This window comes from Platalea leucorodia, assembly GCF_965183815.1.
Source record: "Platalea leucorodia genome assembly, chromosome: 20".
Taxonomy (NCBI): domain Eukaryota; kingdom Metazoa; phylum Chordata; class Aves; order Pelecaniformes; family Threskiornithidae; genus Platalea; species Platalea leucorodia.
The window spans coordinates 3061011-3635292 of record NC_138842.1 but is presented as its reverse complement, the minus strand read 5'-3'; the positions used below and the strand labels follow the sequence as shown (position 1 = coordinate 3635292).

At 51.6% G+C, this 574282-nt stretch overlaps 2 protein-coding genes across 3 annotated transcripts; one reads left to right on the top strand and one right to left on the bottom strand.

Moving 5' to 3' along the window:
- Positions 1–43826: 43826 nt before the first annotated feature.
- LOC309599234 (opioid-binding protein/cell adhesion molecule homolog) lies at positions 43827–151647 on the top strand (the record flags this gene model as incomplete). Its single annotated transcript, XM_082330500.1, has 7 exons — positions 43827–43993; positions 126713–126945; positions 140619–140744; positions 141003–141137; positions 141218–141338; positions 141731–141882; positions 151547–151647. The coding sequence occupies 7 exons, from the start codon at positions 43827–43829 to the stop codon at positions 151645–151647; spliced, it is 1035 nt and encodes a 344-aa protein (XP_082186626.1).
- Positions 151648–159347: 7700 nt separating this feature from the next.
- LOC309599247 (protein CEPU-1) lies at positions 159348–509542 on the bottom strand (the record flags this gene model as incomplete). 2 transcript variants are annotated; one of them, XM_082330520.1, is made up of 9 exons in its annotated part: positions 159348–159448; positions 161072–161104; positions 164967–165118; positions 166910–167030; positions 167705–167839; positions 187675–187800; positions 209844–210076; positions 302344–302428; positions 509467–509542. In XM_082330520.1, the coding sequence occupies 9 exons, from the start codon at positions 509540–509542 to the stop codon at positions 159348–159350; spliced, it is 1062 nt and encodes a 353-aa protein (XP_082186646.1). The 2 variants fall into 2 exon arrangements, with proteins under 2 accessions (XP_082186646.1, XP_082186645.1); XM_082330519.1 differs by lacking the exon at positions 509467–509542 and having other exon boundaries at positions 302344–302510.
- Between the last annotated feature and the right edge of the window lie 64740 nt (positions 509543–574282).

The window sequence follows — 574282 nt, the reverse complement described above, 5'->3', positions numbered from 1 at the left end:
GTATTTTGAATGCTGAGCCTCGCTTCTGGAGCGCCCCCGGCTCCTCCCAAGCCAGGCTCCTCTCTGCAAGATCTCAGACGCTTTCTGCTTTATTATCCCCATCACTGCTGAAATAGAAAGCAAATAGACTCCGGCCCAGGACAGACAAGGGGAACCCCTTTGAAATGCCCTCCCCGGTGACGGGGAGATGCTTGGCAGCTACTCCCTACGTCGGTTCAGCCGATGACATTTCCACCCCTGGCGCTGCCCGAGCTTTCTTCCCAACTTCACTCCTAAGGATGTCACACGGGATGGTGTCAGGCACTTTAATGAAGTCAAGGTATATCGCATCTGCTGGTCCCCCCCTTCCGATCCATGAGACCAATTACACCGTCAAAAAAGGAAATTAAGTTGGTTTGACATGATTTGCTATTGACAAATCCGCAGTGGCTGTTTCTTATCACTCCATTATCTCCTCAGTGCTCCCAAAATTGATTGCTGTGTAATTGGGCCGCGCGTCTCGCGGAGGATAGGGCAAAATATGCGCAACCCCTCGGGCAGCCAGGGGAGCGGAGGCAAAAAGTGGTTTCCTCCTCAGCTTTCATGTTTTCAGCTCCACGTGTTGCTGCTGGTGAGGAGGGTGATGGGTCCTCCTGCCCTCGTGCAATGGGCACCTTTGGTAGACATCTTGGCCGTTTCCATTTTGACAGTGTCAAAAAAGGGCTATGCGCTTGGTTATTTAGGGATTTATGGGATCTCCGGAAGCTCAACATTGATGCAATTTATCCCATTGACTCCCAAATCCCTGAGGACCGTCAGCAGATATAGAGTCAGCCGGTTCTGCCTCTGTGCCTGTCCCCAGCTGCGGTCTCCCTCCACCAGCTCCTGTGTTTACTCTTCTTACGAGCACCGCGATTTAGTTTTATGACCTAGCGATCAATTCTCCATCAGGAGCTCGGGAGTGGCTACTGATGTGTTTCCGATAAATGGTACGTCAAAGAAAATATATGTTATCCTGTCCTGTCCCCATCTCGTTTCCTTCTGCGCCGCACCCACCTTTTGCAAACGTCTCCAGGAGGCAGAAACGGAGACTTGTTGTTTTTTTGAGGCATTGAGCGTTAGGAGCAAGGGGATATCGATTCCCCTGGGACAGGAGGGATGGTGGAGAGGAAATTCATGCAACAGAGTCACCGGTGAGGCCGCTGGTCACCTGCGAGGCTGCAGAGATGGGAAGCGTGTGCCGAGCACGCTGTAGGTTTGCAAAGAGCAATTGCTCTGAAGTCAGAAATGAAATGTATTTCAGGGAAAATAACTGGAGGCTGATGTTAATAATTAAGCTTTCTAATGAGAGCATTAGTTTTTCTCCGGTAGATGGATTCAGCCTTTCCTGTCCTGGCGTTGTTGTGTCTAAACCGAACGCAATTTTCCATCTGCCTTTGTTGCTCAGGACAAAACACAGCATGAGCGGCAATTCCTCCTCTTGCCTCCCGTGATGGACAAGCCAGAAGAGGATGGGAACAATTTTATTTAATGTACTCCTCCTCCACGGGAGTTTGGTCCTGCCTTTGCGACCCCCCGGTTTCCTCATCTGTAAAATGGACATTAGGGATCCTGGAGCTGGGTGGATTTTGTTGAAAGAAGTATTTTCCGAAAGCAATCTGGGCTTCATTGAGATTTACCTTTGTGGTGGTAGGAAGGGACTGGAAACAGGAACATCTATTATGCACCACCTTTTTTTCTTTCCTGGGGAAAATCCAAACTAAGATATCTTGTTTGAAATTGGCACATCAAAACATTGCAAATGCAGTTTGGTACAGCGTGCCAGTCTGATGAAACAAAGGAAAAAAGTCCCTGTTTCTGAATTTCAGCGTTGTGGAACTGATGATTCCAGAAAAACCTTTCAACTTCTCACCCTATCTCAAGATGAAAACAAATGTTGAACTACTGAGATTTCCCAGAGGAAGGAAATTCTGCTTTCCTAACACCTCTAACACTTACTTTTTGTTGTAAATCATTTTGAGCTCTACAGATGAAAAGCTCTTGGTAGATGCAAAATATTGCTGCTTTTTATTTTATTTATTATTCATCATGATAGTTCATGCCCAAAGAGGAATTCATATTCTTTCTTTCTTAGCTGCTGGGACCTATGAAAATCACCCAGCTATGGAGCCTGAATGCTCGTAGTTGTGGAAGAAATGGGAAATTCATTAAAATTTCATCGTTTCTGGCTTAAAGTGTTTACTTTATTTGACCATCTCTGTTGAGGGATGTCTTCTGGCTCCTGAAGACCCAGTGGGCTTTGCTTTGCCAGGGTCTGCCACTTCGTACGTGCTCTTGGCACATTGCAGGCGGGAGCGTGGGGAAAAAGGGGGGTCTCCCATGAGAACCGGGGTGCTCAGGCTGGAGGAGGAGGAGGCAGCTGATGAGCTTTGCTAATTGCCAAGGTTTGCAGGCGGCCAAGCCCCAGGCGGCGGTGGCAGGACCACGTCTTTCCGATGCTGCGCCGGTTGGATTTGCTTTGGCACGAGGCAGACGCAGCACCTGCTCCCCGCCGGTCCCGGGGGGCACAGGTAGCTGGGAAGGGGGATATTAAAAGGACGTCTGGCAAAACGCCCATGTGGCGGCCGAGGGAGGGAGCATTCGATGAAGTTTCCCCAAATATGCAATTAATTTTGACTTAACAAGACATTTATTGTATAATAAACAACAACTGATTCATGAAAAAATATTTATTGAGGATTTACGGCTGGGTAATGAATTTGTAGCTCAGTTTGCCTCGACTAGATTTATTTACATAGCAGTTAAACCCCAATCAATAATATGCTTTTAATAATCACTATATTTAAGTGGTATTTCAACAATACACTGTAATTAGGCCATGAATTCTGCTGTAATTCTTTAGATTTAGTATACTTTGGGGTTCAGAGTCTCTCCTTGATCGTGACGCGAGTGCTCCATTAACATTAATTAAGTGCGTGCCAATCAAGCGGAGAATAAACCTCACTCTGTGCGATTTGTTGGTGAATAGCAATAGGGTAGTGGGAGAGAGGCAGCTCAGGCTTCCTGGGATAGATAGCAGCTGTTCTGCTTCAGCATCCTTCGCTGGCTCCTGTATCTTCAGATCAGTCATCACCAGGATTAGCTCCTGGTAGAAGGAGATGCAGGGCAGAGCCCAGCGCTATCAATGGGCATGTTTCCATCCACCTCTGCCACCCTGTCTTGTGCTGTGTGCCAAAATAGCACCCAAACAAGGCTATATCTGCCTTTAAGCTTAAATTGCTGGTTTATACCCATGGAGCTGTGACTACAGCTCAGGCCAGGGGAAAGAAGTCCCCAGGACCTGGGTTTGCTGGGCATATTTGCTCTGTCTCTGGGAAAACAGCTCCTGAGCCGGCTGGTCCATCACGGAGGACGCAGGACGGTGATGCTCATCCTGCTCCCAGTATGGACGGGACGAAGGTTTGCGATGGATGCAAACCCCTGCTCTTCGTGGCTGTTCAGCTGCTGGTGCAAGGCAAGTGACTGCCAAGAGGTCTGGCACTTTGCTTCCCTCTGCCCGAGGTGGTTTTAGCTTGGCTTTTTAGTCGGGTTTAGTATTCTGCTGGGCACGCTGATAAACGTGAGCGTGGAGTGGGTGCACTTCAGAGCATGATTCTGCAAAGTTTTGCTCTATTCGCAAGGCACTTGGAAGTCTTCCTAGATGAATTACCCTTTAAATCCACATTTTTCTCCTGCTCTTGGTCTGTCTGTCTGTCTAATCTCTATTTGTCTGGGCAATTGTACCTCCTGTCTCTGTCTGCAGCCGATGATACTGCTCCCAAGAAAGATACAGGTGTGTATATTTAGAAAACGTCTCCTGCATTCCTCTCCCACAAGGGACGCTTGAAATGGCTTTGGAAAAAAAAAAAAAAGCCCAAAAATATGGCCCTTCACTCCCTTGCTGCTGCTTTATTAGAACAGGGCCCTAGGCAGGAGTGATGCCACGGAGCCGCGTGCGGTGGCCGGGCTGGTGGTGGAGGAGGCAAGACGCTGATGAATATTTACCGCACCTGGAGAAAAGATTCAGTGCGAAGGACTTTTTTTCTTTTTAATTCGGTAAATGATCTCGTGGCGTGGTTAAAGTGCCACGGCCGGAGGAGGACGGGCGGCGGGGAGGGGAGAGCAGGCTGGTGGCTGCAGAGCCAGCCCCTCCTGATGAGACCGGGCAACAAACTCAGCGGCGTTAAAAGCTCCGTGTGAGATGCTCCATGCGAGCTTTCCTCGGAAAGGCACGGAGTCAGGAAATTAAGCAAGACAGCAGACAGGAAAGAAGGATGTGGTGTGTTATGGTAATCGCTCTTCTTAATTGCTTTGACTCCAATGACCAGTCATTTCTTATCCTAACAAAGACATGATAGCCATCCGGTCCCGATTGCAAAGCAAATCCAAAGGTAGCTCCTCTTCTTGCTCCGTCACAGACCCAAACTGCCTTGTGCCTGCCCGTCCCAGGGTGCAGCTGGTGTTGGGACGTAGTGGTGGCCGGTCTGGGGGTTATGGTCCCGTGGGGGACTGCGCCTGACGAGCCCAGAGGGATTTTGCTGGAGCAAGGCATCAGTCCGGCCACCTCTGCTCCTGCTGCCTGTGATGACCAGGGTATAGAAAGGCAAGGCGGGGGTGCTGCCATCAGGATGTTACCAAACCCCTTTGAGCTAAGTAGGATCCTGATGCTCAGCTATGCAATTCACACTGATTTCTTAGTAAACTCATGGTCTAAAACCAACAAGAGAGGGTGGAGAGGTGCCTGCTGCTTTTCAGCTGGGCTTGATCCAGCACAGAATAACTGTAGTGGCTGTTTCACTCTGTGCCTGACAATTCAGAGCTTCAAAATCCCTCCCCAAAAGAGACCCGCATATAGAAACTTGACTCGGAGTCCAAAGCAAAGCTGCAACTGGCAGACGCGCAGATCTTCAGGCTCAATCAGATGCATAAAGACAGGCAGGCAAAGCTGGGACGGGAATATGTTGCTTCAGCTGCGCACAGAAAGCTGCTGAAATTTTCCATATCAGAGAGATGCTTTACAAAAAGGGATAGTCTGGCCTGGGGTTTGCAGAGAGGAAAACAACAGCGATGACGGTAGCAGCAACAAAAAGCTCCCCCTGCTTTCCACACTGGTGGGAATTGCTTGTTTTTTCTCTTCCAGTGGCTTTCTGAGCCAGCTTTCTCCATTTACAAGTCAAAAGCATCTGCCCGTTTGCCCTTGGTGTGTCACGAGCTCCGGCAGCCCGTTGGGGAGGGTGTCTGCCACCAACGTCACCGGTGGCGGTGAAGCTGTGTGCCCAGCCTGGCTGCATCACTGGTGCGAGCGCCGGGCTGGGGATGCGTTTGGGCTCAGAGACTCCTGCAGAGCGGCCGTGTTGTGGAAAGGGGTTGGCTGAAGCAGGTTGTGGGTATTTATTTATTTTCTTTGATGCAGAATGGTGATTTCATGTGTTTCTCCTCATTCCCTGCAATAAGCCTCTTGGTGATTAAATGAGCAGTTGAGCTACAGGGGGAAGGTATTGGTCATGCTCTGAACTGTGCTGGAGATCTTCAAAATGAATCTGAGGAGGAGAGGAATGCACACCATTGCTCTGCAGGAGATTTTTAACTAGTCTTAGATATTCAGTCTGAGTGAGAGAGGTCATGTTTTGAAAGGGGAAAACTTTGCTGCTACCAGCAACATCTTTCTCTCCAGTAAGGAATAACTCGCCCAGCTCGGGCATGCAGTCGGGAAGTCTGGCTGGCCCAGTGATGGCCACGAGAGGACTTTCTCCTCCCTGCTGCATTATAATTCCCCCGGCATTGCAGCAACGATGGACACTCGGACATCGGTTGCATTAAACATAGGGTCAGTCATTTCCCTGCCTTCATTCTTTGTCTGTAATTCTGCGTCTAATGGCAGCAATTAGTCACTGTCTGAGAAGGGATGAGCAAGCTCCTGGCTCATCCCTGCTCTCTGACGGATCTGCTGCTCCAGAGGGATGGAAAGGTCGTTAGCAGAGGGTTAGTTATTGATCGGCCTGGGGGGGAGAGAGGGTCCAGAGGTGAAGCTCAGCACCTAGCTTAAGCGATGGGCCAGAGAAAGGAGAAGAAAAATAGGCTGGCAGCAGCCTCAGGGAGCCCACAGCCACCGTGCCACAGATGCAAAGGACAAATGCTTATTGATTGGAGAGGTGTTTTTGGAGGTAGGTTATTTCTTTTTCCTCCCTAAAGCGGGGCCCAATTATGGCTTTTGACTGGCAGAGACAAATGCCAGAAGTACCAAGCCTGGATTTCCTAGGGCCAACCTGCTTCTCTTTATGGTGGGGTTGCAAACACCCAGTGTTAAAATGAGCACGCACCCCTTTTACTGGCTGGAAGAAAGAAATGATGTCCCGAGAAGGGGGACGGGGCTGCTTTTGCCTGCACTCCAGTTGTGCAGGAGCAGCTCTGCACCTTGGCTTGCAAAATGGCATGGAGGGAAATAAGCAAGGAATAAGTCGCTCTCGTCTAGGAAAAACATGAATCAAGGGAAACCCTGAACGCAGGGCTGGCGAAGGAGCTGGGTGCTTTGGGCAGTGGCTGTGCTGGAGTGAAGAGAGAAGGATCCAGGGCGGATTCGATGATTCGATCGGCTCGTTTCTGGCACTGACTTTAATTAAGTTGTGCAGCAGATAAATTAAGGCCATTGCCAAGTTCCTAGGAGGGATGCGGGAAGGAGCTTTAGAGTGGATGAGGGCCAGGCTCGCATTGGGCTGGGGAGTCGGGGGGAGGCTGTCTGATGGGCTGCTGGGCTCTTCTCCCCCACCTCGGCAGTCGGACACACCTCAGGGCCTGTTAAACACCCTCTAACCTCCTCTTCCATCATGGCCGTGTCAAAAAGAGGGATGAGGTTATCGACTGTGTCAACAGGGCTGATAAATCACAGTCTCTGAGCCGGGCATCACAGGATGTCCTCAGTCCGCTTGGGTTGGGTTTCATCCCCTCTGCCCAGCTCCGAGGGTCCCTGCATGGGTGTGGAGACAGTGGTCCTAGAGAGACATCAGTAGTGATGCTTCATGTGCCTGAAGGTCTTCCTTAGGGCCTCAGAAGTGTTTCTCCTTATGCCTTTCTCCTCGCCTCCTCTTGCCTGGGCTTTGTTTCCCAGATGGGCAGCTGCCTGTATTCGCTGATGAGTAGTCTCACTCCTGGAGGCTCCTTTCTCTTGAAAGGAGGCAAGAAACCATTTCTATTCCTCTGGGTCAAGGGCTGCACATCAAGACAGGGGCACAGTAGAGAGCAGGAGAGCTGACAAACCCACCGAACCCGTGCAAGCCACACTGCCAAGAACCTCTTGATGCCCAGTCCCACCGGGATGGCTGGCAGCCAAGCTCAGCCCAGGTAGAAGCAGGGATGGCTTCATCTGCAGGTGGGAAGAAGGGATATCTGCACCCTTTCCATGGCTCGTCTTATCTCCACCCTGCAAGTGATGGAGCGCAACCCTCTGTAGTGATTATCCTGTCCTCGGAGGCTTCTTTGACCTTCAGCACCAGATGGATAATGCTGCGGGCAGGCAGGAGGAAGGCTCGGGGAGCGCTGCCTTCAATATGGCTTCGCCCTCCTGATTTATACAGGGGAGAGAGTGGTGCTGATACACGCTACTGCTCATAGATTATCTTCATTCCAGCAGCAGTCAGGCAGACAGGAGAGGTAAAAGGAGAGCTATCCGCCACCCTATCCGTCACCTTCCCTCTGGCAGTGGCGGTGGCTGCTGCAGAGCCATCTCTTCCGAGGGGAACTTTCCCTCTCCATCAAACACTGCAAAAAAAAGTCATATTCTGCAATGGGTCTGTGCATCTCTGGAGAGCTCATCATGGCTGTGTCTCTCCCAAGCCTCCCTGGACAGGAAAATGCTGGAGAGGAGCCAGTAACTGTGGTCTCGGGGGAGTGGAGTTAGGGTTCAGGTCTCTGTTCAACCAGGAGGGTGATCAGGGCAGTGCAGGACTCTTGGCTGTGTTTCAAGGTCTGGGCATGGTAGTTCAGCCAGTGGAAGGTAAATCGAAGGCACTGGGGACCCAGTGTGTTTTCTTGCATTGCTTTTTTTTTTTTTTTCCCTCGCCTCTCAAGCCTTAGTTTCCTGAACTGGGATTAATCTTAATCTTGCTTACCCTCCTCCTAGGGGAGTGGGGAGGCTTGTTCTGTTCATGTCTGGCAAATGCTCTGAAATCCTCCGATGAAAGGTGCTGACAGAGCACCAAGGATTTCCAGGATACCCGGATTTAGATAAATAGATAGGCGGACAATTGGTGGGAAGGCACTGGGGGCTGAGGAGGTAGTTTTATCAGCTGTGCTGCTGCACCGCATCCCACTCCGGCAGGGCTTGGTGTGCCGGGCTGGACCGGCAGCCGGGTCCCTGCGAGGTGCCTAGTACAAAGGACATGGAGAAACTCATATTTTAGAGCAGAAAGTCTTGCACCGGTGCCAGGCAGGAGCATCTCGGGAGGAGGGGTGGGAAGCCTGAAGGCAAGTTATACCTTTCTTCTCTTGCTGCCTCTAAGAACACATGAATTATCCAGCCTTCGCTGCCCGGAGGCTAAGATCAAACCCAGACGTGGAGAGCGCTGGCTTTGCTGCTGAGGCTGGGCAGACGGGGGATGCGCTACGAGCAGCCATGGTATGGGGCATGCAGGCATGAAACCCAGCGCTCCCTCTTGGAAAGCATCATCATGTGCTTTGGGTCTGAATTGAATTTTAATTTTAATTCCCCCTTAATTTTTTTTTTTTTTTTTTGCTAAATAGTCATGCTTTAGATCTCTCTAGTCCTTTTTTCTTTTTTTTTTTTAATCAGCTGTATGTAAAATGTGCCCAGTAGCCCAAACTTAATGAGTTTACTCAGTGTGGAGCTGAAGTAGTGCATGTGCAGAGCCCAGCTCTGCAGGTTCCCAGTGCCGCCGGTTTGCACCACGCGTGTTGGGTAGCTCTGAATGAAGTCCTTCCACGTAAACCTCTGCAGGCTTCAGGGAAAACGGGAGACTGTATATCCCAGCCCTCCTTTTGCTCGGGAGACCCCTGTTTCCAACACAAATCTGATCAGCATCCCGTGGCTGAGCAACCTGGGCTTTGGTGCATTCAAAATTGCCCTGCGGCATACGATGAGCAAAATTTGAATGCCTGGTGAGCAGCAATCCATCGAGCAGGAGCAGGGGGATATATTACTCCAAATGGAAATAATTTCTATTGCTAGGGAAGAGAGTGGCCTGTTCTGAGCTATTGCACTGGACTGCTCAGTAATTTGTGTGGTGCAGATGGGAGGCCAGAGCCTTATTTCAGGAGAAAGCTCGAGTCAAATTGTTAAGAAAGAAACATAGTCAGAAAGAGCCAGGAAGCATAAAGATCAAAGTTGAAAATCATTTACATTTCATCAAGAACTTGTGGAAAAAGGACAAGAGGAAAAAAAAAAAAATCCGTCAGTTATGCTGGTTTTTCGGCAAGGAGTACAATTTAGACTAGGAGGAAAACACGCACAAATTGACGTTTCCCTGTATTTTCAAAGTGAGAATTGACTGCTGAGCCACAAGTGTTACTTGAAGTGACATTTGTGGATGCGTTGTGAAAATCCTCAGACAGCAGAAAGCCTTGTTCAGCACCCAGCCAAATGTCACTTTGAACCCCGTGACCATCTCGCGAGCGCTCTGACGGCAGAAACGCACCGTGGGATCCAGGGGCTTGGAGCAGATGGCATTGAGGCGATCCATAAAGGTTCTTTGCTTTTACATCTTTTCACCTCTGGTTTTTGGGGCAGGGAGAGCCGTTAGCACCGGCACGAAGCGGTGGGTCCTCCAGTGCTGCTGGTGTGCAGAGGGAGAAGCAGACACGGGCAATGCATCGTCAGGATGCAATTTGTCCTCTTGCCCAACTCCTTTGAATGTTCATGTATCGTTCCTCTATCTGTAGCATTTTAATGCCTTTATAAAATGTTTCCTAACGACAGAAAGATAATTTGGCTAATGCAGCTCTGCGCAATTAGGTTCCCTAGTTAACATCATGTTCCTGCGTCAGATGCCCTTTCATCTCCTAGCCTATTTTTCATACCCTCGGTAAATATGTTTAATAATCAATTGGCATATTATTAACGCACAATAACGATCTTACTAAATCGAAGCTCAATCTTTATTTGAGACACTTACAGTAAATATTGACTGTTCTGCAGAATTATGGCAGAGCCCTGAGCAGTCTGTTCCAATGGGAACTGGATCCATTTTTTAATACTAGTTATTGATTTTCGGCAAGCAAACTGCCTTGAGGCATCTGCGGTTTTTCTCCTCCCCTGTGAGCTGTTGGGAGGTGACAGACATGCACCAGGTAGACGATGTCCCTTCGCTCCATCAATAGTGCCATCGCTAGCGATGGGCAGAGCTAGCGGGCATTTCTCCGTCTCCCTTTGGAGGTTTCCCCAAGGGCAAGGTCACTGCCGTCCCCGTGGTGCTGGCAGCGGACAGGTATTGCCTGGCCTGCTCCTTGCCATTGACCACCGTGGTGCAGCTGAGCGAGGAGCGGGCTGCACCCACCGAGGTGACAGCTGCCTGCTGCGAAGATGCTAGTTTAATTTTCTGCCCTTAATTGCTGCTACGGAATAAAAATAGCCTCGTTTGGTCATTTGATGAAGATTCCTGCCAGCTCCTGTTATCCTGCTGTCCTGTGACCTGTCCCACGTGAGGGCTGATGAGAAATGACACTGGCTTCTCCCCGCGTGTCCCTGGATGATGTGCCACTGGCATCTCCACGTGGACGAGCTGCCCGACGTGCGGGTGACACGTTTACAGCCCTGTTAAGAAGACCCACTCTCTTCCTCCGCGCTCTCTGTGTCTCACCAATTCATCCCGTTAATCGGGGCCAGCTTAGGGGGACTTTTTTGCGTGATAATTCAGATGCACATCCCCAGGAGTGAGGCCAGTTACCCTGCTCATGCTGTTATTTGATGATGGTCCCACCAGCTCAATGTGTTAGGCTGCTTTCCCCAGAGGAATGGGTTTCAGCTTTCCCCCAGTGCTTACAAGAGCCAAGGGAATAGTAGGCATCTCCATATTTTGCTCGGGTGGGGAAGGAGGGAAATTAATCACATCCCATGCAAGATCTGTTAGCAAATGCCTTGGAGGGAGCAGGCAGGGTGGTTTTTCCCTGTTGTTGTTTTGCAAAAGCTCTGCGTTCTTCCATGGAGAAAGGTTTGAAGGGAAGGTTGACTCTCAGGGCTGTGAGTTACCACGTGGCATGTACTGCACATGTGGAGTTATTTGGGAATGACTTTGCAGATCATTCTTATGGTGGGCTAATGCATCTGTTGAAGCTAGCAAGGGACAAGGAGCATCTTTGTGCTAGGTGTGTATACATGAATGCAGGGATAGCTGTCCACGCTCTGAATCCAGAGGAGCTTCCAGATGTGGACAAGCCCTTATAAATGGCTGTGACGCCCCATAAAGATGAGAGCTAATTCCTGGCCCGTGGGCTTGTCCCCACGCCCACAGCTGGGGAAGGGCTGCGCCTTGGCCATGGCTCATTGAGATGTGAAGTCCATTGGCGTGGCTGACTGTCTATGTATATTTATGTAGAATACTTTGCGTCCCTGGAAGGTGCTGTTGCTTGTTATTTTGACTGATTACAGGAGAGTGACTGTACTACAATAGCAGGAGCCACTCATTAGCTTTGGCGTAGCGAGAGAGAAATCAGCAACTCATTCCAGCCACATCCGCCCCTGGAGGTGAATATTAAACAGGAATTGATCCTGGGTAATGAGAACACAGCCCGGACTGCTGCGATTAGCACTGGTTGAATTTTAAATAGTTAATTATTACAACAGGCAAAGGGAGCTTGTTGGGGGGTGGGTGAGAGTGTTGCCTTCGGGGTGGCGGGTGTATGTCAAGGGGTGAGAGTTGGTGTGGTTGCAATGAGCGGTTGCAGGGGGATGTGGATGGGTCACGTTCGGAGCGCTTGTGTACACACGGTGTATGTGTGAGCGGGGTACATTGGGGATGCTGCCTGGGGAGTACTGGGGGGGGGGCTTTTATCTGGGTGAGGAGGTAGGTGGGCAGCCCCATGCCTTTTGGGGGATTTGGAGGTATATATCTTGGAGCGAACAAGTTGTGGGCAGGGATTGACAGAGTTGCTGGAGATGAGGGTCTGGGGATACGTGCGTATGTGCTGCTCCACCTGCGTGTGCAGAGTCCACTTCCAGTCCCTCCAGCCTCAGGTCAGGTAAAACCCAGAGGACTCGGGGCAGACAGCAGGTCCGGAAAGCTTTGGTGGGAATATATATTGAAGCCAGTTTTTCTTGCGTTCCCCCATATCTGCTGGCTTCCTTCTTCTGGAGTGCTGTGCAGAAACAAAGGGAAGGCGAGAGAAGGTGGCGGGTGCCAGGGGAAGGCGTGTTATCTGCCTGGAGACAGGGGAATTATCCAGCTCGAATAAATATCTTTCAAAAAGAGAGGAAGAAAGAGAATTTCGCCCTTCTCCTCACCCCATGCCTCCCAAAATACCAAATCACCATGATTAAAAATTGACTCAAATGGACAAGCAGGCACAGTAATTGATTGTGGCCTTTCATTCTTGCAGCCACACTTAATTAACCTTTAGACTCAAATACCAAGCACTGGTTAGACGGAAAGGTGTAGGCAGGGAAGAAGAAGACAGTGCCTGTTGGGAGGATCCTGGGCTGTAAGAAGTCCTTCAGGGTGAAGATGCGTGGATGACGCTGGGACGCTCTGGGGAAGAGCAGGTTACCTGATAGCGCAACGCTTGGGGGCTGGAGGTTTGTTTCCCTTTGCCAGACTGCAGAAGGCAGAATAATTCCTTTCCAGATTTTTTTTTTCTCCCCAGCGTGTTCCAGCTCGGCTCCATTTCGCGTGCTGTTACTGATATTTATTGCTGTCGTTGTGCTTAGGACCGTAGTCAGGAGCTGACGCCAAGTTGTGCTCAGTGCTGTAGGAAGCCATTGAGCTGACAAACTATGCACCGGTGGGTTTGTCTTCGTGCTATGAGCGTTACCTTGTAGTGGTGGAAAAAAAAAAAATGACAAAATGTCTGGCAAGGAGAGCTATAAATGGACTCAGTGGTAGTAAAAAGCTGTTGTTTGAGGGGTGCCTGTTTTTCCAGCAGTGTGGCAGTCTCAGAGAGGTCAGCGCTGAATCTAATGGTTAAGATGCTTGCAGAATTGCCTTGCTTGGGGTGATTGCAGTTGACCGTCGGCAGCATCCAATGGGGTTGGACTAGATGACTTCTAAAGGTCTCTTCCAACCCAAACAATTTTATGATTCTATGATCCTGGCGTGTCTCCTGTTAAATCAGTCTCCAGATTTGAACCAAGAGCACGTGGCAAATGGGGATTTACTGTGGCCCTTCCCGTAGGGAAGGGTTCAGAATACATTGTTGGGGATGAGAATCTGAGAGTGTCAAGAATAAAGGTCCTGACATTGGGCTGGGTGGAGCTTGGTCTTCCCATAGTGTTGTCTTCTAGGCAGACTTTCATTCCCCTGAGGATCTGTGGGAGAGAGTTCTTGGGTGCAAATGGCTATTTTTGTCTCTTTGGAGGCCTGCCTGTCTCCCACATGTCACCTTTTCCTTTTAGCCTTGGACTCTGTGCTTTCATGCTCGTGATGTTTAACGTAGAGATCTTCTGGCCTCCTTACAGCATGAGTTGTCTCTGCTCTGTGCAATGAAAATGTACTTTGACCTGGAAAGCCATTGCCAGCAGCAGATGGAGTAGACCTGCGGGCCAGCTGCTCCATGCCCTGCCAGGTGCTGTGGTTGCTTTGGTTTTAAATGCTTTGGTTTAAAGAAACTTTGAGTCTGCTGTGGAATTGGGGATGTATCAGATGAAACTTGGGATGAGGCATCAAAATGGAGACTATAAACGAGGTTACTCATTTCAGAGGAGACAAGGATGAATGATGAGGAGGCTCCGAGTGGTTGATCTAATGAAGGCAACGTGGCTTTGAAACTCTTGTGTAGTAGCAGTTCTGATTTTCAGATCAAACCCTGGTTCAGCATTAAAACAGGATGGCTGGTTTGGAGAGTATGGCTGAAACCCAGAAGCAGGAATACAAATACCTTGCGTTGTCTGGCACAATAAATAGGAAGGGTTCCTATGTAAGAACTGTGGCAGCTCTTGAACGTCCGTGGGATGTCGTTTGCTTCCAGATATGTGAATGCCTGAGCATCAAGGAAGCCCGGTCCCAAATTTTTGAACAGGGCTGCGATGAGACAGAGCGATGCCTGGGCTCAGCTCCTGCTCCAGACTCGGTGGCCCTTTCCCTTCCTCCAGCTGGGTCCTACCTGCAGCTCTTTCTGTATGCATCTCCCTGCGATCAGGGGCCTCGGGAGGCTTTGAGACAAATTGCATTTGTGCATATCAGATGGAGACTTTGGGGGTTTGAGCAGGAATTCTCTGCCTTTTGTCTTTTATCATTAGGAGTCAGGGATGGAGGTGACAACAGAGTCATGTATGAATGCAAAGTAAACAAAGCTGTCTGTGGGTGTGATTACATGTTTCTTTTGTCCGTAATGTATTCATCCTCTGAGTGCTCCAGGGTTATGCATTTAATTTGTTGTGCAATTGGCAGCTTTAGAAATACTTAAGCATCCAGCTATCCTTGCCTAAAAATAACTGAATAGCAAGTGGGTTTTTTTTTCAGGGTGAGGGGAAGAGAGGTGGGCCAAGGAGACAACTGTATTCTGCAAGCCAGGAATGCAGCGCACAATCCTGACAGGTCGACCGTGCTTTTCTGGTTATTTTGGTCTTTTCTTCTTCCCTTCCCCAGTTAGAAGCAGCTCTGGCCACGAGCAAATATAAGGGAAGGGAGAGGAAGAGTAGGTGGTTAGAGCACCAGCTCAGGATTTAGAAGATTTGAGCTGAATCACTCATTTTGCTGCTGACTTTCTGTGTCATCCCAGGCTCTCTGTGCCTCTCCGCAGCCGTAATAATATCACTTCTGCACAGGGGTGTTGCAAGAGTAAATATATTAAAGATTGGGCGGCATTAAGGTACCATGGTAAGGCTCCTGCATAGCAAGAGAGTGTGCACTTGCAAATCTCAGTGGCTCAGAGGGTCGACGAACGCAACCTCAAATTTATTATTTTTAATATCTCATTGTTTCTGAGTCAATCGGAAGATTTTGTGCCGACCTTGGCAGGGAGAGAGACCTGCCTCGTCAGGTCCAAGGCAGCTGCTTTGACTTCGCTCCCTTCGTGCCGTTGGGTCCCAGCTCTGTTTTTCATTAGAAGCAGGACCTGTGGGAGTATCTCCAGCCTGAGGTGGATCCAACGCTCGTGGTGCTGGCAGCGCGGGCTCTCTCTGGTGCTCTTGTCCGGGTAATTTAGGGTGTTTTGAGTTAGTCTGGGTGCTTGGCGCTCCTCGAAGCCTGGCCCATAGGGCTCCAGGTGCTGGTACCCACCAACATCTCAGACCACTTGCTGTTCAACTCGGCAGTGCGGTGGGTGGCTGCAGAGCTGTGGACCTGGGGCTACTCGTGGAAGGGACTCGTGCAGCAAGCCATGCCTTGGCGCACGCTTTCAGGCCTGCTCCCTGTCCGTATTTAGCAGCAACACCGCGCAGGAGCGGTTTCTGAAATGCTTGCAGACGTGTTTGGCAGCTGATAATGGGGGTGAACTTTTTGTTTCAGATCCTACAGAAGTTTGGAGCTGAAAAACCTTGTGAGCCCAGGGCCTGAACCCCTAGGAAGATTAAAATTCCCTACCCCTACTTTGCAAAGGCGCTGAGAGTCTGTCTGGCAAGACAGGTTCATTAACAAATTAATAGAATAATCAGCAGGGCTTTGTGTGCGTTTTGCAGATAAAAAACTGGTAACAGCATTCTTTGGCTCTTTAATGGGCTGATAAGAGCCAACTATCTGCTCCATGGCGGGGCTAATCGCAGAGATAACAGAGGTTAAATCAACTGCGGGGCTCTGGTGAGGGTACTCACAGAGGGAGCTGCTTTGTGGGGATGGATGGAGGAGGGAGCTCAGGTTTTTTAAAAATGATAAAAGGGAATAGGCAGCAAAGTGAGGGAAGGGAAGGGAGAGAAGCAGACGCCAGCTCCGTGAATATTTTTAGGAGCGCTGTGCGAAGCCCGCAAGGGCTGCACCTCTGGGAGGCTGATGGTTAAAAAGTGGCTGGTTGGGCTGTAGGGAGCTCCGTCTGCTCTCGGGCCTTTCCGTGGCGGTTTGGACAAAGAAGAAAGTGCTTGCCAGCATCTTCTCTTTACGATAAGTAACTGGGCACAGCGAGGGACGTGTTTCTTAGGGGTTCGGCAGGGAAGAGGTGGGCTGGGCTGTGCACAGGTCCCCAGGCTGGTGCAGCAAAGCCAGGGCACTTCGTGGCACTTCAATGGCCCCACCATCAAAAGTCCGTGCAAGAGGCAAGAGCCTCTTTATGAGGATTTCGAGCTCCACCTTAACACAAATCAGAAGGTTAGAAACCAAATTACTCCTGGCTGTGCTTAGCAGCTCTCCCGCTTGGGCATCCCAGCCCAGCATCCCCACCGCTGCACCCCGGGGGCCAAACACAGCGGGAGTGAGTGGCAGGCAGAGGCAGCCAGGCTGGGTAGCGCTTCCCATCCCTTTCAAATCCAGGTGCCCCCTGGTCTTTTTGAACAAAGACCACAGCCTATCTCCTCTCTGCAGGCCTCCTGCACCTGCGACTTGCTGCAACTGGGAGCAGCCCTCAAATTTGCAAGCAGGAGAGCCGCATACGTGATGGCTTTCGCAGAAGCGTCGTTTTACCTTCATAAATTTACAAACGTGTGCGCTGAAATATTGATGGCGATGTAAGAGGGATCCTTGGGCTTGCCTCAGGAATGCAGCAGTGGAGAGCAATCAGGATTCAAGGCTTGTTTTGCTTTCTGTAGCCTGCTCCATGGAGGTTTTGGGGTGCATCTGGCGTCCGGGGACCTCTGCTTGGTGTCATGCCGAAGGTGGAGGGTTTGTCCTTGCGTCACCTCCCCAGCAGTTTGCTCTTGGTAGGCTGCAAGAGCAGGTTGCGGAGAGTGGCCGTTGGGGCTGCGATGGGAAGCTCTGTCTTTCCCTGAAGGGCTATTAATTTATACAATATTTGCTTTGTTAAAGAAAGGACATTGTCAGGCGGCTTTCAACTGATGTGTGAAAGTGACTCTAATAAGATGTTCTGGGGAAGCCTGCAGGCAGCCCCGCCTCTCCTCCAAACCTCTCCAGGTCTCCTTTGAAAGGAGCATCAGCAACCTTGATCCTCCTCCTCCACTAGCGAAGGCACTCGCCGCAAACTTCGCCGGCGCGGGGAGCCGGAGGCGGAGGCGCTGGGCAGAGCGGGAGGGCCGGGGAGCCGGGATCGGCGGATAATTGCACGCGTCTGGCTGCCAGGGAAGAGAAACGAGGAGGAGATGGCACGGAGGGGTGGGAGTTTTCTTTGGAGGAGCAGCTGCAGCTTGGGGCTGGCGCTTGGCTAATCAGCGCGGTGTGGAGGAGACTGCAGATGAGACCTGGCTCTTCTGCTATCCAAGGCTTAGGGGCTGGTGGTCAGAGGATGTGATTGCAGACTGGGGTCTCCTCTCTTCCAGCATCCTTTGGATGGAAGAAGATAGCGAAACCCAGTATGCCATTGCCATCAGCTTGTCCTAGCCCTGGTGCCAGGCTCTGTCTGTCTTTGAGGGGTTTCGGTGCTCCCTGGGGTCTCCCTGCCATCCTCTCTGCAGTGTGCAAGTTAAATAGATTTAACTACTATTGCTCGTACACCGCCTTTCTCCAAAGGAAAGTGTGCGGTGTGGTTGGCTCTCCCCTTGCATATCCACCGTATGCTGCCTGCCACACATTTGCTGTCTTCTTCAGCGCTGTGATGAAACATGGAGTTATTTAAGGAGCTTTTTGCATCCTTTGCTGGGCCATCTCCTTGTGTTATAGGGGAAAGGCAAAAAAAGCCCCCAAATAAAAGCAACTTCTGGTGCAATGAAGTGCCAGGACCGGTGTGTGCAACCCTGGGAATGTAAATCTGTGTGTGTAAACCTTCCTGGCTAAACCGTCTTGTTTTTCAGGGATATTTTTTTTTTTTGGTTTTGCAAATATTGAAGGAATTAGCTATTGATTAACTAATTAATACCATGCATTCCTATCCCACCTTTCATCCCAGAAACCTCCAATCCCATTACAGATATTAACGAAGCTTTGAAAGTGATTTGCGTGGCAAAGGGGTAAACTGAGGCATCGGCCCAAGCTCAGCGGCGGAGCGGGGCTCGCAGAGCCCTGCCTGCGGCTCTGCCTGCTCCTCCTCCTCGCTCCCCGCTCTTCTGCTGTCAATCCCAAATGACAGGAGGCCTCCAGCTGCCTTGAGCAGAGCAGGACCGTTAATAAAACATCAAAACCATTAGAATCTAAAGAGTGAACAGAAATGGGAGATAAAAGGCGATTGCGTGCCTCGGTTCCTTCGGTCCCCAGAGAGATGCTTGCACCCCAGGGGGGTGTTAACTTGTGGAAGGGACTTTGAGGAGGTGCTGGCAAGCGGGAGGGAAAAAAGGAATAAATATGTAGAAATAAAAGGCCGAAGGATGTCGTTGAGGAGCCCAGTTTCTGCATGGGGTGGTGGTGCGAAGGTGCCATCTGCTAGCCCAGAGCAAGTTTAGTTCGGGGTAAGGAGCCTTAACGTGACCTCAGGCAGTAACAAACTGCTCTTTTTTTTTTTTCTCTCTCTCTCTTTTTTTTTTTTTTTTTTTTTTTTTTTTTAATTTTCATAAGGGTTCTGAGGCTGTTGGGAGGTTTAATTAATTAGTTAAGTTGTTTTCCACTATTATTGTGCCTCCCCTCAAAGACAGTAAATTCTCATCAAGTGGAAGATCTAATAAGTGCCAATTATTGAAGTTTGCTAATTGCTAGATAATAATAATGCTGATTAATAGTGCTTTTAACACCACTGTTAATTTCAAATGTGGGTACATGCACAGCAGCACCATTGATTTAAATTGTCATTTCTTCTGCTTTGTGGCTAAGTGGGGTAAAAATCAGGTCGGTGGTATTTTCGTTTGTGTCCAAAGAGAATATTGTTCTAACCCCTGTCTGTAAAAACCTGCTAAGTTCATAAGCAAGCGATTTAAAAATAAATAAATAAGTGCTGGAGGATAATGCATTGCGAAGAAGCGGTTCGTTCATTTCCTTGACAAGTGTAATTTAATTTTAATTATTTATGATTCTTCATAGCCCGCTAGTAAATGTTCTGTAGTATATTTTGTAAAACTAATGAAGTCTTAGTAATAGGAGACCTAACTCGAGCAGCGGGAAGATGCAGCTTGTCTCTCGCCTTCTGGTTAGCGCCGTGTCGGACCGGTGACGTTTCGCATCGTTATTCTTTGTGGATCCCGCCCAGGCGGGGATGCTGCTGCTCCGCACGTGCCGGTCGCGTGGGAAGTGGATCCCAAAGCTTCAGTCTGGACTTGCTGTAAAACTTTTTGCTTTTTGAGGAGTAGCGGTGGGACAGAGCTCCAGCAAAGAGGGGAGGCTTGCCCTCGGCGTGCGGTTAGAGCATCCCACGCCGCCCCTTGGGGTTTGCCATACCGCTGGGGAGGTTATGAAGCAGTTTTTTCCTCTGAATTATTCCTTTTTGATTTCTGCTCCTAAATGCCCCAGAGAGTAAGGAAACGCGGAGCAAGGAGGGGAGGCTGCTTGCTTTGAACTTCCCCAAAGGGGAAGAAAAAGTGTGGTCCTCCATCGGCATCGTGGCCAGGGTTTGGGATGGGCGCGGGATGCCGGCATCCCCGGCCGCTGGCCTTTGAGGAGTGGCGATGGATCCACTGGGCAGGCATGCCCAGAACAGCATGGGGCGGTGAGCGGAAACCTAAATTTAAATGTTAAAAAGCTTTTGTTCATTACTGGTGGCATTTCCTCCCCCTCCCCATTTGTCACTTGGAGCAGAGCTGTGACTCTTTTAATATCAAACAAATAATAAGCTCCCTCTAAAGTGATTTTTCTGACAAGGAGCTCAATATATTAAACTTTATCTATATTTTAATAGCCAATTTCACACCAAACTGCCTTCTTAATAATGTATTTACCACCTGGGGATATTATTCCAACCCATCTGGAAAGAATTGGAAATTAACTGTCCCTAAACTGAGTCTGTGTGTGCTTTAGATGCAGCGGAGATAACAGCGGTGTCATTCCTCGGGGAAGTGGGGGAGGAAGCTCATCATGCACCAAGCAAAATGTCAGCAGCAAAGGCAATAGCTGGCGGGGAAACGAGTGCTCTCCTTTTTTGCAAGCGAGAGCCCAGCCCCAGCCCACCTCAGGAATACTCAGCCGCTCGGGGAGCAGCCGATAGCACCTCAAGGGCCTCTTCTGCGCTTCTAAGAGCGGAGGGTTTTGGTTTCCAAGGATGCGGCATGGATGCAGGGCTCGGGGGAACGGCAGCATCGTGCCGCTGGTTGCCTGCCACTGCCATGGTGGGACCCCGCTGCTGCAAATGGGCACCCAAAGGGAGGGAAAAAGTCATGTTCCCCCCAAGCCAGTGCTGCTAATGGGAATTAATCTGGTTGGGCAGAGCTTTTAACTTGCTCCATTTTGGAGTGGTCCTCTCCAGGTCTCTCTGATCCCTTCTGAATCAATACTGTCTGATGCAGCCTAGGCAGATTGCAGCTCCGCTCTCCATGTGTATGTGCAAGATACGTGTGTTTGGGAAGCATCCCTGTGTGTTTGGGAAATATCATTTTGTTTAGTCTAAGTCATACACATAGTTGCTGTTGCTATTTGTTTACTTCCTACAGTTTCAAGGGGTCGACCAATTCGGCTCCCTTGGCGCTAGGTACTGTGTGAAAAAACCTGTGGTGGTCCCAAGTCTGCAGAACCAGTGTCCCTTCAGGACGGAAAGCCAGGCAAGAGAAAATACCTCTTCTGGCTCTTTTGCCCTCAAAATAGGAGAGTGGTAGGGTGCCTAGTCCAGAGAGCAGAGTCGTCGTAACCACAGCTTGCCAAGCTGGGCTTAAATCAGATTTTGCCAGTATTTCTTAGCAAATATAAGCCTATCAAGGTCTGTCTAGGTGGTTGCTCATTCCTGAGCTGTTCAGAGCATCCCTTGCCTCGTTTTCGAGGCAGTGAGGGGACATCAGAGATGCCGTTGTCCCATCAAGTCCAGGCCAGAAGTGAGCTTTTCATTTCCCCCCCAGCAAAAAGCCCTTCCCGAGCCTCCCGGGTGTGTTTGCCGGGGAAGACCGGCTGTTTGGGTCAGGGCTGTTGGTTTTTATGCCAGGCCTGGTCTGCAATTACTTACTGGACCGGCGATGGCTGATAAAGGGTTTGCGGTGCGCAGGCATCGCTGCCAGCATCCCCGCTGCCTGCTGTAGCTGCGCGGACCTCCCTTGCACCGGTCTCCTTGGCAGAAAAATGGCAAAGAATTTCACTGTTTCAAAGTTTTGTCTGAATCTGACTGTGTTTGGAGGTTTGTTTTTGTTGTTCGTACATTTCTAGGAGATGTCACCCGCCCAGAAACAGATTAATCTTTGCAATGTTTCCTTTTGTTTTTAAAATAATTAAGGGCAGCTGCTACTTAAAGTCAACTAAAACATCCTACTTTGCAGATAAAAGTGCTTCGTGTTTGTTGTTGTAATGAAGCAGTTTGACATGGAGATGAAAGTCTCTGCTGTTTGTGTTGTAAAAACTGGTTTTGACGCCATTTTTGAGCAATGTCAAACTGTTTCCTTACATTTTGAACAAGACACGCTTTGATCTAGGAAAAAAACCCAAGATGTTTCAATCAGAACGAAGAAGCAGCAGCCCTTAATGATTTTAAAATAGGATCAAATTGTAAAATGTTTCAATCATTATGTTATGTCACATAATGACATCCTTGTAGCTGTGCTGTGTGATGCTCAGCGTTGCATTTAGCATCGTGAAATGTTGTAGAAATAATTCAAAATAATCTAAAATGCTGAAATGAAATCCTGAAATTGCAAAGTGACCCTTTAAAGTGTCAAAAGCAAATTCTAGTTTCTGGCATTTTTGGAGTCGCTGAGCTCGCTGGAAGAAAGCGTGTGGGCGCTTTTGTATTTTTTCACTCCGAAACTGAACAAAAAGAAAGCGCAGGGAAGTTGAAAGCACCTTGTGAAATGGAAATTCTCCAAATTGACCCATTTTAGCTACTATCCTGTACTGCTAGGGAGGAGGAGTGGGGCTCTCCGGGCTGCGGCAGCGCCCAGCCCCTGCGGATCTGGGCTGAACTGTTTTTGGATGGGGTTGGGAAGTGATGCGGCGTTTGTGCATCCCGGTGCTAAACCGGGCGCTTTTGGGTACCTTCACTTTTTTACCACTTTTGCAAATTCCCATCCCGTGGTGGAGGTGCTGGGAGGGGAGAGATGCCATCATGGAGGGACGGAGGCAACAGGTTCGGGTTTGCATCCTGTGAGGTCCAGAGGGCTCGGTGTGGTGGTACCCTGCTCCTCGGGGTCTTCCCCGGTGTTGCTGCCGAGCACCTGGGAGCAGGGGGAGCGATGGCCATCTCTGCACTCCCCAAATCGTCAGCTGAGCACGGAGACCGCGTGCGACAGACGGGTCAAGGAGGAGAGGTGCATAAAGGCTGCTTTAATCCTGCAAGGGGAGGATAGGAGCGCTGACAGTTACCTGGGGACCCTGAGATACCAGAATCCCTAACTTAATCAGACAGATAACGGGAGCAGCTAGAGATGAGGCAGGAGCAGGAAACGCTGAACAATAGGAGCCAGCCCCGCCGGGCCCCCATGCTGCGACTGAGATAATAAACTATATAAAAATCTGTCACCGTGCGATAAGTGATGAATTAGAATCAATTATATGTTTAAAATAATAGACCTCCCCATGGTGTTACCCTCCAGAACGGTGATGGCTTCTGCCTGGGCTTGGCAGCGGTGATGGCAGGCTTGCTGGCACTGTCACCACCGGGGCTGGGACATCTCGCGCAGGCGGCTTTGCAGCGCCGGGGAGCTCGGCATGGTGGCAGCTGAAATCAAAACTGGCAGCTGAGATTTTGGCGTTTTAATTTTGTATTTTCTCCCGGTCCCAGCAGGCCATGCAGCACGTGGATGCTGCCGGCTTCTGCGTTGCCGGTGGTGGGCATGCCTGGTGCAGTGACCTCCAGCCCGCTATTCCTCACTACTTGTAGATTTTAGAGAGTTACCATTTTTCTTGTATTATTGGCTACTTCACGCACGTGGCTTTGCTGCTGCTCCCTGCGTGGAGCAGCTATTTCCGAACTGCTGAGAGCTGTTCTGCTAAATAACGCCACTTGAGTGCGTTCCCCCTCCCTCAAATGCCAGGAGGACAGCCGAAGGTGTGAAAATGCGAGATTAACCCCGTGAATCATCCATCAAATGATGCGCGGTTGGTTTGCAAGCGCCGGGCTGGCAGGAGGGGGAAGCATCCAGACTCGACCGCCCCGTTGCTGCATGTTGGATGCGGTGGTTGGCAAACGCTTTCAGCAAATCTCTGATGGAGCGGTAGGAAGAGAGTGCCTGTCCAGCCTGGTACTTCATTTGGGTTGAAAACAAAGATATTTGGTCATTCAACCATGCTGCTTGCAAAAGGGACTCAGGAAGAGGACTGAGGCTTGGATGAACACCATACCTGGAGGTGGTGGTTGTGTTTATGAGCTGCTCAGGTCATTTTGGTGAGGATCAGACCGATGTGCTTGCTTTTCCTCCAGCGGCTACAGCGCTGTAGCTTGTCATGGACTTGCTGCAAAGGGCTTTGAGACCGCTGGGCTCGGTCTGTGTCCTTCCTAGGCACGTTTCCAAACCCAGGCTTTTCAAACAAACATGTAACCCTGCTCAGGTGTTCTCAGATGGTTTTGCAAAGATGTGTGTTGCTCTAAGTAACGTTGATACTTTTCCCACTGAACGCAAAGGCTGCCTCCAGCCACATCCCTTTCTTTCTGCAAGCTGGGGGGTTTCCCAGCTCCCTGTACTGATGGGAGGGAAAATACTCCTTGTGCATCAAAATTTGAATTGGAAACCCGTGCCTAGCCTGGCTTGCTTTATTATTTTGCTAAATAGCACAAGTTGCAGCCATAAAGCCCCTGGAAGCCTGTGCTAAGCAGGGGCACTGGGACCAGTGCTAATGGATTGAAGTGAGCGGCTCACCAGCCACAGGGGTGCCCTGGGATTTCCCTTTTGAATCTTATTTACATTCGGACTAACAATAGCTCCCAAGCTTGGCTATAAATAATTTCTAGGAAAGAGTTGTCTAATTAAATGTACAGCAGCAAAGAAAGTACTTTTAACCACAAGGCTGGTGTCCTAATGAACGTAATCACTGGATGGGGACAGCTTAGGAAACAGAACTTGACATCTCCCGGCGGAGGCAGAGAGATGGAGGGGGAACATACTTGGGGAGAATTCCCAATCAATATTTAATTGCGTAGCATGTAATCTGCCGTAGTATTTTTTAAAATAAAACGAAAATCCCGCAGAAACTAGAGAACCTTTAAAGCAGATTTGAGGAGGGGGAGCCTCTTTTTTTACAGCTGTCTGGGGAGGGAACAGCATCAAACTGCCCCTGTAGGCATGCAAATTGTTCTGTAGTTGGCAAAATGGTCTGAATGCAGGCTTTGATGGCATGGATTTACAGCCTTCCCCCTTCCACCGCGGTCTTCCTCCTCTCCTGGTGCCTCAGTTTCCTTGTCTGTAAGCGGGGAATACAGAAATTCCCCTGGACTTTACAGATGTCCAGCTATAGCTTGCATCTGGAAAGCATTTTGAGAATGAAAAGGAGTGAAGTTACCCATAACCAGCCCTGTGCCATGGTGCTGTATGGCGAAAAGACAACCGAGAGCTGGTGGGATTGGGTGACAGGCAGAAGGTGTGGGGGGCAAATGGATGGGCAGGTAGATCCAGATCGAGCTTGAGGTGGCAGAGAGGCTCTTGGGCAGGGCCTGGTGCTGAACTGGGAGGTTTTGGCTGCATGCGGGAGTAGGCAATGGTGTAAATGCCTGAGAATGGCTGGTCCCTTGCAGGATGGATCCGTGTTTAGTAAGGCAATGTGTCCCGGTCTCTGAAGTGTCACACGAGGTGCTGGTGACCATGGGGAAAAATCCAGTGTGCAAAGGAACCTAGGGGCTGTCCTGCCCAGGGAGCGGTGCTGTTGCTGGGGCAGCGGGTGTCCTGCAATGTGCATGTAGGCAGGGAGGGATGGACAAGCAGCCATGGCTGGTGCCCATCGGGTTTATAAGGGACTCAAAGCCTGCATCTAGGGGTAAAATAGAGCAGGGCAGCTCCCTGGCAGCCTGTGCATGCCAGCTTGCACCCTGCGGAGTGTTTGGGCTTCCCAGGAGACTGGGACACAAAATAAGGGAGCCAACTGGTGTAAATTACTGCGTCTCCAGTTGGAGCGGAGTTGCTGATTTATGCTAGTGGGGCCATAGTATCTTCTAGCCTGGAGGAGGATTTGGGAATAACGAAGCCCTGAAATGCAGTTTCCCCTGGTTTGTGGTGGTGGCCCTGGCAGGGAGATGCAGAGGAGGGACAGCGGTGGGATGCTGGCGTCTTTTCTGCCTGTTGCAGCTCAGACTGCGCTGCCAGCCCTTGCTCCATCCCCAGAGAAAATCCGCCGGCTCCGCTGCGATTAATCTCATCGGCCACTGGATGTCAATGTTGCCTCGTCCAATTACAAGTGGGAAAGTACTGAATCTTCAGAAAGGGGGAGAAAATGCTGCTGTCAGAGTAGAGGAGGTTGGATGTTGTTTTCTTCTGCAAAGTTGGCTGTTAAGCACCGTAGGGCCATGTACGAAGGTACCGAGGAGGAAACAGTCATTGCTCTTGTTTTGCTCAGCCAGAGAGGGATTTGATCCAGTCTGCATAAAGACTAAACCCTGATTTGGGATAAAAAGCCTCAGCAGAATGAAAAGCCGGATGCAAAAACGTGTTCCCTTTGAGGTGCAGCTTGGTGTGTGCTGAGTTGTTGGTCGTTGGCATCAGGCCCTTAAGTGATGTTGAGGAGGACGGTGATGCATCTCCTGTGGAGCTGGGTGCAAGGAAGGTTTGAGGACATGTGGTCAGAAAATACAGCTCTAGAAGGGGAGGATTTTCAGCAGCGTGCGAAAGCAGATCTGGATTTAAACGGTGCAGCCTGGCGTCCTCTCCGTTATCCATCTTCTAGCCAGTCACAGGGAGGCACAGACAGCAGCTGCATCCTGCCAAGATTCATGATCAAGAACGCCTCTCCCCCACCTCCTCCCTCCCTTGGACAAATATTTTAAATCCAGGCCCCGTTTTGGGAAGCAGGTGCGGCAGCTGGCCTCTCCAGCCTATTTGCAAGCCCAGATGGGGCATCTCTGGGGAGGAGCACAAGTCCTTGGGAAACCAGATCCCCTGAGTTTTGGGGCAACTCTATAGGTATGAACCCAATGGGATGAGCAAGGATGGGGTGAGATGCGTCTCAGTCCTCTCCTATGTGCTCTGTGGCGTGAAACCAGTTAATATAGACCTCCCCACAAAGAAGACGTGGGGTTGCAGAAGCTGGGCGTGCCCTTTGCTTGGGTAGCACATCCCTGGCAGCGAGACCCGGGGGCTGGTGAGGGCTCCTTGCCCTTGCTTGCACCTCTGCAGCAGTTAAAGGCAGGACGTTGCCCCCCTGAGCTGTCAGCCTGCTGCCTTTCTTTCCTAGCAGTAAAAAGGAAGGAAAATGGACTCGTGGTTTCCATCCCTTTGGAATTATTCCCCCCCTTTCACGTTGGGTTCATTTGAGTGCGTTAATATCTCAAATTTAATGATAAGTCTAACGGAATTCATTTATAAGATAAATAAGATGTTATTAGTACATTAGTAGCAAAAAATGTGCAAGGACACTGCTAATCTAAGGTGAAAATGCCTTACTGAGTGAAATTTAATTAGCAGATTGTGTTCTATTAGTGACTTTTATGGGGAGTTCATGAAAATGAATACAAATATGATCCAGGCAGCGTCTCCTGTGAAGCGAGAGCCTTGCTAACCTACCCTCCCTCTCCCCGCCACGCTGCTGCCAACGAAGGAAAACAGCAATGTGTGTCCTATCGCCTTGCCTGAAGAGGACTTTCTGGAGGCAGAAAGGCAGCCTGTGGCCACGTTGCAGCTTAGGGTTGTGGTTGAAGGGCAGCAGGCCTGGGTGTCACGTAAGTTGAGTATGCTCACAGCAAGTGAAATGGGGTGGGGGAGTCAGAAATGCCCCATCTTTTCCCTCTGCCTGAGCAAGCAGCTGGTCGGAGCTGCTTTTCCATAAGAGTAGTGATGGTTATGGAGATGTCCTTCGTGCTTTGAATTTTCTCCCGAGCCAGATGTCCTACAGCGGTCAGCTCTGGTAGCAGAGGATGCCAGGTCCTGCGAAAGGTCCATCGCAGAGATTCGGTGTCAGACTGCCATGTGCTGGCAGACCTCTGCGTTCCTGCAAGCCTGTTGGCGTGTGGTAGCTGCAGGGGAATGGATCCCATCCAAGAACATCATACATCTTTTCGCGACTTACGGTCCCCTAGCATGCCAGAGGGTGTTGTGCAGCTGTTACTGCCAGGCCGTGCTGGAGTTGCACGCTGCAGAGATGTGCTGGCGTCCCTTTTCCTCCTGGCTCACCTTGCAGCGCCGGCGCAGCAGGGACTCCCATGAAGGAGCCGTGGAGGTGACATTGATGAGTCTTCCTAGGTTTTGTGCTAAACACCAGCACTTGGGATGTTTCCGGAGCTGGAAGGCATTCCCATGTTGCGTGTGGTTTCAGGACCTTATAGATGGCTTAGGAAAGAAAAATGTCTTGGCGTCAGCAACAAAAAAAAAGAAATAAATAAGACCTCTCTGTTCTTGGTCTTTCCTGGAAAGACTGTCTTGCAGACCCTGCTTTGGGAATAGCTGTCACTGTGGCATAACCTCCTCCACCCGATCTAGGACCTTCTGGTCCCAGTCAGGGTGTGGCTAAGGGAGATGGCCCTTGGTGATGCTGCTAGCTCCTTGCTCTGGGGACCAAAATCCAGGGTGAGATTCTGCCTCGGCCAAAAACCTGTAGCAAAACTGCTGGTGACTCTGGGGTGGCCGGGAGGTCTGGACACTGTGCAACAGGCTGCCCATGCAATCTTTGCTTGAAAGTGCTTGTGAGGGCGTCGGAGCTCCAGGGGAGCAGAGGGAGGCTTTGTGCGCTGAGAAGTAGCATGAGAGCAGCCGCCTTCCCCTTAGCAGACCTGTCCCGTCCCTTCTATTCATGCAGAATGAATCCGGTGACCCCTGCCAGGCTTCTGAGGCTGGAGGAGAGTCGGTTAGCTACTGCTGCCAACGTAGGAAGCATCTGGTGGTGGTTCGAAAGATCCTTCCCTCCCATCTGCGGGTGCAGGATCCAGCCCTTGCTGATTTCTTTGCTGAACAGAGGCGGAACAGCGAAGCAAATGCATGGGGAGTCATTATTCATGCAGATGATCCTCACAATTCAATAGAGGTAATTAGGAGAATGATGGAGGAAATTAGCACTTTCTGCTGGTTTATTAATATTAATAAAATGATTCCATGGTTAAAAATAATAATAATAATATTAATAAAATAAATACAAAACTGCGGAAGAGCTCTGCCCAGCTACTACATACCAGTCTGCTCCAGGCAGTGATCAACCAGTAGCTTGAATTGGTCTTCAGAGAGAGGTTTTTGCCCTCTCTAAAGATGGCATCGCAGAAGTCGGCACAGATTGAGGCATATCTGGGGTAATTTCTTGTTTCCCACTTTTGTCTTCCCCATTAGGGAGAAGAGCCGAAGCTCAGCAATTCCTTAAGACATTGGAAAGTTTAGTGGCTTGTCTTTAGTGTGCCAATGGTCTTGAAAATCAGATGTTTTCCGAGAACTGCCTCTGATGCCTGTTGTCCTGCTTCTTCACCTGCTTTGTCTGTAGTTCTCCTAGCAAGAAAAATATTCCCACATCCCCACTTGCCAGAGGCTTGGTGTAATGTGGTTCCTGGGTCTGCCACGGAGACCCGTTTCCAGGTTGCCCTCTCAGTTGCGTTTCCATTCCCCCTCGTATCGGTCGCAGCAGAGGACTGCGGACCACTGCCGCCGATGCGCAGCGTGGCCTTGGGAGAGCTGTTCAGCTCGCCGTGCCGCTGGCGTGCCAGATATGCTGGAGTATTTGGGGGAGCTTATTTGCAGAGGGTGAGGAGATTATCAAATTAAAGAAGGCACAGAATGTTCTTAATGAAAATACATGACAAATGTATTTAAACATGTAAAAATTTAATTAGAATTTTTATTATTAAAATATTGCTAAAAGTGCTTACTGAAGCCCTCTGCTTTCTTTTGAGATCAAGGCTTTTTCAGTTTCTTGCATGCTAAAAGGAGGATTTGGGGTAAAGAAGGGAATAATTGGTACCAGTTGGCTTCTGCAGAGGGCAATGGGACTTTTGCCATGGACCTTAGGTGCAGGATTAGACCTGGCTGTACCCATGGGAATACCGGGCTAGATTTGATTCTTGTAGGAAGGCATTAATGGGGTTTTGCAGTCATTGAAGCACTTCTTTGCTGGCTAGGAGGGACATCAGGAGAGGTTCAGTGTTGGGCCGGGGACTGTGCTTTACCCTGAGGATGGTGGAGGATGGCAGCAGGCTGCTGGCGGTGCTGGGAACGACAGGAAAGACCCTGGATGGGGTATTGGACTTGCAACTCCTTCTCCGTCCATGGGAGATGTGTGCACCAAACACAAACTTACCGGGGGAGCAAAGAAAAGGTGCTCCGAGGTCCCAAGCTGTGTGCTCTGTGCCTTTCCTCCTGGGCACACCTAGCGTCTCCCCGCTCGGGGCACCGGGGAGCAGCTCTGTCTGTTTTCACTCCGCAGGGAGCTGTGACTATGCCGGTAACAGCTCTCTCCTGGCTGACCTGATTGCATTCGCGCTCCCGAGTTAGAGATGCCGGTCTGGTGGGTGGTGCCAATTCCCAGAGCCTTCTCCATCCGTCTTTATTTAAATGGGAAAAGATCAGAGCAGTTGAACCCACTGCTTTAATGATAGATTCCATTATATTAAACGGTAATTGCAAAAAATCAGTTTCTATAATTAAAAAAGACTCCACAGCTAGACATGGTGGCTTTCTACTGGTGCTTTACGTGTGATCTCCATCTTATCACCGGGGATCCTTGCGTCCTCCCCGCTTCTGTGTCGCATGCGGGTGGCAAGGGCACCCAGCGCTTCATCTCCGGAGAGCCGCTGCTGCAGCTCCGGGCTCGGGAGCCAGACGGGTTTCCCTCTCCCATCCGCTCGTGTCTCGGGAGCCATGCCCAGGGCCGTATATCCTGCGCTGAGGTGGCAGAGCCGGCGAGGGGAGGCGAGTATTTCCATTCCAGAGGAATTTGCAGGGCTGGCAGTTTTAAGGGAGCGGGGGGGAAGCAACCCTATCTCCCAACTTGTAAATTAAGCAGATCTGGTCGGGAACTGTCACCACAGGAGAAGAAATATGAAACCTCTGGGGTCGCATATGCAGAGTAATTTTTCTGACTGTAACTCTACTTAAAAGTAAGGATATGATGAAAATGCTTAGAGCATTTTAAATGGACCCAGCAGAGATCTGATTCAGCTCCAGTGAAGTCTGTACAGACTTTATTGGGTGTTGGCTTACTCTAAACTCGCTAACACCAGAGTTTAGTGCATGGCTGAGAAATAAATTGGTTCCTTCTCCTTATTAACTGAAAATATTCTTAGATGAAGGAAAAGCAGGAGTCTTTTTTTTTTTTTTAATTTATTTTACTTTGGTGGGTTGCAATGCAGGAGAGCGAGGAGGTTGAGGTGAGACACTGGGGCGCTTGCTCCCCACCTTGATCCAGGGTGCAGGTGGGCTCCACGCCAAACTCCAGATGGGTCAGGTCTCCCAAGTGATGGAAACCCCCCAGAGGCGAAGCTGACCTTGAAAGGTGTCCAAGGCTGTCTGTGCGTGTCAGGCTCCCTGCGAGAACGCAAACGGGCCATGTGAGAGATTACAGGATAAGGTTCATTTTAAGGAGATTAAAAAAAAAAGCACAGGGACTTCACAAAAGCTCAAAACGTAGCCCAATGTGAACCTCTCTTGGGAGTAAATCAAGACAGCTCCAGTCGCAGTTCTGCTCCCCAGTCTTTGCCTCTCTTGCTTTGAAGTGGCTGAGCTGGGTGCGCCCGGCTTCTCCCCGGCAGCGTGCAAAGCGAGCCCGGTGAAGCCTTGCAGAAAAGCCCGTTGAAATCAGCTGTGACCCTGAAGCTGTCAGTCTGTGGCTCCTTGTATTCCAGGACATGCCAGGTGGGGGGAGTTCATTTCGGGGGAAAACGCAGGAGGGATGCATCGTGACCTCTCCCTGGCATGCAGGGATGGGGAAGGGCTGTGTTTTCCTCCCCAATTCTGCAAAGACCCCGCTCGGCTCCCCTCTGCTCCCAGCCTCCTGCCTCTTCCAGCAGGCAGCGCAGGCAGGAGCTGAGAGCTGTCCCATCCACGACATGTTTTGAAGGCTTGTGCGCGTTGGCTGGTTGCCTCGGGAGAGCGGGCACGTGTGTAGGTGCAAAAATGAGTGTGTCAAGGCAGAGGCAGGCTCCTGGGCTCACCGGGGTGATGGTGGACGGAGTGAGGGCTGCGTTGCTCCTCGGTGCATCTCTTGTGAGGTTTGGGGAGCCATTTTTGATACTGCAAAGTGCTGTGCTTCTCTTATGCTGCAAGGCACAAGGAAGGGAGAAGGAAGGTTTTGGAGCTCACGTCCACCTCTGCATGATTAGCTCCCTCTCCATGGTGGGGCTCCCGCCTCCCTCGGCCATCCTCTCTGAAGCGGGATGTCTGGACCAGGCGTATCATCCCAGCCAGCACATGTAATTCCCTTGGTTTTCTTTGAAGGGACACAGACAGGGCAGGGCGCGCTCCGTCGTGATGTGGTTCAGTGGAGAAAGACGTGCCAGGCTGGCCAGCCGGCCTCGTGAGACCCTCCTTCTGCTCTGCCATCAGGCATCCTCTTTCGGGGGAGGTTTTTAAGCGCTTGGGTTGCAGCCACAATAGATAGACACAGGAGAAGTTGCTGCTTTTCTGCTCTTTTCAGGAGCAAATCATTGCCTTGTAAGAAAATAATAAAGCTGGGTTGGGTGGCTGATTGAAGACAGGGCAACTGTGAGTGCATTCGAACATGCCTCCGTGAAATATAGCATCGAGATATTCAGGATTGTGGTGAGGCAGGAGGAAATGTGGATGGAGAGGAGAGCGAAAGCCACCCCAGCTTTCCCCTCCCTCGCTCCCTCTCCCTGGATTTCAGTGGTGTGAGATCTTCACCCCATGTGTTGCAAACAATATCTTGGAGGAGCCTTGGAGCCATTTGTTTTCCGTTTAATTGGCTAGTGGGGAGAAAATAACGAAGGGAAGTCATGCAGGGGAAGTTCTCATCGGTGCTGTTTTTGGCAACAGAGTCACAACATCCTAAATTTATTTATTTAATTGCATTATTAAAAGTATAAATAAAAATAAATCCAGGAGAGCAGCCGGATCTATGCTTTGCATCTCTAAAATAGAACCATAAATGCCACGGAGCACTGGGGGAATGATTTATTAGCCTGTTATCGTGAGTGACTGGGACGCTTTCGATGGAGTCCTTGCTAATTTCTAACAGCTGCATTAAATCACAGATGCTATCAGCTATTATAAAATAATCACCCAGCGGTCTGCAAACCAGCACGAGCCCAGGGTCAGTGCTGGAGCCCTTCATTTGTTTCACATCTCAGCCCCTCCGATTCCTGCGAGGGTGGGAAATAAATAGGACTTGTAGTGGCCTCATTTTATCATCCAGGAGTTGACAATAAATAAAACCTCTATAAACCTTTTTCTAAAAGGAGTTCGGACTGGAATTTGCAACGAGAGGAAACCTTGTTTTGTGCTTAAATATGGCCGTGTGATGTCAGGACTCCTGGGTCCTATTTCTGGCTCTGAAAGGGAGCCTGTGTTTGCTGATTTATCAGGCAGACGAGGATTTCAGGGTGTCGGCTGCAGACGGGGCTGGAAGGAAGAGAGAAGGTCTTGTGGCAGCTAGGGACGTCTGTCTCGGCTCCTCCGCCTTCGCTCCTTGGTGCTGTTTCAGACAAGTCACTTAAATTTCCCTACAGCTTGACTGCCTTCCTCTCGTTTGACAAATAACGTGTGTGTTTATGTGGCTGGGCTCCGAAGGGGGTTAATACTTGGCCTGGAAATCTCTTTAGAAGTGCCAATTTGTAGCGACAGAGAAACAACAATGAATAGGAGAGCCTGCGAGGTCCAGGAGAAGTGAGCAAGCGGCTGCTTATCAGGATGGTGGCTTGCAGAGCCAGCCGCAATAGCAGGGTTAGTTTTAAAGGGTGAAGGAGATGGGAGGGAAAAAACACAAATAAATAAAAATAAAGCAGTTAGGAAGAAAATGCCACCTATCTGCAACGCTCATATTTTTCCTGACGGTTTTGCTTTATGTTAGAACAGCTGCTTAACGTGACAAATGCCGGCTTTAATAACGACGTACGTGAGGAGATGCAGGCTGGGCGAGCGAGTGATGGAGCTCTCCAGCTCACCGTGCCGTCTGACGCTCTTACCTGGGGACGCCTAGCCCTGGGCAGGGTGACCCTGGCGTCTTGCACCGACCACGTCGAGCCTGGGGAGATCATTTTGGAACTGGTGCCCGCTGGTTTGGGAATGGTCGTGGTTTTGCAGCGATGTGTCCTTGCTTGAATTGGTGGGGTAAAAGGGGCTTTGCTCTGAATATGGTAGAAGGAGCCTCAGGGCTGTTTGTTGGTGGAGGAGCCAGCTCCCGGTGGCAAGCTAGGATGCTCCAAGGCCATGTGTCCATGGAGAACGGTGCACGTGGGAGGGACCCTGGGCTTCCAGGGTGGCCTTGGGCAGGTCTCTTGTTTCCTCAAAGGTATTTGGGTTCCTTTGTCTTTTCATATCTTGTTATTCTCTCTGCAAAATGGGATAACAGGCTTTGCAGCTTGCAGGTTGTTTCCTTGCTGTGGTATCGGAGATTGTCAGGTTGTCAGCAGCCTGGAGATAGCAGGGATTGCTGACAGCGAGCAGAACTGAGTCAGTGCTGTGTACAGAAACCTTGCTCAGCCTTTGAAACTACAGTCAAACCCTCCCCCAAGGTTACTCTTGCTCGTAAAGCGTGCTTAGTTGTGTTTGCTGCAAACCTAGATTTTAATCCCAGAATCCAGGCAGACCCAGGCTTTGAAGAGAATTGGGTTGGAGTCAGAAGTGAATGGCTCAGACCAGGCTGACTCTAAAAGATGAATTAAAACTGACCGAGGAAGATGCAAATGTTCACATCCCCACCCCAGCTTTGCAACTTGCATATTTATCTCATTGTGCCCGATAACACTGGGAAGAAATCAGCAGCGAGACGTGCACGGAGCAGATCTGCTGGTTCAGATAGCGTGGGACCTGCGCTGGTGTTTACCCACAGCTCAAATCAAACGCCCAGGGAAGTTTTCCAAAGCTTGCAGGCACCGAGATCCTTCCCTCGCCTAATATTTTTTCCCTCGCTTCAGCCCTAGAAGTGAGAATTTCAAAGGTGAAAAAACATCATCTGCACTGGCCACAGTGGGGAAAGAGTGAAAATACTGAGAATTTTTATTTCTCTGGGGACTTGCAGCCCGTGAAGCCTGGGTAGTTCAGACAGGCTGAGAATAAGCATTTAGACCCTTCCCTGCTTAACACGACTGCCAAACCTGCCCAGCAGCACTGCGGCGGCGAGCATGCAGGGGCAAGGAGGGGGAATGAGAGCATTTTCCTCCCCAATTCTGCTTAGACCCCACTTGGCTCCCCTCTGCTCCCAGCCCTCCTGCCTCTGCCTCTTCCACCAGGCAGCGCAGGCAGGAGCTGAGAGCTCCTGCAAGCCAGCTGCCCCATCAGCGAGAGGTTTGTGCGTGTTGGCTGGTTGCCTTGGGAGCATGGGTGCCTGTGTAGGTGTGTAAATGAGCGTGTCAAGGCTCCTGGGCTCGCCTGGGATGATGGTAGATGGGGCGAGGGGTGCATTGCTCCGCGGTGAGGCCACGGGGCCGTTGGGGACCGTCTTGCCCGAGAGAAGAGGACCAGGTTGGAGGGGATGAGGGGTGCACGGTGGGCAGGTGGAGCACAAAGTGCGGTCAGCTCTCATGCTGTGGGGCACAAGCTATTGCTTGCAGGGGAATACAGGTTTTCAAGCTCCCATTCATTTCTATGTAATTAGTCAGGCATATTTTTGTTTCTCTCCCTTCCTCTTTATCTTTAAATCTTGCTGTCTTGGCCGCTCTGCTGACACCGAGGCAGGTCTGAGGATTGGATTGGGCTGGCAAACCCCGCTGCCCTGTGTCAGAGCGGGGCTGTGCAGGGCACCAGGGCTTGCAGTGAGTTGCGCCGGCATTGCACGGGGCTGGGTTTGCTGCTCAGCCCAGCGCTGGTCCTCCTGCCTCCGAGCACGGGAGCAGGTTGTGTTGGCCCAGCCAGCCCCGAGGTGGGTGGCTCTTGTGTCATCCAGGTGTGACAAATACCAGCACATACCGAGGAGAATGGCTAGATATGATTTTCCTTTCTTTCACTTTTGAATGTGTGCTGGGGGCACCGTTTCTGAGCCTCCCAGGGCAGCCAAGAGCATGGTGTTTCCCTCTTCCAGCATCTAGCGTAGGTGGCACAACTGCGCTCTGATCATTTCTACATCTCTGTATTTTGTAAATAAGCCCAGAGGCTATGCGATGGCTTCATATTTAGAAATAGGATAAACAGGGCTATGTGCTATCTATTTATTTGTTCTTTTATTCATTCAGTTAAGAGCTTGCAAAACACTTTGCAAGCGTCTATGAAATGAGCCTTGTAATGCTCCCAGGAGAGGGAAGAAATGTTCCTGCTCCACTTGGCAGGCGGGGGAAGCTGAGGGGCTCCGAGAGGCTCGCTGACTTTTCCGCGGTCAGGGCGAGACTGTGGTAGACGCAGGAGTAAATCCCAGGTCCCGTTTTCCATTTCTAGTCTGTAATGGCTTCTAAGACTCAAATGCACATTACATGCCCAGGCTCAGCAATGCCGAGCCATTTGTGATCATGATCCTCTTTTCTGGTGTTTCTCCTGCTCCTGGACTAATTTGGGAACATGATTGTGCCCCCACACCTTGCCCCAGTGAGAAGTCATTAGGTGGTACATGAGTATGGTACTAATGATGGGAGAAACCACGTCAAACCCAGCCTGGCTCCTCTGCTGTCAGAGCTCATTCCCATGTGCACATCTTTCTTTAACTCCTCCATCTCAGATGCCTTCAGGCCTGTCCATGCTCCTGGCCCCTTGGACCCTCGGGTGGCCAATGTCCTCCCTTGGAGACCACCATCCTGCGCATGGCCGCCTCCTGGTCGCTCCCCCTCTTCCCTCTTCATCTGTGGTTCAGGTTCAGCTTGTGGCACTTGAACATTTGCTGTGGCTTTTGCCAAACTTGGACCTCCGCCTCTCGGCACTGAGTCAGGCTCATTCGTAGGGTTTGGGGTGAATCCGAGATGACCATGTGTGGTGAGGACCCAAGTGCGTTTGTGACCCTTGGCTTTCTCTAGGCTGGCAGATCATTTTGCAAAGGCAAGAGCATGTGGTACTTGTGCTCCTGCTTCCTTGGATGTGGTGGGTGCATGCAGCCAGGCAAAATGGCTGTGTCCCTCCCTCTGCAGAAAAGCTATGTAGGTTTTTTGGGGCACTCCCCAGTCCCTGGGGCTGGGAAGATGGGGTGCGTGCAGCGTGCTGTGCCATGGCTCCATCAGCACCCACTCTCCAACAGCAGCACCCACGTCGGCTCCCATCCCCTGCGCTCGCTTTGGGGCTATGGGGGCCTCTTCGAGGTGGCAGTGGGGGGCCATCGCGCTGCCCCGTGCTTGGCCGTGCTCTGAGCAGACGAGGGCCTGTGGGAATGTGCAGTGCTGCTGTCTTGTTTATGGCAGCTCGTCTGCCTCCGCTGTTCATAACCTACTTACCCCCCCTTCCCTTTAAATAGGACTTTGGGCCACGGGTGGATGGAGCGGCTCTTCCCCTATCCCCTTCCCCTGTCCCCTGCAGCGTTCAAAGCAAGAAGGGGCATTTTGCAACCTCAAACCTGCCTGCCCTTGCCTGGGGGGACACACGGGCTCTGTCCCCAGCAGCAGCCTGCCCTGCAGCCCTGTCCCCGTGCACGGTGGCTGTCCCCAGCAGCCCTCGAGCTGCAGTGTGCCCGCAATGCACGCACAGGTACCCGTAACACATTCGGGTTCCCCTAAGCAACCCCGCTATGGAAAACCCATCTCCTTTGGGGTGATATTGATGCAGGGAGGCTTTTAATTGCTGCTCACTGTCCAAAGGGGGTTTGGCCTCATCCTGCACAGGTGGAAAGCCGTGCAGAGGTGGAGACAGGCTGCCTCCATCCCCTGTCCCACAGGTGCTGTGGGGCTGGAGCCTCCCATGTGCTGCAAATTTTCTGCCTGCACCTTACAATTAAGGAGAAGGCGGGGACTACCTGTGGCCTCTCCCCGCCCCCAAATAAATTTGCCTTAATGGGGAGTGCTTGCAGGTGCGTAGCCTTCAGCCCCCTTCGCTTGTCCCTGCGGGTCAGCACAGGCTGTAGGTCCTCTCTGGTCCCCCCCAGCGTCCCCTGCCTGCAGTGGGGCGACTGCAGGGACCCCTCCTCGGACCAGGGCTCCATCCACCCCGAGGAAGCCCAGCTGAAGGTACTCCTCCACCCTGCACTTTCTTTCTCTTCTCTAATGCTCAATTCCCTCCTTTTGCCTCCCCCTTTGCTTCCCAGGGTTGTGGGAAATTTGGGAATGGGCTCCTGGAAGCATCCCTTTGGCAGATGCTGGCAGGGACTATGCAATGCAGTGGGGTTTTTTGTTGTGCTGTTTGGCAATCAGCTGGCAATTTTTTTTGCAAGCCAATGTCCTCCGTGAAGCAGGCTGAACTTTGGTGTGTTTTGATATGGAAATGTTTTGGCAAGGAAGCAAAATGTCGCACGTCTGTAATCGCCCCCCCGCCCCTTGCCTCCAGAGTCGGGTTTTAAGGGAAAGACCACATGGGAGTTGAAAACTTGCCCAAATGCACTAAATACCAACAGGAATGGCAACAAAAAAATCTTGGCATCGCAAAGAAAATCTTAACATTTTGCTTTCCTTAGGAAAAAAAAAAAAAAGATCATTGTCAGAAATACTGTTGGAAAATGAAATCCTCGCCTTTTGAGCTTTTCGGGCGATGTTGTGATGGCTCTGCGTGGTTCTGCTGTACCCGGGTGTCCCAGCCCCTTCGAGGTTTGCTTGAGCAGTGCAGGGTGTTTTCAGAGTGGGTTTTTTTTTTTTTTCCTTAAATATTGGTGTAATGAGGGAGGCTGCTTTTAACTCCTCAAGGTGGGTGTCTTCAGAGCTGCGTCCTGTTTGAATTTCAGTTTTCAGGTTTACACGCCGTTTAAGCGTGCCATATGTCTCTGGTTCAGCCGGGGATTTTAGCTGCATGCTGAGCATTAAGTGTAAAGTAATCCCGTTAAAATCCACAGCCATCACCGAGCAGGTGTTGCAGGTCCTCCTGAGCCCTGACCTGCCTCGCCACGCTGTCGGCCTCACCCCGGCCTGGGTTTGCATGTTCTTGGAAGGATTTTATGGAAGGGGGGGAGGATTTGTGCTTGTTTTTAGGGCACGAGGATGGTGTCGGAGGGGCTACCAGGGCAGTGACTGCTAAGCCAGTCCAGCAGCCAGGTGTTAGCGAGGAGCATGAGTCTCAAGCTTGCATTTTCTGCCCAGGCGAGCCCAAGCACTGCGATCAATTTGAAGAATAGGCTGCATTTTTTTCACAATTACCTCAGCGGTTTTTTTTTCACTAAATTCATGCGATAAAATGCATTAAATGTAACAGCACGGAAAATAAAAGTTCAGTTTGCGGCGAGAGCCTGATTTAGTGTGAAGATAAAACAAGATAAAACAACTGGAAAAATTAAGTGGGATAAATAAATTCTGCCGGAGAGAGGCGGAGGTGACAGAGGGGGAGAGCTGAGCGTGTGCCATCGGCTGGGCAGCGGTCAATCCAGCTGTGAACGGCTTTCCTAAGGCTTTCCTCCTGGGAAGGGGGTGATGCTGTGCTGTCCCCCCTCCTTCCACGTGCCGGCGGCTGCTCAGCTTTATCCCGGGACTGTGAGATGTGATTCTCCCCACTGTGCTGCTTTGCATGGGGTGCTCGTGCTCCTCCTGCCCGCGCACGGTGCTCTCTGTGCACGCTCTTGCTTTCGGATGAAGAAATGAGACTATTTGGCAGCCAACGGGAAAAGCAAGAAGCAGGGCAGCGGGGTGTGGGGGAAGAGGTGTCGGGATGGATTGCCAAATATGCTGGGTAAAAATTAGCAGCTGCAAGTGTGCAAGAGGAAAGGTGGAGAAGAGAAGGGGGTAGGGACAGATGGAGAGAAGGAGGGAGAGAAAGAGGAGGTGGAAGAAAAGGGAGGAGGGGATAATAGTGGAGAAAGATATTAGTTAAAAATCTTATAGCCCCGAGCCCAGACGCCATCTGTACGTAGCAGGATACCAACAAGGCACAGCTCTCTCTATTTGCCGTGGAGGTGTTACATACATCTTGGCCAGATAGTGTGGCCAAGATGTTCAGGATTAGAAATTTCACATGTCCCAGGAGAGAGATGCCTTATAAGAGCCCCATTTTCGGAAAGCACCGAGCAGCTGTCTGCAAGCCGGGGACTGGAGAGGAGCCGGCGTCTTTGAAAAAGCTTGTCTGGGGTTTCCAGAGGGAGATCTGGAGAACTTCCACTTCCATCAGGGCTGGAGGGTGAATGCCTGGGAGCAAGGATTAGCTCTTTGATTAAGCAATCCCAGGTCCTCCAAGGACTGCTCTCCCCTACAGCTCTGCTGGGTTTTCGCTCTCCTGGGTGCAGCATTAACCCCTTCAGTTGCGAACAAGACTGAATGCTGTAGACACCAAAGTTCATCTCGGGGGAAAAAAAGAAAGCTATTTCCCATTATCTTTGCCTTAAGATTTAGTTTTCTTTGGCTGCTAAGGACTGTGCTTTCCCCTTTGACAAGGACATGGTGGTTTGTTGTGCCCACCACGGGAGAAGCTGCCGTCCCAGGGTGAAGTGCACCTCGCTGGTGCAGCTGTGTCTGTGCTTCATAACGTTCCCCTACCCAGGCAGGCTGCTTGTGGGAAGGCCATAGGCTGTGAATAGCTGTGTCTTGTTTAAAAGGAGTTGGAAATACTCTTTGGAGCTCTTTTGGAAGAGGCAGTGTCCCGAAGGCTGCTCGTGAGCAGGCAGGTGACACTTGCTGGCCAAGTGCGGAGGGTCCTGCTGTGGTTGCAGTCTCCCCATCCCTCACTGCATTAATCTCAAGGGAGCTGGACTTGCTCCCTGCTGTACAGAGAGCATCTTGGCATGCCCTGAGCTGTGTGGAGAAGGGGAAAATAATCCAGGAGCAGCAGTGAGGCCGAAGAATAAAATCCGGGGCGGCTGTCCATAGGTCCCAGTGGCTGCAGGCTGCTCCCCAGCGCGCTGTCGGAGCAGCGCTGCTGCTGAGCCGCTCCATGGCCGCCAGGCTCTGGTCCCTCACTAATTACTTCCAGGCCTGTACTCTTGACATTTGCAAGCTCCTGATTAGAGCAACGAGGGAGAAATCTCCGAGGGAGGTGGAGGCCAAACTGCACCACTAATAAAAGCTGAGATTGACAATCGGCTGGGAGGCGAGAGACGGGAAGGTGGAGGGACTCGTCCTTGCAGTCTCGGTTTCTTTCTGAGCCTCTGGGATGATGAGAGAAGGTCAGGGCTTGTTAACGTCACCGTGAGGAGCACGATCTGCCACTGCCATATGCCTGATGCCCCCAGGGCCAGTGCCAGCCTCTGAGTCCCTCTCAGCTAGGCGGTATTTTTAGACATGGACCTGAACTGAAGCCACCCGCATGACTACCCCATACAACCTCAGGTCTGCAAACTGTCTAGGTACAAAAGTGGCTCCGCTTTCGTGTCTGCTGGCTTTGTGTTTGCATCCGGATTTTGTAGCCTCCTGGATTTCGAGTTCTTTTTCCCTTGCCCTTTACTCCGCCACGTCCCATCTTGCTCCTTTTGTTTGATGCCAGCGCTCTCACTCAGGAGGTCGCATTCACCAGAGTGGTGGGACTGGGAGATACTTGTGATGAGGTGGCCCAGAAGAGCGGGGCAGGAGAGGCTGCTCTGGCTACCTGCTCCCGCTGTCGGATGCCCAAAGTGGCCTCTGAGGTGAGTGTGGTTGAGACACATTGCCTGCAGGCTCCTGCATAGCTCTTCCACGCTGTGGGTCTGTACCCAGTTAGGCAGGTTTCTGTTACGTAGATATGTATAACATTCCCCTTCCAGCCCCCTCTTTCCCCTCCCCGATGCCCCATATATGCTTACCTGTGCCCAGAGGTCTGTGGCAGCCAGTTTAGCTATCTGTCTATCCGTTTATGCCCTGCCTTTACATCTGTTCATGTAGCCATGTCTCTCCAGCCTCCTCAGAGGCTCATTCTGAGGCAGACAGGCTTTTTTCCCCTTTAAATCTCCCCTTTCCTGAATTGCACTGGCTCTGGCAGGCTTTCTGCTATGCGCACTCTATGTCTACAGCTTCCTATCCCAAGGGGTAAACACCGTTTTACCCAGCAGAGCTTCTGGTCCCTGCAGCATCCTCCTCCCTGGGGCTCATCCTGCTGCTGGACGAGGCTCAGCAGCGCCCGGGGTCGGGCTGTCTCGCTGGTGGGGAGCTGCAGTGGGTTTGTGCAGACTCCTTTCTGCTGCTGCTCCCTCCCTGCCAGCAGACAGGGTTCCTCGGTGCCAGGGTGGGAGCAGATCGGGAAGGAGATGGAGTGTCCTTCCTCCCCATCCTTCCCCACAAAGGATGCCTGGCATTGAAGCAGCCAACCTGCACGTTCGGGGTTAAGCCAACTTTTCAGCAGCTGAAGAGCTTTCTGATGGAAAACTCAGCCCTGGTTTTCTCGGTGCTTCCCTCAGCTCCTAGGCTGTCCTATTTATCCAAGCTGCAATGAGCATCCCTCTGGTGCCTGCAGCCATAGCTGGTGCCGGGAGCCAGCACGCATCTCTGCAGTGCTAGCCCGTGGCTAGCCACGTATTTAGGGTCACTGCCATATACGACGGACCTGCTATGCTGATAGCTGGGCTTGGGATCACTGAAAAGCCCTTGCAACACCTCTTTATCAGTTTTAGCAGCTGTGTTTGGGTCTCTGGATGAGTTTGGGGTCATAGAAAGAGCTAAAGCTCTTTCACTGGTCGTTTTGCTCCTCCTTTAGCCCCTGGAAGGGGCAGGTTCCCCATGATATATTCAGTAGAAGAGGCAGATGCCCTTTGGAGGAGGGCAGCCAGCCTGTCTTGGCTTGGGCATGAGGCACTGTACAGCACACTGCGGGGACATGGCAGCGCGAGGTTGGTTTTCTTTCGTAGGCACGGAGACAGATGTGTCTGGATGGTCACTGAGGTCTTGGTGTGCTCAGTTGCTCTTTGAGGAGGTAAATGGCAGTCTCTGGGTGTCTCCAAAGGAGGAAATTTGTTGCTGATCTCAGGCACTGCCCCGTTGTGACCAGTGGGATGGAAAGCCCTTGGGCTTCCTGCTGCAAAGATCTCTGTGTCAGGGAGCCGGGGCAGCAGGGACAGGGCAGGGAGATCCTCTGGAGGATCCCACACCGTCCTGCGGGGCAGAAGCGTGGCGGCAGGACACCGTTTCTCACTGCCCTGCCTGCAGGCAGGCTCCCAGCCCTTCTCTGCTCCCTGCTGCCCAGGCACAGGGGAGAAAGCAGTCCCGGCCCTGCACGCAGCGGGGTGGGAGCCGCATCAACAAGTGGATGCAGAGAAAGATGCAGCGAGGGGGTTTGAGATGCAGCCCACCAAAGGGTGGGCAAGGGAGCCAGCATCCTGCCGCTCTTCAGGGGCTGTATGGCGAGCGGGAGGCTGTGCAGTGTGCGCTGGGTGAGAAAAGTCCCCTCTGCAGCCGGGGTTGAAATGGTTAAAGGCGGGGGGGTCCTCCTTGGTTAGTGGGAGCCTTGGAGCGTGGAGCGGCGGGGGTTAAAGGCTGGCGTGCGAAGTGTGCTCCCCGCCCGCGGGTGTGCGGGTTGCTCGGTGTCGTGCGGGTGTGCGGGAGCCAAAGTACCGGTCAGGGATGGAGCCGCTGCCATGACAACCCCGGGAAGTCAGCCTCCGCGCCGCCCAGGGATGCTGCCGGCCAGCCGCGCCGGCGGGGCTGGGATGCTGCCGCCGCCTCGCCCGCTCCCCCGCGGCCCCTTCTCCCCGCTTTTGGGCTGAGCCGGGGCTGGGAGAGCAGCCTCCCACCCCGAGCCCCCGGCGGGGGGGCTCCGGAGACCCGGGACATCGCCTGCAGCTCCGCGGGGAAGTTTCGATCTTGCGACAGAATCGGCGTTTTGGGGAGCTTTTGCGTTTTTTTTTTTTTTTTTTTCTTCTCTTCTGTCTCCGTTTTCCTTTTCCCTCTATTATTTAAACGACAGAGAAACAGCCCAACTCCAAGCCCATTTTGCTCCCCCAGCCTGTTTTTATGGCCACCCTCCCTTGCCTGCCAGAGACACTTACGTTTGCTCCTTGGGTTATAAACTTTTGATGCCAGATCTCCGCAGCGCGTGCCCAACTGAATCTTAAAGTAGCGTCTCGAGCAGACACACATCTGTGACCTTCATCTCTTGCTCTGCACCTTCTCTCCTCCTCTTCCTCCTCCTCCCCCCCGGCCCTCCCGTCCTCCTCCCTCACCCAAGGATACTGGGGACTCCCTCCGGATGCCGCTCGGCAGGCTCAGTGCTCGCAGGCTGCCTTGCCGGGGGCTCTCCTGATCTCCGTGGAGCTCCGCATCGCTCGCCCCGGTGGTTTTGCTCCCCTCCATCCCCACACACGCACCCCTCTTCCCCCCCCCTTTTCGCTCCTGGTGGCCTTGTCGGGTGTGTTTTTTGCCTGTTGGAAAAGTCCCTGCTGCCCAGGATGGGGGTCGGTGGGTGCTTAGCCCTGCCCTGGAGGTGCCTAGTCGTCCTCTGTCTCAGGCTGCTCTTCCTTGTGCCCGCAGGAGTGCCCGTGCGCAGTGGAGATGCCACCTTCCCCAAAGCTATGGACAACGTGACTGTGCGGCAAGGGGAGAGTGCCACGCTCAGGTAGGAGCAGCTGGATTTCTGCCTTGGGGGGCGTGGGGGGGTCCTGGCTGCGGTTCTCGGGGGATGCCGTGTGCCGAGCGAGGCTGCCGGAGGGTCGTGGGGCCGGCTGGAGACTTTGCGTGCGTCCCAGGGGCTCGTCCCCATCGTGGCAGGGGACACCCCGTCAGAGCGGTTTGGGGGGACCGATGTGCCGGCGCTGTGTGGCGGGGAGCGGGCTGCAGCGTGGGGCTGGCAACCTCCCGTCGGTGCTGGCGGGGGGCTGCGGGTGCCAGACGAGGAGCTGACAAAGGGGCTTAGGTGGCAGACAGTGAGTTAGCGCTGCCTGGCGCTCCCAAAGTTGTCTCGGTGCGTGTGCCTGTGTGGGAGGGGAGGGGGGGTCCGCACTGCCTGCGCCGATGCCAGCCTGCATTGCCAGCGGGTTTCCAGGGCTGCGATGCCTCCGAGGTGTCAGTGTTTCGCCTTGATCACTTTATAGTCTCTGCACGAATCTGTTAATATCAAATCAATCTTTTACTCCAGGGGTGCGTCTTATGAATTCTGATGGATGCTTTTACCTTACGCTGTTTGCTGTAGCAGAAATGCAGGCAGCTTATATGCAGATGGGCTACTTCTATGCTGCACGATACAGCAGAGCATCCCTTTTCATTCCCTGAATGAGTTACAGGTGTACATGGTGCATTACCCGTGTAGGACAGCAGCTCTCAATAGGCATCGCAGCAGCGCGGCCAGATGAGCAGATAGCAGCCCAGCCTTTTTCGGAGGGCGGTGGGGAGTCAGCTCACGTCCAGGGCTTTGGGTCGTGCTGTGCGTGCTTCAGGCAGCCCAGGGAGGACCTCAGCTGGTTAATCCGGCTGGACAAGCAGCCCTGGGACTTGAGGAAGAAGCATGGGGATGGTGGGACGTGAGTCGGGAGGAGTTAGTCTGCCGCTTTCTCTGCAATAGCGAGCAGCGTGTGTCCCCGCGCGACGCTGGCTGCTCCCTCGCTCAGACCCGGAGTAACAGGGCTGCAGCAGAGAGCAGCTGCTCTTCCCAAAGCTAGGCATAAGGCTTGGCATAAGCAAGCCGAGCGTGTCATGCTCTCCGTTAGCAGCTGAGCTGTCGCAGGGATGAGGAGCTTGTGCCGGTTTGAGCAGAGGGTGCTCTGCTTGCCGGGGTGACGGAGGCACGGGGGGTCGGGCAGGCTTTCCGCAGCTGGCACGGTCTTTGTAGAGGGGAAATGTTCGGTGCGTAACATGGTGGTGGGAAACAGGCTCCGGCTCGAGGTGTGTGCTGCTGAGGGAGGCGTTGGTCGCTTGTCTGCCTGCCTCCCGCCACGGCGCCTGCCGGACTTTGGGATGTTGCCTGTGCCAGGTGCATCCCTATTCCTCGGTCCCAGCCAGGGACCCGCTTGTCATCTCCCCGTGTCCCTGGGGGCCGTGGCACAGCAGGGGAGCAGAGGGCACATTTCCTTGTGCTCTTCATAATTGAACTGCGACGATGATTAACCTGAGCTGGAGTGAGCCAGGCAGTTGAAGAAGAGATGACAATCCCCCAGAGAGATGCCTTCGGCCTCGGTGCTCTTTTCCTTGCTTTCTGAATTTGTCTCCCCGGTGAAGCGTGGGGTTTGGGGCTCTCCAAGGCAATGCTTGTGGAGGTCAGAGCAGGATGGGTGCCTGCTGTGGGTGGGCTGCGCGGGGGGCTGAGCTCCCCTTCCCCGGGGAGCCCCGCAGCTCCGGTGCCGGCCGAGCCTGCTGCCAGCAGAGGGCTGACTTGGATCTCCTTTTTTTTAAATTTTTTTTTAATTTTATTTTTTTTTAAGCTTCTGGCCTCTTTTCTGTGCTGTTTGTGAGAGGGGATGTTTGTGAAGCATCCGGCCCCGGAGCAGTGGGGGGTATTTTAGCCTTCCTGTAAGAAACTGCATCCCCCGGTGGGACTCGGAGTGCTGGCGCACAGAGGAAGGCTCTGCCCCAAAAGCACTTGTTCTCTACCCATTTCCCCCCTCGGCATCTGCTCCTGCCCAGGCTCTCCGGTGCACCTTCTCTGTGCTCTCACCCCCTCCCTTTTTCTCCTGAAGTTTAGCTTTTGCCTGCTGCAGTCAGATTTCTGGCCTCCAGCTCCTATTTGCCCTCAGTCTGCCCCATCTCTTCTTGCATTGCAGTTCCCCAGCGTTCCCCCTCTTCTCCCCCAGCCCTGTTTCCCTGCTGCTGCCCCTCTGCAGCCTCCGGGTAGCGAGCAGCTTTCTGCCTTCCCTTGGGCTCTGGAGGTGGGCAAGGCATTACCCGCAGCAGCCCAAAGGCAGAGCGTCTCGAGGATGTGGCTGGTATTTCTTTGCAGGCTGCAACACCCTGTGGAGAGCCAGGAAGGGGAGACTGCCCTCGACAGTCTTTCCCCATGGGTGATGGCTTGTGGTAGATGGCTAGCACGGGGCCTGGATGGGGTTTTCTCCCGGCAAATGGTCTGTGCACCCATAGTAGGAGCAGATGTGGTGTCCTCTGCTGTCCTCCCTGCAAAACGGCACTTGTCTTGCGGCTCAAACCGAAGAGAGCGGAGGAGTTGGGTCTTGAGAAACCGAGACCCGTAATTGCAGCTCGTTGCACGTGCAGAATCAGCCGCAGTCCTGCTAGGTCTGGAGGGGCCAGGTCCTCTCCCATCCTGCTTCCTACGGGGCCGCGTTCTGGTCACGAGCTGGGCTGAGCCTGCGAGTCTCCCTGGCTTCGGCAGGGCTGATGGAAGCTCTTTGCTTTCCAAGATCAGCTCCTTAACCACACATTGCATTGCAGAAAGGAGGAATGTGAGAGAGCAGAACCGCATGCTAGTGGTGGAGGAAACCTGGAGGCTTTTCAGGCTGGTTGTGGTTTTCCTGTATTGGATTTTGGGTGCTTCCATTTCCATCTCTCCGCCCTTTTTCCGAGGGAGGCTCAGCGTAATCCTTGCAGAAACCAAGGCTCCATCTACAGGCAACTTCTAGGTCATTTTAGATCAGCAGCAAAAGATTCCTCTGTTTTAAGCAGAGATTGTTGATAATTCACTATTTTTTATTGTAAGAACAAACAATTCCTGTAATAGTCATGCACCTTTCCTCCCCGGGGAATTCAAGGCAGTTTGCAAATTCTCTGTGCACTATTAAAGAAAATAAAGCTGCCTCTTACCTGACTCTGAAATATAAAACCTTCTGCCGTGAAGCAGAGCAGGTGTTTAGATGGCAGCAGTAACCCGTGTTGGGCACCAGTTTGGGACACGAAACGGAACGAGGAGCACACTGGTAGTGGACAGGGAAGTTGAAGAAGGTCACTTTTTAATTTCCCAGCTGGGATTTGATGTGGAAACAAGGATTAAGTCTGCTTTTGGGAAGAGTGCCACCGAGTCTCAGCTTTCTACGCACAATGCTTCTTGGATGCATGCCCTGCGAGCCGCGGGGCACGGGCATCCATCGCCCAGGTTGCTCTGGGGGCATTGCTGGCAGGTCCCCAGCACGGTTAGCAATCCCAGTGGCCTGATCCCAGCTAGAAACCTTGGGCTGCGTTGTATCCCAGCTGCATCGCGGCGGTGGAAGCATCTTCACCATCGCAGAGGGCTGCCAGAGTGCAGAGGCGATGCAGGCAGCAGCTGCACCGCAGGTAACGCCGCTGCTGTGGCAAATATTTAAGCGGTGTTAAAATGGGGATGTATAGTAAATGGGATCGTATTGCTTGTGCCGCCAGCAAACCGACCTTTTATAACAGGCATCAGTACAGTTCATAAAGACATAAAACAACAGCTGCTCAAAATTTCAAGGCTTTATAGTTTTATCTGTATTTAAGAAATATTGGCTTTTTTTTTTTTAAGGCAAAGGGAGTGTGTTTCAGTGGCTGGAGGGAGTAGCTGGGAGACAGGCTGCACCGGGTTTTCTCCTTGGCTGTCGCCGCAGGGACACCAGGACTCGAGGAGGCCCCCCTGTTGCTCTCTGCCTCAGTTTCCCCATCTGTAAAATGAAGCCAACAGCAGTTGTTTGTCAGTGAGGATTAGAAGAAATGAGCTTTCGTAGGTGGTGCTAGGATCGTACAAGAAACCTTCGGCATGTATATCTAGGCTTTTCTCTAAACTAAATAAGACACAGATGCTTTTTCTCCGTATTTAAAGGCAGATTTTCAAGTCGCATCCCCCTCCGCCTTTCTATTCGCTTGTGGCGAGCCAGTGGCCTCCCTCATTGCCTGTCCACGAAGGAGACCAGAAGACCAGGGTAGCTTTGCTCATTCGCATCCAAGACTCGGCGACTGGCTGTATTTTGCCAATTAGCGAGTATGAGAACAATCCTAATTAAAAATAAAAAGCCAGAATAAAACATCATGAGATGCCGTTCTTCCATTTATTTTTGCCATTATAGTTTTAATTATTTCTGACAATGCTGCTGCTTTTTTTTTTTTTGCTATAACAACCTACCGCAGTCTATTTCCCAGCACACGATGAGGCCTCAGTAAAATACGACCAGCAGGAGCCGGTGGCAGGACCACAGTCTCTGGGCGTAGGTTTGGGAAGCTGGGAAATCAGATTTTTTTGCCTCTTTCTTGGTCAAACCGCCGGCCCTCAGTTTACCTACCTGTTAATGGGGGTTGTGACACTGACCCGCCACCGTGCAACCGTGGTACCCGGCAGAGAAAAGAAGCGTTAATGCAGCCACATCTCTGCTGTTCAATCCTTGCTGAGAAGTGGGAAGAGAGTTGCCGCTTTTTGTGTGCAAATGCTAAAAGCGTGGGGATTAGCGAAGAGCAGATTAGCGAGGACTTGCTCCATCGCTGCCCCCTCCCTCCCCCTCCTACCCAAAAAGTTTTCTGAAGCAGCTAAATATATACCTGCCGTTTCCAAGGTAGAGCTCGCTGCGTGGCGGAGCTGTAATTGGCAACTCAGTGAAATTACAGCCACGGATTCTGGCATTTGGATCCTCCTGGCTGGCATAATAATTTCTCCCTAGGTAGCTGGTATTTAACTTGTCTTATCTGCTCCTGATAGTTATAATTACAGTGCCCGCTAATTTCCCTGTAATACCGCAGCCCTTGGAAGGGTGGTTGGAGAAAGGTCAGGGGGTTGCAGAGGGCTCCCTCCACCCCAGCCCGCTGCACAAAGGCAAGTGCAGATGCCGAGACCATGCAGCTGGTTCCCAGTCTCCCCAGTCGTGTCCCCTTCCCACCTTGGTGGGGCCGGAGCAGCCTTGCAGCCCCCCGCCACACCGTTGCCCTTGCTAGCATCAGAGATGCTGGAGGGAGTTTCAAGTCCTGGTGTCCTTGCTGCGGGTTGCATCTCGGTCTCCATCTCGGGTCAGGGTAGGGCTTGCGGGTTGGTGTGGGCTGCCTGTTTGGGTTGGTTGTCCCCTGCTCGGGAGCCCTGCCTGCTGTGCGAGGGGGGGATTCGGGGCTGGCTTTGGGGAGTTCACCCTCAGCCGGCGAGGCTTTCGCTGCTGCTTGTGCCAACACCTCTCCTGCCGAGCCGGTGCCGGTAAGGCAAGAGGGGCTTTGCCATGGGTGTAGGACTGGACTTGAGCGGCGGAGAGCTAGAGCCTCGCTGACACAGAGCTCGTAACCGGAGCACGGGGGTTTTGCTTCAGAAAAGCCTGCTTTGGAGAGCGCGGCGAGCTGGTCCGGCTCTGCAGCGGGAGGAGGAGTCACTCGCCATCACCTCGCCCAGGGCCAGGATGCAAGCCCTGGGAAGGTCCCTCTGCCTAGCAAAAAGCCAACCCCTGCGTTAAGTTTTTGAGCTCTATTAGCCAGAAATAGTTACAAGTGGTGATATTCAGCTCCAGGGGATGAGACTGAACTGTTAGTAATCCTTTCGCTATAGGGTACACGAGATCTTTTTGCAAGCGTAATAAACTCCCTGGGATTGCAAGTGGTAATAGCTGTCCTTCCCCTGGATCACGCACGCTGCTCCAGGAGCTCGGGTCTTTGTTTCTAGAAAAGGATTAGGTGTTAACGCTGCAAAACGAAACGGGGGCACAGTGGCTGTCTTTCACATTCCCGGTTTCTGAAGAGTTTCTCTGTTCCCTTGACTGCTCTCACAGTTTGCCTCCTCCTTGCGTTTCTCAGCCTTAAACCATGGATGCTTTTTACAACAGCTGGACATATTGTTTTAAGTGATAATCTTTAGATACTGCAGCCGAGCAGACAGTTCATAAGGAATATCTGATTCAGTGACTATCACTTCTTCTTCTGTCCTTGCAAGCAGCCTTTGAGGGTTAGGCTGTTCTGGTTTTTCTCCGCCCCCCCCCCCCCCCCCCCCTTTTTTTTTTTTTAATGAGAAAAATAATTCCTCCACAGCCCCTGTCAACAATTCTTAGCCTGTAATGGGTTGTTTACTGCAGGTTTGATTTGATGCGTAGGTCTTGTCTTCCCTGACAGACAGAACCTTTCAAAGTCGGATCTTTAGTGCAAAAATACTCGCATATTGCACTTCTGTTTTCCTATGAATATTTCCCAAGATATGCTAAAAATGAGTTGTTTCCATGACTATACCCACTTGACGGACTTGTTCCTCGGGATACAAATGGGTCTCAAAGTCTGCTTCTCCACGGAGGGGGAGGATAACGAGAACAACAACTGTTGTGGAGTCGGATCAGGTCAGTAAATTGGGCCGACTCCGATACGGGGCTTTGTGCCCTCTCCAGTGCAGGTGGGGTTCAGGTGGGGAAACGCGAGGAGCCGTCGCACAGAGCATCTTGCTTTTCCTTCTCTTGGTGTGCCAAGACTTGTGTGTGGTACCAGCTCCTGGCTGGAGCTGGAGAGAAGAGGAATGGGAGGCCGGGATGGAGAAAGTGGAAGAAGAGACAGAAAATTTGGGAGGGGGAAAAAAAAAATAGCAGGTGCGAGAAGGGAATGAGTAAAGGGAAAAACAGAGTGGTTGAAAGGATGAACCAAGGAAAAAGCCGCAACTGCTAACTCCCATCACGTGAAGTTTGGTGCTGTGGGATGAGCTCCTGAATCCAAAAGCCAATCCAAAAAATCCAAAGCCCAGCAGCCAGCGCGGCTGGCCGCGCTGTGGGGACGTGCCGGCTGCAGGGAGCTGAGATGCAGGGGGCTTTGGCCTGAGCCAGCTTGCTGGTACCCAAGACCTGGGAAAAGTCCATCCCTCCACCTCCTATTTGTTTGTATTTTCTCTGTGTGTGTGCATATGTGTGAGTGTGTCTGTGTGTATATATATATATATAAAAAAAAAAAAATCTAACAAATTTCTAACCCATATAAATCCAATTACCCATGTTTTGCCTGCAGGGAGCGAGGGAGATTAATGTTTGGTATTTTGGCAGGAATGTAAAAAGAAATAGGTGGTAATAACAATGAAGACTCATAAAAAGGAACCGATAGCCGCGTCTGCGCCCGGGAACCCGGCCGTAATTCTCGTGGGCATTTGCCGACAGGCCGCCCTGCTCCCGCGGAGGGGCAGGAAAGAGCCAGGAGTGCTTCCTGGGCACCTGAGCATTCATCCTGCGAGTGGAGATGACATTAATGTGATAATAATGGAGGTTGATAAAAAGAAATGGTTTATGCGCCCAGGGCACCTTCTCGTAACGCATCCCGCGCTGTGTTGCGGCTTGTAAGAGCCACGGGAGCATGCTGCTGTTATCCCGGTTTTGCAGAGAGGCGAGCAAGTCCCACGAAAGGAGGATGAGTGTGAGGTTTTTTTGGAAGGAGAGATGGGAGCTAAGCTCTTCACCCTCCATGATGAGTCTGTGGTTGTGTTGGTCCTTGCAAATCTGGCTTGGAGTGGCATGGCCCAGAGTTTTTCCGGACAGTGGGTAGGAGTTGGGAGTACCAGAGTTGTGCTCTGGCAGAGAACAACATCTCATAATTTTTTCCTCTGCTCTGAGCCCTTTTCTGCAGTGTCTCTGCATGCTGAGTTTTCCCCAAGTCTTTCCTTTCCCCAACATGAACCCGGGCACATGAGATGCCTTTTCCCTGCAGCTCTTGGTCAGGGGGTAGCAGTCTGGTCAGAGGATAAGCAGTCACTGCAAGGCTGTATCCATCGCATCACGTCGGTGCTTGGCTTCGTCCCCTTCTGCTCCTCGGTCGCAGCCCGCGGTCTGTCCCGCGTGGTGACGGCAGTCGAGAGGGTGTTGTGCTACCAGGCGCCTCTCCTCCCTCGGCTTTGACACTTGGGAGGCAGCCGCTCATCATCCTTCATCGATACCCTCCCCTCCTGGGCACAGCGCTGCTCTCTGTGTCCCTTGTGTCGCGGGTTCAGTGCAGCGAGTGGCATCCTGTGCTGCTCCTTCCACCGTCACCCGCGGTCATGTATTAATCACGGTTCAGATATTGCGTCCCTACAGCGGTTTCTGCCTTCTCTGCTGGCTTTGCATCAGGCTCCTTGCTCTCCATTTATTACCACCACCAGTTTTATAACCCACTTTATCAGATGACTTTTTTTTTCTTTCTTAAAGAGCATAACCCATGAGCAACTCATCATTTCAGAAAGAGGGAGAGCGCCATTAGCAGAGGAGAAAGCCTCCATGCTTATACCTTAAATGAAGAGGCTGCTTTACCGTGTTGTTGCATTTAATTCAATCAGGGCAGTTAAAGCAGAGATTTAAGATCCTTTGTGCGATCACAGGAGTTGCTCCGATGCGGCAGCAGGTAAAAGAAAAGATTGAGCCCATTTCCAAGGAGACTCGAAGTAACTGTTGGAAGCAGCCAGGCCTGGGGCTTACTGCGGCAGCGGCTACGGTGGGAAGCTGTTAGCATTCACGTTGCATCCCGTCTCTCTCTCCATCACCCTCCCTGCTCTTGCTCCTTATCCCCATATATTCCTTTAAGTGGAATTGATTAGTTTGGCCTTTTTTTTTTTAACGGGGGGAGGGCTGTTTTTAATTAATATTCTTAACTGTATGATAATTACACCGGCTGGTCCCATCACTGTCTGAGTCACCCTCTCCTCCCTTGTTCTTGTGAGAAGGCTGTTTGGACTTAATTAAAGTTAGGGATCCAGGGCTAGCGGGAACAGCGGGAGTCTTGCAGGGCTTTTGATGAAATGATTGCTGTGGGGGAAGCAGCTGGTTTCTTCCCGGAGCCATAGATCACAATGCCAAGACACCGTTACGACCCTCTGGTTTGACCACCTGCATTACACAGGCCATTGCATCTCGTCCTGCGTTACCCATCCTGTGCCCGCAAACTCCCGAACGTGACAGCCCCTGTTTTGGGGCAAGAGGAGCCCAGTTTCGGTGCGTTGCCCCTGCTTAGAGACGTCCCCTCCCGAAGGGAGTGTGTCTTTGAGCAACACTGGGAGAGCTCCCCGAGCCCACCGCTGCTGTTGCAGGTCGTGGCAGGGGATGTTGGCGGGATAACAGAGAAGCTGCATGGACTCAGCGAGTCTTTTTCATCTCTCATTTCATTGCTCGTGCTAGCAGACAGCACTGCCACCAGAGCTCAAATGCAGCCCAAGCGAGAGCTTAACAAGCTCCGAGAGCTGTCCAGAAAGTTATCCTGACACCAAGTGACAGACTCTCAATTGATATCCTCTGGAGACTTTAAACTCACTTCTGCGAGGTTTCCAAAGCTGGTTTTGTCTTATACCTGAAGAATCCTTTATCTGCTGCGACGCCTCCCCTGCCTTGTCTCATTGCTTTTGACGTTTCTCTTTGTTGCCTGCTGCAGCACGGGTAAACTCCGCTGCAAAACTATTTAAGAGGGGTTTCTCTCGCTCTCTGCTCCTCCTCTGGTCTGCTCTACTCTCTTGCTGGAGTTCCCGTATAAATTGCCTGAGCCGATGCTGTTCCCACTTGGCTCTGCAGGGAACTGGCTGGAGCTATGTCAGGATCACTGCTGCTCATCCGAGAGGGCAGGGGATGCTCCAGACCACCGGGGAAGGGCAAATATAGTGATTGCTGTGGAAAAGGGAGGAGAAACGGTCCTAGGAGATCGCTCACCTTCCATCCTGAGAAAGCTCTGGAGCAAACATCAAGGAAAATTTTTGTGATCAGCTAGGAAAGGACAAGAAGCTGTACCACAGCCAGCAGAGATTTGTCAAGGAGAAATTGTGTCAGACCCATCTAACACCCTCTGTACGACGGTAACAAGCCTCGTGGGTAGGGGGGAAGCAGGAGGTGCCTCTGATGGTGACCCAAGCAAGGCTGTAGCTACTGCCCTGTGAGCTGATGGGAAACCTAAGGTGGGAACGACTGTCCGGAGCAGGCTTTGAGGAAACGGGCCGGCTGCTGTAAGGGGCTTCCCTGCTTTTGAGACCCAGCCCAATATGAGCTCTTTGCCCAACTGGCAGGAAAAACTACCTTTGCAGTAGTTTCAGGCTGCAGCTGGTTGATAATGTCCTGCTGGATTTGCATGAAGGGCTTGGGGACCATCTTTATGTCCTAAATCTCCTTGTGCAGGATTCCTGATGTGCAGGTGTGTCTGTATCAAAGTTGTGCGGCTGGGCTGGTGTTTTGGGATGCCATCAAGGACTTTGAATGCTTCTGAAGTAGCAATGTGCAGTCGCTGATGTCTCGTTATATACTCCATCTGATGTGAGAAGGTCCAGAGTGGAGCATATTTGCTGGTCTGTAAGGTTGGGGTTGGTTTTCCTTCCAGGCAATGGGGATCGCCAGCTTGCTGCAGGATGGCTGCTGGCCTCATCCTGCTGCCTTCTACTGCCTTTTTGTACAGTGGTCCTGAGCAGCAGTACTCTTCCTCCCCTTCTTGCGGAGGATTTCGTGCTCTGGCACCTGCTGCAGAGCCAGCCAGCCCCCGGCAGAGCGCACCGACCCCTTCCCTGCTCACCGTGCGGACCCGTTATGCACAAGAGAAGGTTTTAAGAGGCAGCTGGGGCCTGCCCAGACTCTGTCAGTGAGGCTGCAGACTCTCAGAGGTGCACTTGGAGTGTTTTCCTTGATTTTGCTTTTATTGCCTGGTAAATCAGTGATGGGGCCAAGCCCGACTGTGGGAAGCAGCTCCCTTTACTAAAAGGTGCTGGCTCTCCTTGTTGGCCACATCCCGCGCTGTGCATGGGCTGTGAGGGGGTGTGGTGCATTTTCACCTTTGCCAGCTTTCCAGCTGGATGCTTTCATTTGGGCCTGGAGCGGGGATTACGCTGCAGCCGCATCCCTCTTGGTGATGCCCCGAGGCCGGGTCCGCGATGCTGGCTCCCTTCGCCGTCCCTCTCCTGGCCCGCCGCCCCAAGCCAGGAGCCATCGAGGGTGGCCGAGACAGCGTGGTCCTGGCCGCGGGCTCCCTCTGGGAAGGAGCTCTGACATCTGCTCAGCCTCGTGCTCTGAAACCCGTGCTTTGTCCTGTGGTTGCTGAGCTTGCAGCTGGTTTTCAAGACTGATGCTGCACTTAGCGGGGTGCTGCCAAACCCACTGAGTCCAGCAGGTTATTTCCCTTCAGAAGCCATTTATCTTTTCCCTTTCAGACACGGGGCTTCTGTCTCTCATCTTTCTTTTCCTCCCACGCGGGAAGGAGCCCGCTCCTCCCAACCCTCCCAAATCACTGGCGCTGGGCATGGGGTCAGACCCCATCCGAGGAGCACGGGGGCACCCTGGGGAGGAGAGGCAGCTATGGGGAGCGGGCACCGTGGGCGAGGGGGATGGCAGGGCTTGGTGGGCTTCTGCGATGTCACTTGACATCTATCGATTCCTTTCCAGTTATTATTTAGAGCGAGATTGCTCCAGACTTCAGCTTCTTGCGCGTGTCTTTTCTGATGAGCTTTTCGGATGAGGCTGCCCTGCTGCGGGCTGGTGGGATGCCAGTGAGTGCCAGGCTTGGTTTTGAAAGCTTTTTTCTGGCAGGGAATTACTAATTTGTCTCCGTTTCTGGGGGGTTTGCATGGAGTGAGAGAGAAGCTGAGATGCAAAACGTCGGATGGGAAGTTTAGGAGCACCTCAGGCTCTGCCACTGCCTCTCGCTATGGCCTTGGGCATCTCACTTACCTCGGGGCTTGCATTGCCTCAACTGAAAAGCAGGGGCGCCGAATTTCCCGACTTTTGTTCCTGTTCCCCGCAGTCGGAGGACTCTGATCCTTGGGTAGGGGCTTGCCTGCTGCCGAGCGCTTTTGAAAATCCCATCCAAAAGTTCTCTTCAGGAGCAACGCTCTTTTCATTAAACACTAACTTAATAGTACAAGGGAATGCTGTGTGATGGTTATTAAAGTTTAACAACTGTGTATATCTATTACCTAGCTGCTAAATCTTTATATGCCTTAAATAATCAATTGATATTTAATTAGCATACAGTACTATTACTGTCTTCCTAAATCTATAATGATAGACCAAGTTACAAGTTATTGGACGTTAATTACTAGCTGATGATTAGAAACAGCGAGACATTTACCAGCCTCATCCCAGATATAATACAGCGTGTCCATGCACACTGCAGAGCTAAACCACGCTTACTGTCTCTTAATAATCAATGGGTGTTTAACATGCAATATTTGTCTAATTAGCACTAAATTAAATCCTCATTGACAACACTTCAGGGTAAGAGATCTGCATCAAATATGATGGATTAGACACGGAAGGGCTGTTATTGTAAGCAGGAGATGTGCGTGTCATTTGCTTTGCCTGTCATGGCTGGCACATGCCTCCCTGTGACTGTCAGCCCGGTCCTGGGGGGACCGGTGATGGAGTGATGCCTCGACGTTGGATTGACAGTCCAGGAGACCCCGGGTCTCTCTTTACTCGAGCTGTAGACACAAGCAGCTCTTCCCAGCACCCTCCCCTGCTTGCCATCCCCTCGCACCCACGGATATACGTGTGCTTCCGCCTAGGAGGATGGGCTTCGGGGGGGAGCAGGGTGCTTTCTGTGCAAGCAGAGGTCTGCCCAGCCATCATGGGCAAACATTTCTTCTGCATCTTATGCTACCAGCTAACTTTTTGGGGAGTCTGTAGTCTCTGTTTGGGCAATGAGGATCGGGGAGCTGTTTGCGGCCATCAGTGTAACCTTGCATCAGGGATGCTGGGTGGAGGCGGGAGGGATGGGAGCAGCCCCGAAGCCCGGCGACGCGTGGAAGCGCTCCCTCGGAGCGGCCGGGCGCTGCCGTCTCGCGCGGGGAAGCGCCTTGCTGCAGTTTGTCAGCAAACGTGGAAGTTGTTTTGCGAGAGCAGCGGGATGGATTGCACAGCCGCCGGCTCTTTGCAAGAATCAGCCTGTCCTTCACACTCAGCGTGGATGTAATTAATTGTGCTGATAGGATGTTACGCCGACAGCAAAGCAGAAAACACCAGAAAATGAGTCAGAAGAGATACCGGGGCTGTTCGGCATGGAGGTGTGGGGAAGCAGCAGCCAGGCGCGCTGCCCGGCTCGCCTCCCGCCGCACGGCCTATGCAGGAGCATCGCTGCAGCCTCTGACGGAGGGCAGGGTCAGCGCTCTGGAGAGGAGGAATGCAGCGCAGCGGGGCTCCTTGCAGGGTCCGGGATGGCTTTGCTGTAGCTGAGCAGTTTTGTCCCACACACAGGGGAGATGGATGGTCCCTGGGAGGTGTTTCTCTCCCTGGGTGCATGATGGATATGTAACTTCCAGCTCCTAGCTCCCTCCTTTCAATCCTTTGCAAGGAATGGCTATCCTTGCTATGTTAGGGGAGGTTTCTCGCCACCAGTTTTCCTGCTGCCTTCAGGGTTTTACCAAAGGTGGTGAAACCTCTCGAAGCCTGAGCAGCTCCTCGGTTCCTTACGGGTCTTCCTCTGCCCCCCAGAAGCCCAGGTCCTGCAAAGTGCAGAGCCCCGCCAGCTGGGATGGATGTCTCCTGCACTCGGCAGGAGCTGGGATGAGAAAGAAGGAAGGGGGGGGGAAGAAAGAATTCCAATTAGCAATTGAAATTGTTCTTAAAAGAATTTGCCTATTCTGCAAGGAATGTTTCGTAATTGATAGCAATTTCTAGCAATTAAATACAAATTAATTCGTGCTACTGAGTAGCAGTTTATTTATGGCTCTGTATTTATGGGCACTCCCTCTCCTTAAAAATATCGTCGTTGCTTTTGATAAGTAATTAGAGTTTACTGAATAATTTCCCAATGTAGGTATGAATTTTAAATAATTTTTAGTACCAAGCAAGCATTTCATTGTATTGCTGAGTGAGGGATTACCATTATTTATACTGTAGTAGGGCCTAGAGGCTGGGACAGGCACTGTGCAAGCGTATAGCAAGAGATAGTCCCTGCCCAGAAGAGCTTACAGTGATTTTTATGTCTCAGGTCTCCGCAGCAGGCTCCTGAGCATGCTTTTCCAAGAAATAAAGGTCATTTGCAGTCATTTGCACCAGTGCAGCATGGGCTGCGAGCAGCAGCTTGGCTGCAACATGTTTCTCTTTCCTCTTAATTAGTGGGAAATAGTAATTCCCTACTAGTAGTAGTTAATGACTTGAAAGAGGAGAGTCAAGCCCTGGACCGTGAGGTGGTGAACAGAGGTCCTGCCTTTTGATTAGTTTACTTAAGTTTTGGATTTGAGGTGCCTTTTATTTGCTTTGCAGTTTTGCTAAGACGATCTCAGATCGTGGTTGCAAACTTTTAATGGCGCTCCTACAGCTATCCACATGCATGTTAGCTCTTTACAAGATGAGATCTTCATATAATCACATTTCCAGGACTTGCAGATTCAAGGAGAGAGGGAAAAGCTGCGACTGATTAAATGCTGCGGGTGGGAGCTGGCGATGTGACACCAGACATGGAGAGAGCTCTGAGCAGAAGAGTTGATTTTAGGAAAGCTGTGTGTCCCAAACGCCTTCCGTCGGGCTGTGCTGGTGGGTGTGCGACTCCCCTTGAAGCATCCAAGGGATGCCCGGGGGTGCAGGATCCCTGGCAGGGATGGTGTGTGAGGGAGATACGTCTCCTGATGCGTGACTTACAAAACGTGGTAGTCATCTTAAAAATGCTGTAAGCAAGAGAAGCTGGCCAGACTGGAGGGAAGGTGCTAATTAAAGCACATGGTAATAGCATCCATGCGAGGAAGATCCTGGGGAGAGGGAGAAACCCAAGCCCGGAGAGCAGGCGTCGCGTTCGGAAGTGAGCTTGGGAGCTGGCAGCGGCGTTTGGGCTTGTGGTGCCAGGCAGGGGTATGCCCAAAAGTGCAGACTTTGTGCCCTAAAGGTGTTTTCAGGGTCCTGAGGTGGAGCGTGCTGCTTTTACTGAGGGTCAAACTAGAGCCTGGGAACCTTGGAGGAATAAATACCCCACGGCGTTAATGTATAGGGGACAGCTTTGGGATTTACCACATGTACTTATGGTAGAGCTGAAGTGCCCGTGGGCTATTTGGAGCTTTGAGGCTGCTTGGACCTTTTGGAGCACCGCAGAGGTGCCCGGCCCCCTTGCTGCTCCTGTCCCCTTTGTCACCTGTGGGTAGTGGGGTCGGCCCCCACCTCCCGTTCAAAGGCTGCGCTGATCCTGCCTGTGGCTGCACAGCCTGTTCTGGCTCGTTTCTGGCTTCATTACTGAGCTTGATTAAATGGTACTTGTACAGCCAAGGGTTGGGAAAACACACAAAGGGACTTTTCTACTCATCTGAGGCACTTAGATACCGTGGAGACAGATGCTGAAGGGATAGAGAGACAGGGTTTGACATTGCGGTTGCAGTAATGAGATGTAACCCATTAGGGCAGCGTCCTCCTGGGGTCCAGATGCCTCCAAGGAGGGGAGAGGGTTGAGACAGAGCCTCAGGACCTGGAAAAGGCTCCCTCTGAAGAGGAAAAGAGTGAACTGGAGAGTTGCCCTGTCCTTGAGAGGAGCTGGCGACAGGTTGCTCTGGCTTTTGCAGAGGATGGGGTTGGGAGAAAATGAGGATGAGAGGATTTTGACCTCAGGATCTCACTTCTGTATCTTGTTTTATAGAGTCTGTGTGTGCAGCCAGCGATATTGCTTATACTGTTAGAGCGCACAGAGCTGGATTTAGCCATCATCTTGTGGGCTGTGCAGCCGCTGTAACATCACGGGATGTGCACGGTGCATGGGGTGATGCTAAGAAAGGAGACTACACGAGGTGCGGTCTCCTAGACTATTGGGTCAAACTTGTCTTTGGGGGCTGGGAAAGGCTGCAGCAGAAGGTGGCAACTCTTATTGCAGGGCAGCAGTGGGTGAGTTTGGCCGGCCCTGAAGCTGCTGGGTCTGGGACAGACCGCGGGGTCCACCCCGAGCGACAACGTGAGGCAGCTGTCTTGGCAAAGGCAGGTGTCGGAGTGACTTTCAAAGGGTGAGGAGCAACCTCAAACCAGCAGTCTTGTGGTCTTGAACTCTCCTGGTCTGGCAGTCTTCCCTTAGATTTCACAGTCCAATTATTTTTGTGCCGTCCTTCTCGTGCTGGAGGAGCGGGGAGCTTTCCTCCCTGCCCATCTGCAAACCTCATCTCACGCTGCGCTTAAACATTTTCCTTTTACCCGTTCCCTGCTGTTGCGACGGTCCAGGGCACTGTGATAGCTTTCATCTCCTCTCCTTTCTTGTGATGATTCAGAGCTGGTGGCTTTTGGCCTCTGCACTACAGGTCTCTGGTTTGTTATAAGCTGTTGTGAGGTGGTTTGTGGTGCGCTGGTATGTGGAGGAGAGATGCTGCGGACCCTTTTGGATTAATCGGCTGCCTGACTGCGAGGGATGAGACCCAGTGACCCAGCGGGTCCCCTCTGGGAGCTGCGTACCAGCCCTCCGCTCTCGCCCTGTGATCCGAGCGCGCCGGCACCGGGCTCATGTCTGGACACAGAGATCTTAGGAGATGGTTGAGACTTTTAACTGCGGTCTCTGATGGCCCCACTCTCCCTTCCGGCAACTCTGAGATGCTCGCTTGTGTGATTAACTTCACATCCCAAAAGTCACTGCCTCTGTAAAGCTTCAGGACTCTGCCAATGCTTCTGACTGCTTGAGTGCCCCGCAAGCCTCCAGACAAGGGTCAGCGAGGCTGCTGCTGTCAGAGGAGCTCAAAGGCTCCAGGTTTGAAAGCCAAGAGTACTTCTCTGCTCTTTGATTGCAGACTGAAATGCCTGCAGACTGCAAGGGGCGTAAACAGGGAGTTCGGGCTCTTGGCAGCCTTAGAGTTGCTAAATTTTTGTGCTCAAGCTTCCTCTGTGCAGAGCTCGGCAGGGGAGCGCCGCAGTGGGATGCCTGTAGATGCCAAAATAATCGTGCGATGAACGGGAGGTTCCCAGAGGTGATGGCGGTGGCGGTGACTGCGTCTGGCCTCGAGGCTGTGTCCCTGGGGATGTGGCGAGGAGGGTGGCCTTGCGGGAGGTGGGTGAGGGGAAGGAGCTGAACCACCCAAATCCCTTCTGGAAGAATCACGGTTAAACTCCCGTGGCAGGATTGCTCACTGGTGATTCATCTGCTGCTAGCGCTAGGGCGGTTTTCCTTTGCTGTCTGCAGAAATAACACTTGGGGACAGGGGAGGGGGACCTGTCATCCCCCGGGGAGTTTTCGGTGGCTCTGAAGTGCCACCGCGTGGATAACCGACCAAAGCTGGGGGGCTGAGAGGAGGAAGTTTGCAGAGCAGATGCCAAGGACGGAGGTGGGAGTGCTGCTGGCACGATGACTCTCCGGTGTCTCGTTGACCGTGCGTGGCCAAGGGATGCTCCCCATGCTGGGCAGCGGTGGGTGGACGCATGGCTTGGGGTGCAGGGGTGCCTGCCAGTGGCTGCGGTGGGATTTTGCCCTGGCCTGGCTCCCTTTCTTTTGCATTTTAGAGCAGGTGGCTTGAACTTTCTCCATTGCTCGGCTACAGGTAGCACCTGAACCAGACGAAAACCAAGCAGACCCTGCAAGTGAATTTGCCAGGTCGAAGCCTCCCTGCCTTTATTGCTGTCTTCCTGACAGCAGCCCGTCCCTCCACCAAATAAAAATTCCATGCACAGAGCCGGTTAAAAACATTAATTAGCTCTAAAACAATTATTATTTTTTGAAATGCCATTTTATATATGCAATAACACAACACAATAATCCTGGGTTATTTAACAGAGCATTTACCATGAAAACAGTCATTACTCTTTAAAATGCTGCTGACTGTACAAGCCTCTTAACATTAAATGGCAAGTGAGGCAGAAGTCTTGCCGTCAGAAACTCCACATTCCCCTGAATATATTAGAGACACCGTCACCGGGAAGCTCGCTGCTTGGCTGAGTGGCGTTTCCCATGCCCAAGAAGCTCTGGTGATGCTGCCAGCCATGGGGCAGCCCATGGAGCGTGGAGGTATCGCCCAAATTTTGCTGTGTTGGTTTAGGCATGGGCATGTGTTGGAGAGGATCAGATGGGTTCAGTCCAATTTTACTACGACCCCATAGCTTCCCTTTACCCCGTCCCTCTCTTCTGTACTCTCTGTGGGTAGCAGCCGTATTTGCTATCCAGCCTAAACCCAGTAGGTTTAGCTATTTTAATATTGTTGATAGGGCCTAGCATACTGCACAGATAAAGATGTTTTTGCTGCTAAGTCAATAACGAATTTAGTAGTAAATTCTGCTTTTTCCCCCCTTTGTGGTTCTAGGGAATTGTGCTGGATGTATATTATTTACTTACTTATTAGACCTCTTCCAGATACCTGGCATGAACCCGGGGGAGCAGATGGAAATACCATTCTCAGGCTACCAAAAGCCTTTGGTTTAAGCAAAATAGTTGTGTTTAAAGATTAATTTAAGATGCTTTAAAAATTGAGCAGGCCATACATTTTTAATATTGATTGATATTATTATAAAAGATTCAGCTGCAACTCTTCTCACCAGGACCTCTCTTGGCGCACAGACAGCACGTTTGTCTGTGAGGGACACGGCTTAGTTATTTTTAATCTTTGAGACTCATTCTTGTGAAATTTATGGGAAACGTTGCCTCGTGTCTGGCACACCAGAGCATCCCGAGCGGGAGCCTGGGACGCGCTTGGGAGGCCCTGGGGAGGAGGTGAAGCTGAAGGAAGGGCCGGTGGTGGATGAAGCCCGTGTCTCTGCTGGATGAAGGGAATGGCACATCTTATTCCAATGGCATCACAGAACTAGCAGCAAAACTTCTTCCATTAAACTGGATTAAGCCTCAGTGCGGCAAACACTGAGGACCTGAATAGGCAGAAGGTAAAATCTGCCCAAGAGCAAGTACTTTTGATTGTGCTTCTTGCAAACCTCCCATATTTTTTTTTTTTTCTTTATTTAACGTTTTTTAGCAGGGAAGTGGAAAAGAAATACTGGCACAGCACCCAGGACTGGGTGCCTCTTTTGATACTGTTTTGTTGGCAAGTTGGAGAGACAAGGCAGCCACCCCAGCCCCGGAGGAGCTGAGTTTGCTGCTGAGGAATAATTCTGCAAATTGCATTTATTTCACAGGCGTGAAAGGTCACAAAGTGAAGGGAAACAAGAACTGTATTCAATTAGACGATTCGATCAAAATAAATCTGTCAAGATGGCATTCCTGCTGAGGAATCAATTGACTTGGAAAATGAAGGCAGCTGCTGCTGTTGTTGTTATTATTGTTGTTATTATTATTATTTTAAATTAGCTCCAGTACCTGACATGAGTACCTGAGTTGGAGTGCCTGAGCGGTTCACATCATCTATCACTCTTATTAGATATTAATACATCCTCCTCCGCCTTGCATTTAGTGCCCTGTTAATAGTCAAGTGGCCCCAGAGTGCTTCCTGGGAGGTTGATATGAATGATTAGTAATGAGAAGGGATGGCGAGGCTTTTTTCAGGCAGAAGGTTAAGGAAAAAAAATAAAAGAGAGAACAAGTAAGCAAGCGCATGGCCGGTATGCTTGGTCAGGTGCTTTTCTTGGTGGCTCTGAATCAACCTGACTAATATCTGGGCGTGTTCCCCTTCGTTCGCAGGTTATAGTGGAGAAGGTACCCAAATAATTTACCTCGTGGCTGGGTTTTGGGAGGAAAGGGTTTCGTCTCCCCACGTCGCCGCTGCTCCTGCCTCCCTGGGTCTCCTGGCTCAGGCTGGCTTGGTAGTGCTGGGGGTGGTCCCCACGCCTCGATGGGTGAAGGTGTTTGCTGAAGGGTGCTACAGGAGGACAGGTCTGTTTGTCCATCGGGTTGAAAGGCTGAAGCGGGCAAAAGCTGAGATGAGATTTACCGTTAGGGAATAAATGATTTTGCAGGGGAAGAAATCCTCCTGTTGGAGAGATCTTGAAGCCGACACAGTCCACTCCATCATCTGAGCTATTTAAAACTTGACTTGATCGAGCACTGGAGAATACAGCAAAGAAACAGGCCTGCCCCAGCTGGATGAGAGCCTGGATAACTCTGACAGATCCTTTCCAGCTTTGGCGCTTCCCTCTCTGCTGCTGTCAGCCCTTGGCGGCTGAACTGGCGTCGCCTCCCCGCTCTCCCAGGGATGCCCCCTCTTTGAACGTACGATACGGCAAAATCAAATGTGAAGGTTTCCCAGGGCTGGCAGGTAGAAGTTGCTAGGAGTGTCTGGGCTGCCTGTGATAGGAAAGGTGATGAGAGAAGTTTCCTTCATCTTTTACCAGCTGGGGTATTTTTCTTTGTATCGGGCAGCCTTAAAAAAAAAAGAAGCGGAAAAGAAAGAAAAGCCACCAACCTCCTTTAAAGACAGACTTTATCACAGCAACGTACTGATCTGCTTCCCAACTGCCTTCAGCTTGGTGCACCTCATCAAAGATGCTCTTCCCATGCCGTGGGCAGCTCTGCCTGTGGCTGGGAGGGTCCCAGCGGGTCGGGGGGGTGGTTCACCCAAGGCAGCACCGAAGCCTCCTCTCCTCCCTGTCTCAGAAGGCGGCTGAAGCATTAGCATTAGACGGCAGAGAAAAACAAGGTCCTCCTGGACATCTCGTAGGTACCAGCATGCTGGTTTGGTGCTGACCCCATGCCCCAGCTGGTTTTTGTGGGTGTGACTCCATCCTTCTCCCCTAAATGCCCTGGTCCTGCCTGGGCATCAGTGCTATGTAGCTCCTGGACCGCTGTTCCACACATTGAAATGGGTGTAACTGTACTCACCTTGAGACTTTGGGGCAGAGGATCCGTATTCAGAGCAAGGCTGAAAATGCGTTCGCCTTTGCCCACCTGCGTGTGCGGGCGGTCCGGCTGGCATCACTCGGGTGCGACGTGCAGGGCAAGGGACACCAGCTATCACCGCCTCCTCCCATTGCTTGCATTTTTATTGACTGGTGATGACAAACTGGTTTATGGACAGATCTTTTATACCCGCTAGGACTCGGCAGTTATTTTTGAGATGATGCTTTGCCTCAGAATCTTCCTTCCTTCATCCTTCATAAATCTTGAGCGAGGCTGCTGCATTCAGACCAAGCTTAATATTCTTCTTGCAGATCTCTGCACCAAAATGGCTGCACCTGAGCAGGGAGGTGTAGGCAGCTTCCCCTCCACCCCTTTGCTCTGCTCAGAGGGCAGTTGTGAGCCTCGGTGTTAGGGTCTGTGGAAGGGTGTGGGGTCCTTGGACGAGGCAGGACGGTGCTAGCTTGGGGATGTTTCACGTGAGGATCCAGTGCATGGATATGAGCTTCCTCTCCTCTTCCCATCAGGTTGTGGGTTGCGAATAAAGGGTTGGAGGATGGAGGTGATTTTGTTAGCGAGGGAAGAGTGAAGCAATGAGGAGAGCAATGGGAAGAAGAGAAAAGAGTAAGGAAGAGGTAGAAAGAGAGACTTGTTTTGCAGCTGTGTGTTGCTGCTGTTGGCTTTTTTCAAGTAAAAAGCAGAGGAGAAAGAGTCCAGCCCCCTCATTTCACCTCTCCTCCACTAATGCATTCGGTTGCAAAGGACAAATCCCATTCATTTGGCCTTTCTCCTCTCCTCATTAACTCCAATGACCTTGGGGCCGTGGTGAGAGCAAAGCATTTATCCCAACAAAAGGATTATCCAAATAAATAACCAGAGTTTTCAGAAAGGTCATGTCCCTTGCAAGCCCAAGCGGAGGCAAAAACCTCTGTGCTCAGCTGAGTTTGGACTAGCTTTTCTTCCCAATGTGCCGGGTGATAAATCCCGCTTGCTGTCACCTCATCCATGAGAATCGTCTCTCCCCTGCTGTCCTCATGGCAAAGCTGGAGAGTATTCCCCTGTGCGCGTGGGGAGTGGGGCAGCACTATCCCCCAGGGATGTCTGAAAAGCCCCACGGGGCCCTGGTGTTGAGCTGTCGTCGCCGTTCCCCTTCCCAGGGCATCCCAAGGAACTCCCAGCGGGATCTGACCAGCAAAATAAGCCCCCAGACTCCCTGTTAGCAGGTCACTGGAGTAGTCCTCCTGTAGACAGGCTCCGTGAGATGAAATACCACGAGCTCAGAAGGAGTAAAATGCTGGAGAAGGTGTGTAAGGGCTCCTTTGGCAAGCTGTCAATAAATCGTCACCAGCATCAAGCAAGGGGAGGTATTCATCGGTGGATTAGTATTCTTCCAGTTTTGTTTATGAAACACCTTTTCAGCATATGCTGTTCAGAGCAGCCTCAGAGCTCGAGGGGTTCAAAATCACGACAGGAGCTGCTGGCTTTTGAGCAGATCTTTGGTGCGAAGAAATTAAGGGCGCACCATGAGATATGAAAACAGGGTGCACGTGTCTTGGGAGAGAGCGTGAGAGCTGGAGGTGGTTCCTACAAATATCAACCGTGTGTGTGGATGTGAATGCGTACATAGGTGGTTCCCAGATAAGCCAAAACGTTGTAACTCCTCATCTTGGAGTTAATAATAATCCATCTAATTTTGAAGTCATTAGGGATTGCTCCCCTCTGTACTGCATTGCTCCGGATTTGCTTAGGCTGGGCTCAAGGGGGCAGGTTTTGCCCTCAGCTTATCCGACAAGACTTATTTTAGGAGATGGTCTTTTTCTCCACGTTTCCGACAGCAAACAAACATGTCTCATAGGTGCTCCGATCGTCTCCTGCTTTCAGTTTCTCTGAAAAAAACCCTCATGCATCTTTGGTGCGAATGAATCTGGCTGCTTACGATCAGCCCCATCGTAGGCTGTCAGCAGAAGCCAGGCATCGCGCACCCAAGTTTTGAAAACCAAGTGATGAGCTGATGCGAGTGTAATACCTGTCTGGTGGAAGAACAGAGCTGACTCGCTGCTGGAGGCTTTCTCACATTATAGGGTGAGATACTGGTTGGGATCTGAGCCGGCTCGGCTGCTCGGCAATTCCCTTCTGCTCCTCTCGGCTCCGTGCAGCTGGGGATAAAAAAGCACCTGCCTTTGCTGCCGCTGCCCGAGTGAAGTGTTATCAGGTTTTATTCTCCCTCCCGTCTCCCTTTTTCACACCTGTGTACCACAAAAATGTCTCCTATCATCATATGCCCCGTGAAACTCTCCCGGAGCGTTTATCTATTCGAGAGAAATAGCAGAGGATGTGATTTTGAGGCTGGCGTCCTCCCTCCGTCTTTCATCCCTTCTCTTTGACATGATTTAGCATCTCAGAAGTTGTAAAGAGCGTCTCTCTTTGTGTAGGTGCACCTGCTCCGCGTGCGCGCAGGTGGGCGGCGGCGGTGTTGTCATTGTGAAATTTGTGAATAATTTACCACGCAACCAAAAGGACCCATAAAGCTTTAAATTATTAAAATACATTTCAGTTCGGAGGAGAGATGTTGGAGATGTTTGCTTTGGCTGCAGGCTCTGCCTCGGAGTTGGGGTGACAGGAGCAGAAGTGTCTCTGGAAGGACTCTGATGCCGCAGATAGGCTTGCCGTGATGTATGGGCTGGCAGAGCGGGTGCCAACGAAATAAAGAAATAAAAAGATCCAGATAGGCACAAGAACAATCCCGACAGCTTTCATTATTTAAACTGGAGACGCCCTTCCCTGGGAAAGAGGGGAAAAAAAATAATAATGACCTTTTGTTGCATTGCCAGAGAAATGACATTTTCTTTTCATCGCCTCCCTTTATTCGTTGGGAGGCAATGAGCAGGCGATTCCCCTCTCCTCGCCCGGGAGCTAGCGCGGGGCAGCCCCCTGCCAGCCCGGCCCAGGGATGCTCGGGCTCAGGCCCCGTGCGCAGCGGCAGCTCCGTGCAAACGCCCCTTGTTCTGGTTCACGCCAGGGCGGTTGGCACCAGGAGGATTTTACTCACCAGCGCCGCAGCCAGGGATGTTCCCACACACGCTTCCACCCCCTGTTTTTTCCACTGATGCTCTTTTGCATGCATCTTTGTGCTGCTGTGTGATTTCCCCTCGGACTAGGTACCAGGCGCTAGAGGCAAGCCCAGCCAGCAGCTACAGCCTCCAGCCCAGGCCAGGATGCTCACCAAACACCAAAATTCCCAGCTGCTTTCGGCAGCAGCTTGTGAAGGTGATGCACGGCAGGTGGGAAGCCGTGCCCCGGCCGGTCTGCATTCAGCGTTCGGTTGCTGTCTGCTTTCGGATAACGGCAGCTGAGTGTGAACCAGTGCTGAAGCAGAACCAAGTGCTGCCATTTAAGGGGCTTAGCGTGCTTCTCTCCTTTTTTCTTTTCAAGCGTGCTGAGAGCTGGGAGTTAATTCTGGAAGCGTCACTTGTGCGAGGATGTTTCTGGCAGGCTCGGGGTTGCTAAGTGTAGCTAAGTGCCTCGAGCATCCGTAACTATTCGGCTCCTTTTTTTTTTTTTTTCTCTCCCCAAAGAGAAACTTTCCGAAGGGGAAGAAGGAAGCGAGCGCAATCAGCCGTGCTAAATAATACCGTAGGGTGCTGCAGAAGGGTGCCACCAATGCTGACGTGTGGGGGCTGATGGATGTGTGTGCTGCCTGGGCTGGCTGTTTCCCCATCTCTTGTCCCCTCTGTCTCTGATCTCCTCTGGATCCTCTCACTGGCGTCTTTCAAGTAGGGGAGCATTTGGAGCTGGGTCTCAGTGGACCCTTGGAAAGGCAGCGAGTGCGGCGAGGGGACTTCAGTGCCTCTGAGATGCTTCTGGGCTCTGAGTCCGCTTGTCACACCGGTGCACGGATGGGTCGGGGTTGGGATGTGCAAGGATGGAGCGCTCCGGGTGTCAGCTTCAGTGGGCAGTGGCCCCAAAGAGACGTACACCCAGCCCCTCTCTGCTGTTCCCACGTGCTCTGGGGTACTGGGTGTCTGTGGAAGTGGCGGGGGGGGTCGGCTGAGCCTCGTCCCTTCTCTGGCACCGTGAGCTGGTTGGTACCGTTGAAGACTCTGGATGAAGGAGCTCATTTCTGGAGTGATGTGATTTGCCTCTGGTGTTTTCAGGAAGGATTTTCTTAACTGTTTAAACCTGGTAAATTGCAAATTACTTAACAGCGTGTTTCCGAGCGAGGTATAAAAAGAAGGCTCCAAACCTTTTAAGTGGTTTTTAACAAATACAAATTTCATTTTCCATTAGGATCTTGGAATTGGTTTCTGAGGTGGTTAACGCCATTCTTTGTAGCTGTTTCGGGTCCTGTTTCCTGCAAGCGTAAAAGCCAGCCCTGTGTAATGCAGGCTAAACCCCAAAGCTGATTCATTTGCCTGGCTGCTTTTCCTCTCCTGCCTCCTGCGGTGGTACCTTTGGGGTGGTGGGTTGGGGCCCCGGTTAGGCATGAGCCGGGCTGGAAAGCATCGCTGGTAAAGGATCGTTCCTGTCCTAAAGCTGCATGCATTTCCCAGCTAATTCAGCAAAGCAAATCCCCTCTTGCCCCTCTCCTTTCCACCCTCTAGTCCCATTTCCAGGGGACCAAGAGGGAGTGGAAGACTTGAAGCCTCCTCTACCTGCCTGCCTCTCGAGCTGCAAAAATTAATAACAAGCTTCAGCTCCCGAGACCATCCTCGTAGAAGCTTATTTATACCTGTGCTTAGTGTTGATTCAGCTGCCTTGCAACCATTGCTCAAATTCACAAGAGCCCTTATAGAATGGAGAGATGAAAAGCGCCCTACCCTGCTCCTGCCCCTCTTTCTTTTTTATTTTCTCTCTCCCGCACACTCGCAGCACTTGTCTCCTTGGTTTTGAGCACCGGGGAAAAGATGTTGTCACCGTACATGATTTCAGAGCCGCCGTGCAAGCCCTCAGCCCCCCCAGGGGCATCGCAGCCCGCGGCCTCTCTCCTCATTAGGACTGGCTTTGCAAAGCGAGGAGCTGCGATTAGCAGATCCCTGCTCCTTAGAGAGCCTGCGCCTCGCGCTGCCCACATCAAAGAGGAGAGGAGAAAAGGCCCGACAGGTGCCTCCTTGGCCTTTCCAAATATCCCACCGTCGGCACATTTGTATTAGATATTGATTTCTGTTTAATAGAATAAGCCAGGAGAAATCACACTCTTTGTTGGCGTTCAAAGGATAAACCATAAAAGCCATTAAGAAGTACTGTAAGCGGCGGGATGATTAATGAGACTTTAGGTGCATTCTACTGACTGCTTCCAGATAATGTCTTTGAAAGATCCCATTGCTTCTGGCTGCAATTCAGAGCTATTTATTTGCAAGGTGAAGCTCTTGAGGAATGGCGCTTCCAGCGCCAGCCCTGCCCGATACCGTTAAGGAGACAAACTGGATGCCCCTGATTTTCCATCTCCGGAGGGATCTTTTTGCTTTGCAGTCTGGCTCGGCAGCCTTGCTGAGATACTGGGGAGGTCAAGTGATGAAAGACGCTGCATCTGCCCTCAAATCACTGCTTCGTGTCTGTGGTGAGATGCTGCCTTAGGGAGGGCCGTGGGGTTTAAGGCTTATAGGAAGGAAGCCCTTATCAGGAGATATTGATCCTGTTGGGTTTTTTTTCTTGGTGCTAGTTTGTCTTTCCGTGGCTCCGTATCTCTGTCCAGGTGAGCTCTCTTGCAGTTGGGATGTCTGTGATCCTGACAGTGCTTGTGCACCCATGAATACCCTCTCGGTTTCAGCTTGGGCAGATCTCACAGCTGTGTGCTGCCACATCCAGGGCTGAAACCCCCCCCCAAACCCGTCTGCTAGGTCTCTGTGTGGGTCAGCATCCCACCGCGAGCCCCAAGGCCAGGCGTCCTTGGGCAGCCGTGCCCGCTGGCACAGCGTTCCTCGTCCCCAGCAGCGCATCTTGGTGTCAGCAGTGCTTTGCTGAGGCCCCGGAGATGTCACCAGGGAGCCCAGCAGAGCTGGAAATGGATGTTTCCTTCCATCCCTTCATAGCATCTCCTTGGGCTTTTACTCTCTGGGGTCCATAGACCGGGTTTTACTGGAACCCCCTGTTTTTCAGCAGATGTGCTCTCCATGGCAAGCAGAGGCATGCTTTCTCTTCCCGGCTAAAAACACAGGGGCAAAGGGAGTCTCAGACCTAAGGTCTAATGCATTCTTTCCGCTTGCCCGCTTTGCTTTCCTGGCTGCCCAGTTTGCAGACCTCAGGGCATGATGTGTGGAGGGATGGGATGGACGGAGGCGCGGAGCGTCTTCCCACCTGCTCTGCTGGGTTTTTGTTTCTCCTTGGGAGGTGGAAGTTACTGACACCACAGCAAATCCTGTTTGTTTCTAAACCAAGCCCATCTGCGGTGAAATAACAAACAGAACCCAAGGAAACAGATAAGCAGAGAAAAAAAAAAAAAGCTGCACTTGAAATGGTCTTTTTTTTTCCCCCTTGGAAAAAAAGATCCTTCCCCGTGGCGGGGCAGGATACGAGAGGCAGGGATTTTCCGTCAAGGGAGTGGGAGCTGCCAGAGTTTGTCATCAAGAATAATAATAACAGCCACATGATGACTGGCAAACTGTCGTTGAGGGGGTAATGAGGATATAATCCAGCGCAGCAGAGGAACAAGGAGGGGGAGCAGGCAATATCCCGTCTTTAATGAACAGTAATGCTGCTGGTAGGAGGGGACGGGCCCGATTCTGCTGTTTCCTTCCTCGGTGGCCGTGCTGCAGAGAGAGCTGGAGAGAGAAACCCACCTTCCTTAAGCCGGGGGTTGGTTTTCCCTGTTAAACTCGAAGATAAAACTCTGCTGCTAAATTGCTGTCATTGTTTTAATTCTCCCCAGCTCGCTACCTCCTCTCTCTCTCCGCTCCCTCCTCCTTCTGCTTTTCTCCTTTTTGTCTCCCTCTTTCTCCTCTCTGTGCCTCTCCTTCATCTTTGTTTCACTCTGTCAATCTCTTCCTCTTTTCTAAAGCTCCCTTTCCTTCCTTTGCTTTCTCATCTCCTTTATTCCCTTTAAATTTGTCGCTGCTTCTCTCTCCCAAGCCCTCTCCTTCCCTCTCAGCATCGTCTCCCTTGCCACCACCAGGTTTTGCAGCCTCTCCCCAGGGCCCTCCGCTTCACCAGCCCTTCCTGCAGCTGATTTATTGGCTCGCTTGGAGAAAATCAGGGCCATTTTTGGCTCCTCTGAGATGTGCCGGCAGCCGGAGGGGCACTAAAAGGGCACCGGGTTCACTTTAAGCATTGCGGTCAAGTGGAGTAGTTTGGGCTGGGTAACCTCTCCTGCAGGCTGTGTGTTTTCAGAGGCAGGTTTTATGGTCTTACGGCTTTCAGCATCCTCTCCCTTTTATACTTGCCCTCTAGACGTGAGCTCTCGAGCAAGGTGCTCTCCAGGCTTTGCTTCTTGCACGCACTGAGCACTTAATAAGCAATAGTGAGTAGTAAAACAGCAAGCGGAGGCATGTGCGGGGTTGGGAGCCCCGAGGTGGGGGATTTATAATGTTTATGAGCTCTGGGTTTGCCTCTGCCACTGACTGCTGCTGGAGATTTAGCAAATCCTTTAATCTCTCTCCTTCCTCAGTTTCTCCAGTCGGTTAAGTGAGGATAATGAGCCATAACTAACTTGCAAGCTGTCAAGGGAATGGTTTAATTAGTGGCTGATCTTGCTAGGTGCTGTGGGGCTTTGGTTCGCATTGTGGTATTCAGGCATGAGAAGGCTCTGAGGGGCTCAGGACCTGCAAGATATTTGACTGCCTAAATACTTTGGAGTATCCAAGCCCCAGCTCGTATGGCAGCTCCTACAGCCCCTGCTTTAGTCTCCTGGGGAGGTAACATCCCCGGTCCGCGGCTGGCGGTGCCCCAAGGCAGCGAGCAGGGGATGCGGGGGCCTGGGCTCCGCTTCCCCTTGCCGGGCATGTTGCAGGCAGTCCCTTTCCTTCCCTTTCTGCCTGCGCGCGGGTTAATTGCCTCGTGCATCTGCCAGCCGCAGGGCTTCCCAGCCAGCGCCGCTCTTCCAGGAATAGAGGCTCTTGGTTTTCAGCGCACTGTCATAAATCCAAAAAAGAAAAAGGAGGGAGAAAGAAGGGAGGAAAACTATCCGATCAGATACGGTGGTTTCTTTTGGTGTAGGCAGGAGGTGAAGCAAAAGTGGTGGAGGAAGAGAGGTGCATAGATGCTCCTCAGTCGCGGGGGTCAGCTGTGGACCCTCATGTGATATCTTCCACCCTTCCAGCCTTCCCCTGTCATGATGCTCATTGCTTCCTTTGGATGCTGTCTAGAACTTGTCTGCCTTTCTATCACAGGGTGGAAAAAACCTCGTACTTGATACTTGTTATGAGATCTGATCTGGCTTTTATTGGGGGTGTGTGCGTCTTATTATCTCCGCTGGTTTTGAGTTGTAACAGCACGTTAGAGGCATGACAGGTATATTTGTTATTGCCCCCTGCTCTCCTTGCTGGGGCTGCCTCGCCTGCACACGTCCTCTCTTCCCGAGGATTAGCTGACACCGAAGCAAACCACACATCCACTGCCTTCCTTCTGTCTGCCTGCCTTAGTCCCTTAACAAACACAATTATATTTGTCTTGCACCATCTTTTTTCTTGAGATGAGCCCCTGCTGACAAGTGCTTAGAGTCCCATTCTCTTTTCCACTGCCAAAAACACAGGGGAATAGTATTTCACATAAAAGCCTTTGAGAAGCAAAGAAGCTCTTGAAATCTCACCCTGAAGTGACCTTTTTTCCCCCTTCCCTTGAGCAGGCAAAGGGCATCGTGTGACCCATCCACTCAATCCTGTAAATCGTTTTTATGGACATGTAAAATATCGGTGAAAAATACTTCATCCCTTTAAAGAGAAAAATAAACAGTTTCACTCATCATTATACAGTTTCCAGGAAGAAAAGCACAGTTGGTATTGACAAAGCTTAAAAAGAGGGTGGGGGGAGAAAAAAAGAAAACCCAAGCCCAAGATGCTGAACTTCTTGCAAAACAACTTGCCTTTGATATTTACAAATGTGTAATTTGCTCCTTGTCGGATTTGGTGTGAACTCGTCAGCGGCGAGGCCGGGCTCCAGCGGCGAGACTCCCCTCCCCAAACTGGGAGGCAAGGTCGGCTTATATTTGTCAGCTGAAAATCTAGTGGGAGCTGTTGAATGTCTTGGTGGTCATTGGGTCTCTCAAGAGGGTGATTCATTGCACCCTAAAAAGTTGTCTAAAGCAAAGCTGCTTTAAAGGTCCCTTCCAGCCCAAACCATTCTATGATTGGGGTTGGCCATTGCTCTTTGTCGGCTGTGGTGGGAGCTTTGAATGTGAACCTGCACGAGGTACCTGACTTGGAAACGGCTGTAGTTAGCTGAGCTCAGCGCTACCCCGAGTGTCCAATGCAAGGTGCTCGGCTGGGGTTTTGCATAAGTGCAGCTACAAGTAGTAGTGTTTTATCGCTTCGAAATTCCCTTTCCATCAGCTGGGATTGATTTCAAGACGTGAACTTGACTTTTCTTGTGACCTGTAGTTGACTGTGCACTCTGTTATGTTTCAAAGTAGTCCGAGAGCCATAGAAATGCGAGGCCTTGTCTTTTGCCATTGAAATATTTTCATGCTTTTCCCCTTCCTGGGTTTATTGCCTTTGAGTTGTGCTGGTGACTTTGAAGTAGGGATGAATTTTAGCCACGGAGTTTCATCTCGGGGTGTAGATCTACGCTCAAAGGAAGGAAGCGTTCACTACATTTTCTATTTCTGTTCAGCCTCTTACAGAGCTGGACCCAAGCTGTGAAATTCAGATGTAAATTCCTCCTAAGCCTAGCCACCACCAGGTGTGGTTTGATCGCCCGGCTTTTAAGCTGGTGAGCACCAATGCCTGGGAAGGGAAGCTCGGGGATGCCTGCCTTAGAGATAGGAGTGACCACTGACTGCAGTCCCTCTGCATCCAGAAAACAAGCTGGGAGTGGGATTGGTGTGAAGCCACAGTCTTCCCATCTCCGGCTTCCCAAGGCTAGGCGTAAAAAGGCTGTTTCTACCTCTGCCTCCAAAATGAGTCAGTGATGTAAAAGAAATGCAAGGTTAGGCTGAAAACGATGGGAGCCAGCTGGGGCTCTGGTGGGGGAAAAAAAACCCATACGATGCCCCGTCACCACCCTGAAAGCATCCAAAATGAGAGCCTTTGTCCCCATTGCATTCCCCACATTGTATTTTGGCTCAGCCCCTGTGGGCGAGCAGGGTTTCCACGTGGCCTTGCCGGCAGAGCCGCCCTCGGCCGGTGGCTAATTGGCCGTAGTTGCAGCTCCCGGCTCGCTCCATTTATATCCGCAAACGGGGATTACTGGGAGCCGACCGACTTCAATGCCAGCTGCGGAGAAATGGAGGGGGAGAGGGGAGAGGAGCAAATGAGCCGTGCAGATGTTGGAAAGTGAATTAGCCTTTAAGAGTGTTTTCCGCGGCGAGGCGGTACGGCAGCCGAGGTAAGAGGGAGCACGATGCTGACAGCATCCCTCCAGCAATCCCTCATATTTGCCAAGGGATTGAGATGAGTTTGTTCTCTTCTTGCGGATTGAAGGCTACGGAGATCACAGAGCCTCATAGGGTGCATGGCAGGGCTTAATAATAAAGAATGAGTCAGATCTTCAATGTTTTACACGAAGGTACCGGGCTTAAATAATAAATGAAGCAAAATTAATCAAGGTGTATCTGAGGGGAGATGTGGACGTTCCAGTGCAGCAAGCTCGGGAGCAGCTCAGCAACTGTCAACACGCAACAGAAATGAAGTTGTTTCTAAAAACGAGCTGGAGAGGAGTCTTTAGACGGTGTTCCTCTTCCTTTAAACAGTGTCATTTGTTCTGAGATTGTGTGTTAAATGATCCACTGCTTCCCAGGAAGGGTTGTCCATGACCAACAGAAGTCTTAGACTTCTCCTAAGTCCCAATCTTGTGTGGTGTGTGGCAGAGGTGAGGAAAGGTGGAAAGGAAAGTGTAACGGAGTCAAGCGTCTTGAGTGATGCTGAGTAGGTGCAGATTCAAGCTGGGCTCTGCAAAAGGGGAGCTGTCTGAGGCATGGAGCTTCCTTTCTCTGCCCCCTTTTTCGTCCCTTTCCTACCCTCCAGCGCTGCTGTCTCTTCTGCTGATCCCTGCCAGCCTTGTATTGCCTTCGCATCGTGTGTAGGGTGAAGGCGAGAGGAGTGGGATGGATCCCAGTTGCTTCTCCCTCTGCATTTGGCGCTCTTTTGGAGCAGGCAAGCCCAGGCACGAACGCACTTGGGCTTATTTCCATTCAGACAGTTCAGAACAGCCTTGTGGGCTTAGATGTTCATCGTCCTTTGACTTTCAGTGGGCTTTGGATACCTGGCTCTCAGATTCCTTTGCAGATCTCGGCTTTAAGCCTCCTGGCTTTCTTCTCCAATGAGGGGTCTGTTTAACCTTTCCTCTTGTCTGAAGAAAGCACATCAGGTTAGCCCATGCACGCAGATGGAAAATTGAAGAGGATCTTTGCCCTTTTCCTTCTTGTAACGTAACGACTCAGGGATCCCCCGTAAAGGCTGGATTTCCCTTGCAAAGCAGTTGGTGGCAAAAGACGTACAAGGTAATTGGAAAAGTAGCCAGGTTTGAGATTAAAGTTGTTCCATCAGCTGAGACGTTTGTTGAAAGCTTCCCCTCTGGCTGATTTACATAATGCTCCTAACCATTTCAGGAGGAGTGTTGGGAATCCCATAATGCAAATAACCCCCAAGCCTATATCATCAAATGCCTTCACCTGATCCACGATGAGCGCAGAAAGAAATTTGCCACATGTTTTACCCAGCTCAGCAATGTCTCCTCTGCAGACGGAATTGCTAACAATATTCCGACCTGTTGGAGCACAACATTGAAACGTATAGAAACAAGACCCGCAGCCACGTTCTGCAATTCAATCTCATCTTTATTGCAGCGGTGGAGGTGTGCTGCATATTAGTGAGTATTTTTTTCCCCTGACTAACCTTGGCTAGGTTTCATTACCAGTTCCTGGCTCCGCTGGGAGTCAGTCCGCGTGGGTCCTTGTCCCGTCAATGGGAAGGTGACTGGCTTCCCATACTGGTTGGGGATGGGGTGGTGACTCAACATCGGTCCCCATAAACCTTGTCCTGCAAAATGTCTAGCTAGAATTCCCACCGATGGCCAAACGGAGCCACGGTTGATGGGAGAGGACATGCTCTTACCGCCTCTGGATTCCGGTGATGCTGCTGTAAACTGATGGTGCCGCATCCCTGTCAGTGCCCCCATGCAGATTTCCCCCTGCTGAGGATCTGTGCTCTAATCCTCTCTTCCCCCCCCCCCACCCCCCACACTTTTATCTTCCAGAGAAGAACAGTATATCTCTTACTCGCTTGGTAGTTTCCTTTCCGTTCCTCAATTGAATTATACAGAGGGTGCACTCGAGTGATTTTTAAATCTAAATGAAAATGTAAAGAACCCTTTGCCGTAGCACAGAATCCTACAATAAGGCAAATTGTTTAACTTCTCTGCACCCCCATCTGGCCCTAATTGATTCTTGTAACCCAACTGTGATTTCTAACATGTTCTAGTCAGAGAAATCTACCGGCACTAATTCAACACGGTGAGCGCTGGTATGGCATTTAATGCGACGATGAGATCAGTGTCCCTTCCGAGGGAGCTGGCGAACGCTCGCTGCCCTGCCCGGCCATGGCAAAGCAACAGCTCTGGGGCAGACTTTTGCCAAAAACTTTGTTTCCGAGGATGGAAAAATATGTTTTTTCATCATTCTCTTCCACCCCCTCGCATACCTGCAGCTCTTTCTCTTCCCGTAGAAATCCCACGGGAGGAGGCTGCTCTTTCGGGAGCAAAGATTAAAAGCATTTTAGATGAGCCTGTGTTCACCATAGCCCTGCTCGTGAACCCCGGGATGTTTTGGCATTTGGATTCAGCGTGTGGTTTGGGCAGAGGTTGAATCCTGTTTCTCTGCAGCAGCTTCCCTGAGCCTCAGCCCTGCTGTGCACAGCAGGGGTCCAGGGGCTGTCGTCCAAGGATGCTTTCACTCAGCATTACAACTTGTATCCTCTTGAGCCATGCTATGAATAGAAGGGTGGCTTTTCTTTTTTTTTTTTTTTTTAACTATGCTAAAAATATTGAGTTTCTGGGTATCCTTGGCTTCTTTCTTAGTAAATGGGGTAAGAGCGTGCACCTCTGGGCCTCATCCAGCTCTTGTGCTGTGCTCTGCTGGGAATAATAGCAAGGGGCCCCAGAATTATTTCAGCCAGGTCTTTGGAGCCACAGAGGAGCTGGCCGTAATTTCTCTATCGCTACAGCTTTCTGGAAGTGTTAACGTTTATCTCCTTGCTCTGGGCTTTAGACGTCAGGGAATTGGAAGCCGTTTACCCTGATCATCATATTTTAAACAAGAGGAGATAGGACTGGAATAAAGGCTGTGTTGGTGGGAATATAGCCGCAAGGCTTTTCCACTGGAGTAGCTGTAAGTTGTAGGAGAAGCCCTTGTGGAAGGGGGTCTTCATGGAGGGGAGGTGGATGTCCCTGCTGCCTCCATACGAGTGTATAAGAAATGCCTTGCGGCTTGGTGATGGCGATGGGGGACAACGCTCCCCCACGTCAGGCTTGGCATGAGTGCAAGGACACTGCTGTTGCTCTCTTCGTCTCCCGTTGCTGTGTCTTCCCCTTCCCACCTCCCCTCCTCCAGGAGGCATTTCTAGCTGCCAGCGCTCCGTTAAAACAATGCGGTATTTTAGGGCTGCCTATTTTAGGGCTGCGTGCAATGTGACTGGCAGGTGACAGCCTGCTTGATGGCAGCGACTGGCGGGAAGCTGGGCTCCCAGTTAGAGATGACAGGTCCAGCCAGCACCATGCCGTGTGTGCGGACTGCTCCTTAGCCATGCTGGGAGGAACGAACAGCATTGCCAGTCTCGGTCAGTGCTTTTTAGTTGTCCAGCAGTTGCACCCTTGCTTTCTCTTCCATGTTGCGACACTTGCATCTCAGGATGCCGTAAGATCAGTCGTCTTTGGCAAGGTGATGATTGACCACAGTCAACCAGTTGAGTTGACACCAAGAAGCCAGCATTGACGGTGGCGCGTCGGGTGTTTTGCAGACAGCGGTTGGCTTGTCCAGGCAAAGCCCAGGCTCACCCTCCCAAGGACTGCACAAGCGTTTCTTTGTGTGGTGGTAGCTGTGTGTGATGGTGAGTATGGCATGGGTGGGGAGCGAGCTCGTCTTCTCCCAAAGCAGACCTTGTAACGCCAGCTCCAGAGTTGTTTGCTGTAGTTTCTGTTACGGTAGCTACACTGAGATTTAAAAGAGTAGGAAAAAACATGCTGGAATCTATGGGAGATGAGATTTACATATATAGAAGGACTAAAAAGCTTCATTTTTGTTTGTTTTTGTTCTTGTTTGTTTGCTTTCTTACTTTTCTGACTGTTTTTCACATTAAAAATTCAAGATATGTCTGTCTTCTATTTTCTGGAAGGCTCAGAGGACATCTGGAGAACTTGTTAGGATTATGTTGTTTGAGACATGATTTCTTTGGAGGACGAGGGATAGCTGACTGTTTGAAACCCCACTTTTGGGGGTGATTTTATTGTCACCTCTTTTTTTAATGATTTTTATGGAGAAAACCTCGTGAGAGAGATGTCCTTGTTAAACCCTGCATGGTGAAATAAAGGCTCAGAAAACCTCCAATTTTTGGGGACCTCTAATAAGCCTCCCCAGGAGACAGCGCTCTATATTCCTATTTTGTCTGAGGTAATGTGAAAAAAGAAGAGGCAAGTCAACTATCGAAAACATTTTTTCAGTTAAAAAAATAGAGAACAGGCAACCTCAAACCCCGGCTTTCTGTATGCGCCGCTTGTAAGTCAGAAAAAAAAAAGGCAGCACCCCGCTTTTTTCCATTAAGCTTCTTCTATAATGTATTAATAGAGAATTATATCCTCGCTATAGGATTATTAAAAGAGAAGAGAGATAAAAATGATAGAAATGAATCCGTATGCTATTATGCGGATGACAATAGATACACTTAAGCCTTCCAGCCCTGACCTTGGCACATGTTTCATCTCAACTCTCAGAGAGTCTGAAATTGATACGCTGACACTTACCATTAATATGAAGAACCATCATCTTCCCCCAAGAGCACCAGGGGAAGGGAAGGATTTTGCCAATGCTCCGAGGGGCAGAGCAGGACCTCTTCTTGTCTCGGTGCAAATCCTTACGTACCCCCATGTTTTTTTCTTTGTTTTTTAATTAAACTTGCTACAGAAGTTTTTGTGCGAGGTGTGCAGCCGAGTGCCATCCTCCTCTCTCCCTGCCCCTTGCTCCCCACTTGGTCATGGACCAGCTTGCACAAGGAGAAACCCGTGCAGATCCCTGTCCCGAATGCCAGGCCACCTCGGCAAAGCGAGGGGACCTTTGCTCCAGCTGGCCCCAGGTTGTGGCATGTTGATGTGCAGCCGATGGGTGCTAGAAAAAAGGCTGTGCGGGAATGAATGAGGTCAAAGCTGAGATTTTTTTTTCCATATATTTAGCAATTTGAGTCTCCCCACATCTGGAGGCAGCTGTGAACTTTCCTCGTGGTACTGTGCATCCCTTGCAGAAGCGCAGCAGAGGCGGTATCCGTAGTCCTCATCCCCTCCCGTAACATCTCTCCCCTGACCATTGGGGACTCCCCCGAGCTTGGAGAGGGAAATTTCTCTTCCAGGAGCTGTCTCTGGTCTCCTCGTTAGGAAGGGGGGCAAGTTGCTGTGGTGGACTTGTGTCTACCAGGAGCAGGTCCATCATTGATGCTGGGCAGCATCCTCCTGGCTAGGGCTGGGTCTGAGCTGGTGCCTCTGCCGCCCTGGGTTCCCAACCCCGCACGGCTTCCTCAAGCTGCCAGACATCGCTGCCATTTCCCACAGCCCGCTGTTAATTGTGTGGTGGAGGCAAAAGGTTTCCACTCTCCCTTCCTTCCTCAAACTAAGTTTGTTTAGCCCTTAAGCTACTGTGAATATTGAGAGGGAGAAAGAGCTGCGTAATGTAGTGACAGCTCTGCTGTGTTCCTGCTAATGCAGATATCATTTGATCAATGTGATCCTCTGCAACCTCTTGCGAGGATTAATAATGAAGAACACTTTGCTCGAGTGAAACCCGAGGAGCGGCCGACTTTGTTAGCCGAGCGCTTCAGGTGGGAGCCGGCTGCAAGCAGTACCGCTGGGGAAAGGGACTTGGGGCGGGCAGCTCCGGGGGAGCTGTGCCCCCGAGATGCTGCCCGAGGATGGGGAGGACGCAGCAAATGTGGGCACACACGGGGAGGGAAGGGGAAGGCACGCTGGCAGCTTTCCTTCCTCCTGAACAAAGGGTTGCAACAGCCCCCTGAGCCCCCCCGTGCTTCTCCATCACCTGTGTCCCCCGAAAAGGGGGGGTTGGCCGCAGTGCCTCCCCATCCCCACGCTTTCGGGCATCGCCATGGGATGCTCTTGTGCTGCCGGTCGCACGTGGCCGTGGTGCTGAGTGACCGGCTTGAGATAGAGCATCCGATCTGGCCACAAAGGGATAAATGCAGGAGAGCTGAGAGGGCGCACGGGAGGGCTTCTCTCCAAAGCCCTCGGCGTGCTGGCTTAGCTGCCTCTAAACACCGCGTGCGCTTCTTTCTTTCTTTGTCTCTCATTTTATTTATAACCCTGGTTGGCTTTTTTTTTTAATCATTATGATTACTCCTGCTGAGCTGTAAAGTCGTTGAGGAAAAAAAGAAAAAAAATATTAGGGCAGATGTGTCAGGCAAATTAAACTGGCTTGTTACAATTAGCTGCTTCTCCTGTATCCTTTGCTTTCCGTGGCTCTCTGTCCCTGGTCCCCGTGTACATATAGATGCTCTCCGTCCTCTCTATTTCTGTGTCAAGAACTGTATTGGCATGACAAGATATACTGTGTCGCTGGAGTTAATACAGTCTCAAGTGTGTATGTCTGAGAGAGGTTTTCACAGTAGTAATTGGGTTTTATACAGTGTGTCCAGTTCTATATTTGGTGGCTGAGGCGCAGCTATATCAGGAAGCCATTTCTGCCACCTCTGCTTGAATTATGCAGATGATTTTTTTCCTCGCTTTTAAGGGTGAAACGGAGGCGGTTCGTGCAGCCGGCTTGCTCCTTGCCCACCCCGCTGTGTGGCTGGAGGGGGTCCCTTGGCTCAGCCTTGTAGGATTAGGCTGTGCCAGCATTGCTGTCATGCGAATTTCTGCTCCATCCCTGCTGGCACCGTCATACCTTCCCACGGAAGCAGATCAAGCACAACCAGTGTGGTTGAGCCTCCAGAGTGGACCTGAGGAGGGTATAGTTCTCCTCCGTGCTGAGCCGTGGCATGGTCTGGGTGCTGCTGAGCTGGAGCAGGCTGAGGGCTGCTCCGGGAGAAGGGGCACCTCATTCATGTCCGTATGGAGATGGGCAGGGCTGGGGCTGGCTTCCCTCTTCTGCCCTGGATGTCTCCTCTCTTCTCCCTCCCCTGCCTTCTCCATCCCCCTCCTTCCCATCCTCTTTCTTTTCCTCATTTTGCTTCCTATTTATCCCCCCCCCTTCCTTGTCCCCCCATCACCTTCCCTCCTTCACCCCATGGGGACGTATCCTGGCCCCGTATCCACGGCGGCCCCGTTGCAAACGCCTCGGCAGAGAGCAGGATGGCACGTGGGCTGTTTGCAGAGCTAAGGGACAAACGTGACCGAGGACAGCCAGTCTGTGAGACAAGAAACCTTTGCTCCAAGAGGTGATGAAAAGCAGCAGAATTGGAAACGATTTTATTTCAATTAGATTTTAATTAGCCGCTGTCTCCGAGCTGTTGGATCAGTCGCCAAATAATTGAAAAGCAACAATATTTGCATGTGGCGCCTCGAAGAATAGCTGCGTCTGATCTGTAGCAGGGAGGGTTTGGGGAGATAATTCCCAAGGTCAGCTGCTCCTCGCTGGTAGTTCAGCGTGGGCAAGTTTCTTGCAAATAACCCACTGTAGCCTCACGCTAATTTTACAGTAAATTAATGCCGAGCCGGCATTTGTATGGATTTAATTAGCAGGCAACACAAACTTTTATAAACCTTTTGCAGTGGCAATTTAAACCTGATTGCAAAGTTATTAAAGGCAGCCATGGCAGGCTGCTTCTAGGAGTCTGCAGGGACCGAGGCGCGCTAAGGCACGGGGGTTACGCAGCGTGTTGGTGCTGCTGGAGCTCTTCACGGCAGGGGCAAACGGGCAAAACCCTGCTTTCTTGCTGGAGATGTGCAAGGGTGGGATCAGCCGAGTGTCTGTGTGTGCCTCGCCTGCCTCGCGTTTGCTCCGTGGCCGGAGCAGAGCCTTGCTGGCGATTCCTCCTGCATTCCCCAGCAGGATGCATCCTTCTAGGAGATCAGAGACGTTGGCTCTCAAATCTGCCCCAAATTGCTCTTCTGCCCATTTCCAGGCGGCTGCCGCATGGTTTTTACAGTAGCTACAAATAGTTGGGAGGCGGCATCGCCCATAAAAGCCAACGCTCTCCTCTCAGCACATGCAGGCAGAGCAGTTTATGAGCAGGTCTGTTGTCTGTGGCAGTAATGTGTTGCGTGGTCCCTGAAGAGAGCTGCTAGAAATCACAAGATCATGAGTTTCACAGTACATATCTATAGCTGGTGTCACAGATAATTAAAATAAGCGGGTTAGTAGCCTCGGTTGGGCGCGTGGATTACAGCTCCCGTAATTCAGGGTGGGCATGGGTGTCAGTCCAGCCATGGCTCTAAGCGCAGAAGAAATAGCCCTGCGGCAGCTGGACAAGGCTGGATGGCTGCATTAAGGACATTAAAAAAATATTTACACACTCTGGAATGATGGGAGTCCTTTATAATGCCTGCAGAGTGAGGCCATTTCTTATTTTGCAAATAACTGCATTTAAAATCTACCTATGTCTATATGTATATATATGCAAGGGAAAAGGCAATTCTTGACAGAGTGAATTTAATTGCCAACCTGCCTTTGTAAGAAATGGGAAATAGCAGCTTTTAATTACGGCTGAGGGTTTTGTGTGGCGAGTCCAGGACACCTCTGCAATCAGCCAGAGAGATTCTGTCCTCCATGCTTCCCTCCTCGCATGTTCGGAGGACAATGGCAAGTCATTAACGAACTATAATGGGAAAAGCCGTATCTAACGATTACATTCTCTTAGCCAGGCCGGGCAGGTGACTAACCACTGGTGTACTTTTTCTTCCCTTTTCTCTTTGCTAATAGCGTTCTTGCTGGAGCCAGTCAAATATAGCCCAGATGCTGGGCCGCTGACTGCTGTGCTTGGCTTCGGGTGCCGCGTGATTGAGTGCCGAGCCCTGTTTTGCTGTCTGTTGCGCTGTGTAGATCTGGAGTCGCTCCACGGGCTTGCATTTGTCTGACATAAATGGGAGCAGAGCCTGGCCTGCTTCAGCCCCCTTCCCTGGTAGTTGGAGGAGAGCTCTGATTAATGATTGATTGCTGGTATTAATTTGCTGCGTGTAAGAGGTGTCCAAGGACAAGTCTGAAATGGCTCTTGCACATATCAAGGGGAGTTGGGAAGATGGATTCAAGGGGAACTGAGTGCCGTCAGACCTCTTCCCTAGGGTGGCTGAGGTACACGAACCTCTTTGGGAAGGTTTTGACCTGGCTGGTTATACCTGGGTAGCTGTGGAGTTATTCTCTCCTTAGCTCCTCCGTGCCTGTACCCACTTTAGGTCCCTCAGGACAGCCTGGTTTTCAGAGGTGCCGGGCTAGCATTTTTCCCTATAGATAGAAACTATTGGGTGTCCAGCATCTTCGGTGTGGGGCTGAGATGTTCGGTTCTGAAACTGCAGGGATGCTGACATCCCTTGGGTCCAGCACAGGTGACGGGCAGGATGAGGCTTAGATGCTGGCATCTTTCAAGGAACAATTTTTTGAGGTCTTGGTCAGCAAGGGCCCAGCTTTTAGATGCTCCGGTCTTTGAAAAAGTGGCCACTGCGACCCAGACCCTTCTTGTTTCTGACTCACTGGTCCCTTCTGCAAACCTGAGCCCAGATCTGGAACAGGGCGAGGTGGGAAAGAGGAGAGGGGAGTGCTAAAAAAGTCAGGAACGCAAGAGTAGAAGATCTGAGAGATATTTCCAGATGGATGTGGGTAGGAAAATGAGAGAGAATGCTATTTGCAGCTTGCAATTAAAATAAATCTGAACAGGAGAGGAGATGGCAGTGCTGAGTCTGTTGATGTGTCTGATGAAGCAAAGCTGATTCACCTAGAAGTTGACACAGCTGTGTTAATGTGCCTGCAAATAGCAGCTCCTGTCTGCCTGTGATTAAGCCGCGATGGAAGGCCGGCCTGTCACCTGTGGGTTTATAAAAGCTGATGCCTCCCCTTTGACTGGAGATGGTTTCTAGCTGGGTTCCCACGCACGCACCCAGCTGCGGCTCCCGCTGCCAGCTAAAGGAGCAGCACCCACCGGTGCGGTACGTTGGCTCCAGCTCTGCCAGTCGAGAGCGAGGTACCATTAACTGTGTAAGCATTTCAATTGCCACCCATTACTTTGTTTTGCAGGATACGGGCATATGTACAGAGGGGTGGGAGGAAGAGACGGGGACATGGCTTTTTGAGTGTAATTGCAGCGATTTACCCATTTGTTGTTGTGAACACAAGTGAGTTGTCAGGCAGGGGTCTAATGCCGGCTGCATGCACGAGGCACGGAGCAGCATCAGCGTGTCGTTAGCCAGCGCTGCCGTCGGGGTTTTGGAAGGGGAAGGGGGGAATGGAAACCCTCCGCCGGAGGGGTAGAGGATTCACACGCACCCCCCGCACGCTCTAAAAATACCCCTCGGTAATCAAGCTCCTGCCGCTCGCCATTGTGTTCTCCCTTGCTGCTGGTGCTCGTCAGTCCCACGGGGTATAAATAGCAGCACTCCTGACGGAGCCGCTCCCTCTTGTTTTGACATCCCCATCGCTGTGGCTGGTGCCGAGCTGCGGTGGCACAGATACCCGGCTGGCACGCAGCCCGAGGAACCGGCATGGACCCTCCCGGGAGGAGGCAGCAGCCTGGGACTGGGGCACCCACTTGTGGGGCATTTGGTGGGAGAAATGCAAGGGTGGAAGGAGATGCAGCTGTGCATGCAAGGCTTGAATGCTACTTGTTGAAGTCTTTCTATTGCCCGAGCTAGAAATGACCACTGGTCTGTCGGATATTAGTTCCTATATCCTTCCCCGCCCTGTATCCTTCAGCCTCAGGGACTTCAGCCCCCGATATAACTCTCAGAGAAGCAGGAGAGGGAGGGAGCAGACCTGCAGACCAGCTCCTCTCCCTGCTGAGCAGAGCTGGGAATTTTGTGGGGGGCCAAGCAGAGCCCCCGGCAAGCCTCCGAATACCGTCTGCAGGAGCCTAAGGCAGAAGATGGAGATGCGATCTTGTTTTTTCCAATATGTCAGAAGTTGTTATAGAAAAGAGGCCGATCGATCGCTTTCTGTGTCCACTGCGAGACAGAACAGGAAGGAATTGGATTAATTTGCAGTAGGGAAGATCAAGGTTAGATATTTGGGAATAGCAATCTTTCTGGTAGCAAGCATCGGAAAGTGCTGGGAGAGGATAAGCAAGAGAGATTGGTGTGTCTCACTGCTGGGGGCTTTTAAGAGCAACGTAGGCAAATACGTGGTGGGGATGGGCTGGGTACAGCTGGTGCTGCCTCGGCGACGGAGTCTGGGCAGGCGGTTTCGCGAGGTCCTTTCATGAGTTTGTATGTGTCGGATTCCCGGCGTGGTGTTGTCCCTCACCGCTAGACGCGTGCGCGCAGCAAACGAGGCTGCTGCGATACAATGCTTATTAAGCAATTACTAGGGGAAGCGGAGGGGGTGTCTTCAAACTGGCTGCTCTGCAGATTTCCTGTGAAAACTGTCTTGCTGAAATCCAAATGTCATCAGTCATCAGCAGCTGAACAGCCTCTCCGAAACCTCCAAGTGGGACGTATGCACTGGTTCATTACAGCTGTCATCCTGCTGGTGCTTGGGTTTATTTGTGGTGGTGGTGGTGTTCGCAGAGAGCCTTTGCTGTGCTTTTTGGACACGAACGCTGGTTCTGGGGGTTGGGATCTGAAAAAAGTTTCATCTGCTCCGAAGGCAGACGCTGTCAGCACCCACCATGGTTTCCCAAAACCGTGCCAGGCTAGTGCGGCTCCGGGCAGCCCCGGCCCCTCTCTGCAAGCCCCTGCTATGTAGCAAAAGCAGCAATCTCCATTGCATCTTCCTTGCTTGCTGTGCCTTATTTACAAGGCCTTGGAGAAGATGGGGGCCTTGCAGAAAGATTTGAAGGGGGCAGGGGATGAGGAGGGGACAGAGTGGGTTTCCAAAGCTTCAGTCCTTCTCATGGTAGCTGTAGCTTGGCTTTCTCCTGTGCCCGGTGATGGTTTGGAGCAGATGGGCAACCCAACAGTGTCCTCTAGGGTGGGTGTCCAGCTTACGGCTGTGACAACAGCTCCTCCACTTAATCAGAAGCTTTTTTGCCTCCGAGAGGGAATTTCTTGAGACCTCCCCAGGGAGCCTGGAGCTTGGCACTCTCCTGTGCGTGGATACTTGCCTACTCTCTTCCCCTGTGGTCTGTTGCAGGGTTAAAGCATATTCCCTGCTGCAGTCAGAGAGGGGATAAAATGTGGAGCCAGGAGAGAGGAAACCTAATGGGTAGGTAATTAAAGGACATGCCAGGGGATAGATGGATGAATAGAGCGGAGGGAGGATGCGGAGGGGCTATAGAAACACATCAATACATGTATGAGGAAGGGAGAGATGGATGAGAAGATTAATTTATGATCGTTCCTGTCTATTATTATTCTGAGTCAGAGGCTCAGATCACATCTGGAAAGTCTCCAAACCTGCCCCAGTGCCATAAGGTTAATACAAGGCCAGTGGCTCTGCCGAGATCCCCTGGGCTCGGAGCCGGATTAGGCAAACGCCAGCTGAAATCTAAGGTGGGCAGATAGGGGAGCGAGAGATAAGAGGGTGAGCAGCGGGGTTAGAGGGCTTCGTGGCTGGGATTAGCGAGTGATGATATGGGCTGGCACCGGCTCGGGGTCATCAGAGAAGTGTTATCATCCAGCAGCGGAGAAGCCCAGACCTGTTTCAGGAGGGAGGAGGCAGCGCCTTGTTATTTGTGTCGCTGGATGGGGTGGGCTTTTAGTTGGTTGCACGCCCCACTTTCTAGTTTGGCTGGATTTGGCTGCTGCACCTAAAATCCCTCTCTGCCCCAGAGGTGCTTCAGCAGTCGGTGGCAAGTAGGGGTTTTGGAAACCTCTGCTGCCCGGGAGCTGCTGATGTCCTGCTTTGGATCTTTTATAATAAAGGTCTTGGTTGGGTCTCAGGAGCTGGGGAGCGTTGAAGGACCTTGTTGCATGTGGATCCTGAGTTGAGACCAAAGGGAGAGGTTATTTTGCTGTTTGCTGTAGCTAAGGGAATAAGAGACAGTGGTGCCCGAGCAGCGATCTGGCACGCTCCCGGCTCCGCTGCCTCGCAGGCTACGTGCCACGAAATGTCCCTTTCTCCTTGTTGAGGTTAAACAAGTGGCTCGCAGGCAGCTGCATGCCTTCCCCTAGCATTTCTGCTGCGGTTCAGAGGAGGTCTGCAGCCGTCTGCTCCGCGGAGGGGGTTCAGCAGCTCAAGAAAGCTAAAGCAGTACTTCACAACAAGGAGTGAGCCGTGAGACTTGTTGAAAACCGCAATCATTAGCCGTGGTCCTCCCTGGAAACCTTCTGAGTGTTTTCCTTTCCCCTCACACCTCATCTGAAGCACGCCTTTCTCACTCCATCTTTGCAGGCTGGTGGGCTGAGCAAGATTTCCCTTTCAAGTGACATGGAGGGAGCAAAAAAACCCTCAACCCCAACCAGACTGGAGCAGGGTTTGTCTGCCGGAGGCATGACCCAGCCGAGCTCCCCCGGGTCCATAGGCAGGGGAGCACGGCAGCGCGTTAGGAAGGACGAGGACGCATCGCTGTTTGTTTATTCCCCGCTTTAATAACCGGCTGATTAAGTTGCATTTTTATTTGGTTTCAGTGGCAATCAGATTGAGAGCTGTAATATCCACTCACACCTCGTAATTACCATTAATTTCTTCTCTCTCCTCCGTGCGAGGCAGGGCCGGGGTTGGCAGAGGCAGCCGGGGAGCGCAGGTGAATCGGAGCACGGCACTTTGCATGTTGATGAGCCGAGGTAGTGCCCGCTCCTCGGCCGGGGACCGAGACAAGCGGAGAGGGAGGAATTGGTGGGGAGGGAGAAGGGGTGAGGAGTAGGGGGAAAATCCACCTTAAATCCGAGACAAAGGCAAGCTGGGCAAAGTGTCGGAGTCAGCACAACAGCCTGTGCGAGCCTAATTACCATAACGATGTGAAAGAGCCCAATCAGCAATCTGGGGCTAATCTTTCATGTATTACAGGTCTCTCTTTCGGAGCGCTCCACAGCTAAATGCATTTTTAATGAAGATATTCCTAGACCCGCAGATAATTTCCCACTCTTTACAAGGAGGGTATCAGAGCTCATTAAGTGGGTTGTTCTTCTTTTTATATATATATATATATGTATCTCTGTGTGTGTGTGTGTATACATATATATATATATAACCCAGTTCTTCAGGAGGCAGACATCGGTGGCGGCAGCAAAGGGAAGACATCCCCTGTCGCAGGGAGGGAGGGATGCTCGCTACGGGGGGACCAGCTTTTGCGAGGAAAGTTTACTGTCTGCGTCTCCCGTGGGTTTGGGCGCTCCTTCCCTCTCCTGGTGCAGCTGGCATAGAAAAAAAATATAATAAAACGATAGCCAGAGTGGGGATTGCGGGGCAGGAGGTCGCTCAGAGGAGGATGGGTAGTGGCGAGGCCAAAGCCAGAGGTGAGCGACGGGTGCAGTTATTGCATCCTCAGCTATGGCCATTGAGGGACTATAATGTATTATTGCTCTGATGGTGATTTCTCGTACTGCTTTCTAAAGCGCTGTCGGATGAAATCTGGCTGGAAATTAAAGGGGAAGCTGAGGCTGGCCTGCAGAGGACGAGTTATTTGGGAAGGGAGCGGGGCTGTCTCCTGCTCCCCATGGTGCTCGTCTCGCCAGGATCTCGTCTCAGCAGAGGCTTTTGTGGGGAGCGGGGGGAGGAAAACAGGGAGATTGCCTTTAAAGCGTCAGACGGCTGGCTCCTGACAGGAGGAGGACGCGGAGGGTGTGTATCCAATTATCTCTGTAGATGGGGCCAAATCCCAAGAGGGGATAAAGAACTGCAAGTCAAAATGAGGCCGAGGAATTGCCGGAGAGAAACGGGAGCGATGATGGGTCTTGTCCGGCACCGCGTCTCCGAGAGCGGCCGGTGCAGGTAATGTCGCGGTGCTCAATTATAACCTGCCCAAAGGGAAGAGTCTTTGAACTCGAGGGAGGAAGCGCTCACTGTGTGCCTGCAAGCAGGAGGGCGTCTGAAGTGTGTATCTGATGCCGTTGCAACGCTGGGTTTTCTCCTGGGCTATGCATTGCCAAGGCTTTGTTTGAGCCTTGGCAGTAGTGCTGGGGGCTCCTTCCCTCTTGGGATTTAGCTTGTAAACCTAAAGATGGAAAGGCCTCTGGAGCTCTTTGCGCTCTGGAGATGGGCTGGAGCAGCAATGTGTTAGGTCTGATCCCTCGCTTTCGGGTATGAGCCTTGCAGGGGCTCGTTTTGGCCCGTGGCTGAGCCGGACTCAGCCCTTACATCTGGATGCTCGCTTTGGGTGGCCAAATTTCTGGCTCCTCGGGGCATCCTTCCAACTTGCAGGGCAGTTTGGTTTCTGCTCCGACTCATTTCTGGCCTCGTTCCTTCTTGGTATTGGGATTGCAGCCAGCTTGTGGAGGTCGGGGGAGATAAGGGGCAAAAGACTTCTGATCAAGGCAGGACCAGAGGTTTATGGAGAAAATGTTCTGGTGAGGGTGCTGGGAGCAGTCGCTTGTACGTCCTGGGGGAATTGCTTCCTTCCTCAGCCCCAATGCGAGAGCAACAGAAGACCGTGGGCAGCAAGGGGTTAAAGAGGTAGAGGAGCGAGAGGAGGACGGCAGAAGTTTGCAGGGATGATAAACACCACTGAGGATGATTTTCTCTCCACGGAACGGGCCATTGATCTGTGATTAGAGTAGCTGAAAGCTTTTACAATCAATCAGGTAGGAAGTCACATCATTGGAGGTTCAGAGGTCAGAAAAATTGGGGAGAGCGGGAGGAGAGGAAAGAGCTGCTAGAGCCTCTCGGAGGGGTTTGGAAAGGCGAGGAGGAGCTGTGTGCGGATGCGAAGCTCAGCCACGGTAATGTTTTTCTCATGCGTGTTCCCTTGAGGGTCCTCAAGCGAATGGCCAAGGAGTTCAGCTTGGTTTGGCTGGCCGGGTTGGGAAGGTTGAGGCTTTCCTGACTTGTGCGTTGCACATCAGTCTGTTGTCTTCTGTACTATGGACAACTTTCTGTGTCCAGACCAGGTCTGGATTCATAGCTGTGACCTACAGATAGTTTCCCCAGGTGCTCCTGTTGGAGTGGATAGTAAAACTCTTGATGGGCTGCGGGTTGTACCAGGAATAGGCATGGGGAAACATCACCCCCGTCCATTTGCTAATTGGGGCCGTGCTGTCCGGCCCCAGAAGCACTCGCTCCAAGCTATCCTTCTGCGTTTGTGCCTCCCCTTGGAGATACTCCTTGAGCTGAAGTCCCAGCACTGGAGTTTCACGCAGGCTGGGGTAAAAAAGCATTGCGGAGCTGGTGCTTGCAATGCTGCGCTTTGATACTGGGCTGAGGAACGGATAGCTTATGTGTGTGCTTTGGTGACTGCTGTAAATAACTAGCTGCTGTAGCCAGGTAGGTATTATGGATTAATTCAGTAATTGGTCCATCTGGAGCATCTAGTTACAATATCAATTTATCTACGTACCTCCTAATATCTTGAAAGGAGCTTTAGGAAGATGCATGCAAATAGCCGGGAAGGGAAAACTGGGGAGAGCTCGTTTAGCAAGGAGATGGAGAGGAAGGTCACGAGATGAGCTGTCAGGTGGGTTGGTAAAGGGTTACTCTCAAGCAGATCGATCACGTGTAATCTGGCCTTGCACTGGGAAAAAAAGAAATAACAACGGTAGGGCAGATTAAATAGAAGACAAAGGCAGAGCGTGCGATTGCAGCCTCCCCGTCCCGCTTTTCCCTCGCCCCGTGACGGCAGCCGCACCTCTCATTTTCTGCCTGTTATTTTGTCTCTGTCCTCAGTCCCATGGCTTCTCAGCGGGGTGTTTTTAAAATATGATATGATTCTGTTGCCTTCTGTGTTTGGAGACCCATAGCAGGCACTGACCTTTTAAGTTTCTTCGTGATTAAAGCTCTTATTAATTTCCTGTGGGGCTGCAGACACTCTGAGGCAGTAAAGTGTTGGGAGTTCATTAACATGTGGGGCTTTAATTAGTCGGCAAGAAATCCCTCTCTGTCCTGATTTGACCAAGGAAAAAAGAGGAAGGGGGCGGGGGGAAGAGAGAAAATGATATTGAAGTAAAAATAGTCGCAGCAAACATCTTCACAGTAGGAACAGATTTCAAGGCTCACGATGTATTTATCAGGCGCTTTAGACCTGTGCGCATGTTCCCCATACAAACCATCAGCGATGGCCCTTTATGTAGGGATGCCGAGATGTGCTCCCGGGGAGAATCATCCCACTGGCACCAGGAGGAGTAAGCGATAGTGTCAGGAAGGGAAGAGGGAGAGGGGTTTGAAAAACAAGCTAAGCGAGGCCGTGCAACAGCCTGATGCTGCAACCGGGGAGCGCTGCCTGTGCCAGTGCCAGGCCATTGCGCGCTCCCAGACTTCCCAGGGTGTACGTTATCGTCGCCGCAAAACCAGGTGCAATGAGCATTGGTGCGCTGGAGCTTGACCCTTCCCCCTCCTGCCTTTTTCATGGCAGCCCCGTACATGCAACGTTGCTGTCAGAACAGATCTCGATGGAGCAGAGAGCAAGCCCTGGGCACGGCAGCAGCCCAGGAGGTGCGCTAGCCATGGGAGCATGCCATCAACATGTGGCCCTTTTATTTATTTAAACCTCGGGTAGAATAATATATGTTTGATTGCCCAGTTGATCTATTTGTGACAAGTGTTAAAACACATGTGCATTGATTTTCTTTGAGGAGCGTATTTCTAAGGGTAATTTAATAGTGGTATCGAGCATAGCTCTTACTGGCCGGGGAAAAGGCGGAGGGAGGGGATGGGGGGATTAGATGAAGAAGAGAGAGACGCTAATGGCGTTTTCACAATGCAATTGCTTAGGTCAGTGAAAAGCTGTCACAGTTTAATGCACTCGCTTGTTGGGGATGTTATCATATACAGGATTAAGCCATTCCAAAACATGAAAACAAGAGCAGCTTGTTAGTGAGGGAAGCTGTTAAAGAGCTGCTATTGCAAAGTTATGATCGCTGCGCGGAGGGAGTTACGTTGTGCTTCTCCCGCTGCCCTGCAGCTGCCGTGAGCTCTGCAGGGATGCTTGTGTCTTCTGGGACCGGCTAGTCTTCATCTCCCCTTTTCCTGAAGGAGCTGGTCCTTGGCATTTGCACGGAGATCCGCAATCCAAAGAGCTCGTTAGGCGATGGGCGCGGAAAGGCTGGAGCCTCGGCGTGGGTAAATCCACGTACATCTTTTGGCTTCAGGCTGAGACCTGATGTGCTGACGTGTCTTGTTGTAATGCCTGACGTTGTTAGCAACTGAATCTTGGGCTCTTTAGGCGTGTTCCCCATCTGCCAGGGAGACCGAGTCCAATATTCACGCGCCGTCTTCCCAGAGCCTTAGCAGGTTTGTGTTTCAACTCTTGATGAGGAAAAAAAAGATTTTCTACTGGCCCAAGATGGGGTCTAAAAGTCAAGCTGGGCTCTTCCAGCTGAAATACTGTCCTCGTCCATACCCACGCAGCCTCCTTGTCTCTCGCGGGATCGCAGAGCCGGTATTCCGGATGACAATACCGCCGTTCATCATGCCTGCCGCATGATTCCTGGCTGCATCGGCTCTGCAGGGCTGACAGGAGCAGAAAGCATTACAAGCTTGTCTGTGTCACCCAAAATCAGATCTGGCTCAGAATATGTATGGGGAGCTGCCTTGTGGAATAGGATGCAAAGGCAGTGTCATCTTCCCGTTGCTGCTTTTCATAGCAGCGTTGTATTTTAGTCTGTCCCCTTGCTAGCGTGTAAGCTCCTCTCTACCATATGTAATATTTAGTTCTCCATCCAGTCTAGTTTGAAATGTTGAAAACAATGGAGCATCTCCTCCTTCCTCCTGGGAGATGGTTGCACAGCCCTGTAGATCTTTGCATCAAGAACTTTTCCCATATTTATACTTGACCTAAATTCTCTCTCTGTCTCTCGGATAGCCATAGTTCTAGCCCTCTGGCATCTATACCTCTTCTTTAGAGTTTCCACACTTGAAATACTTACAGGTTACAATAATGTGGGTACCTTTATATGTATCTTAACCAGGCTATAAATCCTTCTAGTTGACAAGGTTATTGTTATCTGGCTTCTGCCATGACCTACTGTTAAAATACATGACATAAATTACACAGAACATATCATACAAGCCGTTTTTCCTCGTATGAAGCCTGATAAATATTAATGGCCCATTGCTGCAGCTTTGTACCGCGGTAGTATTGGAGTCAATGAAGTTGATCCGAGGCACGATAATTGCTGGTGGACATGGACCCTAGGCAGCCACTGAATTAGCTCTCTCTCCAAGCGCGATGCACTTCTGGAGCTCTGAATTGTGTCTTGGCGGTGGTTTTTTTGGCCTCTGCTGTTTTGAACGATGTACCGTGGAGGGGAAACCCAGGCTGGATGAGACAAGAGTCAACCCAAGACTCTTCATATGTCTTTGCCGCTGATTTGTCCTCAGTTGGGTCGCGTGTAGCATTAATTACATGCGTGCATCCTTGCGACTGGATGTCACCTCTGTCCCCAGACCTATGTCACTGCTCTTCCCTCGTGCCCTTGGGACCTGTCAGCCCACGCCTCCCCTTATCTCCCCAATCTAAATTTGCGGCACCTGCCTTCTGTAAATGGCACTTTATCCGCTGGAAATGTGAATCCGGTCGGTAGCGTCGGCTCCGTCATGCTTATCAGAAATACATTATCAGGTGGGGATTAGACAGAGCCTCGCGCTCCTGTTGCTGTCCACGTCAGACGAATAATGAATAATGAAAATTCCCGGGACCAGAGACAAACGCACTTGACAGGCACGGAAGCACCCGCGCCTGCCTTTCACTCACTTTAATGTGACAAACGTGGCTCCTTCAGAAATCTTTCCACTCCATTCACCATGGTGTGGCTTGTTCTGGGTTTTTTCCTTTTTTCCCCTCCTCCTCCTGCCTGCCCGCTCTCCCAGCCTCTGAGCCCCCCGGCCATGGAGAAGGAAAGGGTGAGGATGGATTTGGGAGGCCACCACCACCCCGACGGCCACGCAGCCTGCCAGAGACCGCTTTGTGGTCAGCTCACCTCACGGAGGGACGCTGCGTGATTTGGGTCCTTACCTGCTTTGAACTGGGGTGTTGCAGTGTTTCTCCCCTGTTGTTAGTCAATGAGCTTTCAGGAGAGGACAGGGCGCGGCAGAAACGTTGCTCTGCTCGCACGGACCCTTGCTTCTGTGGCAGTGGTGAGTTTGGTGCAGATGAGAGGGAAGGGACTGCATCTCCCCGTACATCGGTCCTGTATCCTTCAGTGCTGACCTTCCACAACCCTTATGGTTTTGCTCCCTGCTCCCCCAGGCACTTTAGATCTGTCCATGCCTTGTCCTGCACTGCAGACATCTCGATCGTCTTGAGCCTGTGCCCTTTTCTCAGGGTTGGTGGATGCTCGGTTTTATTCTGTCTTGTACCATCAGCAGCACCTCTCTTACCTCCCCTTCCTCGGCCGTGGAGAGACCATACACTTTTTTCTCGGGGCTGACCATCCTCTCTTTTGGCTTTGCTCAGTGTGTAATACAGGAGGACCGAACTCCTTTTCATGGTCAATATAGGAAAGGTAGCAGCAGGTCCTACAGCAGCATTCCTGGGCTCAGAGAGAGGTTTCCTGCCATCGCTGCGCTCCGGCTGCCCTGTCCGTTATGTACAATTCACACATATGGATGAATGGACATGGGTTACTTAGTAATGTACAGCCTGGTGTGGTGGCTGCGAGCAAGCTCCCGTTCTCCGAAGTCCCTAGGCATGCTGTAGCTTTCACCAGGACGCTGTAGCTGACCTGTGGAATAGGGCTCTTGTCACAAACGAGCGTGCAAGCAAGATGGGGCCACGGAGAGGAAGGTATGGAATTTTCACGCTCAGGTATGGGATTTTTCACGGCGCTCAGGTTTGGCCTGCCTCTTGTCTCATGTAAATCAGCCGTGGCAACGCCATCTGTAAAGGCTGTCTACACAAGACGCGACTCCAGCATTGGGGTTTTTTTTTCCTGCAGTTGTCATCTAAAAGCATGCAATAAATTTTATGGACCAGGGTTTATCGAGCACAGAGGATGAGGAATTGAGCTGCCTGGCTTGAATCTGAAGCTGATGTTCTGGAGAGAACAAGCGCTTTCAGATGACTGCTTCGATCACTCACTACCCACTTTCTGGAGGAAGGCAAATGACCGTGTCCCAAGCCGGCATTTCCCGGGGAGAGCGGAGAGCCTTGGTGCCGGCCGTCCCCTGCCTTTGCCTTGTCTATCACGGGTGACATCTGTCTCTTTCCCAGCCTGTCTCTTTTAAAACGCATCCAGCCTGCTCTGCTGGGAGGACATCTCGGCTTGGCACCGGTGGTGACAGTCCCTCTTGACGCAGTCTTCCTGGACGTGTTACACAAACTCGGCGACTCCAGCTCTTCCCCCATCCACCCGGCAGGGAGGGAAGGAGCTGTGAGCCCGCATCACATCTGCTGCACAGTGTGAGTCTTCGCCAGCGAGATTCCTGCTAATTAATGTCAAACTTATTTTAGCAAATAATGCACATTATCTCGTCCTGCGGAAGGGGTTGGTGCCAGCACCGATCGCGGCAGCTCCGGAGGAGACACAGCTCCGAAGTGTTGGGTTTTGGGCACGGAGTGAGGCGGGGATGTGCTGGGGAGCCAGGGATTGCTCCATTCGAGGCAATGGTGTGAAAATGCTCCTGGGGTTTCATGCCTGCGACTCTTGGCCAAACACATAGTCCTAGCCGTGCTTTCATACTTGTGAAACCAGTTTGTGCTACTGGCTCGAGCAAGAAGAGACTCTGGAGTTTTGAAGCCCCCTCGCACATGCAAGGTGTGCTGCTTTGGTCTTTATCTGTAGCGAGAGGTTTATTTGCTTTTCTTTTCAAGCATATGGTCCTCCTCATATAGGGAAGCTGGAGGAAGAGGCAAAGCGAGTCCCAGTTCTCTCTTCCCTCTCCCAGTGCTGCAATATTCAGTAATTCATGCTTGCAGGGGGATTTGCCAAAGCACAGCTAGTTGACCACTACCCTGATTCCCTGACTATCACAGAGCAGAGATGAGCTGGTGATTTATTGTTAAGGCCAGAAAAAAAAAATCCGTCTCTGGCAATGCTAGCAGGGTCGCTTCTGTAAGCTGAGACAGCTCACCTGTTTTAGCAGAGCTAATATTTCAAAGATTGCCACCGTTAGCTGGCTATTATCATCCCCATTTTTCATACGAGTCAATTGAGGCACGGGGAGAAAACAAGCACGGTAGATACGGCGAGCCAAAAAATAGCCAAATGTCCTGGCGCCGAGTCCTGGGCTTGTACCGTTTTGACTGCGATGCCTCTTCGAAGCGGTGACCGAAGGGACCTTCTTTCTCCTTGCCCTGTGTCAAGGCCATAATGGCCAGCTAGTGACTGCAATCACTAGCTGGCACTTGGGGTTTTGTGCCTTCAGCGGAGTCTAAATGCGGTTTTGTCTGCAGGATTTTAGTGGAGTTATACCCTCCGATAGGTCTAATGCTGCATTATGTCTTTAATTGTGGACTCCTTTTACCTTATATGACAGTTACAAGTGAAGTTAATTAAAGTTATTTACTCCGGTTAATGGCAATTTCCATTATTGTGCCATTCTTGTAGAAACCACCCTGACGGCAATGTGCAAGGCTGGGTGACCACTCGAGACAGACCGGTGTGCTGGGATAGCCCGGAGGACACGCTCTCTCTTGTGCTCTAGCTGGAGGCACAGGAGGAGCTGCGGAAAAGCTGAAGAAATTTGGGACTAGAGCTCAGAGGAAAATTTCCTTCGGAGCATCTTTTCCCCAACAGAAAAAGGCCGCCTTTGTCAAGAGAGACACTGACGTGTGAAACATCTGTTCTGTGCTAAAAAAAGGGAAAAAGGCGTATAGAAGCAAAAACTCTAGAATATGATTTCCCCCTCCCCCCTGCTTGTTATCCAGGAAAATGAAAAAAAAAAAAAAATTGTGACCGTATGGGGTGAAAAATAATAAACAGATGAATAAAGTAAAATGATTTTCTGACTGGGAAGCTGATTTTTTGGCTCTTGTTTCATTTGCGGATGTCGGAATTGGTATGGGGGGGATAACGTAGCATCTGGACTGGTGGACTGTTAATAAAACAGGCAAAGATAGACCAATTAGATGACGTTAATTGCAGCACACGTAGTAGGCTGGACATGGAAATAACACTGCGTTCAGGGGAGCTCTGAGCAAATGCCTGGGCTGAAAGAGCGGCAGCATGGTCGAGCTGAGCACTCCCGACCTGCCGGGTTGAAGGTTGTCCATGCAACCCAAAATCAGCCCTCTTTGCGTTAACGGAGCCTCTAATTACCCTTCGCTCACCGTCCCCCGGGCATGAACCCGTTACAGTCCCGCCGTACCGGAGCAGAGAGCCGCCTCTCCGGCTGGGGAGGTGGTGAGGCACGGGTCTGCCCGCGGTTAGAGGCTCGCGTAAGAGATGAGCACTAGACATGGAGTACTCTTAGCAGATGCCATGGCTGAACTTTCTGCCTCACTTGAAGCGAGCGGTGATATTTTTCCGCAGTTGTAGAGGAGGGGGACGAGTGAAAGCAAGAGCAGAAGCTGTGATCTCGCGTAAGTGATAGCACGTCAGGCGGAAATTAAATGCCTCTTCGTCTTCTCCCAGCCTGCTGCTTGAGCAGTGCCTGGGGATCGTCTCCCCATCGCTCTGCTGAGCTTGCTCTTCCCTGGGGCTGCGCTGTGGGTACCCGGGGCTGCGGGGTGATCGGCCAGCCGGGGGTGGGAGCCGCAGCAGCGAAGGCAAGAGGTTGTGCTTGTCTGATCCAGGGCTTGATGCGAGCGCTGCTCGCTCGCTCGCCGTGCTAATGCACCTGTTTGTCACTGTGCCTTCTCCTCCTGACAAAGTGGCCTTATGTTTCAATTGGAGGAGGAATCTGTCTTCATAGCTTGAGAGAAGAGTGGGAAAGGGAAACAGCTCAAAACCTGCAGGAGACAGGTATGACGTGGTAGGCCTCCCTGAATTTCAGCATGACAGTGACAGCTATTAGAGAGATGGCCTTTGCCAACCGGTGGCTGAACCTCCATCACGTCTAGCCTGTGTGCCGATCCTGGAAACCATCCATCTTGTCACAGTGTGTGCCCACGCCTGACGTTGGTTGTTCCTCAGGTCTCTTTGGAGGAGCAGAAGGCACCAGGGGCGTTAGTGCAGCTGAGGGCAGCAGGATCCTCTTGCTTTTATGAACGATAGCATCCTGGCCGTGCTGCCCTGCATGCACCCAAGGGCACACGGGCACCACGGTGGCCCGAGGACCACGTGTCCCACAGCGTGCAGGTGTAGCTGCTATACAGAACCCGTGAAGACCAGGCACGGGGCACTGACCAGACCCCTTGCTCTTTAATCCTTGTCTCCAAAAACCTAGGAGCAGTATCACAGCTCCTTCTTGTGTCCTGCCATCCCTGCGGGTGAGCTCCGCTCCCCAAAACCTCAAAGTCCCAGCCCCATTCCTGGCTCTGCGAGGTGTCGTGCTGGGATCACAAGGTCGGGGTCCTCTCCCTCCCCGGGGGCTGGAAACTTGCCTCTGGCCACCTGGCACGCTTGCCTTTGGAATTGCAGCTTCTCCTGCTCATTAGCTCATAAATAATATGGACCAGCAGAGTTCAGTGCTAATTAATTTTGTGAACTGAACCAGGGTGAATGGGGTAATTGCCCGTGGCGTGTGCGGGCCGTCAGGTGAGCCCTCCTGCTTTCGCCCTCCTTGTTTACCAGCTTCTCTCCGTTTATTTTAAGAAGCATTTGGTCCCCTCTCCCTGTGAAGAAGAAAAGCCATGTGATCCAACCCAGAGAGAGCGCAGCAGGCGCTGAATATTAAATTAAAACACATCCTCGCTTATACACAAAAAAAACCCAAGCTGGAAAGGTTAAGAGCTAACAGAGATCCTCAGAACAGTCTCTGTCTGTTTGGAATGAATTAATCAGACCATTAAACAAATCTTTTAATCTAAAGTATCCCTTTCATTTCAGTACTCCGTAAAACAAAGTGACTGGAGTGTTGAGGGAAGAGTTTGCCATCACTTCGCCTTATTTGTATTACAGAGGCGGGCGGGTACTATGATTTTTCCTCCCTGTCCTCCTCTTTCAGAAGCAAAAGCGGGGTTAGATGGAGCAACTGAGGGACAAAATGGGCATGGAGAAGAAAGGAGCCCCCGTGGCTCGCGAGGTGTTACATACATTACGGGCAGAATACCTTTTTTGTCTCAAGGAACAGAAAAAGCTCAGGAAGAGACATCATCTCAACTGGAGATGACTAATATGCAGAAAGTAGTGTGGAGCAGAAGTCTTGGGGTCGCGAGCCCGGGTCAGGGTGGGCAGCGAGCACTACTGAGGTCTTGCAGCCCAGAATGAACAGGCAAGTTTCTCCTGCAAAGGCTTAGGGGAGCTTTCTGAGCTTACCGGTCAGAGGTGGGGCTGGGGAGCCACGGAGGCACTGGTAGATGCTCGTTCAGAGGCCTCGGTTGCAAACTGTACCGCAGGCTTTCTTCAGGCAGGAGACTCAGCATCCTTCTGTCTAAGGAAGGGTCTGTGAGGATGCACGCATGGCAAAGTGCTCAGAGACCGTGCGTGCTACCTTGGACATCTTGTGTGTTTCAAGACTGGCACTTTCCAAAGTGCCGAGCTGCTTCGGGGCCTCTCGAGTTGTGTTTTTAAAAAGCATTTGCGAAGTTGGTGGTGCTTTGAGCTTCCCATTCCTGTAGGCTCAGCAGCCTTAACGTCCAGCTCTGGTCTTCGGGGTGGCACTGAAAGCAGCTGCAAAACTCTGTGGGGATGCGCTCTTCCCCTTATTCTTTACCCTTCAGATATTGCTTGATGGGATTTTTAAAGCCCTTTCTGGCTTTTTTCCTAGCTGAATCTCTGCAGGGCTATTGGGAGGACCTAACTCAGTAAAGGACCCTTTCCCCTGGGTGCAGCTGGTGTCCCACCACACAACCCCATGGTGTCGTCCTAACTTTGGCTGGGGAGGGAGACCTTGCACACCGGTTGCATTTCATCCAGCACCTCTCCCCGCTATCGCTCCCACAATATCGGTGCAGCCAAACATTTGAGCAAATCCTACTATTGCACTCGCATCTGTGCGGGAGAGGGAGGGCAAATCCAGGTAAAAGCAGGCAATCCTGTTGCAAAATCAAATGTATCCTCTTTTTTTTTTTTTATTATTTTTTTCTCCCTTTTTAATACACTCTTCAAAGCTTGCTAAGATTAAGTGCGCGATTTATCTTCGCAGAGTTTGAATTTTAAAAGGAACAGCCAACTGTGTGATCGTATTATTAATATTTATACCTCGTCACAGAATGTTGACAGATTAATTATGCAATATGGAATAAAAATCAGCAGGCAGCGTGGGAGGGCGGTGGCAAAGTTCATGTATTAATAACACAGCGGGGTGGCTCGCACGCTCCCTGCGTGGCTCGGCGTTATCAGCACTGCATCCCGCGTTCGTCGAAGGCACCTTCATCCCGCGTGGGGCTCGTGGGGACGGGGATGCTGACAGCGGGAAGGGAAACACAAACAGCAAAGGTTGTGAAGTCCTAGCTCCTTTGCACTGACCCGGGAGCCTTCTTGGGGCCAGAGAGCGGGTGTGCGGAGCTTTGCAACCGTTCTTGACCTGTTTTTGGCCTGAAGAGCATCAGGAGGTGACTTTGTGCAGCGGAGAATCTGGGTCAGGAGTTGGGGTTTGCTCCAAAGCTGCGGCTTTTGTCGCTGTCTCACGTTGTGTCCGTCCCGTCCCCGTCCCCCCAGTTTGCCCTTCTCTTAGCAAGTGCTATCAACCCTTCTTGCCAGAATTGCTTGTCCCCCATGTGTCCATGGTGGAGGGTGCAGTGTCCTCTTTTGAGGTCTTGACCAGCACTAGGCGCTTTGGAGAAAGGTTTAAATCTTCTTTAGAGGACAATTCTGAGCTGGCCAGCTGTACAGGGAGAGGCTTTGCCTTCCCCAGGAAGCTGACTTGGGTCGTCAGGCACAGCGTCTGATAGATTTATAGAGGGCAAAATAGGAAATTAGAGTTCTGTGAGCCCCAGGGGTGGGAGCAAAGTCATCTGACAGCACCCTCATCTTGTTTGCTGTCCAACCCCGGCCAGGGAATTTAAGAGTTTGTAGGTGTTTTGAGAAGGATCTGGGAATTGTTGCCTCTCAGGATCTTCTCTGCTGGGTTTCTCCTGGAGACGTTGTGTGGACGGCGAACCCGAGCCTGCCCCGGGGCCTCCGTATCTGTTGGCATCCGCTTCGGCGAGATGGACGGACAGACGTTAAATTAAGATCAGGTGCATGGATGATTCATGCTAGCCAGCCCGGCTGGACAGCAGAGGTCTGTGGCTGGGAATAAATCCTTCCACCTGGAGACGGTGACGTTTGTCATCGACAGAGCTGGCTGCGCAGCTCGCACAGCTCACGCTGTGCCCTCTGGTCATCCTCCGTGGGAAGAAAAGCTTGCCCTCCCAAAGCCCTTTCAGACTGCTATTTCTATCACGGCCTCTCTGTGCCTAAGTGTTGCTCCTTTTTATTATTTTTTTTTAATGAATCTTTTTTCTCGGCATGTCTCAGGGGGATGTTTTATATGAAACAATTTGCCTGATCCTTCTCGAATAATTTCAAGCAGCCTCTGGGGACAGGCCACAGGGATGTACTTAGGCTGGTTAGGATTTCTTTGTCAGCAAAGCCCTGGCTTTTTGAGAAGCAGCGAAGGCGTCGGGGATGCGTTGGCGGCGTGTGCGGCTCTCCCTTGCGCTCTCCTCTTGCGCCCCGCTCCTGTTTGGTCCTGGCACAAGCTCTTTGCTAAAAAAAACCACCCGCTATAGGGAGTGGCCTTTGGGGAGATCTGCAGAGGCATTTCAAGGTAGATATCCCAGCTCCGATGAGGTGTTTAACCCGCTGGACAATAAAGAAAATCGTTTAAGGTGGGCTTTTGAAAGCCTTTCCAAGGATTTGGCTTCTCAATTTCCATTCAAATGAACTTTCTCTCTTCCCGTGCATGCAGCTTCCCAGTTCCTCTTTTTACAGCCTTGGCCTTTCGGTCTTAATTAAAAAATGGAAAGAACAAAGGCACAATTGAGAAAAGCACTTAAGCAAACGGTTGAAGTAACAGATTTTCCTAGGCTTTCAGTGCAGGCTTAGAGGTGCTTTGCTCCATGAAATTGGGGTCCTAAGGCTAGTGGCGCAAATCCCTCCTGCTTTTTCACCCCCAGAAGCAAGACCACGTTAACGGGAAATATTTTGATCCACCCAGAGCAGGTTCTCATCTCAGAAACCTGCAGTGTGAAGATTTTTTCCATTTTTATGGGTTTCTTTCCTAATTGGGATGGAAACAAAGACAGAAGCCTCGGAGTCGTTTGGAAAATGAGTTTTCTGCTAACGGCAAAGTTTATCTCTTTTGGGGTGGCCAGGCAAGATTTGTCAGCAATATCTGTCAGATGCACGGAGAGTCCTTAAATAGATGGGAATATGGAAATGCAAAGGATTGGCTATTAGTGAATGGAAAGTGGGAGCAAGAGGTGAGGGGAAAGGCAAGGAAGGTCCAAAATGCCAGTGGGCAGAGCTGTCCCCTGCAGCTCCTCGATCGGAGCTGGATCTTCCTCCAAGTTCCCGCCTGCCTTTCCAGATGAGAAACGTTGGATAATTGATTTATTCCGGCCGCGACCCGCCTGGCTGGCTGCTGCCCCGCTTCCCCCGAGTGCCTGCAGTCACTTTTCTGGCCCCGCTCGACCGCTTTCCCGCCACACGAGGACACAGTGGCTTGGCAGGGAGCAGATGGACAACCCGTCCTGTAGACATCAAGCGTGGGAGGCTTAGTGCTGAGCTCTTTGGAGGTTGACGACTCCCAAGACCCCAGCATGTTGCAGGGAGCATTCGAGAGAGGGCTGTTTGTTGGTGGGAAAGAGGCTTTTGCTGGCTGAAGGTCCTTTTCCAAGTAGCCCTCAAGGTTAAAGTTGGATGCTCCTTCCAGATGGTCTCCATCTGATGCATCTCATTACGGGGTTGAGCTGCCTCGCAATCCCGGCCTCCCAGTGCCAAGAATAACAAGGAATGGAAGCCAGCAACAGTGATAGCTGCTGTTAGAAGGGCATAAGATGATTTAAGGGTCAAGACAAGACCATATGGCCCATCAAGGCCCCGTCGTAACAACCCAGAGGAATATAAAACAACTTGTGTTAGCGCTCATCCTTCCTGCTTCCTATCAAGGCTGTTTGCTGTAACCTTTGCAAGAGCAGTTCCCCAGCTCCTTCTTGCTCTGATTTATGCCCTGAGCTGCTTTGCAGCGCCCTATGGGTCCCCTCGTGGGGAGGGGGGGCAGACCCCCTCCCTGGAGGGCAGGCAGGAGGAGCAGAGGCATCCCAGGGTCTGTGGCTATGGGCTCAGTCCTCCTGTCACCATGCCTGGTTTAGGGCAAGCCAGTTGACCCTGTGTGTGTCACTGCGAAGCTGGGTGTCGCACAGGAACCCTGTTGGCACCCGAGGGCGCGCCGGAGGATTTACGGCTCCTGCCGGGATTTCTCATTCTCAAATCAGTCTGAAGCGGCCTCTTGGTGTTATTGATGGCTCGCCCCTCTGCCCTCAGCCAGCCCGTTTGCTAAGCTGGACAAGCCAAATCTGGCTGGTCTTTCCTCGAGATTTATGTGTCCTCAGAGTGAGCTCAGCCCGTTGTCTTCTCCAAAGAGTCTGGGGCTCTCCCTTGGCTCCCCTGTGGGCTCCTGGCCTTCTGTCCATCAGTTGCCAAAATAAGACTCATTTCCACGGAGGGTGCGCACTCAGGGCAACGCGGGACCCCAGCCCTCGGTCAGGAGAAGGGTATGTCTGCATCCCGTGCACTTTGAGACCTAGGTGAAGTGAAGTATCTCGGCACAAGCTGCCTGAGTGTAAATGAATCTGTGTTTCCGAGAGCGGAGTTGCTGCTTTCCCAGAGTGCCAGCGCAGGGCTGGGCAGGCAGCGGGCTGGAGGCAGCGATGCTCTTTCGGTTCCCAAGGCTTTTCCCCAAAAGGCGATATGGGTGCACGTCTGGGATCGTGTGGGCAGCCACACCTCGGGGCCGTGGCTCCTCACCCCAGCGCCGTGTCTCGGTCCCGCTTTGGTGACGGGAGAGCCGCCGTTCTCCGCTCAGCACTCGTCCCGCAGTCCATTTGCCCAAGGGAACACTTACAGCGCTGACCTTAAAGAGCAATTTCGGGCAAGTATAGAGCAGCTCAATTGTTCATAAACCTGACATTTATGTCTCGGAGATTCTTCCTCTGCAGGATGCACTGCTCTTTATGATTTTATCAAATAAAATGCCCCCTCGCCCCCAACCAACCTCTTTCTCCTTCCCTGATGTTTTTGTAGGGCAGTCATCACAAACAGAGAGCTTAATGTTGTGGCGCGGAGAAGGTTAGGGAAATGGTTGTGTATGCATTAGCCAGCGCGAATAGTTAAGACTTGCTCTGTTCCTCTAATGTTGGTAATTACTGAGCAGGGATTAGGGGCTTGCACTTTGCACGCATAGAGAAATGGAGTATTAAATGTAAACAGATCAAACTACCTGGTGGACCCTGAAAGTTTATTCCTGTGATTTTCACTGCTCTGCCAAAATGCTTCCTGTGCTTTCAGGTCATTTCCCTGTTCTTCCCGGGGATGAAGCCCTGGCCCCATGGCAGGTTTATAAAGAGCGGTGTGTATGTGAGCCAACATAATATTAGTGTCATCCTGAAATAGCCGCTAGCCGGGGGGCAGGATAACTAGCTGGGATGGGGGGAGCGTGTCTGCGGCTTCCTACTTCCCTTCGTGTTTCGATCTCACAAAGCCGGAGCAAAGGTGGGAGCCGTGGCCAGAGGCACCTGTGCGAGAGCAGCCAGCGGCGCGGTCCTGACCCGATGGGGACAGCGGTGACCTGAGACGGGGTGCCCTGCTGCCAGCTGGCATCTCCCCTCCCTCCGTGCTGGTCCTGTCCCCCAGCTCCTTCCCGCTCGGCTCCCCCCTCGCCGCACAAGGACACCCACTGGGTGAACAAACACTGCTTATGCTGCTGACCAGGGCACCTTCTATCAAGTCTATTAATATCAGCTCCACATGGAGAGCTTGCTACCCTGGAAGTGTTAATTAGCTTTCCCCCTCCTCCCTCCCATTATTTTTCCACCTCACTCTTTAGAAGATCTCTGAACCAGGAGATCAATGCCTCCTGCTAATCGGCTCTTCAGCAGCTTAGAGAGGCACCACAGAATACTCCATTTAATTCTCCTCTAACACCTTTGCTAATCATCCTTTCCAGCCCCAGAGCCCCAGGCAGGCGGCGAGGGGAGAGGCTGGACGGGGAGCACAGCAGACGCTCATTTACACCCGGCTTGGAGATCCGTCAGGACCTGAACGCTGTGGTGGAAAGAGCAGGAGTGGGAGGGGGCAAAACAGTGGGAGAGAAAGGAGGGGAAGATCCCTCGGGCTGAGTAATGTGGCATGAGTGTGCAAACCATGTGAGAGGGGCGAAAGCCCTGTCTCTGAATGGTCTTGCTGCTTCCTCGGTCGCGTTGCCTCCCATCTTGTCCTTTCCTTCAGCGGCTGGAGATACAGACTGTGTTGTGAAACTGCTGGTAATAACACAGGCAATAGATGCTCCTCTTGGCCTCTGTACGCAGTGCCCTGGAGACTGTAAGGGCTTGTCGGTGTGGGTGAAACCCCCAAATCCTGGGGTCTGAACCAAGCTGTCTTTCCGAGTGGTCTTCCCCATTGGCAGGGAGATGCAGGACCCAGGAGCGTGCAGTCACCTCCCACGTGCTGCCACGGTCCTCGTCCTCAGGCTTTTCGGTTGACTTCAGCTGAGGGCTGTGGGCATTGGGAGCTCTGCCCATCACCTCCCCAGCCGCTTGGCTCCCTGTGCCATGGCCATCCTCCGTTCCACGGGAGCGGGACTTCTCCAGGATCACTCAGCTTTGATTCATCCCGGCAGCCCCAGGCGGCGCTGGGGAAGTAGAAACCCTGAGGCTGCGTAAATAGCCCGGCATCACTCCAGGGGTCAGACAGAGTCCCCCACGGGTGACAGTCGTCATGCTTTGGCTTGTTGGCTAGTTACCAGAGGCTGTCTCTCCTCCATTGGGAAAATGGTGGCCTGGATTTAGCTACGAGGACCTTAATAAACCTTTCCGTCTCCGGCTGCTGTGATCCAGCTAAATGGCTGCGAGCAAAAGCCCACGTGGAAATGAGAATGCATGCTAATGAGTCGTATTGCCAAAACCAGAAGGAACCAACTCTACAGGGAGTTTGTACTTTTTTTCCCCACTACCCAAGTTCAATAGCAGTGAATTGCATATTTCTCTGAGGCTTCTCAACAAACAATTTACAGTGTAAATATATTTGTTGGCATGCAAATCACTCTGCATTATGAGTCTTGATTAATATTATAATGTGTTGATGAAAGCCTGTAAGTGGTTCTTGGAACTAAGGTTCCTGACAACGATCGGCTGTTTGGGTGCCCAGTGTTTGTGGAACATTAGATTAGCGTGTTTTTTTCCTTTGTTTTGGTTTTTTTTTTTCCCGGTGTGTGTTGTTTAATGGATTGTTTCTTTTCCCCCTCCCTCTGTTGAAGACGCCAAGCGTGAAGTAGCAGTGGTGCGCTTCAAACCGCACAATTAATTAATGCAACCAAGCTCTTCCCCGCACTGTTACAACCCATTTCTGCTCCTCACCCCCCACATAAGAGGGATGCTGCTGCCCTCCACCTCGCTGCGAGGCGCTCCTCAGCCCCTGCCACTGGTTTCAGTGCTGCTTGAGGTCATATCCACAGGTGATCAGGGCAGCCACGTGTGCGTGTGATGCCGAGGAGGGACATGCCGTGAAGCACGGGGGATACAGGGTTATTAGCAATTCCTCTGCTTGCCCGTAGCCGGGCCGGTACACGGAGCAGCAAATCGGTGTGTAGACTGAGCCGCTCGGTGAGCAGCGGAGCTAATGAGGCTTGATTGCCTATGGAGCCGTCCCCTGGGGCTGCGCTCCCCAGGGGCCTCTCCGGTGCAGAGGAAGGTTTGCGTTCAGTCCCGCAAATGCAGCACTGCGAGGCTCCTTCCCCTCTAAGGAGATTCCCAGCACTTTCCAGGACTGAACAGCTCTGACGTTGCACCTTCCCCACCAAGGCAGTGTGCCGTGAAGCACCAAAGGGTTCGTCGGGGGGTGCTGGGTGTCCCCATCCTGCCTCGCTGCTCTTCCCTCCGGCTGCTTCCCCAGCTCCATCCTTTGTGATGGCTCCTGAAGCACCTGGAAAACCCATCTCTCCCTCTTCACCCCATCCTCCTTGCCCAAAGAAGGCTGCTCCGGGTGCTGGGTCGCCCCTGGGGAAGAGGATGCGTTTCCAGCCCTGCTCTGGCATTTGCTTGCGGAGACGGAAGAGCGCGGTGGTGAGACAGGCTTCGGGAGCCATCCTCCCCCCTCCGGCTCTTATGACGGCTGCTCTCGTTGCCATTTTCCTTCTACCCTTTGGGGCTGAGCTCCCAAAGGTGTCAGGACAAATGCCACTCTCATCGGCGTGAATGTGCTGGGAGATGATGTCCAGGCAGCCAGGAGCAGGGAGAAAAGGCAAGGGGGGAAAAATAACCCTCTTTAGCAGGCGACGGCAGAGGGTTTAGTGACAGCCTCAAGTTTTGACCTTTGTTAACTGCTGTTTTGCTCAGAGAATGACAGGGAGCACCGCGAGTTTTGTGCTTGTACGGCTCCAGAGAGCTGTGCAGGTCGCGCACGGCTCTCTGCCGCGACGTGCCAGGCAGGGAGCACGGGGCACACTGAGCTCCCCCGGCTCGAGCTGGGCCATTTTGGGGCAGCATCTCCCCTTTCAGCAGCATCCTATGCTCGAGCCAGCTTCTGGGTTTGCTCCCCTCCATCTCTATGTAGTCCAGAGTGGTTTTCTGCCACGTCTTGTGGTGCATCCAGCCGTCCCCGGGCAAAGCAGGGTGGCATGGCCATCCCCACCCTGCTCATTGCCCTCCCAGTGCAGCAGTTCATGCAGACCACTCGGAGTCGGAGCCGAGCTGGGTAGGGAAAACACAGGCACCTAAAGGAGAGACCAAGAGAAGGGGGGAAAAGAGCGAACGAGCACACGCACGCCTTAAAAGAACATATTGCCTTTTTTTCCCCTTCCTTTTCTTTTTTCTGAAAGCAGCTGTGCCTTTTTCCAGCACTTTTAAATGGTTGCCAGGGAAACAGAGCAAGGGAGAGTGGAAAGGTTAGATGGATATTGGACGAGGCTAATGCACTTGTTTCAACCAAGAATTGACAGGTGCTTAGGACACCGAAGGTCCTGGTGACTCCTCATTTGCACAGCTCCTTTGCAGAGCCTCGAGTACCTCCCTGCCGCCGTTAATTGTGTTTTAATCATTTGCAAATTATAATCCATCTCCATCAGGGGATCTCTAATGGTGGGTTTATGGAGCGCGTCCGCATGTTCCTTAGCCCTTCCGGGACACTGGGGATGAAATATTGGGTATGTTGGGCCCCGCTGGTACGGGTGGTCTGGCTCGAAGGCAGTTTGACGCCGGCAGAGATCCCGATGGAAAACGTGGGAACTGCAGCTGGGCGGCCCAAACGCACTATGCCAACGTGCGGGGGAGAAGTGCCGGAGGGAGCCGCGTGTGCACATCGCCGGCTGGTTCTCCCAGCAAGGGGACCGGTGTGGCGGAGGTGGTGATGCGCAAATCCAGTTAGCGCATCCCCGTGCCCGCTGGGTCATCATCCCCAGCCCGGTGCCGGTGGCCGTGTTGGCAGAGCTCCTGGTGGGTCCCTGCCCACCGGCAACTCCCATTCAGCCCCACAGGGCTGCTGGGACCCATGGTCCCTGGGCACTTGCAGCCCCACTGGGCTTTTTCACCTTCCTCCAGGTTAAAAAACGAAGATGAATGCCTCGCTATGGATTTTTGTCACTGTTGCAGCACCCAAAGGGCTTTTTTCCCCGCTTCCGCTTTAGGTTTTGTTTTTGTTTCGCGTCTGTCTTGTCTAAAATAGCAGCTTCATCCACAGAATAACCAAGGGGCCTTAAACTAGTCTGTTCAGGATGAGCGTCACATCTGGTATTTGCAAAACACAGCGAGCAATAAATAGCTACAGTGTCGTAAAGCTCAGGCTCTGGAGAGGCAAGGGTGGCTGGTGAGGCTTTTATTGCTTTTTGGTTTTTTAGTGCTTTCCTGGGGAGGGCAGAAGGGTATTGATTAGAAAACCAAGCAAAACCTCACTTGTGTTTGTAGGTGTGAAGGTGGAGAGGAGTGACGGTGTGATGCTGAGGGCTGGGGGACCCCAGCTCTGCCCCTGGTACCCTGAGCCCCGTCCTGCAGCCCCGTGCACGCCCATTGCCTCCGAGCACTGATGGATGACGGGGCTCTCTCCCACTTAGGGCTTTCCAGGACGACCTCAGGGGACTCTGCCCTCACCCTGCCACCCCCTCGAAATGCCTAGCTGAGATCTCCCAGCCCAGCTCGCAGCTGGGCTGTGGAAGACAGCAACCTGCCTTTTTCTGGGCTGTTGTGAGCGGGAAAGGAACAAGGTTTAGTCTTTGCCCGGAGCCACAAATAGAGCTGCTCGCTGATCCTTCTTGTCAGCGGCTTCCCAAGCCTGCCGCCTATCCATCAAGCCTGAGTGATGGGTACCGGGCCAGCGCAGAGATGCGCAGCGCTCATATCCCTATTATGACATTGTCAGTGTCACCAGCTGAGTGTGAGGGACTCGTGAAATGTCACTTCAGGTATTAGAAAATGACTGTGCTTCTGCCGTGCTGTGGTTCGTGGGCCAAAGTGCTCTTCTCCCCATCAGTTCTGACCTGGGGGGGCCTCTGCCTTTGAATATGGGATTTCAGCTTTGGGGTTTTTAGAGAAAAGTGTGATTTTAGTCATGGTGCAAGGAGCCAGCCTGACAGCCCTGGGCCACGCAGCCCCTCCAGCTACGGCACAAATGCCAGACGAGCACCGCGTCTCCTCCGGGCAGGGCTTTCCTCTCCCCAGCCCGCTCTCCTCCCTCTGCTCCGGACCGCTGCTGGCACGCTTTGCCCTGCCAGGTCCTTCACGACCATCTCCCCCTGCTTTGGAGGGAACCTGTGCTGGCGAGAAGAGGGAAGCTTGGTCCTCATCACCAGCTCCATCAGGAGGGATGTTTGAGCATCTGGCACCTGGATGCAACCGCATCTCCCATCCCTTCCGAGTTGTGCATGGAGTTGCTTTCTCCAGCCAAAGCCTGTTGATCGTAGAGCGAGGGTAGCTGGTTGTGCTCCAGCTGACCCTAGAGCTAGAAAAAATAGGTTGTCCCATGCCTGACGTGAGCCCGGCTTTTCCAGAAGCCATTGATGAACCTTAATTCCGGAGGATGTGCTGTACCGATACGGAGGGACTTGGGCGGAAGGGCAGCAGAGCAACACGTGCTGAGCTCCTTGGCACCACTCAGCTATGGGCTGCCGTAGGGCTGCCTTGCACCGAGGTGGGCTCAGAAACTGGTCGCTGGGAGGCAGCGACCTTGTTAGCAGCCTGGATGGCTCCTTTTTGGTGCCATTTGGCTCTCCCAGTTGCCTGGTCTCGTCCCCTTGGCAGCAGGTCTGGCTCCGGCGACGTGTCTCGGCGGTGCCCACCCGAAGCGTGCCTCGCGGTGCCAGGGCAATGGGCTCCCCGGTGAGCTGGCATTATCCTGCTTGAGAGAGAGATCAAGAATGGGAAAAGGGGCGGGGGAAGAGGAATGATTTATGAGGCTTCGGTTGGCCAAGCAGGGCATTGTCAGCATATTCCAAAATAATTTAGCATCATCTATTCTGCCTGCAGTGGGAGCTTGTTGCAGAAAAAGAAAGAAAGAAAAAAAAAAACCCAAACAAAACACATAAAGTACCCAGAAAGCCCCTTGATGGGATGGTTAGAGCTTGAAGTTTCTTTTTTCCTGAGGGTGGCTGTCTCCTCTCCACAGTTCTCTCTGTAAATCAAACCGCCGGTGTCAGATCGGCAGCTCCGTCTTTCCCGCGGCCGCTTCCCCGCATCACCGCGGCCTCCCCGTGTGCCGAGGGGACGTAATCGCCGCCTAGAACGGCTTGAAGGACACAAGCGCGGGAGCCGAGAGGACGATTTGTAATGAATAATTTAGTGGATGAATTTAAAGCTTTTGTTCTCGTCACAAATTACCTGCAAACTGTATGGGAAGGCTTTGATCATACAAATTCATTTTACATCGTCTCTGTCTGCCAACAGACCTACCTTAGCTGTGGTTTTAACCAATGCGTTCTTCCGTGCACATCGGTGTGTTTTGGAGGTGGGCTGGACCCTGCCTGTGCCTGTAATTAACCTGTCATTTCGGTGGGAGCGGTTTTAATCACCGGCACAGCATCGCCTGTCCGGGTTGCACTGGAGTCTGGAGAGCCATGTTTGTAAGTGGGAATAATTTTGTGGCATGAAGTTTTCGGTACCCCCTGTCCTCTGTGTATCATGGGGTCTCTGCACAGCCCTCAAAGCATTTTGCTTTTAGGTGGAAGGGGATGAGATGGGCATGGGGCTGGGATGCCCGGGCAGGGATGCAGGCGGGGATGAGCGCTGGTGTTGTCAGCCTGTGATGTGCTACTTGGACGGCGTGCAGTCGAGGTTGCCTTCCCCCTTCTCGCCCCGGCACCTCTCCTCTCGCTTTTCTCCGCATCCCTAACCTCTTAGTGCTTGATATGGACAGTCGGATCTGAAGCTCTCTGCCTCCCCCCCCGTTCAAGCTGCAGCGGCATAGCACCGAGTTTGTCTGGGGCTAGGGAATTTAGCAAAGTGCATGTGAAGGAGGCTGCAGCCTGCCCGAAGAGAGCCACGTGAAATGAAGTTGTATCGCGCCCCGAGATCAAATTATCCTTCTCGGCTTTCAGGGAGAGGACTCGCCGCAGCCCCATGCGAGAGCTCGCCGCCTCCTCTTCGTCTCGGTTTATATCCCCGGTCCCCTGGCAGACGCTGCAAATGCTCACTCATCAGGGCTTGCTCTCTGTGCTAATGGCCCTCTATAAATAAGCCCCAGGAACAGTGATAGAGAACAATCATAAAAGGCAGGCGCATAAATTAAAGCCGATGTTATAATAAACTAGACAAGCCCTTCATCGAGGGTTTTATGTTTCTCCTTGAGTCGGCAGTTTTGCCAGGAGAAAATGATTTCTGCGCGCCTTGGCCCAGTCCTCTGTCTCCCCGCGCCGTAGGTGTGCGTGGGCGTGCGCAGGCGGGTGGCAGAAATAGCTGGCATCGCCATCCCCTTTTTTCGGCATTACGGGTAAAAAAGCTGCAGGAATTTCCCAGAACAGCTCTCAGCTTCCCTTACTCAGGTCCTTAGGGTGGCAACAGGACTGCAGATTAACTGTCCAGGGTGGTTTTGGCCACTCTTTGTAGCTTTTGTGTAGCTGTAAATGAAATGTAATGCCCCTGCGTGGCTGAGATTGCCAAGAGCTCAGCCCTGCGCCTCCAGAGAAAGGTGGAAGTCGTTGCATTCGCCCCGGGGAGCTGCGGTCAAACCTCGTGGGTCTGGAGGGAGATGCTGGTGTATAAAATGATAAAATGTGGTACCTCCGAAAAGCTGCTCCTTCCCCTTTGCCCCAAAGCGTCTTGCCAGCTGGAAAAGCACGCACCGGTGGCTGGCATGCAGGCTTTCTGCCGTGCCTCCGGAGTGCCTTGGGAGTGCTGTATATACTGCTCCGAAACTCCTGCCTCTCCCAGCGAGTTCATAGCTGTCTCTCCGTATCACGTCCTGGATGGCTGGAACTTGGCAGGGCGAGCGGGAGCAGCAGGCAGAGCCACCCGCTCCCAAAGTGCAGCTTGCCCATCATCCAGGAGATGCAGCAGGTCGTGCTGCGGGCATGGGGTCGTTCAGGGCTCTGGTTTGTGCCCCACCGAGAGCAGGAGTCGGTCTCCTGGTCCTGCGGCACAGCACGGTGCTATGCGGGAGGCTTTGGCAGAGCTTGGGTCTTGGTGAGGTCCTACCAGCTCAGTCAAACCCCGTTTGGACACTTTGGATCTGATCTAATGGCTCTGAGAGCCGGCAGTGAGAATGCAAGCTCCTGCTCCGGGCTCTGAGCCTGATTTCGAGGCTGCCTTACAGTGAAATCCAGATAACATCCCTAAGGTGGCAGGTCAGGGATGGGGAGGTGGCAGCAGGTTCCTGGGGGTCCGGCAGGCTCTTGTGCCCTGAACCTGCTGCGTTTTGGCTCTGCGGAGGCTGTGCTTGTCTCCCTGCGCCATGGCCATCCGTGGGCCGGGCAGAGGGATGTGTGCTGGGGGGAGATGTCACCCTGTGCCTCTTGCAGGAGGCTGTGGGGGCAATGAGGAGGAGAATTACAGGTGTCCGGCTCATCATTAGAGGTTCAGAGCAATTTGCAAGCAGATGTTCAGCTCTGCCATGGAGCCATGCCCGTGCAGCGGCATCGGTGCGAGGGGGGGAAGATGCTGTGTGGAGTTACATGGGGCTGGGGGCAGCTTGAACGCATCCTCCTGGTACTTGAGCATCTTCTCCCTCTGTACTCTTTTACGGAGATGCAGCACAGCCCGTGCTGGTGCAGAGAGGGGATGGCCAGGCGGATTATGTGGATGAGGGTGGACGGGGAAGGAATGGGGCAAGGAAGGGGACAGGTGGTGGCAGAAAGGGAGGGATGGGGAGAGAGGGCGAGCAGGTAGGCTCCACTTTCTGCTCCCCGTTCCCCTGCACGCTCCGGACCGAGCTCCCCCTCGTGTTCAGCCTCACATATTTCTCCGCTGCTTTCCCGATGGTCCTCTGCCAGTTAGTGCAGGGATGTTCAATCTTTCCTGCCGCGTTTACGCTGGAGGAGCTGGACCCCTGTTGGGCAGCCCGCTGGCTGCAGGTTTGCTTTCCACGCAACCGAGGCATCCCCCCTTCTCCACAGTGAAATTGCAGCATCAGAGGCACCTCTGGCCTTTCTGAATATTCAGGCCAGAGCCAGATGCTCAGAGAAGCTCCGGTGAGAGCCAGAAATCCGTAGTTTTGATCACGCGAGGAGAGGCATGTGCCGCAGACGTGCCCCGGTGTGTCTGCACGGGTGCTGCTCAGGTGGCCGCCAGCCTCCCCGGAGGGGCAGAGGCTGCGACGTGCCGTGCCGGTGCAGCGTCGGTTCCCTGCCGCCGCCACCACTGCTCATCAGCCCCTCGCTGGTCTCGCACAGGGTCGTTTTCTGCTCCATTTCCTCCCCCAGCCTTCGGATCCCCCCCCGAGCTCTCTGCTTTCTTTTTCGTCATCCCAGCTGGGATAAAATATGACTGCAGCCGCGAAGCGCTGAGATCGCAGCTCCCCTCGGGGAGTCTTTGCCCACATCACCTGTCGGATCGGGAGCCTGCATGTCCTTGGAAAAATATGTATTTCAGGCCGCTGAGGTGCTAATTTGCAAGGCCCATTACTCAAACGAAACATTAAAATGGCCGTCCATAAAGCAGAGCCTTTTTCCGTGCCTCCCCCTCGGTCTGAACTCCCTGCGCCAGGTATAGGCTTCCTGTCAAGCCTAAGAGCCAAAAGCAAAGATTTATCGATAGGTACCTTGACTCTGGCTTGCATTTTAATTATGTTGCCGTCAGCCTGTGCCGAGAATAAACTCGGTAGCTATTGTGTTATCCTCACTTCATCTCTCCAGATGAATGCACCGGGAGAGACGCGGTTTTATGGAGTCCCTAACGGGGACCCTCTCCCTTTCCCACGTCCTTTCCTCCCTGCTCATCTGCACGGATCAGCAAAGCGGCCGCTTGGCGCTGAAATACTGATGCCGATCTGCACGTGAGGCTGGGAGGGAAGGATGCGGGGAATGAGTGCTGTGCATCCCCATCTCTCCGTGCCTTAGTTTCCCTTGCTGGAGGAGCTCCGTCTTGGCATCTCCCAACGCGCCGGGTTTGCAGGGAGGGCAAGCGCTTGCCCTGCCATGGCCACCTCCGCTCTGCCGGGGCAGGAGGCAGAAAGCGGGGCTCAGTGAGGTGCCGGAGCCGAAATTGCTTTTTGGAGGGCTCGATTTCACGCTGGGAGCCAAGCCATGGCACCGTGAGGAACTGAGAAGCCACGCTTGTCAGGGAGGAGATGCGATGAACTTCGGAGTTTGCTTGTTTATTTTCCGTATATATTTGTGTGCGGGGGTGTATATAAATATTATTTGTGTGCGCCAGACGACACTGGTGTCTTGCTTAGTACGGGTGCAAAGTTTGACCTGGCACTTTCCGGTGGAAGCAATGCATATTTATTAGCGAGGCAATGGGTGGGAATGAATCCCTCACTCGCTCGGCGTGGCAGACGCTATCTCAGCAAAACGGGGGTTATTATTAAAATAAACAAAAGCAAAAGCAGCTCGACCGTGGCTGCATCTCCCATGCTAACTCCGTTATGGAGCCACCTTCTCCCGGGGCAGAGGGGGGGACTGGCTGCAGAGGAGATGCTCTCGGGAAGCTCCTGGCCGCGCAGGGACCGGCTCTGCGAGCTCCTGGCGCCCGACGCGCCGGAGCTCGTCCCCTGCCTCAGTTTCCCCATCGATAGCAGGGACGTATAGAAGTGACGCAAGTCTTAGCCCGCAGGCCGGCAGGGGAGTGCGAAAGGCTGCGTTCATTAATAAGCGCAAAGTGCTTTGATATTTTTAGATGGAAGTGCCACGTATTGATATAATATTACTGTACCACATTTGACTTCTTTTTCGATTGCAAGCCCCCTCTTGATCCCGTTACCTGCAGTAACAGTTATCTGGCTATATTTTATCATCTGAATATTTCAATTAAATTACTTTAAGGGAAAAAAAAAAGCCTACGCTGAAGTTGGAAGTGATCACTGTATCACTCCAACTTCCCTCCATTCCCAGAAGGTTAATTGAAAGGCAGCCATCTTGGTGACGTTTAGACAAATGAGGATAATTATGTGTTCTCCAGCTCTTTGAGAGGTTAATTGCTTAGATGTACGAAGACTCGAAGAACAAAGAAGGAATAAATCAGAAGCAGGACTATGATCTGATAATGTAATTTGGTATATTCACGTACAACTCAAACAAATAAACCCCCTAATTGCACAAAGTCGTTTGGCCGCACGGATGCCACGCGGGGTTGCCGGGATCAGGCACCCGGCGCCGGCCGGTTTCGCGCGGACCCGGCCCTCGATGATGCTCGGAGAGGGTGTACCGGCGGGAGGAGAGGTCTTCAGCTGGCTCCTGCACAGGGGTGGCTGTTGTCATCTTGCGCTGGTGATGACTTCTTCCTCTGGCTGTGGTCTGGCTCCTTAGTGCCCGTTGCATGAAGCATCCAGACCTCATCCCAGCGGTGAGACAGCGGGTGGAAAGCAGAGGGGTCAGCGGAGGCGCAGGAGCGGCGAGCAGAGGATTTCCTCTGGTGGGTTATTTTATTTTGCCTAATTGCTGGTGAAATTTCCGCAAATTGGCAATTATATTCTTGGGCTGATGGCTTACCCAGGTCGTTTATAGATCGTGCGTTTGGCAGGAGCGCTTCACGGTGTTCGCCGTGAAATATGGCTTCACCCTCCATCGGCAGAATTTCCCTCTTTTTAGAGGTTTTTAGTTCTGCCTGTGGGGATTTCACACGCTAACATTTGTGGCGGCTCCATCCTGAAGGAAGCTGATTTTTTTTCCTTTTAATTCCCCACGGTGACTGGGGTGAGGGTGCTTGTCTCCGGGCCAGTTGTTTGGGAGTAGGTTTGTCCGTCTGTTGGCCCCTGCGTCCTGCTGGAAGCGATGCCCAGGCGCGAGGGGTGCGGATGGAGGGCACTGATTTCCCCCTCACCCTTCCCGGGGCAGCGAGGGGCGCAGCGTGGAGCTGAGTCCCTAGAAAGTTTGGGCTTTTATTAAAGGCTGTGCAAAATGCCAAGCTTTCCAGCGGGGATTGAATATTGCTTAATTTTTCGGCCATGAGGGTCGGGAAAATGGTGCTTTTTTTTCTCCACTGAGAGCTTGGGGATGAAACATCTTCATCTGGAATCTCCTTTCCCCCTCCACTCTGTCTCTGGGGAAGTTTGAATTGATTTCAGATGAGAAAATGCCTCCCCACCCCTGACGTGCGAGGAGCCCCGAGCCTCGGCCTCCGAAACACTGGCGAGTGGTTTTTCCACCTATCTGTCAGGCCCGTCTGAAATTGCAGTTTAATTCTCCGTATTTGCTCTTGTATTGTGCATTAAGATACAGCGAGTTTATCCAGCAGTCCAGCTGTTTTGAAGATAATTACTACAGAACTCAACCTGATGTAAAATAATCCTTCCGGGCAGGCAGCCAAGAGCCTGAGACTTATCCTCCAAAGACTGAAACCTCTCCATTACCCTTAAGAGCCGCAGAGATAGGAGCGGGCGTCTCGTGACAAATATATTTTTGGTGGTAATTAACGGGGGGTTGGGAGAAGAGGTTTGCTTCCCCCCTGGCTCCTGCTGGGGAGGGTGGTGTGGCCGGACAGACCGACCGAGAGCGTGAGGACCACGTCCAGTGGAGACCTGTCCAGGTTTCCATCCAAAGCACCCTACGTGCCGCCGTTTCCGCCAGGGACCCGTTTCAGGGTTGTCACCCGCATGCCTTTCTGCCATCCCCCTCGCTGCGTTACCGCCCTGTCCTGTGCTGCGGCTGCTCCAGACCAATTTTCCCTCCTTGCAAGATGTACGATGGGTTTGCTGCCGTTGTACAGAAGCTCATTCTGTCGCAGATGCGCCCTGGCCTGTGTTTTAATCAGGCTGCCAACATTCTTTCTTCTTTTGCAACTGCGGGGTGCTACCGGAGCCGTGGCCACTCTCTCCCAGGTTGAAAGCGGCCCCCTTGCCCGGCCGAGGTGGAGATGGTCGCCAGTCCCATCAGGACAGCTGAATCATAGCGGCTGGAGTCTTGTATTGCCGCACGTTAATTACCAGTACTTAACTACATGGCTAACTGTGATAGCGAAACAGTTATTTCTGTCTCTCCCTGCCTGGGAGGGTGGATGAAAAAAAAAAAACAAAAAACCAGAAAAAAGCAATAGCAAGGCAAAAACCCAACCCCAAAACCCCACTGCAGGCATAGAAGGCTTCAGGTTCTCGACTGTTCAGGTCTGCTAGCACCGCCAGCAATAAACTCCGCGTTTCTTCTCTTCCTTTTGATTGAAGAACACTAGAAATCAGCCGGGGCGCAGGTGCTGCATTGTGTTAGATTAGTGCTGATTGAATTCGTACACGGGCGCTGATTGAGGCGCAGGGCTCTGCCGACGCCGGTGTGCCGCGAGCAGGGGGGTTTGCCGGATCGTGTCCCTTAATCAGCGCCCTCAAATGTGGCGATGGTGTTGGTGGGTGTCTCTCGTTGGGTCTTTTCTTCCCTGCTGGGGCGTAGGGCAGAGCCCCGGTGTAGGGTAGAGGGGAATTTGGCTTCCCTGGTGAGAAGACAGCCCTCTGCCAATGTTTCCTAGGATGGGTAGTGATGCCTTGATGGTAAATACTGGTGGATGTTGGTTGTCTCTTTGGAGAGGAGCTGGAAAGATGTCCCAGCCTTCTTCAAAGCACAGGATGGCCCGGTGGCCACGAGCAAGTTGGAAATCGGTGCCCGGCTGTGTCAGGGACCTGACTCTGGGGAGAGAGTGCCCACCGTTTTGGGCAAGGAAAGATGCCTCACTGCACTTCTTCCAGTGTCCGCGGCTTTCCTGGACTGGCTGCCCCTGCTCGGTGCCTTCATTTCCCTCTCTGTTCAGGAGCTGCAGCATCGACCGACTCTGATGTTAGCATTTAAGTGCCACCTGCTCTATAAACATCCCCATTGATTTGCTCTATTCAAAGGCCTCCCGCTTTATTTCTTTTGCTGCCGTCTCATATTTCCTTATGAAGATTTCTCTTAAGCTAATAACAGCTGTTGGCCATCGGGACTTAGGCAGATGCCTTCTGACCTTCCCCGCTGTGCTGGGGCAGCATCCCGGCACGTGGACACGGCCGGACCGCAGCTGCACGGGGAATTGGGGGCTGCTAGGCTGTAGCCAGAGGCTGTTTGCAAACCCAGTGTGGTCCTGAGGGCAGAGAGCATTGCTGTTATTTTCTGATTGGCGATGCATTTCAGAGCAGATTGCAATGGCCGTGACTTGCGTGGGGCAGGGAGAGCAACCAGGAGCTTTGTGCAGGGCAGGGACGTGATGGCTCCCTGCAGGAAAGGGCTCAGATAGAGCCCCGATCCAGAGCTTGCTGAAGGCAGTGCCGACCTTCCCAGGGGCTGCAGAGGGTTTCTGAGCATCCTCATCAGGATACGGATGCACTGTGTCAGAAACAAGGGACTCATGGTGGGAAAATCAAGTGGGAGCCAGGAGCAGAGCGTGCCCGAGCGCCCAACCCGTCACGCCACCCTTCCCCTTGCCAATGATGTCAGGGTGGCGCGGGTCCCCGCAAGCTGGAAGTGAAAGCAATGAGCAGTGAAAGAAGGGCTTTAGGAACGAAAGGGAAAGTCTAGCTCGCTTTAACAGAGCCGACTGCAGTCTCTGGATTTGCTCGATATGGAGCATTAATTCAGAAAATCCTGTGAATGGCTTTGGGAAGAAGATGCGGTCACTTGGTGGCAGCGGGGATGCTGTGCAGCCGCTCACCTCGCTGTTCGTCCCTTCCCCATGCAAACCAGGACCTGTTTCTAAGCCATCTGCAGCGCAGCTCTGCCTGTGTCGGCGTTAGCATCGTGCCGTGCTGCCCATGGCAATGCCTGGGTCTGCGGTTGCCTGCGGGGTGCAGGCAAAGGGCAAGCCCCTTTGAGGCCAAAGGAGGGTGCAGACCCCCTCCCCAAGTCAACATTGGCTTGAGCTTGGCACCGACCCGGCCTTGGGCTCAAACTTTGCATCCCCTGGGTTGTCGCAGAGGCCACGCAAAGCCCTGCGGATGCTGGTGCAAACCAGCCGGTGGTGGTTTGTGCGGCTTGGCCCCCTCAGGGGCTGCACGGTGAGTGTTAAGTCTTGACTTCTGATGACTCATACAGACAGCTCCCGCCCTCCTCATCATCTTGTTATTATTCTAATGTCTGGGAGCTGCAGTCATGGACCAAAACACCATTAAACTATCTGAAATGGAGCAACTCGACAGCCCCTGCCCTCACAGGCTTATTATCTTTGCAGATGGATATTTTATATTTAGCAACCTCTAATGTATCAATTTGGGCTTTGATTTTTCACGAGGAGCAGCTTCTATTCTGGTGCTCGGTAGCAGGCGGGCGAACTTCCACCGCAGGGGAACCGGCAGGGAGAAACCCTCCCCGACCAGCCCCGAGCCTCCGGGGAGGGCAGGAGGGTCCCGTAGCCCTCGGAGGGCTCTGGGGAGGGGGTGCTTGGTGGGGAAGGGTTTGCCGGTGGTCCGGAGCTTGTTTGAACAGCGCTGGGAGCGCTTGGGGAATCCAAACAGCACGGTAGCGGTGGGCCAGGCAATTAATTAAGCTTGCAGAGAGTGAGAGCCGATGGCGCGTGGCTTTGTGGGAGGCATTTGGGGTGACTGGCTTATGGTGCGGAAAGAGGGAGCTTATGGGCAAAAGGAGAACAGTTTAAGCTGGCCAACCTCCCCTGTGCATCCCACACTCTTTGTTTTCCCGTGGGGAGCACGGGTGCGGTGACGGGTTGGGACATGTCGAGCGGGTGGCAAGGGCTGGCCGGGAGGTGGTCGGCTGGGTGATGCCAAGCGGCACATCCCGGGTCCCCTCCGTCCTCAGGGCGCTGGGATGGCGTGGGGATGCTGTGGGGCCGCGCAGCCCGCATCCAGGCACCGGGACGGATGGGAGAGGTGGGAGAAGGGATACCGCGGGTGCCTCAGAGAGGAGACAGGGTGCCAGCAGAAGGGATCGGGAATGAAGACAAAGTGCCTCCCGCCCTCCGTGCCGAGAATAAATATCAGGGATGACAGTGACGGAAACCCAGGCGGCGCAGTCCTGCCCTCCGGGAGCTATTGTGCGAGACCCGCCGTCACACGCCGCAGATGCCATTGTACCCGCCGCTAATTTGACAGTTTACATTGTTGGGAGAGGATTAGAGGAGCCGCCGCGTTTTGATGGCCTGCTTCTAATTTGCATCTTTAACGAAGCGGGAGCCCAGCCAGGTTCTGTTCTTTTGTGTTTACTTCTGAGGAAGTGTGTTTATTTCTGATGATTACAAATAAATCTCCTCTGCCTTTGCTCCGGCTGCCTGGAATAAAAGGCGTTCGGAGCCCGTTAACTCTGTAGCCGGGGCGAGTACCGGAACCAAAGGAGAAATCCCATTAGGAAACCCCAGCAAATGTAATTAACGATTTCTTCTCAAAGCCAAGGGTGCCGGGGCGTTTGCTCTGCCCCTGTGACAGGTGCTTTTGGTTGGAAACTTCCCAGGGCGAAGCACCACCCTGTTGCTGTTGAGGGTCTTCGCTCCCGATCCGGGTGAGCTATTTTAGCCGCTGAAAACTGGGTCAGCCAGCCAGTTTGTGACTGGTTTTGGCATCTCCATTTGTCATTTTGTAGAGATGCGTTGCCTACAGGAGAGAAAAGCATTTTGGGGTTGAAGGGCTGTAGAAATATTTAAAAGTAGAGCATTGTCGGTTTGCATAAGGGAACGGGAGGGTTTTGGGTCGATCCAAAGACGAGCATCTCTCCTGAGCCTCTTGGCTCAGCCAGGGACGAGTGGTCCCAGTTCTGCGGGTGTGAACCGGTCACCCAGACTGCTTGGGATGCGCATCAACGTTTTGGGGTCCCCAGCATCCCATCCCTTGGGATACTTTGCACCCACGGAGAGGGGTTTGCAAGACTTGCTTTATTCCTCCAACTCTTCGAGTGCTGTTTATCCCTCCAAACTAGTGCCGGAAAACTTGTGCTGACTCTGGACATGGTATTTCCCTCACCATGGGGCAGGTGTCGAGGGCAGCCCTAGCTTCATGCCGCAAGTGCAGCCCTAGGCTTGGCCCTCGTGCTTGGCCGAGTCAGCAATGCAGGAAAGGTCCACAACGTGGACTGGGAAAGGCGGGGGACAACGGCGGCGGGTGTTATGTCACGTCCCGCGCGTAGGAGAAGCGCTGTCAGTGTCATTGATGGGGCCGGGCAGGAGCCTGCCGCGGGAGCGACGCGGGGGTCCCTCCTAATAGGTCTGGGAGGAGGGAGACGGTCACTTTGTGCCACTGAACACAAAGAGCGCATCGGCGGAGTTATCTGTATTGTTGACACTAAGTGAAATAATTCCTTGGCAAACTTCAAAATTAGCATTTAAGGATGAGGAATAGGGGCAATTAGAGGGGAATCGGCACAGCGCTGCTGCCCCCAGCTCCCTCCCTCATGCATCTTCTCACGCTGCCGCATTTGGGTTCATCGCCCGAGAGGCCACGCGTATCGGTGTGAGCGCTGGGGGGGCCGCGGCTCGGGTGAAGCCCAGCATCCAAGGCTCCCCGGCAAGCCGCTCTGGTGGAGAGCGGTCGCGGTGGGAGGCAGCCAAAGGGCTGCAGATGGTGAAAAGTCTCTGCTTGAAGGCAGCGAGGGTCTAAGTGGGATGAGAGATGGAGGAGCAGCTGGGACAGGGCGGGTGCCGGGGGCTCGGGTTTGGGCTGACAATATCAGTCCCAAGATACTCCCCCTGCTTCGCTGATGGGTTTTCTCCAGGTGAACTGCGGAGCCAGGATGGGTTTGTTTTCCTCCTGACAGGCGCTTTATTGTCTTTTGTCCCTTCTGGACTCGTAAGGCAGGGTTTCTTCTGGAGATGGATACTGTGCCTTCAGGAGACTGTTAATAGGGGTTTGTCTTTGTTCTTAATTAGATCCCTTCAAGGCAAAACTTCCTGGCTGGCTTTATTGTGCAGCTTTGTCAGAGCTGCTCTGCTTTATCTAAACACTTTGCAGAAGTCTCTTTACCTGTTTGCTTACTGGAGACATTATCATAATCCTGGTCAATTGGAAATAGGTAGCAAAGATGGCTCGGCAGACGAGGGAGCGCTGGCGGCTTAGCAGCTAATGGAGATTTTCCGAGCCAGGTAAAGAAGCTGGAGGGGTGCTCCTCACGTCGGGGGGTCGGTCAGTATTTGCCTCTGAAGTACCGGTTCCCAGGGCATGGGAAAACTCGCAGTGGGGAGGTGAGGCCGAGCGAGAAGGTGCCTCTGGAAATGCTGTACTTTCCGTGGCAGCTGATGGACGGCGGCTTTTCTGCTGGTGGTTGCTCTGACACATTGCTAGGAGGTGCAGGAGGGCTGGCTTTTTGAAGGAGGGTGGTTTGTCTGGTCCCTCCCCGCCTGCAGCTGCAGGGGACAGCCCGGGCTCTGGTGGGAAGGATCACGATGCTAAGCAAGCAGAGCCGAAGGGACTTGGTCCCAAATTGGCTATTGAGTGGCAGTGAATGAGGCAGCTCGAGGGATGGGGAGAAGGAGCCTTTGGCTCCTTGCTCTTGGCATGACTTTGTTAGGAGAAGGAGTCTCCAAGTTGCTCCTGCCCATTCGCTCTGAGTGGTTTTGAGGGTGGTACCGGTCAGCAGGTGTGACGGGCAAGCGAGGGCGATGCTGTCCTTGCCCTTCCTTGCATGGGCATGTCTGCCCTGAGCATCCCTGTGCACTTGTGCAGGTGCGGCTCTGAGCCATAAAGGCAAGCTGCAAACGCAGAATGAGCGATCCCAGTTCTCAGGGGTCCCGCACCGGCCCCAAATCTCCCTGGGAAGTGCAGCCAGTATGCACCAGCCAAAGCCGCGCAGCGGCGGTCGAACGCGCCCGGCGACGGCACAAGCTCCTCATCCCTGTCACTTCAAACCCTAGTCCTTGTGCTTCACCCCTAATGAGGAGACCCAAGAGTACCTCGCAGGGCTGTAGTCTGGATATTTATATGAGCGCAGACATGCAAGTTGTCTGTTTTACATATTGCTGCCCTGATTTTTCAGTGCATGCAATGAATAATTTACAGAAGCCGTGTGTAAGTATCTCTTTATTATTCATTATAAAGAAGTGAGACAGCAGTAATAGTCCACTAGACTGGAATCCCCCAGGGCCAAACTTAACTCGGCTGCGCTTAGCTCTCCCCCAGTTAATTTGAACGAAGGGAGGACTCGGCTTCCCGACAAGGACGATGCTGTCTGCCGGCACGAGGGCTCCTCGGTCCAGCAGAGCAGAGCCAGTGCCGCTGCGGGCACTGGGGCGCATCCGACATCCAGGCGGGCTCCCGGCATGTCGGCAGTGCCGCGGCGGGCACGGAGGGCCATCCGTCTTTCCCAGCATCTGTATGCGATGGTGGCTGGCGGAGACGTACAGCTTCTGCAAGGGGAAAATTACTTGTTTGCGGGAGGATATATGGCTCATTCCTCTGAACCGAGTGCCCGGGGGGACCCTCAAACATGCCAAGTATCGCCCCTTCCCTCCGCCCGATTAATAATCTCGATCGAGGTGACGCTTTGCAATCCCAGCAAGGGAGGCATATAACACCCCCGAAGCCTCTGCAGGAGAGGCAGCGTGGCGGGGACGAGGACAGGGACAGCCTGCCAGCCCGTCTCTGAATTTACAGGCGTGCGGAGAGGGACTTGCATGGGTTTCTTGATTGACTGTAGGTGCCTTTTCCCTAAGATCTCGGTTGCACAAGGCTGCGGCAGTGCTGCCGCTGGCGGCACAGGCTTGTACCTAGGTTTGCTTTCCCGGTTTGCTTTCACACCGAGAGAAAGCTCCCCTACCGCGGTCCTCGGGTGGGGAAGGCGAAGCTCCTGAGAAATGCCGGGCTCTTAATTTAGCCAAATGCTTGGTGTTTTCGCTGTGCACACCGCAGCAGCAGCAGCGAAGGCCACAAGTAAATAGATCGAGAAAAATCTATCAAATGGAATGAAAAAGCTGTGTTCTCCGGGAACATTTTAATTCCCTTCCTCCCCCTGCTCCCCGCTCTGTTCTTTGCCAAGCGTAAGTCAGCGCCATGGACCGGAGCTGCTGAGCCCCCGCGCGTCTCGGAGCGGGGAGGGTGGGAGCCAGGCAGGAAATAAATAATGGAAACAACCGCGTTGTGTTTTCAAGGCACTTGTAGGATTTACAGCTGCTTATCCAAATGTTCCCTTCTCTTCCCCGCGCGCTGGCTTCACCGTCTCCAGCTATTTCTCTTCTTCCCCTCTCCCCATGCGTGTGCTGCGGCCCCTGTCCCCCGCCAGCGGGTGCGTATATCGCCCCGGGGTTGGCTCGAGGGCGGTGCTGACAAGCCGAACTGTCAGCAAATTTTACAGCTTCATCCAAAATTCTCCGTGCGCAGTAAGGGCAAGGGGGGAGCGGTGGAGGTGGGCGAGCAGGGGGGGGCGCGGAAAGTCTGTGCGGCTTGTGAAGGTGAAACGTAATGGGATTTATGTCTGTGGCTCCCCAGCTCTGTATAAAAGAAAAAAGCATGGCTTTTTTCTGGTGAACCTGCCATTTCTGTGAAATGTCAGGTATGGCGGGGCGTAGGATGTGGCAGCGGGGTAGCCCGGACGTGGCACGCGCCCTCTCCGTGCCAGCGGTCCGGCTGTGCGTGATGGAGAGCCAGCGCCGCAGCTCTCATCCTGCTCGTGTTTCGTTTCGGGAGCTGGGATACTTGCCGTATGTTGTGCCTCCGCACTTACCACCCTCTGTCTCTTCTTTTGCAGGTGTACCGTGGATGACAGGGTCACGCGGGTAGCGTGGTTGAACCGCAGCACTATTCTGTATGCCGGCAATGACAAGTGGTCTATAGACAACCGCGTGGTCATCCTCTCCAACACCAAGACCCAGTACAGCATCAAGATACACAACGTGGATGTCTACGATGAGGGCCCCTACACCTGCTCCGTGCAGACAGACAATCACCCCAAGACTTCGCGTGTCCATCTCATCGTGCAAGGTAGGTCTTAACACACTATTGCCAAACCAACCATTTGATATGGAAGGATGTCTGGGTTTGTGAAGAGTTTGGAGGCCTTCTTGGTGATGGAGATGTAGGGATCAGACCAATACTCGTTGCTTTGGGGGTTGAACTGCTTGGGGACAGGGGTGTTGACAACTGCCTGCCACGATGGACTTGTATCGTCTCAGCCTCGCTGTGTTTTACGGTCGTCATGTAGGGCAGAGGACACCAGGGAACAGAAACTGGTGCTGGCGTCCTCCTTGCCTGTCCCTGCTGTGAATTTGACCCATCCCTGCTGCTTGGGACCCATGTTGCTCGATTCGCTGCGTCGGGGAGTTGTTAGTAAGGTGCTCGGATGCATGCGTCCAAAGATGCTTCGGGAGAGCAGAAAGCAAAGCGCTGCCAGGCGTGGTGGAGGAGCGGGCTCCAGCGGCACGAGGCTCCCTGGTTTTGGCAGAGAGGGCAGAGCACGTGAGCGTGTCGAAGTCACTGCGGGGCCACGAAGGGCTGTTGGCACAGGGCTTCGTAGGCCAGCCTGTTGGTGTAGCAGATGCTGTCGGGTTGCAAAGCAGCGCTCCTGAGGCTGCTCTGACGGGGGGATCTGGGTGCCGGCAAATCAAGAGGTGCCCGTGGTGCTCTGGTGGATGCCGCCTCTGGATCCTTGTGGCTTTGCACCGGCTACCGGCTTTTGTCCGGTCTCTAGATTAATTTTTCAGAGTTAGTGTTAGTTCAGGTTAGATAAAGATAATGAAAGTTTCCTAATCCTCTTAAAGAAGATTTATCCGGCTGAGTAAAAAGCTCTCAGAATACAATAAAGCATGTATAAAACCAGGACCTAATCTTTCCTTTAATTTCAAACAGCTGATGGGTATTGATTTTGCAATGAGCGAATCTGAAACATTTCTCGGCCTCGACACATATCCGAGAAGCCCCCAGCAGAGATATGTATGTATTCATGTATCCTTCTCATTCAGAGGAGGCAGGATTTGATTGCGGCCACCCATCCAAGCAGTTTTCCTGCCAGGTCTTGGCGGGAGCATGTCGGGGAGCCCCTTGGGAAGAGGGGAGCGGAGGACCACCGGGATCATCCCCTCCGTCCCCTTTTGCGGTCCCTCTCCCCCTTTTTGAGTTGCGTGCAAGCCGTCCGTCTGCGAAGTTTAATCTGTTTATCCTGTCTGCTCTCTAATCGTGCTAATCCATCCAGTCAACACCAGTGAAGTATCCGAGTGCTTTTCACCTAACGAAATCAGGCGAACTGGCAGCGGTGCTCAGTGCCCGCTCCCCTCGCCCCTTTTTCAAAGCAGGGCCTGCAAAGCCGGTGCTTGCTGGGCTCAGGCGGGCGAAGGCAAGGGATAGTTTGCATCCGGAGCGATGGTCCCGTGGTGAGGTGTTCCTAAATGGGCTGGGAAAAGTTTTCCTCTGGTGTGAGCAAGCCGTGTTGAATTGCTCCCGCCGCAGCAGTGGCTGTGGTTGTCAGCTGTGTTGCATCTCTGCAGCTGTAGGGAAGCCTGAGAGGAGCTGGGGATGTATGGTTACGCAGGCTGAGCTCAAGTAGACCATGCTCAGAAGTTTCTGTATTTCTCTGTTAATGTGCTAAGCTCAAGCTGCATGTTTTGCGTAGGTTGTTAGCCCGAGAAAATCCATCCATAGATGCCACCTTGCTGTCCCATTGATGGTGGTGTCCAGAAAAGCAAATCTTTCCTTGCTCTGTTCTCACTTCACCTCCAGCGCAGTTGCCTGGTGGCTAAATCGTGTTTTCCAGTGGCTCGGACAGAGTGGCACTGCCCACCGGCACAGCTGGCACAGCCAAGGGCTGTTAGCCTCCCTGCTTGCATGCCGGGGAAGAGCCAGCTTTCTACAAGGGTGAATAACACGTAGCCCTTTGTTCTGTGCTGGGAGGAAGGGAGCGGTTTTCCAAGGATGCTTTCGGTCCCTGTAAGCAGAGCACAGGGAAGGAGTGAAGCCCAGTTTCTGTTGTAGCTCTCCTTCCCTTAAATATTGGCTTAAAAACGAGGTTTGGGGTCCTCCTTCATCAAGGAGGCAGCCATCCCGGCAGCAAGGGCAGGAGGACCCCAGGGGATGGCCACGCACGCCCTGGCATCACGCCTCGCCCGTGCCAGCTGGCCAGCGAACAGGCAGTAATGACCAGTTAGCAACTGTGTTCAGGTCAATTAATTTATATTTGTATTTTGCAAAACTAAAAGTTGGCCGGATAGCGTATTGATTCTTTGTCCCTGTATTCAATCGGGTTTTAATTGTGCTACTGCGGGGCCTGGCCTTCCCTCCTAGCAACCCGGCGATAAATCTGCCAGGGAGTCGCAGTCAACAGTAAATGTGTCTCTTAGTGTCGTTATTAATACGTCTCTTGGATTGGTTCATTGCAACAGCCGTTAACAAGGGTTTATAAGAGCGTAGATGGCAGGAAGCCAGAGGGGTTTTTTGTCTCCATTTTCCTCTTTTTTTCGGGGCTACCTCGTGACGATGGGATGGACGCTTTCAGGGACATGCGCAGTGCTTGTGGCACGTTGGTGAGAGTTACGAACGTAGAGAGAACTGGCATTTAATCTCATATAAGTAGAAGGTGAGCCACCTCATCTTCCTCTTGCCATAAACAGCTTGAGCGCAGGATGCCATGGGGCTGGACCTCAGGTCAGCCCTCCTGCTTCCAGATATGACCCCCCGTGAAGCCCACCTCAGCTCCCGGGGAGATGCAAGCCTTCAGGGATGAGCCGGGAGACCTTACTGCATCGCGCCGCAAGATGGTTTTGGTGTAAGGAGCACGGTAGTTAGGGCTCAGCCGCGCCTCCTTGGCGTGGGCTATTTCAGGACACGGGGTATATTTCAGTACTGAAAAGCGGAGCTCAGGGTCAGTGTTTTGGTCGAGGCTGTGGCTTTTGCAGTCGGTGCGCTGGGAAAGAGCGAGCCTAGCGTCCTCCTTGTAGCAGCGGCTGTAGAGAGGAGGGCGTATGTGCTGAAGCAGCGTCGCTTTGGGATCCACGTGCTGCGCAGCACCCTGTCTGGCAGAGATCTTGGCGGTGAACGTCAATACTGGCTGTCGCTCCCTAATAGTGGGCTTTGGTATTCCTCAGATGTCCTCTGTTTCTGATTTATTTACAGAACCCTCCTCTGTACTGCCTTAATCCTGCTCGCCATAGATTTTTCATTAAAACCTCTCCCGGCTGTCGGCATTGTTACTGTTAGTTTCTGGTCGGCCCAATCCATTTTCCCGTCTCGGTGTCGTGCCTCTTTCCTCGCCCAGGGAGCCAGGGCGGGTTTCAAAGGACCGTGGCCTTCGTTTGCAGTCGTGAGGTTGTGGTCGTGCCGTTGGTATTCTAAATGCATGTAAGGATGCGCTCCCAGAGCCTGTCCCGTGTCCCTTGTCGCATCCACCGCCTCTCAAAGCGGCACCCACGCAGCCGTATCTTCAGCAAATTGAGTCTGTATTTTTTCCTTCTTCCCGATAACAACTGATTCTTGGAGTCTCTGAAAGGGCAACCTGTGCCAGCACCGTTGAGCTTCCCCGACACAGACCGTGCTCCGGGCTCCCCTCGGCACCACAGATTTCATGATGGTTGCAGTTAAGCTTACTTTTTTTTTTTTTTTTGCTACCTTTGATATCCAGGCAGGAGCTGAGACTGCGATACTTATTAAAACCTTACCAGGAGGCTGCACGCTGTACGGTGAGGCCAGGCGAGTGGCTCAGCTTTCTTTGGTTGTTGTAGGAAAGACCTGATAATAGGCTTTAAACATAGAAAGTGCTTATATATTAAGTACTTAGTATTTAGATGCTGGAGAGTCTGGCATAAGGGGCATGTACGTGGTGTACAGAAGCAGATGCAGCTCAGCCTGGAGAAGGGAAAGGGCGAGAGGCAGCAATGCAGGCTGTGACCTCCGGAGCAGGCTCGCCTCCCTCCTCGGGAGGCTCATCTGCACTTGGGATACTTACCCCTTACCGGGTGGTTTGGGGTTTTTTTGTCTACCTAAGAAACAAGATGATAGGAAAAGAGATGGTGTTCAGCAAATGTGATGCAAAATGTCCAATACAAAATGTTGGTAGAGGTTCCCGTTGCTTCATGTAGCATGCTGGACTGGCAAGATTTGACGTTTGGATCTGGATTGAGGGTTTGCAGGACTGGTGAAGGAAGGGCCTGAGGCACATCTCTGTCTTGCCGGGTGACACGTGGTGTCCAAAGCAAAGTGTTCATCGCCTGCCCGTCCTGTATGTGCCACTGGTATGGTCCCCGGGGGGTCAGCTGCCCTCCCTCCTGCTGGCAGCAGGGAGAGGGTGTCCCAGGAGGAATGCAGCTCCTCGCACTGAGGTCTCGAAAGGCTGAGGGCTCAGTCCAGGTCCTCCGTACCTGCCCGAGCTTGTCTCTTGGCATTTTTGGAACAAGTGAACAAATATTGCTGGGCGGTGGCTGAAATCTCCAGCTGGGGTGGCACAGCCGCGGGTGGAGGAGACTCCCTCGCATGTGTTTCTCCCCTCTTGGCGTTGAAGCTGCTCATAAGGTTGGGCAGCAAAGAGGCCGGTGACACTTGGATGGGTGCTGTATCCGAGCACGTCTTCCCCTTTGCCACGCCTCTGGGTCTAATCAAGTGTTTTGTCGATGACTTTGTTTGGAAGCTCGGCTCTGGCTAGCCCTCACCGCCCCGGGTAAATCATCCCGGCGGGGACGAGCGAAATGGTTAGTTGAAGGAGGAAACTCTCCCGGAGGTCGGGCTCGTAGCAGTGGGGATGCAGTGCAGGGAAATAAAAAGGAAATCAAAGGGCTGTTAAGAGGAAATGGAAAAAAATCACTTAGACTGGAAAGATGTCTTCCCAGCAGGGGTGAGAGCCCAAAACACATAATGTCCGCGGCGTTTAAAGTCATGTTTCACGTTTCCTTCTCTGGGGTTATGTGAGCGGGTGGGGAAGGAAAGGGGCCCAACCTGTACAGAGCAGTTTAGTTAGCTGGATGCTGGATGGCACAAGAGGGACAAAAAGCAACCGCAAGCAAGTGCAGAGGAAAAATCAATTAGCACAAGCTCCGTTAGGAAGAGTCGTGGGGAGATGCTGGGGAGGAGCAGGGTTTTTTTCATTCTGAGCCAGGGGGCCTTTGAAAGCCGCCACTTCGGGAAGCGAAAGCCTCGGTAAGCGGTCAAAACCTCGAGCGATTTGTAAGCGTCACTTAGCCAGGGCTTTGTATCGGCGCTGCCACTCGGTGCCTCTCCTCTCCGTGCCTGCAGGTTTCATGCGAGACTCCCCATCGGGCATCTGGGAAACATATGGGCTCGTAGCGCCTGCAAACAGGCGAGGAGACCCTGGCCCGTGTGGCGATGCTATGCCAGGTGTCATTGCAGCAGCAGGTTGCGGAGAAATGCTTTTTTTTCCTCTGAGGCAGAAGCAGGTTGGGATGCAGCATTCGGACCTGGCATGTGCTTGCAGGACCAGGAGCAGAGCTTGCTTCTGCCCCGGAGCTGACGGTATCCCGTGGGAGTGGGAGCACGGAGGCATTGTCCGTCAAGGCGCCGTGCTGTTCTGCTGTCTGGAACTGCACCGGAGGCTCGCCCAGGGGTCTTGATGCATTTTCATCAGTATGCCCCCCTGTTCCGCTATCGTGAGCCTGTAAGGGCCATGACAGGATGCTTGAGGGCGGGTAAGTTGTGATGCTGGGCAGGGACGGTGTAGCCAGCGCCGATCAGGGCCGTCCAGGAATGTGGCAGCAATCGCTGCACTCGTGGCCTCTCCTTCATGCTCCCGCAGAGCCACCTCCAGCCCGTTGCAGAGAGGAGCGCGGCCGGTCCCAGAGGATGCGGGGATTCGGTGGCCCGCCATGCCTCGGCTGGACCGCTGTGTGCCACAGATTGAGGTCGCAGCTGTGCGGCCAGGAATCGGGTCGGTGATGGACTCAGGAGGTGGCTCGATGGGAAGGAGCCCCGCTGCCCCAGCGTGGTTTCCAGGTCTCCCTGAAGAGCATGTCAGGTTTTGGAGAGTGACACCGGTGTCGTCAAAGGTGGTGGCTGATGTCCACTGAGCATAGAGAGTTGTGTTGCCATGGAGGGAAAGGAGCGCCCATGAAAAGCAACATTGACCAGTGTCCTGGGATGGGAAAAGGCTCAAAAGAAGCAATCAGACCCCCACTTCGCCCTTCCTCCCTCCCTGAAGAAACTGAGGATGAGCAAGAGAGCGAAGGGAGATGCAGCAGTGACCAGCAGTGGTGTGGCAGCGAATTCAAAACCAAGGCGTGCTCAGAGAAAATCTGGAAGAAACAGCAATGATTGAAGAAAGAAGCAGCCGGAGGGGGAATGAAAAACAAAAAAAAAGAGGAGAAGAAAAGCCCAGAGACTTGTAGAACAAAGGGAAGAGAGAAGGAAACGTGCGCACACAGAAAAGCACCGAGCATCAAAAGAGCGGGAGGCAGCAAAGGGGAAAAATGAAAGAGTAATGAAGGAGCGAGGGCACGGAGAGGGGGAAAGTCTGGAAAGAGGACGAGCCCGACTGGCAGGAAGAAAACAGCGTGCACCGCCGAGGCGGGAGCAGCCACTGTCCTTAAAGTGGCTAACCTGGAATCCGGACGGGAGTACGGAGGAGGGACGGGATGGGGAGCACCCAGAGAGCGTCCTCGGGCTGCCGTTCTCGGGGCTTCTTGACCTTGGTGACAAGGAGCCAACGGGAGCAGAGCTGTTGGAGACGTTGGGACGTGCCGTGGGGACCGGGAGCCGACGGAACAAAAGCACGGCGGCAGCTGATTAATTACAGCAAAAAGCGAAAATGGGGAAGAGGGGGGAGAACTGGAGAAGTTGTTTCCCCATTATATTTCCGAACAGAAAGAACGTTTTAGCACGCGCACAAATAGCTCCCTGGGAAGCACTCTCACTTCCTAATTGTTCATAAATTTACTGACAGGTGGTTACACAGTAGGTATAACACTCTGAGTTTTGGTTTTATTGCTTTCCCTGTCTCAAGGCAAAAACCCGGAGAAAAAGGGTGCGTGGCGAGCAGTCGGGAGACACCGTTTTATTTGTGTGATGTCTCGATAGTGGTCAGTCCCTGGCACGGCCAGATTTTGCCTTCGCTTGGACAGAGGGGTCCGTGCCGGCTTGCCTATCCCTTTGCTTTTAATGCCAATGGGTCTCACGTCATTGCGGTCCGGTCCTGTGGGAGGAGGACGAACTATTTGGTCCTATGCGATGGTCCTGGGCTCCCAATGCATCTGTAGGGAGGTCGGTTTTAGTGTTTTTTTTTTCTTTCCTCCTCCTTCAGCCGTGCTGAAATGGTGTGCAGAAAGGAGGCAGGCAGGCAGGGGGAGAGATGCGATCGCTGGGAAATATCAGCCAGGATGGAAAATCTCGTCTCCGCAGCAGAGAGGATGCGTTTGAAATACAGGCGTTATGATCCTTTCCCATAAAAGAATCACACAAAGGGTGTTTTACCGGGGGAAGGCTGTGAAAAGGGAGCGTTTAAGACCCAGAGAAGGGAAAGGGAAGATCTTCTCTGAAATGAAGTGCCTGTAGAGCGCACGAGGTGGTGGCGTGGCACGCCGCTCGCTCGGCTGGGAAATTTGACAAAAATCATTCTGTTAACCAAACTGTAGCTGTCGGATGTGCTTAATCCATTATCTCGATGGATTAAACTCTGACAAACCTCTCAGACTGGTCTGTCATCAGAATGGGTTTGATCAGAGATGATAATCTTTGTTAAAACCCCTGATGTCACCTCCTTGCCCCCAGTCGCTTCCCCCGCAGGCACGGTGGGACGTCGAGGTGCGTTTGCACAGGGTTACTGCATGTGTCTTTGCGGCCGTGCCCCGCACCCAAAGATGAGTTGGAGACCGGGAAACACATCCATTTCTATCTGGCAGCAGGTGCTCCCCAGCTGAGACGTGGCTCGTGGGTGCGTGCCCGCATCTTTAAGAGCATCAGCCCCAAAGAGGAGCTGGTCCTGGGAAGATCTTGTATCGGTGGTGCCTTCAGCGGATGCGTAGGGACAGACCGGAGGCTGCCGGTGCCACCCTGCCGCGCTTCTCATCCGCACAGGCAAAATGTGAGCTTTCAGCATATTTGCCTTCTTTGTGCTGACTTTCCGTACACTAATGAGTCCTTGTGCGGTGACACCTCTGACAGCTCCATCCTGCCTGTGGCAGGGAGGCTCACGCAGAGCCAGAGGTGCTGTGGAGGAAGGCGGCGCGAGCTCCGGCAGGCGTCCGACCCCTGCTAGGGCGGCAGTCCCGCTCCCCGGCGGTGACAGCATCACCCGTCGGAGGGCATGGGCCCCTGCTGCAGCCGGAGAAGTGAAGGAGCAGCGTGAATTCTGCATCTCCTCAAAATGGGAGGTGTCTGAGAGGGGGTGCTGAGGTGCCAGGGCAGGAGCATGGCCCGCCGTAGGTGGGACGGTGCCCGTGGAGGCTGTCGTCACCCTGTAGAGCGCTGAAGATGAGATGTCCCCCTCTGCGGGCAGGGCTGTCCCTACGGGGACCCATCCTGCAAGTAGAGGTGGGCAAGTGGCTGTTGTCTGGCGATTTCAAGAGCCCATAGGTATCCATCTGTCATCTCACTTTATCAAAAGTGTAGGAAGAGGTCTCTCTTAATGGATTAGGAGCTAACGATGTGGAGGAGGGACATCAGTCGCCTGTGTCAGCCGTGGCGCTTGCACAGGCTCTCCGCTCCGAGGCGTGCAGCAGTAATGATCTGGCAGCTAAAAATAGTCCTGGGCCACGACGGCGAGCGCCTCCGGTAGGGATCGGCGCTAAGGAGCGGCGGGGAGATGAGTCAGCCTGCGCGCGGTCGTGTGTGTCAGCGTCACATGTAGTCAATGATCACGCAGTGATTACCGACGTGCTGTCTCTTCCCGCAGTTTAGCAGGAGAGAGGCGTCCTCGGCGACGCGGGCAGGACCCGTGCCTACCTGGGCAAGGTGGTGTCCATCCCTCCTCACACTTGGGTGTCTGGTAGCAGCTCGCAAGATCTGAGCTCTCCGGTCCCTTTTGTCCCCAGACCAGACAGCCGTGGAGCAGCGGCGTGGGCGAGGCCGGTGCCCGGAGGAGGCGCCGGGGCCGGTGGTCTTTGGGAGGGATATCCCGAGTATGGCACGCAGCATCACAGGACGTGGCAGTGTCACCGAGGTGTGATGCCATGGCCAACCCCATAGGGCTATTTGCAGCCCCCAGTTCGGGAGGGAGGGGAGGCACAGCGTCTCACGGTCCCCGTGAGCGGTGGCAGAAACCGGCACGTGCCCGGGCCTGACGGAGACCGTGAATCGGCGCATCGGGCGGTTCGGGTCTCGAGCAGTAAAGGAAGGAGATAAATCATGGGCTTATTGTTATTGAATTTAGTGGCATCGCTTTCACATTCAATTTCTCTCGCCGGCTTTCCGAACAAACAAGAAATTACAGTGCAAATGTATTTTTTGGCCTACCAAACATTATGCATTAACTTACCCGTGATTAATATTACGCAGGGTCGATGAAATCCTCTGCGGGCCGCTCGCCGCTCTGGCGAGACCGCGCCGCTCCTCGCTTCCTCGGGATTTATTCTGTAGTCAGTTTGCTTGTAGTCGTAGTCTTTTACAAGGAATGTAGGACTATGAATAAGGGGGGATATAGGGACTGTGCACTGCTGTATCGCTTTTCCCCCTGCAGCTCCGGAAGGTGAGCATCTTGCTCCCCTATCCAGCGAGCGGTCTTGGGGCTGGGGGGCCAGGAAGGACCCCCACAGGGAGCGATGGCCACATCCATCCACGGTGCAACCCCGGCAGCCCCCTGGGAATCAATGTCCTGTCCCAACAGCTGCCGAGAGCTGCTTAATTTGGGTGGGCATCCCACACGTGGGGGCCTCTCCCCGTCACGGCGTTATTGCTCTCGAGCAATCCAGGAGCATCTCACCCTTTTTCCTTAGCTATTGTATGGCCAGGCATGTAGTGACGTGTGTGAGGGCTAGCGGGAGCTGCTCGGAGAAGCAAGCTCTTAGGAAATATGTTATGCGCACGAGGAAGCGTTAACCCGGCAAAAGGCAGAGCAGGCAACGGCGCTCTGTCTTCCCGGCTGAGCGACAGCCCCGCTCTCACCGCTTCTCCGGTGGTTACTGTGTTCACCTGGTGATCATTTCTTATCTTCTATATGTTGTAACTACTGGATATGGGCTGCATAGGGGAGGTTCCCCCCCTTTGGTAAATGCAGAAAATGTAGAAAAATCACAGGTAATCCAGGGAAAGGTTGCTGTCAACACATAAATGAATAGAAATAGCATCCGCAGTCGCTTCAGGGACTGGGAGGGCTCTTGGGGGCAGGTGGGAGAGCCTTTAGCCTCTGTGACTGGGGGCGATCCTAAAATGTCCCCATCTTGAGACACGGCAGCTCTGGTGGGACGTGTTTGTCAGGGCAGCCGTGCGTGTGCCTCGGCCGTACCTGCCTCATGGCATTTACAGGGAATGGCCGCAGCTGGGTTTTATCCGCACGGTTGTGTTTGCCGCCAGACTCATCCCGCCTGCCGGCGCTTGGGTCCCGTCCGCTGCCGGCCGTGGCCCCGCACGGGCCCAGCTCCCGCCCGCTCCTCCCATGGGATTAAGTCCCCCCAAGGCAAAGCCGGCGCGCCCTTGAGACGCTGTCCTCGACCGCCTGGCCAGTGGGATCTATAGAAATGTAATCAATGTCCTTAGATGTCCTTCTCCAAGTCCCAGTAACCTCGTAGACAACGATCGCCATCGCGGCAGGGTATCGAGCCGTCCGGCGGGCTTCCCGCGCTCTCCGCGGGTGTCCCTCCGCTGCGTGTCCCTGCTGGCTCTCGGGGGTGTTTCTGATCGGATTAGGGCGGGCAGCGGCGCAGCACGGCAGCGCGGTGGTGCTTCCCCGGCCCCTGCGGCTTCGGGGCCGCAGCTGGGGGGTTCGGGAGGTGCCGTTCTCCCCTTGCCAGCACATCTGCCCGCTGCATCGGCATCCTTCGCTAAGGGAAGGGCTTTAGGGTTGACGCGTGTATTCGTGTGGCTTGGCATTTGCCGAATGGGAGCATTGGGGCCGTAGTGGTATTTTTTGTGCAGAAGTGAAAGTATTTCTGTGCCTGGGACAGGCTCACATCTGTGTGCAGAGCACCAGTTTCTGCATGTCACTTTGTACTTGTGGTTTGGGACTCAGGGGATGGGAAAGGGATGCCGACCATAAACCAGGAGAGGGCCGGGAGGGCAAGGATGCTCCGGCAAGCTCCGGCTTACTCCCTGCATGCGTGTCAGGTCGGGAGAGCGTGGCCCTGTCCTCGGGGTGTGTTGCTGGAGGACAGACCTGGGGGACAGCCTTGACAGAGCCGCGGCTGAGGCTGTGTCAGCATCCTTAGGCTGGCGCCATGCAGGTCCACAGCTGGGGCGCTGTCCAGCCTGTCTGTCCGTCTGATCAGTGCCGCCTGTCGGGCTGCCTCTGCCCAGGGTCCGGCCTCAGCAGGGCTGCCTGCAGGAGGCGGGATGGGAAGGTGATGCAAGAAATACACGCGCGGAGCGGGTGCTGTGCAAGGAAAGGTGTATGGAGCTAATTTTGCCTCCCGTGCAGCAGGTGATCTATCTGCTGGGGGACGCGGATCACCTCGGCTTCCTTGGACATACACTGTTCTCTTTTTATTTAGTTTTAACTCTTTGTTGGGGTGCAGAGCTGAGCGCTGCAGCACCTGCTCAGGGAGGAAGAGGAGCTCCGAGCAAGCGGGGCCTCTCGAGCAAGCATTTGGAGTTGGTGTTAGCTGCCCCGGAGGTGCCCACCTTCCTCTGGCAGCGTGCTTGCCTGCAAGCATTAGTCTGTACCGGGAGCGTGTGTATGTAGTAAGGCTGTGAGAAGCAGATAATGTCTGCACAATGTTTAGCTTTTTTTTTCCCCCCTATAATCCGTGGCTCGCATAGCCCCTCAGGCAGCGTGAAGCATCGAGCGGGGGGTCATCCTGGAGAAGTGCTGGGAGCGGTGCGGGCAGGGAGATCAGTGCCTCGTGCGTGGCAGGGATAGCGCGACAGCCGTGATTTTGCGGGCAGTCTGCATCGTGTTCTGTCGTTCTTGTCCCACTCCATGGCTTTTGTAGGTAAGAGCAACCGAGGGAGAGACAGGCATCTCCCGTAGCTGTTGCCCAGTGTCCCCTGCCACCGTCCGGAGGCCTCCCGCGGTCTCAGCATCTGCTAATGGTGCCGCTGTCATCTCGGACCAAAACTGCTCGCAGGGAGGGTTGGCTTGCAGGCTTGTGAGGGGGCAGCAAATGCCCCATTGTGCGAAGGCTTGTCTTGGACACTGTTGTTGTGTGTAGGTTTTCCTGGTAGCCGTTGGAGGTGGTGTTAGTGGAGGGGAGAGGTGCAAAGCTGCTGGTAATAGGGGCTAAGATCATCTCCTTGTCTGAGCGAGGAAGGGCCGTCGGCAGCCTTCCCGCAGTGGAGCTCATCGTGGCTGTGCCGTCGGAGCCAGCCGGCTCTGCTCCGAGAGTTAACTACATTTTCCAGCGGTCGCCGACACACGCTTTTCATTTTCAGATTGCCGCTTTCCCCTGAAGGACTCGGACAATCTCCCTCTGCTGTAACAGACTGTACTTCTATATTAATGTGTCAAGTTGCTGGGAAATTTAGTACCTTGCAGGGCCCATTGGGCCGTGGAGACCGCGCCACGTCTTTGCCACGGCTTGTCCCGCCGCGCCGCCTCTTCTGTGCCGGGGAGGGAGGCGGTTGGGAGAGCAGGCGCGGGAAGGCCTGTGCTTTTCCTGCACCTGGGAGGCTGCCTGGGAGCGAAAGGCTTGCTTGGGGGTTTTTTAACCTTGGCTCAGAGCCCGGTGGGTATAGGCAACTTAGACTGAGCTCCTCGGTGTCCCCCTCTGTCCTTACCCAGCCCGGTCAGTTTGGACAATGATGTGGCAGGCCCAGCAGGGCAGGGATGGTCCCTGGGGGCGAGAGAAGAGCAGGGCAGACCTCATGTCCCCTTCCAGGCAGCGCCAGTGTCAGCCACAGTGGTTTTCAGGCGATCATCCCAGCATCCCAGCACTGTGGGAGAGCCCTCGGCGTGAGGGTTGGGTGTGCAACACATGAACTGGGGCTCTCAGCATGTTGCGTCCTTGGGAAGGGGGCACGGGGCATCCTTTCTGGCATTGTAGGAGTGGTGGTTAGTTTTGGGGGTGGTGTTTCATACAGCCTCGTTTGCTCCCCGGGCCATGGACCCTTTCGGGGGCTGGGTCCGGTGGCCCGGAGCACCGGGAAGCGGCGTCGGCGAGCGGGCTTTAATTGCTTTTTGCCAGGGCTGGAGATATTTATGGGTGCAGAGATTGCCAAGTTATTTATTAGGTGGAGTATCTGGGGATAGAGTAATATAAATCACCGTGGCCGGTATTGAATGGAGCAGACGCTCAGTAATTTAAACAGCTTTAATAAATATGCTAAAATATGAGCCTTGTCGCGGGCCATAACGAGAGCTGGTTATCGGGGTCTCGGCCGTGGCAGGGGGGCCAGTGTTTCCAGCCCCTGCCCAGTGCAGGGAGTGGGTGAGCAGACCCCAGGCCCCCGCTCGGCTCCAGTCTGAGGTGCCAGTTTGGAGACGTGGGGTCGGCAACCGAACAGGGTGACGGGGCAGATGCTGACGTCCAGCACCGGGGCAGGTCTTGCAGCCAGGGCTTCCCGGCGGCACGTGGGTGGTGTGCTGATGGGGCCTGGTGAGCTGATGGATTGACGGTGCCTCCGCTCTTTGCGTCTTGCAGTTCCCCCCCAGATTGTCAACATCTCGTCGGACATCACCGTGAACGAGGGCAGCAGCGTGACCCTTATGTGCCTGGCCTTCGGGAGACCGGAGCCCACCGTCACGTGGCGGCATCTCTCCGGGAAAGGTGAGACTACGCTGGGGGTTCGGTGGACAAGCCACCCGGGTCCAAGGAGGGGTCTCGCTCAGCCTGTGTGGGACGGACAGATGTCCCCGTAGAGGTGGCTGGGGTGGCACAAAGGCTGTCCATGGTTTGCTGGTGTCTGTTATGGAGGGTGGAGGTGCTGGCCTTTTGGTGTGTATGAGGGTGAGGATGCATGTTCAGTGATGTTCCGAGTTCCCTGGGTGAAGGCTGATGACGCCACGTGTTCGGGACGTCTCCCAGGGCAGGGCTTTGTGAGCGAGGACGAGTACCTGGAGATCACAGGCATCACGCGGGAGCAGTCCGGGGAGTACGAGTGCAGCGCCGTCAACGATGTGGCCGTCCCGGACGTGCGGAAAGTCAAAGTCACCGTCAACTGTGAGTGCAAGGGATGGGGGGAATTGTGGCGGGGCAGGCGTGTGCGGAGCCCAGCGTGACGCTGCCTGGTGTCTCCGCAGATCCACCGTACATCTCGAACGCCAAGAACACAGGCGCCTCGGTGGGCCAGAAGGGCATCCTGCAGTGCGAGGCCTCGGCCGTCCCCGTGGCGGAGTTTCAGTGGTTCAAGGAGGACACCAGGTGAGGGGCTGCAGAGGGGGAGCCTGCGGAGTGGCATGGCGGGGCGGGGACACCACGCCAGCCCCAGGGCCGAAGGGTGGCGAGGCAGCCGAGGGCCTTGCATGGAAGAAGGCTGGGGTCCACCCACGTCAGAGGGTCCAAGCGCCAGAGGGTAGGGGCCAAGGGGGTCCCAGGGTCGTTCCTCCCGGGGATGGTGGCCATGGCTCATGGTAACATGGGCCATGTGGGTCAGGCTGGGAGATAGGTTTCAGGACGGAGAGCGCGGCGTGCTTTTGGGCGGCGTGGTGGGGCAAAAGGCTCATCTTAGGGGGATGCATGGAGTGCATCGGGCACGATGTGTTGCAGAGCGCTGGTGCAGTGCTCTGAGCACCGTTTTCTGCGTTTTCCCGCAGGTTAGCGAACGGCCTGGAGGGCGTGCGGATCGAGAGCAAGGGCCGCCTGTCGACGCTGACCTTCTTCAACGTCTCAGAGAAGGACTATGGCAACTACACGTGTGTGGCCACGAACAAGCTGGGCAACACCAATGCCAGCATCATCCTGTATGGTAGGTGCCCTGTTTTTTTTGCAGCAAGGTACAGCGAGGAGGGAGAGGAAGAAGAGGAGGCAGAGGCGTCGGCGAGGTGGGCGGCTTGCCTGCGGCAGATCAACAGAGCAGAGCCAGCCGTATTTAATAGTGCCGGCCCGTCAAGGTGCAGAATGGCACGAGATTGGAGCGGCGACGTACCGCGGAGAGGAAGCGTCAGACGATGAGATCCCATGGGCCCGAGCGGGCACGCACAGCCGGGTGGTGGTCGGTGGTGGGCACGGCGTTCGTGGGCTCACGGGTGTTTAGGGGTGCGCAGCAGAGCCAGCAGCCGTTCGTCTTTGCGGAGTCAGGGCCGTGGGTGCAGAAGAGGGTCCCGGCCAAGCCGTCGCTGGAGCGCAGGGCTGAGGAGGGGGCCCAGGCCAGGTGAGCACGCGCTTCGGGTGCACGGTGCGGGGTTTTTCCTGGGTGTTGTACTGGCAAGACTACTGGCAGTTGTCGTGTTGCACTGGCAGCGTAGGCGCGGTTTGCGTCGGGAAGGGGTTTGAGGAATGGAGGACGGCGATGTGTAGCTGTGGCGTGTCCCCATGGCAATTCGGTAAGCTGAGGGGGCCGTCATGGGCCAAGGGTGGCCGGCAGGAGCCGGCCTTCCCCTGGCAGGGCTCTGGCACAAGGGAGAGGATGGAGTCAGGCGGCAGGCTCGAGGAGGCGTGGAGAGCGAGCAGAGCGTCCGTGCCGGCATGGATTTTGGCAGCATCAGGGCGGAATGGGGCGGGGGGCAAAGCATCGCGCCGTGGCAGGGGCCAGTGTCTTGGATGAGGCAGGGGCTAACGCTGTCCAGGACCGTAGCGCGTGGTGGCAATAGGGAAGCGGTGGACCCGGCGGGCACCTCTCAAGGGGCCAAGGCATGCCCCTTGGCCTTCCTGGAGGTGCAGCCTTGTGGGCTGTGGAGAGTGCTGGGTGATTTGAGTGGTGCACGGCTTTGGCTTTAGTTGCAGCGCATTGGAGAGCCTGGCACGTGGGGTGCCTCGCTTCGGCATGGGTGCGTCGTAGGGGCTCGGTGGCTTCTAGGGATTGTGGTGTTTGTGGGTCATTGTAGCTGTTGGGGTGGGAGGGTGGTAGATGGGTAGTGATGGGGTGTGGAGCAGTAGGGGGAATGGTCCGTCACGTGTCATCGGGCAGTGCCCAGTGTCATTCCTTGTCCCCAAGGAGGAGGGGACGCGTGTGTGTTTCAGGGCAGGGAGGTACAGGATAGCTGGAGGGGAGAGTTTGGATGGGGTGGGGTGGAACGGTGGGAGGTCAAGGCATTGTCCTGTGGTGATGTGGGGGACAAAGGGGCTCTGCAGACTAGGGGGCTTCCTAGAGGGGCGGCTGTTGTCCCCGAGGCCCTTAGTGACCTGCTTTGATGGTTAGGTCAGGCCTGAAGGGCTCAGTCAGCTGCAAGTGATGATTGGTGTAGGTCCCTTCCACAGGAGCTAATGTATTCTGGTGGTCCCCCCCAGTTTGTTCTTTCCTGATCTAGCGTATTCTGTGCCAATCTGCTCTGTATTTGGTTCTGCTCTCTAGTTTGTAGAGAGCTGCTCTGATCTGCTCAGGTCTGCTCTATTTTGTTCTAAAGTGGGCTGCTTGGTTGGCGTTTCGTCCCATTTGTGCCCAGTTCAGGTCTATCCTGCTCTGCTCTGCAGAGGATCGGAGGGTCTCCTGGACTCAGGTCTGTTCTGCGTTGTAACAACAGTCGTGTGTTTTGTCCTGGGCCGTTTCGATCTGCGCTGGTCTCGCGCTCTTGTGTTTGGGTCTGGCCCGCTCAGGTCTATTCTGCCCTCCCTGTGTCTAATCTGTCGCGGTCTGTTGTGTTGCGATGTGTTCCACTCGCCGCTATTCTGGTCTGCCCAGTTCTGTTCGATTGTGGTGTATTCTAATTTGTTGTGTCCTGGTAAATTAGGATAGAGTAGGATATGACATGATATAATATATGATATGATATTGTATTATATTCTATGATAGGATATTATATTATAGGATATTATAGGATATGACATAATATAATATATGACATGATATTATAGTATAATGTATTAGAACACGTTAGAATACATTAGAATACATAATAATATATTGTGTATTATATAACATATTCTAATATATTAGAATACATAATAATATATTGTGTATTATATAACATATTCTAATATATTAGAATACATAATAATATATTGTGTGTTGCTATAGGTATTATACCATGCATTATAATATATTAGAATACATTATAATACATTATAATATATTAGAATACATTATAATATATTAGAATACATTGTGTATTATTATTACATTATACTACATTGGAATATGTTAGCGTGTATTGTTAGCTGTATTATATATATGATAGGATATTGTATTAATTATACATATTCTATTATATAATTGGGCAGATAGGATATTTTATTTTATGATAGATAGGATATTGTACTTTATATGATGGGATAGAATATTGTATTAATTATACATATTCTATTATATAATTGGGCAGATAGGATATTTTTTGATAGATAGATAGGATATTGTACTTATTATCCAATTGTACGGATAGGATATTATGTTTTTTGATAGATAGATAGGATATTGTATTAATTATACATATTCTATTAATTATCCATATTCTATTATATAATTGCGCAGATAGGATATTGTACTTATTATCCATATTCTAGTATACAATTGCGCGGATAGGATATTATGTTTTTTGATAGATAGATAGGATATTGTACTTATTATCCATATTCTAGTATACAATTGTACAGATAGGATATTATGTTTTTTTGATAGATAGGATATTGTACTTTATATGATGGGATAGGATATTCTATTAATTATCCATATTCTAGTATACAATTGCGCGGATAGGATATTATGTTTTTTTGATAGATAGATAGGATATTCTATTAATTATCCATATTCTATTATACAATTGCGCGGATAGGATATTATGTTTTTTTGATAGATAGATAGGATATTGTACTAATTATCCATATTCTAGTATACAATTGCGCGGATAGGATATTATGTTTTTTTGATAGATAGGATATTGTACTTTATATGATGGGATAGGATATTCTATTAATTATCCATATTCTAGTATACAATTGCGCGGATAGGATATTATGTTTTTTTTGATAGATAGATAGGATATTCTATTAATTATCCATATTCTAGTATACAATTGCGCGGATAGGATATTATGTTTTTTTTGATAGATAGATAGGATATTCTATTAATTATCCATATTCTAGTATACAATTGCGCGGATAGGATATTATGTTTTTTTTGATAGATAGATAGGATATTCTACTTATTATCCATATTCTAGTATACAATTGCGCGGATAGGATATTATGTTTATAGGATATTCTATTAATTATCCATATTCTATTATACAATTGCACAGATAGGATATTATGTTTTTTTGATAGATAGATAGATAGGATATTGTACTTATTATCCATATTCTAGTATACAATTGCGCGGATAGGATATTCTATTAATTATCCATATTCTATTATACAATTGCACAGATAGGATATTATGTTTTTTGATAGATAGATAGGATATTGTACTAATTATCCATATTCTAGTATACAATTGCGTGGATAGGATATTATGTTTTTTTGATAGATAGGATATTGTACTTTATATGATGGGATAGGATATTCTATTAATTATCCATATTCTAGTATACAATTGCACAGATAGGATATTATGTTTTTTTTGATAGATAGATAGGATATTGTATTAATTATACATATTCTATTAATTATCCATATTCTATTATATAATTGCGCAGATAGGATATTGTACTTATTATCCATATTCTAGTATACAATTGCGCGGATAGGATATTATGTTTTTTGATAGATAGATAGGATATTGTACTTATTATCCATATTCTAGTATACAATTGTACAGATAGGATATTATGTTTATATGATAGATAGGATATTGTACTTTATATGATGGGATAGGATATTCTATTATACAATTGCGTGGATAGGATATTATGTTTTTTTGATAGATAGATAGGATATTGTACTTTATATGATGGGATAGGATATTCTATTAATTATCCATATTCTATTATACAATTGCGCGGATAGGATATTATGTTTTTTTGATAGATAGATAGGATATTGTACTTATTATCCATATTCTAGTATACAATTGCGCGGATAGGATATTATGTTTATATGATAGATAGGATATTGTACTTTATATGATGGGATAGGATATTCTATTAATTATCCATATTCTAGTATACAATTGCGCGGATAGGATATTATGGTTTTTTTGATAGATAGATAGGATATTCTATTAATTATCCATATTCTAGTATACAATTGCGCGGATAGGATATTATGTTTTTTTGATAGATAGATAGGATATTGTACTAATTATCCATATTCTAGTATACAATTGCGCGGATAGGATATTATGTTTTTTTGATAGATAGGATATTGTACTTTATATGATGGGATAGGATATTCTATTAATTATCCATATTCTAGTATACAATTGCACAGATAGGATATTATGTTTTTTGATAGATAGATAGGATATTCTATTAATTATCCATATTCTAGTATACAATTGCGCGGATAGGATATTATGTTTTTTTTGATAGATAGATAGGATATTGTACTAATTATCCATATTCTAGTATACAATTGCGCAGATAGGATATTATGTTTTTTTGATAGATAGATAGGATATTCTACTTATTATCCATATTCTAGTATACAATTGTACAGATAGGATATTGTACTTTATATGATGGGATAGGATATTCTACTTATTATCCATATTCTAGTATACAATTGTACAGATAGGATATTATGTTTTTTTGATAGATAGATAGGATATTGTACTTTATATGATGGGATAGAACATTGTGTACTGGCCTATTTTTTTTTTTCCCTCTATTGTATCCTGTACAGTTGTGCTTAGGCCCAGTCCACTGCACTCTATCAGGCGCTGATCAGGCAGATCTGCTGTGTTTTTACTGATCAGGGGCAATACCTGATGCGGGCCAGCCTGTCACATCCCAACCCCATGTCTGGCTGCTGGGGCCAGCCTAGTCTGTCCTCGTTGCACTCCAGTGTCTGCTCCAGCCTTGTACTTCAGGGCTTCAATACAAAGCCCAATTGTCCCCCCCTTCCTGGGGCAGGACAGAGGGGGTATGGGCACCGCGGGAGGAAAGATAACTTACTTATGTCAGGAAAACAACTTTATTGCCCTAAACAAATAGTAGTGTGGCAGCATGCAGGGGTTGATGTACGCTGGGGGGAGAGGTGCGGACGCAGGGGTGCTGTTGTCCTCAGTAGCACCCAAAGTGGGGTGAGTTGTTGGGGGCTTGTTGTCCTGTGGCCGGGCTGCAGGAGAGAAAAGAGGGAGACCCATAAGCACAGCTAGGAAGAGAATGGTGGACAGAGAGGGGACACGGACTGGGGTGGCGTGCAGGGGGAAAGCGGGGAGGTCCCGCAAGGGAGACTGAGGGGGGGGGACACGGGGGCAGAGGGATGGACATAAAACAAAGGAAATAAATACATAAGGAAAGGGAGGAGATGCACCCATGGCAGGGGAACAGAGAGGGACACACAGACAGCCACAAAGACGGACAAGGCGGGGGGACACAGGACACCAATAGAAAGAGGAAGATCTGGATGGAGAACCCAAAGCAGCCAGAAACAGAGAGAGACAAAAATAAGGAGGTGACATCAAAGAGAGGGAGGGGGGCAGACAGAAACAGGGGGGGATGTGGGGGAGTGACAAAGGAAGGGGAGACGCAGAGGATGTGGACCAGAGAGAGAGACTAAGACAAGGAAGGACCGACACAGACACAGAAAAGAGGAGAGACAGCAAGGGGAGGCATAACAGAGAAAAAGGAAACGAGAGAGAGATGGAGGGCGGGCAACTGGGCAGAAAGAGAAGCCATGAGAGGGGCAGACGGATAGTTACAGAAGGGAGGACAGGCACACCATGACACAGACAGGAGGCAATGGACAGACACAGAATGGAAAATGGAGGGAGACACAAAGGGGGAGTAGGAATTGAGAGACAGACACACGAGACGAGACAAGGGGGAGGAGAGGGAGAGAGACCCAGGAGGAGGCAGGGGGAACACAGCAACAGAAACTACAGGCAGACCAAAAGAGGGAGAGAAACATAGAGAGAAAAGGGGCAAAACACAGGGACAGAGATAAGGACTTGGAGAAAGAGGGGGGACAGAGACACAGGAAGGCAGCAGGGGATGGGGAGACGGAAAGTGAGTCACAGAGAGAGGGGACAGACACGGGGAGGTGGGGGGAGATGGACAATGAGGCACACGGGCATAGGGAAAAAAGGGAGGTGAACACAGAGAGACAGAGAGCAGGATGCAAAGAGGAAGGGGGAGAGGGAGACAGAGGCAGGGAGAGAGAGAGATGAGGGGAGGGACAACGAGGGATTGGTACAAAGAGGGAGAGATGCAGAGAGTGCGTGCGGGCCGGCCACCTAGACAGACGCGCACAGACAGAGGGTGACAGAGACGGGGGAACAAGGGAGCTGCAACAATGGTAATAGGGAGGGGAGAGACAGACAGATGGGGAAAGGAAGACCACGAGCAGGGAGAGACACAGAAAAAGCGATGGGGCCAGAGAAAGAGCAAGGAGGGATGGACAGAGGGCAGAAGGGGGGCGGGAATGGAGGGGGGGGGGGGGCAGATGGGGATGGAGAGGGACCGCGAGACCCACACAGAGAGAGAAGACTCGGCAAGAGAGGGACCCAGGGACAGACAGAAACGACGAGACAGGGAGAGACAGAGCAAAAATAAGGGAGATGCAAAAAAAGTAAGGAGGGGAAGAACAGACAGGCAGGCACTGAGAGGGAGGGAGGGAGAGGTGGAGGCACGGATGAGGACGGACCTGGACACCGAGAAAGGGGACAAAGAGGGACACGGACGTGGGGGACAGGCAGAGGGCCAAGACCGACAAAGGGAGCCTGGCGCCGAGGTGGACAGAAGGAGACGCCCTGAAAGTCCAAGATACAGAAGGAGAGATGGAGGGATGCCTGGGCCAACGCTGGGAGACTGACCCAGACATACAGGCGGCAGGAGAGACGGAGGATCGACAGAGGATCACCGAGGGAGACCGATGCCCACGAGGGAAGGCGGGGCGAGAGAGGCTGCATGGACAGAGAGAGATGGGGATGGACGGGCACAAGGAGAGGGGCAGAGAGAGCACAAGAGACCTGGGGACGGAGAAGGATGGAGACGGATGGGGTGATGGAGGTGGGGAGGGAAGGACAGATGGGGAGACAGAGGCGGGGACAGAGGAAGAGAAGGGGAGACAGAAGGGGACAGAGACACACAGGGGTGGAAGGAGAGGGACAGATGGAGACACAGGCAGACACGGACGCACAGGGACACATACAGAGACGGGGTGACGCAGAACAGGGCCAACTGGGGTGCAAAGAGAGAGAGAGAGACAAACAGGGATCAAGAGGGAAAACCAGAATCGGACACAGAGGCAAGCAGGGAGACAGCAAAAGACATCTCGCGCTCGATCTACACCCGCCCGCCAGTTTGCGCCCACGGTCTTCCCTCCCTCCCTCTCTCTTTTCCCTCACTTAGCCCGTGTACCCACCCGGGCGTCGCTCCGGCCGTCTGCCTCTCGGCAATGACCGGCACCTACCCTCCTAGGCTTCCCTCTGCCCGTCCCATTGTACGATGGGCTGTCCTGCCGCCTCCCCGGCACAATCTCCGGCCCTCACGTGTGTGCTCCTTGCCTGCCATGACTTGGTCTCTCATTCTTCCTACCCAATGACCCACCCTGCTACCCGCCCACCACGCTGGCCAGCTCTCCGGATGGACCCCCGCCAACTGAGCTCTTCTGCTGCCTCGCCGTCCAGAGGATGCTAGCCCTGCCCAGCCAGCCATCGGTTGGACAAGCCACCTCTCCACACTACCCTCTCTGCACCCTTCTCTGTCCCTGCCCGTCCGTCCCACGTCATCTCCTCCTGCCTCTCCGCAGGCAGACCCCCGCCCTGTCTGTCCTCCGGGCCCCGCGCCTGTCCCTCAGCGAACTGCCAGGCTGCTGCCTCCGCTTCCCTCACTCTGCCTGGCTGTCTCTGATCCTGACTGGCACCCCCGTGCACCCAACAGCCCTCATCCCGCAAGATGCAACAAACCTCCAGTCCAGACGCGTACCCCGACAGCCACCCGCCCGTGTCCTCCTCGCCTGGTCTGCCTGCCAAGGACCCCCCGCGCTGCAACCCCAAAACGTCCCCACATACCTGAGACTCCACGCGTCCAGACGATGCCGTCTCCCGCGTTGGCAAGCCTTTGTTGCTGGCCACGAGTCACACGGCTCCCGAGCACCGAGGTCTCCGGTCCCGGCCGTCCCAGGCGGCTCTCTCGTGGCCGTTTGTATCTTGCTGATCATGAACTTGTATTTGCACCCCACACCGTGACCCACCACCTGCATGCACACCCAGCCTCTCCCCGTGGCATGTCTTTGTTGCTCTATGGCATGTCTCTGTTGCTCATGTCTTGTCCGCAGCCCTAGACGTGCTGGCCAAAACGCAAGCTTCCTCTGCATGATGGGCGTCCCGGCAGCCTCCCTCGCCAATCGTCTTCTCTGCTCTGGGAAAGGGCGTCCGGCTGCTCCGCTCTGCCACCGCTCCCCTGGCCGTCCTAGAAACCTGCCTGACAGCAACAAGCCCCACATTGGCCCTCGGCGACTGCACCGGCCATACCCCTCCTGGCACCCTAAACCCCATGGTCCCCAAGAGCCCATGGGGTCTTCCCCAGAGAGCTGCTGTCCCGGCCACCCCGGGCTCTGTCCCCACCAGATGCATGGCACGGGGTGACTGACTTGACTGACAGACGCATGCAGTGGTGCCAGCGGGTCTTGGCAAGGCTTGCTCCTGCACTGGCCCTTTCTGTGCCGTGCCGAGGGCCGGCCTGTAGCAAACAGCATGCAAGCACGCCGCCTTGCCAACTAACTCTGCTACCCGGGGCTAAAAAACCTCAAGGCGCGAGGTGCCGGGGTCATCCCGGAGCACGCTCCTCGCCCCTGCTGCATGGCCGCCCGTCTCCCAGCCCTCCTCAGCTCTCACTACCCACACCCTCCTGGGCATCCCCTGCTTCGCCCGCCCTCCGCGCCGTCCTCTCCCTCTTGCCCCTGCTCAGGACCTGCCTGCACAACGATGTTCCGCTCCCGACGCCGCCGCGTCGCTGCCCGGTGCGCCCACTTGGCTCCTGGACTCTTGTTTCCCAGCAGGGATGCGGCACGGCTGGTCCTGCTGCTGCACAGCATCCTCGGAGGAGGGCGACCTCTGAGCGTGGTGGGGACAGACTGGCACCTGCCCAGGGCATCTTCCTCCTCAAACAAGGACCATGTCACCCCTAAATGTGCTTTGAGCTCCTTGCCTACCTCCTCGAGACCCCACACCAACAACTACACCAGCAACACTTTCCAAACAATGGACAAATACCCAGCTGGGAGGGGAACGCAGCACCCGGCACCAGCACCGTGGAGGGGTGGGATGGTGAAGCGGATGGGGACACGCAGGGACGACAGTGCCCTTCGTGCAAGAACACGACTGCTTAAGCTCACTGCCAGCCCTAACGCTGTCCCTTTTCTCTCCTGCACAGGGCCCGGAGCGGTGCATGACGGCGGCAATGCGGCATCCCGGGCGGCCGCTGGCCTCTGCCTCTGGGCCACCCTTCTCGCTCGCCTCCTCCTCGACTTTTGATAAGGGAGCGGAGGGTCCCGGGAGGCCCCACCGCGCCTCTCCCCCGCCGCGGGCTTGGCCCGCCGCGCCGCCCGGGGACTCGTCTCCGTCGGACGGGCGATGCGCCGGAGGACGGGCGGCGGCGCCGAGCGTCCGAGGATGGCCGCGTCTCCCGCGTGCCGGGATTGTTCTCGCCGCCGGTTACGCTGTACAGATCCCACCACGTGCCACCAGACTGTCACCCGCCACCATCACCCTGGGGATGTGGTCCGGCACGGAGAGGGCTCCCCGTGGCCGCCTTGTCCCCGATGTGGAGGGACGCGGAGCCGTCGGGGTGGGTGTCGCCCAGAGCCGTCACCGGAGATGTCCGTCTCGTCATCTCGCTAAGCCGCCTATGCCCAAAAGACCCCAAGGTTGAAGCCCCCGGCTCTGCCTTCAGCCCTCTTGGTCCCGAATGTCAGTTCTCACCGCCAAAGCTCCTCCCTAAGCACCCCCGACATCGCCGGCCCCCCGCTGCCTGGCCTCACCTCTGCTCTCGGGCCCTTCCCGCTCCCCGAGGCCATGGCATGGCCCCGCAGGGTGGCCCAACCATGATGCTCGCCGGCCCTTTCCAAGGGGCTCACCCGACACAACCAGTTAGCTTTCAAGGGTCACGCTACTCTTTCTCTGAGCTAACATCGTAACTACCACCCGTCCTGAGGGCACGAGGCTGCTCTCCCAGGAACGTGAGCCCTCCTCACTCCGGACCCCCTGCCTGCTCCGCTGCTCTCCCCCCTAATGGCAGGACCTGCCCCGTGGTTCTTGCACTGCCAGCACTTGTCGGGGAGGTTCCTCTGGGCTTTCCAACCTGCACATCAAAAGCACAGCACTACCGACACTGGGCAGAGGCACTAAACCGCACAGCAAAACAAGCCCCTTTTCCTACAGCTCCGATGCTCCCACCTGTCTGCACACGCCCGGAGGGGATGGGACCGCGCGGTCCCGGCCTTGAGGTCTACACATCGGCCACTCCGCGCCTCCCCGGTCCGTCTCCGGGCACGGCCTCCCTGTACCATTCGGCTGAGCATCTCTGCCTCCCTGAGGGACGGAAGAAACACGGGAGCACCCCAGAGCTGCAGCATCCGCACTCTGCCTTTTCTCACGCCCGCCGCGTGCCCCTGCCCAAGGAAAGTCTGATGCATTTCACCCTGCGGAGGAGGCTTGGGCTCCGTCGATTCGCTGCACCAGTATGGCAGGGACAAGGATGGCTCCTTTGCCCCTAGCCTGCTGCTTGCCAGTCCTCCCTGCTGCTACAGGCCTTTGACAACAAAACGGATGCGCCTTCCGCTTCCTCCAGCCACCCTGGGAGCCTCTGCCCCCCCACGACAGCGGCTGCGTGGGCTCCCTGCATTCAGGCTCGTGCGCCCAACAGCACCCTGTGCGGCGGTCCCCCTCGCCGTGGCTCCATGGTTGCCCAGGAACGCTTTGGGACCACGGTCCGGGGACGGACCCTCCTGTCCTGCCCCTGAAAAGTCACGTGCAGCACCAGACCCTACGCCTGCCACAGGGACACAACTCTACAGCGACGCGCTGAGCAAGCACACAGAGCATCCCCCTGTCCTGACCCGATGCCTCCCCGTGCCTTGCCTCTTGCTTCTCCCTCCATAAACAAGATGGCTTAAGAGCAATGGCCCCGCACACACCGTCTTTCCCATGCAAACTCTGCTGCTGCTGAAACCTCCTGCTCCACCATTCCACTTTCTCTGGCTGCTAGGAAGCTGGGGCTGACAGTCCTAGGCGCGCAAGATAGAAAAAAACCCCTGACCTCCAGGCTGCGACGTGCCACCACCCCATCCTTTATGTGGCTGTGACCCCTTCTTGTCCCCACTCTCAGTGGGCTGCCCGGGACCCGTGCTGACCAGCACGTGGCGCAAGGCCGTCGCAAAAAAGAAAAAGCAACAGCTACAAAAATCTCAATGGATGCTCTTGCCCCTACACCCTGCATGTTCAACATGTACCACGGCTAATTGGCAAAAAAATACGTGGCCCGAGGCGGGGGCTGCTCCGGCGCTGGCTTACCTGATGGGTGGGGAATCCGGCACGGCACGGCGCTGACCCGGCGAGTCCACGTCCTGCGGTCCCTGCGGTGCTGCTCTGCTTCTCCGCTGGTGTCTTCAGCCAGCATGGTGGCACGCACGTCCTTCCCTGCGTGCCCGCTCCAAAACTACCCTTGGGGCGCAGGAGACGCCTCGCCCCAGTGCTCTCCCTGCGATGGTGTCCCCCCCCGCCGCCCTGGTGCCTCCCCGCACCAGCCCCAAATTTTTCTCTCCTCGCAGCAGAAGTGCTGAACTAGCCCCAGATGTGCAGGGCCAGAGGCCGTGGCATATTGGTGGCGACGACGACATGCCACGACGCGCGCCGAGGCTGGCAGAGCCAGGGCCGTCCCCCCGCACCCCTCTGTTCTCCTCCCCGGGCCGGGTCGGCTCCCCTGTCCTCCTCTGCTGGGACGGCGTTCGACTTTCTCGTGCCGTGTAACGTGCCATTGTGAGGAACGCGTTGGCTGTCTGAGGCCGGCCCCGCCGCGGCTTGGCTGGGCGACGGACCCCTTCGTGACCGCCGCTCTCCGCGTTCGGACGCTTGGGGGGCGGCTGGGTGCTTGGGGGAGCGCGGCTCCCGGGTCTCTCCTGCCGACGGCCACGACGTCCAGTCTTGAGTTTCCGTCGATCATTGTATTCCAAGGGTGGCTATACTACCTGAGATTTGTGCATGTTACATTGTAGTTGTAACCTTTTCTAATTCGGCAAGAATAAGAGATGGTTGTGATTGTGCAGTGTATCAATAAAGTTTGACGAACTTTGTACCTTCGGGGCTTTGCTTTGCGGACCCCGCGGCGCCCGCCACGCTGAGCCAGGAGGGCTCCCGAGTGCCTGGGACCTCTGTTGCTCCCGTAGCCTCGCCCGAGGCTTAGGGGGAGCCTTTTTTGATCCCCCCCTGCAATGGTGATGCTTCGAGCTCCCCGACTGGGGGTCCACTGCCGTTCAGGCCATCCCTTGCCCTGTCTCCCGCCTGCCCTGGGAACCGGCCTCACGGCTCCGCCAATGGGTCCCGGGTCCCGCCGGCCTCCGTCCCCCGGCCGCCGATGAGCACGTACCTGTTGATGGAGCCCCTGCAGGGTAAGGACCGGCTTTTCTCTCATCGCTCACCTACATTCGGCAGAAGCGGCGTGATCGGGGGCCTCCTCCTGGCGACCGAGCCGTTCCCGGCATCTTCTCTGCTGTCTTGTAACAACGCCTGCTCTGACAACTAAACCTACCGCCACGGCAAGGGACACCTCTGCAGACAACAAGCTCCTAAGGGTGGTTTGCTCCTATTGCGATCTGATGGTGCATGACACGGACAAAATGTCTTCCTCAAAGGACAAAGACGGCAAAGACCGGGAGAAGGAGCTGTGACCCTCGGCTTCTCCCCGGCACAGCTACCATCTCACCCTAAAAATGTGGGGCTGAGGTGGCAGGCTGCACCCCCTGCTCCCCTGGGGACGCCGCACCTTTCTACCCCATCAGCCGGGAAAAAACATTCAACAAGCTCCCCTAATGTGGGGCTGGTGGCTGCCAAGTGTTAAGACCCACGTCTCGCCAACCACCTCGGGCACGAGCCAGAGGACAGCTGTTGCCTGATCACCTCTGGGTGCCTGGTCCTCTTGTTGCTGTGTGCCACCAACAGAGCTTGCGTGGCCACCGAGCGGATGAGAGTCCCCGTTTCCCTAGGGAAATTCCAAAGCTGACGTCCCTCGGCCGTATGTCCCATGATGGGAATGCTGCTGGGGGCACCTGCAGCGACCGCGGGGGAGCGAGGGGCTGCGGGACGATGCTGGACGCATCGGGGGGGTTGCTTCCTTTGTGCAATCTCCTCGGCAGGAGCGGGCCTCTCTTTGCCTTCCCTGACACACAGATGAAAAGCCTGGTCCCGAGAGTTTATCGCCAAACCCTGCAGCAAACAGCCCTCCCACTGACGGCGGGCGCTTGTGCGCAGCAACCAGCCAAGCAAATGGCTCCATCCCAGCACAAACTACAGCAACTCCATACATCAGGAACATCTCTGCTGACCCCGGCAGAAAGGTAAGTGCTTCCCAAAACCCCCTGGCCTCCCCAGGACAGGGGTCCGGGAGGGGAGAGCCTGCCCAACACTGCCCCGGGTGCCCTAAACCCCGCTGCCCCTCTGTGCAATATAACAACAGGTGCCACGAAGGAACACTCGCCTCTTGGGCGCAGCCCCTACGTGTCCCACTGCCGACGCGGCCTCGCTAACATCTCCACTGGAGAGAAACCCCTACGGACACCCGAACATCCCGGCTCACGGCACGTCCCGACGCCTCATCTACATCTCCCCCTTTTATATGATTGCCGAGTGTTGGGGGACACGACGCAGACCCTTCCCGCCGTGAACCTGGCCGCGGGTTGCCCGCCGGCTCCCTTCCCAGGTCAAGGAGGGCCTCAGCAACACCTGACTTGTGTCTGTGGACAAGGACCACAGCTGTGACATCCAGAGGCACAGAGAGCATATTTCAGGCCATGACATCCATCCCTCCCTCTCCCACCAAGACACATGTCAATAAATGAATACATAAATGCATCCGTCCAACAGCCTCTCCCTCTTTAACTTGCTCTTCATCCCTCAAACCCTGCCACCGGACACCTAGAGCACTAAAATATTTGACGTTAAAGGGAGGAGGTGAGGGAGACAGCCCCGGTACCTCCATACCCATCTTTGGGTGCTGGGTCGCATCCCTGCCAGGCTTGCTCTACCATGGATGACCACCCCTGCCTGGCAGTCTTAAGACCTGCACAAAGACACCCCCCCATCTTTTCCCCTGGGAGAGGCACATCTGCTGCAAAGGACAAAACTGGCCGCAACACACTCTCCAATAAAGCACGGGCGCCGGGAGGGCTGGCTCCAGCATACCCCTGTGGGGCTGGGCTGGCTGGCCGCCTCCTCCTGTGCCATCCTGACCGTGGGATGCAGAAAGCTGCCTGCGCCCCGCCATCCTGTCCCCATGTCCTCACTACCCTGTCTCTCACTTGGGATGTGCCACAAAGCCTTAATGGCATTGGCATGGCTCTCCCTTTCCCCGGCACCGGTAACTCTCAGCTGCCATAGAGAATCATAGAATCGTTTAGGTTGCAAAAGACCTTTAAGATCATCAAGTCCAACCATTACCCCAGCACTGCCAAGTCCACCATTAAACCATGTCCTTGAGCACCACAAAATGTCACACCACAAAGCAACATCTTGCCATCCCTTTTGATCTCTCCCCATTCTCTGTGCCCATTTCTTGCACAAACTCATCATACAGTTAAGAACAAACCACCAAAAACCAGTTCTGCCATCGCTACTGACCGGCTTCTGATCCTACAAAAACATCCCGGGTGCCTTGGGGAAGCACAGAGCCTGGAGGCTACGGTCGAGGACCGTACACACCGAGGAGGACCAAACGCACAAAGAAATCTTCTGCAACTCAGCAAAAAACCAAAACACCGGCCCAGAGAAGCCCCGACGCACCCCGGCCCGTGTGGGTTGCACCTACACCCAAACGTGTGCCTCTGTCCCACCGTGCTTCACCCGTACGCAGCTTTGCACAGGGGTACCCCGTTTCCTACACCCACCTCATGTCGCTGCGTCTCTCCTTCCCGCGGGACTCGCTTCGGCCGCTCCACGAGCTTTCCCTGCAACGTTGCGCCGTCGAGGCCGAGGGCTACACGGAAACCTTTTGGGGCCCCGAGCGGACGGGTGGGATCCTGCGTGGGGGAAATAGGGCAGAGCTGTGCCCCACGCGCTCCTCAGCTACTCACCAAAGCCTTACCTTGTGACGGCATCCGCGCTGGGCTTGCCGGCGAGGTCCAGGTGCCATCTCTCCGACGCTCTCCTGGCCCGTTGCAATGATTTGGTGCTCCCACCCGGCATCCCTCCCCGGTGTCCCCTCCCCACGTCCCTCCCCGTCGGTGCGGGGGGAGAGTGCAGGGTGGTCCCGGCCCCCGCGGCAATGAGTACCACAACCAGACGGAGCGGCCACATGGAACAATCGTTTTAATGGATAGGCAGAGAGAGCCCCCTCGCCGCCCGCCCGCGCCCCCCACTTGCCCCCCGCCGTCGGCCATGGGGAAGGAAAGGAAACCGAAGGAGGAGAACCGACCACGGGGGAGACCCCCGCCTAAACGTACCGCGAGTTGACTGGTCCCGCGTTTCGGCCCACGGTGGCGGCCGGGTGCCGATCGCTTCGCCTTCTTTTCCTTTTTTTTTTATATATATATATATATACACACACACACGCACGCACACACACACACACATATACATACATATATATATATAAAAAAATATAAAACTGAGCTATATAGATCTCCCTCTGTCCCTTGGTTCGCTTTATTCCGCCGCCAAGGGGCTGGGGCCACGTGGCAAAAGGCGACGGAGAGGGGCCCCGGTCCCCCGCGGCCCTTCGCCCCCAGCGCGCTGGCGACCCGAGGGCAGAAAGGCGAGGGGTTTCGGGGACGCGTGGACCGAGACGCTTGTCTCGTTGAGGACCGATACACACCTAACTCCATATACAGCATGCAGTAATGGCAGCGGAAGGACCCTGCTGGGAACCGTGGCTAGAACGCTAACAAAAAAAAAATTATATATATATATGTATATTTATATATACTGTATATATATATCCCATAAAAAGATTCAGCGTCTCCCTCCGCCTCGACGCGCAGTGAGCGTCGCCCGTGCCCTCGGCAGGAACTGTTCGGACAACCGCTTTTTGGGCCGGTTTTGGGGGGTTTCGGCGCGGGACAACTCCTCCTCCTCCGTGCTGACTCGCCAGGCTTGCAAACCTCCTCGGCCGGTCGCCTCCTTGGGTGCACAGCGCTCGGCGAACCAACTTCTTCTCTCCGCTTGCTCCCCCTCTCCTTTCTTGATTTGTTTCTTTCTCTTTTTTTAATTTTCCCCTCTTTTTTGCATTTCTGTTTTTTAGGAACTAAGAGTTCTAGGCTCGTATCAGAAAATATAATTAATAAAATTAACCATGACTCAGAATCTCTTATCATTCACGATGTCCGCGGGTGGTACGATGAATGCGTGGCTCGACGCCGGTCTCCTTCCTCCCTTTCCGTTTGTGGTGGCGTGGTAACTGTTGAAGATCTATATATCTATACATATATATATATATATATGTATACGTGGATATATATATATATATTCTGGAACACAAATGGCGGCACGGTCCATGAGAAGACGGGGAAATCTCAGCAAAGAAGAAAACCGGCATGTCCGGACGGAGGGGTCCCCACGGGAGGGAGCGGGCGGTGAAGGGGACCGGGGTGGGGGGAGCGCCACGCCCCAACGGCCCTGCCCATCCTCCGCGCTGGCCCACGGCAGAGAACGGCGAAACCAGGGAGGGAAAAGGGGTGGGAGACAAAAGAAAAAAAAAAGGGGGGAAAGAAAAAGACTCAGTCGCGTTGCATCTTCAGCAGGAAGCCTTGGATTTTTTTTTTTTTTCCCTCTCTCCTTTCCAAATTCCCGTTGCGTTTTTTTGCATGTTTTTCCTCTCTCCCCCTCCCCCAGGTGGCCTGGCCGGATACTCTCTCAATTCTTATGATTATTTTCGGAAACGGTGAACACTTCTTCTTCTTCCTCTCCTTTCTGCTTGTGCTCGCTGGCCATGGTCGTCGCCGCCGCTGCTCCGCGGGCCGGCTCTCGGGTCAAAACTGGCGGGCAAGCTGGGCGAGCGGGAGGGCCAGCAACCACGCGCAGCTGCCTCGCCGCCACGCGCCGTTGTTCCCGTCGTGCACTGCGCCGGGGCCTGCGGGAAGGAAGAGAAACAGCCGCGTGGTTAGCCACAAAGCCAACAAAACCCATAAAACAAACAAACAAACAAAACCAATGAAACCACACCATTTGGGCCTCTGGTGCTATTGCACGTGGTGGCATTGCCCAGTGCAAGAGCAACCTGGGCACGTGCCGTCCTCGAGAACATGGCTCCAGCCATCCCCGTCCCCACCGACCCCGGTCTTTGGGACACAATCTCCCCATGGTCCCGCTTCAGCCCTGAGTCCCCATCCCAAGACCATCGCCACCAACCGATCTCTTCCAACGCCCTTTGCCCCTTCTCCAAAATTCATCCGAGTTCCCAACCACACTTGTAGGGGAGATGATAGCTTTTGCCCAACACTGCCCGCACTCTGCCAGCCCCGGCGAGCCAGGCACAGGGGCTACCACCCCGTTGTTCCCCACTTGCCTCCCTTGGGGGGGCCACAATCACCACCTGCCCACCCAGCAGGGACACTGCCAGCAGCACTACACTTGGGACTCGGTGTTTTGTATCTCCCCTGTGTCCCACCGACAATGTGCTCTGCTCACGGGCCTGGACCGTCTCAAGAAGAACAAGATGGGACAAGGAGGGTGGTCAAGAAGACCCAAGCCTATCCACGCCTTTGGGGATCACGGTGGGTGAGGAGCTCATAGCTCACCATGGGAAAGGATGTGGAGGGTGCCTGACCCAATGGCTTTCACCAAAACACCCCAAATAGTTGGCCCAGGGGAACATGAGGCTGGGAAAAGATCTCAAGAAGGCATCCAGGCTGCCAGAGCAGGGCTGCTCACAAGGTCTGATCGACCCGTGCTTTTGAAACCCTTGACTTGACACATCCCCTCGCTTCAAAGCCCGACCGGGGCACTGAGAACCATTAACCCTTTGGTCTCCTGCCAGTAGCACTCTTCCAACACACTCACAGACACCTCACAACGCTTCCCGCTTAGCCCCAAATCCTGGCATGGCCGGGAAGCCGTGTGCAAGGGCGGATCTGGAGACGCTACCTCCGTAGCCCAAGGGCTGACCACTCAATGCATCACAAATGGAGCTGCCTGGCTATGGAACCCCAAAATCAAGATGACACCAAGACAGCTGGCCGGCTGATAAGATTGCATGGCAGAGCGCCGGCCACCCTGGCCATGAATAACACCGGGAAGAGGACCGGACGCCTCTCCACCCCTACCGCATCCCGGAAAAAAGGCACTAGGAGCATCCCAGAGGAGGAAGAACCTGCCACAAGACCCATTTACGCAGCAACACGAGGAAAGCGGATCACAGAGACATCCCTGCTTTTGCCCCGGCGACAGGGAGGAGAGCACAGTGGTGATGGGGAGGGAGCGGGGGACCGCGGCGGCGGGACAAGGCATGCAGAGGGCACAGACCACCACCAGACGGGCACAGCAGGCTGGCGGGGAGGAGGCAGGATGGGAGGGCAGCTAGACAACAGCGAGAAAGCCCTAATTCATCGCTATACCAGCAGGAGCGGTGGGGCGGGAGGTCGAGGCGGCGGGTGCCACGGCTCCCACCGGGAATACTTGGAGTGGGAGCTGGAGGGGCCCACGGGGAAACGGAACGGGGGGAGTGCTGGCATTGCAGGGGCCCCAAATTACTGACCTTTCCAGGGTGTCAGAGCGGTAGTTGTCTCTTCTAAAAATTAAAGAACAAGCGAAAGTTAAGGCAAAGGGCAATGGAAAGTGCAGGCTCGAGACGCTTTGCTCGGCCTGCCCTCAACCTGGGGCTGGGGAAAATAAGCAGATGGGGTAGCAAGTGTGATGCTGCTGCCCGAATTGTGCCCTGGTCCTCTGGGACCACAGTCCCCCTGTCCGGGAAGAGTACTACACAGGCTGAGACGAGCTGCCTGCGGGACCCCAGACCTGGGGGGGGGCCTGGCAGAGTCTGCAGTTGCACCCCGAGCAAAAAGCAAAGTGTCGGGGCTGGGATTTGGGGGATTTTGGGGGTTTGCCTCTCCCCTGCGCTCCTCCTGTTCCCCTCCACCGCGGATTCGCTTGCCCAGCCCTCTTGATAACCCTGCAACATCCCAAACGGATTTATTGCCTGACAGCAGCCTCTGGGAAGCGATGCAGACCACACAACGGGGAAGAAGTGGAGGGCTGTTTTTCCCCCAGCTCTACAAAATGATGTAGTTTCACCCAGCACTCCATCACATCACAGACAGCACCAAATGAGCCGCTGAATGAGGCGGCAGGCCTATAATAACAAGTGCTACATGTTAAATAAAGCAAAAGTTGACCTCCCTGAAAAATTAGATTAAAAAAAGGATTAAAAGATGTACGCTACATTAGCCTCTGTCGCACAGCCCTGGAAAGGCTCGTGTCTCGGTACCCACAGGGATTAAACCTCTATTTGGGGGGGGGGAAAGCCCAAAACACTTGCTTGGCCTCAGGAAAAGGGGATACACACAAAATTCATCCCCCAAAACCACACCGGTGAGAAGTCTCTCATGCCGCAGGTAGCGCAGCCATCGCATGCCACTTCCCTCTCATCTTTCATTACAATAAATACAGACACATTAATTGCCGGACTGAAGGATCTGGTTGCTTAGGGACCGGCAAGCTCGGCCTGATGACGCTCGATAGCGGTACGCGGGGCCACCCGCGCTGCTGCTAATTACGGGGGAGTTGTTCCTGGCAGTGCTGGGGAGCCCTGCGCCAGGAGACGGGGGACCCCTGCACATCACGGTCCCCTCGGGTCCACTGTGGTTTTGGGTGGCCTGGGGAACCGTTGCCCCCACCAAGGGGACTCAATTAATAAAGACTGAAAGGATCATTCAATCAACGTGGCTTTATGGAAATTACGGCTGGTCAAAGGACTCCGATTTCATTCCCTGATGGGTGTCGCAGTCAGACCGACAAAGGGGGATCATGATATAGGCTTAGACTTTGGCAGGATGCTTCACTGTGTCCTGCCGACGCTGCCATGACGGCACGAGTCATACAAAACATCGCTCATGGGTCAGAAACCAAATACCTGACAGCTCTCAAAGCCATCAGCAGGGAGAAGTTGTCTTTAACTTGGGGGGCTTTCCATCCAGGCTGCATCTGTGGGTGCCAGACTGAGGTCCCACGCTACTTAAGGTTTTAATCCCATAAACCCGTAGGGAGCCTACAACATCGAGGCTAAGGATGTACGCATAGACCAGGCTACGCCGGGTGCTTGGCACAGCCACCCTGAGGACGGACCCAGGCCAGGGCAGCTCTGCGATGCCACGGGTGTCCGTCTCCCTGAAAAATGGGGTTATTGGGGACACCGATTACCAGGAAGCCCTGTGGGGAAGAGAGCCGAGGTAGTTCCTAGGCAACGCTAATGATGGCTTAACAGGCAGGTAAAGACGCTAATGTTCATCACTTACAGCAGGGACTTTTTTGGGGGACAAATTAGGCTCATTAACATCCAAGGTTAGCTCAAGATCCGAGATGGGACTAACTCCTCTGCCACAGCTCAGGGGAACCCAATGCAACTGCTGATACCGAGAGCAGGTGAGGACAAGCCCTTCCCGCGATGCCGCTCCTGGCATCCTCCGCTCTCTCCAGGGAAGCCCCTGAACCACGTCCTGAGGACAGCAAGAAGCAGACATCGCTTCCCGGGGTCTCAACACACCTTGCTCAGCATGCTGCAACAACGTGCGTACGACACACGCTTGGGGACTGCCCGCTATCCCAGTGTGCTCTGCACCGCTAAGCACCCAGCCTCCCAGCCCTGAGCCGCCCCACCGAGGGACCTGGGGATGAGGAAAGCTCGTCTCCCCCTCTGCTCCCCTCCAGACAGGTGAGGAAAAGACAAGGCAGAAGAGCCAGGGACACAATGCTTTGCAGCACAGAGCCTTGCAAGTCGCTCGGCACACGCTGCTTGAGCTTGTGCACTCAGGGAGAAAACAATGGAAGAGAAAATTACACGACGATGGATTATTTACGACTTTGCAAAGACACCGGCATGGGAGATGCCCGGGATGATGGGGATGCCTGGGATGATGGCAGCTGGTTGCCAATACATCGTCCCTCTTGCAAAAGGGTGACAAACACCACCGAAGCACCTACCGAGCCCCGGCCAAGCTGGTCACCACACCCACTCACGCTGAACCAGAAAAGCTTCCCACGCACATACACGATGACAGAAGGAAGACACGAGATGGGCATTGCCTTCTGCAAAGATGCGCAGGAGGACAGCGGCAAAGAGGCCGGCTTTCCGGGGACACCCTTCCTCCTACCCTGCAACGCTTCCTTCCTTTTACTGGGTTTTCCTTCCACTTCTTGCAATCATCACATGCCTACAAGCCGGCCGAGCCCCCACGTTTGGACCCACTGGCACCCTGCTGTGCTCCAGCCCCATCTCTCCTACAGAAGAGGTCTCCTGCATGGTCTCTGTGGGTTTAACTAAATCCTTTGTACATGCTAGGAAAGGGTTTGCTTTTTACCAGGACAGCTTGAGGCCGTAGGAAACCGGCGCTTTCCATCAAACGCTCTTAGCAGTGATTAATGCTAATGTCCAGACCGCTCCACGGTTCGCTTACCACGGGCCGGCATTAATGTCACCCATGGTCAGCGCTCGCCATGGGGTGGGACTGCCAGGGGGAGGGTGGGTGGCAAGGAGGACAACAAAGTCGGGGTGACATCAGGAGAGGCCAGAGGTCCCCAAGCCCTGTTTCTCCCATATGGTTCAGTGATGAGAACTGCCCGCCTTGTATCCCTGGCAGGGAAATATCCCCACAGCAGCGGCCGGGGACGAGGTCTGCCGTCCATCTCCAGCTCTTGGTGGCTGTGAGAGGGATCTGGGGAGCGTGGCCCCCTGCTCTGGCTCCGCTGCCACCTGAAAAGGCTTGACAAACGTATCGAGCCGTTACAGACTTTCCCAGACAGTGTCTGATGGATGCACCCCTCTCATGTCAGCTCTGGCAAGCAGAGAAAACAGCACCTGGATGAGGGTACAAAGCTGCTCCTGCTCCCACCCCTCTGCACCTTCCCGCCTCTCTCTGGCACCGTCAGTAAGAATATATCTGCTTGGCAGGAACAGCAAACGCGACCTGGAAGGTGGCAGAGCCACCGGGACCGCTTATTCTTGGGCGGGCACGGGGTGCACCGCACGGCAGCCCATGGCGTGGTCCCGCAGATTTGCTGCAATGGCCCTAGTGCCATCTCTCCTCAAGGCAGGAGGATGCCTTGAAACAGAGACTCTCCTAGGTATTCGTCAGAGTGAGAAGATGAAAACCCGCAGCAAAGTCCTAATTTTGCATCGACGGCAGACCCTGAACACAGTGCCAAACACCTCAGAGCAGCGGCAGACATGGGACCTGAGTCAGGAGTTAGGTTTGGAAGCTTTCACGTTTTCCCTGGGCTCGCCACGACCTCCAACCCAGGTGCCAGGGCAGAAAGGATCAGCAGCAAACGCACCTCTCCCCCGAAAGACAAGAGAGACCCTTCCCATGTTTCACACATCGGCAGTCTCACCATTAAGCCGTGCCCCCTCCCCGGCCGGCTCCCTCAGCGTTACTCACCGTAGAGGATCATGCTGGCGTTGGTGTTTCCTAGCTGGTTGGAGGCTACGCAGGTGTAGTTGCCGTAGTCCTGCTCGGAGACGTTGAAGAAAGTCAGTCTGGAGAAGAAGGCTTTGTTCTCCACTTTCAGTCCTTTCTGTCCTTCAGCCAGCCTGGGGGAAAGGCAGAAGGGGAGAGGGTCATGGGGACAGCACCGGGAGGAGAAATACCCGCTATCTTCCATGACCCTGGTCCTGCCTGAGAGTGGGGACATCAGGCTTGGGGGAAAAGATCAGGCATGAAGGGAAGGTATTGGGAGAGACACGAGAGATGGATGCTGCCCTATTGGGTCTCGTCCCTTAGCTGCCAGCCCCCATGATGTCTACAGGCATCCTCACAGATGCAGAGTCACTGTTGAAGGGGACAGCTTTGGGGCTTGCCAAATGCCGTGCAGAGGGAGGGATGCCCACACGCCCAAGGAGGGTGCTGGGAAAGGCTCCTTCCCACCCAGAAGAGCCTGGCTTCCCTCGCATGTTGGCCTCAAGAGCTCCTCAGTCCTCCTGGCTCTGCGGGATGCCTTCCCGCACCTTCCCCTTCCCTGACCCCCTCAGCTCCCCGCATGCCCCTGACGGGGCTGGCAGCATGCTCAGGCAGCAGACACTGCTGCAAACCCCTTTGGTGGACCCAAATGCCAGCACCGCGGCGGGCTCTGCCCTGCGGAGCAGGGAGGCACTTCCCAGCCATCACAAACGGTGAAGCCTTAACCAACTGCTTCGACTTCCCTGAACTGCTGTCCCCCTCCCGCTTCGCTCCTGCGGCACTTTTAATTGCTAATTCCTCCCGGGAGGTGCTGGGTCCCCATTATCACCCCTGCCGGGCTCCGACTGCCGATCCGGGCGGGCTGAGCCCGCTCCTGCCACTGCTTCATGGGCCCTCGTGATCTGACCTACTTCTGAGCGAAGCCTTTCATCTGCCACGCAAACATCCGCCGCTTTGTACGCTCCGCCTGCTCCTTTCCTCCCAAAACAGCCGAGGCAGGCGGCCCCAGCCTCCCCTGTAGCTACTGTAGCATCTTTTTCAGCTAAAACATGCCTCCATATTAGTGACCTGCATTGCTTGTCCTGTATTTGGATGCACCACAACCCCTCAGGGCTTCCCAGGGAGAAGCAATGCAAAAATGGGTTAAAAAAGCTTTGCCTGGGGTCAGAGAGAGACATTTGCTGCAGTGTGGGACCCTACCCCTGTCTGTGCTGCTCCCGTCCTCACTCCCCGGCCACGGCCCTGGGCCACTGCTTTGGCAGGACAACAGGAGCTGCCGGTTGGCCTAAAAGGGTGACTTTCACCCCAGCGCTGGGCATGCCGTCTTTTCGGCATAGCAAACCCTGTCTCTCGACCGACACCACATTTCTTCTGCCTTTCCAAGAGCGAGAGGCTGATGCTGCCTTCTGGCCAAAGCGTTTAAAAAGATGACAGGGATTTCATCCGCTCCTAAGTACTTGGATTTGCACTGCCAATATCGCTCTTGGCCATTATGCTTCACCGGGAGACCGTAAACCGGAGACACGGGCAGCAGCAATCCTGCCTGCGCTGCCTACGCAGATGGAGGCCAAAACCTGTCTGACAGAGGCTCCTGCAAAAATCCCCCCTCAAATGCCCCTCATCTATTTTTTACCACGCAGACAGCGCTGAGTTAAATATAAAGCCCTGGTCTGCTTTTAATAGATACCGAGCAGCCGCCTGCCGAGACGCTCGGATTAGCCCCCGATAAGCACAACCTGCTGCAGTTGGAGGGAACCTGCCCCCGTGTCCAAACCCAGGTTGAGCCAAGGGTTATCAGGGATTCGACCGGCCACCGCAGCCCCACTGCCGAGATGGGCTCGGTTAGTGAACACCGAAGCTGCTGGCACTGGGCACAGCTTGCATGGGGTCGGTGCATCCCTCCCGTTTGCCCCCCGGGCTCTTACCGCTTGTCGTCTTTGTACCACTGGAAGTCGGCGGAGGGGACGGCGGAGGCTTCGCACAGCAGGATGCCCTTCTGCCCCACCGGCACCCCGGTGCTCTTCGCGTCCGAGATGTACGGCGGGTCTGCGGGGAAGATGGGAGTCTGGGCTCAGTGCCTGGCAGCCCCGCGCCTCCCACCCGCTCCCCTTGCTCCTCAAGCTCCCTTTTCTTTCCCCACATTTAGGAAGGAGTCAAAATCGTCTCTGAGCCTGTGCCTAGCTCCTGCTGCTCTGGCACTGCTGTCCAGGGGGTTTTGGGCAGATGGGGGACCCCACGCTGCGGGCTTCTCCGAGGACCGGAGCCCCACGACTCTCGGGAACCACGTGTGACGCTGTGCCACCCCCATGCAGCTGAAGAGCTGGCCAGAGAGGAGTTCAGGAGGGTCTTCACCTCTGTCTCTGAGCACAAATCGTGCTGCTTTCTTCCTTGCTCTCTTTCTTTCTCTCTTGCATTTTTTCTAAAGGAAAAAAAAATTCCTATTTACTGCTCACTTCTCTCCTCTCCCTGGAGGTTATCGGTACAGCATCTCCATGGGCGGAAAACCCAGGTTGATGGAGACAGCTGAAGAGGAGGTGGTGGAAAAAAATGGAGCTTGAAAAGAAGGGGAAAAAAGGGCAAAACACCACCTGCTCAGAAAACTGCCGCTGCCTGTCTCAGCTCTGGGGCCCACAGGATGGGTTTGCCCCGCTTCCTACCACCAAAGTCCCATCGCCTCGTGGGGCGGCACAGTGACGCGCTCCATCCCCCAGGTTACTCACAGTTGACGGTGACTTTGACTCGCTGGACGACAGGCGCTGCCACGTCGTTGGAGGCGCTGCACTCGTACTCGCCCGACTGCTCCCGGGTGATGCCCGTGATCTCCAGGTACTCGTCCTCGCTGATGAAGCCCACGGCTGCAGGGGAAGAGGGAGAGGGCTGTGAGTGATGGGGAGGCACGGCAAACCTGTGCTCACTGGCCGGTCACCATCTGCGACCGTGTCACACCTAGGCCACCCACCCCGCAAGTCCTGGCTCCTGGCACGCCCACGCGCCTCTGCCCCACCGCCCCAAGAAAAACCCTGCCAGAAGTGTGTCTGCAAGCGCTGGACCTCTGCGGTGGCCCCGGCCCAGCCAAGCACATCACTTGCTGGAGATAACGTCGCCAATGTGCACAGGATGGGCAAAATGGTCCTCGCCAAACCCGCGCCCTGCTAGAATAACCTGAAATCCTCTCTCCTTGGCATCTGGCACCGCCGGGCTCACCCAGCTCTACACAGACACCCCTCTAATTTTTCAGTTTCAGTTAACTCACAGCCAGTTTATCCCCATTAGCTGTGATGCCAACATCTCCCTTCAGCTGAACCGCTTTGTCCCTGTGCCGCTCCAGGCTCGTCTCTGCGGTACCGTGGGGGGCCGTGCTCGCCCCCCTCTCCCCTGCCAGGGCTGCACCACAGCTCCCGGTTTTGCTCAAAGCCGGGCAGACGCAATTCGGCAGCCTTTCCTTTTGTCTGGCATCTTACAGCCTCCCCCTTCCTTCCCAGAGCCTGCTTCGCTTTGAAGCGCTCTGGGAAACCCACGGTGCTCGGCTGGCGAGGCGCAGGTGTTGGGCCGCGATAGTCTCCAGGTTGACACAAGATCGCAGTGTTACAACAAATGCAGAGTTAAATAAAGAAACCCGGCAATTAGGACACGTCCACCAAACATCCCGGAGAAACGCTGAATAAATGGCACGCGCGGGTTTTCAACAGCCCCCAAATGGGGACAACTTCTCCCTTCCTTTCGTTTACATCTCCCCATCGGATCTCCCGCAGCCGAGATGCTGTAATTACTGTGCGAAGCATCTCCGAGACCAGTGTCACACTTAATATTCCTATAAATTTTAAACGGTAGTCCTTGGTACATATGTGTGGCAATTGGTGTCATATTTTAATTAGGCTTGCCCTACACCATCTGAAATTAATAATAGCTCGAATTACCAGTGTAATTTATAAATTAACATTGCTGCAGCATTAGGAAATAAATTAGCTCTGGACAGCTGTTTCTGGGAGTGAGTGCCAATGGCAGAGAGGCCGAGCGCAGGTCCCTGGTCCCCGGGGGATGTGGCGAGCTCAGCCGGCGGAGCCGGGTGATCCCACGCTCGCCCTCGCCTCCCATCCGGCTACCTCGGTCTCTGCGCTAGCGTGACCCGATGGGCCACGGCTCGCCGCGCTTGACCGGTCAACCGTATGCATCTCACTCCTAACAAATGCACAGAAAGTATACACGTGGGAGGCTCCCATTGGGGCACACACCGTCTGCATCCCACCGGCTGGTACTTTTATAGCATCTCTTCCCGCGGTACATAAAAATAGCGAGCGCGGTCACATGCCACCGCCTGCCAAGGTGGCCGTCTTGAAAGCACGCATACGTGGGGGTTTGCACGCGGGGCCCGGATCCAGCACCGAGGCAATTTCTGTCACATCCCCGCACAGCTCGACACGGCGAGCTCCTGCGGTGGGCACCCGCTGGGATCCTGCTGCTGCAATCCCAGGTGTTGCTGTTGTCAGCTCAAACTAGTGCAAATATGCTCAGCTGTAATGAAATCACACCTTGGCTCTCCCCCGCACCAGACCTCACGGCAGCCACCTCCACACGGCAGCCCTGGGACTTTGCACAGCCACCGCGCTCTCGCACACTCGGCAGCCGAACCAAGGACCCTGTGGGCGCACATCCCACCATCCCGGGCTGACCCAGCTGGAAAGGCAGCCCCGCGCTGCCCTGCGAGCTTCGGAAAGGGTTGAAGTGAGTTTTGCTGTGCAACTCACCATCGTGAACTGCTGACGTCCACCCGTGCTGAAATTCCCACCCGAGCAGCTCACAGTCAAAACCGCTCAGCTCATCAGTACTTAGCACAACGGAAGGGCAAGATATGAAGGTGTTACCCCAAAATCAATATCCTTTGGAGACACACAAATTGCAGCGTTACATCCAGCGGCCCTGCAGCACTATGCGCTGCAAAAAAAACGAGAGAAGGGGAAAAAAAAAAAAAATTCCCTTTTATGGCTGACCTAGAATCAGCTTCTCTGTAGCACAGCGCTGCCTGCTGATAAAATAACGACACAGCCGGTGTCCTTCAGATGCTCCGCGTGCAAATCTGACTCCGGTTTGTGCAAAGGCTCAGATAACATTCTGCTTCCCAGCTAACCAAAGGCCCTTCCCCGAGCGTGCCGGAGCCAGCTCGCACACGGCAAGAATTAGCTCTCGCCGTAGCCGAGCCGTAGCGTGCATCCCCAGTTTGATCTGGGAGCAAAGCAGCTCGAGTGCGTTTCATTACCCAGCAAAAGACTTCATTAAAGTAACTGCGAGGGTCAGCTTTCCACCTGCAAAAGCTCAGGAAATTGAGAGATGAAGGTGTTCTCTGTGCCGGCGTAGCACTGAAGATACGTGCGTGGTAATCGGCCGATGGAGAGGCAGAGCGCAAAGAGTTCAGGGTTTCAGGCTCCAGCACAATTCGCGTCGGCTGGATTTCGGCTACAGCCCATCGACCCTGACGTGCAGAGCCCGCCCTGGACCGAAATGGGGTGTTTTGCGCCGGAGCTGATGCCTGCTTTTGCCCCGAGCGCAATCTGGTATTACTCATGCTCAGATAACGATGACGATAGCATTAGGAATACCGTCCCTGCTAGAGGCCCTGGGCAGACCCTGCCTTGCCAGTGCCAGCTACTACACCTCAAGGAATAAGGCGACATGAGGGATCCCTGCCCCAAGGGCACTGCTCCCCGCTGGCGAAGCGGGCAATGCCAGGTGACCAGGACACCCACCGTGTCCCCCATCCCCTCCTGCAGGAAAACCGGGTCCGCAAAGCCGCTTCGCTGCCGCCTGTGCTGCCGGATCATGCCGGCACCCGTGTCGACCAAGGGGCGAAGGCGCGGACCGACAGTAATTGCCGAAGTGCTCAGCTCCCTGGCCTCTGCATTTTTGCCTATTTATAATGGGAAGTCTTGTTGATAGTTGGACAAATCTCATTCATGAGTGACTGCCAGGAATGGAAAAACAAATAGATGGGACCGAGGGAGCAGGGCTGGGGTTAAGCAAACACAATCTGTAAGTGCAGACCTTGCTTTATAGAAAGCAACAGGGTGCCCATGTCACTGTGGCTGCTGGGGTCCCCTCAGGGCCAGCGGGGCGCGGGAGGGACATTTATCTGCTTGCCGGGTTGCACGGGGACACAGATGCTGCTTTGGGTGAAGCTCCGCTCCCCAGGCAAGCCCCAGGCCAGGTTTTAGATGGGGGTTATTTGTCCCATCAGTCTCATACATATCAGGCCCTTTGGATTGCCCCCACTGCTTGCCCAAGGCTGGAGCTAGAGCAATGCAATGGGCACCCAACTGCCACGATCCCTGCCTCCGAAAGCACCCGGAGCTCGGGGATGCTTGGGGCAGGGCTGGCCCGGGGTCCCGTAGCTCTGGGAGCTCGCCCAGGGGTACCAGCCCTGCTCCACCTGAATTGATGGTAGGAATTTTTCAAGGCTGTCCCTGCTTGAGCACAATTAGGAGCTGAAATATTGCAGGAATTAATGGGAGAGCTCTTGTCTCCTCAGGAGCTAGAAAACCAGCACAGCCAGCACCCACCATTATTATTATTAATACTAATAATATAACACAGGCCAGAAATGGAACAGCCACAGACTAGGCAAAAGCGTAATCCTTGCTCATCAGCCGAGGATGATGAACTAACCCAGTGCGAGCTGGGGAGATGGAAAACCAGAGCTTGAATCCACCTGCTCGGCGAGCGGGAGCCTGTGCACAAACGGCCACGCACTAAGACTTGCTCTGCCAGACCTGCAACTCTGCAGATCTCCATAAAAACACTCAGGAAAGGAGAAGCACAAAGGAGCAAGGGGGAAAACTCAGCCCGGAGCTGCAAAATAGCCGAGACAGACTTGATGTACAATGAATAGTCAACATCATGAGCAGAGGCGGGGAGCTCGGCAGCGTTCGGCGTGGCATTGGGGAGCCTCCAGCCAGAGAGGGCCGAGTGCCACAGCAGCGAGCAGCCCGAAATACAGAGGTACAGATAACTGAACGATGTCTCTCGCGTGGCGCAGATAAGCCACTGTGGGTACATTAGCGAGATTGCCACCGACAAGGGAGCGATCGGAGCTGCACGTTGCAAGGCCTCCGGCGCAAGGGAGCTTGGCCGTCACGGCGGTGGGGGAGCCGTGGAGGCGAGATCCTGGTCTGGCACGGAGCACCGAGGCAGGCCCAACAGACGGCAAAGCTGCGCTTGGGGTCCCACACGGTGCGGGCAGATGTCTCGTACATCCATATTCCTCCCTCCTTGCCTTTCTCCTTCCCTTGCTTCTCCTCGTTTTCCCAGCCCGACTCGTCCCCCTTCTGCCTCCTCCTACCCGTTTGCTTCCACTGAGCCTCTGACAAGATAATAACTCACCGGAAAGCGAACACATGTTCCCAAATTAATTACATGACACTGTCCCCTGGCTCGCCATTGCAGCCATGTTCAGGTCTCTAGGACGCATCGCTTACGGCTTTCCCTGGCTGAACGCTGCCCGCGATGCCATTAAAAAACCTTTGCTGAACTGGGAGCGAGGCGCTGCTCTCTGCTGTTGTGTCCTGCCAGTGACCCGTGGTTGCTTCTGTGCACCGCGCTACCTCCCTGAGGACCACAACCCTAACGAAGCACTCCCTGCCCCATGCCAACCGCGCGGCACGCAGCGCCCGGCAGCAACGGCATATCTTTCATGCTGCCGTGTGCCCAAGCCAACTCCCTGCACCTCGGATTAAGGCGAACCAGCCCAGCCCTCCACGGCTGTGGTATTTCCACCTCTAAAGCTCAAAGGCACAACCTCAGCAATCGTCCCGCAATGGGTTTGACCTCTGGATGCCCAAAGTCCCAGGGCCGGTCCCGAGGTGCTACCCTGCTCGCTATGCCGTGCCGCTGCATTTGCTGGGCACTGATCCTACTAGCCAGGATCGGCCGGAGAAGAAGAATATTTTATGGAGATAATTTTATTAAAATGTTTACAACAATGCAGATATTGACATCTCACTTCAATCAATAGCACAATTTATTGTCCTTCAAGGTGAACATTAAGCCAAGCTGCCCATTAGTCAATATTTACCTCCAAGGTCTATAAATCTTTATATGGGCTTCAGCGGATGTTGACAGCAGCTGATTCCAGATAAGTAAAAGTAAGAGCGTGAAACATTGCTCCTTTTGGAGGTGAAATAGTAACTAGTTAATTACAGTCCCTACAGCGATTCTGAACTATCAATTTATGGCTACTTCTGGCAATAAAAATTAACATCGCGCAGACTCCCGGCTCCAAGCGACGCGCTAAAACCGAGAGCCATATATTTCAAATGTCACTCCGATGCGGTAGTGATGGCCATCCTATAACAGTTTATAGTAAATAAATAAAACACACAAAGGTAATAAGAGCGAATTGTCGGCACCCGAGACCCGCTTCACCTCTCCTCCGCTGTGGCAGCGGGTGGAAAAGTGCAGGGCGGGTGATTAAGTAGCATTGCACGGGCAGCTCAGCTCCCGGTGTGCAGAGGAGGAGGTGGGGGAAGGAATCACCCCAAACCCCGGCTCTCAAAGCAGGTAGGACAGCCCCGGTGACATGGGTGAAGAAGAGCTAAGGCTGCCTCCAGCACATGCCCTGGCCGAAAACGGGGGAAGCATCTGCTTCACCTCTTGTTAATCAGTATTACCCACTCTTGACTGCTCAATTAACACACACAGGACAAAGTTCAGGCAGTTCAAAAATTCCCTTTCCCTTTTTCTTTTGATCAGGCAAATGACACCGGTTAGGGCAGCTTCCCCTCTGCACACCCCCTCTTTCCTACTCCCCGGTGCCGGCTTAACGCCGCCACGCTCCGGCGGAGAAAGATTGGGGGTAATTAACCTGCTGGAAATCATCCAGAGCAATCATTAAAAAAATGATTTTTTTAAGATTACCCTATCGACCCAGGCAAGCACGGCATGCTCTTCTCCTCTTGCAAATATTACATCCCCGTATCACAAGCTCCAGCCCATTTCCATCTGCGACCCCCCTTAGAGGAGTGATCCCTTTAGAAAGCACACCTACACGACCAGCGTACGGCAGCTATGGGGTATGAACCTCCCCTTCTTCATTTTTCACAAGCCTTTGGAAAAAGGACCGTAACTCCCGAAACAGGCACGCAGTGTATCAAAGACTGCATTGTGCTTACACGGGGCCAAGTCTCTCTCTTTTTGAAGTTTCCAGACGACAAGGAAAGAAATCTCTCCTCTTACATGTTTTTCCATGTTAATTAGCATGTTTCCGTGGCCTGATGTTCTGCGAAGCCCCAGGGGATGATGCTCTCGCTGCCTGGCTTTTGCGCAGCGCTCAGGGCTACGGGAGCTTTGCAGTAGCTCCCTCCGCTCCTGCAGCCTGGGGTCTCTCCTCATCCTCACCCCCCAGGGTGACCAGTTGGGCCCGGTGTCATCAAAGAGAGGGGAAACTGTGTTTTCCTTACTCATACCCTTCATTACATTGGATTCGGCAGAACTCTCACAGCCAATTTTGCTCCGTGCCCTCGTGCACAGCGGCACAGGCTGCGAGGGAGAGGGGTGGCCAGTGCCGACCGCCGCGCCGAGGGCTCCCAACGCACCCCAGGCAGGTGCAAACCGAGTGATAGATCCATGCTCGCCATAAAGTCCTTCTCCTGCACTGGTATCAGTGTCCCCTCTGCCCTGGGCTGCGGGAGCTGCTCCTCGTGCATGGGACAGGACACGGGGATTTCCACAGGTGCCCTCCGAAGGCAACCGCCAGCCGGGAGCCATCATGAAGGCTGCAGCTCTGCAGCCCGCTGCCAAACCTCTGCTCTTGGCTGCCAGGGAAGACATTTTCTTCGACTTCTTGTGCTACTCAGAGGTAGATCTGAGACAGGACCCACTTTTGTGGCTGCATTTGCTCAGTGCATCTACAGTCAGCCCCAAGTCCACACTTGGGGCTCACACGTCCTACCACAACTCAAATATTTAACTATTAAGTGGGCGCACATAACACATCTCACTAGTCACATGCAACTTGCAGAGACCCTCCAGATGCCACCACATCGCCTGCTCCTGGTCGCTCAGCCTACATTCACAGCCTATAGCCTGTATTCACCATCCACACCACGGACAGCCAAAGCAAGGCACTGGGAGGCAAAACGTGAGCGGGCTTCCCCGGCACGGCCGCCTCGCCGCCACGCACTGCGTCCAGGGCCAGACCTCCCGCGCAAAGCCGTGCTGCGGCGTGCCGGGGATGCCTGCCCAGTCTGCTCGCCTCGCCGGCGCTATGCAGCGCAGCCGAGTCAGTCGAGCCGCCCATTACTGCACCATTGTGAAGAGTTTTTAGCTTATAAGTCCTTGAAAGTTTCCCACTATGACTCGTTGAACAAGATCTTTTTCACTTTTCCTCTCTTCTCTGCTAACAATATTTATACTCATTTCTTTTATTGAAATCTACCTGCCGCCTGTTCTATTAAAGCCGCCTGAGTGGCAGCTCCTATTCTCCGGGAGCCCGCAGCCCATCTATTCTCCAGACAATGAGGTACAAGCAGTCTATCTTCTATTGTGCTTCCCGGCCTTCGGCTCTCAAATCTTCCATCTCAAAAAGGCATGTCAGAGACGCCTCCACGCAAAAGATTGGAATCCCGGGCTGCACAGGGGCTTCCCGGCACCGGCCGGGCTCGCTGCCCTCCCTCTCTGGGCGAGCATCTCTGGGGAGATGCTGCCGCGGTACCCGTGATCCCTCGGGGATGCTTCTCCCCCATCCCCTGCGCACCGCAATTCATACTTAAACGCTGTTCGTCGCCGTCAGGCGGCTGCTGCTGGGATGTTTGCACGCCTCAGACAACTTATTTGTTACTGGGAATAAAAGAGGAGCATTAAACCTTTTGTTTGCAAGAAGTAGTTTATGGAACTTAATATTTAAAGAAACAAAACAAAACAACTCGGGGACCAACCACCCTTGAACGAGGCTCTAACTCAGGAGCAAATGAGTCGAATAAAGAATGAGCCCTTTTGTTTCGGCAAGCGGGAGAGCCGGGCTAGCTTGGAGGCAGCTCGGGGTTCAGCAAACTGGCAGCAACCGTCCTCGGCCTCTCCCAGCCCCTGCCTCCTCCCCGGGTGCTGGTAAGGACGCCGAGCCCCAGGAAAAGGTCCGGACAGCACGTGCCACCCCGTTAGAGCAAATTAGCAACGGTTGCAGTTCACAAAGCACCTAAGTGGTGTCAGCTCTGTAGCAAAGATGGGTGTAGGGCTCATTAGAGGGCTGCTTTTCTTAACGATACTCAGACATTATTTGCAAGCATAGAGCCAGACATCATCCTCCTCGGCCCCCGGGGTCCACCTGCTCGGAGGGCGAGGTGGTGGCCCTCGGGCTGGAACCGGGAGGGATGGATGCTCCTGGAGGAAAGGTTCGGCAGAGGCTGCAACCAGCACTGAGACACTTCCCACGCAGCTTTTCTGCCTGCTTGCACGCAAAAGGCACATGAAAACCAAACACCGAGGCTCCCACGGAGCCAAGCCTTCTCCAGAGTTACTGATGAGACAGCATCTGCCGGCAGCTCCGTGCTCCCGCTCGAGCACCGATGCTGCTCGCGGGGCACCCGAGCCGCTCCTTCTCCCATGCTCTCTCCCACAGCCTAGAGCCAGACCCTACCGAGCCGCCCAACAAGAAGTCCTCTCTCCTTCCTTTCCTTACTCTTTCTTCCTCCCCGCGACTTTTTCCCTGTTGCCGCTTGCAAGGTGAGAGAGGACAGCGTCGCCAGAATGAAAGATTCTCCTGCGTGCCCTCTCCCAGCAGCGGCCCTAATTCATTTTTCATGGCCCCTTGCAGTGACAAAAGCCGCTGCTTCTCTCTTGTAAGCGTGCGCCATGCAATAAGTCAAAGCTGATGTGCATTTTCCCCCTGGGTGCCGAAGCTGTGCTTTTGATTTAATTTGTCCTGTTGTTTGGCTCTCAGCCTTTGCCGGTGAGTTCCTTTGGAGAAGGCGGCAAGGTAGGGCCCCATACACGCGGAGGGGCTGCCTGACAGATGGGGTACAGTGGGTAGTGTTTAAATAATTTGCTGCAACGATACCAAGATGTTGGAGAGTGACAGATGCTGCCAGAGAAAATCGCTCAGACAAACACACACATCCTGTTCGCGGGAGCCCTGCTCCTCGATTAAATCCTGTTGCAACTTGGCTTTCCTGGAGTCCATCCCATTTCTGGCAGCTTTCTCGCTGTCTCCAGGAGAAGCTGTGGTGCACAAGGCTTGGCGAGGAGAGATAACACCAAGAAATGAGGTGCTCTTGCCTCTTATTTGCAGGACTCTTGCAAAGCAACGCCCTAAAAATACCCAGCTGGGATACTGGTGGCGAGATCCACCGGCTCGCCTCCCAGCAACGCTCCGCTGCGTGCAACCGGCATTGCTCTGCAGGTGAGAGCATCCCCGTCCCCTGCCAAACTCGAGGAGCCCTGCTTTCCTCCGGATTTGTCTGAAAAACAGCTGCTGGCAGCCAGGACCGTAGGGTCCCTCTGGCTGCAAATTTAAACCCAAAGGCTTTCTCCGTAGGACAAGCTGTTAAGAAGCAATTGCAATCCAAAGCGTTAAATGGCTGTAACCTCAGTTAAGCTGTATTTCAGCCGCATTAAGAAAATATCCCTAGGATGGGAAGTAAGTGGCATAATGGCATTAGAGTGAAAAAATAAGCATCAAGTGCCGGCTAAATCCATCCCCAGCGCTGGCAAGAAGTCACAGGGATCTGGGAAACTTTCCCTTCTCCCTGCATATTCCTGCACACAGCTCCCGGCAAGCCCAGACGTGGCTTTCTGCAGACAGGGCATATTTTCCTTCCCTCCTCTTCCCCTGGGACCCCCCGACCCCTCTTCACCCCCCGGAGCCATCCGAATCACGGCAGGGTGAAGCTCGCTGTCTCATCTCCATCATCTTTAGCCCGTCTTTATTTTTTCAGACACGCTATTTTCCAGCCCAGTGGCCTTGCTCTGTCCCTCGTGTTTTATGGCACTGATGTCTCCATTTCTGGAGGATCATTCGCAATATTGCGACTTATTGAGAGAAGCTAGGGAAATGCACGGGCGGTGAGACCGATGGGCTCGGCATGGCCAGGGGGCACGGGGGGCTGCGGGGGGCTGGGAGGATGTCGTGAGCCTGGGGAGGGGAGATGGGGAGCGGGGGGCTGTGCCAGGAATTGCAGGGATGGGTGACGCTGGCCTGGGCACAGGGAGACTGGGGACCGGGCTGAGCCCCCTCGCTCGAGCCCATCGTCCCCTCTCCAAGCCTCCTGTCAAGGTATTGGCCCCACTGTGCGTGCTGGGAGGGCAGCGAGAGGCATTGCTCTGCAAGGGAAAATCCGTTTTAAATAACAGCAGTGTATCACAGGAAGGGGAAAAGCCCATGGGCTACGGCATTGCTCTGGCTTTAAATTATACTGTAGGAGGATAAAAATAAAAGAGAGGAAGACAGAGAGAGAGACCAGGAGGAAAAAGAATTGCCATTGTTTTACCAAGCAGATGGGAAAGTTCAGGGGATCAGAAAAAGACTATTATTATCTTGACTCGACCGAGAGAAGATGGGAAAGGAAGAGGCATTTTTTTCCCCTGCAGTAAGGAATGCTGTGGCAGAAGTAATTTCAGCAAAGAGTCAGAAGGAAACGGTGCCATCAGCTCTGGGCAGCGCCCAAGTTACCCCCACGGCCTGGGCAGACCGCTGGGATTTGGCTTTTTGTCCTCTTCCCCCGGCAGTGACGCTGCATCGCGCGCCGTTATTGCAAGGAGGGGGCGGCGGGCAGGGGAGGGGTGACCGGGGCGCACATCCCTCACCGCCTCCGGCTGCGGCAACGTGCCAGCTGTGCCGCCAGATGTGCCCGCTGCCAGTGGCGCTGCAGCTGCGGGCACCCCTCCGTGGCACCACCGGCCCCGGCACAGGCTGCCTGCCCGGCCTCGTGGCAGGACCACCTGCCCCAACTACCCAAACTCCTGCTGCCCTGCCCCAGAGCAACCGTTCAGTTTGCTACAAACCATTAAAGAATACACTAAATACACAACAAATCTCCCCACTTTTCCTGCTGGCCATGTAACCATGAGCAGAACGTGATTTTTTTCCCCTCCAATTTATGTGACAAGCCCTTTTTCTGCATGTGCAACAGTGCCTGCAACGCCGGAGCTATTCGCTGCCGTTCTTTAGCTTGGGACGGGGCAGCCAAGCAGCTCCCTCCGGCTCGCGAGCACGTTTCAGCTCCTTGCCCATACAAGCGCAGCAGCATTTCTCAGCCTCACCGGACAAGGAAACTCTCTTTCTACCCATGTTCAGGCTAGGTGAAGGGCACAGCCCCAAAGCCTGTGGCACTGGCCAAGCACAGACACCAACAACTGATTTACAAACTGGAGCAGACACTGGTACATCATCTTCCCTGCCAAGTTTCAAGGTCACGGGACAGGGAAATGAGGAGATGGAGCGCAGGTCTGCTCCGTTGGAGCATCCTTCACTCACCACATCCCTCCTTGCACTCTCTGCCACTCTCCAACTTTTCTCCCTTTCCCTCCAGCATATTTTGCATGGTTCCTTTCTCTCTTCCCCCATTCCTTCTTCCTCCCTCCGCCACGCGGTCCATCCCTCGCTCCCTAGACCTCGCCTTGCCACCTTTCCGTCTCTGCACCCATGTTTCTCCCATGCCCCCAGGATGCGGAGAGGGGCTGGCAACCTGCCCTGCCTAATCCTGTGGCTACTGACTCCTCGGGCACTTAATATTCACGACAGAGAGAAACATTTCACGGCGAATTGGACGCACATTCAACTGGAAATGGAAATTTTATGACTCTTCTCACTCTGCGCCACAGATTACACCAGCTGAGAAAACATGGAAGCAAATGAACAACCTGTGAACTGTAAAGTATATTAATAATGAAATCACAGCCCGGGAAATGAAGGCTTTATTCTGTTTATATTCTGCTCCATTAATAGAGAGCGCTCGTGCTAGCTCCACCCCATTAGCCGGCAATCTGCGAGGAGGAAGAGTGCAAGGATGGCAGGGGAACAGTGGCGGGGGGCAAAAACCTCCCTCCCACCGGGGCAAACATCACAAGGGCAGGGGTTTTGCTCAAAACATTGCTTTGCGCTGCCTCTGCCGACGGACGGTGCGCACAGGCAAACGCAGGGGATGCCTTCGGCCTCGGTGCCCTGCCCCGTGCAAGCTCGGTGAGCGGAACAGATGTTACAAGGGAAGGAAGGGAGCAAATGGCGATGCCAGGAAACAATAAGGCACAAATCTGGGGGGAAATCAGCTCCGACACCCCAGCAAGGTGCTGGCACCAGCAAAACCATCCACGCTCAGCCCTGCGGCAGAGCCGCTCCCTCTGCTCATTCCTATCGCCCGCCTGCTGGGGTTTGAGCATCTCCACCACCTCTCCGGGTATCCTTCTCAGCCCTCGTCACGACACCCCATCCCTCCAGGGATGGAGGTACCCCACTTTTGCACCCGTAGCCCTGATGCCACGCTGATGGCTGCGGGAGAGCAGCAGCAGACGGAGCCGTGCTAGCGGGGCTTGGGTGAATGAATATTTCGGTGCTATTCCCCGACAGCCAGCCCTGCCCTTAGCTCGGCAGACCTGGGCCGCATGTGAGGCAGCCCAGCCGGGCTCTCTCCTCCCCGAAAACAACTGCGGCAGCTTATGCAAAGCACATCACGGGAGCTAAAACGAGCCGGAGCCGAGTTTTCTATAGCTGAAGCGACCCGGTGTTGACAGAATGGGGACGCGTTTCCACAGCTCAGATTTTTATAATAATACCTCGGGGGAGTCTCTGGCAAAGTTTGGCCCAAATATAATTAGTTTGCACAGCTATTAGGAGCTGATAAAAGGTTTTAATTTGTGTGGAGATCTCTCAAATCTCAGACACTCCCGTCCCTTGCTCTTCCCCACGCCAGCTGAATGAAAGGCGAGTCCCAGGCAGGGAGCGAGCCGCGGACACAAAGCCACACATTTACTGGGGAGGGAGGGAGCCGCGCTCACCGCTGAACAAGAGACAGAAAATCCGGCAAGCTGACACTGGCGGCATGTAGGGTTTTGTCTGCCTCATCCCACCACCAAAGAAATAACTAACATGCCCCCTTCTTCCCATGGTTAGCCGAGGCACCGCTGGGGATGGAGAAAAGCCACTGGCGCAGGGCAATGCTGCCGGTGGCGTGAAAATCTCCGTCTCCGCACAAAGCCGGAGCGTGGGATGCTCGGGCAGGGGGTGGCGAGGGCGTTATCCTGGGCAACGGGAGCGAATAGAAACTTCCCCGCTGCCCTAACCCGGTCCCACCGCCGCTTCGCGCATGCAGGGCTGATGAGATTGTCATGCAAATGTCGGCTTGGCAGCGAGAAAAAGAAATATCTCTGATATTCTTATTAATATCACTCTGTACAGGGTGCCAGCTCCCTCGCACCGGGCATGGCGGCAGCACTGACCGGGAATGTTTGTAACACCACGGCGGCTCTCGCCCTTGCAGGAAAGGTAGCCAGCAGCCGGTGGGATGAGCTGACAGATAAAGTGGGGGTGCAGGCAGGGCTGCCTGCTTTCGCCCCCCAGTAGGACAGCAATCGGCAGCACCGCTGCTCCACGAGAGCGACTGGCCCACCTGCTTCCCCAGGCTGAGATAAGGAGTTGAGCACGTTCTGCCTCTGGCGAGGAGGGAAAGCGTGACATTGCAAAGCTATGTTCAGGGAATATGCTGAAGCAGAGAGGGTTTGTTTTTTTTTTTTTTCCTCCTTTTCTTAAGGGAAAGACATTGCCTCATTTGTAGCTGGTAGGGGTCTTGTTATTTTTGTACCAAGATGCATATTTTAAAGGCGGCTATGCCAAATATGCAAACAAATCAGCTCAGAGAGTTCATTTCCACCATGCGGGGAATCAAAAATATTACTTTTATATATATACACGTACAAGTACATAATCTCTTATTGCTTCAAAAAGCAGGAGGAACCAGGGCACATCAGGGGAAGGGAAATGCTGAAATGAGCTACCCACAACCAAGCGCTTAGCACGTGGCACACTAACCGTGTTTAAGTCACTCCTTGAGGAAAGCAAACCCTGGAGCCCATAACGCAATGCTGTCAGATCCTGGCTCCTGCGGGACCAGATCCTGCTCCCATCGTGGGAGCTGATGGGGAAGCTCCTGGCACTCAAGGGGCTAAATATTCACCCTGCTCCTGGCAGGATCCCGTTGCTGGTCGCAGCACATGCCCACACGCTTTGCAAGCAACCCCTGGCAATGCTGGCTGCCAGCTTCTCCTTCACCACAACCATGCACAAAACTAGCGTCCATCTCAAAGTCCTGCTTCTCCAAGAGCACTGCAACCTATTTATTTGCATCCCGCACAGTGCAAACGGAGCCAGGCCACCGGTGACCCTTTTCCTGGCCGATCTGTCCGGCGCGCGCTGATTAAGCGCACATCAAAACCAGTGGCAGATTTACAGGTTAACAATGATTTAGTGGAGTGCACCGCAGCCAAATTAATGCCGACTATAATGTAGTTTACCTCATTAAACAATGCACACCAAGATCCTGTCTGTTGTAAAACAATTGGTCTCTGAAGCCTAGTGTTCATCTTCCAGGGTTGCTGGGAGATAATAAATGGGTAATATTCCGGCGATAATGGTAATGGAGTCACGGCTCAGAGCTAATATTATGGCAAAGCAGTAATTATTTCAACAGTAAACAAGGGGACGGTTGAGCTGCCGACAGGATTGGAGCCGGTTGAAATGCTTCAGTTAATTTAGCTGGAGCCCAGGCCTGCAACTGCCTCCCAGGAGGAGGACGAGGTGCTCGGCCACCAAATGCGTTGAATGAGCCTCTGTGAGACACTTGGCCACTACAAGACTGGGGAGATGCATGCAATGAAGTGAGGTGGGACGTCACGTATGGCACTGTGACCAACCCAACCCAACCCAACGCTGCAGCTTGGGGCTGGCAGCCGCAGTAGGAGGACTCATGTCCCTTCTTTGAGACACCACTTGTGTTGGCTCACACAACATGTCCCCCAATCCTTCTTCCTCAAGAGGGGCTCAAACCCCTCGTTTCTGCAAGGCACTACAGGCTTTGGTTGGCTCTCTGGTATATGTTCAGGCTGACACAATGCAGACAAACTCTCTCTGCTGCCTGAACACCGAGGACAGAGGTGAAGCAGGTGCTTGGCCTCCTCCAAAACCACCTGAACCCTCAACAGGAGACAAGAGGCAGTGCAGAAACATGAGACCTGGGATGAACCCAGAAGCAGCCATACACAAACCATCTGCTCACTCCAAGAGAGATTTCCCTGTTAAAAGGACCAGCAGAGAGCACAACTCTGGTCTGAAGTTAATTAGGTGACTTGAGGCAGGGTTAAAGGGAGCAACGTTGTGGGGCACTGAGCTGATCACTGTGAGGGACAAGGCAGCACAGAAGCAAGTGAAGATTTTCCCACCCAAGTGGATCCCCCTTCTCTCGGTGCCTCCCGGCTGGGCTTCAGATCTGATGTCTGACTTACAAAGATCCCCTGCCTCCTGTCCAGATAGGGTCCTGGAAAGACGAAGGACAGCAAGCGATGTGCTTAATGGACAAACCTCTGAGAGGAAGGGAAGGAGGACACGTCCCCTTCCCAGGGACAAGCAACTCTTCAAGCTGGATTTTTTTGCAGTCGCTTGTCCTCTTGTTTTAAGCCCCGCCAAGAGCCAGAGAAAATCAATATATCCAAATACACCAGACTTCTCCCAGAGTCCCTTTGCTGGTTTGCTGCTGATGTATAGACAGATGATCTCATGAGACCTCTGCCACATTAGACCACCATGTCTCATCTATCTTAAGTGCATATCCGAGCTGTGATTACTACTGCATCTGAGCGCCTCACGTCTTGAATGCATTTATCCTCCCATCGGTCCTGCAAGACAAGGGACTGCTATTGCACCTCTTCCAGGGAGGACGCGGAGGGCCATGGAGGTTAAATGGACTGATCACCGAGGATATCTGGGCCACGGCAACGTCAGGACCCTCCGAGCATCTCCCCTGTCTTGTCCCTCTGCCTTGCGAAGCACCCAGGCAGCACCTACCCCACAAATCACAGCTCGGACTCAGCTGAGGACTCTGGCTCCACACAGGATCTAGCTTTCAGCACCGAGCCTAATCCTGAGATTAATGAGGGATTCCCGCTATAAAGACCTCTCGATCAGACCTCTTACGAGTAAATACACCATCAAGCCAAACTGTAATGTTTTCCTACCCTGGCAGCCGCTGTCTTAAGCCTTACATTGGAATCCATCATACTACAGCAATAATCAAAAAGCAATTAGACAAAACCATGTCAGAAAAGTCCATCAAGGATCGTTAAGGATGACAACTTGGATGCAGCCTCTGGCTCAGGACGTCCGCGCATGGCAGACCGGTGCCGGCCAGGCAGATGTGCTAGCGAAGGTATCTGCACGCACACACCCAGTTTTTACACCATTTCCTTGTGTCCCTGGCCCTGTCGCAGCAGGATAACCACGCCTGCTGTCTGACCACAGAGCCCTCGTTACCATCACTGCGAAGCCATGCCTGCTTCTCTTGGACAGAGGCTGCCAAGCCCTCATCCCTCCTGGGAGAGCCCTCACTGCAATTCCTCAGCACATTTCCCAAGCTTAACGGGAGGCATGATGAGTCTCGTGTCTGCAGCACGGATAAATATCCCCCGGTTAGCTCAACACGGTGCCGCTCGCTCTGCTAGCGAGCAGCTCCGTGCGCTTCGGCGGCGTCGCCCTGTGCCCGGCAGCTCGGGACGCTGCGCTTCTTCCTAGCCAAGAAATTCCAGCCTCCATCCGCCGAGAGATGAAAACCAGCCTGACAACATGACGATCGCCATGACAACATCAGAGTTACCCCAAAAAATAAATAAAGAGCCCAGTAACTATGGAAACACCTGAGTGACCAAAACCAGAGCATTAGCTAGAAGACCTCTCCGCAGTTTACAGATGGCATCGGCACCGCGAGGCTGGGGACCATAATACATTTGAAGCCTTCGAAACAAACAGATGCCAGCCCCCAAACCAAACAGAGCCTCAAAAACAGGCTTAACGGCTCCTATAACGTGGCAACAACTGCAGATGTGAAAATTCAGCAGAGCTTACCAGACCAAGCGGCTAAACGCATATTGCACTGGACCAGAGCAATGCACGGGAGAGAAAACAGCCGAGCAGTCAGGGGAGCTGGGAGTGGCTGGAAAAGGGTCTCAAATGAGATCAGTCACCGGGGAGCCGGGCTGCTCTCGGTGTAAATCCTCTGAAGGACCCGGCCGCACGCTCCCCCGGTGAGCAAACACTCTTACTTGCTCCATTTCCCACACAGTAGGCTTACAGCTGCCAAGAAAATAATAAAGCCCGTGAAGCGCCTTTGCACAGAGGAGCACTCGCCGGTGTAAGCATGGGGACCAGCTCCTTCAGCTACCCGTCTGCCCGTGCCTGGCAGAGACAGCGCTATCAAAGCCTCTCCCCAGCGACATCGGTGAGAGCCGCTTACCCATCCGCTCTGTAAACCCTTAAATTATGCACCAGCTTTCCCTTAACCAATTCTCCCTGGTCCCTTTTCTCCACCACTCCAAGCGAGATGAGAAAGACGGCGAGAAGGAACAGGAGGCAGCTCGCTCGAGACTTCCCCGGGGAAGAGCGGCGAGACAGACCTACAACCGAGAGAGGGGCTGGCGGCTAGTTTTGGGCCCGTGCTCACTCCTGGCTCTCCAAATTAGAGTATATCCTGCTAGGGAAAGGGCTACCGTCTTGGCATCTGCTGTAGCACCTCTGTGCACCTGCCCTGGCTTTAATTTCAGTCCCCACGCTTCCAATCCTCATCTCTCCTATGTGCACTGAATGCAAAATGGAGAAGTAGAGGTCCCCCTCGGTGGCTTGGCGGACCCAGAGAGAGAAACAGAGGAGCTGCTTACAGAGATGGGCAGAAGTTGTCTCGGGCCACCTCTGGGCTCAGCACCCTCCATCAGCAGGAGGCCAGACTCAAGTAAATCTATGTGATCATTTGTTCCCTTTGAGTTTTGAAAGCAGAATGCCTAATCATGGCCAAAATCAGGTAAGAGCTGCTGCTGCAAATTACACAGCGCCACAGGTAATTTCTGATTAGCTCACTCTTCCTCTCCTGGTGCATCCTCAGTTTCCATAGCAGCTAAGTCCTAAGTAAAATGGAAACATCTGGTTCAAGCGCAGGTAAAGATTCCCTGGGGAAAGAAACCTGCTGGATGGCAGCAAACACAGAAAATAGCCCTCGCAAAAGACAGAGGCATCATAAGCCGGGAGCCTGGTTAGGAGAGGATGGATGGCGTGCGGGAGAAGGCAGCGAGGGGCACAGGAGTGGGAGAGGAAGGTCCTGGGGGAGCAGGAGGGGATGCGGGAGGGAGAGCGGGGCTATAGGGAAAACAAGATGTGTGCGAAAAACAGGCGGCGAGGAGCTCAAGTGAGACAAAAAGACATTGTCAGGGTAGACAAGGGGAAGAGAAGAAAGAAAAGGCTTCAAGGTGGGAGCACATGGACTGCCGCAACCATAAATGCTGCCTGATGGTGGCAGATACAGTGACAGCTCCTTCCGTGCCATGGATAGACGCTCGGAGCCAGAGAGGAGCACACGGATCCGTGCATTTCATCATTCATCCACGCACAGATCCCGACCGAAGGCCACCGTCTCGGAGGCACGACCACCTAAGGAGGATAAGCCAACACGTGCACCGGGGGGAATGGTTTTTACAGAGGTTCCTGTCAAGGGAAGGGGCTGAGATGCCGCCGACTCAGCTCGCCCTCTGCCTGGGCTATGGAGAGTGATGGATCTGGCCCAGCAGTTTGCTACAGCGCAGACAAATAGCAAAAAATCAATGGAGCTGCACCGAGACACCGCAGCCATCGGCAGGCAGCTGAACAGAGGGAGCAGACGCGGCGCCATCCATCACTGCTGCCGCTGCATCGTCTCCTTCGGCTGCTGGACAGCCCGGCCGGGGCGTCCCCGAGGAAAACTTGAGGCAGTTGTCTGGGACAACAGCCCACGTTGGTAAAATCTCAGGGGAAAAATGACTGAGGTTGAACTAAAGCGCTTAGATGGGATCAGAGGATCAGAGCCAGGCACTGCCCCTTGGCCCAGTGGCTCATCCCACCCAAAGCCCCCAGATCTCACCCCCAGCTCACTGGCGAGAACCTCGCAGCCACGGGAATAACAGGGCAGCAAAATACAAAGCAAATGCCAAAAAGCAGCTGGGAAATGGTTTTGAAATAATATGCTCCCGAATGGGCACGTATGGAAATTTGCTTCCCAGCAGTCACACCCACACAGTTCTGCTCAGGTTTTGCTTACCAATTAACAAGGCCACCAATTAATGCTTCGTGTGTTTTCTTGCTCATTTGCACTATTTATAGTCCTCCTTTGAAGCAATGTGCGAGAATTCCCGGAAAACTTTTCAAAATAGGGCCGGACAAGCACATTCAAACCCTAGGCACGACAACCCCAACCTGGTACCCACTGCCAGTCCTCCACACAAGCAAAACCATAAGCTCCTCTCCCAGACCACCAAGATGGATGTTTCTCCACCAGTCATCAACTCCTGCATTAAGTCACATCTTTTCGGTGCACATCATCTTCTCTTTGCAACCAAAGTGCCACGTGAACCAGCCGATGACACCTCCCCAGCCGCTCGCAAATGGCGCTGTGCCCTTCCCAGAATATTTCTGGTAACATTTGGCTCTTACCTTTGGGCGAGATGTGTCTCCAGGTGATTGTTGGATCTGGCCTGCCCGTGGCTATGCAGGTGAGGCTGACGTTGCCGCCCTCGTTGATGGAGATGTCAGAAGAGATCTCGGTGATTTTCGGAGACACTGCAACAACACAAAGAGGGAAATGAAAATGCAATCGGTTCTGCTCCGACTCAAATCTCAAAACGTGGGGGAAGGAGGCTGAATTGCCTTCCTCCCTCCACCTCGACGAGCTATTCAGTAGCCCATCAGCCTCATGTGACTTGACAGGAACACACAGGGGGAAAGGAGGGGCAGAGAAGACAGGGTTGAAGTGGGAAGAAATTGTAGCCAGAGGGGATTCAGTCATTTTAGGGAGGCTTGAGACAGCTCCTCCTCAGCACCTCCGTGGTGTGCAAGACAGTACTTCTTCCCCACCCCGCTTCCAGTACTCATCCTGCCCTCCCAGCCATGATGAACCCTTTCCAGCAGAGCTGCACCCTACCAAGAAAACACCATCCACCCCCTTCAAACTCCCCCAAAAGCAGCAGTCGCTCCTGGCACAAGAAGAGCATCCAAAGCATGCATATGGCTTGCAGCTCTTTCTGCAGCCGTGCAGGCTCTCTGTCATGCCCTTGCAACCAGAAAAAGCACCAAGAGGAGCTGGGCATGAAGACAACAAGTCTACTGAGGAGCCTCTAAGGTCTACCACCATGCAAAGGAAAGGAAATTCAATTGGGATGAAAGCCATCCCACTGCATTGGCACTGCCATCATGAACACTCAGGAGCAGGTGAGATACAAGGGGCCCAGACCCAAAGAGGGGACACACATAGAGGACACGGGGTGATGAGAAGGCGGGCTGAGAAGGGGAAGGGATGCGGAGCAAGCAGGGAGCGCTCAGCCCCTGCTGCTGCGTGAGCGGAGGATGCGATGCGGCTGCCAGGGAGGGCTGGGGTTTCTACAAGCTCTACAGCAAGACTGTACGAGAAAAACGATCGGCTGCTGTTATCAGCCTGCACCTGCAGAACATAATAAAGACCATCACCTTCCTTGGTTTATTTTTTTTCAGGCCATTCTCCAGAGCCTAGCAGCGGATTGGCATCCCGCTGCGGCGCTTTGCAGGAGAGTCACAAATCACTTGCAAAACATCCTGCTCCTTCCACCCTCCCTGGGCGAGCCCCATCCATCGACCTGCTTGAAGCTGCAGCCCAGATCGTTGCAACACCCCTGTTCCTGACTTGGACCCCCACTCCCGAGCACCCCTTCCCTGCCTCTCCCCACCTCCCCGGGGCTGCGCCGAGCCGGAATGACTGCAATGGCCTTGCACGCATTGCCTCTGCTGTGCAGGTAAGTAATTTATTGATCCGTAAAGCACTCCAAGACGCTCTGGAAGGGATTATGTCATGCCAGTGCCGTGCAATAAAATAAAAAATGATGGATTTTTTGTGAACATGAGGGTGATTTAGGGTTTGTAGTTGGAAGTGTAGTTAAAGTACATTTTAAGTGGAAATCAAGGTGGGTAATGAATTATTCTCTGTTTTGAAGGGCTTCTGGGAGTTCATTTTTTTGCTGCTCTGGGCATGATGGCTAATCTGCTAGCCACGCACCAGAGGACAACTATGGATCAGACGCTCCCAAAACAGTGGGGGCTCTGGGGCAGGACGGTGGAGGGCACGAAGACAACACCGAAAGAAATATTAATATGCATCAGTATCATTAAGCCCAGCGTTCAGGGGACAGCACATGCCTTCTGGGACCACCTGCCCGCACGGAGCTGGAAGATGCTCTTCCAATAGCCAGGTAGTCCATCGAGGAGATGCAATTAATTACAACAGTGCTACGATTGCCCTGCCGTGTTCCTGGTGAGGCTGGGACCGCTAGCCAGGAAACCCATGTGTGCTTTAAAAAGACCGAGCTTACGGTCTGGACAACAAAAATAGGCCAAGGAGGTATTACCGTGGCCATTTCAGAGAAGTGGAAAGAGACAAGTGGAGGCACAGTGAATTGCCCGCCATCGCCCGGGAAGAAGCAATAGCTTCCAGCTGTAAGTCCTGACGAAACTAGAGCAATATCTATCATCTTCAATGCGATGCTCACTAAATCACACAGGAACCTTTCTGATTTTTTTAACTACTGAATCCACATCAACCCATTCAGCTTGTTTTGCAGAGCTCACCGAGACTTAAAATAAAAATCAAGTCAGACTTTGCACGGCGACTCTGGTACTGCACACATGGATTTGCACCCACCCAGCCAAGAGACAAAAATCAACTGACCAGATTCTAAAACATAATTAAAACAAATTAAACTTGGATTTCCCGACACACGAGCGTTACATCCTCCTCCTCAGCAATACAGCAGGAGATTTAAATTTTGCTCAGACCAGGCAGAGGAGGAGAGATGATTGCGTTGCTGCTTCGCTGGGCAATGGGAGACTTTGCAACTCTCTCCGACAAGTGCAAAAGCAGCTCGAGCCACTCGTGCGCTGGGGAAAAAGCCCAGCATGCCCCGGAGAGCTCGGGACACGCTCGGGGAGAGACAATTTACTGCGGCCCATCTGGGATGAGATGAGGCAGGAACGGCTGGGAAGTAAACCAGAGCGACAACGTCAGCGAAGTCGTTAGCTAACCCTTAAATTAAATGTGCAGTGGTAGGATTTAGCACGACAGTTATTGTATGCTAATTAAACGTTTGAATAATTAACCACACGAACTATTTAAAATGCCTTTCTGGAGACTGAACAGGTATGTTGTAAGGCTTTTACCACACTAGGGAGAGAAACCTTAATAAATAAGTGATCGCAAGTATATAGTTAATATTATTTAACGGTCACCGGTGCTCCCGCTCCCTCTGCATTAAAACGCTTTCACCGTCAGCTGGCATTTCTGCAGCAATGGGGCAGAGGAGAAATTTCTTATGCTGAACGCGGGACGCAGATGGAGCTGTGCCCCTATGGGAATGAATAAATAAATAAAGCTAAATAAATGCAGGCTTCCCAGGCGGGAACCCTCTCCTTGCGGGCAGTCCTTTTGTGTTCAGCATCTCTCTTGCTCAGAAGTGATTAAACATGGCAGTGTTGGCCAAGCTGCTCCAGTTACACAGTACAGATTTCCCCAGAGACGGGCTGGTGTTTTATTGATCTGACTTCTTTTTTTCCCTATCCTTGCCATGATGATGGGAAAGGTCTCTGGGCTGCTCTCAGCCGCTGCAGCCCTCCGCAGGGGCCCAGGGCATGCCCCCAGTTTGCCTGGACTTGGCGCCTGCTTGCACACATGAAGTCCCCGGGACAGAAAGCAGCTTGCTTAAATATTTAACCAAACCATATGGCGCGTTACACGTTCGAGGGTGTTCAGTCAGGTGATATATGTCTTTACGGATCCAAGCATATGCACTTGCCTACACAGATATATTCCCTGGCGCACAGACACCCTCCTGCCACTGGCACTGACTATGTCCCCGCTATGTTTTCACCTCCAAACACCTGTCCCAGAGCCACCACAGGTGCAAAAGCTCACGCATCCCATGCACATACCCCTTGGCCCTGCCGTCTCCTATCTTCATTACTTCCCCATCCATCTTCCTTGCACGCAATGGCCATGCTGCTGCCCGTGCTTTCCTCTCCCCGACGCTGTCTCCTGACGTACCCCTCGGCGTGGCTGGGCTCCCCCGGGCACCCCAAATTTCAGCCACACATCAGGTGAGAGACAAGGAGATCCCTGAGTATTAGGGGTGCGTGGATCTGCAGCAACCTCTCCACCGGAGACAGGGAAAGAGACGTCAGATGAGCCTCACCAAGTTGGGTGCCTTCAAGGGGTAATAGCATTTTCTTGCCTTAACCACCTCCTTTCTACCCAGTTTTGGGAGCCAAGCAAGTAGCGCAGAAATACACGTGTGACCTTTCCAGACCTGCAAATCCCTTCGCGTGCGGGAGCTGGGTGCTTGCGCCAGCAAAGCACCCTGCGCTGCGCAGGACTCGCAGCCCCCAGCAGCAGCTTGCGAGCGAGTGGGCTCTCCCGGTAAGCCTAGCAGCGCCTTGCTTCCCCCTCATAAAACATGCAAACCTCCATCTTCCAGCACGAGCAACATCTGCTCCAGATCAAAGGGAACAACAAAGAACAACTATAAAAGCATCTCGAAGAAAGAAAAAGAGGGAGATTCAGGACTCGCATTCTGCAGGCGATCTGTGATGTGCACTGGCAGCTTCCTGAACATCAGGCTGCTGCTGCTCCTGCTTTTAATAACAGCCTCTTACCGCTGTCACCCACAGACTTCCCCGTGTTTTACAGAGCACTGCTACCATGGGTAGCTGCCTCTGGGACTCAGCGAGCGAGAGCCCTGGGTGCCCATCCCTGCTCGCGGCGATGCTACGAGTCGGACCGAGTCCACGCTCCCATGCCAACAGCGGAGGGGTCCACTAAGGCCAGTTGGGACTGGGTGCTGGGCAGGGACCCCAGTATCGGGCTCCCCATCCAGCTCCTCCAGGTTGCAGCCAGAGCAGTTTCCACTTCTCCGGCAGCAGCCGCTGGGTCAGGAGAAGGTACGGCGCTCTGTCTGCCGCAGTGCCAGGCACCGCCATTGTGCCTTCTCCCTCTTTTGTGTTCAAAACCTTTCTGCTTTTTAAAGCAGAGAGCAAATAGAGAGACCTGCGCCTTCAATTACAGGTGTATTATAATGGGCTTTTAAATCAGTTTGTGCCACTCTAACACAACTGTAATTAAGAGAAAAGCAGAGCACGCTTCATCCTTCCACCATATCAATACAGCTCAGGAGCCATATTGAAGTCCATGGGGCGTGAGGAAGGGCAAACACAGCCTTAAAGCCTGCTTCCAGCTGCATTCCTCAGTCACGTTGGCCTGTATACAAAAACCTTACAATTACAGGAGCCGATCCTGCCCCCCGGGGCTGCCTCTGCCCTGGGTTTGCACAATTACCCCATTCCCCGTCGGCATGCCCGATTCAGCTCGGCTTTGCTGAGGGACCGAGCCCCCTCTGCGCAAACCTGGCAGCAGCCAAAGACATGAAAAAAGCAGCCTGGAAATGAAGAGGACATACGTAATGACTTTAATAAGCAATTAATAAATAACTAATGGCAATTGCTCGTTTTAAAGCAAGGCGTAATGAGATGTGTCATACGGCACCGAGATGTGTCTAAATGATTTCCCAAGTAGATAACGGCTCCTGTTGCAGCAAAGCTCTCCCGAGCTTGGAGGACACAGAATTTTTTACGCCCGTCTCTGCAGCAGGTTATACAGCACGGCATCGTAATAAGTCAGAGGAGGAGGAGGGAAACAAGACGTTTCCAATCATTCATTAGTAAAGTATTTGTGAACGCGGGTATAATTCACCGCATAAGCAGCAGGGTTTCTGCAGACAAACTTTATAGCTAAGTGCCAAAAGGGAGCCCAATCTGATTCCACTTGCGACAGCATAAATCAGTGATACTCCTACCGCAGTCAACAAGGGATACGCCAGAATAAACATGGCACGAAAGGAGATTCAGGTCTCCAGCACAAGGACTTTTTTCTGATTTTCGGATGGGTCCAGGTCACCAACCTGGATGCAGACCCTAAGGAGCCGGGGTGCTGCCTGGCTAGATTTGGTCCCCTGCTTTCAAGGCTCTGAAGGGATCTACATCTTTTTTCCCTACCACAAAAAGGAAGAAACACTTGACACCAAGCCCCACACCTTTGGGGAATCAAGCAACAGTTTGCTTAGCATGACTATTAATAAGCAGCTTTATAGAGCAGGCAGAATCCTTCATTCGGGTTTGGGAGACCTGAGTTCTGCTTTCACGTTACAATGCCTGAAGGAAGTCGTGGCACCACTCTGGACTTTGTTGCCTTCTTTAAAACAAGTCTAATGATGCTAATCTCCTTTATAAACTACTTCATACTCCTCTTTTAAAAAAAACCCCAAAACACACAACACCCAAAACCCCAAAGAACCCCATAAAGATGTAAGAATAAAGTTTCTGCATTGCTAACCATGAAGAAATGAAGAAAAACAAGGACTGCTGGACGGTTCAGCTCCCTGTCTAGACAGATCTCATTTTCAGCTCCACACACGCCGCACGGAGCAAGGATCTCGTTTCCAGTTTTTGCACCCGGAGCCACCTGGGATTTCCCCCCGCAAGTCAAGCAACGCCTCATAAGAGGCAGAAAATTGAAGGATCTCGAAACCTTAAGACACCTGCATCATCTTTCCAGCATTACTGACACCTCTCCTCAAAGCATGACAGCCTCTCTCACAGCTACCTCCACGGTGACCATCAAACCGACAGCGACGCCGTCTCACCCTGCTCGGGGACGCAGGGTCCCCCGCTCTGCCCCTCTCGTCCCACCAGGCGCTGGTGGAGGCTCCCTCAGACCCCCTGGGAAAAGTCCCCGCGTGGGGACGAGCCGCAGCATGCCGAGGGCGCCCGAGAAAGTTTCAACGCGACTTCTTGTTAATACAAAGCTTGTCAAACCCATCACCTAGAAATGCTGAATGTCTTTATTAGATTCCTTTATCTCCCCCTGAGATCGGAGGGACACGACGAGATGATTCTCAGCGGAGATGTCATCATCCAGAAACTAATTAAAGGCTGCGCGGGAAGTCGGGCCACGCGCACTCTGGAGAACAAAACGCATTAGCAACCCGAGTTGAGAAAAATATTACAAGTGAACTTCAGATCAGAAAGGGCGAGCGAGGGATTTGACAATAGCTTTCCTCTCCCCATCTTTCCTCCCGCTCGTCCTCACGCTCCCTCGTTCTCACTAGCTGTCCCCCAGCAGAAGCAAGCTGCCCGGGACCTCGAGGCTGTCTGAGACCAGCCCCTGCACTGCCATCTCCTGAGGGATGCAGGATGATGCTGGATCCTCTCCTGTACTGAGTCACATTCCAGGAAAAAATAATGATTTGTGGAATTTCCTTTTTTTTTTAATGTTAGAAAAGCCTCCTTGCTGTGGGTCAATAAGCTGCAGAGAAGAATGGCTTGATGCCTGCACCACTCCCTGCTCCAGAGGAGTCCTGGGCAAAGCACTCCGTCTCTTTGGGTCTCATCTATCAACGCAATGACAAGCGCTTCTCTTCCTCACATGCTCATTACGAAGACAACAGCATAAGAGATGATAAGATACCTGGAGCCTATGGTCACAGGAACTGAAGGTGGGGAGATTTCTGCATAGGGACAGTCCTACTAGCCACGTCCTTTGTGTAGCTAGGGCTCACGTAAGCCAAGATGTACAGATCTAGTTTAGGGCATGCATCCCAAGCAGATGCTCCTGCAAATAGCACTTCCCAGTCAACCTGGAGTCTCCTGCACCAACAAGCAGCAAGTTTACACGATATTCCTCATCTGGTCCATCAGTGCACACTGCCCTGCTAAACTCAGCATGAAACCTCAGCTCCTTTCCCCAAAACCAGCCAGAGGGCAAGGGGCCACTGGCGGTGCAGCTCCTGCTCCCAGTCCCGCTCCCGGAGAGCGGGGGGCTCTCCCCGTGCCCCCCCAGCTCTCCGTGCACAAGGAGCAAGCATCACGCGGAGGGCCGAGCACGCCAAACCGGCCCTGCGCCACTTCACTCCTCAAAAGGGACCCGGCAGGAACAAAGGAGCTCAAACATCCTTTCCAAAGATAAATCAGATGCTCTAATGCAGCCCGCATCTCCGATGAATATAGGGCAGGTGTCTCTGAAGTGAAGTATTAGTTAAAATGATGCTCTTTAAATTACATTTCGGCTATTTCAGGCAGACAGGTTGTGTGTGGGTTGGGTTGGGTTTTTTTATGATCTATCTAGAGGCTTAAAAAGACACAGAGAGAAATAAATCTCCCTTCCATTAAAAACACACTACACTCTTGCATATTTGTTCTTATCTCCGCGCTCTCGCACTCGTGCTCCCTCTCCCCCGACTCGAGCACAAAGTAAGTGTTTATGATTACACTTTCCACACTGACAGTAATCTAATTCGAGGAGCCGCGCAGCCCGTGCCCAGGGAGAGCGCGGCAGCTTGCCCGCCCTTGCAGAAGGATGAGCGGCGCTTCCCAAAATGCTGCGACGGACGCCGGGTGCCTGACGGTTTTACTTCAAAAACCATCGAGATTCGTGGTGTTAATGTGGAAGCGAGTAAAAGCCCCAAGTTTTGATTGAATTGCAACTGAAGTCTATTTGTATCTTCTAGGTCTATCTGTGTCCCTTTTATTTCTATTTATCCAACTACTTACATCCCTCCTCCCCTCCCAAGCTCCCCCACAACATCTTCGACACCCTCAGACCCCACTGCACTAGGTGCTGTACCGTCAAGACACAAAAATACAGCCTTTGCCCCACAGGGCTCTCGATGAACACATGAAAAAGGGGACAGCAGATGGATGCAGGCTGCATCCTCAGCCCTCCTGGCCATCACCACTTGCAAACTACCTTTAGGCACTGCGCCGGCATCCAGCTTAGGGGAGGGATGCAATGGGGAGCAAGAGGTGGATGTGCAGAGTTGCCCTCGTTGGTACAGGGAGCAGGGTTGGATGCAAACCATCTCTAACAACACAGGTGCCGTTGCCATCGCTGCTTATCCCCAGACAGCCCCGTTCTTCCCCAAGCTCTCTGCACGCCGGGCTCCAGCCCTTGCACGTCCCTCCTCGTGCTCCAGCCAGACCCTTTACTTCTGCTTGGGCTTCTTCCCATGATCGCCTTTGACTCTGGTGAAAAATGAATGGATCAGGCGGGGGAGCACAGCCCTATTATGCTCTGATTAGGTGGTCTGGAGGCTGCTCCTTTTGACCAGACCCTTTGTTCATCTGCTCATAAAGCAGGAGGTTGGCAAGGCCCAGCAGTTCAAAATGAACCGCAGGTAAGGTGATTTATGCCTCCAGATGCTGACGCTCCTCCTGTCCCCATGGGAACGCATCTCTGCACACAAGACTTGTGAACCCATCCATTGCTCCGGCAGAGGCAGGTTTACCTTCCCAAAGCTGCCCTGGTCCACTTCTTCCTCCTCTTAGTCATTTCTTTACTCAAGCCTGCTCTTGCAGGCTCTCCTCCCTGGGCTCCAAGAGCTCCCCCAGCCTTCCTCGCTCCTCCCGTGGAGTACTTCTGGTCCTGCACCCTACCGCGCAGCCAAGGGTCATGAGGCACCTTGTTAGCATCCAACACGCCAACTGCCCCAAACCCAGGGAATCAACCCAAGGCTCGGCCAGAAAAAACTGCCAGAAACAGGCAGGAGAGCAAACACCAACAAGCCAGAGTCCATGTGACGATGCGCGCCATCCTTCCCACACCTTAAAATATCCTTAAAAGAGCAGTCTTAGCACTGCAAGGTTTAGCTCTCAAAGTTCAGCAAGGGTAGAGGTAGAGTTGGTCTCTGCTGCCTTAATTGACCCTCCCAGCTCATGCTGCCTGAGGATAACACATTCCCACAAGTATTTCCAATGGGCCGCACGAGATGAGAGCACTGCGGTTAAAAATTAGTCACCAGGCGGTAGAGAGTACAGCAGGATATCTGTGTACACAGAGGGGCAATTAAAATTTCATTACCAAATTTCAACCCAAACAGGCAATGTTTGACAGAGTTAAAAGCAAAGGGAAAGGAGGGAGCGACGCTACCGCAAGGCAGGGATATCGGCATGCCTGGAGTATGCGAGGGCTGTTCTCCTCTTCCATTAGGACTGCTCCTACATTTCCCGTTCCTCCTAAACGAAGCCCTCGAGCCTTCTTCTTGGCCACCCTCGCGCCTCCGAGAACGCCAGAAAAGCCACAGGGAGTTATCTCCCCCCAGAGCATCCTTTAATTTCCCTATTTGTCTTTCTAATGCCCAGCCTCATCAACGGCACCATCTATTCCCCATGTGCTCCTGCTTTTCACGGACGGACTATTTTTACCCCTTCCTTCCTATGCCTCCTTCTCCTCATTTAATCATTTTGGAGGCTCTTTATCCACAGTTTCCTTTCCTTTCTTTCCTCTTTCCTTTTCATTTTTAAAACCTGTGGTTCTCAGATTCAAAATCATTACTGTTTTTAACTTGGCTCGAGCCTCTTTAATTAAGTTACTTTCCATTATTTTTTATCTAGTCCATTTGTCTACATCCCCTGCACCCTCCCTCATTCTCCCTTTCCTCCCCAAGGCAGGCTGGGTATGAAATCTTACATTTCCATTTGGCTAACAATCACTTTGAATTTTTAAATGCTATTAAATTGGATCACACCAGTCACTGGACTGGAGTTGTCGAGCTGTGATATTTACTCGCGCCAGTCAAAGGGAAATGAAATTGCGGTGGTGCGGGGGGAGGAGGTGACGGGGGAGCTCAGATTTATTCTGCCCGCGGTACTCGCAAACAGGCACAATCCCTTTGGATTTTCGAGCGAGTTCAAAGGAAACTCTTACTCTCAACCATGAATGTATTGTAATGTCTTTAATAAATCAATTACTTGTTGGCAGGGAAGTGTCACTGCATCTCCAATCCTTGTAATCACCTCAGCCTTGCTGTGTTTTAAGTGCTGAAAGACCACGGAGGTAGACGGGGAGCCAGAAGCATCGGCGCAGGGCAAACCAGAGAAAGCAATTCTGCTTCGTCTTGCCAGCAAAGGCCAGAAGATGCAGACAGCAATCTGCATCATGCAAACACACACCCGTCCAGCGATCACCTGCACCACAACAGGGAAATCAGGGTGCCGCAGGGACTCTGCCAGCACCGCACGGGGCTCGCCCTTCCCAGGGCAGCTCCTGGGATGCAAAAGCTTGGGAGGGATGACCAAGAACCCCAGGTATTAAGCCCGCGGCGATGGGAGCAGCCCCCTGCTCCCGCCTGCCTGGGGCTGAGCATCACTCTCGCAGGCAATTTGCAAAGCAGCATTTTCCTACCACCCCCAAGAGCGAGACAGCCTTTTGCTGCATGTTAATTAGGGGCCTGAGTTTTGTACTCCTGCCTTCAGGAGGGTGCCGGTATTTCAATTTTGCTAAAAGAGGCCTTTTCCACTTGAAAATTTGCTAAAAAGAAAGAGAGCAGGATTTGATTACAAAGCAGTCCCGGCCAAATCCAGCCCCTCCTCCCCTCTCTCTGCTGACAACATCCTCCCCTCCACAACAACAATCATCTGAGCACAAACAGACAATGAAGCTTTTCAGAAAGTAATGAACTCTGGTTGGAGCCAAGGCAGGAAGGGTTTAATGTTCAGCTCGGAAAGCTTGGCGAGGCCATCAATTATATAGCCCTGCTGCTGAAGGAGCGAAAAAAATAATATTTCAGACTTGGCCAAAAAGAAAAGATAGGGAAGGAAAACACTGCGAGAGAGATTTAATTCCACCAGCAGAGAGAAGTGTTTGCAAAAGAGGAGGAGGAGGAGGATCAAAGGCTGAAGCTCTCGGGCTGGCTGGGAGGAGGGATTACAAGGAGGGCAAACCATGGAGAAGACATCTCTGTCGACCCCTTGTCTCAAAGCGGGTGTGGGCAAGGACAGCACCGGGTACAAATCGGGGAGCCCATTCGCTGCAAGGGCTTGGTGATGGGGAGGCTTTGGCGGCGAGGGGGGTGGATTGAGACCTGTTCATCTCATCTCACGTAGGACAGCAAGCCAGGACGGGGACTGCCACCTCCACCGCCTCGTCCCAGTCATACACTACATGTTACCGAGAGAAAGGAGAGGAACCCAGAGCTGAAATCCGGGCGTCTCTGCTGCTGGTGTGATGGGACCACAACCCAGACACGAAAAATGAGCACATGGGTCCACCTAGAGCAACGAGACCTCCCTGCCCTCTTGCCTGCACCCGGTGGGGCCGTGCTGCAGGGCTCTTCCAGGGATCTGGCCCTGCGCTAATGAACTCGATTCTGAAGGATGGGGCAGAGGGGACTCACTGCTATCCCACACCACCAGCTTCTCAAACAGACAACCAGCCAGACCTGGAAAACCCAAACCAGAAATATTTCAAGACGACATTTCCATGTCTTCTCTGAAGGACCACAATTCCACGACTTTTCTGAAGGTCCTTGCCCTTTTGTTCTCCACTTCCCACTTTTCCTCCCTTTTTTCTTTTTCTAAATCTCTTTCTCCTCCATTGCAGCACCAGAACAGACAGCAAAAGAAGGGTAAAACGAGATCACAACTCTGCCAATGTTTCAGCGCAACTCCCCTTTTATAAGCTTCAACCTCTCCTTCAAGACCAAAGCAAAACCAGTGCAGAAAACACCAGGCTTTCCCCTTGACCCTCCCGTTCATGCTCCCACAGGCTCAGCGACGCCCTCCAGCCCGTTCTTAAGCCCATGGATATTTGCTGGAGGTTTTCTAGCACTCGGTGCCCGCGGCGGGAGGCAGCAGGGCCGGGCCAGCTCTTCGGCAGCTGTTCCCTTGGCCTCTCCTTTATCTCCAGCATTGTGTTCACATCTGCTTCCCCCTCTGCCTCTTTCCCTGCCGCTGGGAGCCTGGTTTTAAATCACTGCTCAGCGTGCAGGCTGCCAGGCACGGGTTTCATGCTGCCCAGCATGCCCGGTTTGGATGGGTATCCAAAAGCCGTTTGCAAGCCTGCTTTTTTTTTCTGTTTTTCTCCTTTTTTTTATCCTCCTGAACCTGCCAGCGCTGCCACACTGCTCTCCCCTCCTCCCTTTTGGCTGTGGAGTTATCTTGGCTCTGGAAACATGTTCAGACACCTGGTTGCTGGCAACGCGGGGCTTTGGCAGCGGCTGGCTGCATGCAGCTCCCCGATAGGGAAGGGGAGGCGAGCGGGGCCCAGCCGGTGTGGGTCAACGCGACCCACCTTGGCTATCGGGGACGTGCCGGTGGCCGCCTGCACCGCTCCCGCCTAGCCGGTGGCTTTCTCGAGCCTGGTGCTGGCGGCAATCCCACCACCCGCATCTCTCTGGCTTTGCCTGGAGTTTTGGCCGAAGCCAACTTCTGGTTTTGCTGGGGATTTGCACGGTAGAAAAGCACAGCTTTGTACAGCATCGCCCAGGAGCTGGGTTTTAAGAGACACATTTAGGACAAGACATCGCCATCTGCGGCTTCCTTCCCCAGCAGAGAGCCCTGCTCCTGAGCATGGCAATCTTGCCAGAACGAGGCAGCAAAAACCCCAGGGAGCAAACAGAACCGGGCACATGGAGGGATGCCTCACTGCCACTCTGCCCACGCAGTGGCTCCAGACTAAATTCCCCTTTCAGACTGCAATCTCTCCACACTACCAAAAAAAGAGAGAGCTATATCCTTCCCCCAGCCAATAACATACAAACTCCCCTGAAAAGCTTGGCTGATGCCTCTCCAAAATCCTTTCACCTGTGGTCTGTGCAGGATTAGAAGCCAGGATCCCCGTGGATGCCACCTTCGATGGCAAAGGCTGCACCAAACAGGCCAAACTCCCTTGGGCAGAGCCGCCTGCTCCTGCTCTCCGACTCCCAAGCCTCTGCAACAGGCTTTTGCTTCTGGATTTGCCTCCGGGGGGACTGGCCAGAAAAATCAGCTCCAAAGGCCAAAAAGAAGAGCCAGATTAAAGTATCAACTCTGAATTTATGCTCGGGACTTAAGGTTTAATAATGCAACAGAAAATCAATATTTAATAAAGCAAATGATGGAGAAAAACACTGAATGGGAGATGAGCCGCTGCTCGTGTTTTCAAACATGTAACTCCCGGAGGAGCCGGTTTGGCAGGATGGATGCAATACCAGATTGCCACAAAGAGCTGGCATGCAGGACGCCCCAGGTCCCACCGATTCCAGCTCGGGTGTCAAGGGGGCTCACGGGTCTTTTATTAAAGGACAAACAAGGAATTACTGCAGTGGTCAGAGTCCAAATACCTATGGAGGGAGATCAAACGCTGATGCACAAGGGGAGCCGAGCAGCTGCCTGGCTGAACAGGCCCAGATTTGTGCTAGGGCTGGAGGCTGGGCTTGTGAAATGCAGGCAGGCAGGCAGCAGCGCACCCAAATTCAGGTTTCAAAGGCACCGAGAAGAGCTGTCAAGGGATGGAGATCTCCTGACAAGCCGGGAGGGAGCGCAGGGACTCAAATCCCCGTCTGCCAAGCAGGAGAGGAGGTGGTGTAGGTAACTCAGGGGTGCAAGTGAGCAACCAGGGCACCAATCCAGGCTGGCAGGTGCGGTGGCACAAGTGCGCATCCCTGGGTGTGCTGGGCCTGGGCAGGATGAGGGATGCGGCAAGGATGCGGTCGCGATGCTGGGGACAGATCGGCAGCTCTGACTCCCTCCCCTGGAGGCTGGAGAAAACTGCAGCGAGCCCATGCATGGCACAGAGATGTCACCTGCGCCTTTACCGAGTTGCCTCACAGCATTTGTCAGGTTTGGGGTGAGCCCCATAAAACCGGGCTGAACAAGCGAGCCCAAGGAACAGATGCTCCAAGATGTTCAATCCCACAGCCCCAGCCAGGACACCGCTTGCTTCAGCCATACCCGACCCCACCTCTCCCACGTCTGGGGCTGCACAAAACACCGATGTCCGATGCCGAGCTGCAGAGCGAACCACGCAACGACCAGCACAAAGGGATGCACAAAGACCCCTGCCCCATCTCCAAAGTTTAGGGACTCTGGATAAGTCCTCCAAACAAAGGAGACTCTCCCTTGCGCAGGTATCGGTGCTCAGCTCTCTCCGGGGCAGCAATGCGAGCTCCAGTGCCCTTGGATGAAACCCCCTCCTCTTGCACGCAGCGTGCACCGGGTTGCCTGCCTGGCCCTGCAGCATGGCAATAATTTGTAGCTTGTGCCGGGATCCTTCACGATGAAAGATGACATATAAATATAAAACGTTATCGCTCCATAACAGCCACATGCTATAAAACGCCGGGCAGAAGGATCTGGAACTAGATGGAGGCAGTGCTTTAAATCCTTCCCTGCAGAGTTACTGCCACTAAAACAACAGACCCACTCCAAAGAGCTCCGGCAACAGAGGGAGAAGAAGAAAGGCCCTGACAAAACCACCACAATTGTGGAATTAGGCGAATAAGGTGACTTTATACGGCGTGACCTTCCTGTACTGACAACCCTGGGGTAGCTGTAGTACCGGTGTGCCAGCGACATCTCCTCCCATTCATCCCCTGCCGCGACTTTCGGCGGATGCTCCGTGTTACTATAGTAACAATAAAGCGCTGGTACCAATGTTACACTAAAACGAGTTGACTCTGCTCCCACGATTACGATAACAATGCTGTTACTGTAGTAACATTACATTGTTGAGGTCTCACTGTTCTACCCTTAATTTTATTGTCGTAAGATTAAATTGCAATAATGTTATTGAGCCGCCATTAGCGTCACCATGGTAACAATAACATTAAGGTAGCGATATCGCATTACAGTGGTCCGACCGTTCCACCACAAATATTTTAATGTAGTAAAACAAAAGAGATTACTGCAGTAACATTAAACTGCAGTGACCTCATTAAACCACCACCGGCTTTATCACGCCAAATGACGGTACTTTGGAAACCACAGGCAGCAGTGGGGAGATGCCCGACGTGCGTCCCGGAGGCACGGGTGCTGCCGTGCCACCCCTTCGGCTGGCAAAGTCCGTGGGGAAGGAGGGGGACCCGCGGCGCAGGGGGCGAGCACGAGACCTGCAGACAACTCGAGTCCTCCTCCAGCCCTGCTTGGAGAGCTGTCGGCACAGCGTGCCGCCGGCCTGCCGGTTTCACCCGCTCCGCGGAAGGGATTAGCGGAGTCGCTGTTGAACGGCTCCGGGTGAGGCGGGCGACCTCTCCCTGAAAGCATTTGGAGAGGATGGGTGAAGGGGGCCGCTGGTAGCTCGCACGCTCAGAAAGGCTCAGAGAGGAGGAGGCTCTTGTTTGCTAGAAGAGGGGTGATCGCAGGGTGACCTCCTCAGCTCTGCGCATCTCCGAGGGAGCAGCAAAGAGAGGTACGCTGAGCTCGCCTTGCCGCCACAAAAGCACACATAGCTGGAGCCGGGGAGGAGGGAAATAGCAGAGCCACGGGGGTGTGGGAAGTGGAAACGGCCCCAGCGGGCATCGCTGTGCTGTCCCAGCACCAGGGCACGGCACAGCCTGCAGGGACCGCAAAGGGTTCGTGTTGGTGCTGCTTAGGGGAACCCCGCAACAAATCGGATTACAGCGTGAGCAGTTCAACGGGGGAGAAAAACAGAGAAATTAGCCACAGCCTTGGTGTACGTGAAAAAGAAAAACATGAAGGAAATGAAAACGGTCTGTGTGTCCTATGAATCACTGGTTCTTGCTTCCCCTCGCTCCATTCTCCTGCCAATTACTTCTCCTTGGGAACAGGACACATCCTCCCATGGGTCTGGTGGTGCCTGGCCTGCTAGCATCGCTGGGATGCCAGGGAAGCATGGAGGACGCCTTCCCTTCACCACTACTTCTCCGTTACCGTTCTCTCTTTGTAACGAGGACAGCGGTTAACACACTCAAGCACTGTTCACCTCCCCATCCCTCCCACTCTTTACTCCCCCTGCACCGGCGGGGCTCACCCACGCGCTGCGGGAAGGAGGACGCTCCTCCAGCAGCACAACGGGCACGTAACTGGGGCAGCCTGAAGCTGCAGCGAGGGCAGGCGTGTGAGCCCGGAGCAAGCGCTTCCAGTATGGGCTCTGGAGTCTCTGCTTTTCCCCTCTCCCGCCCCACGATATAATTGCTAATTAATAATAACGTTTAGCTCTCAGATAGCGTGTTCCATCTTCAAAGACCTCTGTCGACATTAACGAATTAATCCTCATCAACCCCCTTGTGAAGTAGGTGACAATTATTATCTCTGCCTCACAGATGTTAAATTGATTTGCAAAGAGGTCAAGTGACTTGGGGGAGGCCGGAGGGAGCCTGCCCAGCCGCACGCCGGGTACGCGGCCACGCCGCGAGGGAGCACGGATGGGCACGTCTGCGGGTTAAACCCACCCACTGATGGGCCCCCGCGGAGAAGCGAGGGCCGGTAACCTTGGGAGGGAGATGGAGAGATCCGGGGGCAGCAATGGATGCAGGAGCAGCAGAGAGGAGGAGATCCCCCGCAAAACGGGGATACAAAGCCAACAACTAGGACGGGATGCGAGAGCGCGTGGGAGACCTTCAGTCCTCAGCAACAGCCCTGATACAAAAGGAAAAGATGCTTTGATGGGCAGACGGTGATTAGCAACAAAAGAGAGACGAGGAAGGAACGCATCATTCAAAGGAGCCGAGAGCGCAGGCGGATTTCAATTTTGTGCCGCTGGTTTCCTCCCCTCCACCACTTTGGGGAGGCTCTCCCAGCTGTCTGCGTGCCTTTTGGAAGGCATTATCCAAATCTGCTTTTGCTTCTAGAAGGGACAGCTGCTTTCATAGGGGAAAGGTGTGGACACACCAGAAAAACCCATGCCAGAAGCAGCACCTGTGGTTTCTGCTGGGAAGCATCCTATCCAGCATGGAACTCCAGCCCATGGCTTCATACATGGCCAACGTCTACACACCCTCACTGCCGCTGAGTTACCAAACAGCCCTGGGCAAATCCCTCTGCCCTTCCTCACCCCCAGCACCGGTGGCTTTGGTGGCACAGGGGACAGGCTCAGCCCCACAGGCACCCGGCAGGACCCCCGGCAATGGTGGCAAAGCTCCTGGGCGGTCAGGAAGGCTTTGAGCATCTCCAGCAAAAAAACCCCAGACGCAAGCAATGCTACTCCGTTTTCCCCGCAAGCCATCTTGAGGCCTTTGGAAAAGAGAGATGATGACTGCAGGGACTGATCCTTCCTCCCAGCCGACGCTGCCACAGCAGGGCAGGCGTTTCCCACGCGCCCCGGTGCAAGGCAGAAAAGCAGCCGCAGAAAGTTATCCTCATTCTCCCACGAGCGAAAGGGGCTTATGGCATCAAAGGAAAATTAATCGGGCAGAGTTCAGCACTTGAAACAAAGCCGGCTCGGGTGCCGCAGCCCCACCGGCAGCTTTATCTCACCGGCACACACCTTGGCATCGATGCTCCCGGGGCGGCCCCGGCGCGGGGCGAGGTGCCACCGGCACGCCACGTGTGCCCCCGCCACCGGGACAGCCCCGCGCCACCTGCGCCCGCAGCCCCCCGACTCCGCGAGCAGGTAATTAACTCCCAAACAATGGCAGGGATTTGCAGATTAACCCGGGCCCAGGAAGGAGTGGGAAAACTCATTTACACCAAACAAAAGGGGAGGGGTGATTAGTTGCTCCAGTGACAACAGAAAGAGCCAGATAGGGCCAGGGAAACTGATAAAGAAGCGAGAAAGCCTAATATCCCCCAGTTGCCTGCCTTTTTTTTTTTTTTCCCCTTCTTTCTTTCTTTCTAAGCACTAAAATTCCACCATTTTCTATCATGCAAATTTGTGTGCCTAAGTGAGATTAAACTCCGGCAGGCACCGTGCCTCCTTCCCCAAGTCCATTTCCCGCGCCGAGATAAGGCCAACTTTCCTTAATGCATCTTACAAGGCAGTGGGAGTGTTTTGCAGGCACGCATTGGAGACGGCTTATTATCAATACGAATAAGAGCTTTCCAGACACTGTCCTCCTCCTCCCTCCCCTCTCCCTTTTAAACCCAGGAATCCAGAGAACAGCTTAAATAGCTGAAGTGTCCTGCCGGGAGCGGGGAGAAGGACAGGCTGCGCCTGAGATGCTGCTGCAGGGGCAAGAAGTGGGACTTGCTAAGGAAACCAGAGCAGGATACAGGAGAGCAGAGGAAGGGAAAGCATCCCTCCTCAGAGCTCCCTCAATGGAGCTCAAGTCCTCTTTCTCGCTCTGGGTTTCTGCCTCCCTCCAAGTTCAGAGCAAGCAGGGCTTCCCTGGATTCTGTCTCTTTGGGATTTTCATCCAGAAATGCCTCTCTCTTCCCAAGGGTCCGAAGCAAACTGCTGCAAACATGGGCAGTGCTGCTTCCCTACGCTTTGTCTGGTCTTGTGGCAACTCCTCCTAAGAAGAAATGAGGGCTGAGTGAGCGGGACAGGCAGGGACCACCTTCCAGACACTGCAGATGACATGGGTGCTCCCTGAGCTTTTCATTTTAGGTCCAGCTGTAGTCTGGGATCTTCTTTCCTGGGGAGATCCAGGTACAAAGAACCTCCTTGTACCTCTTGCAGCTATGTTGTTGGCTCACATCAACTTGGCATCGCCAGCGCTGAGCCTGACCCTATTTAAAGCAGTCCCCGAAATAGCAGGTCTGAACTTTGAAGCATTCAATGCCAAGGGTCTGTTGTCTCGTTCCTGGGCTCATTTGTCCCACATTAGTGCAGAGATCTCACTGGCAGCGGGAAGGAGAGATGCACCAACCTGCTATTCCTGGATCCGCAGCAATCACCTTTTGCCTTTTGTAGCAGGATTTCAAGACTGACAAGTGTTTCTGAAAGCCTGACCGATGAGGAAAGGTGGGAGAAACAGGGCTTGCATCCTTTCAGAAAGAAGGTGGCTAAGGGGCAACACGCTAACAACCTTCCCAAAAGCTAAAGGTTGTTACAAAGAGGACGCTGATCAATTGTTCCCCACGTCCGCTGGGGATAGGCTGAGAAAAACTCCACTTCATTTGCAACAAAGAAGGTTTAAGTTAGATATTAGCTATACATTTTCTAATTATAAAGGTAGCAAAGCAGTAGAATAGATTGTCTAGGGAGACTGAAGAACCTGCTTTGTTAAAGATTTTCAAGAATAGCTTTCACACGTGTTTGCCAGCGATGTCTCTGCCTTGTTGCAGGGGAACGGGCTAAATTAGCTCTTGAGGTGCCTTCTACCCACCTATTTTGGGATCTCAGCCACCAATACAGTCAACCTAGAAATAAATGTGCAGCACCTCCCTTGCTGCAGCGTGGACATCCTTGGTTCCTGGTGGTTTCTAGCCGATTCTCTCCCACTGCCTTGTCGGACCATCCCCAACCCTCATACCCTAAGGGAAGCTCCTTCTGCCACCCCTATCCCTCTCCTGGTTTTTGCTCTTTCTCCCCAGAGCACCGCTTCCTCCCGCAGCCCTTGGCAGACACCAGGGATGCCCCAGCTCCTCGCTCCCTCCATCCATGGCTGTGTCCCAGCGATATCCCCTAAACTTGTGGAGAAGGGATGCACGGCGTGGGCGGAGGGTGTTTGGACCCTGGCCTATACGCACCCATCACGCCTGCCTGGGGAAGCCGCAGGCTGCTGAAATCCTGGCTGGAAGGGGAAGAGCTCCTTGCCCCCACGGCCAGTCCCTTTGGAGAGTGCAGCCTCCCCCAGGGCATGATTTAATTGCATCCTGAGAGGCTGGAGTGCTCCTGCCTCCAGAGCTGTGCCCCCAGGCTCTTTCCTGGTGCAGCAAGGGGAAAGTCAGGACCTGCTTAGAGCAACCTGCACACCTCCCTCTTTCTGGCTGCACTTGGGCTAACCCTGTTTAAAAGGGGAGGCCCCCTTTCCCACCTCCTCTCACCACTTCTCCTTTCCTATCAGGCTGCGGAAAGGGGTAAGACGTCCCACAGCCACGCGCTGAACTTGGCACAGCCCTGAAATCCGGCGCTCAGACACCCTGCTTTCCTGGGAGGGAGGGTAAGCACTGCTTCCTGCAAGCCGAATGTCTTTCAGGACAGGATTATACCAGCTTAAGTATTTATTGGGCCCATTTTCCAAGGCAGGAGAGTTAATCCTGGCACCCTAGCCAAATTTTAATCGGGGTCATTAAGGCAGGCTTCCCTTTAATTAGACACGATACTCACTTTCATGCCCTGCTCCAGCGCGTTGCTGCACATTATACTCTTGCCACCTTCCACCCGAGAAAGGGCTGGGTGAGCCAAGCAATAGCTCTTGAAATTAGGGTGCCTGCTCCTGAGAGCCAGTATTTCTGCCGGCAGCGGCGAGGATGTTCAGCACGTTATAGGACTGAGCCCATCACTGAATCTTCCAGTACTTAACTGTACCGCTGCAAGGAGTTAAAGTATGACCTTTTCCTCCAAACATCTCTTCCTAATGATTTAGCAAGACACAGGAGGGATGGACCTGGATGTCTGGTGATATGGGAAATTTAGGTCAGGAAACAGGAATCAGAAGAGAGCTGATAGAAATTGTCCTGCATCACCTCAATGCCTGATAGCGACTTCAGAACTTGCGGGTGATCGACTTTGGCTTAAAAAAACTCAGGCAAGTATTAACAGATTGCAAGATAAACAGCAAGGACCCAGGCTGGCAATGCATCCGCTTTCTCTCCCTGGTTAATGGAGATGGAGAAAGTCCAGCTCTGTTTAGCTTGCTTGATTGCTCGAACAGGAAAGAGAAAAGGCAAGGGAGGGAGGGGAGAAAATAAAGGCCCTGGGTTTGGGTTTTTTTCCCCCCTTCTATTCATTAGGCTGTCAATAATGCTCAGGCCTGGCATATCGACGGCGAACTAGCTCAACCCGACTCTGTGTACAAGACCAATGCCTTTTTAACCCAGCTTGTTTCCAAATCAATACACCCATCAGCATTCGAAAATTAGCCCAAGATGAGATTCCAATACTCAGGCTGGTGTGTCATGCTAAGAGGGCTCCTGGCCAAATCACAGAAGAAGGAGGAGGAAAAGGGTTGCTAGCAAGGGATTAGAAATTTTCCATTAATCTTTCCCGAGGCTGCCTCCCTAAAAGCGCAGCGCAGGCTTCCCACCACGCAGGCTCTCCCTTGCCCAGCGTGTGTCCCCACCAAGTCCCGCAGCGTGGACGCAGGAGCTATCTTGCATGAACGTCCATCGGCTTAACCATCGCGTGCGGCCACGCTTGTAGGTCTCCTCTCGAGAGCCTGTGTGTGCTTGCACGCTGGCTGAAGAGCGCACGTACGCACCCCGTGGACTGCGCAGCCTTGGCGAGGACCGCAAGCGCTCCACCACCCTATACTGGTCTTCCTCCTCCTCCTCCTCACAGAAGTACAGAGTTTCAACGCACAAACACATATTGTTGCTAGGCATACACACACCCCCGCAAAGTACACAAATCTGCCAGATCTCTCTTTTCCCCCAATGCGAGTTTTACTTCAAGCGTTGCCTCCAGCATGGAAAACAAAAAAAACCCATCAAAATACAATAGCAACAACAACAAACAGCAACATGGGTTTGCCAGCGACTACTTTGGGAGGCAGAGCTGCCTGTATCAGAGCCCCATGACTACTCCAGGAAAGCTGGATAAATGCATTGCCCAGCTTCACTGGGACTCCAAGCCTGTTGATCGGCCTCTATGGTTGCACCAAATTGTCTTACATGCTCAACATAGGACCAATGGGAGGAGAAGACACCAGGGCAAAAGGGAGGAACAGAAATCAAAGCACCAAGCCCAACCCCTCTACAAATTCCCTTCCTCTTACCTTGCACGATGAGATGGACACGCGATGTCTTGGGATGATTGTCTGTCTGCACGGAGCAGGTGTAGGGGCCCTCATCGTACACGTCCACATCTTGGATCTGGATGCTGTACTGGGTTTTGGTGTTGGCCAGGAGCACCACCCGAGGGTCCAAGCACCACTTGTCATTGCCGGCATAGAGGATGCTGCTGCGGTTCAGCCAGGCCACTCGGGTGACTCGGTTATCCACGGAGCACCTGGGGAGAGGCAGAGAGGTGAGCCATCAGTGCTGCTCTTGGGTACTCTGCCCTCCCTTCCCAGTCCCTCCTGGTCCTCCTGGCACTATTTTTAGCTTTGCTGCCAGCAGCAGTTTCAGAGACCAAGTGCTTTCAGTGTCCAAAGAGGACAATGTCAGCACTTTACCCGCGGTGCTCAGGGCACCAATATCCACCTAAACTGGTAGCTCCAGAGATTTGCCCAAGAGCTTCACAATGATTTCAGACGCAGAGAGGTCAGAGCCACCTGGCACCAGTCACCGAAGGACCTTTTGTTCCTCCGTTCCCATTTGCTTCTTTGCAAACTTGGGGACAACCAGAGCTGAGCCAAAACCTCCATCCTAAGTCCAAACCACACTTTTCGGGGGGGGGATGCAGGTTGCTACCTCCTGCCCAAACCCTTCACTTGTCATTCTCTCTGCAGACCATCATATCCCTGCAGCCAGGCAAAGAAACGCAAAGCGGAGCCGGGAAAGCAGCTCGCGTTGCTTCACAAAGGAGCGAGGAAAATTTATCTCAGGAGAAAGCCAGCTCTGACACACCTCTAAAGAGAAACCTTGAGCTTCCTACCATTTGTCCCTTCTGTCAGCTCTTCCTTCCCTACCCATCATCTGCATCGCTGCATCTCCCTCACTTATGCCAGCTAAGCATTTCACCTATCAAGTGATGTTTTGGAGGCAGAAATCTTCTATTTCCAGCCTCATTAGGAAACTGAGCCCCCCCAGAAGACAACCCGGTGCAAACCTAGAAAAGACTTTCCCCCTGAAGGAGATTATTTTCCTGTCCATGTTAGCAGGGGCCAGTCTTGCTCCCTCCGAAGGTCTCCGCCAGCTCTGTAAGCCCTTCATCCCCATGTCCTCAAGCAAGGTTTGAATCCTGCATTTCCACGAATCATCTCCAGACAAGCCAAGAAACCTGCAGCCCCCCAAGCCAGCTAAAACCCCGCTTCTCTCTGAGCAAGTTTGGGATTACGGAGCCATTAGGACTTAGTTGCGCTTTACTAGATGCCAGCGATGGAGGATAATGTCCCTGCATAAAACCAGTCAGCCTAAGATCCACTGTTTATATTCTCCCCAATCTACTTCATTACTTGTGCGGTGGCTGGGATGCAAATTAACTTCGGAGGCACCGAAAAAGAGCACGGCAGCCTCTGGGAGGTCTCGCACGGGGTAACCTCAATGAACGGAAGGGGCTTAATGGGCTATACAGGCCAGACCGCGGTAGCAGGGGAGTTAACAGCCAGGATGAATATATCTGTGGCATGCGGTCCATCAGGGACATATCCTGACACTTGAGGGGTTGTTTCTCAGGGTGAGCACACTTGGGCAGAGCCACCGAGTAAGTAGTGATAATAAAAGCAACCTGCAAGACAGCTCGAGTCCTCGCTGAGCTTCATGCAGCCGTCTACAGCCTCCCTCCCTGCATCTGCCCGTCTGTCTCCTCGCTGGTGGGCTGCTTCCCTTCCCCGCGCCCGCTACTGGTGCCAGCAAAGACACAGGTGCCCACCGGGGGACAAGCTGTCTCGTCTCATCTAGCCTCTTTTTGGAGGTATCTCTTTGGCCCCAGTGACTACAGGAGAAACCTAAATAACCCTCTCAGCCTTAATACACAACATTTGGAGGTTAGGGATGACGGATCCCCATGAGGTGACGTGCCCAAGGCGAGACGGGCAGTCTGCGGCCCAGGACTCCCCTGCTGATTTCCTAGGCAAGTACCCAAGCTACTGCATCATCCTCCCTCTCTGGTGTGAAAAACATCCGATAAATTAAACAATTTTACTGCTGTTCCATAATGATATTACGATAATAATAAATTAAATGTGAGCAGATTTTTATTATCTACATAAAAAAAGCAATAGATTCAGCCTGGGCTGAACACCAAGAACACGGCTCTTGCTCTCAGCTGCATTACAACTTGAGCAAAACCTGAAAGTTTAGTTGCTCAAGTTGAACAAAACTTGAGATTTCTTCCCAGAGGATGGTTTTAGTATATTGTACTCTGGACCTCAACTATGCTGGTAGCTTAGACCTAGGAGGTCTGAATAAACTGCAGGTGGATATTTGATGCTTGGCTCTGGCCCGCCCATCCCAATGCCATGGAACAGGCTCCTGCAATTGCAGCGAGCAGCACTTCTGCACAAGCACAGGGGTGTCCACCCTCACCGCCAAAGCCGTATCGCGAAAAAGGCCTGGGTGATGAGAAGCCAGACGTGGCTTGAATTTCTTGGACCGGTCCCTTCTGCGGAGATTATCCCTGAGGACCTGTAAGCAGGCTGAACTAAAAATATATATTTCCTCTCTCCTCCTCCACACCAGTCTTTTTGTGAAATGCATCAGCTTGGAGATCCCTGGATAATAATGGAGCCAGACAGTGTGTAATCCAAGCATTCCCTCTATCATATGGGCATTTAAGTGCCTTTGAAAAGCAACGGGGCTCAGGTAACGCATGAGGCAACAGTGAAATAAGTGCTTTCGCCCTTCACAGCACCCGGTCACAATCTCTTCTTATCACCCAGACACGCTTCTCTGTCCCTGGGATCGGCAAGCTTAAAGTTGTTATTTTATTTTCTTCCCTGCCTCTTAAAGCTCCCAAGCCAATATATATATAATAAAGTGCAGAAACAGCTCCCGGGAAAGACGCACTTTGACCTCTGGGTACGGCGTGCTATTTAGGGGACGGCGGGTTGTGCTCCTACCCGAGCTCCTACCAACCGCTGTGCCAACCCCGCTCCTCCTCGCACAAGCGCCGGTCGGGGTCCCCGCGGCCGAGGCTCGCCGCAGCGACCCGATGCTCTTCCAGCCCCTCCATCTGCTGCTCCTCCAGCATCTCCTCTCTCCACAAGCCCGGAGCAGGGGTGGGAAGCCCTCCTCTCCCGCAGGCAGGCAGCCGAGCGGAAAGCCTTTGGCTTTGGCCAGGAAGCCAGGCTCTAAGCACAAGCGGAAAGCAAAGCCACCGCCGAGCCTGCAGCCGCTCCTGGCAAGGTGCAAAGCCCAGAGATGCTTCCTCCACCGCACTGGAGGCTCTCATCCTCCCTCTTGCCCTGCAACGTGCCAGGGAGGGAGGGGAGAGAGAGGTCCCCAGGGTGCTGGAAAACAGCGCTTGCCTCCAAAAAGAAGATGTAAAAATAATTAAGCACAGATGAGGTAATTTTCTTTCTCAAGATCCTTAATCCTTGTTATGTTCCTGCTTGGAAGGCAAGGCCTTCTCCTCCAGGAAGATGAAAAACTGCTGTCTGTCAGCACAAGAAGGAGATGATACTGCTCCCTCTCTCTGCTGTTTCTTTCCCTCCAAACCCAGAGTCCCAAGCTCCAGGGTTTCTCCTCTGGGAGGTGGAAACGCTGCTAACACACCACTGCTGCACTGTCCTGGGGGTAGGCAGTCATGGTTTGCAGAGAGATGCAGCTCCTCACACTGCACCAGACCCTCTGCTCCCTGCTGCCACTGAGCGCACCTCAAAATGACCACGAGCGATGGAGTTTGTGCATTTTAAGACGTACCGACCAAAGGCGAGAGCTGCATGCATGCATCTTCCCCACTCGTCCCCGCCTGCTTGTTCATGCCCTTGTCCCACGTCCCCTGGGCAATGATGCACGGCGGGTGTAAAGGGGATACAGGCGCAGGCTGGCGCTGCCCTTTCCAGACCCGTTAGCATCCCTGCAGCCAAAGCTCCTTGGCTTTGCTATCTGCACTCTACAAGCAAGCTGGTGCATCAGGGCTGGCCGCTCTCCCCCAAAGCAGCCAGCATCCCCGCAGCCTGAGGGGCTGAGCTCGTACAGCCAAAGTCCTCACGCCTGCACCCTCCACACCCCACGCAAGGGGCCCAAGCGGGCAGCCGACAGCCAGCCCAGCTGCAGGAACAGCAGTCGGAGATGGAAATTGGAAGAGGGAAAGCATCGCCATCAGGTTTCTGCCACCCTAGGTAACACAAGCACAAAGACGAGCGGGGCTGAAAATGCCAACAAAGCCCTCAGTGGGGACGCAACAGCCCTGGCCAGAGGGAGCAGGCATAGACCTGCTACCAAAGAGCTCACAATCAAACTGCAGCCGCCCCAATTCAGCATCAGGAATAAATAAGGAACAGGGTGCCAAAGCTGAGCACCCTGACCGCTGATCCCACCCCTGCTTCATACAGCCCCCCGTACCTCCCTGCATTTTCGGCGCAGACATAGATGGCATACGCCAGCAATGACACGCCCTCCTGAATTTCTCTCTTTGCTTTCACGAGGTTGCACACAGAAAATGATGGGAGAGGAGGTGGCCTGGCAGTAGGGGGAAGGAGGTTTTTAATTACTCAAGTGTAGTAATTGGCACACAACACTTTTTTGTTGCCTCTTATGCAGATCGCTGGTGTTCCAGAGGGCTGGGCTGGAGAGCACAGATTGTCTCAACCCAGCAGGACACACAAGAAATGAATAATGTTAATTAGAACTGAAAAGAGCTCAGCAAAATTACCAACCTGATCGCCGCTTTCGTTACAATTATCAGGGTACAAGCTCCATCGCAGGGAGGCAGGGATGGGGCCAAGCTGGGCTGACCCCAGCAAACCTGGTGGCCCAACCTGGGGCCGTGACCAGGCTGATCCCCCCTGGGCTCGCTTCTCCTTCCCCCCCCCCCTCATGTTCACTGTGTGCCCATCCTAGAGACCCCCCCTTCCCAAATCCAGGCCACCTGATGGAGTTTCACACGTGTTGTGCCACAGCACCGACCCACCATCAAGCACCCCTAGATGTCTTTTCTTTTTCTTCCCAGTCACCTCTGAATTTTGAAACAATCCCTTCCGCACCAGCAGTGTTTTGTCTCTGCTATGGGCTAGACCAAGCTGGAAATCAGTTTGCAGGAACTAGGCTTGGGGTTTAGTTTAAAATCGGGTGCAAAAGCCTCCGACTGAGGCTGGGCAAGGAGACAAGCTGCTCCAGCCCTGCCTTGTCCCCAGCATCTCATGTGCCAGGCAGCACCTTCCAGCCTCTGCACCATCAGCCACGCTATAAATGATCGACTAAACTAGACCGCCGCCAGAGGCAGGAGCTTCACATCTCAGATTTATTTCTGTGATTATCACATTTTATTGTTATTTATTAGGATTAATTAAAGGCCGGGCTGTGAACAACTCAATCCCATTCAAGCACGGTCCCACCGCTCTCATACGCTTTCCTACGATGTTTATGCTCCGGTGGCAACAGACATTTGGCCATCGATTCCTGAGGGAAAGCCGGGGTCAGATTGTCCCATGCTCCCTGGGACACACGCTGCCCACCACCCCGTAAGGCTGGCATGCACACACACACCATGGACAGTCCGAGGCATGGTTATCGTGGAAAAGGTGGTCTGGAAGCTTTTTTACTAATAAATATTAAACCAAAACCCTCGTTGTCACAACCCAGTCTGCTTTACCTCTCCTTACTCTCTGCTGTATTGGGTTAAGTCATGCACTAGCAATTTCTACCGATCCAGCCCTTCTTCAGCAGGATTTACAGCATCTGCTCGCCTTCCGTGCACACACAGACTGCGTACGCTTACACACACTCACTGCAGCACCGTATGCTCACATAGGCACCAGCACGCAATGCTGCCCTGCACACCAAGCCCCAACCCGACAGACAAGGCTGGCGCGGACACACTGCGTTTTTTGCGGGTGTTGTGTGCACGCGACACGTGCAGCACGTACCGTGAGCGGGCGTGCTCATTGACACGTGTGGCAAATGGCCTGTGCACCTCCAGCAATAATCCCGTCCCGCTCACCCCTCCGCAGGCTGCAAGCGGGGCAGCAGCAGGGACACCCATCTCAGTCCATCGAGCTTGGATGACGAGGCTTGATGTGCAAACCTGCGGTGGTAACAGGCTCCGTGCAGGGCTAAGCAGGGGACATTCACAGTGGCAGATGGATTATGGGATTAAAATGGTCCATAAGTTTGGTCCTGGCTTGCTGAAAGCCCCAACTGCTCGCCCAGGTGGCTCTAATAGGGACTGAAGGCTCATCCCCACTGGGGACTGCATGCCTGCGTGGCTGACACAGTGGCGGGGTTCTTGGCATGTCCACCCTCCCCTGCGCCCCAGGACCACCCGAGCCATCCTCGCCCTCAACCGCAAGATCAGCTGGAGAGCATCCCTTGAGCTCACCCTGATGTGACACCACCAAAGATGCAGCCCGAGGACTTTTTTCACAGCACAGCACGGCTGTCAGGGCTGAGAAACCGCTTCCCTGCACGGGGAGCCGGCCGCCCGCCAGGCAGGAGCTGACCCAATGATTAACTCGGCAGCGGGGTCCGGCAGGAAGGGGGGGCCCTGCTGGGGCTGGCGCCTGCCTCCAGTCCCCCCTGCAGCAGCCAGAGCATCTCCAAAGGCTGCGGGGTGAGGAGGTGCCCTCAGATCAGCTGCCGCCCCGGTGCCTCTTCAAAATCACGCTGAGCTGGTCAAAAGCAGCGCTCAGAAGTGGAAAATAAAAACCCTTTGTGCTTCCCCCTCTCTTCCCTGCCCAGACAGAGTTTCATCCCGGTTGTGGCAGAGGGAGTCAGGGCTCTGGACCGGGAGGTCCTGCCTTTCCCACCGGCTCACGCTGCAACCTGCAGCAAGTTCCTTGCAAGTCCCTGCCCTTCCTTCTGCCCTCTGCAAGGCTTTAAAAATATTTGGCACCTCCTTGCCAGGGAGGGCGAGTTAACACATGTTTGTAAAGTACCTGATCTCCTCGATTGAAAGTTTATACATGCAAACGATTCACACTAATTACATTAATAATAATATACCGGGCTCGAAAAGATCTGCCTTGGTTCATTGCCCGGGATTCGCAGAGCTGCAAACAACTCCCAGCGTGCTGCCTTAGACATGCTTATTGGCAAATGCCAAGGAAACAGGAGGAAACCGGACTGGGGAGGAAGGAAGAGCTGCAAAAAGCCGGAGCTCCCACTTTGCAGCCTGCTGAGGGAGCACAAGGCAGGGTACGGAGCAGCCACGAGTCATGCAAGCACCTCTGCATGCACCCAACACCCCACCGGTCCCGGGAGACGCCGGCGCTGGTGCAAAGCAGGCAGGTCGCGATGCAGCAAGCGGGGATGGCTTGTCTGGAAAAGTCTTTATCTCTCTGCAATGCAGCAGTGCACTAGCACCTTTCCAAGTCCCCTGCTCCCGTCCCCGGCTCATCCAGCCTTTCTATTTATCCTCCTATTGTCTCTGCTAACAACGGGGCTCTGCACATCCATAGCATCTTCCACCCCGGCATCTCGGAGCGTGCCACAGAACATCAATGAGGGCAGCCGCTGCGAGACCGCGCGCCGAGGAAACCTGTTCCTAACCTGGGCTCCCACGCCTGCGGCTGACCCTGCCGAGCGGCACCGGAGCGTGCTCCTGGCCCATCTGCTTGGGTGTCCTCCAAAAGTGCTAATGGCACCGGGGAACGGGGGTGACGCCAGCACCAAAACGCCTGTAGGCAGCTGTGCAGGGACACGGCCGGTTTACTAATGAAATGACACCCTGCTGGGGAGCTCCCGCAGCGCCAGGATCCTGCACTGAGCTCGAAGGATGTTCTGTTCCTCCTGATTTTCTCCTTTTTTGCATTCTCTCGGCCCAAGTAACTGCTTGGGGGGCTTCTGGATGCCAGCAGGCAAACAACCCTGGGTGAAAGTCACCCCTTGCCCGGCGGTCTTCCAGGGTTGCCTACAAAAGGGTCCTCCCTTCTGCAGGGAGGGCATCACTTCAGACCTGGTCCAGGCTCTGGCAGCTGCCTGCACGCCATCTTGAGAGGCTTCAAAAGAAGGCGTGGGAAACGCCACAAGAAGAAAATAACTCTGTAATGATCTCATCCTCTCCCCTCAAGTGTTACAGAGCAGTTTAAACCCTGTAAAATAAGGTCTCTTCGTCTGAGGAGGTGTGGAGAAGAAGTCTCCTCTCTCTGCCTCCAAAAAGCTGGAGAGATCTCTCCTTGCTATGCACTTTTCTTTAGAAAAACGCTCCTTTGCCACCTGCAAGCCCCGGGTTGAGCCACTCAAGACACCCCAACTCCCCATCCTTCTCGCCTCCCCTGGCAGCTCCCGCTCTCCTCCTCCAGCCCAGCGGGGAAGCTCCTCCCGGCTGCACTCCCAGCAGTTAGCGCCGATCCCTGGCACTGAACTCGCTCAATTACGAGCTGTGCCCCCGAATAAATCCTGGTTCTGCTTTGCACAATTGACACTAATGGCCCGGGAATAAAGCGATGCCATCCACCCCAACGGTCTGCAAAGGAGCACGTTTAACTAAGCACACAGGCAAGGGACTGCTGAGCTTAACTGCACTGAAAATGTATTCGAAAGGAAGCGATGCACTTAACTTATTACAAGTGGGAAATTATCACTAAAGTGGCTTTTCTTTAGAGGTTGAGGCACAAAATAGGAACGGCGAGGGGTGAGCGCTCTCTGCCAGGACTGCGGAGAGGAGCGAGGAGCGAGCAGGAGCCGGTCAAGAATGCTGTGGGTCAGGAGGCAGCGGGACAGGAGGAGCAGGGGCCAAGCGGGAGCGAGAAGTGCTGCAAACAGAGGGCTGAAGGGCACTGATGGGCACAACCCAGGGAAACCAACCCAGGGAAGAGCACAAGATCGGGTACCAGGGTTTCAAGGCACTGGCAGAGCTCTCCAGTAGCTCAGGACACTGCAACGCAGGGCTGCGATGGGGAGACGGGGGGAGCTTGCACTGGCACCGGCTGTGGCTGACCAAGTGGGTCTACCTGAGGCAAATATATTCTGCTACACACTATCTGTATATTTGCAGTCTGAGAATAATTGCAGGTTACCACATCACCTTCCTACACCAGTTCTCCCTCACCCTCCTGATTGCAATTTCATCACAGCACCCAAGCTCATATTGCTTCTACTGGCAGATGGGCAGAGATGGACAGAAAGAGGACGATGAGCAAAGCCTTAAAATTGAGAGGGAGAGGTGGTCCAGGCAACACAAGACTGCATGGGAGGAGCAGAGCGTCCCAGGCCTTTGGGGATGAATCCCCAAGCCTTGCAGCGCTGCTCTGGGTCCCAGGGTGATGGGGAGAGGACCTTCTCCTTTGGCAGAAGAAGAGGCTTCCCACATCCAAGGTCATAAGAGGCCAAGGTAAGAAGGTAAGCTGTGCCTCTTGCTCTGACATCTACCTCCTCATAGAAACCAGCTCCCTAGCAAGAACCTACACAGCTTCTTACAGACACTCAAAACCTACCAGATCTTCCCCATCACAACCCAGAAGGTTGTTTGCCACATGAACACAGTTCAGGTGCCCCATCTCATGACATCCCACCATGATGGGATGGGGACTTATCCCTGAGAGAAGGTGCCAGAGGGGCACTGGTGCAGCAAGGAAAGTGGAGAACCAGGAGAGGGGAAGGGGAGGAACAGGAGGGATGTCAAGGAAAGAAAAATGACGGAGCCAAAAAGCAATGGGTCCTTCTCCAGCCATGCCACTTGCACCAATACCCTCTCCCCATTTATAAAATGGCACTAATGAGAGTGAAAACAAGAGGAGGAGGGAGGGAAAGGACCCTTCCCAGTACAGACCCCCCCTTTTCTCCCCTCTCCCCTTGAGGACATCATCCTTAAAATATATTTCATTTCACAGCTGCATTATGGTACCACAAAATCCTGCGAATCCAATTTAAGAACAGATTACCTCCTCACTTACTTCATTTGAAGCAATTACATGTTAATTTTCATTGAGACCAGCCTAATGCATACCAATCTGATGCTGCAATCTCATTTGAATACTTGAGGGAACACTAGTTGGGCTCCGGGCTCTGGAGGCTCGTATTTAAAGGGCCACTTCACATTTCCTTTCCCTTCTCCCCTGGTTATTTACGCTTTCGTCGCACTTGTGGTGCTCCCTCCCTCCCTTCCCGACGTTCCCAACAGCTGGTGCCACTCATGAGACCAACTAAAAAGGCCAAATAAGTTTTGCAGCAAACCTTGCAGAACGATGCTGTGCCCATCACCAGCCTGGTCCCCAAGGCAGGACCTTCCCCAGGCCAAAATTCAATATTGCTGATGGCTTTCTGCATGAAGTAAATAACCTTCCAGCATCAAAGTCGCTGGTACTGCACATGTGTGCACAAATGTGCTGGTACTGCACATGTCTCTGCAAAGCAAATCCTCCTCCCAGGCCAAGAACAGCCTCCGCCAGGTTTCTAGCTGATGGTTATCTTCTGCTCCCTCATGCTCACTATCTAGCCAGGCCCACGGTATCGATTGGCGTCTCGGACACCAAGCTTTGAGTAATTAATAACGCCACGAGAGTGTGGATTCAGCTCCTGGTTGAGCCGTGGAGGCATGCCGCCTCTGTCTCGCTGTACACATTTCGGTGATAAGCATTCATGTTGGAGGCTGCACCTTAATTAGATTTTTCAGATTGCAAAGGGCCCTGAGACACTTGTGCAGACACCATATAAATGTATATTGCATTGTACTGTAATTAATCCAAGGTGACGCAGAGGCAGACGGAGCAGGAGCGCGGGACCGATTCACAGCGAGACAACCAGCCCCAAGACTTCAGCACGTCGCAAGCCCAAGCTCCATCAGCTGCAAACCAAGAAAGCCCCCTCTCTGTGCCACCCACCGAGTGCAGGACTACACCAGAGACATGTTGGACAACAGGTATTTGGACGAGCATCTCAGAAGCAAAAGATTTCCACCAAAAAGCAATAAAGACAAGAAGAGATTAATTGCAGCTCTCCCTCCCCAAAAGAAATAATCGATTGCATCGGGCAGTTGTCTATACCACTGCTGAAAGCACTTGGACGTCAAAGCCGGGGGTCCCCAGACATTCGTGTCCCACATCAGATGGTAGGGTGCTCCGTGAGCACCGATGGAAGTGACAGCATGAGGCTGGTGAGACAGTTATTGGAGAAAATCTTTGGGGAAGGAGTTTGCGCTGAGGATAACTCGGGAAAGGTGCAGAAGCTGATGAAGTGATAGAGGAAAAAGTATTGCCTGAAACATTATTCAATTTCCTAAAGCCTCCCGCGCCCGTGCAAGTGACCTGCCTAGAGCTGGGGGAAGGCTTTTGCATGCTAAGAGCTGTGGGACTTAGCGCTGATCATTTTTTGCCTGATACGAGTTCCCCTGAAAACAGAGGCGTGAAATCCGGGCTTGGATAGCGTGGAGCTGGTGTCTGCGCCCACGGGTATTCTGCCTGCAGCAGAGGTGCCCTGCTGACCCTGAACACAGGCAAACCTGGAGATGAGCTCGCTTTGTACACGACTGCCTCACCGAGACGCTGCTCCCTTTGTACTGGGCCAGCCGAGAGGTTTCACGCACATCTGGGAACTCCCTTTATTTCAATTAATGCAATACAACTGCTGCTGCTTGAGTCCAACAGCCTTCGCCTCCAGGAAGCCAGCTGAAACGCCAAGCAGGCGTTAACCTGAAGCTACGGCACTACCGCCGGCACACTGGACCCTTGATGCACAGTCGCCTGGCTGGATGAGACCCCTGGGGAACACCACGGCTGCTCCAAGCCCCATGGTAGCTTGTTTGACGGGTCCCAGCACGGTGGGCGAGATCTCCACCTCCCCACAAACACGATGTCTCAGCCTCAACGGTGCCCAGGTACCGACCCACAGTCCTGCGTTGGGAGGCTGCACTTGCAAAAGGGGAGCCCAGTCTCTGCCCAGGCGCTGGTGAGTTTGGATAGGATGAAATAAGTCGCGGGGCCCCGTGGGGTATGGTGAGGAACCAGATAACCAGGATTCAGGGAAGGAAAGGCAGTTACCTGGGTAACAGTGTGCCGCTAACACATCTGCCACCCCGCAGGACTTCCCAGATGCTGCTCGGCTGCGAGAGCAGACCCACAGACCCGACTGCTGCTCCAGCGGCCCCGCGGCATCACGAGGACGAACACACGGCTGTTTTCCCCAACGCGCTTCCAGGCTGGGCGGGAAACCAGAGGCCACCCCGCGCCTGAGCCCTGCCGACACAGCCCCCGGCCACGGGCAGCTTTCGGCAGGGCCAGCAGCTCTCCATCTCCGCACCCCAAATGACGGTGGGCATCACACAGAAGGAGATGACATCCCACAGCTGTGCCGTCCTGCCTTGGGCAGCATCCCTTCCTAACCGGCTCGCCACGTTTTTTTTCCTACTCTGTCTCCCATCGAGCTTGCTTCCCAAAAGCTCCTCTGCAGCGAGCAAGGAAGGAGATGCCTCTGTGCTGGGAGACATGGATGCAGATACCAAGGTGATACAAGGACACGGCGGGTGCTGGCGAACAGTCGTCACTGAGAGGGCTCCCACAGCCCCAACCTCTTCCACCGTTTCACCCTCATCTCCCAAGACCATTCCCATCACCAGCAACCCACCCCTCCGCGGCGAGGCGGGGACCGCAGCATCCTCCGCTCCCCAGACCGCTGACTGCAGTACGTGTTTGGCAGGCGGAGAAGCACCCGCACTCCAACTAAAACAACAGGGTCGCGGTGGCTCGGGGACACGCTTTCAAAGCGCCAGGAGAGACTTTGCTTGCCCGTTTCCCACTGAACCAACTCAGTCCCTGTACGAGTCTTTGAAAAACGCGGCCTTTGTAGTTTTCAATTTTGATGTCACATCTGTAAGAATATATGGTGGGTCTTTTTTTTTTCCCCCTTCTCCTCACCCTCTTCTTCTTTTTAAGAGGAGATGTCACACTTTGAACTCTAATTTTTATTTATTTTCCTAGAAAAGGGCTGACTCCCCACCAAGCACAGAAGGAGAAAGAGAAAGGGAGGTGGGGAGGAAGCCTTCAGAAAGTGCACAGATTTAATTTTTTATCAGAGGAACAGAAAGAGAAACTTGTTGATGATCAAACAGATTCAAGTACCTTAAAAGAAAGGGACCGTCAGTAAATGGAAACTAGTTAAGGAATTACATGAAAGACATGCGAGACACTCGCAAAGCAGAAAAGATGCTGTAACCAAGTGGAAAGCCAAACCCATCAGTCCCAAACCACTGGAGCAGTGAGAATCAGTAGGTGAAGTATTTGCTCTGCAAAAGCAGCAGACGATGGGATAGCTGGTGGTTTGCAGAGGTGCTGAGCCGGCTCAGCACCAGCGGCTGCCTGAGGGAGCCCAGTGCCTCTGCAAGAGCAGCCCCAGCAGGCTTTTTACCTGCTCGCTTCCCTGCATAGCTAAAACAAGTGTAGGCAGTCAAATAAAGGGCTGCATTGCTTTGAAAAACGGCACCCCGGGGGCTTTGTGTTTTCCTTTTCCTCCTCGGCACCTTCCAGCTTGAGTGTGCTCAGTTTATAAATCCGAAGAGGGCGGGATTGCTTTATTTTTTTTCCCCCCTTTGCTTTGGTTTTAATCCACTGGCAGCACTTTGCAAGTCAAGCTGGGATCTGAAAAGCCAGTGGAGCCCTTTGCGGGTCGGGCAATGGGATGCGGGACAGAGCGATTCAGGGAGGGGATGAGCAAGAATAAGAGGAGGAGGCAGAGAGACCACGGCAGCACCGAGATAGCCTGCAGCAGAGTCAGAGGTGGACAGGACTTGAGAGAGGGAGATCAATCCGTCCTCACCCCCTAACCCACCTTCCCAAGCCCCTCCTTGCCAAAGCATTTAAGATGCCAGATCCTATTGCTTCCTGAACTGTGACCCACCCGGCTTAGCTCGGAAATCTTTTAAATAGGAAAACAGAGCCGCTGTTTGCTTTCATGCAGAGTCAGTGGTGAGCGAAGCCCAAGGGTTGCATTAGATTAGCAGCCGGCTCCTCCGAAGGCATGGAAACTTTGATCATTTAATATGTATGTGCCGTGTCGGAGCGAACAGGTCTCCAAACCCCAGTAAATGTTTTATTAGGGCAGCTCTGGCTTTCGTGCCCAAGCCTTGCTCCTTTTGGACTCCAGGGATCTTGTTGTGATTGGAGAGACACCACTCATCATCTCCCTCTCTCCCAAGAAGGGCTGTGCAGCCCTTGCCTTGCTTTTCCCTTGCATCACGCTTAAAATGCAAGAGCCCAGTAACCTGAATGATGGCATTGAGCACCCCAAAACCAGCCCCTGCTCCTCTTGCACCTTGCAGGGAGACCCAACGCATGGACACAGATGTCAACGCCGATCACAGTGAGAGCGGGGCTCTGCTCTTCCTCCTCCATCACCACCAAAGCGGCCACCACGACTGCCCAGAGCTTCCAACCGCGCTAGGACAGGGCAGAGCCGGCCACCCTCAGCGGGAACCCACCGGGCAGGAGCAGAAGCCTCCTCCCTGCAGCTGGCCGAGGTATTGCACAAACCAACCCCAACCTCCCCCAAGCGCGGAAGCAAGAGCGGAGTATCTCAGTGTTATCAGAGGCACCACACGACTTTTTTTCTTTTTCATTTGCAAACGACTCGCAATGGCTTGGGTTTGGAAAGGAGTTATTCCCAAAGCGATTACTTGTTGTTGAAAATGTCAACTTTGCCAGGAATTTCAAGGGGGGAGGAAGCATAGCTTGTAGGTGTGTCCCCCCCGCCACCACCCTCAATATATAACCCCACTCATCGCTGGATTTCCAGCTCCCAGAGAGCGGGGCTTCAGTTTAGGAAACAGTGCACGAAGAAAGAACGGGGCCAGATATGATTTCAGCATACACGGACTCCTATTCGAAGGACACTGGGCCAGTATCATAAATATAAGTGCACACAGCTACTTCCCCACTTACATCTGTGCCTCAAGAAGCCTTACAAGAGCCATTCTGGGGGAGAAATTAAACCACTCGTGTCCTATTAAAGCTGCTCCCATTTATTTTTTTCTGATTCTAAAAAATATTTACATCCAAAATAGGCAAGAAAAGCCTAGTGCCAAGAAAAAAGGGGATTTTTATAGATCTTGTTTCTGCAAGAAATTACCAAGACAACAAGTCACTAAGTTCCGAGAAAGGATTTGACATTTTCCTGAATAAAAATAGCACCTGAAGTGGCATCGCTTAGGATAACACCTTATGGGCAAGTGCTACCAAAGCAACCGGAGAATGAAAACCTTCCCACGGCACGGTGAAACTCGCCGGTGGGATCCCACCGGAGACGCCTCATTGTGTACCCTTTTCTATAGGATTTCACACTAATTTCCACAGAACTCTGTTGGTCTCGTCCCTATTAAGTTTGATTGGATTTTTTTTTGCCATAAAGGAAATTACAAAGGCTAGCAATTGTCTTGCTTCGAGGCATACACACATCATCAGCTCGGAGCGGAATGACAATTACCCACGCGGTGCCATACTGTACAGCTAGGTGTGGTAGGGGATTTTTGTATTAAGCAGAAGGGCAGGCTTTTTTTTTTTTTTCCCCCCAGCAGCTTTGGATCAAATGCCAGGTGCAGCCACTTGTGTCACAAGATCTGCTTATAAAAACACACTCCAATGATCCAACCCACGGCCGCACCGGGCTACCGCTGCTGAATGCAAGAGCGGGAGGGATGGGTGCGGACAGGCACTGGGTAGGAAGGGACCACCTTGGCCAGGCAAAGGCTGCATCTCCCAGAGACACAGCTCTGGCAGCTTTACCATTCACTCTTTCTCTTAAAAGCAAAGAAAAGCCCCCCAAACCACCCAAAAAAACCCATCAGACCTGCACACACGGTATCACGCCATGAAAAAAGGAGACCGGAGGCCAAGTCGAAATACAGGGGAAAGCTCGGACAACAAATGACTGAATGAGGACACCGGGATTTTGTATAAGCATTATCACCATGACGGCTTTCTGCATTTTCTACCTCCAGCAACAAAAAGCCCCGAGGTCCGTGGAGAAAGGCAGATCACGAGGTGTTTCCAGTGCCACAACCACTGCAGACCTCACGGGGAAAGCTGCCGTCGGCTGCATCGTGTGCACCCACCGCTACGGATGGGACCTGAGCTCTCCACCAGGAACACGCATCCACCTCCCGGAGCTGAGAGCGGGATGCAGCCCAGCTGCATCTCTCCTCTCCGGGAGAGATCACATCTCCGCAAGCCACAGTCCCCTCGTCCCCATGACGGCTCATTAACACCCGACCCGTTTCATGACTAACGATCCCCTTCCTGTGCACACATGCCAAGTCCCAGGCGTTGACCCAAGGCCAACGCTGCCTCCAGCGCCTTCGGATGCGGCCGCGCCAAGCGGACGGGCAGGCAGATGGACGGCGAGGAGGAGGAGAAGCAGCAGCAATGCCGACCGTGCCAGGAGAGCCAGGGAAGGGAAGGGATGGGGCATGCCTTCTGCTAGGCGCTTTTATGCACCGATCTGCTGCTCTCCGCAGCTCCTCCGGCGAGGCCAAGCTGCCCCGCCTCATCGCTGCCAACGTGGAGCTTGACCCTATTTATCCAGATGGCCCAAATCTCCCAAGCACTGCGGCTCCTGCAGTTTTCCAGGAAAACACCCAGCGGTCTCATTACATCCAAATCCTCCTCCTTCACCCAGCCCAGCAAATCCGCTCCTTCCTCCCTGCCTGCCCCGAAAGTCAGAGGAACAGCGGGAAAGTAGGGACCGGCAGGGAGAGGTGGGGATTTCATCTATTGAGAGGCTTGCTTTCTTCCCCTGTTTTACAAACTAGAATATGAATGTGTTTATTTATAAATCGAAATTCAAACTAATTATTAGCTGGAGGCTTTCAAGTAAAAATGTAGGTCATGCAATATTATGCGGAATAATAGCAATTGTCTCAGCTTCAGGAAGCGCATAAGTAATGGAGACTCACTAGTGTCCAGCTTGGTCAGGCAGCAGACGCATCCACCCAGCAGGCTGTTAGCTCCGGCACTGGCTCTTAACACAAAATTTGGCACCCTTTCGACTTCTGTCCCCTGCCGTCAGCCCAGCCACCCTCTTCTCTTGCCCCCGAGGAGTGCGGGACCAGAGCTGCGTCGTCCCCACCCCAGCAGCCAGCAAGGGTTTGGCAAAGGGCTCAGACACAGAGGGTTGAGGCACACCCCACAGCACACCCAAACTCACCCCGAAGGACAAGCTGGACCTGACAATTACGATATTTAGAAATTATAATTAAAAAAAAATATGCAAACAGACAGGAATTGTGGAGACTTCAAAGACAGGAGCCCGGGATGCACATTTTAAGCTACTCCTTAAAACAGAGGTGAAAGCATGGTGAGACCTCCCTCTTTCTGCCCCTCAGCCATCAGAACCGACTAAACTCATCACACAGAAGAAACGCTCTTTGTGCCCATTTCTGTTTTAAGAGGAGCTTTTCTAACCTTGGGATGTGAAGTGCTGTGAATCTTCAACAGCTTTTCACCAGTGCCAGTGCTTGTGGGCAGCAGATATCAAAGGCAAAGCCAGGGAAAATGAAGCGTGGAGTTTACATGTAAGAAAATGTTTTGCAGCAAGAAAATCTTTGTGCTCGCACCCAGTCAAAAAAAAAAATAAAAAAAAGAGCAGCATCAGGAGATAACTTCTCCAAGCCAGCCCAAGTGCCTGAGATAGCACGCATAGCAAATGTAACCTACTTGCAGTCAACTGTGATCAAGGCGAAACAGAAAGGTTGCCAATTAAAAACACTGAATGATTTCAAAGAACAAAGAAATCTGCGGACATTGTTTGATTGTGCATATTCTGCAAAAGAGAAAACAATAAAAAAAAGAGGCTCAAAAGAGGCTGGATGCTGTGAGCCAGATCCTCAGCCCAGCAAAGACACCAGCTTCGGGGAGTTACGGCGGCTTTACCCATGCAGCCGTCATTGTTGCTGAGTTCTGATCTCTATTTAAACTTGCAAAAGGTTTTCTTTTCCTGCAAAAATACAAGAATCTCCCCCCCCCATCTTGGAGCTCATCTCTCCTAAAGCAGCTCACATGATGATGATCAAAAATAAGCCCTCCAAGCCTAAGCTCACTAACATTCATTTCTCTCCTGCTAATGCTGGACTTCTTACTGTTAATCCTTAAATATATCCTTAAATAAGAATGACAGTACCTGAAGCGCCTAACAACCCTGTATCACAAACAGAGACAGCCTCTGCATTCCTAATTTAGCTTGCGACATGAGAGCTGACACTAATCCCAGATCCTGAGTCCCGGATATCTGCAACGTAAATGCCATCGCCTTGCTCACCTTGACGTTACAGAGCAGCCTGAACTTCCCGTGTTCTGCTCAACTTTCCTAACTGGTTGTTGGGTTACCGCATCAAAAATTGCCGGTTTTTGCAACCTGCAATTGCAGATAACTCCTTGGAGGTCTAAGGGTCCAGTTTTCCGAGGGCTCCAGACCAGCACAGAGCAAACAGTGAGAAACACGCACCCAGCCTCTTTCTCAGCGTAACTGCCAGTAAATGGATTTACTCCCGAAATACCAAGAACCTGGGTAAGTGGGTGCACTTAGGACGCAGGAAAAGAGCGCTTGACATTTTGCAGGGACTCCAGAAAGAAAGGAAAGCGAGGCTTTACAAAGAAGAGCTCACCCATCATTCCTCGGTGGATGTTAGTATTTATCTCCGAAAAGGCAGTCTGAAAACAAAGACTACAAGGAACCGCAGCTGTCTCCTGCAAAGCCCACGCCAAACCCAGCGACTAAATGCAATCTTTAACATGAAAAGCAGAGAGGAGGGAAGGATTTTAGCCTCGCTCTGCAAGCAAGTTGCAGCACAGCTTTAACTCTATACCAACTTCTGGGGCTCGCAGAATAATTACCCCCATCAGGGTGAAGGTTAGCACGCTGCAGCTGCAAGCCAGCCACGAGCCAGAGACAAGAAATACCGCCGGAGCCGCGAGAAGAAGCGGCAAGTGCCAACAATAAGCCAGGCGCAAGCCCTAAACTTTATTGCAAGCCCCCGCGGACCCGGCAGGCACGCCGTGGGCCAGCTCCAAGCTGGCGAAGGGAAGGTGCCAAAGCCCATCATCCTGTCAAAGCCACCAGCTGGCAGGGCTGCTGCGGCATGCCGGGGCGGGCGGCCCCGCGCCGCGGCCCGGGGACGGGCAGCGTCCCCCCGCAAAGCATCTGCCACCAAGGTGCCACGGCAGGAATAACAAGCCGGAGCAAGCGCTTTGCTCCAGTCTTCCGCAAATTTGCATTGCATAAGCTACGGGCTCCCCGGAACCGAGCGGGGTGCCAGGTCTTTGTGGTCCAAATTGGCTCCGCTGTGCTTAGGAGCGGTGAGAAGCCGGAGCTGTGCTTTAATGCATCGACCTGCTCTACGTCGTGAGCACCTGGAGGGGCTGGGTGTCTACCAGGGGTTTGGGGAGCCTGAGCACCCCTGACCCCCATGTGCTGGGGAGCACGAGGCACGCCTGTGGGATGCAGAGGGGCATCCCGAATCGGTGCAGGCGGGCAGCATGCTGGCTTCAACGCCGTCCCCACCAGCTCCTCGCACAACGCGGGTTTGCACGAGCATGTCTTGAACGGCAAAATGGGGCTTGGCGCTGCTTTGCCTGAAAGGCAGACACTGGCTCTCCTTGCTTTGAGTTTCATCCTGTGGCAGAACAGAAAGGATAACGCCAGGTACCCGGAAAGGTTGCTAGTTATACAGTGCTCGCTGCAAAGCATTAAGTGTCAGCCTTCCAGCACAGAAGCGCTCACAAATTTGAGAGACAGACGAATGCCCCCGAGGCTCGCACCTCTGCAGGACAGGGCAATTACGCTCCAAAGGTCGGGTGCCGCGACAGAGGAGAGGCGCAGGTTTCCAGGTTTGATTCCTATCACGGCTGAGATAAGCAGCAACTGCAGTCTGGGAGCGGGTTCAGCTTTCAGGCTTTTCTTCAGAGCTGGGATTTTGCTTTGGGCCCATCCTTAGCCAACAGTGAAGTGGAACAAAATCACTAGAAGAAAGCATTTGGCTTCTCCGTTTGTCTGGACAAGGTCTGGTTCCCCCTCGCTCACACTCCGGTGGCTTAGGAAAACAAAATCGCGCTCCTCTTGTGTATCAGATCACGCACACAAATGGGACCTGGCAAACGTCTCCGCCGCTCACCGGCAATTTCTGCTGGAGGAAGGAGACTCAGATCTAAGCACGCCTGCGGTATACACAGTTTACATCCCACTTAAAGACTTAGAAGAAGAAATAAGGGGCCTGCGCTGTGTTTGCCTTCTGCTGGACCCGCTTTCATCCTCGGATGGAGCACGCGAAGCTTTGTTCTGTGCAATAATACACGGGGATATTTCTCCGCGCTGCCAAACCTTACGATATGACCAAGTATTTCATAACCTCTCTTATTTTCCTTTTAAGTCCCAGCTCTCAGTCGTATGCAGTTATACAAGAACCTCGGCTTTCATTAAGAAAAAAAAAAAACAAAACACCAAAAAACCCCAAATCAAACAAAAAAGACCCAACAAAGCAACAATGATGCGCTTCAGAAACCACCTCCACTCTTCAGACACATGGTTTTAAAAGCGAGGCTCCGGGTTTTGAATCCGTGAGCTCGGCCGTGCTTACTCCGTACCGCACAGGAGCCCCTAAGAACAACTCTCAGGCTCCTTCCCGTCTTTAATCTGTCTCAGCGGGCACAATAAACAACTACAAATGGAATAACAATAGCGAAAAAGGGGGCCGGGAGGAGGGGAGAGAAGATGCTGTAATGCAGAGAAGGCCTGAGATACCGGGGAAGGCTTTTAAGAGCCATACATACTAATTACGGTGTTAAAAATCTGTCAGTCGAAGGGCTGGATATTAAATGGAACTGGCTTTAGATGACAAGGCTGAACTGGATTTTAAAAAATTATTTATTAAAATGCTCTGGATACAAATTAATGTTCTTAGTTCAAAATGTATTATTGTCTCTCTGGCTTTGATCTGCGGAGCACTTTGAGCGATGAATGGGAAAGGTTGTCAAATTTCCCTCTGCAGGCGCTCTAAGCGACTCCGCATCCCTCGCCGAAATGCTACTTTGCCATTTCCTTCAGCAACGCCTCTCATTCCGTCCCCGGGAAGGGCTGCACGCCGCGGCCGTGCCCTGCGGCACCGGGGAGGAGCGGGGTTTGCTCCCCAGCCCTCGCCCGCAGGGTGCTGCTGGCTGGATTGCACGGGCACAGCCTGCTGTGTGCAAGCAGCCCTGGGGCCAGGCTTAGGGCCAAGCTCCTCTCCTGCCTGCCCTGCCTGCCCCAAGGTCTGCAGCAAGGTGCAAGGCCAGTGCTGGGGTGAACTGCTTGGGAGAAAGCAGGGACCTGTATGGCCAAATGCCCCCACGCTTGGGACTGATAGAAAGCTTGCTGAAGCCGGGGATAAGGCTGTCTGACCCAGCCTTTTAAACAAGCTGTGGATCTAAGAGCCAGGACTAAGCTTTGCCCAGTGCAAAGCATCTTCAGGAAGGACTCGGCTCGTCCCTCCCGCTGATTGCAAGCGGCCGCTCGGTCTACGCACACCAGTCAGACAGAAAATATTCCCATTCTAGGAAACCCGAGGCTGAGGGGTGTTGCCCATCTCCAAATCAATGGGGTAGAAAGACCAGGACCAGCAGCACAGCGCGCTTGTCCTTCAAACAGCCCGGACGAGGTGGGACAGCCCCCGTGCTGATGCGCAGGCTGCCCGGGAGGCTCCGGCTCCCAGCCGTGCACTGCGGTCCCTTAGCCAGGGAGCAGAGCTCGGATGCAAACCCCCTCCAGTGGAAACCCTTGCATGGGTTTTTGGGCAAGCCCGTCACTGCTCTGCACCCTCGCACCACGCCTGGGTCCGGGGAATCGCGCTCCCCTGCCCGAGCAGCCCGGCTCATCCACCACATGCAAATTCACCCGCTGCCACCGCCGGCCACGTGCCTTGGCTCTCGATAGAGTTCACTCCACTTGGCTCCCAGGTCACCTCCTTCCTTCCCACTTTATCTCTTCTTATTTTTTATTTTTTATTTTTTTTTTTAACAATGCCTGTACAATTTCACTCTCGATAACACGCGAGTTAATTAAGCCGTGATCTCCCAGAGACAGGTTGCTACAAGGAGATAAGCAGCAGCTTCTGTTCGCCATAAACAGCTGTGCTCCTGACCAGCTTCTGGGGATTTGCTGCTTTTGTACAGAAGACAAAGCAATCATTGCCAATTAAACCTGGACATCATATTTTCCCCACCATCGGTGAGTCTTTTGACGTCACCTTCCCCATGATCCTTCCAGAGGAGTCGAGGGTGCAGCCGTGTACTGTGCGGCTTAGGAGAAATTAATACCTGGAGTTGTAGTACGCCAGATAACTGCGTTAATTCATCGGCGGTGCGGCTGTGCCGCTTAAAAGACAAAAGCCGAGCGATGCTGGCCCCCTTGCTCCGACTCACCAGGAAAAAAAAAAAGTCCCAGGGATCAAAACAAAAATCCTGCAGGGTCAAGCAAAATGTTTCATTTGACCCAAAAACCCCTCCTCGTTTTTGCATTTATATTCTGACACCATCTCAGCGGCGAGCGAAGGCAGCTCTCGGCAGCGCGCTGTCAAAGCGGGACACGTCAAGCTGGGCTCTGCCAGGGCTTGGCTGGCACCAGCAGCCGTCCCCGTTTTCACCCACTATCAGAGGCGACGCACGTTTTACAAGGGCTGGGTGACACCGAGCTGGTGGGTTTGCAAGGGCTTCGGAGGGACAGATCTGGAATTCAAAAGGTTTCAGAACACTGGAGAAATGGCCTGATGTGAAAAGGGAGGAAATTCAACAAGTAAAAGCATGAAGCAGAGAAAAAATCAAAGCAAATTAAAGCAAAACCAAACAATTTTATTCTGCCCAGCGTGGGAGACCTTTGCTCAGTTTCCTTTGTGCTATTCTTCGCCCACTGCAGATCCACTGCTTTTTACCAGTTCTCACTGATTACACCAACAGGACAACACGAAAACACCGGTATGGACCCAGAACCATCCATAAAACGGGGATAACAACCTTGACCTCACTCTACCCAAGGATAGCTACTGCCGAGGCTGGAGGACGCTCCGATCCAGCAGTAATGAGAGACCCGGAGATGCACAGAGCCGGACTCATCGCACCCGCCGGCAATGCAGGGCTGGGTGCCGGACCAGCAAAATCACCAAAATGGCTGGATCTGAGACTTTCGCACTTCTGGATACTCACTAACCTCCTCTTGGGCTGCTCTGCTGCCGACACAATTACCAGAATATCGTATGCCAGGAGCTGCTCATTAAACACAATCACTCTGTCTTAGGGGGCTGGGGGGGGGAAGAAAGGTGGGGGTCCTTTTTTTATTCCCCTAGAATGTGGCTTTAATGATTTCAAATCCCTTCAACCCAATTACAGCTCTGTATCCTGATTAGGGACTCTGAGCTATTGTGCACTGGAGCCATTATCTGGCGGCCCATAGAAAAATTAGTACCTGGAGAGGCTGCACTGGGAAATAAATCTTTCCCTGACATTTTGGGACCAATTCTTGGCCAATTAGAGCACAGTTTGCTGTGTAGGTAATGTGTATCCGAACTGCTCTCCCTGCTGAAAAGGCCAAGCAAAGAACAAGTGTAATCCATGCAAAAGAGAAGGAAAAATTACCCGCTGCAGACTTGTAACTCTCTAGTGCTCTCTGACAAGTTATGCACCCCGCTGCAAAGAGCTGCCTCGCCCAGCAGCGACAAGCTCCCTCTGACCCCAAAGCCATCGGGCACGGAGCAAAAAAAGCTGCTGATCTTTGTGCTACCAGCCTCATCCCGCTCCTCTGCTTCGCCCGTGCCATCTCACAGCCCTGGGCTTGTCCAGGATAACGCTTTTGCCTGCAAACCCTGAGCCGCAGATATCTACAGAGCACAAAGGATGGATATAAAGCCAAAGAAGGGGACCTGGCTGGTGACAGACGTGCCCCAGCATGGCCCCAAGGCTTTTGACCTTGCAATGACAGCTCTCAGACACCCCAGAAGGGACAGGAAAGACCCCGGGAGGATCTGAGGGGGTTTACATCCAACCTGGGGTGGGATGGACCAGAGACCTGCTCCACCAGCCCCAGCCCCCTGCAGCTGGCTGCAACGAGAAACAGGAACCCAAAACAAGCCCCGATGGCACAAGGAGAACGCGTGGGCAAGGTGGACGGACAAGGGGGACGTTGGAGATGGCCAGAGGGGAAAAAAAGGCAGCAATTTCTGCTCGTTCAACAACAGAAACACAGCTTCCCTGCAGTAAAACCAGGAGGAAGCTCCTTCTGAGCTTTTTCTCCTTCACTGGCATTTGTCTGGCTGATTTTACACCTTTCTGTCTCCTCTTCTACCCATCGGCTGATGCTCCTACAGCTGCCCTGGGAACCACCAGGTCGCCCGGCTCTCCCTCCTCCCATCGCTCTCCTCTGCAGTGTCTCCAGGACAATGGGGAAAACAAGGATTAAAACAGAACCCAAGGAGAAGAAGATCCCAAATCTACCAGCTCCTGACTGAGCAGGGGGATCTGCTTGGTCCAAAGACCTGCCACGGGAGATCAGGCAAATGCCAGAGGGCAGGTGAGCACCAAGCACAGTACTGCACCCCGTTTTGAGCACAGATCAGCCCTGACAGGCGTCAAAAACCACAGCCATGTGGTGCCTCCTGGCTTGGAGAAGATCTCGCACTACGTGGTTCCCAGAGCAGGCATGAGGACCTCTGCAACCACAGCGTGCCCTCTGGACCAGCTCCTTGGTGTCTTTGCAAGGTGGGAAAAGCCTGGGTCTACCTTACAGATGAATTTTGAAATAACCAGTAGTCCTACCCACTCCTCCAGAGGAAAAAGACTGAATGAAAAGCTAAGACCACAGCAGAAGAAAAGGACTGAATGAAGAGCTAAGACCACAGCAGAAAGCAGGAACCAGAGTGTATAAAAGATACCAGCCTCCCCTAGCACAAAAACTGAGCTCAGCAAAGACCAAAACCCCCAAAGTTCCCACCCGCCGCCAACTTTGAAACAGAAAGTTGAGCCTCAAATGGCAACCGTGTGTTTATGATGTATTTGCACTTGGTTCAACAGCAAGATCAAGGAGAGCAGCCCTGCCTGCCGCAAGCACAGCAGTCCAGCTGTGCAGGCACTAATGGCACAGCTGGCTCCGCGCGCCGCAGTGACGGCAAAGCCAGTCGCTTGGCAAATTAAACTGGTGCCTTACGTTGCCTTTTAACACCTTCCTCGCTCACGCACCCGGGGAGGCAGCAGGAGAAGGGATGAGGGTCTGCGGGTTCACCACGCAGTCAAAGCAAGGCGGGGAAGGCTCGAGAGGGAAAGCGCGCACGCAGGCTGGATCACAACGCATCTCGGCTATGGGGTCAAGTCAACGTTGCAGGGGCAACTCGATGCAACTTTTTGTCTATAATAATACTAATGGTGAGTGGTTAAATTCATCCCTGGTGAGAAGATGATCATAGTTAATGGAATTAATGCAAGGTTTTAATTTGCCTCTTGCTGCTCGGTCCTAGCAACTCCCCAGCCTCCGGCAGAAGCGCCAAAAATATGGTGTTTGATCTTCCCTCCCCTGACACTCATGTACTTTTCATAGGATTCACCATCTGGAGGTGAGAAAACCCATCAGGTCTCCCAGCTTCTCTGCAGCACCGATAATCAGGCAATCTGGTGGTGCAGTCCCAGTGCAAGCCCTGGCTCTCCCAGCCCACCCTCGCCTCTGGGGGTGCAGCAGCAGAGATTGAATTTGGGGACCTCAACACTTGGCCCAGCAGCTTCTAAGAAAGGGCTGGGGACAAGAGAAGTCAGCAGCACAGGGCTTACGTGGCCACAGCAGTTGCCGGCATCTCTTCTTTGTGCAGGAGCACCCAGGGATGCCACCAGACCTTGTGTAAATAAGGGAGAAATAAGTGGATGTGGGCCAAATTTTGGGATGCAAGCCTAAAAGCAGAAGGGCTTGGGGGCTGCTGGGAGCACTGCGGGCGGCTGGGATGGCTGAGCCACTGGGGAGCACACCCAGCATGGAAAAAAAAAAACCCACGGAAAAGCTGCAAAACCAAGTAAAGAACTGGCCAGGAAAAGTCTGATCCAAATAGACTGGGACAGCAGAGATGGGGGGAAAGAAAAACAGTATTAAAAAAAGCAGCGGTGCATTGCTGAAATAAGATTAGAACAGTAACAGGTTCACTCCCGTGCCAGCTAAATCCCCATTAAATCAGATTAATGCAGATGGTCTTTATGTAACTGACCAAGAAGATCAATATTGTTGTTTCAGTTGGGGAAGGAAAAAACTTGTCTTGTTTGACAAAAACATATCATTGATTACATACAGCGACCTCCATCAGGGCTACCTTGCTCAGGACTACCGAAATGAGGCTGGCTAGGTGGGACTCGCTAGATCAAAACCATCACGGGTGGCTCGTTCCTGTAACCTGCTGCCACTCTGGGGGCTAACTGAGGGTTTTTTCTTTCTTGGGGGGAGGAAATTTGGGGTTTCTCCCCTTGCCAGAGCTGTGAAGCTCTGTGCCCCACTGCAGGGTGCTTGCTGAGACGTCCCCCAGCAGCCGCACAGACGCGCTTCTAATCCATCCAGAACTTTCCCTGTGCCAGCAATACTGAAAAGCTGCATCCCATCACTAAATCACATCCGCAGTGACATTTTCTATTATTCCCCACTCCCACTAAACCCGCTCCCACTTTACAGAATTACTTCTCCCTGCAGGGCGGGCAGCGGACATCGCTACACCTCACCCCTCCCGAAGCCTCCCAGCCCTCCAGGATCCACCAAGAGTCTGGAGAATAAAAAGGGAAAGAGAAGGCAGGGGAAGGAGGGAGGAGAGCGCAGGAGAGCCTGGGATTATCTTCTCCAGGAGCCATTATCCAAGGGCCTATAGCACAATTAGTACCCGGAGAGGCGGCGCTGCGATATAAATCTTCCCGTGACATTTCAGGACCGATGCGCTGCCAGTTACAGCACCCTCGCTCGCACCATAAGCGGGCTTGCCACGACAAAGGCCAACCCCAGAGGATGGGAAAATCCATCCGGAGGCAAGACGGAGCATTGGCATTGCTTTGGGAGAGGGCAACAAAGCAGTGCAGGGGGTCTGGAGCCGGGCATCGCCCCTGCCAGCCTGGTCCCCGCTCCTGCATCACACCAGGCGATGGGGAATCGTGTCCGCTGGCTGCCGAGAGCTCAAAAAGCCCATCCAAAAGCTCTGGCCCAAGCCCAAGGTTTTCCCAGAGTTTGGAAAAGCACCCAGGAGCTCTGGCTCCCTCTCTCCCCATCTCATCATTAGGGAGGGATGAGATGCTCTGCAGAAAGCGCTATTTTTGTTATTCAGTCCTGGTTTTGCAAATGGAGAAGCACCAACGTATTTTCATGAACACACCAATTCACCCGCTTTTTTGTTCTGGTCTTTAATTCAAAACTCTCATGTTTAAAACAGTCTTTCGCTGCAACCTTTCCTTTACATTTGCTTTATATCAGCCGTAAATCTGAAAGCTCAAAAGCAAACAGAAGACTACTTGGATTTTGTCGAGGCAAAAGAGTGAAATCCAGTCAGAATATTTTTCCGGATTTTAAATCCAGTGACATTTTGAAACGTTTTGTTTGTGAGCTGGACCCAAGTTTTTTTTTTTTTTTGGATGCTGCCATCAACACAAGCACCACTTCCAACCTCAACTCCTGGTTTTTCTAAACAATTTGCCTTCTACAAGAGCACATTTCCTCCATCCTACTTTGCATCAGTGCCTCTAAGCGCTCTCTCAGGGCAGCACCGCTGCCTGCAAATACGCTGCGATTCCGCACGGATCACGGCTGCTTAGCACCAGGAGGGTGAGCTATAAGGACCCCTAACTTTATAAAAACTATCCCGTTTTCCTCGTTTCGACATTGTCCCACTACACCCGCGGCGCCGAGGACGGGGTGGGCTGCGAGGGGTTAAGGCGGGCAGGGCTGAGGGCCGTGGAATCCCCCTCGGTGCTCGAAAAGCTAAAAATAATCATAAATTGCTTCCCCAGGTAGCGCTCGCCTGCCCCTCAGGGGAATCAATCACAGCATCAAAGGGAAGGCATCTCCAAAGGCTCCGGCAGATGCAGAAACGCACGTGCTCGGGTAGAGGCGCCGGGTGGGCAACTGCAGCAAATCACGTAGTCAGCAACCCCCCCCCCCCCGCTTTTTGGTTTCTTTGTTTGTTTGTTTTATTGTTTTATTTTTTTAATTATTTTTCTTTTTAAAGTGTGTTTTTTTTTCAGATTTGCTCAGGAATGAGTGGCAGAAATCTCAAATTTAATTTAATTAGCACCTCCTCCCTGCCTGGAAATGGCTTTTCTTCAACCCTGACGGTTTTCATCCTTTGCTGGCTTCCTTTGGCTAACATTGACTACTTCCCTCTGTGTTTCTAATGGACCTGAAAGACTCTTGTTACATACTTTATTTGTGCTCCAGCGTCAGTGAAGATAGACTAAAAGCTGCCGGGGGAATAGATTCAGATGGCGAAGGGATGCAGCAAGCCCAGCAAGGGAGGGGAGAAACAGCACACACACTGCTTTTTCTTTCTCTCCATCCTAGGGAGATGCTGATTCATTTCCTTTTTTAATTGTATTTATTCCTCGGCAATCGGCGGCAGACGTGGAAGTGACAGCGACACTAGATGGAAGGCAGCTCCTAACTACCGGCATTTAAAAAAAAACCCATGTGCGGACGCAGAGCGCTGTAAATTGGTGCCTGTGCGGGACAAGAGCCTTGTCTGCCAACGTCCCATCGCGAAGCTCTCCGCACACAGTGTTAGTGGAGCGGGGAAGGCATTTAAAATGCAAAGATTACCTCCCGCCCCTGCGTGTTGAGGGCAGAGGTAATGCTCCCAGATCAGCAGCTGGACTTGCAAATCCACGTGAACACAGCGGGCAATGAGCACGAAAGGAATAACCTGCCTGCTCAGGTGGCCCTTTCCCCCCAGAAAGCGCCCCTGCAAACCCCTCCTTCCTGCAAGCGGCAGAAGCGGCCTCGAATCCATCCCTCCTGCGAGACGGGAATTTGTTATTCTAAATATACACTAATTGCACATTGCCGGCGAGAGCAAGGAGCCCCTGCACGGCCGCGCGCGCGGCCGAATGAATGCGCCGTGATTGGCACCGAGGGCTCGGCTGCGCTGCGTCCTACCAAGCGTGCGGCGCGTCTGCCGATGGGCAGCCGGGTTGGCTTTGGGGGGCGGGCGAGGAGCACGCAGCCTCCCTGGGAAATCACCGCGGACCTTGCCCGCAATCAGGGACCCCACGGTTACTCTCGTGATTAGCTGAGAGAGACGTATGCGGAGGGGGTGCACGTATAACCTGCCTATGTGCCTGTTGTGCAGTGAGGTTACGTAAAGAATTATTTTTGAAGCAATATTTGATTTCTCACTGAGAAACAGACCTCTTAAATACTTCTGCCTCAGTTTTGAACAGGTTTGGGGAGCTCTATGTTGTGCTGGCCAGGAGGACTTGCAGGTGTCTGATGAAAACCCTGCATTTCTATGGGAAAAATTTAAGTGAGTATTTCCAATTGTCCTCTTTCAGAGACATTTTCTTAAGAGAAAGAGAAAAGAAAAACAAATCCCGCTTGACCATGCCCTTGGCTCCAGCAGGCCGCTGTTATTTGTCACCCATAATGTTTTACTGGGGTGTGAGTACAGTTGCTTGTAAGCGTATAGTCATATATGACATCAACTATAGCACTGTTAACCACGATGCTGGGAACGGATTTGCGCTGGGGAGCAGGACAACACCCAGATCGGGGGTGAAACCCCATCACACTCGGCACGGCACGACAGAGGGGAGGGAAAGCAAGTGGAGATGGAGCCCAGAGCTCTTCGTTCCCAGGCAGGGTCTCCTCCACCAGACACCGCTGCCTCTCCCGTCGACGCCTAAAACTCTCAGAGGGATAGGCGGTGGGACCCAACCAGGGCGGGACAGACTTGCAGCTGATGGAGCGCTGCAATATGCAGAAAGCACAGACTCGCAGACATGACCAGCAGGAGCAAAGTGGACGCAACCACATCTCTCCCTCACCTTCCTCGAGCAACTTGGAAACGCGGTACCCTCCGTTACATGCTTCTCCCTCTGCTCTCCAACCCATGCCACACGCCATCAAGACCTCGCCCCGCTCTCCTCCTGGTGACAACCCTCCCATTGCCCGTTGTTCAAGCACACACACGCTCAGCATTGCACTTTCTAAATATAATCCACTACCTAGCAATTACCAAGCGTAGAGAGTAGGACTGGAGTTGTATTGACTTACAAAGCCCACACAGTCGGAATGCAGCCCAAACAAATCAGTGGCATATTTAGCCAAATAAACTACTCTAGCAAGCTGGTGACTCCAAGGCCTCCTTGTATTCACTGGTCTGGAGGCATGTTTTACTGGAACGCCCTGTGGTTTGCAGGTTTTGCAGTTTTAAAAGCATGAGGCAAACTAACGCCAGAGCTACGGACCTGACTGCCACATCAGTAGGGGGTTCAGCCAGGTGATGTCCAAGAAGTCTCATCCAGCTGCAATTATCACATGGTTCTGCCCGCTTACGGTCAGGAGAACGTGGCCCCAGATATTGGCACCCGCTCCCAGTTATTCTCTCTTCCCCATTAAAATCTGATGGTGAGAAAGGATTAGCGACACCGTACTGGGGCTCACGGCTCTTGCAGAAAAGCAGATGGGAAACCAAGACTGTCGAGGAAGAGGAGATACCAGGGAAGAGGCGGTATTGAAGGGGCGAGTGGAAACACAAGCAGGTGTAGCTCAGCTCTTCCACAAAAGCCAACTCCTTTTGAAATAGCAAACCCAGTCACTTTTGCAACCCGTGGCTCCCAATTTCAATTTTCAGGTCCCTGAGCAGACTGGATCTGCTTTCCCCATAGCTTTGTGTCCAGGGAGCAAAAATATTTCCCACACGGAAGCAACAAGTCAAATAACCTAAGTACTTGAGGTCATCTTCTCCAAACCCTTTACATATATATATTATTAAACAGGCAAATGTCAACAGAAAATGTAATTTGGAAAGAAAGAACTGAAATGTTTGTTTTGAAAAGTGGTTTTGAAAATGGATGTTTTCCAGGCTTTTTAATTTTTCCTTTTCTTTCGTTCTTTCTTGGCTGAAACTCTTCACCAGATTTGGCAGGGCTTCACAGATGGCGCTGGCCGACCCACAACTGAATTTTCAGAGAATAAGCTATTTGTCCAAAAGAAGAAAACATGCCCAGATTTGCTAGGCTCCAACCCTCTCCCACGCTGCTCTCCCTGCCGCTGCAGCCGTCGGCTCGCCCACCCCGCGGCAGAGGCTCCAGCAGGAGACTGCGTGGAGGGACGCTCCTTTAGAGCAGGCGCGGAGCTATTCCTTCATCAGCAGATGGATGCAGACGGGCAATGAGCATCTCTTGCAAAGAGCATCTTCTGTCGTGAGTGGTGGAAGATGCAACGGCACCCAATGCCCTTCTGCACTTTGCTTCTCCCTGTGCTGAACGAGGAAGGATATTTGCACCCAACAGCGCCGTTTGCTTGCTGAGCAAGTTCCCTTGGTCTCTGCTGCCCGCAAACGTGATGCGAAGTTTGGCCTGGGCACACAGAAACGGTCGTGATTCGCAAGTAAACAAATGTGCTGTTTAAGATTTGCTCTATCGCTGGGCAAATCCTCTTTGATTCTGAGCCTCTGGAAGCGGAGCCAGTTGAGGAGACTAATCCCGAGAGCCCCTATTCAGGCAAGCTCAGCACCGATGCTGTCTGCAGGGGTCGATGCTCGGGGAGATGTGGGTGCTCAGCATCCATCAGGATGCAGCCCACAGGCTTGCCCTGCTCTCTGAGCACCTCCAGGAGAGCTGGGAGATGATTTTTAACGCCACTTAGGAACCTCTTTGCAGCCCACGGCAGGAAAGGAGAGCAGAAAGCGCTGCCGCTCTGCCCGTGTGCAGGCAGAAGACCAGCACCACGTGCTGGACAAAACCCCCACCAGACCTAACCCTGATCTCCTTACTGAGATAACGCTCAGCCCCTGATCCCCGACTAGGGAAACGAGGAGGGCTTATCCGTGCCTGTGACGGGAAGTCTGGATCCTACAAATGCACGCTGAAATCCCCACTTAGCTTGGATTCCCTGCAGTTTTAGGGGCAAGACAGAGAAAAGAGGGTTGGTGCAAGTATTTAAGGCCCTGGAGAAGCAGACTGGCACCCAGGGGGATTTTCCAAAGAAGACATGAGAGTTAGGGGGCTAGGGAAAGAAAGGCTTTACCAATCTGACCCTCAGCTCCATCAGTTTATCCACAGATACAGCACTGGCTCAACCCATAACAGCACTGTCAGGAGCAACACGTTAATAGCTGATGCATATAAAGACAAGCGAGGATTTGATATAGCTCGGTGGAAGTCACCACATGGCTATGTCATTTGCAGCAGCTGAGAAGCTAGCTGTCGGTGTTTGCTCACAAACAATATGTTCGTCAGGATTTGGCCTCGTCTCTCAACTAGAAGATTTCCTTATGGAAGTTTCTCTGCAGGGAGCAATGCCACAGAAGATGCACGGCGGGATCAGTCTGGCATCCAAAGCTCCCAAAGAAAAGGCACGGCCAGTGCTCTAGCCACCTCCTCTCCATCGGATCTGTCTCTCAGTAACTAAATATCGCTTCAAATCATTTAAATATTATTCCCTCCTTGCCCGCAGTGCCCTGATGCTGCTATTACCCTGCTGGTATTGAGCTAGCGAGGGCCCAAAAGAAGCGCTTTGATGTTATTTTACACTTGCACTTAAAAAAAGAAAAAAAAAAAAAATCAACCAAAAATCTATTTCTGGTTATTTGTGTTTTTGCTTCCTGACAGGTTCACACCTTTGTTGTCCCTTCAGAGGACGCATCAAACACTTGTGATGTGCCAAGTGACCTGGAAGCGGCCCCAGCTTGTGCTGCGAGATGATACCCGGCGCACGAGAAGCAGATGCAGCCTCATTTTCCCAGGAAGCACAACGGAGCCGCATTCACCTGGAGGGGAGGGCTCCCAGCGAGCACCAGCAGCCTGATTTTATGACTAGCACGACGCAAAGCCCAAGGAAGCAGGATGATTTTTATGCTCTTCAGAAGTACCGCATGGCAGCTAGCAAGCAAAGTCTTTTTTTTTTTTTTTTTTTTTTATTTTTTAAACCTAGAGGACAGACACATCTTGGCTGTGCAGCATGAGCACAGCCGGGGAGCTCAGCCTGGAAGGAAAGCACCCCCAGTCCCGCAGCCGAGCCCCCGACCCTACCTGCAAAGTCAATTTACTGCTTGGGTTTATTTGTCGGGGAGAAAATTCCCCATCCGTGGAGGCGTGTAGGGAGGAGGATCGTAAATCTACCAGCTGCTGCTCCCGACGCCTCCCCGGGGCCGGCCGCAGCCGGAGGGGGTCTGCGCTGCCGAGGGAGCCGCACGCAGCTCTGCGCGGTCGTTCGAGTGTCTGATCAACTGTGGAGAGTTTGCACAGCTTGGGAGGAAATTAGCTCTTCCAACTCATTTCTACGATTGCCAGCTCTTCCTTTTAGCCCCCTGCCTGAGCTCCTTGGAAGAATCAGCTTTGCCCATAAAAGCAGCGGAGCAGTTATTGTAATGTCCAGGGACCCCAAATGCTGCTATTTCCAGCACTGCCAATAATAAAAAGGCAAAAAGCTGGTCCTGTGGGCACTGCAAAATTCACCCCTTGGCCCCACGGGGCTGCCCAAAAAGGTGCCTGGTCTTAAATGAAACTGAATTTCTGCAAAGACTCCCAAATCTCCAGCAGCCTTGGACCCAGCCGGTGCCTCGCTCAACTTCCAGTTTACAAGGGGCGTGGTGATACCCCTCAAGCAGCAACACTTCTCACGCCTTGGACGATAAGGACCCGCACAAGATGGGCTGCCCTCCAAGATTTGGGCTGGGGAGCCCGAGACACACATCAGGCCCGAGGCCGCGCGCCGTCTTCCCCTCTCTGCTTCTGTTGTGCGGCATCCCATAATGTCATGTCCATTTGCAGATTGCACTTTATTGGTTTTTATTTGGCAGCCTCGCTTGACTCTGCCCTTTAATTTATCCATTATACATTCTGATTAATTGCCCGATAAAGCTCTGTCCAGTTTTTAAAACAAATTCCCAGTCCATTTGCTTTTAGTGGAACTGCGAACAAGCAGTTTAACTCATTACATTATAGCGCTCGTGCTTAAGGTTCACTCTGGAAGAAGATATTTCAGGATCATACATATGGAAAACAGCTCTGATCTGCATTAATAACCCCTCAGAGGGCTGGGGCACGGCGCTAGTTAAGGCGAGATCCCCCGGCTCTCCCTGCGAGCTGCGTGGGAACAGACCCTTCCTCCTGGTGGCCCTTGCCCCAGCAGACTGGAAACCTTTCTATCCACGCATTGACGCCAAGTTAACGATTAGTTCCCATAAAACCAACTTTTGCACCTCTCTCTTTCTGGGCATCATTGCTCAGCCGCCCTCTTTTGCAACGAGCCACCTCCAGGCTCCCTTTCCCCCCATATACCCTCTTTTAGGGCCAAGAAAACATCTCCTTAAGACCCTCAAAGCTTCTTTCCAGCCCACCTCCATGGTGTTGCCTTCAAAGCCCTCAGCAGTAGCTCCCATCACCAAATTTCTGGCTGCCAGTGCGGTGCGGCCGCGGCGGCAATCCCTCATACCCAGATATCTTCAAGCACAAACACCTCCGCCTGAGCAGCACTTCTGGAGGAGGATTCACGCCGCCCATTGCAGATGCCTCCTTGGGCATCCCCTGCTCCCACACCACTTGCTTTGTCTGCAAAAATATCCCTCTCTTTCTCCGCACCCAAAGCCCCAAATGTAAATCTGCCAGACCCTATTAGAGGTGCAAATGAGGAGTGACACATGCAGAGATGGGAGCAAGGGGAGAAGAGAATTAATTCTGTCGGGTTGACTTTTAAAAAGCTTGAAAGGAAGAAAGAAAGCTAACCGGAAAGCAAACGCCATTTCCCCTGAATATGAAACTAGGAGTGAATAAGCGACGGACTTCCACAGGGCGCCTTAATTCCCGTCCGTCAGCCTCGCTGCCTTCTCTCCCCTCAAAATGTTATTATCTATCACTCTCCTGGCGTGAACAGGACTGGGTGCATCTCTCTGTCTCACTAGCTCAGCTGATAAGCTTGACAGACCTGGGCACTGGTGACAGCATTCACATTTCCAGTGGATAAAGTGCCATTTACACGAGGCAAGCGCTGGTGATTTTCCATCAGCCGGGACAGAATGAGGATGGGAACAGCTTGTAAGCTTCCTCTCTGGAGCAGCACTTTTTTTTTTTTCTGGTTTTCTTTTTTTTGTTGGGATTTTTGGTTTTTTGTTTTTGTTTTTTTGGGGTTTTTTGTTTGTTTTTTTTAAGGGCAAAATCTGGACTTTCTCCTCCACTCAGATTTATAAACACCACCATGAACAAGGCCCTAACCCTGATTAAAATTCCCAGCATGCCAGAGTTTGCAAAAATCTCCAGACCAAAGCAAAACAAGCTCAGGGAAAGTCTGGCAACCCATTATATCTGGCTGTTGTCGAGGGGATTAGAGGGGAATTTGGCATGCCCCCTTTTTCCTTCCTTCGGACTCATGCCTTATATATTTCAAGGATCCTTCTTTAGACCACGCTGCTTTCTTCTGGAGGAGCTGGTTGTTTTTTAATGTTCCCTTTTGTCTTCCTGACACTGCTGCTTTCTTTGCCTTTTACTTTGCAAATCGTTGCCTTCTTTAGGCAGGAACAACTCGAGGCCAGTTCCCACAAGGGAAACCGGGGGGGCTGGGGAAAACACATGGTCGAGACAAATTCCTTCAACTATCAGTCTCCTTCCATCCTACGCCCTCAAGTTCTCCATCCTCCTGGCTCCAGGCAAGCTGGACCACTCAATGCTTAAGGTTTTGCTGGTCCAGTTGACCTCAGTTTGCCACCATGGGTGAAGAGAAGAGGGTCTGTGAAGCACAGAGCCATCCCCAGGGGTTGCACGGGGGACCAAGAGGCTGGGGGATGCAGCAAGGATGCTGCTGCGGCACTAGGACGTGTGAAATAGCTGCAAACCCGCTGCCTTGCTCAGCAGCCCGTCCCCCCCAGCGCCCAGACGAGTCACGTCGCGAGCAGTCCGCCACCAACACAAGTAAAACTTCATCCCCGGCAAGCGTGATGGAAGCAATAAAGATCTCCGACAGCACTGATAACCGCCAAGGTCACCAGCTTAAGGGCATGCTCCTCTCTGACAACCAAGGCTTTATTGACTTAAAAAAAAAAAAAAAAAAGAAAGAAATCTCTATTTTTTTATTTTTGGAGTTCATCCGCAAACTTATTTGCGGTCCCAAAGCCAAGGACGGAGATCCCCATCCAACAGCCTCTTTAGCCAAGCGCTATCGTGTTCAGAGAACCCCGTTAGCCCTGCAATGGATGTGGCTCCACGGAGGAGATGAGAGTCGGACAGAGCTCAGCGGCTGCCGCCTTGGAGGTTCCCGCATGGCAATGCTGGAGCTAAGGGCAATGCAAGGCTGGCAAACCTTGTTTCGGGCTCAACCACCAACCCAACTTTTGGCCAACGAACAGCACAACGGATTAAAAGATGGGAGAACCTTTTACTTGCCGTTCATTCTTTAAATTATACTTGCAGGAAGCCTCTACATTTAGGAGTTTTTTTAGCAGAACACTAAACCTACCTATTGCTCTACATCTCCACATTCCTTTCTAACTGGGAAATTATCTAGATGAGGGGAAAATCCCACACTTTTCTCATCGATACTGTTCCTTTTAACTGTCCACAAACAGAAACCAAGCGTTTACACGAAGGACTACAGGACACAGCCGTGCCATAGGCAACAGAATATGGAAATGCAGTATAACCTCGGGAACAGGAGGGGGAGTAGCAACAGCGGATTAGGAAAAAGTAGGAGACATTTCACGTTTTTTCTGCCCCATTTCATCTAGGTACCAGCCCATCGCTGCTGTAAAGTCATCTGCTTGGACATCTGCCTGGTGCCGGGGACAGCACGGGTGCGCCAAGCCCTTTCCCACGGCATTCACCCCCAGCTACAGCCTTTGCCCAGAGGGCACCTGCAGGAGCTGCTCTGATTTCACACCTAAATACTTGCTGGAAAGGGCAACATCTAATTCCCAGCTATCCAGAGGGGTATTCGCCCCGAGGTATGCTGCTGGGTTTCCAAGGATATTATCCAAGGATAATATCCAAGGATAACCCCAGGTCCTGTACCTGAGGAACGGCTGCTCTCCCCGGGGTCGGGCACAGCGTGGGTGGGAGGCTGCTGACCACAGGAGCTCAGCAGCAGCCGTGGTGTTTCTCTGCCTCAGTCATTAATCATAAGGATACAGGGAAGGTTTACAGTTACTCCAAGCAGGCAGCGGCGAGCCAGTCATAGAGGAGGAGGAGGGAGATATCCCTTTCGGCTTGTCTCCTTCAGGGCTACTTCTGGAAATGCCAGAAGCCAGGAGAAGTCTTTGGCTCCATCCCCTCCCTCGAGCCGCTCCAGCAAAGCCTGGGAGCTGCAGCTACCAAACGAAATGGGAGAAATCTTCCTCCTTTCTCCCCTGCTGCAAAGCTCCTCCCGGCATGGCAGAGCCAGCCTGGCAGGAGGCGGCGCAGGGAGGAGCTGCTCGACGGAGAAGCTCGTCTCGCCTGAAAACCTGCCTGGGCCAGCCCCTCAACATCTGCCGTGCTGCTCCTCTTGCCCCTCACCTGCTGTTCAGACAGACCTTCCCACCCGTCTCCAGGCCACCAGCTGCACTGTTTTTTTCCAGCAACCTCCTCCTCCTCCATCCAACCCTGCAGAGCATCTCCATTCCCACGTCCTCCTGCTGCCGGACACAGCGAGAGCTGGAGGGGCTGCAACCTCAACCTGCTTATTCAGCTGCAAAACAAGGATGTGGGAGACGCGATGCTCAAGCTCCTATTTAATTCATCCAGAGATCTGCATAGAGTCCATGCCTGGCAGAGGAAGGGTGCCCTAACAGCACAGAACCTGGGAGAAAAAGCTAATTTGTCACTATTAATATTAATTCATACAATCTGTGCCTCGAATCCTAACCCGTGGAAAGGAGATCGCAGGAATTCACAAACCTTTAGGGATACAAATATTGCACAGAGCACGACAGCCTCGCAAACTGTACGAGATAGGTAAGAAAATCGACTCTCGGCCTCATTAGAGAAGGCTCCGGAGCTCGAGTCAGCTCCGAAGCTCCAGCTTGCCTTGGTTTGCACTGCAAAAAACAACCCCCGGAGGCCAGACTTGCAGCCGTGCCCCCAGCTATCTCCCCGGCCATCCCCTCGCAAAGTCTTTCTTCTTGTCCCGGTGCTGAGAAGGGTTATTACTCCTTCCTCACAGTATGCGACAGAAATGTTTGTGCAGAGAAAAAAAAAATCCCCCAAGTCAGTACATTAATGTCCTGCAATGAAAAATAGATCTGTCTAAATATGCTCAAGGTAATTCAGAATACATTTGAGGTGATTTCAGGCTCTAAAGCCTGCCTGTAACAGCACTTCAGGCTGTGTTTATCAGTGCTTTCCCCCTGCACTTGCATTTTTTTTCTCCCTAGTTATTTTTAAAACATTTGCACAACAACAGAACAAAATGATCACAGCTAAGGGTAGAAATCAGCCTCACAGCAGCCTCTCCCAGCAGCTCTGGAAATTTTACCTTCCCATTTACTGAACCCAAAGCCTTGCCTACTGCAGGCTGGGGTTCAGCTTAGGTCAAGGCGAGTCCGATCCCTGTCCTACAGCAGCAAATCTGCAACGAGTTCCCTGAATTCAGCCAAGTCAAAGCCAAATTTCAACCTGGGCGACGTGCGGCAATTCAGAGTGACACCAAAGGTCAGGCGTTAGCTTTGCCTTTGCGGCTCTTGCACAAGAGCTCCCGCTTAGCAGCTAAACCTGAGGATGCTCCACAAGTTTCCACAGGACCAGACCCTCCTCTGGTTTCTACCAGAGCAACCACACCAGAGAGCCACCCAGCCTCACGCCTGCTGAAAGATAAACCTCCCCCAGCTAAAGCATGCATAGGGAATCATATTTGAGTTTATCCCTCATATTTGCTGCTGGGAAACATTCAGCGTTCCCGCTCGGAGAGCTCAGAAAAGCTCCTGCGGGTGCCCCGGCCGCCATCCCAGCCCTCCCTGATTCACCGCAAGGAGCCGGGAGCTTGAGAGATGACCCCGAGCGGCGAGCCATACATCCTAGAAATGAAACATCAAACGGGCTGCTCCCAGTAACAGATCACACTGCAGAAGTTCTGCAAAAGCCCATTACAGATGCACAGCGGAGCTTTGGGGAACAGCACCGTGGTTCCCCCCAAGCTGCGGAATCGCATCCTGTTCGCAGGGAAGAGCAGAATTTTGCAGCAGGGCAAGGAAACCCAAGCAGAAGCAGGCACGCAGGCTGCTGCAGGGCTATCTTCCCCATATGACGGCGAGAAATTCGGCGACTTGTAGCCAGTTCAGACGCATTACCTGTGGCAGAACCACCCGGTACAGACCATGTGCTGACAACACACTGCGGCAGAGGAGAGCACGTGTGCGTGCCGTGCACAACTCGTACGCTGTTCTGAAGTATGAGCTTGGAAAAGAAACAAAGAGAGATGGCTTTGGGCTCAAGGGGACCCATCTGTTTTCAAGAAGTATTTATTTATTTATCAATTAATGTATCTATTTTACCTTGTGCTTTTGCACCATCTTGAAAACACAGAGTCATAATATCCCTCAAGCAATTCTGCCCCTTATCCATCTGGTAAACAGCCATTCCGCTCTATTTTCTTGGTAGCTTTTTTTAAGCTCTCCGGTTCCTAACAGACCTGAAATCCACCAACTTCATGACAAGGACATCACCATTAATGATGATAGCAGTAATAATGACATTGCACTCGCGCGGCGTGCCTCCGCCGGCAGACTTCAACCCATTTCACAATCACCTGCAAGCACCCATCTGAAGCAGCCAAACGTGATGCTAATTTTAGAAGAAGCAAAAACTTGCAGAGAGAAGCCGAGCTCTTCCTCCAGTCCCAAGACAAGTCTTTACCAGGGTTATAAATAGGAGCCAGGATTGCCAGCACCTTTTCTCCTGGTAAATACAGGGCATCACGTGTGCGTACGCTCGGTGACATTTTCCCAAGCACTTCTGCAATTAAACCCTTTCTCGGGCTTTACACCGGCTCAGTATAATTACCGAGAGCTTTTCAGGGGCCAGAGCCTGGCGTTTGCCAGCAGAGGGAACCTTCCCATTGCCGGCTGGGAGACTGAGGGACCCAGCAGAGCTTCCCTGCAGCAGCCAGCATCGCTTCTGCCGGCTTTGGGGCCATGGCACGCACAAGGATGGCTTGGGACCCGCTCCAGCACCCCAATGCATTTTGAGTCGCTGCAAAGTGCCTGCTCTGCCTGCTGGGATGTGCACGGGCGATGAATGCAGCCCAGTGCATGAATCTCCCCACTGATAACATTGCAAAAAGCCATTTGCATCCCCCTGGGACGCCTCCCCGCAGAGCCCACGCTACCTGCCTATTGCTCGACACAGCAGCTGCTACCCAAGACTCCCCGAAATAAAAAGCAGCCTCTTCCCAAGGCTGGGGGGAGCGGGCAGCTCACAGCCCCGGGGGCAGGGGGTCTCTGCCCGTTGGGTGGGAGAGCGCTGCTGCCTGACCCCAAACGTAGCACGCCGAAACCCAATTTATGTGTGGCAGAAGCGTGTGCCTGCATCCATTATTCACACTGCTCACCCTAGGCTACAAAATGTTCCTTTTAAAAGTTTTTAAGTAAAACAGAGTCTCTAAACGAATGACACAGGGTTAAACTATGCCTATTTCCCAGCAAAAACATTAAATTATAACGTATCTATATTCCCCCCCGAATGACGGAGCTGGTGCTGCAGCTGGAGGCAGGGCTAGGGAAGGAGACACGCGGGATTTATAGCCTGAAACCCGCTAACAGTTGTTCGCAGCATTAGCTCTCTGCACATTATAAACACTTACAATTCCATCTCAGGCACTGATTGTACTTTGCAGTTATGAAGTTGTTTCCACTTTCTCCTCCCCACCCCCTCCTTCCCTACTATAATATTTAGTCTGCAGCTCTGCTTATTTACATACTTAATTTCAGCTCTGTTTGCAAACACAAATTAGTTTTGTGCAATTACTTTGTGCATGGACATGGAGTTTATCCGCTTCAGCGGTTTAACAACGCTGAAAGTGACTGCACAGGACCATATGGCTCTCTATATATAATCACAATATTACCTGCACATATTAGTTACATAAGAGCTACGTTATAATTAGTGCGGTTCAAAGAGGTTCAAAGAGAGGAGGAAAGGAAAAGAGGAAAGGAAAAGAGAAAACCGGGAAAAAAAACGAACAAAAAGGAAAAAAAAAAAAGAAAAAAGGATGGAAAGGCAAAAAAAGGGGGGGGGGGGATAAAAAAAGGAAAAGGACAAAAAGAAAGGAAAAATAACACAAAGAAAGGAAAGGCAACAAGGATTCCCCGACTCCATCACGCCGGCAGCGTGGGAGAACAGAGCTGTGCAGGAAATTGATTTTATGACAGAAGTGAAAAATCAGGTGAAAAATTGTTTGAGTCAAATTAAATATTTTGTTCAACCAGAAAATAAAGGTTTTGTTTCATTGTCAGGTTCTCTCCTTTTGGTTAGCGTGCTTCTTTAACCTTAATAACAAGTTTGTTACTTTTTTTTTAAGCAAAAAAAATGTAATGGAAACAAAAATCCAAATGTCTTTCTGGAAAATGAAGCAAGTTTTTCTAGATTGTTTTTTCCTTTCCCCAACCCAAAATTGCTGGCCTGAGCTTAGTTCAGTAATACTTCCAGTGGACCTAGATCTCTCTTTTCCAGGGAAATGAACATTATCATGAAAACCTGTAATGGGATCTACTGGAGGGAAGTTTTTAACCACTCCTGTGAGTGGCTCCTGCATGCGAAGACATGGAGGGTATCGGGGTGGGGTTTGCAACTATTTCCCACATTTTTTCAGGGTTTTGGGCGGGTTTCTTTTAAAGTCAAACTCTCAACAGGCACAATTTATGCTGAAAAGTATTTTAGTCACGTCTAGACATCAGGGATCCCTAATGCCTCCCCCAAAAGCTGCCTGGTGCTGGTGACCTCGCAAGGGGCGGCTGGGCTTTCCCATCCACGCTAATTCCTGGTGCCACCAGGACAATTTGACCTGAAAAGCGTGGAAATTCAGTAGGGACAACGGGTTTCAACATCCCTAGCTTCCCAGAGACCCCAAAGGTGCAGGGACCGTGTCTGAAGGATGCTGTCCTGCTTTGCTCCTCCGCGGTACCCCATCTCCTCCTACGGATTTGGCAGGGCAGGTTTTGGCCATCAGCACTGCCCCTCCGCAGCGAGAAGGGACGAGGGGATGGGGAGAAGGGACCCATCAACCACGCGAGCGTCCCGGCAGCAGCGGTGACGGTACCCTCGCCGCAGCACCTGCACCGCAGCTCAATCTCCACGGCCCATTTAATCACCGGTCTTTCTGTACAAGCAGCCAAAGACCCCGCGAGTGCATCATATTTTATGGTCTGCTAGGAACCGGTGTAAGAACACAAATTCATTTCATGTGCAGTGAACAGCCTCCAGATTGAAAAGCCTGCCAGCCCGGAGCGATGGGAGCCTCTGACCTACGCACGCAGCATCCCGGACAGCTTTTCCCCGCGGCCCCCTTGGGTGCCGGGGACTTTGAATCACTTCACAGCTTCACCTATTCCCATGAACGTCACAGAAGCCTTTTTTTTTTTTTTTTTAATTCCCCTCTTCCCCTGCTGCTTGCAAGACGGTCTTTATTTATATAATACATTTCACATCCAAGACATCGCTGAGAGCTCTACACAAATATTAATTACCAAGCCCTAGGTGGTAAATTATAAATATCCGTTCTCTCAAGATTAAAAATCCTACGTTTAATGATGATAATAATAATAATAATAATAAAAAAGACGGCACTGTGGCACATCAAGTGCTACATGAAGGAGTACTCCTTTGCTCCAGGGCTGCAATAAAACACTGTAGACCGCAGAAAACTTAAACCAGAGGATGACCGAGGGTCGGTGCCTAGCAGCCAGGCCACCAAGCCGGGTGCACGGACACGCAGCTCCCCGAGAGGATGCTGGGCGTTTGCAGCCTTGCAAAACACAGCAAGTCGATGCAGGCGGCGAGTGGAGTTCGGTGCAAATAGCGACGGGTGGGAGCAACGCTTGCAAAGATCTGGCGAGCGGCAGAGGGGTTTTACAGCCCCTAAGCATCTCTGCTCTGCCTGGCCTTTACCCAGCAGCTGGAAACTGTTACCCTGCGATACCATCTCTTAAGCAAAGCAGGGCAGCATCCCTTTGCTTGTCTAACACTGATTATACCCGGCAGGATTTCTGTGCTACACGAAGTGTCAGAGTCCCGACAACGTGATGATGGACTCGCTGGGTACAAGGCCAGGTGTAATAAGGAAGCAGCTGCTTTTCGATTCTGCTCTGGGATCTCTCGTCCTTGCAGAGCACATTTCTGGGGTATACTTGACACTCGTTCCCCAAGCAAAAACTGCCACAGCTGACAGTGAGGAATGAGCGGAGCACGTACGGCGGAGATAAGGCCCTGCAGTGATAAGAGACCTGGGGTCGGTTCTGCCTGGCCGCAGCACGAGGCAGCCCCTGGGGCTGCTGCTGCCTGCCCTGCCCGCTCGCAGCCGGGTCCAAACGCAACCAAGCAAAACCCAGCACACACCCGAACTCCAAATCCTTCTGGTTGCCCTGTCGTGATGGCGCAGGACCGCTAACGTGGGACAGCTAAAGCCCATCCGTGAGAGGTATATCTAAGGGGTGCACCTTCAACAAGATACGGGAGGAAGAGGCAAAGCTTCCTCCTCTCAGTCTTCTTATCTCCTGCCACAACATACATCAGGCCAGGCTGACGCTGTCAAACCCCAAACATCTCAGTTCTCTCTAGCAGCTCTTGTGGCCTTCGCAAGACTCGCCAGGTTTCTCCCAGCACTAAAGCAAACCCACAAGCCACAGTTTGCCTCCAAAGCCCCAGAACAGGAGCGGTTTGCTGCAATTCGTGCTCTCTGCGGCCCTGCCCAAGCCCGCTCAGCTTCGGTTCGAGCGCTCAAGTACATCGCTTCCGAGCTGTGGACGGTACAAACAGGGCAGACCATTTAGGGCTTGGGATTTTTTTTTATTTATTATTATTTTTATTTTCTTTGTTGCTACCTGCTGGCTTCCCCTTTTTTACGTAGATCGGAGCAATCAACGAAGAGGACAAAACCCCAGCTTCCCAAAGCAGGAGAGGCAGGCAATCAGAGCTAGTGGAAAGGACACGCCGGGAAGTCAATGAAGACTGGAAATAACATTTACAAAACTGGGACTCAGCAGGCCCAGGGTACTTTGCCTGGCTGTTTGAACAGTGTGTGCTCCTCTTTCCCTTTGAGTGCAGCAAACAGCTGGTCTCTAAGTAAGGGTACCTGAGGATAATAATGCTGGTGATGATCACTTCAGTAGCCTCCCTGGGCTTCGACTGTGATTTCTGCTTGCGTGGCTAGCAAAATCCGCGCAGCTGACTTTGTACACAGTGGGATATTTAATAATTTGCCTCTGTCCGCGAGCTACCTCCATGCCAAACCCCAGCAATGTTTTAAGGACCTCGAGTCGCATTCTGTCCCCATACGTGGCTTGCAGCAGGGCTAATGGCTCTGCAAGGGGCAGGCGGGAGGCTGGACGCAGCACCCTCATTGCACTCTCACAAACTATTAAGGACAAATGGACGGTGGCTCAGTTTGCCACCTAATTTCAAAGGCTGGTGCCTCCAGCTGCCTCTTCAAACCACCCCTGTAGAGGAAGGAGGCTTAATTTGGCATTTGTTTAGCAAGAAAAGCATGGGTCCTACAAAAAATCATGAGCAAAACGTCGTAACTATTTACTGCTCACCCACAGCACGATGCCCGCTGGATTGCTACTGCAGCATTATTAAGCATCCTCCCCAGTACACACATCCCATCCCCAAGGTATAGCCACAGTAAAGCACAACACATCTTCAGAAGAATGAATGGGAGAGACACAAAGACAAGGACAGGGAAAAAAAAACATCTCCAACTAGAAGACTATTTGATTTAAAAAGAAATCTCTCGGTTTAACCCAGCAGACAGCTAAACACCACACAGCCGCTTGCTCACTCCCTCACCCCAGGTGGGATGGGGGAGAGAATCGGGGAAAAAAAAGCAAAATTCGTCGGTTGAGATAAAGACAGTTTAATAGGACAGAAAAGGAAGGGAAAATAATAATGGTAAAAGAATATACAAAACAAGTGATGCACAATGCAGTTGCTCACCACCCGCCGACCGATGCTCAGCCAGTTCCCGAGCAGCGATCGCTGCTCCCCGGCCAACTCCCCCAGTTTATATACTGGGCATGACGTCATATGGTATGGAATAGCCCTTTGGCCAGTCTGGGTCAGCTGGCCTGGCTGTGCCCCCTCCCAGCTTCTCACTGGCAAGGCACGAGAAGCTGAAAAGTCCTTGACTGGTATAAGCACTACTTAGCAGCAACTAAAACATCAGGGTGTTATCAACATTATTCTCATACTAAACCCAAAACACAGCACTTTACCAGCTACTAGGAAGAAAATTAACTCTATCTCAGCCAAAACCAGGACAATATCCACCCCTTATTCGATACCATCTACGTCATGCCAGGATCCCACACTTTCCAATACATCCCAATTAATCACCACCACCTCGCCTGTCTTTTGATATATACACACAGATATCATTGCATTAGCCTATGGGCCATCCCTGTAAGATGTTCATTGAGTTCATTCAGTCCATGACTTTGGCCTTCATCTGTCACAGCAGTCCTTCAGGGCAGGAGAGCTGGTGTGTGGTGGTGGATCGTTGCATGCTGAAGCCAGTTCTGGTTCCATTATCGCTGCGCTTGTCCGGTTCTGTCATTGCTGCACTTTGCTTGGTGTCGTCAAAGTTCATTCTTCATTAATCTAGGTGATTCTTACTGTAAAACCATCGATATGGCATAGAGCCAGCACAGAAGTGATGATGTACAGTACTGTATAGCAATTAACATCATACAATTTAATTCATTGCCTATTCTCACCCAAAATCAAATCCCCTTGAGGTACGCATCGGACTTCCCCATCCTCCCGCATCACCCACCAAGCGCACCCAGGTCCTTGAGAAAAAGCAATCCCACGGATGGGTTTGCCTTTGCCCAAGGCAGGAATAACCCAGACTGTCTTTCCCAGCATATTTGTTACGTGCACTACGGGGACTTTATCCCCTTCTATAGTACATGAAATTTTGACTGGGCAGGGCCAGCTCGATTGGCAGATCCCCGAGTGTTGACTAACCAGGTGGCTTTTGCTAAATGTGCATCCCAATGTTTGAATGTCCCACCACCCATTGCTCTCAGTGCAGTCTTTAACAGTCCATTGTATCATTCGATTTTCCCGGAGGCTGGTGCGTGACAGGGGATGTGATATACCCACTCAGTGCCATGAGGCTGTTTCGGAAATGAGTCCATTATCTGACTCAATTCTTTCTGGGGTGCCATGTTGCCATAGGACTTGCTTTTCAAAGCCCAAAATAGTCTGCCGGGCAGTGGCACAGGATATGTTTCCAGCCTTCCAGTGGCTGCTTCCACCATGGTGAGCACGTGGCGCTTGCCTTGGGTTTGTGGGAGCGTGATATAATCAATCTGTCAGGCCTTCCCATATTTATATTTCAGCCATCGTCCTCCACACCAGAGAGGCTTGAACCGCTTGGCTTGCTTGATTGCAGAACATGTTTCACATTCATGGATAACCTGTGCGAGAGTGCCCATGGTCAAGTCCACCCCTCGATCACGAGCCCACCTACATGTTGCATCTCTTCCTTGATGGCCTGGGGTGTCATGGGCCCACCGAGCTAGAAATAAGGGTGAGTCCCTTATGTTGCCAGTCCAGATACACCTGAGCGGCTTCAATCTTAGCAGCCTGATCCACCTGCTTGTTGCTTTGATGTTCTTTGGTGTCTTGACTCCTGTGTACGTGACATACTTTTACAACCAGGTTCTCTACCCGGGCAGCAATATCTTGCCACAACACAGCAGCCCAGATGTGTTTACCTCTGCACTGCCAGTTGCTCTGCTTCCATTGCTGCAACCAACCCCGCTGGGTATTTGCCACCACCCATGAGGCCGTATAGAGACAGAGCACTGGCCACTTTTCTCGTTCAGCAGTATCTAAAGCCAGCTGGATGGTTTCACCTCTGCAACCTGACTCAATTCACCTTCTCCTTCAGCAGTTTCTGCAACTTGTCGTGTAGAACTCCATACCGCAGCCTTCCACCTCCTATGCCAAGGATGCACGGAGCCTCTGGGCCAGTCGCAATGGGTGCTTTTGCCACTCATTCCCAGTTAGGCTCACTTTGGCCTCCAATACAGTCAGCTGTTGGGATCCCCCTGTCACTCCAGAAATACAGATGGGTTCTGCCCCTCTATAGCTTGACGGCATTACGGTGCACTGTGCATCAGTGTCCACTAGAGCCTTATACTCCTGTGGGGCTGATGTGCCAGGCCATCGAATCCACACAGCCTAGTAAAACCCGTTGTCCCTTTCCTCCACCTGGCTGGAAGCGGGGCCCCTCTAGTCCTGGTCATAGCATTTGTTACCCACTTCTTGTAAATGCCTCGTGTGCACCTGATTTAATCTGGATCTCTGACCTTGTCCAGGTCACCATAAATCACTTCCAGCACGGCTAATTCCCTCAGGTACTGGTTACCTCTCTCCACGGTGGTCCACTTGCCTGGGTGACATATAACATCTTCCTTGAAGGGATACCTTTCCTTCACGCCTGATGAGTTGCCTCCACAGACTGATGGCTTGTGTCCCTTTTCCAATTGCTTTGCCAATGCCCCCTTCCCTAGAAAGGGATCCCAGCTGCTTGGCTTCCCTACCCTCTAATTCCAGGCTACTGGCCCCGTTATCCCAGCATCGGAGCAGCCAGGGGACGATGTGCTTGCCTGGACAATGACGGAAATCTTTTTGCGTATCTCGCAGCTCACTCAGGGACAGGGATCGGGTGGTTACCATCTCATTTATGGGTTCTGCCTCTTCCTCCTCCTGTTCTCGTGATGGCCCTGGTTCATCTTCATCCCTTACTAAACAAGCTGATATTCCTGTGTATTTCTTATTGTGTATAGGGACAACTGATACCGGCACGGGTTGGTTTTCTAGTTCAGCTGCAGTGCCTGTTGCTGGGGTTTGAGTAGCTGCAGTGCTATCCCAGCAGAAACCAGGACACTCTCATATATTCACACAAAGAACAAGAGTAACCATTACTTCCCAGAGAGATTCAAGGTTTGACATGGGGAAAAAAAAAACCCACCACCCTGTCCTCCTTTTTCGGCCTCAGCACGATGCCTTGGAGCACAGCCTACATGTCAGGACAGCTTTTGCCCATTTTGGCTACCACCGCCATTGCAGAGGAGATGGAGACCTTTGGGCTACCAAAGTGCCACCTCTCCATCTACTCATCCATAGTCCAGGACCTGGTTAGCTACATAACTCCCAAGGAGCAGAATAACTAGGACCTCCTATAGATTATAGGAGGTCAAGACATATGGGGAACAATAATAATACCTATAGCCATAACAGCTTCCTCCCAGCCCTGGTTTCCCCCCTCACCAAGCCATACTCCCTGTTCCTCCTCCTCCAGCCCCAGCTGTGGTCGATGGTTCTAATTTCACAGCTGCTCAGTTCCAAATTGGACTTGTGCTTCCCAGCTGTACTCAGATTCCCGCATTTGTTTGCCATCATCTTTAATTAGGAGGGGTTTCATTGCCTGACACATCCAACACTCTGCTCCAGCTCCTCCAAGGCCACCTTCCTCACCCGCTCCACGCTGAGCGGCTTGAAAGCTTGCAACCACTACCTTGGACCCATCCCCTCATCTCCTGCCCTGCCAGCTAGGAAATGGCACGGCGTGAAGGCATATATCCCCCTGCCCCACCGACGGGCACCTCTGCCCGGTCTCTCCCTGCCTGCTCTTGCTGAGCCGTGATGCAGAACTGAGCTAGAGAAATCAAAGCTGATACCAATCTTATTATCCAACACGGCCCTATCAGCTGAGACAGCGACATTTATCACATTAATAGGAATGATAGAAGAAAACTGGGATCCTGTCCAACAAGAGCACTTTATCACATGTTGCACTGTCTTACAAATCCAATTATCACCAGCCGAAGGTCTTAACGGCCCTCCAAGAGTGGCTCTGGAAATCTTAAAAGACTATAAAAGCACTTGTCCAGAGCCTGCAGTATCGCCTTTGCCAGGGCACGGGAAGAAGCATCACGTGCTTTTCGGGAGACCGTAGCAGCTTCATCCCTCAAAAGAGGAGTCCAGAAAGGGGGACAGTTGTCACTAGGAAGTCTCCCACCGTGGCCGGGGAGAAGGAAGGAGAAAGCCAGATGCAGACAGCCCGGCTACGCAGCACGAGGAAAGGGAGCTCACCACCAATGGAGCAGGGATGCAAGCGATGCTCTCCCTGCCAAGCCGCATCCCAGGTGCGTCCTTTGCCTCCGGGTGCTGCCCGAAACCTGGGGATTTGTCCACGCAAAGCACGAGGTGCCACCCGAAGGAGAGGCAATAGGAGTTTGCTCTTCTCCCTGTTTTCCACACCGAGAGCATTGCCAGGAACAGACTGCTACAGGCACGATCTCAAAGGACTTTGCTGCTTTCTTGGCCTTCTGGCCTGTCTGGCTACAAAAACACTCGAGCAAAGCTTTTCTCAGTTCTCACTGAATGAGGAACAGTCAACCTAGCATCAAGTCCCTTATTTTCCTTCAGCTGTCAGGTATTAAGGTTGCATTCCAGCTTGATCCGAAATGATTTTTTTTCCGATTTTCAATATTGCAAGCGAAGCAAAAAGCAAAAAAATCGCTCCCCCGCCCCTCCCCATTGCTCTAATGATCATACCTTAAATAATTTATCTACTCCTCTTCTACACTGCCGCCCTTCACTCACCATTACCTAAGTATGCTTCAGCGTTTCTCCTTCTGCCCCACTTCAGCTACCGCTTGTGGTCAGAAATGATGACCAGGGGAATTCATCACAGCGGGACAGGCTTTTCATTTCATTCTACTCCACTGAGCATCTAGAAACAACAGCTTCTTATTTTTACTGTCTCCTGCCCCATGCAGTCATTCTGCTATTCCCCCGGGCACACGTGGCACCGAGACACCTCCGAAGGCCACCGCGAGTTAAGCATCTGGGCACCATTTGTGCCTTGTCTCTGAAAGCCTCTTCTGAACTTCAGCGGGATGCTAAGACCAAATGAGCGTGATGACAGGAGTGAGAAAGACAAGGTGCATGGCAGTGGAAAATCCCGGCCCTTGTCTGCAGCCACGTGAGTGTGCAGCACTGGCTTCCCGGCAGCGGGAACAAATTCTCCTCTTGTTTATGCTTTGCTAATGCAGAGTTGGCATAGGTACAACAGGGGAGTGTTTGCTTAATTTTGCACTGGCTTTTACGAGGGGTGCAGGGAGCTTGGAGAGGGCTGGGAGGCACCTTGTCCCATGGGGACGGCAGCCTCACCACCCTGGGTGAGGAGAAACGGGACGCGAGTCCCCCTCGGCTGCTCTGAGCTTTGAGGGGTCCTAACAGCTCTGCCAACGGCTGTCCTTCATCCTGTTGCCATCGATATGGGCAGATTTATGGGATAAAGCCAGAAAGCATGACCCAACTTTGTTGGAGCAGAGGCAGAGGTGATACAGGCTCAAGCATCACTTGGATCCTGCCATAGAGAGATGATCCATCATCGGAGCAGGAGACGGGGACTATGGCAATGGACGTACTCTAGCCCTGATATAGCACAGCCCCTAATCAAATACGAAGGTCATGGGCACAGAGGCTTTCCTGGACGGCGGTTCACCATCTTACACAAGCACAGCAGGTCCTTATAATCTGGATTATTTCTGCCCGCAGGAAACCCGCTCTCCGGCATAAAGCTGCCATAAAGTGAGCTTTACGCGGCTGAAGACTGCAAAGGCAGAGCAGCTGCTGCCTCACATAATGTCCGGTGGTGCCAGGGTGAACTAACTAACCCATAGAGCCGACACGGGGATTCCCTTTCCCGATTCACATCCCACATTTCCAGGCATTACTGCTAAATAAAGCAACAAGCAGACAAATTACTCCGGTCCTCTACAGGGTCCCCCCTTTTGTGGCCGTGGCACAAGAGAGCGCGACATGCTTAGCAGCACCTGGATGGCATTACCACTGCCGGGAAGCAAGGAGTCTCCATCGTGCTGCTCGTAGATATTTAAAGTGATTTAATGGTTGTCATTCATTATTAATCATGGTTATTAGAAGGATGCCTACGAACACATGGAGAACAGGATCTTGCGAGGCTAGACACTGCACAAACACTGAGCAGAATAAAAAGGTCCCTTTTAGGAAAAGCCCTGTTCTGATAAAACAGCTGCACTTACAGGAAATATTTTGATTTTGGGGGCAGAGTAAGGAGAGACAGACAGACAGACACACACACATTTCATAAAAGCTTCCAGCTTTTAATCCTGGATGTTTCCTGGCTGCGTAGTCCCAGCAGGACTGGCCGCTCTCCTCTGCTTACTCAGGCCGAGGTGGCCTGGGAGCCCCTACGAGGGACATGAGCTCCACTGTACAGGCTGAGATAAAAAAGATGCTCCCTGACTCCAAGCATCACCCTCCAAAAGACTCCTGGCAGGTATAAATCTAGTAAACTCACAAGGTGGTGGGGAAAAAACCCCAAATTTGCAGAGCACCGTGCATGTTCACAGCAATAAAGAGAGTTTTTAATAAGCGCCGTAATGGAAACTTATGTCAGGGTCCACAAAATATTATAGATGGTAGCTTATGCAGCCCTTGTATTAAAAACAAAGTAAATTATATTATCCTAAAACAATAGATGAAATTATAAAGCATAAAAAGAAATGGAACATACCCAGCTCCTTCCCCGGCGGCACAGGCACAACCCAGCTCTGCACCCCTGCCCCAGCACCCACTGCTGGATGCTGCCCCTTACAAATCACTTTGTTGCCTTCACTCGCTCTTAATTAAAACCAAAAGAAGCTCCCGAGGCTTGGACAACAGAAAGGACCCTCTCCGCGTGCGTACAGCAAAGAGATGGATGAGAGCGAGGAGCGTCGGGTGCGCGGGGAGGTGGAGGGGAGAGAAAGCGGGAGGAAGAAGGGGATAAAAAAGAAAAGAAACCAGCAGAAAACCTGGGGATTTTCAAAAATGCAGCTTTAATCTTTTCAGAAATGATGGGGATTTGGCAAAGCTGAGATGCACGCCAGGCATCCTGGAGGCACAGCCTGCTTTTAACACAGGTGCCTGGTCCCGGCCCAGGACCCGCGCGGGGAGCGCGAGGGTCTCCCAGCTCTCCAGCCCCTTGCCCTGCCCCGGGAGGGCTGAGGGACTCGGGGGCGGGCTGAGAAATGAGACAAAGCAGATGCTATCGCACTTCCCCGCTTCTCACCGCTTCCCCGGGAGACTACCCAATTTTCTCTCAGTAAAGTATCTCCCGCACCCTTCATTTTTCACAACTGTGGGGGAAAAGAGAAGGAGGGAGAAGAGAAGAAAAATCCCAAAGCTCAGCCACCGTATGTTTTTCAGCCTCTCGACGTTTGGCTCGGCTTTGGGGACAGCAGAAGGTGCTAGGGCTGGTTGTTCAATGCAGTTTGTTTTCAGCCCATAAAAGCACTTACAAGGTGGATTTTCTTCCATTTCCACAAAGCCCTTGCATACCAATGCTGAAAGCTCTGGTAAAAGAAGCTGTCAGGGCACATTATCCAGAGGGGCTGATGCCTCTGGAGAAAGGAAAGTTGAAACTATGAGTGAGAACGAGGAGAGATGACCGCCAAACGAGATGTGCATTAAAAGACAGAAGCACACGATCAAGAATTTTAAAATCCATTTGGAGATTTGCTGCTTCGTTTTGGATGGACTGACAAACACGGCAACCTGCTGCTTTTGCAGGCAGGGCATCGGGCTTTTTACCTGTGCTGCAACCGCTGTCCAGTGGCATTGCCTCCTAAAAGGTGGGATTTGTCTTTCTGACCGAGATTGCTAACAGCATGTTGTTTATATCGATGGCAGCGGTCTAAGGTCTTCCCATAGCACGCATCCTACTAATTCTCTTGAACGTCTGGCACAGGTTGGGATGAGCTCCTCTTGGAGATGCCCTCTGCGGATCCCTGCCGGGGCTCAGAGGACCTCCTTACCCACCACCAACCCCCGTTTTGGTCAAATGAATTTTCTCCTGAGCACACAGTTGGTCCGGTGGCAATGGAACAACATTTTCCAAAATTGACAGGGCATCCTCCGTGGTCTCCAGCAGCAGTCCAGTTCAGAAAAGCAGCAAGCACCACAGCTGGTGCTTCATCTTGGGTGCTTTTATCACTTGTACAATGACAACACCCTCAGCTACCTCCCCTGCAACCAAAATCCAATGCACCAAACAAGAACAAGGAGACACAAAATTGGCCACCCCCCAAAGCAGGGTGATCATCACAGCGTGTGCCTGCCTCTGCCCATGGACAGCCACCACCAGCTGGGCAGGACACTGCTAGAAGCACCAAATAACCAACTTTTGGGGAAGTTTGTTCCAAACCCCCATCGCTGAAAAACCAGTCTGTGGCTTGAAACAGATTTCACAGCCCTTTTGCATTTGTTTCTTTACATTTTTATAATCCTAATGTCATTGCAGATAGTCTCACTCCCTATGTGAAGTGCCTAATCCCCCCAGACTGAGTCACGGCTCGAGACAGAAGTGGCCAGGCGGGAGCACGGTGGCTTGTCAGGTAAAGAAAGTTAGCAGCAGCACATCGCCGGAGGAGGAGGAGGAGGACAGCAGAAGTGTCGCCAGGACTCAGCTCAATCCTGCAAGTCACTATGTCTTCCACCCTGAGGCCCCTGTCATCCCTCGGCTCATTTTAGACTGGTGCGAGGATCAGCAGCAATTGGAAGTCTGGGTTTTTTAATGCCTGCAGCCTTAACTTTCTCCTGGCAGAATCCAGAGGAGCTCTGAAAACCCTTCTTGAAAGACACTGAAGGTCTCTCTAATTGGCGCAATGCAGTACTAGAAGAGAGAGGTCCAGAGCAGGTGTAAGAAAGCTGGTTTGGGTACCAGAAGTTAAGAGCATGGCAACACTAAGCCCTGTCCTGGCTAATTAGCCCCTGCGATCAATAGGGTGTGTTAATTTGTCAAGGATACCCCACTAAACCAGTTTCCCCGTATCCCTGCTAATGGGGATGGGATGCGCACAGACCACCACGCGACACCCCACGATGCGTCAGGGCCAGGGCTGCCCCTGCCCGCCCCGGGTGAGAGGAGCGAGCCGAGACCCCAGGGTTTCCACAGCTGCCTTGCGACCCTGCAGACACGATGCGGCTCAGGGCTGGGCAGCACCTTTCGTAATAAAATATCACAGATCTGAGCACCCCAGAGCGGTGTTAAGCAGCTGATGCAAGGGGAAGGCTTAAAAAATGCAAGCAGGGCACAAACTCAAAGGCTGTTCAGTGAGCAAATGCAACCCTTCTTGGCTAATACGGCCCAAAGGAGCCATTTGCCTGCTGCTTCTTCACCCATCCGTGCCGCAGGACTTCCTAAGAGGCAGCAGGAGCTGGAAAATCTCTTTGACAAGGAGAGAGGTGATATTATTGGCATTACTGAGTGATCGGAACGACTGGCCTGTCGAAGTCTGTGCTATAATCCATTGAGTTTCCCACTTTTAGAGCTGTTGATCTCTTAGACCCATTGGATACATATGGACTGCTACCGGCGGGAGCGGTGCTGGTCCAAGCAGGCACAGACCGTCAAGGGAAGCTACAAACCAGGATGAATTTCTACACGAGCGCCATGCTGCAAACGAGGGGAAAGATAAACAGCTCAGTGCTGAGGAGCTTGATTTGGGGAGATAATAAATTAGAGCTCACAGGCAGGCGGTATTGAAACATCAGGGTCTAACGACTGTCAATGGTGATCGTCTAACAAAGGAGTATTCATCTCCTCCATGCAGGCTAACTGTACTTGGCTGAGCATCCTTCATAGTAAAATACCGCAGACCTGAGTACTGGGGACAGCATTACACTGACAATGTAAACACATTAAGAAAGCAAAGAGTTACAAGCTCAGATGCTGAGTGTCGCAATCACGTCCAGCCTATTTAGCAAATAACGTGGAAAGAAGACATGATGGATAAAGATGAAATTAATGACTGAACTGGTGCTCAGTGATTATCAAGAAACTAGTGATGAGGACCTGATTACATTCACAACGGATAATAAAGGCTTGCCCCAATCAGTAATATATATACACTCAGTGCTTCAAAAGGACTCATTTCCAACGCTGGGGAAAATTATGGGAGAAATTGGCTGGAAGGAAAAATGTCAACAGAGAAATGTGGGCTCGTAACACAAAACTTATTAGAGAGCCAAAAAGTCAGGACTCCACAATCCAAAAAAGACAATTTTGGCTAAAAGCCCTATTCTTATTGCTAAAGCAGCAATCAAGCATAATACAAAAATAAAAGGAGAAATAGACAGCAATCAATGTACATTAGAAGTTATGAAGTGCATTGATAAGGAAAGCTAAAAACACCACGGGGGAGGCAATTGCTGGCTGGCAGAACCGCGGAGGTGATTTTAACGGCGCTACACCCAGCCTATCCCAAGGCAAGCTGGTGTCTCACCCCCAGCCTAGCCCAAGGCAGCTGGTTTCTCTCTGCTAAAAGGCATCACCAGAAAGAAAGCGGCTTCGAGACTGCTGCAGACCCTCTGCAGCCCCAGCCATGACATTTCACCCCTCTGCTGCTCTGTTCCCAGCTGAGCAATGGGTACAATGATAGCTCTCGTCCCCATGGCTGGTGTGTTCTTCATGCAAAGCAATGACTTCCTACCGCTATCCATGGAGCTGCAGCACCCTCGTCAACAGGGCTAGAGCCAAACCACCCCTGCGACAAACAAATTCACAACCATCCCCAACAGTTGGGACCCAAATTCCATGATTTTGACCAGAAAAATGAGTCCAGAACTCTTCCTCCAGATGTTGGTTCCAACCTTTTCCTGTGCAAGGAGTGAATTAATTACTAACCAGCATCAGGGCGCAATTCAGTTTGGCTGATACAAATACCACAGTGCTAATACTGGGAAAGGAGGAGCTGCCCAGGACATTTTGTCTTAGGAATCCCAGATTTTCGCTAAGTTTTAGCTTAGGGAATTACAGTCAATCTCCCCAGATGCTCAAGCAGAGGAAGATACCTTCCTCCCACCCGTCCCTGAGCGGCTGAGCTGGAAACGCTGCGCGCTGACAAACAGATGTGCCAGGCATTGATATTATTGTAACGTCTTTCAAACAATTTGTATCCCCAGAACGGTGGTAAAGAGATATTGTATGGCAAATAAATTAAAGCATTTGGCCATAAAGCCAATAACAGAGAGACAGAGAGAAAGCAGCACAGACATTGGAGGAGCGAGTGGTTTTTAAATGAGATTAAAGAAAGATGGAAAGTCAACGGGGGAAAAAAGGAAACCTAAAAAAAAATTATTAAAGCAGCAGCAAGGATGTGCTTTTTGAGATTTGTGGATACGGCTCGAACAAAAGGGCAGCCCATTTGTGCCAGTCTCACAAAAAGCGCTCAGAGTTGAGAGGTTAAACCCTTATAAACACCTGAAGAAACAATAACAGCAGAAAATAGAAAACCAGGGGAGCAGAGGAGGGAGGGGAGCTGCTCCGCTCGCCCTCCTGCGTGCCTGAGCCGCCCCGCTCGCCGCTCACGCCTCCCCGCTCGGCCGGAGCGGCAGGCACAGGTACACCAATCACTCACACGACTGCTGCTATTTGCTCCCGAGTCCCTGGGATGGCTTAAAAAACATTTTTATTAAGCCAGATGGAGAGAGGGGGAAGGGGAAGAGGAGGGGGGAGAGGAGGGAATACGTCTATGTGCCAGGTGCCAACAAGGGGGAAGGAAGAGAAAAAGAGAAATCAAGCGTGGAAAATAAAAGAAAATGTAGTCAGAGATATAAAGCCTGTCAAATTGGCTGCAAACAGTAACAAAAGCAAAGGAGAGATAGTTTTCTCTTTAACAAATGCTTTGATCAGCTGTAGTTGATATAATTACTATATAAAGCTACAGTAAGACAGAAATAAGATACATTTATTTTTGCAGAGCAAAGAGAACCTTTCTGATCGCTTCCTTTCTTGCCCAAGCTGTGACAAACAGGCTCCAGGCTGGAAGGTCACACAGCTGACATTCTGCTGGTCCCTCTCTGTGGGGCCATGGGACCCCAGCCTGACCCCTTGGGCTTGGCTTTGCTTGTGTGGCCCTTGGGAGCCACCACGGCTCCTGGAGACCGCACCAAGCAACGGGTTAGCACGATGGGCGATGCCCTGGGCACGCAGCCGGGGAAAGGAGGCGGTCACGGCAAGGGAGGAAGCCACGGGTATTGAGTTTTCCCTCTCTCTGGTGAGGACTGGCTCAGGGGAAGGGTAGAAACATCCCAGCTGAAAACTCTGGCTGCTGAGAAGCAGATGCCCACAGAAATGAGAGACAGGGAAGTGCTCGGGGTGAGCGGCACCATGCCCAGCCAGCAACCAAGACCTGACCTCGCCATCACCTTGCACGGTGCAGAGAGGAGGACAACAGCTGAGGAAGTTTCCACTGCAAATCCAGACCCTCAACTTGCTGCTGCGACCGCTCCGTGGCTCCAACCACACGTGCTTCGCCTCCTTCCTTCTGCTACGCTGACCTTCACCACGTCCCTCTCGCTTGCAACTGCTTCAGCACGGCAGCCGGGCAGAGGAGACTCCCAGCACCGAGAAACATTTCCCTGCCCCAGGGAGCGAGGGAAGGCAGGACCCACCCCAAGCATTCCCATTTCCAGGTCGCACCACATGAAGAAGTCCGATTCTGTAGTTTCCAAACATCGCATCTGAATTTCAACCACTCTTATTTATTTCAGTCTTGCTAGGTAACGTTAAAAAAAAAAAAAAAAAAAAAAGCCACAACAAGCTATTTCTATTAAATATTTCCCTTTTGACAAACTGACGTTGCTCAATAGAAATACAATTCAGCCAAAAAACCCTGCCAAACCCCAGCAGCTCTCATTGCAACCACGACCGTGCACTGGGGTCTGCCCCTGCCTCGGTGACAGCCAGACTGGCATCTGCTTGTGCAGAGAAAGCAGAGACAGCCCCGTAACGCCCCTGGGGTTTCAGCCTGGGGCACGGAGGACATGAGCGATCCCAAAGGGTTACAGGACAGCATGGTGCTGGAGCGACCGGCTACCTACGTGTGCGTTTATTTGGTGGGAGCACGGACAGCGTGTGCGCGCGCATAACGCGAGATGAGTGATGCAGCAGAAAACCATGCCCATGGGAAGCGAGCGTGTAGGCAGCAGTACGTACAGCCCAGCAGAAAGCTCTGCAAGATGCATCATGTCTTGTAGCAGGACAACCGAGACGTGCCCGTAAGGACGGCAGAGCACCCAAGTCACCGGGAGCAGGGGCGAGTTTGCACCGGTCACGCACAGGCACCAGGGACAAATGCAGGAGGAGCACACGCATGTCCCTGCCTGCACGCAGCCTGGCTTGCAAGGGGGAGCAGGGCTCCCCTCTCATACTACATGCAAAGCCCTGATTTATTTAGACTGGAACAATTTGTCGGTGGCTGTAATTTTAACTACCTCCGTGCTGAGGAGCCAATCAGGGGCTGTGCTCATCGAGGCTTTTATGAGTTCCCATAAAAGCAGCAAAATGAAAACTCAGGGGCCCTTAAAATATACTCCATGGGTTTGTGCAGTGCAATTGGAGGCTTTTATGACTCCTGTCAGGGCTTTTATGACCCTGTAAAACTGTGCAGCAGCCTAGCCTACGATGAAAAGTGGCCTCAGATGTCTTAAAAGCCTAAATGGTCCTGTACATTTACAAGACCTGTTGGTACAATGCAGGGAAGCCCCGGGGGACCTCGCCCCAGCTCGGCTCTGCCGCGGCTGGTGCTGGGTGCTGCCGAGGAGGGTGCGCGACGAGGGGCAGCACCGCAGAGGCCTGCCATCTCCCTTGAAAGGACAAAACCCACGGTTTTCCTGAAACATCGGGGAAAAATAAGCAGCTGCCCTCCCGTCAGGGGCAGGGCGCGGGCCACGGGAGACGTGCTGCCAGGCAATGAGCTCCCTGGCTCCGCAAAATGCGATTTGCAAGCAGCCGGGATGCAAACCTAGCCAATCTCCAGAATAAGTGAGTTTGATGGCATCACACTCTCATTTCCCAACACAAACACTACTTGATTTAGCAGAAGCAGCAGGGTTTTGTTTCACCCCCCCTTTAAACGAAGCCAAGACTGTAAGATTAGGGATGCTGCAGGAAAGCAGAAAGAAAACGCATCAGGCAGGCAGCGACAAAGGAGCATTAATAAACTGTACAAGGTACGAAATGCCAAACAGAAACGGGGGAAAGGAACGAAGAGCAAAAAGGATAATACAAGATCTAGGGACACAGTCAGAGGTTGCAGGATGCTCGGGTTTGGTGCTGCAAGCCAGGGCAGAAGCACGTTGGGTCACTAAGCCACGGAATTGCAGCAAATGGTGCAAATAAAACCGGTAGCACACTGCAAAGGGCATTAACAAAACACATGCCTGATCCCATCAAAAAATAAGCCATCTCCCTATGCTCTCCTGAGCAAGAAAATACACCACAGTCTCCTAAAATAAAAAGTGTTGCCTCATGCATGAGAAACGCTAGTACATCAGCACAGGAAAACTTCCCATCTCCTACACGCCACGTCTAAATATCTGTTTTATTGCTCTGAGAAGGTAAGTGAGGAGACCCATCCCCGGCTGGGTCACGCATTCAGCAACGCACAGCCTGAGCTGGTGCCCAGGCGGTGGCTTTGCAGCATTTCTCAGTGAACTGCAACCCAAAAATGACTACCTAGCGAGACTGGCTGAATACAAAATGGATTTGGGAAAACTATGACCAGCGTGCGAACAACCTGCCCGGACTCACTGAGCTGAAACTGGGTGACTTTGTAATCCAGTAGGAATTTTTTCATGGGACTCCAGCGACAATCTCTATCTCAGCTTCTCCCCTGGGTGATGGTGGGACCAGTGTGACTGCCGAACCATCTCTCCCAGAACTTTGCTTTTTGAATAAATAGTTTTTAATTCAAGCTCAGATAGCAGAAATCAGTTCCTGATTACTATCACTAGCAACGAACAAAACCAACTGCTGACGGATATTGCAGAACACGCTGTTTCTGCCTTCCTCCACTGCTGCAGCAGCCTTGCAGCTTTAGCACGGTGCAGAAGGATGCAGGGAGGTATTAATTCCACTAAACAAGGGTTCAAATGAAAATGCCAACAGATCGGTAACATGCCAGACTTGCCAAAACGCTGAAATCCGTCCGTAAGTGTTCGTAAGCAATTTTGCACACCCAGCAAAAAACAAATCCCGTGGTAAAGCCTGCATTTAACGTCCAAGTTATTAGCTATTAACATTCATAGCCAACACATGCAAAATCAGGGTAAAGTGAAAAAAGAGAAATTGTCTTTATTTTCCCTTCCTTCTCCCCTCTCCCCCCTCTCCCTTTTTTTTAGGAACAGAGCATGGATGTGGAAAATAGCCTATTGAGCCCACTTCCCCGCCTCAGAGGAGCTGCAAATGTGATCCTTTGCTAGCTCAGACAAAATCTGCCATGCTACATTAGGCTTGATAGCAAATTTGCTACTTGCAAGCTTTTATCAAAACTGTATATCTAAAAATCTTAATAATACAGAGGTTTTGGTTGGCCTTCCCGGCTGCCTCCTCCCACCCCTCTGCATCCCTCTCCCCGCCAGGCGCACGGGGCTCTGCTCGGAACCAATTCCCAATTTGGAGCTCAGCATTTTTAGCCAAGCAAGAAAGCGGAGCATGCCGGGGCGGGGAGAAATCGGCCAGATCTCGACGGCTGAAATTTATTCTGGTGCAGAGACGACCGAACAAGGCCCGTACGCTTCTTCCATCCCGCTCGTGACCTATTTCGAGGGCTTACAAGTTCATTTCTGAATGAACAAGCCATCCACAGTCAGTGGAACAAATGTAACACGGCCTTCAAGGGCTCTCCAGCCAGGTTCCCTGGCGGCTGTTAAGGTGCAAGGGCCAGTCAAAGATTTTTTTTTTCCCCCCCCTCAAATTGCTTATAGAGAAAATCTTTCTCCTTAGATACTGTTTGATGTTTAACAAAGGCTCTGCATATGCCGGAGCCCCAGTCTCATGGGGCTGCTGTAATAGCCGGTCCTTTCTACCCAGCCACCTATTTTAATGAAATTTATAGAAATTTAATATCTCTGAGACCTCTTTCCTTCTGTCAAAGTGGGTAGAAATTGGCCAAAGGGCTCAAAAACTACAGAGGGGAAGGAGTGAGTATGGCAGACAGACAGGGATTGCATGATTGCACAGTCTCCTCTCTGGAAGGATCCAAACTAAAAATCAATATCTTTTTCTTTTGTCTCCATGGTTTTATATTTCTTTTTTGGTTTTGTTTTTTTGAGGGCATTCTTTACAGAGCAAAATTTGCCCTTAAACAAACAAACAAAAAAAAGATGCTCCCATGGAAAATTTTCTGTGCCAAACACATGATGGGAAGCTTTCAGCCAGCATCACTCGGAGCTGCAGGACAGGCTTTGGAAAGGGGAGGCCACTGTTTGCATCCCCCTCACTGCTCAATACCTGGGATTTTCCCCGAGTCCCATCCCCACAACGTGTGAAAGTACAAGACAGGTGACGGAAAAGCAGAAAAGGTTTCATGCCTAAAGCAAGGCACAGAAAGCCCCTACATGTTGGTCCAGTTGGAGGACCAACTCCCTGAACTGGAAAAGGACACTTTACCTCCCCAAACCTCTCCGCAAAACACCAGTATCGACAGTGAAAAAGCTCATTCAGCCTCAAAAGCAAGAGAAAATGAGAAAAACTTCGGAGGAGCCATTTAAATCACTGTTCCAGATTCATCTCCAACCGCAGGCGCTACATCTCGAGCCAGATTGACCGGTTTTTTGTTTCTGGAGTGAAGTCTATCACCCAGCAACTGCCTGAGCCAGCTGGGAGCTGAGGGGTTTCCTTGAATTATATTAGAGGGATAATCTCCGCGCCCTGGCTCAGGAAGCAGGGGGGTCTTAACTCCATTACCAAAGTCGACAGAGCAGATGGATGCAAAGCTTTCTAGGAAAATGGATGCTCTGCAGATGTCTGTGAGCTAAGCAGGGCAAATGCAAAGGAAGCCATCCGAGATTGCTGCGAGGGACTGCTGAAATGCAGGGGACTCCGCTTAATTCTTAATGGAAGTTTGTTCAAGCTTTAGCAAAGGGCAAAGCCTTCCCCTCCGCAAGGAGCGCGATGCTCTTGCCAAGTACAACAATATCTGGATTTTGTAGCTTGCCCAGTTCCAGCAGGCCAAATCCTCAAATAATACTTAAAGATATTCTCCGCGGCTGTTCGGCTCTGAACACGGAAAGCTGCCGTCGGAGCTTGGTAATGCTTCCTATCCGAGGGGCAACCGGCGCTTTGGCAGGCTCGCCTGAAATTAAGCTTTCAAACGGCGGCTAATGAGATTCCTTCCTCTCCTTTCAGCCCCTTCAGAAACATCTGATTTAGGGTGAGACCTTGTGGACTGAAGCATTTCTTTTGGTTCTCCTTACAGTTACGAGGAGGGAGAGGTCCCGAGGATCTCTTTATTCTGCTACAGGGTTTTTTTCAGGGATCCAAATGCCCAAATCCGCCCACCCTCATGTTCTCCTCACCACAGAAATGGCAAAGCTGCCAGTATCTCCTTCCACTTCTCATACCGATAACTAAGCGTGAAGCTGTCTAGTCTCTCCCAGACAAGTCACTGAGATGAGTATTTTTGCCACATTAACCATCTTACTCCTCCACTGACTGATTAGTTACTACGCAGGATTCTCTGTATTTCCATTAGGAAGGGAAAGCGACGACAGAAGCACGTATTTCCTCGGGTTAATCTTGCGTTTTGTCATCTATCTTTTAAAGCAAACAAAGAAACAATCTGCAAACACACCGCATCCTTCTGGGAAAGGCAAAGGCGTGCATCTACAGGAGGCAATTCCCAAACTCCATAGGGAAAGCGGCTCGCCCCAAAACGCATTTCCTTGCACCATCCCTCTTGGCTACTTGGGCAATGCCTCTCTAGTTGTCCCCTCGCCCTCTGCCCCTGCCCTGGCCTCCATCCCCCTGCCACGCTCAGCACGCTGCATCCCCAACGAGGCTTTGGTCACAGCCACGCTCCTCCAGCAGCACCGATTCCCTCAAGCACAGCAACCAGATAAGACTTTTATCAGCCGTTTCTATTCTGCAACAGGGAGAACACGGGGTGAAATTCAGAGAGGTTGGAGTCGGACTTCATAAAAAGGGCCGATTACCCACTACACGAACCGCAGCAAACCGCGGCAGCTCCCTGCGCCTCTCCGTTTTTCCCAGGTCGGCTTGGAGGAGGGATGCTCAAACAGGGAGAGAGCACCCCCGTTTCTTTCTCCCCCTTTCCCAGCCAAGCGAGATCTCTATTAGGGCTGCAGAGGCTCCCCAAACCCACGGCTCCCTGCCTGGAGATCCTAGGTACAAGGTGTCGAGCAGGCATCTCTGTATTTCAACCACTGCCTTTCCGAACCAAAACACCCCAGCAGGGAAGGCAAATCCTTGGGGGGTTGAGATTACCCTTGGCTACATGGCAAGCATCTCCCGAGGGAGTGATTCCTCGCCCTGCTGCACTGCTCTGCACGTGTCAAAGGGAGCAAAGGATGTGGCATGGCATGTCCGAGCCTCGCTTAAAAATGAATGGTTTCTTCTATTTCCCCCGAGGAGGAAGGAGCGCACACCCGCACAGACACACACACACAAAATCAATAAGTCGTTGGGGCTCAGGGAACAGCTCTTTTAATTACAACTCTCCCCCGAGCTGGACGCGGGGCAGGGCTTGCAGGCTGGCTATGAGGCGCCTGAAGTGGCACACGGGGAAGGACAGTCCCTGGGGATGTATGGAGGCCAGGGGGACCATCGGTGATGCTGGAGGCAGAAGCGGGGGAAATTACCCATTTCCCCCAGTGCTCTCCCAGTCCCACCGGGGGACTATCCAGATCTGATCTTGCTTCACTGCAAAGCGGCCGGCCAGCGCAGCCAGTGCTTCTCCTTACCCTGGTGTGAACCTCAAACTAGACAGCAACACACCCGCTATTTATCATAAAGTGACTTAATCCAAAGAACCTTTTGCTGCTGGTTTTATCCATCGCATTTATCTGCTGATCTCTCCCATCTCATCTTGCATTCAGCGCAGCCTCCCCTGAGCTTCAGCTGGTTTGTGAGCAGCAGGCATAAATCCTGATTTAATACCTGGGAATGGGGGGCAGCGCCCTTTTCTGGGGAGCAGCAGCTGGGGCGATTCCCTCGCAGGGGGTACCGGGATGCTGCCAGTCCCATCAGGCTCCTCCAGGCAAACAGGCAGTCTGAGCCGCTTGATCCCCCAAAAGCGTTGGCAGAAGAAAGGCGAGATCTCCGCCCTAAGTCTCCCCTCCATTCAGCCGGCTCCCCCATCCCTCCTCCCTCCCGCCCGCACACGCTCGCTCCTTCTTTAACTCTTGTTTCCAAGTGCTGAGTTACTATCAAGAAAGGTTTAATAGGGTCCTGGATTTTAAAGCCACTGGCAACACAGTCTGGGCCTTTTATGGTTAGTAATGAATAAAAGAACCCAAATCACCTTTTTTTTTTTTTTTCTTTTTTTTCCCCCTCTCCTCTCTTAACAGTCTCTGCCTACAAATTAAAGCCATTGTGCTTCTCGCTCTGTCTCGCTCCTTTTGTCTTCCTCTAGCACCATCCCAGTTCCCGCAGCACTAGTCCGAGACCTGCTGTGCCCTGCTTCCCTTGCCCCTTTTTTTAGTATTTTGCAATATTTACCCTTTCCCATTCTTCTCATTATTTCCCCTCACTTTCATTTTCTCCTCCTTATCCTTTCCCCTCTTTTTTTTTACCCCAACATTGTCATGGGGGTAATGACATTTCAGAGCCACGCTGCAGAATGAAGCCCTTGACTCCTTTCCGTAGGGCTGGCAACCAGCCCTTCACGGTACAAAAAGCCAAAATTGCTACTATCTTGTCACCAATCCTGGTTATTTTTAGCACTCTTTCCCTTAAAGCGCCAGCTCCTTGAATCATGTGATAACAGCAAGAATCTTATCTCCCATCTAAAAAAGTTTCATGCCCTCACAGCTGCCGAGAAGTGCTGGGAAATATGAGTCAGACTTTCAAAAACACGCAGAAAGACTGAGCTTAAGTGCATCTTGCTGAAACCGTAACTCAGGGGCACCTCACCCTGCGTATTAAATGCTCCTAATTTTTAATTCGACGCTGGAGAGAATTAGCCATCCAAACACTGTCAGGTGGCTTCAAAAGTCTCCCTGTTACCTCACTTAATTAAGACAGCACAGAAGATCTTCATATCCTTTGGGTGAAGCACTGGCTCTGTTGGACGTTTTTTCATTAGCCTCACCATAAATAAGATTTCAAGACTTGGCATTTACCACAGAAGCAGAATGAAGAAATCAACGTGAAGACAAACCCTTTTGGTAACCGCAAGTGGATTTCAAGGCACAACCGACTCTCTTATCTTCACATTTATCTTTATCCCATTGATAAAGCGCTATCGATGTCCGGCAGCTATCTGATGGCACGCTAACGGCTCTATTTGTTGCTCGCAATGCGATAGCCCCGCTCTCCCCCCCCTCGCCAGCAGATTTTGTATGACAGGAACGTTACATGACCTTTTCTTCCACTTTTTCACCCTCCCTGGACTTATTCTGCATACAGAAATGACCAACCTCAGCGAGCCCTAAATAGCACCCGGATCCCGGTTAACTGGGTATTATATGATTATAATAGATCAGCCAAGAAGAAAAAGGACAAGAAGAGGAAAAAGATGAACCTCCTGATCTTCATCTCATCTCCCTACGAGTCCCTGCCTCATATTTACCCTCCTCACACGTGCTTACAATTTTTTCTCTGTGAAGTACGGGGAGATGCACTGAACGACACAGGATATATAAGTACACATTTTACCGTACTACTGTTATTTATTATTAATAATAGTAATGCTAACTCTGCCCTTGTAGGCACCTCTATGAGGGAAACAGTGTTTGTAAATGTCAATAAGCAGTTTTCCAAAATGCCCAGGTGTGTAAAGCAGCCGTGCTCCTTCCCCGTGCCATTAAATGGGGGCACATCCCTGTTTCTGTCCCCTCTGGTCCTCAACGCCCTTTCTCTGCCTCTTTTTGCATGGAGGACATAGTTGGGTAGATGCTTCCTCCACTCCCCACAGAAGAAAACCAAATCCCTTCGGACTAGCCCCAAAATATTTTTCCCACTTTGGTGACTGAACTTGAACCTCCTTCACTTAACACTCCTTCCAAAATAACTCCGAGTTAAGCAGCTCAATGTAAAACGACGAGAACCATGTGTTTGTCCCCCCTCATTTCAAATGACACACTCAAAAATAAAAAGCCATTTCTGCCTTAATCGCTTTCCATGCTTTCCCTTTCCCCCAAATAACTTGAGAGCTCTGGTATGAATGGGAAAATGATTTCAGATGGCCTAAAAGGGCATTATTACTTCTTCAGTAAAAATGCATGTGGAATTTGATGCGGCTGCCACGAGAAGAGAGATCCCACATCCACCTGACTACAAAGGCTGATCTATGTGGGACATAAACACTTCACAGAAATTAGAGCAGCACAAGGGCTTCCTCCAGACTCCATCTGGTTCACGGGGACAGCACTGCGGCCACCAAGGCCACCGTGGCAGCTCTTGGCGCAGGGGACGCTTCGTGTCCCTCTCTTTTGGGACCAAAAGCTTTTCACACAAAGTCCACGGGATTTCGGATGTGTTATCTGGGCCCCACAAAGATTCACCTTCCAGCATAAGAATTCGTTGAAACATTGCTGCCTGCCAGAATATGGCTGTACTAAAGGACAGCTGATGCCTGACATTTATCTTCATGACTGAAGACTGTAGACCACAGAACATGAGAGGGAGAGTTAGTTATCTTCTCCTTACCCATGATTGACAGTAAATGTCAGGAAAGATTAGTTATTCTGTATCATATACATGCCACGCATGTTTTTAATTCTCCTACTGCTCCGGTACTATTTTCAGTCACAGTTGTAATAAATCAAACGTACTTGCTCTGCGTGAAGAAGAGACTCTGCATTTGGAGAAGACCTGCTGGTCACCCACCGTACCCACTTCACGTGTCCTCAGCCCAGCCAGGGAGTTCCCTGCTCTGTACTATCCTGACCACGATACCTTAATTTCAGTTAAAATTGTAATTAAACCCATTTGCTATTTGTGCACCATGACGGATCCAACAACACAAGGCAACAAACAAGTGAGTTGCTTTCCCTATCAAACACAGTCACTTCTGGGGTGAAAGTCACTGTATTTAACAACCTGATGCCAACTGCACGGCAATTTAGGACAGCCAACAAAGACACGAAGGAACAATTTAGAAATGAACAATGGTGAAATCTGGAAGACACTAAAAGTGCTGCCTTTGCCAGCAGAAATAAAAAACAACTATCCAGAACGTGGTAAGCAGTCAAAAACTTTGGTTTTACTCTTGTCTAAACAATGGGGCTTATTGCAGCAGTGTGACCTGCCACCATGCTCAGGAGAACAACAAACCCGACGGGCTCCGTGGAGAACACGTATTAACGTCGAGTTTTAAATCACAGCCGCCAGCTTGGTGATTGAGCTAATTCCAGCTTCGGCGCAAGATACAGCAAAGCTCTGCCGCAGCAGCCAGGCTTTCCTGCGGTCAGCCTGGAAGGCAGCCTGCCCGAAACTCCCCTGGCCATCCCAGCTAGCATTTCCTTGTGCTCAGATCCCCCTTAAATCCGTGCTACACAGCAGGGCTGGGAAGGACTCCATCTCACCCAGCCCTAGGTGCCTAGTCATCTGTACCCACGCTAGCAGCCTACGTTTCCTTTACTGTCCACGGAGGGCATCTCTAAGCTGCCACAGATGCCTTTTGAAAGACGAGCTGCTTGCTCCTCTACAATCCCTGCAGAGGCTGATTACATGACTAGGTTTTATAGTGCTGAAGTAGGTGAGATTAATCTCATCATAAACCACCAAGATCTCTCTCTGATCAGAAATTCCCTTCTGTGTATGAAACAGCTTCCAAAAAGACCTTCCTTTAAGCCAGCCCTCCCCTGTAAAAGACAAAAAAAGAAGAAAAAAAAAAAAAAAAAGAAAAAAAAAAAGAAGCCATTTAGTTGAAATCTCTCTGGGTAGCTTTAATCACGGTAAAATGCAAAATGGTGACAAGCATCACAGATGGAGCTGTGTCACAGGCAATGAAGCCCTTTTTGTCAGCAGGACCTGGTGACGAAGAGGGTGCTAGGTTTAGATCTTGTTTCCCCAGTGTGAATCACCAGGCAATCACAGGGCAAGGCATGCCAAGCCTAGGCTGTACTCCTGTCCGATCATAACTAGGAGCTGCAGGAATAGAAACAAACTTCACAAGACCTGGAGAAGCAACAGGAAAGGTTAACGTTGTCCTGACCTGCTGTCTGTCTTGTTAAAATGGATTTCAATGTGTAAGACAGAGCACGAGTCATTTCCGAGCACACCACAGCTCCGCATTTGCCTATACAAATCTGACAGCATCCAACGCCTCGCTTTCCATGAGGTTTGAGATTCTTCCGTAGTTTAACAGGCATCACATGAATTCAGGCTCTTACTAGGGTGACGTCTCAATGAAGCACAAGGAATGCGTTCAGCTGAGACTATCTCCTTCTGGTGCACGTGTACGTATCACACAGGCTCAGTCCTCCCTCAAGGAGAAGCTGAAAGGAAGACCCTCACTGTGCATCGCATCCCTAAAGGCGCAGAACTGACTGTCCTTGGGAATCAAGTCCTATGTCTAGCGGAGGAGCAATGAACACAAGGGAAACCCCGTCTCGACCCTCTGCACGTAACCTAGATTTGGAGCAGCAGGGCTGGCTTACACCCCTCTGCCCAGTCTCCTCTTCTGGGATCGACCTGCCTTGCATACGCTTTGCTATTCTCCTCTTCTTGGGGTCCACGCCAAGCTGCAAGCTGCCCCTCGTTGCACCCAGCCAGCCAATTCCAAAACAAAATTTTGGGGCCACCTGAAAACTAACTCCAACTTTAGGCCAAGGGAATTATCATCTTCGCTTCATCCCACACACCTCCCCTGTGTCGGTGCTGGTGTTTGCAGATGGCCCTGCAAGCTGCCTAGGGGAAGCATGGAGAAGTCTGCAATATCTCCGGGGGGGGCACCAGGTCCCTTCCTAATGGCTTTCATGTCTTCCTGTATCTTTAAATAATTGAAATCTCTTTGTTGCTAAGTACATCCCAGCAAGAGGGCACTAAAAGTTTTAAGCCTCTCTGGGGAGGCCAGGGCCAGGAAATCTACACAACTCACAAGATGTCCTGCCACCAAAGTACCTTGTCTCCTGAAACGAGACCAACCACGCCGCTCCTCCGAGCTGCTCGCCTTAACGGCTGCTCTCTCCGGATGCTTGTTGCTACTACGGGAAAGGCGTCCTCCTTTATTCATAACAGCGTTTTCAAATCTAGTTTAAAAAAATCATTTCCGAGTAGAGCACGATGTCTACAAAGTGCTCCTCCAGAGAGCAGTGGCAGCAGGGTAACCTGAGGTTCCTGTCAACCCTAGTAAAGCACAGCACATAGCTATACGGGGCTGGCCCTTATACAGATGTGTTACCCTGCCTAGATCAGGCGTAGCAACGGAGCGATAGTTTACATCTTTCTGCCCCACGAATTACCCAAGAGAAAAGAAGACCTAAAAGGCGTATTTTCTCCCCATATATCAGCAAGGAGGGCAACTCTTTTACAACTACATGGGGTCAGGACATCGCAACGAGGAGAAAGCCACTGGTCAGACCAGCAGCACGGGTCAAGTTTGGGTCTGGTTCACTCACGAGAGCGCAGCTACTCACCATCAGCCCACCCTGAGCCGCTCAGCAGCCGGCCACGGCCGACAGCCAGCACGATGCCAGCAAGGCATCGCTTGAGTCAGAAATTCGATCTAGCAGCTTTCCCTGAAAAGTCCTCAGATATGTGCCTAGTTAAATCATCTTTTCCATTTTATTTGAAGATAGCGGAGCGCTCTTAAAGACCCCTAACAGCTTGCTGATGATCCTGAGACGGCGAGTACGTATTCCCCGTGTTACAGAGGAAGAAGGTGAGCACCAGAGAGGCGCGTAGGCACGCAAGGGTCTTGGAGGAATGACCCCAGACAACTGTCCTTTGCTGCAACCACCAGTTCACACTTCCGATAACTAAATCCCTGTGCATCACTCCTGATGTAAATAACCATCCATTTATAACTCATTGTAATTACCTGCCTATTTCTGCGTCCCGCCTTCGCAAAGTAGTCTCTCTGCAATTACAGTTAATTGCCTTGATTGCTATTGCGTATTTCAAGAAAGTTCAGAAAAAAATATGAGACAGGATAGTCTAACGAGGCGCCATATGAGGACCAGCACAGAAAGAGTTAATATTTGAGGCATTTGATTTATTTTTCATTCCTGCCACCAAAGTAAGCCCTATGCGTGTGAAAGCCCTAGCAGAACCGCGGACACAAATCTTGACCATTTCTGTCGCAGCCCATGAAACTTTCTTTGAAAAAAAAGCCCTAAGAAGCAGCTGAAACAGCCCCCTGCCAGCCCTCTACAGATGTTCTCGGCATCATGGTAGTAGCAGCAGGTTTACATCCCATTACCTACGGTAACTGCAGATATTCTTTAACCCGTAATCGACTCATCCTTGGCCAGGCTTTAAATTTCCCGAGGCAGCGAGCTCCATCAGAGTATTGATTTAGTAAAGTAAGCAAGCCCCACGGGCCGGCCCCGCCAGCCCAAGCAATCACTAGTGATGCTGAAATGCTCCCCCCTGCTCTGCCCCGGGACTTGAGCACAGGCTTCAGCACAGGACCAAATGGCAACCCCAGCTCTGAATGCCACCACGAGCCGTCGGTGTCCTCAGCTGCCCTCTGTCCGTCCTCCGCTATCCCTCCCTGCCCATGTCTCTTCGCTCCCGGCCGGTGCCCCGTGCCCAGCCGCTCTTCAACAGAAAGGTCAAGCAGAGTAAAGGCTCCCACCCAACCACAAAACCTCAGCTCAGTTTCCTTCTGAAGGGACATCAATTACTCAGGGCTGTCAGGATGATAAGGCAGCCCAGCCTCCACAATAAGGAGGATATTCAGGCTAATAACTTCCCATTAAGCTCCTCGGAGCTGGATGTTTTCCATGCTTTCCTGCAGGGCTGCTGCCAGGGCTTGTTTGCTCCCCTTACCCAGCTAACTCTTGAAGGGATATGGCTTGGGGCACTGTTGTAAAATAAGCTCTCTACCACCAGCCCTGCCTGGAAATCCTTGGCAGAGCTGGAGACAGAACCCACAACCTCTGAGTCTTCACTCCCGATGCCAGGTTAGCCTTCTTCCTCCAAAGGAGGATGACAGCACTCAACGCAGAAGATTTAAACAAAACAAAAAAGAAAAGAAAGAAACCTCTTATCCATCACTTTTGACCAAGTTATCAGCTGCAAGAGCATTGCCAGCGTGCTGAAGGGAGAGGCAGGTGAGGATGGCCGGGATGCTACATTTCACTCTTTTTTCCCCCCTGACATTCGCAAGCCTTCAAACATCCTTCACCGTGAACCGAGAGGTGAATCTCAAGAGCTCTCGGCTTCAGGGCTAGTTTACGACACTGAGCTGAATATCCACGTTTGCATCCACTCCACTTTTTCAACACATCCTGCACCTCCTGCCCACCTTCCCAGCGGCTTCTCCCCTTCCAGGGCCAACCACTGCCCCGCCACTGCGTGAACCGGGGATGGGAATTAGCCCTTCCCTCCCTTCCCACAAGCCATGGCTCAGGGGACTACCCTAAAACACTCCTTGTCCTACATTTCTCAAGAGTGCTAAACTGGGCTGGACTTGGGGGGGGGGGGGGGGGGGGGGGTTATCTTCACCTCATAAAATTTGCTTGAGAAAAAAATTCTGATCCATTAATGCTTCATAAAAATTTTACAAGGTTTCTGCTAAAGGAAGGAAAACAAACAGAGATGGTGTCGGCATCCAGGCTCTCTTTAAATCAAACATTCTTTCTCTAATGCATTATTTTTTTTTTATAGTACCAATCAGGAAAGCAATCAAGCATGAAGCCCACAGCTCCCAGTGCTTCCATTTCCAGCCTCTGAATTTTTCCCAGCTCAGGACATACGATCCCAGTGCTTCCCGCAGCCCTGTGCTGGCTACACCGGCATGTCCCACCAGCTAGAGCAGCTGCGAGGGCGAGATGAACAACAAAACTCACCACCCAGAAAGCCAAGGACACAGCATCCTGACAAGGATCCTGATCTACAGAAGAGATACTTTGATCGAGTTAATTAACTTTACTGTACCAGCATCCACAACCGGAGCGGGATCGATGCATGGCGTGCACGGGGACTGTGAGCATCTTTCAAGCGCATGGGGATGGGCGAGGGAGCGAGCAAGCTCCTGTCCTTCCCTAATAAAGGCAGGAGCCTGTACACCCACCACAGCGTTAACAACTCCTTCATTAAACACCAGAGCCTCGGCTGCTTTTCCAGTAGGGAACGGTGCAGCATGGCTGGGCTAGCAACAAGAGGTTTGCCATTAAATCAGCAGCTGAGGTCCAGCCCAGGCAGAGACATTTGGAAACTGGGTACCAGAGGCAGCTCGGGACCTGTCTAATAAGTCTGGGAAAATGTCAAAGGTATTTTTGCAGTATTCACTGTCCAAAAAGGCCCAATAATCTTTTTTTTTCCCCCTCTTGTTTGTGCGTTCTTTTGTTTTTCTGAGACCTTCCCTTTCGCTGCAGAAATGTTCTGCTGCAAACGTTCCCAAAATCAGGCTTCTTCATAAACAGTATATTAAAACCCAACCCCCCAAAGAAAACTCTGCAACTGAGTACAAAACACAGTTATTGAAGAGCTGCACAGTGACAGCTAGCGATGAGAAACAAGAACACCAAAAGTAAGGGGGGAAAAAAGTAAATAAACAAAACACCAAGAAAAATTATATCTCCTGAATTCTCAGCAGAGTAAATACCTAACATCAAACGTGTATATATAAAATATACATAAGATTCATAAATCTACATCATATATAGATATACAGTGTTAAATATATATTATTTATTTTGCAAAACTTTCGTTTAAAAAGTCCAGTTTCAACCATAAATGCTTTTTGCTCTCTTCTACCTCCCACAGATCCTGAGAAAGGGAGAAGTTTTTTTTCCTGAAGAACTACAGAGAGATTTGGGATAATTCCCAGGGAATGGGCAGGTGGGTGGGGGACGGGAAAGATGCAGACAAAGCTGGTGATGAAGCCACCAGCATCTCGGGCACCTCTGCAGCGAGATCCTGCCTCTTGCTGCCCCGCAGCCGCAAGCCCCTCTCATCCCCCCTCCAGCCCTGGCAGCCTCTCCCTTAAACAAAACCAGGACAGAGGGGGGAAAAAACCCCTTAGCAGGGCAGCATCCCATTTCCCAGCGCCTGCTAACACCCCTAAGAGCTCACTCCGTACCCCGCTATTCACAGCCTGGCCGTGCTCCATCCCTAAGGGAAAGCTTCTCAGGCCAGCGGCAAAAGCATCAGAGCTGCCAAATAAAGCCAGAAGAGACAGCTTCTCCCATCCATCTTCCCCCGTGGCTATTTCACAGAGCTATCTGTGGACATCTACGCTGGTTAAATAAATAGGGGGCTTCCCAAAACACAGATACGCACTGGGGATCAGTCAGATTAGGGGAGCTTCATTTCCACCTCATATTTCTTCTGCTCCGCTCTCAAGCCCCTCTACATCTCCCAGGCCGCAGCCAGAGCTGCTGAGCATTAGCAAAGAGCAGTGGGAGAGAAACGCACAAGCCTAAGAGAAAAAATAAGCAATAAAGCCTTTGCTGCCTCCATCCCTTGCTCTGGAGAGGCTGGGAGGCTGGTTAATGGATGTCAGTTCTGTTTCCATTGAAGAAAATAAAAATCAATGAAAGCCTCTTAGGCAGGCAGGGCACAGCCACAGCCCTTGTGCTGCCTTGCCTTTTTGGCACTCACCACCCCAGCCAGAAAATGAGTTTGCACCCACGTTACCCAACACACGAAGCAGAGCCAAGCAGCCCTATAGGTTCCTATAGGGACAGGAGAAAGGGGAGCATCCCTAACCTAACCCTCAACGCTGCCTCTTTACCTGCAGATGTTTACTCCTATGGATTTCTGCAGCGACAGCCGTGCTGGGGTGGGAAGATCCTCAGCTCAAACTGCCACGTTGGCAGAGGCCCCGTTGCAGATGCAATTATAAAGATAAAATTATCTTCCGACCACTTTTGGGTTTTTTTGCTCCTGTGGTTTTGCCACACTGACACAAACAGCGCTTTGCTGGCAGAAGGGGCCAGCTCTGGGTGGTCTCCGTAGCGCTGGAGTCTGATTTTTCCCTTACTGCTAAGGCGTTTCAGCTTCTCATGCAGAAAAGATGCAGCTCGGACATTTCGTTAGCACTAAAAAGAATACTAATGAACTTGCAGGTTGCTGGGTGAAGTACCTAATGACAAGCCACATGCAGAATTGCTTAGCTAAGTCTCCTGGAATTTAGAGGGATGAGACGCAAACGGACTCAGGATCCAAAAAAAGTCACCAAAACCCCCTGTTTCTTCCTCCATTTCTGCTTGGTGAAGTATCAGGTGCATTCCTGCTGCGTAACACCCTCGCCTGGCTCTGCTACCACGCCCTGATCAATGTTAGATATTTCCTATTTTGATCCTATGGCTCCTTCTAAACGCTTGGGTTGGGATTTATCACCTCGACATGCAAGCTAGCCATTTGGACCCCATTTTATAGCAAATGGAGAGAAAAAGGCACTGCTAGGACGCAATCTGTCCGACCTATTTTAGACATCTGCCTTAGACTGGGATGAATTGCACCCTAAAAAGACCCATTGCTCTCCAGCGACTACAAAGGGGGACTAGACAACACGCTCAGATGCAGACATCCATCATCTCAGACACCTGCAGTTACAGGAGCAAGTATCCCAGATTGCTCGTGCTTTTCTGGGCTCCTACAGAAATGCTAATGGATCGAGAGCAACCCAGCCTTTGAGGGGGGTTTTGCCGGTTCCTTTGCTTTTTCTCTCTTCTAACAGATGCGTTTCATCTCACCTTAGCCCGTGCTGGTCATCTGTGTCCCCCTGTAGCCAGTGCCGAGAGACAGGACGCTGGGAGAGGGACTGGTCCCCTCTCTCTTTCCAAGACCCACTTACATCAGGCACCTAATTTTTGGATGCGCAAAGCTAAGACTGATTCATCCGACTGGGAACATTATGGTTTTAAAACATGCTCCCGGGTGAAGGAGTCAGCAACACGAGCACATTGAGCTCCACTGGCAAATGCCCGACGATGCTGTGCAGGCATCGCGTTAGCCAGCGCCCACGGTGGGAACGCGCGCAGGAGGAGCTGATAACTCCATCCATCCGAACAGCATGGCACGAAGCCCCTCTGCAGGTTTCTTGCTACCCGCGGTCCCCAGCAAGGTCTCCGCAGCCATTCCACACGGGCAATCCCGTCCGGCGCCCACTCAGGATTTTGCACTCAGGAGGACCGCATACAGCCAAAACCTGGAGGAGAGCTCTTGGAAGAAAGTGCCAGCACTCCCAGAGCTAACATCTTACTTGGGCTAAGAAATACTACACTGAGAGACACAAAACCAGAGACAGGCACTTGAGAAGGTCTGCAGAAGGCACATCCCAGCACGTCAAGCAGATAGCTCAGCCCGTTCAGACCGGCCTGGGGGAGATGGTGACCTGGGACTCATCCTGCTCGCTTGACCTTCTTACCCACATACAACCCTCCCCTTTCCTTTCCTCCAGCAGGGAAGCTCGCTATTAACTGGCCAAGCTGCACGCTTGCCTCGGCAGCCGCTGCGGTGCCAGCGATGCTGCATGCCACCGCCAAGCCAACACCACATCCCAGCCCTTGTCGGAGGAGTTCTTCAGCAAACAGCTGCCTGAAAGTACAGCTGCAGCATCTCGGCGTAAGGGTCAGTGCCTCGGAACAGGAGACGGGGAACGGGGCTCATTTTGGACAAAAAGCCACATGATACAAGAAAGAAAAGATAAGGCGGCACATCCTACCCAGAGCAAGGTCCATCGCCATGGAGGAGCTTTCTACAATACCAAAAAATAGACCCAAATGTAATCTCTCTCGTACTGGGGAAAGGTTGGATGTGGATCCCATCTCCCCAGCTGCCTTGTCTCCAAATAACGTGCCCTGATGTATTTTTAGCTTTGACTCCTACCAGAATGAGCTTATGCAATCGTGCTCTTTGCCTGTGTGCCTCTGTCTAGCAATCTTCCCCAATAATTTGTGAAGCCTTTGGCCAATTTTAACTAAATTTGACAGAGGAACAGATGGCTCAAAGACATTATGTACCTGCAAGTCTAGTACAGACAGGCAGCCAGGTACAGGAGAGGGACTCTGTGAGTGCCCCACGGAGGAAAAGGCCACATAAAAATGAGATTCATCCTCATCTGAACCTCAGAGAAGCCACACAGCACAAAGCCTTTCCAAACATCCCTGCTGCAGGCGGCAAGTCATTTACTCCTACCTGAACCAAAATCAAGCAAACTTGTAAGAAACGCGGCTTTATCGGCTTCCGTGCCAGTCAGAGGATGGGTTTTGCTTGAGAAAGCAGCGCCTGCGTGACAACTTACACAAAGGAGGAAAACCAACGAGGAAGGAAAGTCAAATTGCTGCTGGCACCAAGGAACTGCTGGAAATCTTGCACCGAGAGCAAACCTTCTCACATCTACCCCAGGGCTTTGGACCCTGCAGCCAGGGCGAGGGGATGGTTCATGCACCAAATTTTGGGTGGCTCCATAGAAAGACATTTCTTGCAGCAAGGGAGGGCACGTAGCACATCATTTCGGCTGCACCGGGCTTGCATGGCACGCTACACGCCAGTAATAGAGCTGCTCATCTATTTCCCATCAATGTATCTTTTTAATGAAGGAAGACGGCTTTTTAATAAATAAAACCTTTCACCAAAAATAGCTGCACGGTCATCTATAATCCCCTGAAAACTTAAAAAGGCCCAAAGTCGAGATGCAAAGCACAGAGCAATAGTTAGCGTTGAGGGTGTTGGTGCCGAAAGAAGGCAGCCACCTCCAAATCTTTTGCAGAAAAAAAAAAAAAAATACGCGCAACCTGCACACACCTGCAAATGCCTCACTCTCCCATCACCGAAATACTGTCAAAAGCATTTTGCAAACTAATTAATACTCACAAATTCCCAAAGTTTAGGCAAGTGCTATTGTTCCTATTTCAACACAGGGGTAAAGAGGCAAAGAGCAGCAAAATGACTGCAGCTGAAAGGGCAAGGTAGTGGTACAACCAGGATGGAGGATGCAGCAGCCCCCCATGCCCTGCCTGAGCCAAAAACGGGGAGGGATTAGGCACCGAGCCACAGGGCCACCTCCCCTTTCGTGTCTATCAGCACCATCTCCCCTTTCCTCCAAGTAAAACAGATTTGTCCACAAAATCAGCTCCGGGTGGCGCAGCCTCGCCCAGCAGGTACAGATGGGCTCGCTGATCAAGATGAATCATTTGGCACGTTAAAATGACCTGGATGCAACCGCAGAACGGGTTCTTGCTCAGCAGCTCCTCTGCAGCTGGGGCATCGGGGGAGAAAAACAAGAGGAGCCTCCGAAATACGGAGGACCCCCACATCTGGCACCTCCAGCTCGCCTCCCCCTCCCCACCAAGGTCTGGCTTATTTGCTTCACCAAAGCCCCCCTCCCCGCTCTCAGACAAGGTTAATAGGGTAGAGAGAAAGCATCTGTTTATGAGAAGGTTATCAAGTGAAAGGCAGTAACGCAGCCTCCAAACCAGCTTTTCATAGCCTCTTACTTATTATTTAATTTGGCTCCAGTACGTGAAATTAGGCTAATGGCTGTTAAGTGGTTAAGGCACGCACATTGTCCATCTGCCGAGAAGGCTCCGGGCCGTTGTTCTGTTTCAAAGGCTAAGGAGGAAAAATAATATGAGAGTTGCATGCTGTTAGTTTGAGAGCTCATAAATGCATTTTCTCCCTCTTTCCCCCGCTTTTTTATTTCTTTTATCTCCAGTACTTTGCCTGTTGCAGCATTAGGAACTTCTGGAAAGCGAGTTACTGTTGGTTTGTTGGTTTTTTTTTTTTTTTTGTCATTGCTGTTGTGCTTTTTTTTTTTTTGCCTTAATTTTTTTTTTTTTAACTGAAGGGAAGGGTGAGCCAGCCGGTTTCAGCAATGCCACAGCGACCAGCTGTTGCAGTCTTCCGATTCAGGCAAGCGAAGTGCAGCATCCCTCATTTGATATCAGCTGCATTACGAACGAAACCCCGAGCTTTGTCTCTTCTCCTTGACACCAGGACTGGCAGGCTGTCTCCATCAACACAACAGCATCTTCACGGTTTTCCTTACATGCAATCTGGAGCGCTCAATCCCTCCCCACCTGGACTCCTTCCTTGCGTTTAATGAGTAGCTCCACACATACCACGGAGGACGCGTGGTTTCCTACACATTTTAGTCTTAAAGGACGCAAGCTCAGGCTGGAGCTCCCTCTTCCCTTGAGTCTTGCATATGGCCAATGCCCACGCGGATTCTCGGGTGTCTCGTACAAGAGTTGAGCTCATTCTGTCATTATTTCAGAGGACTAATGAGGTCTCTCAACCTCTACCTGCCTATTTTCGTGGAAGCTGTAGAAATGTAACACCCGGCCCTCTGTAAAACCTGCCCGAAATCAGCCAGCTGATTCACAAAAATTAGCAGAAATGGTGAAGGGGAAAAGGGACACGATGAGGAAGAGAGATCACCTGCATTTTGCTTCCACGAATTCATAAAGATGCTCTGAACAACTCCTAGGCAAGTGAGCTCAAGAGAGGGTGGCTAAACTGCATGCAAAACCTGGCCAAAAATCCTCAGAGAAAGGTCCCGTAGATATCAAAAAACATCTCTACAGCGACACTTTTTGTCCCTTGGTCCCCAGACACAGCTTGCAAGCTCTGCTTTGCCCACAGAAGGATAACGCTTCGTTGCTGGGTAAAGCTTTCGCACGGCTGGACCTGGTTTTCTTAAAAGAGGGTGGACATGGAAGGATAATGGAGTATCAAGGGCATTTTAAGCAGTTTTTGGCTATCTCCCCAGGAGCAGGCATCTGGGATTGCTGCTGTCCATCCCCCCAAGGCTCACGCTTTACTCGTCCTTGGCATTTGGTTTAAGGAAGCCGGGACTGACACCAAGGCAGCACCATTGCTTGGGACCTCCTTGGCATCAGCAACACGGCAGCAGGGAGGGGAAGGTGCCAGCAGCGACGGCCGTGCCCAAGAGCCAGGGCTGCCGGGGAGCAGCCCAGGACAGGAGCAGGCTCCGAGGAGGCGTGCTGCAGGCAGGAAAGGCAAGGGGCCCTTGAGCTGCGGCAAAAAAATAACAGCCAAAACCCAGCTCTCTCCTCTAAGTAAGAGCCGAGCCGTCTCCGAGCAAGAAGGGTTATTTATGGGAACGCGAGGAAGGAGAAGGCAGCTGAAGAGCATTTCTCATTTCCCTCCATTACTGCAACAACCCCACTTGAAATCTAACTTTATTTCTTCCTTCCCAAGCCAGGGAAAAAAAATAAATAAATGCCGCAAAGTCAGCCTTCCCTCCCTCGTAATCTTCCTGATTTTGCCAGAGGTTAGCGGGGCTGTTTCAGACTCACAGCAGGAGAAACAAGCAGCAGTTGGCACCACCCGGAGAAAAGATTAGAGCATTTACTCACGGCCTTGTCCCCCCACCTCTCCCCAAAGCGGCCCCTGCCGCTGCTTTGCCAAGGTACCGCTTTTCCCGGGCACGGCTGCGGTATCCGTGCCGGCTCCCTCTGGCTTTATCCCTGTGTCCTGCCTCTCTCGACACATATCTGCACAAATTACTCTCCCCCTGTACTGTATCTGTCTTCGTTCATTAGCCGTGCACAAGGTATATAAATATACATTCACACACAAATTTGGTCTCTGTGTGTGACGACGGCTGGCGCGTGCAGAATGCAAGTGTGCTCGGGGGTGGTTAGTTATAACACTCAGACTCACCAAATTACCACCCATCTATTCATTTTGTTACTTGTCTCCTGGGTTCCTGCTGAATCGAACCCAAACCGCCCCATCCAGACTCCGCTTTTTGGAGAAGAGATGAGGAAAAAGGAAATTAAGCCGAGGAGGAGTGCCGATCGCGCTGCCTGACGCGAGAATAAAGCGGCTATGCGCTGGAATAACCACCAAAGTGAGATGCTCAGCCCATGTCCTGCAGCTCTGCACCTGCTTGCGCTGACAAATAAATGCACGGCGTGCAAAGCTGACGGGGATTACGGAGAGGAGAGCGGGATTCACGGAAACTTGCCCAGATTTGGCCGACCGGTGCGGAAAAAACTTTCGCTGGTACAGCAATCTCCATCAGGGGGAAGTGAGCTTCTGCAATATTTTTTTACGCTGGCAAAACCCCTGCTTTGACACATTTATGCCTGCGCGTCTGTACTGTTGCCAGTCCTGCTTATTCCCCTCGCAGGCTTGGTAGGAGCTATTAAGCTATCCTAGCAGAAGTCTGACACCAGGAGAGTTTTGTGTGAATAGCATATCCCAGCAAATCTGCAGGATAAAGAACATCTAAAAATCAGGTTAAGGGATAAATACTGACAAGCCCTGACTGGAGAAAAGAGAGCGTTCATTCAAATGCCTGCACAAACTGGTGGATTGCTACAGTTTTCTCCCAAAACGATGCTGAATCAATCGGCGGTGATTGAGCCACATGGAAGACCAGAAGAAGGAGGCGATTCCCAAGCTGAAGGACTCAGGTGAACCTTGCCAGGGTTTTACAGCCCCTTCAACGTGCACCCAGAGCATGGGGGGCTTCCTTCTGAATTTGGGGGGAAAGCTGGCAGGGCAGGACTTGCAGGAAGCCTCCTTCGAGGCGCCCGTAGCACTAACATGCTGCCAGGGAGCATATGCAAGGAAGGGAAGCATTACAGCTCTTTGCTTCTGATCATCAGTGTTTTGAAGGGTTTTCTTGGCCTTAGTCACCGGCAAATTTGGCAAGAGGTTTCCCAAGCACTGAGCTGGCAGTTGTAGGAAAGAGGGTGGCTTTATCCAAGACATAAAAATCCGGGGAGATGGCTTTGAACTACAGCTGACGGGGGAGAAACGCGCAAGGCAAAGTCCTCGCGGACACAGCAGCTGCTTCGGAGGCAGCAGGGAAAATTTGTGGAGACGAGGGTGAGCCTGGAGGAGAGTTTTGCCCAGGCTGCAGGATCACAGCCTGGAAGGAGAGGAACCGAGGAGGGCAGGCTCCATCTTTTTCCTCCGATTGCTTTAAGAATAGGAAGCTTTGACCCCCTCCTCTCCTCCCAGGGGAACGGTGAAGAAGCACGAGATGCTCATAGCCTGCAGTCTCGCCGGTGGGACGGGAAATTGCTCTGCCCCTGCTGGGATCCGCAGCCCGGGCCGCCAAGGGGAGTGATGGATGAAAGGGAGGGAGAGGAGGAGGAGGAAGCTGCGTCTTAAGGCTCTGCAGCAGCAAATGGCCTCGGCGATTAAAACTGAGTGGGCAGTTGTGTATCACTCTGGATTTTCTGCCTGTTTCATCACTAGCAGTGACTCAGGAATATTCTTCATCGCCCTCAAGCGAGGATATGATCATTTTCTGCCACTTGAGATGAGGCTAATTTTACAGCAGCTTAGAGAGAGAGATGTCATGTGCTGATGCCTATACTGCCTGCCTCACACATCAATGCAGCACGGCAAGGCTATAGGTGCTGACTGCTGAAAGTTATATCACCCGATACTGGGAGAGAAACACCGTGGGCCAAGGGAGGGCTGTTTGGAGCTGCAAGGCTCCCTGAAAGATGGAAGGAACAAAGCAGTACGGGATCGAGACTTCCCACCAAGGAGAAAGACAACAGCATCCTCTCTTCCAGTCGGGTTTGTTAGGAGGAGAAGCATCCAGACTGCCTGAAGGTTTTGAATAAGCTCCTAATAGGACAAGCGTGCTGAGCAAGACTGATGGGCTCAAAGGACAGATCTCTCCGCTCAAATCCAACCCAGTCCCGGAGAGACCAAATTTACCGAAACCGAAGCCTGATGCGTGATGAGCCCATGCTCCAAAGCGAAAAGCATTTGCGGTGCCAGTGCCAAATTGCTCCCTTGGCGCATCAAAGCCCAGCTCTGGCTGGGCTCCCCATCTCATCCTACCTGTGCTTCCCACGGGGCTGGGACGAGATGGCAGAGTAACCGGTGCCACCACCAGTACTGCAGCTGGACCGCCCGGGATCCTGACTGGGAACCTACCACCCCTACAGCCACATTCAAATGGGTTTTCTTGCTCGCTGATCAGGCCATTTATTTATTTTTGAGCCGCAAAAGCTGCCTTCGCACCAGGCCCTGGCAATGCCTCGCTGGGCTCCCTGCGCCAAGCCACAGTCTCCCAGCCACCGGCCGGCATGCGATTCCTTGACAGCCCTGGCTTCAGGAGCTAACTGGCAGTGGTGGCTGCATTTGCAGGGGAAACGGAGCGGTACTGCCAGCTTTTAGTGACAAAAGAAGTGTTTATAACAGGCGCGGTGACAGCTGTCCGAATGCCACATTTATTTACAAAACGTTAGTTAAATTACTGACAGTTGGCGCTGCGAAGGGAAGCTGAGAGGAAGAGCTGACATCTCCCCATCGCACGAATTCGGCAGCCCCGCGGTGCCTCTCCGCACGCCGTGGGGTTTCAGCCTCCCTCTCCACTGCGGGCTGCAAACCCCTTGTGCTCAGGACATCGCTCTGCACCTTCCCTTCCCACCAAACCCGTGAGGGGTTCGTGCTGCAACTCCCACCGACCCTGGAGGGTCGGTCCCAGCAGGGTGGGTGAAGTTTCTCCTACGCAAAGCATTGCCATCAAGCCTGCAGTCCTTTCTAGAAGATCCAAGAGGACATTTATCACCCTGTGATCTCTTCAGACCTTGGCCATCAGTTGAGACTACTTAGGGCAGTGCCACTTGAATGGATGGAGGTCACCAAGTGGACCTCTGAATGGCCAAAAATGCCTAGCATGCTGGTTTCAGACTCATCGAGGTGTCTGAAGTGAAGGGCCCCATGTCTCTCTAAACAATGTCAACAGTCTGCATGCTGCTGGCTTTAAACCAGCAAGGAAATTGCAGCAGCTGTCCTCCACGAGCCAAGGACAACCAGAGAAATTTAGGAGACCCAGCTGACATGCACCAGTGAAGGCATCTCCCTCAACCAACCACCTCCATGATGAAGCAATAACAACCCAAGATGGGATTTTTGACCTTCTGACCATGTCCTACCCTGCCCCAGAGTACAAGCATCTAGGGAGGGGAGAGGCTTTCTTTAACTTCACGAGTACGCAAGTCAAGGCTAACGGATACCTTCTGATCCTCGTGTTTGTAGAGGACTAAATCACATCACTTAACACACACACCCCATCAGAGCATCTCCAAACTGCTCCCTCCCAACGCTGCCACGTTTTGCCCTGACTCTCACACTGTGCAAGTTTGCTGAGCAAACAGGGTCACGACGTGCATTGGCCAGCCTGAAATTTGGCCTTGGAAAACACATATTCAACATCCACTTTGTCTGATTCAAAGCAGAACAGCTCCTCCAACTAGAAGGAAGCAATAGGAGGGATGAAGTATGACGGAAAAATTGACTCCAAAATGTAAAGCAGTTCAGAGGCGAGCAAGGAAAGATTTTTTCTTTCAGCTAAAGGGAGACTCTGGGTATCCAGAAATCCTTCCCTTCTGAGACGGAATGAAATCAAAATTGCACTATTTCCTATAAGACATTTTAAACCCAAAATCTCGCTTTAGCTTAGTCAGAGCGTTTCCTGTACAATTTGACAAGATGCTTCCATGAACTCATAAACCCAGATTAAAAGAAAGAAATATTATTTTTCCAGCCAAACCCAAACCTGCCCTTTCCCCAACAAGGAAATTCTAAACTAAATATTTTCCAGTCAAGATATGCAAGAAAGAAATGGATTGCTTAGTAAAAAGATCTGTTTCAGAAATAAAAAATAAAATAAAAAAAAAAGTATTTTCTTATGTAACAAAGGGTACAAGTCTGAAGTTTTTGAATAAAAGTAGGAGGAGCAGGTGCTCACCTAGCTCCCACTGAATTGCAAGGCAAGAAAAGCACCAAGCCTTCAGAGACTTGGAAAATACTTGCTCAAGTTTTCACCTAGGTCACTCTTCCTTTGAACTCATCACGAGCTTTGTACTGGACTATAAGAGAAGAACAGGGATGTAAGATAATAAAGATTATCCTGGAATAAAGCCCTACACCTATAATTTACTGAATTTGGAGGAATTAAGTGTTAAGAACTCAAATATACCTTCATATATCAGTGCTCTGCCTATCTGTAGGTCCAAACCATCTTGAGATTTGGAAGTGGCTCTGAACCTGGAGCTGCCCTGCTCCTCTTTCTTACCTTTGAAAATTTGATTTTCTTGACAGCTTTCTATCGTGCTTCTTATTAGAGATGTGTAAGAAATATAAGTCTGAAAAACACATTGGTTTTGCTGAACAGAGGATGTGAAGCTGGGAAAATAATGATCCCATCATGGAGAAGGAAAAAAAAAAAAAAGGGAAAAAGAAAAAACCCAAATCAGACTCAAAAATCCAAAGTAATGAATGTTTGGACCATGGCCGGGGCTCTGCATGTGTCTGATAAAACAGACGCAGGTGTCAGAGCCATTTATGGTTGCAGGCGCAGAGCCGGTCAAAATCTCCCATCTCTGGGAAAAAAAAAACCTGTGATATTTCACCAGCTGCTCATGTTGGAAGGTGGTTTTATTCCTTATTTACTCTGTCCTCATTGACATGCAGAGCTGGACTCGCACGTCTCCTGTTTGACCCTTGGTGTCCTTTCCTATTCAGCACTCTCCCCAAAAGTGCCCCCACCTTCAGACCAGGCTCGGCTCTCCAGACCTTGTCTCCATCTCGCTGACACTGGCTTTTCCAGGGGAGAATCCAGCTGCAAAGTCAAGTTTGCCTTCAGCCTTTCCGTACCCACCCATCTGCTCTTCTGCCTCCTCACTTTGCATCTAACCTAACGACTGCTTCCCAGCATGACTGCTGGTGGCGAGAGCCAACACCACTCACCGCCAGCTGAAGAATCCTTATTTAAAGCAAGATTTTTAATATACTAATGATTAAGACGCATTTGGCATTTCAACAGACGCTGCAGCATCCAGACAGCTAAGCCCAAGTCTCAGACTTGGCTCCTTCACAGCCTTGCACCTCTGAAAACTAAAGCTAAGGAGAGCAGAAGGTATTTCCCATTTGCTTTGCAAAGGTGCTGCATGCAACAACGAGCAAACTCTTTCTGTCAGGCGAGGGCTTTCTGCATTGCTATTCCACGCACAACCCGTTAACAGTTTGCGTATTGTAGCAAGACTAAAACGCTGTCTTCCAACCTGATCCACAGTCCATTACAGTTAGGATAACGACTTGTGGTGACATTAATGAGCACTGGATCAGCCCCTTTGTCAGCATAAATCTCTCTCTTGCATTGGTGGGATTGCATTTTCCCATTTGCTTGTTTGTTTGGCTCTGTATTCTCATTACAATTTCTATTAGCCCGTTCTCCCACTGACGTGGTTGTAGATTAGTTCCTTCCCGATTTTCCCCTTTCCTCCTAAAGGAAAATAAGGGTGTCTGAGCTCAAACTGGCAGGTTTGGGTGGGTCTGGGAGGAGGAAAGAACAACTCTGCTAGACCAAGAGGAGGATTTTTCCAACAGCAGAAGTTGGAGCAACTCCCGTGAAGCCACCAGAAGAGACACTAATTTAGGCAAGCTGAAGAAGACCCGCATCCCCAACCCACCTCTTGTTTACGCACGGAGCTGCCAGTTCACGACATGCAACGCCAAGCAGCGCTGCCCTCGTTGCCACAAAGGATTCTGCCAAGGCGGAGCAGCGCAGTGCAGGGACGGCACATCAGGATGGCCAAGAGCTAGAGAGGAGGCCAGTTGCCATCCCTTGGACTGTCACCCACAAGCACTTAGGTCCGAGGCTTAGGTTAGCTCATGGTCAGGATGAGAGCAGCTTCTCAGCAGAGTTTGGGGCTATGGGTAGTCCCATAGTCGGGGATGGCACTGCTTTCGCTGGCCCCAATCCCCAGTTTTGCTTCAGCTCCTACCTAACGATCATCCACCCACCAAGCAGCTCTGCAGTACCACAACCATACACCATATACCCCTGGAATGACGCTTCCCTGGCACCTCCAACGGAAAAATGCTCACAGTAGCCTCTTCAAACTCCAAGCAAGGGCAGGACACCAGTCGACATCTGTGGTGCCCTCCAGCAGGACACTCGTAGCATTTTCCTTCCAGAGGGATGCATCCTGCCACAAAAGGACTGCAATGCAAGCAGATGACTCATGGAGCCAGAGAAAGGAAGCGTTGCGATTGCCGCACATGAATATATACATTTATAGGACCTAGGAGGGCACCTTAATGTCACATCAGGAGTCGATAGCAGGGCTAAGAACTGAACCTCTGTTTCTTAACCCCGGCTTAGCGATTAGAAATGCCACCCCAGCAACCCTCCACTGGCCAGCTCTGTCACATGCCAGCCTCTCTGACCTCCCTTCCTCCTCACCTTTCTTCCTCCTCATCAGCCCTTCCCATCCCAGAGGAGCAGGGTACAAGTCTGTTTGACTTAAATCTTTCCAGAGCTCATAGATCAGAGATGCTTAACCCTACAATGGAGACGACAGCTCCAGAAAGCATGCTTATCCCCTACGAGACCCCAGCCCAGACAGCTCCAGTGAACTACAGGCAGCAGCCCTACCAGGAGAGCTATAAAGGGAAACCCTCCTCTGGCACAGCAATCAGGAGCTTGTCTCATCTCAGATGGAAATTGCACTCAGGAAAAAAAAAAAAACCAACATGCATATGACAATTTTTTTCCCCACTTTAAGCTGATTCCATCTCCGAGATGGGAGAGAGGTGGCGAAGATTTGCTGACATGTCACTTTAGCAATAAACTCCTCTTTCAAAAACATGCCATCGCAAGCAAAGCAATCGACTCACGAGCTACAAACAGCCGCGAGCATCGTACGTGGGCACCGCTCGGGGCTTCTGCAGCCCCTCTGATGGAGGATCTCCAGGAACACGGAAAGGAAACCCTGGCCAGAAAGGAGGACCCAGCAATGATGGGAGGAGGAGAAGGCAGGGGTGAAGTGGCGCCGTGCTCCGATGGGAGCAGAAACTCAAGTCCTAACCCTCACATTTGAACTGATTTCCTGAGCAAGGGCACAGGGGCAGGAAAACATGCTCTCCCCTTCCTTCACCTTACTACAAGAGGGGTCGCCACAGCCCTGAATTTATGCCCTAACCCTCAGGAACAAAAAGGAGAGAGGTCTGAAGGAGAAGGTGAGCGTGCTGGAGTCAGGAGGATAAACTTTGGTTGTTAATGCATGAGTTGGCAGCTTAGTTCCATCCTCACCCCGTGCCCACAGGGCTGCTGGGGCTGGTCGCACCCGAGCCCGTGTGCTCAGAAGTCCTTTGCTGCTCAGTAACCAGCAACGTAATTCCACCTTGGACTCCAGGCTATGTCCCCCTGGTCTGGGCTTGGGAAGCGGGCAGGGAAGCAACCAGGAGCTTCGGTCTCTGCCAGGAGAGGCTCTGAAATAAATAATTGTAGCAGGACAAAAAATACCAGGTACTGAGCTTGGAGACCATCAGAATGGGATGAGTATTTCACGGGAGCAGCGTGCCATAGGCGAGCCCTGGGGAGGGAGACGCGTGCTGATCCGGTGATAAGGAGCTCGGTGGTTGTGCAAGGATGGGGGGAGGTGGCCAAGCAGGGCAGGCGATGGGAGTGCTGTGATGAGCAGCGCGTGACTCAGGGTGCCCGTGGGGTTGCCAGCATGTGGGAAAGGGCTGGACAAGCAACACCCCTCGCTGGGGTTATTGCAGCTCCCACCACCAGCGATGGGCGCGGTGGGAGTGGGGAGCCTCCAGCAAAACGGACACAGAGCTGTGCAGCTACCAAACGAGCTTTAGCAATCAGAGCTGGACCCTTGCATGAACAACCTCTGCCCTGCCTTGCTTTCCTTACTTGCACCAGGAGCCTAGCCCCGTGCCAAGCGCCTGGCAGCGCCCTGTGAGCCCCGCATCGCTCAGCCCCGAGGCTACGGGAATGGCAAGCACCGCTTTCTTGGGGACAGAGAGCCCGGAGCGGGTTCCCCTGCGCCCTGGCAGGCTTTCTGCACTCATCGACTGCAAACCACAAAGGCAGCTGCCCAAAACCTCAGCGAAGAATCGCCATCGCTCAAGCCCCGGCAGGAGCAGCCCTGCCTCGGCACGGGGGGAGACGCACAGGACCCAAGCGAAAGCAGCGTGCTGGAACACACCACGCTGTCACCCATCAGAGACCAGCCCTATTTTTCGTATTACACAAGAACACCACAAAAAGGGAAATTCCTGTGGATAAAGGGGGAAAGATGGGGCAGCAAAAAGTCACAGAAAACAGACCCGTTTCTGAGAAAGATTCTTTTCTGCTTAGCAAACAAGTACTTTCTGTTTGCATTCGTCAAACAAACATGCTTGATTTTGTTTTGTTTCACAGCCAAGATATAATTTCTCCAAAATTATTTCAAGAGCACAACAGGGGCAAAATAAATTTGCAACACAGGCTTAGATACACCATGGCAGAGCTTAGTGGCAAAGTGCATGGCCCTTTTCAAAACCTGACTGGAAACCATGGGAAATATCAGGGTTAAAAAAAAAAAAAAAGCTTTGACTCATGTTAAACTCATATTTGAATTTTAGCATTTGAATCAAAAGGGGAACAAATAAAGGCATTGCATCACCCTGCCAAAAAAAACCAGAGATGTATGGAGGAGAAGTGGCCCTCGTCCTACAGCCAGATCTGCACGCCATCTGCCTGGGGCACTGGCAAATTCGGGGGGATACCACGCAAGTGCCTGTGCATGCTGATGGGATCGTCAGAGCCTCGCCGTGGAAAGCGCTGACTGATGCCAATTAAAGTGAAATCATAATCAAGCCATTTGTTTTGGTGCTGAGAGAACTGCTCCAAAGGTCTCAGCAACGCCTGGACGCGGTTCAAGCGCTGGATGAAAGTTCAGTGCGGGTCTTCTCCAGCGTGAAGCACTCGCTGCTGCTGGTGAGGGCAGATGCTATCTGGGCATGGTGGGAGGGGATGCAGACCGGCCTCATCCTCACGACGTGGCCTTGCAAGAGGCAGCAAGAAGGACAGCCCTGACCCATCTTGTCACACACGCGAGTCCTAGGTGTAACCCCAAGAGCAGGAGCAGCCCCAGCTCAGGGACCAATGCACGCACCAATAAAAAGGTTGAGCAGCTGGACCCAACACCCACAAACCCTTTTCCTATTCCTGCAGGTTTTGCTGCATCCAGGAGTGAATCCTGCGCCCCTCCTATCCCAGATGGTAGCTCTGTCTCAAGGTCTAACCCTAGATTTAAATTTAATAGAGTGATCTAAAGTGCTGGTACCAAAGCAAGACACATGACTGTACCCTCCAGCAGACATCACGAGACAAGGAAATATCCAAACATCTCTCGTGACTCTGGTCCTAAACTGGCTCCTAACAGTAGATTTACGGTAGCCAGGTTTGCACGGAGCAAAGCCTGGGCCCTTTACAACGGGGGAGTCTCCTCACGGCCACCAGTCCAGCTTCTTTCGCTGGTGCCGAATTAGCTCTGCTCGGAGGGGTGGCAGCGACGGAGCTGAAAAGAGCCTCCTTGGCAGGGCACCGCTGCTTGACAGCAGCTTGGGGTCCTCGGCACCCCGGATAAAATAACCTATTTCCAACAGCCAAGCCCTCTCCCTTGGAGGGGACAGGACTTTCCGAGCGCTTCAGAGAAGCAGCAACTTCTGCTGCTAAGTTCTCAGCTTGCTCTCCCTTCTGTCGGCTGTGAAAAACCAAGAAGGGACCTCTAGCAACATCTCTTTCCTCCCAAATCCTTGGCTGCGACTCACCGTCCTCCCACCTCACATGGAAAAGAGTGGGAAAAGAGGAAATACTATTTTTTTTTTCCCCTTTCCCGTGCACCCTTCCCTGACTGCCACCCCGGCAGGGCTGCTGCCTGCGTGCTGGGCAGGAGGTGGCCGGGAGCCGCAGCGGGGTCTGCCGAAGCCTTTCTGAGCGGCATCGCTATTCTGAACAAGTTAACTCCTCCACAACAGATCGATGGTTACGCCGGGAGCCGGGCTGGGGCTGGGAGGGGAGTGGGCAGGAAGATTCACGCTTCCTTGATTTCTTTCTCTGCGATTTTCACGTGCTCTTCTCCTCTCTGCTCCTGGCACAGCGCAGCACGGCTGCAGGGACCGGGACCTGCCGGGGGATGCAGCAACGTACCACTGCTGCCCGACTAACCGCTCCCACCTCCAACCAGAAGGAAAATGCCCCAAAATGCCAGTGCAAAACACAGTCCTCCACCCCTCCGGCTACCGAGCCAGTCATTAATTTCCAAGAGCAATATTCGCTCTAGGGGCAGGACAGCAGGAATATCATCAGCACAGCGGGAATATCATCAGCACAGTTTGCCACCCCAAAGCTCACGTGCCTGCCTCCTGGGGCGCGCTTGTACGGACCAGCCACCTGCATCAGGACACAGACATCCCCTGCCACCAGACAGGCTCCCCAGCTGAACTGGGATGTGCATACTGAACTGGGATGCAGCTCTGGGGAGATGAGAAGCCGCTGCCCTCCCTCCCCAGGGGCAGGATTTGTCCCCCTCCCCTTCAGGCCTCAGGGACAGGAGGAAAGCCTCCCTCCTGCTGACTCACCCCAGCTTTCCTTTGTTCTCCACCAACACCGGGGCAGAGCACCAGCACGGTCTGTGCCACAAACCCTTTGCAGGCCCCTGCTACAGCATGAGCAATTCTCCTCCTTCCAGTAAGTTTGCACAGCACCCCTGCCCGTACCACCCTGCTGCTGCCACCCTCCTGTGGATTTTGCTGCCCAGACCTCCAGTAAGCCAAACCCCTCCCTCTTTGATACCCCCGCGGCAAGATCTGTAGGATTTTTGGTGCTTGGGAGAGCCCAGTGATTCAGGAGAGGAAAGGAACTACTTTTTTTTTTTTTTTTTTTAAGCTCAGCTCAGCAGGGCAAATTCCTAAGCGAGACACCCTGTCCTCCACCCATTTTCGAGCCTCTTCGCCCAGTCGTGCCATGACGCAAGACAAATCCGGAGGGACGGCCACAACACAGCTCCCTCCCTTCCTCCCAGGAACACGCAAGGGCTTTGGGGGGAGAGCAGCTCGGATGCAAACAGCTGAGTTGCAAGGAAATACATAGGGAGGGGATTCACGTTTCCAGGGACCAGATCGAGCCCGTGGTTTAAGTCCTCCTAGCGCTTGAAAAGAGACCTGGCTGAAATTCCTCCTTAGGTTTTTTTGCCCTGCCTTGGCCCCGCTCCACTCGCTGGCGTAAAGCAGGAGTGCGGCTCTCACCGCACACGCCCAGCCGGTCCCGCAGATGTTAGTGTCACCTATGCAACGCGCCGGCGGAGGAAAGTCACTCCCGAGCGCGCCGGAGTTGCAAGCGCCGCTTCCCAGCGCTGCAATTAAAACCTGGCTTTTTATTTTTAATGTCCCTATCAAACATCCTTGCCGGGATCTCTTCTGGGATGACTGCGCCCATCTGCTGCGAGGACAGGGACGGGTATCTGGGCATAAGACGTCCCAGAAGTTACGGCGATCGAAATTACGGTTTTCTTGGCAGCCCCTGCACCCCTCCGGTTGCTGCTGCAGGCGACAGGACCCCGGCGCAACGCCCAGCCCCACGTTTTCCCCCCACCCCAAAGAGTTAATGCTGGCAGGTAGCAGCAACCCCCTGCCTCCTGAGCAAGGGGATTTTTAAGGAGGGCAGCATCCACCCATCACCCGGAGCCAGCCCCATCCTGCACCCCCCTCATCCCAGCAGCTCTGGGCATGGGGAAAAGGCACAAAACCCCACTGGGGGTCGACAGCTCCCCCTTCCCCGGGCTGGGTTGTTTTGACAGGCACGAAGGGACCCCCCGCACTGCACCCCAGGAGCAGAGCACTGTTTACCCTCACCAAACGCCGCCAAAGTGCCCGAGCCACGGCTACCGACAGCCGGAGCCAAGCCCGTGCCTCGCACCGGTGTAGGGCAGGGGGCCAAGAGGGAATCGCACTCCCCTTTCTTCATCCCCCAGTAACTTTCCCAGAGACAACTCGGGGGGCTGAGCCAAAGCCCGGTCCCCTGGCACCCAAATCGCCCTCTCGGCTTGCTGCCTGGCGCCCGTCCTGCACCGCCAATCGACATGATGCATCCCCGGTGGGGAAACTGAGTCACGTCCCCGAAGGCACCGGCCGCCCTCCCCGTGCAGCGGGACCCCCCCACGCCCCCCAAGGCAGAAATCCAGCTGCTCCTACCTGAGCGTGGCACTCTCCCCTTGCCGCACAGTCACGTTGTCCATAGCTTTGGGGAAGGTGGCATCTCCGCTGCGCACGGGCACTCCTGCGGGCACAAGGAAGAGCAGCCTGAGACAGAGGACGACTAGGCACCTCCAGGGCAGGGCTAAGCACCCACCGACCCCCATCCTGGGCAGCAGGGACTTTTCCAACAGGCAAAAAACACACCCGACAAGGCCACCAGGAGCGAAAAGGGGGGGGGAAGAGGAGAGAAGGGGTGCGTGTGTGGGGATGGAGGGGAGCAAAACCACCGGGGCGAGCGATGCGGAGCTCCACGGAGATCAGGAGAGCCCCCGGCAAGGCAGCCTGCGAGCACTGAGCCTGCCGAGCGGCATCCGGAGGGAGTCCCCAGTATCCTTGGGTGAGGGAGGAGGACGGGAGGGCCGGGGGGGAGGAGGAAGAGGAGGAGGAGAAGTGGCAAAGGTGCTGGACGTTGGGCGAGCCGGCTCTTCCCGGGAAGCAGTCCGAGGCTCACTTGGGCGAGGAGGTGCCGGGGGAGCCGCCCGGCTGCGCCCCGCTCCCGCCCCGCACACTTGTCCCGAGTTGGCAGCTCCCCTCCGCAGCGCGGAGCGAGGGCAGTCCAAAAAACCAGTCAAAACCAAAAAAACCAGCCCCGGAGCAAGCTAGCAAACGGGTCCAGATGCAAAAAGGCACAGCGGGCAAAGGCCTCCGAGGTGCCCAGCAGCTCCTCCTCTCCTCCAGCTTCGCTGTCGCGTCCCAAAGGCGGGCTGGTCCAGGCGGGATGCAGGGTGGGGGGGATGTCAGGATGCCGGGATGCAGAACGCGGGGATGTCAGGATGCCGGAGCCCCCCAGCTGCCCTCAGCGGTGGGAGAAGGGGCCGCGGGGGAGCGGGCGAGGCGGCGGCAGCATCCCAGCCCCGCCGGCGCGGCTGGCCGGCAGCATCCCTGGGCGGCGCGGAGGCTGACTTCCCGGGGTTGTCATGGCAGCGGCTCCATCCCTGACCGGTACTTTGGCTCCCGCACACCCGCACGACACCGAGCAACCCGCACACCCGCGGGCGGGGAGCGGCGGAGCGGCGGCGCGCACTTGCACGCCAGCCTTTAACCCCCGCCGCTCCACGCTCCTGCGGGGACGGGATGTCAGGACCCCCCCCTTTTCCCCTCACTTCCCCAGCGCGCTTACCTGCGCCCAGCAGCCAGCACCGGACTATCTATAACATTTTGCCCTCCTCTACCTCTGCACTATCCCCTCCCCAAGCGGCAAAGCCACTATGCAGGAGGGGAAACTGAGGCACGGGACAATACCCCCCCGCAAAGTCAGGCAGGTGGTGACGAGGAGAGGCAGGAGCATGCTCTCCTGGTCCTCTGCACCTCACAGACACGCAGCATGAGCTTAAGTGGCAAATTCCTCCCCAGCCGCGAGCACGGTCCCCACGTACTTTTTATCAGCTCATAATTTAACAAATATCGCATTTGCTTATGCCTAGTAATTCCTCCTTCCCTCCGCTAGCGGCTAAACACATTAATATTTCCAGGCACAGTTTTATGCTGGTAAAAGGTGCCGGGGAGCCATCCTCGGAGCACAAAGTCCTGGAGCCACTGAGCAAATGCAGAGCGAGCAGCCGAGCCACGGCTTTCGGGGCGCTGCGCCCCTGGAAGACCCCCCCAGAGCTGCAGCAGCCCAGCGTTAGGGGAAACCAGGCCTCCTCCACCCGCTGTCCCCAATGACTTCTCCACGACACGGGACCTTATCCAAAAGTCCTCCCTCCCTCCCTCCGTTCCCCACCGCATGCTCTGCAGCTATTACACGGCACCAATTTTTTTTTTTTTTTTTCTTTCTCTGAAATCGCTGCCAACCTGAGCGGGATTCAAACTGGTGACCTAGATGTGAAAGGATCCATAGCCCGTTACTAATCCCCAGAGTCTCCGAATCCCCTGTAAACTACTGCTTAATTCACTAACTGTGCTATTTAATCTCTAAAACATTATGAGCTGTGCCGGGCAGAGGAAACACTCAATCAAATAAAGCTTTATTATTATTGTGCGTGCCGATAGGTCATATGAGAAGGGGATTGCTTTGCAAGTCACTCTGCTCCTTCCTCTTCTGAAGGCTCTGCTCCTTGAATTTAGCGCTGGCGTGACGTGCTGCCTCAAGTCCTACTTTTCCCCGGAGGAGACAGCAGCTTTTGCCAGCTCTTGGCAGGAGGAGTTTAATCTCCGCAGCTCACTCTGCTCCTGGCCGGTCAGGCGTAAACGCCTGCCTTTAGCAGACCCCCTTCGGGCCCACAAATTACACGGGAGGGGTCTCTGAAGCCTAACTGCAAAAAGCAAGAGCAGCAGCGGTAGGGTGAAACTCCTTGTACAGGGTTGGGGCATTGCACTGAGGTGCACAAGTCAGTGAAGACAACAAAAAAAACCACAAAACACGCTGCTTTTGCTGATTGCTGCGGCATCCAAGCACCCCTGGCAGGATGGGGACCCCGCCGTGCTGCCTATTCGCTGCTGGGGAACACCCTCGGGTGCAGGACCTACAAGCCATTGCCATGCTCATCATGCAAGAGCTCGCTCTCTTTGCGAGGCTGCTCCCTTGGATGGACAGAGACCATCTCCTGAGTCAGCAAAACCAAAGGGATTCCAATAACCACAGCCAGTTAACCTTTTAACACAGCCCAGATTGCCAGGAGCATCTTAAATCACGAGAGAAAGCACCTGCCTACGCTGAAAGCATGCGAGGTTGGGGCAGAACGTGACCTGCTGAGCAGCTTCAGCCCTTGCGAGGGCTGAATTTGGCCCACTGTTAAGAGATCAGCGGCAGTGTCTGAAAATCCCAAGGAATTTAAATCCAATATCGCCGTCTCCCGCATGCTAAAGCCCAGCAGAATTCCCAGTCTATCTCCCCGTCCCTGGCTCTCCCTCTCTTGCATACATACAACGTACATATAAATCAGCCTGTCACAGCTCGTCTCTTTCCTGACAGCTGTAATTGCTTCAGACTATAAAAATATCTATAGACAATAAACACAACGCATGAAAACAGCAAAGAGAAAATGAAATCAAGATTCCTTTAAATAATTCAGTTGCTCCAGCAGCAGAGGAGCCAGCAACTGAGTCCAGCTGTGAAGGTTCGGCAGCAAGAGAAAGAGAGCTTTGTAGCTTCCTCTGGGGATGAGAGAGTCTTTTTTCCTTCGTTGGTTTTTGACCACAGCAGAAGAAGAGTCTGCCGTACAACGGGCTAAGCCGCTTGCAAAGCAGCACCTATCCGAGCACGAAACGCAGCCTCTTGCTTCGGCTTCTTCCCTTTCTTCCTACTTGGATAAAAGTCTTTTTTTTTTCCCTTGTGAGCAACAGGCAGGAGACAAACAGACCGAGCAAAGCCCAGGCATACTCTAGGTGTATATTTATCTCCGTATCTATCTCCTCAACCTCCTTCTTTCCAGCAAGGCTAAAGGCCCCCCTCTCCTGGCAGAGACCACAAACAGGGTAGCACAAGCAGCGCGGGTAGGGAAGCGAGGGCTGGCATCGCTCGGGACTGCGGTGGGAAGAGGAGCAGCCGCAGGGATGGAGGTAGAGGAAGGATTTCCCCTGGGGAGATGGCAACTGGCAGGGAGGATGCCGAAACCACGGACGGGGAAGGGGTTAGAAGGAGCAAGAGCCCGTGGGTTTGCTTTGCAGAGCAGCGTCTCTATGGGAGCGATCAGAGATGATAGCTGGGGAGAGGGAGTCTTGCAGGCAGAGCAGAGGGCAGCGCCTGCAAGCCCGGCAGTTTGTCAGCCAGGCAAAACCGTTTTCAGCAGATATTTACTCAATTTTCTAGAAAGAGATTGGACAGGGTGAAAGGCGGCAGTGCCAGTTCACCACGACTCTTGTAAACATCTTTCTGTCCTTGGCTCACGTGGGCCTTCCTGCCGGCCAGCTGGGATTTTCGTTTTAAGATCAAGCAAATCAGTCCCCAGAAACGCCCCCCGGGAAGAACCGCAGCGTTTGGCCCGGGCCAGCGTTTGCCACAGCCGGCTGCAAGAGACCCTTCCAGCAAACGCTGCCCCAGTCTCGGGCTTTTTGAACAAAACCGAGCCTAAGCATCTAATCTACAGATTCAAGTGGTCCCGAAGGCTGATAATCAAATGCAAAATTGCAGCTAAGGTCCCTCTAGCAAGTAAAACAACATGACTGACGCTTTTTTTTTTGGCTTTCTCAGAACTATATAGCACAATTCTAGCAGCTATTTTGCTTGAGGCTGCTTGCAGGGATGGCTGATAGATCCTCCCATACAACCCGTGCCGATATACCTGCCTGCAAACCCCTATACATACAATACTACACCTCCCCACACTGAAAGATTTCACTCCTGAAAAAAAAAAAAAAAATTACTTTCAATAAGTAGGTCATAGCAAGGCAATTTGTACAGCCAGATTTTTCTTTTAATTCCTTTTTTCCTTTTCAGGAAGCTGATAGATGGCAATCTATAACCCCAAAGTGGAAATTTATTTTTAATCTGAAATTGCCAAATATGATCAGAAACATAATTTATGCTCGAGCCATTCTCGCTCCTTCAAAATGAAAACATGATTTCATAACCCCATTCGTGCTATCGCATACCACATTATTCTCCAATAAGCCCAGAGTTGCAAAAAAGTGCTTAATTTTCTTGGCATGAGTCAGGTGAATGACACACGAGTCCAGGGGAGCTTTTTGTGAATAACTACTGAGCCCTCAATGTCTACAGCCATTCACTGCAGACACAAAGGACGCGGGCTCCGCTCACCACGCTGACTCATTTATCCCCTCGTTAATGGTGGCCCCAATTAAGAAACAATGATTGAGAGCCTTACTTGGCTGGAGCCATTTTGAGCCCTTCTCGCCCCAAAGGCATTCCTGCACTGAGCTGGAAAAATTGCCCGACTGGGGACGTTTCTAGGCCAGTTTTCTGAATGCAAGAAGCATCCTCATGGGACTCAGCCCTCAATCCCTTGCATTGAAGGCAGGCAGTGACTACCAGCACCCTCTTCGTGGTGTTTAAAAACAACGCAGGAGACCCCATTAATCCCCACTAAAGATGCCGTTAATATTTAACTATCATTTATATAAACTTACAGTAACCATCCTATTAAACTCGAATGAAGAGTGCTTTTGGGAGCCTTCCCCTAAAGCCACGCCGGGATCCGCTGCCTGCTCTGCCTGCACTTTGCACCAGGCGCCTCGCCGTAAAAAAGAACATTTTGTTTGCCCTTTAAAAAACTGCTGGGCTTGGGTTTGTCACTCGGTTCTCAGAGGCTGGGGATTTTCAAGCAGGAGTTAACTCCTTCCAGGGCCCCCCGGCAGAGCTGCACTGCCTCGTGCTCGCTGCAGCCAAGGGGCTGGAGGACCAGCCACCCCGGGAAAGGCTGCAAAAGCCTGCCCCGAGCCCACGGTTCAAAGCCAAAGCCAGCAAAGGATTCACCTCCCTGCAACACCTCAAAAGGTAACCCAGAAGGTACCACCGGAGGAAGAGGAAGGTGGCCTGGGCAGGAGGAAGGCCTCGTCACTAGCTGCCAAAATACCCCTGCCATCCCTCATACACGCAGAGATACACGACAGCATCCTGGAGGGTGCTCCGATGTCCCTTACAGAGGGGCCAGGCAGCGCTGCGGCTTGGACACGAGCTCGGGATGCACAGCAGTCCCCAAGGCCTGGCTTTCCCTTTGGGATTACTCCTTTCTCCCACGGCTCTCAGCGCTTGAGCCTTTTACAACAGCCCAGCCAACACAACACACGTATTTATGAAGCTACACCTCCGTGTGTGCAGCCTTAGTATTAAACATCTATACCCGGAGTTAGAAAAAAACTATCAAGGAAATACTGATCCACGCTGGCACAGTAAAAGTTATGAACGGAGATTGATCCTTGGTACAAATCAATATTGATTTTATATAAATCTGTTTCTCGTTGCATTGTTGTGAGGTTATGTTGCTATATTAACACCCCAAAAGGCATCCCACACACTCGCTCTGCATCCACAGCAGAGTTTGATTGGAATGAATCAAGTGCCAGACACAGCTGACGACATGGGATAAAACCATGCCATTAGCCAACTAACAGCATTTTATAAGCGTATAACATTAACCCAGTGCTCCACAACTCAATCCACTCTGCGTTTTAACAGGAGTAAGTGCCCACGGGAAGAGTGAAAAAGCTGAATAGGCTGAAAAGCAAAGCCAGCCACACCTCGGGTCCCACTGCGGACATTTGGGAGCTCCAGCACGGCCATCTTAAACGTGAAGACACGAGCTTCTCCCCCCTGGACTTCTGCCCACGGTTTGGGGGCATTTGTGAGCTCTGTGTTGGAAAACCCTTTGGAGGAGCAGCTCCAAGAGCTGCTGTGCCCTCTCCTGGGCAGCAAGGACGGCCCCAAACAGGACAGACCATCTAGGTATCGACACGTGCATCCTAAACCCTGGGGGAAGCAAGAAGGTAAATCTCCCTGGCTTACACTGGCCCCATCCACCTCCCCTTCACCTCATTTTCCCCAGCCAAGCCCTTTCCTACCAGAAAGCTGCTCGGTCCACGCAAACCAGGCAGAGCAGGCACCAGAAGAGGAGTAGGTATCTTGATTAAGACCACAGTGTTCAATAAAAAGGAGATCTTAAGAGCAGAGCCCCTGAAATCCCTCTTTTGAAACCACCGAGCATGCTCAGCAGCTCTCAGCAAAACCCCAGCCCACTGCCAGGTGTTCAGCATCTTTGAAAACGAGACTCTCCTGGAGCCACTAATTTGCCTTTTGCCCGCAGCTGGCTTTGGACCTGGATTTTGCACCTTCAAAAGCAGGGTGGTAAGATGCAAGCTTTGCTTTCCAACTCCCGACCAGCTACAGCCAAAAAGCAGCTTCCTTCAGATGTACCTCAAACCCGAACGCCTGCACCTTTGCAGGGCCCATCTTTTGCCAACCTGAAGTCTCATTTCCCAAGGCGCCGAGGTTGCCAAATTGCACGAGCGCTCCTCGGGAACAAAAGCCGGGCGCGCAGCTGTCTGCCTGCATCAATTTTAGTTTTGCCACTGGTCCTCTGACCCTCGCGGCGCTATGCATCCAAGAATAATATTAATAATAGTCATGCCATTAAGCAAGATGCTTGGTTTGAATCTGAAGATTTTGAGAAATGATCTCATAAATTTAATTCCCGGGGTACCATCTTGGAGCGTTAACAGGCACAGTCGCCTCTGAATTCTGGGAAATGAGAATAATTACATGGAGATCGACAAGGCACAAATGCCAAGAATTCTGTTAACCTTTAATACTGCAAAAAAACTCTCCCCTTGTAATTATCTCTTTCCTTTGTCTTAAATGTTACTGATGAATATTTAGTGGGATAAGCAAATAAAAGGAGGCCGAGGGGCGCAAGGAAGCGCAGCCCTCGGCAGAGTAGGTCTGCAAAGCTCACAGCAGCGCTGCGGGTCGGGGCTGGGGCCAGGCTGGGACCCCGGGTCACAAATCTGACACCCAGGACAATGACACGCCCACGGTGACATGCAGCCACTGCAGAGCCAGTGGAGGGTTATTTGAGTTGCACCAAAATCCGAATTAATTTCCAGCACCGCTGCAAATGCACCTTCACCCAGGTCCGTGGTGCGGGCAGGGAGCAATCCTGTCGCCCACAGCGAGACGGTTTCAAGTGCCCTTTCTCCAAACTGATCTTTGTCTTGGAATAAAACTTCCTGGGTAAAAAACACATCACCTTTCAAACATATCCTCCCTAGGGTTGCAAATAGCACTGCCCTCTTGCTGCACATTGAGTCTGATGGAAAGAAGATTTTCTCCCGGCGTGAACTGCATTAATATCTGTCACCACTCTGGCATTTCTGCCTATAATGATGAAAAATATGTGCAGAGAATGCGGGGTGCTCTCAGCATCACCTCCCTCCCCATGAAGTGAAATTAGAAGCAGCTGCTCCCATTCCCATCCTCTTTACGGCCCTACACCATTATCTCTGGAAGCTTATTATCTGGGAGATGGCGTGGGGATAACCGAGACTCACGACCTATCCATATTCAAAATGTGCCTTGCTGCAGACAGGGGCTCAGCTCTCCCCTCCCCTGAGCTGGAGACCCGTGTAAAGGTCACTCTCCTCTTTTAATGTCGCGTCAGACCAACCACTGCGTGAACAAGGAAAGGAAAAAGGCGCATCTCCCTCGCCGGATCGAGAAAACTCATCTCCGTCTTGGGAGGAGTGTGTCAGCGTGGTGGCTGGGCTGTAACCACCTGCAACACCAAACGCTTTCGGACCACTGTCCAGGAGCCCTGGAAGAGGCGGAAGGAGCTTCCTCCTGGCTTTGAAGATGCTACTTTCAACTGCATCCTAACCAGCAGATGGATCCGCCCGCTGGGATGAGCAAGGAGGCAGCGAATCCCATGCCAGGGAGGAGAGGGATTGCAGCACATCCCGGCACTTGCCCCAGGATGCCGCAGCTGGAATCGCACCTCCCCATCGCTCTGCAAATGCATCCTAAATTAATTGACATTACCCAGGCCACCAAGTTTGTGAGCTGGTCCACCTCGGAGTCCCACAGTCCCACCGGAGAGGCTGGGTGTCGTGGGAGAGGCTGGAGCAGTCTGCAGAGCAAACTTTCCCTCCAGCCTCAAAGCGAGATCTTTACAGACTCCCTCCTCCCTCGTTCCAGGAGGAACGAAGCCAAAGCAGTATTTATTCACAGAGGACCGGGGAGAAAAATGAAACAGAAGAGGTTAGCTCATTAAGTATGACACCTACCCCTCCCAAGAGAGGTCTGAGGAACTTTGCAGTCACCAAGAGGAGGAACACTTGCCAGAGCCCAGAGCCAGGGCTGCTAATGGCAGCGAGGGCTCAAACCTCCCCGAGGTGGGCGACACCACAACCGGCTTGGACCTGGGGTCCCAGCGGCCTCATCCACCACCATCCCGGTTACTTCTGACCTCAGGACATGGCCGATGTTTGTTCTTCTCCCCTCCCTCTCTCTTTTTGCCCGACTTCAACTGGAGCAAGCTTTCTAGTCTCCAAGCTGCTTTTATACCCCTTTAAAAGGTTATAAAAGCTGTCTTTATATTCCAATAAAGCGATATAAAAACAACCTTTTTCGCAGTTCAATAAACGTGGTTAACTTTTCCCCCCATTAATACCTTTTGCCTCGGTGCCATGTGCGGGCTGGTGCAGGGCACGGAGGAGGATGGGGCTTTGGGCATCCCACCCCGACACAGGACACAGCACAGTGTCCCAAGGGGGAAGGAGCAAGAGGCTGGGGGCACCAGGCAGGTCTGATGCCAAGCAGAGATGGGCATCGTGACCCGAGCTGCTGCCCAAAAAGGAGAGAAAGGAGGCTACAGAGTTAACTCCAAAGAAAATACCTCCTGAAAGCTGGCTTGAGCCCAAGGAAGGACCATACCATGGCATGACAAAAATTCAAAGGGACCAAGCCATGGACTATATACATCAAGGGGTGAGCAGTTGCCCGGCAGGGTTTTGCATCTCCTGGCAAAGCTCCCTTGAACGTAAGCGATGATAAACTGCAGCCATCCTAGTCAGCATCCTTGCGTGATCTAGCTAGCAAGCGGCAGCATCTAGGACCGTGCCACCTTTCCTCCTGGGTGACAAGGGACAGGTCGCTTCACCGCTCGCTGGCAAGCCCCTGCTCTTTGCAACATCCATTTAGACCTGACGGACGGCGGGTCAGGGATCGTCCCTTTCAGAGCATCAGTGCCGCGCGTAGCGTGACGGGACCCTGCTCCCCACCGCAGCCTCCAGACACCGCTCTAATTATTATTTACCGTTTGTGCAGCCATCCTGTGGCTTGCAATCAGTCTTTCTCAAAAGCACCTCTTTCCTTGGAAGAGGATCTAAACCCGTCCTGCCGCCCGTCCAACAGCCTCTCCGGGCATTAAAACAAGGAGGTTTATTATTTTTTGTGACAGCCTGTTCTGCAAGGTGAACACAACTCGTATGAATCAAACCGACCTGGATTTCATACATCATTCCCTAGCACCACCAACACGAAGGGCAGGAGGGGGTTCGGCTGCCGAATACAGAGCAGAGGAGCGTGTTTATCGGCGGTGATCTATTAGTGATCGGGAGGCTGCAGGGCGCTGGGACCGTGGCTGGTGGCACGACGCTGCCGGAGGGAGAGGAGCAGGGGAGACGTGGGTCCATAAATAAGGCGTGCCTGGCACGAGCAGCTATCAGGAGCCAAAATTGAAGCCCGGCACCAAAGCAATGAGAACCTTTCCAGTCTGTGCCCCCACTCCCTGACGTAATTCATCCCCTCTCCACACGTACCGTGGGATGGGGACCAAACTCTGGCCAGGGCAGGAGCAGAGATCTTGCATCCTTGCCCCTGCCGCGCCCCCTGCCCCAGCTCGCCCCTTCACACCCTGCAGGCAGGCTGAGCCCTCCCTGCCACCACCAGCTAATTCATCTAGCTAATTACATTACCGGGCTCATTTTTGAAGGCTGCAGGAGAACGACGAGGGCAAAGGGAGAAGGTGAGCATCCGGGGCTCCCCGGGGAATTCAGAAGCGTTTACAGTCCCTGGCACTAGAAAATCCATACTCATCCTGGCTCCGGGAAGCAGGGCTGCCCTCCCACATTCCTATTAGCAATTTCCAATCATCTTTTATTAGGCCTGCATTGATTTGCTGCTCATTTCGGTGGGAATGAAGGCCTAAGAGCCTTGACCTGGTCTCAGCCGAGGAATCCAGGCGTGGAGCCAATGGTGCTGGTAGGAAAGCAGAGGGGAGAGATGGGCTGGGATGCTGACATGGGTTCAGCTGCGGCGTTAGCAGAGCAGAAGCACGGCTGCCATTTCAAAACAGCCTTGCACATCCCGCTGCATCTTTTCTGCAACCGGTCGGTATGTGTGGAAGAGGGACCAAGGGCAGGAGGGGCTGGGGGCTCCTCCTGATCTTTATTTAGGGAGCTCATTCCATGGCGGGGAGGGGGATTTGCACTGTGCCCCTTTCTAGCAGGGATTTCTGGGACCCCGTCCCTGCCTGCTGGGAGAAGTCGCCCAGATCCCATGCTCCAAAACCCAACCCTGCAGAGCAGCTCGGGGCCAGCTATTAGATCCCAGGAGAAACAGGCTCCTAATGCTACACTTCTGTTTCCAAGCCAACATTTCCAAGCAGCTTGTGAAACACAAATTCTGTTAGGAATCATCTGAATATTTTGTTCTGATAATGCCATAACACCATCATACACATTAGCACACACGCCACATGGAAAGGAGTATTTGAATATCAAAACAAAGTGAATTTACAGGGTTTTTTGGTTGGTTTTCTTGGTTTTTTTTACCTCCTGGCAAAGCCATCACTGCAAGTTATCACTTTCCAACTGTTTGCACCACAGCTTTTCCCTGTGCGTCCTCGCTCTCATCAAACCTGCTGCTCTCTGCGCCCCGTGTCCTCAGATAGCCCGAGATGTGCAGACACGGGTACAAAAGGACCTCGCAGCCTCCGGGAAGGAGGCCCCAGTGCCAGCAGGGAAGCAAGCAGGGTGGCAGCTCTTAGAGCCCTGCAGAAGAGATGGTGGGAGATGCAAAGCTCCGTGTGTCTGAGCCTCAGATATATCCCTCTGCACCCAACAGCACCCACCTCATCCCATCACAGCATTTAGACTTAATTATATATATATTTTTTAAGAAATGCCCCTGCATTTAGAGCGCGAGAGCCACTCTCTAAAACACCCCAGGAAATATTAAATGGGAGAGCCGATTCAGAGGACAGCGGTTCACAAATGCCTGCGGTGAGGCAGATGAAAGCCAAGGGCTGCAAGCCTTGGATGTGCCTCACTTCAGAGGGCGCGGGAGAAAATACAGAGGCTCTGAAAACTCTGCCCCAGATCTGCCAGCACAGAAACTTTAACTCTGCTTTGAACCAGGTAACTGAGTTATCTCCCCGGGAAGCGGCCGCCTCCGGGCAGCGTTCGGAAGGCGATGGGGAAGCGCAGCCCGGCCCTCGCTGGTGCGGTCAGTGGAGGGGTCCAGCGGCTGCCCGGCGGGCGGTGGCCGAGGCGATGCCGCAGAGTGACTGTCACCGAGCCGGGCGATGCTGGGGCTGCCGTGCTCAGGACCCTGCAAGGGATGGGTTAAGGAGAGAGGGGCTTTCCCAAAATTGCCCTGCGTGGGGATGTGGCGATGAGCCCAGTGCCGTCACCGGGTAAACTTTGCCATCAGGAAACAAGGCTTTGCTTCTAAGCACATGCCTCTGATGCCAGTTACAAGCATGTAATGAGCAAATTGGGTCTGATCCAGAGGGCCTGAGAGCAGCAGCTCTTCAGCTTTGAGACATTCCTCATTATTTGAGGATCCACTGCCCAATTTTTCCCCTTTTGTTTTTTTTCTGTATAGCTCCAGGCAGCCAGGGAAGAGGACAGGGAGACGAAACCTGGAACACCATGAGATGTGAAGCCCTACAACGTGTCCGTCATTTGATTCCCCCTTCTCTCCCTGTCAGCGGACACTGGTGCCCCAAACCAAAGTCCCCAAAAGATTCAGGGACTTTTGTCCCACGCTGAAATTGGGCTGTCAAAGCCCTTGCTGGCACCTGCCGTGCCTTTCGACTGGCATCGGTGCACAGCTAGCAAACGAAGCGGGCCAAATTTCTCCCTGGCGTAGCTTAATTAAAGTCAATGATGTTACACCAGGGAGGAACCTGGCCCACTGTCCTGAGCCGGAGTCCACGACAAGTCCAGCTGGCAACTCGCAGGCAGCTCAGCAGCAGCAGGAAGGATCCCTGGCACCGGGAGCAGCGCTGGGAACTGTATTCGGCATTTGCGAGTGGGAGACAGACTCAATAAACACAGCGTTAAGTAAACCAGATCCGTAATAAATAACAACAACCAGCGTTTCGCCTCTTCCAAATGCTACAGAGAACCGGACCAAATTGTCCTCCCAACTCCCATGTGCAGTGGGGACATTTCATTAGCTCTATTACACTGACAGGGAAAGAGTCACTGGGAGCTTAATAATAATAAAAATCCATTATGTTACAGAGCTCGTCATCTGTGTATCTCAGCTAGCTCCAAAAAGGCAGGGAAATGGCTATGCTTGGTTTAATGGAGTGGGGGGGATGGAGATGTGTGAGGGGGTCAGTAATTAGCTTCAGGTCGCTCATCAAGCCAGACCCGAAGTTTGCTGAGCGGTGGCACTAAGCCGTGTCCAGGCTGGGCTGATGGGCTCAAAGCTGCAGGCGGGATGGATTGGGCAAGCTGCTGTTTCACAGCTTTTAATCGAAGGAGGTTTGTGCCTGGCCGCAGGGATCTGCTACAGCTCGGCTCCGTCTGCCCAACCGAACGAACCCGTGCCAACAGACCCAGAGGAGGTCCCACCAAAACTTTAACGTGGTTATACACTAACAGCACGAGAAGTGCAATTACCCAGCAATCGCGGTATGATTACACGGTAGCTACGCTTTCCACACCTGTAATTTCCACCACACTCATACAACTCCAAGGCTAGCTCCACGGCTGCAAATTAATTAGTGTAAGTGCAGTATCAGTGGTGCCACTGAATGCTAAAAACACCCAGCCACGGTGGCCAGGAAGCCAAAGCCACAATTGTGGAGGTGTAGGTAACTTTACAGCCGAAATGTAGAGAAATTCCAGTTATAGGGACTAGTGGGTGGTGATGAGGTTATTCAAAAGCCTTACCACGGTGTAATTACACTGTATTCATAAGGTAATTACAGCCCCGCTCTTATGCGCTACAACCCTCCATTTCACGCCTAATCCCATAAGGTAGATTCAGAGGGATAAAAGGCAGCAGCAAAAGACACCTGACTGTTCCAAGAAGGAAGGACAGACACAGACTGACAGGCAAAAGGAGAGGAGGTAGGAATGGAAACGCTCCAGGCGCCCGGAGACATTGCGAATGCCCAGACCAGCCCCACGGGCACGCCGACCCTCCGATGCTCCGGGGATTCAGACTGGGCAAGGGGGAAGAGCTGGGCTCGGTTGACTGGGATCTATCGAGGACGTATAAGCATTCATCAAAAGCCAATCTGCTTTTGAAAAGCAGAAAAAGAGGTTACTTCGGATTAATTTTTCACTTCAGAAGCTTTATGGGTGAGTTCTGAAACTGTCAGGTCGAGATGCTTCAATATTTTCTGAGCGAAAAGCTTGAGTGCTGGTTCAAAATGCCTCTCCACTTGGATTGTCAGGTAATTTGTACCCAAACATTTAAATTAAAATTTTCTGTTGGTTCATCTGTTTTTGGGGGAGGAGGATTTGGAGCTTTTGTTTATTTCTCAGTTTCTGAAATTTTGATTCTTCATACTCCGGGGCTGAACGGGTGGAAGGGAAACCTAAAAGCCCATCACAGAGAGAGAGCATCCAGCCCCAGCCAAAGGGACGAGTTCGCCCCCGCAGCCCCTTCCCCCGCCCCGTGTCACATCTGAGCACACTGTGGTCCTTAGGGCATTTTCTTCTGGCAGCACCCCTCTGCGGTAGCAATGTGCTGGTCTCCTCCACCCGACGCGGCGATGGAGGGACAAGCCATCTGCTCGCACGCAAGGCCACCCCAAACAGGGGACAGGCTTGGGTACCCCGCTCGGGAGGAGCAGCCCCCCAGCACCCCAACCGTGAGCCACCTTTCCAGAAACCACCAGAATTTTCTGGACGCTGCCATGGCTTTCTGCCTTTCAAGTCAAAGGGGTTTTTGCCCATTGAGCTCAACCTGCACATTTCCAGGGTTTGCCTACACCCAGACCAGCAAGGGGCTCCTCTGCCACAAGGCTGGGTAAATATTCAGATTATTAACTTCCATTTGGCTCCGTCAGGTCCCATTTGGACCTCCGGTGCTGCACAAGCTTATTTAAAACTCCGGTTACTCGATGCAGCCCAGTCCTAGCCAGGCAGACAGACCTGATGCGACTTACAGTCTCCCACTGCTCCGTATCTCCACCTGATCTTATTTGCCTGGTGCTATTTGCATTCGCATTTCCACTTGCTCACGAGGCGGCGGATGGGAAGATGCAGGCACAGGAGGGGACGTGCGGTACGGTAGCCGTGGCGTAATTCAGCAAGGTCTCCGAATAAACCAAACCCTTTCTGTTGCACAGCACGTCACTGCAACGGGAGACTATTCCCCCCAGTGCTCCAAAAACATTTATGCAGAGCAGACGTGTGGGCATGAAAATACAATCAGATGGGACACAAACTGTGCTTTTGCTGGTTTTTCTTTTTTTTTTTCCTTCTTTTTCTTTGTTTTAAGTCTAGCTGGGCTACATTCTTTATCATCTTATTCATCTGCAGAAGCCACGCAGAATTTGTGGAGCACAGCGTCACCATAATTACAGAGGAGGGCAAATCCCTGAGGGATGTGAGACCACATCCCTGGGGATCAACTCCAGGACTTGCATCCACGTGGACCAGCTCTAGTCCCTCCGAGTGCAGCTTCACCCAGTGAAACCCATCGTTTGCAAGGTGCAAGCACGCCTGCCGTGGGAAATAAGGGCTGAGCTACTGCAGGAACGGCTTGCCCATCTCCGTTAGGGGCTCAGCTAAGCCATGGAGCCTGCAAGTTGATTATATCTTTCACTAGGAATGACTGAATGATGTTTTTAAACTGGAAAATGAACTCGCAGCTAAGAGGAAACACTTTCTTGGTGAGGCCGTAGAGTAGGTTCCCCGCGGAACAGATGCAGTTGTGAGAGTCAAAATTAAATTGATACTAGAAAATTTCCTGAGGGGAAAAAAGTCATACACTGCCTGCAGAAACGGCATCTCACAGAGAGCTGGCTAGAAAATGGAAATCCACTGAAACTCAAATATATATATTTAAAAAAAAAAAAAAAAAAAAAAAAAATCCCCCAACTTCCCCACCTCAGCAGAAATTCCCAAAAAGTAAAATTTCCATGGACTGGATTTCTTTTTCCCCCCTCCTTGGAAGTACCATTTCAGCTAATGCAAGAAGGACACTTCAGCTAGCTCCCAGCTCCTGGAATAGTCCCTGGGTTTCACAAACTCCTGTTAGATGGGACACAACATGGCAAGTTGCTTTCCAGGTCTCCCTGGCCAGCAAGGACAACTCCTCCTGGCTTAGCTGTCAGGCAGCCAAACCGCTGAGCTCCTTCCAGGCAACCGGCCATCATCTAGATTTCGATTTTCCCAATAGAAAATCAATTTCTCTGGAAAATATGGAAACTGTCCCAGGAAACCATGTGGTTTTTGCAATAAAGGAACTTTCTGGGGGGAAACGTGCTTTGATGGAAGAGTTTCAAAGGTGGCTTACCCCATCTTTACTCGCCGTGCCCTGATCTGCATTTGGAAATGGGTAAACGGGGGAAAAGCGAAAAGATGCGGATGCAAAAGCGGGGAGCACACTGCCTGGGTGGAGACGAGAATCTCTCATGCATCAGCCTCCCTTGCCTACCTCCAGCCCGACAACGGCACCAGGAGCTTGCACGTTGCAATGTGCATTCGCGGGGAGAGCGGGGACCGCTCCAGATGCATTCACAAGGGGACCCTTCAGATCAGATTAACAAAAAGCCGCCGATGGCAACAGTTCCTCTGCTGCGCTGCCGCCTGCTAACAATTTACTGTAACAGCCTCTGAAAAGGGACACGCATTCCTTTGGCATTTATGTGCTACTCAGTCCAAGGAAAGGTGGAGGCTCCTTGGGGAGCGCAGCCTTGAGGCAAGCTGGAAGGCTGCTGCCAGCACCCACTCGCTCCCACCCTGGGGCATCACTCCTGGACATGCTGCTCGTCCCAGCCCGCCAGCGTGGGGACGCAGCCATCCAGCCTTGGCACCACCTCAAATGCTGTCCCTCCCTTGCCTATCATCCATTTTCTTAAATAAAAGCATCCAGCATGGCTGGCTCCCCTCCAGGGATGAGTCGAAGCTCCCTATGGTTCGTACCTCCAAGCTCCTTCCCAGCCCTGCTATACAGGGCCATCCCTCCATCACCACAACCCAAGCCAGTGCAGCACCAAAGCCCTTAAAAACCCTCCCTCAGAGCACCTCCGTACCTCCACCGCTCCAAGTTAGAGCCCCCAAACCTTCATTCTGACATCTAAAATAAAAACGGTCATCATTAAGATGGGCTGGTTTTATTAGCCTACAGGTTCCAGTCGTATTTCCGTGCTTTTTTCTGCAACCCTGGCATCTCAAAACTGCTGCTAAATGAAAAACCCAGATTCCTGCGCAATCGCATGATGCCAGTAACATTAAGAAAAGCATCAAGTCTGATGAGACCTACGAGACCTGCAGTAAAAACAGGAGGGCTGGTAGCACTGCGCGCATCTGCTGCCAGCAACATCCTCCGCACCTTCGGCAGCTGATTCCTGCTCTCCAGGCTGCTATCAAAAGGGGTCACGGCATCCCTTTTGTGCAAATCTGCAAGGCAGCAGGGCCGGAGCAATGTCAGAAAGGGAAAAATCGGTGGCAAAGAAGAGCCAGGACCTGAAGAGTCCATGCTCCGAGAGGGAAGCTAATAAAAAGGCATCACCCCTTTGCAGACAGTGAATTGTTGCTTAAACCCGAGGATCACAGACAGCCTTCTCATCTTAAGGGGAGCAGTCAAGTGAAGAGATTTCCTAGCCATTAAGTCGAGCTATAAAGTGCCCACAGTAAAGTAGGGTAAGTGGAATTTATCATGGCACCATATAGACCGTAGGGCCAGGAGAGAGACGGCTTGGGTCAACAGGTTGACCTCTCGTGTTGTCTGAAGATCCTTCCCTTCATCATCCCCATTAACATTTAATCTCCCGCGCTGCCGGCCGGCGCCTGCGCTCCCTTCCCGAGCACTCTCCCCGCTTGCTCGACAGCGGTGCACTTTCTTAATGGCCAGGCAGAAAAACTTTCCCTTCCTCAGCTCCAGGCCACCGCTCCTTGTCCTACCACCTTTGGAGACCATGAATAACTCCCTTTCTTCGTTTCCAGCATCATCTGGAAGGTAGTTATAGGCTGTGATCACTTCCCACCTCCTCAGGAGTCTTCTCCTTTGCTAGACTGTACGTAGCATCAGAGCCAGGCAGCCCAGCCCTGCAACGTACGTGCCCAGCTTCTCTATTAACTACCAGGGAAAGAGTTTTGTCCTGCCAATGTTTGGGTTTCTTTGGGTTTTTTTTGTTTTTTTACTTAAATCTGTGCAGGAATCATCCTGCTCTTCCCAAGCAGTGACACAGGCTTAAGGTCCTCTTTGGTCATGGTTTTAACTAAATAAATTTTAAAAAACCACATGCAGCCAGAAAGCGAAATTTGGGGCAATTGCTTTGCAGTGAGGGATGGCAAAAATTCCTCCAAACCCCTGTGATCTGAGACCTCGGCCGTTCAGCTAATATCAGGCAGGTTTTTGTTTGGGATCGAGGACCTTGTTTAGAGCAGAACCAAGCCCAGCAAGACTGGCAGCATAGAGGATGTTTTCCTGGTGGTGGCTGGTTGGAGTTATTCACATTTCTGCCTTTTTCTCTTCCCTAGCAGAGGCAAGGCAGGAGCAGAGACAGCAGAATAACCAATGGGAAGACAATTCCCAGGACGATTCCTGCCTCGTATCAGAGGAGCCAAAACGCGCAGATGAAAACTCTGCAAATGTTTTGCAAGGGAACAGGAGCCCTTTTGAAGATGGATGATTTCCCAGTGCAAACATTTCATCTAGCCCTGCAAGTTCTCTGCAAAACAGTTTGAGCCCCAAAAGAAAAAAACTAAAAACAAACCAAAAAAACCCCACCAAAAAATCCCTGTCAAAACATTGTGAAGGAGGCTGAAATTTTCTGGTTGTTTAAAAAGAAATCATCAGCACCTGCTTGTCCAGCAGCCTGGTGGATGCACAGAAGTGCATGTAAATCAGGTGGCTGGTGTTTCTGCCTTCTCCATGCAAGAGCCAAGCAGTTGCAGTGCTCCTCGCTCGAGGGACAGCACAGGGTCACCTGTCCTGGGCAGGGAACAATGTCCCCAGCAGCGGCATCACTCTGCAAGCGCTCCTTCGCTTAAGATGGTCACGGTCCTACAGAGCCCATTGCTGTCGCAACCGGGAGAGAAAGCCTGCAGGTGCAAATCCGTCCAGCTCAGCTGGCATCACTTGGTTGACAGCCAGCTTCTCTCTGGCCATTAATGTTTTGGGGACTCAGGAAGAAAGTACCCTCACCCGGGGGTTGGCTTATCTTAAGATTGTTTGCTCCAGAAAGGCGGACAGCGTTCAAGGAGGACAGCGTTCAAGGGCGACAGCCCCTGTCCTCGCCCACAGCCCCAACACGGAGCACCCGACCCCGCTGCACTCCAAAAGTGCCTGATGCTGTTGCACCCAAAAAAGAGCCGGACCCTGCTGCACCCAAATACGATGAGCCTGATGCCATGCTGCTTTCTCCTCCCTGCTTGGCTGCTTTCCACCCTCTCCCCCTTCACGCTCACGACTGCAGCCTCCCCTGCTGTCCCCAGGTCCCCCCGATCCCTCCCAGCCAGCCTGGACCCCTCGGCCAGTGCCCAGCGGTGCAGATGGCTGCCGGGAGCCTGGGGGAGGCTTTGCCGGCCGCCCCTGCGGCACACGGGGGCTGCGTGCAGGCAGCGAGGTGGGCAGCCCTGCCTGTGCTCGGCCGGGCACGCCAGCGAGCCGTCTCGCCCCGTTTCCTCCTCTCCACCTGGCTGCTCTGCCGGCCCGGCTCCTGCCAAGAGCAGCGAGGCGAGGGGAGCAGGGGGGAGCGCCGGATGGATGGGCAGCAACTGTCAGCACAGCTAGTGTCGCACAGACGCGCCGAACAAGTTCCGAGGGGTGCCTGCCAGCTCCGGACCCGCTGTGCTCACAGCTATTCCTCCGACCCCTGCCTTGCTTGGGCAGCGTGCTATGGCTGTGGCACCACCCTTCTTGAGGAGCAAGAAAATCAAACCACTGGACCACGCTCAGCAGAAGGGATATGGATGTTACCGCATGCTCCTGGCTCACTTGCCAGGTTCGACCAGGGCGATGTGGCCCCGAGCCTGTGGTCCCCCCTAGAGCCAGCCCGGAGCAGACCGAGAACAACGTGACCTGTCCCCACGCCGGCACGTGTGTGCAAAACAGGCTGCAGGTGCCCAAAGCAGCACACGACCCACTGCCGCGTCCAAACTCTCAAAACACATCCACCCCGAGCTGCTGCCCATCCTCTCCAGCCCCCCTCTCCTTTCTCCGTATCCAGGAGCGCAGGGCTGGGAAGCAGCCGGTTATAAAAGCCAGCTGGGAGGGAGGGAGCTGCTGCTTTTTGACAAAGCCAGAACGCAGCTACGATGCTATGAGCTTCCCCTCCCCACGCAAGCACTGAGAAGAAGATTGGTACCCCGGGTGCAGCAGGCTGATCGGATGCATCAGCTAATTCGCACTAATGGTCCCAGAAAAGCAGGGAGTGCTCTCCAGAGCAGAATGCACTTGAGTAATAACCTAAATAGACACGCATTTCCAAGAAAAAGTCCTTGAGGAGGGAAGAGAGGCCCTACAGTTGAATTTCTCTCCCCACTTGCACCAAAGCTTGGCTGGGGATGTTGGAAAGGAGCTGCCAGGGCAGGGAAATGCATTGGATCTGCAATCTGGGAAGGAGCTCTTGGAAGAAGCCGGACCACGGCTGGACATCCAGCCCCGCTTTTGGAGCCCACTTGGACGGACTGACGGCAGCCCTGGGAAGAGCTCAGCCTGGAGCACGCTTGGCTCCGTCGTCAGCCCAAAGCAAAAAAAGTCAGCCCATCTGTGCTGCGACAGGTTGATATAGAGGGCGAAATGCCTAAGTAAAATTCCACAACAGGGCATTAAAAAGATGTAATAAAATATACACGAGTTATTAAATATTGTCATCAAGATGAACCATAAATCAGAGATTTTATGGTTTCTGATTATAAATTCCATTTATTCTGTAAGCGTTTAAAGAAAGAAAAATGGAGACTCAGTAAAGATTTAAGCCCAGCCATGATGCCGCTGATATTTCACTGTTGCTTGTGGCTGTCACGTCTGTGGGAGCCCAGCGTTGGGTGCACAGGGTTGTCTGGAAGGAGCCTCTCGCTAGGCAGCTTGCCAGGCCAGGAAAACTCCCCAGTGTCCTTACGGACACCACTACAGATGCTCCTGCCCGTGCAAACACGGTGACAGGGTCCCCACGCTGCCTTCCCCACGTGCACCAGAGGTTTGCACCCGCCCAGGCACCGCTTCTCCTCTCCGCACCCTGTTTAGGGGTTACAAGACGCGGCTGACTTTGGCAGAGCGAGAAATCAACATCGCTTCGGGGAAGGAAAGGACAAAAACGGTGAGCGTATGTGGGAAATACTACCTTCCCCCCCCCTTCAAATGCCAAGAGAAATATCAAAGAAATTGCTTTCTTGGAAAGACTCAAGGGTTCGAATAAATTGTCAAGCGTCGGTCGCCAGCGCTTCCCCTCACCGCCCCGGCAGGACGGTGATGCTTCTCTCATAGCCAGAATTTCCCCTTCCCGCTCAGCCCCTGGGGCAGAGGGACCAAGCTGCACCTCCTGACACGATGAAGAAATGTCAGGAGAAGGAAACCTTGGAAAGTTTCCTGTGGGAGAACAAGCAAATGGACAGCCCGTGCCCATAGCCTTGGCTCAAGGCAGCCCAAGACTACTGAAAAACCACTCTGCCCTGATATTTTACAGGCAGCAGTACGCAGGAGCCTCGATAGCCCTGCTGCATCCTAGAGATGCTCGCTCCTAAATGAGTATTTCCTCTATTCACCCCCCTTCCCATTTTTGAGAGTCATAAAACAGCAGTAGACATTCCTTCTCCAACCCTAAAATTGGTTGACTCGGTCGCCAACCTGCACTTTTCAGCTAAGACCCTTGCAGATCCAGACGCGTGATGCAGTTTTGCATGGGCTGTTTCCGTTCACCTTAATCCGTTCGCCATCCTACTGCAGTTCATTTGCACAGGGACCAAAGCCCACGGACGCAGAACCATAACCCCGGCAGTTAAATCCCATCCTTCAGATAGGCTGGGTGGAAGGTAGACCACAGGGCAGATCCTGTTTAATTAGGGCTCGTAAAAAGAGCTCAGTACTGCACCAGAGAGTGGGGCTGATTTGCAGCTGCCTTTAAAACCGAGCAGGGTTACTGCTTCAGCAGTTTTCCCAGCCGGTTTTATGGATGCAACAATAAAGCAAAAAAAGTTTGCGTGCCGAGAGTTTTACTGCTGAAGCATCTGATAACGTCACGCCAGCTTATCGCGGGATCGAGGGAAGGGGAGCGCTGGGATGGGGAGCAGACTCAGACAAGCTGCAGGAGGGAGGCAAACCCAGCCTTGCTAAGCCACAGAAGCTTCTCAACGGGCAGATAAGACACGCTTAAAACAAGCTTGCCATATTTCCAAATAGCCTGTGTGAAGGTTTATATCCTTCCAGATGAAGCGATGATGGGCTGCCAGGCCTGGGAGCTGCCGGCCTGTATTTATCTGCCCATCGGGGAGCAGCGATTCACCGCAGCCCCGGCTGGGGTTTACGAGGTGCACCACGGAGGGGACCCCACCGAGCCGGGCTCTGCACCGTGCCTCGACCGGGGGAAAACACCAGGAAATATCAACACCTATTAAATAAGGATTTATTTTTATTTGTTTGTAATTACTGGGTAGAAATGCTGCCTCCCCCTCCCAAACTCCTCCTAAGCATCGCAGGCTGCACCTGAACCGCTGTGCTGGGGCTTTACAGCCCAGTGCACATTGCTGGGCAAGCTCTCCGCTGCGCAGAGCAGCTGCTCGCGGAGGGCACCCACCGGGCAAGGAGCTGGGCTAGGGGACGGGAGCAGGGATGTTTATTCCTGATGCTGAGCCTCCAGCCTAGCCCCTGCACGACGGGGAGCTGGTTGGTTGTGAGAGCCCCTGGTGCCATGGCAGCCCCGGGCACGGGTAAGACAATTCAGGTGGGCATTTGGAAAGATGTACTGGCAGATCAGGGAAACAAGGTGGGGAAAAGTAGCACATGAGGTTTCTGGGACAGCAAAATAATCAGGATGAAAACCTCCCTCAATGCCTATACTCAGCCAGGGCAAGTCAATGCTTCCCTCCCTGCTTTGCCAGCCGCAGCTTTCGGTAAAAACCTGATGAAGCAAGCTTTATGCATGAAAAAGGCCAATTTAAAAAAAAAAAAAAAAAAGACCAAAACCACAGGGCAAGCGTGAGGAAAAAGAAGAACAGAGCGAGACTGATGGGGTCAGGGCACTGGTAAGGATGTCAATACCCATCACTCACCAATAACCTTTCTGTAACTCCTGACCTAGCAGTGGCTGTCGCGAAACCGCAGCAAAATTAAAACAGAAATGAAGCAGCATTAGGTCCTGGCGAGAGGAGGCAGCAGCTGACAGGCAAGGTAAGGGCCTGACGCGGAGACAAGAGGGGGCACGGTGCTGGGCCTGCCAACCTGCGCTCCCGGGAAAAGTGCAAGGGATGCAGGATGCGGCGGGCGGGCAGCGGGAGTGGGTCGGATGCGTGCTGCCCGGCGCAGCGGGGCTCGGAGGAGGAGAGGGCACGCGGTTCAGCTGACAGCAGCGGGCTGGCGGAGGCGAGCATCCTTCCCGGGGAGAGAGGAAGGACGAGGCTGATGTAGCCCCAACAGCTGAAGCTGGCGGAGGGACAGCGGCTCGCGACAGCCGGCGGGGTTACAGTGCGATCGCTCTGTGCTTTGGGGGATTTCTGCTAAGAAAAGGCTATTTCCTCAGGTTCCAGGTGGGTCTGGGGGCCTTCGTGCGGTCCTGTATCCCATCCCTCCATAGAAACAGCAAAAAAAAGCAGCAAACCTGCCTCTGCAAGGGCTGGAGCTGCTGCAGCACTACCCGCCCTTCTCCTCCTGCCCCCTGCTCTCTGTGCAAATTTAAAGCGTGTTCAAGATATGGGCTGACCTTTACAGTGCACATGAAAAGGCAAAAGGAGAGTTGGAAATGCATGGTAGGGAAAATAGGCCTCGCAATGGAAAGCAGACCGTGCACATCCCAGCTAGCAGAACGGGGGAGATGGGCCTGATCTCGAGGATCAGTCCTCACCAAAACCAAATCTTCATTTCAATGCCCTCCTGACCCCAAAGGGCAAGTCCCAAGGGCAGACCCTGGGTGGCTTTAGCCCAAAAGCCCGTGGGACCCGCTTTTCTGCTGAGCAGACCTGCGACCACCCTCATCGCACACCCCCAGAGCTTTGAAACGAGTCTAGCAAGGGGCAAAGCATCAAGCCCCATCAGAACAGCCTCTCTTGCTGGGAAGCATCCCTAAGGCTCATTTGCAATGACCTCTCAGCTATTTAGTCAGTCACAGGTAAAAATATTGAGGGAGGTCAAGTCCCCAGGCTGGCTTATGGAGCAGACGGTGGCCAGTAGACCATGGCCAAGTCTCTCCAGCACTGGCTCGCCCATCTCATGCAGCGGGCAGAGCATCCTTCTCCCTCCCCGCCACATGGATACCTGCCTTTTTATTTTACCAGTCACTCCCCCATCCTGCTGTTGTGAGAAAAGGAGGAGAAGCGCATCCCTCCCGTGCCAGTGGTTCTTTGCCGCACCAGGCACAGCCCTCGCCAAGAAAAAGCACACAGAGGGAAGGCAATCAGGCAAACTGCGGGAGACGCGCTCGCACACGCAAACAGCAGCGAACCTGCTGGGAACCTGCGGACACGTGCGTATGGCAAGGACACGCGGCTCCTGGGGTCCACCCTTTCCCGTCACGGCTCTTTTGGCTTTAACTTGGGCCAAGGCGAGGGCTCCTGGGCTCTTGGCGTGACCGTCCCTCCATCTCCCAGCCCGGCAGCGGCATGCAGGATCAGCTCAGGCTCCTCTCTGCAAGACATCCAGAAGCTGAGACAGAGCTGATCCATCTTCCCTGCTGAAAGAGTGTAAACAACTCAGCTGCAGGCTTGGAGTGCAAGAGAGGACACGCAGTTGGAAATTTTAAGGGCCAATTTACTAGGTAATTTACTAAACACGCTAATAATTGACATTGCAAGCACCATACCGCTGTCCCCAGCTCCCTCCTAATACCCGTAGCAAGAGGGAGAGAACAGCTTTCCCTGTCCTAGCTGCTCCGCAAAGCCTCCTCTGCCAGACACGATCCTGTTTGCCATCTGGGCAGCCTCGCTCCGCTCAATCCCAACCAACACAACAGCAACCCTGGCAAAAACCACTCTCCTGATTAGTATGCATATTTCCGAGCACTGATTTCACCTGAGGATCTTTGCAAGGAGAGGGTGTGCTGTAATTACCACCTCTTCCCTAGCTGTAATTAAAGACAAACTGAAGGGAGTTATGCCCAGTCTCTTCGTTTCCATGAAGCTTTTCCCCATGCCAAAAAAACATCTCTGCAAGAAAACTCCCAGCAGCTTCTTGGAAAAAGGCAGCAGCTCAGAGTGGAGTTGCAACCTGTTTCGGATTATGGTAGTTAGACCAGGCTTGCCGTCCAGCCCCGAGGAGAGAGCTGGTGTCCAGGTATCCCACATCCTTTAGCCACCTGCATCAGGAGGGGGTGAACTGTGCTCTCTGGGAGGAGCACAGGGGACCAGGTTAGACCTACACCTACAATTTAAGCACATAAGCCTGAGTGCGGTAAACCCCAGCCTACGTATTTCTCAGTATTGGCATCTTTACACCAGTGGAAGTTGTACATCCCGTCCTAGGAGATGCTCAGCTAACCATCCCAGGCTGTTTAACCCCTGCGCAAATGGGAGGGCTGTGAGATGTTTGGTCAGAAACGCTGTTTTGTTGAAATTTAAACTGGGAAGTCTCCATCCAGATGGGAAGTCTCGATCTTGACAAAATCACACTTGTGCTTTTTTTGGCCCTGATTCACTTTTTTTCATTTCCAGGCACCTTTCCTGGTTCTTAGCGGTTTATGTTCTCACCTAGCAAACCTCTCGGAGAGGCGTGCTGCCAACAGGAGCTGACCCCCCTCCTTCTCCCCACCACAAAACTCCATTTCCAGGGCAGGAAATCCAATTCAAAATTCAAAACCCAGTTCAAAATTCAAAACCCCATTCAAAAGCAGCACAAACCTAGGCAATACTGACATCGATTCAAAATCAACACGTTCCTGGGCACTATTGATAGCAGCTTCTCATGCCACCACAGCCGGGTGCTCAAAGGACTAGTGAGCATGTTTGCAGTTATTTTCGCTGTCCTGCACCTGGCTGGATCTACACATTAGAAAAGAGGATGAAAATCTGATGAGCAGTAAGTGACTCTGAGTGCTCAAAGGCACAGGGGCTTAAAGAGCCCTCTCAACCACTCTCTCAAGAAAAAACCCAAAACAAAAACCTCTCAGGCTCCTTAAAGGCATTTCACATTGAGCATCTTCAGCCTGAAAATCCCTCAAAACTTGTCACTTACAGCAACTTGGATCACAATTTGCAATTAATCATTCACTTGATTAATTTTGCCTCCTTTTCTGCCGGCGTGCAGCCTGCCAGTCCCTACAGGCACGGCACGCTGCCGGTGCAATTACGCCGCGGGTGGGCCGCGAGCACGCCCAGCCTGTGCCGCACGGTCGCAACCGGCCCGGCAAGTCGCAGAGCCAGTAATCAATGTCGATGCTGCCTAGACGGGAGCGCGAAGCCAAGCCACCCACAGCACCCTGCAAACAGGGCCGGGCACGGACGCAAAGTCAAAGATCTTGCCCAAATGCTTGGTCAAGAGTCAGGCTTAACAAATTCCTCGGCTGGGTGTAAATGACCTCGCTGAGACATCGCATCACCCACCCCTCCTCCTCATCTTCTCTATCAGGAGATGCTCAGCTCCACACTACTCCCCTCCAATAGACCAGCAAAACATTCCTTTAAAGTTGTGTCGGTTTTTTTTTCCTGGTGGTGGTGTTCTCTCGTTTTCTTCCATTAGGAGACATGTTCATTAGCAAAATATCAGAAACCTCTGGGGCAGCTTGTGCTTCTAATTCATTTTCCAAATGTATAATGAGCCAGGAGTAAATTTTTTTAGGGTGAATTTAATTGACCTTTGCAGTGGCATTAGGCAGATTGGCTTAAAGTCTATTAGAGCGTAATATAACCTGGTGAGATTTTAGGAAAGGTTATTGGAAAAACCTATTGACTTGGACCGCTTTTCTCCTTTCCTCCCCCTAGCTTTCTTCATGGAGAAAAAGAAGGATGGCTCGAGAATAGAGAGGGATGAACAGAAGGGAAGAGGGATGAACAGACGGGAGAGAATTAAAAGGCAGAAGTGAGGAAAAGAGTAGGGGGGAGAGAGAGCAGAGCAGTTCAAACTGGCCCTCAGCTGCAGAGCGGTGCAGCAGGCTTGGCTGCTTGGGGACGGGCATCAACATCCACCGACCGAGCAGCTGGCCCATTTAGCTCGGTGACATGGTGCCAGCTTACACCAGCTGAGGATCAGGCCCTCCGGCGATGGAAGACATCCCAGCTTTGCGGGAACGGCTCGCGAGCCGCTGGTTCCTGCTGTCTCATAGGGAAACACGGATCTGCAACGGCTGACAGATGTCAGGCTTGGTGCTGCCTTGCTCTGGATGCCATGGCCAGGGACACGAGCCCGCCATCTGCACCTGCTTAAAGACACCCTTTTGGGTCAGATATAAGCTCTCCCTATGGATGCCGGGGGAGGCAGGCCAGCAACACATCCCTGCTCGCATCCAGGAGGATATCAGACCTCCAGTATTGCTAACAGGGGCCCTCCAGGTGCTGCTGAGAAGCAGCAAAAGGTGAAAACCACTGAATTTCACTCCAGTAGAGAGGAACAGCACCACAAGTGAGCACAGCCCTACAAAGCCATGCCCTGCACACCCCTGCGACCCTGGTCTTGTGCTCTCAGAGCATGCTCGGGACCTAAACATAATGTGCTGCTACCCCATATGGCACATGGAGGCTCCAAGCACCCCAACAGCCTTGTATATACTCCAGAGGTGTTTAGAAAACACCCAGCCCTTGCACCAGCGACAACTTTCCGTCCTTCTAGCAGCTGCAGAGAGGAGGTCCCCTTGCAGGGTCAGCACTCCCAGCCCAAGCCCCATCTGCAGCAGCAGCAGCCGAGCTCTGTGGCGCCGGGGAGGGGGAACGGCACACGCGTGCTGTGCACCCATACACCTCTGCAAACTCTCTTAGCTTTGCATTAATAAAATTGCAGCAATCAAAGGCCCCGGGCAAAGCTGGATTCCAGGAAGCCGGCGCGGCGCAGACGATGCCACCCTTCCCTGTTTCACGGTCTCAGGAGCATTACATGTGTTTACAGAGAAGGTGCCCGATGGGACCCCGCTTTCCCAAGGATCACGCCACGGTATGGGGGCCTGACGCCCTGGCAAGGGCTCTGCCTCCCAGCACCATCCTGCTTTGTAGCCGCTTCTTGAAGCCCACCCGGGCGGCTCTCAGCCCTGCCGGAGGCAGCCTGTTTATCACAGCCCTGGTCACAGCTCGACACAGGGGCTTCCCCAGGAGAGCATCCAGAAACACCCAGCTCTAACCTAGTAGCGCTAAAGAAGTATTTTTCCTTTGGTGTTTTTGCACCAGCCCAGAAACAAGGGCCAGCAAATCAGCCTGGGAAAATCTGCTTGGCGGTATTTTGAAACATCACTTGTTTTCTGGTGGGTTTTTTTTTCCCACCCAGCCCTGATAATCTCAGGCACACCTGTGCACGCAGGGGTGGGGTATGAAATGCCAGGCTGGCTCCAGCCCACACCATTCCCACCCGGCGTGCAGCAATCCCCCTGAACTCTTCCCCTCGCCGCCAATGAGGCGACAGGGTGCAAACCCCAGAGACAGGCGAGCAACGTGCTGCCGCGAGCCCGGGGCTGGGCAGGGCTGAACCCAGCTACCCCTGGGCTGGGGCTGGTGCCTTGATGTTGAAACCATCCTCCCTCCCCAGCCCCGCAGCCCTCCCCTTACGCAGAGCTCCATCAGGATGCTCTGCCCTATGCAAGCGAGAGCTGCCTCTCCGCCATGGCATAAAAAAGAAAAAAGAAGTATTTTTTCCCCCTACTGCGCCATAAATGAGATTTCAAGCATGCCAATTTCCAGCTACAAATCCTCCGCTGTGCACTGACCAGTGCTAAACGTGCCTGTTGTGCCAGCAGGTCTTTGCTCACGCAAACGCTGATGCACAAGCAAGGGCGCAAGATGCCTCTTGCTGCCCTCCCCGCACCAAACCGGCCACAAAAGGGTTACCGACCTGCTCTCCTTTCCAAACTTTGCTGGTTTCTGTTCCTCCCCTGAGAGGCTGCAGCGAGGGAGAGGAGGGTTTCAAAAGAGAGCCGGAAAATGAGAGAGAAAAGGGGAACGTTTCAGCTGGATGCAGTGAAATGGAAGGCTTTGTGTTTTAGAAAATTAAGGGTGCAAGGGGTCTCTTTGTGCTAAATGCTCTGGATGGGATGAAAGTAAATAGAGCTCAGCTGGGCAGGGGAGTTCGGGCGACATTGAGAACAATTTTTAGCCCTGTTAGATATTAATTTCCCGTACATCATCTGCCTGTCCTCTGCCTGTTTGAAGTGCTCAAGGTTTCCGGCTTCAAAGCGCGCCACGACTGCCACTTGCACAAAGCTCGTGGATCCGTGGGGAGCCGCATCAGCAGGTTACAGCCCCGCGTCCCGGCAGGACCCCTCCCGCGCGGCCGCCCCCCCTCCACCCGCAGCCAGGACCAGCCCGGGGATGCAGCGGCTCGTGCCACCGTGCGGCGAGTTCCTCGGGTCTCTGCTGCAGGAGGGAGCAAGGGGGGGCCAAGCCGGAGCAGATGAAAGCGCTGACCCACTTCGCGGCCCAAAGCGCTCATTAAAACCCAACCGCGTGTATGCGGACGCCTGGAAAAGCCGGTGGGGTCATAAACCCCATTCCTCGCATCCCTGTCACTGATGAAGCACCTACCAAAATCAATGGCTCTTTGTTAGGTTGCGTCAGCTAACGAGGATAAGGCCATTTATTGTTTCAGCAGTAGAAAGGCTGACGCACCACAAAGAAGGCCCTTTGCCTGGCTCAGAGCAGGCAGCCTGCAAATATCTGGGGGCTTTCCAGGGTGATTTGGCTTTGACAAGAGGCTTCTGTGCTCTAGCAAGATGCCTGGGCTCACGGCGCTGCCAGGGTCCCCCCTCACCTGTCCCCGCTGACTGCATCTTCGAATCCCCACCTAATGCTTTGCTGCAATTTACTGACACCACCACCGAGTTTTCCCGCAATGCCTGGCCCGAGCACGGAGCAAAGCAGGCAGAGGTATTCCCAGTTTCCCCGTGGGTGAACGGAGGCACGACTGACCGAAGGGCAGGAGGCAGAGCCCAACCTGAACCACAGCCAGGCCAGGCAAAGCCCTACCATCTGCCTACTGCAAAGCAAAACAAGCTGAAGTTACTTGATTGAAATAGCAAGTGCATAAATATCCAGCAAAATAAACAACAGTCATACTTAATTAAAAAAAAAATAAAAAATAGCCTTTCCTTTTTGCTCCCGCACTTTGCGGCCACAGTGCTCAGGGCACATCACACGCCAGAGTAACACCTAATTATAAGTACCAATTACGACGATAATGAAATAATCTACCTTCAAAAGCTGACTCCCATTAATTTTCCCCTGCTGTAAATAAGGTTGAGCGCTCGCACCGGACACAGCGAGCGGCGCGGTTTCACCCTGCCCCGCGTTTCAGGGGCATCCTCGCTCCCCCAACCCTCCCACAGCAGCGAGTTCCCAGGTTGGCAGAAAAACCGTGCGCTATTTGGGGTGAAACAGAAGAAAACCAACGCTGCAAAGACTTCATTTATCTCCTCCTTCCAACGACTGAAACCAAAGTGAAGCTTTTATTTCACAACACCATCAGTGGCAGAAAAAAAGGGGGTGAAGGAGGACACTTTGGATGGAGACGCTGAGGAGCAGCGTTTTTCCCCTCCTAGACTGTGACTCAGGAAAGCACGTGGGCACGGACTGATGCGTAAGCCAGCAGTTAAGCAATAGCCTGACTGATGAAGTACTCAAGGTTTGCACTTCATCGCTCTCCTGAGTCAGAGCCTGCATCTTGCTCCTGCTACCGACTCATCTCGCATAAGGCTGCGGATGTCACTTGGCTGACCCGCGCCTCCGTTAATCCACGGGGAGACCGGCAATAACGATGCTAACGCATAGCTCTGCTTTGGTGCCACCGAGACGCGATAAATACACTCCGCTTTCTGGCTTCGGATCTTGCTTTCGATTGCAGAGGAGCCCGGTCGATGCATTGCGTCAGTTAGGATGGCGACCAAGCCCCGAAACGCTCTCCTCCAACCTTGCCGAGAGCCACCAAAACGCAGTATTTGGTCAGAAATGCAAAATTCGTGGGCTGCAAAGAGGGAAAAGCAAAAAGTCTGCATGCCAGAGAGGGGTCAAAAGACCCTCGTGTCCCTCGGACAGGATTTTCCCAGCCCAAATGCTTCTCAGCCGTAAGACATGCCGAAAACCACGGGGCTGGGGCTGGCACCAGGGAGCGAGCAAGGCCTGTAGGATTTACTTTTTTTTTTGTTTTCGACTGACGGCGTGTTTGCTAGAAAATGTCATTTTCAAGAACTGAAACTATCTGTGGATTCAAGTCAGGTTTAGAGAACAGTTTTTGCAGAAAATAAATAGAATGGGGAGAGGAGGGAGCTGAAGAGAAGTCAAAACATCTCACGGTGATGTTTCTTGTGTGTTACATTTCAATCTCTCACTTGAAATGTCATTGTCATTCCAAAAAATTGACATTTATATAAAGGTTAAAAAAAGGCTATGTAAGTGAAGCATATGGGTTTATTTTCAGGTTTGCATAAACTGTTTCATTATGATTTGACAGAAACACTGGTTTTACGCCATTAAAAAAAAAAACCCTCCCCACTTTTCTCCGAGGTGACCCCGAGCCAATGGTATTTCTTTGCTCTGGCGACCAACCAAGCTGTGAAAAATAATTTTAAAAGCCATTATTCACCCAGCATTAGCGCAGAGCACCGCCGAGGTTTGATGAGCACGTGGAGCGATTCCCACCGGAGGGAATCTTTCGGAGCAGCGTAGGTGTGCGGACCCCCCCTGCAAAGTCATCTCGGAGCAAAACCAGCGTGAGTCCTTATTGCCCTGATGGAGGGTGCTGAACCCCATGAACACAACAAATCGGGGCTGAAACATGACACAACCAGCACCACCAGGGAATAGAAATTGTCCCATCCCTCCTGACTTTGACCCCGAATCCCGGGAAGCCCATGGAATTGTAACCACTAGCTCCCACTGATTTAATCCTATGATAATTATAACACCAGGCTTCCAGGCTGGTGTTTTATTCCCCGACCCTGGAAATCTGAACAAACAATCCCCCCTCCCTGAGGCGGAAAAGGCCCTTTCATCCAGCCTCTGAAAGAACTGGGCAAAGTCCTGATTTTTCCGAATTTCCCCCCGTGCTGATGTAACGCAACTAAAAATTACAGGGCCGGGGGGAATGATTGACTGGAAAATAGAGGGAAAATTTCTCCGTGAAATGGCCAGTCAATGGGTCTTTTGTGATATATCAATTTGAAATTTCCAACAATAGGACCACTGGAGGGGAAATATTGAGGCCAACTTCAGGAAGATGGTTGCCCTCCCCTGAGTTGCTCCGGGCACCCCCTGAGCAAGCGGTTCCCCCCGCCGGCAGCACCGGCAGGCAGGGGCGGCCGGGGAAGGACCGAGATGCCCAGCTCCTTCCAACTCGATGCATGGTTGGATCTCACCATCGCCTGGAAGGGGCGCACCGAGGATTTCATCTTTGCCCTCTCATCACCCTCCTACCCCAGTACCTGAGGGGAAGAAACTTATTTTTTACAACCTACTTCAAACAGGCTCTGCTTATCAATTATAAATTATGTAAATATAAATCATGCTTTAACAGCCTCAGCTCTTCCCAACAACAGCAAAAATTCAAATCGGAGCAAAAGGCAGGTGGTTTTAGCAGCCAGAGTGCTGGCAGCATTTCTGATCTGGATGTCAACTCTGTAGCAGCTCCTTTTCTTTTTTTTTTAAAAGTCTTTAGTTGTTTCTTTTTTTTTTTTTTTTTTAATATTTACTTATTCTTCTTTTTAAACAAAGCTTCAAGATCCTTAGAAAAAGGATGCGTGTTTTTCTATTCTGTGCTTGGATGATTCTCAGCCCCCTGACAGAGAATCCAGAGGTGCTAACAAAATACAAATGGATAATTAATCACCATAATTGTGGATTCGGTGGTTTTTATTCACTTCAGTCTCCTCTGTGGTGTTTCTTCAAAAGAAAACAGGGGGGACAAAAAAAAAAATCTAGTAGAGAAGAGAAGAAAACCTGTAAGCCTAAATGGGCTGCACAGATTTATGGAGAATTAGTTTAGTCCTAGGGACCTTGTGACATGAGAGTCCAACCAAACTCCATTCTTGGCTTTATGATGTTTTCAAGCCCCCTCAATGCAATTATTTCCTTGTCTCCCTACAGCCCATCCATTATTCTCTATAATAATATGTTTTCTGAAACTCCTTTCCATAAACAACTATAGCAGGCAGCAAGAAACCTCATTGTTATTGATATCATGTCACATCACCAGCAAAGCAGCTTATGGAAAATGGACTGTGAATGGAGATGGTTTCAATTTAAAACATCCCGACCTTTTACATCATTTAAAGATAAATCAAGCTAATGCGCAGTGACGTCACACGTGGAAATTCAACCCCGACGGTGCCGGCGACTGGCGGGTCATTTTAGGGGCAAGGTTGAGACAATCTCGCTGTGGATCCCAAACCGCGGGTAGGAAATGAGCCCCCTGAGGAGTTTTGCTTGCTCCTGCCACTGAATCCAGCCCTACGCCATCGCTCACCCGCCAGCAAGCAAAGGCTCTCTTCGCCCCAGCTGCAGCCGCTAAACTTTTAAAAGCACAAGGGTACAAAGTTTATTTGCCCTTGAACAGCACGGTTATGCAAGGAAATAGCACAGCCCCCAAACAGCCAGCAACGCAATAAAATGTGGTTCTTCACCGTACATACTGAATACGACGTTCAAAAGCACACGCGCTACCCAGCTCTCATTAAAACAGACAGCAACAACCCTCGCTCCCCAAAGCGCCAGCCTGGGGGGTTCAAGCCCACAATTCTCATTATAATAGGTAAAATCACAGCAGTTGCAGGGTGTAATTGGTAGCTGCAATAGCAACAGCACAAACAAAGCGTACAAGGTGCGCTTAAGTCTATAAAAGCAATGCTTGCAGCAACGCTTGCTCAGTGTAGGACTGTATGGTGGATTTCGAGAGGCTGGGCAGGCAGAGCTGGGCTATAGCTCAAGCCACGCCGATGCCCTCTTTGCACTCAAGCATGCAGGTCATGCTCACTCAGTCAATTAAGATAGTCCAGTTATGGTGCTGGCAACATCAAACAGGGAGTAATAAACTTTCTATGCTTTCTAGCCAGACCCAGGAGTTTGTCTGACTCCCCCCCCCCAAAGCTCCTCCATGTCTAAAAATTTCAGGTACAGTTTGAGTTATCCTAAGCCTTGAAAATAAAACCTTATGATGAGAACTATTGGAATCAGCCTATTCATAGATTCAAGAATAAAGATTCCGTGTTAAAAGATCAAGAGAGAAAATTACTTATTTGCCACTAGGGAGAATAAAAATAAAATCAACATGCCCCAACACACCTGGAAACAGCCCCATAGGATGAGCTACCTGATCCCAGAGGCCCTGCATCCTTCCTCATCCTCCTTTTTATTTTGACATTTCTGCAACAGGAGCAGCCAGGCAATGTACTTTCTCAGGGACCAGATTTTTATCTTTCTAATCATGGTCCAGGACCAATACATGGAAGCATTTACTGGTCCAGAAAGCGTTTGTACTGTTCCAGTAACTAAGCACTTTTGAAATACTCTTTTCCACTTGATTGTAGGAGCTGATAGCTCATGAGCCGCTAGCTAGAGATTGATGCTTCATATGTCTGAAAGCTAAAACTCCAAGAAGAGTATATAGCGCTGGTTTCTAGCTCTAGTGGTTTTCATAACACCCGGCAGCAATATCATGTCAGAACAGCAGCTGCAAAATCTGGTCTTCAATTATTGCCAACTTCAAGTTCAAGGAGAGCTAAATCCAGGGGTTTGGTGCAACCTGTTGTAAAATGTAGCTCCCTTTTTTTCCCCCCATACATATTTCAGGAGCAGCCAGGTGTCTGCACCGAATTAGAGACTGCGGAGTTCAAAGGGGTGCATTGCTAGAGGCATCCCCTGCCACGTACAGCTAAAATAGATGGGATAAATGGTACGGATAAACAAAACCTTATTACTTTCAACCTCAGTCAAAGGGGACCTTCAGCCCTTCCCCCCCAACCTTTTACAGCCTGCAAAGGGGCGAGTTGAGCAGCAGAAAATGGTAGGCTGAGACCTGCTTTCCTGCCTGTACTCACTTATCCCAGGAAAAATGCAAAGGAGATTTACGACATCTTTGGGGAGGGCAACCTACATCACATTAGCTTGCATATGCACCGCCGTTGGAGACTGTGTGAGCGGGTACCACAGGGAGACGGGTGCGTGCTAACCCTGCTGCCCCCATCCCTTTAGAGCCTTATAGTCTGGGCTTTCCCACCATTCCCCACGAGAAGATTTTGGCAGTTAAAATTCACCGGATTACACACATTTCCACAGCACAGATTATTTAGACAGCAAAGAGATTATTCGGACAGCAGAGCTGCTGAGCTTCCCCCCTGCAATGACACGTGCCAACACGTCCAGAGAAACTCTGATAGCACAACACATGGGTTGGGCAAAACCCCACAGCAAAGAGTTTCATTTAATGTCCCACGAGTGACCTGTGCAGAGTATTAAAACAGAGGATCAGGATATGCTAATGATATCACTTTTGCAAACAAAATTAATGCTTTTCAAGCCCTGGAGCCACCAGATTCCTCTTCTCCTGCAAGGACTTGTGTTGGGTGAACGCTGAGGCATGTGGGAATTTCATACTCCAGCGATATAAAAGATGAGGTTTTATCACGTAGGAAAGCTACGTAAGGACACAAGAGAAAGGCCATGATGAGTTTCCATCAATCCACAATGTCAAAGGCCAAAAGAGACAATCACATCTGACAGCCTGAAGATGCCATGCCACACAATTTCACTCCGTAAGCCCTGTAGCAAACAGAAGGATTATTCCCTTGTGCTCGGGCAAACGCTATCAAACCCGATAACTTCTTGCTGATGCAACGTATAGGTTTTAGCGGGACAATCAGTCTTGCTTAAAAGACTTCAAGTAATGATGAATTTACCATTTTCCCCATGTAATCAAGGGATAGCTTGGTTTGCATCTGGCTTCCATTTTACTGGAGTTCAAAAGATGTATTACACAAACCTGCCTGGATTTAGGTCATGCATCACTGACATCTCCATTGAAAGAGTAAGGCTTTGCCAGCATCTACAAGCAAAACTCCACTTTCTCCAAACCAGCCCCTCAGAAGCTGTCCTAGCCTGGGGTTGGTGAAGGGGACACGTCCCCGTGCTGCCCTAACACCAGCCTCCAGCCTGGGAAGCTGCGGAGAACCTCCACGTGCTTCTTGATACCTCCACGCCAGCAAGAGACGGGGCAAAAGACCCAAAAACCTGCTGCAAGGGTCAGCTCAGACCCAAAGCATCCTCTGGGTCCTGCCTGGGAGGGGAGGAAACATGGGCAAAATAAATAAATAAAAAACCAATCTCCATTTGGAGGCACTAAATCCCCACTCCTTTCCAGATGGCTGGGAGATTTCTCCCAGGTGGTAAATATATTATTAAGAACTCATTTCACCGTGAAATTGACTATTCAAAACACAGACAGAAGTTAATATATTAGGACAACCTGTCTGAAAAACTCACGTTAGAGGGAATTTATTTTTGTTTTATATAAAAGGCGGCACTATACACATGGCCTTCCTCAAGCTTCCTCCAGGGTAAGCACCCCAGCTGGAATACCCGTTCATACATGGGGGTGGGCTGCTACAACAAGACAAAGGTCGCCGGATAAAGTCATCGTCACCTCTGGGGCTCCCCAGCCATCAAGGACATCGTCATTGGGAAGTGGTACCCATGCCTTGGCTAAGATGCCTCTCTAGCTCTCGTTGACCATCTCAATGCTTTCGTTCTGGCACTCCTCAGGAGGCCAGCACTTAAAGGGAAAAAAACAAAGCATGGTAATAAGAAAGATCAACTTTTCACAGCTGCTCAGAGACTTCCTTCCACTGACTCTGGAGAAAAAAACCCAAGCAACACGACGAGGACACAAAAAGCATCTTTCACAGGGGCATCATTTAGGTCAGAAGAGCCCTCTGGAGACCAATGGATCTAGTCTCCCACTCTAAGCAGGGGGAGGTTTCAACCTGAAGTTGAGCCTAAACTTCCTCCAAATTTAGATTAAGCCTACATCTTGAAGCTATTTTCGTTCACGTACTGAATCCACTCAAAGATTTGGGAAGGCTGGAACCTACCATTACTAACTGCAGAATTAATGCATTATTTCTTACTAACCACTGCCTAATAAGAAGATGCCTAAATAATGTGTTTGCTAAAACATTTTCTAATTCAGTCAATTGTTTTGATTTGGGTAATTATTTAAAAGTATCCCAGACGTTTTTTGGGGGGAGCAGCATAATTTTGCAAATCGGTAATGACTAAGACTTAAAGGAATGACAAATAATTTGTATTGTTTAATTTGCTTCACAGCCTTTCTGTCAAGGAGCTTCAGCTTTCCTTTGGTGTAAGATCTGCCCAGTGGAAGTCCAAGAGGGTGACCTTTTTCTTCCCATTTAATAGGAGAGGATGAGAGTGTGTCTGCTGGACACATGCAGACTTCAGAGTGTTTTCTCATTATAAGCTATGCAACATCTCCGAAGTCTAGCCCTTCTGGGAAAGGACGGATGGAAGAAACCTCTGCAAGTCATGGGTCCATTAGACTAGAACTTCTTTCATTTTAATTCAGCTGCTAATCCACTCACTTTAAGCTAAATGCCTATATCTAGAATAAAGCAAACTCTTCGCAGACCTTTGGTGCAGGACACGAGTGCCTTGGCAGCTACCTCAGCTGAACTTTGTGGCAGCTGAGCTAGGAGGGAAGCTTTTCAAAGAAATGCCCCAGTATCCCTGCACTAAGGGTGCCCTCTTCTGCAGCGTTGGTTGGGAGACTGGGCGTATGTTAGCCTGGACAGACATAATATGGGTTGTGTAAGTTGTTCTTTGAGAAGGGAAACTGGGGGAAGATATCTGAGGAGCAAGGGAGTACAGAGGTCCAATAGATAACATGTGAAGGGAAAGAGTTATCCCACCCTGGAAAAAGCTGGACATTTCAAAGAACCACCACCTTTCCTAGACCTTGGAAAATTTCCATACAGAGAAATACAAACACCCCACTGTCGTCGTCCCCGAACCAGCCCAATTTGTCAGGAGCCATCTCTAAAATCCAGCCTTTCTGCTCAGACCTAGAGCAGAAAACCCACTTGAACCCTCAAAAAGCCAGTTATCTGCAGTAATACAAAATCACAGCCTCTCTTGGCAACTAAATCTCTCAGCTATCAGGCTACAGACTTGGCCTCCGGCTCTTTCTCTCGGTCTCTTCTCCGAGCCACTCTGCTGCAGATAAATAATTAAATACGCATTGGACCAGGGACCTGAACACACGTCTCCTCCATCCCGGCTGAGTGCCCTAGCTGATGGGCTATAAAATCTCTGCTGGCCCAACAAATATTTATTCATGCAAAATGGAGCAGCTTCGAGGAAAGAGAGACGGAGTCATGCTCTATCCTTTTGCTCTTCAGAGAATTCACCCAAGAGCAAACACTGACAACGTGGACATGTGGTTTTGTTGGCCAAACTCAAAATGTTTTCAACTCTTGGCTGAAGTCGTCATCCTTCCAAACTCAACCATACAAATAAAAATAACCGTAATAATCGCAAGAGCAATTTTTATTAATAAAATAAAACAATGCTTTGGATGAGGAAAATATCCCCCCTATCTAAGGTGCTCTAACTCAGCTGTTTGGACTATTGAACACAAACAGCCACGGTGGTCTCCAATGATAGTCAGGGCCACCCAACTAATTGCAAACTCCACCAGCCACAAGCACAGTCCTTGAGGATGCTACAAGATACCTGGTCCTTTAGGAAGCCCTCTTATTAAAGCTGTCCTTCCTTGATTTGCTAGTCCATGCCAGCAAATCAATTCCTAGACAGAATTTCTCTTTCTCAGCCCTCTTAGTTTTGATTCTCTTCCATCTCCCTTCTCCAGTGGAATAAACGATCATTAATCCCGTCAAAGGAAATGAGACTTTCGCTCACAGATAGGAACACATCTGAAGTTCCTGCAAGAAGTAACACATTACCTTGATACCCTGACATCATGAAAAATGGTTCTGGGGAACGTGTCTTGCTTTTCTTCTTTTTATCAGTTATTCATTCAAGGCACCAAAACCAGCTGTTATGAGTGGCTGGCATTTGCTTTATACAGGGAGCAGGGGGAAAAAAATAGATTAAGAAAACCTTCCTCTGTGCGCACATTCTTTCTACAAATCTGAGCGCTAATAGTATTTGACATGTTGGTAATTTGGGTTTTTTACCATAATTCATTTAGTGTGGTTCTGCTTTATTATTGTACATTTTACACAGCGATGCACAGAAAATGTTGTTGCTTTTTTTCCTCCTTAAACAATTTTATTCTTTCTAGAAATCACTCATTCATGCTAGCCACATTCCAGGCTAAGGAAGGAGGGAAGAAAAAAGCAGAAATAAAACAGAAAATAGGCAGCGAGAGAAGAGAAAATAAATTAAAAGTAGGGAAAACAGAAAAGACAATAAGAAGAGAAAATAAGATGAGAAATTATGCAAATAGAAGAAAACGAAGCCAAGAGCCAGAAGGGCAGAGAGGGGAGCCAGTTCCCTGTGTTTTTGGGGAGCACATCCTCCTTCTGCCCAGACACTGGAGCAAAGGGGAATCTAGCTAGTTAAGACTAATTTGTATTTATTTTCCATGGAGTTAAGCTACTCTTTAGCTCAACAACTGAATTTCTTCTCCATGCTCAGAGAGCTTGTGTGACATTAGACAGGATGTTCTTCTGGAAATCTCCGCAGTCTGAAAAAAGCTGGGCAGAAAATAACTGTTCCTGCTCTATAAAAATTTTGCCCTTTCCTGTGAAGGGAAGGAGGGGGGAAGAAGCCCTAAAAATTCACAAACCAAAGTTCTCAAATTATTTAAACTCAAGTAAAAACTGAGCAAAAGTCAACATGATCTTTAAATTTCAACTGTTTTTGCTTATCAACTAAAAGAAAAATTCAGCTATGCCTCCATTTTTCATTTTGAGCCAGAAAATCACATTTTTTTTTTCCTTAAAAACAAATCAATTATATTTTAAAACCTTGCAAAATGCTTTAGTTTTCCCTGTATTTGTTAGTTCTGCCCAAGCACTCCTTTGAAACTGGCTTGTTCTGGAAAGCCTGGTCTCGGTAAATCGGCATGTCCCAGCTTAAGAAGAACCAACCACCTTCCCTCATCACCTCCATGGCAGAAGGGGAGTCCACGCCAGCAAAGGGTCCATGCCAGTGCCATGAATCTCAGCCTACCCTTGGCTCCCCATGTGTAAAATGGGGAAGGATTCGGTCCCTCAGCTCCCAGCATCTTGGGAGAAACGCATGGATGGGAGACAGCCAGAGTCAACTTAGGTGGATGACCAGCAACGGAGACCTGGATAATCCACCCAACCTCGTGTGGTGGGAAGGAGCCACGTTGCTCCCAAGCCATCGCTGATGTTATTGCGTCACTCCGAGGGCTCCAAGATGCCTGCAATCCCCTGTTAGTTAATAAAGAAAGCAAAAGATTCAACAATTGTTTTTGCTCGGGCTGCCTTGTAAAGGCTTCATCGCTCAGCAATGAAACAAAAGGGGACTAATAACACCCCGCGCCGCAAAAGCAAGTGCCAAGGAAGAGACAGAAATCAATTATCTGGGTGAAATTCAAAGGGAGAGGAAGTGGCAAACATGTACACATCAGCAAACAGCACGCATAATCCCATTAACACAGACGCCGTCTCCCTTGCGGGAGCGCCGAGCCAGGGAGAAAGATGATAATTAAAATAAACAAACAAAAAGTAGCCTCAACTTCACGGGTAAGGGATGGCGGGGCGGCTGGCTGCCACTGGGACGTGGCGGAGGGCAAAAGGGGGAGCTGAGATGAAGCTGGGGGGATTGGGACCCTGCAGGGGGGACATTTCCTAGGGGAGCGGTGGGGGGGGTTGCTGCATGCTTGGGAAAACCACGCTTCCCTGTCGCCAGATGCTGCCGAAGGGCAGCAGCACCTGAAGGATGGTTAAATCTTGACGTCTTTAATGCAACCTGCCAAAACGCAACATCGCAAGGCTGGAGCAAACCCCAAGGAGGGATGAGCATGCTCTCGGGATGCGCTGGTGCTCCCCACGGCACGGACCAGCCCCGGGCATCTTCCCCATCCCGCTCTGCAGGAGCAGAGATGCTGGGCTGGTGGCCTGGCAAACAGACAGCCATCAACAGGCTGTGCCAGGTCTCCCCTAAATGTCCCTGCTTTCTTAGCTGATTCACTGAAAAACTTCAAACTCCATCTCTCACTATTTTCTATCGGGATAAATTGAGGCAGCCTTACTGGCTTGCACCGAAACACAATTTAAAACCCACCAGTCTCTTTTTCTTACAAGGGCTGCTCTGGCAGCTAACGTAGCACAAGCCGAGGGCACGGTGGAGAAACACAGCCCTTCCTGGTGGGCATCAGGAGACCACCGCGGAGTAGCTGAGCTAGCTGGGAAGATCTCTGCCCACCATGAGCTGGGGTGCGGGCTGCGGAGAGGGGACGCGTGGCTCTCCGGGACATGGCTGCGTGCTCCCGTGGCCCTTGCTACAAATGCATCCTTCCCATGTGGGGCAGTTAGACTCAAAGTGGTTTTGAAACAATTAGACCTTCTAAAACCGAGCAAATTGCAGCTGCAATCCCAGAGCATCCATAGGGGTTCAGGCAGGAGAGAGTGAGGGGTTGGCTATGGAGCTCCTGCAAGCAACCGCGCTTGAGACCCCCCCCTGCAGACCCTAAGTCCACAAAAATCTCCATTTTTCAGGACTGATGCTGTATAAGGCACTTCCAGAGATTTCGCCAATGCTCTTGCCCTGAAGACAGATTCAAGGAGCCACTCAGGGGAACTGCAAGAAAACAACAAAGCAGCATCAACACTTCTCTATTCCCTTGTCATTTCTTAATACTTGGGGCTACACGGGGACAGAGATGACCCTTTCGGTTCTCCCACAGGCGACGACATTTCAAATACTGGTGACCCTCTATTTTATCTCAGGAACCCATCTGGGCAAGGGCTGGTTTGGCATAATTGTTTGTGCAGCCCCCATCACAGCTTCCCAGATAAAATTTATTACTCCGGCGTAACTCTCTATTACTTTTTTCCTGAGCATCTGCCACCAGCAGCTTTTGGAGATAGGACACTTTGCTGATCTGGTATTGCAATTCCTATTTCTGCTCAGAAAAGGGCTCTCTCCTCTGGAGCCTGTGAGAGTTAATGGAAAATGGGACTCACACCATCTTCCAAGGATTTAGGATCAGAACCAAAATAAGCTCAGGAAGTCAGAGAAAGTCTAAATCCTTTTGCCCTCACCCCCATGACTGCCCTCCCTAACTGAGCACCCTTTGCCTCCAACCCTGGCTCAGATATATGGCTATTCTATAATTTATACATCGTCTCCAAAGATGACAGAGCAGCTCATAAATTTAAAAAAAAAAAAAAAAAAATCCTTTGCAAGAATGGTTTTAATATTAGCCTTTTCATTTAAGGAAAGAGCAATTCAAGTTAATTTCTGGAAATACTCGGTCCATCTGTCCCGGGAGCATCAGCGGCCAGGGACAGGGAGGGAGAGCAAACCTGCAGCCCCGGGCAGCGTGCTGGGACCCGCGACACATCCCCGCAAAGAAGGCAAGATTAAAATACAGTCACTTAATCCCCCGCAAAGCCTCTTAAGAGTTTATATCAGGGTCAGCTCAGTTGGTGCTTAGTCAACATGCCTCTGAAAAATATCCCAATTGAGGCCCTTCCGCTGACTGTCAAGTAGGCTGAAATGAGGGACAGGATCAAAGGCAACAGGGTCCAAGTGGATGAAGGTAAATGCCGTGTAAGTAACCCTCGTTATGGAGCAAGGGCCTTTTATAACCTCCTCTTTCCCACCCATCCCCTCCCCGGGCTGCGGATCCTTCCCCGTGCCAGCCTGAGCAGCTGCAGAGATATTTTTTTCTCTTCCCTTGCTTCTCAGCCCTCAAAGTTTCTGCAAGAGATAACCGGGATGACTTAGCCCAGGGGTGAGTCCATCAGCTTCAATGGAGTCATTTGCACCAGAGCCAGATATGCTGCCTGAGCTGGGGGACAGCAGACAGCCTTTTAGCTGGAGAGCTTTGCAGGAGAGTTAAATCCTTATAAAACCATCCTAAACGTGGCTCTTCAACCTCTTGGACTCCTGCACACCTCCCAGGCTTTCCGGCGGCGGTGCGTTTGCACCCTGAAGCAAGAGGCTTGCTTCTCCTAATGACCTTCCCCAGGCTCTTTACAAGCAGCTCACCAAATCTTAGCGACGTTATCCTGGAGAAATAAGTCGAGGATCGCGTTACAAAGCGCAACCAGGAATTTTAAGGGCTTGCAGCAGGCATAATGAAAACAAAACATCCTTTGACAGTTTATTTAGGCTAGGCGCTCTGCTCTGCCACATTCAGTTTGTTTCACCTCAGCAGCCAAAATTTTCCTTTTTCTCCCCCCCGAGTCAACCAAAATTAGAAGGGAGATCCTGAGCTACAAGGGCAACTTCTACGCCAGTCCTGCTCCTGACATGTAGCGGTGATGACGGGAGTATGCTGAAATCTGGGTTAATGGTGCATTGGAGCTGGCAACCCAGCCTTGTGCCGTGGGACGTGCTGAGCCCCAGGCTACCAGCCTGGGCTTTCCTGGAGCAAGCTCTTCTGAGCCTGGTTGCCAGCATGAACCCAGCTGCCTCTGCTCTGCAACGCTACCCTCAGTAGCATCAGCACCAAGGCTCCTCCAAAGCTAAGCAATAACTGGATTCGCCAGGAGTTCATCTCCCCAAGATGTAGGAGTAGCACAAACTATTTTTGCCTGAGCCAAGAGCTGATAATACTACATGGAGCTGTCTACTTTGCAAAGGCATACTGTGCACATAATTATAACCATAAGCACAAGTATATATATACGCTCAAATACACACAGACATACATTCAATTTGCAAAGTCCAGATGATCCTACAGCTGTATTTTAATATTTCAATACCAGGGTCAGAGTGAATCTCACTGTCTCCCTCTTATCTTCCCTCTGCATACCAGTGCTGTCAATGCCATCGGCAATTTTACATGTAAATGAGCCCATCCATCACTCCCTGCTCTGCAGCGCCTCACTTCCAAGACTACCATGGAGTTACACCATTAAATCTCCTGGCTTTACAATATACATCATGACATATTTGACATCAATCAGCTGTGTCAGTCCGCTCACTGTAAACCATAAACTTGCTCTGCATTCCAGCTCCGTGCACAGTGATTAAAACCTTCTCAGCCTGGCTTCCTGATTATGGTGATAAATGATGATGCCTTCCCTTCTGACTCAACGCTCGCCCATCCTCCCCTGATCGCCCCCACCCAGGCCGGCACTCATCCCGACTTATCCACGGGCACTGCTCGCTCCCCTCCATCCAGCTCTCAGGTCTTTCCCATCTACTGATTCTGGGCCACCTCATCCATTCATTCACCTTTCTACCAGCAGGTACATTTCTCCTGCACCTTCATCTGCCCCCACATCCTTCAAAGCAGCCACTGGCACAGCTTTGACCATCTCTGGAGTTTAGGTAAAGCATCAGAAGAGACATTCTTGGGAATGACCGTGACCTGGATGGATGTAGGTGGGTCAACACGGTCACCCAAAGTCATCCTTCATGTGCACAGCCAACATCTGACAGACTTACACATGTAGTCATCTTTATGTACATTCAATACGTCAAGTGGTTTTGGTCAGACATACCATAATCCTGCTTCATGCAGCACTGTGCTTTGAGGCACCTAAAAAAACCCCATGTCTCAATTATCAGAACAACTGATCCTTCCCTAAACCCATTTGCTTCCCGAAGAGCGAGTGACACTGCGTGATTCCTGACGACGTTAAGTATAAGGTCTATCAAGCCAGAGACCAGGCTACACATCATAAATGCAAGTTAAAGGCGTTAGCTTCAGGCTACTGAAATTTTGGCCTTCTACTTCATTTTCATCTTTCTGCGGTAGGCAACTCGGGAAGAAGAGTTTAGTTGGGCAAGTCTAGACTTCAGTATCTGTTCTGGGGATTTATTTTCCATCAATCTGCTTGAAAGCGCAGAAACCCAATATTTCCACATCATATATTGCATCGTGCACACACACTTGTTCTTCTGTCATTGGAATACGACGCTTCGCAGAACAACTGATTTTGCTAGTAACTCCGGCCCAAGATTGAAACCATTTTGGAAGGTGTGATTGCATCACTAAAAAAAAAAACAAAACCAAACCTGAGCAAAACCGCATCACCACCAAAGGCAACATTTTCAGATGGGTTCCTCCTAGGTGAGGAAATTGAGCCATTCGTGAAAAAAACAAACCACCTCACAAGTGAATGCAAGAAGTCACAAATGAGGAGATCATTACAGTTTCCAGCCAACTTACCTTGCTACAATTTCTTTCAGCATCTAACTACAGCTGTTTCTTGCACCAGGGAAGCCACAACTTATTGCCATCATGCCCTCCCTCTGCACATCCCCACAAAAGTCAGGGATAGAAGCCTCATTAGGACTTTCAGCATCTCAAATAGACTCCTATGGCTTGTAGCATCACTTGGGACCTTTCCAGCTGGCCTTTCTGCCACCACGTCACCTTCTGGGCACCTGAAGATACAAGAGGCACGAGGGCTGGCTCAGAGATGACGTTCTTCCCATCTAGTGCCTTGTAAACAACCTGAGATGAAGCATGGAAATTGTGGGGGAAACCAGACAGGCAGAAGAAGGAAAAAGTTAGCAGCTTGCTTTCATTCTTGGGACATCCACAGAGAAATGATCCCTCCTTCACTGAAAGATGAATGGGCAGCTGTACAGGTTATGAGGGAGGTTTTATTGCAGATCAATAAATCTGTGTCAGAGACCCCATCTGGAGGGAGTTTTAATTTAAAGAAAAGAGTGATGAATGCCAAAAGACAATAAATCAAAAAGTTGTGAAACCCCATCGGCGTTAACCTTCTATCCATGCAAACACAGGCTCTGGGGCACATGTGGGGACAAGAGCTTGCTGGCCCCATGGACCTGGGTATCAGGGCCATGCAAGACGGGAGCATCAACAGGGATCAAGGAGGCAAAAGAAACCCAGGATTTATTACTGCGGTGCTATCAGAGATCAGTGGGTGTCAGTAGGAGACAGTTCTCTCGGATCCAAATCAGAGAGAAAGCGAGGAAAAAAAAAATAGACCAGGGAGAGTTCACAGCAACAAACTTGAGACAGGACTGACAGCAAGAGGGGAATATCAGAGATTATCTCAAATCTCTCTGCTCGAAACACAAGGGAAAAAACTTCCCCCCAAAGCCCTCCTTTTCATCACATGGCTTTCTCTATCTGCTAAGCACTGGCTCGGCTCCGAAATAGAAGTCAACTGTGGCTCCCATTGCGAGGACAACAGGGCAGCTCTAGCTCGGACACGAGGACACATCCATAACCCAAACCTGCTCAAAGCCGATGGCGAGGGAGGCTGTATTCATGCCAGAAACATTCAGGGAGAGGCTGCAGAGGAAGCCCCAGGCCCACAGATGGGGATTCCCAGCTACTCTTCATTAGCACACCTCTGTTGGAGGTCAGGCCTGGAAAATTTGGCTTTCCTCATCACAGAGGCTCAGGTCCCCTCTTACACTTACTGCAGATGCAATCAGGTGCCTGCAGCCCATTTCACATATCCGCACCCACCACCCCCTTGCTTGCGCCCGCTAGCCAGCTGCGTTGCGTCCTGTCAGCCTTGCATCACGCTGAACCTGCGATGCAAAAGACTCTTAACGTGGATGTTTCCACATTGCAGAGAGCTTGGTGGTTGCAAAAAGGACAGCGGGTAATTGCACACATCATCTTGCAACAGAGCCTTCCCTTGGCTCCCGTGGGTTAAAACATGACTACGTTTACTGGAACTGAAGAACGGGCTTACTACCCACACTAAGAAAACTCACTTTAAGGAAAGGCAAGAACCATTTTGTCTGGGTGGCCGTGGTTATTTTCTGGGTGATCAGTGATTTGGGGTGCTCTTTTACAGAGATCTGATTTTTCACAGAGCGGGAGAGCACCAGACAGAAACGTCCCTGACTGGGAGGTTTCTGAACATCTTAAACACCAGTTGCTTTTAAATTTTGGCAATCTGCACTTTTTCTAAATTCCTGAGCCGTGCTATTAATCTTATCTTCCATTAGGAAAACGAGAGCTTTTTAAAAATCCAATTTACTTTTCACCATATACACTTCAGGTTAACTTTATTTTTCACGTTACTCAGCTTGAACTAAGCAATAATCATTTCCAGATTAATGATGATAATTTCAAACACTTTTCAGAGCAGGCATCTTAATATCCTCCCTGACCAGCGGAGAATTTCCTGTTCTACAACAAGATTACATTTAGTAAGATTAAACGCGTTTCTGTTTTGCTGGCGGCGGTGGTGATAGGGACTTCGCGAAAGACTCAGCAGCAATCTCCATCCCGGACAAGCCCAGGAATGCAAAAAAAATAGGGTTGTGGGTTTTTTTTCCCCTGAAAATAAATGCAATTAATTTTAAAAGGTACACTCCTGTAGCAGGTCCGGGAAACAGCTGTTCTGCTGGAAAAATATAGTCCTGTCCTACCCTGTGCTCTGACATTGGACTCAAATGCCACTTTTCACCCCTAATTCCATTAATTTAACCCAAACAATAGGTGTTGTCCTCCTAAAATGGTTGTTGGTTCCCCAGCTTGCAGGCTGCTGGAGCAAGGGAAAGACTCGCCAGGGTTTAGATCTCAGATGCACTGTACAGAGCTGGGTAAGTGCCATCAGCTCCATCCTGCAAAGGGGAAACTGAGGCCAAGTGAGGCAACGCTACTGCTTAACTGATGTTTAAATTGAAAACACAAATTACATCTCAGAGGATCTAGCCAAGCCAACTGAAAGGGTGTCATTCCAGGGGGCCAAAGTTGGTGAGATTAGAAAAATCCCACTACTGTATTCAGTCCCGCTTCTAATGAATTCAGTTTCTTTTAAAAAGACAAATGCTATAATATGAGAGGATATTTCACATTGGCTCTCAAGGGCTTTTTACAGGCTTTGAGCCACCAAAACAAGAGAGAAAGCACAGCAGGCACTTCAGCAGCAAAAGGCAAGCTGACGAGCTGATGGAAAACACGGACCAGTTCGGATGCAGTCGATGCTCCTGCAATTCAGGAGCTGACGGAAGAAGGAAACCAAAGGGATAAATGGAAAAGCAGCAAATATGTGATCAGAAAGACACAAAGGAGCTTCCTGCATTAAAATTGCCCTAAGTTGTTGCAGATCTTCCCCTGCACCCCAGCTCAGACCTGCCTCGGAGAACTGAACCACACCCATGACCGAAACCCCGCCGCTCTCGTGCACTTTCCCACTCTCATCTTCAGCTACGGGTCAGACCACAGCACACGTTTCTGCACTCAAACACAATACATTTTCAGGCACAGGGAAGGAAAAGCAGTCAGGAATTCACAGACCTTCACTAATGACTTATACATCACCCGTAATTCACTGGGTTGGTAACGCTTCCCAGCCCCTGAGGTCTGAGCCCGAGTTTTAAAGGTAGCAATGTTTCCTGGAGCAATAGCTCAAAATGCCTGGAGCCATTCAGAACAGGACTGCTAAAAAAATAAATAAATTAAATTTAAGCAAAAACCCACAAATCCTTCAGTCAGATGGGAATGGGCAATACTACGGCAGAACTACATGATTAGCATCCGTGTCTGCAGCAAGTGTCTAATTAGAGGCTGTCTTTCCAAAGAAATTTTACTGGTTTTGTCTTTTTAAGTGGGATAGGAGAGACCTGAGGAACTTGCAACTGCAGGATAGGGTTTGGAGTGCAAAAATGCCCCGGCAGCATTGCCTGGACAGATGGAGAAGCCCCAGGTCCGCAGAAGACTCCGGAGCTCCTGCGGTTCGGCTCAGGGTCCCACCTTAGAAGCCCAGTGCCAGAAACGGGCTGAGGAGGTGTGCAGCAGTGCCGGGGACTGCCAGCTAAAGCCACCACAATTCCCAGGAGATATTTTCACTCTTGTCCCACCCCTTCGATCCATCACCCCGTATTTCTGATTTTTATTTGTCTTTCCCCAAAGGACATTTGCTCCCATCACAATCCCCTTCATCAGCAGCGTCACTTTTTACTCGAGGCTCCTTTGGGACCCCCGTCTCTCCCATAGCCCAACATCTCCTCCCAGGGTGGGGGAGAAGGAAATTTTTTCCATGCTCAATCCCGAAGCCTTTGACAGAGAGGCAGAAAGGAGAGCCAGAGCGAATATTAGCACATCAGCTTTTTGGGTCACCATTAAAAAGGATCATGTGAAAGGAGGTCAGATAAATATTTAACATGGTTATTAATATCTGCTCCTAATTTCATTCCTCCTCCTCCCCCTCCCCGGCTCCTCCCTTTACTCTTCATCTCTTCATTTTACCCGGTTGATCCCTTTTAAGAAGGTCAGTCGGGATCATAGGACAGCGCTGGCTGGCAAAGGGGGGCAGAAAGAGAGTGCTGCAACCTTCCTCCTGGGGAGCATGGCCCGAATTAGGCTGCTTGCTGGCGATGGATGCCGAGGCATCAATGATACCCTTGGGTTTCTCCTCCCAAGCGCACAGCAGCGTTCAGCCCCAGCGGCGTTTGCTGCTTAAACGAGAGGTTTAGTGGTGCAAAACAGTGGGGCAACACACCCTTACAGACGCACACACCCGCACAAGGGTGGAGACCTCGTGCAGAATTGCTGGCAGATCCCCCGGAGCAAAGAGGGGACGCATTATTCCAGCAAAAAGGGGTATCTGCATGCACCAAAAGGGCTCTCCAGTACTTACATACCAGCAGGAAAACAAAGCAGATGCCCCAAACCCACAAACCACCTCTTCCCGCTCAGCTGCCAACTCTATTAAGGCAGCACCGAACACACAATGGTGGGTTTTTCCCTGTTTTTCCATGGGGTAAACAGGATCAGGTCCCACTTTCCTCCCTCCTGAGCCACCTCTGCCTGGAGAAGGCAGTCTGGGCCACTGGGACCTGATAGCGCTGGCACGCAGCTAACACCAACATACGCACTGCCTTAGCTGATTTAAGAACTTTGCAGCTGCATATCACGCTTTTTTTTTTTTTTTAAGCCTTATTTACAGATTTCACAACACGCACCTGTAGACTATACTCCTCCGCATTTTACTTGCTGTCCTATACTGCCATCCTGCCATCATTTCTCAAAACAATATTCCTTCAGGGAGAGAAAAGAGAACCACCTCATCCAGTTTTCCTACACAACAGCCCGAGCAAGTGCTTTGGGGTCTTTGGGCCACCGCCACGATTGCCCACAGCCCCTTCCCTCCCTGGAAGGGGATGCCAACAGCTCCTCATCCCCTCCGTACACCCAAAAACTCATTTCTCCCGGTGTCCGCACCCCGCTCGCTGGCTGCCAGGCTGCCTCTGAAAATTTATGGCTCTGCCGAGGAGCGCTGCATGACTTAGGGCCAGGTCTGGTTAAAAATAAAAAGATCCTAACTTGAGCAGATGTAAGTCATCCTACGCCGTGCTGAACCCAGACAAAGCAATAGCTACATAAATAATTTTAAAAGGGTGGAGAAAGAAACTCACTTCTCTTGTTTGGGTCTTACAGATAGAGCCTGCTCTGGAGAGAGGCACCCAAGGGCAAAAAGGAAAAAGCCAGCAGCCCTGCTGCCACCGCGCCGGGAGATGCGGGACCCCCCTCCGTCTTCTGGCACTGAACACCCAAAGACACATCCCATGCCCCGAGATTTCAGCTCATCCCTCTGCTTTGCATTACAGAGAAACCCCAGGCCACGCTGAGCGACCAGCACGAGGGTCAATGAGTCGAGCGCTCGAGCATTAGGGCAGGCATCAGTTACAGCTCTGGGCACATCCCCATCCCAAAGCAGGCTTCGGCATGGGTCCTCATCGCTTGGGTGGCTCCAGGCCTTATTTATTTTACACCGTTCAAACCCGCTCCGAAGACAAAATTATTCACCTCCTCCTCAGCCTTTCTCTGGTGCTTCTCGTGACAGTGTTAAATGCTTCGCAAACATCCGCGCATTCATCTTCGCATCACTCCCTCGGTTTCAATATATTCCCTGCTTTACAGCCGGGAGCGGAGCCCTGGGCCCCCGGCGGTTCAGTCTCCCCGAGTAACCTTTGCCAGCAGGAAAGGAGGAGGGGAGGCAAAAAAAAGAGCACCAAACCCAATTGAGCATCCGGGGGGATGAGGATGACCTTCAGGCACGGATAAAGTAAACAGTGCAGACCCGCAGCATCTGAAGCGCGGGGTGGGATATTTACATACTTGTATTCAGGCATCTAAATTAAGAAGCCGGTCTCTCTCGGCAAAGATGCGCGCGCGAGAGCTGCTTCTGCGGGAGGTCATCCAAGGAGATGCCTGCCTGCTGCGGGATGAGGAGCTCTGCCAGGAGAAGCCACCCTCGCTGCTTTGCAGGACGGCTCCGAGGGACCAGGAGGAGGGATGCTCTGGGGGGATGGCACCCCAAAGACCACACCGCTCCTCGGAGGTCCAGCCCCAGCAAACGGACATCTCCTGGGCTACGCCTTGGTTCTCCTAGCTTGATTATACCAGAAAAGCACAGCAGCTACAGGCAGTACCCAACAGCCACGCATCAACAGTCCCATTTTTGAAACCAGCCCTTAAAATCTTATTTGCATCCTTTTCTTCCTCCAAACCATCCTTTTCTTCCTCCAGACCTCCCTTCTCTCTCCCTTTTTCAGTATACAAAAGGTCTGCTGCTAAGCGGGGGTTGCCATGATAACAAGACAACCCTTCGGGTGGGGAAAAGCACCCACATACAATGCCATCCTCCTCTCCCAAAATAAATAAATAAGGGGGGAAAAAAAAAAAAAGATAGATGCTTAGTGTCACTTGAGAGGAGCGTGGAGCAGAAATTATGGCAATTTCCTGTAACTGGAATCAAATGCCCAACTTGCCGGCTCGCAGCAGGCACTGCCATTAATTCAAACACTTGTGCGAGAGCTGGGTTTCCATTAAAGGGGCCAATTTTGAGTCCATTTCCCTGATAAACAGACAGCAGCTAGGCTCCTAAATTGGGGCTTGATAGATTTGATTAGGGCAGAGTTTGCACAGGTTGTGATTTTGGCAAGGAAAACTGCTGTTTGACGAGAGAGGAAAAAATTGCACTCAAAATCCTCCGGCGCTGGCAAGGGGGCGGGAGGTGCCCCGCATCCCGGCACCATCCCAATTATCCCCGGCCGATATCACCCAGCGGCAACACGTTAGGGGAATTGGAGAGATTAGCTGCTGCAAAAACAAAAATGTTATTTAAACAAGGCATAACAAAGTCCAGCTATCTCCTACGGGCTGTGGCAGGGATTGGCAGCGCATACAGGTATTGCAGACAGACAGATGGATGACTGCAAGCAGCAGCATGGCATGATCTTTCAGTCCTGGGTCTTTAGACTTGAAAGAAGCAAGCGCACGGGGAAGCTGGCATCACTTTTTCTGCCCTGTCCCAAGCTAAGTCAGCATCTCACCAGCCCTGCCTGAAAATCAGGACTACAGCTTGCTGCATTACAGCCCTGGGACATGGGTATTTGGGGGCAGACGGCCCCTCCTCTGCTCCCCATCCCAAAGCAAGCTGTCACCTCCGGGAGAGGGCTGTAATCCCCCATGCGATGGGGAGCGGGATCAGAATTCCCACCGCAAAGGATGAATATTCATTTCAGCATTAAGTCCCCTATCAGGACTTCCAGGCAGGTGGTATTAAGACTGGCTCTCCAGAGAGTTTTGTTTTATTCTCCAGAAGCAGAGCCCTGACTTTGAGACACAATAACTCACTTAAGGAAAGCTAATTCGCTCTGCCGGTGAATTTAAAGCGCGGCAGAAAGGCGACAGTAAAACGACAGCCTGGCAACACCTCTCGCGTCTCTCCTTGCCCATGCTCGGATGCTTGCAGGGTATGGATGCAAATCCCCAGCTCCCCAGGTGCTCACCAAAGCTCACTCAGGCTTTGGTGCAAGGCCTGTTTGAAGGCAGGTAGTGCCAAAAAAAAAGAAAATAATCCATATTGCATTGGGTCTGAGTGCTGTGGTGGCATTTACCAAGGTGCTTTGTAACTCCTGGTCATCGTACAGGGCTGTAGCACTCTCCGGAGGATGATGCGTAGCTGGTTTCCCCAGGGAAGAGCAGTTGGGGTTTGGCGGTGGAGGGTGTAAAGGGGGACAAAGTATTTCTTGCTATTGCTTAGCAGCCGGGACACCCAAGCAAGAAACAAAACCCCTTTGCGGGCATGTGCCAGGCTCCCAAGTGCAAATGCCTAATGAAAACATTTGCAATTACAATGATAATATTGCAATTTTAAAAGGAATTAGATTCTGCTGACCTAAATATTAACCGTGCAGCAAGTCGTGGCTATGTGGACTTCTTAAAATACGATTGCACAGTTCCTTACTGAGGATTTATAGGCGTGTGGGGTAGGAGATGGAGCAACGCTGCAGTAACCCACACCAGCCCTCGCCCCCAGATCTGCAATATGCTGCCTCAGTTTCCCCACCTTTACAAAAGGGATAAAAAAGGCTAAAATGGAAGATAAGCATTGAAAGCGCAGAATATTTTTCCTCTTTAAAAAAAAAAAAAAAAAAAGAAACCATCACAGAAAGATGTTTCTCTCTTCTGAAATTGCATAGTATTAAACTGCGGAGCAGTTGTGACAGGTGCTATAACAGCAGCATTCATTATCAGTTTTGTTCTGTTTAATGCTCCTCACTCACGTGCTCCTCCCCAGAGCCTGGTTTACTCCTCCTCAGACATCGCACTGAGTTTGATGCCTCTTAACCCAGTAATTGGGATCACGGCGTCCCCAAGGACGCGGAGCCCAACGTCCCGTCCTGCCAGCCCCCATCAGCCAGCATGTCACTCCGTCTCGCCTTCCAGACCACCTTCTCGCTCCACAATCCACCTTCCTCAAGGGATTTGGGGCACCTCACCCCATTTTTTTAGTACCAGGACCCTGCTGCATCCATCTATCCCAAGGTAGGTGACCGATGGTCATCAGTCAGCTGTATACGTGAACCCTCTGTTGCGCTGCAAAGCCTTGCTCGTCTCGCCATCACGCATCTCCCTGCAACCCACCCAATGGAAGAGCATCCACCCAGCTGCATTACCAAATATTTTCGGGGGGCAGAAAGTGGTTTGTCCAACTCTATCCTCAAGAGTTCAATAAAATAACAGCTAAGGCTCTTTGGGACTGCATGGAAATGTCAGAAAAGTTAAGCTATTTCCCATACATCTCTCAAAGAGCGCAGATCTCCTTGCCAGCGGGCTGGCGTTCCCCATTTGCATGGATGAAGGCAGGCATAAAACACTACCTACTTCAGCCTGCGCACTGATATAAATGAGCACAAGGTCTGCCGACGCTCCCTGCATTCAAGTACCTGGTTGCTCAAGATCATGGCCTCTATTTATCAACAGATATGAAGCTTTTCCTGCTCAAGACGCTGCCTTCCCACGCCGGGCAACTCGTGGGTGACTGAAAAGCAGCTCAGTCTCCGTCGGGAAAGAGGTTAATTATAGCTACATCATCATACCACGGACACGCTGCAGCCGGGGTCTGATGAGAAACCTCTTTCCTTCCCTTTGGACTATAAAGACGAACATATTTAATCCCTCCTGTGCTATTCGCGGAGCCCTGCGAACCCGAGAAGATTCATGGTTGGTTTCTTACAGCGCTGCTCTTCCTGCTAACGATGCCCTTCCTGCTAATATATGCTGGGTGGGATTCACATCAGTCAGAAAGGGGCACCATAAAACGGCATACGGAAGAGCAGAGGAGCCTGCAGGTAATAAAACACCTAGGAGAAGCACTGCCACCCAAAAAGCAAGCCTTAGTCCCCCTAAAAAAGGCTCTGCCCTCCGTGCGAGCCAGCCTACCGCCAGCAGAAACTCTCTTATGCTTGGTATAATCAGGAGTTTTATATCCCCTGCTCAGCGAGGACATTTCAAGGCTCCAGCCCGAAGGGGCTGCAGCGGGTACCCGAGGATGATACGGCTGGGAAGTCCAAGCATCACCCGCGGGGCATCACGGGGGTTCTCCTCTCCCTCCCTGCCCGCCTTCCTGAGCAAAAGCAGAGGGTGGAATAAACGCATCGTTTTCCTGCTTCTAAATAGGTATTGACAAGGCAAGGGGCGGGGGAAGCCATACACAGAGCGTTGCAGTGAGCACAGCCAGCTCGGAGGCTGAAGGTGTAGGTGCGACACGAGGCTCTGTCCCCGGCACCGTGGGGAATAGTCTGGAAAGCTGTGATAGTAAGAACTTCCCTTTCTCTGGTCAGATGGTAACAGCAAGAAAAATAACATGCCCTTCCCCCGCCAAAAAAAGAGCAAGAGGAATCAGGAGCAACCTTTCAAAAGGTGCATTGTTTCTTTCTGATTTTGAAATGGCATCATATCAAAACACCCCATAAAAATGAACCTGAGTGTGTTTTGTAAATTATAGATTAGCCAGAAGGGATCCTTCACTAAAAAGATCGGTGCCACGTTGCAATTCCAGCAGCGTTTCAGCGGAACATGCTGGGCAGGAGGTCACAGCAGTCATAACAGTGTGTTCTCTCTGTATTATTATTATTCTGATGCAGAAATAATACCGGTGCACTACACAAGGCCGGTGCGCGGGGGAAGAGAAGGTGGGTGGGTGGGGGATAAAAAGGAGCAAGAACGGGGCTAAAATTGTCTTTATTCCCTTTATCTTGCTGTGACTAACTGAAGGTACATGTCATACACAGCCGGGCAGAAAAGAAATTGCTCCTCTTCCCTCCCTCCCTGGGTCTGTCTCTGAATAATCTGAGATATTCTTGCAAAATCAGGGTCTTATGACCGAGTGGGAGTGAAACTATTGCTCTAAACATGTAGTCTTGGGCACGAAGCTGAGCAAACGTCTCTGGGTCGCGAGCAATGCCGGGGGTGGGGTAACTGATGCTCCAAGAGAGCGGAGCATCACCCGCGTGATCCCCTGCGTTTGGGGGTTTATTTTGCTGTTCTCGGCAGGTATCAGAGCAGGGCAATATTAAAGGCACCTCATGCCAAAAGGGGCCCTGAAAAAGCTATATTTGGGTTTTCTGCGAATTTCCAGGGAGCTTTTCTTTCTCCTCCTTTGTTTGGCAATTCTTTTCAAACACCAGTAGCAAGATTGGCCAATTATCATAATTGGGTCACCCCTAAAGATTGTCATAGACACCCAGGGCAACCTACCAGAGAGAATCTGACTTATGGCTCATTATTAGCTTGAGCTTGACAGGTTATTTCAGTAACAGGCAGAAAAGCCATCAGAGCAAAGGCACTGGGGAAGACCCAGGGGCCGTGCAGCCCGCGAGGCGGGAGAGTTGGCTCAGCCCCTGCGAAACCCCACAATGTCACCTACGGGCAGATGCTTTCGGCCACGGGCTGGGGGGGACGCAGCGTGGTCCGTGTAGGGGGAAATGTGCAGGCAGTTTTGCTGCAAATGTAGGCATAGCCCCTGCTGTCAATAGGATGGATGTTAAACTTGCGCATCGGTTCAGCTTGGAAAAGCAGCAACACAAAGATCAGACTGAGATCCCAAATACCGTAGCACTCAGGTTCATGCAAATCTGTGTTTTATCTTATTTTTTGGAGCTATTTTAATACTATAAGGTTGGCTGCTGGTTTTTGTGATGGCTTGGGGAGACTGCCTACTAGATCCTGGTCTTTGCTCATCTCTGGCCTTAATACTGAGTCAAGAAGGTCAAGAATCAAGTGTTTATCTCCAGCCCACGTGGTGCAGAGTGAAAGCACGCTCGCTTTTGTAACCAACAGCTCACAGGAGGAAAGGAGTAAAAAGCTGATTTCTTACTGAACTCCTACAGGACCCCTTCAAAAAGCCCAATCCCAAATCCCGACCTTCCCCTCCCGTGCTGCAGCATCCCTCACCCCACCAGCATCAAGCCGGGACCGCTGGGATGAATTTTCTCCCCCCCGTCCCTTCTGAGGAGGGATCCTGCTCCCTTCCCCTTCCTCCATCACCGCTATTAACACCCGGCAAACGTGTCTCTATCCAAACCGCGTGCAGCCAGACAGCTCCGCCGAGGAACATTTCTCTCTCTCCTCGAGCCGCTAAAGGACTGTGGAATCAGGACGGAACAGATGTTTTAAGGACTTCATAAATCCGTGAAGATAAAAAAAAACCACCCACCCAGCACTTTCTAACAAAACCCCATGCTGACGGACTGGCATATCAGAAATAAATACAGCCACCCACAGAAACCTTCCGATAAATCTCCTCCGCATTATATTCTATATATATAATATATATATATGAATGTGCGTATATATATATAAAATATATATATATGTGTGCGTATATAGGAATACTCATGTTTAAAAAAAAATAAAATTGCCAAATTTAGACCATTATGACTGAAAAAAAAAACCTTCCTGCCTCTCTCCCACCTCTTCCCGGGCTTCCTTTGCTCCCATTACTCTGACCAGCTCCCCCATCGCTTGCGTTTCCCTCTGTCCTCTCTCCCTCCCACGGCTGTTGTCACTCCGCAACTCCCCCCCCTCCCCACTATCGTCTCCCCCAGTAACTCCTTACCAAATTCCAATGAGGTTTTCTAATTAGACTAATTAATTTTCTGCCCAAGTTAATAAGACTGTCTGCAGTTCAGAAATAATTGGACTTCCCAAACACCAGTATCCCCTCCCTTCCCCTCTCTCCCTCCATAGCAAGCAGCAATAGGGCTCCTTAATAATTCAAAATCAGCCTCTGTTTTTTCAACCGATGGCTTTGCATTTCAAGAGTTATTTAGTTTTTTCATTAACGCTCTGACACCAGCCTTCCCCTGCCCGGGGAGGCACCGGGAGGGGAGCGTGTGCCAAGGGATGCTCTGGCGTGCGGGGGATCCCGTCCAAGAGGCAGTAAATCCCTTCGGGGATCAGCGCACGCCGCTCCTCCCATGTTACCAATGACCAGTATCTTGCTAGATTAATTTTCCCCACACCAGGCTTTGCTTTTTCCTTTCCAGAGTATTCTGGAGTTAGGACCAATTTTGGCGCTTGGTAGTGTAAAAGGACAATTTGCTATCAGGAAATTCTCCGTTATAGCCCCCAGCTAAGGCTTTGCTAGAGAGAAGACTTGCAACACATTCAACTACTGCCTGAAGTTGCCTTTCAGCGCTCTGGGACAGCTTTGCAAAGGGCAAAAGTCCCTCCTGCTGCTTGCAGCCCTTTGGTTCACCAAAGCTATAGTCGGTCTGAATTTCCATCCGAGCTCCACATGTCATCGCTGGCATTACGATAAACCCGGACAGATATATCTTTCAGTGGGAAAGGATTCAAGAGCATCGGGAGGGACAGCCCACGCAGCTCTCCCTCTCTAAGCCAAGGTGCTGGAGCGCCAGGGGGGGCCTGGACCGCTCGGTTACGGGGGCAGCGTCCCACAGCCTTGAGCCTGAACAGGCAAACAGGCTCAAGTTCAGAGGTCCGACAGGACAAGTGCTTCAGATTTAGCAGATGAAACTAAATACTGAAGCAGGTCACGGGAAAAAAAAGCAGAATTGTGACAGCAAAGGAAAAAATCTCCCAGTTTTAAAAGCATTAATGGAGCAGGCAATTCAACAACCTTCACCTGAAAGCATCCAAACACTTCGACTTTATAAAAGAAAATAGTTTAGTGACAATGAAGTTCAACGTTTCAATGAAAAGGGCTTGTCAGGTTTGGAGGAGAGTGAATCAGGCCATTAGAAGAGGCATATTCACATCAACTCTGACTCATTGCCGAGGCAGGGAAGAGCAAAAGCTTTCCGTATTTTTGGCAATACGACCCCGGATTGCCGGGATCGGATGGGAGGGATGGAGGGAGGATTTCATGTCCTGACATTCACAGAGCATCTCCTCCAGGTGAAGTTTGGGCTGGTGCTACCCAGAAGGTCGGACTAGATTAGAGCAATGAACTCTCCGGGCCTTAATACCCTGAAACAGGTGCCCTGCCTCTCGCTCCCCCCCTACTAATCAAATAAAAGAAAGAAGATAAAATGCCAACCACAAACGAGAGATTTGCAGCTGGGGGATCTAATTCCAGGAGGCTGCAGGCCATAAAAAGAAGGGATCCATTAGCATCCACTTACCTGCCATGATGAAGTGACCGCGATAAAGTGCACAGGATTAAATAAATTTAAGTGAATCCCCTGACGGCATTTTTATGGGATTGAAAGAGGTTTTATCCACTCGCAACCTCTATCCTCGGAGGAAACTGATTCAATAAAAACTAAACCCACTTCATCTAGCAGGAAGGGAAAAAAAAATACACAAAAACTCCTCAACGTTTACAGAGTCACTAAAGCAGTCAGGAAAAAAATTAAATATAGGGTAAATCCCTGAGTGGGAGAAATGCACAAAAGTCTGCTGCTATAGCTGAGCCCCATTAGTTTAACTTCAAACTTTTAAGGCTCCTTCACTCCTTGGGGCGGGAGCAGAGTCAGTCCCTGCTGCCAGGCACCTCGCAGCTCCTGCAGCATTTGGAGCAAGGGAAAATAAAAAGTATTTCCCACCTTTTGCTCCATCTCCTGAGACTCTCTCCTCCCTCCCCTCAGCTCAGCACCTAAATTGCCCCTGCTACCCAACGCGAAACCAGCCTGGATATCCATAACGCCCTGCAACCTCCTCTCCCACCAGCCAGGAGTGAGAAATACATCTCACCCCCATCTGCTGACGACGATGGGAATTAGTGCCTTCCCTGCTCCGCTATTTTGTGCTAAGCTTTGCAAAGGGAGGCACCGCCGCTGCTGCCTGCAGATAAGATGCTGCTGCTCCCCGAGGAGAGCGATGCCGTTTCCCATCCAAGAGCCCCCGTCTGCCACCGCGGCCAGCACACAGCCCGAACGCCAAGCATCCTGAACGCCCAGCCTCCCAATCCCGCCGAGCATCCCAAACCCCACCGAGCATCCCAAACCCCCATCCAGAGCCGAAATAATGCTGCCTGGAGCCCTGAGCCTTGTTCTGCCGTGTGTCGTCGTGGCCTCAGTTTCCCCAGGTGGAAAGCAAAGCATGCCACAGAGGGCACAGTGTGTACTGCCTCAGCTCTGAAAGGGAATTTGTGTCCAGCAGCGTGGCCTGGGACTGAATTTGGGACTGTCAGCCCATGGAAAACCCCTTCTCTGCTGTCATGTGGGAAATGCCTTGTTTAGTCCATAGCCCCACACAAACTCAGAAAGGCGATGATGCCTGTGAGCCTGGCCCAGCAAAAAAAAATCCCTGTACCACTGCTCTTTTTCCACCTCCTGTTACCCACCTCTCCCCTGTTCCCCTCCTTCCCCCACGCACCCCAATTTTTCCTCTCAGCTCAGTGAGGTATGGCAGTGTTTGGTCCCGTGGGAAGGTCCTTAAAACCTGCAGCTGATCTAGCAAAGCCTCACCCACGGAGATAACCAGAGATAACCAGCTGCAGTGCTTGCCATCACTTGGACCATAGGCTCAGCATTGCTGGGGTCACTTTTACCCCCGGGAGGACTCCCTGGTCCTCCTGAGAAGTTGTAGAGCTGCAACAACCCAAGAGGACTTCATCCAGACCAACCTTTCCTGAGCCATCAGCCACGAACCATGCCACCACACCAAATAATGTCAGATGCATGTGAGCAGGAGACACCAGAACCTGGGGTCTGACACCTTCACTGTTCAAAATAGGGACATTTGGGGTCTTGCCCCCACCAAAGAGAGCGCTGAAGGTCAGCAGAGGAGTGCTGCACCCTCCCAGACGCATGCGGGCTTTAAGCATCCCCACAGCCGTTTGCATCCTGCACCTCCGACCCTGTTGCAGAGCACTGGGGTTTGCAGTAAACCCCGCTGCCCCCCGTTTATCTGCTTCTGTGTCGCAGGGAGATGGCTCGACTTCCCGGCAGGGCTTTCAGAGGGGCTCGGCTGCTCCTAACCGCAGCCATCACCCGTCTATCCAGCACCTCCAAATCCATCTGCCCTGAGTACAAGCCACCATCGCTAAGCTACATCTCTCCAGCCCCTCCTAAATTATCCGAGGGGGTCAGAGCCGTGGGGCTGGGGGAAGGAAAAACTCTGGTCTTTAGGAGACCCAGCAACAAACTCCGAAAGCCCGCGAGGAAAAAAAAAACCACAATGCCAAGAGCGCAGCGGTCTGGCTCCAAACAGCAAACGTTATCGATTCCTATCAGAGGAAGAAGAATAAAAATTAGACGCTCCTCGGAACAAAGCCATTTTCCTCTGATGTACATTCATGGGGGGGAAAAGCCATTTTAATTACTGATCAAAAATAAATGACTTGCCATTTGCTAGGACTTTTTTTTTTTTATTTTCGAAATTACTTTGTAGAATTACTTAAACTTATTAATATATTTATAAGGAAAGAAAACACCCATAAATGCTTGGAATGCTGAGCCAACGAATTAATTAACATCAAATTACTAGTGGTTACTACAGCTTGATACTAAACATTGCTACCCTATTATGTGGAGGATGGACAAAAATCTCTTGCAGCTGTTAATTATTTCAATTATTAATTTTACTTAATAATTCATATCCCTTTCCCGACCCCCTGGAGTATACTACAGTATCTACATTTCTTCCTCTCCTTCTCCATTTCTCCCTAACTCCACTTTCAGCAAGACAATCCATCACTCTGCAAGGTTACTGGCTTCAGGAGAAAGGGTGGGTTTTTTTATTATTTTATTTTATTTTTTATAATCGACAGTCATTTCCTCAGAGAAATACCCCCAGTAAATACCTGCTCTAGAGAAACGATAATAAATCCTTAAAGGTGAACTTAGCTGCTTTTTCCCCTAACGTGCTCCCTTTTTAAAAAAAAAAAAAAAAAAAAGTAATACATCTTAAAAAAAAAAACAAAAACAAACCTCTGAGAGCCCAAATCCTTAATAGTACATACATGGAGAGTGAATTACGAATAAATCTACTTTAAAGTCAAGTGGAGAGGATTTTTTTAAGCACCTTTTAGGTCTGGATTCAGGGTGCATCCGCCATCCCGATGCCTCTTTGTGCCGCCAGCATCGCCCAAGGCTGCGCTCGGTCCCCGGACCCTTCCCCAGCGCTCGCCCCCACTGCCCAGTTCAGCACAGGTGACAGCAGAAAAAGGGAAACTGAGGCACAACCTGCCATTAAGGAGATCCATTAATGAACTCAAGTTCCCCCCTCATCCCATCACACATGTCTCACTGCTGGTCCGAAGGGCTGCCCTGCCCCCAGGCATTTCTCATTAGGTGAGCACAGCCCTTAAAATATGAAGGGATTAAAAAAAGACACCTTCTCAGCCTTTTTCCTATTTCTTTTTTCTCTTCTCCTGGTTTTTAAGCCCTCAGCATCTGCCTTTTTGAGCTTTTGTGCTTAACCACCCTGAATAGAGACTTACTTCAAAGCAAAAAGGAAAGTTGGGATTACAGCGGGACTCCCTATCAGCGTCAGGAAAACCGGCTCGGCTTTGGGAACGGGCGGGAGCAAGCTCTGTGCACTGAAAACCTTGCTCACAGAGAAAGGTGTGCAGCTGCTGAACAAAAGCCCTGCCACTCCTCAAAGGAAAAGGCTTGCGAAGAATGAGGGGGAAAAAATAAATATATACATACGCACATTCATATATGTATATTTTTCCATAGAACAGCTTAATCCTACAAACACCTGCTGCATTTGGTGCTTGCTGTGGTTCAGGGATGTAGCAGAAGTCGCCTTGCTCCGCAGCGTAATTACAGCCGGGGCCACCAAGCCGCCTCCTGCTCGCGGATGCGCGCGCCCGTGCCCGCTTCCGTACTTCTGGGTTTGCCTGGGAATCAATCGCCAGATCAAAAAGGAGACTGTTTAGTGACAGAAAATAAATGGGGGGTGGTGGAGGACGGAGAAAAGGATGAAAAAACCCCACGGCCCCAGGGTATTTCTTGCCGCCGAAGGGATTAATATTTCTGATGGGGTTTTGGGGGGCGAGAGGAGGAATTTAGTGTTCAACTCTGGGGCAGAGAGTCCCAAATTCGATTCCAGGCAGAAAACGTTTAAGGAGAAGAGAGCTCTACATCCCGACACGCACATACCCACACAATAAAAGCCCTCATCTATTAATCTTCTCCCTTGATCTAGAGGGTAGAGCTAAAAATGACGTTTGACGCTCTTTGCTGATCTCTGGAGGGCAAATCAAATAACAAATAAGGGGAAAAGCAGTCAGAGAGATACAGCACCGTTTATATCGCATAAAAATCAACGCACAGAAAAATAAGCATGAGGATTGCCGGTTTGGGGGTTGCTTCTGGGAGGAAGGGAAGGGAGAAGTTGCATTCCAAAACTGAATTTTTCTTCTTAATTGATCTCTTAAACATTGTGAATAAAGAGATCTGATTATTTGATGGGTGGCCTGGCTGGCTTTTGCATATTCTTAAATGGAGTAACAACTGTGTAAGCCTAAATACAAGAGCTGAAGTGTCTGGTACTCTGCTATTGAGTCCAAAAAGTCCCCTGCCTTTCCGTGCCATCGCTTTTCCAGGAGTGCCCAAGCACTTGGCAAGAACAAACCGAGCTTCGCTCACACCTCTCTCAGGCAGCAGGCAAAAATCAGTCCCGTTTTGAAGAACTGGAGAAACTGGGGCAACAAAGAGAGGAAACAATTTGCCCATGCTGTCTCAATAATGTGGTTATAAAAGGAATTCAAGACCACTTTTCCCATCCAACCGCTAAGCCTCCCTCCCTCCTCGAGCCACCCGAGCGGCTGTGAATAACTGTGTCACTTTTCCTGCAATTTGCAGAGGCCACACGCTGCTCCTCTCTTCCCCTCGCTCCCGCTGATTGGCATTTCCATCACCGCAACGTCGGGTTTTTCCATTCACCAAGGGAAACGTGGTTCTTCAGGGGTTCCTGGCTTGTTCTTAAACAGCGAGGGATTTACAAACCAGAAGAAAAAAGCCCAGCAGCCATGGTGGGAGCAGGGAGCACGCGTGGTCCCTGCTTGGACCCAAACCTATATGAAATCTGCATTTTCCTCCAGTTGCCCCTTTTTTTGTTGGTTTTTTTTGGCAGAGAGCAGCACACATCTTGCAGCATTACAGCGGGATAGTTTGTGATCCCATTCCTGCAATACTTCTCCCACCATGAGCTCTACCACCCAGCACATCCCCACCTTCCCACTGCCTGTTGATGCAGCGAACCAAGCCCTGACGTATTCTCCCTAGATTAAACCCCATGGTTTTGCATTTTCCTGGCTGGCACTAGTGCACTGGATGCAACCCTAAAACAAGAGTTACCCCAGAGTTTTCTGCCCCTCCAGCATCCCAGCCCCAAACCCGCTCCCTAACAGGGGACCACGTGCACGGTACCTGATGCACCAAGAGCATCATCCAAACCCAGCCTTTTCAGCACAGGCAAACAACAAACAGATCCTGCATCCCGCACGGCTCCCCCAGAGGCACTTTCCTTTAAGGAAAGGATTGCATTTTGTTAGCTGGTTTCCCCCCCCCCCCCCTCTTTTTCCTCTTAGGCCTGAACGGTTTAACGAGCGTCCTTTTGACCTAGGAAACTTAGTTTTAATTTTCATCACTTTATCCAGAGAACAATGTGTCCTGGGGGCATCTTTGAGCACAATGTACACTTTCATCATCAAAACAAATGCTAGAAATACCCATCTGCCATGTTATCAGAGCGTATTGGCTCACTGAGCCGGACACCGCTTAGGGGACAAGGGAGGCTTTTACTCTTCTCAAAGTCACGAGTGCTCCCTCTAAGCTCTTTAGCATTAGAGACTCCTGTGGAGATGGGTATTAGAAGCTCCATTTCTTTTTTCCCTAGTCAGGAATGATGGGAGATGGAGCTTTCTTTGGAGATTTCTGCTCCTATAGGGGAGAAAATAAGAGCGGATCCCGCTTTAGTCGTCCCCGTGGGTGCCTTGTAGGGTCTCAGGAGCGCGCTGCTCCCCAGGCGATGCTGCTCGGTGGGAGGGATGGAGAAGCAAGCTGGACCTAAAGTCAAGGACTCATCCCCAAGCTGAAGGTTACCCAGGGTGAGCAAACATCCAGCAAGGCTCCACCTCAGCTTTCTGTCCCAAAAAGGGGGGTAATGCCTCTGTCTGACCTATTTTAATCACGAAGGATTCGCCCCTATCGCGTCTTTGTTCCCCACGCCAGCCCCCAGCGCCGTGCTAATGTAAATAATCCAGCTGCTGTGTACCAGCTCCATTCAGCTCCCTCCGTTATCCAGACCTTCCCAATTCCCCCACCGGCATCCAGACAATCAAGACCTTTCCGTGCCACATCACTCGGCTTTATAGGATTTGCCTCCTTTAAGTCCTTTCCCCAAACCCTCTTCTCCAAGGAGGTTTGCAAGCTCCAGCTTCCTCTCCATTTCAGGCTGGAATAATTCGGAATAAGTTATAATAATAGTAAACGTAGTAAAAACAACAACAAATCAAACATGCTTTGTTACTCCCCAGGCACACACATTTGTCTTCCAAGCAACAAAGTAATCACATTTTTGGTTTTAATTTATTACGTGCATTACAGTCAGTGCCTAGGGGCATTATCACAAGTCACAGCCCCAATGAGCAACAGGAGGAATCGAGGCTCTTAAATCCTCACCTCCTTTAGCTTCTCCACCTGCCAATGACTTCAGAGACAGCATCTTTCCCCTGGTTTGAGCTGATTGCAGTGGGGCTCAGGAATCGCACCCCAGCTCCATGGGGAAGAGTCGAGCCCCCCAGAGCACCGGCCCCACGGAAAGGTGAGTCGAAAAACCCGTGCAGGCACTGCTGAAAGCCAGGCTGTGTTTGATTTCCTAAGGAACTTGCATGGGGAAGCATATTTTTGCCTATTAGGTTTTACATTCTCCCTTCAAATGGCCTCAAAACACAATGCCCATCATTACTGTTTATGGGACACCGACACGCATGCAGAAAGCCTCGGAAACGCAGAGAAATACAGAGGGACCTTCCCACCAACCGCGCCACCGAGCAGGGACACGGAGAGGGACGAGCAGCAGGATCTCGGGGGAGTTTGGGGGGTGGCTCAGCATCTTCCCGGCTGCTAGAGAATTTGGAAGGACAAAATGGGAAGGTCTGAGGCTGCTGGCATGGTACAGCTGCATCTGCTGGCAGCTGTCTGCTGCCCAGCCTCTCCCTCCACACCGAGCAGGAGTTTCCAGGAGGGATCTCCACTCTCAGGGTGCTTTCATAGAAGAATAAAAGGGTTTCCCCCCCTCTCTTGACCATGAGCCCACGTATGCTGCTGGTATTTTCGCACAGCAGGTAGCAGCTTGCGCTTAACCCAGCGAATAAGGAGCACAGCCCTTCGTGTCTGCGTCCTGCACCAGACACACAGCCTCTTTGTACAGGAACAGCACCAGCGTCCCATCGTGCGTGCACAAATCGGCTTAGCAAGGGGAGCTCTGTGTCACCTCTGCATCGGGCCAGAATACGCAGCAAGCCTTTGCTGGGCTGGGGAAGGGGAAGGAAATGGGATGGGGGCTGCGATTGCCTCCCCCAAGATAACGCCGAGAGAAATCTCTGCCACGAACCAGACTAATCACATTTCTTGCCAAGGAGCACAAGCCTTTTGGCAGGTAGGGGATGGATCTCGGAAGCTGACATGTCTCTCTGCCGTCTACAGCTGATGAAGTGTCAAATGAGATGGAACAGAAAGTGAGACCCATCTGGGGAAGCGGGCTCCGCTGGGCTGATTGGTACCGGGAGGAGGAGGAGGAGGGTGGGGTGGCTGGAGCACCGCAGGGACCTGCTGCTGGTCGCTCCCGTGCTCGGCAAGGTGATGCCGAGGGGGGCTTTTGGGCTGGCTGGCCCCAAGCATCATGGTCACTCCTCCTCCTCTCCCGCCGGCCGGTACGACGCGGGAGCAGCCTTTGTAATTGCCAGCGCAGTCAGCGGTGACCGCGCTCATAGCCCTCAACACAAATAATGATGATCATTAATTACTGTCCTTATTCATTAGCATGAGAGGGGGTCCCTGGACAGGCTCCTTTGGATCTGACAGGTAGCTCGGGGTGCTTGGGTTCAGGGCTTTGCAGGAGGGCTGGGTTTAAATATTCAGATCAGTAGCTGGGTTTTTCAGCACTGCAAGACGGGGGGAGGAAGGAAGCCCGTGACTCTCATCGTCAGGTCACGCTGACTCCCAAAACCGCCGCGCAGTCCCTGGGCCGAGGGCTGCAATGCAAACAGGGGAGGGATGGGGACGCACTGGGAGGAGTGGTAATGCACCTGGGGGTCACTGGTAGGGTGTAATGAAGGTACAGCCCCCCCAGAAATGCGAGAGTCGGTAAAGGGGGGAGGACACATCCCCTAGCCTTGCCCACAGCTTCTGCATCCCATACAGGGATTAATAGAAGTAAGAAATTGCCAGCCTGGCCCCTGAACTGTCACAGCTCCCTCCCTCCAAGCAGACCATCAGCCGCTCCAGAAGAGCAGAGGGTGACCTTCGAGATGCGGGGGATGAGGTTTCTCAAGGGACCTTACGGGAATTCAGTCCCGGGTTAATGGAAATCCCCTTCCAGCCCAAGGACAGACTTTATGCCTGGGAGTCTGGTTAGTCAGGGACTGAGGCAAGGCACGAGATCCACCAAAATGAAACAACCAAAAACCTCCTGCTTACAGAAAACTGAACACACATAGCCATGAGGTGCTGTGTTTCACGATACCCCTTAATAGGATCAGCAAAACAGGGTCAGCATATAAAATACAGCTGCTTTGGAGATCACAAAAAATACTTTAATCTGTGGTGGCTTTTCACCTCTAGGGGCTTGTGAACTGGTATACTCTATCTGCTTATTTAGCTGATCCTGTTAAAAAGGTATCAGAATAAAGCAGGGGCGGGGGGGGGGAATCCTTCATCGTGTGAAGTGAGCCAGAGAAAACTTTCCCTCTAGCAAGACTCTGGCAAAAATCCCAGTCCCACTCCACTGGTGCTTTGAAATACAAACAAGGGGATCTGCTGGTCCTAAAGCGCGTTTCCCAGTGCGCCGGGGCTCGCCACCCGCAGGGAGGTCCTGGAGATGCTCCGTGGAGCTGGGTCTCCAAGCAGGGGTGGGCATCACAGCTCGTGCAAGGAGCACCTGGGAGATACGGCGACAGGGAGATGCAAGAAAGCAGAAGCAGCAACCTGACCGCAGGGAAGCCTCGATGGGTGGGTGCCTCGGAAGGAATAAAGCGCGATGGAGTTTGTATCCGACCTTGAAACGAAGCTCCCCTGTCCCCCACCCCTCTGTTACAGCTGTAAGGCAGAGCCTGAGGGCAGCGGCAAGGAGGACTTTGTCACATAGCAACATCTCGAAGTGACTGAGAGAGCTGGGAAGTGGGGGGAACACTGGTCAGAGCCGGCTGCCATGCTGGAGAAGGATGCTCGGCACAAGCCGCTGCCTGATAGAGACATCACATGGCGACTATGCATGAGAGGGGCCCTTAACATCAGTAAATCTCCCTTAAGGAGAAGGTTAATCGCATTATTTCAGGACAAGTGAGGTTTTGGGGCAGCAGCTGGCCCAACATCATCCCAAATCCCTGAAACAGTGCCATGAGCTGCAACTGGCTCTTAAATTTACCTGCACTATTCATCCCAGGAGATAACGCTGCTAAACATCCAGCCTGGACCGAGGGGTGACAAGGAGCCATCCTGCCCGGTCCTGTCCCCACCCCTGGGCTGGGCTGCTGGTGGGAGCCGCCGGGCCGGGCGCTCTCACGGAGGGAGTGCTGCTGCCGACGCTTGGGGCCAATTCAGTCCCGATCGCTTCCACCAGATCAGAAAGAAAATTGAAAAGATTGCGGCCCTCGCACGCACGCCGCACACCGTGCGGGAGCCGGGGACGGCAGCGCTCGGTGCCTCCAGCCCTGACCTTTATTTTCCATTAATGGACCCGGGTGAGTGTCGGCTGTGTTTGAAGCTGCATAAAATGAACCGAAAATAAGAGGGATAAACAGCAGCAGTTAAGGCCCTTATTTTTTCTCCTTTTTTTTTTTTTTCCTAGAGGAATGCTGAACCAATTGCAGCAAAGTCATTGACGCACAGCAAGCTGCTTCTAGGTGCAGACAACTCGCTGGGAACCAGCTCGCAGCCTGGGGCTGCCGGCCATGTAAGCGGTGAAGACAAAACCCAGAGGAGAGCTGCTCTGGGGGGAGAGGTTTGCAAGTCCCCAGATGCCGGAAAGCGTCTGGTTCAAGTGCCAGCAGGACAGAGCCATCCCATCCCCTTAAAAAATACATATAATAAAAAAAACAAGTGAACATCTTTAAGGCTGGAAAGTGAAGACAAGGTACGGGAAGGTGATGCTGAGAGTTGCATTAACTTTATACCAACGTTGCATGCCCTGAGTATTTATCATCCACCCCATGGATGCAATTTGCTGCCCTAATAGGGGTATTTTGCCCCACCGCTCCTGCAGGTCGTTGGGCATCATCCATTTGGCAAAGCCCAAAGAGATAAGAGGGCTCTTCCATGTAGCTTACGCACTCCAGGTCGTGCCAGCAAGCCCCGCACCGAGGAGGCAAGGTGGGAAGCAGCAGCACCAGGAGAGCTCTGATTTGGGCTTTTATGCACCCAAATTGCCAGCAGAGGGAAAGAAGCCAGCCCAAAACTTTTAGAAACATTAACCTCCGATGGTATTTACAGAGCAAAGAGGGAGCTCACTCAAATTAAACGGCAATGTTTTGCTTCCCTCTGCTATTCCCCCAGCAGCTGCTTGGTGCTCCGGAGGCCGAGGCACCGAGCCGCCCCTGGGGAGCCGGGAGGTCACGGGGATGGGCATCCCAGCCCTCCGGTCACCTCCAGCCCTGAGCAGGCAGCCGGGCACGGTGCGGGAAGGTGTGCAGGGATGGGGTTGGGTTCAGAGAAGCAGTTTTAGGATTCCAGTGCATGCTGTGCTAGACCGTGAACTCTTTAATAGTTTAAATCCAAGCTCATCTCTCAGCTAGGCCTTTAATTTAAATTTAGCTAGATAGCTGCTCCATGTTTAATAAATAACTATTGATTATTTAAAGAGCGCCCAGGTTGAGGTTTACCACCTAAGGCTGGGTACACATGTAAAAATACACAGTACCTATTACTGCCTTATTAAACCTTAGTCCTAGGCATGTGCTTAATAGCCACTTGCTATTCAGCCAGCCAGTGATTTCAGGGCTTATTGTGACCAAGCCCCATGCCACCATCCATGGGGACACCAGCCCCACACGGCTGCAGGCTCAAGCCAAGGGACGCCCAAGCCCTGATCACCCACAAAGGCAACTGCTGAACCCCCATCTCCCAAAAACCAAGCCCGGAGCTGCCGTCTCCTCCTCTGCGACCGCATCTCACCGGGAACACTCTTAAAATCCCCACAGGAGCAAATTAAGTCCCGTGGTTTGCAGCAGGCAACGCGTCTGTCTCCCCCTTCCCCTGGACTCGGCATTACCATATTTCACACTGAACGCCAGATATTTAAAGGTAAGTTTCCATCAGGATCCATGAGGATTTATCTGTGCGGGCTCCCATTAGCGGTAATAAGATGAAGGCGATCAGCCTCATACATTTCACTTTGGCCAGTATAAATGCCTTCACATTCATTAGACAGATGTCTGCTGGAGTCACGGGCAGGAAAGAGCGGGGAGCGGGGGAAAGAAAAAGAAGGGGAAGAAAAGGAAGAAAAAACACTCCCAGGCTACTTCTAGCTTTGTCTTTGCCTGGAAGGTGCTTGGGCTTAGCGGAGATTCAGCAAACGCCGGCTGGGAGGGTGCAAGGCAGCCTGTTACACCCGGACCCTCCTACGGCAGCGGTCCCTTGCCCATTTCTCCCAGCTGACCCAGCCCTGGCACTCATTACTGGGGGGATTAGGGGTTATTTTGGCTGTTTCTTTGCAGGATTTCTAGTTGCTCGTTTGCTCCGTCCCAGCGGAGGTTGCCATCTGCCAGCGCGTCACCCCGACAGGCGATTTTGTCAGTGCCACGGTCGGCGTCACTGTGAAGGTGACACTTTCCAGGGGGCTGGCTATGGTTTTTTGTCTGCGTTAAATTTATTCACAGAGCAACTTCAATTAAAAAAAAAAAAAAAAAAAAAATTCAAACGCAACTAGAAAAGACTTTGTAAAAATAGTCATTACAAAACTCCGCGCTTTCAGATATTGTTATTGTTCTAGTGAGCCCCGGAGATAACAGCTGAAATCAGGGCCCTGCTGTGCACTTCACAAACATGCAAAAATGGTCCCTCCCTTCAGAAAAGGTCTGCACTTGCTCTGAATTATAGTACAGACAGTGGAGATTTGGCGCTAAGCACTGCAAACAAGTTGGATGTCTTATCACGCATTCACGCTGGCAGATATTAACTCTGGAGCATACTGATGGAGAGCTAAAAGTCATCTTGGTGTTTCAGTCGACTTGCTCAGCTACTCTTTGGCTGTGTGCACAGCCTTTTGCTTCTTCTCCAAGTAAAGGTCCCTTAGACCAAAACCAACCATAAACTAACCCAAAAAGGGCAGTCGGAGAGCATTAACCCCAAGGCAGCAGCCACGCAGAGCTGGGGAGCATACTACTAGCACGGCCCAACATCCTTTGCATCGTCAGCTCCCCGCAGTCACAAAAGAGCCCACCGTTATCTCCTGCTCTTCCTCCCCGCTCGCTGGGTGGACGCGGGGCCCAGACAACCTTTGCAGAGCTCCAGCGCCATTGAGCCAAGCCACTGCTTTCCTGACACGACATTTGTTATCCCGAATTACCAGCTTGGCTTCATTTTAAAGTCATTTGCACTGATTACTCCGACTGCCGCCTTGGGTAGTCAATGGCTTAGATTAACTAATCACAGCACATAGGAAAATATTTTAAATATACGTATATTCACCTAAATTCCTTTAGTGTCCTGCTTTGCAGCATCTTGGCTTAAATTGATGCCCACTTGTTCCTCTAATCTGACACTAGCTCAAAGAGCCTCGTGGCATCAATCCGCTCAATTCCCTTCAGAAATGTGTAAGCCCTCAACGAAGCCCCTTCTTAATCTCCTTTTTTGCCAGTGATTACAGAGCTGGTGTCTCTAACTCAGCCTGGATAAGAGTCCCCATGTCCCCATCGGGTTGCCTTTTGTTTGCTTGGCTGCTCCGTGTCGCTGCTGCAGCATCGCCAACCCGCAGTCGCCTGCCCTGCTATGGTACGGGAGCGGGGTTCAATGCATTTACAAACTGCTCAGCCTTTGGGGTAGCTTAGATCCTTACTTTCAAGATTTTCACTAAAACCACCAGACAAGAAAATTTTAATTTAAAAAAAAAGGGAAGAAAGTTGGAATTTTCAATTGTAAATTCCAGACTGAGGCAAATCCACAACAGAAAATAAATTCCCTGGATAAATGCATGCTTCAAAGAGAGGATGCATTTGCTCTGCAGCACCACAGCACCTCTCGTATCCCACTTGCACGTACCCCAGGACCCCTCACTGCACCCACTCCCATCTCTCCCCCCCTAAAACTCAGGCAGCAGTCCCATTTCTTGCTCTGGAGATGATGTTGGCTCCCCTGAGCTCACCTCCACAAAGCCACGGATGCCTCTTGGCTCCCCGGCACGCAGTGACTTCACCCCTTTCTGTCCATGGTCCCAGGGTAGATGGGAGCATCAGGGCTATTGGCATTAGCAAGAGACTGCGGATAAGGATGGCTACGTGTGTGGACAGACAAACAGACGGCCATACGGCCCTCCCTGAGCCAGTGCTTCTGCCTCTGCTCCCTGCTGGGATGGATTGTCGTGGTTTAGCATGCAACAAACTCCTTACAGACTTGGCATCGGGAGGAAAAGCAGCTGCAAGAGCCCCAGCCAACTCTCGACGGGAGGGAACATGCCTTAGGCACAGGTCGCAAACACACGTGCGGCGAAGCTGCTCGGATGAGAAGTAATTTCGGCTCGGCATAGCCTGATGGCAGGAAAGCAAACAAATGGCTGACCAGCGGGAGCCTGCTCTGCCCACGGCGTGCGGGAGCCGGGAAGGGCTCTGCCCAGCACAGGCAGCCAGCCGCTCCCCGAAACGGAGGGGAGAGCCCCCCGAGGCAGCAAAGGGTCCATCTGGGCTCAGGAGCCCCAAAACCCTGCGACACAAGTGCCGGGTGGGAGAGGAGGAGGAGGGAGGAGAGGAGGTGCTGCTGCCTTGCTGTTTCTACAAGGGTGCTCGGTGCGTTTGCACAGGGGCAGAGACGACGTGGCGCTGGCAGGAGAAGTGACCCCCGCCCATAGGGGAAATCTCTGAGGGTCCAGCCTGGAGGCATGGTGGAGATGCCCTGGGAAGGGACGATCCCCATGAGAGATGCAGTGATTTCCCCCACGGAGCGTGCCCAGCTCCGTGCCCAGCCCCCTGCAGGACCTTCTCCTCCTGTTCCCCCCCCCCCAAAGCCTTCCATCTCTCTTGCAGAGTTTAAGCACTAAATTTTCTGAGCCCTGGAGAAACCCACACACACCTCCTTGAACCAGCCACTCACTGGTCCCAGCTCTGACTCCTCTTAGCACTTCCCACTGCAGCAACGAGTTCTGTCCGGCCTCAGAGCCCTGCACCGTGCCACGCCTGCACCCATCTGCTGCAACCTGTGCAAGCGGGGACGGTGGGGCTTTGCTGCAAGCTACCGGTCTGGTGGTATCGCAAAGGAGGGCGGAGGAGAGCAGGAGGGCCAAGCTGAACCACCTGCACAAGCATCATGTCCCGGACTGAGGACGCTCAAGGTCAGAGAAGAGTTGCAGCTCCACGCCGCAGCCACGCTCAGAAAAATCGCGTTTCCCCCAACTTATCTCTTTTTTTCCCCAAGTCTTCAGCAGAGGTGATAGGGGTGAGAGCCGGGGGATGGCAGCGTGAGGACCACGCGGCTTTTCCACGGCTCGTGTTCGCCATCTAGTGCTCAGCTCTCCACCGAGACGCTACCTGAACAGATCCGCACCCTTCTCCACCGAGAAACAGGCAAAAATACGGATTATTTCACATACACAGAACTGCCCAGAATAGAAACCTGGCTTGTGAAGGCAGTCCAGACCTGGTCCCTGTGCACCTGAAGCCCCAGAGCAGGAGATGGTCATAAATGCTTATGTTTGAGCCATTTTTAAGGAGTATCTTGCACGTGGACGCAGAGAACAGAACTGAGCAGTCCCAGATGGGCACAGGAAAGGGGAGGACACACTGGTTTTGGTACCCAAAACCTCACTTTTGGCTCCTGCTGCCCATAGCCACAGTGCTGTCCCCCTCTCCTTGGCTTTAAGAAAGCACTGCGAGTGCCTCAGTTTCCCCAAGCAGAAAAAGGAAGGATAGAGGACAACTTCTCTCTTTAACAACGCAGAGAAAATTATCTATTTTCATACTTCATCAGTATGCTGGGAATCTTAAGGGAGGAAAGTTTGCCAGTGCCTTTTTGAAGGATAAATGCCTGAATACACGATGCTTTCCATAAGGCCCAAAATGTACACTCCTCCCCAACAGACCGTGCAAGGGGAAAGCAGATTTTGATATCCAGCCCCACATCGGGACATTCGCTAACTCAAAACTGATAAAGCATTTTAATTGCTAGGGAAAGCACAGCGAGCCCTTCCTATGACCCCTTCTAGGGAGGAGCACAGCAGATGCTCCAAAGCAAGCAGGAAAGCACAGCCCCAGCCCCACGCAGAGCTGCAGCAGAAACCACGTAAGCCAGAAAATGATGCGTGGGAGCTCAGCCCGCCGTGCTGAGCCCGTTTCTCTCTGGAGCGAAGCGCTGCGGGATGCTCAGCTGCTGCAGAGTTGCCGGCAGGGCAGGCCTGCCTGGAAAGGGTGGTCTCCGGCAGCCCCTGCGGTCCCCAAAGTGCCACCGAGGCTGCTTTGCAGTGCTGCAGGAGGGGATTGCCATCTGCTGACAAGCTGCAGCCCTGCATGCTCCTGCAGCAAGCCCGGCCTGCGCGCTCCTGGCCTGCAAGGGCTGCTGGGCAAGCAGGGGCTGCCTGCTTCCCTCCGGGCGCTGGAGGATGGAGCTCATGGCTGCACCCTGCTCTCCACGGCTCTCCTGGAGCCCAGCGATGGCTTCCCGCATCCGGGGCGGGATGAGGCCCCTGGCCCGGGATGCTGCCCGGTACCGGCACAGCGGGGGAAAGGCAGCGGCATCTACCGGCAGCGATTGCTACTCACGAGTGAATAATCAGCTTATTACCGATTCAGATAGAAAATCATAATATTTGCTAATCACAATATTAATTTCTTGCTAATTGGCTGCCTGATGGCACAGGCAGAGCAAGGGGGCACCAGCTGGCTGCCGGAGCAGTGCCTTGCCTGGCTGCTACACGGCGCCGGAGGCTTTGGCTTCCTCCAGCAAAGTCGGATGCAGAAGCCGAGGTCCCCGGTCCCCAGGACCAGGAGAGCTTGCAGCCTTTCAGCCTCCTGCCAGAGGGACCCTCAACCTCCACTTAGCTGAGGGCAGGAAGAGGGGAAGGGGCTCAATACAAGGGCAGGGAAACTGAGGCGTAAAACAGCCATCCCATATGAACCAGAGCAAAGCAAAGCAGAGGACACAGAAGCTCTGGGCAGCATTTCAACACTCGCCCCCTCTTTTTTTTTTTTTGCATCATCACACCATGAAGCCAACACCACCATTCCCCATCCACCTCCAGGACCGTCCCCATGCCCCTTCCCTTGGGGACAGGGGTCTGGGGAGGAGGAGGGCGGCTTTCGGCCGCAGCTCTGCCCCGTTCGCAGGTAACCCCTCTGCACGGAGCCTGTGCGACATTATGCAGGTTGGATGCCAGGCAAGGCTGATCACAGAGTCATTGCTGCTGCTGCTAATGAGGCCCTTAGGCTAATTAAAAAGACGAGTAGAACACAAAAACATAATGAGGAGCCAGTTTATCAGTCAATCGGAGGACATGAATACGCCAATAAAAGTTTGAACTACCTCCTTGCTGCCAGCATCCCGGCTCTGGCCCAGCCCAGGGCTGGAGGGGGACCAGACGCTCACCAAAATGGCTTTGTGCTTCTCAGCTCCTGGCCAAGGACAAAACGGGGAGATGACAGGCTGGGGAGAGGCAAGCAGCCTCCTCTCCAGTGCTCTCTGCCCGCCTGGCTCGCATTTACGGGGCAGAGGATGGAGGGTTTGAAGAGCATCTAGCGAGAGGGGCTTGGGCAGCTCATCCTCTTCGGAGCTGGAGAACTTCAGTAGGTCCACGCAGACATCGCTGGACCCCCCAGCCCCAACCCCGTGGCTCTATGCTCCATGGCCATCACGCTTTGCGCCCGCGCGAGGGACAGCAGCAACACTTCCCACCTCTCGCAGGCTTCGAGGCTCCTCCCCGGCCACAAATGACACCTCGGCCACCTGGGATATCCACCTGCGTGCGCAGAGCTGCTCGGCTCCCTGCGGATCTGCGGGGGCAGAGGACAGCAGTGGAAAGCTCCTTCAAAGCTGCAGTCCCCTCCCCTCGGTTTCACATTGGCCTCTAACCAGGCGGAACGAATGGGCAGGAGAGGCTGCAATCCCTCTGCCAGGGCATTATTCTTGTTATTAATATTATTACTATTATTATTATTCTCTCTATGCCAGGCGCAGGGAGTGACAGTTGCAAGATGAGCACCTCAAGCGAACCACGGGGCTGGGGGAGGAGAGGATTGCTGGCAGTGCCTGGTCCCACCCCGAAGGCACCCAAAAAGTGTGGAGAGGGGACAGCTCCTGCCTGGCCCCGGCTAGGGGTTCCCAGCATCTCCCACAGCCCCCACCCGGGCACCCAGCCCTGCACCTACAAGCAGAGGACACAGCCGGGTGCGGTTCCGGGGGCGTTTTTGCTGACGAACGCCTTTCACGCGTTTCCTCGCTAAGCTCTCCGGCCCTGCTTGCGGATGAGCAGGGAAATCTCAGGGGCGTCTTTGCGATAAACAAATGTAAACACTTATACCTAAACAGCGGCAGCTGGAGCTGGCGTGCCTGCGTGCCCCAGGGCACCGGTGGCACGCTGCCTGCCGCCGATACAACACCGGCGCGGGGACGGAGGGAAGGAGGAGGGATGCTCTGCGGCTGGGAGAGGGCTGCAAGGGTTTTGGGAATGGGAAGGGGCAGAGCATCACGAGAGCCAAGGACTGATGGGGGAAAAGGAGGGAATGTCCAGTACAAGAGGGGGGGATTTGGGAAGCTGCCCCTTCTCAAACCTATCGATGGGCACTCGGTCACCACCTGCATGTCCGAGCACCTGATTTCCCAAGACAGCCCCTGATTACTGCTGTGCCACACGTTCCCTTGCAGGAGAGAAATTCCAGATATATCACCGGAGATGTCGGAGGCACTCCTCCTGGGCTGCGATTCATTACAGCGAGGCAGACACTTTGCAGGAGGAGGCGATACCGCTTCATTCGCGGTCCCTGTCCCTGGGGCTGGCCTGTCCCCCGAGCCGCTCCGCACACCGAGATAACGAATTCACAGCGGCTGCTCGGCCGGGGGACGGCTGGCAGCGCAGCACAGGCTGTCTCTGCCTGCAGAAGATGCTCCCTGCAGTGCCCTCATTCAGCCTAGATGCAAATATTTCCCCCAGTAAGCATATTTTCAGCGCCCTCCTTTTGCACGACTCCAGAAACGCAAGGTTCACCCCATGCAATGCGATAAACCCCACCAGTGCGCAGTTGCTCCCCAAATACATCCCCTGGGTGGGGAGCCCCTCCATCTCCTTGGCCGGAGCCCCGCAGCAGCGCCGGCTCCTCTCCCTTGCCTGCCAGGCCAGCTCCGAAATGGGGATGCTAATTAAATTATACTGCCAGCCGAAACTGCTTCGTCAAGTAAATAAATAAATAAAAATTAGAAGGTCATCAAAGTTGTGTTTGGAGACCATCGCATTAGCATATATCTGCATAGCAATGAAGGGAAAAAAAGGCCATTTAAAGAGAGCTGGTAATTTACCCAGCCAAGTAAACTTCATTACCTTTAAGTAGCACCGCACGACAAGCACTAATTCACACCTTTAACGACACTGGCACAGATGGCAGAGAGGGACCCAGGAAAAGCAGGGGCAGCCAAGGTGCCCTGGCCCCCCGAAAAGCTGTGGTCATGGTGGGGGGCACAGCATCACCCCCCCAGCACCCTCGACACCCACCTGGGATGTGGGTACACCAGGATGCCAATATTTCACGTTCTGGGGGTGCAACTGCAGCTGGAGCACAGCATACTGGGGGGTTTTGCTTCAGGTCCTGCAGCCCACCCAGGACCGAGCTCCCTCCGAAACCCCGCTGAGCACAGCGGGCCACATCCAGCTCTGCACCAGCACCCACAGCACGGCCTGTCTAGCACCGCACCAGAGCCCCGAGCAGCGGCTGGGGAGGAAGATGGGGCAAAGGGGGCTGCTCCCCTTCTGCCCTGGGATAACCCAGCACCTTGCACATCCTCCCAGGCGTCTCTGCTCGGTAGCGGAGCCCTGTAGTACCCGGCGGAGCCGTGCGAGGCCACCACAGCCCCGCGCTCCCATCCCTGCCTCGCCATTAAATGCAGCATCTGATTTCTCTAGGCTGTTACGTGTATATTTATTTCCAATGAGGTCAGGAGTATCAAGGTTGTAAAATAACATATTTTCACTTGTTTTCTTCCCAGATCTCATACGAAGCGCTTCCGAAGTCAATTATCTCCTGGAGGCTGTACTCCCCGCACACGTACGCCCGCTCGGCAATGCCTTGCGGCAGGCACATCAGCCGTCTGACATCGCTGTGCCGGGGGGGCCAGAAACCGGGATGGGGGATGAAGGAGAGATGGGAAGGGGGGAAAACACAATCCCTGATGGGGACGTCAAGCCTCCAAAATGACAATGGCTTGCAAAAGACAATCGGCAGCACACGAGCGCTTCGAGAGCCTGCGCTGGCACGGAAAGCCCAGCCGGGAGGGATGCAGCTCCCTTCCAGGTCTCGTCCCCAACACTGAGTCCCACCACGGCGAGGAGCTCATCTCCAGCCCTATCCAGAGATTAAATTGTCGCCCTTCGGTAGGCGGCAGGAGGGGAAACGGGATGCAAGCTTCCCCAGGGTGTTGTGGTTATGCTCTTCATTAGAAGAGGGCAGGACTGTTTGGCCCTAACGGTGCTCCTTGCAGAAATGCCCCTGCCAGTTGCGGCATCCCCCTGTGCCCAGGGATTCGGCACATGTTGTTAGGATAAGGGCTCCCCTTTTTCTATGGGCTGCATCCTCAACTCACCGAAATAAAAGCTTGCTTTATTGAACTCAAAGGGCTTTGGAGAAGGTCTCAAAGAGGCAGAAAGTCATGGCAGGAATATTATAGGAGAAGACACCAGCCCACCCAGCAGGTTAGGACCCCTTCTGGGAAATCCAGGTTCAAGCCCCCTCTCAAAATCAAGCACAACCAAAACCTCAATGTTCCTTCACGCAACATCGCAGCCAGCCCTAACGGGTGGGAGCGTGGGTCACCGTTCCCGTCCCCGTGCCACCCAAGGAGCCACCCAGCCACGACACCAGGGTGACATCCCCGTTTGCCGCCGCCCTTCCCTTCCCCTCCCACCTGCTTCGCTGTGTTTTCTAAAGACCGCTTTTTGCAATGTCTCATTTCATTCCTCATCAGATGCTTTCACAGAGCATAATCCCGCCTTGTCAGCCAGCCCTTGCAGAAAGGAGTAAATCCTGTTTGATCCGTTCCTGTGCACTTTGAAAATGCAGAAGAGCACCTGAGGCAGAAACACAATAACTCAGTGCATAAGGGGCTTGCTGGGCTCCTTAATTATCCAGGCACCAGAGTCCTTTAGTTCTGGCTAGAAGTGGTTTAGCATGGCTATTTCTCAGCTTATTTCCAGCTTGTTTCTCTCTTCCTTTAACTCAAGTACTGGCACAACTAGCTAACAATTGACAGAAGACAATAATAACATTTTAGAAAGGCAAGGTCGGGGTTATTTCTTTTCTCTCTCCCCTTCTTGAGACAATAGCGACGCGGATGGTGATGATTACTGGGAGCCTAGGGTAATTTCACGCTGTGATTGAGGGCTCACTATGAGCCGGGATCACTGCTTGATCCTTTTTCCCCTTCCCTTGGCCTCTTGGGAGCAAGGAGGTGCCAGGGCAGGGCAGAAACATGGAGCAAGCGTTAGCAGGCATGGCGAGCACCTCTCCCAGCTACCAGGGGAACAAATATCCCTCCCTATATGGGTACCAGCAGGTCCCAGCTCAGCATTGCGGCTGATGTCACAGCATCCTCATCCCTCCTCTCCCTCATCGCTTTCCTTTTATGCCCTTACGGGCTAAGACTCCACCAAAGCAGCTTTTTCAAAGCATTCAGGCAACTACCATGCACTGCCATCAGTGGAAACCTAGCACTACGATATCTTGAAGGAAATGGATCCCAGGCTGGGATTCAGAAGAGATTTAAGAGCTTGGACACAGGGTCAGTGGACAAGGCAGAGTTGCAATAACTGACTGCTCTTAACCTTTCACAAGCTGAAGTCAAACACGTTTGCTTATGCCTCTGGGGAAAGGAGCATGCTAACGCACTTGCTTTTAGATTTGCTGCAGGCCATGTGCTCGGGCAGGGCCAGCTAACCGTGACTGCCGTCGAGCTCATTAACCGGAGAGGGCTTTCACCTCTCCTTCCCCACCACATGCCTGGCCCCCAGGAGTTAAGCAGGTTGGACGTGGACCCCAGGGATGGGGACCAGCATAAAGACATCTTAAACGGGTGTGACAGACTCTCACCCAGACCCAGAAATACCCTCTCAGCGGTGCAGCTACACACAGGCTATTAGATTTGTATTGCGTTAACAAGATCCATCTCAGAGCACTGCAGCTGGAGTGGTACGAATGTGTTCGGAGACAGACTCTTAGAAGCAGCACAGATATTATTATGAAGTATTTGCATTGCCACAATACATAGCTGGCCCCATTACAGCACTTTCTGAGCACCTTGTAATTACAGATGCCTGTATCCTCGCAACCCTCTACAAAGGCAACGTACCACTATTACTTCCCATTAACAGACAGTGATCTCCGATCCAGGGAGGCGAGGAGAAGGGTTTGCAAAATAACACTTACATAATCCTGGAAATGCTCAGCAGGATTTGCAAAAGCATCTGTGTGAGTATCTGACTCGTTCTGCTTCTTGGATAAAACCCGCCCAGAGCATCTATACTAAATCTGGTCACAAGTGGCACAGGTCCTCCGAGGGACCTTAAGGCATCAGAGGGAGAGCATCAGAGGGAAGCAGAGTCCCAGAAGAACCTCACGTCCACCAGATCCATCCCACCCTCCCTGGCATCTGCATCGGAGGGTGACAAGGTGTCATTACTATGGCTGCCGAATTAAAACACGATGCAAATACTGATAGCACAGGCATCTCCTTCCATCCCTCCCCCGGGCACCGCTCCTTTGCCTCTCCCCAGCCCTGCTAGACCCCACAAAGCGTTTTCCCCAGCTGCTTGCTATGAAAGACACTGCGCAAAATAAAGTTGTGTTGCAAAGTAATTGCACCTGGAAGGCAGAGCCGCTGCTGCGACCAAACACCGGGCGCTGCCTCTTTGAAATTTGCAAGAAGAGCCGGAATACATCGGGAATAAAAACAACAAAGAAGAAAAGTGGGACAAGCCACGCTAATACAGTGGAGGTGGGAGCAGCCAGTAGCTGGAAAGGAGAGTGGGGGTGGAATGATTCTTCCTTATTCCCTCATGAGATATACAGACATACGTACATATATATATATATATTTTTTTTTTTTAAAGATGTTCCCACTTCTTTCCCCCTGCTAAAATCCAGCCGGGTTTCAGCTGCTGCTGTGCCATTACCTCCAGGGCAATCTGAGGCATGACTGAGGCTCACAGGGATGTACCTGCCCCAGTTTTAAGCCACCTTTTTCAGAAAGCAGTAATGACCAAGCTATGGACAGAGCTCGCTCGTCAAAACCCTTGCAGCCAAAACTCTGCAACCCCCATTTGCAGAGTGACAGAGATGAACAATCCAAATCCTACCTCCCAACTTTTTTTTATTATTATTATTTTTTTTAAAACCCCCTAGGATGCATTTCTCTGACTTGGCATTTCTTCATGCCCACGGGTTTGCACAGGACCTGGCACGGGGCTCTGGGCTGGCGGGCTCCCGCAGGCATCACTGCAAGACTGATGATGAACACAAGCAGAGAGGGACGCCCCTGGAAATCTGTGATGTCCCTGGAAATCACCCTGCTGCTCGGCTTATGCGTCACCTCGCAAAGGTGATCCTGCTTGGAGACCGACATGCTATCACCACTTCTTTTTGTAATCTTTTTTTTTTTCCTAAAGCACCTCACTCCAGCAATAACTTGGAGAGATGTCTTGGGATGCCAAATAACAAAATGCGTTTCCGCAGCAGCTTCATAATTAATGTTTGCATCGTTTATCTTTCATGGAAAGATTATTCTGACTAACGAGGTTCTGGGCCACTAATTCATTACAGTGCCTTGTCACTTCCTGCTCCTTCTTATTACCCAGAAATAGACTCATTAGTCAGAGTTCAATGACAGGGAGAAATTGTGTTCGTTAATTTAATTCCTCTTCTCTCCCTTTCTGGGTCGGTGTTTGTCCGAAATCAGGGATTAAAAGGAGAGGGAGGTAACACGACCTGTTGCGATGATCAGTGCTTCCCCCATGCTTTCCATCTCGCTCGGGGGAGACAGCATCGTGCATCGCTGAGCCCATCGCTTCTCTGCAGTGACAGACACGTACAGGGATGGCTCGTCTGCTCGGGCTTTAGCCTTCAAGCTTTTTCACGGCCTGGGCAATGTTGGCTTGTGAGCACAAGGCTCCCTGCAGCAGGTTGCAGTTGAATTTCTCGCATTGGGCGCACACAAGGGAGGCAGGGGACCGGCTACCCCGACTGAGCTGGAGCAAAGCAGACCTCCACCAGGTCCTGCTGAGCCCATCCCCTTCCCACCCATACCTATAATACGCTTCCCTATTGGGGATTTACCACCTCGATGTGACGGAGTTACAGCTCCGTGTTTCAGGATTATCCATTTCTACGTTGCAGCTATCACTCGCTCTCTTGCTCCCAGTGGAGCATTTCCAGCTGGGCATCCCCAAAAAGTCACAAGGAGCTGGCCTGGAGCAGCAAAGAAATAAATAAATAGATGGCCAAGGACGAGGAGAAATCAATCCCAAATGAGAAAAGATAACAGTTGCCAACTGGGGCTGACGGGAACCGATGGGATCGATGGGCACCGCCTGGACCCTGGCCCCACCACGGCCAAGCTGCCCGCAGCAACCAGCAAAAACCCGCAAACACCGAGCGGCACCAGCGCGTGGGATGGGCAGGTACTAAAAGCAGCAGGTCCATTTATTTTCTCCTTGGCTCTTGATCAAGGCCCTTTTCTTAGCAGCTGCAGTCTCCACAGCATGGCACAGGCTTTTTTCTTACATTTATACAGCCCCAAGCACCCGGCCGAGGAGGAACTGCTTTCAGCCTTTGCTTCTGGGGCATAAGGCAGAGGTGCAGGAACAGGCAGGGGGAATTAGGGGAAAAGAGGGAGAAAAAGCTATTTTAGTCCCTCCTCACGTGCGCTAAAACCTGAGCAATGAGTTTAACACCTGCAGTATTTAACACGTTTAATACAGCAAAGCCAGGACCAGCGTGCGACAGGGAGCACGCTCAGAGGCGTCTGCTGTCAGGACTGCTCAGCCCAGAAAGGGTTAAAAGCCCTTTGATTTATGCAGTTTTGGCAGCATATTCCGGGGTTTCCTACAGGTAATTACAATAATTGTGGGCGGTAAACACTTTACAAGAGAGATCAAAAATGGGGGTGTGAACGGGAGAGGCATGAGGACAAGCAAGATCAAAGGAAAAGTTATTAAAATCTATATAGTGCTGCTTCCTAATTCCTGTGAAGTCTGATAACGGGGCTGGAGGGGCGAGGGAACAGCCCCAGCGCTGCATTCGTCTCCCGGCCCGTACATCCCCACGATCTCATTAAACCGTACAAGAAAACCCCCATCCAGCACTGCCCCAAACCCATCCCTCGCAGCCCCTGCCCCAGCGCTGCAGGGCATGTGTTCTCTTCCTGACGCCAAACCACGGCAAGGGGATGCACGAGCTCACCCTTTTGGGGCAGAAATTGCTCAATTTGTTGCTTTTCCAAGCGGGATCCGAGCAGAAACTCAAGAGCTTGGGACGGCTTTGCGGTCCCATGCTCTCCCGCTCTAATCTGCGCACGGCAGGAGGATCTGCTTTTCCCTGCGGGATCGGCTATTAACAGTTGATGCTTCGTTTAAACAAAGCCTTGAGATTGTCCAAATATTTGCCTCAAACACACTTTGTGTTTTGCCTCTCAGCTCGGCTCCCCTCGGGGGTGTTTTTCTCCAACTTTCCCATCTATCTCGGGTCCCCCAGGCCACCACCGCAGCCCGGGTACCGCTGCCGCCACGATGCTCGGGACTCGCCGGGAGCGCAGGGATGAGATCTCAAGCGTCGTCCAACAAAACAAACCTTGAGCCTACACATCGGCTCCCTCCCCCTCCCTGAAACAAATCATCAAAGCAAAGGGAAAATTATCTTCTTGGAGCAAAGTGGGTTTTAAGCCGTTTACTTTCTATTTTCCTTTTTATTCCGTAAATGCGGCTGGGGGAAAAAAGAACACTACAGTTCAAAATGGAAATCGAAACATTGACTTTTTTCAGATCTTTCTTTTCCTCCTAGGCCCCAAAAAAGGTTCAATTGGTACTTCTAATACAAATCAATTATCTGTTCACAGGAACATGCTTGACCCCCCCGCCACGCACACCTTGTCTCCTCCAAGATCTCCCCACGCCTCCCTCCCTGCTCCTCCTTACACCCCCACGCTAGAGCAGCGAAATGCTACGCGCCTGGAGAAGGGTTTGACGCTTATTTTCGGTAAAGAAAATAAGCAGCTGAGAAACAAGGATATGGCTTTAAAAATATTCCCCCCACAGCAAGCTGCTAATGAAGACCAGCTATCTCGGAGGGTCCCAGGGAGCTGCACACCCGTGCAGACCTGGGGTGGGATTGCATGGACAGCAGAATGAGTTCATATAGACCTGAAGTCTCCACAGCCCATATTTCTTCTCTGCCAGCCTCTTTTTCCCAGTCCTGCCTTCAATTTCAAGTCAAAAAAATGCAGATTTTCCCACATTTCCCCTGCCAGCAGCTCAGCGGGAGCTGGGCTGTGGAATAACCCAGCTGCAGAGCCGGTTGCTTGGAGCATCAGCATGAGCACAAGCAGGGAGGGATCGCAACGTGGTGGTCAACTCGGTTGACGAGGAGCAGAAAGGGAGATGAAAAATAAAGAAAGAGCTGACAACAAGGGTTGCAACATGCTGCTCCACACTCGTCTGGGCTCCACGGGGATGCCAGGAGAGAAAGGATGCGCTGCTGTTTGCTTAGGTAGGTTTTTTCGCTGTTGTTTACAGCTACTTTTTTCTCTTGCTAGACTTCCAGATAAGCCCTGCAGCCACATACCTGCTTGGCAATACTCTGTCCTGCTCACATATACGTGGTTATAAAGATATCTTGCCGCAGAGCAAAACAAGGCAGGAAATAATAATTCTTTCCCGCTCGTTTCTGGACAGTGCCCAGGGCGTTTGCTGCTGTAATTTAGGTTTGGCTTGCAAGGCCAGATTTTCAGGAGAAGTCAGCACACTTGCAGAAGATCAGTCTGGAAAGGCCCCCAAGAAATTACCTCATTCCTACCGCAAACCATCAGCAAAACCAGCTCCCGCTAAACCAACCCAGATATTCACGCGATGCGGTTCCCACATTGCGCTGCAGCCCAGAAATGCAAGGGCAAGGTTTGCCCCGCCAGCCCTGCCCTAGGAGCTTTTGGGGATGAGAGAGGCAAGGAGACGCCTGGTTTCATTGCAGTACGCGCTCCAGGAGCTAAGACAGTATTTCCATGTGCTAACTGGATTCATTTCCGTATCTATCATGTTTTTCCCCTACACCAAAGCACCAAAATCATTGCTACACCCAACATCGTTAATCAAAGAGACGAACAAGCAGCGGGCTGCAAAAACGTCAGCGAGCCACCACATCCGTACACTTGACCATTAGCACATCCAGCCCACGAAAACCCAGGGCACCACTCAAAAAAGGGGAGCTCCCGCCCCCAGGCACGTGCTTCTCCTGCCCACCAGCATCTCCCTCTGCTTCCCAAGGGCTGCCGGGAAGGCCCCTCCTGAGGCTCTTCCCAATTCTTTTCTCAAAACCGGAGGGAACAGAGGATTGCGTGGTGGCCACGGTGGCCGCGTGCCTCCTGAGGGCCATAACCGTTCCCCGGGTCGGTGGCGGTCCCCGCTTAGAGCCACCTACCTGCACAGCTTTCTGCTCCCTCTCTGCCGGTGCCACTGGCCACTCTGCCTGTCTTTCACTGCATATCTTATCCCCCCCGACTTTAAAAAAAAAAAAAAAAATCTAACTTTGCCTTAAGGACAAGTAGAATAAAATGTCACTTACCTATTAGGAAAAAAAAGAGAGAGAGAGAAGAAAGAGGGAAAGTATTACACACGCATTCTTTGAAATCAGGTCAGCCTAAAGCTTTGAAATGCCAAAAATTGAAAGATATTTTCCTCCCACTCTTTTTTTGCCTCTTTTAAAGGACTATCTACTTTCAAAGTGTTTTCTTGAGTCCAGTTTTCTCTCCATTATGGCTTTTTTCGCTCCACGCCACGCCAATGCCTGCCTCCTCCTGCCACATGCAGGCACACGCGTGCATACACACACACATTGCTGCTTCCCCTCTAAGGGGGCAAAGGAAAGAGCTGGAGAAAAGCAAAGTAACAAATAAAGAGGGAGAAATGGTGGTGGGGAGATGGCACGGAGGAGTTCATCTCAATGCACCTAAGCTGAGTCTTCGCATGCCTCAGCACTTCCCAGTTAATATTCCCAGATTGTCCCTATTTAAGGGATGGGAAATGCAAGCAGAAGGGGAGTCCGGGAAGCCTTCCCGCTCCTCCTGCGGCTCAGGACCGACCCACACAGGGCTTTCTCCAGCTCATTCCTGAACGATGTAAGCAAAAGGCTCCTACCCCATCTTTTACAATGCTGTCTGCAGCCTAACAGGCCCTAACGCTAAGGAAAGCTTAGTACCAAAAGAGATTTTTATTATTAAAGAGAAGTTTTATCATCTCCATCCATCCACCTGCCCACCTTTACAACACGCTCGTTGCTGGTATACGAGCTACGTGTTGAAAACCTCAAATGTGTAGAAATGCGACGCGCGGTCTCGCTTCTTCCAACTAGGAGGGGGGAGAAATTTGGTCTCATCCCTCCTCATCCCTTTGCAAAGCATCTGCAGCCACATGTGCTGCCTGAACGGGGAGACTGTGGGTATATTTAAGACCTGCTGAAGACGCGAGGGTTATTCGTTCAGGCTGAGCATCGTGGTAACGTGGCAGCGCAGATTCCCGCAGAGAGCTGATGGGAGGAACAGATGTAGGACCGCCTGCACCCATCCATATGCCTCTCCGAGCCTGCTGCTGCCTGCCTGCCCCGCAGTTCAGCAGGCAGGGGTGCGGGCTGCCGGCGCTGACAGCGGTGACAGTGATTGCCTGCGCGCAGGCAGGGCGCATGCCGAAGCAGCAGCACGCCAGATGGGATATGCAGGATGCTCTGGTGGGAAGAGAGCACGTCCTGATGCAAGAACCCACCCCGGGCTCCTGTCTGCTGTTTGCAAACACACTGTCCCTGGTACCTGCCTGCTCCTGGGCAGAGTTAATGGTTGCTACTGAGAGTAGCACATGCACAAAAGAAATCCTTCTGCTTGAGACCGGTTCAATTCGTTGCACTTGTGATGGGCGGTGGGGTTTTATTGCAAACTGCCAGACTGAGACGGTCCAGCGGTTCCCATTTGTAACGGGAGGCTGGAGCACCGAGCGCTCCATCACCTCCATCCCCTGCGGTCGCAATGCCACGGTCGGCTGCTGGCGCTCCGTCCTCACCTCCTTTCTCCTCCTCCCCTCGCGGGACCCACAAACGCCCGACACCCCAACCCTGCCTGTTGTGCCTGCACCTCTCTTTTGCGGCTACATGAGACACAAACCCCTCTCGCTTTCTCGCCTGCAAAGACCCGACTGCTTGGAGCACGCCCTAATTGCTCTGCAGCCCCAACCCAGAGCAGGGCAAACGAAGCCTGTGCTAACGAATTACCAGTTGCTCTTTCTAACACCATCATAAAACCAGGAGAGGTGACAGCCTGGCTGCTCCTCATCCCTTTCAACTCACGGGGTTTCTCTCACTTTTAGCTTTAACAGAAGTCCGGGTGGTGGTTTTAACTCTCCTCCCTCCCACTGCCTGGCGAGGGTTCGGTGCTGCCGGGGAGGGAGGTGAAGGCAGCCCCGAGCAGGCAGGGGTCAAGTTCAGCTTCTTCCCATCGTCTGGGAGCAATCGAGCACAAAAGCACAAAGCCCTCATGCGTTAGCTGAGGCTGCAGCAGTGCCAGCCACAGCGCAGCCATCGCTAGATGGGGACAGAGCCCTGCCGAAGCCGGGGAAGGTGCCCAGCATCCCCACAGCCCAGCCCGCAGGGATGCTCCAAGGAACGCGGAGAGGGACCGCAGCCCCTTTTCTTTGACCGCCTCCCCTCATGGCTGCAAAGCTCCAGTGGGAATGTGAGAAAACAACATCTGGAAAACGCAGGGCGAGAGTCAAAACCTTTTCACCGGGCATGTGTCCTCCCGCCGGGTGCCCGCAGCATCCCCGGTTTGATGCTATTCTACTTCCCCAGCAAAGTGCTTTGCTTTATTATTGGTTTTCTAGGGTCTCCCTCTCAAACAACTATTCCTTTGAGAGGAGCTGTTGCTCTCCCTCCTCCCCGCTTTGTAGCAAGTTTTCCTGTGTATAGCGGGTTTTTTTGCAGCAAGCATATTTATTGATTTTTCACACTGGGCAAAGCAACACGTTCTGCACCTGTGGGGATCTTCATTTGCAGGACCCACGGGGCTCTCTGCCATCCCTCACGAAACAGGAGGGAGGATTAGGGGACAGAAAAATGCATGACAGCTTTAAACTGTTGCTCCTGTCACCCAGCAGGACGCAGGTCCATGCAAGCACACAAAAAGCATTCCTTTTATTCATTTCTTACTGAAAAAATGACGCGTTTCTCCAACTGACGTGATTTTCCTGTTTAAAATCCTACCCTACAGCTTGTCCACAAGAAAATCACTGCAAATCACCCCGGGATGCTGTGGTGGGTCCGCTCAGACTGGCACCAAGCTGACCACCCTCCCTACGAACAACTGCAGGTCACGTTGGGTGCACAGATTCCTCCCAATTCTCCGCTTAAAATGCCCAACTGCAGCCACAGCAAAGCAAATGGATCCTCCCCAAGCAGCCACACGGAGGGATGCTGCATCCCTTATGGAGTACTATTGCTAATCTTCAAGCAACAACCCTCTTTCCCAACATCTGTAAATAAACCCCAGGGCCTCGGGTCTCCTTCACTTCAACTCCCTCCACGCTACATCAGGAGAGGAGATGCTTTGGTCCCCAGTCTCTCTTCTAGGCTTGAAAATCTCCCACAGTCCTGCAGTTATAGCACGGTTCCCATGCTTGCACCTTCCCATCAAACCCCCAGCTCCTTCCAGCAGCCCCATCCACAGCTACCGCAGGATTTGGCGTGATTTGGAAGACATCAGAAGACACTTTACTATCCCACCACCCTTCTCCCTCCTCCCAGCCCCTCTTGCTCCCCTCTATCACAGGTACTAGCCCTTGCTCTCATTGCGTTTATCTCCCCCAAGGCAGGGGAGAGGGAAAAACTAAGCATTTTTTAAAAGTTCGTGAAAAAATGAAGGAAAAAGGAAGGAGGATCAGGTCAGAGAAGGAGGGACGTGCGGAGGTGTTGCCAGTACCAGCACCAGGGGACCTCGGTTCCCTTCCCCGCAGTTTCTTCAAGGCTGAGGGCGGTAAATAAAAGAATGATAACAAATCTGAGCAAGGAGGGCTCCGGCACCAAAGGATAGGGGTCCCTGTGCACAGGGGGCACGAAAGGGCATGTGCACGGGAGGCAGAATAGGCCACAGCCCTGGGGAAACTTATAATTTCTTCCCCCTCACTGATACTTTTAATAACCAATTAATATTTAGTCAACAAGCAGCTCTGCTAAATCCAAGGAGATGGATTTCACAGGAGGGCTATTTCATGTTAAATGAGCACTGACTCATCAGCAGCATTTACCGAGGATTATGGATTAGCCGTGTGCCTGGTATCCATCACTACAAATCCAGCAGGGAGGCGGCTGCCGGCGGTGCCAGCACGTGGCCGTCCCCTGGCACGGGGCGCACCTGCAGCCGCTTCTGAGGGGCATGAGCCCAGAGTCCATCCTCTGGCTCAAAGAGATCCCTTACAGGGACATTTCCCAAACAGGAGCTGAAGTGAGCCCCCCCAAGCAATGTTCCAGCAGCGTTATGCTGAGATACTTGAAGTCTCCCCCAAGACATAACGCAGCACGGACCTGGGTTGGAGCAAATCTGATACGCACCAGGAGCGACGGAAGAAGGCAACTGATCTATCCATCCCCTGAAAAACAAGGCACACAGCATCACACCCTGCGAAACGTTTTGCAGAGGTGTGATGAAATTGTGTTTTACCAAGGCTCAGTTGCTTGTGCAAAGTAGCAGAAAATGCAACATGGGTCCTACAGAAGCATTGGGCTGCAGCAGACGGCGGGGGAACCATCGCCGCTCTGGAAAGGCTGCTGCTTCTCTGGATAAGAAGGGAAAACTCAGCCTTCCCAGTCCTGTCTCTGGTCTCCCCGGGGAAAGTGCTTCTTCCCTGCTGAGCCAAATGCCCGCAACCACAGGCCAGCTTCCTCAACCCACTTGCACCCCATCCCTTTTCGCAGCCCTCCCCAAACCAGGGCGGGTACCACGGGGCGAGGGGCAGGCGAGACCCGGGCAGAGCAGGCTGCGGGCACGCGCCTCGCGCCGCCGCTTATCGGCGTTGCTTCTGCTGGAGGAGGTGATTAACTCCCTGACCTACCGAGCTTTAACGCGACCTCCGAGAATAGATAGAATCTTGTTATCTTGTAATGAGTTTTATGGCTTATTTCAGTACATTTTGGCCATGTTTCTCCAGTGATTAGGGCAATTATCAGCCTGTGCGTTTCAGGATTATGAATTATGGAGCCTCTGAAAGACTACAGAGATTTAATAACTCCCAGCGTCCCTCTGCCTCACTTCCAGCGCTTAACTCGCTCTAGACTCTTCATGTTTGGAGCATGGGAACGATAGCACAGCAAAGGAATTACGCATCAAAGCTTGCAAGTGTGATTCAGCCGCTACAATTAACAACACATAACGTTTAACACCGCCTGACCCGCGGGCGCAGGGCACAGTCACATCCCTGGGGTACCACCAGCAGGGATGGGGGCCACGTCCATCAGGAGATGGAGACCAGAGCCTGGATGTCCTGCCCCTTGCAGGACTGAGTCCCAGCTCCCAGGCTCGGCCACAGACTGGGACTCGAGGGAGGTGATTTAATCCCAAAGTGCTTGAAACGGAGGCTGTGGACATCCAACCCATCTGACCCGGCCTGTGGCTATTTCGGGGCTCTCTGGCTCACCTGGCTGAGGACACCCAGCTCTATTCGTGGCCCTCTCCCTGGGGTGCCCTGTCCCATCTGAAGCTTATAGAAACCTAATACCACTGAGCAGCTTAGGGCTGGATGCGCGCATGGGATTAGCGGCAGGGGAAGGGAGAGATTCTCCGTCAGATGCGACTTGGCTTAGACCTGCTCCAAGCTGCTGTCTGAGCAAAAATCACGGACAAGCTGGAGCCATTCACGTGGACATCAGCAGAAGTACCTTGCTCTCCTAAGGGCCCCGATATGTTTCAAAGCACCTCAAGAAAAGGCATCAGCACGACTTCATGGAAGGGGAAACTGAGGCACAATGCATCGCTGTTGGGACCGAACCTCCACTCCCAGCCTGGAGCTTTACGGTGGGGTCCCCACACACAAAATCAACCTGAGCTATGCATGCCCCATTCGTGGGAGGGGAGGGCAGGGCTGCCTGGGGGGCTTGCGGCAGGATAAGGTGGGGAGAGAGAGCATCAGCAGCATGTTTTGCTATTCAGCAGCCCCAGCAGCCCTGCCCTGCATCACAGCCCTGCCCTGGATCACAGCCCCTGCACTGTAGCAGCATGAAACCAAAGGGCAGTCCCTGCCCCAGATCCAGCCCTGCACATGCGGACACAGGGAGTCCAGATGCACAGAACCCGTGCTCAACATCCCCCTCCCACGGCAAGCCTGTACTGCCCAAACAGCAAGAGGCACAAAGGACATTTGGAGACTCCTGTGAGCTCCCAAATCTTGCCTAAATGTCAAAATCGTCTGGCTTGCTGTCCCCTGGCTGCGATGGGCACAGCAGAGACCAGGCAGGGCCAAGTCCTGCTGCCATCGCCCATCCTTAATTCGGTCCAGATGGAGTCTTTTAATGATCTTGATCCAGGCTTGGTTTTATTTTTATTTTTTCCTCCCTGCAAATGATCACTAGAACTTGATAGCTGCTTGGGAAAACACAGACGGCAGCAGAAACGTTTCGGTGCGAGGAGCCGCGCTGGCTCAGCTTCCTCCTCTCCCCTCTTGCACGGACGCGGGCGCTTCTTCCGAGCAGAAAAACGTAAAATATTAATTTTGTGTAGAAATAAAATTAAGCCCTTGGAAACGGGCTCCAAGAAATAAAGCCATCGCTTGAGTTAATTAAGAAGTGATTATATCGAAAGCCTGTAAAAAGGCTTCACAACACAGGACAGACCAAGCTGCTACGACAGCCCAGGACGGGGAAGGACCTGGGCATCGTCCTGGGCAAGCGAGAGGGGAAGAGCAGCACCAGGGCTGCCCCCAGCCCTCTGCCCTTCCCCTCTGCTCCGCTCCATCCCTCAACCTGCCGCCTACCTCGCTCAGCTGCTCGCCCGGTGCCTCTCCTGCACCACGCCGGGCTAGGCTAAGTCATTTCACAAAGCACCAGATGCAAAAAATATGCAAAACCAGGCTTCCCCCAAGGGGTGCAAGTGCCTCTGCCCTCCACGAGATGACAGATAAAATCCCCTGTTACTGGAGGAAGGTAATTTGACATAACAGCTGTTCTGACATTCTCTCCCTATGGATATTGCCAGCAATAAGAATGCAAATCAGCGCTCTTTGCACTTCTCCTGGAGAGCAACTTTCACCTGGAGAGTCGAGAGCACTTCCAAAACGTGAACTCATTAAAGCCTCCCTTCCTCCCGGCGAGGCCGAGCCTGCGATGCCCGTCTGGCTCTGCTCTGTCCGCAGCCGCCCCAGGAACAAAACCTGCAGTCTGGTGACTGGGCCAGTGAGGATTTAAGAAACTTGTCTTTATCTTGGCAGTAAAACCACTGTCTCCTTGCCTCAGTTTCCACACTATGAAAACCAGGATCAAGGTGCCTGCCGCAGTAAAAGACTTGGAGATGCAAGAGCTTGGGGTGACTATGGTCAGGGAGGTGAGATGCTTTCACTCCCCGAGCACCATTTCTCTAATTCAAAAAGAAGCCATCCATGCATATGCCATTCCCCAAGCCCTGCCATGCTCTAAATCCCCCCCCAAGGAGGAGCCCCCTGTGCAAGGGGCTGTGCTGGTGTTAGACCCTCCTCTGGTCCGAGGAGGAGGGACAACGCTGTCCTTCCTCCCCACCGCCTGGGCAGAAGATGCTCCAAAACTCGAGTGAAAATGGTTAGTGCCCTGCTGCTTTCTGTATGGCAGCTACTAATTATCTCTTGAAATTTATAGGCTCCTGGGACGCACGCAGATGGGTATTTAAGTTAACAGCAGCCTCGGATCATCTGTCATTCATTCCACGGTGATACCTGGATTTGCTCAGGCGCCGGCCGACCTCCGTGGCATTAACACTCTCCTACACCTACCACTGCTGCGGGCTGGATATCCCAAAATTCACACTGCAGCTCTTCAAGGGGAAGAAATCAAAAGGCCCTCTCCCCTTTGCCCAAGACCCTCTGCCCCAGATGGGAGCCGCTCAGCTTCCCCCATCCGTAGGGACCCGAAGCCATGTGTCCATCTCCCACTTGCTGGCACACGGCCAGCCACCCCCTCATACAGCATTCAGGGGGGCTCACTCCCTCCTGTTGATGATATTTTACTTTGTATAATTAAACCTTAATGAGAATAGGGACCAGAGCTTCCCTAGCGAGTAGCCTAACCTCTGAACGAGGGAGCCACTCGGATTCCTAATTAATAAATACCTATTGGTATACAAAGCAGAGAGCTCCAAGCAGGAGGACAGCCCAGCACCTCCCATCCACCAGCGTCCTTCAGTGCTTCCCAGCGAGCTGCGGGTCCAAATTCCCCAGGCAAAAAGGAGGATTGATTCCCAGGCAGCTGCTCTAAGCCCTCAGCTACTGGATTAAAACACAGTTATCACCACTCCATTTCTTCCATCAATCTAGACCCTATTTTTTTTTTTTCCTCCTGCAATTGAGCATTTTGATTAATTCAAATCACATCACTCCCAGACAAGCAAGACGGCGAATTTACTATCCACTGAAAAACACTTGTTCAGGTGGACAGAGGCTCCTCCGCTCCCAAAGCCGCTCTGGCGTACAGGAAAACCACCTTAACTTTAAAGTCTCCGCCAAGGCTCAGCGCTGGCAAGCCTTGGAGGAGCCAGCCTAAGCTGGTGCATCCCCAGCAGCCTCCCTCCATCTCTTCGAACAAGCCCCGAAAGACAAATGTCAAAACAAAAAGCACGTACGACTGCGGAGCGCGCAGCCCTCCCCGTCCTTTAGGAGATGCTCCAACACACCCTCAAACACAGCGTTCGATGGATGGAGGCAGCGTGCAGGGCTGGGGTTTAGACCTCAATGTTAGAAAAATGCATATTTTTCCATCCTGCAAACCAAACTGTGGCCCTGGCTCAGCTTGACCAACTCAAATTAAAACTGTTAGCAGCTGATTTAGTACTATTTTAACTTGAGTTGGTAAATAAGTAGCTATTTTTTTCAGGACAGACAATCCCGAAGGTGTCCACTTCTTACCATGAAGGTCCCAAGGAACAACGCTCCTACAAAACAGGAAAATTTTATAATCCTGCACCACACGTAGGAAACTGAGTCCTGGAGAGAGGAACTTGCCAACGTCTATGGCAGAGCAAGAGAGAAAAATCAGGTGTCCCGAGTCCCCCATGAGCTCCCGATCACTGAGCCATCCTCACCCTGCAAACCAATGAAAACCCCGAAAATGGACACACTTAAACAGGCTTAACCCTCCATTAAATCAGCTCAGTCTCACTCGGTAATTTACTGTTGCAAGCAAAATCAATTTAAGCAAAGGTTAAACTAGTTCTGTCTGTATTAGGAGTTTGCACCATTTTAAATAAATTGATTTAAAATCAATTTACTTGATTTTGTGCAACTTTTCTAATACAAGCAAAGACGTTGCTAAGCTCAGGTTGAGTTTCGGTCCACTGCTTGCTTTATTTCATTGCTGGCACTTTCCCAAAAGATGTCAAATGCCAAATTTGGATGATAACTTTAAGTAACGATGAAAGACTCCATAGTTAACTCAGCTTTAAACAGATATCATTTCCTGTAAAAGTCATGGTACTCTTCCAAAAGGAAGCAAGCATTGCCCAAAGTTTTCTGGACAACACAGAGTCCAACCTGCTTTTCCCAAGCAACCAAAGGAGAGTCAATACACAAAAAAACCTTTTCTTTTTTTTGTTCCCCATCACTAGGTACTGCCCTGCCCTCTCTCCTTTGGTGGTCCAGGCTTAGATCGCGAGCCGGTCCAAGTGTGGCTTCAAAGCATCTTCAGCATGATGAGGACTTAATAATAACCCATCTCTTCAACTTCTGCAAAGCCCTCTCTGAAACGAGGCCATGAAAGCACCCTATTGACTGCCTCATCCCATCACAAGGGTGGAAAAAGGAATAAAAATAGCTTGAGCACAGTGCAGAGCGCTGCAAGGAAAAAAAAAAAAGTACCTTCTCTTTGTCAAGCAAAACTGACCTCTCATCCCATGAAGAATAACCCCCAAGTAGAATGCCGCAAGCTCACAAAAAGCAAGGTACCATTTGATTTTCACCTCTGTGGCCTGCATAAAATGGTGAGGCAGGACCTTTTGTGTGCATCTTCTTCTCTCAAACCCCAAAATTCCCAGAGCACAAGGAGCCCAGCCATGGACGTGGCTGGAGGGGAAACGGCAAGCCAAGGGCTTGCATTACAGTCCTAAGGGGCAAGATGCACACGGGTGGGATGAGGATGGAGGAGTCACCTAGAATTGGGGTAGTAGAGGTCTAGTCAATGTAGAAAGATGTCCCAAAAGACCACATAGGGCAGTGAGACCTGAATTACCCATTCCTATCCCTTGAGTACTGCAGGAACCACGGTGTCGAAGATTCCTCCCCTGCACCGTACCACGCCAGATGACGTTATTCTCCGAAGCAGTCAGTTCTTCCTGAGGTCGGCTAAACTCTCAGCCTCCATAATAACTTGGGGGCAGGAGGTCTCACATGGCGATTGCATCCCTACTAGAATTTTATTACGGATATAAAATTCCCCTGTATCAGGCTTAATTTTGTTAATTTTCAATTCCATAGCACATCCCTTGGATCTTGAATTACGAGAGGGCAAGTAGGAGGTGCAGCTGACCTCCTCTCCGTCATTAACCATCCCATGAATGCTGCAAAATGCTCCAAAGAAGAATTGAAATATTTGGCAAACAAGACCCTGATCTCTCCATCGCCTCCATGGGCAGACAGAGGAGCAATTCATTTGCACCCAGAGCAGATGCCTCAGTGATGGCCAAGCACCACCATGCTTGGTTGCAGACCAAAGGAAATAATTTTAGGCTACGAGCAGCTATGCCCTCAGCTCCTGCAAATTTACAGCTCCCCATGCAAGAGACTGCAGAAGGTTTGATGCTCCCTTTGCTGAGGTTTTATTCTTGCACCTTACCCCACAGGGCAATTATACATTGCACAACCAGCCACCTCCTCTAGTTTCTTCTACTGCTCCCATCCCTGGGTGTTATGACAGGAACTATTTGCAAGTTATATATTTTACAGCTGATGATGCAGGGAGTGACATGCAGAGATTGGATTTTATTTCCCAGCTCTACAGGATGGAGAAGGATCAGAGGGGAGGGGAGAGGATTTGTGGTTTTGGAGGTGGTGGCTGAGGAGAGGACAAGGTTGGAAATTCCCTCCTGGCAGCCCTTTTCAAGAAGAGTTATTAGAATTTATTTTCAATTATACACAAGAATAAGCCGTCTGCAGTATAGTTAACTTTCAATTTCAACCAATTTTCGACGCATTCAATCATAGATGCCTCAGTGATTAAGAATCTATGTTGCAAAACAATTCCCACTTTGCAACAATGCAATCAAACAGATCTACAACTCATAACCCATTATCCAAGAGTTTCTCAGCTCATTGGTGAAGTGAAATAGGATTTACCAAGCATCCTCTTTTTTACCCGATGAGCCTCCAAGCTCATTTGCAAACAGATCTGCGACTCAAAACAACCCACGCCGGGATTTTTTTTTTTTTTTTTTTTTTTGTGGTTTGGGTTGTTTTTCCTCCCTCTCTCTCTGTAGATGCAGAAGTGCAAGGGTGGGACGCAGCAGGTTTGCTGTTTGCAGCTTTGGGGGGCTCGGAGCTGCCCCCTCGCAGCAGAGATGCATTGGAGGGAGGCTTTCTGTCACCCATAAGGGTGAAGGCATGGGGAGGGCTTCGGGAAAGCTGCTTCACTTGCAGCTGGCTGCTTCCCCCCACCCTTTTGCATCTTAGCAAGTTTGACGATGCTCCAATCGACAACACGCAACAGGTCATGACACCGTACCCCTTCCCCACCCCGAGCTCGGAGATGCACCCTGCCTTCCCCCGTCCTGCTGCAGCCCCTGGGGAGAAGGGGAACCCACCCAGGTTTTGCAGGGCTGGAGGAGGATGGAGGCTAAAGTATGCCTCCTGCCTCCGCAGCCCCAAGATGCACTGGGTAAACTGAGCCTCTGTATGGCGAGCACGCCACGGGGGCAACAGCTTCAAAACCAAAATGTTTCCTCTCCTGAGAGCATTTTAAGTAGATAAATATTCGGAGCAGCACAGACCCCCTTACAACCCTCACCTAGCAGAGCAGCCAATTATTCCTGCTCCTAGAGATGCTAACGTGCCCATCTGCTATTCAGCGCACGGAGCACGACTGTCCAGCCCTGCTCACGGGGCCCTCTGCAAAAGGCCACCGGGTCCCTCCGGGAAGGGACAGGTCACAATTTCACGGTGAGGACGTTGGGATGGAAGGGCTCAGGTTGATGGGGGAGGAGGAGGAGGACTTTAAAGCTCGCTGAGCCTGGAGGACAGGCAATAAAGCACCTAGAAGCCTGCTGAAGGAAATGGCTTTCCTGGGCAAAGTGTCATTTTGTCAAGACCAAACTTCTCCCTGGGAACGATTTGATTTTGAGTAAAAAGCATCAGGAAAAAAAAAAAAGCACGAGGGACCAGCTGTTTGAAGGACACGCTTTGGAAAGGCAAAGTAGAAGTGCCACAAAACAGCTGCACAGACCTCAGATTGGCTCCCTGTGCTCCGAAAATTACACCCTACGGAAAGGGCATTGACGACCCAAAAATACCCCGTTTTTCCCTGATTTGGGACAGTGGGCACTGACAGGGTCCATGGAAGTAGACAGATGTCCCCGTGAAGGGACAGCCCCGGCAGAAGACAGGCTCCCCATCCCCAGGGACCACACACGCACCCCCTGCACCATCTCCTCTCTCTCTTTGATGCCGACAAATAACAATTTCAAACTGGGGAAGACACCTGGGAGAGCCGAGGCACTTGTGCTACAAGATAATTAGAGATTATTATAATCGAAATTTCATTGCCACATCAAACTGTGTCTTTTAGCATTAATTAATCTCCTCTCCCAGCCTCTGAGCACTCTCGGCTCTCGCGCTGTAGGACAGCAGCTTGTCAAACACACCAAAGACTTGCATCTCATTACCTTATCAGAGGGGGCGAGCGGGGAGCCGGGGAGCAGCAGACAGATTCCCCGGCGCAGCCAGGGACGTGAGGACGCCTGCAAACCCGCTCCCTGGTTTGCAAACTTGTCGAACAAGGTGCACGAGGGATCTTCCTCCCCTCACTGCCCCCTCCTTTTTCTCTCTCTCGCCCCCTCCCCGATAAAAGCAGGCCTGGCAAAGGTGTTGCTTCCTCGCCGGGAACTCATCCTGCTCCACTATACGACCTTGAATAGATCATATAAATTAAAACTGCCGACATCCTTGCAGGGAGTGGGGTGCTCGTGCCTTGCTTTCCCAAGTGATTTAGGCTCCAAAGAGTCAAAGCAACTACGCTACTATCGCAATTATGTTGTAAAAATTCACCTTTAGCATCCCATTACCAGCCTGAGGCATGGTACTTTCCTCTTTCGGGAGGTCTGGGGGAGGTGTGAGGCTAAATCCCGTTTTCTACAGGAGGTTCACAGCATCTGCTGGATGAGATCAGGCACGACTAGCCTTGAAGGACCAGCTAAGAGGTGGGAAGATGGACCCAGCTTGAGACACCTTAAGAAGACCTACTGCAAAAAAAGAAACAAAAAAAACCCCCAAACCAAAACAAAAACCCCACCTGCAAGGGGAGAAACCTCAGCAGAGGAGGCTGGTGCCATGAGCCAGGCACACACTGCACCGCTTTTAACAGCGGCTGAAGAAACTGGGCACCCTCAGCCCCCCCAGCGTCTGGCCAGGGCTGGCAGCAAGGGCCGTGTATATATTGGTGATACGCATGAGATGCTGTATGTTCTACTCATTGATTCTCCACTGCTTTCATACCTCATCTGAAAATAAATATCCTCTCCCTTGTTTCCACCTCTCCACTCCCCCCTTCCCCGTTATTGGCTTTGTGACGGAAGGCTTTAATTTATTCCCCCTGCCATATCTTTGTGCTGTTGTTTTCTTGCGATTTACACCATATATTACCCACCGTCTTGTGTCATTTAACTCTAGAAAGCGCTCTGAGATACAGTTTGCTTGAAGGATGCCGGAGCCATTAATCCTGATTCCACAGCCCTGCAGAATGCCCGTGGCATCACCGCTGTGCACACACACGTAACCCTCCTTGGCTCCTGCTCTCCTACAGCCATCCCTGCCCCGAAACCCACCGCCTGGCCCCATTTTAACCCCAAATCAGTAAAATCAAGCCCCTCCTGACCACGCATGGTTTCCTCCCCTCTCTATCAGCCAGGTAGAAGCTCGTGGGTGCAGATGGTACCAGCTCCAGGAGAGCGTGGCAGGCAGCTGGATCACGGCAAGCAGAAACCAGTCCGGGGAGGAGAACTACCAGTCTCCTCCGTCCCGGAAAATGGGACAATGAGAAGATGAGAAACGCATCAACTACGGCAGATGCTCTCCTCTGAACCGCTAAGTGCCATGCTGCCTGGAAATTGCTCACCAGAGGGAGAGCTTTGATGAAAAATAGAAAAGGAAAAAAAAAAAGGAGGAAAAATTTAATGAAATGAAAAAATGTCATTTATTTTATTTATTTATCGGAATATTTCCGTGTGGGGAGAAGAGGACAGGCATGATTATTCATTGTATTCTACATGGCAGGCGCCGCGGGGAAACGCAGCCGTCGCGCTCGCATCCCTGCGCCGCCTGACACGTCGTTAGGGTGTATTTAATTGCGCTCGCGACTGAGAGATGAGAGAGCCCCCATCTCAAGGAGCTGCGAGTTCAACACAAAACCCTCCCCACTTCAACACAGGCCCGGCACTGAGCGACTTTAGCTGCAGACTGGAAAAAGCGAACGAGACCCCCGTACCAAACCCATGCCCTACCTAGTACCTATCTCGCCGCGAGCAAGCGCAATCTTGATTTAAACCACGTCTGCTCTCGGCATCGCTGACACAACAGCGAGCTGCAGCCCTCCTGTGGCATCTTCCATATGCAGATCTCACCGGGAAGGATATTTCCTTCTTCTTATTTTACCGATGGGGAAACTGAGGCACTTGGGCAGCAAACTGGCTTTCCCAACCCGTGCAACGCCCAAGCAGCAGCGGTTTTGGCTCCTGCCTATCAGGGCAGCACCTCCTCTCCCGGGCTGCTCTGGAGATGCCGCGTTTCAATAACTCCTTATTTCTGCTGCATGCATGGTAATTTTAACAGCCTTCTCACCGTAGCGGTGATGAAGCAGCAAGGTTTGAGGGGAGAGGTGATATCTTTCATTAGAGCAGCTGAGGCAGTTGGAGAAAACAGCTTTTATGCTGAAAAGCTGGATCTGATGGTGCCCTGATGAAGGAATGCTGCATTTGTCCACCTTCTCTGGCTGCCTAATAAAAGCTTGCTCCTTCAGCACACTTCCCTGCTAACTAACTTTTTATAACAGGGGAGCAGCAAACAGCAGCCAGCCCCTACCTCCTGCATTCAGCACACAGCAGACAACATTTGCAAAAACCCCTGGGATTTGCAAATATTTCTATGATTTCCCAGTGGCCCTCACAAGCAAGAAACTGCTACAAGCCCACAAATGACGGAGTGACCTGAAATTACCACTTGGGTTCAAGCAAAATGCTCACAAGTGACTTTTTTTGGAGGGGGTAGGATCAGTTTTCCGATCCCCCCAGGAGAAAAGCAGTTGTCTCTGAAGCAACAGGCGCTTTCTTTCCATTACTGAAGCCAAAATAATGGCCCACACGCAGCCCCACTCCCCTGCACGCAGCTCAGCATTCTCCCAGAACGAGGAGGAAGAAGGGAAGAAGGCTGAGGAAGGTTGGGTTTGTGGGGGTTTTGTGTTTGGGTTTTTGTTTGGTCTTGTGTTGTTTTTTTTTTTTTTTAGGAAAAAAAACCACCCCTGTAATTTAAAGGCCAAAGCACTAACGAGTGCACAAGGGCAAGAGGTGACAAATGCCTCAGTGAAAAATACAAAATTACCATTTTAATGGATGAGTGTTGACTCCCCGGCTCTCCCCGGGGAGGCCTGTTTGATTTCGTTAGCTTGTTAGCACAAGGATTTGACACAAGCGATTAATGCTCAGTTCATTAAGGGGGGGTGTGGGGTGCGAGTGCTTTTTCTTTTCTCCTGGATTCAGCACAGGGAAAGGGGCAAGGGGGAAGGCGGAGAGCAAATCTGCTCCATCAGTGGGAAGGCTGCACCAGAGGACGCAGAGGACAGAAGCAGCTCAGCGCACCAGTGTCCAACCCGACCCATTGGCATCAGCCCCTGAAACGCAGCGGCCTCAGGATGCTGCCCATTTTGGGGTTCGAGCTTCAGTCTCTGCCCCCAGCATCCTCACGCCCCAAGCAAGGAATTGCCCTCCTTCATCCCTGCCACCATCACAACAGTGACCACCTTTGATCCCTAAGCCTGAAAAATAATCAACCACCGTGTTTGCCAGTTAAGATCCCAGCTCTGCAGCAGAGAGGAACCAAGGCAGAGCTCTGGGAAGCGTTGACCTTGCCCACGGGCACCTGGAGCATCGCTGGCAGAAGCCACCATTGGACCAGAGTCACGAGCCACAAGGACATGCACACCCGCCTCTTGGCAGCGGGGCGATGCACGCACCGCGCCCGCGGCTCTGCCATCCCAACCCGCCTCTGCAGAGGGATGCTGCAGGATGGGCTGCATCCAGCCCTGCTCTTCCCGCAGGCGCGCACGGCACCAGCTGCTGTCCTCAGCCACGAGCATCTGTCCAAAGGCGAAAATCATCATCCCTTAGAAGGGAAGCAGAGCAGTGCCAGAGCCAGATCCTGTGACAGACCTGTGCCATGATCCAGCCAAGCTCAGGGAATAACTCTGGTCTGACGCTGCAAGGTCAGATCCTGCCTCCTGCCCCGGCTTTGGGAGCTCCCCACCGGCCGGGGCACCTCTCTTACATCCAGCTTCTGCATTTCCTTCCCAGGGGAAGCTCCCTCTGGCACAGCTGGGAGATTTCAGAGCCTTTGGAGAGAAAGAAGGAGTAAGCAGGGATGAATCCCCTTTTCCAGGGGTCACTGGATGCTTGGAGGAGCCAGGGCTGCCTGGTCTGAGCCAGAAGCACACTGCAGCCCAGCTGCCTGCTTTCCCCCAGCCCTTAGTTCAGATAAAGCCCCTGCTCAGCAAGATCAGTTTGTTTAGGTTTTTTTTGTTGAGGAAGCACAAGCGGAGGTGGAAGGTTAAGTCCACTTAGCTGCTCTCTGCAGGCTCTCGGGCCAGTTTGGCAGATGAGTTCCTGCACAGCAGGCAGCTTTGAGAAATGAATGCAGCTAGCGCTGGCTGCGTCGGTGCGTCCCTGTCCTCTCCCCGCCGAGCGAAACACAAGCCTGTCCATCTGCAGAAACACCCGCTCCCATCCACACCGCAGCCAGCTCACACCCCCGGCAGCCCCCCTGCCCGACCCAGCGCCCACCACCGATCCTCCCACAATCTAACCGAGAGATGCAGACCCATTTCGCTACGTGTTGATCTGCTGGAGGGAAGGAAGGCCCTACAGAGGGATCTGGCCAGGCTGGATCGATGGCCGAGGCCAACTGTACGAGGTTCAATAAGGCTCAGTGCCGGGTCCTGCACTTGGGTCGCAACAACCCCAGGCAACGCTAGAGGCTTGGGGAAGAGTGGCTGGAGAGCTGCCCGGTGGGAAGGGACCTGAGGGCTGAATATGAGCCAGCAGCGTGCCCAGGTGGCCAAGAAGGCCAACGGCATCCTGGCTTCTATCAGGAATGGTGTGGCCAGCAGGACTAGAGAAGCAATCATCCCCCTGCGCTGGGCACTGGGGAGGCCGCCCCTCGAATGCTGTGCTCAGCGCTGGGCCCCGCACCCCAAGGCGGCCATGGAGGGGCTGGAGCGTGGCCAGAGCAGGGCAGCGAGGCTGGGGCAGGGGCTGGAGCACAAGGCTGGGGAGGGGCGGCTGGGGGAGCTGGGGGGGCTCAGCCTGGAGAAGAGGAGGCTGAGGGGAGCCCTCATCGCTCTCTGCAACGGCCTGAAAGGGGAGGCTGGAGCCAGGGGGGTCGGTCTCTTCTCCCAAGGAACAAGCAGTAGAACAAGAGGAAATGGCCTCAAGTTGCACCAGGGGAGGTTTAAATTGGATATTAGGAAAAATTCTTCACCGAAAGGGCTGTCAGGCATTGGAACAGGCTGCCCGGCGCAGTGCTTGAGTCTCCATCCCTGGAGGTATTTAAAAGATGGGTAGATGTGGTGCTTAGGGTCATGGTAGCATGGCAGTGCCAGGTTAACAGTTAGACTTGATGATCTTAAGGTCTTTTCCAACCTACACAATTCTATGATTCTATCCAGCACAACTCTACCGCGGGAGGGGCAGCAAGGCAGAGAGGGGAGAGAAGTGAATGCAACTAAAAATGTTTTTTGTTTTGGTTTAGGTTTGTTGGGGTTTTTTTTTGTTTTGTTTTTTAAATAAAGCCCTGCCTCTCTTTTCCTTTGGCTCCTTCCCCCTTAATCTTCTCTCCTCTGGCCTTTCTGCTAAACGCAGCTCCCCAAGCAGGGGGCTGCGTTTTTATATCCCGTCACCTGGGGCTAAGAGCTGTAAAGATGCTTCTCAGTCGCAGCTGTACCCTGCCACATCAGCTCGAGTCATCAGGCCATTACTAAACTATTACCAGCTTCTCACGGATTTTTTTCCCCCTGCTTTCCCCAGATGCCGATAGATCTTGCCGGGTCCTCAGAGGGGGCCCAAAGACGTCACCAGCTACAGCAATTCTCGACTGCTCCTCAGACCACTCTCCCAGAGGCTCGTATTTTAGACAGGCAATTAGCTTTTGTACTGCACTTTGCATTTTGCAGCAGGCGATGGGCACGCTCGCAGTCCTGGGATGTGCTGGGAGGGTCGGCAGCCCGCTCGCCTCCCGACGTCAGCCCTGCTCTGCCATTTGCAATGCACTCCCATCGGGGAAAGCTCCCCTCTGCAAGGCTCCGTCTCCTCCTGCCTCCCCTGTGAGGAAGGCAGCCCGAGGGATGGTGGTGAGATGGGCAGGTTTAATGATAAAGACATCCCTCACCTCAGCTGAGCACAAACCAGCTCCCCCGGGAAGGCAGGCGGAGGAGCGAGGGTTTGGCAGAGCTGCCACAACCCCATTTCGAATGAGAAAAGCCAGCATGGAAAGGGACAAGTGGCACCACCAGAGCCAAACGCACTGGGGATGCAACTCAGGAGCCCCAGCCCAAACATCACCTCTGCTGGGAGAACAAGCGCCGGTGCCTGAGCCGGGGACGTCGATGGCACCGGGAGCCGGGTCGGGCAGAGACGCACCAACAGGCATTCCAGCCTCAGCTCTGCACAAAGCTCACGAACAAAGTTCGTGCACAAACTCTTCTCAATGCAGAGCTCACCAGCAGCTTGGTTTGGGGCAAACTGGTACCCCAGGCAAGCACCGAGCGGTAGATCTGGGCCGGCGCAGCGGGTTGCACACAGGAAAGCCCCAATGACAAATTGCATCAGTACCGCAATGCCAATTAGCCGCTCCGAGAGGTTAAGACAATGCAAGCCCCGTCCCTGCCAGACAGAAGATGCCAAGGGAACGTGTACTGAAAGGTTTGGCCTCCTTAGCATCTCTCCGAAGTAATTCCACTTGTAACTCATAAAGCTTCCCCAGCCGACTGCACCGTGCTTGCCAGCTCCTGGATGAGACAGACATTTGTATGAGATATACAAAGCCATTTAGCTGTTCAAAAGCTATCAGCACTTACATGCAAGGTTGAAGCAGGACAGATTCTGCTGTATTCAGGGCATCAAAGGGGATTATCCAGGAAATGATAACAGATTTTAATTTAGATCATCCAAGATGGGTACTGGGGCTGGGGAGGGAGAGCTAGAGAAAGAGGCTAGCTTAGCTCCAGATTGTAAGGGGGGGGGAAATAAATAAAAAAGGAGAGATAGCTGATCACAAAAGTTGTGTCCAGCATTTTGCCATGCTGACCACGGAGCCTCGCACACACGGCAGCCGTGCTGCCGTCCCTCTGTCTGGACGCCTGCCCACACTCCTTGCCCACCGAATCCCCCCCATCCTTCACAATTCCAGGGTAAACAGTGAGCTGCAGCCCCCCACCCCCAAATATTGCCATTTTTCCTGAGCACAGCCTCTTTTCCTGCTCAGAGATATATTTTCTAGGCAGGAGAGGAAGAGGCTGCCCATCTGGCTGCGACTGCCGGGTATCAGGCAGTCTATCAATGGCTTCTGGGTACATTAAGTTCTCCTTTGCAGCGAGATCTCTATATTCCTGTCCTCCCAACCTGATTTTCCATGCAGATTTAAAGAGCTCTACACAAAGAACATCGCTACAGCTCAGGCATGCCGCTGGTGTGACACAGGCAGGAGCACTCGGTCTTACGTACTTTCAGGTATCTAATTTGAGAGGCAGAGTCTGAGGATTTCCATGCAAGGGAGGGAGGGAGGGAGGGAGGGAGGGAGGGAGGGAGGGAGGGAGGGAGGGATGGATGGATGGATGGATGGAGGTACCTCCAGAGATGACCGACGTCAGCGCTTTGCGAGCTGCTTTTTGGAGTTGCTGAAGGCCCTACTGAATTTTGGACACTCCCTCAAAATCAAAACATTTCATTAAAAACCACAAAAAAAGGGGCCCTGGCTTTTAAATTGTTTTAATTGAAGATAGGTCACAAACCCTTCCAGATTGATGAACAGTTTAAGTCAATCCCAACCCTTGTTTTCTTTTTAGAAACAGCTATTTGCCTCATGTCCTCTCCTGCCACATGGCTTCTTTGCAGGTTTTGCCTTTCTATTTCCGACAGTCCCAGATGGGATCTATGAATAAAACCAAAGAGGAGCTGGAGATAGGCTCCGAGTCATTAACGCAGCAAATATAGACACTGCTCAAGATCTAAGGCATGGAGGGAGGGGGAAGAAAAGCTTCCTTCTCGGGGAATGGATCCAGGCTGATGTGAAATGATGCATCCCCACCGACATTAACAGGGCAGAGGGTCTGGTTCTTTCCTTTTTAATCCCCAGATAAATTCAGTGTACACAGGCAGTATAAAATGTACTCCCTCGGGGTTAGGGGCTTCAGGCTATGCATGGCACAACTTTCCTGATCACGCAGCAGGGATGCGCCTGGCTCGGGGTAGACACACCCACCGACTTGTCCAAGAGGACAAGGCCGAGAGGATAACTCGGAGCTACTTTTGGTCCTGAGCATTTTGGCATTTTGATCAAAATCCTGGCATTTTGTCAAGGAAACTTCTTGGCACTATATCCCACCCAGCTTTGCACAACTGGGCTGCCTGGATGGGTTAGGAGAGGGACCAAGCCCCAGAAATACACCCAGCATCCCCCAAAAACCCCAAATCCTCCAGCTATCCAAGCCAACACCCAGGACAGGTCTACAGGCATGGCTTGTGCATGGACTCGCTGTTTACAAACCTATTGCAAAGCACCCAAAAACAAGAGGGATGAGCCCAGGGTTACAACCTGAATGTCACCAGCCCCATCTGCACAATCTGTAGGCAGGAAAGTCCCATCTGCTTCCAGGCCTCTGAGACTGACCCGATGTCCAGTGAGATAACAAGAACCTCTAAAAAGCACCCAAAACCTTGGCAGAAACCCACCCATCACCCCTGCAGTCCACGGAGAAAATCCCCCGTCCCCCCACCCAGAGCAAACCTGCCATCCATCCTCAGTGCCGCTTCTTGGCAATTAAAGTAATAAATAAAGGTGAAGGAATCTCATTTCATTTTTAATGCAAAAGGCATGAAAATGGAGAACAAATGGCACTGCTGAGGCAAGGGGCCATAATTAAACCCTCCCCCTTTTTATTTTTTTGCTGTTTTTCTGAAGGCCTGACTAAAACGCCTGTAAAACCTTCTTCCACAAAAGCGGGAGAAAGAGCCCCCCCTTCCCCTCCCACTGCCCGCCACTAAATGGAATGAAATGGATTTTTCAAATGTCGAGCTAGTATCCACTTAATAATAGATTTTCCTATAGACAGGACAATAATATATATTTTAATCACTTTTCTACAGGCAAATAAACGGCATGGAAGCCTGGCCTTCACTGGCGCTTGGAAATTATGAATTTTTCAATAACCTTTTCTATTATTCATCCTGTGTTATTCCGTAACATTTCTATGTGAGGAATGTGCTTGCCAGACAATTTATGAATCCCTTCTTTTATTTATTAAACAGCAAGGTGTCTCCCTGAAACCCCTCCTTCTTCCTCTGGAAAGATGTCGGCGGAGCCTGAGCAAGGCTTAAGACATACATAATTACACCTTGGTTATTAATAATTTCCCCTCTGTGAGAGCGGCCACGTGAGCAGCTCCTGGGATGCAGCTGGCTCAGCCTCAGGTGGTTTTCGGGGCAGATGCAGGGAATAAAGTCCAAAGTTTAGGGAGTGGGAAGAGGGTAATGGGATGGGCTCAAGGGAGATGGCCCATAAAAGCATCATTCCTCGATGTGCCGTAAATATAGGGAGGGATTCACCGCCGGCGTAAGCCAGCACAGCTCCCTTGTCTCTGGCAGGGCTGAGCCAAATGAGAGCGAAGGGCTGGGTCTGTGGTCTTGCGTTTGGGAGAAGGGATGTCAAGCCAGGTGTGCATCCCTGGTTCCCATGGGTGCCCTCCACGAGGGCCTGCACCGTGTCCTGCTGGGTAGGACGGCCAGCGGCCAAAACAAAGCCTTTTGCACACCGAAACGCCCGTGCCTCGCTCTCCCCCAGTGTTTGCACGGTGACCTGCTGCAAGGAAGACCCTGTAAAGAAAAATAATGCCCTTTTTCACCTCCTTGGTAGCACTGATGCCTTCACCTCCTCCCTCCCTCCCTCCACAGCAGAGGGGACGAGCGTGTGCTGGGGCTTTGCCGGGTGTTTGCGATGCCGTGTACGGCACAGGAGGGGATCAGAAAGGGAAGCACCGCTTCCCGACACCTAATACCGGCTTAATTATCTGATGATATCCGTGACTTACGTCCCTTCACAATGCAGAGACCTCGGCAGCTGAAGGCAAAGAGATCCTTTGATGCAAACCAATTAGGAATACAGATCCGACATTCAAGAGAGCTGAATGGTTTATGTGTACGTTAAAAAAAAAAAAAGCAAAGGAGGCGACAAGGAAGAAGACCTGGAATTAATCTAAGTGCTGTGCTCATGTATACCCACAAGGTAATGGTTAAAAAGATTTATAATTTAGGGGGAATGACCTCTTGGGGAAGAGCGGGGGTGCTCTTTTTGCAGCAACCGGGACCTTATTATTTTGCAAATGACATCTCCATCGCAAGGCAGAGCCTCTCTTGCTAAAATACGTATGAATAAATGATACGTGGAGGAGCCGCTTTATGCAGATTCTTGGCAGAGATACGAAGAAAAAAAAAAAAAAAGAGATAGAAAATTAAAGCATAGATTTCCCATGATGTTCCTGCTCCCATCCCCAAGGTTCGGATACCAGCACCATTTGGGAATTAACAAATAAATAAATAAGTAGAATAAAATGATAGAAAAACGCTGCCTGAAGCTCTGCACTTAGGGAGAAGGAATTCAAAAATGTGATGATGGATCTAAAAGCAGCTTTGGCAGTGCAGCTCAAAGCGGGTCACCGCAGCCAGGCCATCCCTATGAGTGGTCCTGGTTGAGCATCTGGGGACCTTATCCTACACATGAAGAAATCAAGTTCATGGGGCAAGCCACCAAGGGCTGGCCAAACTCAGATCTGAACCCCGATTCCTCCATCCACATTCAGTATCTTTAATTAGATTATCTCTCCTGCCCGTCGCAAGGACACAAGGAAGGATGTCGCCCCGGTTGTGGCCAGGAGCCTATTTCATACCTGTTCAAATACTGATAACTCTTAGTCCCACAGCCTCAGCTGGCTGCAGGCTGACTCTTGGCAAAATATTTCTCTGATAATTTCTTGTAATCAGTATGGGAAAACAGCCCCACTGAACCCAGGAAAAAAAAAAAAGCAACCATGAGAAAAGGATAGTGACAGTAATGGATTTTCAGGGGCGGGAAATGCTTTTGCCCAACTTTTTGTCGTTGCAACAGCGGGCTGGAATTGGGGGAATTGACTGCAGGGCAAGGAAGCGGCTCGATGTGCCGAGGCCAACGTGCCAGCTGGGAGAGGACGTCCCCACGCCAGGGTCCTCTCTAGACAGCCCCCCGGGGGGAGAGAGAAGAAAAAATTCAGTAGAATTCATATTTCATGCCCAGCGCTTGTTATTTTTAAACTTGCAAATCTAACGTGAGCAGAAAGCTGAGAAGATGAGCGGCTCCAGCCAGGACAGGGAGAAAGCAAGATCCATGGCCAACGGCAGCATGAGGGGTGAAGCAACAGGAGAGCGGGGCACGAGGAGGGCTGGGGCAGGACGGGAGGGCTGTAAACAAGGGCAAGTGCAATCCCCAGTGTCAGTGACATTGGTGAGCAGCAGAGCTGCCCAGGACAGCCAGGAACCTCGCAGCCTCCCAGCATCCACCCTCAGCAGGGTTGGGAGAAAGGAGTTATTGCTTAGGGGAGGATTTCCATGCAGACGGGGGAAGGGATGGCTCAGAGATGGGAGAAGGAAGCCTCCTCAGATCACCATCCTCGTGCATCCCTCTGTATCAGCATCAGCATGGAAGTCTAATGTGGTTTTCCCAGTCCCACAGGCATTTCTGGACACCTAGCAACAGATGCTCCCAAGCTCCCACACTCAACTGCAGCCACCTCTGCAACGCTGCACAGCATTGAGGGCCACCTGAAATTGAGGTCTCCCAAATCCCAACCCTTTGCCTTTCCTCTCCATCTTTTTCCTTGCCATACACGTTCTGACAATCGGGTTCAACCTCAGCTAGTGGAAAGCAAAGGCTCGCTGGTGAACCTCAGGACTACCGCAAGTCCCCAGCAATGAAGGTACCAGGGTCTGTGATGGCCAATGTCTTCAGAGATATCTGGTGGATCTGGCTCCTTAAAGGTACCAAAAGAAATAGTTAAATTTTCCAGTGTGCTCAAGAAGTTGGCTGTTGAGTTCCTCAGAAATGCAGGAATTTGTCCAACTGTCCAAGCTGAGCGCTTTGGAAAACACAGACTGAACTAAGCACTTGGAAAACAGCTTCCAAGTACCTCTGAAGCTTTACCCTTAAATGACAGTCACTGGCAGCTCCAACTTTTTAATGGCACCCAAAGCATTTTCAGCCTGGTTTCCTGAGGAAATGAGGCTTACACACCGGCAGTGCCTGCCTGGCTGTTTCCTTTCTCCATCTCTAGTGATTTCTAAACCTTATAACCCATTTCAATAAAATCTGATAGAAGGATACATTTATCTCCAAGATACAAGTTTGGGGAAAATAGGAAGCTAGTCAGATGAAAGATACTATTAATGCTCTTACTGACAGAAAGGCAGGACTGTGAATTCAACTTTTCTTAGACATCAGAAAATCTAGCACGAGTTCGCTCTCGAGACACAGACACACAGGGATCCAGGAATAATTATTTCTGCTGCTCACGGAAGTAGCTGTGTGTTTTTTATATATATGAAATCAACACCAGAATATTTGCCTGGATAAACTAATCGAAATTGCTTGTTGGATGAGTTCACCGGCTATAAAACCCTGCAGTTACAAGGTATAATTACAGCAGCTTTTATTTTCCTCAACAAAAAAAAGTCTTCATTAAAACAGAGTTAAGGTTGTAAACAGATCATTAATTTATAACAACATTATCAGATGGGTTACAGTTATTAAAAGAGCACACACCGAAGAGCCAGGAAACCGAGGACTGAAGGTTAAAACAAGCTGAAATTTGGAAAGCTGGGTTTCATAAATATCACAGCCACAGCCTGATCAGCAGCAGGGCTAATGCAGCAAGGACACACGGAGAGATCTGCATTACAGATGGGCTGGTAGGAGGCACGGCACAGCGGGGAGATGCTTCGATAACAGGCGGGGGCGATGGGCACGGTGCTTCTCCAGATCTGCCCCACTGAATAAGGCAGGCAGCCCGGCGGGCACCCAGGAGGCTGATGCTCACCCTGGATGACACCTCCTGAGACCTTTTTGGGCTGCAGCTCATCTCACACAGAGGCACGGATTATACCCCAAGGCATTGAACCCAACGGGGGCCTGCCCAGCTGAGCCAGCCCCACCCGAAACCCTCCAGGTGACCACGCATGCCCAAGAGCAGCGACGGTCATGGGGACCACACCAGGTGATGCACGCAAAAGCTACTCTTCTCTTCTGGAGAAAATCTCGTTTTAATTGCCTATGGAAAGCAAAGACCAATGCCACCACTGAATCACAGGAGATAAGGACCATGATGAGATTTCAGCTCATGAATTAAGGGCCTGGCACATCCTTTGCTGCTCAGTTCAAGCCCTCTCCTAGAGGGGCAGCAGACAAGGGCTAAGAGAAAATGAGGGCAAGCACACACAGGGGAGGAAATCACAGGAATTCAGAGAAAATAAGGTTTCTTCAGCTGCGTGCTTTCCCTCCAAACCTTGTGTTTGCATTCCTTTTATCCCTTACTTTTAGCCTTAGTACCAAGCATTAGCTATCTCCCCAAAACTCCTGGAGGAGCCAAGCGAGCCGGTGTGACAGACCCAGCAAGGAAGAGGCAGAGCATCCCAGGTGGCCCCAACCCTGAGCAAATCGGGGATTTGGTGTCTTGCCATAAAGCAGGGCACAGGCACAACCAATTCCCTCCCGGCCACAGCTCAGGGCCTCCCGCTTCCCTTGAAACTTGCTTCGGGTCCGATTTCAGTGCATCGAGTGGAGAGAAAGAGAGAGAGAAATACAACCCTGGAAAACCTTTTAAAGCCTGCACAGCTCTCCCTTGATGGCACATTGTTAAAAGGGATGTTATTCCGAGGGGACACTGTGAATCTATACAGTCAATGCTCCAGCACTTTAGTGGCAAAACAACTCAATAGCCTCAATTGACTGCATGAAATTCTATCATTTTACCACTATAAAGAAAGAAGGCAGGAGAAAAAAATAAATAAGAGGCTACATTGCATTTGTCTTTCGTTAGCTCCCTGTGCAAGAGTGTCTCAATCCCTGTCCTTAGCACAATATGAGCCAACTCCTAAGTGGCTACAAAAAAAAAAAAAAACCCCAAAAAAAGCCAAACATCCAAAATGCATTCCCCACACTTCAGAGCTATTCTCATGACTACCCCAAAAAGAACAGCCTTGGCAGCATATAGAAACAGCATCATCCCCAGCCAGCTGCCTTGATTACCACCCTCCCTCTGATGAAGATGATGCGGGATATGATTAAAGAGGCTCTGAAAAGACACAGAAGTAGTAGACGAGAACTTTTTGCCTCCTCTCCCCAGCTAGGTCACTAGGTGTTCCTCCTCAGCAGCTGATTTCTTATTCCAAATTTGTCCGGACCCTGCTCTTCATCAGCAGAAGAGCGCCGAGACCGCCAGCGCCTCGATTGTTCCTCTCCTGCTGATTGGGCTTTGTGGCTCTCGGAGAGGTTCTGCTTGATGGCAGGAGTCTGTCTGCACCCTCCATCGTCTGGCATTTAAGGGGGCTCGAAGGGATCATGGAGGGCTCAGAGCATTGCAAAGAACCAGAGAGTATTATTTTCTTAAATCAAAACTCCCGTCTAGCTTCTTTTTACCCCTTTTTTCCTGCCACACATTCAGGAATTCAGCTGCTTTCGCCACAGCGGTTAGGAAACACACCAATAACCATGAGCTGTTCTCGATCCATCTCCACGACAGAGAGGAAAAAATGCTTTTACTTTGAGTAGCGCAATCTAGCAGACAGGTGACCGGGCTGAGAGAGCAGCCAGGCGCCTGGCTCCCTCCTCACGCGCTGCGGCGTGACTTTGGGCGAGTCACTGCGCGTCTCCGGTCCCCCTTTTGGTTTTCCTTTCCTTTTGCCCTTCTCTGCCATCTGACACACGGGCTGTTTCCTTGTCCGCTGTCCAAACCCCAGCCGCTGCATCGCTCCCTGCAAGTGCTAATGAGCGATGCCACTGAAACCTGGACATGCAGGGCTGAACATCTGTGCTTCCACTAAAACCTCTGGATTCAGGGGTCCGCGGGCACGGGAACAGCACAGGCAGGGGGGCTTTGCCTCAGTCCCCCAGCACCCCCTGCCCTTCCAGCCCTCTGCCCACCCCGGCAGCCTCTCCCCAGCCCCAGGGTCCATCTCCATCCCGTGGCAGCCCATATTACACCAAGTCGGAGCGTGGGATCAAGCAGCAGCTCGAGTCCTGCTTGCACCAGCACATCGATGCCAGGAGGGACTGCGCCGACTTGTGCAGCCTCCTCTGTTCAAGGCAGCACCTGCCGGGATTTCTCATGGCAGGCAATTGATATTCTACCGAGCATCTTTGGAAAATAAACTGCAAACAAGACGCTGCAGGCTATAAAATCACTCCCTCTCTTTTGCTTTAGATCGCAGCTTAATAAAAGCATAACACAAGCTAGCTGAGGAAACCGCCGCACTTTGCCCAACCACATCATCCCTTTGTGTATTATTAATCGGTTTCAAGTTGTACCACGGTTTCCTGGGGCGGGAAGGAGAAGGGGGTCTCCGGTTGCGGAGGAGACTGTCTTTTCCTTTCAGGATTCGGCAAGAAAAGTCTCACTTAACAGAGCAGCGGAGAAAGAGAGTGGCACTTACACCTCTGGTTCCCCGCGTTGCTCATGGTGCGGATCAATATGAAAAGTCATTTGGGGCTTATCTCTGCCAAAGGACACAAATGCAGGCAGGCTCTTCCAGCCCCAAGCTGGAGAAGAGGTTTCAGTCAATACAGGTGGAAATAGCATTGTTGACCGGTGGGAAGATGGGGAAAACGAGGCACGGAGCCAGACACCCCGATGCAGAGCGGGCTGTGCCGGCTGTTAACGCTGCTCATCTCCCACCCGCTCCTGCAAGTCCCACGCGTGGACCGAGGGCTTTGCACTGCGGGTCCCCGGGCTGCGGCCCCCCTCGAAGGGCAGCAGAGCTGAGGTCCCAGGGCTCCCTCAGTGGTCACGGCAAGCAGCCCTCGGCCTCCGGCTTTTTCGGAGCTGTGCTTGGCGCTCCCCCAGAGAGCTGCCCTCCCACAGGCAGCCTGTTGCAAGCCCAACCAGCATTGCAAGTCCATTTTTGAGAGCCGAGTGGGGCCCTAAGTGGTACCCAGGCATTTTTCAGCAGATGTGCTGATGTTTCTTCACCCAGAGCTTTCCCTACGTCTCCCTTGCTTCATGCTGGTTCCCCGCTCAGTTTGCAAGCAGCTCGGTGCAGGCATCTCCTCCCAGGGCCCTGAGCTTTGCATGCTCCTGACAAAAAATAATGCGTACAAGAACAATAATACAGAGCTTTGCAACCTCTTCCTAGACCTCAGCACGTATTTGGTTTTAGGCACACGCAGACTCCTCTCTAAAAGCTCCCGGGGCAGACTTCGCAGCTCCCTGGGTGCCGCAGAGCCCGTTAGAGAGCAGCTCGGAGATGCCGAGTGCTCCCGTCTATAAGGTTTCTGCACCGCCCAGCCCCTGCACGAAGAAGGGTTTTACAGAGAGCAGCCGTCACAGCCCTGGGAGCGGCACGGGGAGGAGACACAGGCTGCTGCAGAGGCTTCCAATAATTTTTCGCTCCCACTGAAAAAGTACAATATATTGTCTATTTGGGAGCAGTTTAAGTTGGTTCATTTCACACAGTAAATTAACCTGATTTCTTTAATAGGGGATTTTTATTTGGTGTCAAGCCCCAACTGTTATACCAAATACTGTGCCCTGGGACTCCAGCTATTAAACTTTCTCTCTGTGCTATGTGCATACCGAGCAGAAAGCGCTGCCAGACATGCTGCTGGGGCAGCGGGCTTGGTGACACTTTGAAATAATGACTCAATCATTTCTAAACGCCTCAGCTATTTACTGCTGCCACCTGACCCAGGAGACTTCTCGAGGCAAAACTGCATTTTAGATTTACCAAATGGATTTTAGATTTACCAAATGGCATCGGGAGCCGCCCTGGGTGCAGACCCCTCCCCAGCTCCCGCAGGGATGCTGAGGGCAGCTCAGTGCTGCTCTCCGACCATGCAGCACGCAAATACACCCCAGGATGAGACAAAACACTAAAAACCCCTACGTATCCTGGCCAGGAGGAATACCGAGGTTTTCCTCTTCTGGCAGGGCTCAGCCTGGACTTTCTTTCAAACTGCTATTGCAGTCCAGATAGGAGCTTGGCTCCTTTGCTGGAAATTGCTGTGCCAGAGATGAAATGAGGCCCTCGCGCAGGCTGCGGTCAGGCCGTTTCCAGTTGTGCAAATAACAGCACGGATCCGGCAGCCCGCCTGCTCGCCCCCTCAGCTCTTCACCATGGCTAATGGGGCTCCACACTGCTTTAATGGGGCCAGAACCAGTGGCCAAACCAGGAGGTCGCCGGCCCTTGCTCTGCGAGCAGAGAGGCACCATCTTTTGCAATTAAAAAACAGAAACAAAAACAAACAAAAAACCAACGATAAAAAAAAAAAAAAACACCAAAAAAAACCCAAAAAACCAAACCCTGAGACTTACAGTAACTCCCAAGGGGTGAAAAGTAGCTCCTGGGGAGTAGGGATGTGACTTTTTTTTTTCCCTTCACAAAAACCCCAAGCTCAAAGCTGCACCCCGCAGATACTGCCCCGTACAATGCTGCCTGCTGTGGCAGAGCCCAGCCCCGCTGCCGAAACCCCCCGCTCCACCGAGGCAGCCTCCCCTTCTGCCCCGCTCCATAACGCCTCCCATCCCGCACCGCTCCGGCGGTCGTCGCCTCGGCATCCAGCCGGCTCTGCTCCAATCCACGCCTGGTTTAACAGCTGACAAATGCCCCCAGTTAATTTTTCTCCTCTACCCCTATCTGGGGTGCTGCTGACATTTTGATATTTCCCGGTGAGATTATCCTTCACATAATGAATTTTCTCCCCAGCCCCTCCTTTTTTTTGTGCCTTTTGGCTTTGCTGGCGCACACTCTCTCTCAACTCTGCCGACTCCAGGAGCATGCCCGACACAAGATGAATCGCCCGGAGACTCCCGGTGCATCCTTCTTTACACTTCACGTCTTCCCACCGCTGAAGAGAAATAGGTTTTTTCCTCATCCATCATAAGTCAGCATGACAAGGCTGTCGTTCTCCGGCACCGCATCGCTGTATCATGCGCCTCTCCGTCCCGCTTGGCTGAGCAGCCCGCTTCCCCGCAAGCATCTGGGACCTTTCCAAAGTGCTTTCGGTTGTGTCAGGGATTTGGGCACTGAGCAAAAGTTATTTCCAAACTCTTCCTTCCTCTAAATTGCTCCCTCCATCTTGGGCTGTGGCCCAGGAACATGCTGCACAGCTCCGGCAGTGTTAACGCTAAGGAGAAGTGATGTTGAAAGGGGAAACTGAGGCAGGGAGCACCTACCTTGACTCCCGTGAGGTCTGACTGTGTTGGTGGCAGAGCCAGGAATCAATATCCACAGATCCTGCCTTTTTACCCTGCACAAAGCCAGCACCGCTTTGATAACCATCTCCCAGCACAGCCAGAAAGCAGCCGTGACCCCACAGCTTACTGGAAACCTTGCCTCCAGACAAAAGCACCCTCCAGACCCCCTTCACTGCCCCCAAAACTATAAAACACAACCCCAAACTAAACACATGCGCACGCATGGATAAACACACGCGCACGCATGGAAAATGCTCATGCTATTAAATAGAAGTGCTTCCCAAAATCTGAGTGATGGCGTCAAAAACAAAAAGGTAAAATTGTCAATTCTCATCTCTTCAATAAACTCCAAGCGTTTCATTTCAATTTTCCTCCTGCAGCATTAGTCAAAACAGAGCATTTCTGCCTCAGATGCAATTTGATATGGATATTTCCCTATTTCTGACACAGGGTATTTTTCCAACAACTTCCACTTATTCAGAAATTTCTCTCGGGCCTGGGACAGAGGGAATTTGGGGTGGGGGAATCACGTACTATGAATTCAGCCAACACCAAGGCCATCAGAAAGCTGGAGCCTCCCGCAGCAGATACAAGCAATCCACTGCTTTTCACCCCACACTGAGCATCCTTCCTCGGAAAACCAGTTTGCAAGAGCATGACAGTGGTTTCGGGCTGAGGATATTGGGGCAAATAGGGGAAATCAGAGTCAGGCGAGGGTCAGATAGCTCTGCCTTGCATGTTACAACCTGGCCCTGCATCAGAGCTCGTTTCCATGACAATTGCAGGTAACTTCACTCCCAACCATCAAAGAAATGGGAAGGAAAGCTGTCCGAAAGAGAGGGAGAAGCAATGGCTTAGGAGTAAGCCATTGGGCTTGGACCCTCCTGAGCAGGTTCCCCTCTGGGCTCTGCTGTGCACGCCCAGATAAGTCACTGCATTTTGTGCTTTTGCCCTAAAAACAGTGGCAATAATGCACGTGGCAATGGGGCTGCAGGAGCCCCCTTTTCATACCTGGTCCCTATAAAACCCGTCTCCCCCAGCGAAGCCAGGCACAGCTTGGAGACCTGCAGCGAAGGTGCCTCCACGGGTCCCACGGCAGAAGCAGGGAAGAGCTCACAGCCAGGAGCCCTCTTGTCATTCCCAAGACAAGTGGCTCAGCTGGGAAAAGAAGATTTAACTGTGTTTGCTTCCAAACCCCAAAATGAGTTCCCTCCCATCTGCCGGGAGAGATTGATCTCCTATGTCAGCTGTAAATCGCCTGAAAACTCCCCTGGAGCATTTAGGCAAGAGAGTAAAGGTATTTCTTTTATCTGCAGGTAAAGATCTCTCCACACCAAAATAAGAAACCCGGTTCCCTAAAAGCCTGCAGATCTCCTTATTCAACTTCCTAAATAGTGCTGACTCAGCATTACGGGGAGGGGGGGCAATCCCTCTCCCATCACCCAGGGGGCAGGTACTCCCGGGAAGAACTTGGCACCACTTCTGAGCACTGGACAGCATCACAAGATGGAGAGAAGCTTCGAGCAACAAAGCTATGAGCAGCAAGATGGAGAAAACGTGGAATAAATAGTGGACATCAAACATCATGCCAAACTGTGTGTGTTTGCAGACCATCCAAAAACTGAAGATTTTTGGTTCAAACTGCCAATACTTCAGTGTTACAAAGGTGCGAGATATCTCTCTCTCTATATATATATCTCTCTCTCTCTAACTATTTTTAAACTCTCGGGCTCATTAGTCAAGTTCAAGCTGCGTTGCTCTACTGGAAAGGCTCTGATGGTGCCATTTTTATTCCCTACTGGTATCCGATTTTTTCTTTACTTTTGCAAGTTAAAGTTTTCCAAGAGACGTACTCAAAACTCACTTTCTGTAAATCCGTATTAATGGTAACTAATTCTGTGCAAACCTGTGGAAGATGCTCACAGTATTGTTGATCCCACACCTTCGGCAGGAGCCTAGTCCTCAAAAATCAGGAGATTTGAAAATACTGGGGTGCCTTTTCCCTTTAATAACACCTTTCTAACCTTAAAAACTGCTTTAGGTCCATGCTTTTGAGTGGTTTCCACCTCGGTGGAAGAGGAGATCTCTCTACAGCATTACCAAACTCCTACAGACGATTGCAAAGCACCACGTAAGGGCGCTGCACGGGCTGGACGCTTAGAGAGCCCGGGAGAGGAATCCGAGCGTCTGAATTTTGCTGTAGCAATACCTGCTGAATATAAACTGCATAATAACTGGGGGACTTGAGACACTCATAGCTATTTGAAATAGCAGGACCAAAGAATAACTCTTTTCTGTGAACGATCGGCAAAACAAATCGCTCCTGAGCATATGCTCAGGCAAATTAGGAGGAAAACCAGAGAGACGCACAAACAGGCCAGCCACATCAGATGCAATGCAAGAGGTAGAAACTTCCAAAATGAATAGATGCTGCTCAGCCCTGCCGAGCCCAGGAGAGGGGCAGAAGGGAACCGAGGAGGTGGGAGGCAGGGGGCATTTGGGGACGGAGTCACGAGCCACGACGAGCTCACGGTGCACATCCAGCCCTCTCCTGCTGCTCACCCACCCGCTGCAAGCGGGTAGCAGAAGAGGTGGTGGAGGCACGGGCGCCTGTTCATATCCTTTCTGGCACGCTCAAACATTTTGGCAACGCTACTGGGACATGCATAAAACATAGCAAGCTGCGTGTCAACCCCAGCAGGAGATATTAGCTGCATTAGCACCGCAATCTGAATTTTATCTCCCCCAGGACAAACGCAATTGCTAGCGCTGCAGGAAGTCCAGAGGACCCAGATTTACATCTCTCCAACTGGGACATTTAGAGTGAGAGGCGAGATGTCCATCTCACCCTACGTAAGACCCTCCCTGCCTTGGTGGGTGACAAACACACTTGTGATGGTGACAGCATGACGCCAGGCTCCCACCCACCCGCATCAAGCACTCGCTTTGCAAGGGCAGGACGGGGCCCCAGGAGTCCTGATCCCTCCACTTGCAGATAAAAACTCCAGATTTCAAAACCAAACACCCCTACAGACCTCGCAGCCGTCCCAAACTCTGCATTTGAAGAGGACAGGCACCGCTGACCCCATCTGAGCTGGCTCCTGCCCACCAGCTCACCATGTCCCCGTCCTCACTCATCTGGGTGCAGGAGGCAATTGCCCATATTGCACCAGTGCCTCCCACCTTGATTCCCTCTGCAAAGCCTTGACAGGGCCAGCAGTGCCCAGCTGTGGGGGATAAACAGCTGGAGACGGACGTGAGGAGGGAAAGTCTCTGGGAAGAAAGCGATGGAAGCTGTCATGTGTCACCGACCCGCAGCCACCAAGGCTAATTGAGCCTTCAGGCCTCGCTCCTCCCGATGACGGGAACGGGTGAGATTAATGAACAGAACCAACCTTTTTTTTTTTTCCCCCTCCCCTTTTTTTAACGATGCTTTTTTCCTAGCAGTGTTTGAACACAGCAGCAGAACTAGGATCAATGGGGTGAAAATGTAGATAATAACTGGCCTTTAAGACGACATCTGGGACCTGCACGTCCTGCTCAACTACAGATCCCAATCCTGCCCGAGGGGCATAATTTTGGCACACGGTCCCCTTGACTCCTGCAAAGCGGCTCCATCACTGGAGAGATGCCCAATGACTGGTGTTGCTTCAGGGACCGAGGTCGTCCCTTGGTCCCCCCATCAGGAAGGAAACAAGGATCTTGGCTTTACGAGGCAGCAGGAGGGATGGCTGGCAGCTGACCCCAGCACATGTAAGGCTCCCGACGCATCCATCACTTCTGGGAACACATTCATGCTCTGCAATATCATAGCCAATATTAGCACCCACCAGTCAGTGCAATATAATGAAGATTTGCAGGGGAGCCCGTTGCCATTGCCACTGGGACAGCCTGGGGTTTTGAAGCAACCTTCAGCTGCAGACCAGGGATGGGAGGAAGAGCACAGTCTGATGGGTCAGACCTGTGAGCAGCAGCATCTCCAGCCGGAGCCAACAGCACCCATGCCAGCCAAAGCAATTGCACAGCTACCAACCTAGAACAAGCTCCTTGGACTTATCCCGAGTGCCTTCAGCTTCTCAGAGCCATGCCTATCCGGGTGGGAAGGCAGCGCAGCTCCCCCCCCAAAATAAGCAACCACCCCATCTGCAGCTCGGGTGCCTGCTAGAAGAGAGGGCAGCACGGCGAACGATTGCAACGCACTCGCAAACCCGGACTTCTGCATCGCGCAGCATCTTAGCTGAATATCCAAGCAGGCTGGCGCAGCGCTGCTCGGGGACGCGCTCGACCCGAAGCTCCGGTTATTATGCGAGTCAGGCAGCTTTCGTGACAATTAGGCACCTCTCGGAGGCGGCGCAGGTGGCTGCCTGCCTGCACCTGGGGCTGCGCGCAGCGCTGCGCTCAGGGCTGCCACCATGGGATACCGGTTTGGGGGAGCTGCTCCCCTCGTCTCGCTTTTTCCAACTGCCCTCCTGCCTCGGAGGGTGGTATCAGGACCGCAAATCGCTTCGAGATGCTGCGTGACTTATTCCAACTCTTTTCCACAAATCTCAATCGCGGTGCAAAAGAGAGCCAGCCCTGCTAAGGAAGCCACCCAAGACAGGACAAGCACTGGCCATGCGGACAAGAACTGACTTAATTCAGCTCCCGGCCACCAAAAGCATCCCAAGTCCTGGCTAACGACCTCTCCCATCGCGTCAAAGCACTAATCAGCTTCGAGTGCTGATTTCACACGACTTCTGGAGGCAGGCGGGCTCCCTGGCAGGAGCGTGGACGTGGACTCCTCCAGACCTCTCTCTCTCTTCATCAGAGTTACTGTTTTGGGTAATGATGAAGCAGGGGAATTGATTTGAAGCCTAATGAATAATCAGCCACCATCAATAATTGTAATCACTAATCTGGTGCAATTAGAGGCAATTATAATAAATGCAATTTCCTCCCGAGCTGCTAACGAACTGCAAAAATATGAATTGACTTGAACTGGCTGCCTGTGATTTATGCAGTCGCAAGATCAAGGATCCCATTACGCCAACAAAGGCTCTTAAAGGGACAGGGAAGTTGGTTTGTCTCCCTTCTCCATCCCACCCTCCCAGCGAAGCCACCAAACTTTACAAGGAGTCCTAAAGCAGTATCATAAAAAGGATTAAATCCTTTTCTTTCTCCTCTTTCCCTCCATGTGAGACCAGCACAACAGCATACGCACAATTCCCACGTTAGCGCCCGCTCCCACTGCACAACGCCTGGCAAACCAGGGATTAAATGTGCGAGGAGAGGTGCCACACGCCGCGTCCGTGTGCGTGGAGACATTGCCACCTATTGGCACAACCACACGGGCGATGGAGGAGACAGCATCATCTGCAGATCCAGATCAGCAGTTCAAGCAGCAGGTTCTTGTCGTTTTGGAGATGAAGCAGCAGATTTCAAGTTGCCTATTATCCTTACGATGCTGTTTAAAAGCACTATTTCAAAGTACCTTTTAATTTCAAGTGCCCGGGATGACACACACAGCCTCAATTTGAAAAGGTGATAAGCACAAGAGTAGGATCTTACAAGAGTTTTTGAGATGAAAAGCAAGCTCACAAGCACTTTTTCCTCCCAAATGCAACGGAAAGTGAAAGATCTCGAAGAAAAGCACAAACCACTTCCCGAAACAGAAGAGCTGAATTCAATGGAAGAGTTGAATTGGAAATGCCAAAAAGGAACCATTTCAGGGATTTTTGGCAGGTCCCAACTTCTCCGTCAATTTGGCAACTCATCAGAACAGGATTCTGCCAATAAAAGGTTCAGTTCCTGCAAAAGTGGTTCTAGTGTAGATATACATTAAATTTCCAGTCTCGAAACACATTTGATGACACACCAGGAGGAAACAGCTGTCACTGGGCAGGTAGACACACCAAGGCGCTGTATTTCTATATTCTGTCAATCCCGAGGCTGGAGAGACATTAAACCAGCCCAATCGGGCATGCAAATAAGCGTGCCTCGATGAGCAACCCCCCTACTCAATACCGGCTATTATTCTCATCGCGGTCAATAGCTTCCACTCTCACGTCAGTAAATCTTGATACTCACCTCCACACAAATCAATAGCTGCCTATTATTGGCCTGTAATTGTTACAAAAATTTAATCAAGGGTCAATAAAGGAAAGGAACAAGTCTATTGCAGCGGCACAAGAATTTCAAACGCAAAGTATGTCACTGACCAATTATCCAGTACTCTTGACTTCTGCTAATATTATTTATTTGGGCAACTGCAATGCCCAGAAGACTCAATCTCAGCTTCGGATGCAAAGCTCTGTACAAGGAACGGAACTACCACCATTACCCAAACGGCCTGCAAGGCAGACCACCAACTATATTGTGTAGAAACGGGTACAAGCTGCTGTGGAAATGATCATTGCGATAAGTCCAGGTCCAAAAATCACCACAAAGTCAGTTCTGAGAAATTAAAAGACAAATGAGATACTCATTCCCATATGAAACAAAAGTCAGCGATAACTGGTAGAAGCTGGTGACATTTCTTCTGAGTGTATTTTGGAAATGCAAACTGGGTTTCTGTACAAAATAACTACTTCTGTGGAGATTATTTGGATCAAATTCTCCTTACGAAGGGGAAAAAAAAAATTTAGAAGAGAAAGGGATTAAAAAATTCTTTCTAATTTCCACCTGAAGCAGTTCCAGGGGGTTGGTTTGCTCTGTTCTTTATGTCTTGCAGTAAAAAAAGAGAGGGAAGATAGCAGGGAAATTACAGCATGTCTCAATGTCTTTCAAAATAAAAAAATAATTGTCATTTCCGATCTGCATCAGTCCTTGCTGATAATTTCTGAGGAGAGGCTTAAAGGGACCATGAAAGTTTCCCTGGAGCTGCCGCCTCCCCGTGACGGAGCAGTGGTTAATGTACATTGCCCTTTGGAGAAAGAAAGAAAAAAAAAAATCGGATTTCCAGTTTCATATATGTTTAGAGAGAGCCTGGCCTGGAGATCTCTCCTGCCTCATTCTCTACTTGCCTTCTGGTCTTTAAAACTAAAATTTTCAAGCTTCCCATAAATCCAGCATGTTTATTTCATGCAAAGGTCCCCACCAACCCAGGAACCGAAGCAGCAGCGGCAGGGAGCGTGCCACAGACCTTCTGCACAGAGCTCACAGGGCTAAAAGCATTTAGTCATATTTATGAGAACCCTTGAGAATTTAGCTAACAAAGTCCAGGGTCACTTTTGCTTCTCCTCTTCTTCAAAATGCCTTTTCTATTGATGTCTGCTTACCACCCGCCCTTCAAATGCATGGAACCTAAAAATTTCCAGACTACTCTATTCCCACGTGCACATGCCCCCAAAACTAAGCAGAGGCTGCATTTCTGCTTCAGGGTTTTATGCCCAAGCAAGGATCTTAATAAAGCCATTACATAAATACACAGAGAATACACAACTAAAAAAAAAAAAAAAAAAAAAAAAACAAACAAAAACACAAAACAAAAACCCCAAAACACCACCACCTTAACAGATTCTATTTAATTACTGAGCGACAAACGCTGCCGCCACCCTAAAGACGCAGGAATAGCTCAGGCATCTCCAAACCCTCGCATCCTCCGCTGAAATTTCCAATTGCAAAACATTCTTCCCCCCTGCGGCACAAAACAAGTAATAAATATGGAAATCCATAAAGGCAGCGAAAACAGGGACTCCGCTGTCTCACGCCAACAAAGTAGAGCGCGGCTTCGTAAGGAAATGAGCAGGTTTGTTCCTTCACTGCGCTTTGATGAATTGCTTACGGTTTCATGTTATTGCCGGTCCATCACCGGCGGGGAGGCGGGGAGGAGAGAGGTGGCAGGTGGGTGCACCGGGGGACGTGGCGAAGCATCCTCACCTCCACAAACCCGCCCCATCGCTACCTTGTCGGTTTGAAGCTTCATTCAACACTCCCGTTCATCTGTGCCAGTGATATTTTCCACCAGTGAATTCCAGGGGTCAGCTAAACCCTGATTAAAATGATATTTCCTTTAAAATATGTATTTCTCACTTTGGCATTTCCCCAAGATCTCTGCCATTCCCTCCTGCTGGGGTGGAGATGGCCGAAACCCCACAAAGCTATTTCAGGGCTGTTCCTTAGTGCACATATAACAGCAAAGCCTCACCCCATCCGAAGATGGGATAAACACCTTAATTTGCTGCAAGTTTGTAAAAAATTTGGCTGTATTTCAAAATCAAACCCGAAGCAGTTTGAAGTTTTCTCCGAACATTTCACTGCTGGGCAACCGGAGCATTTCATTTGCGCAAAATACTTTGTTTGCTTCAGTTTTCCCTGCCTTTAAATTCCATATCGCAAGATGCAATCAGAGGAGTGAAAATAAAGCAATTAAAGACACTGCATGGGATTCGCAGACGGACATTGATACCAATCAGTTTCAAGAGGGTCTTGGCACCCAACCTGCACAATATTTCATGTTCTAGAGTGGGTTATGGGTTTGGATTTTTTTTTTTTGTAAGGAGTTGGAGCCTGGATCTGTCCAAATTTGCATACAAAGGATGACAACGATGCTCTTGAGATCCTCAGAAGCAGCAAGCACTTGCATAGCTGAGTTCTATGTGTAACTACTTTTCTTATTCATGTAACTCAGATTTATTCCTTGGAGCTTGAGGATCAGGTTTGGTCCTTACTCAACCTCCTGCCCTTTCCTTGCTCATCACTACCTTTATCTCCTCCTCCCAGAGCTCCCGTTTACACTGGGTAAACGCACCCCACACCGCCTTCCCCTCCTCTCCATGTAAGCAACCACCCTGGTAATCACAAAGCAGCTTATTTTTAATTGTGCTGAAACTAAATTGTTATTTAAACTTCAGATCTCGCTTTTCTCCCCCAAGACCCCTTTAATTCCTCCCAGATGTTAATTATACTGAACCACAAAGCTGCAAAAATCTCAGGCTGGCTGAAGAAAAAGCCCCTCTGGCCGGATCCTGACGTGAAATCGATGAAGCCGCCGCCGGAGCTGTATCAATTTACACCCGCGCCGAGCTTTGGGCATGGGAACCGCGTGCCTATCTACAGCACCACGAGGACAACGCTTCCCAAAGGACCTAGATGATTTTAGAGGTCTAATTCCCATTTTTCCATACAATTCCCAGTCTAAGCTCCACTAACTTTTAATGAAACCTTGTGGTCTTGCCAAATCTCTTTGGAAACTTGGAGTGAAGCCTCCAACCCATCCGGCTGTTGTACCCTGGGAGTCTACACCTTTGCCCTTACGCTTGTTCCCCCATTCATTTTTCCTTGCAGATGATGAGGATGCTGGAGTTGGCGAAGATTTATCTGGGCAGATTTGGCAGCATTTTCATATTTATTTGGAACCGCATGATATAAATTGAATTACAGGCTCTTTCCATCAGGGCGTATTAGCGGCTCACACAAGGATAATGCTTTTCTATTACATCTGTACATGGGGAAGCAGGACTTGCACCTAGCTTCATCATTTCAGATGTGTTTTAGAGTTTCTGCTACTGAATTACTTTGTTGTTGGGTGTTTTTTTTTTTTTTTTTTTTCTTTAAATACCCGTCACGGTAGGTTGTGGCATTTTGGTGGCTGACTTGATAACCCTTAGGATATGAAAGGGAATGTGAAAAGCAGAGAGAAAACATTGCTCTTCCTTCTCCTCCCATCACGGTTCAGCAGCAGATATAACCCGTAACAAATTGATTTGTCAGAAGGAGAGAGACACCACACGGTATTAAGAAATTATGAATTATTAGGGAGCTTTAAAAGTGGGAAAATTGATACCTATAAACCACGGTGAAAACATATTGCTAGGACAAGAAGTCAAACCCTTTGGGATTTGCAATGCCTTTGCACAGTGCTACAACACGGGTCCTGCAATGCTGTGTCCTGGGCTAAAAACCCCAATGAGAATGAGGCCAGTCTCCATTTTTAAGCCCTGTTTCCATGCCAGACCTTCAAGAGGGATGCTCCAAGCTCCGATTCCCCTCCCGCTCATGACGGCTCTTCACAAATCAAAAGCATTCCCCATTTCTTCATCTCCTCTCCAAACTCCACACTCCTCATCTGCTCAGCCTCACAGGCAGCTCATTAAACAATTCATTGAAAGCGCCTGGAATATAATGAACAGTGGGAGGGTTTGGCAGGCTGGAGCCAGCAAGCAGACAGCGCTGTGCGTACCTGGGGTCTGTGCAGAGCCGGGGTGCTCGGGATGGCCCAGAAACCCACATCTGGAAGTGGCCATCTCCTGCTCCGGGAGGTACGGAGCAGCTCGCATCCCTGGGCAGGCAAGTTTACTTATTTCGCTATCTCCTGCTGGTAAAGAGCAGGTTGCTTGAAAGAAAATAATAATTTAAAAAAAAAAAAAAAGCTTGAGGAATGCAAAAGAGGAGGATGAAGCCCAGGGGAGCTGGGGCACTCAGCCAGATAACAGCCTGACCTCGTCCACCAAGACCCTGAGCAAAGTGCAAACAAGCTGCCCGCAGCGCGGAGCTGCCCGTTCCCGGGATGCTCCCGCATCTCCCTGCTCTCTTTCAGCCACAATCCCCGAATCACCTCCTCTCGGCAGCTCTTTAGCCACGGTGACACGGGGGGGTCATCCCAGGGGAGGTCAGTCCCCATCATCCCACCGTGCACAGACACATCATGGGCACACAGCTCCTCCGGGTACCCAGCCAGGTGTCCAGCACTGCCCAGAGGTACAAGATTTTAACCCACTTCATTCACACAACATTAACCCCACCTCTGCAATTCCTGGGAGAAACAAGAGTTTAGCCTAATATATATTTAAAGATTGAACGTACGTATATATTTCCAAATATCTGCCACCCAGACACACAGCTAATCCACTTCCAGACATTTTACCAATTATCCCAGGGTCTTCTGCACAGCCCATTACCCCGTAGATGTTTCTAAGTGCTGCATAAACAACCCTCTCCGCTGCGTGGCTGACACTTAAGCGGACAAGTGTAAGTGTATTGCAGCAGGACAGCAAATGGAGCCATAACAGTCACAGCAGCGAGCTCCCCCCACTGCGAAAGCCATTATCGTCAGCACATCTGTGCCGCTTGCCCACCCAGAAATCAGCTGGAAGAGCCACGTCAGCAGAAAGCTCCCATCCTTCGCGCCGCTGACGTCCTGCCCAGTGGGGTCAAGCAAAATTTGGGATTTGCAGGAGGTTGACGACTCTGCGGAGCTCACTCGTGTGATGTTAGGGATCCAGCACGGATCTGTGCAGAAAGCACTTTCCATATATCCTTACGCCACGATTAACCATGTGTCCCACACGTGTGTGCATTCACTTGCCTGTGCACAGGCCGGAGGTGAGCAGAGCAAGGGTCAGGAGGCAAGAAGAAAGCCTTGCAAAAGAATGGCACCCAAGGGGTCAGTTTTGCCCCATCCCTACCAAAACCAGGGTCCTGCTCATCACAGCACCTCCAGGAGGTGGGTTTCGTGCACAGGGAGTTTCCTTGCACGGAGGCAGGAGAGGATGGCGAGGACCACAGCCCCCTCTCCATCCTCCTCCGGGTTTGCCCCGATGCGGTGGGTGACAGACGTGCCCCAGGACAGCCTGGCACCCTCCATCGTTTCCCGCAGCCCGAGCCGAGCCCGCACGCCCAATCTCCTGGCTCAGGGAAGCGTGGCACAGTCGGGCTGATAACCCTAATCCTCACAGTCTGCTTCATCCAACAGCCCTGCGGGAATCCCCGGGCCCCAGCAACCTCCTCTGCTCAGAGATGTCAGGAAGCAATTCCCCTCTTAAACTGGGACCAGTCTGACCTATCTCTCTGCAAACTGGGCAGTGCCTCGAGCTTCCCCGACAGCCCACCAAGCGCCTGCCCATCACGCAGCCCACGCCGGCAGCTCCAAATGTCACCACGTGCTTTGCCCCTTCCCTTCCCTCCTCCCTATTGTTTTTAAAAGCAGCCAGACTGTTAATTAAAAAGGCAGAAATCAATTTCCCTCATCTCCCCATCAGAAGCTCCTCTGCATGCAAGGATTAAAGCCTGCTTCTACTTTAAGTCAATTAGAGATAAGGGGAAGCTGACATTTCTACAACCCGCCTTATCAAACCGCTTGAAAACTGCTCAGATTAAAATGTAAAAAGATTATTTCTTCAGTCTCTCTGCCTCTCTCCTTTTTTTTTTTTTTTTTTAATTATTCATAAGAAACCTGACAATCGGTTGCCGATAGTCTGAGATAGCCCCGCTCCGCCATGGGGTTATTAGCAATTCTCAGTTCCAGCCGGGACGGGTGCTGGCATGAGCATCCTGCCAGGATGCTGCGATCCCCCGTACCCCTAAAATGGGGGGCAGGAGGCAAAGAGACCTCACGGCTGCAAAACTCAATCCCTGCGGGCCACATCCTGACTTCTCATCCGAGTCTTCCTCCCCGGGAAAAGGTCAAATCCCTGGCCTGGAGCAGATCCTAATGAGGCTCTGCTGAACCTAATTAGCTGCAGGCAGGAGGAAGCTGGGATGCAAGCCTCAATGCCCTGCTTCAGCTGCAGGCCAGGGACCAAATATGAACCCAGAACAGGGGCTGAATGATAAATACAGCAGGGGACGGGGACAGGGACACTGCTGGCACGGTGCACGCTTTGTCAGCAGTGCCTGGGAGCCTCCGCCTTGGACCCGCATCTGCTCAGTGAAAATGCAACCCCTGCTCCGGGATTTACCTCCCTGCATCAGCCAGCTAACGGCCCCTGAGGCATTCCCGGGAATGGGAGAAAATGGGGCTGGAGCTGGAAAAATAACTCAGCATCGAGTTAGGTCTTTTGATAGGAAGGAGCTACCTGATGAGATGCAAACTGTAGCATCTCCTCTGTCTGTCCGTCTGTCCCCTACCCATCAATCCATATTCTCCTCAAAATGCAGGATTAGGAAAGAAGAGAAAATATTAAAGTTTCATATCAAAAATGTTTGGGGATCTTTCAGAAGCACTCAAAATGTTAGAAGCAAACTGCAACAGCAACAGAGGGATTTCACTGATGTTTTTCACATAAAAGAAAAAAAAAAAAAAAATCTCATTTCAGCACCAGCTGCAGGAAGCAGAAAGCTCTTTATTCCCCAAAGCAGCAGTGCCACCCCCAAAGTCGCCAAGACTAAAATCTCTATGTCATATACAATATCTGAGTCATTCCCTGGGCTGGCCCGTGTCCCCACCGCCTCTTGTCCCCCCCGCCGAGCCCTGCGACGTGGCGAGTCTCTGCCCTTGCAGCAACAGTGCTCCACTGTACGGCTTCAAGGCACTCAGTTCCTGCAGCACCGTCAGCATGGAAAGGCCACGAGAGCATCTGAATCGTGAATCTCCCCAGTAAAGGGAGCAGGAGATGGGAGCGGACAGATCAATGGCTTCTTTCAGACACGCACATAAAAAAAAAAAGGAGAAAAAAAAGAAAAAAGATGGGGGGAAGAAAAAGGGAGGGAAGCGGGAAAAAGGGGAAAAAAGAAACAAAAGGAAAACAGGAAAAAAAGAAAAAAAAGGAAAAAAACTGATGGAAGGAAAGTGGGGGCAGAGGACAGGGACCGGAGGGCTGCCAAGGAGATGCAGCACATGCCCTGCTTGCACCAAATGCCTGCAAAGCCACACTAAAGACAAAAAAAAACCCCAAAAACAGGGAGATGTAAAGCACAGCATTGTCTCATCTCTTGGGGGAAAGCCATTAAGTGGTTCGACTACCAGAAACCAAGAGCAGGACTCACGGGTCCCATTTCTGGCCTGCCCGTCTCTGTACCCATGCCTCAGTTTACTCACCTGCAGAGGAGGCGTAATTCTTACCACTGCCATAAGGATTTCACTGACTTAAACCCTTAAAGATTTATAAAGCACTTGTGAAAACTCCCACATCAGAAATATTCCAATGTCACTGAAAATGTCAACTATAACATATTAAATCTCTCCCTCTTAAAAAAATAATAATATGAGATTATGTCCCAGGAGGAAGTTTTCCCACTAGACTTCTCTATTCTTATAAAAACCATCTAGCATCACTTAACGGCTCATAAATTCCATCTCACATTAAGCAGATATTAAACATGTATTTATAAAGGTTTAAACAGATCAGTCCGCTTAATTTTCAGTTCTCCTTTAGGCAAAAAATAGCACATTTCAATCGTGAGAAAGTCCCGCTGTGGCTAATGGAGGAGGATCTGCGTCAGACCAGACCCTGAGACCCCGGGCAGGAGGGACCGGGGGCCAGACGGGGACGTTTCCTGAGGATGCGCAAGGACCAGGCTCAGCAGCACTTAATGGCCCTCCAGGACAGCGCCGACAGACAAGTCCATCACGCAGAAATATGAGATCCTGCACTTAAACAGGTCAGAGGGACTTAAAAGTTAAGCGTAGGACATAATTCTCTCATCTACTTTAAAAAGGGTATAAAACCAGTTTAATTCCCCATTCACCTTTATGGACCAGATCTTTGACAAACTGAGTTAAGTATATTATTCTTAATTACTTAATTCTTGTTTTGGTTTTGTTTTGCTTTTTGGGGGGTTAAAAAAAAAAAAAAACCAACCCAACAAAAAAAAAAAAAAAACCAACTCTCTGGTCAGTCCGTTCTCACGGCCCATTCCAGCATCAAATGGCAAAACACAGAAATCTTGAGTCCTGGAAAGGAGAAACTCTCTTCAAAGAGCATCTGGGCAACCATCCGCTACATAAAATACATGAGCACTGTCAGTGAAATTCCTCATGGTCAAAATAATCCTGGCCTTTCACGAGATCTAGAAACATCATGTGAATGCCTTTACCTAAAGCAGCCTAAAACCGGGGAGGTTTCAACCAGACCTGCTCGTTGGGTCAGGCACTGCTTTCTGGGTCCATCAGTGTGATTTTTAGAAGACAAATACGGACACAAACTCACATAGGTCTGATGGAGAAGTTTTCCCTGTTTGTCTTAGGCAAGAGAAAGGCTGGATTTGCTAAGAAAATCAAGGTTTTAAAGCTCGGTAAATAGCAGAGAAGTACACCGTGACCCAGGAAAAACAGCATATTTGGAAGGGAAAGGGGGTGAGGACAAGCACCACTCCCACATCCAGGAGGTCCCCCTGTTGGCTGGCGAGCAAGGTCAGACCAGAGAGGGCAACTGGGATTTTCCCATCCAACCCACAACCTCCACAAACCGTCTCTCGAGCTGAATCCCTGAATATTGACAGCAGGAAGCTTTCCAACGGAAGCTGGTCGGCTGGGCAGCAATTAGAGCGTAAGGACACGGAGGATAAATTAAATAAATTCCTTGGTCATCTTCACCACAGCAGGCACGGGGGAGACGGCTGTCCCAGACTCACCCCTTCTGCATACTGAAGGGGGATTATCGTCGGCAGGATCGGAGTGGGAAGCAAAGAATTAAATGACAAGCCCTGGGACGGGTGGTGACATTGAGAAGGTGACCTCCAGCCACAGGTTGTGCAGGAGCCTCAGCCACCGTATTCCAACTAAAACTTATCATCCCTTCCTTGAAAGCAACTGCTGGACCAAACACTGAGACTGACAGCCAATGCTGCATCCATCCGAAAACAGCAAGGATGACAGAGCAAGCAGGCGTCCTTGCAAAACCCAGCAATTTGGCTGAGATGTGACGAGTAACCCTCAAGCCGGTTTTCTATACCTAATCCACTGACTGCTTTTAAGACGTCCACAAAAGGCTTTTAAAAACAAAACAAAACAAAACAACTCCATTATTATCGTATAAAGCAATCTATGCACATAATATTTCTCAAATGCTCTGTGCCTTCAGTCGAAAATTTCTAGGTTTGACAAAGATTGAATATTACTGTCTAGATGAGCATGATACAATAGGGTAAAACCAGACATCTTTATTCCCTAGGAAAAAAGTGAAAACATGTAAATTCTCTTTTATACGAAATTCTGAGACTTTGAAATCTGGGGCAAAACCTGGGGTAAAACTCTGAAACGCTGCATTTCCTTCACATCACAGAATATTCCCAGGAACAGCCTTCTGACCTCACTGAACGCTTTCATTTTGATTCCAATGTTTTTTTTATTATATAAAATAAGACAAAAAGACAAGGCTGGAACGTAATACTCCAGCCTATGAAAATGATACCCATTGGTGATGCTCTGCAAAAGCTCCAGTGGAAGCGACCTTACCAGATAGTTTGATTTCACCGTAACCGGTGATGGAAAAAGTCTTCCACCACAAACCTGCTGCCTCGTACCTCCCACTCCTCAAAGAGGAGAAACAGAGGAGCCCCTCCACAAAATTCAACAGGCAACACCATGCAAAGGTATGAGATGAGACCCCTCTTTCTGCAAGGCATAATTAACCTCCCTATCACCAGGCATCGTTAAAAAGAAGAGCTTAAAGGGGAACCGAAAGGATGGAGGACTTAGATGAGCAAGGAGAACTTGCATAGCTCCAGAGCAGAATAAAACAAGCCCTTGTGCTTCAGGGTCAGAAAGAAACTTCTCCAAGTGGGATGTTACTCTGCAGCCAGATTCTGGGAAGCTTCTTAGACCTTCCCCAGACTCCCATTTTTCAGAAAGAGGACGGGGACAAGCTGGCCCACTGATCCCACAAGCCCCACGCTAGTCCGAAAGCTGGGAGAAACGAAAAATAAAATGATAAAACCCTCGTGGTTCTGTGACAGGGTCACTGGCAGCGTGGCACTGACTTGTCCCTTTTAATGAGTGTTAATGCTCTCCTTTCATTTCAGTGGCCATGGGATGCCAACACATTTATCTGTTTTATGAGTCTCAGTTCAATTTCAAGAGACATTTCTTTGGACATCGAACATTGTAATTTGCACTAGCTCCCCATTGCGAACGGCTGAAGTTTGAAAAATCACCGAGTGAGTGATCAAACACATTATAAAAATAGTCAGGCAAATGCACCACTATCTTCTCCTCAAGAGCCATTTATAGGGGCCAATCCAAAAGCCATTGAAGTCAATGGAAAGACTCCTGCAGAATTCAATGGGGTTTTGATCGAGTCCTTATTGTGTTATCCATAAGAAATAGGTCAGATATTTATATATAGTCTTGAAATGTTGTGTGCCACCATGCTGGCAGCTTGCCTTTTTGAGTCGCAGCGTAACTTTTTGCCGTCCCTGCTGCAAACCTGAGTATTTTGCAAGCCCATCTCTCTAACATTTCCTAGTTTGGCACCGCTGCCACATTACCTTTCACCCCAGCTTGTCGCTTCTGCTGCGCGAAACTCACGCCAACACGTTTCTCCCCTGACCTGGCAATGGTTTCACATCCAGTTTGCGCTCCCTTTGCACAAGGGTAACTCAAACCTGCGGCAGAAAATTGCTCCTGGCATCCACCCGGAGGAAATAATAAAGGGTGTGTAGCTAAGCAAGAGCCTGCGCCTTTTAACAAGAGCCGGTTATTAAACTAACACACCTAAATGGGGGCACACACTCTTGTGAGCACGTACCTATTTCAGTTTAAAAAGGGCTTGTTCCAGCTTAATCTTAAATATGTTCCCAATCAAGTTGAGCCGACGCGGAGCCATTCACCCTTGCATGTTTTCCAGCTTAAATATATCAGGTTAAATTCATATTAAACCGTACAGGGAGACAAGTCTTGTGCTGTCGGCAAGACCTTCGTTACACACACCTTGAGAGCACCACTGCAAATTAACAACCTTATTTTGCATTCAGTATGTGCTTTTTGCAATAGCTTGGGAGGGGGCTCAGAGCAGGTTCGGTGAACATTATTTCAGTTGAACACACAGGCTTCCAGTGAAATAATTGTTACTCGCTAACAAAGTTAGTTCCTTCAGTTCCAGTTTTAGTTTAGATGAGGCTTTAGAGTCAATATTTTCTGGGGCAAACAAACCTCACCTTTATTCGTATTCGTATGACGCACCTACCATTTTTTGAGCCCTGTGAAATAAATAAAAGCAAGCCTCAGCCCTTTAAACCATTATTTATAAGCTTAAATTTATACAAGTGAATCATCCCACTGAAAGTGGTAATACTTCTCATATACTCCAAGTGAAATACATGTCTGTTTACCAATTAGTAGGACTGCAGTAGGTTTATTCGGTGCAGTTCCACGTTAATTATTTATAACACTTTGTGGTACACTAGCAAATGTACAGTAGCATCTCCTCTAAGAGTAATGAGACCTTAGTCCTGTGGAAACTCCCTGCAGCATCTGTTATTAAAACTTCCTTGAAGTGAGAGAAGAAATGGATGTTTTTGCATCTGCAGCGTGAGTAGCAAACTTCTACCAAGTTGAATTTAGCCTTTGTACATTTTGGTCCTTTCAGTAAAAATCAATGGCGAGAAACAGCAACACATACGTTTTCACTAGACCTTTTATAAGAAAGACACTTTGGGAATGTGTGTCACTTTAATGACTCGTCATTTTAAGCAACCGAGGACCGGGGAGATGGGTGAGCGACTCTGAGGTACACTAATGGAGCTTAAGGTAGGTGTTCTTGTAGGATCAATTTGACTGCAGCTAAGTCTTGCTTCTTGGCATGGATTTGATGAATGCTGGGCATGGCTTAAAGATGAGATAATCTGCTCAATTTATTCTTATTATTTATTTGCTACCCTTGTGACAAAATGAATTATGATTCTGCACTGAGCCAGAAGCAGGGATAAAGTTACCATTGGGGAAGAATATGTCATTGTAATAGTATCTTTCTTTTTTTTTTTCCCCCGAATGAAATCAGTACACTGAAAAAATGCTTCGCATATAACCTGGAGGAATCATTTCCAGACAGCAGAGGGGTAAACTGAGCCTTTTTGCTTCGCTGTACAAACACAATTACTACAACAGCGGCTTAATACAATTGTTTATACAGAAGTCTAGTGTTTTCAAGAGTGAGAAAAGTCCCCATCTTTCTAGGAAGCGACGCAGGGCTCAGCAATCCTGGGCCAGAGGTGCGATTGGGAAGCAGAGGGGTGGATAATGGGGCTGTGACTTGGGGATCTTGATGATCCCCACTTGATGAACCCCTCCTTCACCCAAGGTCTGCAGCAACCTTGGGAAGAGCCTCCCGTGACGCCGGGGCGGCAGCGCCCGGCTGCCAGCTGCACCCAAGTCACGCTTGCCCGCATTGCCGGCCAAGCCTGACGTGCAATCTGTGGCGGGTCTACCTGCCTTCCCGAGAAGCGCCAGCAGCCCAGCGCTGCAGCCATTTCTCCTCAGCAGGTCACTAGCTCCACAGGAGAGCTTTCGGGGGCAGGAACAAGTGCTGATCAAAGAGCCAGTGGTTCAGCTAACGTACCGCCACCACCGCCACCGAAATCATATTTTCTTTACTTCACTTGAAATACCACACCAGCTGCTTCAGCGCCTTGCCGAGGAGATCTGCAGCTACCTTAGCACCAAGGTTCCACCCATCATGGGACAACCCATACGGACACACACCTCTACCATCAGCAGATGATGTCTCAACCCCTTGTGCACGAAGCAAGACGGTCACCTCGTCCGTATTGAACCAGCAGCCAGGACAGACAGTTTGAGTACGGGGTAGACTCATATTTATCTCCCTCCTTGCAATAATTTGATGCATGGCTTTGGGTCGACTGCCTCCATTCCCACCCTCATCAGAGGGTAAATATTGCCCTGTGATACAGCTTGCTAGTGTATAAACCCAGCAGTAGCAATAGTCTGATGTTCTACATACCACAGCCCATTAATTTACTATCAAAGGGGTGTTACAAGGATAACTGCATTAATGATCAAGTCTTTGAACGTCTGATTGTTGGGTAGCCAAGGATGTGTCAAGGAACGTGATAGACAGGTACTTAAATTTGCTACCTACACACGGCGTCGGGTATTAACCCTTCATCAATACTTTATTTTCCCCTCACATAAAGAAAGGGCATGAGCCTTTTGAAGAGCTGAGCTGCAAGAAGAACGCACAAGGTTAAAGCCCTGAAAAGTCCTGATCAAGGAGCCGACTGGATTACAGCCAAAGCTGCGGCGAATTTCTCTCTTTCTTTCCAGACAGGGATCTAAACACAAAGAAATAGGTTTTGGGGGGAATTCCGCCTAATTCCATCAAATCCTTTTTGTCATTTCTTCACCATCCTTTAAACATCTGACAAGGCCAATCGACCGCGCCAGGCACAGAGGGAATCTCAGAGCTGGGGCTATAACTCTAAGTTCATTAAGCGTGAATTATTATTTGAGCCAGCCTCAATTTTCGCCAGCAGAATTAGACATTCCTAAAATAATGTCCCTGACACATGCAGAAAATGGGCTTTACGGCTCTCACCTTGAACTCCACCAGAACTCCCACCTCATCTGTTACCCTTCCACGGGCAGGAGACGGAGCGCAGCGTCGCAGCTTCACCTTTAATTATGCCACGTATTTAAGGGCTAATGTTCATAGAAGAGGAGTATACGAGGCAATAAATGGCTTTTGCGGGTGATTAAATGCCCAAGCAGAACAGAAGCACTTGATAAGCGCAAAGGCCATTTGCTCGATTATGCTCCCGACGCTGTGAACTTTATTCCCGCTTCCCGACGAGGAAGGAGAATATTCAACAAGCTGTAGACGGGGAAAGAAAAACACGAACGTACTGGATTTAATTTTTTTTTTCTTCACTGTTCATTGAAGTTTGCCGAAGTGCAACAACTTCAGAAGTTTAAATGGCAGATGAAATGTCACAAATCACCCACACATCAAGGAGGACACCAGCCCAAACGCTGGCTGCGGGGAACATAAATCACATTCCCCTACAGCTCCTTTCCACGGAGCGAGCCCAGGGAGCAAGGAGAATTTCAAGCAGCACCACAGTCTGGGACACAGGCAGTTTGCAAGGTTTGGGGATGCTGTTGCTTCCCCTAAGGGCCAGCGAGCAGACTGTGATATGCCAAGGGCTCATGCCAGCCCTGGGGACAGTAGATGAGACCTGAACCATAGCGGCACCAAGCCTGGACAAGCCTCGGGCAGGGTGAAGTGGGGCTGTGCACCAAGAAATGCCCCAGTGGGTCTGGCTGAGCCTCTGCTGCCTTCATTAAATGGTTGTGGGGAGGAAAAAGTCACTTTTAAGTAAAAAAAATTATGCTTATTAAGTATTTCAGTTGAGTTTGGGGTTCTTTTTTATAATGTTGCCTTGCAAAAGTTTTGGGTTGTTGGGGATTTTTTTGATGTTGGGTTTTTTTGTTTTGTTTCGTTTTGTTTTTTTCATTTTTATTTTCTTGGAAATGGTGGGGAGTCTCCAGAAACGTCTTTGTATCAGCATTTCCTTCCATTTATAGCTGCAGCCCACAGGCTGCAAAAGCAGCGCTTAAATACCGCTCTAGCCATATGTCCAGCAGCACAAGAAACCTATAACTCTATTTTGCATCGGGTCACTTCCACCCAGCGTGACTAAGGACATCAGCACCGTTGGTTAGCAGGCAGATATTTGCTATTTCCTGCCAGCGACTAACTGAGAGCTTTTCCTTGCCATAAAATTGCACACAGAACCCATCTCCTCAGCCTTTTCATTTCCTCGCGTCTCTGCTGAGCTCAGAAACTTGCCCGTCTTTTGCCAGCAGCGCGTTTCGGAGCTGTCCCTCTGCAAGCTCCGAGGATGCGCAGCTCACCGTGAAATCCCACTGCTCCGCTTCGGCACGGACACACAGATAGAGCATCGCCCATCCCAGTATTGCTCTCCCTAGAATAAATTCTCCATATACAGCAATTTTGCCCCGTTCTTTCCTTCCCCTTATTTAATAATGATATTTACCTCTCTGGAAGAGCACGGCCATTGCCACACACGAGACGGCAATCTAATTTATCCAGTTCCTTTTCATAACTCCCAATGCTCCGTTATTAGGGCAACTTTATATTTCTCTTGTAGGCAAAGGCCACAGCCCCGGTCACCCCGTGTTTCAGACCATTATGAAATAAGTTAAACAACATTAGACCCCAGAGGAAATTTGAGGCCCTCTACTGTTAAGCTTTTGCTGCAATGAAAATTGGTCTATTCATCTTATTCTCCATTTCCCGTCAAGTAGACAGTTTTCAGCTCCTAACAAGGCTTGGCCACGCACAGCCTTCATACCCACCGTATCCTCGGTACGGGGTATAAAGCTTCAGACTCTTCCAAGCTCAACTACCCAGCGTGCATAAAAAAATCATTAAAAATTATTCAATATAAAATTATTTAATGAAAAATCATGTTAAGGTTCAAAGAGAGCATAGGCAGGTCTATGTTTTCCCTCTCCTCCTTGCTTCTCCTCCTCCCATATAAACTCCTCTATAAATAAAACCCAAAGATCATCACTACAACCTAGTTTTCCTTCTGGATGGGAAAGGAGCATCCTATTTTGCTATGGAACAGAACGAAACAGTCCTCTCCAAGCAAAATATTCATGTTTCTTCTGATTTGCTTGCCCCCATCGCTGAGCTGTTTGTTGTTATTATTTGTTTCCTAGCTGCAGAAACGGATGGCTCTGTTGAAATCCCATCGGTTTGGGATCCGTTGCCAGCAGCACCCAGCGCCAGATGCTTCAGGAGGTGGACCCTGCCCCGGGCCCGCCCCGGTGGGCACTGCTGCTCTGGGAGATGTGTTTCTTCCTTGCCAAAGCCCGAATCCTCCATCTCCCAACTCCTTGGCGAGCCAAAGGATTTGGCCACAGCCAAGCTCGGGGGGCAAGGCAGGAAAAAAACCTCACCTCCCTTCTCCGTGCTGCTGCCTCTCACACTTTTTTTCCCTTCCTTGTTTCTCTTGCAGTCAGTTCCCTCGGGGATCGGCGATGAAACAGGCATCGGTCCTTGTGCCACACAGCATCACTGCGACACGGGTGACCCTGCGAGGGGAAACAACGCTTCCCCCCAAAGCTCGAGGGAAAAGGGGGATGAGAGAAATAAAACTAAGCCCCCGGGAGAGCCTGCGGCAGCCGGGCTCCGTCACCCTGATCCCTGCCTGCCCCTTGCAGCCATAGTCCTCAGGGGAAAACAGGGCTGCAAGCGCGTTGCTGTAGCATTGCAAATGCAGAGCACGTGCAAATGCATCGCCCTGGCAGATTTGGGCAGGGGGATGGAGATAATCTGGGGGGTGGAGAGAGAAATGTGGAAATCCTCCGCGCACGAGCTGAATGTGGGGACTCCCCAACAGGGAGGTACTGTCTTGTCTTGACCACAAGAGAGAAAACTCCCCTCTCCAGACCTGTCATAAGGAGACCTTCCACTTGGTCATATGCAAGAGAAGAAGAATTAATTTAGTGAACAGAACAGCTCCTGTGATACTGATATTCCTATTTAATTTCTATGATGGCAGAAACCACAGCCCTCCCCGCAGGCAGGACCCTGCTATGCTAGGTGCTGTTCAAAGACACTGTCCTAGCAGACAGCTGCTAGGAAGGGATGCTGGATATGGAAAACATGTGAATACCTTCATTTTGGTATTTCTGCTTTACTGAGAGAGAAACCAAAGCACATGGAGATGGAGTGACTTGTGCCCATCACGTGGCCCCAAGGCACCGAGTGGGATATTCCTCCTGAAAGCACGCGGAGAGTAGGACCTACCAAAACACAGACACGTATCATTTAAAGTTTGCACCGGCTTCAGACAGAATGACCTGCAAGAGCCCAACATTCAACCCGAGCATCCCAACGCCTCGTAGCCACCACGTCAGCGTGGGCCAAGAAGGAGCAAGGGGTGCGTGGGGAGCACTGCTGCTCTGCAAAACGCGGCCGGCCTGGGAATCTGCATGAACAACCAGCAGTCGAAGCTCTCCAAATGACAGCTCCGCAGCATTTGAAGCCCCCAGCATCGCTTCTCCTCCGCACTGTTAACGCAGCAAGTGCCGGGTTGTTTACACCGAGCTGCCGGCGTAGCTCAGGTGCTGTTTTGCTTGTTTGTTTGTTTTTCTTTAATTCAGCACCTTGGGAAAGGGGGGTGTTTAGCTGATGACAATCAGGAAGCCAAGAGCCACAATACCGGATGATTTCCTAGAAAGTCTCACTCTGAAGACTAAAAAGAAGAGTGACAGGATGGGATTAATTTGCCCAAAGGAAATATCTCCACTGGGAAGAGGGGAGCAGGGGGAGATGGAGCCTGGGAAGCAGCTTTGAAGAGCCCCTTGGTCCAGGAGAGGACATCCCACCCATCCCCATCAAAGCCTGCAAGACTTTGCACTGGTTCGAGCCCAGCTCCAGCACTTTGGGAGCATGGGGAGCCGCAGCCACTGGTCTGAGCAGAGAAAAGCTTGGGATTTTCAGAATTTGGAGCAGCCTGAGGTAAAACGCTGCCTGGTAAGTGCAAGGGTTGCTGTCCCCAGCAGCCCTCTCAACACCCCCTCCTTGCACAGATGTCTGCGGGCAGGACTGAACAGCATGGGAAGAAAATCCTGAAGTGCGGCAGATGGTACCAATTTTGCATTAACTCTCTGCTGTAACTGGTGGCAGCTCCGGAGCCCTTCCCCATGTGATTCCCACGTCCTTGCTGCAGAGGTACCTGTGATGTCCCTACCAGGGACACCCGCCTCCTCTTGCAGCTGCGACTATGCAGAAGCTAGTTTGCTGTTATTTTATTTTTCTCCAAACATATCAGTTAGTCCAAGAGAAGATATTCTCTCCTGTCACAAATTTTGCCTCAATAAAACGTGACATTTTCCTGCCTTCATCTATTTATTGGCACCAATTTATATGCAGAACTTTAATTTTTTTTTTTTTTTAATTGGGGAAGAAACTCTTATTTTGGTTGCATTCCTAAAGCAGCAATTTAAAAACCTGGAGCGAGCTGTTTACAGATAGGCAAATTTCTGTTTAGCGCTCTCAGGATCTCTTTTCAAACCTCAGACTTCCTTTATAACCTTGGATAAATCATGGGGGGTTATTCCACGAGCTTTTATTAACTTGGACCGTGCGCTTCCCCTCGGCTCAGCTGCCTGTAAACTGGGAATAACGATAGCTGCTTTATTATCTGTGGGGCAGGTCTGTCTCTTGCAATCTGCTTGTACAGCACCTAGCACCGGGATGCCTGACGGCAGGCTGGGACTTTTGGGCAGCTGTAGAAATGTGATGACAAATAGGATTTGCAAGAGAGCTAGATGGGACCTTGTTAGCTATCGGGCAGCGGTGATAATAGATAAGATAAAGCATACATGCCTATGCAGTTGTAAAACAAGAAGGGTCGGGACAGTCTCCTGTACCAATTTGCAGCCAAGTACAACAAAACCCCAGCGGACGTCCCGAGGAAATAGGTGCTACTCAGAGAACTGTGTGAGGAGCTGCTTATTTACTGATGTCAAAAAGCGTGGAAGCAGCTGCAAGGACCCATCAACCCGTGATTGCCCTGGAAAATAATCCCATCTTCCTGGCTTTCCGCGATCAAGGTTGGAGAAAAATCAATCCGGAGCTGAGATTGGATACAATAATACAACATTTATGGTGCTGGCACTCAAGTCGGGAGCTGCCTGCCGAGGAGGGGGATAAAGTGCAGTTGCTTGTGTGTCCCGTGGGTGCCCAAGTGATGCTCAAATGGAATCAGATTCGTTTGCACCCGTGGGTACTGACTGCTCTGCCGTCCCTGCGCTAGCAGAGGGATTTATAACAAGGCCATAAATGCATCACCCTCCTATGCAACAAGTCTTACAACTTCAGCAACGTTGCCATATTCATGAAAGCAAGGGAAGGAATAGGGTCCCCGAGACAAGCTCTGTTATACCCTGAGTTTCCCAGGGGGTTTCCCTGCCCAGGGTGGGTGCTCTGTGCACGGCCACGCTGCAGCGACCACGCAGGGCGCTGGCACTGCCGAGAAACCCCCATCCCACAATGCCACGGACTTGATGGTCCCACTGCCGTGGGTCCCAGCACTGGAGCTGGGTGGGAAAGGCAGCCAGGAGCTGGATGCGCCCTCCCCACTGGCACCTGGTTCAGCCGCCCTAGGCAAGGCTGATGGCAGCAATGCAGAGCCATGGTGACAGAGGAGACCCATCCAGGGGCTAGCGATGGAGGGGAGGAACCAATGGGTCCTGCCAGAGCCTCCCCAGGTTTACTAGGGCTTATTAATTCCCTCAAGACCACATGGAGGCCACCGGGCACCCAACTCATTGCTTTGCTTGCTGAGAGCAGTCACAGAGATGCTCGGTCCTGGCACATACATGTGCAAGGAGGGCACAGAGGGAGCAAGGAGGGTAAGTCCACAGTGCCAGATACCAACCCTACAAGCCTACTAGAAACAGCCAAACCACCTCTGCCCCACCAGCCCAACCACCAGCACATATTGCCCGGCAATAGTGCACCCAGCCAAGCCGTGGTGATGCCCCAAGAGCACGGCAAGCAGCAATGGGGGATCCGGCAGACCCCCACACGGGCATCATCAGCCAGGGCTGCCATGGGAGGTGGTGGGCACCATTCCCCCTCCCAAGCCACCAGCCCCCTCCATCTCCGGGAGAATTTATAGGGCTGTCCCGGTGACACACCGTCTCAGTAACTGCAGAATGGCAGTTGTAAAAAATCCCATTTGCCAGCGTATTAGAATCCTATTAGCGCTCCCGGCGGAGAAATAACGCCGGCCCTCCTGGCGGGATTAAAGGGACTAGGACTCAGCCTCTGCAGTTTTATGGCCCTCTCCCCCATTTGCTGATCAAACTGGCAGACATAAAGCTGCAGGCAAGAAGTGTCCTTGGCCCATAAGCCCCACGATAAAAAAAAAAACCTTTGAAGCAACACAAGTGCCAGTAAGCAGGCACCAGCGCTGCCAGGGGAGCGAAAAGGGCCATTTCTGCTTCCTTGCAGCATCCTCTCCTTCAGCTCAGATTTTGGGGGGAGAGATGCACGGCTGGTGCAGCACCACAGAGACATGGCAGGAAGGACAACGGGGCAAGCGCTGGTGCTGCCTCCCGTACACATCCACGTGCAACGCAGGGTGCCGTGGGTATGACCTAACGAACCGTGTCTCGCCTCCTGGCTGTTTTAAAGACCGGTTTTCACAAAACACAGGCAGCTGCATAATTATTGTAATGATCACTCATAAATACCTATCGATTGTCTGAGGATGCTGCAGGGAAAAAAGGCTATTTAATAAAAGTAAGCAGACAGAGCAGCACCAATGGGCAATCCCCACCCAAAAGGCTCAGAGCACGGGTCGAACATCAAACTTTCAGCCCCTCAAGGACAGGCTTTGACTTCAAAGCTAAAGAATTGACTCCATTCCCTAGAGACATTGCGTGTCTTCATCATCTGCACGAGCAAGTAGGAGCTCATAGAGAGGGCACACAACAAGCCTTCATCACCTTCGCTCACCACACGCTCTCCTAAGCTGAAAGCCCATGTGCCCATTTTACAGGCAGCAAAGTGGAGTCCAAAGAGAGGAAGCAACTGTCACGCAAGCTGAAATAATTTGTCTTCCAGCTCTTACCCACGTGCCTGAGCAGAATTACTTGCGTGTGCTTATGTGTGCTCACACCAGCACCCTCCCTTACACCCCAAACCAGCTGCAGATACATTTCACCTGCAACAGGCGCCTCCAACACATCTCCTTGCCATACGAAATGCTCTCTACTTCTGCAATACGATTTTCCTCCTTTTTGCGGCCTTGGGCACAAGAATGCCCAGCCAGAGCAGGGCTGAACATACGCTCAGCACAAGGAAGGGTTGGTTTTTTTTTTCCCCTTCCCAACATGCAAAGAGGAGCTAGCACTGCACGCAGATGCTCCCAGGGCACGTCTGCTGCCTTTCAGGGTCTCCGGGGACTTGTCTGCCCACGGGGAGCCCCGTGCTTCCCCAGGGCAGAGGAGACAGCGTGGGGCTGGACACGGGCAGCTCTGGCAGCCTTCCCTGCTCCCTGGGCTCGCCAGCGCAGCCCGGCTCGAGAGAATAAATAAATAATTGCGGACTGCTTGCTCAGCACAGCCGTAAATAGTTCATGAGTTCCAGGAGATTTATTCCCCCTCTTCTCGCCTTAACGAGCCCACAGCAGCCGTGGAGAGATGAGAAGGTTCATGGTTTACAGCCGCCGACCAGCGTTTTTCGGGGGGAACAGGGAGCCCTGTGCCACATGGCAGAGGCAAGTGGGACTCATGGGAACAACAGGCACAGACCCACCGGCATTGGCTCATCCAGCAGCTCACACTTGTGCCCATTCCCAAAAATAGGAATTACAGATCCACCAGCCGACAAGCAAATGCTTTTCCTAACCCTTAAGGATTTGCTAAGAGGTCCTTGACGATGATCCCATTTGCTACCTACTTTCATTTTGAAAAGGCTGTATCCGCCACCTTCTCGAGAGATTTACAGTGTGGTCTTATACAAACTCAGGAGACCCAGTCGGGCTCCCAGGGAAACGGTCCATCCACAAGAGATTTGCAACGCGAGGAGGACGCGGGAGGTATTAAGAGTTAATTAAGAGGTATAAATGCGACAGCCACCCCAGGGACAAACGCTTACAGCTGAGGCCTGCAGAAGGAGTCGACTATTCATCCAAGCTTTCATTTTGAGGTCCCTGCTTTATTTCCAAAGCAAACTTGGCCAGACAGAGTTGTTCCAGGAGAATTTCTCCCATGCCACCTCTTCCTTCGAGCCATCTAACAAAAGGGCCAGCAAAGCGTGTGAGCTCCACCAGGCACCCACCCCTCCTCGCAGCAGAGCCAGCGCTGTAAAGGCTTTATCAATCCCCGGAGCCATCCAGCCTCCCCTGCTAGGTCTCTTTATTATGTGCCTTGACATTTCAAAGGGTTATATTTCCGCCTGCGAGAACCATCAGTCCAGCAGCACACAGTAATATATGGAGTAATAGTGTCTCAGCACAGCAGGTTTAATCTCATATTGCTGAAGCCCCTGGTGTCCTAGCTGAAGTAAGTTTGTCATTAGGAATTCCTTTCTCCCGACTGCAAGCTTGTTTTGTTTGGGGTTATTATTTTTCCCCTAAAGAGAAGAGAAACACTCGAGATTGATTTATGACTTTCCCATTTCCTCCTATGCAATGCAAACTGGCAAGCTCCAGGCAGGAGGAGAGAGAGAGATGGAGAGAGCCCAGCGCTTGTTCTCCCTGCCAGCCAGCACAGCAACACTGCGTCACTGCCGCCACCAGCTGGGTGACACCTTGGGGACCCTCTCAAGCCCTGAGCAGGGTCAGAGCCCTTTGCAGAGAGGACTCCACAGCTTCACCCCCCAAGATTTACCAGCAGTGCTCGAGAGCCACAAAAGATTAATGATCAGCCGTGGTGCATCCACTAATTCAACGAGAGGGCTGGCTCTGAAGGGGCAAGGCAGAGGAAGGGAATATATTCATGGTATTTTTCACGGTGCCAACTTGGATTTGGATGGACAAGGCAGCAAACAGGGCAGCAGAGACTTGAAAAAAAAATCAGAATTCCTCTGCGTCTTTTAGGGCTACCCAAGGGAAAGGGGTTGAGCCCCTAAAAGCTGAAAGCATTAGGAGCAGATCAAAAATGTCCAGAAAAGGTGCTGGAGGCAGCAGCCTGCCCAGCCAGGAGAGGGCCCTGGTGCTCCCATGCTCACGGGTCACGTTCCTCCAGACTAAAAGAGCCTCAAATCTACTTCCCAGTCTAACCACAGCACTTGGGAGAAGATCCAGGCATGAAACAGTTTCATTTTCTCTGGGTATCCCAATCATCTGGGAAAGATGAGCTTCAGAGGTCAGTCTAATCGAGCACGACACATGAGCAGTGACATGTTGCACGGCTGGAGATGGGCTCCTGCCCTTGCACGCCCATCCCAGCCATCCCAATGCTCCTGCTTTGGGATACGGCCAAGCTGCTTGTGCAGCAGCTTCCAAACCACCACGAATTGAAGCCCGGCATCCGACCAAAACCCACCGATGTTTCCTTTCACTTGTTGCTTTGTGACTTCTGGCAGTTCAGCAGCTCCTTCCAGAGCATCCCAGCCAGCCCCGCACCACGGCTCAGCGTACACAGAGCTGACAGCAGCAACTCTCCCAGCCACCCCAACCTACGTCATCTCGCTCCTCAGCTGAAGCCCTGGAGCCCATCGGCTTCTGCAGCTGATAGCACAGGAGCGGGCGATGCACCAAGTCCTCTCCCGACGCCTGAGCATCCCGGCACACCTCCGTGGTTGTGACAGCCGTGGGAGTACTTCAGCACGAGCTCAGAGCAAGGCTTGAACATGCGTCTCCAGATCCCTAATGTGATGTGCCTTAATAGCTGTGAGGATTTTCAGACTGTAACACAAAAGCCAGGATTTAAATCAAGAACGGTAATGGGGCTGCAGCCTTCTGGAGCCATCTTAGGACAAGAGGGCCCACGGGACAGACTAGCTTTGTGCTCTTCTATTGCATTGCTCCAGAAAGGGGGAATGAGGTGCAGAGAGCTGGGACACAGATGCATGCAGCAATGTTATTTATATAGCAGCTTAAAAGCCCCACGCAGAGAGCCTGCAGCACCGCATCCACCTCTAGCTGGAAAGCAAAAACACCACCACAGCCTCCAGCTCCTCAGAGCCCTTCCCAGGCTCCTGGGACAGATGAGTAATACTGAAAGGCTTTATCTCAGACCCCCAAAGCGCAGGAAAATCAGAGAAGGAGCCAAGCACACCATCCCCAAACAGAAGCACCAGCTAAATGAAAGGACTTGGGAAGCCTGTCCACACTTGGGGCCTTGGCAATAGGTTTTGTTCTGTTGTAGGAGCTTTACTCCTTGCCGCATTTGATTGCTTTTTTCCCCTCGAGCATGGTCATTCCTGGGATCATAGCTTCATGGAGGAACGAGATAAAAAGGTGCCAGGAACAACGCCAAAACTCCTGGGCTTAATCCATCCAAGGCTAGCTGACATTTTCCAGTTGAAATCTCTGGCTCTATCAGAGCAGGCGATGCTCTGGCAGGCGCCAGATAGCAAATCGGAGGACATTGACACAGCGAGATGCCTCACTTGGATGTCTTGGCCATGACAAACAAGGAGCTCAGCTGGCCTCTTTGTGATCTTTCGATTTCCATTTGGGAAACTAATTGCAGAAGCTTAGGGGTGCTTTGTGGGGTCACCCAGGTGCATCTGAGCAAGCAGGAGCCATGTGGGCTTGCAGATGTCCTTTGGGGCAACAAATGCTCCAGAAAAAACCCAAGGAGAGTTTTGGAGCAAACCCATTGCATCTTTGCACCGGCTCTCAAAGTCCCCAGGAACCAGACAAGAGCTGGAGGGGAATTAGGCTGAACTGAGCACAGCACGCTCCCGTTCATGGGACCGTGCACCCGCTGCATGCCCTGACAGCAGCTCCTCCTGGCTGTCCACGGCAGCGGGAGGACACCACAGGCTCGTGAATACGCAGAGGCAGGGCAGGAAGATAGCCGTCCAGAATTAACATCTTTAATGAAATAATAACAGAGGCGAGAGACTTGGTTGCCTGACCATGGCTTGATGGCTGGGGAAGCATGGGAAAAATCCCTGCCGGGGTGAAGCGAGTCCTGGAGGCTGCCTGGCATAAACATCCCTCCCTCCTCTTGGCATTTGCACTCCTCTTCCAGCCCTCTCCCCCCCACCAATCCCATCAAGAGCCACGGGAAAGTCACCTATTCCAAACCCATGGGAGCAAAAAGGTCACTGGGCGCATAAGGACCAAAGATTTAAAGTGCATTGTATCTCCTAAACCATGAGGATCAGACCCAGCCGTGCTGGGGCAGCTTGGGAATTCCAAAATAGTATGGCCGAGATCCCCAGGTGAGGCCATAGATTTGTGTGTTTCCCCAGATCCCAGGCAGCCTGTCCCTCTGGCAGCAGAAAGGGATCCTCTCTCGCCAGCAAACCAATCACCGCCGTATTGATCACATTTCAATTAGCGAGAATCCCATCTGGGCAGTGGGCCGGGCAGGACCGGAGAGGCAGCAACAGGGCTGGCAGTGCTATCGAGCCAGCCTAACAGTGAAAAAATGCATTTCAATCCAGAGGCACCCTATGCCATAGCCACCATCCCAGGAAAAACCTGCTTAAAGACTCACTATTACACGTAAAAGAGCCCCTCTGCTACAAATCCAAGCCAGCAGCCCTTTAATTTCAGAGACTCCAGCTCCATCAATAAGGCTTTCTACAGGGATGCGATTTCAGGATGAGTGACTTTCCTCACGCACGTCTCTTGGCAGCGCATCCCGACACAGCCCTAGGATGCTGTTGCATCGCAGCAAAGCATTTCCCTGCGCTCGCTACGGAGGGCATCAGGTAGGGAGCTGGTGAGCCCAAGCCCCAGCTTGCTGCAGGGTTAAGAGGCCCTTTTGGCACAGAAAGAGGCTGAAGTTTCTCCCTCTCTTTTGTCAGGTCAAATTTACTGCAACAGGAGAACATTTCAGGAGAGATTTGTCATTGTTTGTGGCGGTTTGGAAAGCTCCTAAATATGCTCTGTGCAATCGTGAATGTAAATTGAATAGAAGGAAAAGCAATTTGCGAGGCATTAAAATCCCTCTGCAGGTTCCTTTGAAATGATCGATGTCTTAAACCACGATGTTATCTAGACGTAACCGAGTTGGGCAACGCAATCCAATCCCCGAAGTCATTGCTTTCACAGGTAACTTATCAGCCCGTGGACCACATTCAGTCCCGACCTCGGCTCAGGCATCGCTGCGCCTGCAAAGCGCTCGACTCCCTATCTCTTACGGTGCCTTTATCACAGAGCAAGAGGCAGGGGAACCAGCTTAGCCAAATTTTGGGATGCATGTGCCTGGCCTTGCTGAGCTCCCGCTAAGCAGCACCGCAGCCCCAGATGCCTGCAAGAGGGGACCAGGACCGCCTTTGCTCTTATTTTTGCATGATGCACAAAACCCAGACAACGTCGCTTGGCATGAAGCTATTAACCCTTAAGAAATGCAGTTATCAGCCCCGTGCAGCGTGTCCTCGCAGCTTCCCAGCTCCCCCACCCGAAGCACAGGCAATCTGCAGCAAAATGGGAGCAATCACCGCATCCCCGTTCCCTGGGGGAGTGTATTTTTTGGAGGAGATTCACTGCACCGGGTGCCTGCCAGATCTCAGCGTGCTGCGATGCAAGCCCCAAGGCAACACGTGGGATCTAGATCTGAGATCACACGGCTGACAGGCATAAACCTGAGCAAGCAGCAATCGTGCTCATCTAACTTCTGGGCCATGCCCACAGCCTGCGCGTCTCTGCCGTGAAAAGGTTTGTGTCTGCTGCGTTAAGGATTACAGAGGTTTAAAGAGCCTTTACAACAAGTTTTCACAGGATGGGACTTTGCAAAAAGCCCAGACGGCTCCAGCAGCAGCTGTGCAAAGCCACCGCCGAAACGACTGCTCTCCATGATGCTCTTTATATATGTAACCCCGGTTCCCAAATCCAGCCCCGGTCCCCCGGGAGCGCAGAGGCGCGCCAGCGCACGCACGCACCGACACAAAGCACGTGCATTAGTTGCAAGACGGTTTCCCACGGCGCCCATCAATCTGCCCGCAAGGAGCGGGTAAGAGCAAGGGGGCTGTATGGGCCGGGTGTTGTTTAATGCGCCATAGGAAGGAGCCGCGACGCTGAGCTGATGAGGAGGATACAAGAACCGGGAGAGAATAGACAATGATCCGCCGAGCAAAAGCATCCGCCTCCCGTGGTGACCACTGCTCCCTGCCTCCCGAGGCACCGGTCTGCAGCAGGCAGATAGGCGATGATTTCTCTGCAAGAAAAGTTTCTTTCTAATCACATTAGCTAGAGCTGGGTCCGTGCCCTGAAGCGGGCAGGTTTGTATCTATTTCAAAGCCTTCGCTTATTAAAATAAATTCACTATTAGAGCTGCGGACCGTCTTGCGCATATATAAGCGGAAGGCCTTTTGGGAGTGGGGTTTTGAGTCACAGAGGAAGGGTAGAAAGTGAGGAAGGAGTGAGCTAGCAAGAACGGATGAGGGGAGGCAAGAGAAAGGGTTAAAGCTCCCCCCTTCCCTTCCCTTCCCTCCCCAGCCCAGGCAGAGCAAGCCTCTCTCAATCAGTGTGTGATTGCAATCAGTGGGAAGGTGCCGTTTGCATTAAACAGAGCAGACAGGGGAAAAAAAAAAAAAAAACAACCCACACCAGGCTGTGCAATCTGCAAAATTTATGTAAAAATCACAAGCAACAATAAAAAACAGCTATTTTTTTTCCCCTCTGCTTCCCCTTGTTATTATTTTCCCCAAGGGCAGAGGACCGGGACGGAGCGGGGAGCCAGCACTTCCCGGTCCCCCTGCCTGCGCCGGCCAGGCTGCCGTACCTAAATCCTCCCTATGTCAAGCCTTGCAATCAGTCTCCTTTACTACTAATTTTCCCTCATGTTTTTTAATTAAATTCTCCGCTTCTTTCAAATACCAGTCAATGAACCATCCACATTTCCTCCAAATACCCTTGAAAACGTTGAATCAGGCAATTAAGTGCAGTGTAGCGCAATGATACCCAAAGAAACGTCGCCAAAGAGGTATTACCCACAGCATGCACGGCCACAGCGAGCGCCGGGAAGGAGGGCTGGGGTAAAACACCGAGAACTTAGCCACACTGGATTTTTAGCGTGCTCAAATCAGCAGCCAATTGCGGTAGCAGCACCCAACCTGCTCGTTATAACTCTGGAAAAAAAGGTAACGAGAATCCTGAAGATGGCACTCATGGGCTACCCTTCCCAAGCCAACCTCTCTTCCTGACCCTCCCTAATGAGAGGTTGCCCAGCGCCCTGAAGTGGGATGATTCAGAGCTCCTCCAAACTCTCCAAGGTTGGCCAGGTTGGCCATAAAATGCGTCCTTCCCTGCCACAGCTAGGCTTTTGGTTTCAAAGGCGGCTCATGACAAGGAATTTGAGGCTGAAGACCAAGAGAAAAAAAAAAAAAAAAAAAAAAAAGAGTGAGAAACTTCAGGAGTAACCACGTTTTGTAAGAAGGCAGAAAAAAGGGAGAAGAAAGATTTTCTTTCATCATTTGACATTTGCTGCTTTTCGGTTTTACTCAGCACCATCTCCTGTCCATACACCATGAGACAGGTGGGTCAGCGGCTCTGTTTATTCGCTTGGATCCCCTGTACCAACCTGGGACCGATTTATGCCTCAGCATCGAGACTCAACGGGAACTGGATGAAATGCGACAGTTTTGCTCAGCGTTTTGCTTTGAGGGCTGAGGCTTGTTTGAACGAGCAGCTCAAAGGGAAGCAAAAAGGGCCTTTGAAGCCCCCCGCGGCTTGGGACTGCATGAAAAAGCCCCCATGAGACCTCGCCAGCTTGATAACACCCTTGTTCCCTTTGTGCCGGGGCTCGCTCACACACTTCTGCGGAGCATCGCTGAGAGCTCAGGACTGAGCCCACACAAGTCCTCGTTGCTCCACAGGGTTGCCGGAGCCAGTTACAACCCCAAGCAGGCGAGTGCTTTGTGCAGAGCAGCCGAGACTGAACCACAGGTTGCTGAGCCACCGGGAAGTCTTGGGCTTTCACCCTCCTCACCAACAAGCCTTTCCAAGTCATCTTCAACATCAGAGTGGCTCAGGGCACGAACGGTTGGACCTTGAAACGAGTGGTTGGAAGCAATTTGATCAATGACATGGAGCAAGAGCGGATCCTAAGATGCATTTCTGTGCATCACAACCCTTGGGGCTGAAGACCCAACTTCAGCTACATCTGAATCTCCTCCGCATCCTCGGCTGCCTTGGATTTGGCGTTCCACCTTGGTATAGCCACGCACACGCAGGGGCGTATTTTGTATTTAGATGGACTTATCCCAAAGACGAAGAGAGATGGTGGGAAGGCAGTGTGTCGAACCTTGGGGGACAGGCAGAGAGACAGGCAGAAGGATAACTAGGCACGTTTTCCCCCCTGCCCTCACATCACCTTGAGCATGGTGACTTTCAGAAGCGTTAAACCCAGGATACTATGCCAAGCAGAGCGTTACGAGGGCTGCAATGATAGGATCAGGCAGGACTAGTGATAACTAGAGTCTTTATTAGGCTCATTTATTTATTTATTTCGATGAGCAGTAGGTGTTAGCCTCAGGTGAGCAAAGAAGTGCCAGTATTGGGGACAATAAACAGGGTAATATGTTATTGAAAAATCTTCTATTTGTAAGCAGAGGGCTGCTCGGGCTGCTCCTGTGCTCTATGCATTATTTATAGCCCTGCCTAGCACCACTGTCCCCTTTATCTGCCTTCCAAGGGGCTCGCTAAGAAAATGAATCTTTGACTCAGCAATTTTTATCCCAGCCAAATGAAAGAGAAATACACACATACATATATATATATATATATATATATAAACCAAATCCACTCTGGGGAGGTGACAGGGAGCTAATCCAGCCCCCCCCAGAGGCTGCAGGTATTGGCTCTCGGCAGCTCAGAGGAAAGAGATTTAGCTCGTACATAAATTGTCTACGGCTCTTCCCCTTCTGCTGACCTCTACCACCGCGTCTGTCTGTCCTTAGGCTGCGCGCCGCTGAAGCAAACCCAAACCCCAGCCTTTGGGAGAGCTTATGAAGTGCCTAACACACTCTAGGTGCTGCCATCAATTAAATAAACCTCCACAATCCATCAAAGAAATAAATAAATAAGCAGAGATGACTGAAGAGCTCCACTTTTTTTCCTATATGGGCATATACACATATGTACTTAAAGCCAATTTTTCAAACAATAACACACTTGAATTTTTTCTGCATGAAAAATTCATTCTGTCTCACAGCCATCTAAAAAGCAAATAAGCAAACAAACAAATAAACCTTTCTTGGTGGAAAACATCACCCAAACCATTGCTGATGAATCCTCTTCGCCACACAAACAGACACAAACTTCCAACCAGCCCTCGACGCCCTTATTGCTCCCACCACCGGGAACGAGGAGTGGATAATACAACTATGAAAATAAACCAGCGATAATAAAATAGCATTAATCAGCAGGGCCTCTTGGAGAGAGGCAAAGGAGAAGGGAGTTATTCCTTTCCCCATCCCAGGGCGTTTGCCCAGGAATATGGATCTGCCTGTTTGCATAGGTACCCACCCCGAGCCCCAGCTTGCAGCGCAGCCGCCGCTGCCACCAGCTAATTATCACCTCTTCCTCTCCCACATCCAGGCTCTTTATAAATAGTTCTTTTAATCAGGGCCGCTTCCCCCACCGGGAGTCCATGTGCAATCCTAGCACCGGTTGCAAATGGGTGCCCCAGATCTATTTTGGGCTGTGGCAGGGAGCCGAGCTCCCCGGGGCGCTGTGCCTCCGGCAGGCCCCCATCATCGGTGCGCATCGGTTGTGCAAGCTGGCTCGCCTGGTCGGGGCAGGAGAGGGTGCTCGAGCTGCCTGATCCACAGGGAGCACCAACAAGGAGCAATTTTCCTTCCCCCTGGGATGGAAACCTCAACACTGCCGGTTCCTGCAGATGAGGAGCCGAAGGCACTCGTATCCTCAGGAGATGAACCAGGGCTAGAGAGTGGCTGAGAAGTGATGCTGAAGACATTTGCAATATGTACCATGGGGTTAAGTTGCATCGGACCCTGCCAGTGGGGAAATGAATCCTCCTTTCCAGCTCCTCTTGGTAAATCCCCGCCTAGCAAATCCTCTCCATAACAGGTGGGAGAAGGGGCTCCCTTCATCCCAACTCTCCCCAAACCTGCTCCCATCTCAATGGGAACAAAACCCAAAACACTCAAATAGGTTTTCCAATCCCCGGCCTGAACACAGCCATAGTGTAGCCAGGGACTAAGCCTTCATAGCCTCGCAAGCTCTGCCGTGCTTAGGCAAACCCCTGTGCATCCACGCTGGTAAACCGGCGGCACCGGCTGCCACGATGCCGTGCCGATCATCAGCAACGGAGGTCAGCGACACGGCATTACGGGGTATTTGTGTCCCCTGGATGCCTTGTTCCTGGACACCATCCTCAGCTTACACCTGTGCTCTAGGTGACAGGAGCACCCAGGCACGGGGAAGCTGCAGAAACAACCGTGCTTCCAAAAGGCTGGCATTAGGGTGCAGCAGCAGGACACGTGCCCCTTGGGTGACTCCTTCAGAGCATCCTGCACCCGGGATCACCCTGTGCGTGCACACCCAGGATCCCACACCACTCATGTTTCTCCTTGGAAGGAGAGACCATGAAATAGCATCCTTAAAACCAAACAAACCAACCCAAAACCCTTCCCTGAGATTTCTTTTGGGGGGGACAGACAGTGGTTCGGATGGTAATGTGCAGTCTCCCTCACCCTGCAGCCACCATCCCGGGGTGACACGGCTCCCGTACAGCCGTGCCTTTGGCTCCAGGACAGCTCTGCTCTACCAGCTGGTGGGGAGAAAGGTCAACCAAGTGACAGCCAGCACCAGCGCTTGCAGGCTGAAATCCATCACGACACAGGTAGAACAGCCTGGTCCTTTTGCTTTTTTTTATTTGAGACATTTGCTGCCCATAAAAGTCTTTCCTAGGAGAGAAAGCACATCCTCTGCCACCAGCCCGGCGCAGAGGTGGGCTCGGCAATCCCAGCCCAGGAGATGCGTTCATTATTGAAGACCAGAAAAGCATTAAAATAATTGAAAAGGTAAATAAAAGAGAGGTGGCGAAGGAGAATGTGGCTGGCAGTGCCTTCTGCTCGTTAGGAAAGGGGGGCACTTAACACTACACAGACAGCAAATTAGCCTTTAATCATCGCCTGCGTTTGCTGGGTTTTATCTGCGAGCGCGTCTCAGCCCTGGCACCTCCCTCGCGCCGGCAGCCCTGGGGACTCCAGCTTGCCTCCTGTTTATTCCCCAGCTGCTTTGTTGTCTCAGATCAGCAGAATCAGGGAGCCGTGTCGGCAGAAGATACTTCTGTGCAGCCAGCGAGAAGTTCACACAGAAAATTGATATTCGCTGCAAATTATTTTGGATGATTTACTGGAATGAATTAACTCGCAGCGACGCGGAGAAAATTCCAACACCACTGCTGCCTGCCTCCCACCAGTGGCACCCATTGGTAGCATGGCTCAGATTTTAGCCTTAACTTTGTTTTGTGAGGATGAGGATGGCAGCAGCTCGGAGAAGGCACTTACTAGGGCTCAGTCTTGCTGCCTGTAAAAGGGGCTGCCCGCTGTGGCTCTGGGAGCTCCCACGGGGATGGATTTGCTGCATAGGTGCTTGTAGAGCCTCCAGATTTGGGCTGCAGCACATGCAATGCAAAGCCAACACACTCATGTCAAGCTACTCATTAAATTTAGGGCAGGGATGCTCAACTGGCATCCCGCAGGGAGATCCACGAGCATGGGCACCGAGGAGAAATCGGTGCAATGCCCTGCTGTGCTCCCCGGATTTGCTCATGAGTTCAAGAATTACATCTTGGTTTTTAAAGGGTACAGGGAGGGAGAGGTGCCCCGCGGATACAACCCCTTGCAAATCCCCGGTTGCATGCACCAGCACCCTGGCAAGTTTTGAGAGGGGTGGGAGCACCCAGGGGGGGCAGGGGCTCCTTTCCCCCCAGCTCTGCTCTGCTACCTCGGTTTCCCTGTTTGGAAAAAGCAGAGATAATGCCACTGACTGATCTTTTTCAGCCCTTTTGAAGTCTCAGGATGAAAGACTCGGGGCTTAACACAGGGAAAAAGGATTGTGCCCCGCTGCAACAGCTCTTCCCTTTGTCTGCCTGCCCTCGGGATGGCGATTTCTGCGGTGCTCCCTCGCCTCCAAACCAGGGCACCGAAGCAGCCCGGGGTCCCCCGCCTGCACTGGCGTTTGCCGAGGGATCCCTGCGACTCAGGCTCCCGCGCCGGGGCTCGGCACGACTGCCAGCCAGCTCAGCAGAGGGTTACGCTAAGTCAACAGCATTTAGGGATTGCTCTCGGGCCACGGATGCACCGCGCCAGCCCTGCTCTTGCCACGACTCCGCTGACTTTGACGGGCTTACAAGAGGGATGAACTCAATCCCTCAATCCGGGATTTCCCTCCCACCACCTCCCTGGCCCTAAATATGATCAGAACGGTTTGTTGGGAAGAGGGAATCCTCCTGCACCTGGGGCTTCCTCAACCATCCATCCATCCACCCACAAATGGCAAAACCAAGATGAAAAGGTCCCTCCACTCCTTTACTTGGCCGGAGGAGAGGAGGAGGAGGTTGGCTGCAAGCTGCCTCAACATTTCCTGCGTCCCGGGATTGCTCATAACCCTGCCTAATCCCTTGAGTAGCTTAAAGCATCCTCAGGGATCTGCTGCTTTACACACTGAGCCCTGCAAAGCCAAGAACAGCGAAGGACACTCGCTGCAACCACGTCCCCAGCGGGGGAAGGAGCCCAGCATCCCACAAGCGAGGATGCCCAGAGGCATCACTGCCCACCACAAACCCCATTTTTGGGGGGGGGGGAACCTGGGCTCCCACCCCTCCCCCAGCACAGGACTCTGTGCTAAAAGCAATACCGATTTTCGTCTTCCAGTCAGCCCGAGGTACAGATGTCTATCAAGCAGGAATTATCCCATATTTACCCCCACGCCTGCCCGCCGGGGGCCCGTCACTCACACCCCGTGGGGCACCCAGCCCTTCCAGGCTCTGTTTTCCCATGGTCAGTTCATGTAATAACCTGTACATAACCGCCTAAACGCTGCAAACTCTTTGAAATAAGCACGGAAATTGGTTTCCAGGCTCCAGCAGTTTCTAAATAATGGATGTTTAAGATAATAATAATAAAAAAAAGCGACATACAAAGCGGATTCGGGGGGGGGGGGGAGGGGGGAAAGGTGGAGCGTGGTCTCAATGTGAACCTCCAACCAAACCTGAAACAGTGCAGAGGGAGCAAGCGGGGACCACGAACGACTGGCTGCAGCTGCCGATTTAACCCCGTGCTCTTGCAGCGGAGCGAACCTCATTTCGCTGTGCTCCTCCCTGCCCTGCCCTCCCCCCCCCGCAGCTCCTCTTCACTTTATATTCTGCCTCGATGCAGATGTAATATATTCTGTCAGTGCAAAATTTGGGCTGAAAAATGTGCCGGCCTTTGGGAGACGTCTGGATTGGATCGGAAGGGCGAGAGGAGGAGGGTGCGTGCCAAGCGCGAGCATTGCAGTCGGGCTCAAGAGATGGAAGGGAACTGAAAATCTGGAAGGCACCAGCTTTTGTCTCTCTCTGTTAGCCAAAAGACATCCTTGGCTACTACTCAAAGCAAAGGACGACTGAACTGCTCATTCCTGTACGGCAACATCATCTGTGTGACTCGATTTCAGCCGCAAAAGGAATCTAGTATTCACCTAAATCCTTAAAACTTTCTTAACGCTGGGCTCACAGCTGGGGTGCATGTGATGGGCACCTCCCAGGAGCTCACGAGCAGGCAGGAGGTCTCTGTCATCACAAAAATGAGGATTTTGGAGACTGAGGAACAGCTGGGCAACACGGGAAGGAGACTGCAGTACCACCACAAGGAAAAGCTGTAAGAGGACAGAGGAGCAGCGAGTCCCCGCTGGCCAGCTTGCTCTGTGCAATGCTCCCACGCCATCAAAGCGAGGGCTCAGCCTCTTGCCATCGGGCAACCCTGGTAAGAGCCCGTGAGGCGGGATGATGTACATCAGTTGGAGACATTTGGACCCAAAGGGACCACTACAGAGACACCCGTACCAGGGTGATGCACCTGTGACACCTTGAGACATCTGCACTGGTGAGATGCATCTGCAGGGCACCGCTCCTGACGCCTTTGCACGGAGCAATCCCATGGCTTTGCAGCTTTTGCTGCTCCCACCAGTGGCCCAGGCGGGCTGCCATCTCACCTCCCCTCACAAGGGAGGCAAAGCCGCTGGGGACAGGAGGGAACGGAGCTGGGGTTTGAGTCCTATGCTGCAAGAAGAGGAGGGAATTTGCTTTTCCTCTTCAACAGGTATCGCAAGCTCAATCATCGGTGACCGCCTTTCAGGGGAAGGGAAAGTTTTGGAGAGCTGAGCCATGCTTCCCACGACAAGACCATCAAAGCAGCTCCCGGGCGCCCCGAGGGCAGCGACACCGACAGGGAGGGATGCTCACTTTAATTACACCAAGCGTGTTACCTTTACGTGTCGCCCAAATTATATACACACACACACACGTTGTAATTCACTCAAAGGGGCTTTTTCACCCGAGTCAGCAAAATGAAGAGATTCAATTACAGCCTTTGACTGGGCCTGCTTATTGTTATTTATAATACAATACATCCCGGCTGCTAGGGAGAGAGATGTACAGGTGCTGAAATGTTGGCTGTCTTGCCAGTTAATTGAAACGCCGGCGCCTTGCTAAGATTGCTTCTCCCGGCCTCCCCGACGCCGGGTGGTGGCATCTACCTGCTGCACCGTAATAGAGAGGCACTGTCTCCAAAGGACACCTGTGGCAGGAGCAGACCTCTTAATAGCCGCCAACTCCTGCGTTCCAAACCCAATAGCCGCCGAGGTACAATGGGGGGTTTCAAATGAATCCTGGAAGAGTGCTTGGAGGAGAATGGCTCTATTTTTGAAGAATGGCACGGGGGGGATCCACAGCCATTTCCTCTGAATGGCTTCAGACCCAGCTGCACTTTATAAGCAGAGAGATGAATATTTTTTTTTTTTTCCCCCTCTAGCTGCCCAGTCTCGCTCCATCTGTGATGAAGTCATGCTACCTGAGTCCTTTCTGTCCCTGTCTCGCTATTAGGGAAAGGATGCTGAGGTCGAAAATGAACTCATTAGCTGCCGCCGGGGCACAAAGTGGGAGGAGAAGTGGCTTTGCCCTCCCAGAGGAGGGTGGGCTTCGCCAGGCTTGTGGGAAGAGCTCGGCCCGGTGCCAAGGACTTCACAGCTTGCCCGGATCAAGGCACAGTGGGGGTAATTTCCCAGGCATGCAGCATCCAATGCCGCCGATGTGGGCAGCAAATACCTTCTCATCACCAGCAGCTTCACAAGAAAGCATAAACCCAAACAAGTATTTGCCCAGTCCCTGTCTACTCCTCACCCCTGTTTGGGGCAACACATCACCTAGTCCTGACTCCAAATACCCCAGCTCAGGAATAAATAATAATATAGGGAGCCAATATGATGCTCGTTGGCGGCTTCTCTCTCCATCTGCGTTGACAGCAAGCCTGGCCCTGAGGATGACCTTTGAAAACCAGTATAGACCCACGTCTAGTGAATCTCACCTCCCCTTTCCCAAAGGGGAAATAAATGCACGTGATAATCAGGATAATCAGCGTCTCAAGCAGACTGACAGTCCTGGCTAGCGGAGGAGATACCCTCCCCGTGAAGGCAGCTAGACATGGGGAGATGCAAGCTCCATGCAAATCTCCCTCCCCTTCCTTGGCAACTTCATCTCTTGATCATTTCTGACAGCCCAAATTTTGTCAGCCAGATGCATTTAAGAAAAGAAATAAATAAAAAAAAAAAAAGAAAAAAGAAAAACAGAGCAAGTCAAAGCAAGTTGGAGATGCGACTGGGGGAGGAGAAAGGGAATAAGAAGTAGGAGGAAAGGAGAAGTCCCTGGAGATAGCAGCGAATATGTAAACTTTCTCAATTTCCTCTGCCTACTCATACCTCTGTGTGTTAACAACTAGACAGACATCTTGTATGTATTTGATAAATAAGCCTCTCCATTTATTCAGGGGAGTGAATTTGTAGCTATTATGATTCAAATGGCATGACAGGTTCTGGATTGTTGTATTTTTTGCTATTGAGTTTACAAAAAAACCAACATGAATATTGCAAAATTCAAAGCAATTTTCTTTGGCTATGGATCCTCACAATGCACAGATAGATAGATACAGTTATATATATTTAAAAAAAAATACAAAAGCCTGTCCGAGTGCCTCTTCCCTTGAGACAGGAGGATGAGGGGCACAATAAATAATTTAGAAATTGCTACCATCACTTGATTCAGAGTGATGGATCTGGCATGTGTTACAACAAGGCACATGCTGTATTCATTACCCATTGAGCTACATTTTAATTTCTCCCTCATTAACCTTATCTGTGACTGGGGTTGTGCATCAAGTCAAATCCTTCGGATGTCAATCAATTCATTAGATGGTTGTTTAGTTTGTCATATGTGCTGTTATCGCTTATTAGACTGCCACGCCGATCAATCAATCAAAAGGCAGCGAGGAGCCGGCTGGAAGGGGACGCGCCGCGGCGGGCAGGCAGGCAGCAGGCAGGCAGGCAGCAGGCAGGCAGCACTCCAGAGGGGGCTGCCTGGAGCAAAGCCTGCGCCTCCATAAGGAGCATGAACGTTTTGCAAAGTGGAAGGGAAAAAAAAATTCAAAGAAATTCAAACAGTTCCCATTAAGTGTAGCTGAAAACCACAGCTTTGTTTCAGATCACTGAAGCAAACTATAGGCGTATAAAAATAATAATAAGGTTAGCTAAGTGTTTACTGTCAGGGGCTGAAAACTTAGTACAAAGGACAACCTGCCACCTGCCCACCGGCCTGTTTTGACCTGATATTTGCCTCCCATTGAGTTCTTCAAGCATCCCCTGATGTTTCCAATCGATGGAGCATCAAAGAAAGGCTCTGGGCGATCTGGATCTACATTCCCACCCAGTCCCACCTTCTTGGCATTGCCTCTTCAAGCATCCTTACTGTGTATGGATGAAGCCGGAGGCCTCGCCTGCCCTGCTGGGAGAGGGACTGGATTCGGGCCAGCACCCCCAGGCACAGCCCATGCAGGATGGGGGTCCCGGGAGCGTCACGCACCCTTGGCCAGAGCCAAACTCACTCCCTTGCACCCATTTATTTCCACTGGTGACACTACGGGGGGGGAAGCACAAGAACACGTGCACGAAAGCATGGCAAGTTTTGATTCATTTCCTTGGCTATGAGCAAGTCCTCGTGCAGAAACCTTCGTGCCAGCTCAAAACCCCTCCACGGAGCACCCAGAACCACGTAACAACCCGGCAAGGGGCTGTGGGTGATGCTACACCCCTACACCCCAGCTCCCCATCAGTAACACCGACTTCTCATTTCTCCTTCCTCTCCCCAGCACGCGGCTGTGGGTGCTGGAGAGCTGAGCCCCTCCACCGAAATAAAATGCAAGACTCTGGCCGAGAGTTGCAGCCGATGCTACATAAAGCCTTCATGCTCCGATTCACGCGCGCCTGGCCAAGCCAGTTTAGTTTGCAAGGCTCCTTGTACGGAAGAAGAGTAGAGGAAATCCCAGTGTGGGCACTTTAGGTCTTCTCAGCGTTTCCCCCACCCCTCCAGTACACAAAATAAAACAAGCAACAGTGTACTAGCTTTTTTTTTTTTTGAGCAGGGTATTCACCAGAAAGGTGGTATACGATTCACTTGCAGCTTTGCCAGCTCCCAGTCCAGGAAGCCAACTATACTGCTCATGTGAAATAGTGGAAAATAATGAAAAATAGCAGAAAATGTTTTCGGTTCCAACGGAAATAGTGGAACCATGGAGCCTGCATCCAGCATTGGTGACCATCAGCCAGAAAACATCAACTACAGCCTTTCCCTGCAAAGCATCAGGGCACCCGTGGCTCCAGATCCTGCTCTATTTGCCAGGACGCCCCAGCTGCTGTGCTGAGCATCACCAGACAAAACCACCCCTTCAACCTGCTCCTGGGTGAAGCCAAGAGCCAGGGAGAGTCTGATGACCTTCCTCCTCATCAGCAACCTGGGACAGCAAAGCCAGACAGGACTGAGCTGGATTTTCCACCAAACTCTTCAAAAATAGTGCCCAGCTGCCATGGGAATCACTTCACTGCCACAAAGCGGAGGCGAAGCCTGCGGTAGGTCCGGGACTCCCATCTCTCTCCCGTGTCCTTGCCCAGCAGAAAACCAAGCAGAGACACAAAGTGATGGGTAAAATAGCATCAGGCAGGCTGAGGTCAAACCTCCACGGGGATGCTCAGATCTCAAGGGCTCCCTGCCCTTCCATACCGTGTGTGGGATGAAGAGGGTCACTCCCGATGCCGCCGCAGAAGGCGTGTTTGCGCTAGGACTTGCCGCAGAAAGCTTTCGTCTCCCACCAGCAGAAATGTTTGCAGATGAGCGAAAGCTTCCAGAAGGCTCAGCGAAACATCCACATTTTTTAGGGGCTCGTCTGAACCCATTAGCACATCTTAATTGCTATCGGCACAGAGGAACGACAGACTTTCGCACGTCTGCCGAGTCTGTCTGCCTGCTCAGGGATAAGGAAAAACCACCGGCGCGCAGCCCCGAATCCTGCAGGCTGGAAGTTCGGTCTCCTCCGTTCACAATCTGTCCCCGGGGCTCCTCAGATGTTTGCAGGAGGAGGCAGGGAGAGGGAAAGGAGCCAACACTCATCTCCCAGCCCTCCTCTTGGCGAACGCCGGGAATCGCACCAGGGCTTGCCAAAACATGCGAGCGCCGGAGCTGAGCTCGAAGAGACACCCGCGTTCCCCGCGAGCCAGCACCAGAGTCGCATACACCGATGCTTTGTGTGCCTACACCACCGTGGGGACACGGCGAGGTTGCCCGAGGACAGAAAGGCTTCCCCGAACTGGCGAGGGAGGTGGCAGCCAAGGGACGGCACCTCCCTGCTGGCACCCGGGCAGACCCCGCCGCAGCTGCTGGGAAAAACTTGGGGCTGCTGCAGAGCATCAGTTAATTTGTAATCATGGAAACGGCCAGTCTGGGTCAGCGGCTGTCGGCGGAGGAGCAGGGGAGTGCTGCCGGTTGTGATCTGTTCATTTTTTTTTTTCATTTCTTTTAAGGGGATTTCATTTAAAAAAGCTGCCTTGATAAGGAATTTACCAGGGCAAAATGAGATTACGCCGGAGCTCAGAGTAGCTAAAAGCAGCAGCATTGCTGAGGACTCGGAGGCTGCTGCTTATACTATCTCTCTATCATCACATATATCCTTCTATCTAATCTATCTAGCACCGCATATACCCTTTAGCTCACCAGCTCTCACAATCCTTGCCCTCTATCCATCATCCACCTATTCATCAACACACATCCAGCTCTATCTACCTAGCCATCACTATAAATATCCCATCCATCCATCTCTCCCAATCTATCTCTCATCAGAGAGACCCTTTCCCTATCTACCTTCATATGTATACACATATACATCTACACACACACACCTCCCTGTCTGTCCATCTGTCATCAGCAGAGTGCTCCCCTCCTCTCCCCTTCCACCCCCCCATCCCTCACCGCACGTATCCTTCTATCTGCCAGCCCATCCATCACAGCCGCTCACTCGCAGGGGCTGGGGTGCCTCTCTGCTCAATTTACTACCCGAGAACACCAGCTATTTTGCCGTGGAGCATCGGATCCACACCCTATCAAGCGGTGGGTCCCCTTTTCCCACGCCCTGGCAGCCCTGGGGAGGGGACTGAGTGGGTCAGTGCCAGGAAAGGTGCTCTGAGCCAGCCACAGCGACTCGTCGCTGGAGCGGATGAGGAGTGCTCACGCCGCCGAGCCCGCTGGGCTGTGCTGGACCCGCACATGCCATGACACATGCACGCACAGGCAGGAGAACAGAGCAAGCTCCTGGTCTGGGCAGGAGCAAAGCGTGGCAGCACGTAAAACACAGGCAACCACTTATAACGCAGGTGCTGAGCACCTTCTGCCGGCGTGCAGCACTGATTTAAAGTAAAATCCCAGTCCCCATGCTGAGGAAGAGCATCAGTGCCCCGTATCCCCCCCAGATCATGACTCGCCAAGTGCAAGGGCAGCTGGGGGAATTTCCCCGGTGCACAGCGCAGATGCATACGCCACCATGGCAGAGCTCAGGTCCCCAGAATCCCATATTCCCTCTCCAAATCAGCCGCTGACCAAATCACGCCGTAACCTGCCCCATGCCGACTGCCAGGCTGGGCGCCGCACCTCCACGCTGGAGCCAAAAGGCAGCTTCGGCGCGGGATGGCGGGTGGGGGTGATGCTGCCGAGCGGCACAGAGACTCCAAATTTGCCAGAGAGAAGAAAACACACAAGCGGTGCTTAAAAACTGAAAGCTGTTACTTTAATTACGGGCTTTCTGCTTTATCACCAATAGCGTTTCTCACACATTCATCAGCAAACCTGGTAATAAATCAATTGTGGGTAGCCAGGAGCTGCAGTCTGGCTCCTTCCCTTTCTCTTCGCTGCTCCCTGCGAGCTCTCACACCATTAGTATGCAGTCCGGTACTGCCAGTCTGTGCATTTCTCATCGGCTTTGGACTGGAGCTGGTATCAAGCGGATGCCCCCAGCACAGATTTCACACAGCCAGCTTTGGCTGTGGGGAAGGCAGGCACTGGCAGAGGAGACGGCAGACGTGCCTGCATCTCTCGGGGCACGTGCCTGGACCTGTCTGCATCCCGTACGGGTATTTCTGCACCCAGAGGGTTTTGGGGGGGATGCGGGGATGGGGCAGCTGGGATGAATATTTTCCATGCACTGACATCGGTGCCGCAGGGCAGTCTATGCACCTTAGCTGCTGTCAAACCCAGACAGAAACCTCACGTCTGGGGGAGAAGCACATAAAGGTGTTTTCCTGTGCCTTTGCTGTGTCCTTGCATTTGGGGCAGCCACGGAAAGCAGGTGCTGCTCCCTGTCCCATGCCTGAAAAAGCCAAAATTGCAAGCCAGCTGGGATGGTGCAACACCCAGCCGCGCTGCACAGGAGCTGCCAGGCTTATCCCTGCACACACGAATTCCTGGAGGGGCCATTGCATCTCCTGAGCGCCATCACAAGGCAAAGGGCTCCTGTTGGGATTCCTGGGGGGGGGCTGGAGCAGGATTCCGCATGGCGAACCGAGGACAAGGATGATGACCCCGGCTGAGGACTGCATGCACAGGCACCTGCCCGCTCCTCAACCTACTGCTGTCCTCTGCAGCAAAGCCACCACCTCCGGTGTTTGGATGTAAATTAAACAATTCCAAACCCTTCATTTCTCCACTCCTCTTTCATTTCACTATCACCTCTCTGAGCTTCCCAATTTTTTTTCCTCCCCTCACTATTTGACTGCTTCTTAGCTCCACTCTCCATTAGCAAACCCTGGATGCACAGTGGCAGAGGTCCGTCCCCTGCCCCTTGCAGCACGCCGATGCCTGCCGCTTCCCGTCAGCCACGCAAGTGCTGCACAGATGTGCACAGCAGCAGCCCAGATGTGCGTGGCACACCGCCAGGGTGGTGATGGAGAGGGAGCAGACGTCTCACGTCCCTCTCCCCTGCTCCGATTCAGCCTGGCTCGGCGGTGACCCCCAGTCACCGCAACGTCTGCTGTGCAAAATGAGGAGACGGGCTCCCTCCAATTCCTGGTGGAGTGAGTGTGCAAATCAAATTGACCTTGAACACTAATTGGCCCTCTAATTAGCACTCTCAGCAGAGAAGCAGAGGACCAGGACGAGGCTGTCTTTTCAGAAGAGGTAGCAGAGCCTTGGCTGGGGGAAGAGGAGCAGCCATCCCTCTACGCTGCGTGTTTCTGCACGGTGAAAGGGCACATCTGCACGTTTAACTATGGAAATCCCCTCCCCGAGGCTAACTCTTGGGAGTGGGAGCTGGCCTGAAGCCGGGACCACAGTCCCAGGGAGAGCATCCCAAGGCGGAGGTACCGCACAACCCGGCCACGCCACAGCGCACACCTTCCCGTCCCCGCAGAGTCCCACACTGGATCACAAGCATCTTCCTGGGATCTCCCCCAGCCCATCGCCTGCGGAGGAGGTCGGCTCCAGCCCTCCCTGCCCAGCATTTGCATCTCCATCACGGACCAACCGCCTCCCTCCATCTCTCGCCCTCCCACTCCAACGCACACATTTCCCTCCACTTATCCCCTCCTTTAGCCTGGCATTAGGAGCTCTGGGCTTGACATTTTCATCTACGATTATTTACAGGAGGGCAGATCCGAGGAAGCGGTCACAGGTGATTTCCCCTTACTGCCAGCTCCGCTCCGCACAGAGCCGCAGGGGCCAGATACCTCACTGCAGATATCATTAATTCTGCAAATCCCCAAATCCCACCCTCCTGCCACCCCCATTCTGGGGAACCTGGAGACAAAAAGCGCTAAAACTGACAGCAGCAGCGGCCCTGCGGGAGCCCTTGCTGCCCCTGCCTCCGAGTCCAGCTGGAGCAGGAGCCGCTCTTCCCCCCCGAGCCCCAGGGGCAGGAGAGTCCCAGGGACCAGATCCTGCCTGGTCCACGGGCAATTAGGGGAAGCACTGCACAAGGAGGGATTAAGACCCTCCACAGCATTGCTTCCCAGCGGTGAGCAGCCAAGACAGGCAAGAGCAGGGGTCACCCCTGCTTTGGGTCCGGCAATGGAGGGACCCGAAACCGGGGCAGGTCCCACTCCTGTGTGGAGCAAAGCTGAAGAGCGGCACTTACAAACATAAACCCAGGCCTTTACACGCTTTCTTTCAAACAATAACCAACCGACATGAAGTGATTGCAACCACCAGAAACCAAAGGAGATTCTTCTGCTACAATTACCGCCAGGAGCTGCTGGTGAACTGGAAACTCGGGTCGCAGCTCCTCTTTGGAGCTGCTCCTGCAGAAGGGACACCTTGGCTTCCAGCTCAGACGAGCTCCATCAGCCATCGCCACCCTCCATTGCTCATGGGGATGGTCAGTAAAGAGATGAGGTCGCTCCTATACCCGCCAAGCTGCCCCTCTGCCCCAGACGACAATCCTGATGCCATTGATAAATCCCCATCTAGCAGGGATGATGTCCCAAGAATAGCCATTGTCACAAACCAGCGTGGCAGCAGCGGCACCCAGCTGGGCTGGGCAGCATCGGATGAGTCTGGCGTCACCTCCATCCTCAGCACGGCTCGGGGTCCAGACCAGCACGCAACCAACAAGGTCCCAGCAAAACCCAGCACTCCCAGCTCACACCTGACTGCGGGAGCCGGATCAGAGCGTGCAATCCCAGTGAGCTCCCGGCTCTCCTCCCTGCAGCGAGCAGCGCTGGCAGTACACCCAGGGAGCTGGACTGTGTGCTCACCAGCTGCTACTTTCTTCACCTAGTTGCATCCCTGATCATAACCGCTCTTTAATTATTTAATGTCTGTAAAATACGTCGAGACTTTGCATTGGAAGGGAGAGGAACTGCACAACCTAAAATTGGTCTTTTCCATCTCAAACTCCTTGCATTTTATCCTGGGATGAAAGGAGCTCTATTAGGCAACGCATCAGTACTATTAGATTTCCTTGGAGCCCTAACAAACAGGTATTAGATTATTACTGCAGATGCATTTCTAAGGCACTCATCACCATAGTATCTGGGCATCAATTACACAGATTTACAGATAAAAATGCTTCCCCCAGGAGAACAGGGTACAAAACCCCTTCTCTTTTTGCCTCCCTTTCCCATTTCTTCCAAATACGTTCACCTCCCTCCCACTGCCTTCTGCAGAGCCAGAGCTGCTTACAAGGAAAGCTCTCCAGTTGATGGGCAACCCTTCAATATTTGAAACATCTGAAGCAGCAAAAGCTTTTTGTAAAGACTGGCAGGAGTCAGCTGAAGAGATTTCAATGTGCAAATGGACATAAAAAGATGCAAGAGGGAGAATGAAACGTCAGATTTATTGTTCTAAGGACAAAGGATTTGCTATTAGATGAGATGACCCGATGGCCTGGCCCCAGCACCTACAGGTCATGTCACGCAGAAAGCCAGTCCCTGCTTCAGGGGCAAACGGGAAAAGCTGTAAAGTTTGGGTTTGTCTGTGCTGATAACATCTCTGATAATTCCCTGCATTACTATTGCCATTATGCTAACCCCTAGCAACACCACAGGAGTTGTGCTGGATATTGAACATACAAATCCACAGCTGGAAGTGCTTAAAGGCTGAAGAGAAAAGATCAAAGTTTGAAGGGGAGAACAAGGAGAAGGGGCTTGGCCAGGATCACAGGGCTGGGCTGCAGCAGGGACCGAGACACTCCTCATCCCCCAGGTCCTAGCGCGCAGTCGGGCTGGTGTGGGACCACGCTGCATCACCCCTAACTCAGCCTTTCTTGCCCTTCCAGCTTATCTTGCTTCCAAAAAGACTAAATATCACGATGCATACATCATCTTTAATTTCAACAGTTCCAGAGATTGCTATTTGGCCCAATTTCAGAGCAAAGCATCAAACCGATCGCTTTCTGTAGCAGTGTCAGGCCATGCTCATTCCAGCCCATAGCTGAACACTTCACAACTACACCCAGGAGAGGCTTCCAGTCCCTCTCGCAGCCCAGCTCACTTTCCCTTGCCCGCACAGCAAGCTGCAAGGGGCAAAACCTGAACAAAATCTCCTAATTCTTTTTGCAGTTGCTGCAGACCAGGCTCCCTTCCCCGGCACGGCTTCACCCTGCTTCCACGAGCCAAGCCCAGCTGCTTGGCTCACCGCAAAGCACCTTCTGCATCGCTGGTGGAGACAAAGCCGCCTGCTCCGGCAAGCTCAGCTTTGTGCATCAGCCAGAGCAGCCGCCGTGCAGCGGGGAAAGCAGCTCTATTTCCATAAAAAGCTTTCAAAAGCACCCTCCGCTTCTATCCACGGGCAGGACTCAGAGCCAGGACCAGGGTCTCCCCCTGCAACCCCAGCTCTGCCCCCACCAAGGCCAGGAGCCCTACAACTGAGCCACTGCTCGAAGCATGACACATCAACATATAGATGTATGCATGTCACCCTTTCCAGTGGTCAGATACAACCTCCAAGCAACACAGCTCTTGCCATCCAGCTGCCTTGACATCGCTGTGAGGGACCAGACATCCTCTGTCTGAAACCTGCCAGCCCTGGGAGCAGCGCCTCAGGGGTTAAACACTTTGCAGGATGACTGGGAAGGCCCAGCTCATCAGCATGAGAAATCCTGACCGACTTGGAGGTACGCCATGATCCTGTCATCCGGCCCTATAGGGAAAACCTGCGTGGCCACCGGCCTGGCAGGAGAGATGAAGGGGAGCTGGGGCTCAGCTCTGGGGCATACCCTAAGCATGCCTGCGAAGGCACTTTTCAACCGCTGCAAGGGTCAGGCGCCAGCAGCGTTTCTGCCCATCTCCCGGATCCCTGCTGTGCTCCGGCCGGAGCCAGGGAATCTCACTGCTGAAGCCCCACAAGGCTGTGGGCCCCCGTCCTCCCCTGCCAACCCCATGCACGAGCCACCAGCGCAACTCCGTCACCACCTTTGGTATCTGTGCTGAGGAGGAAAAGATATTCCAGCAAATCGCCTACCCTGCACAGATTTATAATGAGGAGGAGGAAGGTTCCAAGACCCATTAGTTCCTCCTCTCCTCCATTGCAAGCGTCTCTTCGTGTTTCATGAGCAACCTCAGAAATCGATGCTCACTGAATCACAGTTAGTTCCTTTGGTTTATTTATTATTTTCCCAGCTTGAACTCAAACCTCCTTCCGCATGGGGAGAGCGGGGAAAGAACCACCCAGCGTTTCACAAGCACAAACACTGCAGGAGGGGTGAGACAACGCCGAGACACGGCAAGGGCAGAAGACCTTTCCTTCCAGCGTGTTGCTTCGGGTGCCACCAGGTACAACACAGCCTTGGGCGACAGACAGAAGATCGGGGAGAAGAAGAGGGCCTCTGCACACTGGCTGCTGAACAAGGGATTTCCTGGGTATTTTTCTAGATTTTGCATCACCTGGGCTGTGCTCAATGCACCGGCTCTGCTACAGTTCTCCTGTGATGACCAGTTAAAGGGAAAAAAACAGCAGGCAGTTATCAAAAATCCCCAGCATCAAGGACAGAGGAGCACTGGGGCACATGTCCTGCTCCGATTTCTTCACTGGCGACGTCTCTCCGTCAACCTTGCCGCGCGTTAGCTGCCGCCTTTGCCCCAGCCAAGCATCCGATGCTTTGGGTCAAGGACCACGTCTTTGAAATGAGAAGGCAGGACTGGCAGGTTCCCATCTTGGCTCTGCCTGCAGCGACGCTGGGCAAGCCACAGGAGCTCCTGCTTCTGCAACGAGCACCAACTCCTTACACCCCAGCACCAAAGGGACTCATACCCACCGGGGTTTCTTCAAAACTCTTGCCTGCAGAGAAAAGCCCTCCCGCAGCACCACGCCTCACTTCTTCACCGGCCGGGGTTCACCTTTGCAAAGTTAATTGCAAAGACGGCAGCGCCTGAGCAGAAGGCAACCGGCGGGGCTCTCCGGAACAGCCAATTCCCACACTAAAGAGCTGATGGGATTTCTATGTGCAAGGGGGCAGAGAGGGGCAGGGGTGAGGGAGCTGAGCGCGTCCCAGACAATCGCTCCGCCGGTGCCAACGTGCGGATAAATAGCCGGTGCCGACATCTGCTGAGAAATACCTTTGCCGCTCCGTACAGAGAATTGCAATCTAATAATATCCCATCTGCCCCCCCCATCCCTCCCCCACCCAATTACCGAGCCTGACAATATCTGTCATCTTCCCTTTGTGTCGGCGAGAATCCAAATGCAGACGCCGGGAAATTAATAATAATTGTTGTGTCAAAATGCGGGATGTAATCAGGATGCGGCGTGGAAGCTGATACAAACACAAACAAATGGTATTTATCCTCCCGAAAGATCCCTCCCCTCCCTTCCCTAAGGGCCGCTGATGATAATACTCATGGAAGAGATGAATCAGTGCTAATATAGGGATTAGGAATAGATCCCAAACCCCAGCCTGGGCTGCAATCAAAAGGAGCGCACTTAATTGAAATTAGAGCTGGGATTTCTGTGCCTCTGCAGAGATGGGTTAAGCCCATCGGGGCTAAACAGAAGGGAAAATAAAAATAGCATCTTTATTCGAGAACAAGAAGGTGGGCAATGAGAAAAAAAGATCCTCTCTGGCTTCAGCACACCTGGTTTTCACAGCCCTCGTTTTTGAGGCTGCGTTTTGTCCCAGCACCGATTCCCGCAGGCAGGGCAGAGACGATGCGCTCCGCTTCTCACGCAGGCACCTCTCTCCCTTTCCAGCTCGAGCGCGGGTTCAGAAAGGATATTTCAAGATCAAACCGTGCCTCCCGCGCTCCGATGAAACCCGGGGCGAGCTGAGCTCAGGGTCCCGTTCCCTACCCTTTCCTGAAACTTTTTACCACTCCGCAAGTGTAACATGCTCTTTACCATGATGCTCACACCAGCAAAGATAAGTGCCCTCGCTTTTATTCCTTTTATTCTGCAGCCGAGGCGTGCAGGCACAAAAGGCGAGGGACAGACCACCAGAAAAAAGGCACAACTGCTTTTACTGCTGCTTCAACTCTCACGTCCCTCTGTGCCCTGGGACTGATATCCTAAGCAGCAGAAACACAACTTCATCTCCTCCTGGCTCACCCCAACAAGCAGCCCCCAAGCTAAGCACGTCTGAACATCTGCCATTTACTCGGAGGGGCTGAATTCTTCCTAAATCCCAGTCCCAGGCAAGAGGGATGCTTAGGAGCCAGGTACTTAATGGCAGCACCTCAACTTTCTCTCTTTCCAAAGGTCTTGGTGGTGGACCGACTCCTCTTACCTTCTCTCTCCCAGCCCTAAGCATCACCCTGAGTGGATGTTACTCAAAGGAGAGTCGCACACATGAGAAACAGAAAATAAGGACCCGGCTACGGTTTAGTTCCACGAGCCTATTAGCAATTCCTGTGCTTTAACTCCAAATTAGACTTTACTTCTAAAAACAGGTTTCTAAATTCTTGACTTGGGAATGGTGCCACAGCCTGTGCCTTCCACTAGCAAATACAAACCTAGACTAGAAACAGGCCCAAAAAATAAATCGGCCAGCTCCAAAGACTCCCTAGTCCCAGCGACAGCTGGGATTTGGCTCTGACCTTCACCAGTGTCACTCCAGCTTCCCCTGCCCCTAGCTCAGTTGTGCAAAAAGCCCAGCCAGGAAAATCACATTTCCAGAGCTGAGACGCAGAGGGGAAAACCCTCTGCAAAGCTGCCTGTGAGCCTCTGCAGACTTAATTCATTTGCTCGGCAGCGGCAGGTCCTCCAGGGCAACCCAAGGGGTTGCAGGTCAAGAGAGACTCAGTCAAGTATGGCCGGTTAGAGATGACTTAGATGCATTTCAATTCCCCGTCTAAACTTTTGGTATCTCTACAGTGTTCTCCCCAGGAAAAGCTGGCACGACAGCAAACATGAGTGCATTCAAAAAAAACACAGCAGCAAATGCTGATATTGCTGTCCACCCCAGCTGCATCGCTGCGCGATGATGCTGTGGATTTTACGAGCCTCCTTGCATGCTGGCCAAACTTTGATTTATACCTTCAAGCTGCAGAAAGCTTTGCAAACACCGAGCTGACTAGGCGGTTGTAACGACCAAGATTTCAGGCAGGAATCTGGTTATACAGAGACCAGAGTTTTGAAGACCGCCCATAAAATTCCTCAGTCGCTTTCGTTTGTACAGTCAATTACAAGTGCAGCAGCGATCCGGCGAGGACAGCTTTGGATTAGCCTTAAGACTAGACTTTGAGAGCAGCTCCCAGCTCTCAAGAGCCTGGCTCATCGCATATTGAGCCACTGAATCCAGCACAGATCTTGAGGCCGGTCCAGAACTAAATTGATTTTAAACACAGGCACCATCGAGAAATTCAGTGCTTTCGCAGCCAGATGCATTTGAAGTTGGTTTGCAGCTGGGCAGGGAAGACCATTAGGAGTTCAGGCATGTACCGCTAAATGAGCTCCCCAAGGTTGCTCAGCAGGGCAGGGATTCATCTCATCCAGCTTCTGCTCCCAAAAACCTGGCTATCTGGTCCAATGCAGAAATCTGGCTCCTCCATCAGCAGCAGAGGTTGATGCCTCTCAAAAAACGCCTATCTAGGGACGATGCAAACTGCGCTTTGGCACTGCCTCTCTCCCTGCTAACCACCCTAACGCGGGCTGGACCGCAGCCTCCACACGCCAGAGCTGCTGTAGCTAGTTACGATACTCCACCTAAAGAGACTTAGCAGAAAAGCAAAGACCTGAGAAGTTCTTGTTCCTCCTCCCACCTCTAAACATGCACTTAATTCCCAGGCTGATTTTCCTGTCTGTGAAGCACATGTCCGCGCTGTCGGCATCCCGAGGCTGGACAGCCTCCAGGTCCTCCTCCCGGCTGTGCCATCCCCTCGCCGAGCCGGTGCTGTGCCTACTTGATCCCTCTCAAATCACAAATTACAACAGCAAAAGAGGAGCTGGGCGAGGACGAGCCTGCAAGACACGGCCGCTCCGCAGCAAACCCCACACCCACGGCGGGGCTTGCGGCTGGATCATGGACTGTTGCGAGCATGAAAATTCATTCATATGAATTTGGAATATAATACCTGACACAAGATGTATCACTGCTGCCACACTGCAATCCCAGATAAGGACACAGCAGTAACAGATGGAGGAACAAGGCACTTATCTTGTTAGCTGATGGATTTATCTCTCCTTCCCCCACCCTTCCCTACATATTCCATAGTGTGTAGAGAGCCACGTTCCTCGGCAGAGCAGCATATGGAGCACGAATTGATTTCTTCCTAACACCCCCTCCACACTTTAATTCAATAAGAGCTGGAGTGGCGGATAAACAGCTTGTTGTGCTAGGAAAATTTCAAAACAGTCAAGAAAATGTCAAACTGTCTTTTTTATGAGTGCCTTTTTTTTTTTTTTTCCCCTTTTTCTTTCCCCCCTCCTCCTCAGGCGCTCATCGCTGCGGCTGGCAGCAAAGAGCTCGGTCCAGAGAGAGCGGTCCTTCCCTGGCTGCGGGGAGGCAGGCACCGGAGCATCTTCTGTCAGGCCAGTCCATGGCAGAAGGTGGCTTCGGTCCCATCCTTGGATGGAAGCTGGGAACAGAGCGGCTCTGGGTAAAAGATTAGGCAGATGGTTTCATCTGGCAGCGCCCTTAATCTCGTTACTGGAGCCGGTGGAAGTTTTTAATGTGATCTCTCTTTCCTTCCCTACCCTCACTCCATTCAAAATGTCTTTTTTCCCCCCAAAGAGGAGACATATTTCCATGGTGGTTTCTTTGTTAGGCCTGAATAAAAACTTTAAAAAAAAAAAAAAAAAAAACATTTTTGGTGTCCTCTACCTCTCTTTCAGTGCTTTATTTTAGCTCTGAAAAGAAGGAATTATTAGAAAGGAGGAAAAAGCACAATTACACGTTTTCTGGATCTGGCTTAAAAAATATGGAGCATTTTGGAAATACCAGGGACATGCTGCTGAAGACCACAAGCCGCCTCGTGTGCTCTTGCCCTGCAGACCCCTGTGCAACATCACCGTCGCCGGTAACCTAAGCCGAGGCAATGGCTGTGGCGTGGGAGTTTATTTGGGGGTGTGGAGATCTGTGAGCGGACATCGGTGTGTCCCACTGCTCAAGGGTCCTTGCAGCCCTCCAGACTTGCAGACCTCTCCCCAGCACCTTGCCCCGGCTATCCCTCATGCAACTGCCCATTTCTTTCTACCCTGTAAATCAGCTAAGAGCCTTAATCTCCTCCCAAACACACCACCCTATCGCTCCCCTCCTTCCCAGCTCTCCCCACGCCTGCCACAGCTTGCTCTCCTCAAGGCTTATTGCAAGACAAAAGCCTTCATGCTTTTCCTCCCCCAGCCACGCATCCTTTCAGCAGCTCATTTCCCTCGCTGTTCAGCTAACACGAACCTCTCTGCAGAGCAAAGACCACCACAGCCCCAAAGCTCACCCAGGAGTTGGTTTGGAGGTGTCGGAGAAATGAGACCCAGTCCAAGAGCCTGCTTTTGGATTTTGAAAAAAAATCGATGTGAGTACAAGGCAAAAAAAAAGGGGAACGTGCTCCTGGAGACGACACCAAAGCCAATGGATTCCCAACAAGCTCAACAGAAGGCCTCACTCAACAAATAAAAATGTGTCCCCTAAGAAACATAGGAGCTGCTTTGTTTCCTTCCAAACTTCTCCTGGAAAGTCTCTGCACTGATGCAGGACCAACCGCAACTTGCGTATGTGGAGAAGACCCTGTGCACCCACGGTTAGATGCCATCGGTGGCCTCAGCACCCTGGTCAGGATGCAACACCAGCGCCACCTTATCCCGCAGCGCTGGCAAGTGCTGCTGTAGGTCAAGTAGGGAACTGGCATCTGCAAACCCCAATCCAGAACATCATCACCTGCAGACCCACTGGGGAGCAGAAAGGCAGACAGAAGCCCACGGGGTGGGCAGCAAGACGATGCTCAGGGCTGCACATCCCTGCAAAGCGAGCGTGCAAGAGGGAAAGCAGCTGCTGTTAACATGCAGCAGCAGCACACTGGCACAGAGCAACTTGGGTTGGGCGCTTGCTGCGCGTAAGCTGGGATCATTTTGGGGGAGAACGGAGCCGCAGGAACGTGTCCAAGGGAGGAGGGCTCCGTCCTGCTGCTTTCCACCTCCCCGCCGTCCGCCTGCTGCTGTGCTAGAAGACGAAAGCCGTCTCCCCACCCCCTCTGCAGCAGAGCAGTGCAGAAGGCTGCAGGATCCTGCAGGGAGACGGCGTGTTTAGCATGCAGGAGAGAGTGCCGAGCAAAAGCCCTGTCTCGTGCCACAGTGCACGGGGCCTGCCGAGCAGCCGGCCAGGAACAGCAAAATGCTGCTGGAAGGAATGGGGGGGCAAGTGAATTTGTAGCCTCTCTGCTGCTCCCCTTCTCATTTAGCTCATGGTTGCAAAGCAGGGCTTGGGTTTGGCGCCTAACCTCCCTGCCTCAGTTTCCACCTGCAAAGCAGCAGTGACAGCTCAGAGCAGCAGGGGGATGCTGGGATCCCACCACCCCTCTTGCTACAGCCCCAAACTGTCAGGCAGGAGCATCAAGGAACTCGCTGCTTTGCTCCAGGAGCATCATCTCTTTGCTCCATCCTTTCCTCCCCAATTGCAGCTCCTACCAGCTTGCACTAGGGACCCACAACCCCTAATGACAGTGGCAGCACCCAAGCACCCACAGGTGATGCATCCGGGCCAGCACCCACCCCACGCCATCGCCCCCAGCCCCAGCGTTGAGCTCTCCTCCTCTGCTGCAGGTTGGGGCTCATCCCCTCCAAGCTTTACCTGCCTCCAAGGCCACGCCGCGGAGGGGACCAAAGCGGGTGGCAGCACACCACCACCGAGGGCAGCCGGTCCCCGTTTGACACTGGTACCTCTGATCGGCTCCGACCCCCCGTATCCATCTCCCCCGCAAAGGACACGGCGAGCCCCTTCTCCCCCCCACCCCAGGACCCTTTCAAACCTCCCCCTTTCAAGCAAGGCTCTCACCAAGCACCCAATTACGGCTCCATGGCCAAGGGTGAAAAGCTGCTCTCAAGAGCATCCTGTTTTCTCTCTCTCCCCCCCCCTGCTTTTCAAGGTTCCTTTTTCCTCCCTTCTCATGAGGTTAAAGAGCTAAAGACCAACTCAGAGACAGATAATAGAGTGACAGTGCCTCATAAAAAAGCAGCCGAAGCTTTGGAGAAAGCTGGCATACGGTGCATTAGGGATTTCTGTCGCAGCAGCTGGGAGTAACAGTGACCCTCTGAACTCAATTTGCTCCACGGTTTTAAAACGAAGGAAAGCCTTTGGACTGTCAAACTCCTCCTCTGGCTTCCAAGGGTGACTGCAGACTCCAGCAGGAGCTTTTGGGGGCCCAGCGCACTCCTCATGCTAAAGCTATTGCTCCTGGTTCCCACCTGAGGATGGAGGTGGCATCCCAAACCCTGCAGGGATGAGGTTAGGCGGGATGCGGTGCAAAAGGGAGTGCAGCCTACCAGATGGGAGCAATGCTGAGCCCTGGGCTGTGGATACGTGTATTTATTCATTACGAAGCGGCAGCAACCCTTCAGAGGATTACTTTCATGCAATGGCCCTCCTTACAGTTCTCCCTGCCCCAAGGCAGCAAGAGCAAAGGGGCGAGAGGGGACACGTGCAAGGTTTGTGCTGCATGCAAATAGCTCAGTGCCGCTGCACAAACCCAACACATTCCCCTCTGCCACTGCCTTTTTTTTTTTTTTTTAAACGAGTAGAAATTCTTCCCACTACGCATTAGCGCCCAACGTAATGGTGCAAAGCATTTTTCATTTATCATCATAATGCCAGTCAAACGAACCCCCTAATAACATAAATGCAAGAGGAAAGCTATTAGAGTTTATTTGTGCAGTGGCTTTGAACTCGTCCTCACTGCTCCAGCCATGTAACTGGAGGGGATGGATGGAGCTGGCATCTTTAGGCCCTTTCATTGAAAGCAATTCCTCAGCTAGCCAGAGTCTTTCCTTACAGACCACTGCAGCCCTGTGCATGTTGCTGTATTTGCAGAATTATCAAAATAAATACCTAAATACCTGAAATAATCCAGTCCTGTTTAGAATCACAAGCAGCCACCGAGATCTTTTGTGCCTTTCCATAGGTATGACGTGCTCCAAGTCGAGGTACTGGGGAACAACACGCCTGGCTATTGGCGCTCACCTTCAGCTAAAGATCTGCAAATTCTTTGCCTGCTATTCCTCCCATGCATACTTGAAAATAGGCATTTACCTTCTGCACCACATGGCCCTGCGTGGACTCCCTGTCCCAGCTCTGCACGTCCAACAAGCACCGTCAGAGCTTCTCCAAGGCAGCTCAGACCAGACCTCCTCCTTTGCGACCCACGGACCATACACGCTAGGGAGACCAGTGCTGGTGAGGCTCATTTACGTGAAGAAACTTGCCTATATATAAAATTACTCGGAAGATTCAAGTAATTTCTCTATACAGCTCTCCGCTCTCCTTTGCTGCGGCTGTTCCCATGCTAAGGTTTCACCACAAGCATCTTTCCCTCCTGCGTTGCAGGTCCATCCTCATCACTCCAGGTCTAGCCCTCAGCATCACCCATCCCCGACACCTTCCAGCGCAACTTGTCCCAGCAGCTCTCATCCCACAGAAGCTCCGTCCTGGAGAGTCATTGCAAGGCATTTCATTTTATATACAATAATTTCCTCATTAAGCCTAAATTAAATGCATATTTCAGAACCTACGAGTGAGAGCAAACTGTTCAGTCTTATGCTTTATTAAACAAAAATCTTTGTGTGGAAAGAGCCTTGGTGCCAAATTACAGCCCTGCTGATGGGGCCGAGCTATTCCCACCCGTACAGTAACCGGCGTGTCAAGATGTGCAATGCTGGCAGAGAGGACCTGCACTGCGGAGGGAAACAGAACAGCGCCCGCCTGACAAATTAGTTTACTCATTAAGCTAAGAAGCCTATTTTGCTCAACTTCTACAAATCAGCGTGCTTAGCAGTCGGGAAACTTCCAGGGAAGGGTTGTGCCTAGTGCGGCTGCAAGCCGGCAGGAGCCCCGGCTGTTGCCACAGCCGGGCAGGAATAAGCCTTCTCTCCTTCACCATGGTGTCCATTGGAGCAGGGAAAATTCACCATGTATCTGATGGGATAGTAAGAAATCCAGGCTCATTTAGGGCTTGGATAGAAGAAAGGACAGGAGACGCTGTGTACTTGCAGTAGAGCATGCACGGTGGGTTGGAGCTATGGTGGAGGGCTGCAGCTTTAGCAACCGAGCAGCAGTGCCAAGGAGGGACCCTTCCCCGTGGTGTAGGGTGGGGACAAGGTGCCATCAACGAGGCACAGCCAGTGGTGTGGAAGAGCATCCCTATGCCGAAAACGGTGTGCAATGCTCGAGGCCAGGCTGAGGGGCAGAGATGCTCGCCAACCCCCTGCCTGTCACCTGTCCGTAGCCAGAACCAACAAGCTATCAACCATCTCCCCTTCTGCTCTTGCAGCCTTACAAAGCAATAAAAATAACCACAAATAAAATCCATACATATTTAAAAAGCTCTACCCCTGCCTCTCAGTTTACAGTTGATGGGCTCTGGGATGCAAACGTTGCAGAGAGCTTCCCTGGGTGCAGAGGTGTGGCAGGGGCCGAGCAGGAGGGGCGAAGGGGTGGGAGGCAAAACTTGGGTGAAAAGAAGATGACATGAATTGAGAGCAAGAGTCACAGCAGAGGAGGGCTCGCAAGAAGGGAAGACAATAAAACCCGGGGAGGCAGACAGAGATTAATGAGTGTTTCCCAAATATGATAATTTCTGGATGTCAACACATTAAAGTTAATATCCTCATGGGCTACTGGGAAGGACTGCATCTCTCCGAGCCTATGCACAGAGAGGAGAGGTCCCGGCTGGCTTTGCAGGACGCAGGCACCGCCAACCACCCCGTGGCAGAGCTGCCTGAGCTCTCGTGTGCACAGGGGATGTGCTTTCTACTGCAGCATAGCTCCAAGCCTGTGCATTTGTGCCTCCTCTGCAGTAGCACATCCAGCTGTCAGCGGCTGGGCGCCAGTGACACGTCCCCGAGCGTGGGCTGAGGACACAACAGCCTGTTTTGGGAAGGCGTCTGTCAGCGTGCCCGCAGGCATCCCTGCCACCGTGTCGGCACGCTGGGATGCTGCTGCGGCACACAGCCCCGCTGAGACCTCCGAGGAGATGCCAAATTGCATCCATTGTGCGTGGCTAACCGGGCGTTAGCCTCCCGTGCTCCATCCGGACAGAAAGCAGCTGGGGGGAGGCTCAGCTCTGAAATCCCCATGTTTAACACCAACTCAACGCATGAGCCAGCAAGGGGTTTAACTCTGCCATGGTTGGTGCCAGCAAAGTATACGCAGTTGTGGTTTCTCAGGCACTGCTGGAGGGGCAAATCCTGCCCTTATTCTCACCCCAGACTTGAAGGCAATAGGACTGCTTTTCTGAGATATTTCAGACTGGGTCTGTTGTTGCAATCCCAGAGTTTGCTGGGCGTCTCTTGACACCATCCAGCCACTCTGCACCATAACCATGTGTGCATCCAAGCCCTGCACAAACCACGCTTGAGCTGCCACAGCCTGGCGTTGCCTGCTTTAAAAAAGCTACCACAAAGCCCGTGGGAAAGGGGACTCCCTCCCGCTATCTCCACAGAAACCACTGAAGCAGACAGAGCTGCTCTAGCAACCATCAGCACTCCCTGCTGCGACCCCTTGGCTTGCAACCGTGTCTACTTCGCAGGTCCTCTCCCTGCCAGAGGACGCTCCGAGACAGACCCGTTGCTCCGGAGTCAGACAGTTTGCCCAGCACTGCAGTCCCTGTCAGCTCCTCACCAAGATTTGTGGGCTGTGCAGAATTGCTTTATTGACATTTAAAGGTCTTGGCCAACCTGGCCCCACAGATCTTTGTTATGGAGGATGGGATTCACTTCACCCAAGCCTGCTGCCTTAAAGTTCAGAGTCAAGTCTAAGCTATTTTTGCCTTCTCAGCTGCTATGACGGTCACCGGCTCGGTGACAAGAAGCATGCCTGGGGCCCCATCACAGCCCCATGGGGTCTGCCACGGCCACCAAAGCCTTACAGCTGCCGTGCACGGGGCACTGATGCAGGAGGCTCTGCCAGCACAAGCAGCAGCAGAGAAGTAAGCCAGTCCCTCCTACAAGGAGCTGGACACGTGCAGAGATGTGCCACACGGTTTGGACAAGCAGCTAAGGTGATGGCTGCAAACTGCCTCGTGTCCTCAGCTGGAGCAGGACACAACCAGTAGAGCCCCCAACCCAAAATGACCACGTGCAAGCATGAGACAGGGAGAACATGGAGAGCATGAGAGCCAAGGGCATGGGTGCTCCATCCCTGGCAAGCCCTTACCAAACCAAGAACCAAGGGACAGACAGAAGGACGCACGGTACTTAAAGGACAAACACACCATGGCAGGACATGGTCCATTGAGCCCCTGTTATGTTCAAGGGAGCTCAGTGTTTGGGAAGGTGAAGGGATAAGCCTGAGACTGGGGTGTGCCTAGTAAAGACAGACTGCAGGCTTTAAGGGAGAAGGTAAGTTGGGTGAGAGTTCTGATGAAATGATAGAGTTCACAACCCGATGGAACGCAAGCCGCGGAATAAGGATAACGGACTTCAAAAGCCAGACTTCAACAAATTCAGGAAGCTGGTAGATGGGGTCTCCTGGGAAAATAATCTAAGGTACAAAGACAGGGAGAGCTGGCAGTTACTGAAAGGGACTATATTACATGCACAATAGCAGGCTATCCCCATGCAAAGGGAAGATAGGAAGCATAGTAAGAGACTGCTATGGCTGAATCAGGAGCCATTCAATGACCTAGAAATAAAGAAGGAACCATAGGAGAAAAAAAAAACACAACACAGAAACAAGGGCTCATAACTAGGGATGGGTATAACAGAATCGCAATAGCATACAGGGATAAAGTCTGCAGCACTAACATGCAAAACAAGTTTCAATTAACGAGGGACAGAAGAGGAGAACAAAAAGGCTCTTGGATGTGTTCAAAGGAAGAGGAAAAGGAAGGTTAGGTCCATTACCAAGCAGGAGAGGAAAGCATGCAGCAGAGACCTTCACTGCTGTGTTTGATTGTATCTGCATAAAGGAAGGTATATAGTCAGCAGACAGCTCCAAAATTCATGTTAACAGGGAGCTGGGCATTCACGCCACAGCAGAGAGGGAAAGACGAGGGTTAAAAAACCCCACAAGCTGGCAGAGACTGAGGAAGCTCTCCTGAGAGTGCTGAAAAATCAGGCAGAATCATCCCTGAGCCACCAGCACTGCTCTTTGGGAGCTCGTGGTGGCCAGCAGAAAGGGCAAGAAATCTTCCTATCTAAGAAAAAAGCCGGGAGCTGTAGGCAAATCAGTTCAACTTCAATCACCAGGAAGATACTAACACAAACGATGAAACTATCACAGCTTGTAAGTCCTGGGAATTTAATAAAGTGAGAGGGAAAAAAAAAAAAAACAAAAAAACCCCAAAACACACAACCACTACCAACATGAGTTTGTCAAGAACAGATCATGTCAAACCAACCTAATTTCCACCTTGACAGGATAACTAGACTTGGTGGATAAGAGGAAAGCTGTAGACATGATATACCTTGACTTTAATAAGGCTTCTGATGCCAGTCCCACACGGCACCCTCCGAGGAAAGTTGAGGAAACACAGTCTGGATGTAATCGCTGAGGCTGGGGGCAGAGGGGAGGAGGGATAACAGCCTGTTGACAAAGCGCTCTCAAAGAGCGCTTATCTATTATTTACAACCAAGCTAGGAGGGCAACCGACAGTGGGATTCCTCTGAGGCCTGTCCCGAGCCCTGCTCTCTCCAACATTTGCATTTAACAGCTTGCATTACCGATCCAGAAGCAGGCTTATTAAAATTTGCGGACGATGCCAAACTAGGAAGAGAGGGGCTGGAAGGGCTCTGAGGGTAGGACCGGAATCTCAAATCACCTCCGGAACGAGCAATAGGAAATCCGATATGGACAAGCGTGATGTGATACACTTAGGGAGGAAAAATCAAACGCACGTATAAAAATGAGGAAGACTGGCTAGGAAACCATGTGCAGAAGACGACCAGGGTGTTACAGCAGACCACAAACTACAAAGGAATCGACCAAGCTACAAAAGACAGCAAATCTTATGTTAACGTGAGCGTTGTAAGATGGACAAAGGACAATTATTTTGCTCCACTTTGTTTAATTCAAAGCCTCAGCTGCAGTACTTCATGCCGATGTGGACATCACGCTTTCAGAAAGCTAAAGGTTAAGTCACTGTGGCTTAACACGTTAGCACCCACCCGCTGACCCGCACTAACCGCGTCGTCTTCCTCCGCAGCACATCCAGCTCCGCCGAACCCGCAGGTGGAGGTTCCCTTTCTTTTCAGATCAATCCGAACTGCGTTTGCCACAGCGCAAGACATACATCTCTAACTGACGCAATGCAATTGATTGCACGTCCGAGCCATGGACGAGTGGGGGCGAGTCCACGGAATAGCAATGAAATTGGTGAGAGATGCAGACAACTCTAGAGAAAGATGAAAGACGCTGGGGTTTGCTTTGTCACTAAAAGAAAAGATTGAGTAAGACATGACAGCACTCTTCCCATACATAAATATCATAAGAAGGAAGCGGTGAATAGTTATTTGCCACATCCCTTCGAAGAGGCAGAAGAAGAAAACAGCCTCATTTGCTGCAGAGAAGATTTTGGTTGGGTACTTAGAATAACTTTCACCCAGGCAGGTCTCCAGCAAGCTACGCCACCTCCATCACCAAAGAGCAGCTCAGTTGCCCATGAAGGATGCCCCACGTGTGCCCAGCTCCACTCCAGGGTGACAACAGCTGGGATCCCACCTAGCCCTACAGTTTTGTAATGCTACAGAGGTTATTCAGCAGCAGACTAAGACACAGCAAGCTTTCAGGTTTCACAAACGTGTTGCAGCAGCGTAACAACGGACTGGACCACGAAACCATTTCCGCCCGCTGGCAAGCGACTGCCGTACAAGTAATCTCTGCAACGTCAATGAGATCCATCTGCAAGCACCTGCTCACCAGTGGGAGCAAGGGCTCCACCGTCCAGACACTGTGACCCCACAAATCACAGCAAGCCACACTCAGCACTTTTATTCTTTATTGTTACAGTTCAGACAGCTCCATTATTTATCCAGATTACTTATTCATGTTCTATTTCCAGGGACAACCTGTTTCGCTGTATAGAGTTATCATAGTCTCTCCTCTCTACTCACCCCCAGCTCTTGTGCCCCTTCATGTGGTATTTGGACATGGTGCTACCACTGTTCATGTAATAATGTTGGCTTTGACTAGAGAGGCATCCCATCCGTCTCAGCCCATCACGGGTGACCATCCCATTACTCATTTGCCCCCTCTCTCACACCACACAACGTTCTGACAAGAGAAGGATTGAAAAAGCTCAGCCAAAAATGACAGCTAAATCTCAGACACTGATTGACAGAAGCTCTAAAAATTTCCTGAGGCAACTCAATCAGACCAGGTTTTCTGTCCATCTTTAGAAACTGAAGAAGCTAAACCAGTTCAGACAAATATTACTCCTACCTAGAGAGACAGCAAGGGCTGGTCATTAAGAACAGGGTGGCTGCTGGCTTGAATTCAATAGAGATATCCAACATATTTCCATATCCCCCAGCACCACAGTGTTTTAATCACCCTCATTTCAAGGCTGCACCTCGGAGTGCAGACGGACTTTTATCCGTTTTGCACAGATTTGAAGGCTGAAAGGTTATCATGGTGGGTCAGTGCCTGTCTCCAAGCTGACTTAGATCACACCATTTGCCCTGAGGCAAGTGAGACCCCAAGTCAGACCTCTGGGCACAGCCCTACCTCCCAGACAAGCCTCCATCACCCAAGCTGAACAGGACCGGTGGCTCCTGAAGCAGCCAGCTCCACGAAACATGTCCTCCTTCCCCTGCAGGGCTCAGTTTCCCTATCTGAAATGCTGACATATTAAAGTTTCACCCCCTGTGAGAAAGCATTTAGAGAAGGAGAAGTATTTCTAAGAACAAAACATGTCATTGCTAGAACTTTTCACTGCTCCTCTGCCAAGCTGCATGCGGATCCTGCACCTCCAGGTACCATCATCATCAGCTCAAACGCACATCTGCAACATCCATCCTCTCCATCACGCCTCCTCCCTATGGCACATACGATTGCCCCAGGACCACATTGAGGTGGAAGGAATAATAATAAAAAAAAAAAAAATCAAAACAACTGAATGAATTCCCTTAACAAAATGCTTAACTCTTGTTAAACAAAGGGAGGTTTCTCCAAGGAGCGATTACAATCAGAGCAGCAGCCTAACTAGGCATCAGACAGCACTCCAGGCGCATATTTCTGACTGTCAGACAGCACTCTGCAAGGTTTGCACCCTATTGCAACGGGTGCTGAGCACCTCTGAGCACGCATAGCAAATTTCAGGTTGCTGCTGGCTTCAGCAAGAACTGGAAATACTAAATACCTAAGCCAGAAGCACACTCAACCTAGAATATCAGGTGCAACTATTTTTAGTGACTTGCTCGGTATTTCACTATTCTTGCTAACAAAAACAGGGCAAAAGCAAGAACTCCAATTGACCCTGTGTGTTCATCTCTCCTCTCTGGCTTAATCATACATATCCTCCCGGGCATGACCCATGCACATCACAGACCTCCTACCAAACACATCACCACCACCAACAAGGCATTTCATGACCTACAAGCAGACATCTCTTTCCAGGTCACTTGAAGAGAGCTACAACAAGCGTGAAGTCCCAAGAAATCACATGCTGAGTGCATAAATACTCCAAATCCAACTTCCAGCCTCTCCTCTGAGCCATCCTTTGAGGTGCAGAACGGCGGCAGTGGCTGAGAGATACTCTAATCAGTGCCTTTAATTTCAAACACTGTAAGGACCATGTTATGCCTTGGGATAAACGTGAAAGGCTGCCATTGAAGTAAAAGAGAGGTACGCACTTCAGAAGTTGGAATTTGGCCTTAAAAAAAAGTCACTAGAACTAAAATATTAAAGTGCATTTAAAAACATAATAAGGCAGATTAGTAATCAGAGTGGCTTGCTGGGGGACTGATAAGTGAAGAGGATTCCAGGGGCAGATACCACTATTGAAAGAAGGCCAAAAAGACCTTGTTTAGAGTAAAAACGGCTTTTGATCCAAAATACAGCATGGAAATTCATTTATTCTCATGCATTTTCCATGCCAGAAACAGCCCAATCAGCCTTGTTTTAAGCAGCAAGGCTGAAGCTCCCACCTGGAGTGTTCTGCACCAGGAGGGATGGAAAATTGCCTGGTGACTCAGTGGCATGATTCAAGTTACGGCCCCCTACCTCTCGTAGATATTCAAAGCATTTTTGACTCATTCAGAAAATTATTTGACCCAGCCTGGTCCCAACTTTCTGAACCATGCAGCAGAGGAGCTGCAAAAGTCCTGCTCCCTCACCAATCCTGCTGGAATCGGGTCTCGATTTTATTTGCTCACTAAAATATCCGTGTAGGAGACATCTTTCATCTCTTAGCACTGTCCTAAAAAGCAGAGAAGTCATCGGGAGGAGTTAGCTTTGGGGATGGGAGGGAGGGACAGTGTGTGGAAGGGCTGGGAGGACAGCAGGAGCTCAGCGCTTTTCTTCAAAGATTTTCTCAGTGTCTTACTCAGCGATTCCCGAGACACAAATAACTAACGAGGCGGCAATGTGTTGAGCTGCAAAGGCTGGAGCGCCTGTTGCTATAGCCCCAAACTTCTCACTGTCTCCAGACTGAGGAATCACTACAGGTTTTGACACCCATCAACCTTCAGCATGCCTACAGGCTAGCAAGGAGCGACCCAGGGCCACCTCTGCCAAGACCCCTCTTCCGTCTAGCAATCCCCTCGCCTCCTGGCTTTGCAGAAATCCTCCTGCCCAGGGGAGCTCGGCAGTTTCAGTTCCCCAAGACTGGTGGGCTGAGCTTGCTCCCAACCTGACTCAATGACTGAATTTTGCCTGGTTTAGGGTAGAAAGTAAGATGGCATCTGTTCTTGTGATAGACCTCGTAAGCTTGCATGATAACCATCTTATAAAGAAGGGGCAGATGGCTCATGTTCAGTCCAAATTTCACCTGTAGTAGCCCAAAATATGGCTCAAGTTTATTCAATCCCTAAAGTCTCTGTACAACTCATGGGACCCTTCCCTCACCTGCACCGAACCTCTTTAAGGTGTCAAAACCAGCATGTGAACAGCCACGAGAAGGTGCTCACCATGACGAGCATGCTGGGGCTCAGTGTTCCAAGGAAATGGGGCGGGAGGTGTTTTTCCTCCCAGGGTCCCATTCACAAAGGGAAGAGCAGTGACCCCCATGTGCTAACTACAATGAAGATCCCAGCTGCATTTTCCCAGCTCAGTCTGAGTGGCTTTGCCCCAGGGACCTCCAGCTGATCCCCCCTCCCCAGCACACACTTTCATGTTCAGGCGGCGCTTGGCTCCCCCGAAACGCGGGGATGTTCAAGCCTTGTTACTTCGGCTGGGGTCAGGGAGACTGAAAACATAAGTGTATAATCCTTTCACAAGTTAATTAAAGTACCCATCCATCCTTCATTCAAACCATTAGCCATGGGTTTTTACAATTAATTATTTGGAACCAAATCAAACAAACAAACAGAAGACAACACAGAAAGAGAGAAAGCAAAGCAGAGACAGGGCACTCCTGCGGCAGGGCATTATCAAGGCTCCTCGGTGCCTCCCAAAGCAAGCCACAAACCCATTTTAGCCAGCACAGGGGTGTGTTAGAGGTGGGAGCCCCGGTTCAAGTTTGGGTGCTGTGTCAAGCTCCTTCTGTGACCTTGGAAAAACCTCTTCGTCTCTCCTCACTTCACTGCCAGCCCCTCATGCCATGACCCACTGCTGCACGCCGTACCCAGCACACCCTCCTTTTGCCCCTGGCAGACCCTTGAAAAGTGCAAATAAACTACAAATAAATTATTTACAAACCATGAGAACTCTGGTGAGGTCTTGGTAGGCTGGGGCACTTGGGTGGGCAGGAGCCAGTTCTCCCAGCAGCACTTTCTAGCACTAACTTGCCCCGCTGCCTGAGGGCTTGCAAAAGCATCTGCAAAACCTCAAACCAGCTGAGAACAGAGCGGAGGAGCCTTTCCACCCGTACGGATAGCCCGGGAAGGGCTCCTGAATATCGCAAGGAGGGCAAGCAGCTCTCCTCCTTGCTCGGGTGGAGGCTGGGTCCCCAGCTGAAGCTCTTTGGCCTAGTTTATCTCCTCTCTTCCATGATCTCTCTCCTTTTTGAATACTTCATTTCAGCACAGGTATGCGAGGGGAGAAGGGGAGGTAGGGAACAGGGAACCATCCTTCCTTTTCTCTGCTTTTTTTCCTTGCTTTTCCTTCCCTCTCATTTGCTGTCACAGCTACGCTCTGTCTCTTATCCCCAACCTCCCTCTCCTCCATGCCCTCCCTACTCCCCATCAAGACAAGGTTTAATGTCTTTCCATCTCTTCCCTCTTCCCGGGTAAATTGCAGCGAGCCTGCCGGCTGCTCGGGTGGAACACGCTGTTTTATATGCACCATAAAAGGAGAGAACTCTGTAAACAATATTATTTTTAATAAAATCCTAGGCTTTGGCAGGCCAGCTGCTTTTGTGTCTGTCTTAATTTAATCAGACGATCAGCTCTCTCAAGCAGCAAGAGGGAATGAAAAGCATTAGCAAGGAATCAAGGAACTGGTGAGGAAGAGACACGATTTCCATCAAGTGCTTTCTGGCCCAGTGTGTTGCTATGTGAGCAGGACCAAGTTTTTGGGAAACAGATTCCCAGCCTGGCTCATCCGAAAAACAACTTTGTCAAGGCGCAGGAAGGACATGAGCACATCTAGGCATATAACACCCATCCTATAATGCTTGAAAAAGAGCCATACAGCTGGCATGGGCGATGAACAAACCCAGGCTTAATGATATTTTCAGTTAGAGCAGATCACGGCAGCTCTCCCTGAGCACTCGCAGGTCTCTGCCGCACTCCACGCCCCCCAGGATGGGAATCCTGCCCAGTTCAGTGGCTCCCCACGCTTGCACCCAGGTAAAGCCACCCAAAACAGCATCCATCAGCTCCCTGTCCGCGGTCAAACCCCAAACCACGCTGGCATGCCCTGTTTGCTATGTCAAAATTCAAACCCAAATAAATACGATGACAGTATTACGGATGAAATATAAAATTCTGCAAATATATCCCCGAATGTCCAGCCAAGGCTACGGCATGCATCGGCAGGGGAAATGCCTTCTCCAAAGAGCGGTGGGGAGGAGATGAAGTTGGCGGCTGGAACAAGGGGAGAGGGAGGGTAGCCCCGAGCATCCCTTAACAAACAGCATCGCAAGCAGCAGCTGAGTTTGAAAGGTGTCGCTTACAGACAGCAAAAACCTGGCAGAAGCAGCTGATTTTGTGACACTTCTGTTCTTCGAGACCAAGCAACAGCCAGCGAGCATCTGCTGCGCACAGACAACTCCCTTCCTCTTGCACCAAGCCCTCAAAAAAGGCCTCGCTGCCAGCAGGCTCAAAACTTGGCCATGATGTCCTCTGAGCCTAAACCACTGCAAGATGTGATCATTGCCTCCTTCTCCTAGCTCTTTTTTTTGCAGCTAGAGCAGCCTGGAACACAGACCAGGACTCTCCTGGCTTGGGAGCAATCATGGGTTCCTCTGCTTCCACTCAAAGCCACAAATCCTCCAGAATAGAGATCCTCAAAAATATGAAATAATAATTGCTAATTACAGGCACAAAGTAAACAAATCAATTGATATTTACTTGTTTACCCAGTTACAAAAAATGTTAATCACTTCGCATGTATTTTTAAGATATTAAGCTGTGCTAAGGCACAGCCATAAATATCACCAGTAAAACAAATATGGTGCTCGGCACTGCGAAGGAATTAAAATTAGTATTTAATTACAAGAAATCGCTCTAAGTTCTTTTGCTACCATTAATCACTTTCAATTATGAATGTAATTATAAGTCATCTTTTCTCTTTGGGTGGTCGCTGCTGGGACCCGAATCGGTGACCCTCTGCTCCAGAAGACAGCACCCCACTTTGCTCGCCAAACGACAACAACTCGCCGACTGTGCTACGGGGACCGATCAATTAGTGCCTTAACGGAGCTCCTAAGCGCCAAGGGCATGCAAACAGGGAGAGGGCGAGGAGGAAGACTGAGTTACTTCACCCCCTTCACTTGCACCGATTTTTACACCATCCACCCGCCAGCAGTGCGAGAACAGAATCAGGGCTACCGAGATAGATAAATTGATGTGAAAACTGTTCCGTCCTCAAATCATTAAAGGACAAGACGATAATGTTATCTCTTGCTACAAGGCAAATCAAAGCCTAGAGAGCTCCCTCCCTGCGACGTGAAGCTTTTCAGCGGGGACATGTGGCAGCTCGACTCCGTGCAGGCAGAAGAGCCGCATGTTAGAGGGCTCAGCCAAAACTTGCCCCCCCTTCACCTCTTGGCTCTACTCTCCCCCAGTCCTCACCTTCTCTTGGGCAGGCAGTTACGAGCCAAACTGGCTCTACCTGGGTTGCGCTATGGTCAGCATCACCTCTTGGCACTACAAGATGGAGCGTGCTCACCGTGGGGGTAACTTTCAGCTACGGATCGGTTCTCAGGGGTATCTGCAGAGGGAGTCTGCAAAACGTAATTAAGAAAAGCAAACCTATTGGCAGCAAGTTCTGATTTATTTTTATTTTTTTTATGCGGGGGGTGGCACTTTTCTTCTGAGGCATGTAGAAATAAAAAAAAAAAAAGCTGAAAAACTACCTCTCTGCTCAGTGCTGAGCCCCCATCATTGGTTCAGACTTCACTCAAAGAGTTTGGGACAGTGGAGCTCAAGCCCTGACCGCAGGCGGTCAATGGAAATAAATCCATGCATCAGGTTGGACAAAGGCTGCTGCTGGCAGAGCATCTCCCACCTGGGACACCAGGACCCTGATAACCATAACACTCCCCCACGTATCGCTGCCTTGACTCCCTCCCAAACCCATTTAGCCTCACAGCCCGCTTCTGGCACTGCACGGTACCGGAGACGACCAAAACACAGAAGACAACACAGAAAATCAAATGGAAACGTTCCCTTTTGGTTCCCTTGGTACTTCTGCACAGGGAATGTGATTAGACTGTCCTTATCTTGGTGGGAACAGTTGTTAGCAATAATGAAATCATCCAGTCCTTTTCTTTTTGAAATCCAGCCACATCCTTTGGCTCCAGGAAATAGGGGCAGTGACATGTGCTGTTTTCATAAAAAGCCACAAGACAACATATTTCATTGCAATAAATTCCCTTCCCTCAAGTGAAGAGCAGAGGAGAGAGATTTCAAGGACGAGAAAAGTTTCAGCCAAAAGAAGGGGCTGAGCTGAACTTCTGCCCATCTGACACTTCTCACGAAGCTGGCTCTTCACAATCTGAAGAAGGCTGAATGATAACACCGCTTGTTGCTTTCTTCTCTCTCCACGCTTGCTCCTTCTGTCTCAACTCCTCCAATGATAACGGGAATCGCCCATTGAATTTCCACGCCGACATGAAGCCCAACATGATGACTCTCTGCTGGGAAAGCCCAGCCTCTGGAGGATGGCCGCTCCTCTCTCCACGCTGGCCAAAAGTCCAGAGAGGACTCAAGCCAAAAGCTCCATGTGTTTCTCCCAACAGAGACTCGTGGCCAGCTTGGAGTTGGGAATATGCTTGCTAGGTTGTAAATCCAGCCAAACTGCATGCTTCATCCTTGCCTCATCCTCCCTGGGCTCTTTCACCACTTGGTTTTGGACCCAGACCAAGACCCAAATTCTCTGCTAAATGCTCCTCTCTGCCAAAGGTCAACCCAGCATCCCTGAGGACTTGGGCATCCCGGCGAGCACGTTGCCACCCGGGCAGACGACACGGATCGCAACTTAGTGGCTCTGCACCTGAATTAACCGGCGCCATCCCCCCGTGCCATGCTGTGCTACCTCCTAATTAGCAGGCTGCATTTCGCCGTCCTCCCAGTACTTGGCTGAGTCTCCCCTTCCCTCTGCTCCTCGCTTATTCTGTTCACCGAACTAATTGCTGAGCGCCTGCACCCTGGGTGTCTGCTGCTGTTGGAGAAGATTAGTATTTTTACAGAGGGGGAAAAAAAGATTAAAAAAAAAAAAGATTGTGTTTTTTAAAGCAGATGAAAGGAGAGCCCAAGGAGATGTGCATTTGACTCTCAAACACGCTCCTTCAAGTCTCCCTCAGCAGTACTTAAAGGCGTTTCCAAAGCAAGACTTTATGAATGCTAAATGAACCCGGCGCCTTGTTCCTCTGCCACAAGAAAGGAAAAAACTTATCTTTTATATACAATATTTCCTTTATGGCTGACACTGTGCATCATGCATTGCTACTACCAGCCCCACTTCAGACACGAACGCTGACCTTCACAAAGTCACAGGGAAACCACTGCCTCACCAGGCTGGACTAGCACACTGCTGGGCAGGGGTCGAGGATCCCGGCTGGATCCAAGCAGCCACGTATCATTTCACCTGCTGCTTTCCAGAAAAGGCAAGGTGAGGAGAACACAAATGGGGAAAAATTGAAAGTCTTGCTTTCAATCGTTGTGATCTTGGATGCCCTGGCCAAACCTGGGATGTTGGTTGAGAAGCATCACCTCCCAGAAAGGTTTCTCAGGATGCAGCTCAGACAAGCGGGATGCAGGTTGGGCAGGGGAACGATGAACCGGCGGGGAAACAGCAGCAGCGCAGCAAGCCAGAGGAAAAGGGAGAAAGTGCATCGCTGACCATACAGCACTGCAAACCTCCTGTACCACCACCTCTGCTTCTCCGAGGGATGCTGGCGGGGTCCTCATTCGGGTGCCCAGCACCCAAACTCTCCCCGATTTCAGAAAGGATAAGCAACGAGCACATCGAGGCATTCAGCATCTGAGCGCCTTTGGCCATCTGGGTCATTTGGTCAAGGCCGCACAACGCTCTTGCAAACGGAGCCAACAGCACAATGCAGTGCCCTCGCTGCAAGCCTGCTCCGGAGCTCAGGCTCACCCTCGCTGAGGATTTTCAGCACGATCGCAGCCTTTCCCTACCTGTGAAATGGGGGAGAAGCGCATTTAACTTCGCACAAAACACTCTGGGCAGAAGCCGGTCCGCACTCTGAGGAAAACACCCACCCAAAGGAAGTCTTGGGAGATTTAATTAGCTGCTGTTTGAGCTTGTTAGGTGCTATATAATTGCTAAATATTATTATTATCTCTGCAGGTACAGCAGTTTGTTAGCATAATGATAGTGATTGACATTTCTCTGGCATCTTTCATCCCAACCAGATCCCATATTACTCTATTATAAAACACTGTTCTGCCTTGATTCTCCATATGTCTCCAAACTGTCAACAGGATCATAACTGGCTCTGCATTGCCAAAAGCCGTAAAGGCACAAAGTGCCTCATGCAAGTTCAGAGGATGTATCAGAAGCTGAGCAAGGACCGGCTCAACTTTGTGCTCAGGACCACAAGGTGCACAGGTATACAATGATATAAAGATACACGGGCTCTACTTCAACATCGGCATGGAGCAAAGCTGCAAGAAGTGGTCCTGTAAGCCACCACAGCACTCTAAAACCTCCCTAGTCCATCCTCATCCCCCTCTCCAGGCAGGCAGCAGTGGGTACCACAACCCAACTATCACTTTGAAAAATATATTCCAGAGACAGCAAAGCAGAGGGGCCACCAAGTGATTAATTGGAGACTATCAGTTTGGGATAGGTCTCTAAATTCTCATTAAGTCAGGTGCTGAGGCATCGCACATTAATCCAGAACATTTCCCCTTCAGCCCAAACAAATAAATAACTCTTGTATAATTCAGGGAGAATGGGGTGGAGCCATCTCTCCCCCCCCTCTCTGTCTCTTTCCAACTAACCAGTGAATAAAACATCGCCCGCAAATCTATTAGGCTAATTTTAAATCCTGACAATTTAGCAGCACTTCAGCAAGATAAGAGCCATTTATTAAAAGCCACAGTTCATTAAGCCAAATGCTGCTGGCGTATTTACTCAGAGAAATGGGGCTGGGCTCAGCTCTCACCAAGACCAGAACTCCCCAAAGGAGCAGAAGTGATCCTGTTTCACCCGAAAAGAGAGGCTAGCACGAACCTTCGCCCACCCCAAGCCCACATGCGGCTGCCTCCCACCGAAGGGGCTGGATGTCGGGGCTGCCTCACCCCATCTTGCTGAGCAACGGGTGGATCACGAAGCAAGAGGCATGGGATGCTTTGCAGGTTGATTACCCAGGGCCACGAAAAGTCTCCGGGAGCTCCGTCAGAGAAGCAGCTCACACGGCTCCATGCATTGCAGCAAACCTCCGCTGCAAAGCCGTGCACCTCTCCCAAAAGGATCAAAACCAGAATCCGGATCGGACACGCACCACTTCGGACCCCTTCCCATTAATGGTGAGCACAGATTGACTTCCGAGAGGGCACGATTACTTCCGACAGCACGCCAAGAGAGGGCTATTTAAGAAGAGCCGTTGCTTGCCAAAAGCTACCAGATTGCACCCGGAGCTTTCCTTCCTCCAAGCTGCTGCCTGACATCTCTGCTAAGCCCCCTCTGCTGTGCCGTCGCATCGGCTCCCAGAGGACACGGGGCTGTGACAACGACAGCGGGTTCTTTGGGACACAGGGATAGGGCTTGGAGTTTCCTGCTCCCAGGATGGCAGCAGGAAAGAGGAGGAGAAGGACCCACCACTGTGAGCAGCCCTGCTCTCTGGGAACTGAGATTTTTGATAACCTTCACGAGGGATGAGTTTGACACTCCACTCAAACCGAGATGCCGAGGGAACGCAACAACCGCAACCCTGTAAAACCAAGCTATGCACCTTATGCCAAAGCAAGTTTGCCCAGCAAAGACGTGCCCGTGCACAACCTGGCAGAGCACACACGGCCCTCTCAAGCTCTGCACCAGCATCCATGACTTTATTCCCCTCCGGGAACTGCTGGCTGCATGGTTCCCAGCGGCGCATGGGTCTCTGGGAGCAGGACAGGCTCGCTGGTACCCGAGAGATGGAGCCAGGAGGGAGGGAGCCGTGCCAGCATCACTGCGAGGAGCAGGCAGCAGAGGGCAGTGAAGAAATCCCATCTCGCAGAGTTTGTGAGTGTAATTCATTCCAGCGGGAGACATCCAAGAGACTTTATCAAGTGCAATTGTCCCACTGCGCCTTTCACCTGCACACACTTGCAAGACAGTCTGGAGTCACTACAGAGTCTCCCTTTACAGTCAGAGCTGAAAGGAGCATTATAAAGGTGAATTAACATTTAAAAAGAATGTAAAAAACCCAGAACTGTTCTAATGATGATTAATGGGAAGCTATAAGGGAGGCCATGACCTCCTAGTGTCATTAAATGGATTGGCAGGTTTCTGAGCATTAATTATAAATAGCCACAGGAGTTGGAGTGCTTAGCAGAATGATGATAAATCCATGACACAGGCGGAGGGACAAGGAGTCAGGAGCACAGGGGAACACGTGCCTGCGTGTGCACGCACACAGCTCGGTGTGCAAGGAAATACGGCTTTGCACGCGTTCCGTGCGGGAGAGAGACAGACAGCAAAAAAGTGGAAACGAGTCCCTCCAAGCACGCTTCTGTGTTTGGGTGGATACGAGGATGGAGAGAGGGAGGGAAATGGGCAAATGATAAATTAGGCCCTGCCAGTCAATCACATTTTCTAAATGTTTTATATCCCAAAAGCTATAAAAGCAATATTCCTTTCTGGCCTTATTGGAGCCATTTCTGTAAGGCAATCACATCTGTTTCCTCAGGGATTTCAGCTGAACTGTGCCTTGGCTTTTTTTTTTTTCCTTTTTTTTTCCCCTCCCCTTTATATTTACTCTCTAGCCTGCTACCAAAGAAGGGTCAGAGCATGCATACAAATAGGGAGGAGGAGTGAAAAACAAACAACCCTGAACCAGTGGCCAGCGGTGATGAACAGACAAAAAGTAGCTGCAAACTTCTCCAAATTCCCCAGCCCATTAGCAAAGCAATGGCTGCAATAATCAGAGGCCGTCTGGATTTTGAATCAGTCAGCTCTTACAGTTAATGTTTCCTTCGCTTTAATGTACATTATTCCACAATTGCATTGATATTATGGAGATCTGCATCCTGGGGCACTTCTGTGCATTACCTTGGATGTGCTGATCCGCCTGGGATTTGCAGCACCGGACCAACGGCATGGCTGCGCTCCCAGCAGCTATGCTGCTCTTGCAAGAGCCCTTGGAGAGACGCTCACCGATAAAAGCCCAAATCCCTCTCTGAATACCACGGGGACCCAGAGCCGCAGCCATAAATGTAAGTTTGCTCCACAAAGCAGGAGGGGAGTTTTTGCAGGGGTATGAAAACAGGAGTTCATTGCAAAGAGTTATCAGCAAACTGCCAGAGCCCTGGGATCGTGGGCCTGAATAAATACAGGGGATGAATGGAGTGAGGACCTCGGGCTCATTAATGAGCTCTCCCCGTGAATGGCATCGACTGCAGAGGGTGAAGGCCCCTCTCGCTGCCAACGGAGAGAACAAAAGGCTCTGGGTGAGATGCCAGAGGGGCAGCCCCATGCCTGGGCACCCAGAAAGCCCCCCCTTAGCCCTCAAGAGGGAGCCTGGAGGCTCCCAGACCCGACACAGTTCTCTGCATCGGCAGCCACATTCCATCACCCAGCCTGGGACAGCAGCCCCAGTAGCCAGCCACAGGGCGTTTCCATTAGGATTGGGATCCCTGTTTTCTCCAGCACATCTGCAAACTGCTGTTTCGGCTTCTGCCTGCTCTATGGGGAAGCAAAAGCACAAGCCAAAATCACCTCCACCAAAATTAAAAATATTCCTGTTTCTATTTAGATTTAAGTATCATTACCTTGCTGGGCTCTTCCAGCATGAAGCATTATTTCAACTGATTGGAAAACAGTGGTGAAGGAACAGGTTCTCCATACAATTTTCTTCATATCCTATTAGTTGCAATACAATTACAGTGAATACATCTATTCTTAGTCCCAGCAGCTCCTAGAAAGAGCCACCTATTAAAAGCTGGCTTATTAACGGAATTGGACATCCAGGATTAATCGGGCCGCGCTGGTCATTTCCATTTCTCACTCCACAAGTGCTTTTGTTTGCTTAATAGGCTGAAGTAACTTGAGAATGACACAACTTAGAGCTTCCCCCATTTGCTGTGCATATCGCCAGCAAATTTAGTATCACTTTCCTTTCCTTTCTGGCATTGCTCTGGGATGAAACCTGGCACGTGCCGTCAGGGAAATCCACACAGCAGGGTGGGGAGGGGGAGAAGGGGCTTTCTGTCTTCCGCAGAGCCAGCAAGGGGAGACCCCTAATTGATCTAAGGCTTTAAACCCCACGGGGATTTGCAATACCAAAACCACCCGCCCAAGCGAGCAGGCTGGCCGAGAGCCAGGCTACCACTGCAATACCATCTCACGGGCGCTTTGAAAGCCTCCAGCCGCCCCGAAGAGCATCACCCTCTGCCCCAGCCCTCCCCTGGCAGCCCCATCAGATCACCGCCGCGGGACACCCGCCCCATTCCTGCAGTTCGAAGCAAGGACTGCTGTCTCCCAGCGCAGATATTCCCGTGGCAGCAAAGTCAATGCATGTTGAAGCACGGTAATATAGTATGACTTTTCCCTTTAATGGAATTTTTCTAGCCCACTAGGAAAAAAAAGACTCCATTAGCCATACTACAAAGGCTCCTACTTATTAGTATTTTAGAACAGCGGCAAAAACATTTCTTGAATCTAATTATTGCTGACAAATATGAAAATTGAAATCAAAGTTAAATTTTCAGCTACAGTGCCTCATACGGCAGCAGCTCGCCGGCTCCCAACTATTGCATCAACACATTTATTCTGCTGAGAAGGCTGCGGAGATTGGGCCCCCCCACCCTCTCCAGCCCACCCCTCCATCTTCGGAGGCATTAACTCTGACATATTCATCTCAACAGCCGGGGCCGCGTAACTAACTTCACGTTTACCAGTCGCACGCAGCCGACAGATCGGAGCGAGGCTTGCAGGGGCTGAAGCAGCAGCGAATAGGGCTTTTTTTTTTAATTTATTTTTATTTATTTCCAACTTCACTCTCTCCCACCCCCTTCCAACCTGATCTCAAAAAGAAGTCGCTGGGTGATTTTAAATTCCTCAAGATAGAGGATCTGGAAGGGAGGGGAGAGTGGAGGGGGGGGGGGTGGGGAAAAAGCCTTGTCAACATATTTCCTTTCTCCTTCCTCCCCCCAACATACTGTAAAAATCAATCCCCTTTGTCATTTTGCTCTGCTTGTGTGAATGTTTAATGGCTGTCGAGGGAGATAATGATTGCTGCTAGGAAATTCATTTCAGATTTGCTATTTATAAAGTACTTGGTGCTCAGGTGGGAAATTAACATAAGGAAGGGGGAAAGGGACCCAACCGGGGAAAGAAAAAAAAGCAGCAGGAGAGGAGGGCTGAGATGCTGCGGGGCTGGCTGGAAGGGGCTGGCGCCCCAAAGAGGATCGGCATCTGTTCCCACCTTTCCTGGGACAGAGGAAAAAGGCTTGCGCGTGGTGGGGACAGCCACACTGGGGACACAGAGGTGCTCCCGAGCCCTGCCAGCCCCTTCCCGGCGTGCACGGGATAGAGCCAGGGTTACCAGCCAAGCGGCTGGTGGCTTTCGCAGCCAGTGATGCTCCTTGCACGCCATCGGCCAAAAAACCTGACCACCAGCACCATTGATGGTTTTGCACCCCGGCTCCTTCTCCAGCCTCCTACCCCGGACCCTCGCTCCTCTGGATTAACTGCAAACCTCCTTCCAGTCCCCCCTCCCCGCAAAGCCCAACAACCTGTTGCCACGTGTTTGATTTTTGAATCCCGGGGGAACTCCCGTCTGTGATACAGCCGGATCCCGTACAGCCAGCGGTACGCACGCTGCCATTGAGTTGCTAATTCCTTGTCTCAGAAGTTGCTTTTCACTTTCTGATTTTTCAATAATAGGCTTGGTATGAATCCCTTAAGCTTCTGAAATAAGCTGAAAACCGCTTTTCCAGCCATTTACATAAACACAACTGGATCAGAAGGAATAATCATAGTTTATGCATTATTTGGAGGCTTTGGAGCCGACTGCTAATGTGATGTCAGGTTTTGAAGCCCAAAACGTACAATGGGAAGCACTGACGTGCAGCAAGGCAGCACAAAAGGTAAACAATAAATAATACAAATTTTTAAATGTTGTCTTCAATGACAAGGCGGCTTTGGCTTCGCCGCTACCCCGGCCTCTAATGGATCCCGCTCCCCGCCAGCCTTGTTCCAGAAGGGACTTCATTAAGAGAGATGTCACTCACGCTAAATCCAAATTCACCTCTTGCCAACCAGCCCTGCCACTCTCCTTCTCCTTGGCCCGCTATCAAAAACCCCGGTGCTGGCTTTGGGGATTGACTTCACAAAAAAAAAAGTCTAATGCAGGCACCCTCTGATCTATAAATACCATCTGTCCTGCAGAAAGGGAATAAAGCTAGAAAACAACCAAACCAGCCCAGGAACTTAGTGCTATTCACTAGATAACTCCTACAACAGAGGGGAAAAAACCCCCACTTAAACAGCGAGATAATATTACAGTATTAATGAACCTTGCTTCGCTTCAAGTGCTTGTCACGCTTCCAATGAGGCGGGTCAGATTTGGCTTTCAAATCGGTTCTATAAATCAAGAATGCCGTTTCTGGCAAAATCAAAACATTAGCAGAGGATCTGTTTTGAAGAAATAACAATAAAAAAAAAAATGTAACAAGGCTCGAGACTGCAGGCTCTTTTGATACTGCTGGAACACAGCCTTCGGATCTCTTTTTTTGTTTGAAATCACTTCACTACTTTGTACATAAAGCTTCTGCAAGCTCCGAATCAGAACAAAAATACTTCAAAATCAATCCCTATTTTTCCCCAGAATTTACTTGCACTGGGAATTTGCGATTATTCTATTTTATTCCGCTTTGGAATAAATAAAAAAATCCCCTCTGCTTCATTTCTAATATTATGCAATTTCCTACTTCTAAGCAGCTGCTGTCTCCCATCACGAGTAACGGGAGGATGCGAACCGGCCACGCGAGCTGAGTATCACAAGCTCCTTTCCAAGCTAAATCAGGGTTTCCCCACGCTCAGTGATGTACAATTATACGGGAGGGAGGGGGGAACCAACATTTTCAAGGCAAATCCAGGCTAGCTAGCCCAGACACAAGAGGGGAGAGACAGCTGGTATCTTTATGGAATGTGTGGCCAAGTGATGAAGGGGAAGGACCATGCAATGAGGCCAGATCGCTGCAGGACAAGCAGAGGATGTGAACTCAGGACCCACGCCGCAATCCAGGACCTCCAGGCTCACAGCTTTTTTTTCTGCTCCTTCCCACCAAACCCCTGCCGAGCACCGCTCCCGTCCTCCCCGCAAGCCAGACCCACGCCGGCTGCAAAAGTAAATGCTTGGCATGAGCCGTAGCTCGCTAGATAAATAGAGGTGCCCTCACAAAAGGTGCCGAGCACCCTTGCACCGCACTGATGCCGGGGTCCACCCACCTCCAGAAGGTCCTCAGTGCTGCACCGTGACTTTTTAGCCTGGCAGCAGCTACATCACTCTGTCCCTGTCCCTATGGGAAGGCAGACGCTGCCATGCCAGCTTCCATCACCGCCTCCCCAGTGCTTGAAAGGAAATACTCCAACCACCAGTAATTTATGCACGTTGGGTCCCCGGGATCCTGGCTTCCCCATACGGCTGCTACAAAGCATTTCGGAGCCGCGGCTCCTCGGCTGCATGAAGCCCCGCTCAGAGGGCCTTTTTCGGTTCCCCCTGATTAGTAAGCGAAGCATGCGGGAGGTGGAGGAGTCGGAGGAAGGGAAAGCGTGGGGGGAGGATGCCAAGAACCGAACACTGTCTTTAGTGGGAACAGTCAATGGGACAAGGGGGACAAGGGGTCAATTAATTTACAACAGCTTTCAGCATTGGACATATTAACTGTAAGCGCATCAAAAATCCATGATATCCTTCTTGGCGGGAGATAACAGAGCACGGCGAAGGCAGCACCTCTGATTTATTATTAACCCAGAGCAAGGTGCGTGCTTCGGGAAGGAGGAGGGAGGTAGCTAGCTCCTCCGGGCTAGCAGCCACAGCTCCAAATGTGCTGAGATCACGGGGTGGGCGATGCCTGGAGGATGCACCAGCACCCGCAAAAGGGCTGGAGGCCCCCGGGATTAGGGTGGCCCAGGGGATGCAGTGACAAAGAGCTCGTCCTTTGCAATTTTTTTTTTTTTTTTTTTTTTTGCCTAAAAAAGCTGCTAAAAGCATGGAAAGACCCATGTGCGGAGGCACAGGATGCTGGCTGAAGACGGGAGACAGCAGTATGGCTTGGACTTCCACTACAGAATCCCCAAATCTGGCACCTTGCTCATTTTGGCCCCTATTTGAAACCAAGAGCTCAATTCCAAGTCCAAGTTGCAGCTCCAAGGCAGCTGCAAGCCTTTGCCATGAACATCTGACACAGATTATGTTTGGGTCCCACTGAGTCTAATGGGAGATTTGCCACTGCACATCAAAGGACCACTACCAGTAACACTGAAAAAAAAAAAAAAAAACAAAAAATCATATTTACCCTCTTTAAAGCTTTGCTCTAGTAAGGCATCCCTTCAACTGGGGAACAAGCAAAGAAAATTTTGCCCTTTCCTGTCACTATTGAAGTTTGGGAAGGAAAGACAGATGCAAAAGAGGGGTTTTTTTTTCCTGATCTCCATGGCCAGAAAGATACTCCCCACGTGGTTCTTCGCAGGCTGCGGAGGAAGGCTGGAGCCCACCTCCGCTGTCTGACTGCAAGTTGCCTGGGAAGCAAGCTGGTGAGCTCTCCCCATCCACCTCCACCCCGGTTCATCACAGAAAACAGCAAGCCCTGCTTGCTAACTTGACCTAGATCTGTCAACTGATCATTTTTTTTTCCCATAGGGAAAAAATAAAACGGGGGGGGGGGGAAATCACAAATATGGATATTTTTAAGTAAAAAGCAGCAAGAAAGATACATGAAGCAGACACTTCCAATATTGAATGCACTTGTCTCATGCACAAGTCAGGGTTGGCACAAGAAGACAACAGAAAAACCATAAGCCAGCGTTACTATGGTGGTCAATACGCCTACACGGATAAAGAAAAAGTAGTTTTTGTTAAGCACTAGGACATCCCAACACTGCTTGCAGCCTCGGGAGCACCCAGCACCACCGAGTCTTGTAAGCAGGGATGGTCCCTGTGACGCTTCAGAAGTTGAGTTTTACCAGAGGCGGCTTTCTCCAAGCTCACAGCTCCCACCTGACCTTCTCTGCTTGTCGAACTCACATTCATCTCCTCTTGACCGGTCAGCAAGTCCCATCCCAAATGTGGGGACGGCTGGCCGCTCCCAGACCTCCTTGGCCATGCAGCCCAGGTCTGCTTCATGGCCTCCTCGTGCATCCCACTGAAGATAACTACAGCCACCTCCTTCATTCCTGCATTTTCAGAACGGTAAGCAACTGCACGTCCTGAAACATGTGGCAGTGTGTATGGGACCCTGCACATCTCCATTCCACAACTGGGGCTTCTAAAGCTACCGTAGCTACAGCATGAACCAACTCGAGCATGTGTTCCCCATCACACCGCACTGTAACACATCTCATTACGAATGACAACTGTTTTGATAGCGATCTCTCCATATATGCAGCGTAGAGCAACCACAACAAGTTTACTCCTCGCTATATTCCGCCAGCCCATCACCGCATGATCAACGGAGGGATGCTCCCAGGGAAACAGCAATCCCCCACGCATGGAAAACCCCACGTGCAATGTTGCGCAGAGCACCCACAGCAAAGCCACCGACCAAACCGAGATCCCAAGCACCAACCCAGCATTTTAGGTGCCATCCCACCCTTTTGCGCAATGCACCCTGCTTTCAAAAGCATCTTTCCCATGGCAAAGGTCTGCTTGGGTTCCTGTTTACTCTGCTGAGTCTTATAAATGTGCCAATTAATCCCATGCGGTGGCCTGATTTCCAGAGGTGCTGGATACCTGCTTACAGCTTCGGTTAAAATCAACAAGAATGACAAATGTTCAGCAACACTCCAAATCAGGCCATTGAGGAACCAGAGCGCATTCCCCTCCTTTTATGTACTACATATAACTGGGTTATCTAATCATGTAGGTATTGATTATTACTGTTATTACCTATTAAATAGCTATTTTCTGCCGTTGGGGTGAATATCACATCTTATTGACCTGCACGGTAACTATTAACCACCACGAAGCCACATCTAATATTTTCCCCAGGGAACAATAAATCCGGGTATTCACAGAAAGATGTCGATACACATAATTTTTCTTATACACATTCATTAGCGCAATTACCTTCTTGCACGAACTGCCAGAAGGTTTCCCCTCCCGCCTCTGCCAAGAAAAAGGTCTCCCGGGATGCTCAGCCCCGACCCATGCTCCCAAATCCTGCCCTTCCCGAGCAGCAGCAGCCTGCTGTTCCCCCCATAGATGTGTCTCCGGGCCAGATCCAGCCTTTTCCTCGCACGTGAGCGTAGCCCGTGCTTTGGTTTGGGAGTTATCTGCAACCCAGCCACATCGACGGAGCGAATAATTCTTTTGGATGAGGAACGCTCCGCGTACGATGTTGACAGATGCTATTATTTTACATACCTATTTCAGCTTGTATGCTTATTAGAATAAGGTCTTTATGCTAATTTGTAAATCAAATTCCCATAATTCTTGGCTTACTGATGCTAAAGGCCCAGCTAAATCTTCTATGACCTTTTAGCCTGGTTAATCCTTTTATGCATGGCTGAGTGAAGAGTTTTCTTCTCTCTTCCGCTCCCAAGTGCTGGGGTGGGATTTTTGCTCTTGTCCCTCAAGAAATCCAGGTGGGTGCGAGTCAGGGACACCGGGCACACGCGAGACCATCTCTCCACTTTGAAACACGGAAAAAGGGAAGAGAAAACGCTGCTGCTGGGTCCTTAAATATGCTCTAAATATTCATTGCTGCTATTTAAATATCATGCAGAAAAAAAAATACAGCAAACACAATGAAAGCTGTGTTGCCAAATAGCCACTCATTTCCCGATGCCCGGGGCTATTCCAGCTCTCTGTAGCTTCCCTCTTCCCAGCTCCTCTCCCCAAGCCGGGGCTGGACCTTTGGCCGGCTCTGCCCTCCCCGCGTGCCGATGCAATGGGCACTTGCATCTCATTCCCATGGAGATGCAGCATCCAAGCAAGCGCCCCGGCCTTGCTCCCTAGTACCAACACCCAGTAGAGTCAACAGCTCCCTTGGGAACGGCAGCATTGCCGTGCACAAAACCACGCTGGACGTTTCAGGGCTCAGAGGGCTCCTTCCTACTGGACGCGACACTCAACAGCTCCCGTTTCGGGGGCACGTTTCCAAAAAACCAACAGCGAATCTGCAAAACTTGGAGGACCTGTGGATGTTTGCACAAACGCAGATGGTCAAGCACTTACGAATTATCCCACTTCACGTTCCACTTTACTCTCAAGCATACTCACAAACCACTTTTCTTATTGTTTGTTTGGCTGTAAATAGGTAAATGACCTGGAGTATTGATAAACTGCTGCAGAGGGCAGCACAGATCTCTTGAGCTATTTGTAGTACATTTGTGCAAAACACAGTTTTCCTGCATGACAATAATTTCCGCATTTTCAACCACAAGCCAGCTCCACTTTTGTATACCATGCGAGAGAGAAAAGTTAGAAATTCAAAAAAGACTGTGAATATCAGAGGAGTTCATGAAGCAGCAGCACCATACTGCTGATATTTGGCAATGTATGCATACCTATATACTACCTTTGGGGTTAAATGACCCCCGATTTCTCAAAACCCCCTTAGAAAGTTTTTGCTAAAAAGCAAAATTATTTTTGCTGTTTTTTGTTGGGTTTTTTTGTTTGTTTGTTTGTTTGTTTTTTTTTTTTTTTTTAATGATTCTCTTAAATACAATTATGCAAGAAAACCTTCTGGGGGACCTCCTTCCCTCCAACAACCCTGCATCCCCAACATCTCCCAGCCCAAAAAAGGCCCAAACTTTTTGCTGCCGAATGCTGTCCTGTGCAACACTTTGCCCAGCACCCCACAGCTCTGCCCTGTGCCCCCCCCGCACCAGGGTGCAGCGTGGCTCCCTGCTTTCCCCCGCCCCAGCTGTGACTCAGGGACTTCTGGCACCCACATCAGACTCCTGCAAGGCAAGGGACTCAGGGGATTTTTGCCTGGGGAGGCAGCACATTCCTCCCCACTGTTCTGCTGCTGAGGACAATTAAAAAAAAAAAATTTAAAAAAAATAAAATAAACCAACTACTTTCTGCTCTGTAAGCTTTGATGGGAGCGGGGAGAGGACGCATGAGAGATGACCAGAGGCAGGGAGTAAGACTGCAAGGAAGCCAAGTCAGGAGCCAAAAGCAAGCATTAATAAATAAATAAATAAATAGCACAAATTCTAGGCAGGAAAAACGAGGAGGGGAAGGGCAGCTTTGCCCCCCTCCCGGGGAGCCCCAGCCCGCCACCACCCCACCCGGGCTCCCCGCAGAGGCGGCAGCCGAGGGGGCCAGGGCTCCCATCCCCAGGAAACCCCCTCAGGAGCCGGGGCCACGGGGATGCCAGCATCCCAAGCAGCGCGAGCGGGAAGCAGCAGCCCTGGGAGAAGGAGAGAGGGAAGAAGGCGAAGAGGAGAAATGCCTTGGCGTGTGATGTGCATGCTAAGCAGCCCGTGCCGGTCGATATGGCAGGGGTGGCTCTCCGCAAGAGCGGGCCCAGCCTGCCCAGGAGAGAGAAGTTTGAGCGGAGATGGCGCCTGGCCATCTCCCCCTGCTCCGCTGGCACACACCAGCCCCCAGCCCGGCTCGGGCAGCCCCCTGCCCCACGCAGGCAAGGATTTCACACCCCACCGGAGTCCTGCTGCAGAGCCCCTCGGCTGAAGGGGGGACCAGGCAGGGCTGATTTGGGCATGCAGGTACCCAAACCCTGTCCCCAGCCCTCGGTGGGCACCAGGGCAGCGCAGAGGTAGCTGCCTCCAGTTCTCCCTTTCCCTGTGCAGAAGGAAGGTGCATCCATCCCCCCAGGGGTGCCTGCATCCCCTGCAAAGCCCCGGGTACCACCCGCTACGGGGCTGGGTGCATCCCGAGCACGGTGCAATGCAGCCCCGGGGCGCATCTCCCCGCATCCCAGCCCGACCCGCCGCAACCCGAGCTCCGCAGGCGACCCAGTGCAGGATGCGGCCCCATCCTCTCCTCCCACGGAGGTAACCCCACTCCCACAGCCCCTCCAGATGGCTGCGAGGAGACTAACGCAAGCTGACAGGCTCGGCGCTCCCGGCCAGATGGGGCTGGCTCCTGCCGCCTCCTTTCCCCCCCTCCTCCCCTTGCTTTTTGCTCTTTTTTTTTTTTTTTCTTGCACAGCCCCCCCAAAACGAAGCACCATCCCCCGGGAAGGGGACGAAGCCGTGCTCGCCCGGGACAGGCTGGACAAGGACTTCCCAACTCCCCAGCCCGGCGGGGGCTGGCAGGAGCCGGGGCTGCACCGAGTTTTTGGGACGACCTTGGGTCCGGCAAGGCAAAAACAAGGGGGGGGGGGGCCAGCACAGAGGGGCCCCGATCCTCCCTCTGCCCCCAGCCTGTTGGATGCATTGCTGCTGAGGGAACTAAGTTGAGATGGCTGAGTCGTTCGGCACCAGCTCCCCCCCGCAAAAAAAATAATATCAGCACGGGGAGAAGTTCCCCCCCAGCCCGAAGGGAGCACGAAATTGGGAGATGCCGCCGTGCCGTACCCGCATCTGCACCCCCCCGCAACTTAGCGGCGGGCTGGGGACCCTCTCCCAGCCCTGTCCCCGCTCTGGGGGGTCCCCGTTCCCCCCCAGCCCTCCCCGGAGGGTGCTGCCGTGGGGCCGCGCACCCTCCGCCCGCCTCGGCTGCATCCCCCGCAGCATCCCCCGCCCGGCCCTACCTTGGGAGAGGAGGAGAGCGGCCATCCCGGCGAAGATAACCCAAGAGACGGGATGGTGCATTTTCGCCTGGGCCATGTTTCACCGCCGGCTGCGTTTCCCTCTCCCCCCTCCTTCCCCACTCACTGCCTGGCGGGTTTAAAATCCAGCGTTTCCCGGAGCAAAGCGCAGGGAAAAAAAAAGGAGGGAGGGGGGGGGAGGAAGGAAGAAAAAAAAAAAATGCACCGTAGGGTGGGGGAGGGAAAAAACCCTAAAAATAAAAAAAAAAGGGGGGGGGGAAGGGGGGTCGGAAGGGGTGGCAAGGTGCGAGGGACAGGCGCTGCCGTGCCCGCCGCTCCGGCCCCGCACACGCCGCCCGGCTGCACCCCGCCGCCGGCCGCGCAGGCAGCCCTCCCCCGCAACGCACTCATTGGCTGCGGCCCCCCTTCCCCGGCCCCCGCACCCCCCTTTCCTCAGCATCCTCAGCGGGGGGCTCCCCCGCCGCCCCCGGCCCGGCACTGCCCTTCCCCGCTGGGGAAGACGGGGGGACCCCCCCAACACCCCCACCCCGGGGGTTTCACCACCTGCGTGGTGATGATGGGAGGGAGACCCCCCACCTCGCCCGAAATGAAGAGGTGCAGCCTGCCTCTGCTTTCGGGGGGCTGGTGTCCACTGGGGAGACCCCCAGCTCTGTCCCAACAAACCTCTTCCTCCTATAGGGCTCGCTCCCACATGGACATTGCTCTAAAAGCAAATTTGATAGGGAATAACTCTTCAATTTGTAGCATCAATCTACTTTCATTCCAAATCAAGTTGTTTGTTTGTTTTCTATGCTGTAACCACACATCAGATTCCTCACACCAAGGCCATCTCCTGCTCTGAGCAGCATCTGGGCTGCTTGCACACTGCTTAGGTTCAAACACACTCCTGTTTAACTTAAACTCCTTGCCACATGCTGTGCCCGGAGAAGCTGTGGATGCCCCATCCCTAGAAGTGTTCAAGGCCAGGCTGGATGGGGCTTGGAGCAACCTGGTCTGGTGGAACCCTGCCGTGGCAGGGGGTCGGAAACAGATGATCTTTAAGGTCCTTTCCAACCCAAACCATTCCATGATTCTGTGCCAACTTCTGGTGCCTATTCCACAACAACAGAAACAAGCTAGACCCTTCTCCAACTCAAGATGGCTCAAACCACCACTTCTGTCCATACCACAGCCCAATGTCAGGGGCATGACACCACCGTGCCTGTGCACACAAGGTCCTGAAGACCTTATTTTTTTCAGCCTTTGTCCAATATTGAGAATATTAGAGGTGCTGAACCCTGAGACTCCCATTTGACACAACTCAAATAAATAACATCTCGCTAAATATTCATTATTTTCGTTGGTGGTAAGGATGCCTCATTTTGTTGCTTGAGGTGACTCACAGCCCCTTAAAACAACATTATAGTCAGAAAAATGATGGGGGGGGGGAGGAGATATCTTGGCTTTTTGTATTTATTCCTCCTCAGAGGCTTCCAAAATCTGAGCTGTTCACTTTGCAATTCAGAAGATTTGGCTGCAAACTCTTGGAAGATCCAGCTGTATTTCTCTCTCCTCTCTATCGCAGCCGCTCAGAGAGACTCTCCGAGTCAGATCTGGGCCAGCCATTCTGCCGAAGAAAGGTGAAAAACCACAGGCATCAGCCCCTCTCCTGAAATCCCATCGACAGGTCTGACAATAAAGATCTGCACGTCAAAAGTTGGCAGCCGGGGAGGGATCGGCAGCTCCCGTCAGATGTCCCTAACAGCCCTGTTTGGTGCCCGCACGTCCCTGCCACCGGCCAGCCAAAGGGTCACGCTGTCCCTAACCACAGATGTGCATCTCACCATCCTCAGGTTTTCCCCGAGACCTCCATTGCCATCATCCATCAGTTTTCATGGGGGTCTTGCCAAAACAACAGCTGGTGTAAAGCTGCAGCCTGATGCAGTAAGCTTTCAGCTCTCCTTCCTCTTCCTCTCCCAAAGCTTGGTTCAAACCATAGACCTCGAGGAGGTTCAATCGATCCAGAGCTCTCTAGCACCATTTCATGGTACCGCCAGGAGCGGTCTACAGCCTGCTAGTGCCTGCACAACCTCCCGGCTCATTAGGATGGGAAGAGCTAGCAGCAGCACTACCACTAATGACCCAGCCCTGGGCTGCACACGTGCGGTTCAGCAGGATATTTCTTGGGAAGCAACTAAAGGCTCTGGGGTATTTAATACCTGGTCCTACCCGCCCCATTGATGCTAGGGCTTGAGCTGTTCCTCCAGCTCAACAGAGCAATGCACACATCTGTCACCGCCCCAGCGACCTCCAGCCGATACGTTTTGGACGGGGAGATGCTTGGTAAGGGGTAAGGATTGGGTAAGGATTACGGTTGGTCTTTTCCAACTTAAACGATTCTACGATTCTATAGGATTCCTACCACCATCACATCGTCTCATCCTCTCCGCATCCTCCCCACTACTCCATCATCACAAGTTATCTATGATAACACACGATGCCACATAGCAATTTTCATCACCTTTCACAACGCTTTGAATTTGACCCCAGCTGCCGAGCCAGCTACTGTACTCACAGCAGCTGGAAGCAGTTGATTAGGTTAGTTTGGTTTATTACCTAACCCATTATGCTTTAAAAAACACAACTTCCCTGTCTATTTGCCTAAGCAGAGAGAGCAGTTCATAAGAAGGCCCTATGCAGTAGCTGCTCTTCTTACGGATTTGCTCTATGCATTATTAATTCACACAGCGCTTGTTCCGAGCACGTATATTTACCCGATGCACCAGAACAGCTCTTAAGGAGCCTTTGGCTTGTGGCTTTGTGGAACATCAACTTTTCATGTTGAACAGCAGGTGATGTTCAACAGAATGCCTTGCAATAAATGCCTAATATCCATTACGCTCATACATATCTATGTGCTGGGCTGATATCAACATACAGATAGCAGGGCTGCACTCCCGAGATAGGGGAACGGGGGGAAGAAGTTATTCATTGGAAATCACACATATATATGGTGTTAAACAGGGATACCATGCCTCCACGCGTACCGAGTTGCGGAAGGCCCCTTTTGGCAGAAATTTCCACAAAATTTTAGATGAGTTGTTTTTTTTTTTTTTTTTTTCCCCCCAGATCTGAATAGAAGACCAGAATACACCACCTTAGCTAAGTGTGCAGGGGAAAAAAGAAAAAAAAACCCCAAAGTGACATGCTTTGAAAGGAAACCTCTGGCTCTAAAAGGAGCATTGTGACCTTGCTGAACAGCACTGCATAATTTTTAATAGACATTTTTTGCTGGAACTGACATACTCCGAGGCGTGGTTTTATTCCACTAACATTTTTCCAGAGGGAGATGCCACGTTTCATTGGATTTTTTTCATCATCCTTACATATACATACCTATAATTACTATATGCATTACAATAGCATTCACAAGCCTTTGATAAGATCCTGGTTCCATTATGTTAGACTCTGTATATACACCCAATAAAAAACAGTCCCTCCCTTGAGCTCTTAAAGTCAAAATAGAGAAAGCAGAGAAAGGTGTTGAGACAAGAGCAAATTGCTTCTCATTTTATGGCTAGAAAAATAAGACTTGGAAAGGCTAAGTCACCGCATGAGGTCAGGAAGGGAATTTCCAGCTGTGTCAAGAACTGAACAGAAGTCTCCCAAATCTTAAGCAAGGGTTGCAGGACTTGCCTGCTGCCTCTTGCAGCGTTTCCCCATTCTAGGTTACCTCTGCTTCTAGTTTCACCAGCGCAAGGAGAGAGTTAAAGGAATACTTCTACCAGCTGTACCAAAATATCAAAGATGAATTATGTGCAAAGAACACTTTTTCTGAGAGATAGGAACTGAGGGGGGAATTCGTAAAGCTTCAGCTCAACGCGTACCCCAGCCCACGTCTGCATACAAAAGCATTTCAGCACTCCCGTGCCCTTGCGTGCACAGGACACACGGAGCCAGACAGACGAGTGCCCACAGGCAGCCGCCGCACACGTGGATGCCCGGCTTTGCTCCTTTAATTACACCTCCTACGGGTGAGAAAGATAAGCCCAAATGGAGTGACTTCATGAAGGGAGGAAGCCTATAAGTTATTCATAAGTTCAGGCTCAAGCTCCTCTCTTGCTTTCACTCCATGACACCTTCAAAACATATTATTCATCTATTTTTTCCTCCTCTGGGAAGAGAGATGGTAATTGCAGTAAATATATCACTGCCAAGTCATCCTCGCAGCCTCCGAGCCTGCACGGCGCTAGGGGTAGGGATCCGAGGCAGCAGCCGCTCTCGAGACGTTTTGGGAAGCCCAGGCTCCGTGAAGGACATCTGCACGCTGCCGTGGGGACCACGCTGGTGGCGAGCAAACCCTCTGGGGGAAAACCTCCATCCAGCCCATCACCCTGACATTTACCACCCCCAACACTTTCAGGTGGCAAAAATCAAACCCTACCACTCCCATCACCTCCACCCCATTGCAGACGAAAGCCCCACAATCCCCATTGAGCATTTGCAAACAGCTCCATGGCAAGGCGAGCAAAAGACTTTCCTACATTCCCACCGAGCCTGGCAGAGCTCGGACTGGGACAGCTGATTCCCCTGGGTTGCTGCACCGCATTTTCATCCCAGTCTGATGGCATTTGGGCAAATTTTGGGCCCTGTTTCTGGCTTGCAGAAAAAAAAAAAAAAAGCCGCAATTGCCAGCAGCCCTGCCTGCAGAAAACCTTTGGAAACAAGAGCCACAGCACAGAGGTTTTATTTGCCCTCTCAAGGCTGTTCCAGACAGAGTAAAGCACCTAATGCTACTGCCAACTGAAGCAGCTCTCCTTGAGCTTGAGAGGTTAGTTTTTTTGAATGCAGCGACACGGATCCTCGTCTCGGCCCCATAGCACAGAGGATTTGTTGTACTCCAGTGCAAAAATAACCCTGAAAGCAACATCTATGGTCACACCAGAGAGGGGAGGGCTAAGGCATCGGCATAAGGCGACTGGGAGAAGAGAGACAGGGCATGGATTTTATTTGTCCTCGATTCCCAGGGAGGTCATTTACTGCAGTGCCCCTGGCACTTCCCCAGCCCTTTCTAGCACATTTGATTCTTGTGAGTTTTCTTAATCTCATCTCCTTCATTGGTTATTGCTCCTTCAGTGCTGAACTCAGCAAGATCGCTTCTGTTTAGAGAAAGATTAGCGCCGAGTACATTAAACACGGTAATGCCATGTACTGAAGGGCACTGGGTCACCACCCCAGCTCCGAATGCCCAGTAACCCTTTCCCAAAACCGGTGCCTCTTGCTGGGCCAGCTTTTAGCTCGTCTGCAATGCCTAATGCCTCTCCTGAGCAGCAGCCCCAGTGGAGCACACGGCAAGGAACCCTATGGAGATAAAAACCCCAGCAACCAGCAGCTCCAGTGCTGAGCGCACCTTGTTTCCCATTAAAATTGAACCGATGGCAAATGACACGCTGAGGGACAACATGATCTTCACAGCAACAGAAGCACAAAGAAAGGGTAGACGGAGAAGCAGCTGCCTCAGTATGCCCAAGCACGAGGCACTCCGTGAGCCCCCAAACTCCTCGAACTCAAAGCTGCAAACTCCGAGGGAGCAGTGACTGGCAGGCCTGCAGGGAGGGGATGCACGCGGCGCCGTGCTTGCAAGCCATGACCGCACTTAGAGCACAAGGACTAGTCACCTGCGTTACCTGGAAAATAAAGTTTTCCCAATTTCAAGCATGTTGCAACACAGAAAGGAAACAACAGGGTTTGACCTGACAAGGTGCTAAGAGCCACTGGAGAGGCGGCTCAACAGCCACAGTCTGCTTGGTCCCACTATCCCCTTAATTTATTCCTTTCCCCCAAACAAACCAAATTCCTCCTTATTCCAAAGATTTTTGCAGGGATGTTTTCCAGCATCCCACCTGCCAGAGCACATGCTGCCGTTAGCCCCCGTCCCAACCGGACTCTTATCGCAGCTCACCGCCTCTGCTCCCTGCTTTCCAGTTGATTAGATGTCTATTTACCTACGGATTACAAGGAGGCAACAAGTCCACCCGGGGAAGAGGCACTGTTGCATGGGCAAAGACTCTGCAAACAGATGGCTCGAGGAGATAGAGGATGTTTACTACCTTGTGCATGCTTCTGGGCTTGAGGGTGACACAGCCCTGGCACATCCCTACATTTCTCTTCATTTTTTTCCTCAACAAGCTCTCTACCACCCTCTCCGGGACTTGGAGAGTGAAAACAAAGACTCAGCCAGCTGCCTGGGTCTGTCCTGGAAGATGTTGCAAGACGCAGCGGTTTTAAAATACCTGCTCTCAGATTTTTACATTTCTAACCGTCTTGTCAAAACTGACAATGGGATATTCCTTTTGGGGGCAAACACACTTGCACAGCTCTTCCCCAGCCCCTCTGAAGCTCGTGGTCACAGCGAGAGGGCCAGGGCTCAGCAGCGACCCAGCGCACCAGTTTGGCTTGCGGGCAATAAAGGAGCCTGCAGCCACCTTCATGTCCCAGGTGACCTCACCTTGGAGCAAACTGATCAGGACCTGGGAACACAGGGAAAGCCACCAGATGCTATTTATTGACCAATATTCTCAATTCTGGAAGGGCCATTCTCAGCACAGCAGAGGCCATGCCTTTGCTGCAATGCTCAAACACACCCAGTACCTATTTTGCTTTCGAGAGCCGATGCGACACCTCTGAATCCAGCCCAGCCTCTAATTACCAGTCGATCCTTGGCAGGCCTCAAACATGAGAGCCTTTGTACTCCAGACGAAGGCAGAGAGAAAAATAAATGTGCACGTTACAAAACACTTTCTGTGATGAAGGTGCCATTTGAGACCCTGCAGACTGTCTAGGGATTTTTTTCCCCCCATTTAATTCATGTCTCCCACTCTCCAGCTGCCAAAAAAGAAACCCAAGGTAAGCCAGCCCTGGGAGGAACAAGATTCATTTTCCCCAAATAACCCACACTTGCAGTTTTAGCTTCTCCCGCTCATCCTGCTACCCCAAACTAATTGCATTCCCTACATGCTCCTTTTCCTTCTCCCCCCCACCCAATCTTTAAAGGCTTGTGGTGTTATACAGTAAGCTCAAAGCACGTTCAAGATTAGTTCTGTAACCTGCCCAGCAGTCAGAAAATTGAACGTGGTAGAAAAAAAGGGGAAGGGGGGAAAAAAAAAAAAAGAAAAAAGAAAAAAAAGAAAAAAAAAGAGCCAGCTCTTGTCAAGAGCATGGTAGTACAAGGAAGTAATTTTTCTCTCCCCATTTCAGTTGGACGTTGCTGTTTACGTCCGCGCTAGACGCTGCATCCTTTCTTCTCCATCGTGCAGCTGTAGCATCGGCAAATTGGAGAGGGGAGGCACGGGGGAAAGGCAATAGCAATAGAAATTGGATCCTATTGAATTTTCAATAGGACACCAAAATATATACATATTTCAGCGTGCGCGTGTACAGATATAGAAGTCAATGGAGAAATCTGTGAATAGTCGGTTCCAAATAATTACAGTGGGGGGAAATCATTGGAATAATTAGCAGTTGCTACCAGAACATTCAGGGAAATGAAATGCCGACTGCTGTTTATTAAACAGCGCTTTATTTTCAGTTTAGGGTGTTTGGGATGAAATTAGGTGGCAAATACGCAGCATCACTGAATGATTGGAAAAGCCTAGGATCGTTAAGGTTGTTCAAGCCGCCTTGCTCATGCCCTCCCTTTCTCTCCCTCTTTCTGCCTTTCCTTGCTGTTTCCTTCCTCCTTCCCTTCCAACTGCAGCAGCCTCGGGAAGGGGCTCTCGCACAGCTCTGATGCCAGAGGAGGAACAAAGATGATCTCTGCCCTCAGATCTCACCACTGCACCACGGGCACTGCAGCAGTGCTGCGGGATGCCGGCGCTGGACCGGAGCAGCCGGCTGGGATTACAGACACCAAGGTGGGATGGGACTTGGAGAGCCAGCAACTAGAGGGTCACCCTTTATCAGCTGCAACTTTCAAAAGCTTTGAAGTTCGGGGTTTTTTCACCAATATCCTCAGAAAGATGACGCACAGCCCACCCTGCAGCCCCACGCCTCCAACCTGGCATACACTTATCTTTCTTCAACAAGACCAAAGGCCATGTCAAATGGCTGTGCAGCACAGGAGAGATCCAGAGCACAACCAACAGATTTGCGCCTTGAAGCAGCCAAGCATCTGCTAGGAAAAGTAGCAGGAAGAGCACACAACCCATGTATGAAAAACAGGTAGATTCTGGAAACTTATACTTAGGAAGAAATATTAATTTCTCAGCCTAATAGACATTTTCTGACATGGTTCTCAGCTTTGCAAAATAGGACAGAAAAAAAAAAAAAAGATCAAAAGGCCACATAAGCCTCAGAAATGCACAGCCCCCAGCCTGCTGGAGGTTGTTCCCACCATCCCCACGTCCGAGTCAGGATTTGAACGAGGACGTTGCGTTTGGATCCTGATGGAGCGTGGAGACGAAAGCAGAAAGAGGGGCAGGATGCCACTGGGGAAGGGAGATGGGGAGCCTAAGTCCACATCCTTCACCTGCTCCTACCCACTCTGCCCCCAGCTGCTGTAGCATAACGTAACCAGACGCGGATTGACTGAGGAAGGAGAGATGAAGTTTTAAGGAGATGGAAGCGCCTATGTGTATATGCACACGATTTAGATATCTCAAAAGATTTCACACCATATTTCACATAATTCACATTTCTAAGCTTCTCCCTTAGCAATGCAAGAGGCGAGCATAAATGAGACGGGTCAAAAGCCTCATAAGCTTGAAACATCTCCAGGTTTGCAAAATCACTTTCAAAAACTTCCAGTTCTGGATTAAGCAGGGTTACCTAATGCCAGTCAGATGAAACCACGCTCTCAAAAACTCACCGTGTGGGCAACTTCGCACCTCACAGACACAGTATAACACACATTCAATGCTTTGAAAACAGATGTATGCCTTTCAGACATGCATCATCTTGTAATCAGGAAAAAAATAAAAACACCAAACAAAAACAAAAACCAGTTTACGGTACCTTGGAGATGTCTTCTCCTCGAGGTGATGCAGCAGTCCAGCACAGCCAGGGGACTTGGCGTGTCTGCAAGTCAGGTTGGCCCTGCCTGCAACAAGAAGAGGATGCTCATTCACACAAGGTGCAGAGAACTCAACTGTTTTTTGCTAGTTTAGTTACAGGGGAAGCAATTAAAAATATTTCTAACAATTTTTTATGAGCATAAAAAAATGGCCTAAGGAGACACATAGAAACCTTCCCCATTGCACAGTCCAATCCTGAGCTGGAAGATGTAAGAAACTCCATGGTAATGATTTGGGTTGGGTTTTTTGGGGGGTAACACTGTCCTCAAGCACTGAGCATCAACCTGCACTAGGATCTGTACATAAGGATGCGGGAGAAGCACCTGACTGCGCAAACAGAGCAGGGAATTCAGGCTGTGCCCCAGTGCAAACAGGGGCCCAAACCCATAAGACTATGGGGAAAAACACAGATTCACTATTAAACCTGGAGCTAAAGGAACCCCATGGCTTATTGACAGCTCTACCACACCCCTCCGTGCTAACTTCACTTATCATACCCATTAACACTCTGCAATTCAGTAGCCTCTTTCTTTGCACCACTTCTGCTCTGCAGTAAAGCCAACATCCAGCACTGAAAAAAACCCAACTAGAAAAACACAATGAAGCAAGCATCCAACACAATAAAAATAAATTAAAACCCCTAGAGGACACCGAGAAGAGTTGTGGCTTCTTTTACTGCATTTTCCAAGGTGCTGTTTAAACACAGACAGGGAAAGGTGCATAAATACATCAGTTCAGCCCTCTGGCCTGCAGAAGCGTTGGCAGAGCACAAAGAGCGACGGGAGCTGGGATAATTATACCTCTGTCTCCATACAGCCATCACGGCCGCAGCCCACTGCCTGGGTTATGCTCCGCAACAGCTCGCCCATCCCCACACAACAGCTTTCAGCCCTGACCCTGTCAATGCTGGAGTGGGAGGGATGCGAAATTACTGGGCAAGATGCTATTTAATCCCCTTCTCAACTCATTCCCTGGTTTGCAAGAGGGGTCAAAATTGAGCTATCTTGGCCCCCACACCCCCAAGGTCTGGGTTTTCTAACCCCAACAGGCACCCGGCTTCCTTGCACCGGCTGCTGCAAAAGCACACCTTCCCCACCAACACCCCCAGAAGCTTTACATCTAAGGCAGAAACAGCCAATATTTCCAGCTGGGACTGGTCTTTGCCTTCTTTTGCTGCCTGAGATGGGAGGGACCACAGAGGAGAGGGTGGCACGGCACATCATAGCCCCTTCCCTGCTATCCTAATGGATGCAACATTAAATTGCTCCAGGGAAGGCTCACCTGCATGGCGTGTAGACAGAGAACACAGGTAGCACATACCCACCAGGAGGGCAGTTTCCTGCCCCGAGCACTGGCTTTACCGGCATTTCTCCCACAAAACGCACAGCCAAGCCTCTGTGCTTTGCAGGGGTACCCCAGGAGAAAGCACAGCCTGGGACGTGCTTCAAAATTAGCAGAAGATGGGGAGCAAAGAGCATTTGCCTCTTATTGCATCTTGCACGTCCACCTTCCCCGTCCTTTTTCACTTCACCCTAGACCCTCCCCCAGCCACACACCCGATAGCTCAAGCCAGAGATCCTGTTACCTCCCGGGCTAGCAGCCTGGACACGAGCAGGGTCAAAAGCATCTCTTGAGCAATGGCTCGACCTGAAGAGGTAGAGCAGGTGGATGATAACCACTGCAAAGTGCTGCAGTGCATGCTACCAACACCACCAGGTCTGCCTGAAGCTTCAAAAGCAACCTGCCACGAGGAGGGGGATTAATGCCTAAAAACCCTCTCCCAATTTTGCAAGAACCAGGTCTCTAGACAGTAAATAGGAGAGGCCAACTCACCCGCTGGCAGAGCTCCTGAGCACAGCTGTGACACCAAAAATAAAGTTATTTCTCCTCCCAGGCAGCACCCGTTCCCCTCAAAAAGCTGTATGTCTGCCCAAACCACCCTCCTGCCTGCCTTTTATCCAAGGAGGAGGTGGCCCACCAACACCTACCACCTGGGAGGCAATTAATCACTCCCAGGCAGGGCAAAACCCAGTTCCTCTGAGCAGCGTCACAGGCATTGCAGCTCACAGCACAAGCAGCCACATCAGGCTCAGGCGGTTTGTGGTTATTGATAAACTCCACAGGCTTTTTCAGCCAGGAGGGAGCAGCAGCTCCAACGGCTGAGCAGACAAGCCCCTGCTTTCTCTGAGTTTCTGCTGCAGATACAGGTTTCTTCTGCTCCTTTCCCCAGTGACCACACAACTTTGCAGGCATTAAACCAGACATAGCTGCATGGCAGTTGCTCCTTGAGTTATGCCCGCTTGTTAAACCAAAAAAACCCAGAGCCCTTGGTGTCTCCAGGTAGGAGCTCAAGGCAAATTCTCCCCACCTGGATGGTCCCGGGCCACCCAGGAAATCAGCCTACCCACAACACACAGAGTTTTGGGCAAAGCACGCTCCTGTCCTCTTTTAAGAGCTAGGCAAGAGCAAGGGGTTAGCAGGATGGAAGGGGACAAAGTGCTTTGGGGACATGACCGGGAGATGCACACTTGGAAATTCACGGCACACATGCTGGTGGCACCGCTGCAGCGTTGAGCATCTGCGGGGAAGGTAACCCACCGCTGCCCCGATGCTGCCCGCGACCGCAGCCTCCCTCCTTTGCCCATTCCATCTAATGCGATAACACTCATCATAATAAATATTGTTAAAAGTGAAAGTCTCTCTGGAGACTTCAAATCTCAGGCACAGGTGTTCAGGCTGTGGTAATTGGGTGACTCATTCATTAAAGGAAATGCAATTTAAAATCTATTACATTTTTTAAAAGACAAAGGTTTTTTCGCCCCCTGTTTCTGGCCCAAGCCCAGCAGTAGCCAGGCTCCCCCTGTGCTTTGCAGGACTCTCTCTGCCATGGAGGAGCACGACACAGACCTTAACCTCTCCCATCCCCTGAATCCTGCTGGCTTTTAAAATCTCCCCTCAGTTTTGCGGAGCCCTTCTGATATTTTTTTCTGCTAATACGCATGTTAAAAAATAACTAAAAAAGGGAAGTTGGAGAAAACTGGAACAGAAAAGAGCTATGAGGTGGTAAAAACCAGCTGAGCTGAAGAACATTGAGAAACTCTTTAGTTGGGGGGTGTGGAAGAAGAGGGAGGTCCGGTCTGATCAAAGGAGAAAATGCCAGGTGATTTCCCCTAGCAGGGAAAGACACAGCAATAACCAACAACCAAAAGTTAAAGACAGACAAATTAAATACAGCACAAATGTTTAGCAGCAAGGGTGATTAACCTTTAAAATCCACTGCCAATGGCAGTCCTGGATTCAGCATCTCCAGAGATCCTTAAATCAACCCTGAACACCTTTTTGGAAGATTTATGTTCGACAAATACAAAATCCTAGGCTCAGGAAAGAGGTATCTAATGACTTTCCAGGGCCTGTTTATGTGATCTAAAAGTCCCTTCTGGCCCTAAATTCATTGCACCGCTGCAGCTGATCCTCAATTGATCTTGGGAAGCACAATCCTGCAGGGCCAACCCTGAAATCAAAACCCAAAGTTTGTCATTGAAGCTGCTCACTATGTTTCTGCTATCACAATCTCCTGCCCACGTGTTGCCCAAAATTCAAGCTAAACCAAAACATGATAAAATGGGGGGAAGTTTCAACCAACCCTTCTCCCTCTTTGCCTTCTCCTCCTGCCCCTTTTGGTGAGAATAAAGCAAAAAAGGGCAGCTGGAGAGATTATTCTCAAGTAGTTGCTTCTGGCTCCAATTCTGCAAATCCAAACAAGAAACAAATCGACCCAAGCAGGTGCCCTGGCTTTGCCAGGCACTCAAATACTGTTTGCATACAAGTGGCTCTGTGCTATATGGTGTGGACAGGTTACAGGGACAGGTTGTCCTGTTCCTTGGGCAGAACAAGCAGTGACAGAAAAACACTTTAGAGCGGTGTAATTGCAACTGCGGTGGAAGTTTTGTGTACATAGACCTACTGGCAGAGGGAGAAATCATGCTTCCAGCCAACAATATTATAGCGGCAAACATTTTGAGTGCCAAGGTCTGCTGTGGCTCCTTCTCTCTGCCTTTCCTCTCCAGGATGATGTCCTTCATTTGCTCTTGCCCTGAGCTCTCAGGCTCAGTGATTACCAGAAGCCACTGGAGCTTTACGTAGCTCACCTCATGGTTACCGCGCTGTGCACCACCTGAAAAACGCCCAGGGCTCCTGCACAGCCTAAAGACATAATGATGGGGTGGAGGACAGCACCCAGGACACACTGCATGGTCGCAGCATTGGGAGAGGAGAGTCCTAAACACTCAAATTAAGCACAAACGCATAGGAACACACGGTTCTCCCCTGCACGTTAAGCTAACACATACAGAGCATAGCCCAGCATCGTGCTCCTCTTAAGATTTCCCTTCACTGCTGACTTATATCAGCAACGACTTCTAGCACAGACCTGGTTGCAACCTCCCCTTTTCTCCCCTTCTGCTTCAAGATGTTGCCCTTCTGGGTTCATTTACTCCTCCAGCAAAGGGTTTCCCTGCACCATCAGTATTTAGCAGCAAAGCACACGGTTCAACCAATGTCTTCTCCCGAGCTGGGCTTCCCCCAGGAATTTTCTACCTATCTCAGCCTCTACTACCATTGACCCAGGCATGGATTTGCACATACTCAAGGCGTGCAGTAAGTGGAAATACAGAGATTTAGCCTTTGCCTGGCTGGCCCACACAGTGCGAGCAGTGAACAAGCAATAACCTGAAATTCAATGGCTCCTTCACCGTGCACTGGGGCTGAAATCTCAACGGCAGCATCTTCCCTCTCCATCAGTCCCATTAACCCTGGCTGATGAACGCCTTTCCCTGCCTCGGGCACACTTCTGCTTGCACTGCCTCTGCCAGAAGCTCCGCTCGCACCCTCCGCGCTCCTGCAGCGCATTTAAATAGGATCCCACCGCTCTGATTTCCAAGAGGCAAACGCGCTCTTGACTTGTTCCTGGCACCTGGAAGCACCGTAGGAAAACAGGAGTGATGTCTTCTCCATCATGAGCTGGGAGGGGGCTACATTTACCCATGGAAGAGCTGGATGCGGGCCTGAAGTCAGCAGCATCCCTCTGATCCAAGCAAGATCAGAAACGGTGCTTTTGGAGGGCTACCAACAGATCTGTCATGCCTTGTCCCGAGCCGAAAATTGTTTATCCACAGCTTGACTTCCAACGAAGTCACAGGCTGCCCACGGCAGCACTGAAATACTTTCGTCTCTCTGATACGACTCTGTTACACACCCACAGTACCCAGTAAAGCCCCAGCAAGCCTCCCAAAAACCAGCCGACCTGCATCCCCCTTCGGCTGCCGATTCATCCTTTGCCCGGGGATGCAGCCTTGCTTCCCCACAGGCCATGGCTCCGATGGAGGCAACCGCAGGCCAAGGCAATCTGGAAGCGACACCTGACTCCTGCCTGTTTTGAGCAGCTTTCAGGCAGTTTTCTGGCTCTGAAGAAACAGGCGAGGACTTGGCTGCTATGGCACACTGTCAGAGGGAGGAGGGAAGAAACCAATACGTCTCCTTGTCCTCTTTTTCCCTACCCAGCCCTAGGGCTGGGGGACAAGATGCCCCTGCAAGGAGACAAAATCCCACCGTGGAAAATCCCCCAGGAAACTTGGCGATCGCCTTGCCAGGAGGAGGCAGGGGAGCCGAGAGCCGCTCACGGCCGCCTGCTGAATGTACCGAAGGGGTAAATTAAATGCATTCATCTCACCGCAACTCACAATGGCAACGTTTTTACCCGACACGCAAGTTTCTGACAATCAACCTAATTTACTTCAATAATAAATGAAAAAGGGAAGTTTTCTTTTATAACAGCAATCAGGGACAACTGCCGCAACGCTTTTTTGTGGGGATTTTTTTTTTTTTTTTTAAAGCAAACTCCATTCAACTCATTCTCTTTAAATAAAATGATTCCTTTCTCTATTATTCATTTGAAATACAGAAGGAGGACACGAGAGACTGTGGAAGCGCGTAGTTTGTTTCCGACATCTCTGGAACAGCTTTTAGGAAGACAAAATGCACAGTGCTTAGGGGTTTGGTAGTTAGGATCCTGGTATTTCCATTTCCTCTGTTTTATGATTTTATAATGTTGCCCATCACTCTAGGGTCTACATGCAAATCTTTGTTAGTTGAACCTGCGTTATTTGTTTGCTGATATTTATGAAGACCAGTAATTTAAGTGTCCTGTGCTTATATGTGTGAGATGCAGCTATGCAGCAAACGCTTGCAGGGCATCTGTCCAGTTTTTGTACCAAACCATGAAGCATACGTGACTATAACACCAAAAGAAACGCCAGCTTCAGTCGGGAGATTCAGTGGGGAAACGCTCCTTGGGATGCAAGACACATGGGAGGGGGCAACTCCTAAAAGGCTAGTTATCCCCTTGCTTTAGGTACAGCCTTGCACCAGCTGCTGAGCATCCCTGCAGCTCTGCACCCAGAGTCCCTGCACAGCTGCAGACCTGTCTCCTTTCAATCCCAACAGGCAGGATTCACCTTCATCCCTCCGCTATATTTTTAATACAAATATATAAGAAGTACCCGGAGCTCCCTTTGTCAATGGAGAGAGACCAGCACCTCCAGAGGGCAATTCATCCAACCAGCCTGTCTGGGAGGAGATAAATGGCCTCTGGAGATGCCTATTTCTCTCCACCGACTAGGAGGGAGCCCGAGGCAACCAACCCTGACATTGACATCTAACTTTTAGACATGGAAGTCAGAGCAGATTAATCCAACCCATTACTGTGGCCTTTAATTTTTGCTGGCTTGATTTACAAATGCTTGCTCAGCACATTGAGCCCCAATGCCACAACAGAGAGTGGACCCAAAGAATCCTTTCTCCTCTTCCCTTCTCCTCCTGCCTTGGATGCGACCGTCTTTACTCAGCCACACACCCTCGCAGTATTAAGTACAGATAAAATAAGGATTATCCTCTCTGAAAACTTTCTCTTGGAACTCGAAAAAGTGAAAATGTTCAATTAACGTGCATTGTTCCCAGAGTTTTTAAACACACTTGGAGAAAACAAGCTCTTTCTAAAGGAATAATGTATCATTATCCTCATTTTGTAGATGGGGAAATGGCTGAGTTGTGAATAAAACACAGGTCTGGAGCCATAATCTACAGCTCTGTCCCTATGAAATATATTATAACCCACAGCATTCCTCAGTACAATCCCAGGGGTTCTGCCTGACACCAGCACCATTTCCCAGGAGAATGAGGACCTGGCTGGGTACAGCTGTGCCACATCTGGCTTCATAGACTTGGCTGGTGTTAACCGAGAGGGATGAAAGTGCCCACGGTCTGGAGGAGCCTCCTCTGTTGCGGGGAGGGAGGCTCAGAGCAGTCACGTCCTGGGGGGTGGATGTGAGCCTCTCTGCTTGCAACCTGCCAGCAAAACTGCAGATAATCACACTCGACAGAGCTTAGTGATCTAGCCTGGAAAGCCCAAGCCCATCTTCAGGGCTGGAGATGGCTTCTTGCAGCATTTCAGCCACAGGTAGCAGGGCAATGACTTTGCCCAGCACAGTCACTGTGATACTGCCCACGTGCCCATTTTGCTGTAGCTGCAGGTTGACAGCATCTCAAGGATGATGGTCAGCCCTTCCTCGCAGCAGCTCACCACACTCCTGTGTGGGAAAATCCTGCCTGGAGCCCACACCACATCAGTCTTGCATCCTAACTGGGTGCCTCCTGGGGGCTAATTAGGCTTGCGACCCCAATCGGTGCTTGCGGGTACACTTCAAGCTGTCTCCCACGGCCTCCGTGAGATGAATCCAGCCCTTGGCTGCTCAGTTTTTGTTAATTGCAGCTATTCCAGAGGCACAATGGAGCATTTCTTATTTCTCCTGTATTGTGTGCTAGCAGGTGGATCCCATTACTGCCTGTGCCTGGCGATGCTAACAGCACCACATCCCTGCCCTCCCAACACCGCAGCTCCCACAGGTGGGAGCCACCAGCTGCAAGGGAGGAGATAGGAGCCTGAAGTTGTCTTCTGTAACAAGCACAAGCTAGAACATCTCCTGCTTAACACAGATGCTGTCTTGCTGACACCCTGCCCGACCTGTTCGCTCAGCTGAAAATTACAGACTAACCTCTCTTCTGCTGGGAACACACTTTCCTGCTCTCAGTGTAATGAAGTCCAGGTTCGTAAAGCAAGTTTCCAGCATCGTGTTGCAGCCGTGTATGCAGAGATGGCCCTAAGTGTACACTTAGATCACTTTCCCAGGGTTGTTTTCCCTCTGCCAACAGGCCAGTCAATTAAAATTGGCTGTGCTGCACTAATTTTTCACTCAGCAGTACTTGTTAAGCCAGTACATAGAGGAGACATGCAATGGCTCATCCAAGCCACAGAGAAGCCTGGGTCAGGGCTCGCTTTTGGCCACAGTTCCCCTGGGCTGGATGGGCAGCATGGAGCTTAAAGCGGCTCCTGGATGTGGCCAGGAAGTTTATTTTGCTTTCTTTCAGTGCAGACCCAACTCGATACTTCTGGGAGAAATTTTTACCAATTCCCAAGGATTCTGTGCTCCTTGCTTCTTCCTTGAGGGTACTGCAGCTGAAGGAAGGTAGCAAGAGAGATCTGCAAGCAATTTAGAGCCCGGAGATGCAATGATTTTCCCCCAGAGGGTATGGAAAAGCCAGGGACGTTGCACTGGAGAGCTGAGCAAAGTAGGCACGCGTTACGGGAGCAACAAAACCCACCGACTCTCACCTCCCCTCTGTACATATCCCATCTCACACCCAAAGACACCACTCCTCCTCCACCTTTTCCCTGCTCCAGTGCTCCTGACTCCATCCGCCATCCCTCCCTGCTGGTCTCCTGCAGCATGGCCGCCACTAATCTATGCGCTGGAGCTTCAGCTCTGCTATTGATCACTGCAGGTTCTCTGTAAACTTAGGTTGTAGAGGTTTCATTAGGCTGCCTTACAGTCATTACGTCAAGTAATGGAAAACATCCATCTTCTCCTGCTCCTTTGCAGCAGCCAATGGAAATCGGTCTGAAGAGCGTTAATCAAGCTATGAAAATCATTGGCGGCTCACGCCTTGATGAAGAGAAACCCTGCTTGGGTTCAGAGGCCACAGTGCCTTGGGAGGAGTCTGTTCCTCCTCTACTAGAGCTCATCGCTTGTGTTTTGAGATGAACGAAGGCTTCGCTCCTCTCCAAGGACTGCTACGGAGAGCCACGGCTCCTGCTACCTGGGGCATGGTGCCATCCCAGCCTGCAAGCAAGCACGGCATCTCCACAAGCTCCGGGGTGTCCTTTCTCCACGGGTTACTCAGCTTTCTATATTTACACAAGCCCAAAACTGGACCTTCGCAAAGGTGGGGCAGGATTCCAAACCTCCCCTTGTTCCTTGCAGATGTTTTGCCCTGTGCAGTAGATGCCAAAGCAACAGGAGAGAAGGGATTCAGGCTCCCTTGGGGCTCTTGTGGGGCTGGGGAACCTCTGAAGCCAATACTCTGTGTTTAATCAAGGCTAAACACTGTCACCCTTCTGTCAAGTGGCAACAAACATCCCCAGCCTTACAGGTGAGCAGTAATCTCAATAAAGTCACACTCCAGTACCTACTCTTTAGTCCTGCTGCAGCCAAACAGCAGGGAGCCGTCCTTTATTGCAGAGCTCCCACACAGGATATCAGAGCCCTCTCTCTCCTAAGGCTCAATATTGCCTGAGATTAATATTCTTCACAGAGATTAAATCCAGCTACTTGCAATGGCATTTAAAAAAAAAAAAAAACCAACAACAAAAAACAAACCAAAACCACACACAACAAAAAAAAAACCCAAACAAAACAGGGTTCCCAAAAAGATGATAAAATAAAAATAATCTATGTTCCCACATCAAGAAAAAGCCCAACAATTTTTGATACCGCATCCAACAGCATCGCTACGGATCCTCGACTCGCAGGGCACCATCTCTCCCAGCAACGCCAAGCTCAAGGCTGCATTTCCCAAAGGTCTTTCAACTACAGTGAAGCAGGTTTGGATGCGAGAAGCCACCAGCCCAACCCAAGCTCAACAAAGCATGAAGAGATTCAAATATATTTTGCCCTATGGCAGCCTGCAACTGTTCAGAGAGGAGCAGATTTGAGACTCAACAGCAGCCTCTAGTTTCAAAGGCCAGTACTGTTTTTGCCCCTGGACCCTCCCCAGCACAAGAGGATGTTTGCTGACCCTAGAAGTTGTTGCAGTTATTTTGGAAGCAAAGCACCTTTTTGTAGCAGTCCTTCCATGTTATTTTAGCAGCTGCTGTCTTACAGACTGCTGGAGTAAGAGATTAATGCTTTAATTATACTATCTGAAAGCTGGGAGGCTGAGCTTTCGAATGGTATACAGCACTGACTTCTGGCACTGGTGGATCTTGAGGGAGTACACACTAAAATCAAGCTGGAATCCAAGTGAGGAATAAAAGTGGAAAAAGAAGTAAGACAGTAATCAGAATAATGTGCTTTTAATGCCCAATATCTCACAACCAGCTGGGGCTAGAAATTAAAGCTTCATGCTTGTTGCAAGTGGGGGATCCTGTCTTGCAAAGACTTAATCTCTCCCATCTCCAGCCCTGGCGTTGCAGGAGGTATCGGATGATAAAGCTACTCACATTTGCTCCATGCTCTGGAGCACATCTGTAAGCATCTGATCATCCTCCTTCCCCATCCAGACAGCTCAGGGGTACGTCCAACGGCCCCTGCATCCCCTGCCTTTCCTCGGTTATGGCTGGCAGCACAGCAGAGGGCTGCTCCATCCCTGCCACGGGCAAGGAGGACCACGCTAAGGGCAACCAAGCTGGATTCCCTCATTATTCACCAGTAATGCCTCCATCACACATGGCAGCTCTGGTGCTGACTGATGGCACAGCTGGAGCATAACCAAGGCTTGTTCTGCATCCCTGCCACCTCTCCATCCCTGCCGTTTTCCTCCTCTCTTCTTCCACTCCTCATTTTTCTCCCTCTGCCTTCATTCTCTCACCACCTCCTAACCTATTTTTCTCTCCTCTCCCCCCTCCCCACCATCCCTCTCTCCGCTCCCCCTCCCTCCTACTTAAGAGGAGATCAATGTGCTGGGAATGCTGACTAGGGAATTAAATCCAGCCAGCCTGTCTCTTTGAGAGACCTCTCACTAATCAGCTTGGATGGCTTCCTATTCCCCCCCTCCACTCGACAGAGAACCTGCGATGAATTCGTCCATCCCTAGCTCTTGTCAGCCTGCACACAAGGAGGCAAATGTCTCTCTCATCTGCTCTGTACTCAGCTTTTCTTCTCCATTTCTGTATCAAGTAGGTTGGAGGCAATAGCAGGACTACCTTGTCTGCTTCTATTTTCTCACTGAGCTGTGATCTCGACTGGAACGCTGTCCGCGAGCAAGTAATTCCTTCCCCTCAGCTGTGGGGTCCGTCTGTAGCACATGGGGCTTCTGTGTTTTGCCACTTCTCTTCTCAGAGCACAGCTGAGAAGGAGAATGGCACAAATCGGGCTTTTCAGAGCCCCATTTATCTTCCTCCACATCTTTCAACCGAGGAGTTTTACAGGAATTACGCTTATAGACGCACTGCTGGTGCCTTCCAGGCTCAGGGCTGTCCTCCGCCTCTCTCTGCGAGAAGGGATGCTCAGGCAGAGCCTCCTCTGAAGCCACGGGCAGGGCAGAGGCAGACCTGAGCACGGAAACCAGGCAGCTCAGCTCACGCAACGCTCTCCAGACCCAGCCCCAAACTGCAGCAGGTTCTGCCTTAATGGCTAAAGCCAGCTCAGACTTCCATCCCACGGGAACTTCTGCTGCTCCGAAATCTGCTTGCTTGCCCCCGAACCAGTGCTGACAAGTCCCACTGCCTTTTCCATCTATTTGTTTTCAGCAAGTTCTGAAAACGTTCGGTTGGGAAATGTTGACGTGTTTTCTTTTTGACATTTCTGCTGCCTGGCATTCTTGAACTACAGTGTTTAACTTGGGCTTTTTGGGCTGAATCAAAACATCAGCTCGGGATTCAGTTCCTGCAATGCACTAGCAGGAGAAACACGGACACGTGGTGGGAGATCGGGAGCCCGAGCTGGGAACCTGGCCCATGGGGCCCATGATCCAAGATGTGATCCCTTGGACACAGCAGATGGATATGCACGTTGATATTCAACTAAAAGAAAACTTTTGGCTTACTTTGATGAAGCAAAACATACCGATTTCAGCCGCCCAAAACCTGCTGCAAAGATCTCGCTAGAGCCCTCCGAGCAAGATAACACGGGGGGGGGGGGAGACCACATCCTCAAAAATAATTAAAAACAAAAGTCAATTTTGTAGCATCTACGTGTTCCTTAAACAGGCAGTCCCATGAGCAGTAAAACTAATGAAGCCTGGCTGCCTATGGATCGGTGTCTCACGGCTCAATTCTCTGATGTCTAATGAGGTGCAAGCTCTGATCAAAGTTTTTCCCCACCATCGGGGAATTCATAACAATACGCTCATCTGGGGATCCTCCAAGGCTCTAGCAAAGGATGAGCTCACGCCGCTGCCTCTCCTCCCGCATCAGCTTTCACTGGGTGGTTTCTCCCCTCCCCACCACGCTGCCTACACCAAACCCACTACCTTTGGGCACAATTTGGTTGAAAAGGCTCAAAATTGTCACAGACTCATGGAGAGCCCCAGGGAGCTGCTTCCCCAGAAATCCAGCTACAAAGAGCTTGCCAGAGACTTTCCAACCCACGCTGCTGCACGCAAGATGGGCCCTTGAGTCGTTCGCACAAGAAGGAAACATAGATGTCGAAGGCAGCAGGACAGAACCCTTCTCCTAATCAAAACCCAGCATCTCGCCACTGCAGGTACAGCATTTTCATCACCCCCCTTCTCTCCTAGGAGCTGGGGCAGTGGGAAAGCTATAGAGTAGGACACTGAAAATTATATTAGATGTGTGGGTGGAGACGAGATAAGTTACTCTGGAGAAGAGATGTTGTTTGGTCCAAAGGGAGGCAGACGAGGAGCAGTAGGAGATCACCAGCTGCTGGTGCTTTATTGTAATAGAGAAACACAACTGATGCAGAAGTAATTTCCTTGCATGGCTGCCTACACAGGATGCAAGTGAAGTGAACCAAACTGTGCGCCAACATGTGTACGACTATGCCTGTGCGCTTAAACATGCATGCAAACAAGCTCTGCTTCTCCAAAATCTCCCATAGGCTCATCTCTGCATCCAAATGAAGCAAAAATCAGTGTTTACCAGCATTTCTAGAGCTCACTGACAGCCAAAATACAAGATTTCAGCTTCTGAGGCCCTCTTAGGATTATCGTGTTTCTAGCACTGGCTTTTTAATCAACCTTTACAGTCACTAGACAAAGATGTTAACCAGGGAAGCCTAGAGATGAGCGGGACCAGGCAGGGCAGGACGTACTATACCTTGGTGCGTGCCCGCTGTGACCAAGGGAGGTGCGTTCAAGAGTCTTTGCAATCCTTAATACAACAGGAGGAACCTCGGCAGACCAAGGGAGGATGTCAAGGGAGTGGAAATGGAGCTTTTTCCCAGCCACGGCCCTGGGTCTGTTGCACAAGTTCTCCCTTTACCATCTCAGCCCACAACAGCGTGAAGATGCGATTCACTGTTCCCTCCGAATTCAGCTCACCGGGACGTTGCTCTGGCATCACTGCAGAGCGCCCTGGCACGTGGGTTATGACAATTTATACCAAATATGCCAAACTGATACGAGCACACCACTTCTGGTGCTGCTGCATCTGTAGCAGCGGTGGTCAGCAGGGATACATCACGTGGGAGATGTGATCACCTCGTTGCGCTCATGCCTAGCAAAGCCCCGACCAGCTCCAGAGCAAGGAGCAATGTTGTGCAACTGTGCAATGCCACCCTTAAAGCAAATAGCGTCTTCTTAACAGCCAGAGCACTTGCACAGTGCCGTATTGCCAACGTGGATGCACGGATCTCTGCACAGAGACGTGGGTGCCTTAGTTGGAGCTGGCTGCATTTGCCCCTCACTTGGGCAAAGCTAAATCCACTTACACCAGCACTGGTGAGATGCCTCGAGCAGTCTCTGTCGACGCAGGAGCTCGCTGCTGCAGGGCAACAGGATGCCTTTTGCTCAATGCAAAACAACCTCATGAAACCCCAAAGCCCCAGCACCAGGGCAGGCTGACAGGCTGGGGGGAAGCTGTTGCCACCGAGGCACTGGCATGCGATGAAGGGATGCGCCAGCCTTTCCGTGCTCCAGCCGGAGCTGCGGATGCTGACGGCTGTCAGCGCCTGGCCAGAAGGGCAGTTTGCTCTGCTCTGATAGGGGACGGATGCACTCCCGCTCTTTAAGCTGGCAGCATCTGCTCATTTCCACTGCCGCACCGCCTGGCTCTGTGCTGAGATTACGTGGCATCAGCCCACAGCTGACATGAGGTGCCCGACACTTGCGTGCCCTTACGAGACCCCCTCTCGCAGCCGATGCCTGCTCGGCATGCCAAGGAACAGCAAAGGAGGCATTAGCACTGTGACCTTGCCTGCCAGGCTCGGGAGACCTTTGAAACGGGCACTACACTTGACCCTCATCCTCTTCTTAATTAACAGCGCGGGTATTAAATTGCAGCCTTTTATTCATGGACAGGTGTGTGTCTTTGTCAGAGGTCCCTGCTTAAATCATCTGCCTCATCTCCAATAACAATGTTAACGATGCTCAGAGCTGGCTCTGGACTGTAAAACATATTTCCCTGATGTTTGTTCAATAATTCCCTGAGAATTAAAAACATCTATTACTGGCTGCAGGATGCTAAGAGGCCCCTGGAGCACAGACCAGGCTGTAACTCACTGGAGGGGCTCAGCTGATGCCGCAGATGCCGGTATCCGAGCACCAGGCTCTGGCACTCCGTGGCGTTTGATGCTGTACCAATTCGTGGGCACCACAGCACGGTCACAGCACGGGGTGGGGGGTTATCAGCTGTGCCCAGGTCCCTGAGGTGCCTCAGGAGTGCTCCTGGGACACAGATCTCCAGTTGCTCTTTACTGTCCCATTACCATCATTGCCACTGTAAGTGCCGGGACGTTATCCCAAGGCACTGGGACCATATCAAGGCTCCATTAGACAAAATATCCCTAAACAGGGTCCTTGCTCTGCATCGCTCACGAGCTCAGTATAAAAGGAGGGAGGAAAGCTGCTGAGGAAAGGCAAGCGTGGAAGGAGGGAGGATCGCACTGTGCCACTCGGTGGCACTGCGGGAACGGAGCCCAGGTGTCCCCAGCCATGTCCCAGGCAGCATCACCAGGCTGCTAAAAATACCTATTTATTCCCCAAATATTAAGCTGTGGAGTGCGTGAGAACTGCCTTGACGCAGACCATGCTACAGAATAGTCCCCCATCCCTGTCATGACTTCTGGCAGCTCAGAAATGTTGTTTCTGGAAAAATATTTATCCTGTTAATGAAGCAGAGGCAGCAGCAGAGGCCCCAGAAGGTCAGAGCAGCGCTCGTTGCAATCAGCTCCCTTCACAGCTCCCACTGAATGGGGCTCTGATTGCAGATGCCAATCAGAGCACTCAATTTTGCCTGCCTATTTGGAAATTAAAACATAAAGGCACTTTCCCAGACACTGCATTTAGGGGTGGTTCATATAACATAATCTTGTGGGCAGAAAGCCAGATGGATTCGGAGGGTGGGACGCTGGAGCCAAGTGACTCGATGTAGCTAGGAAATACATCTCACACGTCTTAAAACACACACTCCAGGGAGAGTTAGAGAAGGGGCTGGGGGCTGCTATCCATTGAAACCCCACTGCCATCGCCCAGAGCCTCCAGGACAGGAGGTTTTCGCGCAGGTCCTATCTCTGTGCCTCAGGACTCAGCTGTTTCCAATGGCCGCTAGCCAAACTGCAGGCTGCAGTTTTGGTTCCACTGCCTGTTATTTTTAATTATTATTGGTGTTTCTAAGCATTTTTGCATCTCACCCAAGCACTGAGACAGTTGGATGATCAGCAGGCAAGAGGAGAAATGAAAACAAACTAATCCAGTCCTGCAAAAGCTCAGATCGTAAAATGCACAATGCTCAACTGCTGCGGAGCGGCTGGACTCGTCCCGCAGTAAGCTCTCATGATTTCCATTTAAATCATCCGAATTAAAAAGCAGTTCAAGTCAGCATCTGCCTGAAGATTTTCATGCCTTTCTGTGCCCCCATGAGCACAGCTGTTTGGATCAGAGGCGGAGGAGCTAGCTGCAAAAATCGCCAGACTGATGGAAATAAGACCTAAGCTAGAAACTATCTGCTTGCACGTTCCCAAGTGCAGAGGGATGAGATCTCACCCTGCTGAGCTGCGCCCCAAGGAGACACTTAGGTGACAGCACACAGATGACCCAAGTTCACCATTTCCAGGATTTTGCAGGACTTAAGAGGAGCAGAAAAAGCACGTGCGGAGTTGCCACCTGCTCGGACGCAATTCAGAAGATACAAGGGAGGAACTCCAGAGCAGAAAGCCAGCTTCAGCAGGGCAATACACTCATCCCCTCTGCTCCCCGGGCCCCGCGAATGGGCTGGGACCCCGGGGCAATGCGTGTCACCCCCTTCCCGAGGCTGTCACTTGTCCCTTGCACGCTCAGAGGACATGCTGGTAAGCAGGCACTGATCAAGTGATCCCAAGTGAGATCTTTTCCCTCTGGTCCAGGTACGATTTTCTTTGTGCTTTTCTTTTAAATCAGCAAACAATTCCAGCCCTCGCTATCCTGCAAACCTCTCCCAGAGCAGGCAAAGCCAGCCAGGGAGCCAGAAGCAGCTCTGTCCATCCCTTGGGGATGGAGGGAGAGTGACACGGCCCTGGGATAGCCCTGACGTGAGCTATGAGATGCTCCAGCTGAGAGCCAGCACTCGGACAAAAGCCACCTTGTCACGAGGAGAAACAATAGTGAATGCCCGGGGCTGTCTCGGCAAAGCCCATAGGGCACGGGCACCGCAGGGACGTGGCAGCCTCCTACCATCCTTCATATGCGTAACCCTCAGGGGCATGGCCAACCTGGCCATCATTTCTATCCTCTGGTTCAGAAACACAGGGAGAGCAACAGGGATGTAACGGGGCGGGGGAGAGGGGAACAACACACACCAAGAAAAATAATCCTGTTTTCTCTAGATTAGCCCCTTTTCCCCATATAGCCTCCCTGCCCCATGCAGGAGCTAATGTTAGCACACCAGTTATGCAAGCACCTTATAGAGAGCTCCTATATAAAGCTCTGCGTTGGTGACAGCACATGACACGGACATTTCAATCCCCCACACGAACCATCCTGATGTATTTCTGCTCATTCATTCCCTTCGCTCACAACCCGCCGGAGTACACATCTGCTCCCAGATCTTCCCACCGCATGGAAACACTGTTCTCGAGTGCCTCCATGCCCGTACTCAAGGCTGTACTCCAAAAAAAAAGGCTTTAATTACAGGATAAGAGAGCCCATCAGATCTCTTAATTTAGTCTGCCTTTTTATTAATTAAAACACAAGACATTTAAAGTAGAAAAGTGTTGGTGGGCAACTGAAAGCAAAGCCCCCGGTGGCGCTTTGGGATGGTAAGCGATGCACATGCAACTGCTTCCCATGCTCCTTGCTTTCTGTCCCGAGGGCAGGGACCAGGCAAGTTACAGCTCCAGCTTCATTTGGAAAAAAAAAAGTCACAGCACCAGTGTGTGGCTGCCAGTAGGGAGCAGCACGGCAGCTCTTTAAAACACTCGGGGGAGCGTGGGACAGCAGCGGAGAAGTGTCCTTGTCTCTGCAAGAGCTCCAGCGCATCGTGCCAGCAGCCCCACAGCTACCCCAGCGCAGCAGTGGCCTAACGGCCCCCGTCCCGAGGCTGGTATCCCCAGGGGAGCCGCATCGCGCCATGGGAAGGATGCTCAAACCCACGAAGCCACCCCGGCCCCGGGGAAGCGCAGCTCAGCGCCTTCCTTACAGGCAGGCGAGATCATCACTGCAGGACAGCAGCTCTCACGTTGCACAAGGCCGGCTCCGAAAAGCGCAGTGCAAGATGCCACGACGGCTGCGTGCACAGACACAAAACCCAGGCTTGCACAAGGTTTCAGTGGGGCTCAGGTATCTCAGCCGGTATTTGTGTGTGGGTACAGGAGCGTTTCTATCTATCCTGGGTACTCATCCAGCGAGCAAATATCCTCCGCCTGAAGCAGCCTCTGTGCGTGCAGATACCAGCTAGACCTACCAGAAGAAGGGGAAGAAAAATCCAAACCCAAACCCAAAGCCTTCCTCGGGCATTCATCATTTTAATTAGCAGAGTTGTGCCTTGAATCTCAATGGGAGATTATACCATAAAGAGAGCCAGGCGGAATAGCACAAGTGTCTCCTCTCACTTCAGAAATGAACAGAGCTGTCTGTGAAATTATTAGTAATATTATGTGTCCCATTTACAGCTCAACACGCACGTCCTGGGGGCTCACCCGGCAGCAACAAGCCACCTAATGGCTGGGATGGTTTCAAGCCTACAGCAGCGACTGTCAAGCCAGATCACGTTTCCAGCACCAGTGTCCTGCCAAACTGTTCAATCTCAGGGCTTGGTCCTTCATCCCTTTCCCCCTCTTCACCCACCCAGATGTCCCCCGGTTGTCACTGACTGCCCCCCTGGCTCAGTAATATAAACGTTGGGACGTGAAGGAGGCTTGTAGTACAGTCAGCCCCATGGCACTGAGTTGCCTACACACCACACACAGGCATGTTGTGTACGTGCCATCCATACAGATACACCAGAAATAAATAAATAAATATGCACCAAGTCTTTCGTGCCCCAGACGTCCTCAGGTAATAATAAAAATCATGAGAGTACATAAATGCATGGCCCTTGTTCGTTGGCCTTTGACAGCAGTCACCTTATTCTCTCTTATAAGGGTTAAAAACTTCCTCTTGGAAGATTAAAGCCACAATTTCATGTTAAATATTCCAGGAGCTGGGACTGCACAGACCTGACTGTATTTGCGCGTCTCCTCTGAGCACGGGCAATCCTAAGGGACCACTTCTGCTCACCACGAGGGAGAGATAAGCGGGTGGCAGCGAAACCCTGCATCCAGCATTCCCCGTAAATTGTTATGACCCAGCCCATTGCCTGAATAAATAGCTAGCAAGCAGCAAGCTAGAGAATCACCCCAATTTGTCTACCCTAAAAGCCTCCTTGCCATAATCTCATTTCTTTATTAAAAGCACCTTGGCTAGCAGTTCCAGGCTGAACAGAAACACTGCTCCGCCACTGTGACCGGGTTTAGAGCTCCTTCCCTATCGTTGAGTGGAAGTTACCAGAGTAAAGAGCATTTCAGTCGCACAGCGTTATCACTTTATGCTGAATTGGAGGCTATAAACACATTTGCCATCCCCTCCGTGTTCAGATAATAAAAAAAATAAGGGAGAGCCAACTGGAAACTCAGCCTGGCGCCGAACCAAAACCCCCTTCCCAAGGTTAAAAATTAAACAAGCAACATTTGAAGGAGTTAAAGCCGCTCTGTGTGTTTTCACACGCTCGTGCGGGTTTTCAGGAGATTGGCTGGCACCTCCAGCAGAAGTGCCAACGCGCCTGGAGGCAGCCTGGTGCTCCGGCAGCATCCCGGACAGCGGGCTTCACCGGCTGCGCCTCCCTTTCCCTCTTTGCAAGGCGATGGGTGAAGCCACCTCCTCCGTAAAAAAAAACTCCAAACCTACAGGTGGAAATGCTAATAAGAGCTAGTTATGCTTATTAAAGCAATTCCCCAGCAGCCGACGCAAAGAGGACCTTACAGGAAAGCCGGCTTTCAGAGATGACTAGCGCGATTTGTAGATCATTATCGCTTGGATAAAAATCGGATAACTTTAAAACAATTGGAAATGTTGAGTTTGGACCATCTCCCCTTGGGATATAATATATGCTTTAATGATGCTGTGTGTAAGTAATGCTAGAATTGCCAGCAGTGATACATTCCCACTGCGGAGAATAGAGCTAGGATCTCTGACTGTCAAAAGAAACCCTTCCAAACCAAAGGAAAGGCATCATTAGCTAGCGGCAGTGGCGCTTTTATCCTCCCCGTGGGCGGAAAAAAGCCACCTCTGTCCCCTTCAGCCACTCGTTGGCAGCACCTAACCAGCACTCAGAGCTGTTAAAAGACTTATGGGTGGGACAAGAGCCAAACTGGAGGTGTAAAAAGCCTCGGAGACCTCCCAGGGGCTGGTGAGGGGTAAAATAAGAGAAAGAGTTTGACCCTAAATTGAGAGTTATATTAAAAAAAGAAAAAAAAAGCATCTCCTAATAGGACCTCATCTCACTCCAACTCTGCCCACTCCGCAGCCCAGCACTCGCCACGAGCCTCCATCCTCTGCACATTGACAAAAATCATATCCCCTGGACCCAAGCCAGGCTGGAGTAGTTAGGAGGACTTAAAAAAACACAGCCCTCTGACTCCACACACAGTCCCTTGCCCCGAATAAATCTGTAATGCCCAATATTCAGCCACTGAAAACATGATTAGTAAGGGCAGGTCGAGGCTTGGTGAGCCCAGAGCTATATAGCAATAATAAAGGGGAGGCTGCCCACCTGCCTTCCAAAGCACAGGCCCATTAAGCCACAGGGAGGAGGGATGCTCGCGCACACGTGGACGATGGCAGTGGTTGCTCTTGCACGGTCTCATAAATATTTAACAGTAAGCACTTTGTAAAGAAGAATGTTATTAAGGCTGGTGTAGTCTGTGGCTCCAAATGTGGCCATACATCAGATGTTGCCAGTCTAGTATGCATAACCCTCTTAGAGCAGCCGGTGGCAAATCAGTTTCTTCAGGCTGGAAGAAAAAAAACAGAAAAAAAAAAAGAAAAAAAAAGTAAAATCCCAAGTCGCAGAGCCCTGGGGAGATGCGTGTGAGATGTTTGAGGGATATCCTACCAATAGATCAGACCTTCACAATCACCTACAGCAATACAGATATCTCAGAGATGGGGGAAGAAGGGGAGGGCGAAAAGGCAAAAACCAATAAAACAGAATGCACTAGATGAAAAGCAATTCTTGGCAGCAATTTTAGCATAAACACATTGTTGGGCTTTTTTCTTTCCCGCAATAGCAAATTAATCTTTTTATTGCTGCTGAAGATGCTCTAATAATATTTATTCCAACACTTTACACTTTATTGTGATACTTTTGACTTCTTTTGGGGTCTGTTTTTTTTTTTTTCCCCTGGACTATTGATTTCATTTGCTTCATCATAGACCTGACAGCCCCAAAGGGAAGGATGGAAGAAAGCCTGCTCCAGCTGAGAGCAAACCTACCTACGCCCCTTTCATGCAGGTTAAGAGCCAGGCTGGGCTCCTGCTCGCCTTTTGGAGTGCCCAGGGGTCCCGGAGCAAACCAACCTGCTGCTTTTCAGCAAGCTTTAGCAGCTCGTTGGAGCCGGTGAGAGGTTTTTCCAACGCTGGGGATCAAGCCCAAGAGCCCAGAGCAGTATCCTGCCCCAAAATATGAATTTAAGATCCCATCTTTGGAGTGCGCAAGCTTCTCCCTGCTAATCTCCTGTTTGCTGCTGGCAACCTACATTGCCAACAGGGCTACAAGGAATATAAACAAGTGACCCAGCCGGTCCCCGCAAGAGCACGCACAGCCCGGAGGACCCCACTTTCATTTGCATTTCAACCAGCATTCTGATGCTAAAATCTCACTGCATCCACACACTGTCCTCCTAAGCTACACAGCCCTTGCCAAGTATTTATTTCTGTTCCAAAATGCTGATAATTTCTTTTATTAGCCTTCTGCAAACTGGTCACTTACTCTCACTGCATAACCAGGAATGGTTATAGTGGCTGTTGCACATTGACCATCTGAGCAATGACATATGAAGTATATTTAAATAGGAAATAGGCCTATTAAGACACTTAGCAATATGGCAGTAGCAAAAGCAGCCCGTGAGTTCATCATTTGGTTTAAAAATATTGGAAATTATTTTAATTCTTCAATTATCATAATGAAAACCTGGGGAGAGGATGCACAGGAGAGCTGGTGGGACAGCAAGAGAGGCAGAGATGGGCAAAGAAAGGGATTTATAGGGCACAGTTCCCCCAGGCAAGCGTCTGTATGGCCAGGGGATGGATCCTGCACCTTTCTCCCCTACGTATTTGCTCAGAAGGCACAGAAAGCTGCTAGGAGGCAAGCTGCTGCTTGGCGACCGCAGCAAGCAGCTGGTGGGTCCCTGCTCCACATGGAAAGGTCCAGAGCATCCAAGAAACCCCAAGAAGCATCACCAAAAGATGAAGACTGGGTGGACCCGGCACGCGCTCTGCATGTCCCCTCCCATCCATGCACCGTCCTCACCCGCTTTCCATGCATGCACCCCAAAACACTCGCTGCTCCCCGGCCACACGAGCCCAAGCCAGGCTCAGGCAATACCAGAGCAGTCCTGCTTTGTCAGTACTGAGTTCATTTAATCTGTGCATGTGTTTAATTCCCCGCTCTGGCATTTCTCTCCTCTATCACTTTTCACAGACTGTCAGTCCCGAAATCCTTTACAGAGCAACCACATGCCATACCTACTTAGGAATTACACCAGCTCGAGCAGTCATTAGGCACTTTCCATGTCCTACACGCAGCTGTGAACATTCATGCTACTGAGACTTAATCAGACAGCGTATCAGCTGCAAGCAGAGCAGGGAGGTAAGCAGGGATGTCACCAATCAGTCCCCTGCCTTGAAAGCTTTCAGGTTGCTATTGGGTTTTTTTTCTTAAAATTTAAAAAGTTCCATTTGCTTTTTTTCCTGCTTGAGGAGTTTCAGCATCCAAGCAGAGACTCCTCATTGCCCGTTTTCCCCACTAATGCCACTGCCCACAGCAATTCACCCCTTACCCTGACCTCTTCTGCCTGCTCCAGGGCAAACTCTCCTTCCACCTTTCCCTGGGCACCCCTGGGGTGCCTGCAACTGCGGAGAGGGTCCTGGGCTGGATGCACTATCGCTCTGATCCAATCTGGCAGCTACTGAGACACAGATTTGCAAAGGCATTTAGGTACCTAAAGATGCCGATCAGTTGCCTGGTGGGACTGTCACATGGCACAGGCCAGAGGTGCCTATTCCCCACTGAACCCTGCAGGAGCTAAATGCATCGCTTGCTCAAGCGCTGCTGAGATTTCTGCATGTCTCTGCTCCACTGGCCCCCCCGCAAAACCCCACAGCACCTCTCAGCTGCCTCTTCACCCAGGAGGAGCTAAGACAACACCACCTGCAGCTCATTTTGCAACCAGGCTCCAGCCCTCAACAGCACATAGACCTTGCAAGAAATTAGTACATGAGCAGCTGCTTCCAGCTTCAGCTGCTTCTCCCCTCTGCAGACCAAGCTTTAGCACCGGGGGGTCAGGCAAGACCTTCTGCTCAACAAGTACAAACTCGGGCTTTAGATTGAAGTCACAGGTTGAGCGCTTTGTGAAACCGCGTCTGGGGGGAATGGTCTTCGCAGCTGGCTCGCGCCTTTTCTCCCAGACACTGCCGCTGCCTCGACATCTCCCCCGGCACTTCATCGTGTGATATTTTAAGTGCTTCACTGCTAAGACTGGGGCTACTCTTGTATTCAGAAAGCACTTGTTTGATTTCGGATCATGGGAGTAAATAATCTTTCCTTCCTTTTGCCCAACACATGTTGCCAGTAAATCTCTAAGTAGTTCTACTTTGTTTTTTTAAACAAAGGGCAGTTTAAGACGGGGAAACTGAGGCATGCAAAGAGGACAGGACTCGCTCACGCATCCCTGAGCAAAGAGCCACATCCCCAGCTGGGGCTACGATCACTAAAACCCAACAAATAAGGTGATGGGAAGACTTCCTTACGCTCCAGGACAGCTCAGACCCACACCTCCCTGACAAACCCAATCCCGTGGCAATTTCCATCCTGACAAACTCTATTTTTCCCCCTGGAGTCATCAGAAAAAGCCACAAGGGTGGCAAGGGAAAGGCGGTGCTCGCTCTTCGCAAGGTCAAGAAAAATCCCTCAAAATGTCATAGAGTTTTGAGAGTCCTAAATGAAGAAATTGCTTAATCTACCTGGGGGATTGCAGCTATTATATCCACTGCCATAAACAAGCTTCAGATCCAGCTCCTAAGGATTGCACCGACAGAGAAGAGCCGAGGCTAAATTGACAAGTTGTCTCTGCTGCCCTTGAAACTCAATTTGCCATCGCTCACCTCATTTCAAATTAGCACAGAAAGAAGCCTCGCCGGCTGAGGCTGCTCTTTTGGGGCTCGGTTACACAAGATCTCTGCTACCTGCTCTGCATGCCAGCAGTTCGGGGTTTTGTCCTGTTGCAACAGGCATGGGGGGAAAAAAGGAGATTAAATGCAGACCCTCAAACATGATCAAAGCTGCCTAAATTGTGGAAAAATTCATCCTTTTGCCAACAAACCTGGAAAAGGTGTGTATATCCCTTAAATCCTTCCCTGAACACTTCATGAATGAGCATAAAAGGAGACCTCTGGGTAGAGGTGAAGTTTATACCTGGTCTAAGTCTGGTGTCATTTGGGACCAAACTGAATATTCACAGTAGGTCAAGGATAGCTCCAGGAAGAAGAGATCCTCCAGATTTGTTTGTGTTTTTTTTTTTTAAAAGGACCCTGAATGAAAATGTGCTTGAACCACATTTGCAACAAACATGTTGAGCATCAAAGGAACTCGTTTTATATTTTCAAAAGGGGCATTTTCAATAGCTAAAATTTCAGGTGAGAATTTCACATTGGTGCTGGAAGGATGGTCTAAAAATTCAAAATCAGCAAAACTATGGGCAATCACCCCCTGATATTTCACAAGGAAAGTTGGGTCCAAACAGCTCTGATAACGACTTTTCAGAGTTTATCATTTGGGGGGGAAGGGGAGAAGGGGGTTACATCAGACACCCAGTGTCAGGGATCAGACAGTTCTTTTGAATTTGGGAACAGACCCCAGCTCAGCAGCTTTACGCCAGGAGCCCCACTTTCAGATCCATCAGATGCAGAATACACCAGCAGAAAGGCGACTCATGGCCTTATGCCTCCCAAATCCAATCAGCCAATTATGCTTCCTAATTGCCTACAGTGGATTTAATTGGGCTGGGCCAATGTGCAGCACCTCAAATAAGTTTGCCTCAAAAAATGAGAAAGCAGCATAGCAACCAGCCCTTGCCATTAGATGTTATCCTTGAGCCCAAACGGGTCTTGCTTTCAGACCTCAACCTGGAGGTCCGGTGGCAGATCTTGATGCAGTTTCCTCCATTGCTTTCAGGAGGAGAAGCACCACCTTTTCTCATCTCCAGGAGACTCCTGGAGATGGTCAAACCCAGCTCTGCAGCCCTCAGGCAGGGAGGGCAACATCCACAGAGCTGCAAAAGCAGCCCTGAGCCTTCCCCAAGGCAGCTCCCTGGGATCGCGCAGGGAGCTGGGCAAGCGAGCAAAAGAGAAACGTGGTATTTGGGAAAGATGGAGAATGAGGATGCTGCTTCTTGCTCTTCCTGGCTTTGCTCAGCACCGAACACAACCAGGGCTGCGGGTATTAAGCGCAACCCAGTCCCTCCAAACCCTGCTCTGCAGTAGGGACTGATGTGACAAAGCCACATCGTATTTAGTCTCCCACAGCACACGGAGGGGCAACGGGCTTCATGTCGCAGCCTTCTGCCTTTGCTCCCCACACAAAGGGCCCATTGATGGCTCTGTTAACGATAGCCTTTGGCCCGAGCCTGCAGCAGCACTCAAACTCGCTCCTCGGGCGCTGCTGCGAGCGCGATGCGCAGCAACAAGAGGGCTTATGTTTCGTGAAGCAGGAGGCAGATAAAGAGCCAGTGTTTGCTGCCGCCGGCGTTACCGGCTGACCCGCTCCCGCAAACAAGTGCCTGCCTTTCGCCAGTCCCGGATCCATGACTCCCCTGACCCCCTCCAACAGCCCAGCATCACGCTGCTGCCCTGCGAGGGCACAGCGAGGGGCACTCAGATGCTGGAAGGAGGCAGGTACCATGTACGAGACCCTGACTTGGGCTCTCCAGGGCGCAGGGAGAGCAGTGCCAGCAGCACAAGCACTTCCCTCCAGCGTCACAGCTCTACCGTTCACCTTCATCCATTTTTTTGAGAGCACAACACTAACACCTTATGCAAAAATACAGGGGGGTCCAAGCACAAGCCAAACTTTGGTTTCCATCCACCTCCAGACACAATATTTGATGGGGAGCCCTGTGGGATGCAGTGGGACCAAGAGGGGCTGTGCCAGCCCCTACCACCTTGCTGCCACACAGCCGCTTTATCCTTCTGCCTCCAAAATGCACCCCTAGGCTAGGCTGAAGAGTAGCAGATCATTTCAAGTGGCATATAGAGACATGGTCAATGCTTGTCCTGACCTTGACACCTGCAATTAGCTTGCAATGCTCCTCAGAGCATCATGTGTTAAAGCAGCACGTGTTAAGAAACTTCTGGTCAGTTTAGGTTTCACAGCACCAAGTCAGTCACAAAACTAGCATTTCCTTTCCCCAAAAAACAATGGAGCATGGAAATGAGGGAAAGCAAAAAGGCAATTAAAAGAGTTGCCAATAAATCCCAAACAATTAGGAGGCAGGTACCACTGACGGACCAGTTGCAGCACCTGGATTGGATTCGGTCTGGGTGCAAGGCACAAAGTTGAGGCCAGTTGGTATCTTTTTGTGCTCCCCATCTCAGGTTAAACCTGGGCACACACCAAATGCTCTTGCTCCGAATTCCCAAGTTTCAAATGCATCTCATGCACCGCATCCCTTTGACTCCAGCCATGACTGTCAGCGCATCCCAGCTCTGAGGCACAGAAACCTTTCCCCCTCCTCTCGCCCTCTCTAATTTATCCTCCAGGCCTGGCCGAGGCACCCAGCGCCTGGCACATTGACCTGCCTCCACCCCTGTGGAGCTTCTGGCATGACAGTGACAGCGGCCTTTGCTCCCAGCCCGCGGGGTTGTTATCCACATCAGTGACTGCAGGAGAAGGCAAAACCCTGCCTGCTTTCATAGCGGATGGCAACGCTCACCTTTCTGCCACCATGCCTGCTAACTAAATTCAAGGCCAAGTGCACAAGCAGATGGAGAAGCAAACATGAAATTCCCCCCCACTGCTTCCATTTGAGTCAGCCACAGGTGAGTCCCGTACCCTGCTAGGTACAGGAGATGCTGAGCTCGTGGGGCAATGGAAACAAGCAGGGAAGGGGGATTAGGTCCTGAAGTAGTGGACACCCAAGAAATAACAGAGCTATCCATCACAGAGCATCGAGCACATTAGCAGAAGCATTTGCCTGAACAAATTACCTTGAATAGTCATTATCTCAGAGCTTATTGCTCACGGAGCAGGGAGCGAGCTGCAAGCGCAGGCAGCAGCCTGGCTAGGCGGGCAGGTTACGGAGGGGCTGGTGGGCACTAACACAGAAAGAGAACCTGGGCTCTGCCAAAACGCATCATTTCATGACCTCCTGCTTCCTCCTGGGCTTCTGGCCCCGATCCTACAGCAAGATGCTCCAAAACCATACCCGACGGAGGCTGGGGAGCACTGTGCTCTCATAATCCACGGCAGCCCTGTGGCTGGCATTCCCCTATGGCAGAATATATAGGGCCAGATCCATAAGGAGCATCCCAAACCCCATAAATCAGCTCCTGCTGATTTATGTCACCGAGGATCCTCCTACAGCCCAAGCTCAAATCAAAGCGATCCTCGGAGAAGCCCTGCGCCTCCCCGAGTCCCCACCGGCAAAAGGAGCTTTTGACCGTGGTGTGTGATGTAGAATTTGACTTTGAGTGACTATAATAAAGTGTTTTTATTTTTAAGCTGTTTTATCCCGTTTTCCTAGCTCACGAGGAGTGCACCTTGGTGTCAACAGGACTCTTTTGTCTTTGTAAGCTATTTTGAAGCAAAATATCTGTAAATTACTTCCCCAAACCTCCACACAAGCAGATCATGCAGAGAAAATAGGCTTTGCAGGAATGCAGTAAATTGTTTCTGTCACACAAGGAAATATAACCAATAGAAATCGTTATGGATGAGTCATTATGAGAGGGACCAAAAAAATTAACCTTCATCCATTTCCTTCATCTCTGTGCGTGTGCGAGGGTGTGCGCGGGAGAAGAGAGGTGGCGAGCGCCTGCTAAGTGAGTGCATTAGCACCGGGGGAAAGGTGGGACACGCAAGCAGGTGTAGAAAGGAAAAACCTGGCGTGGGGCTGGCTGCTTGGGAGAGGGTGCAAGGAGAGGGGTGCATGGGGCTGCTGCAAAAGGAGAGATGCATCAGGGCACCCCACCCCCCACCCCTCCATGATGGGAAGGGATGCTCCAGGGTGGGAAAGAGCTCCATTCAATCCCGTTATACAGGAGGGGGATTCTCTTTTCCCGCTGTTAGGCATTGCTTCCGTCTATCCGTGTCCTCAAATCCCTTCTCAGCCCTTGCAAACATCAGGAGGCGAGTGCGTTTAAGGAGGAAGGCGAAGCCAAAGCTCCCCGAGCACCAGCAAGCACAGGCTCTCCCCCACCTACTGCCACAAAAACACATCCCAACACACGGTTTTCTTGCTTGATCCTCCACAACACCAGCACAAACATGCAGGGTTGTCTGTTTGTTGGGGTTTTGTTGGTTAAATACTCAGAAGAGAAATGAAATACCGAAGTGTGGGCCAATGAGCACGGAGACGTCTGATGCCTGTGTGGGAGAGGTGGCTCTGAGAGACAGAAACATCAGACAGAGGAGTACGTGTGAACACAGCAGAGGAAAACATTTATTCCCACTCATTTGGGGAAACGCTGTCAGCAGTAAATTCGGCTCGTGCGCCGTCCCTGTCCCGCACGGGCTCTGCTTCAGCCCCTCGCCATAAACCGAGCACTTTTGCACACGTGTTTCGCTTCATACCTGTGTGCGTTTGTTACAGATGTTAACGAAAAAAAAAAAAAAAAAAGAAAATCCATTTCCAGAGTGGCAGATAACGATTCCTCCAACCACGCCGTGCAAACAACGCGGCGGAAAAGGCTCAAGTGTTAAATGTTCCCTAATGTGCAGTAATTGATTTCCATGTGAGCAGTAATGGATTTGGTCACATCATGCAACAATGGATTTGACATGGTTTCTCGCTGATATTATAAACATAGTTAAGTCTTTAGCCTTGTGCCCAAGAATTAGGCCTTTAATAGCGCTGACCTCCGTGACCCATGCCGGCTAGCCAGTGCTGCATATACAGCCACCAAAAATCTTCAAGGCTGGTTCATAGTCAAGGATGCAGCCGGCAATTTAACAGCTAAAAGCTGCTTGGAGCTACGCAAAACACGTAACGGAGTTTTACTCCAACCATTTGCTTGCACATACACGATTCCCATCTAGCCTTTCTCCTTCCCAGCCTTTTTGCATGACCGTTGCACACCCCAAGACGTTGTCCTCCCAACCCAGGGATGGGCAGGGGGTAGCAGCATGGTCTTTGCCTTCACGAAAAATAATACAACGCATCCCGCAGCCCAACCATTTCCAGGTTCCCGCACTCATTGCGAACACCGGTGGGAAAAGTCAGCCACCACCTTGTCTCCTGTTGTAGGAAACACCAGCTGAAGCCCAGCAACATCTCCTGTCAGTGGTGGCCTCTTCGGAGGAAGAGAGAGGTGTTAGAGGGGGGAACTGTTTCTCGTTGGGTATTTACAAGCCTTGCAGCAGTGTTAAAAATCTATTATTTTCACTCCAGCGCTGCAGCACCGCTTGCCTTCTGTTGAGAAGTGATTGGGCTCCTGTCCGTCAGAGACACTGAGTGATTGTACTGAGAAAATTGCATTCGGCAATGGGGGATTTAAGAGGGTGCTTGTCCTCAAACAGGGCTCCAATTAATTAGCTCAGAGGAAGGGGCTGCTTGGAGTTTGCTTGGTCTTTTCTCTATTTTCCTTGGTGTATTTAATTTACTGGCGGGCGGCTTGTTTTGTTTTCTTCTTGCTTTTCTGTTTGTCTTTAAGACTCTTTGCGGGATGATAAAGCATAGGGAATGTATTTACTCAGCAGGGGATTAATTGGCAAGCAGGCAGGAGAAATGGCTGGGCCAAGCCCTAAATCCCAACCCTCGCGCTGCACCTGCCAGCACCGGGAAATTGAAAAGCCTCCCGGTCGGCCAGCCTGGCACGCTCATGGGATTTTGCAGCACAGGGCTGTCAAGGTCCACTGGAAGCAGTACCAGGAAAGGACCTCAGGGATGGGGCTCTCATCCCAACTCTGCCATCCCTGTATCACAGAAAAAATGGGGAAAACTAGCGAACACCAACAGCATGGGCATGAGAGGTGTACCAGAGCTGGTTTTGCAAAAAGCGGGAGATTGGCAGCAAGGCGGAGCTCTGAAGAGACTGAGAAAGTCTTATTAGGATGGTGGCTTCTCTCCGAGTCAGCTCAGCACTGTTTTGCGGCATATGATATACGGTTGTAATATCTCCCACTCCTCCCTCCATGCTTTGATCACCTACTGACAAGAAACTCCTCAAGACGTGGATGATTCCTTCATTTTTTCAACAACTCGCACAGGAAGGTTTGACCTCAGATGGACTCCCATCATGCAGACCATACCCCAGAAGACAATATTCTTAGTTTAAAGAGGATTAGCAATTGCTGTTGCATAGGAAGAGACTGTGGTGCACAAACAGTGGCACCACATTTATAGGCTTCAACCAAAGAGACATGGAGAAGCACTTCAGGGACGCATGTGACAGCACAGAGAACCGCAGATGCCCATGGCTCAGTACTGGGATAGGATTTGGGAGACCACAGCCTCCAGGATGCAATTCCCAAATTTCCAATGGAAGAACGTTCTCCAAGAGCAGATGGAGACCAGGATGCTGGAGATGCACGCACAGCTTATGGTGACCTACCACTCAACACAATCTCTGCTTGTTGGAGACCCGCTGCCCCTCCACGCCAGGCGAGCCCTCCCCAGACAATCACAACCACGTCCGCAACCACCCAGCCCTACCATTTCCTTCAGACCTCGAGACATTTCACATCACCGCTGCCATTTCAAGGGGTGAGAAAGGTCCTAATCTTGCCCTCAGCCCTAATCTTTCAAAGGAATTAATCTTCAAAGCAATCGCGGCCCAGCTACACTGCAGACAAAATTTTGATTTATGAGTCTTGGCGACAGCTGAGCTCCTCTGACATGGGAGATGGGAAAGCGTCGGGTGGATGGGGCCAGTGCTAGGAGAAACCACAACAGAAATAGGCACCCGGACCACAGGTGGAGCAAATACCACATTTTTATCCTTGGGAAATTCCAGCCTGCATTGTTTTCTTCATTAACCATAAAAAGGAACTTTCCCACCTTCCCAAAACAATTTAAAAAAAAAAGTTGACCTCAGCAGTATCACAACACTCTCAAAGGCTTTGTTTTCTTCTTATAATACCTTTTCCTACTACAAACCGCAACATAGCCTACACGCAAAATGATCAGCTGAACCAAGGGGATTTGGCTTCATTGAAATAAAGCATTTTGATGAAATTTTAAATGAGAAAGTGGTCAAGGCCCCATGAAATGATTTGATTTCAGTGAATCTTTGTTTTCATTTTGAAAACTGATTCATTAGAAAAATTTTTTCAACCAGCTCTAATCAAAGTGCTTTAGGCATTTTTGAAAATTTCAGTCTCAAGCTTCAAAACAATTTAATTTGTGTTGTAAAGCTGAGAAGTTTATGACACAGAGATACAGCGAATGGAAGCACTTTTTGTCTTTGCAAACACTTCAACTTTAAGAAATTAACTTAATCATAATGTGGGAGAGTAATTCAAAAGTTTCTTTCCTGAAGTACAGAAAGTATATTCAAACTCGTCTAAAGGCAGACTTTATAAATATAATATATGGTTGTCATCTTCATGCTTACAGCTTGCTTTTCACTAACACCATCTCCATTTAAAATTTCTTAGGGTCGTGAGCAAATGAAATAAAAGAGCTCATTTCTGTTCAGGAAAACTCAAGTGATGGGATCATTATATAGAGCATCTCCGAAGCAAAAAGGCTACGCATAGAAAGAAAGGGTAGAGAAAATAGAGGGTATATAGCAAAAATGGAAAGAGAATGAGAACATCACGGGAAATGCTCATTCCAACAAGAGCCCCATTCACCCTGGCTTGTCTTTCCCTTCAGGGTTAGTTCTTGTTTCATTACAGATTAACACAGCATCTCTTCTCTCAAGTCTCACTTGCTAGAGATCGCTACATCCATTTAAATGGATTTCAAAAGCCGGGATTGATCTATGCCAAGTTGTAATTTTGGACGCTAGCATGACGGGTAACGCACTTCAGCCTTTACCGAGAGTGAAGGAGGTGTGTGAATTGCTTCCTTGATATGATAAATTCATTAGATAAAGGAACCCCAGATAACAGGCACGGTACTTAGAAAGCATCTGGTGGCACGAAATGCAGATGCGCAGGAAAGGGGGGTTGTGGCATGGCTCGCCGGGCTTACATGAGAGTAAAGAACTGAACAAAAGAGAGCTGTACAGGGGACTGGAAGGGACCTCTGGGTCAAGCAGCCCTACTTTTTCCCATCCGAGATAGCCACGTAATATCGTTCTGATGGCTACTTGAACCCATGAACTCCGTAGCATGGGAAACGTCTCGGAACACGGACAAGGCAGGCTACAGGAAAAATGAAATATCATTCCCTTAAGTCCAAGAGGACCCTGGACCTTGTCTGAAATGCTACTCCACAGGGCAGCTAGTAGAGACGTACAAAATTGATGCCAGAAATCTGCTCTGCTGCCCAGGCTGGATGCAGAGGACTGGACACAGCTATGGGCTGTACGCTCCCTGCTAATGCGCCAGCTCCTGCCACTTCCATTGCCAAGCACTGGGGACCCAGTAGCTCACTGAGCCGGCCCTCTCCAGCCTTCTTTTAAATTCAGCTCCAATGCCACGGACAAACGAGCAAGGCAGGCTCCGAGTACCTGCTCCGGCGCTTTTGCTCACAGAAAAACAGGACGGAGAAACAGGAGGACGCTTTGGCAGCCACATAAGGGAGACTAATGTACGCTGCAGCTCCGAGGGGGAGCAAAGCAATGGAGACCATCAGGGTATTACAAAGCAGGAGACTGGAAAAGGGGAGGGATGCTAAAAGCTGGAGGGTTTAGAGGGTCCAGCAGTGTCTCTGAGGGCATTGCAGGGAGCCCATGCAAAGGAGAGCGGGGAAGCCACAGAGCATGGTCCTGCAGCAGACCAAAGCTCAGTGATCAGAGAAGAGCAGGTTGGGCTCAAGCTCTTCCAGAAACGCCCTGCCACAACAACAACCAGGAGCACCTGTATCTACCCAGCCCTTTGCCATCAACAAAGCTACTTTATTTAAAACAAACCTAGCAGCGACATTACTTAATCAATACAGCGAGACACAGGGATGTGGAATCCGACACGAAGAGATTACCATGGCAGGAGAGCCGCTCGCAGCCATGGCACTGGCAAAAGCCTTCCCACGCCAGCAAGCGAGCTGCCAGATTGATTTTGAGCTCATTAATCTGTTTTGGGGCCAGCCGGCAGCATGGTGCTGCCGTGGGCAAAGCAGCCTGCGACGCCTTCCTCTGAACCCTCTGCAAAGGGGAAATATTTTAAATAGAGATTTTCTACCACCCGAAGCGCTCAAGGTACCAGAGTGCTGGAAATGTGGGTCCTATATCTGGGCTGTTTATTCATTTATCAGTCCTGCAGCTCACTATTATCTGGATTTCACGTAAGGTAGTGCGGATAATCCGTGTCACTACCCAGGGAAAAGTCTTTCCTGCACTTGAGGCTGTATAAATTGAACATCCCCTTTGGACCACAGTGCAAGGGGATGGTGCTGCCCAGCGGATAACGCACCAGGCTGGGACCTGGGGTCCCCGCCCTGCTGCTGGCTCCGTAGATAACCTTGAGCAAGTTAAATCCACCATTGGGTCCTCTCTACTGGCTCATAAGTAAAACAGGGATAAACAAACAGATTTGAGGTCCCCCAGTGGAAAGCACTCTGTAATTGTTATTTCAGGGACTGGAGAACATAGATGGTCTCCAGAAAAGCCTGCATGAGATACCATAAAGAGACAAGAAACCTGTCACCTGCAGGCATCAATGCATTAACTACCCTGAAGTAGCAGCGTCTCAGTTTTGCGTAGCACACACATAACCACCCGTTTGCAATCAGACCAAGCCAAGGGCTGTGGGACCACCACGCAGCCCTCGCACGGAGAGGCCACTTTTGGCCGTCGCTAGCAAAAAAGGACCTGTTGCTGTCGATCGCTGCAGGTCCTCCCACTCCCTCCACCCCTCTGCCATGCTCACCGACCGCCCGACACGGCACACTGGCCTCCGCCAAGCCGGAGTTCAGCTTCAAAGCACTTCAAATCCACAGATGTGAGGGGCTGCTCACAGCTCAGTTTAAACCAAGTTCACCATGGTTTGGTCTATGTCAATTAAGGACAAATTTAAGCTAATGAGAAGTAAGTGTCCAGACAGGGCTTTACATCGATTTGGTTAAACCAACGTAAGAGAGCAAGTGCACGTGTGGACATGTGTATGCATGGGCGTGGATAACTCTATTGCACCTTGGCAGTTTGCCCCCAAATCTTCCTCGGTTATTTCTGACGGTTTTTCAAACAAAGCCACCAAACTTGCAATGTTTTGTTTTGTTTTAAAGTAACAATACTTACCCCAGTACTTGTAAACCCTCTGTGAAATAGTCACTGTTTTCTTTTGTACAGCAAAGTTGGGAGATAAATTGCAGATGATTCAGTAAATAACTCAGCCTATGACCTTGATGCTTATTGATTCCTCAAGCTGTTTATCTTTCTTGTGTGCTCCCCAGCAAAAACAATTATCACTTAATTATAAAGCAGCTTGGCTTGAGGGAACCGCCAATTGGCTGGCAAGCTTTGCAAAGGGGTGAGTTCATGCGTGTGCACCACACAGCCCCGACCAAAGCGACTGCTTAAGATTCAGAGCCACCAACTTAATTATTTTCTTCCTAGCTCATGTTTTTCCCCTCATTTTAAAATCACTTAAGGATGTTTAGCCAATTCGGGTGTTTGACTACCCAAACACTCACAGCGGATGGGATCAAAACAGCAGGTGCCAACATTGAAAAAGGGAAGAAAAAGGAAAACTATGATGATAAAAAGAAGCAGAAGGAAAGACTATTGGTCCTGGAAATAAAATACCTGGACTCTTCTCTCCTTCAGCGACCTTGGATAAGGCATTGTCTCCATCTCCGTTGCCTCCCCCTTTTTCTCTATGCAGAGCTGCGGCCAGCCCGCGTACAAAATCCGGCACAAAGTATTGGTCTTGCTCTTGACCGAAGTTTCGCAATGCCACCGGGACGTGAATAATGACAGCGCTTGGTGCTTCTGCAGCCATGCATGCTTTTGCAAAGCACTTAGTGACATCCATTAGCACACGAGAAAGGGAATTATCATCTCCACCCCAAGGCAGGAGGAGGGAAAGGTACGTCCCCTTGGCTAGAAATGAAGGATCTGTAATTTTTAATGCACCTTTGGGCTGTACCACCTTCCAGCAAGAGGACAGCCCCTCGCAGGGGCTCGCAGAGGTTAGCGCGAGTCCTGCGTGGCTGACGGTCTAGAGCTGGCACGTGGCAGATTTCCCCAAGCCATTTGGTGGCATTTCTACCTGTATGACCACGTCACTGGGACTGACGGAGCTACTCCACTCCCTTTACAGCAGGGAGGGCAGCAGGACGTCTCCCTACGGCTCGGAGGGCTTTGCAGATGCCTTTGCAGCACATTATTATTTTGCACGGCATCGCACGTACAGCTGAAGACATTTGGGGTATGGCTTCTGGGTGCAGACCTGGTGGGTCAGTTACCCAGCGGCACTAGCTCTGGGCATGGCAAAGTTGCTATTTCAGAGCTAGGATGTGCTCTGAAAGTCTACCAGCCTCTGAGCACCCAGCAGCTCAAAACTCCACAGTACTGGAGCATCACAGACCCAGGACCTCCTGTGGGCTGCCATCGCACACAGCTTCATAGAGACTCCCTAAACGTGGTTCTGCCCTGCAAAAATGCACAACCTGGATCAGAGCCGCCTCATTTCCCAGCACTAGCTGCACTTTTGCTGCTGGCTTCCCCAAACCTGCCCTCCTCCTCAGCAAAACCTAACCACCAGCAAACATGATTAGGGGGCTCCCAGACACTGATGTAATCAGATAGTGCAGATTGAGGGATCCAATGCAATGAAGAGCAGCAGCATCTGAAACCACTAAACAGACAAAACATCATTACACACTGTAAAGAAATAAGAAGCAGGGAATACATCCCAGGGCTAGGTCTGCAGAGTTGCATGGGGATGCCAAGCCTCTATCCCTGCCTTGCAAGCAGGTGCCAGGAGCAAAGCCACACAATAGCCCCGTGTTTTCCAGAGCCCTCTGATTTCAGCAGTGGTGCCTGGCTGCGCAAGACTCAACACAGCTTTTACCATTGCAATAGCAAGGGGGAAAGCTGCTTTGCTTCTCGGAGTTGGCATGAGGAGAAAAGCGCAAGGACAGCATGGCATAACACTCCTGAAATATTAATATTAAACCAAAAGACAGCCATTCCCAGGCTGTGCCCATAGGAACAGCTGGAAAGAAAGGCTCAGGTTTTGCAGGGAAGTTGCAAAGACCCCACAAACTGCTGCAGGCTCAGCGCAGGGGACTCAGGAGAGGCTTTGCAGAGCATCTGTGCCCGAGTGCTGGAAAACGCTCGAGCTGGGGTCACCGCTCGGCAGCTCTAATGATCACGGCTCCGGCAGCCTCGGCAGAGCAGCGCAGAGCCGGCTCTCTAACAGCATCATTTAAACTCCGTTTCCATCCAGGGCAGAGGTGCTCTCCCTCACACCGCGGGCAGGAGGGAGCTCTGCGGCAGGACACCGAGCGCTCAGTGTGCTTGCAGCAGCCTGATCAGTTTATACTCGGGCACTTTCTAATGCGTCAAGTCAAATAAAAGGAGACTTCAGTGTCATCTGTGGGCACTCAGAGAGCTTTCATGCCATTAAGAAGCTCCCAGTAAAACTCAGGACCTGGATCCAACTTGTCTGCATTTCCCAGGCTGTTGGTTTTAATTAATTCCTGCCTTACAACTGGAGTCACAAGGATTGCAAACAGATCACACCACAGCTTGTACAAACGTTGTTATCACTATTTATAATGATTAGAGCTGCCCATAATTACCCCATTCCTTTCATTCACCAGCCAGGTACCAGAGAAACCATTCCTCCCCATTTTGTTGGGGTTTGTTATCATTTAAAGCAGTCAAAGGAACAAAAATAAGCAATGCCTTCCCTCAAGCATCTCTTTCCTCCCCATCATGCTGTATGTACAGCAAGCCTGCCTTATACCTAGCACGCCCTGGATGCAGATGTGCATCTTTCCAAAGGTAAGTACAAGCATCCTCTGCATCTGCTCATCAGCTGTTAAGCCATGTGGCAGGAGGATATTCCACATCCTTGTGTTTCCACAGACAGGGAAGCCGATCCAGCCTTGGAAATAACAAGGTTTTATGGCCCTGTATTTCACAGGGAGCAGCCACGAGCAATCCAGTATATACGGTACGCTTGCAGGAGGGGATTGTCACATTAAAAAACTCTAAATGCTTAAAAGGGTTTTCATTTAGACTCTCCTGCAGCGAAGTGTCTTCAAGGGCCCCAGATTTCTTATTTCATCAGAAGATCAGAGAGGGGAAGTTTGTAGGAGATCAAACAAATACGAATACATTAGAAGAGACAGTAGGAGAGGCTGGAGAAATTGTTGGATTAAATAAAGTGGCATCAGAATCGGCGCCAACCAGGCGGGTTGTTTTTCCTTGCAGCTCCCACCCTGCGGACCCCAAAGCCCTGCCGGACCAGGGAGAGACCAGCAGGGTCCTGAGGCAGGGAATAAAGCCCTCGGTGTCAGCAGGACCCACCTCCCATCTCCTGATCCATTTGCTCCTTCCACCCCTTTCCCACCACATCAGGTCTGGTAGCTCTAGGATGCAGGGAAATCAGTGGGTTTTTGCAAGAGAAGATCTGGCATGACACTGCCAACACCAAGCCCTGGAGCAGGCATTAGCCAGGATCTGCGGATGCGGTGAGAAAACCACCAGAAGAAAATATCTTCCTCTCGTTACACATGCCACGGTAGAGGAAAATGTCAGAGACAAGGCTGGGGAGCCTCTGCCTTTCACTACGGATCCACCATAGGTATCGAAGATGGCTAAAACCAAGAAAAGCTGCAACATTTCAGGACATTTCTGGCACCCCGTTATGCTACCAATTAATAAAGGTAGATCTTACAACAGCACAGGCAAGTATACTTCCTACCAAATTTCACTGCAGATCAAAGATTTGGAAAAAGCCCCAAGGAAGATGACGCAAAAGGGGGAAAAAAAGATGGATCTTCTGAAAAATGCCTTGAGATGGACCTGAATTTGCTTCCTGGCTCTGCTGCAGACTCCCTGGGTTACTTCTCTCTCTGTGCCTCAGTTTCCCCATTACAAGAGCAAGCCTCATCACCTCATTTTCCCCCACTTCATAGGATGGAGAAATAGCTCTTCAAACCCATCTGTGCCAAACCCCAGCATAGTCCTCTTAAATATCAGCTGGTGCTTCTGACCCATTAAGAACTAGGGCTTGCTGCAGAAAACAGCTATTATCCTTACGCTATGCCAGAGTCTTGACTCAGGCCTGTGCTGTTGGGTGCTGATATTTCATGCCATGCCTTCTTCAACATTTTTAAGTTGAGGCACGTCAGCCTTTCTGTTTCCTTGCTCCCCTCCCCAGCCCGTAGCAGCTGAGCAGGCTTCAGAGCCTTCTGTTCCCATCCCACTCCCAGCACCTCTCGGCTCCTCTGCAGCTGTCAGCTCGCACGGCTTCATCTCGGGAGATCAGTGGGTGGACATGAATATACACCAAATATATATAGAAATGTGCACAGGAGGACCTTGCTTCTGCTCACACGTCTCGTGGGAGCAGGTCGGGAAATGGGTTGCCAGCGCATCTCCTCCCTTAAATCCTCATTCACAAGGAGGAACGTCACACCTCCGAGGCCAAGCCACACAGATTTAATTCATTAAGCTAACTTCAGTGCTGGCTGAGTCTGCAGTCTTGGAGAACAGTGCTATTTTATTGGGGTAGAAATGTGAAAGCTTTGCTTGCTGCTACCCAGGCAGTCGTCACCAGAATTTGGGTTGCACCAGCACCTCCTCTGCTAGCCTGGGCTCAGGCATGTCACCCAAGGGTTAACGCAAGAGTGACAACGTTAAGTCTCTGCAATGCCAAGGCACCCACAGGACCAGCTTTCCGTCCTCTCCTCCACCACCGCAACACAGCCGTGCCTGCACGCTGCCAAGAATCAAGCCCCCGAGCAAGCAGGCACGGCCACATCCTGAATGATTGAGGAGGACAGACAGCGGTGCTGCCCCCCAAGACAAGCCAGCAGCTTCCCCCTCTTGCAAGACCCTTTAAATAACAAGGTGAGACAGCCTGCAACATGCCTGGGCAGGTCTGTGGGACGCAGGAGGTGAAAAGAGCATCGCTGGATGCTCTGGGGTGTGATGGAGAGCCTCCGTGCAGCAGGGCAGGAGGCAGGGAGGTGCTATGTCACCAAAATACCAAACACAGTATCTCCAAGTGACCTCGACCCCCAGACTCCCGGCTGCCACGGAGAAAAAGACAGGGAGGAAAGAGGAAAAAATAATGTTTTCACTCCTGGCAGCTCGGCAGAGACAGCACCTGCTTCTGCCCGCTCCAGACTCAGCAAAACTCAGCTTTCATCACCTGATAGTGTACACGGCAAGCCCACGCAGACACACAAAAATCAATGTGCATCGATCCCTAAGCCAGGAATTCATAAACTCCTTTAAAGGTCAAGGATTGATTTTTCACTTTCTGTAAAAAGAAGAGACTCCTGCCATCATCCTCCCGCCCCCGTCAAGTGACTCGTCCCACGCTTCCCTCTCCCACAGCACAGCGCCGGCATCCCCGGCAGATATGTGCAAAGCGTGTGCACCTTCCTGCATGTGCTATATGCACAGTCATCGTGTGAAAACATAAGTGGCCCATATATAAATACGCCATGCAGTTGGTACAGGCACTCATAGCAATGCATGTGTCCATTGAACTCTTCGCTCGCTGGAGGTCCTGGTTTTAGGGGCTTTGGAGAGCGCTGAACCCTTGCAGGCTGCCCTCCAGGCTGGCAGGGAACAGTGTCCTTTCCCACACCGTAATGCCCACAGCTTCACCAAGCAGGGTCTGATTTATTAATTTGAGGACCCCCATAACTAACTGTTGTACCTTTATAGGCCCACAAGGACCCAAAATCATGTCATCCAGCATCCTACAGCAGCTCCTGGCCACAAGGCACTTTGGACAACAGAAACAACCCCCTTATCTCCAAACGATGCGTGCATCCAGCTTCACAGCACAAGGGTCTGATAGACGTCCCAACATGGCAGCAAGGGGTGCAAGCAGCCCACCCCAAACCAACACAGGCACCGGCCTCCCCTGCCCCTTGCCTTGCCCTTGACTCCCCTCCAAAAGCAGCAGCCAACAGCGACAGCTAATTGCTGCAAAATAGCTAGTCTCCATTTCAGGGTGCTGCTTTCTTTTGCTTTAGTAGCTGGCAAATCAGTCCTCCAAGGAATTATAGCCACCCTGCCCTGGCCCCGTTCCCTGGATTTCTGGCCCCTTTCCCTGGCACGCCTCCTGGCCAGGTGGAAGTCCCTCTGGCTCTGCCCAAAGCCCCTTCTCCCTCCTTGCACGCCTGCCTGGCTTCCAGCCAGTTTTCACATGCATGGCAACATCTCCTCTGTAGTTCAGCACTTTGCACAGAAATCCCTGGCTCCTTTAGGTCCCAAGTAGCTCACTGCAGAAGCAGCTACATCGTAGAAGCCTTTTCTATCATCCCTGTCCCTGCATGAGCCTGCTCCACCTCTGCAACACCTGTCTACGTTCACTGCTTGCTACTATCTGCAAGTCCCACGCTGTCCAGATACAGGATGCAAAGCTTCAAAATGCAAAAGGCTTTCCCCAGCTGCGCCGCAACTTATTGCTGTTTTCAGGCGCAAGAAAGCAAATTTAAACCGTGCTGGATTTAATTGATTTCTCTGCGTTTCCTCAATGGAAGTTCAGTGGGGAAGGTCAGAAGTGCAGAGGAGCAGCCGTGCAGGGGCTGATCCATGCCTTGGCACGCTGGCAACGCTTTACATTTACTTTAGCAAGCATTAAGGCGGTCCCAGAAACCATCGCTGTGGTTCAAAGTAAAGGGCACCTGTTGCAGGAGGGAGTTTTCCTCCTTTGCAAAGCTCAGGGAGACACCGGCTGTTTCAGATGCTTGGCTGCAAGGTGCACGTTCCCCTGCTAGAAAAGCATAATTTAAATGATCCTTTGCAGCAAAAAAAAGGGTTCGGCATAACAGCTCTGGGGTTCCCTGAAATCTTCCTACTGAAACATTTCCTCCCCAAAGGGGAGCTTGGAGTGAGCTTGTGGGAAAACCTCAAGAAAACTCACAAATAAGTCCTTTCTAGAGCAAAAATGTCCGTATTTGAATAAAAAGCACAAATGCCACTTTCTGGCCAGCGCCACCGAGCTCTGTCAGTCCTTGGCTGGGGCTTACTGTCCCGGCTTGGCTGCGCACAGCCTCTCTCCTTACATGCTGTCCCTCCAAACGCGCTTGGTGCCACGGCATCGCATCTGCGCCCGGGCTCCCCGCGCTGCGGGAAGGAGGCAGATTATTGTTACAGGGAATGGAAGTGACTGTCAGCTCTCCCCGCCCACTTTGTAAAGGATGTTTAATGCAGAAGGATGCTCAAAAAAATAGAGGGGAGCGTAAACAACCCTAATGAGCGTAATTAGAATTCTGCACCCACCACTAATGAAAAAAACCAAGCTCCTCCAAGGTTAAGGGGGCCGAGATTTGGTATGCTGGTTTGCGGCTGTTACAAAGCGCCGCAGAACCAAAACACTGATGCATTCGGAGGGGAAAGATGGCAGGAGACCATTTTGGGCCAGTAGCACTAAAGAGAGATTCAGACGGACTGCAAGCCTCATGCCAGCTGCTTGATGACACTCCCAGCGCCACTGGAAAGGGGAAAGGGAATAGCACCAAGTCATTAAAGCCAACTTACAAAAGAAGTTTATGTTAAAAAAGCCTCCTCAAGCCCTGCGATGCTGCCGGAGCAGCATGGTTCGATGGGCAGAGAGGACAAAGCTCCCTGGTCGTGGGCGATGCTGCGGAGGACAGACAGCCACAGGACTGCCTGCTCCAGCAAAAACCAGCTCAGTTTCCAGCTCTGGCACATCTTTCCACATGACCTTGGGCAAGGCATTTAATCTTTCTCTGCCTGATTTTCTTGGTGCTTGCCTCGGAGGACTTTGGGCTAAGACTTTGTCTTACAAGGGGTTTGGCTACACTTGAATGCTTACTTTAAATTCAGTAATTGCCAATTAAATCAACATGCTTAGCGTACTTCCATGGACTGTGCTTTTTTCCAGCTAAACATGTTCACCTTAATTAAAGGATTCTGCAAGTCATTGCAGAGCCATCATGTCCTGCCAGTTCAGTCTTATCATTTAAGCATTTGTATGCCCACAAAACCAATTTTGTATGACTGGCACTAAGGGATGGGACCTTCTGTTCATTAGGGGCTTCAAAGTGCCACTAGGCAAGAAAATTAAATTCGATACAGATGGGAGGAGAAGGATGTATGAAAAAGACAAGTATTTTCAGTAAAAGGAAAGGGAGTAGACTGTCTTAAACTGCATTTATAGAAGATACAACATATGGGACCTATTCTGAGGCAAAAGGGCAAGGTCTGGGCAAAGTTGGCCACAGAGGTTAGATTTGCAAATCTATTACTAGCTTTTCTGCTTTTCACCAAAAGGATGCAATTGTTGTATTTATGGTTTATAAGGCAGTTGGTGTGTTCGGGTTGTGATGCTCCCTAAATGCCCTGCTCCCTAAATAGAGGATGCTGCAAATACAAGCAAGAAAGGGAACCAGCAGAGGGGATGTACGCAAGAGAAAGACCGATTTCAGATCATGAACTCTTTTGTCACATTGAAGGACTCGAATCGCACAGCAGAAGAGGATAAAGGTGATTAAGTAAGCAAGAGGTTTACCTGCTCTTCCAAGAAAAACAGCTCACCAGCAGATTAGAGCCAAGGCAAGGAACACCTTGCGCAAGCCTCACGCCTGCAGCCTGTGCTGCACAAGGTTCATGCCATGGGAGCATGGATCTAGAAATCTGCCCCTCGTTATAAACGATGCAGTCACATTTTATCTGTCTGTGCTTGGAAGTCGCTGCAAGAAGCAGCCGGTGGTGAGCTGGGCTGGACTGGGAGAAGACCAGACACCAACCAGTCAGACCAGTGATGCAAATGCACTGGCAGACATGCACAACAGGGGATGGGGGGAGAGGGTTTGGCTATGTGGGAAGGATAGGTGGGTTACTTGGGGGGCTTTTAAGGGAGGAAAGAACAAGATGCAAGAGCATAAAACATCCTGCAAATGAGCCAGCTGGGGACCTGAGGACACACCAGCAACGCACTGCACAAAAGAAACACCCAGCACACACGTGCCTCCATCCCGACCCTCTCCAACCCGTCCTGCCAGTGACTTGCACAAGCACTAAGTGGCACTCGACTAACAGCAATGGTGACAAGCTCCAGGCATGGGGCTGTGCCCCACAGCACCCGTGAGAGCAGCCCAAAGCACCCCCCTTCGCAGTAGGGCTGCTGGAGTCTTTTAAGGTAAAACCACCAAAACTTTGCAGGAAAGCAGAGAGTGTGGGTTTTTTCCCTTTTTTTTTTTTTTTTTAAAGAGGATTTGTTTCAGAAAAGCTGTCAAAAATGTTTAATTGATGAAAAGCTGGATTTCCAAGGAAAGACATGTTTCAGAAGTGACACTGATAGCCAAGTGAGTAGAAAGTCTGGGGTTGAGTGTGAGGAGTGGGTGGGAGTGCAGGGGAAGAATACATTAGAGTTGCAAATGCAAAATGAAACAAAGCCCTCCATCATTTTGAAATCTTCACTAAAAGGGAGTTTTACTTTTTGATCTGATCAGCAGTTCACATGGTGCCATTTGGTTTCCAAACTGAAATGCAAGGGCTGGTCGAGAGCAGCAATAACTACCTAGTGCCTTAAACACCCATTTCATGGTCACAGGGAAGGCGAGGGAAACCTGACATTTCCCTAACACCACAGAGGGGCTCAGGGCTGGAAAAGTAGTCCTCTGTCCCAGCGCTGGCAGCGACCTGGATTTCAACTACCCCATGCTCTGAGCACCGACACAGCTCATGCCACTCATTGCCAAATGGCTTGAAGATGGATTTCTAGCTCCTGAGCCAGATGACACAACACATTATAAACATTACTAGTATTTTACCATCTAGTTTGAACAGGAGGTGCTCATTTAAAGAAATCTAGAGGGACATGGGATGGTGCCTATGTGATGTATTACTGCTGTACGATTGGCAAGAGCTAGCAGCCCGACGTGGTAGGATACCAAATCCTGCAAACAAGTACCAGGAGAGCTCAGTGCCAGCGCTTTGATGTCATAAAAGCAAAGTTAAAATGAGCAAGGGAACGCAACAAGGAAACTAAAGGATCGAAATATTCCCTAGTATTTTCAGAGAAAAACTTCTTTTTACCCCCGTGGCTTATAAATCATGCAGCAAAACTACAAAGCTAAAGATTTCTGTGCTTGACTAATGTTGCTGTGCTTTCCTTGGAGAGGAACAGTTTGACCTTAGGATGTCAGCATTAAGTAAGACAAAACCATCAACAACGCTCTCCTTTTGTAATCATGACCGTTGTCCCAGTGTTTCACCCGTTTCAAACAAAGTGCCTCATCTCTGCAGCCACCTCTCTCCCGGGAGCCTGTTTGCTGTAGGACACCCATCAACTTTTGGGAGCAGACGCTGCTCAGCCAGACCCCCTCATACTAAGCTGCAGCCCCGAAGACTCAGGCTCCCATAGATAAATCCATGGAGTGGTGTTTGAAGCCGAAGCATGGCCCAGGATGGAGAGCGATGCCTAGGAGCTGGGGTCACAGCCTTCGGGCATGCATTTTTGATGCCTTGGCATGGGAAGGGCCACCAGTGCCAGCTGCTGTGGCCATGAGACGGTTTAGGGGGTGACCAGACATGTCAACTGCCCCTTGCAGAGCAGTTGCATCCCAGCACCAAGAGCACATGCCCAGAGGTGGGATTTTGCAGGCAGGTGCCCTGGGCAGCGGCGCGTGGCCGGCTCCGGCACGCGTCTGAGCAGCCCTTCTCAGAGGAAACATCAGGTCTGCTTAGCAAGACATGGCAAAAGACTTACAGAGCTGTCTATAAATAATCAGACTCTGTGCAATAAACATGCCCAGACAACTCTGCCAAGACACCGCAGTCCCCACGCTCTGCATTTCCAGGTCCTTTCTTGTTAGGGAGCTGCCAGTTCCCAATCTCCCGAGCAGCTTAAGGGGTGTGTGATACAAGCCAGGAGGGCTTCGGGGGGGGATAGAGATGCCCTTCAGCTTTATGTAGCAAAACAGCTATCTAAAGCTGGCTCCTGGGGAAGCAAAGCACTCAATACCATCGCTGCAGTGACCTTGGGAGAGTCAAGGCGGGTTCTTCTCCAGAAAACAGCTGGTAAACAGCTGGAGTAGGAATGGACCTCAGTCTCTGGGGCTGAAGGAAAGGGTTAAGCTATTCCTTAAAAGCCAGTGGTTCTTCACATTGAAAGAAAGCATCAAGATGATGCGTAGGGGGGACGCTGCATCATCCAGGTCTAAATCTAAAATTGGTCTAAAGGGTTCTCAAATAGCATGTGCAAAGTAAGATAATTCCTATTTTAGTGCTTTCCCCTCAATTTTTCCATACAGGGAAGATATACAGGATGTTTGGCCTCCTGATAAAACTCAAAAGAACAAGCCACCAACGTAACGGGTCAATTAAAAACATGTACATGTGTTTCTAGGGCTGAAAACATTACCAGAACAGTTGAACCAGCTGAAATACACTGCTTTCAGATGGCTTGTTTCTTTCACCATCCCTTAAAAAAAAAATTCTGTATAGCTGGCTTTATAGAAAACACGCACCATTTGGAAACAATTTGCCTCTTTTTTCTAATTTCTTTTTTCTGGCTGAAAACATGTGCTGAGTAGACCACTTGGGTCAGCACAAAACCGTGTTCGGGGGTGAATAAACTAGTTGCTGCGAGCAATTTGCCCAGCGCCGCTGCAGGCCAAATTGGAGAGTTAAACTCCCAGACACTGCAAGCTGGCCCGAAATTACCGCACGGACTCAGAGGCCACTCGCTCGGAGCGAGAAATTAAACATTATTTACCCAGCATAATGCAAAAGGATGGCCATGTAGCCCGGGCAACCTGGCTGATGCTCCAGCACAGGCTCTGCAAGGTGAGGTTTGAAGAGAAGGCCAAGTCTTGCCTGACTTTAGTGGGTGTTTTGAGCTTAGAGATGGACCCTGTGTCAGGTGCACGCTGCAAGGAACAGCTTGGATGGTGTGTAATGGAGGCATTACCCTTGAAACCGCTGCAGCGAGCCTGCAATTGCCTTGCTCGTTAGAGCTGGCAAGAAAGCGCGCCGCTTCTCTTCTCCCCATCCCTGCTCGTCGCTCAGCCCTGCCATGCTATGTGCATGCATGGCAGGACTCAGTCGGAGCTGCTCTAGCCCCTTTCCTCCTACAAAACCACCGAGAAACTTCTTTGAGGCCACAATTTGCCCATCTTTAAAGCAAATGGAAATGTCCAAAGTGCATCAGCCCTCAGTAGCTACCTGCAGGGCAGCAGGGAAGGAGAGGCAAGGAATCCTAGGAGCTCCTTCAAGGAGAAAGGATGGGCTTCTCCCCCGCCTTTGAGAGACAGACCCAACCCCAGGAGGACAGCAAGAACCACCCTCCTCTCCAGGCGATGCCGCAGCCCCTGTGCTTATTTGGGATACAAGAAACCCCAGCACTCCCAAACAGCCCTTGAGAGCACATGCTGAAGCAGATGGGGCTGCGAAGATATCACTGCTTTTAAAGCAAAAGGGAGCAAACACAAGAGCAGCTCTGACGGGTTGCCGCAGGTTATTCAGCTTGGGTCTTTCCCCCCTCCCCATTCATGCAAATTATGGGGGGAAAACATTACAGAAAACAGTTTGATCAAGACCAAGCTGCGGGTGGAATAATTTAATGTTTAGCAAACAGCAGCCAAAAGCTATTGGCAATTTTCAAACAGTGTCTTCAGTATCTTAAAAGGACCAATCTTCAGACAGGGCTGGGCACTTTCCTTCTGAAAAACAGGTATCTTAAATAAGACGAAGAGAACTGCACAAAATCACCAGAGCACTTTTGAACTTCTCAGCCTCTGATTAACAGCAATTCATTATTTCTGAGCTCAGCTTGGTCATCCGAGGCATACAGGATCAATTCTGCTCCCTGATTTTTAGATGGCCAGTGAGAAAAATTTCCAGTGAAGACATGTACACGGCAGTCTCACAACAGCTGGCCCTTTGGAGATGAGCCAAATGGTGGGGCAAGGGAGAGGAAAAAAAGAACCCAACACAAAGCCTGCTGTTGGGTTTAGTGTCTTATAATCTAGCAGAGCAGCTAGATGCTTTAATCGAAATCAAGCCGACCAGATTGGAAAGGAGGGAGCGAAACCCCGACAAAATAAATTCTCTGCGAGACACAGCTTGCCAGTATATCTGCTTCGTGACACCTCCTGTAAACTCCAGAAATGCAAATTGCATCGAGCGCAGTCCCACCTCTGCGAAGAGCACCGAAAGGCGAGCGAGCAGGATGGCACCGAGCAGCCACGCAGAATTCAAATGAGGCTTTGCAGGCACCATTGCTGCAGTGTTTGCCAATGGCCGGGGCAGATGGACAGGTCGGGCAGCCTTGCATGCCCCGCTTGCACAGGACCTTGTTTGTGATGCTCTGCAGGGTGGTACGGATGCTGTGGCTAATGCCTGGTTGAGGCATCTGAAATCCTGCAGTGCAGGAGGGACAGCAGGATGGGGACCATCTGCAAGGGACTGCATAGCACCTCCTTAGGCTGGCAGAGAAAAAAAAACCCTGCTGACTTTGAGGAGAACAGCAATTGTGGAGCAGGTACTCCAGCACAGTGACCCCGACATGGTCCTTCCCATCACTAAGCCTCAGCTCCACCCTGGAGCAAGGACCAGGGCAATGCTCACCCAGAGAGGGCTCCCTGGGTTGGTTTTTTTTTTTGGCACCCACCAGGCTCCTGGAGAGCCCAAGACACATGGACATGCTCCTTCAGCTTCTTAAATGCACAACTCAAGCTAGTTGCACCACAAGTCACCACCCTGATACCTCTTCCCCTCTAGTCCCAGCTAACAACCTCCAGACCCAGGAGATCTTCTTAGTCCTCCCAACCCTCGCCACACAATGGGAGAACGAGGCAGTACCCCCCACATAACAAAAACCCCAACAGCTCCTGCCTGGCACAGCAAACCCCAGCAGCGCCTTGCTAAAACCTTCGCCTGGCTCCCCGTTGCTGGCCACAGCCGCATTTCCACATCGTTGGGTGCCCATCAAGCCATGACAGAGCACAGAAGCCTGAGAAAGCGTTAAATATTGCAGCAGCATAGACCTAGGTGGGAACCCAACCGTAGACCCTCCATCGCTCCCGCACCGGCCCCAAGGAGACCAAAAACTCACTGAATGACTCTGGCAATTAACTCACTTAGTCTCTAAACCAGTTCCTTTTAAGGTAAATTTGCTCACGTTAATGGAAAAGGGTATTTTGGTTTTCCATCACCTGCCAAGTCATTTAAAAAATTGTTTTCCCCCTTCTCCCCTCTGCATTCACGACTTAATTGCAACAGCTCTTTGACAGCAGATAGGTTCCAGTGGGCTGCCACTCCAGATGTCAGGAACATGTTAGCAGGAAGGGGCCCTGTAGGATATTTATGGCTTTAATTCCTCGGTAGAGGGTTTTGTTCTGTCATGCGATGACACACGAATTGCTACTCATTTGATCCTGTATTTCCACATCAGTGACACTTTATGAAGGGCTCCTGGCTTCTCTTTACTGTCTCCAAAGTTACCGGTCCCTCCTCTGCCAGCACTGCCCTGGATAAGCCGGGCAGCGAGGGCAGCTGGAAATGCTGAAACAGCTGTTCAGCAGCAGGGCTCCCTCCTGCTCAGCACTAGCAGAGGATGAGGGAGCTGAGCACTTGGAAAAAAGACCACAGAGGTGCCTGCAAAGCAGCAGCACAGGTCATTTAGTTCCTCTTCTGCATCCCTCTATCAGCAAAGCAGAGACATTCGCAGTAACCCCTTCGCTCAAGCGGCTGCAAGGCTTTCCCAGAGCAGATCTCGTCTCATCCTGCCACAGCACCCAGAAGTCTCAGGTCTGGGCTCCACAACCCTGAATGAGCAGATGATGCCAGGCTCTGCCGCACAGAGCTACACCTGCAGCTCCGGTACCACATTGCAAGCGACGCGCAGCCCCGAACCAGCCACAAATAGATTCAGGATCTGTCCCCGGCTCCAAACTGCCTGAATATTGGCAGCTTGATCCCAGATCTGGGATCAGCAAGCACCTTAAGCAATTACTCTTCATGCAGCACCATTCTCCATCGTCATGCTCACACACAGGCATGTGATAAACCACCCCATAAAACAGGGAAAGCCGAAGGGAAGGGATTCCCACGCTGCACTAGAAACAGGCTAAAAGAGCAGATTTGTCAAAAAAAAAGAAAAATCACCCCCCCAAAAATCACACTGCAGTATGCACTCAGCAGAAGCGGCCAGGTTTTCTGACAGAGGGTAGGCACGCAGCTGCTGTGGGTATGGGAACCATGTGTTTGGGGATGGCGTTTCGTTCAGCTCTGCTAGAAGCCAGCCCTGCGCTCATACAGATCCCAAGGGCTTGGGAAGCTGCTCACTGCCACACCAGGACTCTGCCTCAGAGCCAACGCATCAACCCAGCTCATGCTCCTTAATCAAAAGCCACCCTTTAAATGAAGGAGCATCGGGGGAGATAACAGATGGTGTGCGACTTTTGCGGGGCCACGAGGCTTGTTGGTGGCACAGGCAGGACTAAACCACATCCCTCCGTCCCCCTGCTCATCCCTGAGCAATGAGGGCAGGAGCACGGTGGGAGATGAAGTCTCCTGCTGACCTGCCAGTGCAGTGAATTCCCATCATTTCCCGGCTCCAAATTGCCTGAGAACAGCAATACCAAAAAAAAAAAAAAAATCCTGTGAATTTCTATTTGCTATAGTTTATATACAAGAACAAGTGCATACAAATACTTTCATTATTTTGTCAATACAATTAGCTCGGGAAGCACCAATCTGAGCCTCCGCTTCCCTCGCCCTGCCGCCTCCTGGTCCGGAGAGGAAATTGGCTTTGCTAAACACAGCAGTTTGATTTTCCCCATCTCCAACATGCACATTTGCAGGCAGATTGCGCTCTCTCTCCTCCCGCCCCAGAAAAGCAATCTTGCCAGGGCGTTGTGATTTCTCCATCTGATGGAGCCACCCTCCTGAGAAACGCACTGGGGGTCTTTCCCTCCATCAGCACAGCGTCCCCTGCCATTTGCTTCCTCCAGGCAGCTTGCCGGCTAGCCATGAGCTCCCAATTTAGAGAGGAAAACGGGAGGGGGAGCAAGGAAAAAGGACAGGGAGGAGTGGGGGTTTAACAGCACAAGTCAGCCTAGCTCTAGGGCTTCTTGTACCGCATCAAAAATCCTGCGGTTACACGTTACAAAGCACCGGTGAGGTATAAAGTCACCCTGCCATTTCAAATTTGTTCAGCGGTTTTTGACAGGTTGACTTTGTAGCAGCCTGTTTTACACTGGATCAAATATTGTCTGTGCGTGCTGCTGTAACAGCAAGGGAGATCTCGCCCAGCTCCCCAGAGACGGCATCGCCGCCACGGCAGAGCTCTGCTTCGGCGGGGAAGGGACCCCGCTGGCATCCAGCCTGGGTGGGGGCTGCACGATATTGAACAGATCCGGGAAAAAAAAATACTGGAAGAGCACAACATCACGCTCAGGGATGAGGAGGGGTGATGGCAAAGCTGTGCGGCTCTTCAAACAAGTGTTTTGCAAAGAGCCCTGAGCCACTGCCTCGGTTGCAAGGAGCTTTTGGGCTCTTGCATGGATTTCTTGTGCAACGGGGCTGCGATGCCGACAGCGTTGCTGCTCGGTCCACTGGGAAGCGGCAGCAGGAGCCAGTGACCCACAGAGACAGCACAGCAGTCCCATCGCTCGCTCCAGTACCGCAAGCTGGACCCCACACATCCCCTCTGCTGCTCAACACCTCCAGCACCCATCTGTCTCCTGGGCACGGAGCCCTTCAGGGCTAATTGACTTCTTTTTCCTAATCTTGTCCCGTCTGCATGCACGATCATGCAGCCATTCCTCTTACATAGGACATAGAAGAGCCATTCAGGCTTGGGCTATTAATTAAAACCCAGTAATGCTAATTTTACTGCCAAGTTGGAAGATCCTTACTGCATTTTATTAGGTAATTGCCACTTGTAAGGGGTTTAAATTGATGTCTTTATTAGACGATGCAATACAGGATAGTTATAATAATAGTTGAAATCATATCCTATAAACGTTCAGCCAGCGCTCGCTCCAGACATTGCTCCAGCCTGCGCCTCTGAGCTGAATGGGGAATTGCTTCTCCATCAGATACCCTGAGATCAGGGCAGAGATATCCCGAACCAGACAACTCTTCTAGTCATCCTGCAAAAATAATATTTTCTGGCCTATGTCTAAGTGGAGAGAAAGGGAAAACTGAAGGGCAGCAAGGAATAGCCTCTGATCACCCCAAAATGTTGCATTTCCACCACCTTTTTGTTTTCTCTTTTTATCTGTTAGCCAGCACGGAAAAACCAGCCACCTGTGCCGCTGAGTCATTTCAAATCTAAAATAAAAAGCCAATGCGTTTTGTCTTTTTAGAAACTGTTTTCTCATTCAGGGGGCTGATTTGTGTCAATCTGAATCACCTGGATATTGCATTGTAGGGACAACTTATTTTCCCAGCAGATCCTGTACACCTTCCCCTTAATAGAGTCCCTTGTAACATGCTTATCACTGAAGCACCCGAGCACCTTCCAGCCATGCCTTAGATGTTACATGACAGCCGATAGAAAGGTTGGTTTTCCCACGCCCTCCCTGGGGAGAGGCGCACAGGCACGATGCTCATGCTTAAGCAGACTTTGCTTTTGTTTGAACCCCGGCTCTGTGGAGGGAGGGACCAGAGGGACCTAGCTCTGCTAGGACCATCCCAAGGGCTGACAGCAAAGCAAGATGGTCTGTTTGCAGCGTATCGCTGCTGGGAAAAGTGCAAAACCCCCATCAGCAACAGCCGCAGCCTCCAATTTCTGCAAGATCTCAGTTTCCCGCAACGCCAGCTCCTTTTTTCCTCCCCAACCTCTGGCTCTACCAGGGTATGAGAGATAAATAGCCCCAGCTTGAGCCCAGGCTTTTTAGAGAATTACAGCCTACAGACAGCTTTATAACAGGTCTGAGTCACCAGCGATGCCCGTGACCGCTGGGTTTGGATCCTGTTGGTGCTGGGAAGGAGCCAGCGGGAGTGCAGAGCAAGGGCTTCCCAGGGGCGAGGAGGGGGGGGGATGTGTCCCCATCGCTCTGCCACCCGGGGGGGAACATGCCACAGCAAGGAAATACTTGTGCGCGCAGACAGGGGAGAAGGAGCCAGGGCTGGACCCTGCAGGGAGGTGGCACCCATGTGGGTGGCAGTGAGCTCCCCCAAAATGAGAGGTCCCGGGGGGCTCCCGCTCGGCGCTCTGCCTCCCCGCACACCGTCAGCCCCTGCCTTCCGCCCTTTGTCCTCTTCCTCACGTCTGCGCCCTTGAAAGCCATCTCTCCCATCTGATCTCTCCGCGCGCCGACTTTCCTTCCACACCCTCTCGTCCATCCTTTTCTTTTTCTGCTTTCCCCATTTCTTTGTTCCCTCACCTGCTCTTCCTTTCACAAAGATTAAAGCTAATGATTTTTTTTTTTCCCTTCTCTTTGGCAAACTGGAATTACTGGCCTGTACTCCTCAAAGAAAAAGCCCGTAGCAAGTGCAAATAACATTGCAAATCACCTTTGCACCATGGAGAAAAGCAGCAGCAGCTTCAGGAAGCAGGGGATGAGCATTGCCCCAACTTCAGCCCAAAAAGGAGGCAGGGCAATGGCCTGGTTTTCCCTGAGCAAAATTAGTTCTTAGGAAAACGAGGCTATAGCTCCCTGATTTCCAGCTAAAAGGCAGGAGAAGGAGCTTTACTGGTAAATTTGGGGGTTTTGGGGGATGCCTAGCCCAGCCTTGGCTTGCCAGCATGGGGATTTCAGCCCAAGGTTGGCTACCCGAGAGGTGAGGGAGGTGGCCACTAGCTAGCCCCTACCTCCAGATATACCGACGGCAAGAGCATCAGAGGTCCTGCAAGGTGCTGGTGCCAGTTCCAGATGCACTCAGCCAAGGGATCTCACCTCCCAGCCCCAGCCAAGTACCGAGAGGAGAGCAGGGATGCTGGAGAGGAGAAGACCTGCCCATGGTCGCTAGGCAGTGATTGCTAAGTTTAAAAAGCAAGCTCAAATTAACACAGGAGATTTGCAGCCTGGGAAATCACAGGTTCCCCGCACTAACGAGGACCCAGGGTCTCTCATTTCACATCAGGTTCCTCACAGCTTGCAGCAGAGTCAACCCTGACTGATAAATTTACAGCAATGGAGAAAAACACAGGAAATAAGAGGATTCACCTTCTTAAATGTTTAAAGCCTATTATCAAAATAGGTGCGCAGTGTTGCCATTATAAATGTCATTCCTAACACCTTCCGATTTCCCCCTTCCCGCCTCCCCCACTTTCACACCAAAGTGTCCAACCTATTAGGGAACAAAAGGAAGCTGCCTTTTAAATCTCATTCACTCCAGCTCCTTGCCTGATAGATGGCTTCCCCTCTGAAGCTCTGTTTCACATAAAAGCATCTCAGCATGGTGCTGTAAATCTGGTCTACATCAGCTTTTATGGTAGGCTGGGTTGGGTCCGCGACTAAATTACCATTTATTTATTTGCTTGCTTCAAATATTTTTTAAAAAAATATCTGCTACCGCTCAGATTGGAGGGCTGGCATCACTGAAATGTGTTTTGCAAAGGGGACTGGATGGAGCAGAGCCACCATGAGTCCACCCACACCAGCAGGAGGCTGAGCTGAGCCGATACAGCAGCGGGATCCTCCTTTCCCAACACAGTGCCCGCAAGGGACGAGTGGAACCAGGCTGATGTGGAGCCAGCAGCTTCATGCCTGCAGCTCCTGGGTGCCTGTCCGGCTGCCTAGCATGCTTTATGTTCCCATTAGTCTCTGAATAATTAGGCATTAAATAATTACCACTAGCCTCTGAATAATTATGCATTAAATAACTACATCCAAGGCAGGGAAATTGAGGCACAGAGAAGCATTACTTGCCAAAGGCCATTAGTAAGGCTGTAGGTTTGCAAGAACAGCAAAGGATGCCCGTGTCTCTATTCTACCTATTCACATCCATGAGCACTGGGTATGAGGCACCTCGATCTCCAGCAGCTATCACAAGAAAGGGGAGAAAGATGGGAATTGGATTTGGGATTTAATGAAGCATTTTGCTTCCATTTCAAGCTTTTATTGCTTTTCAGTTTTCTAATAAATATAAAGGATGTTTCAAACAAAAGGCCAGCTGAACCAAAGCCTGCTTCTGTTAATAATTGACACTTTTATGCATTTTTTTAAATTATTTTTTTCCCCAGACATCGACAGCTTGGGGAAACCCATACAAAACAGCCAAACTTTGGGGTTTTCCCCTCTGCAGGGCTCCCTCTGAAAAGTCTCACTTAGTTCCTGCCAGCCCCATCCGAGAGTCGATGCTGGCACATCCCACCGTCCAGGGGGAGATACCCCAGACCCACCGTGAGCCTCCCAGGTCAAACACAGCCCCCTCCTCTACCCCATCACCCGTTACAGACTCATCTCTCAAGCCAAAAGTCCCGATAAAGAGCCAAACCGCATGTGTGTGCCCTGGGAAAAGCCCTCATCCCGCCTTACAGCTCATCAATTAAACAGCGGCTATCCATAATAATCTTACCCTTGCCCCGCAGCGAGTTTTACTGCTTCCTGCCCCCTCTTCTAATAATCAATACTGATTTCACTGCCTGTGTTATTAACCCAGTTTGGAGATTTATTTTCTTATTTTGCATTGTGTGGAGACAGGTGGTTTACAGCACAAACTCTTATTTTACACCTCCTCGGGATAATTATCTTGCCCCACCGGCGAACCACAGTGCTTATACCGTATTGGAAAATAATCATCAGCTCTCACGCAGAGGCGTTTGTGTTACGATGGGGGCACGCATGCAGGGACACGGGTGCAAAGGAGCCGCACCTCTTGCGGCAAGCCCTTGGGTTTGCTCTCTTTGCACTTATTTCTATCATCTACTGCCTTTTCGGCTTCGCCCTCACCCTCTGAAAGCAAAACATTGCCATCGGCACCAGGCACCCAGCGTTGGCTGACCCCACGGCACGATGGGTCTGCCGACCCCTGCACCCAATTAGCAGAACAGACGATGTGAAACACGCACTTGACATTGATATGATTTAACGTTAATAACCAGGTTTCAAATATTTATTACAATGGCTGTTTTTAATAAATATTTCATGAACACCAATTTTTTTTTATTTTTTTTTCCTCGCCCCTTCTGTTGCCAGCTTTGTGGGCTTAATTTGCCTTAATGAGGATAAAAATCGCTCTGATAAATTGCTCCTTTGCAAATGCACACGATGTGAGAGCAACACTTGCCTGAAATATGTGTCATGCGGAGCTGAGCGTCTGGCTAGGCGTTTGCAAACAGG